Source organism: Pristiophorus japonicus, chromosome 7 (genome assembly GCF_044704955.1).
Source record: "Pristiophorus japonicus isolate sPriJap1 chromosome 7, sPriJap1.hap1, whole genome shotgun sequence".
NCBI classification, from domain to species: Eukaryota; Metazoa; Chordata; class Chondrichthyes; family Pristiophoridae; genus Pristiophorus; species Pristiophorus japonicus.
In genome coordinates, this window is record NC_091983.1 from 78,929,734 (window position 1) to 79,505,658 (window position 575,925).

Sequence of the window (575,925 nt, forward strand, 5' to 3'; positions counted from 1 at the left end):
AACGGACTTCGTGCTCAACAGTTCTAAGTCATTTTGAACATCTCTTTCAGCCAGGTGTGGGCACCTTCAAAGGGGCTAAAGTTAAAATGTACATCACACAGGATGCTAGACCGGTCCATCACAAGGCTAGAGCTGTGCCTTATGTGATGAGGGAAAAGATTGAACACGAACTGGACCGGCTTCTGCGGGAAGGCATTATCTCACCCGTGGAATTTAGCGACTGGGCAAGTCCCATCGTCCCTGTCATGAAGCCTGATGGATCCGTACGAATCTGTGGGGATTACAAGTCTACCATAAACAGAGTCTCCCTACAGGACCAATACCCTCTGCCCAGAGCGGAGGACCTATTTGCCACGTTGGCTGGAGGAAAACTTTACTCGAAACCAGATCTCACATCTGCGTATATGACGCAAGAACTGACCGAAGAGTTTAAGCTACTCACCACCATCAACACACATCGAGGCCTTTTTATGTACAATCGATGCCCATTCGGCATCAGGTCAGCAGCTGCTATATTCCAGCGCAACATGCAGAGTCTGCTCAAGTCCATCCCGGGGACGGTTATGTTTCAAGGTGACATATTCACCACGGCCAGTGACACCGACTCCCATCTCCGCAATTTGGAGGAAGTACTAAGTCGATTGGATTGGGTAGGCCGAAGAGTTAAGAAATCCAAGTGTCTGTTTCTCGCGCCTGACGTTGAATTTTTGGGCAGGTTTGTCGCTGATGGAATCCGCCCAACAGAATCCAAAACCGAAGCAATTCGTCTGACACCCACGCCCCGGAATATCTCGGAACTGCGCGCCTTTCTCGGGCTACTCAATTACTTTGGGAACTTTATGCAGAACTTAAGCACGCTGCTGGAGCCTCTCCATGTGCTACTCAGAAAGGTGTGCGATTGGTTTTGGGGGGACGCCCAAGAACGTGCCTTCAATAAGGCACGCAACCTTCTATGTTCCAACAGTGTTTTATCCTTTTTTGACCCAGGTAAAAAGCTAGTTCTTACATGTGATGCATCAGCGTACGGGGTCGAGTGCGTTTTACAGCATGTCAATGATGCGGGTAAATTACAACCCATTGCTTATGCCTCCAGGTCACTTTCGCGGGCGGAGCGCGAGTATGGTATGTTTGAGAAGGAGGCGCTCGCGTGCGTGTACGGTGTCAAAAAGATGCACCAATACCTTTTCGGGACCAAGTTTGCGTTAGAAACCGACCACAAACCCCTCACGTCCCTGCTATCCAAGTGCAAGGCAATAAACGCTAATGCCTCGGCGTGCATTCAGCGGTGGGCACTCATGCTGACGTCTTACGACTACACAATAAGGCACAAACCAGGCTTGACAAATCAGAACCTGGACGACCAGCGACCCCACGTTATCCTGAGTCAAAAGATGTGTTTTAACTGGTGACTGGGCAGAGGCTCGCGATGCCTGCCCCGAGGAGATGAAACTTTATATAGGCGCATGCATGAACTATCATTACAGGCAGACTGCCTGATGTTGGGCAGCCGAGTAGTTATGCCCTTGCTAGGCAGAGAGGTGTTTGTCTGGGAGCTCCACCGTGAGCACCCGTGGATCGTTCTTATGAAGGCCATAGCCAGATCCCATGTCTGGTGGCCTGGCATTAACGCGGACTTGGAGCTCTGCGTCCGGCAGTGCACCATTTGTGCCCAACTCAGTAATGCCCCCAGGGAGGCCCCACTAAGCCCCTGGCCCTGGCCCACCAAACCGTGGTCGCAGGTGCATGTAGACTATGTGGGCCCATTCATGGGCAAAATGTTCCTCGTAGTCGTCGATGCATTTTCAAAGTGGATCGAGTGCACCATTTTAAACTCGAGCACCACCTCCACCACTGTGGAGAGCCTTAGAACCATGTTTGCAACGCACGGAATTCCTGACATATTGGTCAGTGATAATGATCTGTGCTTCATCAGTGCAGAATTTCAAGATTTTATAGTTGACCATGGCATAAATCACATTAAGACGGCACCATTCAAGCCGGCCTCCAATGGCCAGGCGGAGCGAGCAGTGCAAATTGTTAAACAAGGCATGCTAAAAATCCAAGGTCCCACGCTGCAGAGCCGCCTGTCGCGACTGCTGCTGGCATACAGATCTCGTCCGCATTCGTTGACTGGGATTCCCCCTGCGCAACTGTTGATGAAACGGACCTTAAAGACTAGGCTCTCGTTAATCCTCCCAGACATGTATGAAATTGTTGAGGCAAAGCCCCGGAAGCTAACTGAGTACCATGACTGAAATTCGAGGGGGAGGTGGAATGATATAGGGGACAGAGTGTTTGTGCTAAACTATGGCAGGGGTCCCAAATGGCTTGCAGGGACAGTAACGGGCAAGGAAGGAAACAGGCTACTGTTTGTACAAATGGACAATGACCAAACCTGCCGGAGGCATGTAGACCAAGTAAAACGTAGATTCACCAACAACACTTAAGAACCAGAGACAGACTACAATGTGGAACTCACACCACACCTGGTGGACAGACAGAGGGAACAACCTGAGGAAAGGGCAGTCTCAACAGACAGCCCAGGCGAGACACAACCTTCCGGATATAAAAGGGGTCGGGGGGTCTAGTAAGGAGGAGGAACTGAGGGAAATCTTTATTAGTCGGGAAATTGTGTTGGGGAAATTGATGGGATTGAAGGCCGATAAATCCCCAGGGCCTGATGGACTGCATCCCAGAGTACTTAAGGAGGTGGCCTTGGAAATAGCGGATGCATTGACAGTCATTTTCCAACATTCCATTGACTCTGGATCAGTTCCTATGGAGTGGAGGGTAGCCAATGTAACCCCACTTTTTAAAAAAGGAGGGAGAGAGAAAACAGGGAATTATAGACCGGTCAGCCTGACCTCAGTAGTGGGTAAAATGATGGAATCAATTATTAAGGATGTCATAGCAGCGCATTTGAAAAATGGTGACATGATAGGTCCAAGTCAGCATGGATTTGTGAAAGGGAAATCATGCTTGACAAATCTTCTGGAATTTTTTGAGGATGTTTCCAGTAAAGTGGACAAAGGAGAACCAGTTGATGTGGTATATTTGGACTTTCAGAAGGCTTTCGACAAGGTCCCACACAAGAGATTAATGTGCAAAGTTAAAGCACATGGGATTGGGGGTAGTGTGCTGACGTGGATTGAGAACTGGTTGTCAGACAGGAAGCAAAGAGTAGGAGTAAATGGGTACTTTTCAGAATGGCAGGCAGTGACTAGTGGGGTACCGCAAGATTCTGTGCTGGGGCCCCAGCTGTTTACATTGTACATTAATGATTTAGACGAGGGGATTAAATGTAGTATCTCCAAATTTGCGGATGACACTAAGTTGGGTGGCAGTGTGAGCTGCGAGGAGGATGCTATGAGGCTGCAGAGTGACTTGGATAGATTAGGTGAGTGGGCAAATGTATTTCCGGAAGGTTATTTGTGTCTTCCTTCGTGAAGACAAAACCAAAGTATTTGTTTAACTGGTCTGCCATTTCTTTGTTCCCCATTATAAATTCACCTGAATCTGACTGCAAGGGACCTACATTTGTTTTCATAAATCTTTTTCTCTTCACATATCTATAGAAGCTTTTGCAGTCAGTTTTTATGTTCCCAGCAAGCTTCATCTCATTCTCTATTTTCCCCCTCCTAATTAAACCCTTTGTCCTCCTCTGCTGTATTACAAAATTCTCCTAGTCCTCAGGTTTGCTGCTTTTTCTGGCCAATTTATATGCCTCTTCCTTGGATTTAACACTATCCTTAATTTCCCTTGTTAGCCACGGTTGAGCCACCTTCCCCGTTTAATTTTTTACTCCAGACAGGGATGTACAATTGTTGAAGTTCATCCATGTGATCTTTGTTTGCCATTGCCTATCCACCGTCAACCCTTTAAATATCACTCGCCAGTCTATTCTAGCCAATTCACGTCTCATACCATCGAAGTTACCTTTCCTTAAGTTCAGGACACTAGTCTCTGAATTAACTGTGTCACTCTCCATCTTAATAAAGAATTCTACCATATTATGGTCACTTTTCCCCAAGGGGCCTCGCACAACAAGATTGCTAATTATTCCTTTCTCATTACACATCACCCAGTCTAGGATGGCCAACCCTCTAGTTGGTTCTTCAACATATTGGTCTAGTAAACCATTCCTAATACACTCCAGGAAATCCTCCTCTACCGCATTGCTACCAGTTTGGTTAGCCCAATCAATATGTAGATTAAAGTCGCTCATGATAACTGCTGTACCTTTATTGCACACATCCTTAATTTCCTGTTTGATGCTGTCCCCAACCTCACTAATAATGTTTGGTGGTCTGTACACAACTCCCACTAGTGTTTTCTGCCCTTTGGTATTCCATAGCTCCACCCATACCGATTCCACATCATCCAAGCTAATGTCCTTCCTTACTATTGCATTAATTTCCTCTTTAACCAGCAACGCCATCCCACCTCCTTTTCCTTTCTGTCTATCCTTCCTAAATGTTGAATACCTCTGGATGTTGAGTTCCCAGCCTTGGTCACCCTGGAGCCATGTCACCGTGATGCCAATTACATCATATCCGTTAACTGCTATCAGTACAGTTAATTTGTCCACCTTATTCCGAATACTCCTCGCATTGAGGCACAGAGCCTTCAGGCTTGTCTTTGCCACTAAGACTATTAAAGACATAACAGTCCCCAGTCTCTTTCTCGTTCTCCCCACTCTCTCTTCCTCAAGTCTCTCTGTCACCCTCCAGCCTCTCTCACACCCCAGTCTCTCTCTCTCTCCCACAAGACTCTCTCCTCCAGTCTCTCTCTCTCCTTCCCATGTCTCCCTCCTCCCGAAGTCTCTCTCTCTCCCCCACTCTCTCTTTCTCTCCAGTTTCTCCCTGCTCCACAAGACTCTTTCTATATCCCAAGTCTCTCTTTATCTCCCCCACTCTTTCCAGTCTCACTCTCCTCCCCAATCTCTTTCTGTTGCGAATGCAATAACTCAATAGACTGATACTGTAAACTCCGAACAGGTACAAACCTGGCTCTACTTTATTCGGGCCCAAAGTGATGACATTACAAGATGGCTGGCCTTTTATACCTGGGCCATACACACGTGCGTATAGCCCAATGACCTCCAACAGTGGCGCCATCTGGTGGCTAGTAAACCTGAGCATACATACATGACAATATCCCCCTTTAAGATATTAGTAACGGTCTTTTTACAAATTGAGACGGTCCGGGGCTTTCCGCTCCCGAGTTAAACGTCTCAGTTCAACTCCAGCCTTGGGCAAGGGTTCTGAGTCTGTTATGTCGGGGGGCTGGGTAGCCAATCTGATGGGAGTGGCAATGACCATGTCAGGGATTGAAAGTCCAAATTCAGTGACCATGTCAGTGATTGAAAGTCCAGGTTCATTGATGACAGCGGAGTCCTCTGATGACTGAGGGTAGGTTGGTTGGTCACTGATTGTGTCTTCCTCAGACTGTTTCGGTTCATCCGTGTGCCGCAGCTTTATCTGATCGACATGTTTCTTGCATGCCTGCCCATTTTTGAGCTTAATGATAAACACTCTGTTACCCTCTTTGGCCATAACAGTACCGGCAATCCATTTGGGACCTTGACCATAATTCAACACATACACAGGATCATTGATAGAAATGTCGCGTGACACAGTACCGCGATCATGATACCCTTGCTAACTTTGACGTCTGTATTCGACACTGTAAAGTCCTTACTCTACAGTATAAAACCACACGAGGTACATTCTGGGGACAAGGTCACTCTGTGACCGTAACTCTTTATTCACAGGACTCCAAAAACCATGACCCTGCGTCGGACCTCCCTTTTTATACCTAAGTGATCGGGTAAGGAGTGTCTCCCACAAGTTCACCCCTTGTGGTCAAGGTGTGCATCTAGGTTGAATGTATACAGTAATACAGTGGTGTTACATTGTGGTTACATACATGACAGACATGATTATTCAAGTCAGGGTGGACAAGAGAGAGCCTGGTCTTGAGGCCTCTCTTCATCAATAGTTCAGCAGGGGAGATCCCGGTAAGCATATGGGGTCTTGTCCTGTAACTAAGCAATATGCGTGACAAGCGAGTTTGCAGTGAAGCTTGAGTTACACATTTCATACTCTGCTTGATGGTTTGGACTGCACGCTCTGCTTGTCCATTGGATGCGGGTTTGAATGGTGCTGACCTCACATGTTTGATACAATTGAGTTTCATGAACTCTTGAAACTCCATACTGGTGAAGCAAGATTCGTTGTTGCTTACAACGATGTCAGGCAGACCATGCATAATAAACATGACACGAAGGCTCTCTCAATGGTAGCTGTGGATGTGCTGGATGATATGATTGTACACTCTATCCACTTGGAATAAGCATCCACCACAACTAAGAACACCTTTCCCAGGAAGGGACCTGCAAAGTCAATGTGGATCCTGGACCATGGTTTACATAAGAACATAAGAACATAAGAATTAGGAACAGGAGTAGGCCATCTAGCCCCTCGAGCCTGCTTCGCCACTCAACAAGATCATGGCCACGATCACAGATTCAGCGGCGATTCCGTTGGTGCTTTAGTAAGCTGCATGCAAGTGTTGCACTGATGCACACATGATTCCAGATCAGAGTCAATTCCAGGCCACCATACATGAGACCTGGCAATGACTTTGATCATGACAATACCGGGATGCGTGCTATGTATGTAGATCATGCACAAATTTCTCTCTGCCTTTCTTGGGCATAACAACACGATTACCCCACAGTATACAATCTGATTGAATGGATAGTTCATCTTTGCGACGGATGTAAGGTTTGATCTCCTCACACATTTGCTTGGGTATGGCAGACCAATCACCATTAAGGATGCAACATTTCACAGCCGATAATATCGGGTCCTGGCTGATCCAGGTCTTAACTTGTTGGGCCGTGACACGGGTTCCTTCAATTTCAAAAGTATCCATGACTAATAGTAGGTCTGCTGGTTGTGGCGTTTCCACCTCCGGTGTGGGCAAGGGCAGACGGCTCAATGCATCGGCACAATTCTCAGTGCCAGGTCTATGGCGATTGAAATAATCATAGGCAGATAATGTCAGCGCCCACCTCTGGATGCGGGACGATACATTGGTATTGATACCTTTGTTTTCGTTCAAACCGAAGACCAAACAGGTACTGATGCATCTTTTTAACCACAGACACACAGGCTAGTGTTTCTTTCTCTACCATGCTGTAGGCTCTTTCCGCCTTTGACAAACTTTTTGAAGCCTATACAACAGATTTTCCCGACTCATTAGCTTGTTGGAGCACGCAACCAGCTCCATATGACGAAGCATCACAGTCCAATACTAGATGCTTACACTGATCATAATGTACCAGCAGCTTGTTGGAGCAAAGCAGATTAGTAGCTTTCTCAAAAGCTCTATCTTGAAATGCACCCCAAACCCAGTTGTTGCCTTTTCTTAGCAGCACGTGCAGTGGCTCTAATAAGGTGCTCAATCTAGGTAAGAAATTACCAAAGTAGTTGATTGGACCAAGGAACGAACGCAACTCCGTCACATTTTGAGGCTTGGGTGCATTTTTGATGGCCTTGATTTTTGAGTCCGTAAGCCTGATACCGTCAGCAGCAATTTTTCTCCCCAGGAATTCGACCTCTGGTGCCATGAAGACACACTTCAAGCGTTTCAGTCTTAATCGCACTTTGTCCAGACAATGTAGACCCTCTTCCAGGTTGTTCAGATGTTCGGCGGAGTCACGACCTGTGACCAGTATGTCATCTTGGAACACGACGGTTCTGGGGACGGGCTTCAGTAGACTCTCCATGTTCCTCTGAAATATGGCTGCAGCCGAGCGAATTCCAAAAGGGCACCTGTTGTAGATAAACAGTCCTTTATGAGTGTTGATGCACGTAAGTTTCTTCGACGTGTCGACCAGCTCCTGTGTCATGTAGGCCGACGTCAGATCCAGTTTTGTGAATGACTTCCCCCCGGCTAGCATTGCTAACAGGTCATCAGCCTTCGGTAATGGGTATTGATCCTGTTTTGAAACTCGGTTGATCGTAACCTTGTAGTCTCCACAAATCCTGACTGTGCCATCACTTTTCAACACGGAAACAATGGGGCTGGCCCATTCTTTAAATTAGACCGCTGATATGAGGCCTGGAATTGACTCTCATCATGACAATACCAGGATGCATGCAATGTAGATCATGCACACATTTCTCTCTGCCTTTCTTGGGCATAACAACACGATTACCCCACAGTATACAATCTGATTGAATGGATAGTTCGTCTTTGCGATGGATGTAAGGTTTGGTCTCCTCACACTTTTGCTTGGGTATGGCAGATCAATTACCACATGTTTGCTACACATGGTCTGCCTCTTTCTCCATTTTGTTGGCCACGAAGTACTGGTTCAAGCGGGCTACCAAGTCTACCCAATCCTCTCCCTCCACGAATCGCTCCAGAATTCCAATTGTGCTCATTTTTGCATGCAAGGGTTCTTGTTACCTCATCGCCAAATGTTGTGTATGAAATAACTCAATAGACTGAATACTGTAAACTCCGAACAGGTACAAATCTGGGTCTACTTTATTAGGGCCCAAAGTGATTACATTACAAGATGGCTGGCTTTTTATATCTGGGCTGCACACACATGCGCAGAGCCCAATGACCTCCGACAGTGGGGCCACTTGGTGGCTAGTAAACCAAGCATGCATACATGACACTTTCTCTCTCCTAGTCTCTCTCTTCCCCAAATCTCTCTCACCACATCTCTCTGCCCCCAGTCTTTCTCTCCCTCCTCCCCAAGTCTCTCTCTCTCCACAGTCTCTCCCTCCACCCCCAGTCTCTCTCTCTCTGTCTCCCTCCTGCCCAAATCTCTCACCCTCCAGCCTCTCTCTCTCCCCAGTCTCTCTTTCTCTCCAGTCTCACCCTCCTCCCCAATCTCTTTCTTTCTCCGTCTCTCTCTTCCCCAAATCTCTCACCACCCCCCCCAGTCTCTCTCTCTCCCCCAAGTCGCTCTCTCTCTCTCCCTCCTCCCCCACTCTCTCTCTCTCCAGTCTCTCCCTCCTCCCCAAGTCTCTTTCTATCTCCTGAGTTTATTTTTCTCTTCCCCACTCTCTCCAGTCTCACCCTCCTCCCCAAGTCTCTTTCTCTCTTCCTAGTCTCTCGCTCTCTCTCCCAGTCTCTTTCACTCTTCCTCAGTCTGTCCTTCCTACCCAAGTCTCTCTCTCCCCAGTCTCTCTCACTCCCCGTTTCTCTCTCTCCAAGTCTCTCTCAATCCCCCATTCTCTCTCTCCCCCCTCCTATTCCCTCTTGCTCCCCTTCCGATTACCCCTCTCACTCCCATTTCGATCCTTTCTCTTACCCTCAGCCACCAATGAATCCAGTGACCTTCCATTTTCAGAGCCAAGGAAAACGTGGCGGTGCACACCGCAACTGTGCGGTACTGCGCATGCATATGATGGTCATACGTATAATCACAGTATTGTGTATTGGGCCCCTCCTCCACTCCAACTGCTGTCCAGTTCTCTGTGCGGCCTTTTAATGTAAGTGTGCAGGAGCTCAGGGATTAGTGCGCGGACCTTAGAGGGAACAGTGACCACAACCCCTTTCAACATTACACCCACACCTTACCTTCCCTCTGTTACTGATGATCACAGCATCCTCTTGGCCACGGTGCTGAAATGAAAGCTACCACAAAGCATACCTTCTAATCCAGCTTTATACATCTATCCATCCAATATGACACCAAGAAATCAACTCATCACTTTTATGCATTGCCTTAGTGACTGTCTGGTGTGTGTCTTTGCCTATCTTAGTGATGTCATGCAGTGCTACCTCAGTGGCTGCAGCATGACTGGTGGAAGGCTGCTAACTTTCAGTGGGCGATACTGCAAATGGCCTTGCTGATTGACCTTGAGGAGCTGGTGGCTGGGAGTGTCAAATCGAGTGACAATGTTTCTTCTTCTTCTTCAACCAGGCTGGACAGGCTGCATTTCTTGGATGTGTGAAATGAGGAAGGCACAAGGGTGGAGTTATGGTGATGGGAGGATGGTAAACCAGATGGTGCATGCCAGAAGGAGGATAACATATGAGGATACCAGCATCTTGTATCCTTTCAGCCCTGCCGCTGGCCAAGGGCTCAACCATGTCCTTGACAAGATTGGCCAGCACTGCCTCCTCCAAGGGCATGAGATGAGGCTAGGAATGGGAGATGTGCCTCGTGATTGGTACAGATTGTTGGTAGGTGAGTGATGTGGGTGGTGGGGGGGAAGTCATGCATTGAGCAATGTGTGAGGCTAGTGGTGCAGTTGGTAGGGGATGGCTTTTCAAGATGCGTTCACTGATCTTGACCAGTAGTCTGAGGTCTTCAACCTTCTTTGAGCACTGGAACCAGGTAGTGGGGGCGACACAGCTGGCAGTAACGGCCTCGGTGATCTGGTCCTACATCATTCTTTCTGGAGGGCCTCTTGGTCCCTGTGGGCAAAGGACCTCTCTTGCAGTGTTGACCCCTTGCACAAAGCTGAAGTGCTGTGTGCAAGACCCTGATTTGCTGAGCCATTTGTGTTAGTGCTGAAGCACTTTTCCCATTTGTTGAGGTTCGGAAGGAGCTTTAAGAGCTGATAGCTCCCATTTGGGTATTCTTTTTAACATAATTTTTTTTCAAGCCAGTAAGGGCTGAAAACTGCACTTTTTCACTTTATGTTTATTACTTCAGAAGGCATTGCCCTTTTAATGCATTGCCCTTTTACTTTCCCATAATGTCTAGCGAACTCTCTAGCCTCGCTTTCAGAGGCTGTTGGAAGCTGGAACCCCACTCCTGGATGGGAACTTCGACTCACATGCCTGCACTAACGCCACCAAGAGGACGTTGAATGGCAAGTTAGCGCTGGGCTAAAAAGCACGAATTGTTCTCTGGTAGCGCCTCGTCCATTTTCAGTGGCTGTTACCCGAAGCCATGGTGACACCAGCGACTCTCGCGGCAACCAGTAATTTTTAGCCCATAGAATCTTACGGTACAGGTGGTCATTTGGCCCATTGTGCCTGTGTCGGCTCTTTGAAAGAGCCCCAATTAGTCCTACTCCCTGATCTTATCCATAGCCCCATAATTTTATCCACTTCAAGGATTTATCTAATTCCCTTTGAAAGTTACCATTGAATCTGCTTCCACCACTCTTTCAAGCAATGCATTCCAGATCATAATAAAAAAATATTCTCCTCATCTCACATCTGACTGTTTTACCAATCAGCTCAAATCTGTGTCCTCTGGTTACTGACCCTGCTGCCAGTGTAAACAGTTTCTCCTTATTCACTCTATCCAAACCCTTCATGATTCTAAACACCTCTCCTTCACCTTCTCTTCTCTAAGGAGAATAATCCCAGCTTCTTCAATCTCTCCACATAGCTGAAGTCTCTCATCCCCGGTACTATTGTTGTAAATCTCCTCTGCACACTCTCCAAGGCCTGAACATCTTTCCTAAAGTGTGGTGCCCAGAATTGGACTTAATATTACAGCTGAGGCTGAACCAGTGATTTATAAAGCTTTAGCACAAGCACTTTGCTTTTTTACTCTCAGCCTCTATTTATAAAGCCATGGGCCCCACACACTTTTTTTAACAGCCTTATCTACTTGTCCGACCACTTTCAAAGATTTCTGTATTTGAACCCCTAGGTCTCTCTGTTCCGACACCCCCTTTAAAAATGGACAAAGCGCTACCAGAGAACAATTTGTGCTTTTTAGCCCAGCGCTAACTTACAGTGCAAGTCCTCTTGGTGCCTCTCCTCATTCCTCCTTCCAAAATGCATTACTTCACACCTCTCTGCATTAAATTTCATCTGCTATGTGTCTGCTCATTTTGTCAGTTTACCAAAGTCCTTCTGAAGTCTGCTATTAACTTCCTCTCTGTTTACTACTTTTCCAAGTTTCAGGTCATCTGCAAACTTTTAAATTATGCCCTGTATACCCAAGTCCAGGTCATTGATATATATCAAAAAGGGCATATAATAGCGACCCCAAAGGGTATACTTTCCTCCAGTCTGAAAAACAACTATTCACCACTACTCTCTGCTTTCTGTCCCTTAGCCAATTTTATATCCATGTTGCCACTGCCCCTTTAATCCCATGGGCTTCAATTTTGTCAAATAGAAACATAGAAAATAGGTGCAGGAGCAGGCCATTCAGCCCTTCTAGCCTGCACCGCCATTCAATGAGTTCATAGCTGAACATGAAACTTCAGTACCCCCTTCCTGCTTTCTCGCCATAACCCTTGATCCCCCGAGTAGTAAGGACTTCATCTAACTCCCTTTTGAATATATTTAGTGAATTGGCCTCAACTACTTTCTGTGGCAGAGAATTCCACAGGTTCACCACTCTCTGGGTGAAGAAGTTTCTCCTCATCTCGGTCCTAAATGGCTTACCCCTTATCCTCAGACTGTGACCCCTGGTTCTGGACTTCCCCAACATTGGGAACATTCTTTCTGCATCTAACCTGTCTAAACCCGTCAGAATTTTAAACGTTTCTATGAGGTCCCCTCTCATTCTTCTGAACTCCAGTGAATACAAGCCCAGTTGATCCAATCTTTCTTGATAGGTCAGTCCCGCCATCCCGGGAATCAGTCTGGTGAACCTTCGCTGCACTCCCTCAATAGCAAGAATGTCCTTCCTCAAGTTAGGAGACCAAAACTGTACACAATACTCCAGGTGTGGCCTCACCAAGGCCCTGTACAACTGTAGCAACACCTCCCTGCCCCTGTACTCAAATCCCCTCGCTATGAAGGCCAACATGCCATTTGCTTTCTTAACCGCCTGCTGTACCTGCATGCTAACCTTCACTGACTGATGTACCATGACACCCAGGTCTCGTTGCACCTTCCCTTTTCCTAATCTGTCACCATTCAGATAATAGTCTGTCTCTCTGTTTTTACCACCAAAGTGGATAACCTCACATTTATCCACATTATACTTCATCTGCCATGCATTTGCCCACTCACCTAACCTATCCAAGTCACTCTGCAGCCTAATAGCATCCTCCTCGCAGCTCACACTGCCACCCAACTTAGTATCATCCGCAAATTTGGAGATACTGCATTTAATCCCATCGTCTAAATCATTAATGTACAATGTAAACAGCTGGGGCCCCAGCACAGAACCTTGCGGCACTCCACTAGTCACTGCCTGCCATTCTGAAAAGTACCCGTTTACTCCTACTCTTTGCTTCCTGTCTGACAACCAGTTCTCAATCCACGTCAGCACACTACCCCCAATCCCATGTGCTTTAACTTTGCACATTAATCTCTTGTGTGGGACCTTGTCGAAAGCCTTCTGAAAGTCCAAATATACCACATCAACTGGTTCTCCTTTGTCCACTTTACTGGAAACATCCTCAAAAAATTCCAGAAGATTTGTCAAGCATGATTTCCCTTTCACAAATCCATGCTGACTTGGACCTATCATGTCACCATTTTCCAGATGCACTGCTATGACATCCTTAATAATTGATTCCATCATTTTACCCACTACTGAGGTCAGGCTGACCGGTCTATAATTCCCTGTTTTCTCTCTCCCTCCTTTTTTAAAAAGTGGGGTTACATTGGCTACCCTCCACTCCATAGGAACTGATCCAGAGTCAATGGAAAATGACTGTCGATGCATCCGCTATTTCCAAGGCCACCTCCTTAAGTACTCTAGGATGCAGTCCATCAGGCCCTGGGGATTTATCGGCCTTCAATCCCATCAATTTCCCCAACACAATTTCCCGACTAATAAAGATTTCCCTCAGTTCCCCCTCCTTACTAGACCCTCTGACCCCTTTTATATCCGGAAGGTTGTTTGTATCCTCCTTAGTGAATACCGAACCAAAGTACTTGTTCAATTGGTCTGCCATTTCTTTGTTCCCCGTTATGACTTCCCCTGATTCTGACTGCAGGGGACCTACGTTTGTCTTCACCAACCTTTTTCTCTTTACATACCTATAGAAACTTTTGCAATTCGCCTTAATGTTCCCTGCAAGCTTCTTCTCGTACTCCATTTTCCCTGCCCTAATCAAACCCTTTGTCCTCCTCTGCTGAGTTCTAAATTTCTCCCAGTCCCCAGGTTCGCTGCTATTTCTGGCCAATTTGTATGCCACTTCCTTGGCTTTAATACTATCCTTGATTTCCTTAGATAGCCACGGTTGAGCCACCTTCCCTTTTTTATTTTTACGCCAGACAGGAATGTACAATTGTTGTAATTCATCCATGCGGTCTCTAAATGTCTGCCATTGCCCATCCACAGTCAACCCCCGAAGTATCATTCGCCAATCTATTCTAGCCAATTCACGCCTCATACCTTCAAAGTTACCCTTCTTTAAGTTCTGGACCATGGTCTCTGAAATTACTGTTTCATTCTCCATCCTAATGCAACATGTCTAATATGTGATACTTTTCAAATGCCTTTTGAAAGTCAGGTTTTTCTTGATGGTAGAAGTTGTAGGGGAGGGAGTGCTGTAACCTAGATATAGTTTAAAAAGAGGCAGCTCGTGCAGAGCACGGAGTGCAGCAGCATAGAGTGGCATTTGTGAGTTTGGTAAGTGGGTGAGTTCGGGCAAGTGGGGGTGGCAGGTGCTGTTTTGTCTTGTTTTTCCTACCAGTGCTGACACAAGAGCAACTGATAAGGAGTGCGAGGGTAGGAGACGGAGGCCCAGAGACCAGCCCAACCAGCTGCAGAAAGAGTTAGAGGGGTGCGAAATCAAGAGGTGACGTCTCAGCCAAGCTGGTAAGTGGTTTGCTGTTCGACTGGTAAGTATAACTCTCTTTTAGACTGACTTTTAGATTGGTTTAATTGGCAGCGAACTACTAAGTAGCTGTTTGGTGTTTAAGTAAATTTTAGTAAGTAAATTAATTTAAGGGTTAAGTCATGGCAGGAGAGCTCGGACCCGTGTCATGCTCTTCCTGTGCTATGTGGGAAATCAGAGACACTTCCAGTGTCCCTGACTACCATGTGTGCGGGAAATGTGTCCACCTGCAGCTCCTGACAGACCACATGACGGCACTGGAGCTGCGGATGGACTCACTCTGGAGCATGCACGATGCTGAGAATGTTGTGGATAGCACATTTAGTGAGTTGCTCACACTGCAGGTAAGGGTTAGGACAGATAGTGAATGGGTGACCAAGAGACAAGGCAAGAGCAGGAAGGTAGTGCAGGAGTCCCCTGTGGTCATCTCCCTCCAAAACAGATATACCGTTTTGGATACTGTTGGGGGAGATGACTGACCAGGGGAAGGCATCAGCAGCCAGGTTCATGGCACCATGGGTGGCTCTGCTGCACAGAAGGGCGGGAAAAAGAGTGGGAGAGCTATACTGATAGGGGACTGTATAGTAAGGGGAATAGATAGGAGTTTCTGCGGCCGCAACCGAGACTCCAGGATGGTATGTTGCCTCCCTGGTGCAAGGGTCAAGGATGTCTCGGAGCGGCTGCAGAGCATTCTGCAGAGGGAGGGTGAATAGCCAGTTGTCGTGGTACATGTAGGTACCAACGACATAGGTATGAAGTGGGAAGAGGTCCTACAAGCTGAATTTAGGGAGCTAGAAGTTAAATTAAAAAGTAGGACCTCAAAGGTAGTAATCTCTGGATTGCTACCAGTGCCACGTGTTAATCAGAGTAGAGGGAGCAGGATAGTTACAATAAATATGTGGCATGAGCAGTGGTGCAAGAGGGAGGGATTCAAATTCCTGGGACATTGGAACCAGTTCTGGGGGAAGTGGGACCTGTACAAAAGGGACAGTCTGCACTTGGTCAGGACTGGAACTGATGTCCTGGGGGTAACATTTCCTCATGCAGTTCGGGAGTGTTTAAATTAATATGGCAGGGGGCTGGGAACCTATGCAGTGAGACAGGGCAAAGTAATATGGAGTCAGAAACAGATGGTAGAAAGATAAAAAGCAATAGTGGAAGGCCGAGTAAACAAAGGCAAGAAACAAAAAGGGCCACACTACATCATAATTCTAAAACGACAAAGGGTGTTAAAAAAACAAGCCTGAAGGTTAAAAAAACAAGCCTGTCTTAATGCAAGGAGTATCTGTAATAAGGTGGATGAATTAACTGTGCAAATAGATGTTAACAGATATGATGTGATTGGGATTACAGAGATGTGGCTCCAGGATAATCAGGGCTGGGAACTCAACATCCAAGGGTATTCAACATTCAGGAAGGATAGAACAAAAGGAAAAGGAGGTGCGGTAGCATTGCTGGTTAAAGAGGTGCAATAGTTAGGAAGGACATCAGCTTGGATGATGTGGAATCTATATGGGTAGAGCTGCAGAACACCAAAGGGCAAAAAACGTTAGTGGCAGTTGTGTACAGATCTCCAAACAGTAGTAGTGATGTTGGGGAGGGCATCAAACAGGAAATTAGGGTTGCATGTAATAAAGGTGAACCGTTATCATGGGTGACTTTAATATGCATATAGATTGGGCCAACCAAACTGGAAGCAATACGGTGGAGGAGGATTTCCTGGAGTGCATAAGGGATGGTTTTCTCGACCAATATGTCGAGGAACCAACTAGGGGGGAGGCCACCTTAGACTGGGTGTTGTGTAATGAGAGAGGATTAATTAGCAATCTTGTTGTGCGAGGCCCCTTGGGGAAGAGTGACCATAATATAGTGGAATTATACATTAGGATAGAGAATGAAACAGTAAATTCAGAGACCATGGTCCAGAACTTAAAGAAGGGTAACTTTGAAGGTATGAGGCGTGAATTGGCTAGGATAGATTGGCGAATGATACTTAAGGGGTTTACAGTGGATGGGCAATGGCAGACATTTAGGGATTGCATTGATCAACTACAACAATTGTACATCCCTGTCTGGCGTAAAAATAAAAAAGGGAAGGTGGCTCAACCGTGGCTATCAAGGGAAATCAGGGATAGTATTAAAGCTAAGGAAATGGCATACAAATTGGCCAGAAATAGCAGCGAACCCAGGGACTGGGAGAAATTTAGAACTCAGCAGAGGAGGACAAAGGGTTTGATAAGGGCAGTGAAAATAGAGTACAAGAGGAAGCTTGCAGGGAACATTAAGACGGACTGCAAATGTTTCTATAGATATGTAAAGAGAAAAAGGTTAGTAAAGACAAACGTAGGTCCCCTGCAGTCAGAATCAGGGGAAGTCATAACGGGGAACAAAGAAATGGCAGACCAATTGAACAAGTACTTTGGTTCGGTATTCACTAAGGAGGACACAAACAACCTTCTGGATATAAAAGAGGTCAGAGGGTCTAGTAAGAAGGAGGAACTGAGGGAAATCCTTATTTGTCGGGAAATTGTGTTGGGGAAATTGATGGGATTGAAGGCCGATAAATCACCAGGGCCTGATGGACTGCATCCCAGAGTACTTAAGGAGGTGGCCTTGGAAATAGCGGATGCATTGACAGTCATTTTCCAACATTCCATAGACTCTGGATCAGTTCCTATGGAGTGGAGGGTAGCCAATGTAACCCCACTTTTTAAAAAAGGAGAGAGAGAGAAAACAGGGAATTATAGACCGGTCAGCCTGACATCGGTAGTGGGTAAAATGATGGAATCAATTATCAAGGATGTCATAGCAGCATTTGGAAAGAGGTGACATGATAGGTCCAAGTCAGCATGGATTTGTGAAAGGGAAATCATGCTTGACAAATCTTCTGGAATTTTTTGAGGATGTTTCTCGTAGAGTGGACAAGGGAGAACCAGTTGATGTGGTGTATTTGGTGCTTTCGGCAAGGTCCCACACAAGAGATTAATGTGCAAAGTTAAAGCACATGGGATTGGGGGTAGTGTGCTGACATGGATTGAGAACTGGTTGTCAGACAGGAAGCAAAGAGTAGGAGTAAATGGGTACTTTTCAGAATGGCAGGCGGTGACTCGTGGGGTACCGCAAGGTTCTGTGCTGGGGCCCCTGCTGTTTACATTGTACATTAATGATTTAGACGAGGGGATTAAATGTAGTATCTCCAAATTTGTGGATGACTCTAAGTTGAGTGGCAGTGTGAGCTGCGAGGAGGATGCTATGAGGCTGCAGAGTGACTTGGATAGATTAGGTGAGTGGGCAAATGTATGGCAGATGAAGTATAATGTGGATAAATGTGAGGTTATCCACTTTGGTGGTAAAATCAGAGAAACAGACTATTATCTGAATGGTGACAGATTAGGAAAAGGGGAGGTGCAACGAGACCTGGGTGTCATGGTACATCAGTCATTGAAGGTTGGCATGCAGGTACAGCAGGCGGTTAAGAAAGCAAATGGCATGTTGGCCTTCATAGTGAGGGGATTTGAGTACAGGGGCAGGGAGGTGTTACTACAGTTGTACAGGGCCTTGGTGAGGCCACACCTGGATATTGTGTACAGTTTTGGTCTCCTAACTTGAGGAAGGACATTCTTGCTATTGAGGGAGTGCAGCGAAGGTTCACCAGACTGATTCCCGGGATGGCGGGACTGACATATCAAGAAAGACTGGATCAACTGGGGTTGTATTCATTGGAGTTTAAAAGAATGAGAGGCGATCTCATGGAAACGTTTAAAATTCTGACGGGTTTCGACAGGTTAGATGCAGGAAGAATGTTCCCAATGTTGGGGAAGTCCAGAACCAGGGGTCACAGTCTAAGGATAAGGGATAACCCATTTAGGACCGAGATGAGGAGAAACTTCTTCACCCAGAGAGTGGTGAACCTGTGGAATTCTCTACCACAGAAAGTTGTTGAAGCCAATTCACTAAATATATTCAGAAAGGAGTTAGATGAAGTCCTTACTACTAGGGGGATCAAGGGGTATGGCAAAAAAGCAGGAATGGGATACTGAAGCTGCATGTTCAGCTATGAACTCATTGAATGGCGGTGCAGGCTCGAAGGGCCGAATGGCCTACTCCTGCACCTATTTTCTATGTTTCTATGTAACCTTGGGAAATTACTGTAATGCATCCTGTAGATTGTACATAATGCAGCCAGTTTGCTGATGGTGGAGAGGTGGTGGATATTAAGTCTAGTGGCAGGGACATCAATGAAGCACACAGCTCTGACATGGATGTTTATAAAGCTTTTTGTGCGTTGTTGTTGTTGCACTGATCCAAGTGGGTGGTATTATATTACACTCTCGTCATGAGCCTTATGTGGTGGATAAGCTTTGAGAGGTCAGAAAGTGGGACACATGTTGCAGAGTACCCAGCCTTTGCCCTGTTCTTGTCGCCATGGTATTGATATGGCTAGTCCAGTTAGCATCTGGTCAGTAATGACTCCCAAAATGTTGATGGTTGAAGGTTAAGGGGAGATGACCGGGTTTTCTCTTGTTCGAGATAGTCATTACCTGACACTTATGTGATATGAATGTTATCTGCCACTTGTCAGCCCAAGCTTGGATGCTATCCATGTCCTGCTATAGGCTGGCATGGGCTGCTTCTTTATTGCAGGAGTTGTGAGGTCATTAGAGCATGGTGTTGCCATTTGTGGGATGGTCAAGGCGCCAGCTCCCTCCATATTGCCTGAAAAACAGCCAATCCCACCTTGGCCTTATGCCTGCCAATAACATCTCCATGAATTCATCAAATAATCTGAGGGCTTTTATCACAGCAGATACCCCCAATTCTCCTTCCCCTTCTTCCATTGTAAGTCAATTTCTATTTTCTCTTTTCCTCCAATCCAAGTGCATTTGTCCTTTCAAGCTGTTGCAGTCTTTTCAATGCTGAATGTGAATAGTATTCCCCTCCCTCCCAGTGGTGATAAACTAGTCAGGAGGGGGGCATACAAATGCGAACCTGCTCTGCTAATTAAATGAGGCCTCCTGCAAGAAAATGCTGTGGGTTCCCAGGGGTTGCATGTCGGAGAGGAAGTCCCACCCCCACAGTTAAACTACCAATCACAGAGAAATCCAGTTCCAGGGCTGCACTTGTACAAAGCTTCTACTGTTCTGTATATGTCCAGCTGGTTAACTTCTGTAAATAAACCTAGTTTGTTAATTAGGAATCTCAGCCCAGCTCATGTGCAGGGTGCTAATATTATTTCCAGAGTGCAAATGAAATGTAGTGCCCATTAATGATCTAGAATTCTGTGAGTTCTGAAGTGTCCAATTTTTCTGTCAGGGTGCAGCTTTTGGCAAGGGACTCGAGCTCTGCTTACAGGAATTGTGGTGAGACCATTATAAAAAGAAATGGCTTATTTATATATTCTAAAATTACATCACACTGGTAATGGCACATATTCAATGATACTTGTGCCATCACAAAAAGAAAGGGCTAGAAATAATTTGCATTATTTTAATTAGTGCTGAGGTCAATTCATTTTCTTTTCTTTCCCTGCAGCGTCTGACCTAACACCTATTGATATTTTTTGATACTAATATCTCGTGATGAAAACTTGTAATTTCAACAAGAAGGATTATGTTTGTCAAAACAAATGCTCTTATTGTGCAGTCTTTGTAAAGCTTTGTGCTATTTATTTTTGATTGACATATCTAATAACTCCATCGGACGTCACCTAGAAACATCCTGAATCAACTGCTGTCTGACATTCTGCCCAGTCAGGGAATAGTCGATCTGGGATGTTTCTGGTCATTTTATCCCCAATCTGCATCTGCTACTGGTGAGGTAATCAAGCGTATCTGAACTTGGGAAAGATCATCTATTATGCCCTTGGCATTATCCACCCAAGTTTGATCTTTCCACAGCTAACACCTGGCTCTCTGCCATGTCTGATGGCAATATTCTGCAGGATACATCATGCTAAAAATATGCCTCATACTTTCTCTGGATTAGATTGAAATGCACCGCTAGATATGTCGAGATAACAGGAACATCCTTTCAGCAAGTTAAAAAGTCTTCTCAATCACCTCACTGTTAGTGTAACTAGCTGTATATAAGGATTTTAAACAGTGGTTTGGGCCCCTGCCAGAAATGTCAGGAACAACCTCTTCAAAATAAAGCAACAGTAAGCTAGCAGAAAATAATAGCTCGGAATATGTCACAGAAATGGTGAGAAGACCATATTCCAGCCAACCAGATATCAGCCAGATTTAATTCATGTTGAAGGCTACAGTTGATCAGAATTTCAGAATCATGAAATGAGTTAGGAAATTTTTAAAAATCTATTTGGATTGGCACCATTGAAATTGCACAGTGTACATGTGCATGAAATATACACTTTTTAGTTACAAATAGTATTCTTGAACATAAATAGTATGAAATACTAACATGGATGCAAGCTGCAGATTTCTGCAATATGAGGCTTAAACAACATAACTAGATTTGATATAAAAGTTAAAAAGGAGAGGAACTCGTGAAAGGTAAATAAAAACAGATAGTGAAACGTCGAAACATAGAAACTAGGTGCAGGAGTAGGCCATTCGGCCCTTCGGCCTGCACCACCATTCGATAAGATCATGGCTGATCATTCCCTCAGTGCCCCTTTCCTGCTTTCTCTCCATACCCCTTGATCCCTTCAGCCGTAAGGACCATATCTAACTCCCTCTTGAATATATCCAATGAACTGGCATCAACAACTCTCTGCGGCAGGGAATTCCACAGGTTAACAACTCTCTGAGTGAAGAAGTTTCTCCTCATCTCAGTCCTAAATGGCCTACCCCTTATCCTAAGACTGTGTCCCCTGGTTCTGGACGTCCCCAACATCGGGAACAATCTACCCGCATCTAACCTGTCCCGTCCCGTCAGAATCTTGTATGTTTCTATGAGATCCCCTCTCATCCTTCTAAACTCCAATCTATAAAGGCCCAGTTGATCCAGTCTCTCCTCATATTTCAGTCCAGCCATCCCGGGAATCAGTGTGGTGAACCTTCGCTGCACTCCCTCAATAGCAAGAACGTCCTTCCTCAGATTAGGAGACCAAAACTGAACACAATACTCCAGGTGAGGCCTCACCAAGGCCCTGTACAACTGCAGTAAGACCCCCCTGCTCCTATACTCAAATCCCCTAGCTATGAAGGCTAACATGCCATTTGCCTTCTTTACCACCTGCTGTACCTGCATGCCAACTTTCAATGACTGATGAACCATGACACCCAGGTCTCGTTGCACCTCCCCTTTTCCTAATCTTCCACCATTCAGATAATATTCTGTCTTCGCGTTTTTCCCCCAAAGTGGATAGCCTCACATTTATCCACATTATACTGCATCTGCCATGTATTTGCCCAATCATCTAACCTGTCTAAGTCACCCTGCAGCCTCTTGGCGTCCCCCTCACAGCTCACACCACCACCCAGTTTAGTGTCATCTGCAAACTTGGAGATATTAGACTCAATTCCTTCATCCAAATCATTGATGTATATTGTAAAGAGCTGGGGTCCCAGCATTGAGCCCTGCGGCACTCCACTAGTCACTGCCTGCCATTCTGAAAAGGTCCTGTTTATCCCGACTCTCTGCTTCCTGTCTGCCAACCGGTTCTCTATCCACATCAGTACATTACCCCCAATACCATGTAACTTTGATTTTGCACACCAATATCTTGTGTGGGACCTTGTCAAAAGCCTTTTGAAAGTCGAAATACACCATATCCACTGGTTCTCCCTTGTCCACTCTACTAGTTACATCCTCAAAAAATTCCAGAAGATTTGTCAAGCATGATTTCCCCTTCATAAATCCATGCTGACTTGGACTGATCCTGTCACTGCTTTCCAAATGCGCTGCTATTTCATCCTTAATAATTGATTCCAACATTTTCCCCACCACTGATGTCGGTCTATAATTACCTGCTTTCTCTCTCCCTCCCTTTTTCAAAAGTGGTGTTAAAATACTCAGCAGGTCAGTCAGCATCTGTGGAGGCAGAAACAGAGTTAATGTTTCAGGTCGATGACCTTTTGTCAGAATTAGAAAAGTTAGAGATATAAGAGCTTTTAAGCAAGTGCAGAGGCAGGGAAAGGCAGGAGAGGAGGAAAGAACAAATGGGAAGGTTTGTGATAGGATGGAAAGCAGGAAAGATTTAATGATAAAAGTTATGATTGAACAAGGCAAAAGGAGATAGTAATGGGACAAGTAAAGAAACAAAATATGAGTCTAGAAGAGGTTTAAATGGAAAAAGCAGAATCATGAATAGTTGCCATCTTAAAAAATAGGGACAGAGTTTGTAGTCTGAAATTGTTGAACTCGATGTTGAGTCCAGAAGGCTGTAAAGTGATTAATTGAAAGATGAGGTTCTGTTCCTTGAGCTTACATTGAGTTTTATTGGAACAGTGTAGGAGGCTGAGGATAGAGAGGTCGGAGTGGGAGTGGGAGTGGGGCAGAGTATTAAAGTGACAGGTGACCAGAAGCTCAGGGTCACGCTTGCGGACTGAACGGAGGTGTTCCGCAAAACAGTCACCAAATCTGCGTTTGGTCTCTCCAATGTAGAGGAGACCACATCATGAGCAGCAAATACAGTATACTAAATTACAAGAAGTACAAGTAAATCGCTGTTTCACCTGGAAGGAGTGTTTGTGGCCCTCGCCAGTGAAAAGGGAGGAGGTAAAAGGGCAGGTGTTGCATCTCCAGTGCTTGCACAGGAAGGTGCCGTTGGAAGGAGAGGGGGTGTTGGCAGTGATTGAGAAGTGAACCAGGGTGCCGCGGAAGGAACGATCCCTTCGGAGTGCTGAAAGAGGAGGGGAGGGGAAGGTGTGGTGGGATCATGCTGGAGGTGGCGGAAATGGCGGAGGATGATCCATTGAATGTGGAGGCTGGTGGGATGAAAAGCGAGGACAAGGAGAACCCTATTGTGGTTCTGGGAGGGAGGGGAAGGGATGAGAGCAGAGATGCGGGAAGTGGAATGGACATGGTCGAGGGACCACGGTAGAGGGGAATCCTCAGTTGAGAAAAACGGTAGACATATCAGAAGCATTACTATGGAAGGTGGCATCGTCAGAACAGGAGAGGTTCTGACTATAGACTTTCAAAAATTCTTAGATTTGAACATTGTGCCAAAGGATTGAAAGGTTGGCAAAGTAACACTTCTGTTCAAAACAGTTAACCTCACATCAATAGTGCTTAAGCTTCTAGAGACCATAATGTAAGATAAAACTAGAAAGACATGGGCTATATAAGAGCATCCAGTATGAATGTCAAGTCATGTCTGACAAATTTAATGAAGTTATTTGGGAAAATAATAGTGCATTGATAAAGGAAATGGAGTGGATGCCATGTATATGGATTTTCAAAAAATGTTTGATAAGGTGCTACCTAGGAGGCTTGTGCATGGCAAACAAGCCAAAGGTGGGCAGAGGAAACGATACAGGGACACCCTCAAAACCTCCCTGAAAAAGTGCAACATCCCCACTGACACCTGGGAGTCCCTGGCCAAAGATCGCCCAAAGTGGAGGAAGTGCATCCGGGAGAGCGCTGAGCACCTCGAGTTTCATCGCCGAGAGCATACAGAAATCAAGCGCTGGCAGCGGAAAGAGCGTGCGGTAAACCAATCCCAACCCACCCTTTCCCTCAACGACTATCTGTCCTACCTGTGACAGGGACTGTGGCTCTCATATTGGACTGTTCAGCCACCTAAGTACTCACTTTAAGAGTGGAAGCAAGTCTTCCTTGATTCTGAGGGACTGCCTATGATGGATAACAATGAAGCACATAGTATTAAAAGTTATTTGACAGCAGGGATTATGGGCCCAAGTTTCCACAGGATAAAAAACGGGCGCCCCTCCGAGCTGGGCGCCCGTTTTTCGAGCCTAAAACGGCGCCAGAAAAAAAACGCGCTATTCTCGAGCGCTTTGCAGCTCGTCTGTTTGGCGCGGTGCCCAGGGGGGCGGAGCCTACACTCACGCCGATTTTGTAAGTGGGAGGGGGCGGGTACTATTTAAATTAGTTTTTTTCCTGCCGGCAACGCTGCGCGTGCGCGTTGAAGCGTTTGCGCACGCGCAGTGTGAAGGAAACATTGGCACTCAGCCATTTTTGTCGTTCTTTGTAGCTGTTTAATTTTTGAATATTTTTTAATAAAAGCACATTGCCATCAGCACATCAGCACTGAGGCTACCCTTCTCACTGTCTCCTTCCCCTCCCTACCCTCCACGGCAACAAACGGCGGTTTCCTCCCCCTCCCTCCCCTCCGCGGCGGCAACAAACCGCTGTCTCCTTCCCCTCCCTCCCCTCCGCGGCAACAAACGGCGGTTTCCTTCCCCACCCCCCCGCGGGAACGAACGATGGCTAAAGCACTTTCACACAGGTAGGAAGATGGTTTATTTAATCTTTTCTTTGCTTATAAATGTTTATTCAGGTTGGATTTATTTGTATAATATTTGTAGAAGTATAAATAAGGATTGATTGTAGAATTTAATTTAATGACTTCCCTTCCCCCCCCCCCCACCTCGTTCTGGACGCCTAATTTGTAACCTGCGCCTAATTTTTTAATGTGTAGAACAGGTTTTTTCAGTTCTACAAAAATCTTCATTTGCTCCATTCTACTTTAGTTTGGAGTACGTTTTCACTGTGGAAACTTTGAAATCAGGCATCAGTGGCCGGACACGCCCCCTTTTGAAGAAAAAATTCTGTTCCAAAGTAGAACTGTTCTACCTCACGAGAACTGCAGAAACAAAAATGTGGAGAATTGCGATTTCTAAGATAGTCCGTTCTCCACCAGTTGCTCCTAAAAATCAGGCGCAAATCATGTGGAAACTTGGGCCCTATAAGTTGATTAAAGGACAGAGAATAGTGAGTAGTAGTCACATGGATATTTTTGTACTGGGGATATGTAAACTGTGGTGTCCGCTAGAGGTCAGCATTGGGACCATGACTCTTCTCAGCATATGTACATGAGCTAAATTTGGGTATGGGAGCAGAATGTCGAAATTTGGAGACAGCTTAGTAACTGTGAAGAGGAGTGTAAGTGACTACAATTAAACATCGACAGGTTAGTACATTCGGCAGATAGATGTCAGAGATGGTGCATTTTGGGGAAAAGAATGAAGAGGGGCCATGGTAACTTTTCAAAAGAGAAGGAGCAATGAGACTTAGGTGTCCAAATATACAAATCCTAAAAGTGGGAGGTCATGTTGTTAAAGCTGTAGGAAAAGCACATGCTTTATAAATAGGGCGATAGATTATGAAAGCAAAGGGGTAATGCTGAACAAATAATTGGTATGGGTGCAATTAGAATAATGTATCCAGTGTTGGCATTTTAATTTAGGAAAGGTGTCAAGGGCATGGCGATGATGCAGAAGCGATTGACTAAGTTGATACTAAGGATAAAAGACTTTAGCTGTGTAGAGAGTCTGGAGAAACTGGGGTCCTTTTTCATTAGAACAAAGAAGATTAAGAGGAGATCTGATAGATGTGTCCAAAATCATGAGAGGTTTTGAGATGGTAAATTTTGGAAATGCTTTTTCCACTTGTGATGAAGGAGTTCATCCCTAAATTCCTAGTGCTGTGTATTCGTCTCCTGCCTATGTTACATTTAGATTTTTTCCTAAATTTGAGGCAAGACTTCCTCTATTTTTCTCCCCATTCCCTAGCCTCCAATAGCCAGGCCAGCGCCAGAGTGAGCTATTCTGCCTTCTCCTAGATTAAGTAAGTTCTGAAACAGTCTAACCCCTCCATGGGCTGAATGAGATTTCCTAGAGAGGGTGGACTTCCACAAAATAGTTTAGGAGGTTACGTGGTCAAACCAAGAACAGTCAGAATATTGGTCGCCAGGTCAATCCATTGAAATAGTATTATAACTGTTTATCTCCAAGGCAACCATACCGCAATAGTATCTGAATCTAACTGATTGCATTCCTTCCAGCAGGTCAACTATCCTTCATTGTCTGGTGGTTATGATAGAGAACTAAACATCTTTATGACATAAGAAATAACCACTTTACAAAAGAAAGGCAAAGGCAGAGTGCACAGCCAAAAAAATTAAATAAACCTAAGAAACCATTTTTTGCATTTTGGCACAGTTGCCTTCAACAATTGTTTCATTCACTTCGACAGATACAGCAGCAGGTTGGGCTTCAGTCTCTGCTGCAGGTTCTTTTACTTGAGACTCTTTAAAAGCATCTAGTAGATCTCCAACTTCAAGTTTTAAATGATGAAAGGAATGAAATCAAAGGATAAAAGGAAAATTTTGTCCAATATTGGAATAGGGAAAGTGCTGTACCATGCAGGATTTTGGATATGGATTGTTCTCAGGCCTGGAAGGAAGTTGTGATACCTGTACTATTGTTCTCCCTGACATGAGCAAATTAATCTGTCTTTTGTTCCTTTATTTATCCCAGTACCATCTCCTTTTGCCTTACACCATCATCCCTTTTGTCATTTAATCACTCCTGTCTTCCACCCGTCAACTTTCCCTGCCCCTGTACCTGCTTAAAAACTTGTTATATAGAATCGTTGGCCCCAAGTTTCGTGCCGCGGCGAAAGCGGCGCACCTCCGAGCTGGGCGCCTGTTTTTCGCGCCGAAAACTGCGCCTAAAAAAAAGTCCGATATTCTCGAGCTCCTTGGAGCTCGATGTCTGCTTGGCGCGGCAGGCTCTTCGCAGCAGGGGGCGGAGCCTAACACTCGCGCCGATTTTCTAAGTAGCAGGGGGCGGGTACAATTTAAATTAGCCTTCGTGGTGCCGGCAACCCTGCACGTGTGCGTTGGAGCGTGCGCGCACGTGCAGTCTCACACAAACATTGGCACTCAGCCATTTTTTAAAATGCTGCAGAAAAAGTGAAGATTTGTTTCTTGGACCCCTGCAAAGGCTTGTAATTTAATTTTTTTTGATATTTCTGTGTGTGAGGGAGTGCTTTTAGCAGCACTGCTGAATAAATCACCTGCTGAAATCAGTGAGTTCAGCTTTTCACTGCTAAACTTGCAGAACCGGTGCTGCATTGGTGCATGCAAATTAAGAACTGTGTGTTTGGAGAAATAAGAGTGCCAATTCAACTTTGCAATAATACGTGGTGTTGACAATGCAGCACCCATTCTGCAAATTTAAATATAAAACTGTCGATGTGGCTGCCTCTCCCTGTCCAAATGGTCTCAGTCCCCCTCACAGCTCGAAGGCTGCTGCTGTATCTTCAGCTGCCGGCCAGCCACTGATATCCTATGGCCGAATGGCCTCACGTCCGTCCGCTGCTGATTCTTTGGCTGCCGGCCAGCCACTGACACCGCCCCTAAAGCGTGGCCGAATGGCCTCAAGAACCTTAATGAGCTGCGTGTGTCCTGCGTTGATTCTTCGGCTGCCGGCCAGCCACTGACGCCGCTGCTATCTCATGGCCGAATGGCCTCACATCGGTCCGCTGATTCTTCGGCTGCCGGCCAGCCACTGACACTGTTGCTATCTCATGGCCGAATGGCCTCATATCGGTCCGCTGATTCTTTGGCTGCCGGCCAGCCACTGATATCTCATGGCTGAATGGCCTCGGGTCCGTCCGGTGCTGCTTCTTTGCGGCCAGCCACGAAGAGAATGAAGGCCTGCCTCAAGCACTGCAGCTCAGCTCGAAGCTTGCTGTTGCTGCCGTCGAGACACTGACGCCACACCCCTGCCTGTCTCCAACATGAAAGGCCTGCCTGAAGCACTTTCACACAGGTAGGAACATGGTTTATTTAATCTTTTCTTTGCTTATAAATTTTTATCCAGGTTGGATTTATTTGTATAATATTTGTATAAGTATAACTAAGGATTGATTGTAGAATTTAATGACTTCCCTCCCCCCCCCCTCGTTCCCTACGCCTAATTTGTAACCTACGCCTGATTTTCTAAAGTGTAGACAAGGTTTTTTCAAGCGTACAAAAATCTTCACTTACTCCATTCTAAGTTAGTTTGGAGTAAGTTTTCACTCACGAAACTTTGAAATCAGGCGTCAGTGGCCGGACACGCCCTCTTTTGAAAAAAAAATTCTGTTCCAAAGTGAAACTGTTCTAACTGACTAGAACTGGAGCAAACTAAATGTGGAGAATTCCGATTTCTAAGATACTCCGTTCTACACCAGTTGCCCCTAAAAATCAGGAGCAAATCATGTGGAAACTTGGGGCCGTTGAATGGTTACAGCACAGAAGGCCATTCGGACAGTCAAGCCTGTGTCGACTCCTAGCTAGTCCCACTCCCCTGCCCCTTGCCCCGTCCCCGTAGCCCTGCAATTTTTTTCCCTTCAGATACCTATCCAACTCCCTTTTGAAAGATAAGATTGAGTCTGCCTCCACCAGCCTTTCATGCAGTGCATTGCAGATCCCAACCACTCGCTTCATAGTTATTTCTTACATCGCCTTTGATTCTTATGCCAAGTATCTTAAATCTGTGTCCTCTGGGTCTCAACCCTTCTGCAAATGGGAACACCTCTATCAAATCTCCTCTCAATCTTTGCTGCTCCAAGGAGAACAACCTCAGCTTCTCCAGTCTATCAATGTAACTGAAGTCCCTCATTCCTCGAATCATTCTCATAAAACGTTTCTGTACCTTCTGTTGTGTATCTGTAAAGCATGCACTCCCATGTTCCGTCACCAGGGAGCTCATCCCTTGAAGTCCCAAGGGATCCCAGCATCCCTTGGGAGCACTGTATATAAGTCGGCCCCTAAGGCCTGTTCCTCACTCTGGAGTGTCTTAATAAAAACTGAGGTCACTGTTACTTTAACCTCCCTATGTGCAGCCTCATCTGCGTTAGGAACACAACAACTGGCGACGAGTATACGAATCCAACGCAAAGATGCAGCAAACTGTGGGCACCCTGGAGAAGTTCTCGGAGGGTGAGGACTGGGAAGCCTATGTCGAATGGCTAGACCAGTACTTTGTAGCCAACGAGTTGGACGGAGAAGGAAGCGCTGCAAAAAGGAGAGCAGTCCTCCTCACAGTCCGTGGGGCATCCACCTACAGCCTCATGAAGAATCTTCTGGCTCCGGTGAAACCCACAGATAAGTCATATGAGGAGCTATGTACACTGGTTCAGGAGCATCTTAACCCGAGGGAGAGCATGCTGATGGCGAGGTATCGGTTCTACACGTGCCAGCGATCTGAAGGTCAGGAAGTGGCGAGCTACGTCGCCGAGCTAAGGCGACTTGCAGGACAATGTGAGTTTGATGGCTGCCTGGAGCAAATGCTCAGAGATTTTTTTTGTACTGGGCATTGGCCACGAGACCATCCTATGAAAACATGTGACTGTAGAAACTTCGACCCTCAGCAAGGCCATTGCAATAGCACAGGCGTTTATGTGATAACACCAAACAAATCTCTCAGCACACAATGTTCACAAATTAACTGGAACTGTGTTTGCAAGCAGAAATGTACAGGGCAAAACCCACGAGTCTGCAATTGCCAGCAGGCCTCAGGTGACCCAGGTGACTCAGAGTCCGCAACAAAGGATGAATGCAAGGCAATTCACACCTTGTAGGTATTGTGGAGGCTTCCATTCAGCCTATTCATGTTGTTTCAAAGGGTATGTTTGCAAGAGCTGTGGAACAATGGGGCACCTCCAACGAGCTTGAAAATGAGCTGCAAGCTCTGCAAAACCTGCTAACCACCACGTGGCAGAGGAAGATCGGTCCATGGTAGATCAAAGCAATTTCGAGCATTAGAGAGAGGAGGCAGATGCTGAAGTACACGGGGTGCACACATTTTCGACAAAATGTCCACCTATAATGCTAAGTGTAAAATTGAATGGCTTACCCATAGCCATGGAACTGGACACTGGCACCAGCCAATCCACCATGAGTAAAAAGATGTTTGAGAGACTGTGGTGCAACAAGGCATTCAGACCAGCCCTGAGCCCCATCAACACGAAACTGAGAACTTACACCAAAGAGCTTATCACTGTCCTGGGCAGCGCCATGATCAAGGTCACCTATGAGGGCACGGTGCACGAACTGCCACTCTGGATTGTCCCGGGCGATGGCCCCACACTGCTTGGAAGGAGCTGGCTGGGCAAAATCCGCTGGAACTGGGATGACATCCGAGCGCTATCACATGTCGATGAGGCCTCATGTACCCAGGTTCTTCACAAATTTCCTTCCCTTTTTGAGCCAGGCATTGGAAACTTTTCCGGGGCGAAGGTACGGATCCACTTGGTCCCAGAGGCACGACCCATTCACCACAAGGCGCAAGCGGTACCTTACACGATGAGGGAGAGAGTGGAAATCGAGCTGGATAGGCTGCAACGCGAGGACATCATCTCCGCAGTGGAATTCAGCGAGTGGGCAAGCCCAATTGTTCCAGTACTCAAAAGTGATGGCACGGTCAGGATTTGCGGCGATTGTAAAGTAACTATTAATTGTTTCTCGCTACAGGACCAATACCCGCTACCTAAGACAGACGACCTATTTGCGACGCTGGCAGGAGGCAAGACGTTCACCAAACTCGACCTGACTTCAGCCTACATGACGCAGGAGCTGGAGGACTCTCCGAAGGGCCTCACCTGCATCAACAAGCACAAGGGACTGTTCATCTACAACAGATGCCCGTTTGGAATTCGGTCGGCTGCAGTGATCTTCCAGAGAAACATGGAGAGCCTACTCAAGTCGGTACCACACACGGTGGTTTTTCAGGACAACATATTGGTCGCGGGTCGGGACACCGCTGAGCACGTTCAAAACCTGGAGGAGGTCCTCCATGACTGGATCGCGTAAGGCTGCAGCTGAAGAGGTTGAAATGCTTCTTCATGGCAACAGAAGTGGAGTTTTTGGGGAGAAAGATCGCAGTGGATGGCATTCGGCCCACAGATGCCAAGACAGAGGCTATTAGGAATGCGCTCAGGCCACAGAACGTCATGGAGCTGCGGTCGTTCCTGGGACTCCTCAACTATTTTGGTAACTTCCTACCGGGGTTAAACATCCTTTTAGAGCCCCTATATGTGTTATTGCGCAAAGATGAGAACTGGGTATGGGGGAAAAAACCAAGTAATTGCTTTTGAGAAAGTCAGAAACATTTTATGCTCCAACAAGCTGCTTGTATTGTATAACCTGTGTAAAAAAACTTGTGCTAGCATGTGACGTGTCGTCGTACGGAGTCGGGTGTGTATTACAACCAGCTAACGTTGCGGGGAAGTTGCAACCTGTCGCCTAGGCTTCCAGGAGTTTGTCTAAGGCCGAGAGGGCCTACAGCATGACTGAGAAAGAGGCATTAGCGTGTGTGTTCGGGGTAAAGAAAATGCATTAGTATCTGTTGGCCTCAAATTTGAGCTGGAAACCAATCACAAGCCCCTCACATCCCTGTTCGCTGAAAACAAGGGGATAAATACTAATGCCTCAGCCCGCATACAAAGGTGGGCACTCGCGCTATCAGCATATAACTACACCATCCGCCACAGGCCAGGCACCGAGAACTGTGTGGATGCTCTCAGTCGGCTACCATTGCCCACCACAAGGGTGAAAATGGCGCAGCCTGCAAACTTGTTGACGGTGGCGCAGCCCGCAGACTTGTTGATGGTCATGGAAGCATTTGAAAATGATAAATTACCTGTCAAGGCCTGCCAGATTAGGACTTGGACCAGCCAAGATCCTCTGCTGTCCCTAGTAAAAAACTGTGTACTGCATAGGAGCTGGGCCAGCATCCCCATTGAAATGCAAAAGCCAATCAAGCCGTTCCAGCGGCGAAAGGACGAGCTGTCCATTCAGGCAGACTGCCTGTTGTGGGGTAACCGCATAATGCTACCAAAAAAGGGCAGGGAGACGTTCATCTCGGGTCTCCACAGCACACACCAGGGTATAGTAATGATGAAAACGATCGTCAGATCCCACGTGCGGTGGCCCGGTATCGACTCTGACTTAAGAGTCCTGTGTACGGCAATGCAGCGTATGTGCTCAGTTGAGCAACGCGCCCAGAGAGGCACAACTAAGTTTGTGGTCCTGGCCCTCCAGACCATGGTCGAGGATCCATGTCGACTATGCGGGCCCGTTTCTCGGTAAAATGTTCCTGGTGGTGGTGGATGCTTTTTCAAAATGGATTGAATGTGAAATAATGTCGGGAAGCACCGCCACCGCCACCATTGAAAGCCTGAGGGCCATGTTTGCCACCCACGGCCTGCCTGACATACTGGTCAGTGACAACGGGCCAGGTTTCACCAGTGCCGAATTTAAAGAATTCATGACCCGCAATGGGATCAAACATGTCACCTCGGACCCGTTTAAACCAGCCTCCAATGGGTAGGCACAGCGGGCAGTACAACCATCAGAGTCTTAAACGAGTCACAGAAGGCTCACTCCAAACCCGCCTGTCCCGAGTACTGTTCAGCTACAGCACGAGACCCCACTCGCTCACAGGGGTGCCCCCGGCTGAGCTACTCATGAAAAGGACACTTAAAACCAGAGTCTCGCTGGTTCACCCCAACCTGCATGATCAGGTAGAGAGCAGGCGGCAGCAACAAAATGTAAACGATGGTCGCGCCACTGTGTCACAGGAAATTGATCTGAATGACCCTGTGTATGTGCTAAACTATGGACATGGTCCCAAGTGGATTGCGGGCACGGTGATAGCTAAAGAAGGGAGTAGGGTGTTTGTAGTCAAACTAGACAATGGACAAATTTGCAGAAAGCACTTGGATCAAACGAGGCTGCGGTTCACAGACTGCCCTGAACAACCCACAGCAGACACCACCTTTTTCGAGCCCACAACACACACCCAAAGGATCAACGACACCAGGAAATCGAACCCATCACGCCCAACAGCCCAGCAAGGCCAGGCTCACCTAGCAGCCCTACAGGGCCAACAACACACCAGCCCAGCGAGGGCACAGCCAACACACCAGAACAGACATTTGTACCGAGGCGGTCCACCAGGGAAAGAAAGGCTCCTGACCGTCTCACTTTGTAAATAGTTTTCACTTTGACTTTCGGGGGGGGGGGGGGGGCGGGGAGTGATGTTGTGTATCTGTAAAGCATGCACTCCCATGTTCCGCCACCAGGGAGCTCATCCCCTGAAGTCTCAAGGGATCCCAGCATCCCTTGGGAGCACTGTATATAAGCCGGCCCCTAAGGCCTGTTCCTCACTCTGGAGTGTCTCAATAAAGACTGAGGTCACAGTTACTTTAACCTCCCTGTGTTAGGAACACAATACCTTCTCTAAGGCTTCCTAAAGTGTGGTGCCCAGAATTGAATACAGTGGTGTGGAACTGATATTTTATACAGGTTCATCATAATTTCCACACTTTTGTACTCTATACCTCTATTAATGAAGCCCAGGATCCCGTAAGCCTTTATAACTGCTTTCTCAACCTGCCCTGCTAACTTCAACGATTAGTGCACACATATCCCCAGGTCTCTCTGTTCTTACACTCACTTTAGGATTGTACCCTTTAGTTTATATGTCCTCTTCTCATTCTTTCTGCCAAAATGTATCACTTCACACTTTTCTCAGTAAAATTTCATCTGTCGCCTGCCCGCCCATTTCACCAGCCTGTCTATGTCTTCCTGAAGTCTATCGCTCTCCTCCTCACTGTTCACTGTTACAAGTTTTGTGTCATCTGCAAATTTTGAAATTGTGCCCTGTACACCCATGCCCATGTCATTCTAAGATATCAAGAAAAGCAGTGGTCCAAGAACCAACCCCTGGGGAACACCACTGTATACCTTCCTCCAGTCCGAAAAACAACCATTCACCACTATTCCCTGTTTCCTGTCAATTAGCCATTTCATATCCATGCTGCCATTGTCCCTTTTATTCCACGGGCTTCAACTTTGCTGGCAAGCCTATTATGTGGCACTCAAGTTGAACGCCTTTTGGAAATCCATGTACATTATGTCAACCACATTACCCTCATCAACCCTCTGTTCCCTCATCAAAAAACTCGATCAAGTTGCCTTTAACAAATTCGTGCTGGCTTTCCTTCATTAATCCACACCTATTCAAATTATTGTTAATTTTGTCCCCGATTACTATTTCTAAAAGCTTCCCCACTACCGAGGTTAAACTGACTGGCCTGCAGTTGCTGGGTTTATCTTTTCACTCTTTTTTGAACAATGATGTAACATTTGCAATTCTCCAGTCCTCTGGCAGCAGCCCTGTATCCAAGGAGGATTGGAAGATTATGGCCAATACCTCCGCGATTTCCGCCCTCAATTCCCTCAGCATCCGCTCCCGGTGATTTATCTACTTTTAAGTAGAGCCAGACTTTCTAATACCTCTTTATTTTTATCCTATCAAGTGTTTTCACTAGCTCCTCCTTCACTATGTTCCAAAGATGTCTTCAGACAGATGCAAAGTATTCATTTAGTACCTCAGCCATACCCTCTGCCTCCATGTGTAGGTCTCCTTTTTGGTCCCTAATTGGTCCCACCCCTCCTCTTACTACCCTTTTATCTATAGAAGACTTTTGGATGACCTTTTATGTTGGCTGCCATTCAATTCTCAAACCCTCTCTTTGCTCCTCTTATTTTCTTTTTCACTTCTCCTCTGACCTTTCTGTATATAGCCTGATTCTCAGATGTGTTTGCAACCTGACATCTGTCATACCCGCTCTTTTTCTGTTTCATCATATTCTCTATCTGTTTCATCATTCAGGGAGCCCTGACTTTAGTTCCTCTGCCGGGGGCGCTAATGCAAGGCACAGACAACCCCAATTTCTCCGCCCAGGGCCTACTTTTATTTTCGGCTGCTTCTCTCGCCCTTTTAGTTAAAGTCTTTATTCACACGATTATTTATAGTTATATTAATGAGTTTATCTAGTTACATTAGTGCGAATACAACACTTAGACTCACCCACCAACACCTACCTGCAGTCCTGTGACGTCACTCCTTACTCTTTTGGAATTCAGAGGCCCCACGCTCTTTATCCTGTGCTGTCGCCTCGGCTGCCGATTCATTTCCAAAGATTCGAACCTGCGTGGGGAGACCCCAATGGATTTCTAGTCCATCGCCTTAACCACTCAGCCACAACTACCGCGGTGGTACCTCTAACTTATATCTCTAACTATTTCTAGTTCTGACGAAGGGTCATTGACCTGAAACGTTAACTCTGTTTCTCTCTCCACAGATGCTGGCTGACCTGCTGAGTATTTCCAACATTTTCTGCTTTGTATTTAAGATTTCCAACATCCGCAGTATTTATCCTCTGCAATCATCTTAGAAAGTTGTCTGACTCAAATTTATAGTCAGTCATGAATCATATCCCCACAATGTACAGCTGTGATTACTGGAAGTCACCCTGACTTTATTTTGAAACAATTTACATGACACTTCAATAAATGTGGCAGCTCCGTTTGTTGAATGGTTTCAATGTCTGATTTCAGTCCATGAGATCCGAGCGTTGCTGAAGTTGACAAACACAGTTGAACATAGAAAGTTCACGTGCAATCATTACTGTAAAGCACGTTGCAAGATCGTTGTTTTATTGGCTTCGAAGTTGCTGCATTTCGACCAAAACCAAAGAAAATAAAAAAACATCGCAGGAAGAGGCGGCGGGAACTTTGGTGCGGGAGCAGGAGGGCAGCGGGAGAGAGTTAGAGGACGGACCCGAGCTGCTGGAGAGAGGAGGTAGGAAATAAACAAATTCAGGTCGAGGCAGGGAGAGACTACAGGGGGGAGTGGGAGAGACTACAGGGGGAGAGGGGGAGGGAGAGACTACAGGGGGTAGGGGGGGGGGAGGGAGAGACTACAGGGGGTAGGGGGGGGGAGGGAGAGACTACAGGGGGTAGGGGGGGGGAGGGAGAGACTACAGGGGGTAGGGGGGGAGGGAGGGAGAGACTACAGGGGGTAGGGGAGGGAGAGACTACAGGGGGGAGTGGGAGAGACTACAGGGGGAGAGGGGGAGGGAGAGACTACAGGGGGAGAGGGGGAGGGAGAGACTACAGGGGGAGAGGGGGAGGGAGAGACTACAGGGGGAGAGGGGGAGGGGGAGGGAGAGACTACAGGGGGAGAGGGGGAGGGAGAGACTACAGGGGGAGAGGGGGAGGGAGAGACTACAGAGGGGGAGGGAGAGACTACAGGGGAGAGACTACAGGGGGAGAGGGGGAGGGAGAGACTACAGGGGGGAGTGGGAGAGGGGGAGGGAGAGACTACAGGGGGGAGTGGGAGAGGGGGAGGGAGAGACTACAGGGGGGAGTGGGAGAGGGGGAGGGAGAGACTACAGGGGGAGAGGGGGAGGGAGAGACGACAGGGGGGAGTGGGAGAGGGAGGGAGAGACGACAGGGGGAGAGGGGGGGGAGAGACTACAGGGGATAGGGGGGAGGGAGAGACTACAGGGGATAGGGGGGAGGGAGAGACTACAGGGGATAGGGGGGGAGGGAGAGACTACAGGGGGGAGTGGGAGGGAGAGACTACAGGGGGGAAGGGGGAAGGAGAGACTACAGGGGAGAGGGGGAGGGAGAGACTACAGGGGGGAGTGGGAGAGGGGGAGGGAGAGACTACAGGGGAGAGACTACAGGGAGTAGGGGGGGAGGGAGAGACGACAGGGGGAGAGGGGGAGGGAGAGACTACAGGGGGGAAGGGGGAGGGAGAGACTACAGAGGGGGAGACTACAGGGGAGAGGGGGAGGGAGAGACTACAGAGGGGGAGACTACAGGGGGGAAGGGGGAGGGAGAGAGACTATGGGGGAGTGAGAGACTACAGGGGGGGAGAGGGACAGGGGGAAGTGAAATGGAGACATGGGAAGTAAATGGGACGGGAAAGAGAGGGAGCGAAATGGGACGGAGGTAAGAGGTGAGAGAACTGGATAGGTGGAGTAAGGGGATAGACAAGGGACATGGGGAGTGAAATGGAATAGGGAATGAGGGAATTTGAAATGGGATGTTAATGAGGGAAAGAGGGATGGTGCACAACAGATAAATGGGGTTGTAAAGAGAAACAAGATAGTAGAGGGGAGAAGTGGGGGCATAATTCAGAGAGTGAAAATGGGGCACGATAGAGCCGGTATGGGCTGATTCTTGGGCATGAGCTGGGTTTATAGTGCCAATACTTCAGGAATGCTGCTGGATATTGGTACAGTTATTGTGTGAAATTGGTGAAGAAACCACATGAATAAACAGTTGTGTAATTATTAATAAAAGTATATTTGAACTATTAAGAACAATAGTGTAACAGTATGTGTTAGATTACTTTGATTTATAAACACAAATGCCAACGTCATATAATGTTGTTATTTATTGCATTAGTCATAGAATCGGAGAATAGTACAGCCCAGAAGGAGTCCATTCGGACCGTCAAGTCTGTGCCGGCTCTTTCGAAGAGCAACCCAGTTAGTCCCATGTCCCTGTAATTTTTTTATCCTTCAAGTATTAATCCAATTCCTTTTTAAAGATGACAATTGAATCTGTATCCACCACCCTATCAGGTAGTACATTCCAAATCCTAACCACCTGTTGCGTTAAGAAGTTTTTCTTCACATCGCCTCTGGTTCTTTTGCCAAAAATGTTCGGGGAGGAAGGGATTTAGCGGATGTGCTGCGTCACGCTGACACGTAGCAATGTCCCTCCCTTTCAATTAAAGGAGAGGGATGCTGTGAGGCCTCCTTGGCGCCCACTAGGCCACTCGGGAGGGCTTTGGCTGGGCCAGTGTCCCGGCACCCAAGAGGGGCTGCTGAGTTGCCTGTTGGTGGCCCGGTCGAACCAGCGGCCACCATTGTCGGGCCGACAGCAGAGTCAGCCGACAATTAAAACAGCCACTGGCAGCTTCCCACCGCGCAAAGCAATTTCCCCTGCGGGGCGGAAAAGGGGTTGGCGCGTGGCCGACAACGGGTCGGAGCACCGGGCGGGGCGGAAACACGGGGCGCAGCGCAATCCCGTTTCTGCTGCCCCCGGCCCGAGGGCAATTCCGGATGGGACATACCATCCACCTGCCCCCGGTCGGAAAGGCCTTCCTGCCCCATTACCGCCCCTTATCGCGCCTTAAAAAATCGACCCCTTAATGTCCATTGCGTTATAATTTGTGTAATTTATAAAAAGATGTGTACCATTATACGTAACATAATGTTAATTGATACATGATATGTTATCATAAAATACATTGCGTTATACTATGTTTGTGCAATTAATATTACATTGATTTCTATATGTGGCAGAAAAACAATTGTGTAATAAAGAGTGTAGTCAGCATATTATTAATATCCATTGCAATATATATGCTATAATACTCACATCCAGCATAAGATTTATGTATAAATAGATAGAAGTAAAACCATGTTCCTAAACAAACTAGTGATTATGTACAGAATGTTGGGGTATTTATTTGATATTTAAAAACAGTGAGTGGTCCCAGGATTCTAAAGGCGCAGTGCTGGGAGGCAGTGTTGTTACCATAATGATACATGACCAATTGATTGTAATGGGGCAGCTCCTAACATTACATGACCGCCTCAAAAAATAACTTCTGCAATGTCCAGTTATATGGTTCAACCTAAAATTCCTCTTCAGGTGTCTGAGGAACCAGCACAGCACACACCCCAAAGCATGTCAATTTGATTGATCATAACTGGTAAGAATTAAAATGGCAACGTTCATTGAGCTGTTGAAAGAAGTTGTAGACTTTTGAAGACATAAGAACATAACATAAGAACATAAGAAATAGGAGTAGGAGTTGGCCACACGGCCCCTCGAGTCTGCTCCGCCATTTAATACGATCATGGCTGATCCGATCATGGACTCGGGTCCACTCCCCCGCCCGCTCTCCATAACCCCTTATTCTCTTATCCTTTAAGAAACTGTCTATTTCTGTCTTAAATTTATTCAATATCCCAGCTTCCACAGCTCTCTGAGGCAGCGAATTCCACAGATCCACAACCATCTGAGAGAAGAAATTTCTCCTCATCTCAGTTTTAAATGGGCGGCCCCTTATTCTAAGATCATTCCCTCTAGTTCTAGTCTCCCCCATCAGTGGAAACATCCTCTCTGCATCCACCTTGTCAAGCCCCCTCATAATCTTATACGTTTTGATAAGATCACCTCTCATTCTTCTGAATTCCAATAAATAGAGGCCCAACCTACTCAACCTTTTCTCATAAGTCAATCCCCTCATCTCTGGAATCAACCTAGTGAACCTTCTCTGAACTGCCTCCAAAGCAAGTTTATCCTTTCGTAAATATGGAAACCAAAACTACACCCAGTATTCCAGACGTGGCCTCACCAATACCTTGTACAACTGTAGCAAGACTCCCCTGCTTTTATACTACAGCGATTCTGAGGGGTGAGGCCAGAAAGGGGTTTAAACGCAAGGTTGAAAACTTTAAATTGGAGAGGTTGGAGGACTGGGACCCATTGTAGGTCAGCAAGAATGGGAGTGATCGGTGAATGGGACCTGCTACGGGATTGGAGACATCCAACAGAGTTTTGCATGAGCTGAAGTTTTTGGAGGATGGGAGGCAGTAGTCGAGTCGGGGGTGACTACAGCATGGATGAGGGTTTTAGTGGCAGCTGGACTGAATGTAGGGTCGGAGGTGAGTAGACTTTATGATGGCGAGTATATGGGGTCGGAAGCTCAGCTTGGGCTCGAGTACAGTAATTGATTTCCAGAATTGCTAACAGTATGGTTTGGCCAGAGGCATTGGCTGGGGAGGGGAAATGGCATCAGTGGTGCAGATATGGACTTTTGTGGCAAGGGCTGAAGATGATGACTTAAGTCTTCCCAGTGTTTAACTGGAGGAAATTGTGGCTAGTTCATGACTGGATTATCAGACAATGAATATGACATAACAGAGTCAGTGGAGGGGTTGGGAGAGGCAGAGCTTGAAGGGTACACTATCTGAGGAGAGGGTACCATTTAAAATGTCAGTTCTCTTCCCGCCCCACCCCACCCCCATATGGACTCTTAAGCTCTGAACTTCTTTCTTCACCTATATCTTTCTTGGTACAGCATTTGCATCTTAAGAACAGGTTGTCTTTACTTGATTGTGTTGAAAGACAAAGTTCAAAAGATCATACATCTTTATGATGGTGCATCAAGATTTAAGACTAGATTGTTACTTAAGTTTACAAATAATTAATAGAACTGGAAGAAATTACTTGATTTCCAACCAACCCAAACTCCAGACATTCAAGTTTTTTTACACTGAAACTTTCCTTAAAGGGCTTACACTTTGTTTACATTTAATCAGATTTTGTTAATGTGAATTCTACTCACCAGCAAAACTCCACACAACTGCCACCTTGATGAATTTGTTAGGACACATAATCTATTGGATTGTATAATACACTCTAGATTTGCTGTTAGAAGTTTCTTGGGGAGGGAAGGGGACTCTTTCCAGTTGAACTACTGCATTTAATTTGTCACTGTCTGAGTCGTCGTCATCTAAAGGTTACTTCAGTAAATGTTGGCTAGTATTCTGCCATATGTTGAAGGTTGATGAAACAGCTTTCTGCACTGTATTGAAAAAGTAAGCAAGAAGCATAGTAACATCTGAGTACAAATTAGAGAACATTCATCCAGGATTGTTGCTCAGTTGGGTGTTCCAAGTCTGAAGGGGATTTGGGGATACTTGCTCATCCGGTGGGTAGCTTTTGGTTTTCTTTCCCATTTTACTTTACTACAGATTTCTGAGGGTCACAGATAGATAGATAGATTTTTAACCGATAGATTTTTAACCAATAAGGGAATTAAGGGTTACGGGGAGCGGGCGGGTAAGTGGAGCTGAGTCCACAGCCAGATCAGCCATGATCTTGTTGAATGGCAGAGCAGGCTCGAGGGGCTAGATGGCCTACTCCTGTTCCTAATTCTTATGTTCTTATGTTCTTATTTCTTTCTGCTGTGTGCAGTTGGGGAGAGGGTTCTGGGGAAGATGGGTGGGGTGGGGGAGGTGGGGTGGGAGGGGGGGGGGGAGGGTGGGGAGGGGAGAAGAGAAGGGTGTTTAAAAACAAATACTGTAGTGGAAAGCTAAAAACTTGCTCAGGTGGATGGTGGGCGGAGGAGCGGGGGTTGCAGGGGATGGGTTGCGGACTTGCTCACTAGAGTGTTCCTGTAATGCCATAGTTGCTGCTCTTTCTAAAGGAAAAGCACGTGGGATTGATTCAGGACACTGTTTGAGCTGTCATGAAATGTTAGGTTGGGCACTATTGTTTTCAGTCTGTTATGTTGGCAGTGCCATCTACTGTTGGAATCCTGAGACCGCTCACCGTTTTTAATATATAATAGATTAACAGTTGGTAACAGCCAGAGGTTGGTAGGCAAGGCGTATAATGTAATAGTCAAGAAAGGAAGTGGTAAATGCGAGATGCAGATGGATAAAATCTTAGTCAAGTGTAAATCAAAAAACATTTCATTGTTTATCCCTATTATAAGTGTGGTGAGCGTGTTTTGGGTGGTCTGGAATGCTGATTTTGTAAAGATAAAGAAATCGGTGTGAAAATTGCTTGGCGAAAATTCATGCTGCAGCAGATTATAGTGTTAACATTTCTCCAGCAGTTGTCATGGTATTGTATGCAGCACAGGAAATGGTTGTCTCAGTTTGAGTTTAACTGAATGAAGGGCAGTCTAAGCCAACCCAAACCTCTGAACCGTAGCTCAGGCTAGCTTGTTCATTTCTGTCTTACAGGCAACTAAAAAAACATTTTTAATCTCATGAGCGAGGATGGCTGCAGTTTATTCACAATTGATATAAGTCTTTCCAATGAGTGAAATAAAACTTTCCATGGCTACTGACAGAGCATTATGTTTGTACCATTGGTTTTTAAGGAATTTTTAATTCAAGCATTGAGGGCACTTTAATAGTTTAAAATAATTTTCAAAATTCTGTGCTACTGAATCGCATGCTATCTGTACAAGATCATGGTACCCTTAACTCTTTTTAAAAGTGTTTTTTAATTACATACCTTCCTGGTTATTTATTTAAGGCATCTCTTTGTACAGCCGGCTCCAGCTTCCTTTCCACAGAGAAAGGTTGCATCAAAAGGTGCTGAGATGAGGCTAAATTTGCTCAATTATCAAAAGAGATGAGAAGAACACAATTTTTTTAAATTAAGTGGGTTGGAATTTATATTCTGAAGAGGGAATTTCACCACAGTTATAGAGAATATGGATTAATCATTATCTTATTGTTTTTAATCTTTTCACTGATACATTTTGTTCAAACAGCATGTGCTAATGTTACTGGTGAAACTTTCTGGGAGGCATTACTGAGCCAAAGTACAAGGAGCTAAATGATTGAAATGACAAGATCAGTGAAACACTCTGGGCTAGATTTTTGAGGGGTTTTGTGGCCATTTTAGCACTTGGGCGAAGTGCTAAAATGAGTTTATTGGCACTAAACAAGGCAAAAAAAATTTAGCGCCGGGACGGAACCTTCAACAGTGATTTTGCAGCGGTGCTAAAACTTAGCGCCCGCCCAATGTTTTGAATGTTTGGATGACGTCAGTCATCGTGCAACGCTGCGCGAGCGCCCTGGGCGGAACTTTCGAGCATATCACCCGATTTAGTGTCCGCCTGGGAACCTGCCAGCAAAAAACAGTCGCACCAGGTCGGTCTCAGAGCGCTAACAGCGCCATCTTGAAAACGGAGGACAGATAAGCTTAATGCTGTTTTGTAAGGATAGAAAATTGCTGAAGTTAATAAAAATGTAGAAGTTTGCTACAGTGCTGATCTTTTTTTCTGCAACTCAAAACCTGAGAATATCCTTGGCATTTGGAAGGAATAGGTAATGTTACCGTTTACCTTGCCATAGTTGTGTTTATTTTTTTATTTATTTTTTTATTCGTAGCCAATCTTTCCAATTCTTTGTCAAATCACAAACGCCAGAGGTCACCTTGCACACATCAAGGATCACTCTGCGCCAATGCTCTTAGCCAAAAGGCCGAGAGCCACTGCACCGTTCCTGGAAGTACTGCAATACCAGGTTCGTGCAATGCAAGTGGATGGGTCAATCCACCCCACCCACCTCCTATTTCCAAAAAGCATAGGAGAACCACCTTTCTGATCCAGGGAGAACCACTTTGGGGTCATGGTTACTCCCCTGTCAGGTCAGTTACGCATGATCTTAGCCAAAAGGCCGAGAAGCGATAGCTGGATCACTCTGTCACACAGATGTTGCTCACATCATTGGCATTACTGGACTATTTTCTTCTCTTCAAAGCCAATAATGGCTCACCACTGTCCTGGCTGAGATCAGCAAACTTCATGCAGGCAAGTGGGTTAAGCCTGAGACCTTTATGATCTGCAAACCCATTTGTAATGTTCCATTTTCTTCATCTAGTGAAAGTGAGTGTAGGGGTAGGGAAAGGCACAGCCAGGTGCAGCCTGTTCTCACTCAGCATCCATACGTATGCAATTTCTAGAATGTTCACTGAACCATCTGTCATTGTCTTGGGACGTAAGCCAATTATATGTTGGCCATTGGTATCTTGACTAATTCAATATTAAAAAGGATTCGGAGAAGAAGGCTGCGTTTATCATAATGTAGTTTATAGTTTACAGTTGTCAGTTTATGGTTTGTTAAGGACATTTTAAAAGATGGGGGCTGTACTATGTCAGCCATTATTCCTGGCTGCTATATTTATACAGCGTCAAGCTGCAAGAAGGCTTATTGATGATCACTTTGAACGTAATCAAAGAGGTCACAGATGTATAGGGAGGAGGCCTTACCCCGACGAGGGAACAGCACTCATACCTGCAGCTCTCTGAGGCACAGTTTGTTTGAAGGCTGCGCTTCCGAAAAGAAGTGCTGACAGAGACATGCCAGCTCATAAATGCAGACCTGTAGCCTACGAGGTGAAGGTCACTGCGGTACTTGCCTTCTATGCCTCTGGCTCCTTTCAGGCATCAGCGGGGGACAGATGCTCCATCTTGCAGCATGCTACACATTGCAGCATTTGCCAGGTGACTACTGCACTGTACACACGCAGGATGGACTTCATAAACTTCCCAATAACCAAGGAGGCCCAGAATAAGAGAAATGTAGGTTTTGGACGATTTGCTGGCTTCCCCAAGGTTTAGGGTGCCCTTGACTGTACGAACATTGCCCTCTGAGCACCTTTACACAATCAACAGGTTTACCAAAACCGAAAGGGATTCCACTCCATAAACGTTCAGATCGTCTGTGAACATACTCTGCATCATGGCAGTCAATGCCTAATATCCAGGGAGCATCCATGATGCTTTCATCTTGCGTGAGAGCACTGTCTCCGGTCTGTTGTAGCATTAACCACAATGCAAGGGCTGGATGTTGGGGGACAAAGGTTACAGCCTCGCCCCCTGGCTCATGACCCATCGATGGAATCCTCAGACAGAAGCTGAGCATCGCTATAATGAGAGTCATGCGGTCACACACAACATCGTCAAATGACAATTGGAGTGCTGAAGCAGCGCTTCTGATGCCTGGATCACTCTGGAGGCTGCCTGCAATACTCCCTTCAACAGGTCTCTGAGTTCATTATGGTGTGCTGGATGCTACACAACATAGCCATCGTGAGGGGACAGGAATTGCCAATGGGGTTTGCAGGATCACCGGAGGAGGTAGAGGAGCCTGGCGAGGAACCCATGCCACCACCACCCCCACCACAAACACAGGGGAGGCATTGTGGAGATTTTGCCACTGCAAAAGCCTTGCGTCGGCAGCTCATAATTTGCTTGAAGAGTGAACGGCACGTTGCCTGTCCACTCTATCCCACCATATTGACTCTTCCCCCTTTTATTCTGCAAATGAGACACTACACAGGAATGGTTTAGGTAAACAACAGATTTTCTTAAAAATGCAAACTTTTCAAATTTTGTAAACATTGAAACAAACTTTAATAAACATTGAGAACTTTTATAACTTAACATTTACATAATTTGAAGACTTTTAAAACTTTAATAAAATAAAACAACAAGAACAACACAACAACTCCTGCCCCAACATCTTTTAGCACCGGGTGTTACCCCCCTTACCCTTACCCTTTGCCCCCTCCCTCACCTGCTCCCCCTACCCAAAGCGGCAGCAGTTTATGCAGCAAGGCAGCCAGAGTCCTGGTGGGGGGAGACCTTGGAGACGCCATGTGGGGATCAACTGGAGAAGTTTGGGGTATGGAAGGCTGGCGAGCCTCTTGCTCGGCATCGCCAGTCACAGGTGATGTGGGTCTGGGTGTGACACTGGGGACTGCAGTGTCACTGGTGGAGTCCATCAGTCGTATGTTGGCATTGACAGCCTCGCAGGTTTCGCATGAACAATCTGCGACCTGCAACGCTCATGGGAATCCTACCCAGGACCTTGAGGAGCTGTCTGGTGTGCTGGACGCCCTCCCTGGACAGTAACACCATGTCCAGTTGGACGTCTGCCTGCCTGTCAGCAGACCGACTTTGCTGACTCGCCCTCCGGAGAGACGGCATATGGGATTCAGCCCCAGAACTGCGTTGTTGCACGTCACTAGTAGTTCCAGGAGCCTTGGATGTGTCAAAGCCCGAGAATGTTTGACCATCCTCGGGCGACATGTTTCCTGGTGCCAAAAGAGGTGTGGAGTGCCTCTGCCCTCCCACTCCTCCAGCAGTCGGCTCATCACAGGTGTCTTCCTCTTCCTCCTCCTCATTTTCCCCCACCCACATGATGGCCTGATATGGAAGGTTCATCAGAGGCATGCGGCGCTGTGATCCTTCATCTGTAAGTAGAAAGCAACAAACCAGTGGTTAGCTGCAGGGGAGGGGACAGGGTGACATGAGCAAGGGCACATAACACAGGTTCATTTGAAGGACTGCCGCTACTCCATTATATGTAGTCCACAGACACTGCATCACATTGCCCCAACTCTACTCCACAGACACTGCATCACATTGCCCCAACCCTACTCCACAGATACTGCATCACATTGCCCCAACTCTACTCCACAGATACTGCATCACATTGCCCCAACCCTACTCCACAGACACTGCATCACATTGCCCCAACCCTACTCCACAGATACTGCATCACATTGCCCCAACTCTACTCCACAGATACTGCATCACATTGCCCCAACCCTACTCCACAGACACTGCATCACATTGCCCCAACCCTACTCCACAGATACTGCATCACATTGCCCCAACTCTACTCCACAGATACTGCATCACATTGCCCCAACTCTACTCCACAGATACTGCATCACATTGCCCCAACTCTACTCCACAGATACTGCATCACATTGCCCCAACTCTACTCCACAGACACTGCATCACATTGCCCCAACTGTACTCCACAGATACTGCATCACATTGCCCCAACCCTACTCCACAGATACTACATCACATTGCCCCAACTCTACTCCACAGATACTGCATCACATTGCCACAACCCTACTCCACAGACACTGCATCACATTGCCCCAACTCTACTCCACAGATACTGCATCACATTGCCACAACCCAGCCCATGGAGTGTGCAGTTCTTACCATAACTTTCCAATCGGGGGTCAGCACCCTCACGGGTAATTGCCCAACCATCGGCGCCAGTGAGGCCTGCCACTCACTCCTCCGCGTCCGTGAGTGACAGGGTGCGGGCCAGACCACCGCTTGTCCGCAGCTGTTTGCGCCGGTTATGTGACTTCTTTGCCTGTAAAGGTGAAAATGGGAATGGTTACAGAGGGTCCATCTGCTCTTGTGGCACACACAGATAACCACCGACGCACCATACTCTGTTTAATTGCCTTGGAAGTTGCACATCGTTCATCAGGAGGACATTGAAGTGCGGAAACATCTTATGAGATCTCAGAAAGCAATATTAATAATGTGTAAAGATCATTCATGGCAAATAGAGTGCCAAACTAAGCCTATCTATGTGTCATGCCTATTAGGAGACAACCCACAGAGAGCTTAGACCCAGCAACAGCATCAGAACAAATAGTGTGTCAGATTTATAATTTCAGTAATGAAGGAGTGCATGAATGAAAATGATACTCTGACTAACCTCATGAGATCGTTAAATTTTTTTCGACACTAGTTCGCCATTCTCGCAACAGTGTCAGAGACAAAGACCTCCTCTGCGATCTACCCCCATATTTTTTGGAAGATTTCTGGGAGGGGTCTACTTCCACCCCTCCTATGTAGATATCCCCATCTGCTCTCCACAGCAATAAGTAGTCCCTCGTTTGCCTCCATTGTAAACCTCCTTGTCCATTGTCTATCTTTCATGTTTGTGTGCCCCTCCATGCTCAAAATCAAAAGTCAAATGACTGATTCAGCCTCGGGTATAGTGCGCATGCGTGCAGGCGCTCCCGACCTGCATTAGCGTTTGTGATCGGACAGTTGACCAGAAGCTCAGGAAGAAGAAAAAAAATTTTGCGCATGCGCAGAAGGGCCAATTTTTTTCGACAGCGGAACTTTTGGTTCCACCGCACAAAATTTTAAGTTAGCGTTAACGCTCATTACCATTTGGCAAAAGTTGCGTGCTCCAGCGCGAACGCTAATCCGCCGCTAAAAAGAAATTTTGCCAAGTGCCCAAAAACGGACAAAATCGCAAAACACTGAAAATTCAGCCCTTTAGGTCAACGACTGTTTATGGTTGTTAATTTAGCTCACTCATACAGTTGGGCTAAATAATTCCTCAAAGCCATTTCCTGCCAGTAATGTTATCAATACCCATTTTTTCACCCAAGAATGATAATCCAGCTTTCTTAAGATTTTTAAACTTTTCCTCAAACTTAGATTGTTGACACGTGTGGGTGGAATTTCCTGTTGGGGTGGAATCTGGAAGTCACACCTGCAATTATGTTAATTGTGCACCCATTTTTGACACTGTCTATTTATACCCAAATTTCCTGCCAATCTCATTAACATACACTGGAATGTAAAAATGGGCATAAACAAAGTGCTAAACTGACACCTTATATTCCTTCTTTAAGTATGAAAATTAAAGTTTCAAGCTCTGACTATCATTCATGCACCTAAGACACAGCGGACTAGAGTTTTTTTCAGCGCAATTCACCCACCTTTGACGAGGCTCTTAAAATTAAGCTTTTTTATAGGAACTAAAATTAAGCTTTTTTATAGGAACAAGGACACTAATAGGCACTTTTTATTTTAAAAATTCTACAAAGGAATTGGCTACTTACACCAATGAAACTAGTAAATGGTTCTGTATAATTTTTAATGTCATTTTCAGTTCTTTAAAATCTAGTTACAGGTGGTGGACGAGACATTCTGACTAAAAATGCTTATTTTTTGTGATTAATCCATTTTCAGCTGTATTAATCAAACTGCACTTGGTTACAACTCTTTAAATATATCAAGGAATATTTTTTTATGCAAACATTTACTTTGTAATAAAATGTCATTCTTAAAACACTTGTGCTGATCATAGAAGATTTTAAGTTCCATGATATGCAAATGAGTTTGAGTGGAAACTTGAGTAAAGAAACTTCTGAAAACGAGCGCACTTTTGAGTGCAATTTTTGCCCGGCTCGCCGATTGCGCTCAAAGTAGAAATTCAACTCGAGCATGTTTAAGAATTGCCATTGTAGAAGCTTTTCAATGTATATTGTGCTGGATGTTACACTGAATGGCGAATGATCAGCGCTAGCCGTTTGTTGGACTTGCACTTGCCCCGACACTTTCTATGGGATTATGCACTGGAAGTTCCTATCAGCCAAACATCCAAAAACCATAGTGGCCTCGACAGGCAATCTGGGACCTATGTGAAGCAACTGTGTATCTCGTTGTTAAAGTGGGACTTAGACTGAAATGGATAGGACTTAACTTTCTATGGTGAATTTAGCCTATCTATGGGGAACCAGATGGCAAAATGTCATTTTTGGGAGGATTTTAGAGGAGCAGAGCATGTAAGATAGCAACTTCCAGAATTCCACGTTTAACTGCGCATGTGCGGTCATTAGCGGTTACTGTCTGATTTTCATGTAAATAATAGTGAGTGCTGTCAGCAATTACAAATCCACTTAAACTTGTCGACGGTGTTTATTTTGAAAGAGTGAGAAGCATAAAAAATAGATCAGTGTTTTAAACCAAATTGAGTGAGTTGCACTCCAAATAAGTGAGATTTGACAGGATTATGTTTGGGGGAAGAAGGAATGTACATGTACATAGTTTGTTACTACTAATGTTTTTTTTTAATTCGTTGATTGCTTTCTCAGCTGTAACTAGTAACCTTATTATTTTGCTAGCTGCCTTATTATTTTTCTGTTCGTTTTCTGCTGAATTGTGTATAGGGATAACCGCATTTTTGTTGTGTGACCCAGGTATATTGTGATGCTTGACTGTGCAGGGCTGCCCTTTGGACTGTTCACCGCATTAGATATTTGTTATGATTTAGATTAAGATACTCACATAATGTTGTGCTTTGCTCCCCATTAAGCGGTGGAGGGGCTTGGCCTACCTCTGCTGAGTGTGCACCATATTGAACAACTATGTTGTGGTTGTTTATTTCCCAATTGTTCTCTTACTTTCATGTGTTATTCATCCCACTTTATTTCTGAGAATAAAATCAAGTAATGCTTCTTTACTTTTTGGACTACATAAGAATATAAGAAATAGGAGCAGGAGTAGGCCACACAGCTCCTCGAACATGCCCCATCATTTAATACGATCATGGCTGATCCGATCATGGACTCGGGTCCACTTCCCTGCCCGCTCCCCATAACCCCTTAATCCCTTATCGGTTAAGAAACTTTTCGATCTCTGTCTTAAATTTATTCAATGTCCCAGTTTTCATAGCTCTCTGAGGCAGCGAATTCCACAGATTTACAACCCTCTGAGAGAAGAAATTCCTCCTTATCTCAGTTTTAAATGGGCTGCCCTTTATTCTAAGATTATGGCCCCTAGTTCTAGTCTACCCTATCAGTGGAAACATCATCTCTGCATCCACCCTGTCAAGCCCCCTCATAATCTTATACATTTTGATAAAATCACCTCTCATTCTTCTGAATTCCAGTGAGTAGAGGCCCAATATACTCAACCTTTCCTCATAAGTCAACCCTCTCATCTCCGGAATCAACCTTGTGAGCCTTCTCTGAACTGCCTCCAAAGCAAGTACATCCTTTCGTAAATATGGAAACCAAAACTGCATGTAGTATTCCAGGTGTGGTCTCACCAATACCCTGTACAGCTGTAGCAAGACTTCCCTGTTTTTATACCTTTGCAATAAAGGCCAAGATTCCATTGGCCTTCCTGATCACTTGCTGTACCTGTATACTATCCTTTTGTGTTTCATGCACAAGTACCCCCACGACTAGAGATATGCTGATCGAGGATGCATTGTCCATCTCAATTTCTCCACTTCCGTTACTAATCTGTCCCTCTCTGAACTTGCAATTCTCCATTGTTAGTTCTGACCTTTAAATTATCATCAAACCAGCTTAAAAAAAAATGGGCGCTGTTGTTGTTGACGAACCGCAACCTTCTTGACATTGAACATCCAACTGCCTGATGCATCCTTGTATCTCCACCTGGACCATGACCCCATTACTAATATTAAGCCATAATTTCCCAGATAATGCCTGAACTTGTCTCTTTGGATCTTCCTCCCTCTACCTCCAACCTCATTGTATGGTATTGGGGAACAGACTGTTTCTACTTCCTCCTCAAGGCACACAAATGGACTGCCCGAGAAGACCAATTGTTTTAACTTGTTCCTTTCCCACTGAACTAATTTCCTCTTGCCCTGCTGCTTTTCTTTCCTCTCCTGTCCAGTCTCTGCACACCTGTATCCATGACTCCTCTGTTCTGTCTTCATGAAGGAAGACACAAATAATGTTCCGGAAATACTAGGGGACCGAGGGTCTAGCGAGAAGGAGGAACTGAAGGAAATTCTTATTAGTCAGGAAATTGTGTTAGGGAAATTGATGGGATTGAAGGCCGATAAATCCCCAGGGCCTGATAGTCTGCATCCCAGAGTACTTAAGGAAGTGGCCCTAGAAATAGTGGATGCATTGGTGATCATTTTCCAACAGTCTATCAACTCTGGATCAGTTCCTATGGACTGAAGGGTAGCTATTGTAACACCACTTTTTAAAAAAGGAGGGGAATTATAGACCGGTTAGCCTGACATCAGTAGTGGGGAAAATGTTGGAATCAATTATTAAAGATGAAATAGCAGCGCATTTGGAAAGCAGTGACAGGATCTGTCCAAGTCAGCATGGATTTATGAAAGAGAAATCATGCTTGACAAATCTTCTAGAATTTTTTGAGGGTGTAACTAGTAGAGTGGACAAGGGAGAACCAGTGGATGTGATGTATTTGGACTTTCAAAAGGCTTTTGACAAGGTCCCACACACGAGATTGGTGTGCAAAATTAAAGCACATGGTATTGGGGGTTATGTATTGACATGGATAGAGAACTGGTTGGCAGACAGGAAGCAGAGAGTCGGGATAAAGGGGTCCTTTTCAGAATGGCAGGCAGTGACTAGTGGGGTGTCACAGGGCTCAGTGCTGGGACCCCAGCTATTTACAATATATATCAATGATTTAGATGAAGGAATTGAGAGTAATATCTCCAAGTTTGCAGATGACACTAAGCTGGGTGGCAATGTGAGCTGTGAGGAGGATGCTAAGAGGCTGCAGGGTGACTTGGACAGGTTAGGTGAGTGGACAAATGCATGGCAGATGCAGTATAATGTGGATAAATGTGATGTTATCCACTTTGGTGGCAAAAACATGAAGGCAGAATATTATCTGAATGGCGGCAGATTAGGAAAAGGGGAGTTGCAACCTGGGTGTCATGGTTTGGCAGGTAGTGAAGAAGGCAAATGGTATGTTGGCATTCATAGCTAGGGGATTTGAATATAGGTGCAGGGGAGGTCTTACTGCAGTTGTACAGGGCCTTGGTGAGGCCTCACCTGGAATATTGTGTTCAGTTTTGGTCTCCTAATCTGAGGAAGGACGTTCTTGCTATTGAGGGACTGCAGCGAAGGTTCACCAGACTGATTCCTGGGATGGCAGGACTGGTATGAGGAGAGACTGGATCGACTGGGCCTGTATTCACTGGAGTTTAGATGAATGAGAGGGGATCTCAGAAACATATAAAATTCTGACGGGACTGGACAGGTTAGATGCAGGAAGAATGTTCCCAATGTTGGGGGAGTCCAGAACCAGGGGTGACAGTCTAAGGATAAGGGGTAAACCATTTAGGACCGAGATGAGTTGAAATTTCTTCACTCAGAGAGTTGTTAACCTGTGGAATTCTCTTCTGCAGAGAGTTATTGATGCCAGTTCATTAGATATATTCAAGAGGAAGTTGGATATGGCCCTTACGGCTAAAGGGATCAAGGGGTATGGAGAGAAAGCAGGAAAGGGGTACTGAGGTGAATGATCAGCCATGATCTTATTGAATGGTGGTGCAGACTCGAAGGGCCGAATGGCCTACTCTTGTACCTATTTTCTATGTTTCTATGATGCCCTGTACCACTAAGAATTTCAGATTCTGCAGCCCTCAATTGTCTTTTTCGACATCGTGACCCTCTATTCCTTCATCTCTCATTAGAAAAGCCTGCAGGCATTTCCTTGAATAATGGCCTAACCAATCCCTATCCACCACCACATGCTTTTGCCTGGCTGAGCTTGTTCTTATCTTGAACCACTCCACTCACTTCCCTAGTGTCACTAAGGGAACCCACATGGGTTCCAGCTATTGGCTGCCTTTTTGTAGGATATGTTGAACATTCCTTGTTCTAGTCTTACTCTGGTGCCTTCCCAGACCTCTTCCACTATATTGACTGCTGTGTGGGTGCTGCTTCTTGCTCTTGCTCTGATCTTGAGAATTATATTTGTTATGTTTCTAGTTTCTACTAATCCCTAGCCTTCATCTCTGATAGTTCATCTCTGACTCCTTCCTTCCCTTTCCAGACTTCTCTCTAGTGAATAGCTTCCTGCAGACTTCCTGGACTTTGTTTCTTCCCATCTCATTTTTCTAGTTACTTTGCCTCTGTCAAATCTGCTCTGATGACTCTCCTTTCCACACCAGAGCTTTTGAAATGTCCTACTTTTTACTCATCCAAGGATCCCCCTCTGCTCTTGTCAACAGGGCAGTTGTCGGCTATGTGCCATTTTCTTGAACCCCTTGAACTGTGACTTAGTTCCTCCTGATTTTCACTTTCCACTTCCCCAGCCTCTAGATTCACAGATTCAATCTACCATTTTCACCATATATATATATATGTGTATGTATGTATTCCCACCATTAAATATGTCTTCCCATCCAATCTCCTCTTCACTTTGTTGAGGTCTTGTTCCCTCTGTGACACTCTGGTTCATTCTTTCACCACGTCTATTTTATCTGCCTTTTCTGGCACCTTCAAACACAGATTTTCTCATCCTCCTCCTCAATTTTAAATTTTTTCCCATTACTCTATTTATCATCTACACAAGGACAGTGGTGGTGTTTAAGTTCTGGTGAAGGCTGTTCCTTTAGTATAGCCTTCCCTTGTTCCTGAACTAGATCCAATTCCCCACCAAAGTTGGACCTTCCCTCCTGCATCAGCCCTGCAGCCACATATTGACCTTCATATCCTTCCTTTTCTTAACCTGTCCAGCATGTGGTGCAGGTAGTATTCGAGAGATTGCCAGCCTTGAGGTCCTGTACTTCAATCCAGTGTCTAACTCATTAAATCCCTCCTTAAGACCTTAAATGTACTTCTGTCTATTCCATTGGTGCCAATATGGACCAAGACTTGTAGCTGCCCTCCTTCCCTTCCAGGAGGTTGTTCAGCTGTTTCATTTTGTTCTTCACCCTGGCACCAGGGAGGCAACATGCCGTTCAGGATTTCTGGGCATCACTGCAAAAAACAGCTCACTGTGGAATCTCCCACCTCTACCATTGTCCGATTCTTATAGTCTACATGGCTCTCAGCCTCCCCCAAGGTAGTCCCTTGCTCCACCCAGAGACAATGGGGCCAAGTTTCGGCCTGAGTTGCTCCTGTTTTTTTGGAGCAACTGGTTTAGAATGGAGTATCTTAGAAATTGCAATTCTCGGCATTTAGTTTGCTCCAGTTCGAGTCAGTTAGAACAGTTTCAGTTTGGAACAGATTTTTTTTCAAAAGGGGGCGTGTCCGGCCATTTATGCCCGTTTTGAAAGTTTAGGCAGTGAAAACTTACTCCAAACTAACTTAGAATGGAGTACGTGTAGATTTTTGTGCGCTCAGAAAAACCTTGCCTACACTTAGAAAATCAGGCATAGGGAATGGAGAGGGGGAGGGGGGGAGGGAGGAGAGGGAGGGGGGGAAAGAGAGAGAGGAGAGGGAGGCTGAACGGGCTGGGCCCAAGACTTTGGGCGGAGCCCGCCCCCAGCACCGGATTTAAAGGTAGGAGCTGGGTCGGGGGTTGGGTTCGGGGGCGGGGGAGGGGGGCAGTGGGAGTCGGGACGGGGGCGGGGAGTGGGAGCGGGAGTCGAGTTGGGTCGGGTCCGGTGTGGGGGGGGAGGGGTGGGGGGTCGGGTCGGGAGGAAGCAGGAGCTGGGCGAGGGAGGTGTAGCCTGATCCACGCAGCCCCAGTGAGACCATTCGGCCAGGGCTAGGGGCTGCGTGCTTCGGGCTCCTCCCACACAGTTTAGGGCGCCTGGAGCTACTGCACATGCGCGCCCACTGTAGCGCGCCTGTGCAGAGGTCCCGGCACTGTTTTCAGCGCAGGGACCTGGCTCCGCCCCCCACAGCTCGTGCTGCGCCGCGTCCAGCACCAGGGGCCCTGCAGGGAACCGGAGAATCGGTAAGTACTTTTTAGGCGCACTTTCTGGCGTGAAAAACGGGTGTCCAGGTCAGGGCTACGCCGTTCTAGGCGTGGCCCGAAACTTGGGCCCAATGTTGCTCAGGACCAGCCTCCTCTAAGCCACTGCCACTGTCTTTAAATAAAAACTTAAAAATACAATAAGCACTTGCCGGACCTTGATCATTTTAGGTTGGGGTTAAGCTAAAACCGGTCGACGATCTTTAATAGCCAGCAATACCAGAGTCAAATTGCAGACTGGTGTGTAGCTGTGAATCCCGATTTCCGCCACCATAAGAGAATGGTTAGATTCATGGAGAACTCTGTTCCCAGCCAGTATATTTAAAATATTTTGAGAGCATGAGCAGGCTTCACTCTCTTGCCATTATTTAGTATTTTTTGCTTAGAATCAGAAAAATTTATGGCACAGAAGGAGGCCATTTGGCTCATCTTGTCTGTGCTGGCCGGAAAAGAGCTTTCCAGCCGAATCCCACTTTCCCGCTCTTGGCCCGTAGCCTTGTAGGTTGCAGCAATTCAACTGCATATCCAAGTACTTTTTAAATGTGATTCAATGCTATAATGTGACCTGCTTTACCACTTTTTTCAGCTGGCTTATAAATTTCAGTCTGATGAGAGATTGCTGTATTTATTAGCTTTTCTTATCGCCACTGTGATCAGGAGTTCATCCATTCCAAATTAGTGGGTCCAAAGCCTTGTTGTGTACATGGTACTAAGTGAAATGAGCACAGGGAGTTTTAATCTAGTTCCCAATGCACAGGAGCACACATCAAAAATTACTTGCTTCAACAGTCATTTTCACTGATGGGCATCACACTCCCTCAGAGTCAGAAATGGAAATGTGGGGAGAATGTTCCTGCATTTTGGAAGTAGAACAGCTGGAGCTCTGAAATGCATCTAATTGGAGCCAGTAAGAGTGCTTGCTGCTGAATAGGGAAAACAATCTATTGACCAGCGATGTAAAGCCTGCCTTTGGATGAGGGCCCAAAATGTTTTTTTTTTAGAGGGGTTATTCTACTTTAAATATTTTGAATATGTTGTACAAACTTGGGTATTTTCAAATTTTATAATTATACCATATTGTTTCAGGACAGGCACACTAGGGATAAGTTTCACTCGTTTAAAGAATCTGTAGTATAATGGTGTGAGTTCATTCACCCATCCCAAAGGCTAACTTAAATGGATTTATTAACCATCTTTATCTGTTTAATGTGAGGAATAGAGAACTGTACATGTAGGACAGTGGCGAGGATTCTGTGTTTGAGAAAAACAGCAAAAGACAGGCTCTAATATTTACTGCGCGTCATACAAGAAAGAACTTGCATTTATATAGTCAAAACCCACTCGCACTGATAAGTTTTAAAATTATCAAAATGTGCCATTTTGTTTTTAATTTCATATCTATTTCTTCAAAATGCCCATGTTTTAGGAAGTTTTGTTAATTAATAATGAACTTTAAATTAGCACAACTCTGAATTTTTATTTTGATGCAGCTGAAACCCAGAATATAACATTAAAACAATATTCTTGTTATTCACAAAATGTTGAGTTGATTCTTTTGTGACAAGATGCCCGTTCTACAAGTGTATAATGGGCGCCCGAAATTCACATTCACTTCGCCAACACATGTTTGCAGTTCGCTAATGTAAATGAGGCTCATGGCCCAATATAAGATGTGCCTCGGGCATACCCATTATGGCACAGTTCCATGTGCCCAGTTCACAGGCAATTTCTAGGCCACTGTTTCTAATAGGCAAAACATTCAGTATTAACGAGTGAACCTCTGATGACCTTGAAAGATATGCTGGGCTGGACTTATCTTTGTGGCTGGTTTACCACCAGAAGTACACTGCAACTGCATGTTCCACCAGGTGGTGTTACACCACTTAGAATCAGCTCAATTTTTCTTCATTAAATATTTGTGGCAGCCTTGTAAGGGAGTGTACTGACTGCTTTCGATTGGGAGCCTCCCTTTGGGGGTACAGAGGCTGGAGAAAAATTGAGTGCCACTGCAACAGCTGAAAGGATCAAGGCACCATTTTGTGTGTGTAACAATATGGCTTGCAGCAGTATCTGAGGCAGGTGCTTCCTCAGGGCAGCAAGCCATTAATTTAAAGACTCTCCAGTTGAAGGGGTGCTGTCTGAAATCCAGAAAAATTAAACCCAGCATTTTAGCCCTGAGGGAAGGAGGTAACCTTGGCAGCGAGTGCCACCTCCAGCAGCCCCTGCACGGCTATTCAATGCAAAATAATTTCCCTTACGCCTCCTGGGCAACCAAGGTGACAGGAATAGTGCCCTATATTAAACATCTTTTCCAGCTGCAGCCACCTTTCCTTCACTGCATTGAACACCATCTGCAATTTATCAGCAACGAGCAGGCGTTACCGCAATATCCTTCACACCCCTTTCCTTATGCAAGTGTTTGTGTATTCATATCTGAACATATGGAGACGCAGTGGAAGACTCAGATGATAGGTATTTCATTGGCAACACCTGTTCTCGCCACCATTATGAAATACCTTCTGAAAGCTGGATTACATTTCATATGACGACACTCTCTCTACTTTTGTCTTAAAGGAGAAACGACCTATAACAAAACGCAAGGAAGTACCACCTCATGCCCCCCACAGATCTTGCTGCACATCATCAGCAAGTCATCACAGTAAAAGAAATAGGATGCTAGGATTGAAAGAATACATAAGTTAAGGCACTGTGGTCTTGCTCGTCAGATTTGTTTTCAGTGAATGGTTTTTGTCACTAACAGGTTATGTATGGAATGATCTAGGGCAACGTAGGGAATGACTTTGCAAAGGAATAGCAAAATGATCTTCAAATGGGAGCCTTATTAGTTTGGAAAGGAGCTACATATCAGCAAGTGAATGATTTGAGCTTGTTGCCAAATAGGGACTGTGATGGGAAGAGTATTTGGATACTCGGCTCAGATCTTAGTCAGACTGCCCCTTAAGAGCAGTGCCTTCATTTGGCAGAACTTCATTATTGTTTATTGAGTGAAGTGCAACCTTCTCCAGTATTGCTAAAGGTTACAGTGAGCTAACCCCACCTGGATTTGAAGATGGAGAAGCGTGTGTTCAAGTATGTAAGTGCCAGAAGCCACCCACATTGCTTGTTCAGCTTGCCATCTCTGAGGTGGTCCTGCTGATCCTTTACTTGTGCCTCATCATCGAGGAACTCATTTGGATCCCAATGCCCAGAAAAAAAACCTGAAGCTCTGAAGAAGGGGCACAGAGGTCTCCTGCGGCCAGCTCTGGTACTCTTGTAGCATTCAGCAGTGCACCACCTGTGGTCCCCCATAAACAACAACAGCAACTTGCGTTCATATAGTGCCTTTAATGTAGGAAAACATCCTGAGGTGCTTCATAGATGTTAGTCAAACAAATATTGACACTGAGCTAAAGACGGAGGTATCAGGAGAGGGGAACGAAAAGCTTAGTCAAAGAGATATATTCCAATGAGGCTCCTAAAGGATGAAAGAGAGATGGAGAGATTTAGAGAGGGAATTCCAGAAGGACTAGACGGCTGCAGGTGCTGTTGCCAATGGTGGGGTGAATACATTTTGGAATGCAGCAGAGGCCGTAGTTGGAGGAACGCAGAGTTCTCGAAGTGTTTTAGGCTGGAGGAGGTTACCAAAATGGCGATGGGCGAGGTCATGTAGGGATTTGAACATGAGTATGAGAATTTTAATTTGGAGGCATTTGTGACCTGGAGGCGATGTCGGTCAACGAACTCAGTGGTGATGGATGTGTGGGTTAGGATATGGGCAGCAGTGTTTTGAATGAGCTCAAGTTTATAAGAGGTTGAAGGATGGGGGACTGGCCAGGAGAGTATTGCAATCGTCAAGTTTGGAGGTGACAGTCGCATGGATGAGGGTTTTGGCAGCAGATGGTCTGAGGCAGCTACAAGATGGGCAATGGGACAGAGGTGTAAGTAGGTGTTTTTTGTGATGGAGAGGATAAGGGGTCGGAGATTTAACTCTGGGTAGCGTGAAAGGCCAAGCTTGTGAACAGTCTGGTTCAGTCTGAGACAGTGGCTGGGGCAGCGGGGGTGGGTGGGGGGTGGTGGTGAAGGAAGTGAAATTGATGAGAAAGAACGGAGTTTGAATGTGAAGTGGGCCAAAGGCAATGACTTTGGTCTTCCAGGCCTCAATGCTTATGGTATTGTTATTAAGAAAGGGAATTGGGCTGTTGGGCCCAGCAATGCCCTCCTGCGGTCATTTGTAGGCAAAACAGCCGCTGCACTCCGCCTCAAGTTGGGTCACAGAAAAATTGTGCCAGTACCTTTTTGGGGATCGGGATTCAGTGGTAGTCATCTCTTCTTCTGATTTCCATCTGGGACTTTCTGAATATGGGTGAAATTCCAGAGGATAATCTAGCCTGGTATGTCTTTTAGCTGTGTTTGTTGCATCAGAGTACTGCTCCACCTCCGGAGCAAGTTAGAATAAGAGGTGTTCTTGTAATAATGGTTTTTAGAGGGTACAGCACCATTTCTGGAGGAAGCAAGGATAGTAGGCATTACAGCATTACTCTTGATTTTAGTTTAGTGGACTGTGACCGTGCCACTAATTCAAGCATTCCTATATAGTACAGATCCACGTTGTTCTTCGGTGACAATTTTCAGAACTCCAAAGAATTTTTCTATACCCTGGACTTGGAAAGACTGACAGTAATTGAAAAGTATTTGTATAACTATGCAGAAAATCTAAGTTGTTATGTGACTACAACAAGTAAAGGAGAGGGGGCAACATTTTTCAAATAGTTCAAAGATTATGTTTTTTTAAACTTTAAATGCATAGTAACCAGAGTTGAATAACAAACTTGACTTTTAAATTATATCATTATTATCAGTATTGTACTACTTAGCACTCAGAACTATTGCAGGGATCCCTTGAGGAAACAGCCCTAATGTTTTCTTTTACATTGCTGTTCTTCTTGCTTTACTGCCAATGATTGGAAAGATGAAAGTTTTCCCCGCTTTAAAACCAAAATCAATGTTACTGCAGCTATTAACATTTTTAAATCTTAAGTCATTTCAACATGATTCTTCAATTGGCTAGCACTTCTCCTGTCGTGGTACTAATCTCCATGCAGCTGCGCTTTAAACTTTGAACCTATGTTTGCCGTCCAATTTAATGTTGCACCATCCATTGGATGGTTGGAAGTATGCCTGGATTTGTTGGGCTTCACGCAGTCATAATTTATGTTACCTGCAGTGTACCTAATATTCGATGTGGTTTGATGTTAACCTTAACAAATATTACGTTTCCCCCTGACCCTTCCCCCTCCCAAGTGTAAGATACCGATTGCATGTTTTTTTTTTGACAGTTGCAAATTTTGTTTGTTTAGCTTCCAGTACGAAAATGCTGTGTATGGAGGAAGGACCATTAGCCCAAGAAGAATTCTTCTATTGCTGTGGGGCTGCTACTCAACTGTTAAAGTTTGGATCCCTTGATTGTTGGCAGAAAGATGGATCAAATAATTCTTCCAAGGTGTTATTCCTAATTATTCCAGGTAAGGAATTCAAAGTATTGGCTTTTCAAAGACCAAAAAAAAACACAGGTGCTTTCAAATCTTCTGTCAACTTGCGTGTACCAAAACCTTGTTTTGCCAATAATAGCACTGAGTAACATAACTTCAGTTTAATTCAGATGCTAAAATTTATAACATTGGAAGAAAAAATATCTGGGTTCAGCACGATTTTCATGCACTGCAGAGCAATTAATTTCTTTTGCCCCCATCTTGGATCTACATTGTGACAGTTTGTATTATAGAAAAACAACTTTATCTGACAATTTCACACCTTCCAACATATATTGTGGAGGTGTACACCAGTGTGAATGCATCCCTTTTCAGCTTGCCTCACAAAAACTATCTAAGAAGAAACTGTAAAATGTCAATCTATATGGTTATTAGTGTTACAATGGAAATAAATTTAAATACACTGCACCAAAATAGTTTCCTTCCTCGAACAGACTTAATGTATGCTGAGGTTTGTATTCCAATGTTCATAGTAGATGGATTATTCAAGGGACCCTGTTAGCAGGGCCATTAGTGCAGAAAAGATTAGAGGGGTGAAATGCCCCTGTTGTGTGCCTCCCATTAGCACCTCCGGGGCGCAAACCTGTTTTCGCTCAGGTGGGGGGGGGGGCGCTACCGGCTCCCGCGAAATTACATGGGAGTTAGCAGAGGCACGCGCACGGTAGCGCCCTGGGCCGCCGTGCAACCGCCGATGACATCATCGCCATGCGTGGTGGCCCCTTTCTGCCCCGTGACGGAAATTAGCCAGCGTCCCGCAAGGCTGCCATGAGCAGTGTCAGCGCCAGCCTCGCGGGTCGCGAACCAGGCCAACCTCCGCTCGTAGCGCAGAATTTAAAGTGGAGGTGCGTTGCGCGTGCACCGCCATTTTGTCATTTTGGCCGACTGACTGGTTGATGTTCCGTGGCGTGGTGCACTCTGTCTCGGTGCTGGGCTGTGTTCATGGCACCACGCCGCCCTGGTTGCAGAGGCCATCAGAGGCCCTGCAGAGTGTGCAGCAGCCCTCCCCTTTAACAGAAGGGGAGGGGTTTTGAAATGCGCCCGTGTAGCGCCCCGGATACCGCCCCAACAGGAAGTGGAGCGCCCGACATTGTACGCTACTTCCTGTAAGGGGCGGTATCCCAATTTTGGGCCGGGGCGGGACTTTCCCGCCGGGCACAGGAAGTCCCTCCCCGATTGGGTTACCGCCTCCAATGGGACGCTGGGGAATTTCACCCCATATATTCTTGGAATGAGTTAAACGATCCAATGATCTATCCTTCCATTTAAGGGGAGGGAACATTTGAAGTGCCGATTTTCCACTTCTGCTGTAAACCATATGTAAAAGTTCAAGAACTAGTAAATCCAGCTGACTGGTAACGTGTTACTCACATTTTCTGGGGCAGCTGATTTGTATCTTTATTCACAGAACCAGGTGCAGAACACGTCAAATGCAGGAAGCATAGTAGTGGTCGGAAGATAAATTTATGTGCAAGTGAAAATGGAAACAATTAAAGAAATGTGTCACAATGGGGGATACAAATTCTGAAAGTCTTAGAGAGTTTCCAAAGGCACTTCAATCCATTTGCAACCTTTTTGAGACTGAAGGAATAGAGGATTAAAAATTGACAGATAAAAATGCAGGAAGAGGTATCTCCCATATAAAGGCTTGAGGTTGCAGTTGATCAGTTACTTTCCATGGCATTTTATGATGCATGTTAACAGGTGCCCTCACAACAGATGGCATAGCTGTGCATTTGACTCTCCAAACCCGACCCTGTGAAAATATTTTCCCACAGCCACTGGAGGCGAGTGCAACAATGCCTGCAAGTACAGTTGGTGGCATTTTGGTGGGTGATGCCAATAAGCTTCGCTGGCTTATGCTGTATCACATCAAGCATAACATGCCATGATTGGGATGGTTCTGAAGAATCATCCAGAATTACATTCAGGCCTTCACTTGTATCTGTGCCATTGAGCCTGCTGTCATTGAGAGTTGGAGGCTCCGCTTGCATTAATCATCTGCGATAGTGAGATCTGGTGTCTTCTGTATGCAGAACCTGGTGTGCAGGTACCAGCAGGTGAGCACCTCTTATGCATCGCAGTCTGCCTGCCATATATAAGTAAAACTATTGGTACAAAGCCTCATGAGAATGTATGTACCATGGGGGAAGAATAATTTAAAAATGGTCTAGAAATGGCCTCTGATACCAAAATAAGTTTCTTTGTTATCCTTGAAATGTTCTTGCCTGCACTGCTCATCGTTTGGTAATTTTAGATGATGAATTACAGTGAGCTTTGATGTGACTTAGTGCTGACTCAGCATTGAGTCCTGCATTATTAACATTGATCTGCATGCTTTCGCTGGAACTGAATGCTAAACCTGGAAGTGTGCATTGAGAACTAGTGGGGCAGGGACCAGGTCTTCTCCCCTTTTCCCTCACCCTAACGGCCCAGAAACAGATGAATTATGGACTTAAGGCTGGGGAAAATTGGGGCCTAAGTATTTATAGAAAATCCAAGTGGAACTTCCAGGAACGGTATCGCTCCAAAAATGATTACGATGTAACCTAAATCCAGATTCTTTTTGAACAAAAAAGCTAATTTATCACTTGTTTTAAGCACTCCAGGTTAGATTCTAGCCATCACGACCAGCAGGAAGTCTCATTATAATGGCATCTGAACCTTTCCTTTCAGCAGTGATGTCAGAATCGCTGATTTAGCCAAGGGGTAACTGGAGGAAAGGTGATTGAATGATTTATTTTTTAAAAAAGCACCTTGTTTTGCATGTAGCTGGATTAGACAAACGAATCCAATAGAGTTACCCTCTCCACCTTAAAGAATCATCCCCTAAATTGAATGGGGTTATTCACTTTGGCAAGTTATGCATAATGCTACTTTTAACAGAAATTTGTATTGCTTCACATTTTCAGGTGCGAAATGAGCACTTAAGTCTCCAATATGGTGGGCGGTGCCATATGCCCATCTCATGCTGGATGTGCATAGCCCGGCATATTGGATTGGCCATCGGGGCATACACCGGAAATATTCAAAAAGCTCATTGCAATATTAAAAAAAGGGTCCTAGGCTGGTTATAGGACCCTTTTGTGAAATTGATCTGCCCCAGTGCCTGATAAACTCACACAGCAAATCATGGCATTAACAGTCAGAAAAAACTCTGCAGGAGCACCAGAAAGGTTAGTTGCTGATTTGTATGGCTGGGCTGTTAGTCAACTTCTTGGCCTTTTCTTTGGCTATTTCCTCTGTTCCACTACTGACGAATGAGTTCTGGAAACAACCTTTTGCCGGTGCTGAACTGCTTACCTGCCTTGCAATATTCTGTTTCACTCTGCGTGGTTTGTTTGTCTGCCTTTGGGGCTGGAGGGGAGGAGGAGCAGAAGACAAGAGTGGCCAGGCATAGCTGGGAGAAGATGGAGGAGGAGGGAACTGTGCAGGGGGCCCTACTCACAGCTGGCCTTCAGGGAACACTTTTCCTATATCAACCTGATGAAGCAGTAGCACATGAGGTGCCTGTACTTCAAAGAGGAGGCTGTAACAGAACTCTGTCACCTGCTGCAGCCACAACTGAAGGCCCAACCAGGGCACGGACAGCAATACCTGTGGCTGTCAAGGTCATCATGGCCCTTAACTTTTATATCATGGGGTTGTTCCAGGCTGAAGCAGGTGACATCTCTCAGTTTCCTGTACACTGTTGTATCAGGAAGGTAGCGGATGCTCTCTACTCCAAGGAGGAACATTTACATCTCTCCCATAGACCAAACGAAGGAGGACGAAAGACTGTTTGAACAATTGATTATAATAATCTATGCTCTACATGCTTTCTTGAGATTTAACGCCTTCTGAGGTTCTTGCTTTAGAGAGAAAGGGAAGGTATAATTTGCCATACGCTAATTGAAGTTTGTGGTGTCTAACAGAAAGTTTGAATTATTTTTAAATAAGGGATCCCAATCCCAAATACAAACTGTTTGAAGGCATAAAATACATATGACTACGTCACATGACTGCACAGTGTTCAGTGCCATTCGCAAGTCCTCAGATAATGAAGCAGTCCATGTCTGCATGCAGCAAGACATGGGATGACATTCAGGCTTGGGCGGTTTGATAAGTGGCAAGTTACATTCGTGCCACAAAAGTGCCAGGCAATGATCATCTCCAACAAGTGAGAGTCTAACCATCGCCCCTTGACATTCATCGGCATTACCATCGCCGAATCTCCCACCATCAACATCCTGGGGGGTCATCATTGACCAGAAACTTAACTGGACCAGCCACATAAATACTGTGGCTACAAGAGCAGGTCAGAGGCTTGGTATTCTGCGGCAAGTGATTTGCATCCTGATTCCCCAAAGCCTTTCCACCATCTACAAGGCACAAGTCAGAAGTGTGATGGAATACTCTCCACTTGCCTGAATGCCTCCAGCTCTAACAGCGCTCAAGAAGCTCGTCACCATCCAGGACAAAGCAGCCCACTTAATTGGCAACCCATCCACTACCTTAAACATTCACTCCCTCCACCGCCGGCATACCATGGCTGCAGTATGTACAATGTACAAGATGCATTGCAGCAACTCGCCAAGGCTTCTTTGGCAGCACCTCCCAAACCCGTGACCTCTACCACCTAGAAGGACAAGGGCAGAGGCGCATGGGAACACACCAACTCCACGTTCTCCTCCAAGTCTCACACCATCCTGACTTTGAAGAATATCCCCATTCCTTCATCGTCGCTGGGTCAAAATCCTGGAACTCCCTCCCTAACAGCACTGTGGGAATACCTTCACCACGTGGACTGCAGCGGTTCAAGAAGGCGGCTCACCACTATCTTCTCAAGAGCAATTAGGGATGGGCATTCAGGCTTGGACGGTTTGATAAGTGGCAAGTTACATTCGTGCCACAAAAGTGCCAGGCAATGATCATCTCCAACAAGCGAGAGTCTAACATTAGGGATGGGCAATAAATGCTGGCCTTGCCAGCGAAGCCCACATCCCATGAATGAATTATAAAAAACATGGTCAGATGCTTATTTAGTACGAAGAGATAGCTGTCACAATGAATCTGCCTCGGTTCTTTGGAATGCTACTTAATAAATCCTGTCTGGTACCAATGGATTTTTGTTGAAAGGGACTTCCCAGATTTTGGCTAGCATGTCTCCAAAGAAAGTGACATACATTTTATTCTCCAATACAAAAAGCAAAATACAGGTACAACATCCTAAATCTGGCTGTCCGAAAACCGGAATTGTCCGAAAGCCGGTTGTTTTGGGGCGGCCAAGATAGTGAGAATCGGCGGCGAGAATCGGCGGGCAGCGAGAAGCAGAGGATCAGCGAATAGCGAGGAGCGCCAACAGCGAGGTCCGAAATCCAGCAAAATCAGTCCCGAAATTGTTGGATTTCTGACAAGAAAATCAATACATCTGAGATCCGGCAAAATCCAAAAACCGGCACGGTCTCGGTCCAGGTCTCGAGGTTGCCGGATTTCAGAAATTGTACCTGTACTGCAAATTCTGGAAATTTGCAATAAAAACAGAAAATGCTGGAAATGCTCAACAAGTCAGGTGGCATCTGTGGAGTGAGGAAGGTAGATCGATGACCGAAATCGTTAACCCTACTTTCCCCTCTCCACAAATGCTGCCACACCAGCTGAGAGTTTCCAACATTTTCTGTTTTTATTTTACACTTTATTCTGCTTCCTGCTATCTCCTACAATATAAAATTGTTTAAAGGCTCATTAGCTCAATTAGATGGTAATTTTTTTCTGGAGGACAGAAATGTGTCAGTTTTCTTTTAGTATCCTCAGCTACAGTGCTGTCTGTCCAAAATATCTCCCATTGAAACTTTTTGTTTTAAAGACCATGTCCTAATTGCCAGTTCAGTATAATGTAATTCATAGAATCATAGAAATTTACAGCACAGAAGGAGGCCATTTCGGCCATCGTGTCCGCACTCACCGACCAAGAGCTATACAGCCTAATCCTACTTTTCAGCTCTCGGTCCATAGCCCTGTACGTTACGGCACTTCAAGTGCACATCCAAGTATTTTTTTAAATGTGGTGAAGGTTTCTGCCTTGATCACCCTTTCAGGCAGTGAGTTCCTGACCCCCACCACCCTCTGGATGAAGACATTTCCCCTCATCTCCTTTTAACCTCCCCCTAATTACTTTAAATCCATGTCCACCTGGTTGTTGACCCCTCTGCCAAGGGAAACGGGTCCTCCCTATTCACTCTATCCAGGCCCCTCATAATTTTATACCCCTCAATCAGGTCTCCCCTCAGCCTCCTCTGTTCCAAAGAAAACAGACCCAGCATCTCCAATCTTTCCCTATAGCCAAAATTCTCCAGTCCAGGCAACGTTCTTGTAAATCTCCTCTGCATTCTTTCCAGTACAATCTCATCTTTCTTGTAATGTGGTGACCAGAACTGCACACAGTACTCCAGCTGCGGCCTACTCCAGCTGCAGCCTAACCAGTGTTTTATATAGTTCAAGCGTAACCTCCTTACTCTTGTACTCCATGCCTTGACTAATAAAGGCAAGTATTCCATACACCTTCTTAACCACCTTATCTACCTGGCCTGCTACCTTCAGGCATCTGTGGATCAGCACTCCAATGTTCCTTTGTTCCTCTGCACTTTTTAGTGTCATACCATTTAATGTGTATTCCCTTGCCTTGTTGGCCGTCCCCAAATGCATTACCTCACACTTATCCAGATTGAATTCCATTTGCCACTGTTCCGCCCGCCTGACTAGTACATTGATATCTACCTGCAGTCCACAGCTTTCTTCTTCATTCTCAACCCAACATTCAAGTCCAAGCCATTGACATATATCACAAAAAGCAAGGGACCCAGCTGGTCTTTAGGAAACACTTTTCCTATATCAACCTGATGAAGCAGTAGCACGTGAGGTGCCTGTACTTCAACGAGGAGGCTGTAACGGAACTGAGCCCTGCGGAACCTCACTGGATACTGCCTTCCAGTCAGAAAAACGCCCATCAACCATTACCCTTTGCTTCCTGTCTCTGAACCAATTTTAGATCCAACTTGCCACTTTGCCCTGTATCCCATGGGCTTTTACTTTCATGACCAGTATGCCATGTGGGACCTTATCAAAAGTTTTGCTAAAATCCATACACACTACATCAAATGCACTGCCCTCATCGACCCTCCTGGTTACCTCCTTGAAAAATTCAGTCAAGTTAGGCAGACACGACCTTCCCTTAACAAATCCGTCCTGACTGTCCTTGATTAATCCATGTCTTTCCAAATGAAAATTTATCCTGTCCCTTAGGATTTTTTCCAATAATTTTCCCACCACTGAGGTTAGGCTGACTGGCCTGTAATTACTTGATCTATCCCTTTCTCCCTTTTTAAACAAAGGTACAACATTAACAGTCCTCCAGTCCTCTGGTACCACACCTGTAGCCAGAGAGGATTGGAAAATGATGATCAGAACCTCTGCTCTGTCCTCTTTTGCTTCTCTTAACAGCCTGCGATACACTTCATCCGGGTCTAGGGATTTATCCACTTTCAAAGCTGCTAAGTCTCTTAATACTTCCTCTCTCACTATGTTTATCTCGTCTAATATTTCACACTCCTCCTCCCTCATTGCAAAGTCTGCATCGCCCATCTCTTTTGTGAAAACAGATATAAAATATTCATTAAGAATCATACCCACATCTTCTGCCTCCACACACAGATTTCCTTTGTGGTCTCTAATAGGCCCCCACTCTTTATCTAGTTATCGTCTTGCTCTTAATGTATTTATAAAACATATTTGGATTTTCCCTGATTTTACTTGCCAACATTCTTTCATGCTCTCTGTTTGCTTTCCTGATATCTTTTTTAACTCAGATTTTATATTAGAGTTGCTAAAAGCAGCGTGTGTGATCACCCTGAAAATATTTTCCAATCTTTTTTATACCCAAAGAGTTGTGAAAAATTCTGCTACAGCACCCATTACTTGTATCCTAATTTATTTACGTGTTCCTGGATGCATTCCACCTGGTCCAAGTGTCTTACAAAAATGAGGCATTCCAGTTTTTCTGAACATTTTAATGCTGATCCCTATTCCTCTCTGTCTTTTATCCCTTAAATGTGCTATTACTTCTTTAATATTTTGTGACACAAGGATTTTTTAAGAAATCTTTTCAATCAAACTTATTTGCACACTATCTGCATTTACCCGATTGCATAAAATGGAAATCAACCAGATCTCTGCAGCGCTACTTCAACTTTTAGCTCTAAGAGAGACATGTATTATATAGAATTAACTTACAGACTGCCTCCACCTCTGTCTTTTAGTCTGGTTATGTTTTCCGGATAGGGTGGATGAAATGTATACCTGCAGGGCATTTAAACAATAAAATTGGAAAGCCAACAGCCTGAAATTGAGCATTCTTTCAGAAGTTACTAAATGGGTAAGTAATATATGTTAATATATGTCTGGACAGATAATAGTTGTGAAATTTATTGATGAATTTGAAGCGACTGGCCCAAATATTTTGCAAGGATGCTATTTAGAATAAACACGAGTTTAAAGACATCCAGATAACACAGCAACGTCCCACTAGAGTGGACAATGTAAAATGGACTATATGAGCAGGGAAAGACTGATCCACATAAATGCATGCTTAGTTCTGATAGCACACATCACTTTCAGAAGTGAGGTTATCCTGAGATGGGATTGTTCGTGACTTACAACAACATGTGAATAGGAGAATCCCCGATAATGGATTCTGCTTCTTGTAGCCTTCCCGATGGCTTGACAATTGAAAGGGATATTGCATTTATTGCCTAATATCCTGGATAGTATTGGCCATCATGGTTTTGAGAAAATAATCTATTAAATGGCTTTTAAACGCAACAAATTCATTTTATAGTGTTTATATCTAAACTTTAATCCCTGTCATGTGTCACATTTGACTAAATTTAGCTAACCTACAGTATCTTTTGAATTAAAACTACATTGCATATAGATTGAGGATTTGATTAGTCCTGGGAGAGTCACCAGGATGAGTGAGGCCATTCACTCCACCTTAATTCATCAATCTGGAAAGATGTTGCATCCAATTATTGCTTAAAGAGTTCCAGGGATATAGAGGCAAAGTGCAAAAAAGATTTACAAAGATGATACCAGAACTGAGAGGTTAGAATTATCAGGAAAAATTGAACAGGCTGGGGCTATTTTCTCTACAAAAGAGAAGGCTGATAGGTGACCTGGTAGAGGTATGTAAAATTATGATAGGATAGGATGTTTACCCTTGTGGGGGAGTTCAAAACTAGGGGCCATAAATATAAGATAGTCACCAATAAATCCAATAGGGAATTCAGGAGAAACTTCTTTACCCAGAGAGTGGTGAGAATGTGGAACTCGCTACCACATGGAGTGGTTGAGGCGATTAATTTAAAGGAAGTTAGATAAGTACATGAAGGAGAAAGGAATCAAAGGATACGTTGATAGGGTGAGATGAAATAGGGTTACTCGAGGCTCGTGTGGAGCATATACACCGAGATCGACCTGTTGGACCAGGTGGTCTGTTTCTGTACTGTAAATTCTATGTTATGCAATGCATATAATGGCTATTGTGACTTTCAATCTTCCATCAGCAAGAAATCAGCATGAGGTATCTGCTGAATTCTACATCCTTTCATGAATCTCGAAAATAAAACATTTTATTCAAGCTTTGGTTTTAGTCTGGGATCGTAACTCAAGTGCCCATCATTGTAACCTATACAGCCTGCAAACTAAAATTTATGGCTTAATAAAGTGAGAAGTTTCAGGGGTTGGTCAGTGACCATCCTTATTATATTTGGCATATGGCAGGTTAGCACTAATGAGCCATCTTAAATTCCTAATGTAGTTTTTAATGTCTCAGAATATTGCAATTCTTTCAATTTGCTCTGAATAGCTTGATTCTTTAAACTTCATTATATAAATGCTAAGAGAGCTCTAGTTTTACTCTTCTGTTTGTATAGATATTCACAAGTCAGGAATTGTTTTTGTCTCTTACGGAACTAGGACTAAGGAACATAGGGCTCAATTTTCATCTTGGCGATTTTTGGCGCCCAGGAAGATGTACGGTCAATTTTTTTTTGTGCCTAGTTGCGCTGGGGAAAAAAAAAGTACAACTTTCGGCAAAGTAAAATTTCATTTTGTTGCTACGGTACCCGAAGTTAAGTCTGAGAGTGGAGCTTCAAGTGTGCACCGAAAAGTCTGTGAGCGTGCGCCGGAAAAAAAAAATCACTTTTCCACGTGACGGGTGTGCCTGCGAATCCACAGTAAACTTCTGGTCTCAATCAAGAGCTTGTGAGAACACATTGGGATCGGAGCTGGATCTGGACATTTAAATTTTAGCTGCAAAAGATGGATCCAAGGGAAGGGGAACGGGTAGGACAAGGGGAATGGGAAGGGCCAAGAGATTTCTAGAAGAAGAAATTGAGTCCCTGGTAGACATAATTGAGAGGAGATGGGATGTGCTTGAGAACAAAGGAAGAATGGGACAAAAGAAACTGAAACCCTCTCAACTAGCAAAACTTTAGGACCAAGTTGCAGAAGAGTGGCCATGACCCCGAGAAGCGGCATGGAGGTCAAAAAGAAGTGGTAGGACCTTGGCCAAGCAGTTACTGTAAGTAATATTTTTATTTATGCAATGCAATTATATTTGTAAATGTGTGTGTGTGTGTGTGTGTGTGTAGGTGCACGAGGCTGCCTCCTCCGCCGTCATCCTGCTGGTTGAGGTGGTGGCATGGGTTTGTCTGTCGTCTCCTGCTGCTGGTCCTCATCTTCCTCCTCCCCCCCCCCCCCCCCACTTCTCCCCCTCAGGAGGATCGTCAATGTCCAGTACCTGTCCCCCTCATGATGGCCAAGTTGTGCAGGATGCAGCACACGACAGTGAACTGACCAGTAGCCTCCAGAGTGTTCCAGGCATCGGAAACACTGCTTCAGTTAGGCAATTGTCTGCTCTATGATGCTCTGTGTTCTGTGTGACATGTTGTACCGATGCTCTGGCTCAGGTGCGGGGATTGCGTAAGGGGGGTCATAAGCCAGGTGGCGAGCCCGTACCCTTTGTCCCCGAGCAACCAGCTGTGCCCTTCTGGCAGCTCCTGAAACATCGCAGATATAATGCTCTCACGTAGGATACTACCTGGGTATTTGGCATCCACTGCCATGATCCGATGTATATCGTTGCAGATGAGCTGGACATTTAGGGAATGGAACCATTTCCTGTTGCGATAAACCTCGGAGTCGTCCAAAGGTGCTCTCAAGACGATGTGGGTACAGTCGATTGCATCCTGTAACTTTGGGAACCCAGCAGTTCTGGAGAACCCCACAGCCTGTCTCGCATTGCCTGCGTCGTCATAGGGAAATTGATGAACTGGTCCCTTTTGGCATGCAGTGCCGCAGTCACCTGTCGAATGCAGCAATGTGTGGCGTGCTGCGAGATGCAGCATATGTCCCCAGTTGCTGCTTGAAATGAGCCAGAAGCATAGAAGGCAAGTGCTGCAGTGACCTTCACTTTCACAGGTAGGCAGTCCTCCTGCCACTTCTTGGCTGTATGTCTGCCCTGATTAACTGGCAGATCTCAGTGATGACCTCCTTTCTAAATCATAAGGACATAAGAAATAGGAGCAGGAGTGGGCCATTTGGCCCCTCGAGCTTGCTTCGCCATTCATTAAGATCATGGCTGATATGATCATGGACTCAGCTCCACTTCCCTGCCCACTCTCCATAATCCTTTACTCCCTTATCGCTCAAAAGTCTGTCAATTTCTGCCTTAAATATATTCAATGACCCAGTCTCCACAGCTGTCTGGGCAGAGAATTCTGTAGATTTACAACCTTCTGAGAGAAGGAATTCCTCCTCCATCTCAGTTTTAAATGGGCGGCCCCTTATTCTGATATTATGTCCCCTAGTTATGTTTTCCCTATGAGTGGAAGTACCCTCTCTGCATCCACGTTGTCGAGCCCCCTTATTATCTTCTATATTTCGATAAGATCACCTCTCATTCTTCTGAACTCCAATGTGTATAGGCCAACCTACTCAACCTATCTTCATAAGTCAACCCCCTCATCTCTGGAATCAACCTAGTGAACCTTCTCTGAACAGCCTCCAATGCAAGTATATCCTTCCTTAAATCGCAGCCTGCGAATGCAGTCTGCCTCACTCAGATGTAGGTATGATCGCCGGTCCCTGTAGATTCGATCAGGGTATGGCCTCCTCCCCATTAATGCCTGAGCGATCTGGTTTCTGCGATGGTAGCATCGTATTATCCGTCGCCTCCGTATGGCATGCATGCAAATCAACCTTATTACATGAGACATAGTAATAGTTGCACCCATAATTATTATTAATTTTGTTTTTCTTGCCATTGTGAGACAGTACTTAGTGAAACACTCACACCTTTGCTGGGTGATGCCCTAGTAGAACGGGCCACACCCTGGTCTGCACATGCACAACACTAAGCTCTGTCTCTATAGGGACGATACGCACAATGATTTATGGCACTTTACTTAGCTTTTGCCGAAATGCGAATGTTTGCTGCTGTGCCGTCTCCGATGCACAGTTCGGAGTGCATGCCGGCAGGATGGTTCCCTTGACCGGTCAGAAACATTGGAGCTCGGCATTTAGATTCCACCCGTCCCCCGGGCTACTTTCCAAGCTGAGCCCAGGGCGGTAGGTGGAATCCAAGCGCCGAGCTCCTGTGCATGTTTCCGGCCTAGTGAGCGATCTTTCCGCCGGCCGGCTGGCACTCTTCAGACCCGTGCCTGGAGTCCCGTGAGCAGAGATTCTGTGGTGGGGTGGAGTCGCAATTTGCCCATTCTCAAAAACATTCTGTGGGAAAAATTAACTTTCCGAGTTATTTTCCGAGTTTCCTCTGCAAAAATCAGCATAAATTTGTGTTTTGAATTGTCGTCTTCCCTCGTTCCAAAAAACAGAAATATACTCACCGCCGATTTCCTTAAGTTAACATAGGGTTTTTCTGATCAGTACTTAAGGCCACTGTGTTGCCGCCCTGAAAAAAAAATCGGCGTTGGCGAAAATCGGTTAAATGGCCAAAAAGGGCCAAAAATGGTGCGGAAATCAGTTTTCAACCAGACCTGCGCCCAAAAAATCTGCCGTATAAAATATCCACGCTGACAGTCGCCGCCGGCGTACAAACTTTGAGGAAAGTTGCAAAATCAAGATTGCTTCAAAAAAAACCAGCGGACGCCAAAAAAACAGCGCCCAATAGTGGCGAAAATAAAACCCATAGAAGTTGATGGCCTAATAATCTGTATCTCACGTTGGATCGAACCCTATTGTGTCTTTTTGAGAATGGAATGAAATGTTACAATTTTATGGGTAATTTGTGGATGCTGGACATAATATTTACTGAAAATGCAGCTGAATTCCTAGGCTCTGTTCCAAAAATTCCATCCAAACGTAGCAATGCAGTCAGCCGAAAGAAAGCTAAATGTGCCCTTTAAAAGCTTAATCTTGGAAAAGCTATTGGCCCAAATGGTGTAAAGAGCTCTGGATCCAAAGGTCCCCTTTGAGGCATAAGCTGCTTCCCTTAACAGCAAGCAATGTGCCTGTCCACAAGAGGAGATCAATCAGACCAACAACTCCAGAGTGCCGTCAGGCTTTTTTGATTATTGCAACAGGCTAAAAAATGCATTTTAATTTTGTTTTAATGCGAGTGAGAAGCATGTTGCCAGAAGAAATGATGGAAAAGCTCTAAGCTTGCCTATTTTGAAGACTCAGCTGTTGATTTTAGCCTACCTCACATTACACTTCAATATTGTAATGTTTCAAATGACTGCTTCTTAACTATGGAACATTACAATGGACCTTTATATAACTGCATTAACAACTCTATTCATTGTATTTAAACTCTGTTATTCAATAATTGCACGGTTAGTATTTTTCAGAAAATAATAGAAACAATTGCAATTGTTGTAATTAAGTGATTTTTGTTCAGTAATAACTTCCAGAATGCAAACGATTTTTCAAGATGTTATTTATTGTATAAGTGTGAAGCAGTGTTTTGTTTTCACTGTCTGTGTTTTGGGCATAATGTGCATTTGAGTGTGAAATGAGCAACCATTATAAAAACTATTAGAAACTGGGATGCTTTTCCATCTATGTGATAGCTAAAATGTATTATGCAAGAAGGATTTCTTTTATATATATATATATATATATATATATATATAAACTTTACCAAACATTGAATGTTCATAAAATTTGGGAGGATTTAAAATGTTTTAGGCAACCAATACCTATGCTATTTTACATTTTACTTGTCTTAGTAAAAATGCAGGGGAAATCAGATGTCTACCTGACATAATTCTATTCATGAACAGCAATTTCTAACATTCATAATCAGATTGTTAACTAGAGCTGTAACAAATTCTACTTTGGCTGTGATTTTGTATTTTCCAGTAACCCATTTCCCAAGCTTTACTTTTGTTTGGGCCAGCTATGATGTATTCCTTCACTGGCAGTCATTTTGAATTCTGATGATGGCCAAAGCTTTGCAGCTTTGAAGTCCCACTTGGATGAAGATACGAAGCTCAAAATCCTGGCATTGTTACAACCTTAATTTCAACCAAACTTTGTCTTATGGGACACTGAATTCCTTTAAAATATTAAAAATGTTGTAATTATCCTTGTGTCTATAAACATAATTATGTAACTTCAACTTCTCAAGGTAAAAAAAAACACTTGCTTGATGGGGATTGGGTTTAATATATTGTATTTTTATCTTTAGGACCCTGACTTCTAGGATAAACATATGAACTGCTGTGTCCTGGCATAGTTGGCTCTGAGGCTTGCAGATGGGTCCTCAACTATTTACAATCTATATTAATGACTTGGATGAAGGGACAGAGTGTAATGTAGCCAAGTTTGCTGATGATACAAAGATGGGTGGGAAAGCAAATTGTGAGGAGGGCACAGACAATCTGCAAAGGGATATAGACAGGCTAAGTGAGTGGGCAAAAATTTGGCAGATGGAGTATAATGTAGGAAAATGTGAGGTTATCCACTTTGGCAGAAAAAATAGAAAAGCAAATTATAATTTAAATAAAGAAAAATTGCAAAGTGCTGCAGTACAGAGAGATCTGGGGGTCCTTGTGCATGAAACACAAAAAGTTAGTATACAGGTACAGCAAGTAATCAGGAAGGCAAATGGAATGTTGGCCTTTATTGCAGAAGTCCTGCTACAACTGTACAGAGTATTGGTGAGGCCACACCTGGAGTACTGCATACAGCTTTGGTCTCCGTATTTAAGGAACATATACTTGCATTGGAGGCGGTTCAGAGAAGGTTCACTAGGTTGATTCCGGAGATAAGGGGGTTGACTTATGAAGATAGGTTGAGTAGGTTGGGCCTATACACATTGGAGTTCAGAAGAATGAGAGGTGATCTTACTGAAACATAAGATAATGGAGGGGCTTGACAAGGTGGATGCAGAGAGGATATTTCTACTCATAGGGGAAACTAAAACTAATCTTAGAATAAGGGGCTGCCCATTTAAAACTGCGATGAGGAGAAATTTCTTCTCTCAGAGGGTTGTAAATCTGTGGAATTTTCTGCCCCAGAGAGCTGTGGAAGCTGGGTCATTGAATATATTTAAGGCGGAGGTAGACAGATTTTTGAGTGATAAGGGAATAAAGGGTTATGGGGAGCGGGCAGGGACGTAGCGCTAAGTCCATGATCAGATTAGCCATGATCTTATTAAATGGCGGAGCAGGCTCGAGGGGCCAAATAGCCTACTCCTGCTCCTATTTCTTATGTTCTTGTGGCTCTTGTATTCAAAATATGGGCAATAGGTTCCCTAACAACAATGAGAATCAAACAGGACTTTTTTCCCAAGAACAGCTATCATTTATCAAGTTTTTAGATGCTCTTTTTGCTGCCTTATTTCAGTTAGGTCACAACTCTTCAATTTATTTGGCCTCAAAACTATCCCATTTTCAAATAGAGCAAATGAAGGCCGATTATTTGTTTGGCCACCAATTGGGAGCACATTGCATGATCCAAGAAGACTTATGAAGTAAGGTGCACCCTTCACAATGGTTTAGCGCCATCGCACCTTCATGGTGTGCATCTCTCTATCGGACTATCAAACAAACTGTAAAGTCTATTATGCTTCTCTGTTATTGAGGATGTACTAAAATGCCAGAAGAGGAGTAAGTTTTATTCCTGCTGGCCATGATCCTCAAGCGAACAAGGACACATCCTAGAATTCAAATCTCTTATTACAAATGTTATGCTTACAATATGTTGCTCACAGGTAGTCTGGTAACCTGGCCTCTTCCCTTCAGGCTACTGCTCAGCTGTTCCCCGTAGGGAAGTTAGCTGAATAGATCCTACACTCAATTAGAGGATTGTTTTTGTTGAAAGTCTCTCTGGATTGGCAGCTGCTTGACTTCTTTCCATAGTATTCTCAAATTCAGAAAAGCTGGGTTTCTTACTGTTTTTTGTATCCTTTTTTAAGAATATGATTTGCTGATGTTTCACATAAAGACTGAAGTCAGGAGTGTGCTGCTTTCAAAATTTGTATGTAAAAGCACATTTGCATAACTCGAATCAACTGATGATTTTTCAGAACAGGCAGCAGACTCATGGCTAATGTCTACTTCAAAAACTCTAGAATTAATAGTAGCTGTCATATTTGTAATTCCTAATTCTAAGATATTGGGCTGGATTTTCGGGTTGTTTGCGACCGGGTTTTCGCTGCGTTTTGACCCTCCGCAGCAAAAAATGGGGCAGTCAGCTGTTTTTCGCCCGGTCGCGATCCTCGGGTCGGTTTTTGCGGCGGCACTGAGAAGCACTGCCGGGGAGAGCTGCACGGGTGTGCAACGGCTCACGTTGTGACACCGATGCAAATTTTGAGTCTCACCCATTCGCCGCGAAACCCGCCCGCGATGACCGCCATGGAAAACGCAGCGGTGCAGCCTTGCCGGCGGCGATCAGTTGTATAAACTGCAAAAAAAGGTAAGTTAAAGTTTTTATATTTTTATATTTTTGCAGCGATTTGTGAGGTAAGGGTGTTGTTAATGTTTTTTGAATGTTTCCTTTCCCTCTCCCAAGGCCTTTCTCGGAGCGCTCCCGGCCCCATGCTAAAGTTGGTGAGGATCCTGTTTTTGCACCGCAAAAATTGTTCAATGCCTCCCTTTGCGCTATGCCCCGGTGCAGAGCCCAAACGACGAAAGTTAAACAATTAATCGCTAACGTTAATTGGGCGGTAACTTCCCGCCCGGGCGAAAACGGAGAAACTGAAAATCCAGCCCACTTAATGATTTTCAGATCAGTCTACTTATGGTACATCTAAAGATGACAATTGCCACAATAATGCCATCATCATCATAGGCAGTCCCTCGAATCGAGGATGACTTGCTTCCACACCAAAAAGGGATGAGTTCACAGGTGTTTCAATGAAGGACCTAATATTCCAGGTACGGAATTGCATATTGAAGGATGGAAGATGCCTATGCGTGGATTTTTTTAAACGTGTGGTGGCCGTTGCACACCAGCCACCATATGGGCTTGACAGAGCTAGGTCTAGGGCTAGTGGTAAGGATTAACCAAGATGACTGGAGATCTGCTCTGCTGCACAGACCTAGTGTGCACACATAATGCAATGTGAGCTGGCCCGCGCTGCCCCTGGGCCCTCGCCTCTTCTGGGCCCGAACTCACGCCTCTCTTGGGCCCCGATCACCTCGCTCTATGAACTTTCCCCGTGCTTTCAGCCCGACCTCGCCACTCCTTCGCCCCGACCTTGCTGCTCCTGCTGTACCTGCCCACGTTCCAATCAGCGACCTGGATTTGGGTGATGTCAAACCCAGTCGCCCTCTTCACAGCTGTCGCCCTCCTGCAACCAGCAGCACGCGTGTGCCTCTGGTGTTCCTCACAGGTCCCTGGAACTAGCACAGTAGTGAAGGAGGAAAGAAGTCATGCATGTCAGCTGCCTGGCAGGCACAGTGAAACTAGTGGCTATCCCCAGCAAGAGCATTTTGTTGCCCAAAAGTGGGTCCAAGTATGGTTGTGCCCCTGAAGCATAGAGTGTTGAACAGAAAAACGTAAACCTAATATCAAACATTTCATTCCACCGGCCAGCAACAATCCATTCTATCATGGACTCCACGTAGCCTATTTAATGACCAAAGGAAAATCAGGCAAAGCTCCAGAACGGCTGTCTGACTTTATAATCCTACATTGTACACATTTGACCCTCTGTGCCTCAGTGAATTGCACGTTTGTATGAACATTTCTGTGGTACCAACAACTGGAGGATCATAATATACCGCACAACATGTGACCACCTCTGTGTATTTAATCTTCAATCCCATTCATATACGGGTATTTAACAAGTTTGTTTTTAAAGGTCTCAACTGAGAGCATTAACTATTTTGTCAAAATTCTATTCCATATATCATCTACTATGGGGGGGATTTTTTTTCCATTCTCTGGGCTTGTTGGTTTCATAATCATGTTCTCTAGTTCTGTAAGTACAATTAAGTTAAATAACCTGCATCATATGATGATGCACATCCATTTCATTTCAGTCAAATATTCATTTAATACAACTGATTTTGTGAATACATTTCTCAAATGTTGGTGGAATTTTTCTTCTTCCTCTCAGAGGTTTTTTGTTGAGAATCTTTAGCATAGTTGCAAGAGCTATATTAGGTATGCACAGTAAGGAATGTGCACTGGATATTGTTTGTGATGGCAAGAGTTAGATGGGTTTCAGCAGTCAAAGTTAAGTGGCCCAGTATTTTATTTTCTCTTGCAATATTGATTTGCAATGTACTGTATGTTTTGGTTTTGAAGAGATTGCTTAATTCTATTTGAAGGTTTAGCAGGGTCTAAGACAATTTTGGTGCTGCATGTTTAAAATAATTATTGTAGATTTGGCTTCAGTCTATAGGATGAGGCAGGAATGGAGAGTTTGGATGTGTTGTGTAATGTTAGCACATGGCTTGAGCTGTAAAGGTCTTGTATTACCTTTGCCCTCTTCTAAATCCTCAAACAACAGTATTGTTCCAGACATTATCACAGTGAAATTTGAGGATAATTATACCTCACTTCACTTCTGATATTTTCAAATTATCTGGCTAGAAATATTTCCTCAGCAGTTGTAAAAACAGATGTTGTTCTCTGGTTACAACTGTAATATTGCATTTACTTTTCAAACATTTTGTGGGGTAGAATCTCTGCGTGGGTTTCCCGATCTCCCACCATAACCTCAGTTGAAGATCGGCAGAAGCGTGCTAACAATGTTTCTCCTGGGATTCTGCTGAATTTCTGCCAAAGTTATGGCAGACAATTGGGAAAACTCCCACGAAAATTTCAGGTGTACATCTTTAATACTAGGATTATTTTGGATAGGATTATTTGTATTTTTTTATGGCATATTTCTCCTGACCGGTGCCTGCAGTCAATAGAGTGCATAATATGGCCTGCTCCCAGATTGCTGCCAACACATCATTGTTCAGCATCCAGGAGGCTCCAAGGATGTCGAGGTGTAATTTCCCACTTGTTTTTTCCATTTTCCCTGCTGGGAGACATTGCAGACTTTTGTTGATATCTCCTTTTGATATAACAACAGTAACAACTTGCATTTACATAGCAGCTTTAACATAGCATAGTACAGAGGCATCAGGAAAACAAGCACCGAGCCAAAGAAGGAGAGAGGTGGGAGGACCAAAAGCGGTGGGTCTTAAAGAGAAGAAGGAGCTACTTAGAGAGGGAATTCCAGCGAGTGGCTCTAGGTGGCTGAAGGCACACCCACCAGTGGTGGGCAAAAGGAGGGTCGGATGCACAAGAGGTCAGAGTCAGAAGAATGAAGAATTCGGGGTGGGGATTATAAGGTTGGAGGAGGTTACTGAGATAGGAAGGGGCTAGATTAGGGAGGCATTTACACATGAAGACAAGAATTTTAAATTTGAGGTATTGAGGGTAGGTCAGCGAGGACAGATAATGGACGAGTGGTGTGGCATTATATTGGAGTTTTGTGAGACATTGAGTTGACAGAATCATGACATAAGCAACAATTTGAAGTTCATAAACTTAAACCCGACGATGATGTGTCTGAAATTATGTAAATTTCCTACCTTTACAGCTAGAAATGAATCATTTTGATGTTGCATTGAGTTTAGCTTAGACTTATGATTTCATATGTAGATTACTGGTAGATGATGAATTTAATTATTATTATGCTAAAGGCAACGTAGTTTACTCTTTTAATAGAAAATTGGTCACACAAAACGTCATTTTTGTCATTTCTGTATGTAGTTTTGCCTAATTGACTGCTTTGAGCCAGGTCTTGTGTAGGGAAAACAAAATTGCATTGTGGGTCATCCTTAAGTTCCATATTTCCAGTTACTGGACTATTCCAGAATCTAAGATCTTGTATCCTCTGGATCCCGATTTCCTTCTTGTATGCTTGTGAACAGTTGGAGAGTAGATTTACTAATTAGTTTCACCCCATGAACAACAATAAATTGGCCACACCTGACCAGAAATTGGGGTGGAGCACTGTGACACATGATCTCCACCTAATTTCTTAATACCATGTTTGAAGGGCACCAGAAGCACCTGCCAGTTTGTGGGTGGATCTATATCAATGACCAAAATTAACTCATGGCCTCTTATGTGCAGATCCCTGGTGTTTGTGCTGATATAATGCTGTTTTATGCACCAGCTTGTATAAAATGGGTTTAAAGTGCCCTGCAAGAAATTGGTACGAAGCTATTTCTCTAACTTTTTGTCTGTTTTTTTGCTGTTGACAACTACGGTTGCCAGGAACCTTTGAGGCAATTGCTTACACACTGCCATTTTCCAGCTGCCATCGGTACAGTAGTATAATGGATTTTCCCAAGGGAATCCTCCTTTACTTGAAGGATAAAAAGAAGCACCTCCGTTCAGTCTGTAAGCGTGACCCTGAGCTTACGGTCACCTGTCACTTTAATTCTCTGCCTCCACTCCCACACCGACATCTCCGTCCTCGGCCTCGTACACTGTTCCAGTAAAGCTCAATGCAAGCTCGAGGAACAGCACCTCATCTTTCGTTTAGGCACTTTACAGCCTTCTGGGCTCAACATCGAGTTCAACAATTTCAGATAACCTCTGCCCATTTTTGGCTCCCTCCCATCCCCACCTCCACCCCCAGCGATCTTATGTTTTTTTCCTCTTTGTTTCCAGTGGCAGCTGGTCATTATTCCGCCATTCACACCCTATCTAGCCTAAACTTTTTCTAACTTCTGCTATTAACATTTCAATTCGGCTCATCATCCTGTTTGGCTCTCTAATCTCCCCTGCCTTCCACCCGATCACAGACCTTTCCTTTTGTTCTTTCTTTCCCTCCCCCTTTCAGTGTTCCTTAAGAATCTGTTCTTTTCAAACATTTGCCAGTTCTGACGAAGGGTCATCGACCTGAGACGTTAACTCTGTTTTTCGCTCCACAGTTGCTGCCTGACCCGCTGAGATTTCCAGCATTCTCTGTTTTTAATCCTCCTTTATTTGTTACTTTTGTAAGAAGAGCGAACCACCCACCAGAATATACATGAAGATACACACATAGCTTGATTTGACTTGAGGAGCATTGTCTACAGAAGCAATTTACACACAGATTTGCAAGGAACTCAGTGACCAAGTTGTGCTGCGTGTTCCAAGCTGACCTGCATCAAACATCTTATGGCTACAACACTGCCAGTAGTTGTTGCAATCATAACTGCTCTTAATTTTTATGCTTCAGGCCCAATCTCTGTAATCTCCAATCCTACAACCCTCCGAGATATCTGCACTCCTCCAATTCTGGCCTCTTGAGCAGCCCTGATTTTATTCGCTCCACCATTGATGGTCGTGCTTTCAGCTACCAAGAACCTAAGCTCTGTGGAATTTCCTCCTTAAACCACGTCGCCTCTCTACCGCTCATTCTCCTTTAAGACGCTCCTTAAAACCTACCTCTCTGACCAAGCTTTTGGTGATCTGATTTACTATCTCCTTGCGTTGCTTGGTGTCAAATTTTGTTTGATAACGCTCCTGTGAAGTGCCTTGGGATGTTTAACTATGTTAAAGGCACTATATAAATACAACTTGCTGTGGTTGCTATTGCACACTACCAATGGGAATGTCCGTAAAGTAAGCCAAGCAGCTGTACATAGATGTATCAAGCAAGCAACTGATGCTCGAGCAAGCAACTTCATGGACAACCGACAGAAACATGAGAAGTTGTCCATGGGGAAAGACATGAAGATACTTGCTCCAGTATCATAATTCCTAAATATCATGGGGGTTATACATTCCAAATGTGTGGTCCTATGTGCTTCTTTGCATATTTCTACTAACTACATTAATAGGAAAGAAAATCCACTTTCTGAATGGTCAGCTTGTTTGCAACCATCAGCAATGGTTTATGCAAGCAAGACAATGCACCCATGACTTATGACAACGTCTAAGGATAACTGCTAAACACATTTATAACGAGGCGTTTTCATCCACTTTAGTAATCATTGAGTGCACCATTGACATGGCGAAGCATCGGTACTTGGATAGATCTGGAAGAGGACCCTTTGTTTGTTGAAAGAGTAATTTGTAAAGCTCTTGCACAATAAGTATGGACCCCCTGCATTAACAGTCCTGGCGGCATCATCCTCATAGCATTCACATATGTTTTAACCGGCAGTACTTTAAATCTTCCGTGCAACTCTCAAATCTTCCATTCATGGCATCTGATGAAACACAGTCCAAACATATGTAAGAACATTCTCTGCAGACACATCAACTTAATTGTAGCCAGATTTTTATTAATTAAATGTGTCAAGCGTGAGTGCCATATGTTTGCATTCATGATACTTCCCTTTGGTGATGGTGTCACATATGTGCTCTGAAGCCTAGTTTTGTGCTTCATCTGGCTGCTTTCTCAGTGGTAGAAGGATGTGAAGTGTCTGGCTGTTATGTGTGCATTGGAGTTTCTTGGGATTGAGGAGGCTCTTGTATCCTGGCAGCTGAGTCCCGAGGTGGACAAGCTACAAGCTGCACCACTTCCACAACTGTGTGGATGGCCTGTTCTTGCATGGTTCTGCCGCTTGTACAGGCATCAGAAGGGGGCTGGTGGTAGAGTTGGCATCCTGAGAGACAGAACCATCTTTCCCTTTCCCAGCCTTGTCCTGCTGCTGTGCATTGTCTCTCAGTGGTCATTGATTGTTGTAACAGCAAAACTAATGGCACCAATGTAATCATTGAAGCCCTGCGTCACTGGTTCTCTTGACTCCATGTTGTAACTGGAAGTGACATCCATTCCACCGTGGAACCCCAGGCTTCTACACCAGCAGCCTAAGCATCTGCGGGATGAGAACTGATTGCAGATGTACCTGGAGATGCTACTTGCTCCATAGTGGGCTGCAATGTTACAAAATTATAATGCAAGCCGCACTAATGGCTACGGTACTCCTCCAGTCGGGTCACTATCTCCACTACACTGTTTGGTATGGTCCCCAGCACTGAATGCTCAGAAAGCGTACTTCTTTCAAAAATAGGTCATGTGAGGTCCAGATCCCCAGGCTTATCAGCCAAGGTGAGACACCAGCTGACTTTCCAAATGATTGAAACATAAAAACAGAGAAAATAGGTGCAGGAGTAGGCCCTTCGTTCCTCCTTCTCTTCTGCCAACACTACCTGTTTCTGCTTGCTTGTGTTATATATCTCACCCGGTGCATTTCTTTCTATCTCACACTCTAATTCCCTCATTGAATGCATGTGAGCTGGTACTTGGGTGGAATAGACTGAGTGATGGTGTGTGCTGTGAAATGCTGATGTGCCTGGATGTATTGCTTCCTGTGATGCACCAAATAAAAGATAAGAGGAAGATAGGTTGTACTGGGACCTTTGTAACCAGCCTTCACATATAGCTTCCAGTGCAAGGAGTGACATAATAAAATGCTTCTGCTATGCTTTGTCACCAGTAAGTGAGTGAGATTATAGGAAGAGCAGAAGAATGTTATCACAAACCCTGAGCTGGTCACAGTCCGCCAAGCTCTCCATCTCCAGCACTCCCTTTCCAGGATTTTACGATTTCCTTCTCACATGGGGTTAGAGAAGAAATAATAGGAAACCCTCCTCCTTCCAGTGTTCTTGCTTTGTCGTTTAGGGCTATTTTTTTCTTACAACCAGAGTGTGTAGAGAAAATGCATGTCCTAATTTTACCATCCATTGGTTCTATTTATCACAGGAGCATATGGAGGTGATTATTGTACTGGATTTTAAATAATGGAAATTATGGTGCAATCTGACACAGTTCTCGTTTTTGCCAGAAGCCAAAATGAGCACTAGATCTGATTGAGCACAACAGCCACAGTCGGTTTCTAAGGGCAGTTTAAATATGCCAAGGACAACTACTGTAGCTATTAGCATGAACATGACTGTATTGTGCCTCGGATCCATGACAGCCGTTGTAAATTATTTTCACATTTTAAATTGGCATAATCATGACTGTAGCGTGCCTTGGCTCTGTGGCAACTGGTATCGGTCAGTGTCTCAAAATCGTGAGAGGCAATAACTAAAAAATGTGGGTCTTAGCATCTGAGTGGATCTCCAGAGGTGTGAAGGGAATGTTTCATGAATGCATCTGTGACAGGTAACTTGGTGAGGACGAGGTCAAGTAGGTTTTTGCCCCCTGTTGGTTCTCTCACCACCTACCGCAGTCCTAGTCTGACAGCTGTGTCCTTCTGGACTCGGCCAGCTCCGTCAGTAGTGGTGTTATCGAGCCACACTTGGTGATGGATGTTGAAGTCCCCCACCCAGAGTACATTCTGTGCCTTTGCCACCCTCAGTGCTTCCTCTAAATGGTGTTCAACATGGAGGAGTATTGAGGGTGATGGGTCGCAATCAGCAAAGGTTCCCTTGCCCATGGTTGACCTGAAGCCATGAGACTTCATGGGGTCCGGAGTCAATGTTGAAGCCACCCAGGGCTACTCCCTCCCGACTGTATACCACTATGCTGCCGCCTCTGATGGATCTGTCCTGCCGATGAGACAGGACAGGGATGGTGATGGAGGAGTCTGGGACATTAGCTGATTATGATTCTGTGAGTATGACTATGTCAGGCTCTCTCCCAATTTTGGCACAATCCCCCAGATGTTAGTGAGGAGGACTTTGCAGGGTCGACTGGGCTGGGTCGCATTTTCGTGTCCGAAGCCTGTGCTGAGGTCGATGCTTGGTTGCCCATCCCGTTTTATTATTTTTGGTTTTCGTAGCTGTTTGGTAGAACTGAGTGGCTTGCTAGGTCATTTCAGAGGGAAGTTAAGAGGGAACCATCGCTGTGGGTCTGGAGTCACATATAGACCAGGTAAGGTCGGCAGGTTTCCTTCCCTATAGAACGATAGTGAAACATCTGATGGTTTTGCCATTACTGATACTAGCTGCTGGGTGGGATTTGAACTCTCATCTCTGGATCATTAGTCCAGGCCTCTGAATTACTGGTCCAGTAACATAACCACTATGCTACCTTGCTGCAACTCCCCCTCAGAAAGCTCCCCGCTGGAGTGGAGCTAAATTACAGGACAAATGGGAATATGTTCAACCTCCGCCACCTCCAGGCCAGATCCAAGGTCGTCTCATCCTCCGTCATCGAATTACAGTACGCGGATGACGCTTGCGTCTGCACACACTCGGAGGTTGAACTCCAAGCTATTGTTAAAACCTTCACTGAGGCATCCGAGAGCATGGGCCTTACGATAAACATCCGTAAGACAAAGGTCTTCTACCAAGCTGCTCCTGCCACACAGCACTGCCCTGTGGTTATCAAGATCCACGACGAGGCCTTGGACAACGTGGACCATTTTCCATTTTCAGGAACCTACTGTCAGCAAGAGCAGACATTGATGACGAGGTTCAACACCGCCTTCAGTGTGCCAGTGCAGCCTTCGGTCACCTGAGGAAGAGAGTGTTTGAAGCCCAGGACCTCAAACCAGGCACCAAGCTCATGGTCTACAGAGCAGTGGTGGTAATCACCCTCCTATATGGCTCAGAGACATGGACTATGTACGGTAGGCACCTCAAAGCACTGGAGAAGCACTACCAACACTGCTTCTGCAAGATCCTGCAAATCCACTGGCAGGGTAGGTGCACCAACATCAGTGTCCTCGCTCAGGCCAATATACCCAGCATCGGAGCATTGACCACGCTCCATCAGCTCTGCTGGGCGGGCCACATCGTCCACATGCCTGGCACGAGACTCCCAAAACAAGTGCTCTACTCCGACATGGCAAGCGAGGTGGGCAGAGGAAACGCTTCAAGGACATCCTCAAAGCCTCCTTGAAAATATGTAACATCCCCACCAACACCTGGGAATCCCTGGCACAAGACCGCCCAAAGTGGAAGAAAAACATCCGGGAAAGCGCTGAACACCTCGAGTCCCTTCGCTGAGAGCAAGCTGAAGCCAAGTGTCGACAGCGGAAGGAGCACGCGGCAACAAAGGCATTCCACCTACCCGTTTCTTCAACCACCGTCTGCCCCACCTGTGACAGAGGCTGTAGGTCCCACATCAGACTCTTCAGTCACCTGAGAACTCATTTTTAGAGTGGAAGCAAGTCATCCTCGACTCTGAGGGACTGCCTATGATGATGATGCTACCATTCCCTCATATGCGACTTGTAGTGAGGATTACCAGCAGCTCTTAAAGTACATCTGAGCACTTTGTCACAACTGGTGAGAACTACAACTGGATTGTACTGTACTCTGCTAAAGACTAACTCAGTTTTGCTGAGATAGTATTATTAAGCTTTAGAAATTCTTCTCTGAACTGCGTAAGCAAATATTCTGAGAACAAAAATACACTTTTAGAATTGCTCTGACAGTACTTTGGGCAAAAACCAAGAGTAAAAAAATTTGTATTAGAAAAAATATATACAGAAAATTATTAATTAGGTAGATATATAGGAACAATAAGCTTTAATTTAAAATTTGTATTGGTTTAAAAGAAAATGAATTTAATTCTTCAGAGGTCTTTATTAGCTTTACAATTCACATTTTCAATCAATTGTCTGGATTTTGCTGTCGAATTATGAATATTGTTTAATAATCTTTGTGTCAGCCGTGGCTCAGTTAGTAGTACCTTGCATCTGAGTCAGAAAGTTATGGGTTCAAGCCCCACTCCAGAGACTTGAGCAGAAAAAAAAATACAGGCTGACATTCCAGTGCAGTGCTGGGGGAGTTCTGCACTGTCAGAGGTGCTGTCTTTCAGATGAGACGTTAAACCGAGGCCCCGTCTGCTCTCTCAGGTGGACATGAAGGATCCAGTGGCACTATTTTGAAGAAGAGCAGGGGAGTTATCCCTGGTGTCCTGACCAATATTTATCCCTCAATCACTAAAACAGATTATCTGGTCATTATCACATTGGTGTTTGTGGGAGCTTGCTGTGCTCAATTGGTTGCCACATTTCCTACGTTACAACAGTAACTCCACTTCAAAAAGTGCTTAATTAGCTGTAAATCACTTTGGGACAACTGGTGGTCATGGAAGCCGCTATATAAATATAAGTTTTTATTTTGCTTTCATGTAACAATAATGATTTGTGAAATAGTGGGAATGTGAGACTAAGCACGGCTGCTCTTTCAAAGACCCAGCACGGGCACGACGGGCCAAATGGTCTCCTTCTGTGCTGCAAGTCTCTATGATTCTATGAAATATATTTAAATACTAACCATTGCCTAGCTGTGATGGTCCTACAATTTTAATTTTGTTTGAGCATAGTTTGACTGTGTGAAGACCGTGAAATATGACAAAAATAGATGTGAAAAATGTACAGCTCTAGTTAGAGTAGATTTTTATGCTCCCTTGTTAATAAAGATCCCTATAAAACCACTTCTCCATACTATGCTTCTCACTTTAGCATGCTTATAGTATGATAGATAACATTTTTGAAGTTCCCCTTGTTTCATCAAGGAAAACCTAATCATATACTGTAGCTGATTTGTTAACTTCAAAAATATCCTTTTAAAAACTGGAAATGTTCATTCCTTGGTAAGAGCTGGTCACCCCCAAACAGCCTCCTTCAGGCAAAGGGGGGAGGGGCCGTCAAGGTTATGTCTTCACTGCAGTCACTTAAAGTGTACACAACAGGATGGACTAATTTGGTTAATTATGAGAAAACACAAGTCTTGTACCCCTGGGAGGACATGAGGGGCAGCTCTGGAACCCTGACCTAGGAGCATCTTTGGACAGTAGGCAGATTTCCTGTTTAAAGGAAGAAAGACTTGAAATTATATAGCGCCTTTTATGATCCGAAGACGTCCCAAGGTGCTTTGCAGCCAATTGGGCCCAAATTTCCCCAGAAGTTGCCCCGTTTTTTTTTTTGGAGTAACTTAAAAATCGCAAATTTCCCCATTTAACTTGCTCCAGTATAAGTCAGTTAATTAGGTTTTTTTCTAGTTTAGTTTGTTCTCTCCAAAAAGGGGCGTGACATGCCACTTTCGCCTCTTCTGGCTATAGAAGCAAATTTGGCCAGCTGAAAGTTACTCCAAACTAACCTAGGCCAGTGTATGTGGCCACTTTAGTAGGCACAGAAAAACCTTATCTACATTTAAGAAATCAGCGCAGGTAGCCAGAGATTGGGGGAGGGTGGCGGGGGGGGGGGAGGTGGTGGAAGGTGAGTTACAGGATTCTGAAACACTAAAGCCCTTCACAACATCACATCTTCAGCACAACAGCTGCACACCATCATCAAAAATAAATGAAAGATAAATCAGCTACTGAAAATAGAGCAGTCTTACCTTGCCGACTGCAGAACGCACCGGCTAGCCCTCCTGCGAGGGCTCGGGGCGGCAGGCACGCATGACTGTAGGGGTGAGGGATTTTTACTTTTACTTTTACTTTTTACAGTTGTCCCTAAATGTTGCGTGGTCCTAATGGAACATGATTCAGTTTTAATGCAAAATTTATTTTATTGGATATTTTACAGTGTACTATAAAGACAACAACAGCAAAGAAAGGCTGCACCCATCCCTCACCCACATCTCGGGAAAAGTGCACTTGCTCATAGGGTCGGTGATGGTGGTGGTGGGGCAGGGGGGGGTGTTAGTGGGCCCGGCTTGGGTCTGACCGGTGGCTGGTGCGTAGATTGAAGTGGGAGTGGCATTTGAGTATCTGGCCTTTGTGCCCTTATTGCAGAAGCTAGCTCCCTCATGGCATTTGCCATCGTTTGCACACCCTCTGAAATACCCACCCTCACTTCCCGTCTCAGTGCTAAGATTTCACTCTATAGTGTCACTACCTCACTATGCACCCCACTGATGGCTGCCACGAGTGATCTTGTGAGGGCATTGGTCTCCTCACCCAATGACAGAACATGATTGATCTCTGCTGCGGGCTGCATCTCAGGAGAGACTGGTCGGATTCTCCTTCCCCTCGCCGTGGGTCTGCCTAGTGGCACCCCTCCAGTGTGAGGCGCAGGCTGGGACGGTGGGGCACTGGATGTCCCAACATGCATTTCACAACTACCACTGGGATCCGCAACCTCAGAAGATGTGAAACCATGGAATGTCGCTGAGGAGCTCATGGAGGTTTCTGGCAGTGATGCCCTGTACTATGGACTGATCCATATCGCGGTCAGCATTCTCTTGTGAACATATTTCCATGGACCCCTCCTCCCCCACCCACCTTGGTCTGGAGCGCACGCATCTGGATCTTCTGGTGGATCTTCAGGATGTTGAGGAGTGTCTTCTTCTGCAAAATACAACAGAACAGTCAAATGGTTGGCAGCACAGAAGAGGGCAGGATGGGTGGCATGAGTAGCCTGACGTGTAACAGGCCAGTCAGCAGGTTGATTTGAAGGGCGACTATGAATTTTAATGACTCAACCTCACCCTCGCGTATGGGCCCAGCTTGTTCAGAGCTGATTCTTTTTCTGCCGGTGCAACTCAACAAGGCAGCAACCCTCTGCTCCAGGGGTGACAGTTGGTGCAGATTTGGTGGCCCTCCTCCTGTTCTAAGTCTTTCCCTTTGTTGTGGGCCAATTTCTTCTGCAAAGATGAAAATATAACTTTTCTCACATGGTGCGTTTCTGATGGGTGGGACATATACAGATGTTCACATTTTAAATTGCAATTCAATTTAAAGATGAAGATATTACTTACACTCACTACTTGACCAAAGTCCTGCCATTTCTTCTTGCACTGGCTTCCAGATCTTGCGGTATTGACCCTTGCGGAGTATTCTTCTGCAACTAGGTTTCTCCATCTTCTCATTTCCTTGGGTGAAACTTTTGACGGACCACTCTTGCTGATATCCAGCTCCAGCCATTTCTGCTCAATGACCGTCACTAGTTTCTCCACTTCCTCACAGAGGAAATTCTTTGTTCGTCTTGCGCACACTTGCGTCATTCGTGTATTGGCCTTACACTCAGGTAATGTTCAAAACTCACACTTCTCACCTTTCTTCCACCTATCCAGCATTCCTTTCCACTCCCTCAGCCACACAAAAATCAATATTTAAACCTTACCTTTATATATGGTCCATTACCAATGATACTGAGGATGCTCTCCCTTTAATTGGTCGATTGCCAAGCTTCCTGCTGCACTGCGCATGCTGAAACACCCATTGCGCATGCTCAAACAGACATGCGTCCCCTGCCGGCACTCCACAAGACGCTGGGCCCAAGCCCTGGCCCCCGCCGGCTGCGCTGAGCAAACACGGTTGAAGCTCCACCCCCCACCGCAGGCTCTGCAGCGCCACGCCGATGGATCCGGACCACGAGGGAGCGGTCAAAGTGGAAGATAAGTTTTTGGCGCTTTTCTTGGCTTGGAAAGTCGGCGTACCACCCCTAACTGCGCTGCTCTAGGCGGCTGGGGAAATTTGGGCCCTTTAATTGTAGTCACTGTTGTAAAGTAAGTAATTCGGTAACCACACAGCAACCTTGCACAAACAGCAATATGATAATGATCAGATAATCGATTTTAGTGATGTTGGTTGAGGGATAAATATTGTCTAGATCACTGAGGAGAACTGCCCTGTTCTTCTTTGAAATAATGTTATGGGATCTTGTATATCCACCTGAGTAGCCAGATGTGGCCTCACTTTAATGACTCATCCGGCAGTGCAGCTCTCCCTCAGTATTTCACTGAAGTGTCAGTCTAGATTTTGTGCTCAAGCCTGCAGTCAAGGAATGAGACTTTCTGACTCAGAGACGAGAGTGCTGCTGCTGCTGAGCCACGGCTGACACCTACAATAAAACATTGTTCTCAGGTTCTGTTCTTTACCTGCTATGTTGTAGAATTGGTAAGTTTGTGTAACCCAGGCTGCAGGTTTCTCTGCAATAGCTGTCAATGATTCTCCATACATGTCTAGATATATGGATGATGAAGACCGTTGTGTCGCTTTCCCTAATCCCACCCCAATATATTATTTAGCAAAAGGTAATTTAATATTACAGTCAGTTATAGTTTAATTGTCAAACTGTTCTAAATTCATTTAAAATAAAGTCTTTCTATCTTTGGTTAGCTGAGAGTATCTCTCTAAGTGGTAGCACTCTCACCTCTGTATCAGAAAATTGAGGATTCAGGCTCCACTCCAGGGACTTGAGCATATAATCTAGGCTGACAGTCCAGTGCAGTACTAAGAGAGTGCTGCACCATTGTAGATGCCGTCTTTCGGATGAGATGTTAAACTGAGGCCTGTCTGCCCTCTTGGGTGGATGTAAAAGATCCCATGGTACTATTTCGAAGAAGAACAGGGGAGTTCTCCTCAGTGTCCCAGCCAACATTTGCCCCTCATCCAACATCCTTAAAACAGATTACCTGGTCATTGCTCTTTGTGGGATTTTGCTGAACACAAACTAGCTGCCAAGTTTTCCTGCATTACAGCAGTGATTACAATTCAAAAAAAGTACTTAATTGGCTATAATGTTCTTTGGGATGTCCGGAGGTTGTGAAAGGCGTAATGTATTTTCTAACTGTCAAGTAATACTCACATTTAGCCATTTGATCCAATGCATTATTGTTTTTTTTTCTTGCTTCATCTGATCTTTGGAAATCTCTTCCCTATCACATTGACCAGCTGCTGGTCTTAATAAGAGGTATGCTTTCCCTTTTGTTCGGATTTAATTTCAATGCTTCAAACTTCAGGTCACTATTTATGGTGATTAAAGAGTTAATCGCGATAAATTCAGAAGCAATACTACTACAATTAATTTTGAAGTTAGGCAAATTTTTCTAGAACTAGTATTTTATCGAATGGATCACGCTAAATTTCTGATGGCTTTATATAAATAAGAATAAATAATTAGATAATTAGATAAATAATGTTTTACTACATTAAAGGCGCTATATAAATAAAAGTTATTATCACTGCATTCCACTTTTGTGTCGTGCTTGATGTTAATCATTGTCTTCAGAAGTGCAAGTTGTTAAATAATACCCAGCTACTGTCCAATTTATTTCATGCCACCAGATAAGAATACTGTTCCTCAATGAACTTTGCTCAGCTTAAATGGTCAAAATGTAGCAGCCAGCTGTGTTCTTTTGAGGTAAAACGCTGCAGGTATTTCTCATCTGTTGAAATGACAGAGAACTTTTCAATGGATCTACACGAGGAGGAGTATCCATTTCTGGTCCCCTCGTATCCCACTTTCCTTCTCAAACCCCCTAAGGCTCATACTTGTAATTTACACTGTCAGGTTAATTTTAAATTATCACCATGTAAATTCTGTAAAACATTTTTTCAGACACATATCATGCCCAGCTGCTTTCTATTTTTTAAACAACCTGCTGTTCGAGGCATGCACTTGATTTCCAACTGTTCGCTTTTATCTGCATGTATTAAAGAGTCCTAAGTAGAGCAGTAAATTATATGTATAAATATGACTACCCATAAGACTTTTAAATATATCCACATTATTTCTCTGAAATCAGAGAGGATGTCATTTTTTTTTAAACCCCTAAGCTATGTTAAGATTTATAGCCTTAATAACAGCTACAGCATTTTAATAAATTCCACTTAAATATAAATGCTATAATACCAGAAGGACATGTTCCATTCTAGCCAATTGTAAAAACCTGTGAAAATAGAATACTGCTGTGACCTGTCAAATGTAATTGAACCTTCAATAAATGTGTTTAAATATGTTGTCTGTCAGTGGTAGTAGTTTCCTTAATGTTGTTTCTAATTGACACAAATAACCTGGTGGCAATATTTCCTAGATGTCACCTGTAGAAAAGAGACCTACAGGTAAGACCACCCGGCGGACTATAAACTATAACAGATTTTCATCTGTTTTATGATTGTGGCTTGTCCCACCAGCTTTGTTATATTTCACAATGCTTCACAAATCTCTTAAATGGACAGAAAAGCTGAAACACTGTTAACAAATGTTGCAGTTAAATTAACTACACACTAAATGCTTTTGCTGTAATTCTGTGCACCATATAATTTATACCGATTAGACAAAGAAATTCTAGTGACACGTCCTTTGTATTAGGAATAAGTTATTCTGCATATCAGATGGCAGATGGCGCTATTTCAAAGCTGGAGGCCAGCTTTTTTTTTATTTACAGGATACTGTATTTGATTTAATTCTGAGAGATTTTATTATCATATAAAACTTTTTCTGGTTTTTCATTGCATGGTGGTAATCGCAGCATTACCACAGTTAAAGGAGAGAACAGGGGAGAAGACATTTATTTGAAAATTCATTGGATATTCTAGTTCATTTACATGAAATGGCCTTCAAAGAACTGATAAAGAATAATTAATAATTGGTATTAACAGACATCAACATATTTGACATTATGCATAATATTCTAAAGCTAGTTTAGTTGAATTGCACCGTTTAATTTCATGAAGCTAATATCTGTGATATGTACACATTGATTTTTTTAAAGAATTGAGCATCCTGCAGAGATTTGAGCCAGAAGCCCTGAGATTTATTTTGCTGGGGGATGGTTGGGGAAGGGGGGAGTGGTGATGTTGGGACTGGAGTGCAGAATTTAATCTGTTGATTTACTGTAATTAATATCAGTCATTATAATCATACAGAGTAGCAAATCTGAAAACAAATTAAAGAGGAAATGTCACTTTTTTGGAGGGAGCTCGCATCCAGAAGGACCATATGTAATTTTTGTCATCTTAACTTAATGTTTTCACAGTGTGCTGATTTTTTTTCAAGCAGATCATATCAGCATGTTTTTCTGAGTGAATGGAGGAGAATCATTTTTCATTGGTGGTGATCCTTTAAAATTAAAGGGTTGGATTTTGGGCAGTTTCAAAAATGCATGTTGGATTCAGTGCTGAATTAGTGCATCTCAGCTAGGGTGACAGTTGGTCTCCTGCTATTTGCCTCAGTGACCTCGGGCTAAGCATGGAAAAAAATCAGCCAATATTCCCATTCCCGATCGTATTCCAGTTGCTGCAGCTGGAAATTGTGTAAATTTGTTCATTAGGTGAGAAAAGAAATGGACTCTGGGGTGCTTCCTGCCTCCCCACCCCAGGCCCACTGCCTTCCAACATACACTGTCTCGTTTCACACATAAAGAATGACCATTTGGGTGAAGCACCAGAATGTGGGCCATTCTAAAGGAATTGGTACCCCAGCAAGGACTCAGTACCTTGATGAAAGGAGAAAACATTTTGTTCAGACATTTCAATGATTAGATAGTATACTCCACCATCACACAACACCATAATGAACAACTGTCTTAAACTTCATTCCTGTCATGCTCAATTTCAAATAAAATAGGAACTGTATAATTCTATTCTATACAAACTTCTTTATAGTTACAGAATATGAAGGGTAATTATTTTTAATTTAAAAGACATGATTATTCATTTTCAATATTTAAATCATACAAGTGTTCATATTTTACTACAGGTGAGGACTTTGAACGAACAGGATATCTAATTTATTGAAGTGTATGCTTAAGTTGAAATCTGAGTTGCAAAGATTAGTTTAAAATGAGAAAATATTAATTTGCCATTTTCAGTCTCATTAATTTTACATTTCTATTTATGTCAGTGGGATAAATTCCAGTTTAATTTGCAAAAATGAAAGCAGGTGCAGAATAAACTAGTTTTAAAATCTGAATTACTAAGGATTTTAGCCTATTTAAACCAACCTTATAATAAAAATTCCTAAAAATTAGCAACATGATTACAAATTGTCAAACAGTTGAAGATTTCCCTCTTAACTTTCTTTCTTCATTGTTTATTTTAAATTGGCTCAGTTCTGTGAGCACTGCCAGCAACATGGTCAATTCCAGCCTTCTCCTTTACCATTTCCCAGTGCTGGGATGGTACCTTGTGTGATAAAAATAAACTTTCTGTTGAATTCTGGTTGACTTCCTGAAGTATGCAACTCGCAATGAAGCCTTCTGATATACAGTGATGTAAGCAGGATCGGCTTGTCTTTGTTAGCAGCAAATTCATATTCTCAGACTTTGGAGACCATTTCAAATTATGTAAAACAATAGTGCATCCAAGTCAAACAATGACAGGTACAATTGGGACACATGTAGCCAGCTTTCAAAGAAGCTATTTCAATATAGGGCAATGATAATATAGATATCATTAACCTGTTGGACATTGCATTTATGCAAGAGCGGTGCATAGTGCAAAGTGTTGTGGCACAGTTCAATATTTCACATCATTGAATCCCTAATTTCTAGTATTTCACCACAGGGAAGCCAAACATCTCAGAGGGATAATTGGCACATGTGCTTTTGGCCCCTCCAAATGTTTGATTCAATTTGGGTCAGGTGGAGGGGGATTTAAAAAAAAATTGCTCCAAAATGTTTTCAATGTCGCACATCTTTAGGTCTCTGAATGCCAGTTCATATTTTCCTTAGTGTCTGCTAATGGTAATCTTGAATATGTTGCTTGGAGGTATGCAAGAGCATCCTGATTCATTCTTTTATTGCTTTTTTGTTCTCCTTTTAGGAAATGCTTTGCCTTTGTTTGCACCTATACCTAGTGGATTAGCCATAATTGTGAACCCACCATGAAAGAATCATCATTATGAACCAATGCCTGCCACTGTGCCAAATCATATTGATAATCAGAACACCAACATAATTACCATTGTGTGAACTAAATGAGTTTTCAGATGTTGAGTACAGAAGAGTGGAAGCAAGTCTTCCTCGATTTTGAGGCACTGCCTATTATGATGATGATGACAAGATTAATAGAAATAAGTTTCAAATGTATGGAATTGGATGTTACGAGCCTTCAAATAAACTAGCATTACAGCTGCCAATGTTACTGGATCAGTAAGCCAATCAAATGAATGTGGGACATCACTCAGCTAGCTGTGCATCACTGACGGTTAGTATCACTGCTGGATTCAACCATACTGGATTTCAATCTGATATCATAGTGATGTGCTATGGTAAATTGTTTTTAAAAGGATTAGTGAATGCAAATGAGTTCCTTTGGCAGATAGTGTGGATAGATATGATGTGACATATAAATAAATAACATTCTCAGTCCAACAAAAAAAATATTCTAAATCAGATAAAATACAACAATATCTTATAGTTGTATTGTAGACAGTTTTCTAAAAATGATTGACAGAGATACATAGTTGAATATAATATTTCTTCACAATATATTAGCTTACCAATGACTGAAAATTTGCACTATGTTGCTAGTTTAAAAGCTTTTAAGTTAAATTATTTTAAATAAAGTGTTTATTGCTGAAATTATATTGTTAGACTCTGTTTATACACTACAGTAACTCTTGTTCTCACAGGTGCTACACATCTTTTCAGTTCTTGGCTCAGTTGGTAGCATTTCTGAGTCTAGAGTAGATAATTTAGACTGACACTCCAGTAATAAAGGTGTGAGCTGCATTGTCGAAGGTGTCGCGTTTTGGATGAAACATTTAACTAAAGCCCTATCTGTCTGTTCTCCTGGTTCACATAGATGTAAAAGATCCCATGGCACTATTTAAAGAGCAGCCAATTCTCTTGGTGTCTTGGCCAACATTACTCCTTCAGTCAACACTACCAAAACAGATTGCCTGGAATTTCTGTTCAATTGCACTTTTTTTTTTGCCACAATTCCCCCGATATCGGGATAACTGGCGCAAAAGATTGTGGAACTTCAAGCGCAAATCACATTCAGTGCAACTTGAGTTTCTGCAATTTTTTTTTGGTACTTTAAAAAAATATTGTGCTAGATAATAACAGTGACTACAATTTAAAAAGCAAGGCTTGGAAATTGCCATCCTTATGACTACGAACTGGCAGTGTTTGTCGTCATTTTGCCATTGAAACGGACCCCAACTTCAGGATTTAGCACACACGCAGCTTAAAGTGACAATCCTGAAGTTGAGGTCTGCCATTCACTGCACCTCCACGGGCTGCGCTGTGCACTCTCCGACCCCCACAGAGCCAGCAATTGGTGTAATCTGTTAAATCATGGAAACTAACACAAACTTTGGCATTTCTGCAGTAATTACGCTGTTAAATACCCCATTAAAAGTTAGATCCTTTTGTATTGGGTGTAACTGGGATTTTAAGAGGCTATTGACTACTAAACAGGCTCAGACTCCTCCATCACCATCCCTGGGTATATACTGTCCCATCGCAGGTTCAAACTGAGTGCTGTTTAACTAAGCAAGGTACAACCTTGGCTCTGCTTTATTTAGGCCCAAAATGCCTGACTCTCAAAATGGCTGGCCTTTTATACCTGAGCAGCATCATGTGCGTGCTGCTCAGTGACCTCCAACAATGACACCATCTGGTGGCTACAAACAGAATGTACATACATGACAATACTCTCCTCTGAGATTTTATCACAGTCTTTCACAGGTTGCGACGTCCGGTGCTTTACGCTCCCGGGTTGACCGTCTCAGTTCGATTCCAGCCTTGGGTGAATGTCCAGAGTCTGTTGTGGCTGATGGCTGGATGGCTGACTTGTTGGGGGTGGCAGTGGCCATGTCAGGAATTGCAAGTCCATTTTTATTGAACAAGTCCGTGATGGAAATTCCGGGTTCACTGATGACCCTTAAATCCTCTGAAAACTGCTGGTAGGTTGGTTGGTCGTCGATGGTTTCTTCATCCGACTGTTCTGGCTCATCTTTGTGCCTCAGCTTTGTCTGATCCATGTGTTTTCTGCAAGTTTGCCCAATTCTTGAGCTTAATATTGAATACTCTGTTGCCCTCCTTGGCCGTGACCGTACCAGCGATCCATTTGAAACCCTGACCATAGTTCAACACATATACAGGATCATTTACAGAAATCTCGCGTGACACAGTTGCGCGATCATGGTACCCTTGTTGACTTTGTCTTCTGCATTCAACATGATTATTTAAATCCGGGTGTACCAGAGATATCTTGGTCTTAAAACCTCTTTTCATCATGAGTTCAGCAGGCGAGACCCCTGTGAGTGTGTGTGGTCTTGTCCTTTAACTCAGCAGTATGCAGGACAAGCAGGTCTGCAGTGACCCTTGGGTTACTCTCCTCATGCTTTGCTTGACAATTTGTACTGCACGTTCTGCTTGCCCGTTTGACGCAGGCTTGAACGGTGCTGACCTTACATGTTTTATGCCATTAAGTTTCACAAACTCCTGAAACTCCTGACTGGTGAAGCACGACCCATTGTCGCTTACCACTATGTCAGGCAGACCATTTGTCGCGAACATGACATTGAGATTCTCTATGGTTGCCGTGGACGTGCTGGATGACATGATTATGCATTCGATCCACTTCGAATAAGCGTCCACCACCACTAAAAACATCTTGCCCAGGAAGGGACCTGCAAAATCTACATGGATCCTGGCCCAAGGTTTAGATGACCACGACCACAAACTCAGCGGCGATTCCGCTGGCGCTTTGCTGAGCTGCATGCAAATGTTGCACTGATGCACGCATGCTTCCAGCTCAGAATCAATTCCTGGCCACCATACATGGGACCTGACAATGGCCTTCATCATCACTATACCAGGATGTGTGCTGTGTAACTCACGCACGAACTTCTCTCTCCCTTTCTTGGGCATTATAATGCGATTGCCCCACAATATGCAATCTCCTTGAATAGACAGTTCGTCCTTGCGATGAATGTACGTTTTGGCCTCCTTGCACATTTGCTTAGGTATGGCAGACCAATCCCCTTTGAGGTTGCAACCCTTTACCACCAATAAAATCGGGTCCTGGCTGATCCAGGTATTAACTTGTTGAGCTGTGACAGGGGTTCCTTCACTCTCAAAAGCATCCATGATTAACATTAGATCCGCCGGTTGTGGCGTTTCCACCTCCGGTGTGGGCAGCGGCAACCGACTCAAAGCAACGGCACAATTCTCTGCCAGGTCTGTGGCGAATGACATAATCATAAGCAGATAATGTCAGCGCCCACCTTTGGATGCGGAATGAAGCGTTGGTATTGATACCTTTGCTCTCGGAAAACAACGTAATGAGCGGCTTGTGATCAGTCTCTAATTCGAACGTCAGACCGAACAGGTATTGATGCATCTTTTTAACACCGTACATACATACTAAAGGTTCTTTTTCTACCATGCTGTAGGCTCTTTCTGCTTTAGACAAACTTTTGGATGCATATGCGACAGATTGAAGTTTCCCCGACTCATTGGCTTTTTGGAGTACGCAACCAATTCCATATGACAATGAGTCACAGGCCAAAACTAAACATTTACATGGGTCATAAGGTACCAGCAGCTTGTTCGAGCAAAGCAGATTCGTGGCTTTCTCGAAAGCTCTGTCTTGCGATGCGCCCCACACACAGTTGTCGCCTTTTCTCAATAGCATGTGCAGAGGTTCGAGTAAGGTACTCAATTTAGGTAGGAAGTTACGAAAGTAGTTGAGTAGACCCAGGAACGAACGCAGCTCCGTCACATTCTGCGGCTTGGGTGCATTCTTGATGCCCTTGGTTTTCACGTCAGTAAGTCTGATGCCGTCAGTGGCAATTTTCCTCCTGAGGAATTCGACCTCTGGTGCCATGAAGATGCACTTCGAGCGTTTCAGTCTGAGTTCCACTCTATCCAAACGCAGTAGAATCTCTTCCAGGTTGTTCAGATGTTCCTTGGAGTCACGACCGGTGATCAGGATGTCATCTTAAAACACAACGCTTCTGGGAACGGACTTCAGTAGATTTTCCATATTCCTCTGGAATATTGTTGCAGCTGAGCGAATTCTGAAAGGTCACCTGTGGTAAATAAACAGTCCTTTATGCGTGTTAATGCACGTAAGTCTTTTCGACGTCTCGACCAACTCCTGTGTCATATAGGTCGACATCAAGTCCAGTTTTGTGAACGACTTCCCTCCGGCTAGCATCGCAAACAAGTCATCAGCCTTCGGTAATGGGTACTGATCTTGTTTCGAAACCCTGTTGATCATAGCCTTGTAGTCTCCACAGATTCTGACTGTGCCATCACTTTTCAGCAATGGGGCTGGCCCATTCATTAAATTCGACCGGTGATGTGATCCCTTCACGCTGGAGTATGTCCAGTTCAATTTCGACCTTCTCCCTCATCATATACTGCACTGACCAAGCTTTATGATGGACGGGTCTTGCATCTGAGTCCATGTGGATCTGTACCTTGGCTCCCGTGAAGTTGCCGATACCTGGTTCGAACTGCGAGGGGAACTTGCTCAATATTTGGGCACATGTATCTTCCTCCGATGACAATGCCTTTATGTTGTTCCAATCGCATCTGATTTTCTCCAACCAGCTCCTGCCGAGCAGCGTTGGGCCATTGCCTCTAACAATCCACAGTGGTATATCGTGAACCGCAGTTATATGACACATTTAATTTGTGTACTGCCAATCACCTTTATCAGTTCTTTGGTGTACGTGCGCAGCTTGGCATTAACAGGGCTCAGCCTGGGCCTCACAGTCTTAGTATCCCACAGCTTATTAAATGCCCTCTCGGTCCAGATCGATTGACTCGCCCCCGTGTCCCGTTCCATCGATACCGGTATCCTGTTAAACTTCACGTTAATCAAAATTGGTTTACTCTAGGTTATGAAGGATTGCAGTCCATACACTTCCTCCTCTGGCATCTTGGATTGTGTATCCGGATCTGCGCTAGTCTGACTCTCATCCTTCACGTGGTGTGTCGCAGCTCGCTTGCTCATCTGCGGACACTTGCGCTGGAGATGTCCCACTCTCAGATAGTCTTTGCAACTATATTGCTTAAATCGGCACTGCTGGTGCCGATGATTTTCCCCACAATACCAACACTGAGAAGTCGAATGCATTCCCGCTGGCGGACTTTGGGCAGCCACAGGTTTCGCGAATGCAGCCGGATAGGCCCTGCCATGTGCCGCTCTGCCGAACGCCAAATCAATCGCATTTACAGTACTTGCCGAGGTTCAGTTCTTCACCGCTATTTGCTTTAGACTCCTGCCCGTCGTGATACATAATAGAGCGATCTAGATGGCCCTTTTTAAATCCAACTCCTCCACCGCCAGAAGTTTGCGCAGGATCACCTCGTGGTTGATACCGATAACAAAGAAGTCCTGCAGCATGTCTGCCAACACCGTCCCGAACTTGCATGGTCCCACTAGACGTCTCGGGTCAGCAACGAATTACGCTGTGCTCTGGCCCTCTGATAGAACGTATGTATAAAACCTGTATCTCGAGATGATGATGCCGTCATCTGGCTTGAGGTGCTCCCATACCAATGTACACAACTTCTCGTACGTTTTTTCTGTTGGACCACTAGGCATGAGTAGATTCTTTATCAGACCGTAGATCTTTGAACCGCACACAGTGAGGAACGCGGCCCAGCGCCGATCTGCATTGTCGACCCCTTTCATTTTGTTGGCCGCGAAGTACTGGTTCAAAAGGCTCACAAAGTGTGCCCAATCTTCTCCCTCCAATCGCTCTAAAAATCCAATCGTGCTCACTTTGCAAACAAAGGTTCTTGTATTCTTGTCACCAAATGTTATGTATGCAATAAAGGTTCAAACTGAGTACTGTTTAACTAAGCAAGGTATAACCTTGGCTCTGCTTTATTTAGGCCAAAAGTGCCTGACTCTCAAAATGGCTGGCCTTTTATACCTGAGCAGCACTATGTGCGTGCTGCTCAGTGGCCTCCAACAATGGCACCATATGGTACATACATGACAATTTGTAACCATCTTTAGCCATAAGTGCCGAGTGGATGATCTATATCAGCCATCTCCTGAAGCGCCCACCGTCACAGAAGCCAGTCTTCAGCCAATTTGATTCACTCCACTTGATAAGAAATTGCTGAGCGCGCTGGATGCAGCAAAGGCTATAGGTCCTGACAACATCCCAGCTGTACTGCTGAAGACCTGTGCTCCACAACATGCCGCACCTCTAGCCAAGCTGTTCCAGTACAGCTACAACACTGGCATATACCCAACAATATGGAAAACTGCCCAAGTCTGTCCTGTCCAAAAAACGCAGGATAAATCCAATCCGGCCAATTACTGTTCCATTATCAGCAAAGTGATGGAAGGTGTCATCGACAGTGCTATAAAACGGCACCTACTCACCAATAACCTGCTCATCGTTGCTCAGTTTAGATTCTGCCAGAACCACTCTGCTCCAGACCTCATTAGAGCCTTGGTCTAAACATGGACAAAAGAGCTGAATTCCAGAGTGAGAGTGACTGCCTTTGACATCAAGGCAGCATTTCACCAAGTGTGGCATCAAGGAGCCCTAGTAAACTTGAAGTCATTGGGAATCCGGGGGAAAACTCTCCACAGGATGGAGTCATATCTAGCACAAAGTAAGAACATAAGAAATAGGGGCAGGAGTAGGCCACCTGGCCTCGCGAGCCTGCTCCGCCATTTAAGGAAGAGGCATATAAATTGGCTAGAAAAAGCAACAAACCTGAGGACTGGGAGAAATTTAGAATTCAACAGAGGAGGACTAAGGGTTTAATTAAGAGGGGGAAAATAGAGTACGAGAGGAAGCTTGCAGGGAATATAAAAACTGACTGCAAAAGCTTCTTTAAATACGTGAAGAGAAAAAGATTAGTAAAGACAAACAGGTCCCTTGCAGTCAGATTCAGGTGAAATTATAATGGGGAACAAAGAAATGGCAGACCAATTGAACCAATACTTCGGTTCTGTCTTCACGAAGGAAGATACAAATAACTTTCCGAAGGTACTAGGGGACAGTGGGTCTAGTGAGAAGGAGGAACTGAAGGATATCCTTATTAGGCGGGAAATTGTGTTAGGGAAATTGATGGGATTGAAGGCCGATAACTCCCTGGGACCTGATAGTCTGCATCCCAGAGTGCTCAAGGAAGTGGCCCTATAAATAGTGGATGCACTGGTGATCATTTTCCAACAGTCTATCGACTCTGGATCAGTTCCCATGGACTGGAGGGTAGCTAATGTAACACCACTTTTTAAAAAAGGAGCGAGAGAGAAAACGGGTAATTATAGACCGGTTAGCCTGACATCCGTTGTGGGGAAAATGTTGGAATCGATCATGAAGAATGAAATAGCAGCGCATTTGGAAAGCGGTGACAGGATCGGATCAAGTCAGCATGGATTTATGAAAGGGAAATCATGCTTGATGAATCTTCTGGAATTTTTTGAGGATGTAACTAGCAGAGTGGATAAGGGAGAACCAGTGGATGTAGTGTATTTGGACTTTCAAAAGGCTTTTGACAAGGTCCCGCACAAGAGATTGTTGTGCAAAATCAAACTATATGGTATTGGGGGTAATATACTGACGTGGATAGGGAACTGGTTGGCAGACAGGAAGCAGAGAGTTGGGATAAACGGGTCCTTTTCAGAAAGACAGGCAGTGACTAGTGGAGTGCCGCAGGGCTCATTGCTGGGACCCCAGCTCTTTACATTATACATTAACGATTTGGATGAAGGAATAGAGTGTAATATCTCCAAGTTTGCAGATGACACTAAACTGGGTGGCGGTGTGAGCTGTGAGCTGGGACGCTAAGAGGTTGCAGGGTGACTTGGACAGGTTAGGTGAGTGGGCAAATGCATGGCAGATGCAGTATAATGTGAATAAATGTGAGGTTATCCATTTTGGGGGCAAAAACACGAACGCAGAATATTATCTGAATGGCGGAAGACTAGGAAAAGGGGAGGTGCAACGAGACCTGGGTGTCATGGGTCATCAGTCACTGAAAGTGGGAACGCAGGTACAGCAGGTGGTGAAGAAGGCAAATGGTATGTTGGCCTTCATAGCTAGGGGATTTGAATATAGAAGCAGGGAGGTCTTACTGCAGTTGTACAGGGCCTTATTGAGGCATCACCTGGAATATTGTGCTCAATTTTGGTCTCCTAGTCTGAGGAAGGACGTTCTTGCTATTGAGGGAGTGCAGTGAAGGTTCACCAGACTGATTCCCAGGATGGCTGGGCTGTCATATGAGGAGAGACTGGATCAACTGAGCCTTTATTCACTGGAGTTTAGAAGGATGAGAAAGGATCTCATAGAAACATATAAGATTCTGACGGGACTGGACAGGTTAGATGCGGGAAGAATGTTCCCGATGTTGGGGAAGTCCAGAACCAGGGGACATAGTCTTAGGATAAGGGGTAGGCCATTTAGGACTGAGATGAGGAGAAACTTCTTCACTCAGAGTTGTGGAATTCCCTGCCGCAGAGAGTTGTTGATGCCAGTTCACTGGATATATTCAAGAGGGAGTTCGATATGGCTCTTACGGTTAAGGGGATCAAGGGGTATGGAGAGAAGGCAAGAAAGGGGTACTGAAGGAATGGTCAGCCATGATCTTATTGAATGGCGGTGCAGGCTCGAAGGGCCGAATGGCTTACTCCTGCACCTATTTTTCTATGTTTCTAATAAGATCATGGCTGATCTGATCATGGACTCAGTTCCACTTCCCTGCCCGCTTCCCATAACCCTTTATTCCCTTATTGCTCAAAAATGTGTCTATCTCCGCCTTAAATATATTAATGACCTAGCCTCCACAGCTCTCTGAGGCAGAGAATTCCATTGATTTACAACTGAGAAGAAATTCCTCCTCATCTCAGTTTTAAATCAGTAGCCCCTTATTCTGAGAATATGTGCCCTAGTTTTAGTTTCCCCTATGAGTGAAAACATCCTCTCTGCATCCACCTTGTCGTACCCTCTCATTTATCTTATATGTTTCAATAAAATCACCTCTCACTCTTCTGAGCTCCAATGAGTATAGGCCCAACCTACTCAATCTATCTTCATCAGTCATCTTCATCCCTCATCTCCGGAATCAACATACTGAACCTTCTCTGATATATTCAATGACCCAGCCTCCAATGCAAGTACATCCTTCTTTAAATACGGAGACCAAAACTGTATGCAGTACTCTAAGTGTGGCCTCACCAATACTGTACAGTTGTAACAGGACTTATCTGCTTTTATAGTCTATCCCCCTTGCAATAAAGACCAACATTCCATTTGCCTTCCTGATTGCTTGCTGTACCTGCATACTAACTTTTTGTGTTTCTTGCACAAGGACCCCCAGATCCCTCTGTACTGCAGCACTTTGCAATTTGCTTTTCTATTTTTTTCTGCCAAAGTGGATATCCTCACATTTTCCCACATTATATTCCATCTGCCAAATATTTGCCCTCTCTCTTAGCCTATCTATATCGCTTTGCAGATTTCTTGTATCCTTCTCACAATTTGCTTTCCCACCCACCATAGTATCATCAGCAAACTTGGCTGCATTGCACTCGGTCCCTTCATCCAAATCATTAATACAGATTGTAAATAGTTGAGGACACAGCAGTGATCCCTGTGGCACCCCACTAGTTACTGTTTGCCAACCGGAAAATGACCCATTTATCCCGACTCTCGGTTTTCTGTTAGTTAGCCAATCCTCTATCCATCACCAACCCCGTGAACTTTTATCTTGTGCAGTAACCTTTTATGTGGCATCTTATCAAATGCCTTCTGGAATCCAAATCCACCACATCCACTGGTTCCCCCTTATCCACCCTGCTCGTTATATCCTCAAACAACTCCAGAAAATTTGTGAAACATGATTTTCCTTTCATAAAACCATGCTGATTCTCCTTTTCCAAATGTCCCACTACTGCTTCCTTAATAATGGTTGTAATTGTTGGGGATCAAACATCTCAGCCTCAGAACATTGCTGCAGGACTTCCTCAGGGCAGTGTTCCAGGCCCAACCATCTTCAGCTGCTTCATCAATGACCTTCCCTCCATCATAAAGTCAGAAGTGGGGATGTTCGCTGATGATTGCACAGTGTTCAGTGCCATTAGCAACTCTTCTGATACTAAAGCAGTCCATGCCTGTATGTAGCAAGACCTGGATGACATTCTGGCTTAATCAGATAAGTGACAAGTAACATTCACGCCACACAAGTGCCAGGCAATGACTATCTCCAACAAGCGAGAGTCTACCCACCACTCCTTGACATTCAATGGGATTACCATCGTCGAATCCCCCACCATCACCATCCTGGGGGTCACCATTAACCAGAAGTTTAATTGGCTCAGCAACGTAAATACTGTGGCCACAAGAGCAGGTCAGAGGCTGCGTATTCTGCGGCAAGTGTCTCACCTCCTGACTCCTGAAAGCCTTTTCATCATCTACAAGGCACAAGTCAGGAGTGTGATGGAAACTCTTCATTTGCCTGGATAAGTGCAGCTCCAACAATACTCCAGAAGCTCCACACCATCCAGGTCAAGCAGCCTGCTTGATTGACACTGCTGCGGGTGGATTCACTGTGAAGCAGCTGCGATGCTGAGGATGTCGTGAATAGCACGTTTAGTGAATTGGTCACACCGCAGGTAAAGGTTACACAGCCAGATAGGGAATGGGTGAGCATCAGGCAGAGCAGTGGAAGGAAGGTAGTGCAGGGGTCCCTTGCGGTCATCTCCCTCCAAAACAGTACACCACCTTGGGTACTGTTGAGGGGGATGACTCATCAAAGGAGAGCAGCAGAAGCCAAGTTCATGGCACCGTGGGTGGCTCTGCTGCACAGGAGGGCAGGAAAACGAGTGGGAGAGCTATAGTGATAGGGGATTCTATAGTAAGCGGAATAGATAGGTGTTTCTATGGTCACAAACGAGACTCCAGGATGGTATGTTGCCTCCCTGGTGCAAGGGTCAAGGATGTCTTGGGGCGGCTGCAGTGCATTCTGGAGGGGGAGGGTGAATAGCCAGTTGTCGTGGTACATATAGGTACCAAAGATAGAGGTAAAAAAATGGGATGAGGTCCTACAAGCTGAATTTAGGAAGCTAGGAGTTAAATTAAAAAGTAGGACTTCAAAGGTAGTAATCTCAGGATTGCTACCAGTGCCACGTGCTAGTCAGAGTAGGAATTGCAGGATAGATCAAATGAATATGTGGCTTGAGGAATGGAGCAAGGGGGAGGGATTCAAATTTTTGGGACAATGGAACCGGTTCTGGGGGAGGTGGGACCAGTACAAACCGGAAGGTCTGCACCTGGGCAGGACCGGAACCGATGTCCTCGGCGGAGTGTTTGCTAGTGCTGTTGGGGAGGGTTTAAACTAAAAAGGCAGGGGGATGGGAATCTATGCAGGGAGGCAGAAGCAAAAGGTAGGAAGGAGAAAAGCAAGAGTGGAGGGCAGAGAAATCAAGGGCAAAAATCAAAAAGAGCCACATTACAACATAATTCTGAAAGGACAAAGAGTGTTTAAAAAACAAGCCTTAAGGATCTGAGTCTCAGTGCGAGGAGCGTTCGTAATAAGGTGGATGAATTGATTGCGCAGTTGTTGTTAACGGATATGATGTAATTGGGATTACGGAGACATGGCTCCAAGGTAACCAAGGCTGGGAACTCAACATTCAGGGGTATTCATTATTCAGGAAGGACAGACAGGAAGGAAAAGGAGGTGGGGTAGTGTTACTGGTTAAAGGGGAGATTAACACAATAATAAGGAAGGACATTCGCGTGGAAGATGTGGAATCTATATGGGTAGAGCTGCGAAACAGCAAAGAGCAGAAAACGTTAGTGGGAGTTGTATACAGACCACTAAACAGTAGTAGGGAGATTGGCGATTGCATCAAACAGGAAATTAGGGGTGCATGCAATAAGGGTACAGCAGTTATCATGGGTGACTTTAATCTACATGTTGATTGGGCTAACCAAACTGGTAGCAATACTGTGGAGGAGGATTTCCTGGAGTGTATAAGGGATGGTTTTCTAGACCAATATTTCGAGGAACCAACTTGAGAGCAGACCATCCTAGACTGGGTCTTGTGTAATGAGAGAGGATTAATTAGCAATCTGGTCGTGCAGGGCCCCTTGGGGAAGAGTGACCATAATATGGTAGAATTCTTCATTAAGATGGAGAGTGACACAGTTAATTCAGAGACTAGGGTCCTGAACTTAAAGAAAGGAAACTTCGACGGTATGAGACATGAATTGGTTAGGATAGGCAGGCAAATGATACTTAAAGGGTTGACGGTGGATAGGCAATGGCAGACATTTAAATATCACATGGATGAATTACAACAATAGTACATCCCTGTGTGGTGTAAGAATAAAAAAGGGAAGATGGCTCAACCGTGGCTAACAAGGGAAATTAGGGAAAGTGTTAAATCCAAGGAAGAGGCATTTAAATTAGCCAGAAAAAGCAGCAAACCTGAGGACTGGGAGAAATTTAGAATTCAGCAGAGGAAGACTAAGAGTTTAATTAGGAGTGGGAAAATAGAGTATAAGCTTGCAGGGAACATAAAAACTGACTGCAAAAGCTTCTCTAGATATGTGAAGAGAAAAAGATTAGTGAAGACTAATGTAGGTCCCTTGCAGTCAGAATCAGGGGAATTCGTAATGGGAAACAAGGAAATGGCAGACCAATTCAACAAATACTTTGGTTCTGTCTTCACTAAGGAAGACACGAATAACCTCCCGAAAATACTAGGGGACCAAGGGTCCAGCGAGAAGGGGGAACTGAGGGAAATGATGTTCGGGAAATTGAAGGGACTGAAGGCCGATAAATCCCCAGGGCCTGATAGTCTGTATCCCACAGTACTTAAGGAAGTGGCCCTAGAAATAGTAGATGCATTGGTGGTGATTTTCCAACATTCCATGGACTTTGGATCAGTTCCTATGGATTGGAGGGTAGCTAATGTAACACCCTTTTTAAGAAAGGAGGGAGAGAGAAAACAGGGAATTATAGACCAGTTAGCCTGACATCGGTAGTGGGGAAAATGCTGGAATCAATTATTAAAGCTGTAATAGCAGCTCATTTTGGAAAGCAGTGACAGGATCGGTCCAAGTCAGCATGGATTTATGAAAGGGAAATCATGCTTGACAAATCTTTGAGTTTTTTGAGGATGTAACTAGTAGAGTGGATAAGGGAGAACCAGTGGATGGTGGTGTATTTGGACTTTCAAAAGGCTTTTGACAAGGTCCCACACAAGGGATTAGTGTGCAAAATTAAGGCACATGGTATTGGGGGTAATGTATTGACGTGGATAGAGAACTGGTTGGCAGAGAAGAAGTAAAGAGTGGGAATAAACGGGTCCTTTTCAGAATGGCAGGCGGTGACTAGTGGGGTGCTGCAGGGTTCAGTGCTGGGACCCCAGCTATTTACAATATACATTAATGATTTAGACGAAGGAATTGAATGTAATATCTCCAAGTTTGCAGATGACACTAAGCTGGGTGGCAGTGCGACCTGCGAGGAGGATGCTTGGAGGCTGCAGAGTGACTTGGACAGGTTAGGCGAATGGGCAAATGCATGGCAGATGCAGTATAATGTGGATAAGTGTGAGGTTATCCACTTTGGTGGCAAAAACAGGAAGGCAGATTATTATCTGAATGGTGACAGATTAGTAAAAGGGGAGGTGCAACGAGACCTGGGTGTCATGGTCCATCAGTCATTGAAGGTAGGCATGCAGGTACAGCAGGCAGTAAAGAAGGCAAATGGCATGCTGGCCTTCATAGCGAGGGGATTTGCGTATAGGAGCAAAGAGGTCTTACTGCAGTTGTACAGGGCCTTGGTGAGACCACACCTTGAGTATTGTGTGCAGTTTTGGTCTCTTAATTTGAGGAAGGACATTCTTGCTATTGAGGGAGTGCAGCGAAGCTTCACCAGATTGATTCCCCGGATGGCAGGACTGACATATGAAGAAAGACTGGATCGACGGCTGATATTCACTGGAATTTAGAAGAATGAGAGGGAATGTTATCAAAACATATAAAATTCTGATGGGATTGGACAGGTTAGATGCAGGAAGAATGTTCCCGATGTTGGGGAAGTCCAGAACCAGGGGTCACAGTCTAAGGATAAGGGGTAAACCACTTAGGACCGAGATGAGGAGAAACTTCTTCGCTCAGAGAATTGTGAACCTGTGGAATTCTCTACCACAGAAAGTTGTTGAAGCCAGTTCGTTAGATATATTCAAAAGGGAGTTAGATGTGGCCCTTACGGCTAAAGGGATGAAGGGGTATGGCAAGAAAGCAGGAATGGGGTACTGAAGTTGCATGATCCGCCATGATCATATTGAATGGTGGTGCAGGCTCGAAGGGCCAAATGGCCTTCACCTGCACCTACTGTCTATGTTTCTATGTTTGACACCCATCCACCACCTTAAAAATTCACTCCCTCTGCCACACCATGGCTGCAGTGTGAACCATCTTCAGGATGCACTGCAGGAACTCGCAAGGCTCCTTTGATGGCACCTCCCAAACTCACGACCTCTGCCACCTAGAAGAACAAGAGCAGCAGTCGCATGGCAACAGCATCACCTTCAACTTCCCCTCCAAGTCACACACCATCATGACTTGGAAATATTTTGCCGTTCCTTCATTGTTGCTGGGTCAAAATCCTGGAACTCCCTCCCCAACAACACTGTGGGAGTACCTTCACCACAAGGACTGCAGTGGTTCAAGAAGGCGGCTCAGCGCCACCTTCTCAAGGACAATTCGGATTGGGCAATAAATGCTGGCCTTGCCAGCGATGCCACATCCCAGGAACAAATAAAAAAAATAAACCCTTTCACCCAGAAAAATTAATTTTAATTTTGTGCAGTGGCAATTTTATTTATTTTAATAATTTATATTTTTAAAGAAATGTAAAATATTTGTTTGAAAGGTTTTTTAAAAAATTATTTGCTGGGGATTCCTATTAACTTCCATTGATTTCAGCCTTGTGTCGAAAACCCAAAATGTTCGTCACAGGGATCACGAGATCTTTGTGCGAAGCTTCCTTCAGGGTCAGCGACGAACACCTTTGCTTCACTGCTGAATGCAAATTCTGGGCCCAAGTCATTGCTTGTGATTTCCCCTGGATGTGTTAAGGGGCTGTATAATATGCAGCTTTTTCTTTAAATTTTTTGAAACAACAGCAATTTTATTTTCCTATTAGGTCTAAACAAGTTCTTCAGTACAATGCACAGCAGGAAAAAACGTTTAATCCAATAACAATAACTAAAATATTTGAGAAATAACTCTTAATTTCTATTGAGTAGTGACCTGATTTAATTGTTATTTTTTGCAGAAGGAATGTTAAATATATGTGATATACTGTGTATGTCAAATTTACCAACATGTAAAAATTAAGTGTTTGAGCTACCATTCTACAAACCTTCAGGCTAGTGCATGCTACATAAAAGTAGGTAATTAAAAACACATGAACTGGAAAGCCATAAGTTATAGTGATCTATATGGCTCTGCGTAAATGATTCTTATCACTGTTGTTTTGAATAAATGGATTTTCTCCTTCTGCATGCGCCTTTTACTTTTAAAGGAAAAATATGGGAAATTTTTGTGGGAAAGGCAAAGCTTCTATTGCTACGTATGCATTCTGTTTAACATAAGGCAAAAATAGTCTTCCAGTGATTACAGATCTTTGTGTGAAATGTGCCGTATATATCGTATGGGTTCCCAAAATCTAATGAGCAATTTACATCAATTGCACACCCAGGTGAATTTCGCTTAAACATTTATTATATAGATAAGTATATTGAATGGATATGTAAAAGCTTTGCGTCACACAGTAGAAGTTAATTAAAGAATATTTTAACACGATATAGGTTGTCAAACTAAGGCAATATGACAACTATGCAATAGAAATGATTATTAAGGCTCTAAGTGACAAACCAGTCAGTGGCTGCCTAGTTAAGTAAAGAAAGAACGACCAAACTTGCATTTCTAAAGCACCTTTTACACCGCCACATCATCCCAAAGCGCTGCACAGCCAATTAATTATCTCTGTAGTGCAGTCACTGTTGTTTTGTAGGCAAACACGGCAGTTAATTTGCAAGTGACAAATTTAATTTTTGGAAGGCCTTCCAGTCTGATTGCACATACTTATTCAATTTTGTGAAAATATTTTCTCAGCTGAACTAAATAACATTTTTGGATAACTTACAATATTTGCAAGTATCCACAGTTTTTTTAAAGTGTTGAGCCTTGGTAGTATACTTTTTTAGATTTATTTTATATTCATTTCACGAAGTGTAAGATATTAGCAAAAACCATCCATTCCCTCAGAAGGTATTTTCCCATATTGGGATACTGTACGCTAGTTCTTGCAGAAGAAGAACAAAACTACTTTATAAAAAACAATATGTTTTGAGAGGTTTGTAACATTGTGTTGCTCTTTATATGTAAAATTTACTTCAGTATGAGAAAAATGGAAGTATCTAACACATCTGACATGTAAACTATAATGTTAAACAGTTGTTTCAATTAATATTAACATATTGATTTTGTAGCTTGCAAAACATACTGAATGGCAGTACCCAGAACAATAAAAAAAGGAATTACATTGAGCAAATCATTCACACAAAATCATGGGATTAGTAAGGTTTTTGCGAGTAAAAGTACAGTAGGCAATTGTACTTTAGCTTCATGCTGGTAATCAATTTCAAAGAAGGCAGAGTTCATTTATAATTTGACCGGATTGGCAGGAAGAATGAATAGTAAGGCCCCACTATCCCTTAGTACACACAAATTGACATTTTGTTCAATAATGCCAATCTTAAACAAGAAAGTCCAGTCATAATTTTCTGTCAGGGGTACTGATAATCATGATGTGTTAGTCTGCACCTGCAGAATACGTCAGTCCTAAGGTACTTCAGGCCAGATCAGGGTCAGAGCTACAGGAGGGGATCTGGTTAATGTTCATGAAATGGACTTGCAAAAAAAAAAGTTAGAACATTTATGGAGGAGCTGTGTTGTGTATAAAAGCTTCTACTTCAAAAGGCAAACAACAGAAACACTGGATTTCTTTCCTGCCAGGTTCAGCACTTTGGAAGAGTAGAAGTAAAATCATTCCTGGTGATCACACCTTTTGAGAAAATGCCTTCATGGTTTTATTTTTTTCTGGTTTGTAAGAACAAGTTTTACATTTAAATTTAAGTGGTTAATGGTATGTTAAGAACAGCCCTTTAATCAGCCTTGGGTTTTGAAAAGAAAAAATACATTTTCAATTTCAGCCTTTTATCTCCGTTACTATATATTCAAAAAGGAGTTAGATGAGGTCCTTACTGCTAGGGGGATCAAGGGGTATGGCGAGAAAGCAGGAATGGGGTACTGAAGTTGAATGTTCAGCCATGAACTCATTGAATGGCGGTGCAGGCTAGAAGGGCCGAATGGCCTACTCCTGCACCTATTTTCTATGTTTCTATGTTTCTATATTTCATCTGCTTTCCTGTAATGATTACAAAAAATACAGAATATATTTATCAATATTTCAAAGGGTGTGTGAGAGAAACAAATAACTAAAAGGAATAAATGGTCTTTAACCCGAAGGAATGTTTGTTTCCTACTGGTCTTTAGATAGTTTAATTTTCACCCTTTTGTTTGACAAGAACCTGTTAAATGCTATTAGAAACATTTGCGCTCCCATTGCTGTACAGGTGAAGAATGTGTGACTGCATCAAACATGCAGCTCGGCAACAGTGGTACAATCTGAAATGTTGGTTTTATGCTGCTCCATAAAGTAAGTCCTGAACGTGTAGAGAATTTAGAAAGATACAGCAGACTAATTAAAACAGTATCTCGTAATGCTATTTAATTGTGGCGAGATTCTCATTCAGTATCTAAGGTTTAGCCATAAGTGATGACTGGCATAGCAAAATACTACATCATTGTAAAAGATACAGTGCTGTCAAACCATTTCCAAATTCTTAAAAATATCTGCAATTGATATAATGCACATATTTTCTCAAAACTGATAAATACAAGGAGGCTGAAATTGATGGCCTTACTGCCCACTGCCTCCGACATTCCTCTGGTCGAACCGCCCAGTGCCACTTTCGTCGAGGCCTGGAGTGGGCGTGAGGGGAGAGCCGCCAGGAAGCGCCCACTGACGTCAGCGGATGGCTGATGCGTGTAAGTACACTCCCACCCGCCGTGATGCCATATTCATGCGGGCGGCAGGACGGCGGTGGACCACTGAGTGCATGCAGCTCTGTCTTCAACGGTAAGTGTGAAGATGCTGTAAAAAAGGTTAGTGAAGTTTATTTAAATTATTTCTTTACAGATACTTAGCTGGATAGGGTCCACTGAAGGTCGTCAGGTTTTTTTTTGTTTTTGATGCTTTTTATTTTTAGTTCTTTGACCCTCCGTGGACCTGACTCCATCCTCGGCAGCATTTGGGCAGCAAGCGTCTCTGCTGCCGAGAATGAGAGCTCCCGCCGGCTGCCGCCCAGATTGGCAACATACATCGCAAATTTGCCGACCTTCGAGGGACCTGGGTGATGAAAACCCCGCCCAAAGAACCGTCAGGGACCTTGGCGGCCATCGGCGGCACTTTGGTGGGCAGAGGCCTTCATCAAATTCGGACCCAAGAGATTTATTTACCTCTTTCAATAAAAGTTTAACATTTTCCTTGCATGTGCTGTATATACCATACAACAACAGCAAATCACTGAAGTCCTGTATGACTAAGGAATGATGAAGGAAGTTTTGTCTGTGATTTTAAATCACTTGTGCACTGTCAGCTTGGAAAAAAAGGAAATCATCGCACACAATCAGAGCTGATTTATTTGTAGGTTTGCTTAAAATGTCAGATCCAAAGAATAAACTTACAAAGAAAACTATAAACTCTATAAATGTAGTTGATCCAAAAATAAATCGGTTTCCAAATATGAAATGTGGAGATAACCTTACAGCATAAATTGGAAGTTTAAATCTTAGCAGGACAGAATTAGTAGTTGACATAGCCCATGAACAAAGAAAGGCTGCAGAAGATACCTTGATGAGGTACAGCAATTGAGAATCTTCATTTATTTATAATGAAATGTTTTGTCTTAATAGACAACATTTCTGTTAGTATACCATAATCTTAGCTGCAAATTTATTTTAAAAGTCTCCTTACTATGGCCATCTAATAGCAACATTTAGGATTTGAACCACAATTTTCTCTTCAACCTAATCATTACAAAAATATATGGAGTGTATGCTCCAAACTACATTTGGATACATCTAATTGATAAATCCACTGCATTTATGCTGTTGTACGATTCCGTCAACAGAAGAGAAGAAAATATGGCTGCACCATGAAAAGACTTGCCTTCAACCTAACTACCTTCCATCCCACTCTTTTGTCCCAATGAGTGTGCAGGCAGTTTTGATGTGACCATCTTTATTTATACTGTATCTTTATTTGGTTTAACAGAAAAGGATCTGCGCAAAGTAGGGGGTGGGGAGCGGGGAAGGTGGTTAAAGAGGGGTAAATGGGAGTGGCAAATTCAATTCCTTTTTAAAACAGTCTGCAGAGACATGCAACAAAGAGTGTTTCTCTGGGTAAAACTGCTTGAAGAGAGACAGTCTGGAATTTGCCGTGTTATTTTGGCCCTCTATATCTGATTGTAGAGTCCACAAGTGTGCAGACTTTGGGACATTTACATTTTATATCATTGGGGAATAAATTAACCCTTTGTTTAATCGATGTGATTGAATTTCACTGTGTATAGTGGCAAAGGGAACTGAATAACTTGATTCTACCTACCATAATTTTTATAGGACAAAATCTTGCATCACCTTGTCACTCAACTTGCTGACACAAATCACCCTCATTGCTGAAGAAAAATTAAGTTCAAGTTATGTTTTTTAAATTGTAATTGTTTTCATTTTTGAGCCTAGGATATAGATGTACCATACCTGTAAACACAATATTTTGGGATCGTCATTATCTTTCAATTGCCATTAGCTTTGCGAAGGGGGGAGAGGTGAAGCTGTCTTTTCTCATAGATAATGGAGGTTTCACTGCGTTTACTTTTCCTGGTGCTGCTGTTTCCATTGACCTTCCTCCGGAGAATTGTCCAGTGTGGCATATCATAAAAAAGTGGGTTTTTTTTGCAACCTAATGTTTCAAATGAAGCTGCATATGCCTTTTGCATATCATTTTGTCAAACGGGAAGTGTCTTGTTCAAATGACAGAAACAAGATGGAGTACCAGGTTTTACATGGTGGCTTCAGCTAATTATTGTACATGTTCCTTTTGCAAAGATTGTCCCAAAGAGTTTTACAAATGCTATTGCTTTTCAAGAAGTGATTTGCACCTCAAAAGAAATGTTCAGATTTTGATTTTTTTTTTTAATGGCTCCAGAGCTCTTTTCTTATGTGATGGGAATTTACTTTAAAAACTCCCGTCATCTTTTGCTGTGAACTGACCATTATGAGAAAGTCAGCACTGAGTATCTAACATTTCTACTGGTGTTGAGGATTACTGCATTATTATGGTGTAATACAGTCTTGTTACTAATAGCTGTTACAACTTGGCCTTTGCTTTCTGTCTGCCACTTGAACTGACTGAACTGACATGGATTTTCAGTGGTATTTGATACTTTGACCTGTTGCTCTCTTTAAGGCTTAGAAAGTAAACACCTCTTTCCTTGATTGAATAAAATACCATTAAGGCCTAATAATTTGTCTGGGTCACTGTGCAGGGTGCATAGTTTTAGTTCATTGTTTTTCTAACATAAACATTTTCTAGTTAGCTTTCCTGTTGCTTGAGAAAATTGACTTTTAGTATAACAAGTACAAATCTTATCCTATGACACTCCGTATAAAATATTAGTTTTCAAATACAAACAGAATTTTCAAGCTTTGTTTATTGAAAAGTTTCATTAAGTCAAAAGTGCATTGATTTTTATCCATTCAGTTGTAATGGCTAAATTGTATTAAGCATTTCTTTTTCTAAACATGATTAATATACTATAGTCATCAGCGACTTTGTGGGAATTTTCAGAATTTATAGTATGGATGCTGTACGAAGTCAATGTATAAGTGAAAGTATGGGTACTGCCAAAATTGCTTTGTGTAAATGAAATAGTCGTGAGTAGTTCTTTCGAAACCAGATTTTATCAATCTTCTCTTAGCATAGATTGCAATTGTAAATCCTTTTAACTGAAACTACATTTAAACTAGTATCTTTGTTCTCTTTGTCTGTAATTACAGGGTACAATATATGAGATTCCAGATCTTTTTTTACTATTGTTAAGGTTGTCACAGAAAATATTTTGGTGACCAATGTGTACAGCACTTAGGAAATGTCTTTAGACAGTTTAATCATTGTTTGTGTGACCTAATAGTTTTGAAATTTCACAAACCATTAAGTGATTATCTCCTTCTGCATAATTTTGGTTAAATGTAACCAACCCAGGAAAAAATCAATACATTCAAATGAGAAAAGTCAGCCTGTAGCATCCTCTCTAGGGAATTGTATGCAAACAGTTAAGGCAGAGTATTAGAATGCTTTTGAATGAAGAAAATATGGAAACTCTCTTGAGTATTTATATTGCAACCTTTAACTACTTGTTTTACATTTGAGGAAAATAACCTGTGTAAATATTCCTTGTAATGATTAAGAAAATGAGTTTTCTATTTTCAGAGTTGATTTATTCCTGAGTTCAAAAAACAAATAAAAATTTGAACCTTGTAAAGTGTTACAGGATTTCAGGACTAATTCACAGCAATTCTGTTTCCACTGGGATAGGAACAGGACAATGGGGATTGCTTTATGGAGGATGGGAGTTAAACTGGTATTAGATGAATAGCATTTTTATGGGGTGAGAAAAGAATATTACTTCATATTATTCTAAACTCATAGAATCATTCTGCCCATTATTCCTGTGCCAGCTCTTTGAAAGAGCTAGCCAATTAGTCCCACTTCCCTGCTCTTTCCCCATAGCCCTGCAATTTTTTTCTTTTCAAGTATTTATCCAGTTCCCTTTTGAAAGTTATTACTGAATCTGTTTCCACCACCCTTTCATTCAGTGTTTTCCAGATCATCATAACTCAGTAGAAATAAAAAGGAAAACCGGCAGAAATCTGAGATTTAAAAAAAATTCTGGGAATGCACATGAGGAGGTTGAGCATCTGGCAAAGGAAAGGTTTTCATCCAAAAAGTGAAACTTTTCTTGTAAATACTGATTATTTATTATGCATTTCCAATATTTTCTGTTTCTAGCTTTCATTTACATAATTAAAATTTGGGCATGGATTACAAATTTTAAGAATAAAGTTGTATACTTTGAAATGAATTACTGTGCTACATGTAACTGAAGTTGAATAATTTCCACACATTTTTCATACCAGCCTTTTTTTTAAAAAAAATTGCAGACTACTTTTTCACTTGTCATAGCTTTTCATGTAAGATTCAAGGGAATGACTAGTGTAGCACCAGAAGACTTGGGGTTATACTCACGCCTGAATGACAAGTAGAGTAAAAACTATCTACCTGATTCTGTTTGTTTGTATTATTTGCTTTTGAGACTTAAACAATAGGAATCTTGCACATTGAGAAGAAATCTGAGCTAATGGAGTCAAAATGACTCCAGGATCGCAGAAAGGTTAAGCATTCTTTAAAATGTTTATGCAAGTCTGCTTTAAGTATAGCTTTCAACCTTTTCCAGATGTAACTTGGACATCACAACTGTCTGTCTGGCACTTTAGTGGAAAATGACCCTGATCCTTCTATTACATTAATAGTAGTGGCAACTTTGAGGATCTTGATCCAGCCACCTACAGTTGATCCTCTCCATAACCTTTGCCTTTTGGAACTGTACGGTATCTATGTCTTTACAGTGAGAGTGTTTTGTATAGTTTCTATACTAAAGCTCAGAATGCTAATCACTCTTCGGAATTCTTAGCTCCTTTAGCCAGCTTCTTATTTTTTTAGAGTTCAGCTCACTGCCTGGGCTGAGCAGTCTTCTAATATTATAGTCGTTATGCTACTTAGATGTCGAGAGTAGTTTTGCTCTTCCTTCTTTTCTCCAATTTTCTCCCTCTCTTGAAAGTACATTCTTGTGTTAATTGTAGAATTGCTCAGCTGCCAGCACCTTTTTGGAATCTTAGTCAAGTGGCTAACCTTTTGTGAGTTTAGACAATGAGATAGTGAAAATTGACAGGCTATTCAGTATAACAGCTGGGTTTTGATCTAACCCTTACCCAATGCCCACAAGTACACTTTTTCCATCAGGGATTACTGGATGGCAGTTGGTAGGAAGAATCCTTGCAATATTTTTCCCTTCCTTGATCAACAATTCTGAGGTCAGTTGTACAATCCCATTGCCTTCCCAGCTGAGACCAACTAACTCATCACAGAGCGAGTATGAAACTTGCAGGGTTTCTAACCTGAATGGCTCAGCTCCACACCAGATATGCATTTACCTACTGAGCCAATGAAGTGCTCTAGTAATAGCTTTGTTACATATTGCTTACTAAAATAAACACTGTACACAACATTACATTTATTCTAATACAAAAACAGCACCTCATCTTTCATTTAGGCACTTTACAGCCTTCTGGGGTTCAACAATTTCAGACCGTAACCCCTGCCTCCTTTTTTCTGTTTCTTTTCTCTTTTTTTTCACGGCAGTTGTTGATGATTCTGCCATTTCCATTTACACCCTATCTAAGCTCATCTTTTGTTTCTTAGCTTGTCCCATTACCATTTACTTTTGCCTTGCACCATCATCCCTTTTGTCTCTTAATCTCTTCTGACTTCCACCCTATCACAGACCTTCCCTTTTGTTCTTTTCTCCCCTCCCCCCTTTCCCTGCCCCTACACTTACTTAAAAATCTGTTACATCTCTAACGTTTTCCAGTTCTGACGAAGGGTCATCGACCTGAAACATTAACTCTGTTTCTCTCAAATCCCTACAAATCCCCTGGGAGGACAATGTTAGCGTCCTCGACCAGGCCAACATCCCCAGCATCGAAGCACTAACCACACTTGATCAGCTCCGCTGGGCAGGCCACATTGTTCGCATGCCAGACACGAGAGTCCCAAAGCAACGCTCTACTCGGAACTCCTTCACGGCAAATGAGCCAAAGGTGGGCAGCGGAAACGTTACAAGGACATTCTCAAAGCCTCCCTGATAAAGTGCAGCATCCCCACTGACACCTGGGAGTCCCTGGCCAAAGATCGCCCTAAGTGGAGGAAGTGCATCCGGGAGAGCGCTGAGCACCTTGAGTCTCGTCACCGAAAGCATGCAGAAATCAAGCGCAGGCAGCGGAAAGAGCGTGCGGCAAACCAGTCCCACCCACCCCTTCCCTTAACGACTATCTGTCCCACCTGTGATGGAGACTGGTTCTCGTATTGGACTCTACAGACACCTAAGAACTCATGTTAAGAGTGAAAGCAAGTCTTCCTCGATTCTGACGGACTGCCTATGATGATGATGATTTTCTCTCCACAAATGCTGCCTGATCTGCTGAGTATTTCCAACATTTTCTGTTTTTATTACATTTCTCTACTCATCTCTCCGATCACCGCCCCCCCCCCCTCCACCCTCACATTGCCTATTCTCCTTTTTCCCTCATCCACTTATTTCAGCTTTGATTTGACACTTTATTTTAACTTATTTTGTTTTAGCAGTGTTTTATCTGGTTTCAGTGCCTTTGCCCTCTTTTCATTTGAGGTTGATCTGGAATCCATGTAAGTTAAAATCAGTCAATGGTCTGAAAACCAATTCCAAAAGTGGGTTGCGACATTGGTGAGAAATCAAATTATCCTGTGATTTTTGGGGGGATAGTTGGCAGCCTAAGTGCCGAATGAGACAAGATAACAGTGGTACCACTGAATAGATTCTCTCATTTCTATTTAAAGGGCTAATGAAGGAGTCCTTAATGTTATATCTAAGGCTGTGGTATGTCAGAGTTTTCATAGTGAATCACCACTATATCTGTAAGAACATGATCGGTTGCAGTAGGCTTAGTTTTAATGGGGTAGAATTTGGACAGTACAGAGGTGTGCCGCTTTTATCTGCCTCAAAGTGCTCCAAAAATTTTCGGGCCAAGTTTGGCCGCTCCCTCGCCTCTCTTCGATGGTGGCAGAGCGTGGCCACTGGATTCTGGGGCGGAGCCAGGTTCTGCCGCTGAAAACAATGCCAGGACCTCTGCACATGTGCGCTAGAGTGTGCGCGCATGTGCAGTAGCTCCTCGCCCCCAGAATCTGTGAGAGTGTGCTGCAGGCTGTGTGGGAGGGGCCGAAGCGCGCCGCCTCTCGCCCTGGCCGAATGGTCTCCCACATCGGTGGCCCACTGCCTTCCCGGGTTGTGTTTTGGTAGGACTTGTATTTTTTATTTGTTATTGATTGATTGCTTATTACTTTGGTCTTGGTGCTTTCGGTGCAGGGTTCCTTCTATTTTTTATTTGTTAATTAATTGCTTATTACTTTTTGTGCTTTGTTTAGTGCTTTGTAAGTCGTGATGCTAGGTACAGGTCCTCTCAGCTTCCTTGTATTGTGTATTTGTTATTGAATGCTTATTTTTGTGCTTTGTTTAGTGCTTGGTGTTTTAGAATGTACTTACCTGTGCTGATTTCTGAACTCTCCACAAGGGTTTTCTGTGCGATCACAAGTGGCCACATACGCTGGCCTAAGTTAGTTTGGAGCAACTATTAGCTGTCCAAACTGGCTTAAATGGCCAAAACAGGCGTAGGTAGCTGAAAAAAAATACCAAACTTAAAAAAAATCCTAACTAACTCACTTACACTGGCGCAAATTAAATGTGCAGTATGGGGATTTTTAAAATACTCCAGAAAAATCAAGTTGCTCCAATTATTGAGTAGGAATTCAGCTTTTTCATTTAGATATTTGTCACTGAAATGGAAATAGCAATTGCTTTATTGTTGAAAAGATTAGAACTTATCAGAAATAAAGTTGTAAGGTGAGTACTGTATAGTGCAAATCAATATGATATACAGTTTCTTTCAAAGCAGAGCTAGATACAGGCTTCATTGTTCTGTGGAATAGTTTCATTATTTTGTACTCAACTAAGGTCACATTTTGAAAAATGTTGACGCATAATATGATTAAATTCTTTAATGCAACTTGATTAAATTCTGATTAGAAATATAAAATGTAAAATTGATACATTATCTTGACCTACAAAGAAAAGTGTGGTAGAATGTGACACATCAGCAATCAACTGCATGGTAACTGATTCAGAACTGTTCTGGGAGAGAAGGGAAAGAATAAGGTGGGGGAATTGTAACATAGTATCAACTTTTCAAATGTCGTTGCAGTAATAATAACAACTTGTATTTATATTGTGCCTTTAACATAAAAAATTGTCCCAGGAGTGTAATCAGGCAAAAACTGACACCGAGCCAAAGGAGGATATATCAGAAGAGGTGAATAAAAGCTCGGTCAAAGGGGTAAATTTTAAAAAGGGTCTTAAAGGAGGAGAGAAATGTGGAGAGGCAGGGGCTGGATTTTCGGCTTTTAAGATTTCGGGGCATTAATGGCGGCGGGGCGGTCCTGATACCGCCTGCAAAAAGTTTGCGTCTCAGTCAGCAAATTTGGGCAGCTGGGTCCTGAGTGTGGGGGGTGGACATAAAGGGAGATGTTGCACACCTCTCTTAGAGCGCGAAGCCGGCTTAGCATGCAAAAATCCCGAGCTAAAGAGCTGGCCTGGGAGCGCTCCAAGAGAGACATGGGGAGAAAGAAAACCCACCAAAAACATTCCCTCAAAATAACTCACGCCGCCACTACATAAATCGAAAAAAAAACTATTCCACTGACCTGAGGTCGACATTACTTACCCCTCTGCAGCTGCTACAGCCTGGATTGCCTGTTTTCACAGGCGGTCCCAGCACAGCGCTCTACGCAGCGCTCTACGCAGCGCTCTACGCAGCGCTCTACGCAGCGCTCTACGCAGCGCTACGGGTCGGGCGGGAGGCAAAAATCGATCCGGTGTCACAACCAGGGGCGTTGCACACCGGCTCACCTCTTGCGGGCGGTAATGCTCCGCGCCCTGCCAAAATCAGCCCCGAAAACCCCGGCGGGGTGCAGGAAGCTGGCCACCCCCCCCAGAAGAGCTCAGCACCACCATTGCTGCCCCTCAGGGGCGAAAACGGAGGCAGTGAGGAATGGAAAATCCAGCCCATAGAATTTTAGAGCGGGAATTCCAGAGCCTTGGGCTTAGATGGCTGAAGGCACAGCCGCTAATGGTGGGGATGAAGGGAGTAGGGGTGCAAAAGAGGGTCGGGTTGGAGGAACACAGACTTCTTGGAGGGTTGTGGGGCTGGAAGTTACAGAGATAGGGAGGGGTGAGGCTATGAAGGAATTTAAACATATGGATGAGAATTTTAAATTGGAGGCATTGGGAGATTGGAATGATCCTGGAGTAGTGGTCAGTTTTGGTAGAGGAGAGTGAGACCCAATAATGCTTGATGTGGTCCAGCCAGATGTGGTTATGGAAGGCTAAACCAGATGTACACCAGATATACATAAGAACATAAGAATTTGGAACAGGAGTAGGCCATTTAGCCCCGCGAGCCTGCTCCGCCATTCAACAAGATCATGGCTGACCTGGCCGTGGACTCAGCTCCACTTACACGCCCGCTCCCCGTAACCCTTAATTCCCTTATTGGTTAAAAATCTATCTATCTGTGATTTTAACACATTCAATGAGCTAGCCTCAACTGCTTCCCTGGGCAGAGAATTCCACAGATTCACAACCCTCTGGGAGAAGAAATTCCTTCTCAACTCGGTATTTTGAGGTTGTGCCCCCAAGTTCTAGTCTCCCCGACCAGTGGAAACAACCTCTCTGCCTCTATCTTGTCTATCCCTTTCATTATTTTAAATGTTTCTATAAGATCACCCCTCATCCTTCTGAACTCCAACGAGTAAAGACCTAGTCTTCTCAATCTATCATCATAAGGTAACCCCCTCATCTTCGGAATCAGCCTAGTGAATCGTCGCTGTACCCTCTCCAAAGCTAGTATATCCTTCCTTAAGTAAGGTGACCAAAACTGCACGCAGTACTCCAGGTGTGGCCTCACCAATACCCTGTACAGTTGCAGCAGGACCTCCCTGCTTTTGTACTCCATCCCTCTCGCAATGAAGGCCAACATTCCATTCGCCTTCCTGATTACCTGCTGCACCTGCAAACTAACTTTTTGGGATTCATGCACAAGGACTCCTCGTAGGACTGCTCCTGGGCACGGCCAAGGGTGCCATCAGCCGGTCCAGGCAGCGGGCGGTCGAGGGGGTCGTTCAACCTGACTGCCTGCCTCTCTTCCGCTCTTACATCCGGTCCAGGGTGTCCTTGGAGATGGAGCAGGCGGTGTCCACCGGTACGCTCGCGGCCTTCCGCGAGAGGTGGGCACCGGAGGGACTGGAGTGCATCATCACGCCCGGCAACCAAATTTTAATTTGATTTTACGTTTTAAAGTTTAATTTGTTTTAATTGCCGCTGTTTTTAGTGTCCCCTTCCCTTTTATAGGGGGCACTGGGGAAAATTGTGAATTTAGTGCCCCAAAAAAAAAACCAAAAAAAGAAAAACACAAAAAAAAGGGGGGAAAAAAAAAAAAAAGGGCCTTGTAAATGTCTGGAGTGTCACCCAGGTCGGGTGGCACCGTTTAATGTTTTATGTTTTCGCAGGTAAACTCAAAAGAGTTTCATGCACAAGGACCCCCAGGTCACTCTGTACCGCAGCATGTTGTAATTTCTCCCCATTCAAATAATATTCCCTTTTACTGTTTTTTTTTCCAAGGTGGATGACCTCACATTTTCCGACATTGTATTCCATCTGCCAAACCTTAGCCAATTCGCTTAACCTATCTAAATCTCTTTGCAGCCTCTCTGTGTCCTCGACACAACCCGCTTTCCCTCTAACCTTTGTCTCATCTGCAAATTTTGTTGCAGTACACTCTGTCCCCTCTTCCAGGTCATCTATGTATATTGTAAACAGTTGTGGTCCCAGCACCGATCCCTGTGGCACACCACTAACCACCGATTTCCAACCCGAAAAGGACCCATTTATCCCGACTCTCTGCTTTCTGTTAGCCAGCCAATTTTCGATCCATGCTAATACATTTCCTCTGACTCCGCGTACCTTTATCTTCTGCAGTAACCTTTTGTGTGGCACCTTATCGAATGCCTTTTGGAAATCTAAATACACCACATCCATCGGTTCACCTCTATCCACCATGCTCGTTATATCCTCAAAGAATTCCAGTAAATTAGTTAAACATGATTTCCCCTTCATGAATCCATGTTGCGTCTGCTTGATTGCACTATTCCTATCTAGATGTCCCGCTATTTCTTCCTTAATGATAGCTTCAAGCATTTTCCCCACTACAGATGTTAAACTAACCGGCCTATAGTTACCTGCCTTTTGTCTGCCCCCTTTTCTAAACAGAGGCGTTACATTAGCTGCTTTCCAATCCGCTGGTACCTCCCCAGAGTCCAGAGAATTTTGGTAGATTATAACGAATGCATCTGCTATAACTTCCGCCATCTCTTTTAATACCCTGGGATGCATTTCATCAGGACCAGGGGACTTGTCTACCTTGAGTCCCATTAGCCTGTCCAGCACTACCTCTCTAGTGATAGTGATTGTCTCAAGGTCCTCCCTTCCCACATTCCCGTGACCAGCAATTCTTGGCATGGTTTTTGTGTCTTCCACTGTGAAGTCCGAAGCAAAATAATTGTTTAAGGTCTCAGCCATTTCCACATTTCTCATTATTAAATCCCCCTTCTCATCTTCTAAGGGACCAACATTTACTTTAGTCACTCTTTTCTGTTTTATATATCGATAAAAGCTTTTACGATCTGTTTTTATGTTTTGCGCAAGTTTACTTTCGTAATCTATCTTTCCTTTCTTTATTGCTTTCTTAGTCATTCTTTGCTTATGTTTAAAATTTTCCCAATCTGCTAGTTTCCCACTAATCTTGGCCACCTTATACGCATTGCTTTTTAATTTGATACTCTCCTTTATTTCCTTGGTTACCCACGGCTGGTTATCCCTTTTCTTACCAGCCTTCTTTTTCACTGGAATATATTTTTGTTGAGCACTATGAAAGAGCTCCTTAAAAGTCCTCCACTATTCCTCAATTGTGCCATCGTTTAGTCTGTGTTCCCAGTCTACTTTAGCCAACTCTGCCCTCATCCCACTGTAGTCCCCTTTGTTTAAGCATAGTATGCTCGTTTGAGACATTACTTCCTCACCCTCAATCTGTATTACAAATTCAACCATACTGTGATCACTCATTCCGAGAGGATCTTTTACTGGGAGATCGTTTATTTTTCCTGTCTCATTACACAGGACCAGATCTAAGATAGCTTGCTCCCTTGTAGGTTCTGTAGCATACTGTTCTAAGAAACAATCCCGTATGCATTCTATGAATTCCTCCTCATGGCTACACTGCGATTTGATTTGACCAATCGATATGTAGGTTAAAATCCCCCATAATTACTGACGTTCCTTTTTCACATGCCTCCATTATTCCCTTGATTATTGTCCGCCCCACCGTGAAGTTATTATTTGGGGGCCTATAAACTACGTCCACCAGTGACTTTTTCCCCTTACTATCTCTAATCTCCACCCACAATGATTCAACATTTTGTTCATTAGAGCCAATATCGTTTCTCACAACTGCCCTGATATCATCCTTTATCAACAGAGCTACCCCACCTCCTTTCCCTTCTTGTCTATCTTTCCGAATTGTCAGATACCCCTATATGTTTAATTTCCAGTCTTGGCCACCCTGCAACCACGTTTCTGTAATGGCCACCAAATCATACCCATTTGTAATGATTTGCGCCGTCAACTCATTTACTTTGTTTCGAATGCTGAGTGCGTTTAGGTAAAGAGTTTTAATACTAGTTTTTAAACCATAATTTTTAGTTTTGACCCCTCCTGCAGCCCCTTTATATTCAAACATATTGTCCCTTCCTATCACCTTGTGGTTTACACTTACCCCAGTGCTACTCTGCTCTGTTGCCTCCTGCCTTTTGCATCCTTTCTTGGGGTTCTGTTCATCTGAGCTCTCACCCACTCTAACTTGCTCAGAGCCCTCTCCTGGGTTCCGATCCCCCTGCCAAGCTAGTTTAAAGCCCTCCCAACCGCACTATCAAAACCACACGCGAGAACATTGGTCCCGTCTCTGTTGAGGTGTAACCTGTCCGACTTGTACAGGTCCCACCTACCCCAGAATCAGTCCCAATTGTTCAGGAAACTAAAGCCCTCCCTCCTACACCAATGCCCCAGCCACGTATTTATCTGACTAGCCTTCCTATTTCTACCCTCACTAGTACGTGGCACTGGCAGTAATCCCGGGATTACCACCTTTGAGGCCCTGGCTTTCAATCTTACTCCTAGCTCCCTAAACTCAGCTTTCAGGACCTCACCCCTCTTTCTACCTATGCCGTTGGTACCAATGTGGACCACAACCACTGGCTGTTCCCCTTCCCTCCCCAGAATGCCCTGCAGTCGCTCAGTGACATCATTAACCCTTGCACCAGGGAGGCAACACACAATTCTGATGTCACTTTTGCTGCCGCAGAAGCGCCTGTCTGCCCCCCTAACTATTGAATCTCCTATCACTATAGCCCTTCCCGTCTTCTTCCTCCCCCACTGTGCAGCTGAGCCACCCACGGTGCTGTGGACTTGGCCCTGGCTGCACTCCCCACAGGCATCACCGCCCTCGCCAGTCGTCAGAATAGAGTACCGGTTGGAGAGCGGGATTGCCTCAGGGGACTCCTGCACTACCTGCCTCGCCATACTCTTGTGTGCGACGGTCACCCATTCCCTCTCCTCCTGTACCCTTTTTATCTGTGGGGTGACCAACGCCTGAAACGAGCTATCCACGTACCCCTTGTTCTCTCGGATGCTCCTCAGCGCCTCCAGTCCTCGCTCAAGCTCCGAGACTCGGCGCTCGAGTTGGAGGAGCTGGAGACACTTCCTGCACATGTGGTCATCCCCGCTGCGGGAAGCATCCAGGAATTCCCACATGGCACAGGTGTTGCATTCCGTTTGAACGAGCTGCCCTGCCATCCCACTAGTTACCATTAAATTATCCAGCAAAAACACTGACTCCCACTACACACACTAAACAGCTATTTAGTAATTTATCCTCTTATATATTAGAACACAAAATCAAAGAGATATACTCACCAGCCGATCAGCCAACCACTTACCAGCTTGGCTGTGACGTCACCTTTTGATTTCTTGTCCCTCCTCCCCGCACTGCTCGCTCACCGACTGCCGCTGGGCCTTTGTAGGCCGCTGACCCCGGACTGCCGCTGACGCTGCTCCTCCCCGCACTCTGACGTCACCTCTCGATTTCTCACCCCTCTATCTTTGTCTGCAGCTGGTTGGGCTGGTCTCTGGGCCTCCGTCTCCTACTCTCGCACTCCTTATCAGCTGCTCTAGTGTCAGCACTGGTAGGAAAAACGAGACAAAACAGCACCTGCCACCCCCGCTTGCCCGAACTCACCCACTTACCAAACTCACAAATGCTACTCTATGCTGCTGCACTCTATGCTCAAATCTGCTCTCTTTGGAGTTGAGGGTGTGAAGATGGAGCCATAACACAGGGCCTGACAGGAATGAAAGAGTGTAAACATAGAAACATAGAAAATAGGTGCAGGAGTAGGCCAGTAAAGAGTTCACTGGCAACAAGGGCTTCAATGTTGAAGGTAAGGGAGTGATTGAGAAAATCAACAGCTACAGAAGTGTTGTGGCAAATGGAAGGCCAAAGACTAGAGAGGTGGCAGCTTGAAAGTGCAGAGGCTGATGCAGAGGAAGTGGGATTAGAAGATGTAGGGAGATGTGAGAGGTGAAGGATACGCGGAAGTGACTTTGTCTGTGATCAAGACCATAGAGAGGCCATGAAAGACGGGAAGATCAAAGAGGTGACTGTTAATCTGGGTTTATAGGGAGGGAGAGATTTATGATGCATTTGAAGGTAGTGAAATAAAAGGAGAGAGGGCAAGGTGACTTGAGATGGCGATTCAAATCACCAAGGATGAGTAGTCATCCAGTGCAGAGGTTTTGAAGGAAGATATCTCTGGGAGAAACCCAGGATAGGCCTTTGGGGGATGTGGTGGAGAATGAGGACTTTAAAGGTGCGACAAAACGGATGGACCAAGGTAAGGTGCTTGAAGGAGGCGAAGGTACCAGAGGATCAGGGAGATAGACCAAGCTGTGATTTGGTGATGAGGGACACACTGCCACCGCAGTGGTTTGGATGTGGCAGGTGGTGGAAAGTATCGCCAAGCAGGCTTACCTTCAGTAAGTGACCACCCATGAGACAAGTTTTTGTCAATACCAGGCTGTCAATGCAATCATCCACTATTAGGCCATGGATGGCAATGGTCTGTTTTGAAAGTAAACAGACATTCTGGAGGGAAATGTGGAGAGAAGCAGTGACTGATAATCTACTGGATCTGCATGGATAAAGCAAAACATTAAAACGGTTTGTGTTGGTATTGCCTAATGAGAAATTAATTACTTTTGCCTCGATAGAAAAAGTGGAAGCATTGGTACAAGCATTATGCTGACCTTCAGAGTGCTGCAGATAAGGCAGATCATCGATTTGAGCTGCTAATGCCATGAGCAAGACATTCTGTCCTGCAGTAGTGTTTTCGGGAAGTGTTCAAACTGTTTTTTAATAGTATTGTTCGAGTAGAGAGCGTACCATGTAAATTCACCAGGGTAACACCAGAGATGGGAAATATAGTTATGAGGAGAGATTTGAGATACAAGGACTATTTGCACTTGAACAGAGAAGGTTAAGAGGAGTCTTGATAAAGAATTTTAAAATTATGAAGAGTTTTCTCGAGTGAATAGGGAAAGACTATTCTTCTAATAGCGAGTTATAATGATCTGGAATGCACTGCCTGAAAAGATGGTGGAAGCAGATTCAATAGTAACTTTCAAAAAGGAATGGGCTAAATACTTGCAAAGGAGAAATTTTTGCAGGTCTATGGGGAGAGTGCAGGGGAGTGGGACTAATTGGATAGATATTTCAAAGAACCAGCACAGGCACGATGGGCCAAATGGTGGCCTCCTGTGCTGTATGCTTCTTTGGAAGGTGGGTGCATGTTTTTTTGGCGTCCGCTGTTTTTTTTGGAGCAGGCGTAAATCTGCAAGTTTCGCCAAAGTTTCTGCGCCATCCGAAACTACTGATGGCTGATTTTTTTTTAGTTCCCGATTTTTCGACGTCACTGGGGGTGCCGGCTGCCGGACGCCAAAAAATGCCGCAGAATGGTGGAGAAAATAAAGGCCCATGTCACTGCTTCTCTCCACATTTCCCTCCAGAATGTCTGTTTACTTTCAAAACAGACCATTGCCATCCATGGCCTAATAGTGGATGATTGCATTGACAGCCTGGTATTGACAAAAACTTGTCTCGTGGGTGGTCACTTACTGAAGGTAAGCCTGCTTGGCGATACTTTCCACCACCTGCCACATCCAAACCACTGCGGTGGCAGTGTGTCCCTCATCACCAAATCACAGCTTGGTCTGTCTCCCTGATCCTCTGGTACCTTCTCCTCCTTCAAGCACCTTAAAAGATGCCACTGAACTTTTTGAAGATGAGCACGCAAGTCTTCAGGTTCCTAGTCAATATTTCTCCCTCAACCAACAGATTAACTGGTTGTCGCTGTGTGTGAAACCTTGCTTGCACAAACTGGCTGCTTGCCTATACAATCGGCGCAGAGAAGACATCATTGTTTTAGCGGAGCTGAGTTAGGTTTTGGAGGGAGAGAAGTCTTTTTACAGAGGGATAGGAATGACACTGGGGGCGGGGGCCTTTTGGCCCAGGATAGCAGCAGCACGGCGGGGAGGGCATTCGGTCCAGGATAGCAGTGGCACACGGCGCTATTGTGTGTAGAAAGACTTTCATTTAACAAGGTCTGTTTCATCTAAAATTAAAGAAAAATATTGCAGAGTATGATAGTTTGTCACTGCAATCTTCCAATAAACAGAAGTGAAGGAATCTTGGCAATGGTAATATGTACCTGCATCTGTCTTGCTGCATCTTGTACGTTTCACTATCTAGCCTCAGCCCTTCAGTATGTTCCTTGCGATCCTGGCAACCTCAGTTTTTCAGCACAGATCTTAAGCTCCACCCACAGAGCTTAAGAACAGTCTGCGCCGCTCCCAAATGAAAGTTTATTCCGGCAAAACATGCAACTATTTTTTTTGGTGTAATTGGCCACTAAAAAAATCGGACTTACCTCTACAACTGTGTTAAAAATAAGCCATGTGGAAAATTGGCCCCACGGCCTTGCTTTAACCTCTCATCCGAAAGACATCACCTTAACACAACAGTGAAGTGCCACCCTAGATTATGTATTCAAATCTACAGTGGGACTCGAACCCAAAACCTTCTGCCTCAGAGAGTACTACCACTAAACCAAACTGAAACATGGGATTTGCCTATTGTTATGGACATTAGCAGACACTGTTACAGGAAACTGGTTATTTTGGATTCATCTGATCACTGAAATCTATGGGATTTTGCACACATTTCTATGAAAAATAGTTTTATGTTTGGCTTACGAGTCAGCTTTCTACATCCACATGTCTTGCACAGCATTCGTCTTACAGCCTAGAAATGTTTGAGACATCTATATTGACAAAAACGTTTTAGGACACCTTGCGTTTTCAGTTCTGGCTGATGTCACCTGTAAAGGATTTCTTCAGAGCAAGTGTGGAGGCAATTGATTTAAAATCATCTCCAAATCTTAAAATAAATCAACTTAGTTTTATGTAAACATAACATTGGATTTGGATTTCTTGAGCAGACTCCTTATCATATTTCTGGCTGACATACTGGAATATTCTAAAAAAATCTCTGCATTACTAATTTCACTCACAGTATTTTAATGTCACATCACAGCAAACAATTTAACAAGCTCACTTCATAAGATCGTAAATAATTTTTGTCAATAGAGTTGTTATGCCTGTATAATACAAATCATTTAATATTTAAGTAGAAGCATATTTACAAAAACAGGCAATATTGTACTCAGATGCTTGCAAATTCTGAATGGAACAAGTTCAGTTAAATTTGATTTTCATATTCATTGTTTGGTAAGATTACCTCAATGTGGTTTTGACTCACTGTGCACACTGCTTGCTGGAATGGTCTTGTTTTCCAAATGATTCACTAAATTCCAAATGTATAGAAATGCTGGCATAAGTCCTAAGAAACACCTAAGGCATTCAGTAATTCTTTTGGTGAATGGTGTGCTCAAGAAGATGAAGGAATGTTCGGACTGAGAAATAAAACTCAAATAGAAAACAGGCACTCCATGTCAACACCAAGCTCTCCCAGCTAAGGTATAGCAGTTAGATTGAAAATAAAGCTTGTTCGACTTCGTTTCAACAATATGTCGCACCATCAAAAGACTGAGGCATATTGTTAAAATGAAATAAAGATAAAACATTTTCATCACCAGCCATTCCGTATGCCTCTCTCGGAGAGATTGCCAGCCTAATGCTCACTAAAAACTAGGCTGAGACAGTCCAAACTTATTTCATGTAGGACAATTGGAACAAACAGAAAACTTAAGTGCAGATTTTACCTGAGTGCAGGAAACGGGCGGGCAGTGTGCAGCATCAGTGCGAGGCCTAGCTGGGCCTCGTTCTAATATTTCTAATAATCGTATTGGTAATGGGAAACCCAGCCACTTTCAGGGCTGGACTTCGGGCGGGAGACCTGCCAAGGCCTATTTAAAGCGTGAATGCACCTCATAAAGGGAAGTTGGATTCACATCCATGAAATTTTTGTGTTCAATTGCTGGAAAGAAGTGAAACTTTAAGGTAAGTCAGTAGAAAGTTCCCAGGTTTTTGGATACTTCTGTGGAGGTACTTGTTGAGGAAGTGAAGACAAGGAGAAGTGTCCTCTTTCGAGGTGATGGGAGGAAGATACCAAAACTGAAGATTTAGCAGGCATGGAGGGAAGTGAAAGAGGTTGCGAAATTAAAAAGCATCACCACCGGGCCCTGAATTCAATGTAGCAAAGCGTTCAGTGACCTGATCAGAGCAGCATGGTGAGTACAGGCTTTCGTCTCTATACCTCATTTTACAGCCCTTTCATTGCCCAGCACATGGAATTCTTTCCTCCCTGTATCACATCCTTCTCTCCTATTTACAAGAGGACAATGTACCACCTCCTTTTCTTTTCAAAACAATACCCATCTGTTGCTTGCTACTTTCATAGATGGCACTAACAGCATTCTGTTCTTACCTGCTAGCAATTGCAAAATTTCTGACGCCTTTATCACTTCACAGTTCAGCCGCTTTCCTCCAACTGAACACCTCCTCATCCTGCTTCAAACTTGCACCTTCACCCTTTCAGCATATGTACTATGAGAATAAGTTTTACACGTTCACTTTCCTTTTCAGTAGCCATTCACATCCTCTCTCGCTCCCTTTCTGCAGGAGCAAACGGCTTGCAAAATAAGGGATAGGAACAAGACTGGCAGAGTAACACCCAGTTTCCAGGCCCTCACCCAGATGGAACAGACAACCCTCAAGATCACTTGCCCATTCAGAGCAAGAAGTATTGGACATTGCAAGGCAGGGGACTTCATTGAACAGGGTGTCTGCCTATTGTCATCATCATAGGCAATCCCTCGAAATCGAGGAAGACTTGCTTCCACTCTAAAAGTGAGTTCTTAGGTGATTGAACAGTCGTTGACGGAAAGGGTAGGTGGGACAGGTTTGCCACACGCTTTTTCCACTGCCTGCGCTTGATTTCTGCATGCTCTCGCCGATGAGACTCGTGGTGCTCAGCACCTTCCTGGATGCACTTCCTCCACTTAGGGCGTTCTTTGGCCAGGGACTCCCAGGTGTCAGTGGGAATGTTGTACTTTATCAGAGAGGCTTTGTGGATGTTCTTGTAACGTTTCCTCTGCCCATCTTTGGCTCGTTTGCCGTGAAGGAGTTCCGAGTAGAGCGCTTGCTTTTGGAGTCTCATGTCTGGCATGTGAACAATGTATCCTGTCCAGCGGAGCTGATCAAGTGTGGTCAGTGCTTCAATGCTGGGGATGTTGGCTTGGTCGAGGACGCTAATGTTGGTGCGTCTGTCCTCCCAGAGGATTTGTAGGATCTTGCGGAGACATCGTTGGTGGTATTTCTCCAGCAACTTGAGGTATCTACTGTATAGGGTCCATGTCTCTGAGCCTGTAGACCATGAGCTTGGTGGCAGATTTGAGGGCCTGGTCTTCAAACATTCTTTTCCTCAGGCAGCCGAAGGCTGCACTGGCGCACTGGAGGCGGTGTTGAATCTTGTCATCAATGTCTGCTCTTGCTGATAAGAGGCTCCCGAGGTATGGGAAATGATCCACGTTGTCCAGGGCTGCCCGTGGATCTTGATGACTGGGGGGGCAGTGCTGTGCAGCGAGGACAGGCTGGTGGAGGACCTTTGACTTACGAATGTTTAGCGTAAGGCCCATGCTTTCATATGCCTCAGTAAATACGTCGACTATGTCCTGGAGTGCAGCCTCTGTATGTGCGCAGACGCAGGCGTCGTCGCGTACTGTAGCTCGACGACAGAGGTTGGGGTGGTCTTGAATCTGGCCTGGAGACGGCGAAGGTTGAACAGGTTCCCACTGGTTCTGTAGTTTAGTTCCACTCCAGCAGGGAGCTTGTTGACTGTGAGGTGGAGCATGGCAGCGAGGAAGATTGAGAAGAGGGTTGGGGCAATGACGCAGCCTTGTTTGACCCTGGTCTGGATGTGGATTGGGTCTGTGATGGATCCGTTGGTAAGGATCACGGCCTGCATGTCGTCGTGGAGCAGGTGGAGGATGGTGACGAACTTTTGGGGCTATCCGAAACGGAGGAGGACGCTCCATAGACGCTGTCAATCACGAGGGTCTAAGGCCTATGTAAGGTTGAAGAAGGCCATGTTTAAGGGCTGGTGCTGTTCCCTGCAATTTTCCTGCAGTTGTCGCGCTGTGAAACTCAAATCATGTCCGTTGTGCCCCGTAGGGGACGAAATCCGCACTGTGACTCCGGGAGGAGCTCCTCGGCCACAGGGAGAAGACGGTTGAGGAGGACTCTAACGACGATTTTCCCAGTGGCTGATAACAGGGAGATTCCTTTGTAGTTGCCGCAGTCGGACTTGTCCCCTTTTTTAAAGATGGTCACGATCACTGCATCTCTAAGATCTCCCGGCATGCTCTCCTCCCTCCAGATGAGGTCATGTATTCGCGCCAACAGTGCCTCCCCGCCATACTTCAGTGCCTCAGCGGTGATTCCATCCTCTCCTGTAGCCTTGTTGTTCTTAAGCTGTCTTATGGCTTTTTATACCTCGTGCAATGCTGGGGTTTTACTGAGGTGGTGCCAGGTAGCATGCTGTGGGATGGAGTCGAGAACGCTCGAGTCAAAGCCAGAGTCTCGATTGAAGAGATCTTTGAAGTGCTCCTTCCAGTGGGCCCTGACTGCCTCGGTGTCCTTGATGAGTGTTTCCCCGTTCTTGGCCAACAGTGGGATGGGGCCTTGGGTGTTTGGACCATCGGTGGCCTTGGCTGCGTTGAAGAATCCTCGCACATCATGGCTGTCGGCCAGCTGCTGTATCTCCTGTTCTTTAGGTCCCGGGTTTTTTGTTGGACCTCAGCCTTGAGCCGTGTGTAATGCTGCCTTGCTGCTCCCGATTTGAGTTGATGTTTAAGGCTCAGAAATGCCCTGCGCTTGCGATCTATTAGCTTTTGGATCTCCTGGTCATTCTCATCAAACCAGTCCTGGTGTTTCCTGGTTGAGTGACCGAGCGTCTCTTCACAGGCACTAGTTATAGAGACCTGGAGGGTAGAGCAAGCGCTGTGGGCATTCTGCATCTCTGGGTCATCAAGCCACGCCAGGTTAGCTGTGAGACGCTGGCTATATAGGGCTCTCTTAGCTGGGTCTTTAAGTGCCCCGGCATTGACTTTTTTGCGGCATTGCTTCTGCTGCCCCCTCCGCTTTGGGGCTATGTTGATGTCAATGATGAATCAGATTAGACTGTGGTCCATCCAGCAGTCGTCAGCTCCTGTCATGGCGTGGGTGATGCGCACATCCTTGCGATCCCTGGCTCGGACAATGACATAATCAAGCAGGTGCCCGTGTTTGGAGCGAGGGTATTGCCACGATGCCTTGTATTTGTCCCTCTGGCGGAACAAGGTGTTGATGATGACAAGGTCGTGCTCTAGGCATTTTGTCAGGAGCAGGGTACCGCTGGAATTTGTTTTCCGTATCCCCTCTCTACCGATCACGCCTCCCCAGAGGGCTGTGTCCTTGCCAACCCTGGCATTGAAGTCACCGAGGAGGATCAGTTTGTCATCTGCAGGGATGCGGGTCAGAGATTTTTCGAGGTTGGAGTAAAAACCCTCTTTGGTCTCATCTGTTGCATTGAGTGTTGGGGCATATGCACTGATGACTGTGGTACATTGATTCCAGGATAGGGTGAGTCGGAGAGTCATGAGACGTTCGTTACACCCGTAGTGGGAGTCTTTGAGGCGGTCGACCAGCTCGTTTTTGATGGCAAAGCCGACTCCGTGGAGGCGGCGTTCTTCCTCTGGTTTCCCTTTCCAGAAGAAGGTGTAAACCTCCACCTTGTTCCTTGAGCTGGTCTTCCCCTGCCCGCCGGGTCTCTCTTAGGGCAGCGATGTCCATATCAAAGCGTCTTAAGCTCCCAGGCAACTATGGCGGTGCGGTGTTCCGGCCTGTCGCAGTTGGAGTTGTCCATGAGGGTCCTGACGGTTCCAGGTCCCGAACTTCATGTTAAAGGAGTGGAAGATGCCTGTGCGTGAGTTCTTTTAACGTGGGGTGGTCGTTGTACACCATCGTCTGCCTGCTCCACGATGACATGCAAGCCGTGATCCTGACCAACGGATCCATCACAGACCCATTCCACGTCCGGACCGGGGTCAAGCAGGGCTGCGTCATCGCGCCAACCCTCTTCTCGATCTTCCTCGTTGCAATGCTCCACCTCACACTCAACAAGCTCCCTGCTGGAGTGGAACACAACTACAGAACCAGTGGGAACCTATTCAACCTTCGTCGACTCTAGGCCAGATCCAAGACTGCCCAACCTCTGTCGTCGAACTACAGTACATGGACGACGCTTGCGTCTGCGTACGCTCAGAGACTGAACTCCAAGTCATAGTCAACATCTTCACTGAGATGTACGAAAGGATGGGCCTTACACTAAACATCTCAAAGATAAAGGTCCTCCACCAACCTGACCCTGCCACGCAGCACTGCCCCCCCCCAGTCATCAAGACCCACGGCGCGGTCTTGGACAATGTGCACCACTTTCCATACCTCGGGAGCCTATTATCAGCAAGGGCAGACATTGACGGCGAGGTTCAACACCGCCTCCAGTGCTCCAGCGCAGCCTTCGGCCGCCTGAGGAAGAGAGTTAACGAAGATCAGGCCCTCAAATCTGCCACCAAGCTCATGGCCTGTAGGGCTGTAGTGATACCCGCCCTCCTGTATGGCTCAGAGACATGGACCATATACAGTAGACACCTCAAATTGCTGGAGAAATACCACCAAATATTACTTGTATCTTTCCATTGACCCTCAAGCAATTGCACATTGAAGCAGCTTGACACCTTTACCCTACATAGTGAAGCCTATCATCTGCTACTGTCTAGCCTGTCAGTGCCATGTTAACTCTTGTCCATTTTCTCTCAACTCTTCTCTGCGCCTGCACGTTTTCAAAGACCCTTTCCAGGAGGACAATTCTCTAGCAGATGCTCTGTCACCTGCTTCCTCTCTCCAAAGCACTAGCAAAGAGATTGCCCTTCCCCCGCCCCCCCCCCACCCAGCCTCCCAGTGGGTGAGAGAGTAAGTCAGAGGAGTTAGCACTTGGTGAGGCGCTCGGCACGAGTGAGCAGGAACAGGTATGGTGAAAAGGATAGCCCAGGAGATGGGAAGATTGCCTCCGAGCTTTGCTGAGCAGGATGGAGATGTGTACTTTAGGGGTCCGGCCTTGAAAAGAAACCTTCTTTTGGCACAATGTATTGGAAAGCCTGCCAAGCAGTTACCACACCAAAGTGAAAGTTTGGACGTGTCTGCTTCCAGCTTGTGTGATGCCTTGTCGCAGGGCATCAGAACTCTGCAGGCCACCATGAAACATTTGGCCATTCCATAGATGCTGCAGCTGGGCTCACACACCAGGAGTCTGTGTCACCAGTATTTGCAGCTATGCTGGAAACTCAAAGAGCTGCCATCGAGACTCTGGGATTCAAGGTGTGCCGTACCTTGGTGAGACGGATGGACATGGATAGGAGATTTCATGGTATCTCTCATCTCTTACTGTCTGGTCTGCTGCAGATCAGTGATGTGCCATAGCCCTATGGGAATGGCACATGGTACTGTCTCTCAGGATATTAGCATGTCTGCTCCCTCGACCAGTACCTGCCATGTTTCCAGAAAGCTGGCTGGCCAGACAGCTCCAGCACCGACAGAAGTGCTATTCTGCAGCTAGGCCCTCTCAGGCCCGATCTCGCAAAGGTCACCAGCCAGGAGCATCTCAAGGGTCCTCAAATGAGCAACGGCAGCCTTCCACCAGCTATGCTGAAGGTACTTATAGGAGTAGTCAAGTTAGTGAGCCTTTTAAGAAAAGTGTCATTGATTGACACTCGGCTGAGGTGAATTCAAGGCAATTATATGTTTGCCATTAAATAATTCGCCTTTTCACATATAGTACTTTGTCTGCAGTTGTTTTCATAGCAGCATATGAGTCTGCATTGTCAGTATGTCGTAAATATGATAGTTGGTTGACTGGTTTTTGTGTTCTGTACTGCAGCATTAAAGGAGTGATGAAGGACATAACAAGGAATGTTAATGCAAAAGGGAATTGTGTAACTATTCAGGGAAAATAACAGGTCAACCAAAGCACTGCACAATTAACTCATCACTGGCATCGCTGGCTACATGGTGTTGTAGTGGCCCTCCCTGCTCTGCTCTTTCCTCGCCTTAGCCTAAGTCTTCCTCGTCATATGATGAGTGTTCCTCCTCCTCTGCCTCCTTCATGTGCAGTCTTCTTTGGATTGTGAGGTTGGGCAAGATATAGCACACCACCACAACAGTTGAGACTCTCTCTGGGGTACACTGAAGCAAGTCCCCAGAACTATCCAGGCACCTAAACCATTTTTTCATGAGTCATATAATGTGCTCAATAATCATCCTGGGAGTCCCATGGCGCTCGTTATACCTCAGCTGTTCAGGCATGCTGGGATTGCAGAGAGGTGGAGCCATGTGTGGAGGGGGTAACTCTTGTCGGCTCGCAGCCATTCTCTAATGTTCCAGGACAGGTGACACAGTGGGGGATGGTTGACCGGCATATGATAAAGGAATCATGGCAGCTGCCTGGAAACTTGACATACAGACCTGCAATATTCTGTGGTGGTGATCACAGACCAGCTTAATGTTGATGGAATGAAATCCTTTCCTGTTCACGAATGATTCTGACTTGTCTTCAAGTGCCTTGGTGGATAGATGTGAACAGTCTATGACCCCCTGTCAACAAGGGAAGGAAGAGCAGGGAGTAGGTTTGGGACCGATCAGAGTAGCAGGGAGGTGAGCCAGGTGTGCATTGGAGGCTGCAGGTGGTGGGGACTGGGGGGGGAACTGGTGAGCATCAGAGGGCTGAGAGAAGTTGATCGGGGGCCTGAGTGATCTTCTGGGGGCCGGGTTCGACAGATCGGTGGAGGGAGTTGGGGGCAGTGATCATTGGGGGGGATCAGAGGAGCTTGGGCTGGTGGGAGGGCGGGGGTGGGGCGAGGTCTGGTGGGCGGGAGTATTAGAGGCCTCGTGGAGAGGTTTCTGATCGCGGAGGGGTGGGTTAGGCAGGGACGCTGAATCCAGGAGTAAGTGTAAAGGCACTTACCTCCTGGAGTCAGCACTCCTCCCCTTACTTTAGCTGGCGGTGTTCACCAGGCCTACAAAACTCGACCAGCTACAGTTAAATTTAAAATGGTGGTTACATCTGAGGCACAGTAGCCTCATTATAATATTTAAATGGAAGGCCCGCCTCCTGGAAGCCGGTTGGCTGCCTGCCCGCTGTCCCAAGACCATTAAAACAGTAGTGGGCGGGTTTGGATCGGGATTCTGACTTTTAACACTTTAACTTTCCATCTGACCCCAACCCATCCGTTTTTTTGGTTTCACATTCCCCCCACTGTTTTTCTGTCGTTCAGGTTGTTTAAATATTGAATGAAGCATATACAAAATTATGATATCATTAGATGCATACTGTATTCAATTTTCTTAAAACTGAAATTAAATCCAGTTTTTAAATCATATTATTTCAGATTGCTTCAATTTTAGTGCAGCATAGCACAGAATTGATATGGAACAAAGCCAAAATCACGGTCAGTAATGTATGGACTATCTGAATCGAATCACACTTCTTCATTCATGCATTGAAAGCAGTGACCATTGGGCCAAATATAAATTGCTGAGCAGATCTTGCACAGCTGCTCTACAATTAAATACAGATGGTTGGATGAAATCGAGTAATTTTCTACAAAGACTACTTTAAGACTTTTTAACAGTTCTAAGCTAAAATGTTTGCTCAGTTGGTGGCTTATGATGACTCTAAAACATAAAAATTAGAGCCAAACGGAAGTCTGTTTGCCAAATCCATCCTCCTCCTCCTTATAAAAAATGGTCATAATCCAAGATTCTCCCAGATTTTTCTCAGTAGTTGCATATAGAATAAAGGTTTATACTGGAGTGTGCTGCAAAGTTGTAATTAATCTTCCGATGATGATGACATCATAAATCACAAAGTGAACCTTGAGCAGTATATTTACAATAAGTCATCAGCACCTCAGGATTATGTTACAGTGCGTAACTCTCTGCAGCCCAAGTGTTGTTTCATATTATGACTTCTGCCATGGCGCCTCACTCTCGCAGCCTCTTGCCTCTGCTGCTGCTCTTCCTCTTTCGTTATTTTGCAGAACAAAGGTATGCCCATTGGGAAGCCTATTCCAGCTGCTTAGTCCTTCTCAACACTTGGGGGGGAGGGGAGGGCTGTTCGAAAACTTTCAGTTGCAGTGAGACTGACAGCCCGGTGGATAAGTATAGCACAGATCGCAGCAAGTAACTTTTTTTTTAAATGGCAAAGAAAATCTTTAACAAAAACTCCAGAAAACTCAATTACACCAATATCAGGTGACTTCCGGCCGTGCTGGGCGCACAGTTTTGTCGCAACTCTATGCAGTATTTGCATAAAACCAGGAAACCTGCATGAGCTGGTCTTTTGCTTGGTGGGAGCTATGTAGAGGGTTTCAGCAAACCTATCTCAGAAATGGTGCAAACAATCGAGTGCATTCACACACAATTATGTTTTAGTGAAAACCGGAATAAATAAGGTATGTGTGAATTTCCACCAGAACAAACGGCACAAAAACTCCACTCTTGTGCCATAATTCCACTGAAACTTTCCAGGAAATTCCAGGTCTATATGTGGGCTTTCTAATTTTTGATTTACTAGTATTGGGAATTGGCTGTCGGGGCTGTCGAAGTCCTATTGAATGCCACTGTGCTCACATCTGCAGAGTCCAAAGTTACATTTTAGAGCATTTTCAAACTCTACTCTGTTATTTTTAAAATTGCCTATTGCTTTTTTTTGTTGAATTGAGGGAATCTCCTTTGTCTTGTGATATGAGAAGAACTATAATAGATTTATAACATGTCTTCAAGTATACAGCATTGAACAACTTAGTAATCCCTCCCCAGGCTCATTTCCTTTCTGAAGCCCATTACCTAATCCCACAATCCCTGCTTGAATCAGCTCCTAACCACTCAATTACTACTGTTTGGCCCAATACTCACTGACATCATCAACCTCTCATTTTTATTCTCTCCCCTTTTCATAACTCTTGTCACCATCCCCTTGACAAGCTTAATTTGACTCCTGCATTTTGTAAAATTTCGACTTCATTTCCAACCTTTCTTTGCTCTCTCAGGTCGCCAAATGTGCCATCACCACCTAATACCCCAAATCCTCTACTCAAATCCCCTCTAGTTTTGTTTCCTTCACATTCAAAGCATTGAGACCACCTTGTCCAAAGTTATCAATGACATTCTTTGTGACTGCAAAGATCTCAGGCAATCCCGAGTGCTCCTCAACCTTTCAATAGCCTTTTATGAAGTCCGGGAATGTTGCACTGCCAGCTCTCTCCACCTTCATCTCCAAGGGATCGTCTTTTTGCCTAATTGCATTCCTGTCTATCCTGATGCACCCAGCTTTTCCACTCATTACAGCGCTTTGGGACATCTTGTGGGCGTGAAAGGCACTGTATAAATGCAAATCTTCAATTTACTTTCTTTTCATTTTTCACATTCATCCCAGTATACACCCTCCATTTTTCGGATTCCAGTTTCCGCTGTGCATTTCCTTCTCCCTGTGGTCCGCCATCAGTGATGGAGCCTTTAGCCATCATGCTGTTGCCCTCTGAAATTTTATTCCTAAACATCATTCCCACAAACACATGACTAGATAATCTGTTTTAGTGTTGTTGGTTGAGGGATAAATATTGGCCAGGATACCGAGGAATTCCCCTGCTTTTCTTTGAGTAGTGTCATGGGATCTTTTATCTTCACTTGAGAGGGCAGACGGTGCCAAGGTCTTGATGTGAATCTGTCACAAAGTTATCATTTTGAACTTATAAATCAAGATATTTAATACCATCTACATTAAAGTTCAAAATTGTGAGCGCACTGCCTACTTCTTTCCTACTCCTTTTAAACTTGGTGTTGTCGTGCCCATAATGGCCTTGCCGGTTGACCTAGGTTTCTTAATCTTTTTAAAAAGCACACATGTTACCGATGCAATGTAGTAATTTAAAACTTGCCTTCCATGCACGATGGCCGTGCGTGCTACTTCGAGCAGTTCTGCTTAATGTGAATATTGTAGGTGTTGTTTTATAATTCCAAGTGATGCAGTGTATAGTCATCATCATAAGCAGTCCCTCCACATGAGTTCACAGATGTTTCAATGAAGGACCCGACGTTTCAGTCCTGAACTCCAATTGAAGGGTGAAAGATGCCTGTGCGTGGATTTTTCTTAACGTGTGTTGACGGAGCTAAGCTCAAATTTCCCCAGGGGTTGACCCGTTTTTTTTTTGGAGTAAGTAGCTTTTTTTGGAGTAACTTAAAAACCGCAAATTTCCTCATTTAACTTGCTCCAGTGTAAGTCAGTTAGTTAGGTTTTTTTCTAGTTTCGTTTTTTCTCTCCAAAAGGGGGCATGACCAGCCACTTACGCCACTTTTGGTCATTGAATGAAATTTGGCCAGCTAAAAGTTACTCCAAACTAATTTAGGTCAGTGTATGTGGCCACTTTTGTAGGCACAGAAAAACCTTACCTACTTTTAAAAAATCAGCGCAGGTAGCCAGAGATAGGGCGGAGGGGGAGGTGAGTTAGAGGATTCTAAAGCACTAAACACCTTCACAACATCAGCACAACAGCTGCACAACATCATCAAAAATAAATGAAAGATAAATCAGCTACTGAAATTAGAGCAGTCCTACCTTGTGGACTGCAGAACGCACCGGCTAGCCCTCCCGCCAGGACTAGGGGCGGCAGGCACACATGACTGTAGGGGTGAGGGATTTTTACTTTTTACAGTGTTCCTAAATGTTGTGTGGTCCTAATGGAACATGATTCAGTTTTAATGCAAAATCTCTTTTATTGGATATTTTACAGTGCACTTCAACAACAACAACAACAGCAAAGAAAGGCTGCATCCATCCCCTCACCCACATCTTGGGGAAAGTGCACTTCCTCATAGGGTCGGTGATGGTGTTGGGGGCGGGGGGTGGTGTTGGGGGCCCGGCTTGGGTCTCACCGGTGGCTGGTGCGTGGATTGAAATGGGAGTGGCATTTAAGTATCCGGCCTTTGTGCCCATATTGCAGAAGCTAGCTCCCTCATGGCATCAGCCATCGTTTGCACACTCTTTGAAATGCCCACCCTCAGTTCCCGTCTCAGTGCTGAGATTTCACCTGACAGTGTCGCTACCTCATCACGCACCTCACTGATGGTCACCACAAGTGATCTTGTGAGGGCATTGGTCTCCTCACCCAATGACAGAACATGATTAACCTCTGCTGAGGGCTGCATCTCAGGAGAGACTGGTCGGCTTCTCCTTCCCCTCGCCGTGGGTCTGCCTAGTGGCACCCCTCCAGTGTGAGGCGCAGGCTGGGACGGTGGGGCACTGGACGTCCCAACATACATTTCACGACCGCCACTGGGACCCGCGACCTCGGGAGGTGTGAAACCATGGAATGTCGCCATGGAGCTCATGGAGGTTTCTGGCAGTGTGATGCCTTGTACTATGGACTGATCCATATCACGATCAGCATTCTCCCGTGAACACATTTCCATGGATCCCACCTGCCTTGGTCTGGAGCGCACGCATCTGGATCTTCTGGTGGATCTTCAGGATGTTCAGAATTGTCGTCGTCTTCTGCAAAATACAACAGAACAGTCAAATGGTTAGCAGCACAGGAGGGGGCAGGATGGGTGGCATGAGTAGCCTGACGCGTAGCAGGCCAGTCAGCAGGTTGATTTGAAGGGCGACTATGCAGTTTAATGACTCACCCTCACCCTCGCGTGTGGGTCCAGCTTGTTCAGAGCTGATTCTTTTTCTGCCAGTGCGACTCAACAAGGCAGCAACCCTCTGCTCCAGAGGTAACAGTTGGTGCAGATTTGGCGGCCCTCCTCCTGTTCTAAGTCTTTCCCTTTTGTTGTGGGCCAATTTCTTTTGCAAAGATGAAAATATAACTTTTCTCCCACGGTGCGCTTCTGATGGGTGGGACATATACAGATGGTCACATTTACAATTGCAATTCCATTTCAAGATGAAGATATTACTTACACTCACTACTTGACCAACGTCCTGCCATTTCTTTTTGCACTGGCTTCCAGATCTTGCGGTATTCACCACTGCAGAGAATTCTTCTGCAACTAGGTTCTAGCGTCTCCTCATTTCTTTGGATGGAACTTTTGTGGGACCACTCTTGCTGATATCCAGCTCCAGCCATTTCTGCTCAAATGACAGTGACCAGTTTCTCCACTTCCTCATGGAGGAAATTCTTTGTTCTTGTTGCATGCTCTTGCGTCTTTGGTATATTGGACTTACACTCAGGTAATCTTGAAAAATCACAGTTCTCACCTTTCTTCCACCTATGCAGTACTCCTTTCCACTCCCTCAGCCACCTAAAAATCACTAATCACACCTTACCTTTATATATGGTCCATTGCCAATGCTGCTGAGGCATTGAGGACGCTCTCCCTTTAATTGGCCGATTGCCAAGCTTCCTGCACCATTGCGCATGCGCGCATGCTGAAACGGACATGCGTCCCCCTGCCGGCAATTGATGAGATGCTGGGCCCAAGCCCCGCCCCCTGCCGGCTGCGCTGAGCAAGCGCGGCCGAAGCTCCGCCTCCCGCAGGCTCTGCAGCACCACACCACGGGACCAGAACGATGAAGGAGCGGCTAAATTAAGAGGTAAATTTTCAGCGCGTTTTTTTGCCCCACAGTCAGTGTGCCACGGCTAACTATGCCGCTCTAGGTGGCTGGGGAGATTTGGGCTCTAGGTCTTTATCCAGTGGCAAGGGTTAACCAGGACGACTGGAGACCAGCTCTGCTGCACGGACCTAGTGCACACACATATCGCAGTGTGGACTGGCCCGTGCTGTTCCTGGGCCTTCGGCTATTCTGGGCCCCGGAACCTCATTCGCCGCACCATCGCCACGATCTCTCGCCGCTCCTCTGGCACAAACATTTGCCGCACCTTCGCCATGAACTCTCGCTGCACCTCCGCAACTAACTCTCGCCACTCCTCCACCACAAACATTCGCTGCACCTCCGCCACCCACCAAATCTCAGCCACGATCACTCATCACTTCTCTGTCCCAATCACTCGTCGCAAGTATAGTATTTTACTGTACTGTAACATACACTGTAACCACAAAGTAAAACATAACTCATCTGGGTAATATTGGCAGATACCTTTACAGTTATATACAAACATTGACTTCCACTGAGATAAAATGATATTTATTTTTGGAAAAGACAACTTATTCCTGTTCAAACAATGTTAAATTTTCACCAATTTGCTTGCAAGCACAATCATCAGCCAAGTTACTACTGAATTTGATGCTTGTGTGTTGAGCAGAAGTCCAGCTTACAACCTTACAGCTTGTGGATGCCATTGCTTCACCAGCCTCCAGTTAGTTGTGGTTACCAGTTCACCGAGTTTGTACATCAACAGTTTTATTTTTCAGTTTTGCATAAAAAGTTATGGTGATGAATTTTCACGAGGGTCATCCTGCTTGTCCAGGATTGCTCTAGAGTCTCCAGGAATTAAAGATTAATCTCCAGGACACTGCAGTGAGTAACTCAGGAGAAAAATAAAGCGTCGGTATTTTATTTTTGAACACTTATTTATTAGTTATAAAATATTGTGGATGGGAAAGAAAAAAAAAGCTGACTAAACAGCCACAAATCATCCAATTGAGTAATGAAATCTGTTCCATTTACAATTGATTTGGAAAGGTGGTGCTGTGTAAGGATGGGCATGTTGGGCAACCAATGATGGGAACATGAGCCTGGACGCTTGGAGGTGGGAGATCGTGTGATGAAACCTCCAGGAATATGTCCAACTTGGGTTGGCAACCCTACTCATCTGTCGTACCTTCGGCAGAAGAGCAGCAGAAACCCCGGTAAACCGACCATTTGGGTTTTCTATCCAGAGTTTCCATGGTTTTTCCTTTGGAATTTATGCCAGACAACCAGGAGAATCCCTGCTGAAAATCACCTCTGATGTCTTAAAATTAGAACATAACATTGAAGTGATGCAACTTTTATTCTAGTATGCGTTCTATTTCTCAACATCAAAAATGGACACTAGCACCTAAGAGAGTATAGGATTTACAATGACATGCAATTTTTAAAATCTAAAATAAATGCTTCAAATATCATGTGATATTGAAAGTGAAAGTCATGTTGATAAACTTATCAAAAAAGTAGACATGAATAAAACATGGTGAAATCTGGAGAGAAAGAGCTGACAGACTTTTTGTCTGTGTTCAGCAGTCTCCGAAGATTCTTGCCCCTCCATAAATGGACCAACAAACCTTGGAAAAAAAAACCATAAACCTTTTGATAATTTGTTAAGGCCTTGCAGCAGCCAGTCATAAAAAATATGGAAAGATCAAAAGAACTTTGTCTGTATATCACCTTATCATGTCTTCAGGACAACTCAAAATGCTTGATACCCATTGAAATACATAGGTAAGCGCAACAGCAAGTTTGTGCACAGGAAGAATCCACAATCAGCAAATTTCATGAATGACCTTTATCTTTGGCGGAGTTGTTTGAGGAAGGAATGTTAGCCTCCCTGATTTTCTTCTAACAAAAGTTTTCCCAGGGCTTCCTGCAGTGCTTCTGCCCTAAGTGGGACAACCCGAGTGAAAAATCACCACCATGAAATGTTTTACATCCACCTGACCATTTGTCGGGCCCTGACTTCACTGTCTCATTCAAAAGATGCCATCTCCTGTATTGCACCATTCCCTCAGTAATGCACTGAAGTGTCAACCTGGATTGTGTGCTCAGGTCCTTAAGTGGGGTTTGAATCTCCAGCAGAGTTGAGTCCTGCTAACTGAGCCAAGTTGTTCATTTTCTGATTTATGGCTAGTGGTGGGTGACCTTTCCATATTGGAAAATTACATGCAAGAGAGTTGCCATTTTCCAATCTGCTTGTTGGCAGGGAAGGCTCCTGAACATATCTATGACAAGTTATTGCCAAGAAGTCATGCAAATTTAGGTAGCATCGGAGAATGTCAACAAGTGAGCATCGAAAGCCCCTTCAGACCTCGTATTGAAGAATTTAAACTTGGTCTTTTAAAAATATTTCTTCCTTATGAATTAACTGCAGAGCTTACTGTTGCTGTAATAAAATTGGAATTTGAGATTTTGTACAAAACAAGGCATCTCGGACATCATATTGTTTGTAGGAACAACATAGTTACAAGGAGTGATTAACATCAGTGAACACTATGTATTTTAATAACTGCCTTGGACTTGTACATCAATTTGAAGGATGAAAAAGCGTCACTGCATCTGTTAATGGTTCAACTGCTCTTCTAGGTTTAACAATTCACAAGTGACTAATGCATGGGATCTTCCTAATGGGCTTAAGAGTTAGTTGAGGATAAACTATGTTATAAATCTGAAATAACTTCCCCTTCAGTCTGCATGTGAGGGCAATACAACTTCAGAAAATTACCTTTATCAGAATACACCTTAACATAAACCTTTGTGCTCATCAGATAAATTCTGTGCCAGTGAATTATATTTGCCTGAAATGTTCTTCAAGTATTTATATGCGAGTTACAAGTCAGCTAAATCTGACTTTTATTTTAAATTTAAATGAAGGTAATTTCCCACTCAACCCCAGACACATCGATCAGATACAGGGTCAAATGTGTTTAGTTGTTGTGGCGGTCAAATATGGAAACATTAATACCACCAATAGTAATCTACATGGTAGTCTTTGTAGACCTATACAAATGTGTGGTTGCTTGGGGGAGGGGAGCACCTTCAAACAATTAGAAGAACAGTTTTAACTTCAATTGGAGTGAGAATTGAATTTTGACTCTTGAGATGCAACAGATTTTTGACAGTTTAGTTTAGTGTGGAGGTGTGGAAGCAAACCCTATGGCCTAACGTGGCTGATGTGGTCAGCTCCAGTGCATGTGGTAGACCCAGAACTCACTGCAACGGTAAAGTGTAACAACTGGATTCACTTAGAGATTTCAAGCATAACCATATTTGAAAAGTGCGGGTGAATATTTTCATTTGCCGTTTTTGAAAATTTGACACATTTTCAGGTGCCTGGTTACATAATTAACAAAAGTTTAACAATGTACTTCAATAATTACCACAAGGTTTCAACCTTCAGAGGAGATGTGTGGTAAACAGGAGCTAAATGGCCTAGCTCTAATCTTGTTCTGGATTCTCCCACCAGAAGAAATTGTTTCTCTGTATCTACGCAATCGAATCCCTTTATCATTTTAAAGCACCTTGATAAGATCACCACTCAACTTTCTGAACTCAAGGAAATTCAAACCATTTATGTAACTTGCCCTCATAATTAAATCCTTTAAGCCCGGGTATTATTTTGGTGAATCAGCGCTGCACCTCCAAGGCCAACTTGTGAGACAAGCAAAATATTGTGAATGCTGGAAATCTGAAATAGAAACAGAAAACCCTGGAAATACTCAGCAGGTCAGACAACATCTGCGGAGAGAGATGCAGAGTTAATGTTTCAGGTCGTCCGAACTGGAAAAAGTTACAGATGTAACAGATTTTAAGCATGCAGAGGCAGGGAAAGCGGGGGAGGGAAGAAAGAACAAAAGAGAAGGTCTGTGATGGGGTGGAAGGCTGGAGAGATTAAATGACAAAAGCGATGATAGTACAAGGCAGAAGGAGATGATCATGGGACAAGAAAATAATCAAAAGATGAGCCGTAAATGAGAATAGCAGAAACATCAACAGCTGCCATGTGAAAAAATTGGAGCAGATGTTATGGTCTGAAATTGTTGAGTCCAAAAGGCTGTAAAGTGCCTAATCAAAAGATGAGGTGCTGTTCCTTGAGCTTACGTTCAGCTTCGTTGGAACAATGTAAGAGGCCGAGGTCAGAGTGGGAGTGGAGTAGAGAATTTATTTGTGTGAATTCATAGCTTAATTTGGTGGTGATAGATTTCATGTTCTAAATCAAGAAAGCAACTTCCGTTTAACAATATTGCATTTGAGGTCAGTGCTCCTGTATCAAAGTGCAGTCTTTTGCTACACATTGTTTTCAACACAGTCTTGAGAGTTTGGAATGAGGTAGTGTTATTCCTGATTATTTGTCAGTGTGGTGTTTTACATTATTTTTACATTATTTTTAAATGTTACGAAGCAATGGAACAGAATCTCACTAGGTATCATGAGGCCATAAGATTTTCAGATGTTCATTTTTTTTCTGAATTTGGTCAAAACAATTGGGAAAAATCTGCTGCAAACAAATACCTATTTCTTGAGGACAAATATAAAGCCAGATGTTCATAATTAAAAAGGGTATAATCAGCAAAAAAAAACAGTTGAAGGAACAAATAAAATACTTTATGTAATGAACACGTGCAAGTAATGTTTCTTGCAATTTATTTTGGGTGCGCGGCCCCTTTAAGGGCCTGCTCTGCCCATTCAAATTTCATCATCTCTGCGGTTTTTCCATTTAAAAGCCGGCTGCACAGGTTCTCCGGACCGCTGCGCAACATCGCAGCTTAGCGGGAACATTGCTTACAAGTGACTTAGCAGTGAATAATGTTAAATGGTGTTGATGTCCATCCTCAGCATCTCCTCCTACATTAAACTTTATTAAACTGTCTTGTATATGCTGCAAGTAAATCAAGGTACACTCCATGCCAAGTGCTACCCCTCGGTACAGAGAGAAGATAAAATTCTCCCTGTGCCAAATACAGAAAGTTACAGTATGTGGATATTGGTGATTCCAGTTTATTTTAGGTGGGATCCTTTTTTGGAATTCATCTTTTGGGGGTCATTAATGGGTTTAGCCCTAAATTCAGAAACTCAGGTATAATATTGCATGGAAAGTATTGTGCACCCTTGAACAAAAGAGATAATAGGCTGGATTTCTAATAGCCATTATTTTAATGATCGGTTTTAAACATTTAACAATAAAATAAATGGCTATTACTGGCATCAATGTCACACTGATTGGAAAATCTAAACAAATGAAATGGGCACCATTCTTTTTCTTTCCTTAAATAATTAACTCTTAAGCCAGCAATTTTATACTTTGGATTGTCTGGCTGAATATTCCACTAGCTTGTAGATATTGCATCTTTCCCCTTTACTAGACGGCCTCATTTCTGGATCTCATACAGTTTTTCTTTCTAATATATTCACTTTGAATATTCAGTCAGATTGAGACTTTGTATCTGCCCACCTATTTCAGAGTATAAAACAGTCGACCTGTTTTCAACTATGCTATTATTATTATCTTTGTCACGAGGCACAAATTGCTGAAAGAATATTTTAATGACCTTAGCGTACGCCATGCTATTGCTTTTATTATCCAGAATCACATGCATTCTGCAAACAAATAGCACTAAAACTAGACTGAATGGTTTGCTAACTTTAAAAAAACCCATCATGCTTATATTTGCAGGGACGTATCATAATGGAATAGGCTTTAGTAAGAGCTGATGCATGATGACTGAAATGTCCCAGTGTCTATTTTAAACCTGGTCTAAAGTGTTCTCTGTTTTTCACTCTTGTTCTTCTTCGCCTCTGCTAACTGCAGGTTACTTCCAGACTGATACCCTCAAAAGCTGTGATCCCACTCTGCTGCCAGAACAGTATTTTCCAATGTACTTGGGAGTGAAGTGCCTAATCCCATCAGATTTTCTTGGGTGCAGTCATTTGCTTATTGTTGACAGGCTGCTGCACTAGTATTGGAGCAACTAGGATGCCCACTAGGTGAGGCGGGTGTGTGGGTAGCCAGGAAAATGTGGGGATGCACAGCTTTTAGGGGAAGAACCAGCAACTCCAGCTGATGACTCTAGTGACAATTGGCAATCAGGCCCTTTCTTGCAAGGTAAGTTTCTTACTGGCTAAATTTTATTTCTTTTCGGGATTACAGACCATGAAACCGAGCTAAAACACTTTTATGAGCTGCCCTTTACCACTGGAGGTTACTGTTCACCTGCCTCTTGAGTACTTAAGTTGGGGGCACCAGACGCGGGACGAATGAGAGTTCCCGTGTATACCGCCAATCTCCCCATCGTTTCCCCTGCCCCCCCCCCCCCCCCAGCGTCCCATTTATGACATCAGACTGCAAGGGAGCGGATGTAACAGACCCGCCCCCACAGGAAATCTCAGCAAGGTTGAACAGGGTGGAGACTTGGTATTACTGATCCTACCCTATTTACCACTGCTGTAAGTCGCTGCCCAAACCCACTGGAAAATCTGCAGATTTTCAGGGCTTGAGGTGCTTCTGAAGGCCAGAATACTCAACAACTGTAATTGTCAGCTATTAGTGGGGAAAATATTGGGATTTTTTTAATCTCTGGAGTTGTTGCATACACCTGCCTTAGACAGAGCTAGGTATTTAAGTCTGAAAGTTATGGATGGCTGTGCATTGTTCACATACAGCACATGATTAATCATCAAAGTTGTTGTTAGCCTGGACTGTGGCTTTTGAGGTAGAAGAAAATTACAAATTTGATATTTAAACTTCTTTTTTAAAAGCTATGCAGCTTTGCAGTGTACTATTAATTATGTTTGATGTAATGCTACCTTCTATTCAAAATGAAATACAATACTCTTGTTAATCAACTGGAGCCATCACTTTGTCCAGATACTGAGTTTGGCTTCTTCAATTGCAAGAATATCAACTCCAGACATTTATGCGAATTATTCCAGAATCTCAGTGTTGTCCCAGCATTGTTATATTTAGCAAAGATGCACTACGTGGTATGATACTGAGCTGTGCAGACCAAGAAGGTCCCAAGTTTGATCCTTAATATGTGTACTGAGTTACTTGATCTCAGCTAAAGCGATGGTGTGGGGGCATCAGCATTGGCATCAGTATCCTCAGGAAAGGGAGGAGAAAAATTTGCTAAAGCTGCAGTGTTAGATCGCTATTCAGTAATCTGTGCTGGAAATGTGTATTTTTGGACACCAGTTGAGGACAGGATTTGGCTAGGCTGTAATTAAAAACTGAAAATGCTGGAACTCTCAGTGGGTCAGATAGCATCTGTGGAGAGACCCTTCGTCAGAACTGGAAACGTCATTGACCCGAAACGTTAGCTCTGCTTTCTCTCCACAGATGCTGCCTGACCCACTGAGATTTCCAGCATTTTTTGTTTTTATTCTAGATTCCAGCATCTGCAGTATTTTGCTTTTGTATTAGGCTAGGCTGTAATGGTTGAATATTTTACTGATACTCAACATTGCTATTCAGGCCTATGCAGGAAGAATGGGCATTTGGGCAAAGTACCAGAGGGTGTCTGTCAGAATCCTACTTCAGCATGTGTTATGTCATTAAGAGAGGAGGTGTAAGGGGAAAAATAAGAGGAACATTTAAGGAGATATATATTAAAAAAATCACAGAATCATAGAAAAATTATGACACAGGAGGCCATTCGGCCCATTGTATCTGTGCCAATTAGAAAAGACCTATCCGGCTTAATCTTACCATCCAGCACTAGGTCCGTAGCCCTGTAGGTCACGGCTCTTTAAGTGTACATCCAAGTACTTTTTAAATGTGATGAGGGTTTCTGCCTCTAATTACCCTTTTCATGCAGAGTTCCTGCCTCTAACTACCCTTTTCATGCAGAGTTCCAGACCCCCACCACCCTGGGTAATTTTTTTCTTCCTCATCTCTCTAATCCTTCTACCAACTACTTTAAATCTATGCCCCCTGATTATTGACCCCTCTGCTAAGGGAAATAGGTCCTTCCTATCCACGCTATCTCGGCCCCTCATAATTTTATACACCTCAATTAAATCTCCACTCAGCCTCCTCTGTTCCAAAGAATACAACCCCACCCTACCAATTTTTCCTCATATCACTTTTAATGATGTTTTACTGTGATAATTGCAGCAATCTCTGCTAAAGTTCTGTGAGGGAAATAGAGGGAAGCACACATGTCCTGGTGGTAAAACTATTACAGTTCCCCTATTTTAGTTTTGTTTTCAAATATGCTGCATATGGTGTTGAATAATTGTCATTAGTTACGATAAAGCCACTAAATTATTTTGAGCTGCGAAAGTTACATTATTTTAATTAGTCTCTAATTTTTGGTGTGTATATTGGTCTTTTCAGTGTTTTTTTAATGAAAAAAATAGGTTGAGTCTTCAATGAGAAGAATTTCTGCTCTGGAATGCAAAAGGGATTCTTATTCAGTAATGCGAATTTTAGCTAAAAGGAGAGCTTACATAAATATTTGAAAATGAGGATCACTGTTCTAACCAGTCTATCCATTTAGAAAAAAAAGTGTCAAAGTGAAGACTTTTAGGCTTTTCAGTAGTTTGATACTGTAGTTAGTTTTGCACAGAATAAATCTGTGATAATGTGCATTCCAGGAAGACTGATTTGCCTTTGTAACTTCACCATTCACAGAATAGCCTGTGCTGCATAAACATTAATAACCTTTGCACCCTGTGGTTTCACTGCAAGTTATCTACTCTGATAAATTTGTGAGTAAGTTAAGAAAAAGCAAACTAGCACGGTTTAATAAAAGCTTTTGCATCATTATATATTAGACAGAAGTTGGCTGTGTATATGTCGATCCCAGTCAAATTCCCCTTCATTTGATTCTTGTGTTTTTGGGAAAGCTCTTCCATTACCCAAGCACCAAATACTTGCTACTCATGTTTTCCCTTTTAGGCCCCAGTGTGACCATGTTTCAGTGTTTATCCAACAGGGCAGATGGTGTAAATAACAGATTTCTCCAGTTGTTTCAATGTTGCAGTGTGGTCAGTGAACGGGCTTCTATAAGTTGGGACTGGGTCCTGTCAGTTACCACAGAATTCTCTTTAGCAGCTCAGCCTAGACCTAATGAATCTCACCCAATATGAGTAGTTGAGCTTGAATATTGGTTGTAGTTGGAATTCAGAATTGATCCCTATGGTCAAAACTCTGTTGCTCCATTGCTAGATTCACTAGTGCAATGTTTACTTAGACCAGATTGAATCCTATTTCTAATAATTGTCACATTCTGGTTCAACCTAGCAAGGGAGCGCACTTTGTAAAATATTTCACCAATTTTAGTTGGTCATCTGAAGGAAGAAGGGAAAGTGCAATGGGGTACCATCTCGTTCCCTCAAGCATATTTTCTGTCTCATTTTTTTGTTTTGTAAAACTCCTGTGAAGCAACTTGGGACATTTCACTACGTTAATGGCGCTATATAAATGCAAATTGTTGTTGGATTTACTAAGGAGCAGCCTTGATTAAACGATGAACTGTCCACTCCTCTAGACCAAGACTGATGATAATGGTGGTAATGATTAAGAAAATTGACTTTTTTTTATTAGTGGATCTAGCAATGGAGCAGTAGAGTTTTGACCACGGATCAATTCTCAATTCCAACTACAATCAATATTCAAGCTCAACTATTCACATTGGGTGAGATTCATTAGGTCTAGGCTGAGCTGATTCAATGGGCAAGTATATCTTGCGGTAATAAGCCATACAGATCAGGAGGCTGCCACATATTTTCCTGATTCGATGATCTCAGTTCGGACAGTAACAAGAGCACTACAACTCGGCTCTGGCTGGAGAGCAGAAAAACGCAGCCAGAGTTCCTTCTCTGATTGCTGTCTGCTGACACCTGCCAGAAAGTGTATGCATGTTGAGATAAGGAATAGGGCTTGGCTGTGAAGCTCCCACAGTCAAATAGCCTGCCAACACTCACAATGCAGACATTCACATTAAAAAACTGCTACTTGAGAGAGCTGCCACTTCCTGTGGAATTGTACCCTGGCACAAGTTGGGTCTTCAGGAGCAGAGGGGAGATAAAGACAAAAAGTGGGAGAGGAAAGCCTACTTATATATGTAATTAATTGAATGAGTACTTCCAAATTATAATTAAAAAAATATTTTATGCAGGAATTTGAAGCTTTAAACAAGTGTATAAATTATTTCTGATTTTTGTTTAATTCTAGTTGCAAGATTAGGCAGCACTGGCAAGGCTGCATGTATTGCCTATCCCGAGTTGTCCTGTGAGCAATTGTTTTTCAGCCGAGAAGCTTGCTAGGCCATTTCAGGGGTGATTAAGAGCCAACCAGTGTAGGACTAGAGCTACGTGCAGACCAGAGCAATGAAGGGCATTAGTGAACTAGTCCTGTTTTTACAACAACTTGGCAGCTCTCATGGACATATATTTTTCTGGTGCCAGCCCATAAATTAGCAGATTTATTGCATTCAATTTTAAAACTTGCCATGGTGGGATTTGAACTCATGACCTCTGTGTAGGTAGCCCAGTACCAAACCGCTACACTACTATACCCTAATAGTATTGTGTTAGTTGTTGTTCCAGTCAGGGATGAATGAACAAGCTCATCAGGTACATAGCTCATCTCAGCTGATTGAACTTTGAGCCAGAACTGAATTTCTAAACTTGTTATCGTGAAGTGTTGACTCAGTTCCAAGAAGCAGCCAGTTTATATTTAAATTTTTACTAGCCAGAGGATTCTGCTACTTTACAATGAGGTAGATAACTGCAAGAATGCAGAATATGAATAATTGTAAAAACTTAGCATATTATTCATGTGGATGTACAGTGTCGCTAACGTGCATCAGAGCTAAAGGATAATAAATGGACGGATTACTTCATAGAACGATAAAAATTTACAGCACAGGAACAGACCATATGGCCCATGATTTTTTCTGCACATGAGCCACCCATTCTAATCCCATCTACTGTTTGTTGCCATACACTTCAACATTTGTTTTTTCGAGCAACTATCCAATTCCCTTTGAAAAGCACTTACAGTCTGTACCATAACTATTTGTTGCAGAAAATTTTGAATTCTAACCACCTATATAAAGAGATTGTTTTCTATTCTCCCCTCTCCCCTTGAATTCATTTTCTGATTATCTTAAATTTATCCCCTCTCATTAGCACCTTGTCAACCAGTGGAAACAATCTCATCACTATTTGCTTTATCTTAATAACCCTTTATAATCTTGAAGACCTCTGTCAGGTTACCCCTCAACCATCTCAGCTTAGTGACAAAAGCCCTAACTTTTCAAGGGACATTCCTGGTAATAATCTAATGGATCCAAACTGCACTATGTCCATTGCTTTTATATCCTTTGTACATAGGGTGCCCAACACTATACAAAACACTCCAACTCTGACTAAAGTCTTGTTGGAAAAAAAGGAACCTGCCATAAGGATCAGGCTGGAAAGTCTGGCCGAGGTGGCTGGGCCAAAGAGGGGGGTGTAGGACCCCTTCTGCAAACAACTTGATGGTGCTCCCAGTAAGTTTGCCAGAACTGCTGCAGATGTTTGGGCCAAAGACTTAGAGTGGTTAGTGTGTGGGTTTCTCTGCCACAAGCCGATACTGAAATTAAATCTGTAATTAAAAAAAAAAGGAAATTAGATAGTTTCTTGAAAAAGAAGAATATAAATTGATATAAGAAAGTAGCAGGGGAGTGGGGTTCAACAAAGTGGCTCACGTGGGGGAAAATATAGCTCAGACTTGATTGGCCAAATAGCCCATCTCTGCTGTATTTTTTTTAAACTAAATTTGTTATTGGGATGTGGATGAAGATGGTAAGGCCACATTGTTTCCCATCCCTCAATGCCTCAAGAACCATTGCAGTCCTTGTGCAGATGGTATTCCCACAGTAGTGATACGTAGCGAATTCCAGTATTTTGACCAGCATGATGTAGGAATGACGATATATGTCCATGTCAGGATGACGTGTGATTTGGAGGTGACAGTGATCCCATGATCTTATTGCTTTTGACCTTGGTGATCGAGGTTGTAGGACTGGGAGGTGCTGTCAAAGTAAATTTGATTATCTAAATAGTACACACTGCAGCCACAGTTTACCAGTGGTGGATATTGAGTCCAATGGAAGGGAGCTAACTAAGCACACTGCTTTGTCCTGGACGGTGTTCAGCTTCTTGGGCGAGATTTTCGGTTTTCGGCCGCCTTCGCTGCGCTACCGTTTTTTTAGGCCGAACTTTCAGCCATTACGTCTGGGTAAAGGAGGCGTTGCATGATGATTTGCAGTGCAAAACGCGAGTTTTGGCGACTTTAGTCCGGGGTCGGGATCGCTGCGAGAGAGGCCTTGGGAGGGGGAAAAACAAACAAAAAAAAATTTCCAAAAAACATTCCACAAACACTCAAAAAACATTTACATGACCATTATGTATCGAATCGCTGAAAAAAATATAAAAATAAAAACTCTAACTTAACTTTTTAGCAGGTTTTCATACTTACTGCTGCTGGCAGGGCTGCACAGGTTTGACTTGTCGGGAGCGTGCCGAAAGTACGGCGGTAATACAATCTGCGACGTTGCATGTCGCGCACCTCCCCCCGGCAATACTTGAAAGCGCCGCCGCGGAGGGTTAAATTGCGGCGAAAACCCGGTCGCAAACCTGGTGAAAATCCAGCCCCTTGAGTGTTACTACGACTACTCTCATCCAGGTGATTAGTTAGTATACACCAGCACACTACTGAGTGGAGCCAGACAGATGGTGGTTAAGCATTGGGGGTTCAGGAGGTCAATCACTCGTCGCAGAGTACATAACCTTTGCTTTACCCTTATGGGTGGTCCAATAAAATTTCTGGTCAATAGTGAATTCCGGATTCTTGATGGTAGGGACTTACTGATGATGATATTGGTGAGGTAGGTTGTTTTTATTTACTCTAAATGCTCTTTGCCTGGTACCAATGCGGCATGAACTTTACTTGCTACTTATCAGCCTAGACCTGGATGTCATAGTTATCTAAGTCCTGCTGTAGGATTTCATGGCTGCTTCATTGTCTGAGGAGTAGTGAATGGAACTAAACGTAGAGGTATAATAATAAATAATAACTTTTCTTTATATAGCACCTTTAACATAGTAAAATGTATTACAGACAAACTTCTCACTTTTAGAGTGGAAGCAAGTCTTCCTCGATTTCGAGGGATTGCCTATGATGATGACAGATAAACAGATAAATTTGACACCAAGCCACAGAAGAAATTAAGGCAGATGATCAAAAGCTTGTTTAAAGAAGTAGGTTTTAATGAGAGTCTTAAAGGAGGAAAGAGAGATAGAGAAGCCTAGAGGTTTAGGGAGGGAGTTCCAGAGTTTGGGCCCAAACAGCTGAAGGCAAGTCCACCGATGGTTGAGCAGTTATAATGAGGGATGTTCAAGGGGCCAGAATTTGAGGAGTGCAGACATTTTGTGGGATTGTGAGGCTGAAAAAGATTACAGAGCTAGGGAGGGGCAAATCCATGGAGTGATTTGTAAATGAGGATGAGAATTTTGAAATCGAGGCATTGTTTAACTGGGAGCCAGTGTAGGTCAGAAAGCACAGGTGACAGGTGATCTTGACTTGGTGCGGGTGTGTACACGGGCTGCTGAGTTTTGGATGACCTCAAGTTTACGTAGTGTGGAATGTGGGAGGCCAGTCAGGAGTGAGTTGGAGTAGTCAAGTCATATGTTGACATGATCTCTGTTGTAATCACTAATTTTTCTTTTTGTTTGTGGGATGTGTACATCTCTGGCAAGGCCAGCATTTATTGCACATCCTTAATTGTGCTTGAGAAGGTGATGATCAGCCATCTTCTTGAACCGCTATAGTCCATGTGGTGAAGGTACAGTGCTGTTAGGGAGGGAGTTCCCGGATTTTGACCCAGTGATGATGAAGGAATGGCAACGTATTTCCAAGTTAGGATGGTGTGTAATTTGGAGGGGAACTTGCAGGTGATGGTGTTCCCAAGCATCTGCTGCCCTTGTCCTTCTAGGTGGTAGAGATCGAGGGTTTGAGAAGTGTTTTCGAAGAAGCCTGGTGAGTTGCTGCAGTGCATCTTGTAGACTGTGCAGTGGTGGCGGAGTGAATGAATGTTTAAGGTGGTGGATGGGGTGCCAGTCAAGCGGGCTGCTTTGTCCTAGATGTTCTTGAGTGTTGTTGGAGATGCACTCAGGCAAGTGGAGAGTATTCCATCACATGGCTGACTTGTACCTTGTAGATGGTGGAAAGGCTTTGGGGAGTCAGGAGGTGAGACACTCTCCACAGAATACCCAGCCTCTGACCTGCTCTTGTTGCCACAGTATTTATGTGGCTGGTCCAATTAAGTTTCTGGTCAGTGATGACCCCAGGATGTAGATGTTGGGGGATTCAGCTATAGTAATGCCGTTGAATGTCAAGGGGCGATGATTAGACTCTAGCTTGTTGGAGATAGTCAATGCCTGGCACTTCTGTGGTAAGAATGTTAGTTGCCACTTCTGGTAGTACATTCCACAGTCTCATAACCCACTGTATAACAGAGTTTATCCTGCTCTCTGTCCGAATCACTTACATTGAAATTTATATCTATGTCTCCTCCCCCGCCCCGCACCCCCCTCCCATTGCCTCTCCACTCCTCAGTCAGTGAAAACAATCTTTTTCAATCTAATCTGTCCCATCCCTTCTTCATTTTAAGGAAAGCTGTCAAATTGTTGTAAAATTGCCCAAAAGTAAATCAACCCCAATAAAACCTAGTCTTCTGTTTCTATGGCCTTGTTTACTAGCTTTTAATACGTTGTGAACCTGCACCCAAAATCCCTCTGCTTTTCCACATCATCCAGCTTTCTTTCATTCAAAGCATAATTAAAACTTTTTTTAACCAAAATATACCATCTCATATTTACTGACATTGAATTGCATCTGCCACTTTCTTGTCCATGCCACCATTTTATCAATATTCCCTTGCAGCTTCCTTTGGTCCTCAGAACTATTTACAATGTCTCATATTTTAGCATTATCTGTAAACTTGGAGCATCATTTCCACTCGCCTTATATCCAAATTATTGATCAAAACAGTGAAAGACATGGGGCCCGAAATTGGTGGACTTACTGTCCGCTGCTGCCGAGTTTTCTGGGCGGTCTCCCCTCCGAGCGAGTTTGGTGGAGGCCTCCCGCTGGCGGGGAGAGAAGACGCTGGGTACTGTCCGCTGGCGTGCGTCGCCCAGAAGAGTCCTCCCGCCCGCCGAGCTGCCAGTTTGGTCCGGGTGGTCCTCCGCTGTAGCAGGGGATAAGACCGCCACATGGAGGCAGGTCTAACCTCAACGGTAAGTATGAAGACCTGCAAAAAAAGGTCAGTCCACTTTTCTTTTCTTTTTTTTTTGCAGAGATTTCTGGTGGGTTTTTAAATGTTTTAAAAATGTTTTTATTTCATCAGTTCCCCCATTCCCTGGGCCCAACTCAATCCTCGGCGGTACTTTGCCGAGGATTGCATTTGCCACCGAGAATGGGAGCTGCCGCTCAGAATCGACGCGTGTCCCATTTTTGCGGTCTTTCCCAGATTTTTCCATGGAACTCTCGTCCAAAGTACCTTCAGAATCTCAGCGGTCCTTTGGATGGTACTTGGGCGGAACTTGGCTTTCATCAATTTCAGACCCTTGATCCCATCATAGAATTCTGTGGGACAACACCCAACCACTCTGAGAAACTATAGAATTGTCAGTGAACAAACTTATGACAGAGGGATGGTCATTAATGAACCAGATGGAGAAGGTAGGGCTGAAGGTACTGCTCTGAGGAACTGCTGTAATGGTGTACTGGGGCTATGATGATTGATCGCTGACGGCCACAACCATCTTCCTATGTGTTAGGTACGATTTCAACCACAATGAGAGTTTCCCCATGACTTCCATTTTATTGGAGTTTGATGTCGACGACAGTTACTCTCACCTCTCCCTTGCATCCATGACTGGATCAAGGCCATAATGATATCTGGAGCCAAGTGGTTCTGTTGTAAATTGTACAATCTATGATTCTATGATTATACAAATTCAGCATTACTTCCCTGCTTTTTGTATTCTATCCTTTAGATACAGAACCAAGGTTTCTGTTTGGAAGTTCTTAAATAAACATCTTCTGGATAAAGGGTATGTTTATGTTTGCAGTGATGATATTTCAACACCATTCCGTTTTTATCTGTGGTTTGCATGCTGAACTTTGTTATGTGATATTACTCACATATGCATATGTCAGAATGTTATATACATGTACAAACAAATGTAATTCCATGTCAAAACTAAGCTGGCAGAAAATTGGATTTTGTGTAGATAATGTTAGTGTTTCTAGATACATATTGGAAACTTCATCTACCCACATTCAGTATGTATTAGAGCCGTGATTCTTTTAACAGTCTGATAACATGGCACAGCTGTAATCATAGCTGTTGTAAAGATTTGTAACTGTGATTAAATATTGTAGCATTCTTTGTAACTAATGTGTGAAGTTGATGACAGAAGGGTAAAATTCTACCAGAATTGGATTTTGTTGCAGCTTGGTCTTTATTGGCACTATTGTTCAGGCTAATTACAACTTTGGTTTAACTCTTGATTTGTGGCAGATTTTTTAAATGAAGTCTTCTCTTCACTGAGTTATGTCCCTTTAAGTTTCATATTGTGTTCTCAGCGTAACAAATTAGACTAGTGCTGTATTCTCAGCTCGGACACTGTTGAGAATGCACTTGTTTCAGAATAACAAGTTTTCTAGAAAAAAAAAAATTAGTTCAAAATGTAACAGAAAAGCTCGAAGTTTGTAGCATTCAGATTTTAACAGAACACTTATGCCATTTTTATTTCCAGTTTACCCTTTTTTGTCTTTTTTCATGAAGAAATAATCGTATCAGAAGATTTCCTGTTCATTAATGGTACTACAAATAGTGAACACAAAAATCGTCACCCCTTGTCTGATTTCTCATTTTAAAGGGGAAAAGCTTGAAAGCTACTATGTTTTTGGGGACGACTATTTTGAACTCTCATGTGAGAAGAGGAGCAGTATTGTTACTCTTTACGCAAAAGTATGTCCATCTCATCATTTTATGTGCTCTGTCTTTTTGATTGTGCTGGTCGGGAACGGTAGCATAGTGGCTATGTTGTTGAACGAGTAATCCAGAGGCCTGGACTAATGATCCAGAGACGTGAGTTCAAATCCCACCCAGCAGCTGGAGAATTTAAATTCAGTTAATTAAATAAATCTGGAATAAAAAAAACTGGTATCAGTAATGGTTACCATGAAACTATCGTAAAAACCCATCTGGTTCACGAATGTCCTTCAGGGAAGGAAATGTATTGTACTTACCTGGTCTGGCCTATATGTGACTCTAGATCCACAGCAATGTGGTTCATTCTTAACTGCCCTTGACCCCACTTTGCTTGCTAGCTATCGCCCCATCTCCAACGTCCCTTTTCTATCCAAAGTACTTGAACGTGTTGTCACCTCCCAAATCTGTGACCATCTTTCCCTGAATTCAGTGTGTTTGAATCCCTGCAATCTGGTTTTCCTCCCTGCCTCAGTTCCAAAACGGCTCTCACCAAAGTCACAAATGACATCCTTTGTGAGTGTGACAAAGGTAAAGTATCCTGCCTCATCCTTCTGGACCTGTCTGCAGCCTTTGACACAGTTGACCACTCCATTCTCCTCCAACACCTCTCCACCAACGTCCAGCTAGGTGGGACAGCATTCGCCTGGTTCTATTCTTATCTATCTAATCGTAGCCAGAAAATCTCTTGCAATGGCTTCTCTTCCCACTCCCGCATCTATCCTTGGCCCCCTCCTATTTCTCATCTATATGCAGCCCCTTGGCAACATCATCTGAAAACACAGATTCAGTTTCCACATGTACACTGACGACACCCAGCTCTACCTTTCCACCAATTCTCTCGACCCTTGTTTGGTATCTAAATTGCCAAATTGCTTGTCTGACATTCAGTACTGGATGAGCAGAAATTTTCTCCAATTAAATATTGGGAAGACTGAAACTATTATTTTTGGTCCCCGCCACAAACTGCGTTCCCTAACCACTGACTCCATCTCTCTCCCTAGCATCAATCTGAGGATGAACAAGACTGTTCGCAACCTAGGTGTCATATTTGACTCTGAAATGAGTTTCCGGCCACATATCCGTGCATTACTAAACGCGCCTTTTTCCACCTCCATAACATTGCCTGCTTCCTCCTTGCCTCAGCTCTTCTGCTGCTGAAACCCTCATTCATGCCTTTGTTACCTCTAGACTTGACAACTCCAACTCACTCCTGGCTGGCCTTCCACATTCCACTCTACGTAAACTTGAAGTCATCCAAAACTCAGCAGCCCGTGTACAAACTCGCACCAAGTGAAGGTCACCCATCACCCCTGTGCTTTCTGACCTACATTGGCTCCCAGTTAAACAACGCCTCGATTTCAAAATTCTCATCCTTGTTTACAAATCACTCCATGGACTTGCCCCTCCCTACCTCTGTAATCTTTTTCAGCCTCACAAATCCACAAGTTGTCTGCGCTCCTCAAATTCTGCCCTCTTGAAAATCCCGCATTATAACTGCTCAACCATCGGTGGCCGTGCCTTCAGCTGTTTGGGCCCTAAGCTCTGGAACTCCCTCCCTAAACCTCTATGCCTCTCTACCTCTCTTTCCTCCTTTTAAGATGCTCCTTAAAACCTACCTCTCATCTGCCTTAATTTCTTCTTTTGTGGCTCAGTGTTAAATCTATCTGTTTTGTCTTGTAGCACTGAAGTGTCTTGGGATGTTTTACTACGTTAAAGGCGCCATACAAATAAAAGTTGTTGTTGTTGCTGCTCTCTGAAATGGACTAGCAAGCCATTCAGTTGTACACAACTGCTATGAGAAGAATAAAACCGGACGAACCACCCGGCATTGGCACCGGCTTCGAACGCGACAATGGCACTTAGTCAAGTCGACCCAGCAAAGTCCTCCTCACGAACCTCTGGGGACCTGTGCCAAAATTGGGAGAGTTGTCTCACAGACTAATCAAGCAACAGCCTGACATGGTCACTCACAGAATCATACCTTTCAGCCAATGTCCCAGATTCCTCCATCACCATCGCTGAGTACATTCTGTCCCACCGGCAGGGCAGCCCCACTAGAGGGGGCGGCACAGTGGTATACAGTCGGGACGGAATGGCCCTGCAAGTCCTCAACATTGACTCTGGAGCCCATGAAGTCTCATGGCTTCAAGTCAAGCATGGGCAAGGAAACCTCCTGCTGATTACCATCTACTTCATTCCCTCAGCTGATGAATCAGTACTCCTCCATGTTGAACACCACTTGGAAGAAGCACTGAGGATCGCAAGAGCACAGAATGCACTCTGGGTGAGGGACTTCAATGTCTGTCAACAAGAGTGGCTCGGTAGCACCACTATTGACTGACCTGGCTGAGTCATGAAAGACATAGCTGGCAGACGAGGACTGTGGCAGGTGGTGAGAGAACCAACACGAGGGAAAAACCTACTTGACCTCGTCCTCACCAATCTACCTGTCGCAGATGCATCTGTCCATGACAGCATTGGTAGCAGTGACCACCACACAGTCCTTGTGGAGACAAAATTTCATCTTCACACTGAAGACATCCTCCATTGTGTTGTGTGGCACTATCACTGTGCTAAATGGGATAGATTCAGAACAGATCTAGCAGCTCAAAACTGGGTATTCATGGGGCGTTGTGGGCCATCAGCAGCAGCAGAATTATATTCCACCACAATCTGTAACCTCACGGCCCAGCATATCCCTCACTCAGCCATTACCATCAAACCAGGGGACCAACCCTGGCTCAATGAGGAGTGCAGAACAGCATGCCCAAAGCAGCACTGGGTGTACCTAAAAATGAGGTGCCAACCTGGGGAAGCTGCAACACAGGACTACATGCATGCTAAAAAGTGGAAGCAGCATGCTATAGACAGGGCTAAGTGAGCCCACAATCAACAGATCAAATCAAAGCTCTGCAGTCCTGCCACATCCAGTCGTGAAAGATGGTGGACAATTAAACAACTAACAGGAGGAGGAGGCTCCATAAATAATCCCATCCTCAATGATGCCAAAGCCCAGGTTGCGAGTGCAACAGGCACAGCTGAAGCGTTTGCAACCATCTCCATATTGGCCTCCTCCTGAGGTCCTCACCAACACATCAGCCAATTCGATTCATTCCACGTGATATCAAGAAACTGCTTAGTGCACTGGATACAGCAAAGACAACAGGCCCCGACAACATCCCGGCTGTCGTGCTGAAGGCTTGTGCTCCAGAACTAGCCGCACCTCCAGCCAAGCTGTTCCAGTACGGCTACAACACTGGCATCAACTCGACAATGTGCAAAACTGCCCAAGGTATGTCCTGTCCACAAAAATACAATCTGACCCATCAGTCTACTCTCATTCATGAGCAAAGTGTGGCCTCAAGGAGCCCTAGTAAAATTGAAGTGAATGGGAATCGGAGAAAATTCTCCTCTGGCTGGAGTCATACCTAGCACAAAGGAAGATGGTTGTAGTTATTGGAGGCTAGAATCATCGCAGCCCCAGGGCATTGCTGCAGGACTTCCTCAGGGCAGTGTCCTAGACCCAACCATCTTCAGCAGCTTGATCATGGTCAGAAGTGGGAAGGTTCACGGATGATTGCAAAGTGTTAGGTTCCATTCGCAACCCCTCAGATAATGAAACATTCTATGCCCGAATGCAGCAAGACCTGGATGACATTCACGCCACGTAAGTGCCCGGCAATAACTATCTCCAACAAGCAAGAGTCTAATCACCGTCCCTTGGCATTCAACGGCAATACCATCGCCGAATCCCCCACCATCAATATCCTGGGGTTCACCATTGACCAGAAACTTAACTGGACCAGCAGCCACATAAATATTGTGGCTACAAGAGCAGGTCAGATGTTGGTTATTCTGCAGCGAGTGTCTCACCTCCTGACTCCCCAAAGCCTTTCCACCATCTACAAGGCATAAGTCAGGAGTGTGATAGAATACTCTTCACTTGCCTGGATGAATGCAGCTCCAACAACACAAGAAGCTCGACATTATTCCAGGACAAAACAGCCCGCTTGATTGGCACCCCATCCACCACCTTAAACATTCACTCCCTCCATCACCAGCGCACCGTGGCTGTAGTGTGTACCATCTACAAGATGCATTGCGGCAACTCACCAAAGCTTCTTTGGCAGCACCTGCATGTTCCCCTCCAAGTTACACACTATCCTGACTTGGAAATATATCGCTCGCCACTCTTTCATTGTCACTGGGTCAAAATCCTGGAACTCCTTTCCTAACAGCACTGTAGAAGTACCTACACCGCACGGTACCTCAACGGGTTAAGAAGGCGGCTCACCACCACCATTTGAAGGGCAATTAGTGATGGGCAATAAATGCTGGTCTTGCCAGTGACATCCACCTTCCAGAAACAAATTAAAAAATATTAATCCCCTTGTGTCAAATTTTATGTTATATAAAGCATTCCACTATACTTCCAGTGTGATGATCAAGATCCCCTTATTCGAAATGACCAGTATTTTTGATGGCAACTTTCTTTATAAATAAATTGTGAGGAAGAGAGCATGTTATAATGTAATTAATAGACTTTGTCCGGCAACATGGTGTTGACTAGTCGTTGCCAACTTGTAGGAAGGACATTCTTGTTATTGAGGGAGTGCAGCGAAGGTTCACCAGACTGATTCCCGGGATGGCAGGACTGACATTTGAAGAAAGACTGGATTGACTTGGCTTACATTCACTGGAATTTAGAAGAATGAGAGGGGATCTCATAGAAGCATATAAAATTCTGACGGGATTGGATAGGTTAGATGCAGGAAGAATGTTCCTGATGTTGGGGAAGTCCAGAACCAGGGGTCACAGTCTAAGGATAAGGGGACCGCGATGAGGAGAAACTTCTTCACCCAGAGAATTGTGAACCTGTGGAATTCTCTACCACAGAAAGTTGTTGACTCCAGTTCGTTGGATATATTCAAAAGGGAGTTAGATGTGGCCCTTACTGCTAAAGGAATCAGGAGGTATGGAGAGAAGGCAGGAGTGGGGTACTGAAGTTGTATGATCAGCCATGATCATATTGAATGGTGGTGCAGGCGCGAAGGGCTGAATGGCCAGCTCCTGCACCTATTTTCTATGTTTCTAGTCAAAGTGCTGGAGAAATAAGCAAGCGCTCTACTCTGAACTCCTACATGGTAAGCAAGCCCCAGGTGGGCAGAGGAAACGTTTCAAGGACACCCTTAAAGCCTCCTTGATAAAGTGCAACATCCCCACTGGCACCTGGGTATCCCTGGCCCCAGACCGCCCTAAGTAGAGGAAGAGCATCCGGGAGGGCGCTGAGCACCTCGAGTCATGTAGCCGAGAGCATGCAGAAATCAAGTGCAAACAGCGGAAGGAGCGTGCGGCAAACCAGACTCTCTACCCACCCTTTCCTTCAACCACTGTCCCACCTGTGACAGAGATTGTAATTCCCGTATTGGACTATACAGACCTGAGAACTCACTTTTAGAGTGGAAGCAAGTCTTCCTCGATTTTGAGGGATTGCCTATAATGATGACCCTCGGCATAAACTGGTTGGGCCAAAGGGCCTTTTCTGTGCTGTCATCTCTGTGTGCCTTAAGTGGAGGAAGAGACCCTCAGATCATGTTCATTGTGCCTTCGGGTGCCTTTATCGATTCTTGGAAAGTTTCCCTTGGAGGAGGATGCTTTGATGGACCATGTCAAAGGCTAAACAGAGGGCGAGAAGGATGAGGAGGGTTTCTGTACCTTGGTCACAGTCACAGAGGATGTAATTTGTGACTGATTAGGGCTGTTTCAGAGCTGTGGAGAAAAGAAGCCAGGAGTTATGGTTGCATTCCAGGATTATCCTGGAATAGTGAGCAATTTTGACAGAACAGAACCCTATAATGTTTAATGTAATCCAGCCATGCCAAAACCAGTTGAGCGGCATATATGTTCAAGTCTGTGTCCCTTGGATATAGGGAGTGTAGATGGGGGCTGTTCCAAAATGTATGACACGGGTGGGAGAAAGTAAGAGGGCGAGATTCGGTGCTGCCCCGTTTGGGGGCAGTCATCATACGCAGTCCCTTGGAATCGAGGAAGACTTGCTTCCACTCTTAAAATGAGTCCTTAGCTGGCTGAACAGTCCAGTACAAGAGCCACAGTCCCTGTCACAGGTTGAATAGATAGTCGTTAAGGGAAAGGGTGGGAGGGACAGGTTTGTCGCACGCTCTTTCCGCTGCCTGCGTTTGATTTCTGCATGCTCTCGGCGATGAGACTCGTGCACCCGATCCCGCAAGCTATATTGGGCTTACTGTCCCCGACAGGAACTGCAGCAGAAAATCTCGCATTGCAGCTCCTGTCAGGGTCGGGACCGGGGCACGAAGTTTCCAGCACTACGTGGTGGGACGCGTAGTGCTGGCGGGTAGACAAGGCACTCCCCTTCCATTAAAGGGGAGGGTCTAGCTGCCGACTGTGCGGGTGCGACCATCGCTGGACCACCAGGGAGCAGGGTGCCATGGCAGCAGCCCAGCACACAAGCAGAATGCCGGGCTGTAAGTTTGTTGCACGGACTCAGCGATCTATAATCAAGGAGGCTGCTTATTTTTTACTGCCGCACCTCCCCTTTAATTTTCGCCCTGCGAGCAGCAACTTCAGGGGGCGCAACCGAATTTTCGCTTTGTGTCAAAAACGGGTTGCTGAGCAAGGTGATGACATCATTATTGCCAGCACAGCCGCCCGGACCGCTGCAGGTTACCGCCGCCACTAAACTCCTGCAGAATTTCACGGGAGTCGGTAGCAGAGCCGTTCCCAGGCAAAAAGTTGTTCCAAATTTTTCCCCCTAAGAGTTTTAGAGAGGACAAGGACATCAAAGGTGGAGTGAGAGTTTGATTTACCAGATTTATGGCTACAGAAGTATCATGACAAACACATGGCCAAAGGTTAAACAGTTGGGAGTTTGAAAATACCGTTGTAAGCGACTTGGGAGAGTTTTTTCCAGGAGGTTTGAAGGGGGAAGGGAGGATGTGAATGATGAGGGATACAAGGGCCTGATGATGGTGAACTGGCAGCGTTCACCGTCATTTTGCCTTTGAAACTGATCGCAACTTCATGATTTAGCATATTCGCAGCCTAAAGGGGAAATCCTGAAGTTGCAGTCCGTCATTTATTGCTCCTCCACAGGCTACACTGTACCCCAACCACACACCCCCGCCACCCCAGAGCCAGCAATCAGCAAAATCTCTGATCTGACGAAAACGTCCCTTTTCCGGAGCAGTGAATTCAAAAGAGAGAAGGCAAGGCGAGTAAAGATGAAGGGTGAAATCACTGAGGACAAGAAGTTGCTTGGTGCAGAGGCAAGGGAGCGAAGGAATGAGGGGATTTCAGTGATAAACTTGGGGTGTGGCTTAGGTAAATGGTAGAGACCAGGGTAAGATTTAGTAATAAAAGCCACACCTCCATCTTGGTGGTTTGGGCGTGGTAAGTTTTGGATTGTATAACCAGACAAGGTGGCTTCTGTAAGTAGCAAGGTACCATCACCCATGAGCCAAGTTTCTGTCAAGGCCACAATAAGGTGATGGATGGCAAGGGTTTTGTTCACGTGAATGGGCATTCTAGATGGAGATGTGGAGAGGGATGGTGATTATTGATCCACTGGCAGAGTCCACGGGATCTGCAATGTGAGGGGTTGGCAAGATTTAGCCCATAGCAGGTGTGCTGGGTGGGAAGGTCGTGGAGAGAGGAGGCTGAAGCAGTTGGGGTTGCTGCTTGTAACGAGGCAGCGATAAGTACCTCGGTAGGCATGTCAGAAAATCCCGAGAGAGGCACAGAGGGTACCTGTGGCCTTATCAAATAGGTTGTCAAACCAGGGATGGCGGCAGGAGAGTAGGAAGGTAGAGGATAGTGAAGGTTGGGGTAGGGATTTGCAGGTATGGGAAAGGGACCCAAGAGGGGAGAAATGAAAGGAGCATGACTGGGTAACAGGAAGACGAGGAGACAGGGGAGAGGGGGTGGAGAAGGGAAAGAAAAGGGAGATGGGTTCAGGTCTGGTGACGAGACGAAATTCAGATTAAATAGGCATGTCAAAGATTAGGAATGATATGTTCTGGTTGTAAACAGAGAATTGGTGAGGAGACAATAAAAGAGTTAAAATGAGAGGTCCCGTGCTAGAATGAAGATGCTTTATAGATAGGGTGGATTCGGTAAGGAGCACCAACGAACTGATGTCCAGGTTTGGAGATAAGTGTAGAGAGGAACTTCCAGTCCAGGAGCCATCTTAGGGAAACCTAGACCTAGTTAGTTGAAGGCACAGCTGTCATTGGAGGACTGGGCAAAGGAATGGGGGTTGCATAATAGACCAGAGTTTTTTGAGGGTTGTGGAGCTCAAGGAGGTTACAGGGATAGGGAGAAGTGAGGCCATGATGGGATTTAAACACAAGGATGAACATTTTAAATTTGAGGTGATGGGGGAATCAAGATCCAATGGAGCATAGGGTGATGGATGAGCAGGACTTGATGCATGATAGGATGTGCGCAGTAGAGTTTTGAATGAGCTGAAGTTTATGGAGGGTGAAGGATGGGAGACTGGTTTGGAGAAAATTGGAATAGCCTTGACTGGAGTTAATAAGACATGGGTTTCAGCAGCAGATGAGCTGAGGTAAGTAGTGTTACGAAGGTGGAAATTGGCAGTCTTTGTGATCGAGGGTATGTTAGGTCAGTAGCACAGCTCAGTGTTCAATGGAATGCCAATGCTGCGAACAATCAGGTGCAACCTGAGACAACGGCCAAGGACGGGGATGGAACCAGTGATGTGGGTATAGGGTTTGTGGCACAGACTCAATATATCAACCAATTTGTACCTGTACAAAAAATAAAAGATCGAAAAAAAATTAAATTTTAACTATCAGCGTAACTTGGCAAAACTGTATTTTGAGGTGATGCACATTGCCAAAATAGTTGGTTTTCAATGTACAATTTGAATGCGAAGCAGGGTGACATTTAAGGCCTCAGGAAACATAACTGCCAGCTAGTTAAGTGGCTGTGGTGCTCCCACTGACTTTGGCCTGCGCACAACTACTCCTACCCAAGAAGTTTTTGGTACTAAAGGAAATAGTGTTAAACAGCAACTTTGAAACTGCTGTTATTTTGGAGCATTTTAGTTCAATTTCCAGGATGCCAGCACTACTAAATCTGTCTCTTTTATTAACACAGCAGTCTTATTGAAGTGGGTCTACAAATCTGCTGTGGAGAGCAAGGAGCTAGATCGAGCAGGGAGCTGGCTTGAATGTTAGTCCCTTAGAATCCGAACTCAAACAATAGCATTGTATAGCTGGCTTAAAATAACCGTGTCTTTATTTTAAAGTTGATCTGACTGCTGTTTTAAAAAAAAACACCCTGCAATATGAACACGTTGGCTTCAACAGAAGTAGATTACGAACTGGTACAGGATAAGTACTCATGGGAGTGGTTCTCCAATGTGAATGGACCATTAGTCAGTTAGTGGAGCAACTACAAAAGCAAATCTTGTAGCAACACGCTATGTCAGTTAAATTAATGGCGTGTCTGTACTGCAGCTATTCAAACCAAATGTGTCAGTATTGGTTTGTGTAACCTGCAGAGTCTGGCATATTGTTTTTATATTGGCCTTATTTTAATTAGGATTCCAAGAGACCAGCATCTGTGGAATTCTCGACCACAGAAAGTTGTTGAGGGTAGTTCGTTAGATATATTCAAAAGCGAGTTAGATGTGGCCCTTATGGCTAAAGGGATCAAGGGGTATGGAGAGAAACCAGTAATGGGGTACTGAAGTTGAATGATCAGCCATGATCATATTGAATGGTGGTGCAGGCTCGAAGGGCAGAATGGCCTACTCCTGCACCAACTTTCTATATTTCTATGTGAGCTAACTGCTAGCATATCTATTATTAAATCTGGCTCCCTTATTCTAACAGTAGAATGAAAAGCTGGGTCTATGAGTTTGCCCCTGGGATAAAGGAGCCCGATGAAGGAGTGTAGGTGCGAAGCGTGTGGATGGTAGTCTCCTGGAACCCAAATAAAACATGGATTAAAAAAAATATAGCTAGAGTGGTATGTTCTCTTTGCATGCCATCATTATATTGTAGTGCCCTTGGTTGCTGGTGTATGAAATCCACCCCTTTTGTATTGTTGTACCCTTGGCTGTCGGCCCATGGAATCCATCTCTTTTTATATTGTAGGGTTAATTCCATAGCTTCAGAGCAACAGCCAACTGTTTGAAAATTGTGATTTTCAACTTTATTCCTGAGCACTAGACCTTCCTTATCGAATGAGGAAGGTCTGTAAAAACCAGCGATAGGAAAAGTGTGTATATGTGACCAGAAAAAGTATCAGCCTCTGGCTTCAGCAGCATCACTTACATTTGCCACATAGAAAAATAGAAAATAGGTGCAGGAGTAGGCCATCCGGCCCTTTGAGCCTGCACCGCCATTCAATAAGATCATGGCTGATCATTCCCTCGGTACTCCTTTCCTGCTTTCTCTCCATACCCTTTGATCCTCTTAACCGTAAGGGCTATATCTAACTTCCTCTTGAATATAACCAATGAACTGGCATCAACAACTCTCTGCGGTAGGGAATTCCACAGGTTAACAATTCTCTGAGTGAAGAAGTTTCTCCTCACCTCAGTCCTAAATGGCCTACCCCTTATCCTAAGACTATGTCCCCTGGTTCTGGACTTCCTCAACATCGGGAACATTCTTCCCGCATCTAACCTGTCCAGTCCCGTCAGAATCTTATACGTTTCTATGAGATCCCCTCTCATCCTTCTAAACTCCAGTGAATAAAGGCCCAGTTGATCCAGTCTCTCCTCATATGACAGTCCAAACATCCCTGGAATCAGTCTGGTGAATCTTCGCTGCACTCCCTCAATAGAAAGAACGTCCTTCCTCAGATTAGGAGACCAAAACTGAACACAATTTTGCAGGTGAGGCCTCACTAAAGCCCTGTACAATTGCAGTAAGACCTCTCTGCTCCCATGCTCAAATCCCCTAGCTATGAAGGCCAACATACCATTTGCCTTCTTCACCGCCTGCTGTACCTGCATGCCAACCTTCAGTGACTGATGACCCATGCCACCCAGGTCTTGTTGCACCTCCCCTTTACCTAATCTGCCGCCATCCAGATAATAGTCTGCCTTCGTGTTTTTGCCCCAAAATGGATAACCTCACATTTATCCACATTATACTGCATCTGCCATGCATTTGCCCACTCACCTAACCTGTCCAAATCACCCTGCAGCCTCTTAGCGTCCCCCTCACAGCTCACACCGCCACCCAGTTTAGTGTCATCTGCAAACTTGGAGATATTACACTCAATTCCTTCATCCAAATCGTTAATGTATATTGTAAAGAGCTGGGGGTCCCAGCACTGAGCCCTGCGGCACTCCACTAGTCACTGCCTGCCATTCTGAAAAGGACCCGTTTATCCCGACTCTCTGCTTCCTGTCTGCCAACCAGTTCTCTATCCACGTCAGTACATTACCTCCAATACCATGCACTTTGATTTTACACACCGATCTCTTGTGTGGGACCTTGTCAAAAGCCTTTTGAAAATCAAAATACACCACACCACTGAAGTTGCATGTTCAGCCATGAACTCATTGAATGGCGGTGCAGGCTAGAAGGGCCGAATGGCCTACTCCTGCACCTATTTTCTATGTTTCTATGTTTCTCCCTTGTCCATTCTGCTAGTTATATCCTCAAAAAATTCCAGAAGATTCGTCAAGCATGATTTGCCTTTCATAAATCCATGCTGACTTGGACCGATCCTGTCACTGCTTTCCAAATGCACTGCTATTCCCCACTACTGATGTCAGGCTAACCGATCTATAATTACCCGTTTTCTCTCTCCCTTTTTTAAAAAGTGGTGTCCATAGGAGCTGATCCAGAATTGATAGCCTGTTGGAAAATGATCACCAATGCATCCACTATTTCTAGGGCCACTTCCTTAAGTACTCTGGGATGCAGACTTTCAGGCCCCGGGGATTTATCAGCCTTCAATCCCATCAATGTCCTTAACACAATTTCCTGCCTTATAAAGATATCCTTCAGTTCCTCCTTCTCACTAGACCCACTGTCCCCTAGTACATTCGGAAGGTTATTTGTGTCTTCCTTCGTGAAGACAGAACCGAAGTATTTGTTCAGTTGGTCTGCCATTTCTTTGTTCCCCATTATAAATTCACCTGAATCTGACTACAAGGGACCTACATTTGTCTTCACTAATCTATTTTTCTTCACATATTTATAGAAGCTTTTGCAGTCAGTTTTTATGTTCCCTGCAAGCTTCCTCTCATACTCTATTTTCTCCCTCTTAATTAAACCTTTAATCCTCCTCTGTTGAATTCTAAATTTCTCCCGGTCCTCAGGTTTGTTACTTTTTGTCGACAATTTTCTGCCTCTTCCTTGGTTTTAAAACTATCCTTAATTTCCCTTGTTCGCCACGGTTGAGCCACCTTCCCCGTTTTATTTTTTACTCCAGACAGGGATGTATAATTGCTGAAGTTCATCCATGTGATCTTTATATGTTTTCCATTGCTTATCCACCGTCAACCCTTTAATTATCCTTTGTCAGTCTATTCTAGCCAATTCACGCCTCATACTGTCGAAGTTACCTTTCCTTAAGTTCAGGACCCTAGTTTCTGAATTAACTGTGTCACTCTCCATCTTAATAAAGAATTCTACCATATTATGGTCACTCTTCCCCAAGGGGTCTCGCACAACAAGATTGCTTATTAGTCCCTTCTCATTACACATCACCCAGCCTAGGATGGCCAGCTCTCTAGTTGGTTCCTTGACATATTGGTCGAGAAAACCATCCCTAATACACTCCAGGAAATCCTCCTCTACCCCATTGCTACTAGTTTGGTTAGCCCAATCAATATGTAGATTAATGTCGCCCATGATAACTGCTGTACCTTTATTGCACACATCTCTTATTTCTTGTTTGATGCTGTCCCCAACCTCACTACTACTGTTTGGTGGTCTGTTCACAACTCCCACTAGAGTTTTCTGCCCTTTGGTATTCCGCAGCTCCACCCATATCGATTCCACATCATCCAGGCTAATGTCCCTCCTTACTATTGCATTAATTTCCTCTTTAACCAGCAACTCCACCCCACCACCTTTTTCTCTCTGCCTATCCTTCCTAAATGTTGAATGCCCCTGGATGTTGAGTTCCCAGCTTTGGTTACCCTGGAGCCATGTCTCCGTGATGCCAATTACATCATATCCGTTAACTGCTGAGTGCGCAGTTAATTCATCCACCTTATTCCGAATACTCCTCGCATTGAGGCACAGAGCCTTCAGGTTTGTCTTTTTAACACACTTTGCCCCTTTAGAATTTTGCTGTAATGCGGCCCTTTTTGTTTTTTGCCTTGAGTTTCTCCCCTCCACTTTTACTATTCTCCTTTCTATATTTTGCTTCTGCCCCCATTTTATTTCCCTCTGTCTCCCTGCATAGTTTCCCATCCCCCTGCCATGTTAGTTTAACTCCTCCCCAACAGCACTAGCAAACACTCCCCCCAAGTTATTGGTTCCAGTCCTGCCCAGGTGCAGACCATCCGGTTTGTACTGGTAGCACCTCCCCCAGAACCAGTTCCAATGTCCCAGGAATTTGAATCCCTCCCTTTTGCACCACTCCTCAAGCCACGTATTCATCTGGGCTATCCTGCGATTCCTACTCTGACTAGCACATGGCACTGGTAGCAATCCTGAGGTTACTACTTTTGAGGTCCTACTTTTTAATTTAGCTCCTAGCTCCCTAAATTCATCTCATTTTTTATCTATATCGTTAGTACCTATATGCACCATGACAACTGGCTGTTCACCCTCCCTTTTCAGAATGCCCTGCACCTATTCTGAGACATCCTTGAACCTTGCACCAGGGAGGCAACATACCATCCTGGAGTCTTGGTTGCGGCCGCAGAAACGCCTATCTATTCCCCTTACAATCGAATCCCCTATCACTATAGCTCTCCCACTCTTTTTCCTGCCCTCCTGTGCAGCAGAGCCACCCACAGTGCCATGAACTTGGCTGCTGCTGCCCTCCCCTGATAAGTCATCCCCCTCAACGGTACCCAAAGCGGTGTATCTGTTTTGCAGGGGGATGACCGCGGGGGACCCCTGCACTACCTTCCTTGCACTACTCTTCCTGTTGGTCACCCATCCCCTATCTGATTGTGTACCCTTTACCTGCGGTGAGACCAACTCGCTATACTCCACAGGGAGAGCCATAGGAACCAATAAAATCCTCATCTGTAGGTGGTTATCAGCACCATCAAAACTCATTGTTCCGACATGTAACATTTAAGGGGAGAAATTCGGTCGCGCCTCATTTGGGGCGGTAACGCAGGTGGAGCGGTAATTTTAGCGCCTTGAAAAAGTTTGCGTCCTCTGCCCAGAAATTCGTCAGAATCGGTCGAAGAGCTGACGGGGCCGCTAAATCAGCCGTTGCTCATCAGAGCTGGGGGGATGCGAACAAAAATGCTCGCGCTAAATTTAATCATTGCGCATGCGCCGAACTCCGATTCAGATCCCGGGAAAAGCCAAGTCTTAAAGGCGCGGCATAGTAATGCACCCATTAAAGTTTTCAAAATCACTTTTTCTCAAGCTGAACTCTTATTTCTGTCTGCCGCTGAAAACTCGGAGGCTCACCACCGTTCTGTGTATAACTGTGCATTGACTGTGACCTCCGAGGGAAGCGCTTCCTCATCCCTTTAAGTAGCCACCAGTTAACGACTCAGCAAGCCTGTACCGACTGTTTTTCCAGACGTTGTTCTTGGCGGGCGCTAAATGAGGCGACCGCATCTCATTTTCCGACTGGGGCGCAAGCGTGCGCGTAGCACCAGGAATACGTCATGATCAGAGTGATCGTCTGCAACCAGAACCTCTTGGTTTGCGCCCCCGATGAGCCTCTAATGAATTTTCGGTCAGAGCGCTAAATGCTGCGCTCCCGATCGGTAACCTCTTACGCTCCCATTAATGCCCCCTCTGGCCGCTAACTGAGGCGTTTGACAACCGAAAATCTAGCCCTTCGTCTTTTATTGGGGGCTTCATTAATATCTCTCCCACAATCCCAAATCTTAACATAACCAATGAAGTGCTTAGAACTGTGCCTGGTAAAAATAAAGAATATCTTGACTATCTTCTTTCTAAACCTCTCATAGAATTGGTTAACCTTTTTAATACATGGGCCCCCTTAACAATAACAAAACCTTAGTGGCAGATCTCCTTAGTACACATAATTCTTTGCTCCCATGCAGTTATCGCACTATTTGATTATATGCGCAGTCTCTTGCTATCATGTTTCTCATATCAGCTGTCCCTTATTACAGATGTTTAGTTTCATCTCTGCACTCATCCACTGCTGAAGACTTTAGCCCTTATTGAATTCTTAACTGAGGAAACCAAATTCAATTTGAAATCATGAAATATTTTAAGTATGCATTTATAAATTGGAAATTAAAAGGAGAGAGTTTGAAATTATATAATGGCCCTTAATTTCTGGTCAGCGGTGAAGCAAAGATGTTCACCGCTGGCCCTGAAGTAAACTTCCCACAAAGATCTCGCAATCTCAGTGGCTCGGCTTTTCTGACTTGCAGTTGAAATCAACGTAATATAATGGGAATGTCATAATGTGAGCTGTTGTGATGTCAACAAGCTGTCTAAGCAGCCAATCACATTGCAGAATTCTCACAGACAGGGAAACAGGAAATAGAAAGCACTAATAATCAATCGCTTAAAAAAAATTACAGAGAGCGAAATAAAGATTGCGATATACACATTGGGTTAAGGTAGAAGCTGAAATATCATGAACAAACTTTAAAAACATTTATTAATTCTAAAATCTAATCATTTTTAACTTAATGGAGAAATTTGACATTCCAGCGATATAAAATTAGTTTTTTGGAGCCAGAACTGTTGTTTATCAGTTGTTATTACTCAGATTGCTGTTAAAAACCCAGTTGCACGTCATTTGAATGGGTCTAACTTTTTATGGGGTTTATAACAATGATATTTGTTTGGAAATGGGGTAGTTTTCATCACATCAGTGATTTCGGTAATTGGGGGCGGTGAAAGTGGCGCGGGGCGGGGGGGTGGGGGGGCACAGTGCAGCTAGTGGAGGAGCAGTGAATGACAGACCGCAACTTCAGGATTTCCGCATTAGGCTGCGCATGTGCAAGGCGAAATGACGGCGAAAGCTGCCAGTTCACCGTCATCAGGACCACAGATTCCAGGGCAATAGGTTATTGACATAAAGTGAGAAATAATGTTTTCTTTCAGATTCAGTAAAGAGCAAAGAAACTGTATGTTTCTTTGTTCTTTCGGTGCCCCCACATGGTACACTGCATTCCTAACCCCAGAATGGCTGAAATCTGCTACATGAGGAAGTGCAAGCACAAACTTACACCCTCCGACTCCATTGTGCAGCATTTGATGTCTGAGATGCTGTGCGACTGGTTCAGCTGCATGGAAGTTCTTTAGTCAATCTTAAAATGTCTCTATTTGTGTATCCACTCATATCTCTAGTTGATCTAGTACTTGCTCTCTTGTCCTGTGCCACAATTAGGGTGGAACTTTCTGATTTAGAACTAAAGAATATTGATTACAATCTGTCACCAAGTCTAAGCAGTACTTAAGAACTTGGAATGGTTCGCTGCTCATGCTGGAATCGATATGTGGATGGCATCTTACTCGATTCACACATGTTAGTGCTGTCCTTCATATTTAGACACTCCTGTTCAAATGGAAATCTCGGCTATAAGTCTCAAATATGACTATCCCAAATAAATCTGGATGCATTTCAGTGTCTGCTCTGGTGTGCAGTCTGTCATATCACTAACTCAATCAGTGCGAGTGCTGAACCATTGTTTTAAGCCATTGCAGCATTCTTTACAATAATGTTCATGGATAATGTTACTTTTGATGTGTATATTTTTTTACATTTTGAGAGTAAAATATTTAAAGTTGAGTTCCTTCTGCTTATATTCATTTTACTTGTTCACCAGCAATGTTTACATTTACCGCACGGAGAGCTGCCTTATAATGGTGACTTGCTCTTTTGTTCAATAAGTTGTACTTGTGTATATTCCTTGGCAAACCCAATGGAACAAAAGAAACAGCACGCTTAACACAGTTAGGATTACCCAGTAAATACAACAATATCCTTCACCATAGGCAGATGAAAAAGATCGTACAGAAATGTACATTGCTTGAAAAAATGAATATTTATGGGTAAGGGTGGCGAGCAACGAATTGGCATTATCGTTATGGTACCCTAATGGTTATGGCACTGGACTAGCAACCCAGAGGTTGTGAGTTGAAATCCGAGCATGGTAAATCATGACATTCAATAAATCTGGTCTTTTGTGGGCTGGCACAAGAAATTGACCATGAAAGCAGCTCAGTTGTCAACAAAGGGACCTGCCAACCCTACCTGGGCGGGTCTACATGCGACTCCCGTCCCAGACAACATGATTGACCTTTAATGACCTCAGGGCAACTAGACCTCGCCAATCACTACTGGCTTGCCAGTGTCAACCACGTCCCAAGAACAAATAAGTTATTTATTTGTTATTCTTCTCTCCTCCCACTAGAGAAACTTCTGTTTTTCCAGTTATTTTCATGATTATAAAATAAACTTTTCTTCCTACAGTGGATTTGTAGTTCTTGCTGCAGGTGTTGCTGGTGTAGCAGTGCACCAGGGAGGATTCATCCACAGCCTAATTTCCAATGACCAGAACGTGAAGGAGTGGTCATTTCCCACAAAGTGGGCCCACTGATTAACTTCAGGCGCACTGTCTAAGCTTAGCACCAAAGCAACTCTTAAACAGCCCCTTTGACCCCAGCACAAGCATCAGTCTCTCTCAGCAACACAAATAAAACCTCATCCCAAACAGCATTATTGTGCTAATATTTTACTTAATGGCTTGAACTGTTTGAAACATTGAAAACATAAAATCTATATATTAAAATTGTTATCTGTCCTTGCCTTCATTGAAAAGTCCTGTGTGGTCCTATGGAGTATCTGTTTATATTGTTTGGCACCTTTTTGCATGTAATTCTGCAATAGGATTTTCCAATGTAATTGTGAAATACTTTCAGAGAACTGCTTTGAGTCTGCATGACCCGCAGGCTCTCCGCACCTGGGGAGAATTCTTTCTCGGTGTTTTCTCCAGTTCACCTTTGTCATCCGTGTTGCTTTTTTTCATCTGCAAGTAGCCAGGTAATTTTTTTTTTAATTGTAAAAGACTTCCTGTTCTGTCTCTCTTTGTGTTCCCACCCGTGCGGTTTTCCACCTGATGGCTTCTGCTGTTCAGATTTTTTCTTTTCCTGGGTCTTCACCTCTCCCACTTTAGTCCACTCAGACTTCCCACTGCTGTCATATTACTTTAGTTAAGCCTCAAGTCTCACATTTTACCCCATTTGGACCTGCTGCTGCTACAGGGTCTGTCTTCCGTTCGGGGTTCCAGAAGAATGAGGCTCAAATTGCCCTTTTGCCCCTCGGTCTCCTTCCTGACTTGTATATAGTTCCAAGCACCCTTTCTTTCACACTGCTTTCCCCATCATCAGTTGCTTCCTATCTTTAACTTCCTGCCTTAAAGTGTCCATTAGCACTTCAGTACTGTTTAATAAACATAAATTTCCATAAGCAAACAAAAATTATATCAGAAAATGCTTAAAGATTGATAGTGCATGCAGTGCAAGTTTTTATACAACAACAATTATCCTTAAGCCCCCCAAAATGCTTCTGTTTATAATTTTTTTTAAACTGAATTTTGAGTTAAATTAAAGAGCGAATGGGATTGCTGTGATTGACATAGACAGCAGCCAATCAGGAAAATCCCAAATAATTCAAAACTATCTTCCATCAAGGTTGAAATCACTCAGAAAAATATCATTCAACTGTTCCATTGAGAAGTAAATACACGCTCAACAATAAATATCATCAAATGAAGCCACAGATGTTGTTTATCACAGAGATTATCTGTGAGATCAAAATTGAACTGTTTATAATGGAAAAAGAGGAGTTAATTTATGCCTGAAACCAGCAACAAAACTCATAGGGGGGAATTTAACCCCCAAAAACAGGTGTGTTGGGGTCGAATGGGAGCTTAAAAGATTTAAAAATCTGAATCTCGACCCCAACCTGCCCCCAATTCACCCAATTTCGCTGTTAGCGGAGGTGGAACAGGGGCGGGCAGCCAACCTGCTCGCAACAGGCGGGTTGGCAATTTAAATATAATGAGGCTGCAAGCCTCATGGTGATCTACCATTTTAAATTTAACTGTTGGCATGTGGGCTTCCCAGGCTTTGGGGAATCCATCAGCTAAAGGAAAATGAGGACTGCTGGATCCAAGAGGCAAGTGCCTTTCTACTTAGCTGCTGGGGGTAGCGTTCCTGCCTTGCCAACTTTCCGTGATTGGACACCCACCTCCCAGTCCTTTCGCTCTTCACCCCCACCCGCCCTGGCCTCCGATCTCCGATTTCTCCCCTCTCCATCTAGCTGGCTGTGGACAGGAAATAGATTAAATTCGGCAGGACGTGAAGGAAACCCAACTCCCGAATTTCCCGACCGCTTTGCAGTCCCCCGCTCCCTACCCTCCTCCAAATTAAAATTCAGGCCACAAATTCTCACAGAATGAGAGTAAACACCCTTCTACTTTAATATAATATATTCTATTTTAATTTGGAGAAATGTACTAATGCCGGCTCAGGATTTCAGTAAACTGGGAATCTAACTCCATTCAACTATTCTCTTGAAGTCCCAGATCCTGAGGGACTGCCTATGATGATGATGAAGTCTCAACTTAGACCTTTTGTGCTAGCTAAAACATTAAAGCAAAAACCTTAATGAAGTTATTATAGGACACAAAAGACAATTTCATGAGCAGATTGACTTGTTTTTGCGAAATATATATGTGATTTTATTTTGTTTTGTTTAAAACTTAATTTTAGATATTAGATATTTTATTTACTCAGAAAACATGTTGGATAAAATGTTTTTCAAAAACCATCTTGATTGATTCCATTGGTTTAATTTCTCTCTTTATTGGTATGTTCTCTGACTTGTCACTCAGGATTGGTTATTTTCATTTAATCCTTAGTAGATTCTCATTTGACAGATTTCTAGCTACTTTCCTTGCTTTTGATTTGTACATTCCTTTTCAGTTCTAATGTGCAGCACTTTGTATCAATCAACAAAGTGTTGCAGAGAAACTGTTACAGGAAATAAGTGACATTTACAGGAAATTTGCACTTTCTGCAAGACTTTTAATATATAATGTGTGGATTTCCTGTGCTGTTGGACACAGTAAGTCGGCAAATAAAGTCTGACACGTATCTTAGTTACTTTCATAGGCTCACTTTCTTTCTCTTTTTTTAACCTTAACTCATCTCTTTTGTTTCTCTCTCTGTTCATTTCTGCATATTTCTGTCTTTATTTTCTTTCCTTTTGGGTTGGAGGTGCTGGGTGGCATGGCATGCTATGATGAGGAAAGATTAATGATAGCTTTAGGCTTCATTTTGTAGTAGTGGCTTGTCGGGCAAATGTGGCGTGCAGGCCTCCGTGACTCCTTCCCATCGCTCATGCTTGTCCACACATCCTTGCTCGCATGTGCACCTATCTATTTGCTTTCTAACTCCTTGGTTCTCTTCTACCACCCACACATTGCCATTGCCTCTACTTTGCCCCGTTCGAACTGTCCACTCAATTCATGTATCCTTTTCTCCCGCCAAGATTGCAAAGTTGGAAAATTAACCCTATAGTATCTACACAGTGGTGTTGAGGGAAACATTAAAATAAGATACTTTCCATTTTTAGGTCATAATCATTCTACAAAAACAAATTAACTGTCACAAGTGGCTTAAGTCGTCATTTCTAAGAGAAGATCTTCAAAGCATCTCAGGAATAGCTGTCACTTATACGCTGGAAGATCAATTCATTTATTAAACAGTCACTTGCAAATCATTCTAGATATCATTTTCCCCACATTGAAGCATTTCTGGACTTTTCGTTGTACTGTAATGAATCATTGAGTAGTTCATCACACAAGTCATATTCCTGAACTACTCTGTACAATGTCATCGGCCTGGCACTCATGTCGAACAAATCCTTGTGGGCACTGGATTGCGTTGGTTTGTTTTTGTACTTGCAGTCCTTGCCACAGATTTGAACTAGTTAAGCTAAGCATTGCTGTGACTTTTGGACACCTCACTCAGTCATCAGTCATAGTTTCACTTTTTCAGAATAGGTTCCAAACCTCATCTGTCACAAAAGCAGAATATCAAACATTCCTGACTACGTTTCCTGTTTTAAGTGTACAAAAATGATTAGCAATCAATTTTAATGCACAAAACCTCCAATTGTAGTGCTGTATACTATTTACCCATACATAACTGGGAAATCAAAAGGCAAACTTGGCTAAGAACATTTAATTTTCCAATTGCTAGGAAATCTTAGTAATGAATCCCACCTAAAAACAATGGATGCCACTACATGGTGCTGGGCACATGCATGACTTCAGCAAAATATGGTTTCATTTTTGGAGCAATCATTCTTTCACTAACTAACTATGCGCTTCAAAAAAACAAAAAATATGGTGAACAGAATTCAAATCTATACAGACTATGAATCATTTCTCAAAGTAACTGAAAAGGGATCTTTAAGTAGTGTTCAAGAAAGGTAAGCCGAAAAACACCCTCCGCTCCAAAGATATACCTATTTAGAAAACAAGCCATCTCAACTTGGTTACATTTCTGATGTATACATTTAATTAGGGCAATTAAAAGTGGTGTTACAGTGCATTTAAATGAATATTTGATTATTTTATTTTATACACTCAATGCAGGCCATGAATACCGAGTGATATTTCTTATTTTAAGGCTCCAGTTGTCCCTCCTTTTCTGAGGATAGTGATTATATTTGGAATATGGCTCCACAGGTCATGGTAGCCATATATACCTCTTCAGTGGCCATTCTTCATATTTGGGCCTCTGCAGTTGAATATGTGGGTTTTTCTACAGTAGGAAGGACATCACAGATGGACATGATTCTCATCTGATATCTATGTGTACTCTTAACGAGTCGCTAAGTTAATTTTTCCCTCCTTATCTTGGGTAGACAGAGTCCAATTGTAGTGCCCCAACACCCCAGATGAGAAAGGTTAACAGCAGTGTCCACAGATCCAGATCAGAACCTTCCTAATCTGCACGGGGATCTTTTAGTCCCTGAGCCTTTGAGGATAATTGTAATGAAGTTTGTATTCTGTGAAATTTTTTTTGTGATATTTGTAACTTTGTTCTGTGAATTTTTATGCAGAGGTTAATTTTGCAGTTAATCTGTAGCATGAGAACTTCAGCACATCTTTTAGAAATCAAGTAAAATGGACATTTTTTTGAACAGATGAAAAGCCACAAGAAGTAAACATTTTCAGTTAAGCTACTCCTGTCAGCTTTTGTATTCCCATTTCCAGATATCAGTCTCTAAACATGTTAATCGTTCATTTGAATGACATCATGATTGTATTTCTCTATTTCTTAAAGCTGATTTTAAAACCTTTAACAATCGTTGTGCATAGTAAGGCAAAGATTTCATTGGCACCCACGTTAGTGCTTGATCAGTGTAATTCAACATTCTAACTGGTTTTAACCAAGTCTGTAGGTTACAATGATGGTTTATGCCCACTTCAACCCAGTGCTGCAACTTTTGTTTTATCTTTCCATACATCACTACCTCCCAACATATCTTGCCTTTATTTAAATGTTAATTTTCTTTTAGAGAATTTGAATACATGGTTTTTCTGCCTTTTTCCCCATAGTTTTGTATGACATTATCTTGTGTGTCATTCGCTCAGCTATCATTAAATGCAAATTGATGTCTGCTCAAAATCAGCAAAGACCGAAATGAAAATTAATTTGAAATTAAACTCTTAACAAAAAAAATGAATCAAATACACTGGAACTTTGATTATCCACCATTGTGAAAAGGCCGGCTAGTTCTCCTCTGGCAGAGCATAATGGAAGTTGAAAGTTAATTGAGATCTCCCTCTCCACTGTTGCTCAGCTTCTGCTGATAAGGTTGGCTGGAGATGGACAGCTAATCAAATCTACCCATACACCCACTTTCAATCCCAGTCATCAGACCCGAGAGCCAATCAAGAATATTACATAAGAACTTAGGAAATAGGAGTAGGTAATTTGGTCCCTCGAGCCTGCTCCACTATTCAATAAGATCATAGCTGATCTGATCCTGGCCTCAACTCCACTTCCCTGCCCACTCCCCATAACCCTTGACTGCCTTATTGTTCAAAAATCTGTATCGCCATCTTAAATATATTGAATGACCCAGACTCCACAGCTCTCTGAGGTAGAGAATTCCAAAGATTCACGACCCTCAGAGAAGAAATTTCTCCTCATTTCTGTTGTAAATGGGCGACCCCTTATTCTGAAACTATGCCCCCTAGTTCTAGATTCTAACATGAGGGGAAACATCCTCTCTGCATCTACCCTGTCAAGCCCTCTTAGAATCTTATACATTTCAATAAGCTCACCTCTAAGTCTTCTAAACTCCAATGAGCATAGGCCCAACCTTTCTTCATATGACAGCCCCTGCATCTCAGGAATCAACCTCCTGAATCTTCTCTGAACTGCCTCCAGTGCAAGTACAGATTGTACCTCTCCAGTCCAGGACTCTTTGGTCCGGCAACATCCCTGGTCCGGCATCATTCCCGGCAGTGGGTCGCGACCCGCACTGTGACCTGGAGCTGGCTGCTCCTCTTCTCCCCGCTGCCTCCAGTGTTCCCTCTTTGGTCGGGTTGGCGTGGAGAGGGAGCGAGGAGCGTGGCGACTGACTGAGGCGCCAAAGCTGGGCCTGAGAAATGCTGCACAGTAGGTTCCTGTGCAGCGCATGCGCAGAACGCAGCCAGGTCATTGTCAGCAGTACCCGGTATGTCTTAGGGTACTGCTGACAACGCTAGGGTCAGCATGACCTCCCATGGTCCGAAAAATTCTCTGGTCTGGCATCGGTCAGGTCCCAAGGGTGCCAGACTGGAGAGGTACAACTGTATATCCTCTCTTAAATAAGGAGACCAAAACTTTTCACAGTACTGCAGGTATGGTCTTACCAACGCCCTGTACAGTTGTAGCAAGACTTCCCTACTTCAACCTTAGCACTTCCTATTGGACCTATATGACACATTCTCTCAATGCTAACTCCACCCTTCCCCAAGCTACACCAGTAACCACTAAACGCAGCACACACTCACCTCGAACATTGATCTCCGTGGAGCTGCCTACTTGAAGACATCAGCTTGGCTGATGTTAGTTGGCATGCATTGTGCTCACTATCATTAAAGGGTAAGACTGTAGAAAAGCAGTGGCAAACACTTAAGAAGATATTTCATAACTCTCAGCAAAGATTTATTCCAATGAGAAAAAAAGATGCTAAGAGAAGGATGAACTATCCCTGGCTAACTAAGGATGTAAAGGATGGGATCAAATTGAAAACAAAGGCATACAATGTTGCGAAGGACAGTGGAAGGCCAGAGGATTGCGAACTTTTTAGAAACCAGCAAAGGACAACTAAAAAAATGATAAAGACAGAGAAGATAGTAAATTAGAGTAAACTAGCAAGAAATATAAAATCAGACGGTAAGAGCTTCTACAGGTATATAAAAAGGAAGCGAGTAGCTAAAGTAAATGTTGGTCTCTTAGAGGATGAGACTGGAGAAATAATAATGGGAAACAGGGAAATGGCAGAGACTTTGAACAAATATTTTGTATCGGTCTTCATGGTAGAGGACACGACAAACATCCCAATAATTGATCATCAAGGAGCTATTGGGGAGGCAGGGGGGTACTTAAAACAATCACTATCACTAGAGATAAAGTACTTGGTAAACTAATGGGACAAAAGACGGACAAGTCCCCTGGACCTGATGGCCTGCATCCTAGGGTCTTAAGAGAGGTGGCTGCAGAGATAGTGAATGCATTGATTGTGATCTACCAAAATTCCTTGAATTCTGGAGAGGTCCCAGCGGACTGGAAAACCACAAATGTAACACCCCTATTTAAGAAAGGAGGGAGACAGAAAGCAGGAAACTATGGACTAGTTAGCCTAACATCTGTAATTGGGAAAATGCTGGAGTCCATCATTAAGGAAGTAGTAGCAGGACATTTAGAAAATCATAATGCAGTCAAGCAGAGTCAGCATGGTTTTATGAAAGGAAAATCATGTTTGACAAATTTGCTGGAGTTTTTTGAGGATGTAACAAGCAGGGTGGATAAAGGGGAACCAGTTGATGTTGTGTATTTGGATTTCCAGAAAGCATTCGATAAGATGCCACACAAAAGGTTACTGCACAAGATAAGAGCTCACGGGGTTGGGGGTAATATATTAGCGTGGATAGAGGATTGGCTAACTAACAGAAAACAGAGAGTTGGAATAATTCGGTCATTTCCAGGTTGACAAACTGTAACCAGTGAGGTACCACAGGGACACCAGCCTGTCCTTGCCACACAACATTGCCCCCCAGTCATCAAGATCCATGGCCGGCCCTGGACAACGTGGACCATTTCCCATACCTCGGGAGCCTCTTATCAAAAAAAGCAGACATTGATGAGGAGATTCAACACCGCCTCCAGTGCGCCAGTGCAGCCTTCGTCCGCCTGAGGAAAAGAGTGTCCGAAGACCAGGCTCTCAAATCTACCACCAAGCTCATGGTCTACAGGGCTGTAGTAATACCCACCCTCCTGTATGGCTCAGAGGCATGGACCATGTACAGTAGACACCTCAAGTCGTTGGAGAAATACCATCAACGATGCCTCCGCAAGATCCTACAAATCCCCTGGGCGGATAGACGCACCAACATTAGCGTTCTCGACCAGGCCAACATCCCCAGCATTGAAGCACTGACCACACTTGACCAGCTCTGCTGGGCAGGCCACGTTGTCCGCATGCCAGACACCAGAGTCCTAAAGCAAGCACTCTACTCAGAACTTCTTCATGGCAAACGAGCCAAGGGTGGACAGAGGAAACGTTACAAGGACACCCTGAAAGTCTCCCTGATAAAGTGTGACATCCCTACCAACACCTGGGAGTCCCTGGCCAAAGACCGCTCTGAGTGGAGGAAGTGCATCTGGGAGGGCGCTGAGCGCCTTGAGTCTCATTGCCGAGTTCATGCAGAAAACAAGCGCAAGCAGCGGAAGGAACGCGCAGCAAACCTATCCCACCCTCCCTTACCTTCAACGACTGTCTGTCCCACCTGTGGTAGGGACTGTGGCTCTTGTATTGGACTGTTCAGCCACCTAAGGACTCATTCTAAGAGTGGAAGCAAGTCTTCCTTGGATGAAGAGACCGAGTGTAACGTAGCCAAATTTGCTGATGATACAAATATAGACGGGAAAGCAAGTTGTGAGGAGGACACAAAGAATCTACAAAGGTATATAGATAGACTCAGTGAGTGGGCAAAAATTTGGCAGATATGGGAAAATGTGAGGTTATCCACTTTGGTAGGAAAAATAAAAAAGCATATTATTAGTTCAATGGAGAGCTGTTACAAAATGCTGTAGTACAGAGGGATCTAGGGGTTCTTGTACATGAAACGCAAAAAGCTAGTATGCAGGTACAGCAAGTAATCAGGAAGGCAAATGGAATGTTGGCTTTTATTGCAAGGGGGATAGAGTATAAAGGTAGGGAAGCCCTGCTCCAACTGTACAGGGCATTGGTGAGGCCACACCTGGAGTACTGCATACAGTTTTGGTCTCCTTATTTAAGGAAGGATATACTTGCATTGGAGGCAGTTCAGAGAAGGTTCACGAGGTTGATTCCTGAGATGAAGGGGTTGTCGTATGAAGAAAGGTTGAGCAGGTTGGGCCTATACTCATTGGAGATTAGAAGAATGAGAGGTGATCTTATTAAAACGTATAAGATTATGAGGGGGCTTGACAGGGTAGATGTAGAGAGGATATTTCACCTTGTGGGGGAGTCTAGAACTAGGGGGCATAGTTTCAGAATAAGGGGTCGCCCATTTAAAACTGAGATGAGGAGGTATTTCTTCTCTGAGGGTCGTGAATCTGTGGAATTCTCTGTCCCACAGAGCTGTGGAGGCTGGGTCTTTGAATATATTTAAGGTGGCGATAGACAGATTTTTGAATGATAAGTGAGTCAACGGTTATGGGGAGAGGGCAGGGAAGTGGAGTTGAGGCCAGGATCGGATCAGCCATGATCTTATTGAATGGCAGAGCAGTCTCGAGGGTCTGAATGGCCTACTCCTATTTCTTACATTCTTATCACAAAAGCATTTCAAGATATTACAGATATTAATCAAAACTGTTGACACAAATTTTCACCGACAATCGAAAACATGGATAATTAGAGCCTGGATAATTGGATGAAGAGAACACAACCTGGGTTTATAAAAAAGACAACTTGTGTCATAGCAATCATAACTCACTCACATTGTGGACCTTAATTGTCACCAGTTGTGCATTGACCATCTGTGTGCTCCCATTTCAGAAACTTAATCAACGTCAAGCATCAGATCATATGTAGCACAGTTAGATGTAAAGCTCCCTCTAGCCTAGCCCAAAAGATTTCAACTTCAACCTTGGCACCTCCTATTGTACCTACGTGACACATTTCTCTTTCCTACAATAGTAGTCCTGTGCCTATCAGAGTGAGATTGGCAATTAATTTTGAATTAAGACTGCCCAAATCCATTTTACCGTTACAGCTACAAGAACAGCAACTTGGATTTAAATAACTTCTTTAAGGTACCAAAACATCCCACGGCATTTCATGAGTATAATCAAACAAAAATTGACACCGAGCCAAAGAAGGAGCCATTAGAACAGGTGACCAAAAGCTTGAACAATGTGGTAGGTTTTAAGGAGGAGAGAGAGGTGGAGAGCTTTAGGCAGTGAATTCCAGAGCTTAATTCCTAGGCTGAAGACATGGCCGCCAGTGTTGGGGCAAAGGAAGGAGGGGTTGCACAAGAGGCCAGAGTTGGAGAAATGCAGAATTCACGGAGGGTTGCACGGCTGGAGGAGATTACAGAGATAGGGAGGGGCAAGGCTGTGGAGGGATTTGAACACCAGGATGAGAATTTTAAAATCAAGGCATTGGTGAACCGGGAGCCAATGTAGGCCATCGAGTACAGAGATGATGGTGAATGGGACTTGATGCGAGTTAGGATAGGATAGCTCAAAGAGAAGAGACTTTTATCTCATCATTCTGAGCTGGATTCAAACTCACGTCCCAGAGATGTAACAGCAAGTGTGCAGCTACCCAATGTCCCATTCCTTTTATTTCATTGTTAGATTTTTATTTCATCTATGGAATTGCTGAGAGGAAGAAGTAAAAACTGCATCTCCCTCTCTCTCGCTCGCTCTCTCTCTCTAATTGTATCTCTCTTTTTGAGTTTCGCATTTTTCTGTATCTGTCTATCTTTCACTCTTTTGGTCTTGCAGTATGACTTTCATACATTTTTATTGTAATTTCTGTCATTCTGTCTCTGACTCTTACAATAAAATTCTCTTGTCAGCCTGTTGTGCATGTTACCTACTGTGTATGCATGTGATGTGTAATCCTTCACTGCTTTACACACGTAACATTTTAAAAGCTAGTGGCGAATCTGCAAGTATATCGCGTATAATAAATTACATTCAACATATTGGTTAAATATACAGTCACTGATTCTGGCTCCTGCATTCACTTCAGGAAAAAGGAATGGAGCAGGTTTCTGAGCAACAGTATATAAGGATGGGCTTTGAGTAAGGATTTGACTTGATTCTTGATTTGGAAAACCTACAAAATAATCTGAAATTTTACTTGACATTCTAAGTTATGATCAAGTATGACCATTCAGTATTGTCCTCAATCCATTTTAATGCTGCCATTATCATTTTCTCCCATCCTTTCCTGAAAGTATTGATTCAAAAGATGTTGACAGCCCATCTGGCACCTCACCCAAGTGGCAATTCTTCATGAGGTTGTTTAGATGTTGAAGGAACACTTGGTGGATGACCTAGGTCATTTTGACAATTTTTTCTCCTCTCTGAGCCGACTTGCTCTATCTAGTGGCGTGGATGAGAAGCTTGTGAAACTTCCTGCTGAGCCGGAATGACCCTCAGACTTGGATTTCTAAATGCGAGTATAGTACATTCTGCTCCCTCTCGTTGTCTTTAGCTGCTTTAGTTTTACCTTAGTTTTACTTTAACTTTTGTAGAATTAGAAAATAACATGCAATATGTATTTTCAAAACAATTTGTGCACTATGTTTCTACAATTTTTTTTTAAAGATAGAATTCCATTTGTTTCACCTACTCTGTTACTAATGTTAGATATACTTGCAGTGCTATTAATCTAATGATGAATTATGCAGGGCATTATTAAGTTTTTTTGAGTTTGAAATGATATCTATTCTATGTTTATTTTAGACTTTTGTCTTCAATTGTGTTGGATAGTATTCAAGATAAATAGGCTGACATTTATCTCGAAATTAGAAACCTTATGTTTTGCTTGCTTCTTCCAGGAAATTTAACCTCTTGTAGGTTAAACAATCATCAATTTCTTCCTCTACTGCATGTTTTGTGATTTCAAAACTGAATGTGTGGCTTGTTTTCTTCCACTTTTACACATTTTTCTAAAAGACCCATTGTCTTCTGTGTATTTTCACAGGGAACCCAGGGATAGTATGTTACTATAAGCCCTTCATGCAGATTTTACACAAGATTCTCAACCAGAAGTATCCCATCTGGGCCATAAGCCACGCAGGCCACTGTGTCCCCCCAGGAGACATGGAGATGATAGAAGGTACTGTACATGGTCTGGAGTCCTTAAGATAATATTGTCTTCTTTCTAGTCCCACATAGTTAGATATAATAACTGCTAAATCTTTTACACATAACATTTTATTGCACTTGTCATCTTCTGCATTGTACTATTTTTATTAAATTACAATTTAAGAATATCATTTGATACATTTATCGATTGTAGAAATTTCCTTTGTACCCTCAAAATAGTTGTAAGTGGCACCGAATATTTTGTAGAAGGCTTCCACATACTTATACCTAGTGATATCTTAACCTGGAAACAGATAAGCACCATTTTCAAGTTTTGTTTAAAAAAAACAGTTTAGTCAGCTGGGTTTTGGTTCTAACCATTTAATTGGATATTCAAATCTAAACTGTCCATTGAGACATCCCAATCTGCATATGGATGAGGAGTCTGTGGAAATTCCTGCTGAGACTGGAAGTCTGCATGCATTGGCTGCAAACTAAAGTTGACTCAAGGGGGTAGAAAGTGACATCCGCCCGAAACAGGGCACACCCTCCGTTTTTTGAAGTATTGCTCCGCTGCAACCCATGCTTCAGTGATGCCGTTGATATTTGGCACTTGGTAGGTTTTTTTGGCTTGTGGTGGCTGAGGAGTGGCAGTGCCCTTGCAGTGGGTCTGCCGCGCCGACCAATCATCAGCGCCGCACTGATGATGTCACAACATCTCTCCCCTTTAGTTAAAGGGGTGGGCTGCTGCGAACTTTGCAGCCACTTTAGTGGAAAACACTGGGCCACCAGGGAGGGTTTCGGCTGGGACAGCGGCATGGCACCTAAGAGGGGGTGCCAGGCTGCCTGTTGCCGGCCCGCCTGAACCCAGGGGCATAATTGTCAGGCCAACCCGGCAGTCGGCCGATAATAAAAAATGAAATGGCGTTGCTGGCAGCGCCACCTCCCCATTCAACAAGTGCAACGGCAGATAAATCTGTTGGGGGCACCGACCAGTGGCGGTGCCACTCCCGCGGGGCAATTCCGCAAAAGGGATATTTCCCACAGGGCAATTTCAGGAAGAGGTCACCACCAGTTGGGAAGCGGTCGACACATGCACGCAGCAGCGGGAAAACAGGCGGAGCGGTCTTCTACACCGCTCCGACCCTGAGGAAGGGCAATTTACAAAATGGCAGCCCCTCCACGGAGAGTCAGTGGTCATTCCACGCCGCCCCGTGGCCACTGCTTTCAGGCGGCCAGAGGCCTTATCGGGAGGGGCAATTTCAGCCCCAAGGTGTTTTGGGTGGATTATGTAAATTGGATTATTTGATTCTGTTTTAATCTTCACATCCTTTACAGAGTGTTATGTATTTAACACCTTGTAACATGTATTACACTACCACCAGAGGGCCTACCTGTTGGAGTCCAAAGGGATCCCAGCATCCCTTGGGAGCACAGTATATAAGCAGGCCACCCATGAGGTACCTGCACTCTGGAGTCGCATTAAAGGAGCTAAGGTTACACTTGCTCATTGTACACAGTACTCAGTTTCATCCTTTACTATAAGCATAACAATTGGCGACGAGGTAACGAACAACCGCCCAAAAGTGCAAAGAACAGTTGGTATCCTGGAGAAGTTCTCAGAAGGGGACGATTGGGAGGCCTTCGTGGAGAGACACGACCAATACTTTGTGGCCACCGAGCTGGAAGGGGACAAGAACGCTGCCAAACGAAGGGCGACCCTCCTAACTATCTGTGGGGCAACAACCTATGGCCTCATGAAGAATCTCCTAGCTCCAGCAAAACCAACAGAGAAATCCTACGAAGAATTGTGTACATAATAACATAAGAACATAAGAATTAGGAACAGGAGTAGGCCATCTAGCCCCTCGAGCCTGCTCCGCCATTCAACAAGATCATGGCTGATCTGGCCGTGGACTCAGCTCCACTTACCCGCCCGCTCCCCATAATCCTTAATTCCCTTATTGGTTAAAAATCTATCTATCTGTGACTTGAATACATTCAATGAGCTAGCCTCAACTGCTTCCTTGGGCAGAGAATTCCACAGATTCACAACCCTCTGGGAGAAGAAATTCCTTCTCAACTCAGTTTTAAATTGGCTCCCCCATATTTTGAGGCTGTGCCCCCTAGTTCTAGTCTCCCCGACCAGTGGAAACAATCTCTCTGCCTCTATCTTGTCTATCCCTTTCATTATTTTAAATGTTTCTATAAGATCACCCCTCATCCTTCTGAACTCCAACGAGTAAAGACCCAGTCTACTCAATCTATCATCATAAGGTAACCCCCTCATCTCCGGAATCAACCTAGTGAATCGTCTCTGTACCCCCTCCAAAGCTAGTATATCCTTCCTTAAGTAAGGTGACCAAAACTGCACGCAGTACTCCAGGTGCGGCCTCACCAATACCCTATACAGTTGCAGAAGGACCTCCCTGCTTTTGTACTCCATCCCTCTCGCAATGAAGGCCAACATTCCATTTGCCTTCCTGATTACCTGCAAACTAACTTTTTGGGATTCATGTACAAGGACCCCCAGGTCCCTCTGCACCGCAGCATGTTGTAATTTCTCCCCATTCAAATAGTATTCCCTTTTTTTGTTTTTTTTCCCAAGGTGGATGACCTCACACTTTCCGCCATTGTATTCCATCTGCCAAACCTTAGCCCATTCGCTTAACCTATCTAAATCTCTTTGCAGCCTCTCTGTGTCCTCTACACAACCCGCTTTCCCACTAATCTTTGTGTCATCTGCAAATTTTGTTACACTACACTCTGTCCCCTCTTCCAGGTCATCTATGTACGCTGGACCGGGAGCACCTAAACCCTAAGGAAAGCATTTTGGTGGCGAGATATCTGTTCGACACATGTCAACGATCTGAGGGCCAGGAAGTGGCGAGCTATGTCGCCGAACTAAGGCGCTTCACAGGACATTGTGAGTTTGGGGGATTCCTAGAACAAATGCTCAGAGACTATTTTTTGTACTGGGCATTGGCCATGAGACAATCCTTTGCAAACTGTTGACTGTAGAAACTCCGAATCTAAGTAAAGCCATAACGATAGCCGAGGCATTTATGTCCACCAGCAACAACACCAAACAGATTTCGCAGAATAAAGAAGTTTCGGCCAGTAACGTCGGTTTCGAGCAGAATTATACATGGCAGAACGTACACGCTGGCTGCTGCTGCATGACCTCAGATGACTCAGAGTTCGCCATCAGTCGTTAATGCGAGGCAGTTAACACCTTGTTGGCCCTGTGGAGGTGATCATCAGCCCCATCAATGTTGCTTCAAGCACTATGCGTGCAACGGTTGCAGAACAATGTGACACCTCCAGCGAATATGCAGATGAGCGGCAAACCCTGCAACCCACCACGTTGCAGAGGAAAATCGATCCACTGGGGATCAGGCTGAATTGGAGACTTGTACCGAGGAGGCAGAAGTGTACGGGATGCACACATTCACGAAGAAATGTCCACCAATAATGTTGAAAGTTGCTACTGAACGGAATTCCAGTATCTATGGAACTGGACACGGGTGTGAGTCAATCGATAATGAGTAAAAGGCCTTCGACAGGCTGTGGGGCAAAAAGGCACACAGGCCCAAGCTCAGCCCCATTCACACCAAACGAAGGGCTAACACCAAGGAACTAATCCCTGTAATTGGCAGAGCAGAAGTAAAAGTCTCCTGTGACGGAGCAGTACACGAAGTCCCGCTGTGGCTTGTGCCAAGGGATGGCCCCACATTATTTGGCAGAAGCTGGCTGGGAAAAATCCGCTGGAACTGGGATGACATCCGAGTGTTTTCGTCCATCAACGATGCCTCGTGCCCAGGTTCTGAGCAAGTTCCCATCGTTGTTCGAGCCAGGAATTGGAAGCTTCTCGAGAACGAAAGTGCAGATCCATTTGGTTCCCGGTACGCGACCCATCCACCACAAGGCACGGGCGGTACCGTACATGATGCGTGAGAAAGTAGAAATTGAGCTGGACAGGCTGCAGCGAGAGAGCATCATCACGCTGGTGGAATTCAACGAGTGGGCTAGTCCGATTGTCCCAGTACTTAAAGAGGACGGCATGGTTAGAATTTGTGGGGACTATAAAGTAACAATTAATCGTTTTTCGCTACAGGACCAGTACCCGCTATCCAAGGTAGATGACGTATTTGCGACCCTGGCTGGAGGGAAGACATTCACCAAGCTGGATCTGACCTCGGCCTACATGACGTAGGAGCTGGAGGAGTCTTCGAAAGGCCTCACCTGCATCAACACGCACAAAGGTCTGTTCATCTATAACAGGTGCCCGTTCAGGATTCGGTTGGCTGCGGCAATCTTCCAATGGAACATGCAGTGCCTGCTAAAGTCGGTTCCTCGCACCATGGTTTTCCAGGACGACATACTGGTTATAGGTCGGGACACCATTGAGCTCTTGAAGAATCTGGAAGAGGTACTTAGTTGGTTGGATCGCGTGGGGCTCAGGTTGAAATGCTCGAGGTGTGTTTTCCTGGTGCCGGAGGTCAAGTTCTTGGGAAGAAGAATCGCAGCAGACGGCATCAGACCCACCGACGCCAAGACGGAACCACAGAATGTGACGGAGCTGCGGTCGTTCCTGGAACTCCTTAACTATTTCGGTAATTTATTACCTGGGTTAAGCACCCTGCCAGAACCCCTACATGCGCTACTGCGCAAGGGAGACGATTGGGTATGGGGGAATTCACAAGAGGCTGCCTTTAAGAAAGCTAGAAATCTGTTGTGTTCAAACGAACTGCTTGTCCTGTATAACCCTTGTAAACGATTAGTGTTGGCTTGCGATGCGTCGTCATACGGGGTTGGGTGTGTGTTGCAACAGGCTAACGAATCGGGGATTTTGCAACCGGTCGTGTATGCGTCCAGGAGTTTGTCCAAGGCCGAAAGGGCCTGCAGCATGATTGAAAAAGAGGCTCTGGCTTGTGATTACGGAGTAAAAAAAAATGCTTGAAATTGACCACAAGCCGCTCATATCGTTGTTCTCTGAGAGCAAAGGGATTGACACCAATGCCTCTGCCCGCATCCAAAGATGGGCGCTCACGCTGTCGGCATACAACTACGTAATCCGCCACAGACAGGGCACAGAGAACTGCGTAGATACTCTCAGTAGGCTGCCATTGCCCACCACCGGAGTGGAAATGGCACAGCCAGCAGACTTGCTCATGGTCATGGAGGCATTCGAGAACGAAAAGTCTTCTGTTACAGCCTGCCAGATCAGGACCTGGACCAGCCAGGATCCTTTACTGTCCTTGGTAAAAAAACTGTGTCCTCCATGGGAGCTGGTCCAGTGTCCCAGCGGAGATGCAGGAGGCGATTAAGCCATTCCACAGGCGCAAAGACGAAATGTCCCTGCAGGCGGACTGTGTTGTGGGGCAATCGCGTGGTCTTGCCCAAGAAAGGCAGAGATACGTTCATTTGTGAACTGCACAGCACCCACCCGGGCATTGTAATGAAGAAAGCCATAGCCAGTTCCCATGTGTGGTGGCCCGGCATCGACTCAGATTTAGAGTCATGTGTGCGCCAGTGCAACATTTGATCTCAGCTGAGCAATGCACCCAGAGAGGCATCGCTAAGTTTGTGGTCGTGGCCCTCCAAACCATGGTCAAGGATCCACGTGGATTATGCAGGCCCATTTCTAGGCAGACTGTTTTTGGTTGTCGTGGACGCTTACTCAAAATGGATTGAATGTGCGATAATGTCTGTAAGCACATCCACGGCCACGATTCAAAGCCTACGAGCCATGTTTGCCACGCACGGCTTGCCTGATGTCCTCGTTAGTGACAATGGGCCGTGTTTCACCAGTGCTGAATTCAAAGAATTCATGACCCGCAATGGGATCAAACACGCCACATCTGCCCCGTTCAAGCCCGCATCCAACAGCCAGGCAGAATGGACAGTTGAACCGCGTATCGGAAGGCTCCCTGCAGACCCGGCTGTCCCGAGTGCTGCTCAGCTACTGTACCAGACCCCACTCACTCACCGGGGTTCCCCCAGCCGAGCTGCTCATGAAAAGGGCGCTAAAAACAAGGCTCGCTCTTGTCCACTCTGATCTCCATGATCACGTGGAGGGCAGGCAACGTTAACAAAGTGTGTACCATGACCGCGCAAATTTGTCACGCGATATTGAGATCAATGATCCTGTGTTTGTGCTTAATTATGGACATATTCCCAAATGGCTCACTGGCACGGTCACAGCCAAAGAGGGGAGTTGGGTGTTTCAGGTCAAATTGGCCAATGGACAAATGCACAGAAAGCATTTGGATCAAATCAGATTGCAGTTCACCAACAGCTACAAACAACCCGAAGAGGACCCCACCAACTTTGACCCTCCAACACACACACACATGGCAATTGACATCATGTTGACCACGAAGCCGAACTCACCATCCCCAGCAGCCCAGCAAGGCCGGCTGCCCAACAGCCCAGTGAAGAACTAACCAACTCCACCCACACCCACATTTGTACCGAGACGATCGATAAGGGAGCGAAAAGCTCCAGATCGTCTCACCTTGTAAATAAGTGTACTGTTAACTTCACGGTGGAGTGATGTTATGTATTTAACCCCTTGTAATCTGTATTACACTACCACCAGAGGGCCTAACTGTTGGAGTCCCAAGGGATCCCAGCATCCCTTGGGAGCATGGGTATATAAGGAGGCCACCCACGAGGTAGCTGCACTCTGGAGTCGCATTAAAAGAGCTAAGGTCACACTTGCTCATTGTACACAGTACTCAGTTTCATCCTTTATTATGAGCATGGCACAGAGTATGCTTGCTATTTCATGATCACAGCAGTCATGGAGCAGCACTTGGTCTGTAACCAGTGGAGTGGATTAAAGAAAATGTTTTCTCTGCTGCAGCACACCTCTCAGTATTTTTGCTGGGAACTCATAACACAGTATTAATGAAAGAGTACTGTTAACTTTCAATCCTCCTGTTCCAAGAGAAGCATCTCCAGTTAAAAAAGGTCAGCAATTTACCATGGGTGACTAAAAAGGAGCTTTGCTAAATTGGGAGGAACACTAGTGCCTGCTCTTTGTCTGATTCTGTAATGCATCAAACTCTAATGAAGGGTTACTCTACTGTAAGCAGGTTGTTACTACTGACACCCTTAAACCTTTGACTTGTAAAGACGTTGGCCAAGATCTTGAATTCACCTTGTTGCCATATTTTTGTTTTGATTGTGCACTATAGGCTAACAAGTTGAACTGCAGTTATGATGATTGAGCAGTATCTCCACATGGTTTTCATCCCGAAGCAATACATTTTCATTTCAGATTGTCTCTACACACTACTGTGCATAGTCCTATCCTACAGTATAATGTGCTTAGGGCACTTTTATAGCATTTTTGCGAAGAAAGACCTTGTCTAAACCTCTTCTAGATTAAGATAATTATGCACAGATGTATAAGGTATATTCAAGGCCGTTTTTGCTAAACTGGCTGGATGCAGGGCTGCAGTTCATTGTAAGGAGAGAAGGAATGGGCTCAGTTAATATATGAAACACATGTTCAGCAATAAAGATGGCAAATGCAAACAGTGAACCATTTATTACCTTCTTCATGTGACTCATTACTCAAGTGAAAGGAAAAAGTGGTAGCTGAGGAACAAATGGTCCAGAATGATTTAAATGGTTGGTAAGGTTGAGAGGATGATCTGCAAGATGAGCCTTAACCCCATTAGTCGGGGCAAACACATAGATACAGTGTAATCAAGGTCTGTGAATAATATATGACAGTGCTGTCTTAGTCATTCCACATTTACTAGTTACCACGAGTACTGTTTTGACATACTTCTATTATTCATTTAAAGATATAGGGATTGTGTCTAAGTTTTGAAATTACAATTTGAAAAAGTCAGTAATCGACTATTTTTGGGCAGGTGCTATAAACATTTTGGCCTAGAAATTGGATCGTGCCGGAATTGGGACGTGATCCCGGTACAGCGCACATTGCACGCGCCTCAGCTGCAGGCACCATTCACAGCCCCAGAGGTAGCTCACCGGTCCCGGGGTGTCGGCAAGGAGGGTCAGCAATATCCACTGGCTTAAACGACTGCCGAGGTCCTCAGGTGAATTGAGAGAGTGGGAGGGAGGCAATGGGGAGGGCAGTGAGCGGTGGCCGGCAGCGACCTGTGGTATTCATGTAGAGCCAGGAGTAGCACATCTGCACATCCTACCTCTATACTACGGAAAGTGAAAAGAGTTCAACTTCATTTTTAGGTGGACCTCATAAGCACCGCAGGTTTGGCTGTTGAGTGCCTGCAGAAACTAACCACTGCATGCACGGCGCTTACCATATTGGATCCTTATGTACCCATTTTATGCCTGTACAATGAGTGCAGCATGATGCAATTTCCAGACCTATCTGTGGTATCAGAGTAGATTTGTATGCAACTATTATTGGGAGAAATCTAGCAGTTAAGTGGATAAGTTTGCCCCAAGGTTGAGTGGCGTTATTTGACATGTTCGCAGACAATAAAAAATCTAATTAGGACTCGCACAATTATAATTGCTTCATATTTTACATTTCACCCTAAACTGTGAAGTGAACTTTCAGGTTCTAATTATGGCAGCTTTAGTCATTAAGAAAAAAAGTACTGTATTTGGTCTGATTTTCTTTTTCATGACCAGCTTAAAACATGCTATTTATTACAATATTGCCTCATGAATTTCCAAAGGGTTCCAAGACTGAAGCAGAAATAAAGGCAATATATTTAATACCTAAATAAACACAGAATTTATATTGGACAAACAATAATTGTAAAATATCATCCAACTTTGCAAAGCCGAATAATTTAAAATGAAAATCTAGGCAGCTTTGACTGTCTTCGTTAAAAGATCAGATGTACACAATCCTGCTGGAGAAGAAGTTGTGTGAACTCAAACTTTTATCTGCAGTTTTCCAGCTATTGTCATAGATGTTGCGCTCTGAGGTATTCATCAGAAACTGTAACTGGTTGCTTTTTAATCAATAAATAGCCAGCGTGAAGTGATTAGGACAGGGAGCAGAAGATCAACAAAGAGGCCAGAAAGGGTAACCCAAATCAATCATTACTATTTTTTTCCAAGGACAACAAATTGTGGCAAAAGATTATAGAATCTTTCCAAATGACACTACCAACATTTGATGCTTGTTATTGTAAAACAAAAGCTAAATCATAAAATGTTTTTCTGGATCCAAAGCTTTAATTTCTCTCCACTCCTTCCACTCCAAAAACCAGGATTATGGAATGAGAATTACTGAAAAGAAATACTTGCATTAGTGCCTTATTGTATCTCAGAAATATCTCAAAGCACTTCACTTTCAATAAATTACTTTTTGAGATGCAGTGATTATTGTTATGTATGCAAATGTGGTAGCCCTTCATCATGTATCATGATCCAAAAAACAATGAGATTAATTATTAATTTGTTATATGGTGATATTGTTTGCGGATGGACTATAGACCAGAAAAGAAAGTTTTTTTCCCCCTGTTCTTCTTATAATGCCATATGATCTTTAATGTCCACCTGAACATGACACTTTCGATAAGATTGTATTCCCACAACTTAAATTCTTAGGGGAAGAAATTGGCCTCCTTTGCGCCTCCCATTAGCACCTCCGGGGGTGCAATAACGGGTTGCAAATGGGTTTGCTGCCGGGTGCAGCGAATTGAACGACACCCGCAAAATTCCCTGCCGTTTTTGCGCTGCCGCTAATACTTAGCACCTCAGTCCCTAGTGTCTCGGTGATCATGACGTCATCCGGTGCGCAACACCCATTAGCACCCCAGATCAGAAATTCCCTCTCGCCCCCTGCCTGAGCGCCTGTCATTAGCAAAAGCAGATAGAGGAGGCGGTATACAGTCAGATGGCCACTGGAGGAGCGGTATTTAAAGGCATCAACATCCGGTTTATTTTTAGTTGGCAAAGAATGCTGCCTTGTCAGTTTCACATCGGCAAACAGGTGTTTTGAAAGATTTCAGCATTTTCATTTTAAGGAATCTTCTACCTCAGAAAAATTATTCACTTTCATTTCAAAGTGCAACATTTCCGTACTTTAATAGGGGCTATACTGGCACTGGACCTTGTCCTCCAGCATCAATTACGAAGGCAGTGGAGGCAAAGAGAAAGATTGCAAAATGTGGCCACAGGGAAGAGGGCCAACACGGCTCTTACCCACCCAGGGTATTCCAGAAGCAGTTCTCCTCCATCAATCTCACTGAGGAACAGTGTGTTCGAAGGCTCCGCTTCAGCAAGGACAGTGGCCTTGCAGGGCTGGTGGAAGGATGCTGAGTGTTGGTGCCAGAGACTACAGATGGCCTTGCAGGACTCCCTCGACCAGCTCTGGGCCTGGAAAAACTGGCTGTACACTGCGCCACCTCAGGATGGGCGGTGGCAGTCTGGGCTGGCTGGATGACAGGCAACGACAAGTGCCAATGGCAGAGTGACAGTGGTGGGATCAAGAATGCTGTGATTCTGGGAGAGGACAGCAGGTTTCTGCTCCTCTGACTCACTGCCACTCCCCCGGGACACCATCCCAATCGATCTGCTGGAGCACAGATTGGTGGTCTTCTGCGAAACCGTGAGATCCCCGGTAGACTATGGTGGACCCAACGACGAGGCAGCAGTCAGAGCTTGCGTGGCATCCACCTGAGACTGCATGAGAGCAATCTGAGATTCGATGTCACCAACCATTGACTGCATGACAACACTAAGACTTTGCATTGCTTCTGTCTGTGCTGCAATGGAAGCTATCACATCGTCCATGACACGCATCATGAGGTCTGTATCCACACAGTCTCTCTGGGCCTCCACCATCCTCTGCAGAGTGGAAATGATGAGCTCCAAGGTATGCACAGAGCTCTGTGCAATGTTGGAGGTGGACTCCTTCACACTCCTTACCATTGGAGAGGATACAGAGGAGATTTACGAGGATGTTGCCAGGAATGGAGAATCTAAGCTATGAGGACAGATTAGATAAGCTTGGATTTGTTTTCATTGGAACAGAGGAGGCTGAGAGGAGACCTCATTGAGGTGTATAAAATTATGAGGGGCCTAGATATAGTGGCTAGAAAGGGCCTATTTCCCTTAGCAGAGGGATCAACAACCAGGGGGCATAAATTTAAAGTAATTGGTAGAAGGTTTAGAAGGGATTTGAGGGGAAATATCTTCACGCAGAGGGTTGTGAGGGTCTGGACCTCACTGCATGAAAGGGTGGTAGAGGCAGAAACCTTCACCACATTTAAAAAGTACTTGGATGTGCACCTGAAGTGCCATAAAGCTAGAAAGTGGGATTAGACTGGATAGCGTCTTGTTGGCCGGCATGGACACGATGGATCAAAACGGCCTCCTTCCGTGCTGTAAACTTCTATGATTCTATGATTGCCGAGAGGCTCTCTGGCACCCTTGCCATTGCACCTATCATCTTGAAGTGCATGCTATGACCCTTCTTGTGAACGCCTCCCCATTTGAGTCCTGTGCAGCAGAACTCGCCCTCTGGGGAGGTGGCTCCCAAGCTACCCTTTCCCCCTTGGCCTTGCTGCAGCCCACTTATCCCCAGTGCATCACCTAGTGCAGACCACTACTAAACATGCCTCTAAAGATTGCTTAGTGTCAGTACCTGAGGTGGTGCCTGTGGGTGAGAGATGCAGTGATGCGGTGTTTTGTTCCTCCTCTTCTCCTTCCTTACTCACAGTGGGAGGCTCAGAGACAGGCTGGTCATCTAGTTGCTAATTAACTGAAAGCATAAAGGCACAAGACTCGTGTTAAGGTGAGGGCAGGGGAGCAGGAATGGAGCAAGGAATGCAGACATGATCAGGAGCTGGAAAGTGAGAAAGGATTGCGGTGTGAGTGGGAAGTGGGATGAGAGAAGGAGAGGGGATGAATATACCTTTGTGGGCACCAATGGGGTCGACGTCACCGACGACCAGGGGGCCCACCACCTGCTGCCCAATGAGTCGTAGCACTCGCTCCTCATGGTCTGAAAGCTGCTGGAGCTGCGCATCACCCTGCTTCTTCTTTGCTGCTCCCTCCTATTGTGGGCTGCCTTGACCTGCAACAGAAACAAATGTATATGAGCCAGAGTTCAGTTATGTGTTTAGGAGATATGCATGACATAATTGAATAGCTGTAATTGTTGACAAGGCGTGAGATGTGGATGTGAGTTTGAGTAGGTGCAGATGCGTGGTGGGGGTGTGGTGCTTTGTGCAATGTACACAGACTGAGGTTCAGATGCTGGCATGTCGGACCTTATACTCACCTTGATTATCCGAGTGAGGTCGTTGAATTTCTTCTGGCACTGTATCAGGCTGCGTATGACCACACTACTGGCCGAGATCCCCTGGGCCACTTCCCCCCACATTGCCCTGAAGACCTGGGACAATGGCCTCCTTCCAGTGTCTGGGAACAGCAACCCTCCTTCGCGACCAATGCCTCATCCGTGAAACGACGAGCTCTCTTCCTGTGAGTGGGATCAGCCATTACAATCAGGGGATTGCGTTGATTGCAGGTCATCGTCACAGCCAGCAATGCTGATGATGAGGATCTGCATAATGATGCAACCCCTTTAATAGCTGGAAGAAGCCAGTCTGAAGGATCATTCCCGATAGCATTGCTCCTGAAATTCATTATTATTATTCTGTTGGTAGCGCCCCACTGAGGTCTTAAGTGCTTGATTTAGCCCCCCAATCTTTTCTGGAGTGCTAACAGCCAATTTATTGAAAGCTGCGAATCATTAACATCTCGTGCTAATTTTTCAAGATTTCAAAAATTTTGGGCACTACCGAATTTATAGCTCTCAGATTTTCAGCACAGCCAAGTTGGTAACACTTTTGCCTCTGGTCAGAAAGTTGTAGGTTCAAGCAACCTTCAGCATGTAATCTGAGCTGACATTTCATTGAGGTCTGAGAGAGTGCTGCATTGTCTGAGGTGCCTACTTCTGGATGAGATATTGAACGGTGGTCTCAATGCAATAAAAAAAATCTCAGGGCACTAATCAAAGAAAAGCACATAATTCTTTGACTGTCCTGGCCAACATTCCCCCTTCAACTAACACCACCAAATTAGCAGCTGCATTTTATATCTTAACAGCAACTGCCCTTCAAAAGCAATGCATTGGTTCTAAAACATTTTGGGATATGCTGAGGAAGTGAAAGATGCTACATAAAGCAAGTTCTTTCTTTCTTACCACAAGTTCCTGATCTGGGCTTAAACCCACAATCTTCAAATCCAAATCATTGGTGAACTAGGACTTTCTCTCTCATGAACTGTTACGATCTGGTATGTACTGTGTAAAAGGGTGGTGGGAGCAGATTCAGTGGTAACTTTTAAAAGGAAATTGAATATATACTTGAAAAGGAGAAAGCTGCCAAGCTACAGGGCAGGAGCAGGAGAGTGCAACTAATTGGATAACTCTTTCAAAAAGCTGGCACAAACAAGATGGGCCGAATGGCCTCGTTCTGTGCTGTATGATTGTGTAAACACCAGCCGAGATAAACTCTAACTCGTTCAAATCTCTGCCACCTGAATCCTATCCCACACTAAGTCTTGTTCCCCTATCACCCCACATATTGGTGACTTTTATTGACTCGACATCCACTAACCCATTAAATTCAAATTCATCATTCTTCTTTACAAATCCCTCTCAATGTCCTTTGGCTGCAACCTCTTCCAGACCTACATGATAGCATGTGACCTTCTCCCTCTGGCATCCCTTGTTCCACCTTTGGTGGCAGATCCTTCAGCTGTCTTAGCTCTGCACTCTAAACTCTCTCCCTGAACCCTTCTGCCTTGCTACTTCTCTCTCCACACAGAAAAGTCTCTTTAAAACTACTCTTCAAACATACCTTCAGTTACCCCCCCAATAATTTTCTGAGTCTGTTTCAGCCTCAGTGGATTGCCTTGAGATATTTGGTGCATTTAAGGTGCTATTTAATTGCAAGGTTTTCCTATCATCCCAGAGTCAAGAACAATGCCAACACGGTCATGACAATACATTGAGTTAAACAGGGTAATCCTTTAATTTGATGAATGTGATGCATAAAGCGGAATTCCTAATCCTAGATCTTGTATTCCTATAAAATACAATGTGACGATTTTGTGATTTTTTTTTAATATCTATTAGCAACAATGGTGTTTCTGGTTTCATAGGATTACATACATAGGCTGTAAGGCACAGAAACAGGCCATTTGGCCCAACCAGTCCAGGTGGGCATTTATGCTCTACTTGAGCCTTCTGCCTTCTTTCCTCATCTAAATCTATCAGCACAACCCTCTATTCCCTTCTCCCTCATATGCTTGTCTAGCCTCCCCTTAAATGCATCTATACTATTCGCTTCACCACTCCCTGTGGTAGTGAGTTCCACATTCTCACCACTCTTTGGGTAAAGAAGTTTCTTCTGAATTCCCTATTGGATTTATTGGTGACTATCTTATATTGATGGCCTCTAGTTATTCTGCTCCCCACAAGTGGAAACATTCTCTATCCGCTCTATCAAAACCTTTCATAACTATAAAGACCTCCATTAGGTCACCCCTCAGCCTTTTTTCAAGAGAAAAGAGACCCAGCCTGATCATCCTTTCTTGATATGTATACCCTCGTATTTCTGATATCATCCTTGTAAATCTTCTCAGCACCTCTCCCGTGCCTCTATATCCTTGTGGAACACTACTACCCACCTTCTGCCACTGTGAATAGCTACCTTTTACCTCTAGTCTCTGCTTTCTGTCTTGCAGCCAGCTAGCTATCCATTCTGCTACTTGTCCCTTGACTCTGCATTCTCTGATCTTGTTCATCAGTCTATTATGGGGTACCTTATTGAAGGCCTTTTGAAAATCTAGAAAAATTACATCTGCCGCATTACCATTATCTACTCTCTCTGTTACTTCTTCAAAAAATTCAATGAGGTTGGTCAAGTAAGACTTTCCCTTTTGAAATCCATGCTGACTATTCATTACTATATTTTTGGTTTCTAGATGTTCTATTTTCTCCTTTTGTAGGGATTCCATTATTTTTCCTACCACCGATGTTAAGCTGACAGATCTATAATTCCCTGAACATGTTCTATCCCACTTCTTGAATATAGGTATTACGTTAGCTATCCATCAGTCTTCTGGCACTACACCGTTTTCTAACAAGTTATTAAATATGTGTAGTAATGCCTCTGCTATCTCTTCCCTAGGTTATTTTTAAATGGGTGGATGCAATCTATCCGGACCAGGGATTTTATCCTTTTTGAGTTTGATTGGTTTATTTAAGAAATCCCCTGTGTTTTTTTTAATGCCCTTACCTTATTACTAATCTAATCATCCAATGTCATGACCACCTGTTCTACCTCACTGGTAAATACTGATACAAAATAATTATTTAATATTTCTGCCATCTCTCTATCGTTACCTGTGGTATTATCCTGTCTATCCCTTAATGGCCCTATTCCCATCCCAACTGTCCTTTTTTTATTGATGTGCCTGTAAAATATTTTACTAGATTAAAGTATAGGACGGTTGATGAACAGTGTTGTACATTTAAGGAGATATTTCACAACTCTCAAGAAAAATATATTCCAGTGAGGAGGAAAGGGTGTAAGAGAAAAGATAGCCATCAGTGGCTAACTAAAGAAATAAAGGATGCTATCCAATTAAAAACAAGGGCATACAAAGTGGCCAAAACTAGTGGGAGGACAGAAGACTGGGAAGCTTTTAAAAGCCAGCAAAGAACGACCAGAAAAATGATTAAGAAAGGAGAGATAGACAATAAAAGTAAACTAGCGCAAAATATAAAAACAGAAATATATAAAAGCAAGAATTTCTATAGGTATATAAAAAGGAAAAGGGTGGCTAAAGTAAATGTTGGTCCCTTAGAGGATGAGACCGGGGAATTAGTAATGGGGAACATGGAGATGGCAGAAACTCTGAACAAATGTTTTGTATTAGTCTTTACGGTAGAGGACACTAACAATATTCCGACAGTGGATAGTCTAGGGGCTATAAGAGGGGAGGAACTTAACACAATCACAATCACTAAGGAGGTGGTACTCAGTAAGATAATGGGACTAAAGGCAGATAAATCCCTTGGACCTGATGGCATGCATCCTAGGGTCTTAAGAGAAGTAGCGGCAGGGATTATGGATGCATTGGTTGTAATTTACCAAAATTCCCTGGATTCTGGGGAGGTCCCAGCAGATTGGAAAACTGCAAATGTAACGCCCCTATTTAAAAAAGGAGGCAGACAAAAAGCAGGAAACTATAGACCAGTTAGCCTAACATCTGTGGTTGGGAAAATGTTGGAGTCCATTATTAAAGAAGCAGTAGCAAGACATTTGGAAAAGCAAAATTCGGTCAGGCAGAGTCAGCATAGATTTATGAAGGGGAAGTCATGTTTGACAAATTTGCTGGAGTTCTTTGAAGATGTGATGAACAGGGTGAATAAAGGGAAACCAGTGGATGTGGTGTATTTGGACTTCCAGAAGGCATTTGACAAGGTGCCACATAAAAGATTACTGCATAAGATAAAAGTTCATGGGGTTGGGGGTAATATATTAGTACGGATAGAGGATTGGCTAACTAACAGAAAACAGAGAGTCGGGATAAATGGTTCATACTCTGGTTGGCAACCAGTAACTAGTGGGGTGCCGCAGGGATCAGTGCTGGAACTCCAACTATTTACAATCTATATTAACGACTTGAAAGAAGGGACTGAGTGTAATGTGGCCAAGTTTGCTGATGATACAAAGATGGGAGAAAAAGCAATGTGTGAGGAGGACACAAAAAACTTGCAAAAAGACATCGACAGGCGAAGTGAGTGGGCAAAAATTTTGCAGATGGAGTATAATGTTGGAAAGTGTCAGGTCATGCATTTGACAGAAAAAAAATCAAAGAGCAAGTTATTATTTAAATGGAGAAAAATTGCAAAGTGCTGCAGTACAGCAGGACCTGGGGGTACTTGTGCATGAAACACAAAAGGATAGTATGCAGGTACAGCAAGTGATCAGGAAGGCCAATGGTATCTTGGCCTTTATTGCAAAGAGGATGCAGTATAAAAGAAGGGAAGTCTTACTACAGCTATATAGGGTATTGGTGAGGCCACATCTGGAATACTGTGTGCAATTTTGGTTTCCATATTTACGAAAGGATATACTTGCTTTGGAGTCAGTTCAGAGAAGGTTCACTAGGTTGGTTCTGTGGATAAGGGGGTTGACTTATGAGGAAAGGTTGAGTAGGTTGGGCCTCTACTCATTGGAATTCAGAAGAATGAGAGGTGATCTTATCGAAACGTATAAGTTTATGAGGGGGCTTGACAAGGTGGATGCAGAGAGGATGTTTCCACGGATGGGGGAGATTAGAACTAGAGAGCACGATCTTAGAATAAGAGACCGCCCATTTAAAGCAGAGATGAGGAGAAATTTCTTCTCTCGGAGGGTTGTAAATCTGTGAAATTCGCTGCCTCAGAGAGCTGTGGAAGATGGGACATTGAATAAATTTAAGACAGAAATAGACAGTTTCTTAAACGATAAGGGGTTATGGCTGTGGGCGGGGAAGTAGAGCTGAGTCCATGATCAGATCAACCATGATCTGATTGAATGGCGCAGCAGGCTCGAGGGCCCGTACAGCCGACTCCTGTTCCTATTTCTTACGTTCTTATGTTCTCATGTTCTTACATTCTTATTTTCTTTTATGTTCCTTGATAATTTAATTTCATAGTTCCTCTTTGCCTTCCTAATTGTTTATTTTGACTTCTCTCCAAATCTCTCCGTATTCTCCCTTATCATGCACTCCCCTGCTGTCTATGTACTTAATGTATGCCTCTTTCCTTACCCTCAGTTGTTCCCTTATGGCGTTATTCATTCATGGATTCTCATTAGTGTTTAGTTTATTGTTTTGTTTTAGCGGAATATATTGTTCCTGCACTCTGTTGAACACCGTTTTAAATGTTTCCCCTTGTTATTCTACATCATTGTTTGCCAATATTATTACCCATTTTATTTTCCCAAGTTCTATTCTCAGCCCCTCCAAATCAGCTTTTCTCCAATCAATTACCCTGATTTTCAGCATACTTATGTCCTTCTCAATTATCATCTTAAAGCGTATTATATTATGGTCACTATTACCTAGATGTTCCCCTACTTTTACTTCTCTTATCTGCTCTGGTTCATTCCCCATTACTAGATCCAAAAGCAAATCTTCCCTTGTTGGGCTCTTTACACATTGGATTAGGAAAAGGGTCATTGTTGGAACTTCTATCCCTTATCCCCTTTACCTACCTCTTCTATCCAATTAATATTGGGGCAGTTGAATTCCCCCATGATTATTATGCTATGTTTTTTACTAATTTCTCTAATTTGTCTGCATATTTCTTCCTCCACCTCCCTTCCACTATTAGGTGGTCTGTGGACTACACCTATTAGTGTGATTGATCCTTTATTGGCCCTGAAATTCCAGTTTCTTCTTCCCGTGGATATTCGACTAAAAATAGGAGAAAAGATGCACACTTACCTTTTGGTCGAACACTCACCAGAGATTCTGGACTTGAAGCCTCCTCGTCTTGCGCAACGGAGCGCTTTCACATTGTGACGTCCGTAGGAGTCACTCATGGTAAAGTATTTTCTCATTCATAGTAATAGGAGTTTCGTAAGTCCGAAACTCGTATTGCTATGAATGAGAAACATTCCCAAACACCCAAACACTACAGAAAAAAAAACACCTCACATTAAATACATTATAGAAATTAAAGTTGATATAACTGTTATTGAAAAAAAAATTTGCCGATTTAAAAAAACAAATGTTTTAATTATGGTTTAAAATAAAATTACCTGAGTGGGCAGGGTTATTAACATAAATATGTATTTTTAAATTTTATTTTTATATTTGTGTTATGTTTTAAAACTCTTACACTGGTAAAAGTAGGGTATGCACCTGCTTTTACCAGGCACAAGAGTTGTAAGGACATTCGCAGAACAAGAGATGGGCAAATAGCCCAATCTCTGCCGCGGGAATGTCCTCGCTCTTGATCTGTAAAGCCAGAAACTTGAAAGATCGAAAAGGCCAGTTTTTGGCGCATGCGCATTGCATGCCGAAAACCGGCTTTTGCTATGCCTTTCCTAGCCCGTACAGACTCGGAGAGGCCGGAATTTCAGGGCAATATCTTTTATCTCTATCCACATGGATTCTATTTCTGTCTTGCTGATCGCTGCATCACTTTTTTCTACTGCCATTATGTTATCCCTAATAAGTACAGCTACTCCACCTCCCCTTTTTCCTTCTCTATCTTTTCTAAATATGTTATACCCTGCAATGTTTAATTCTCAGTCCTGATTTTTCTGTAGCCATATCGTAGTAATCCCTACTATAGTTCCTCGCAACGCATGATTGCCTCCAGCTCCCCTGTTTTAAAACAGACACTGTGTGCAGACAGTCTAACTCATTTTTAATAGGATTTTCTCCCACTTTATGTTTAACCATCTTTTTAGACTTCTGTTCTATAACTCTGTTTATTCCCTTGCCATCAATGTCTTCCCTTACTTTATTTTTTCCTATGCTCTCTTTTCCTGTTTAGTTTATATTTAGGCTGGTCACATTTCTTGTAGATCCCCCCCCCCCCCTCCCCCCATTTTACTAGTTTAAAGCCTTTGCCACCTCCCTATTTACCCTTTCACCTAGGACACGGGTCACATCCCAGTTCAGGTAGCATGGAATCCTGAAAACTCTTTGTTCAGTTACTGCCCACTGAAAGATATTGAAAGGATGGATAGCAGAATTCTTATTCCGAGAAAAGTGCCAAAACTATAAAGCATTATTTTATGCTTTCATTTCAAATGAGCATCGGAAGAAAGCAATCATATGTTGACTGAGCCCAGCAGTTAATCAGTACGAGATTATACACCACCTTTAGAAAAAACACTTCTAAAATTGCTTAAACAATGACTACAATAGAGTGGTTAGTAATAAAAACTACAAGTTAATAAAAATGTTTAACATTTATAGATTCTTTAAACTACATTGCTCAGTATTTTAGGGAAGAATGCAAGCCGTAGGCCAGTACTTTCAATACAAAGGACTGCCACATGTACTACTTAAGAAGAATTGAAGAATGTGGCTCCGAATGTGGCTCCGACAGATATCTTTGATTTTGTGAATTATTTCTGCTTTCAAGGACTACATGATTGAGTGACGTGTATTATGAGGGTACACAGCGTACGTCACTCATTGGGTCTGCTCAGTTGTGCCGGTTGGGAAAGGAGCGGCGTGGAGGCCCTGACCTGGGAGCAAACACCAGCGGCAGGTCGGGGCCATAAAAGGGGCGGAGGTCTGTGGCCCGGGAGCAGCGTGGAGACATATGACTCCAGGGAGCAACGCGAGCTGGCGCAAGAGGGCGACAGCAGCGAAGAGTTACATCATCAAGGTCCAGGTCAGTGATTGGAGCGTGGGCAGATACAGCAGGAGCAGCGAGGTCGGGGCGAAGGATCAGCGAGAGATTGTAGAGGGACGTAATTGGGGCCCAGGGAAGGCATGTGTTCTGGGCCAGGGGCCCAGGGGCAACATGGGCCAGCCTACACTGTGATATGTGTACACACTAGGTCCGTGCACCAGAGCTGGTCCCCAGTCGTCTTAGATATCCCTTGCCACTGAACCAAGACCTAGTTCTCTCAAGGCCGTGTGGTGGCTGGTGTGCAACAGCCACCACACGTTAAAAAAATCCACGCACAGGCATCTTCCACCCTTCAGGATGTAGTTCAAGTCCTTCATAGAAACACCTGTGAACTCATCCTTTCTTGGCGTGGAAGCAAGTCATCCTCATTTCGAATGACTGCCTATGATGATGAGGATGATGTACTGAGGTGGTACTATCTTTTCCTGATTTAGTATCGGCCTCCAAGCTGGCCCAAAACATCAGCTCACATGCAAATGAACGGAACTGCTGTGGGACTAGGGTGAGCTGTCCTTTAATATTTGACGTTTGAGCAGCTATGTGTTTGGAATTAGATCCAAAATGACAGGTCTTAGAGCATAAGAAATAGGAGTAGGAGTAAGCCATCGGCCCCTTGAGCCTGCTTATGTTCTTATGTTCTTAAAAGGAAGGCCTCTGAAAAGACCAAAAATGCTGCAAATACTCAGCAGGTCAGGCAACATCCGAGGAGAGACAAACAGAGTTTCAGGTCGAGATGCTGTCTGACCTGCTGAGTATTTCCAGCCCTTTATGCTTTTAGTTCAGATTTACAGAAACCACTCATAGAGGGAAGGGGAGGAAGCAGAAGGAAGGAGGCAAGCCAGACAGCCCCTTTCTGGCCGGCATATCCGGGATGGAATCATCCACCTGCTGGACCAATGACCACAGCTCGAATTCCCTTTCAACCTTAGTCCCACACCTTACCTTCCCTCTGTTACTGGCCATCACAGCATCCTCTTGGTCACAAAGCTACCACAAAACAAACTTTTCAATCCAACTTTATACATCTATCCATCCAATATGACATTAAGAAAGCAACTCATCACCCTTGTGCATTCCCTTAGTGACTGTCATGTGTGTGTCTTTGCCTATCTTACTGATGTCATGCAGTGCTACCCCAGTGGCTGTAGCATGACTGGTGGCAAGCTGCTGACTTTGTGGGAACACTGCAAATGGCCTTGCTGATCAACCTTGAGGAGCTGGTGGCTGTGAATGTGAAATTGAGTGACAGTGTTGTTTCTTCTTCCTCCTCCTCCTCCTCCTCCTCTTCCTCCTAGACCTCCACCACTGGCTGGGCAGGCTGCATTTCTTGTGTGTGTGAAATGACAAAGGCACAAGGGTGGAGTTGTGGTGAGGAGAGGACGGGAAAGCAATAGTTGCATGCGACAAGGAGTATAATGTATGAAGATACGGGCATCTTTTATCCTTTCAACCCCTGTCGCTGGCCAAGGGCTCGGCCATGCCCCGGCCAAGAATGGCCAGCACCGCCTCATCCAAGGGGGTGAGCTGAAGCTAGGAATGGGAGGTATGCCTCTTGATTGGTACAGATTGTTGGTAGGTGAGTGATTGGGCGAGGGGGGTGGGGGTGGGGGTAGCGCAGTCGTGCATTAAGAAGTGTGTGAAGCCAATGATACAGTGGTAGGAGATGGCTTTTGAAGATGCATTCACTGAGGTCATGAAGTTTCTTTGGGCACTGGAGCCAGGTTGTGAGGGCGGCACTACTGGCAGTGATGGCCTTGGTGGTGTGGTCCCACATCATTCTTTCTGGAGGGCCTCTTGTCCCCTGTGGGTAGAGGACCTCTCTTGCAGTGTTGACCCCTTGCTGAAAGCTGGAGTGCAGTGTGTGAGACCGTGGGTGCCCCTTCTGTGGCTTGCTAAGCCATTTGTGTCAGAGCTGAAGCACTTTTTCCATTTTTTTGAAATGCAGAAGGGAATTCAGCTTTCAGAGTTGAGGCCTCCCATTTGGGAATTTTTTTCAAATGATCAGTTCAAAAGGCATTACTCTTTTAAGCAAACGACAATGCATTACCCTTTTAATATACCGCAATGCCTAGTGAACTTATAGCCTCGCTTCCAGAGACTGTTGAAAGAGACAATGCCGCTTCTGGACGCCACATTCGGGACTGATGCCTGGACTAACACCACCAGGAGTGCGTTACATGGTCAGTTTGGCGCTGGGCCAATAATTTTTAGTTCCTAACACAAATTCTTCTCTCCTACCGGCGCAACCATTTTTGGCAGCCATTAACCTGAGGCCTCGGTGACATTGGCAATTTTCCTACTGCAGTTACATTTCTAGGACTATGACCCCTGGTTCTAGACTCTCAAGCCGGAGGAAACAGCCTCTCAACATCTACCTTGTCAAGCCCTCTAAGAATTTTATATGTTTCAGTGAGATCATCTCTCATTCTTCTAAACTCCAGAGAATATAGGCCCATTCTACTCAATCCCTCCTCATAGGATAGCACTCTCATCGCAGGGAATCAACCGAATGAACCTTCGTTGAACACTCTCGAAGGCAAGTATATCCTTGCTTGGGTACGGAGACCAAAACTGTACACAGTCTTCATGAAAGCAAAGCCTTTAAACTAACTCGATGCAAAACAACTATCCATTCACTGTTTTGTTAGAAACTATTGGGGACAGGGGTTGTATTCAATCTGTACTCATTTTTCTGGGTTGTATATCTTCTTGTCATACTGTCTTTAATGGTATAATTGCTAATCATCAGATTGAAAAGGAAAGTTTGAATGGCAAAATATTGTTACAGTTCTCTAAGGGAGATTTTAATTTGAAGAATGTATCTGAATGAATCACCAACAAAACAGGGAAATACATTGCAGTTTCAAAATGAATTGAAGTAAAAAAAAAATGTTGCTTGTTTCAGACATGGTAAGAGAAAAGTTATCAGTACATTTAATTAATAATTGGAATAATTGGGTGTACTAAGGTTACGACAAGATCTAGAATTGCATGTTGATTTCCTTTTTAGGTATTTTAGATGCCATAAGAACATAGAAACATAGAAAATAGGTGCAGGAGTAGGCCATTCGGCCCTTCGAGCCTGCACCACCATTCAATAAGATCATGGCTGATCATCACTTCAGCACCCCTTTCCTGATTTCTCTCCATACCCCTTGATCTCTTTAGCCGTAAGGGCCATATCTTACTTCCTCTTGAATATATCCACTGAACTGGCATCAACAACTCTCTGCGGCAGGGAATTCCACAGGTTAACTGAGTGAAGAAGTTTCTCCTCATCTCAGTCCTAAATGTTCTACCCCTTATCCTAAGACTGTGTCCCTTGGTTCTGGACTTTCCCAACATCGGGAACATTCTTCCAGCATCTAACCTGTCCTGTCCCGTCAGAATCTTATACGTTTCTATGAGATCCCCTCTCATCCTTCTAAACTCCAGTGTATAAAGGCCTAGTTGATCCAGTCTCTCCTCATATGTCAGTCCAGTCCTCCCTGGAATCAGTCTGGTGAACCTTCGCTGCACTCCCTCAATAGCAAGAACGTCCTTCCTCAAATTAGGAGACCAAAATTGAACACAATATTCCAGGTGAGGTCTCACCAAGGCCCTGTACAACTGCAGTAAGACCTCCCTGCTCCTATACTCAAATCCCCTAGTTATGAAGGCCAACATATTATTTGCCGCCTTCACCGCCTGCTGTACCTGCATGCCAACTTTCAATGACTGATGAACCATGACACCCAGGTCTTGTTGCACCTCCCCTTTTCCTAATCTGCCGCCATTCAGATAATATTCTGCCTTCGTGTTTTTTCCCCCAAAGTGGATAACCTCACATTTATCCACATTATACTGCATCTGCCATGCTTTTGCCCACTCACCTAACCTGTCCAAGTCATCCTGCAGCCTCTTAGCGTCCTACTCACTGCTCACACTGCCACCCAGTTTAGTGTCATCTGCAAACTTGGAGATATTACACTCAATTCCTTCATCTAAATCATTACTGTATATTGTAAAGAGCTGGGGTCCCAGCACTGAGCCCTGCGGCACTCCACTAGTCACTGCCTGCCGTTCTGAAAAGGACCCGTTTATCCCGACTCTCTGCTTCCTGTCTGCCAACCAGTTCTCTATCCTCGTCAATACATTACCCCCAATACCATGTGCTTTGATTTTTGCACACCAATCTCTTGTGTGGGACCTTGTCAAAAGCCTTTTGAAAGTCCAAGTACACCACATCCACCGGTTCTTCCTTGTCCACTCTGCTAGTTACATCCTCACAAAATTCCAGAAGATTCATCATATTAACATAGTACAAATGGAGATAACTATCGCAAGGACAAATGTCCAATGAATTTGGCCTTGGAGCACAGAGAGGCTTGTGCAGTACTTAGTGGGAGCAGAATTGCTAGAGGTGCCATCCTTTCATGTAATGTCAAACCAGGACCTGCTTGCTCTACTTTCCCCCCCACCCCCTTAAACCCCCGGAACAGGAGACCACACTAGTCCATATTCATAAGAACATAAGAAATAGGAGCAGGAGTAGACCATACGGCCCCTCGAGCCTGCGCCGCCTTTTAATACGACCATGGCTGATCCGATCATGGACTCAGGTCCACTTTCCTTTCCGCTCCCCATAACCCCTTATTCCCTTATCGGTTAAGAAACTGAGTATCTCTGTCTTAAATTTATTCAATGACCCAGCTTCCACAGCTCTCTAAGGCAGTGAATTCCACAGATCCACAACCCCACAACCCTCTGAAAGAAGAAATTTCTCCTCATCTCAGTTTTAAATGGGCGGCCCCTTATTCTAAGATTATGCCCCCTAGTTCTAGTCTCCCCTATTAGTGGAAACATCCTTTCTGCATCCACCTTGTCAAGCCCCCTCATAATCTTAGACATTTTGATAAGATCATCTCTCATTCTTCTGAATTCCAATGAGTAGAGGCCCAACCTACTCAACCTTTCCTCATAAGTCAACCCCCTCATCTCCGGAATCAACCTAGTGAATCTTCCCTGAACTGCCTCCAAAGCAAGTATATCCTTTCTTAAATATGAAAAACAAAACTGTACGCAGTATTCTATTGTGTGGCCTCACCAATACCCTGTACAACTGTAGCAAGACATCCCCTTTGCAATAAAGGCCAAGATTCCATTAGCCTTTCTGATCACTTGCTGTACCTGCATACTAACCTTTTGTGTTTCATGCACCAGGACCCCCAGGTCCAAAAGTACTGCAGTACTTTGCAACTTTTCTCCATTTAAATAATAACTTGCTCTTCGGCAGAAAAAAATCGAAGTGCATAACCTCACACTTTCCAACATTATACTCCTTCTGCCACCTTTTTGCCCACTCACCTAGCCTGTCTATGTCCTTTTGCAGGTTGTTTGTGTCCTCCTCACGCATTGCTTTTCCTCCCATCTTTGTATCATCAGCAAACTTGGCTACGTTACACTCGATCCCTTCATCCAAATCGTTAATATTCCACTGCTCCAGGCCTGGCCCGACTTAGGTTCATCATTCTATGGCATGAGATATGTCCATCAGACCAAAGGGCATGTGCATGTTGATGATTCCATCCACTTCCACCCTCTGGTGCTCTCTTGCCTATTCTCCCTTGGAGCTCTAGTCCAGAGAAGAGTAACCAAGAAGGGAAGACAGAGAGAGAGATAAAGAGTATTAGAAACATAGGGACCAATTAACAAAGAGAAACAGAGGAAAGGAGTGAGTTACAGAAAGAGAGCGACAGAGACACAGAGAGAGAAGAAACAACAGTAATAGAGAAAAGGAGAGACCAACACAGACCAGTGAGTAGCAGGGAAGAAGGAAACCAAAGAGCAGCTGTTTTGATGACTGCATATCGGGCAGCTCTGAAATGAACAGACAACTGCGGTGAAGTCTCTCTTGCCACAAGCACCACCAGTGGAAACAGAGTGACTTCAGCCTGTCGATCTGAAAACCTTCACTCTGAAAGGCAATTGTAAGACCTAGAGGAACACAATGGCGATGAACAATGCTACAGGAGATCTGCTGAAAGTCTTTAAATGCTATTGAATTACAGTGTGCAGACAGCGCTTGCGTTTGCGCACACTCGGAGGTCGAACTCCAAACTATCGTGAACACCGAAGCAAACGAGAGAGTATGGGCCTTACGTTAAATATCCGTAAGACAAAGGTTCTCTACCAACCTGCCCCCGCCACGTAACACTGACCCCCGATTATCAAGATCCATAATGAGACCTTGGACAACATGGACTATTTTCCATACCTCGGGACCCTACTGTCAAGAAGAGCTGACGTCGATGACTAAGTCCAACACCACCTCCAGTGTGCCAGTGCAGCCTTCGGTCACCGGAGGAAGAGGGTGTTTGAAGACCACGACTTCAAACTCAGCACCAAGCTCAAGGTGTACAGAGCAGTAGTGATACCCACCCTCCTATATGCTTCAGAGACATGGACCATGTACAGCAGGCACCTCAAAACACTGGACAAGTACCAGCAACACTGCCTCCGCAAGATCCTGCAAATCTATTGGCAGGATAGGTGCACTAACATCCCCAGCATCGAAGTGTTGATAACATTCGATCAGCGATGGACGGGCCACATCGTTCGCATACCCGATACTAGACTCCCAAAACAAGCGCTCTACTCAGAGCTCCGACACGACAAGCGAGTCCCAAGTGGGCAGAGGAAACGCTTCAAGGACACCCTCAAAGCCTCCTTGAAAAAGTGCAACATCCCCACAGACACCTGGGAATCCCTGGCCTAAGACCTCTGAAAGTGGAAAAGAAGCATCCGGGAAGGCGCCGAACACCTCGAGTCTCTTCGCTGGGAGCACGCGGAAGCTAAATGGAAGGAGCACACGACAACCCAAGCACCCCACCCACCCGACCCTCCAACCACCATCTGGCTCCCCCTGTGACAGAGACTGTAGGTCCCGCATTGGATTCCTCAGGGAGAACTCATAGTGTGGAAGCAAGTCATCCTTCCGAAGAGGATTGATTAAACATTTGGCAAAAGACAGTCCAGTTCATGTAGACCTGTTTTGAAGGAAGATTCGATCTGGCCACTGTGTGCAGTAGCATTGTAAATGCAGTTATGAATATTTTCTCTCGTCTGTATTTAAAGCAAAAACATGAGTTATTTTTTAAAGCATTTACAGTTTCACAAATCGTACCAACCAGTGGAAATCTTTATAAATGCATTTGTCATGTCACTATACCCAGCAATCAGAGCAATTCTTCATCCATTGTTTTTCAATGAATGACTAGGAGGTCGAAATTGCCCCGCACCCCGATTGGGGGCAGTAACTTTCCGGGCCGGGACTTTTATCGTCCCATCCCCAACACGGAATTGAGCACGTGCACCCCGCCAAGGGCGCGAAGTGCTGTCTCCGGTGCTCCGCATCCTTGGAGGGGCGCTCCCAGGGCGGGAGCACATCGCTGAGCCCAGCACCGTGCTCAGGAGCGCAGTGCTATGTGGATGTTCAACATAGCGCTGACGCGCTACAACGCCCCGCCCCTTCATTTAAGGGGGAGGGCCAATGTGCTTTCTGCAGGCTCTTTGGTGTCTACCACTGGGCCACCAGGGAGGCAATCGACCAGCCCAGCAGCTCAGCATTCATAACTGTGTGCCGGACTGCATGATAGCGGGCTGGTCATCGCTCGGGCCGACGGAAGAGTCGGCCGGAAAAAAATTACGGCGGCACAAAAGGCCTCCCCTTTAAGGGGCGTCCTGGTGGCAGATGTCCAGTAACATCCGCTGACACATCCTCACGGCCTACGGGGCAATTTCCCCCTCAGCGTGCAAACGGGTCTGTGCGGGGCGGTATGGCATTGGCGCGGGGCGGTAAAGGATTGGTGCGGGGTGGTAAGGGATCGGTGCGCACAGCGATGACGCTAATCATGGGACACTAAGAGCACAGCACCCTCCAAACCTCTGGGGCAATTTCCAGGAGGCGCCATCAACCCCCTCGCCCGGGCAAAAACTTCATTGCGCCCCATTAGCACCCCCTAGAGGCGCTAACAGGGTTATAAAAAGGCACAATTTCGGCCCCGAGGTTTTAAGATCATTGTAGCAAGAAATTTATTTTTGTCATTGATTTAACCTGTCACAGTTTTTCGCCATTCTACCTTTGATCAGACTGACAACTTTGAAGCAGTGTGATCACTATATTGATTATATTTATTATTGAAATAGACCTATAATAATGAGGGTTGAAGTGTCCTTGGACAGAACAATATCTGCTTCAATGGAGAAAAAAGTGACATTTGTTTGCACCCTGCAGGTGGTTTCACTATTTGATGTTCATTTCATGCTCCGATGTGGAGTGTAAGCAGTAGAGTGTGTCTAGACAAGCTGTATGCTGTACTTGATCATATGGCTGGAAATTATCATAAGATCACAGAATCCTACACAAAATGGTCTTGTGATTATTACAGTATGCCTTAGGCAAGGCTTTAATACAAGTAACATTGTAACTGGGCAAGAATCAACATTTGTGTTGAGGCATGTATTAACCACTTTTTATTTGAAATAATTTTAAAGCTTGCAGTTAACCCTATCAACATAATTATATACTTTATACTATAGCCTGGAGTTTCCTCCAGGTTGGGCTTGTTTTTTCAAGTGCAAATTACATGCAGCGCAAATCAAGTTGCCGCGATCTTTTGCGCTTGTTTACAAAGTATCGTGCTAGAAGGCAGAATGGTGAATTAATCACCATTGCAAGTTTCCACTAATTGCACCCATTTGAGAGGCTTCGAAGAAGCTCTTAAAATTAGCTTTTTGTTTAGACGCAAGTACACTAATAGGCACGTTTTAACAGCTTTTAAATAGATTTATTTTTAATTTACGAAGAACCTGACTACTGTACACTATAATAACTAGTAAATGTTTCTGTATACTTTTATAAAGTCATTTAGTTATTTGAAAGCGGGTTACTCAGAAGTTGGTGGACTCGACACTCTGATTCAATGCTTATTTTTTGTGATAAACCCATGTTCAGCTGTATTAATCAAACTGCACCAAGTTACCACTCTTGCATATAACAAGGAATATCTTTCGAGCAATTGTTTTTTAAATTACAGTCTAAGATGTTACGGTCTATTTGTGCTGGTTAATGGAAGATAGTGGGGGGAAATTGCAGTCGGGAGGCTTCCTTCAGACGAACGCCTCCGACCTGAAAAAATGTTACAAAAATACTTGGTGGTTCCGGAGGAATGTTGGATTCCGGTTGGAGACCCCTATTCACTGTGCAGTGCACGGGAACATGTCTTCCAGATACGTATTCGTATCCTGGAATCACGTGGGCCTGGACCACCAATCACTATGTAGTATTATCATTGATGATAATGGGAACTCCGTTTTTACGAGCTCCCATTGCTATCAATGAGAATCCCCCACTAAAACAAGAAACACAACACAACAAATATAAAAATCACTCACATATTTAAAATTAAATGTAATTAGAAAAAAAATATTTTTTTGAATTTTTTTTTAAATGTGCCTGAAATTCCGATGTCCCGGGTCCGTACGAAGTTTCTACAGACCCGGGAAGGCATCGGAAAAGCCGGTTTTCAGCACGCAATGTGCATGCGCTGAAACCGGCTTTTCTTTTCTGTCAAGTTTCTGACTTGACAGATGTCACGCATATCGGAGCGAGGTCACTTGGGGGGCAAGATTTGCGATATTTACGCATATCTTGCCCAGCAAATGTGCCTGGAAAAGCAGACGTATAGCCTACTTTTACAGGCGCAAGTGTTTAAAAACATGAATAAAATTCAATTAAATAAACATATATGAAAACATATTTTATTGTTTAAAAACCCTCCCCACTACGGTAAGTTTATTTTAAGGCATAATTAAAAAAACTTGTTAAAAAGTCGGGAAAATATATATTTTTTAAAATAAGAACTTTAATTCAAATGAATCTTAAATATGTAATATATTTTTCTATTTTTTATTAGTGTTTTGTGTGTTTGGGGGGGGGGATTTGTCATTCATAATAATGGGAACTCCAATTTACGAATGAGAAAATACTGTACCTTGTTTGGCTGCCCAGAGCCATGTGACTCCAGCTCCAGCTTATGGACATCCCAATGCGTAGGGAGCGAAGGCCACAGGATTGGAAGTTCGAGCGGGCGCAGCACCTTCAGGTAAGTGCGCATTTTTTTCCCTTTTTTCAGTAGTTTGCCCACGGGAGATCTCAATCAGAATTTCTGGGCCAATGTGTTTTAATATGGCTAAAAATAAACTTACATAAGAACATAAGAAGTAGGAGCAGGATTAGGCCATTTGGCCTCTCGAGCCTGCTTTGCCATTCAATAAGATCATGGCTGATCTGATCATGGACTCTGCTCCAATTCCCTTCCCGCTCCCCAAAACCTTTACATTAATGGACAGGGTTTTAATATAAAAATGAGTGATTAAATTTAATCTTTCTAAATTTTAAAACTCTAATGCTGGTAAAAGTAGGCTTTACGCCTGCTTTTACGAGGCATAAGATTTTGAAGGACATTCGCTTGGCAAGAGTTGGGCAAATATCCCAATCGCTGCCCCGTGGATGTCCTTCCTGTGGGGATGCAATTAGCGCCCGGATTGTCAATTGCACCGAAATGGAAACTTTTCGCCAATGTGACTCCAAATATGTGCAGCACAAAGTTATTTTGGAGCTGCTGACATTTTTCTGCTACTTAATTACTTGTATTGTACTATAATTCAAGTAAAAGTACCACTTAGAATTTTGACAGATTGGAAAAGTTGGTTCTCAGCGCATGCGTGTCGAGAACCGGCATTTGCGAGGCCTCTTCGGGTCCGTGCGCACATCGTACGCACCCGGCGAAGCTGCAGTTTTCGGCCCTTTATGTTCACCGATATGCAAATGAGTTTCAGCAGAAACTTAGGCAAAAAGAAAACTTCTGAAAACTCGTGCACTTTTGAGCGCAATTAGCGCCCGGATTGTCAATTGCATCGAAATGGAAACTTTTCGCCAATGTGACTCCAAATATGTGCAGCACAAAGTTATTTTGGAGCTGCTGACATTTTTCTGCTACTTAATTACTTGTATTGTACTATAATTCAAGTAAAAGTACCACTTAGAACAGATTAATGAGAAAAGGAAAATGAATGGATGACAGCTATCCATAGTACATACTTACTGTAGATCGTTTGAACAATGGCTTTGAAAAATATTTATATTTGCATGGCTCTCATATCTTCCATTTCATTTGACAGATTGTTTAGAGTGATTTAAACCGAGGGGCTTCTCTTACGATCTGTTAACTCATCTAATTGGCATCAGTGGAACCAGCTTGTTTTAGAAAATACTTTATTTCTGTGCTACCAAGAGGAGTGAATGGTGATGATAACAATGATAAATTGGAAGAATTTGGTATTATTCTAACACAATGGCCCTGAAATTCCAGATGGAAGCTTCCTTCGGACAAACGCCTCCGACCCGAAAATCTTTTACGACAGTACCTGGTGGTCCCGGAGATGCCTTAGATTGCGGTGGGAGGCTTTTTTCCCGCACATTGGAGCGCGCCCCCGTCTTCAAGGTTTGGACGTAGAAGCTGGAGTCACGTGGGCCTGGACAACCAATCACGGTACAGAATTCTCATTGATAATAATGGGAACTCCGTATCTCCAAGTTCTCATTTGTATCAATGAGAATAACCCCCTAAAACACCCAAACACAACATAATAATAAATTGAAAAAAAAACACCTCACAATTTAAAAATTAATTGAAATTAAAATTAATTAAATGTTTTAGAAAAAAAAAACTTGTTGGATTTTTTTTTAAGTGTTTTAATAAGAGTTTAAAATAAACTTACCTTAGTGGACAGGGTTTTTAACATAAAAATGTGTTTTAAATGTTATTTTTATATGTTTTAAAACTCTTACGCTGGTAAAAGTAGGTTTTGTCTGCTTTTACCAGGTATAAGAGTTTGAAGGACATTCGCTGGGCAAGAACATAAGAACATAAAAAATAGGAGCAGGAGTAGGCCATTTGGCCCCTCGAGCCTGCTCCGCCATTTAATAAGATCATGGCTGATCTGATCATGGACTCAGCTCCATTTCCCTGCCCGCTCCCCATAACCCTTTATTCCCTTATCGCTCAAAGATCTGTCTATCTCCGCCTTAAATATATTCAATGACCCAGCCTCCACAGCTCTCTGGGGCAAATTCCATAGATTTACAACCCTCTGAGAGAAGAAATTCCTCTCATCTCAGTTTTAAATGGGTGGCCCCTTATTCTGAGACTGTGTCCCCTAGTTTTAGTTTCCCCTATGAGTGAAAATATCCTCTCTGCACCCACTTTGTCAAGCCCCCTCATTATCTTATATGTTTCGATAAGATCACCTCTCATTCTTCTGAACTCCAATGAGTATAGGCCCAACTTACTCAACCTATTCTCATAAGTCAACCCTCTCATCTCCGGAATCAACCCCAGTGAACCTTCTCTGAACAGCCTCCAATGTAAGTATATCCTTCCTTAAATACGGAGACCAAAACTGTACGCATTACTCCAGGTGTGGCCTCACCAATACCCTGTACAGTTGTAGCCGGACTTCACAGCTTTTATACTCTATTGCCCTGGCAATAAAGGCCAACATTCCATTTGCTTTCCTGATTATTTGCTGCACTAACTTTTTGTGTTTCATGCACAAGAACCCCCAGGTCCCTCTGTACTAAAGCACTTTGTAATTTTTCTCCATTTAAATTATAATTTGCTTTTCTATTATTTCTGCCAAAGTGGATAACCTCACATTTTCCCACATTATACTCCATCTGCAAAATGTTTGTCCACTCACTTAGCCTGTCTGTATCCCTTTGCAGATTTTTTATATCACAATTTGCTTTCCCACCCATCTTTGTATCATCAGCAAACCTAGCTACATTACACTCAGTCCCTTCATCCAAGTCATTAATATTGATTGTAAATAGTTGAGGACCCAGCACCGATCCCTGCAGCACCCCACTAATTACTGTTTGCCATCCGGAAAATGACCCATTTATCCCGACTCTCTGTTTTCTGTTAGTTAGCCAATCCTCGACCCATGCGAATATATTACCCTCAACCCCGTGAACTTTTATTTTGTACCGTAACCTTTTATATGGCACCTTATCGAATGTCTTCTGGAAATCCAAATACAACACATCCACTGGTTCCCCCTTATCCACCCTGTTCGTTACATCCTCAAAGAACTCCAGCAAATTTGTCAAACATGACTTCCCGTTCATAAATCCATGCTGACTCTGATTGAATTGAATTATGCTTTTCCAAATGTCCTGCTACTGCTTCTTTAATAATGGATTCCAGCATTTTCTCAACGACAGATGTAAGGCTAACTGGTCTATAGTTTCCTGCTTTTTGTCTGCCTCCTTTTTTAAATACGAGTGTTACATTTGCCCGCACGAATGCAGAGGATCTGTCAAGAGAAATCTTGACAGATCGGAAAAGCTGGTTTTCGGCGCACTGAAAACCAGCTTTTGCAAGGCCTCACCAGGTCTGTTCGTATTCCGTATGGACCCCCAAGGCCGTGATTTCAGGGCCAATACCTTGAAGAATGACTACATTAAGCAACCTGCTAAAGTTCGAGTTCAGTTGTCTTGCAATGGAATCGATTTAGTTCTAGATCTAACTGTAATCTTTTGACATTGTTCGTAGTTGAGGTTATTCAGAACCACTACAGATGTTCAATGTTTAAATGGTAATTTATGAACTCTTTATTTCAAGTTCAGTGATGACATTTATTCTAATTAAGAACACTTTGGGAGTTATAAATGAAAGTTGTTGTTGTTGTTAGATTGATGCAAATGTGAAAACTGGCGCTAAATGGGTGCAGTGCTAATAAGACTTGCCTGTTTAAAAGTCTGGTTTTAGCACACAATTTTGCTCCTCGATGCTGATTACCACAATTTGAATGTGCCTGGACGTGCTAAAACAGACATCCGCAGCTTTAGCACTCGAGCACTGATTAGATGCAATTTTCATGGAGCAGTATATTTGGGCTCCAGTCGCCCACTTCCACTGAAAGTGTGGAGTGCTGGCTGACGCACAGCAGCAGGTTCCAGTATAGCTCACGGACCGAGGGAGAGGGCGCATAGGTTCTCGGACGTGGCACTGGAGGTCCTGGTGGAGGAGAGATATCCTTTACCTGCAGGGGGGAGGTGGAGGATAGGACTTCACCTCACCCTCCTGTCCCTCACTCCTGCAGCAGCTGATCCTGCTCTGCCTGGCCTAATGTCCTCCTCCCATTACTCTTGCAGACTAATGGGGACCCTAGCAATATGCCAATGACCAAGCACTCCTTTTTTCCTGATGACTCATAAGGTGTCCAGTGAGGATTACGTAGGATATACGGCACAGAGACAGGCCATTCAGCCCAAGCAGTCCATGCCGGTGTTTATGCTCTACTCATGCTCCTCCCGTCTTTCCTCATCTAAATCTATCAGCATAACCCTCTCTTCCTTTCTCCCTCATATGCTTGTCTAGCCTCCCCTTAAATGCATCTATAATATTCGCTTCAGCCGCCCCTTGTGATAGCGAGTTCCATGTTCTCATCGTTCTTTGGGGATAGGAAAAGAGTTTGCAGTAGAATCGCTGCAAGCAGGGTTCGAACCTGCATGGGGAAATCCCATTCGATTTCGAGTCCAACCCCTTAACCACTCAGCCATCGCAGCGGCAAATAATGCAGATTAACACAGCACACTTTTTAGATGAAGTCCTTAGAGAATTTACAGAATAATTGTTGATAGAGTGTTGGTAAAGTCTTGACAAAGTGTCCCAGAAAGTCACCCGATGTGTTTGAAAAGTCCTCTTCAAACTTCCAGCAGCAAGTGAGCAGTAAAACGTGATATACCTTTAAGTAGCGCTAGAAAGCCTCTATCGACATTTTTACTCCCAATCAGCTGATCACTGTTAGGAGAGGGTCGAACACTAGCCACCATAGTGCCTGTTAATGAGCGCTAGCAGGCATTTCAAATGGCAATCAGCCCCTTAATAATCCTCCAGACGGCTATTCCTAGCCCAAGGTTCAACTCCTTTACCAGGATGGCATTTTTGGCTAAACCATCGTTTCAGCTTGCGACCCCATCTTGGCAACTTCGGAAGTGATTTAACGGCTAAAGTATTTGGGGAAAATTGTCCCCTTGGTGTTCTGAAACTCACATCTTTATCCTGGAATTTTGAGTACATCTGTGACTGCTTTAAAAACTCTCCACTCTTGAGTGTGGTTGTCAACCATTTTGGGCTTTTTTTGTTCACGAAAGTCTCCTACCTAATCACAATGCCAAAATAGGAATCGACAAGCTTTGTCCATGAAAGATCCAATGTTATAAACCTGCGTTCCAAGTTAATCTTATCATTTTATATCATAGTCTCAACTCATAAAAGATACCCAAGAAAACAATATAAAACATGAAGGGCCCAAAAGGTGTTCCCCCCCATCTTTTTGTGTCCATTAACGTCAAAATTTTTTCGTAGCTGGGCCACCCCATATTCAGCTCCAGAAATGAACAAATGGGTTCCAGCACTAATGAACCCTTCCAAAGTAGATTTTTCAGCAGTGTGGCTTTCTTAATTTGAGCGTTATCACCATTGAGAAATTCAGTATTCAGGTAAGGGTTTCTAACGAGCCAACTGCTCCCTGGCCTTTAAAAAGTCCAGGGTTTGCTGCAAGGCCCTGAGGGGGGAAGGAGTTGGGAAGGATGGCTGGTGTAAGAGGTGCAAGGAGAGCCAACAGGTTCACTGATATGAGGCTGGACGGTGTGGAGGACAGAAAAAGAATACTATTTCCTGACGTGGGGAGACTTGGCAGTCAGCCAGTACATAATGCATGGAGGGAGATTGGAGGGGAGGTGTCAGGCACCTCCATATATGTGAGGACGCACCCTCCCAGGAGGGTGCTGGCCAGGCTGCACCCGGCCCTTCCAGGGTGGCGATGGGTCGACGCTTCCTAGCTCTGGGGCGACGAGGATCCTCCTCCTCCTCCTCAGGTGGTACTGCTGGCTCGACTTCCAGCGGCTGTCCCTTCATGATGGGCAGGTTGTGCAGCATGCAGCAAACCACGACGATGATGGAGACCCGTTGAGGAGAGTCCAGGCACCAGAACCTCTGCTTGAGGATGCCTATGCACTGCTCGATGATGCACCTGGTGGCACAATGAGCGTCATTGTATGTATGCTCTGGCACCGTCCTGGGGCTCCGTAGAGGAGTGAACAGCCACAGAGGATATCCCCTGTCCCAAAGCAGCCAACTGCAATTCTGATTTGGGCGGTCATGATGGTGGGCACACTGGTCTGGCACAGAATGCTGCCTCCCTTGCCCGCTGCCTCTCTGCACGGTTCTGATGGCGACGCCTTCTCCTGCGTGCCACCCTGCTTCTGAGCAGATGTACCGGGTGTTGACCTCCCAATACTCCTCCCATCCTCAGGGTGAACCTTGCCAAGCAGGTCTCTGCAGCCCACAGGCCTCCACTAAAGAGTCAGACCTGAAAGTTGTACAAACGTATATGCAAATCACTGAGCAGCACTCAGCAGGTTGAATGGAGCCAAACAATTAATAAAACTATATGAAAAGATAAATACAGTGGATGATGTAATCTGACATAAAGGGCCCAAATTTCCCCAGCTGCTTCGAACGGCGTAGTTAGACGCGGTGCGCCGACTTCGTGGTGCCCCGTTGGCACCCAGGTCCCGAAATTTGCTTTCATCCCCTGCAGCAGCACCGGTCGATAACACCGACTGCTGCAGAGGTTGCGCAACGGGGGGCCGGCCGCTACCGGGGTGAAAATGAAAGGCGAGGTGACCAAATGACTTTTTTTTTTTTACCTTTTTGTTGCCGCTCCTGATGCAGTTTCTTCACGGAGTCCTGGCTGAAATTGCTCAGCCCGGCACTCTGCTCCATGGTGGTCCACCTAGGTCGCTTTTTCTTTTGCAGAGTCGGCAGCATGGGCCCTTCCCTTTAATTGAGGGAAGGGCCCCTCGGACACGGCAGCGCTGCGCGGCCAAGTGCTTGATTTAGCGCTCCACCTTTTTCCAGGGGCGGTAACCTGAATTTCTCAAGAGGGGCGAGACTACTGTGCTTGGCGCTGCATCTCGTGCCTTCCGAAGGCGACCGCCCCCAAACGGGACAATACCAAATTTCTCCCCTTAAGATTTTAACCAACTACTTACACTTCTTCCTTTGAGAGGAGATTTCCAACTATGTAAACAGGATAAAGGACTTTTGTTAGGCCCTATATTAATTCCTCTAATGCGATTGCCAAACCATTACAGAAATTCATTGCTAAACAAATTGGATTGTGCTATGTATTCGATTATGTTACCTTGGTCCATCAGGAACCACCAGAGACGATTAGGACTTATTCTGTTTGTACTGTGGTTACTTAATGCATGATCATAGCAGCTGTAAAGTAGCTAGCTCGAGCAGTTTTCACACATTTCAAAACATTTCAAAAATGTTCTTATAATCATCATCATCAGAGGCAGTCCCTCGAAATCGAGGAAGACTTGCTTCCACTCTAAAAGTGAGTTTTCAGGTGACTATACAGTGCAATGCAGGAATTACAGTCTCTGTAACAGATGGGGCAGACAGCGGTTGAAGGAAAGGGTGTGTGGGGAGTCTGGTTTGCCGCATGCTCCTTCTGCTTTCTGCACTTGATTTCTGCATGCTCTCAGCGACGAGACTCGAGGTGCTCAGCGCCCTCCCGGATGCTCTTCCTTCTCTTTGGGCAGTCTTGGGCCAGGGATTCCAAGGTGCCGGTGGGGATGTTGCACTTTTCAAAGAGGCTTTGTGGGTGTCCTTGAAACATTTCCTCTGCCCACCTGGGGCTTGCTTGCTATGTAGGAGTTCCGAGTAGAGCTTGCTTTGGGAGTCTCGTTTCGGGCATGCGGTCAATGTGGCCCACCCGATGGAGCTGGTCAAGTGTGGTCTGTGCTTAGGATGTTGGCCTGAGCGAGAACACTGACATTGGTGCATCTAGGATTTGTAGGATCTTGTGGAGGCAGCGCTGATGGTACTTCTCCAGCACTTTGAGGTGTCAACTATTTATAATTCACGTCTCTGAGCCATAGAGGAGGGCAGGTATTACTACTGCCCTGTAGACCATAACCTTGGTGCCAGATTTGAGGTCCTGGTCTTCAAACACTCTCTTGCTCAGGCGACCGAAGGCTGCACTGGCACACTGGATGCGGCGTTGGACCTCGTCATTGATGTCTACCCTTGCTGGTAGTCGGCTCCCGAGGTATAGAAAATGGTCCACATTGTCCAAGGCCACGCCGTGGATTTTGATGACCGGGGGACAGTGCTGTGTGGTGGGGTCAGTTTGGTGGAGGACCTTTGTCTTACGGATGTTTAGTGTAAGGCCTATGCTTTCGTAAGCCTCGGTGAAGATGTTGATGATGGTTTGGAGTTCGGCCTCTGAATGTGCGTAGATGCAAGCGTCGTCCGCTTACTGTTGTTCGATGACAGAGGATGGGACGGCCTTTGATCTAGCCTGGACGCGACAAAGGTTGAACAGATTCCCACTGGTTCTATAGTTTCGTTCCACTCCAGCTGGGAGCTTGTTGAGAGTGAGATGGAGCATTGCAGCAAGGAAGATCGAGAAGAGCATTGGTGCGATGACGCAGCCCTGCTTGACCCCGGTCTATGGTGGATCCGTTGATCAGGATCACCGCTTACATGTCATCGTGGAGCAGACGGAGGATGGTAACCAACTTCGGGGGGCAGCTGAACCGGAGGAGGACATAAGAACATAATAAATAGGAACAGGAATAGACCATATGGCCCCTCGAGCTTGCTCCGCCATTCAATAAGATCATGGCTGATCTGATCATGGACTCTCCATAGTCCCTCACGGTTAACAGTGTTAAAGGCCTTTGTGAGGTCAAAGAAGGCCATGTACAAGGGTTGGTGCTGTTCCTTGCATTTCTCTTGTGGTTGTCACACGGTGAAGATCATGTCCATTGTACCCCTTAGTGGATGGAATCCGCATTGTGACTCTGGGATGAGCTCTTCAGCCACAGGGAGAAGACAGTTGAGTAGGATTCTTGCGATGATTTTCCCAGTGGCTGACAGCAGGGAGATTCCTCTGCAGCTGCCGCAGTCAGACTTGTCCCCTTTTTTGAAGATGGTCACGATTATGGCATCTCTGGGATCTCCCAGCATGCTCTCCTCCTTCTAGACAAGAGAGATGAGGTCATGCATTCGTATCAATAGTGCCTCTCCGCCATACTTTAGTGCCTCAACAGGGCTTCCATCTGCTCCTGATGCCTTATAAACTGTCCTTATAAACTGCATGCATAACACTATACCATTGAATAAAATATGTAATGTGCTCGAGAGGAGTCTATACAAATCACTTTTCTTTAGTCCATGGATCCCATGATCCAGTTAGTCCCCTTTACGTGGGATAAATTCTGTATTGACTAGGTTACAATCAAATATCCTTTCTTACTTTTACAAGTCTGGTGTTTATTTTTTTGCGTCTAATATTACTCAGTCTAAAATACAAGTTTTCAGAATATAGTTTTGCTGTCTACTTATGTTTATACCCATTCAAATTTTAACTTAGCAGCCCGTGCTTCTTTAAATCTATTGCTCCAAAAAATTTCAGGAATTTCAATACAAATTGGATTTTATTTTGCAGGGAAAGGTGAGCGGATGATGAATTTTTAACAGAACATTGAAAAGTGGAGTGACATATATTACTTTTAATGTTTGATCACAGATAAATTACTTTAATCCATAATGAAAGGCTGCACAAAAAATAAGACTTAAAGATAATTCTTTCAGTGCATGGAATCATTATCTAAATATTTACGAAAGTGGTACCATTTTCAGTTATAAAGCTGCAACATATTCCTCATTTTGTTCAAAAGCGTCTTGAAACTCCCAAGATCTACAGATCAGAGCAATACTCAGAAACAGCAGAAGCAGCATGCTATATAGACAGAGCTAAGTAATTCATTTCACTCGACATGCTATCAAGAAACAGCTGAGTGCACTGGATACAACAAAGGATATAGGCCCCGACAACACCCCAGCTGTAGTGTTGAAGACTTGTGCCCCAGAATAGCTGCACCTCTAGCCAAGCTATTCCAGTACAGCTACCCGACAATGTGGAAAACTGCCCAAGTATGTCCTATCCACAAAAAGCAAGACAAATCCAATCCAGCCAATTACTGCCCCAACAGTCTACTCTCAATCATCAGCAAAGTGATGGAAGGTGCCATCGACAGTGCTATTTAGCGGCACTTACTCGCCAATAACCTGCTCATCGATGCCCAGTTTGGGTTCCATCAGGACCATTCGGTTCCAGACCTCATTACAGCCTTGGTAACAAACATGGACAAAAGAGCTGAATTTCAGAGGGGAGATGAGAGTGACTGCACGTAACATCAAGGCAATATTTGACTGAGTGAGACGTGAAGGAGCCCTAGTAAAATTGAAGTCAATGGTAATCAGGGGGAAAACTCTCCATTGGTTGGTGTCATACCTAGCACAAAGGAAGATGGTTGTGGTGGTTAGAGGTCAATCGTCTCGGCCCCAGGACATTGCTGCAGAAGTTCCTCAGCAATGACCTAGGCCAAACCATCATCAGCTGCTTCATCAATGACCTTCCCTCCCATCATAAGGTCAGAAGTGGGGATGTTCGCTGATGATTGTAGTCTTCAGTTCCATTTGCAACTCCTCAGATAATGAAGTAGTCCATGCTCGCATGCACCTGGACGACACTCAGGCTTGGGCTGATAAGTGGCAAGTAACATTCGCGCCACACAAGTGTCAGGCAATGACTATCTCCAACAAGCGAGAATCTAATCATTGCCCTTTGTCATTCAATGGCATTACCGTCGGCAAATCCTCCACCATCAACATCCTGGGGGTCAACATTGACCGGAAACTTAACTGGACCAGCCACATAAATACTGTGGCTACAAGAACAGGTCAGAGGCTGGGTATTCTGCAGCGAGTGTCTCACCTCCTGACTCTCCAAAGCCTTTCCACTATCTACGAGGCACAAGTCAGGAGTGTGATGGAATACTCTCTACTTTCCTGGATGAGTGCAGCTCCAAAAACACTCAAGAACCTCGACACCATCCAGGACAAAGCAGCCTGTTTGATTGGCACCCCATCCACCACCTTAAACATCCACTCTTTCCACTATGACTTCAGTGTGTACCATCTAAAAGATGCACTGCAGCAACTTGCTAAGGCTTCTTCGACAGCAGCTCCCAAACGAGCGACCTCTACCACCTAGAAGGACAAGGGCTGCAGGCGCATGGGAGCACCATAACCTGCAAGTTACACTCCATCTTGACTTGGAAATATATTACCGTTCCTTGATCGGCGTTTACTCAAAATCCCGGAGCTCCCTCCCTAACAGCACTGTGGGAGTACCTTCACCACGTGGACTGCAGCAGTTCAAGAAGGCGGCTCACCACCATCTTCTCGAGGGCAATTAGGGATAGGCAATAAATGTTGGCTTTGCCAACAACGCCCCCATCTCCGGAACAAATAAAAAAAGGCATTCTATATACAACATTAAAGTTTCCGATATTGGAATGAGTTTATCTAGTGAGTAGCTGTGGCATACAAACGAGAAATAACTCTGAGTTGATCCGCGTTCTATGCTAAATGAACTTTTCTCAGCTGGGGCAGCAGTAGGAAAAAAAAGACTTGCAATTATATAGCACCTTTCATGACCACCGGACATTCCAAAACACTTTTGAACCAATGAAGTACTTTTCCAAGTGTAGTCAGTGTCAATTTTCTCTTTAAACTTCGGGCCACATGGCCTCACAATGCTCTACTCCTCCCGCGGAGCCGGCTCGCCGCTTTTTATGTCGGAAAATCTGTGCATCCGCGTTATAGTGAATGGGTCGCACAGCCTCTTAAAGGTGTCTCGCACCCAAAAAGAAATTAATGGGAACATTGGTCAATATTTTTACATCAGAAACGTGGCAGACAATTTGCGCACAGCAAGGTCTCACAAATAGCAATGTGATACTATCCAGATAATCTCTCTTAATCATGTTGGTTACAAAGGCCTTTGACACTGTCAACCACGAGGGACTTTCGGCTGCCCCCAAAAGTTTGTCACCATCCTCCACCTGCTCCATGACGACATGCAAGCCGTGATCCTAACCAACAGACCCAATCCACGTCCGGACCGCGGTCAAGCAGGGCTGTGTTATCGCACCAACCCTCTTGCTCTTCCTCACTGCAATGCTCCATCTGACTCTCAACAAGCTCCCCGCTGGAGTGGAACTAAACTACAGAACCATGGAAACCTGTTCCACCTTCGTCGTCTCCAGGCCAGATCCAAGACCGTCCCAACCTCTGTCGTCGAGCTACAGTACGCAGTCGACGCATGCGTCTGCGCACATTCAGAGACTGAACTCCAAGTCATAGTCAATATTTTCACTGAGGCATACGAAAGCATAGGCCTTACACTAAACATCCGTAAGACAAAGGTCCTCCACCAACCTGACCCTGCCACACAACACTGCAACCCCCCCCCCCAATCATCACGATCCACGGCGCAGCCCTGGACAATGTGCCCCACTTTCTATACCTCGGGAGCCTATTATCATCAAGGGCAGACATCGACGACGAGGTTCAACACCGCCCCCAGTGCACCAGTGCAGCGTTCGGCTGCCTGAGGAAGAAAGTGTTCAAAGATCAGGCCCCCAAATCTGCCACCAAGCTCATGGTCTACAGGGCTATCGTGATACCCACCCTCCTGTATGGTTCAGAGATGTGGACCATATACAGTAGACACCTCAAATCGCTGGAGAAATACCACCAACAATGTCTGTGCAAGATCCTGCAAATCCCTGGGGGAGGACAGATGCACCAACATTAGCATCCTCGATCAGGCCAACATCCCCAGCATCGAAGCACTGACCACACTCGACCAGCTCCATTGTTCACATGCCTGACACAAGACTCCCAAAGCAAGCGCTCTACTCGGAACTCCTACACAGCAAGGGAGCCCAAGGTGGGCAAAGGAAATGTTTCAAGGATACCCTCAAAGCCTCCTTGATAAAATGCGACATCCCCACTGACACCTGGGAATCCCTGGCCAAAGACCACCCGAAGTGGAGGCGGTGCTGAGCACCTCGAGTCTCGTCGCCGAGAGCATGCAGAAAACAAGCACAGGCAGTGGAAGGAGCGTGCGGCAAACCAGATTCCCCACCCACCCTTTCCTCCAATGACTGTCTGTCCCACCTGTGACAGAGACTGTAATTCCCGTTTTGGACTGTTCAGTCACCTGAGAACTCACTTTTTAGAGTGGAAGCAAGTCTTCCTCGATTTCGAGGGACTGCCTGTGATGCTGGTGATGATGGTTGAAGGATAAATATTGGCCAGGATACCTGGGAGAACTGCCCTGCTTTTCTTTGAATATTGTCATGGGATCTTTTATGTCCATCCGAGTGGGCAGACGGGGCCTTGGTTTAATGTCTCCTCCCTCAGTACTGCACAGTACTAGATTTTGTGCTGAAGTCTCTGGAGCGGGACTGTTACCGTTGATTTAAGTATCCAAAGATGAGAGGGGAGAAATTTAAATAGGGTTTCAGCTCTTGTTCACTGCCCCCTATTGAAAGAATTATTGAGTGAGGACAGAATTGGGCTGAAATGTGATGCTCCCTATGACCAAGTAACCAGCAGAGACCCACTGTCATGGCTCACATATGAAGAATGACTGTTTCGGTGAGGTGCTCGAGGTTAACAGTGGAACCGTAGCCAAGCAAGGGGATTCAATGCTGTCAGGAAAGGAGCGAAGGAAGAAAATTGGCGAAGGAAAAAAAATGATGGAAAGTATTTTCTTAGCATTTAATAGTGCTATTTAAATTATGGCTTGCTTGGTTTTCCTTAAAGTTGCAAAATACAAACTATAGTGTGTTGTTTTACCTCCCCCTTTCCATTTTGCAGAACGCACGCAAGTTTATGCAATGCCCCTTCAGATTACAGAAATACAGAAATGTGTTCATATTTCTAGGAAGAGTAACATTTTTCTTAACATGATTTTTATTGTACCATGAATTTTAAATAAAATAACTAACATACAAACAAAAGTTGAGAAACGGAATCTATTGTTGCAGTTAACACTGGTGAAACACGAAGTTGCTGACAAGGCACATCTTTATTTGGTTGATTTGTTTTGTATTACAATGTTTTACTTTCATAATCTTATCATTCACTGTTTTTCTGTACTAGAATTTTTTTTATTGATAAATGGGCGCATGTCTTTTGAAATACATGTCTAATATTTTAATCAGTTTAAATTGTATCTATTCTAATACGTTTAAACAAAGATATTTTAACTTGAGCAACTGAAATAATATCATGAGCAGAGGGCAGTTGTGTATTTATATTCCTATGCCTCTTCCAGTGTAGAAAGTTGTATGCCTCCCCAGCTCCATGATTTTGATTACAATAAAATATATTTTAGGAGGAAAAACAGAAGGAATGATGTGCACTTGCCAATGTAAATATGGACTTTAAAAAAGGTGTATAGTTAAATGTAGAAGTTTCAGTGATTCAACCCATGTGATAAAGAGTGTTGAATGAAACCAAGTGGCACTTTCATGTTGGAAGGTCTAGAATGTTAATAGCCTGGAGTACCAGCTGATTAACACAGTATGTATAAATTCTGCTGTTATTCTTTTGCAACTGCGGTGGCGGGTGGAGGTCTGAATGGGGTCAGGGGGAGGAGGGAAGTGCAGCTGGAACAAAAAAAAATGCCACTGCACCGTTTTAATGAATCGAAATGTGGTTATTACTAGTACATCTACTCCTGTAATAAATTAACGTCCTTAGTGACACTTGGAATGTTAAGAGGTGTTAATGACAGAGGTGAAAAGACATCTGTTGATTGAGCTGTATTTTTCCTGCCGGTGGGTTTGCAAGGGTAAAGGAGCAGTGCCTTGCTGTGTGACCAAATGGCTGAAACACTGTCATGTCAGATTTTTAAGGCCTTTCCATCTACTTTGAAAAAAATACTCTTGGGCTGAACTAGATACATATTTCCTCATGTGTAAAGAATTGTGCTCTGGTAGTCTCTATTGTCAATTTCACCACAATTCAAAGATGCTCTGACGTAGAAATGAAACATTTTAACTTTTTTCAGAGCAGCTACCATGGAGCATAGTTTGTGTTTATTGCTGTCTAAAATAGGCTTAACTATACTAGCTATACAATTTTTCCTCAAATTCTAAAATTGTGACATGCTGCAAGTTGAATTAAAAATATTTGTCCCACAGTCCTCAGGATTTAACTGTGGTTACTTTAAAGAAAGGTTGTTGTTAAATCTTTTCTTTCTTTCGGACATGTGAATCCTGATAGCAGTTATTTTCTTGCTTTTGTGCAGCACTATTTTTGCTGGTGTCCTTGGTTTCTTAGTCCAGAAGCTGCCCAGTTAGCTTAAAGGGATGGAGGGCGGGGGGCACGGGGGGGGGGGGGGGGGGGCATTGTTGGTGAAGTCTATTCTTTTCTAAATTCAAACAATTAAGAATAGTTATTGGGAACTTGAGTTTTATTTTTCAATCTATTTATGTTTATTCCTTCAATACTTCTGCCTAGACAGTGAGTGCTGATTAGTTTTTTTGGGAGTGGAGAGTGCTAAGTTCAGTCAGAGGGCTAGAATTTACTAATAATCTGCCAGCACCCAATTGCTACCCAAGAGATCACTATGATTCCCAAGATTATCGCCGGCGAAAACCTCCCCCCCAAAAAAAATCCGCCCAGCGAACAAAATGGGCGTTGCACCCCGATATTCGGCAAAAAAGGTGAATTTTGGGTTGACTGGAAGGTTCTTAAAGAAAATAATTGACAATTAATGAGTTTACTAAAAATTTACCCCAAGGCTGCGGGTTGGGCCTAGGAGGAGAAAAACACTAAAAATACTTTTTCATAAAACATAACATAAAAAATCATAAAAACATTCTCAGGACCCTTTTAACTTAAATCACCACAACAGAATTTTAAAATAATTAATAAAAAAATCAATTATTTACCTTTTTCTTGCAGAGCTACTCACCTAATGCCCAGCTCCGCTGATTCTCGTGGGAGTTTTTTTTATACTTACCTACGGGTCACCGCTGAGCCAAATATCGCGCCATGACGATCTATGGATAGTGCATGCCGGCTGTCTGCTCCCCAGAGATACTTCGAAACCACCGGTGTAACTCAGCTGGGCAATTTCTCGCTGACCTGGTTATCGCCCAAAACGGCCAATACCGCCCAGAAACCAGGTGGTGAACCATTGCAAATTCTAGCCCTGAATCACGTACGACTAGAGAAACAATCATTACCTTGTGGCACATGCAAGCTCTGCAGCAGCGGTCACTGAATAGCAATCAATAGTTGGAATCCTAAATGATATTTTTCCTGCCCTGTGCTCGGTGGTGGTTGGGGGTATGGGGGGGCCCTCGTGCATGCAGAGTGCCATTCTTGCTGTTGCAGTTGAGATCAGCTAATTCAGTACAGACTGAGGATTGAAACACTCAGTGCCTTTTTAAAAAAGGAGGGAGAGAGAAAACAGGGAATTATAGACCAGTTAGCCTGACATCGATAGTGGGGAAAATGTTGGAATCAATTATTAATGATGTAATAGCAGCGCATTTGGAAAGCAGTGACAGGATGGGTCCAAGTCAGCATGGATTTATGAAAAGGAAATCATGCTTGACAAATCTTCTCGAATTTTTTGAGGATGTAACTGGTAGAGCGGACAAGGGAGAATCGGTGGATGTGGTGTATTTGGACTTTCAAAAGGCTTTTGACAAGATCCCACACAAGAGATTAGTGTGCAAAATTAAAGCACAAGGTATTGGGGGTAATGTATTGACATGGATACAGAACTGGTTGGCAGACAGGAAGCAGAGAGTCGGAATAAACGAGTCCTTTTCAGAATGGCAGGCAGTGACTAGTGGGGTGCCGCAGGGCTCAGTGCTGGGACCCCAGCTATTTACAATATACATTAATGATTTGGACGAAGGAATTGAATGTAATATCTCCAAGTTTGCAGATGACACTAAGCTGGGTGGCAGTGTGAGCTGTGAGGAGGATGCTAAGAGGCTGCAGGGTGACTTGGACAGGTTAGGTGAGTGGGCAAATGCATGGCAGATGCAGTATAATGTGGATAAATGTGAGGTTATCCACTTTGGGGGCAAAAACACGAAGGCAGAATATTATCTGAATGGTGACAGATTAGAAAAAGGGGAGGTGCAACGAGACCTGTGTGTCATAGTACACCAGTCATTGAAAGTTGGCATGCAGGTACAGCAGGCGGTGAAGAAGGCAAATGGCATGTTGCCTTCATAGCGAGAGGATTTGCGTATAGGAGCAGGGAGGTCTTACTGCAGTTGTACAGGGCCTTGGTGAGGCCACACCTTGAATATTGTGTACAGTTTTGATCTCCTAATCTGAGGAAGGACATTCTTGCTATTGAGGGAGTGCAGCGAAGGTTCACCAGACTGATTTCCGGGATGGCAGGACTGACATATGAAGAAAGATTGGATCGACTAGGCTTATATTCACTGGAATTTCGAAGAATGAAAAGGAATCTCATAGAAACATAAAATTCTGACAGGATTGGACAGGTTAGATGCAGGAAGAATGTTCCCGATGTTGGGGAAGTCCAGAACCAGGGGTCACAGTCTAAGGAAAAGGGGTAAGCCATTTAGGACCGAGATGAGGAGAAACTTCTTCACTCAGAGAATTGTGAACCTGTGGAATTCTCTACCACAGAAATTTGTTGAGGCCAGTTCATTAGATATATTCAAAAGGGAGTTAGATGTGGCCCGAGATGAGGAGAAACTTCTTCACTCAGAGAATTGTGAACCTGTGGAATTCTCTACCACAGAAATTTGTTGAGGCCAGTTCATTAGATATATTCAAAAGGGAGTTAGATGTGGCCCATGCAGCTAAAGGGATCAAGGGGTATGGAGAGAAAGCAGGAATGGGATACTGAAGTTGCATGATCAGCCATGATCATATTGAATGATAGTGCAGGCTCAAAGGGCTGAATGGCCTACTCCGCCACATTGGGCGGCACACTATCAACTGAGCCATTGGAGGAGTTAGATTGTTTCTTCTGCGATCAGCTCACAATAGCCTGCTGTAGTGGCTAAGAATGGAGCATGAAGTGTTAGCCAAAATTTGAATGTTTAAACTAGGAACCACAATACTGCGTTGAGAGAATGTGTAGATGTTGCGTGGAAACAGGCTTTTTGCTGTAGTCACCAACTGTAAATGTGCTGCCTTTACGCTAGAGATAATCCTGCCCAATATACACAGATTTACTTGTTGCCCTTCTGACTAATATTACAATCTGTGGTATAGAAGAATCAGCCTTGTTATACCTGCTGAAAAAAATACACTGTTTTTATTTTAACAGTAATTATATTTTTAGAAGAAAATACTGTAACCCAAAACTATAAGAACATTACTGAAGTAGGACTAGTAAAGAGATTTTGTGCTGATTATGTACATCACAAAGAACAGAGATGTCCAAGATGTAATCTGGAGCAGAATCTGGCATAACAACCTTCTTTTATCCAGTCTGTTGGCCCTTTCATCTTTGCACGCTTTTGCATTCTGTGAAATAGCAATATTGAAATCTAGCTATGGATGAACCAGCGTTTATTACTTTTTTCACATTTGTTTTATATTGGATAACCTATAATTTGTAACTGTCTATTCTGATGAGTGTATGGGTTCCAACCACTGCTTTTTAAACATCCTAGGTCAGCAAGATTAGAAACGGCTACTTTCTGATTGGCAGATTAAAGCCAATGTCAGTTGTGGGCAACTTCTTAGAGTTCATAATTCATATTTAGCAGTGCCTAGATTAATTAAGTTCAGTCAGTGTAGATTTGTTAAAGACACATTGTATTTGACAAATGTAACAGTTTTTTTGAAGAGATGACTGAATAGATAAAGGGAATGCAGTAAATGTACTGTATATAGATTTTCAGATGTGCCACAAGAGGTTTGTTAAAACAATTTGGGCATTTGGGTTTTATAAATCAAAGCATAGAGTAAAGAAATAATGGTTAGGCCACAATATACAGTTTGTGGTACCCCATTATAGATAGGACATGAAAGCCTCTCCTTAAATGTGTTAATGTTATCTGTTCCAACCACTCCATATGGCAGTGAGTTCCACATTCCCACCACTCTTTATTTATAGAAAGTCCTCCTAAATATCCTTGTTTAGTTTTTTGGGGGGGAGGCGGGGGGAGAGATTTGTTGGTCTTTTGAGATCCATCACGACATAGAAATAATAAATGCTATGTATATTTAGCATTCTTAGGAATTTGGTGTAGTTTACAAGCTAATAGATTTAAGAATGTAGGGACATTCAAATTATATTTCAAGTCTAATGGCGAACAATTTTGGAAGTGTGGTAATATATTGTAATGGATAAAGTATTTACCATAATACAAATACAAATTCTGCATCAAAGTATGGATTTCTAATCCATAGAAATTATGTGCCATCAAGCTTTATGTACTGTTAAGGTACTGAGTGCTCTCTGTCTGACTTTGTGAAAGTAATTCATTGCAGTTGTCCAGACTTATCTTCAGTTAAAACCAGAGCAGTAGTTCATACTTGAAAAACACTTGACTGGACATTAAAGTTATTTTTGATTGTTCTCTATTTTTAAATCAAATTGAAATGAACAGGAGCTGGTCCCTGCCTAACAACTGTAAAGTGTTGTATAGGAAGTGTAATAATCCCTTAAAATGTGGTTACTGACCTTCACTCAAGAACCCTTTACTGTTAATGTAGCATGAGTTGAACCTACCTCATTCAAACAAAGTGACTAGGTTAACAAGACCTGTAAAACAGTACAGTGGTTTTACAGTCTTAAGGAGCTCAAGCGTGAAAGTTTGTGACCCTGAACTTTTAAATGGAATGCTCCCAGAATAAATAACTTTGTGGCAGGTTTTCAGAGACCCGTGTGAATAATGTAGGTAACTGTTAACTTTTGCAGCTTTCTTTTTTTTAATTAACTCTGCTATAATTTACTGTAACAATTCTTGTATTTGTTAAATGATAATCTGGTATCCAGAAAATAATTACTACAAAACTGAGGAATACGACTTTTATCCCGTGATTGAGAAACACTCAGCAACTCAGCAATGATGGTGAGATAAGAGCAGTGTTTTAGTTTTCTGTGGAGTACTGGATTTGTGCAGGGTGTTTTTATACATGCTATAATCCACTGATAATACTTTAATCTCTGAAGAAGTGATTAGCTACAATCTTGCAAAAAAAAATAGTTGAAACAATTTTGGGATGGAAATTCGGTCACGCCTCATTTAAGGCGGTAACCCAGGCGGAGCGGTAATTTTAGCGCCTTGAATAAGTTTGCGTCCTCCGCCCAGAAATTCGTCAGAATCGGTCAAAGAGCTTCGGACGCTAATCAGCCATTGTACACCAAAGCTGGGGTTGGGGGGCCGTAATGAAAGTTTGGTGGTAAGTTCTGCAGACCCATTGCGCATGCGCCGAACTCTCAGTCAGACACTGGGAACAGCCGACTCTTAAAGGTGCGGCAACTCAATTATAATCATGTGCACTTCAAGACTCTCACTCACCTGAGTCTGGGAGAGTGGATGCCGAAGCAGCGAGGCAACAAGCGCAATGCTTCTCGGCCGCGACCCTTGAAGCGATCCTGAATGCTGTGGAACAGCGGAAAGATGCCCTGCTGCCTGGAGGGGGATGAAGGCTATCGACCAGAGTCTTCAGGTGGCTGTGGCGGGAGGTGGCACAGCACGTCTCTGTCCACGACACAGTGCCCAGGGTGGCCGCTCAATGTTGGAAAAAATTCAATGCCATGACTAGACTCGTAAGGGTGAGTACCCATTTCATTATCCTTGAAATGCCTTCATGTGAGCCTCACTGCTTGACAATGCCCACATCTGCTCTATGTGTGCCAGGCCATGATCCTCATTGCTGTACACACCTTCAAAGCTCTCTTATAGCTTCCCCAGACATGCCCCACCCATCCATGCGTCTCTCACCTTCTAGCTCTCGACTCAGCCTGAGGAAACCAGCAAGACCTTTCAAGTCTCCAAATGCGGTCACAGGCCTTCAGCATCATTCTTACTCGTAGATCCTTGTGCCCAGATCCCACCTTTTACACATCCACTGTGAGCTGCCACGCAGGCTGAGATGCAGCTATTGAGAGGTCGCGACATCAGTAGCGACTCACTACAGACAGATGTTGCACACAAGTAGCTACACACCCACTGACAGCTTCCTGTTTTTCTCATTGCAGGCCAAGCTTGTCCACAACAGGCAAGAGCAGCAGTGGGCGGGAGGAGGGAAGGCAGATCTTCAGGACCTTACCGCCATAGAGGAGAGAGGGTCAGCCCTCAGGGCCCAGCAGGCGGAGCAGCGGGGGCCGGACAGGCAGAGCCCCCGCAGGACACTGATGGTTTGTCAATGAGCTGTCTGTTTTCAGCAACACCCCTCACCCTTCATCCCACATGCCTTACAACATGTAAAATAACAATGCCCCCTCCATCTTCCCTTCCCGCCTGCTCACCATCTGCTACCCACAGTTGTGTAGCTTTGTGCTTACATATGATGAACCAAATGTGCAACCACTTGCCCATCAGCCAGCGTCCTCACACAAGGCGGAAGATGAAGAGGATGTCGGGACGTCTCTCGCCACCGACCGGGACCCGACATCAGTGCCCACGAGTGTGGACAGCAACTCTGGGGCGAGCACCATCAACTTCCGGGGTTTCCCAGATCCAGACGCTCCTGGACCCAGTGGCCTGCAGCAACCCACAACGTGAGGGAAGCTCGAGAGCCAGCTCTCCGGAGGGTAAGTCGGCCCATGAGTCCTGGTAAGTGTCAAGCAGATAAGGACCTCGATTGGGAGGCTCTGAACAGGGAGTCATCGCAGATGCACCGTGAGATCATGTCTGCATTGGCGACTGAGCCGCAGAACGTGGCCGCACTTGGTGTGAGTGCGGCGGAGACCGCCTCCACCATGGCCCCTGCTTCTCAACAGTCCGCTGAGACATTCGTTGTCTCTCCAGACTGGCAACCGGCCTCAGTGAGCGACAGTGGGGTCCCAGAGGTCATAGCGGGTGCCATCGTTGACCCGGCAGCAACCATGACATCACAGGCCAAAGCCATGCAAGGTCACCGTGATGTCATGCACACACTGGTTGCTGACATCCACTCTCAGGCTGCAGTGGTTCAAGCGTAGACTGCAGCGTTCCATGCACGCCCAGCATTCCTTCAATCTCAGCGTGCTGCCACGCAAGCTTTGTCTGCCACTATCCTCTCTGTGTTCCCCAAAGTGACACGGCAGCCCTCAATTAGCCTTGTTGCAGCCACTGAAGAACCATTGAGGAGGAGCAGTCGGCGGGGGAGGCGGGAGGGGGGCGATGCGGAAGAGGGTGGCAAATACGTACAACACTTTAATTGAAGGTGCTCTGGGTGCTTTGTAAATAATGCTGCATAAGTCACTCATGTTAAATGATTTGAAGGTGCGCGTGCTCCATTTTGTATTGTTTCAGGGGTGGGGTTGTCTGGATTTTTGGACGGATTTCTTTGCAATAAAATATTATGTTGAACGATCCCTGCAGCCTCTGGTTGACTTGTAACGGAGAGGTGGCATTGTCGTGCCGCAGTATGCACTCATTATTAGCTGCATCGCTCAGCACACTACATTTAAGTGAAGCAGTCCATTATGAGCCATCCCCGATAACCCTGCAGCCAACAACATTGGCACGCTGCCTCCTCCGTGGTTGCTGCTGGTCATCACCGTCTTGCTGGACATTCAGGCGTCGTCAGGCTTCTCTTCCTCCACCTGCACATCCTCCTCCTCGTCCTCTTGAGGTGGGCCTTCGATCCCCACTGGCAAGGTCTGGGCCCTCATGATGGCCAAGTTGTGCAGCATGCAGCACACCACAATGAATCGTGAGACCTGTTGAAGGGAGTATTGAAGGCTGCCTCCAGAGTGGTCCAGGCATCGGAATCGCTGCTTCAGCAGCCCTAATGCCTGCTCGATGATGTTGCGGGTGGCGGCATGGCTCTCACTGTAGCGTTCCTCCGCCTCTGTGGTGAGTTTGTGGAGGGGGTCATAAGCCAGCTGGCCAAGCCGTATCCCTTGTCCCTGAGCAACCAGCCTCGGCCTTGCCGTGGTGGCTGAAACAGTCGAGGCACGGTGCTCTCCTGCAAGATAAAGGCGTCATGTGCGCTTCCAGGATAGCGAGCATTGACTGCCAGGATGCGCTGCGTGTGGTCGCACACCAGTTGCACATTTAGCGTGTGGTCTCCCTTTCTGTTTCTGAAGACCTCTGCATTCTGGAATGGTGCTTGCAAGGCCACGTGCTTGCAGTCAATTGCTCCTTGCACCCTCGGGAAGCCCGCTATCCTGGCAAACCCACATGCGGGCTCATCCTGTTTCTCCCTGGTCATCGGGAATGTAATGAAGTTCATTCGACGGGTGTACAGAGCTTGAGTGACGTTGCGGATGCAGCGATGTGCTGTGAATTGTGAGATGCTGCATATGTCCCCTGATGCAGCCTGGAAGGAGCCGGAGACTTAAAAGGTGAGTCCAACCGTGACCTTCACTGTGACGGGCAGTGCAGTCCAGGTGCCGATGTGAGGCTGCAGGTCTGCCTGCAGGAGATGGCATATCTCTGTAACAACTTCCTTTCGGAAGCGCAGCCTTCTGACACAGGTCGGACAGGTCCAGGTATGAACGTTGCCGCCAGTAATGCCATGGGGGGGGGTTTAATGCCTCCTGCCCCGACATCTAGGGCTCTTCTTCGGACGCCAACATGGCCAGCAGCCCTTCTCTCTTCATGGCGCCTTGCTAGAGCATGTAGAATGCAATGCTGGCAAACAAGTAATGCCCCTATTAAAGTTTTACAAATAAGTTTCTCTGCAGCTCAACTGCTATGTCTATCTGCTGCTGCAAACTCGGAGGCTCACCACCGTGCTGTGTGTAAACGTTGCACTGACTGTGACCTCCGAGGGAAGCGCTTCCTCATCCCTTTAAGTAGCCACCAGTTAACGACTCTTCAAGCCAATACCGACTATTTTTCCAGATGTTGTTCTTGGCGTCCGCACCTAATTTTCCAACCGGGGTGCAAGCGTGGGCGTTGCACCAGGAATACGTCATGATCGTAGTGATTGTCAGCAGCCAGGGGCGACTGGTCTGCACCCCTGGTGAGCCTCGAATGAATTTTCGGTCTGGGCACCAAACACTGTGCTCCTGGTCAGTAAACTTTTACGTTTCCTTTAACGCCCCCTCTGGTTGCTTACTGAGGCATTAGGCAACCGAAAATCCAGCCCGTAGACTTTAAATCCTATAAATATTTATTTTTTAAAGTTGATCACGACATTTTTGCAAACAATCAACTTTCTGTTCTCTCCGAAGTCGGCTTCAAAATTTACAAATAGTTGATTTCAAAAAATTGTCTTTGTGTTTTACTCTTAATGGAAGTGCTCTATATGTGTAATTTTTCACCCCATTGTAATTGCTGCTACTGAAATCAGTGCTGAAATTTATAATGCTCTAAAATTGGTATTTTGGCAGAGACATTTAAAGCATCACATTTCTAAGTGAACTGCAGATCTGATTTTTATCAACTATTTGTACATTTTTCAAATGGCCTTCAGTCATGGAGCTAACATTTTTCAGTAGCTCCGTAATCAACTTAAAAAGAAACTAATCAGATTTATGATCAAAGAACTGCTTGTGTGATGGGACAGAGTAAAAACTGATCTGATCTGATTGAAATAACAAAATCATGAAGTAAACGGTCATGTAGGTAACTTTGTTTTACTTTACATGTCTTTGGAAAATATAACGTTGGTGTATATACAGTAAATTTATATAGTGTGGGTTAAAATATATTCTTTAATATATTTCTGTTCCTTCAAAAGTTATAGTCCAAAGTCAAATTCTGTGCTGATTTTAAGTTTTCTCAAATTTGTTCAGCTCTACAGCCAAATTTCAGATCATAGACACCCAAAAGTACTCAATAACCTTAAATTGTGCCAAAACAAACCCATAGACATTAATGAAGCATCCGAGTTTTCTATGTTTTTTCCAATAGAAAGGAAAGAAAATCTGCATTTATATTGCACCTTACATGTCCACAGGACGTCCCAAAATGCTTTGCAACCAATGAATTACTTTTGGCAGCCAGTTTGCCCACAGCAAGGTTCCACAGCTGGAGATAAATGGCCAGATATATTTTGGTAGTGTTGGTTAAGGGACGAACTTTGCCCAGGTCATTGGGAGAACCCCTCTCCCAGCCCTTTGAACAGAACAATAAGATCCTTTACATCCACCATGAATAGTCATCATTATAGATTGCAGATGCTATCTGCCAATGGAAATATGTATAGTAACTAAATTGTAACAATGAGCATTTAAAAATGATTTGAGCTGCAATTGTTATTGTGTTCATTCTTCCGCTGATTACCTGTCAAACTGCAATATCATTATAGGCGGTCCCTCGAACGAGGATGACTTGCTTCCACGAGTTCACAGGTGTTTCAATGAAAGACTCGATGTTCCAGTCTTGAACTCCAATTGAGGCAGTGGAAGATGTCTGCGTGAATTTTTTTTCACGTGTGGTGACCGTTGCACACCAATCACCACACGGACTTGACAGAGCTAGGTCTTGGTCCAGTGGCAAAGATTAACCAAGCGCACATATTGCAGTGTGGGCTGGCCCATGCTGCCCCTGGGCCCTCGGCTCTTCTGGGCCCCGTGCCCTCATCTGTCACACCTCCGGCACGATCTCTCGCCACTCCTCCGCCATAAACATTCACCGCATCTCGCCACAAACACTCGCCGCTCATCCGCCCCGACCTTCTCGCTCTGTACCTGGGTCCTGCCGATGTTCCTGTCCACATTCTAAAAACGGCGACCAGGGTTTTGATGACATCACCCAGTCGCCCATCTCAAAATCGGCACATACTTGGAGCAGCTCGTGCTGGAGGTTGAAGTGGTATGCCACTCCAGCTCTTTTATAGCCCGACCTGCGGAGCTGTTCTCTCGCAGGTCGGTGGGGCCACGATAACTGCAATAGAACTGCAAAAGGCTTTTCGACCTCAATCCATCTAACTTGCACAACATGTGCTGTTTTACACCAGATTCCTATGAATATTTTCAGTTTCTTTTCTCTCCGTCACTTATGCACTGTTGGTAAGGGAAAATGTTTTTTGTGCTGTCTATTTGAGTCTGTAGTTTAAAGACATTTTGGCTTTACCCACTTTGAATTCATTGAATATTTTTCTTAATGTTTGATTTATCTGATGTCGTGACTTCAAAATGTGTATTGAGCCTTTCCTGTAATCAGTGTGATCTGGTGTCTGCTGCTTCTATTGGACAGTGAATTAGCAACATCCCCAATGCTTCGAAGGAAGGTTGTGAAAGAGGTACCAATGTCTTAAAGGGATCATTAGTTCCAGGAATATAAACACAAACACCTAATTAAAATTGTGCTTCTTTCCCTTTGCCAATTCTGACATCAATTATGTTATGTATGTATGTAAACCTCACCAATATATAAGACTTGCCACTAGGGGGCACACCTGTGGGTGACCGAAGGGTCACCTGTGCACCCTGGGCAAGCAGGTATAAAAGGTGATTCACCATGCTGCTTCTGCACTCTGGAGTCTGAATAAAGAGACCAAGGTCACAGCATTTTGAGTTCTGTGAATTTATTCTGAACACAACAAATTGGCGACGAGTAACTGATCACAGACTTTCATGCGGTAATAGCTGCCATTGATATTCTTGAGAGATTTGTTGAGGTTGATGATTGGGAAGCCTTCGTTGAGCGCCTCAAACAGTACTTCGTGGCCAACAAACTGGACAAGGCTGAGACGGCGATCAAGTGCAGGGTGATTCACCTCACCGTATGTGGGTCTTCGATATATGGCCTCCTCAAAAATTTGCTGGCACCGGTCAATCCAACGGACAAGTCCTACACAGAGCTGTATACGCTGGTTAGGGAACACCTCAAGCCGAAGGAGAGCATCTTGATGGCCAGGTATTGCTTTTACACGCACCATCGCTCCGAGGGCCAGAACTTGGCGAGTTTTGTCGCCGACCTAAGACGCCTTGCGGGACAGTGCAAATTTTCAGGATCCTGAGGGGAAATGTTGCGGGACTTTTTCATGCTTGGAATCAGCCACGAGGTCATTCTTCGCAAACTGCTGTCTGCCAAATTCCTAGATCTGAGCAAGGCCATCACGATAGCGCAAGCCTTCATATCCACGAGCGATAACACGAAACAAATATCTTCACAGAATCGAAGCTCACCGGCAAGTACTGTGCATAAAATAATGTTTTCAGCAGGCAGAACTGTACAGGGCAGGGCCCACACGACTGCAGAGGCTAGACCTAGGCCTAGAGGCCTCAGAGTCCGCCATGGGGCATGAATGCGTATCCATTAGCACCATATTGGCGCTGCGGGGACAATCATAGAGTTCATCAATGTCAATTCAAGCCCTATGTGTGCAAGGGCTGTGGAACAATGGGGCACCTCCAGCGAATGTGCAAACGACCTCTGACTCGCCACGTGGCAGAGTCAGGAGAGGATGACCGATCCAGCGAGGATCACGCTGAATGAGCAGGAGAGGCAACTCAACCTGAGAATGAAGAGGAAGTATTTGGGATGCACACTTTCACCACCAAAGCCCTTCGATAATGTTAAAAGTTGAACTCAACGGCACTCCAGTTTCCATGGAATCAGTTATGAGCCAGAAGGCATTCGAGAGGCTGTGGGACGACAAAGCACAGCAACCCAAGCTGATCCCGATTCAGGCAAAGCTGCGCACCTACACCAAGGAACTGATACCAGTTATTGGTAGTGCGGACATCAGAGTATCCCATGAGAGAGCGGTGCATGATTTACCACTGTGGATTGTTTCAGGTGATGGGCCAATGCTGCTTGGTAGAAGGTGGATGGGGAAGATTCGATGGAGCTGGGAAGACCTCTGCGTACCTTCTCCGGCGAACGACGTCTCTCTTGCTCAAAGGCTGAGCAAACCCCTATCTTCAGCTAAACCAGGCATCGAAGTGAAGATCCATTTGCAGATCCCCGAGGCACAGGCCGCTCATCACGACCACGAGGAGGTGAAGATCAACCGAGCAGTGGTACAGGCGCGGTACCCACCACCCAAAGCTGACGACCTCTTCGCGACAATGGAAGAGGCTCCAGGTCGACCATGCAGAGTGGGACTCCGGCCGAAACGATCCGAATGTGTTTTCTCGACGCCAGAGGCCAAATCCCTGGGGAGGAAGATCCCGGCAGTCGGCATCATGGACACGGATGAGAGTGCGTCCAGACCACGGGATGAAAGTGCATCCAGACCACGGGACGAGAGAGCATCCAGACCGCAGGACGTCACCGCAACAGAACAGAGGAATGTGTTGCCCAGCAAGGAAGACAACTGGGTTTGGGGCAAAGGTAAAGGAGCGGCCGCTGAGAAGGCCAGGAACCCACTACGTTCCAATAAGTTGTTTGCACTATGTAACCTATGTGAGCGTTCTTTCGTGGCAAATGATGTATTATCATATGGGGTCGGGAACACCTTACAACAAGCCAAAGTAGCAGGCGAATACCAACTGGTCATATATGTATCTAACAAAGTATTCGTAGAAAGTGATGTGTTACCGCATAGGGTCAGGCATGTTGTGCAGCAAGCCAAAGTAGCGGGCGAGCCCCAACCGGTTGTACATGCATCTAATAAGTTAAACAAGGCAGCAGCTTGGGTTCACGGGGCAAAAGAGATGTACCAAAGAGTGTCCCAATATTTGCTCAAGTCAGACAAGCTGCCCATCCCACAGTTTTGGGAGAGCAGAGGCACTCATTATCGATGCGTTGTTTCGAGAATGTCGAACACTGTCTGTGCATTGTAACATGATACGCCACGGACCAGGCACTGAGAACGGTACTAATGTCCTCAGTTGGCTACCGCTGCCCACCACCAGGGTGGAAATGGCGCAGTCTGCAGACCCACTCGTGGCCGTGGAAGTGCTAGAAAGCGAGGAGTCAACCGCAACTGCCCCCCAATTTAGGACCAGGACCAGCCAGGATCCCACGTTACTGCCTGCCAAAGGTGAACTGCTAGACGGGATGTTGCAACTTAGCCGTCGCAAAGATGAAAGGCCCATCCCAACGTTGCAAAGTAAGACAGGCGGCTACACACAGTCGGTGGTCCAGGGCCCGCAGACCATGGCCCAGGGTCCACGGGGACCACGAGGCCTCCCGCCACCTCTGAAAGTCTCAAGGCCATATCGGCCATCCTGGGCTTGCCAGACCTTAGAGTCAGCGACAATAGTCCAGAGCAGGCAGCCCAAATCACAAAGACAAGCCCTACAGACCCGGCTATCCCAGGTGCTACGCAGTCACCGGACAGAATCACTCAGAACCGAGCCTTCCGTATGCTATCAGCAGAGAATGTACCATGATCGCACGTCTCCTCCACGCGACATCAGAATAAGTGATGTAGGCCATGTTCAGGGCCTCAGATGGGCTGCTAGCACTGAATTAGCCAAAGGGGAGGAATAGAGTGTGTGTGATGAACGTTTAATTGTGAAACCACGTTCTGGAAAAACGCAGAAAGCATTTGGACCAGACCAAACTGCAAACTACAGATAACCAGGAACCATTGTGAAAAGATCTGGACCCCAGCGACCCACTAACATAATCAACCTCGCTGTCAACCACAAGGATGAACCCACCACGTCAGGACTTCAACCCAGGCGATCGACCCAGGGACGCAGGGCGCCAGACCGCCTCAACTTGCAAATAACTTGTACATAAGACTTTGGGGGGGGGAAACGATGTTATACATGTATGTAAACCTCACGAATATATAAGACTTGCCACTAGGGGGCATACTTGTGGGAGACCTAAAGGTCACCTGTGCACCCTGGGGCAAGCAGGTATAAAAGGTGATTCACCATGCTGCTTCTTCACTCTGGAGTCTGAATAAAGAGACCAAGGTCACAACAGTTTGAGCTTACAATACAGTCCTGTGAATTTATTCTGAACACAACAAATTAATTCTTCCAAGAAGTATTAGAAGGCTTGGCAAATACTATAATATCCACTAATTTTCAGATACAAAGTGGCCCACTGTCTACATTTGAATTACTGGCACTTGTTAAGCATACAAAGTCAAATAACTGGAAGAAGAAAGTCACTGCAGAACACATTGGGGATGGGCCCATATAAGGCAGTTGTGAAACTAAATGGTATTGTAAACAATATGTGTATGGTAAGCGATGGGCTATGGGCCAGTATATCTTGAACCTACCTCAGATAAATTGTTGTTTCATATATTGCACTATCATGCCTTCCAATTTCCCTAAGAACTGTAGGTAAGTGTCAATGATTCTGAAGTTGAGAGGCGCAGAATACATTCTGAAGCGCAGTCACTATCATAATTTCACGGGAGCCTGTCACTCTATGCTGTAAAGTTTAAAAAGTAGAAAAAAATTACCCTGTGGTGTCAAGGCTTGTGACAAAGCTCTATTGATTATGCTAACTCAAACTCTGTCCTAATTCTAGTTCAATAAGAGGTTGAACAACAGTTCTGTTAACAGTTACTACAGCTATTTTAGCTTTTCACCTCTTAACTTGCCATTCGCGTTGCAAGTGGAAAAGAGATTTATTCTGGTAATTGACTGGATTAATGTATGCTGATCTAGTATTTACTATTTTAGGAAATAGTATTAATTTCATCCCCTCTGTATGTGTAGCATTTAGCAGTTGTATTTATTCCACTTCTAATTTTCTGATACGAGTAATCAGGGAATGGGGGACAGGATTAGCAGGGGTGTGCATCAGTGAGCATTGGGGCTAATGGACAGGGGGAACAGACTGGCAGATCCACAAACAGGTAGTGCCATTTGAACTGGCAGAGGTCAGAAGAGTGACCTGAATGACGGATACAACTGCCTGTGAATACATAGGAGGGCTAGCAGGCAAAGGAAAATACCAACAAATATTTAGCACAGAAAAATAACTTGCAAAGAAAGCTGTAGATGCCAGAGACAAAATTCAAAATGGCATATCATTCCTCTATGTTGACAGCAAACTTCAGAAAAGTTGTACTCCAACCCCAAAAAATAGAGATATTTGGTTGCTCTGGTGATCGAATCAATATTTCAGGCACAGTTTTTGTCCCGAACAAATCACAAGATCATTACAGATTATCTTAATTCATCCATCCAGAAAGATCCTAAAGGCTGCCTATTGTGGCAGTCAATTTTGTCTTGCATCATTTGAAGATTTTCACTACTCTATCTGGAAATTTATTGCAAACATTGGGTCACTTTTGCATTCCCTGAACTATCTTATTTACCTCGACAAGATCATCTCTCGGACAACTTCTTTCCAAGTTGAAAATCCCAAGTTTCTCCAGTCTTTCCTGATAACTCAGACCTTTGAAACTAAAGATCAGCTTTGTGCCTCATATCTGCACTGCCTCCAGAGCTTGCACATCTCACTTGTGTCTTGGTGATCAGAACTGAATGCAGTACTTGAGATGTTGTCTGACCAAAGCAGTGTACAGTTTGGTCATACCCTTTCTCTGACTTGTGTTTAACAATCCTTTGGCTGTGTTAATTGCTGCTTTGTATTGGTTTGACAAGTTCAGCATCAAATCTATTAAGACTCCGAGTTCTCCATTAACTTCAACCTTAGCTTTTAAATGCCATTTTTGGACTGTCAGTTGTTATTTCTCCTTCCTAGGTGCAGCATTTTATTCCTCTCTGCATTCGTTTTTTTTAATTTCATCTGCCATTGCTCTGATCATTAACACTTTTTCCAACTCATTCTGTAGTTTCTGAGATGCCTCATTCGATTCCACTGCCCCTCCTAGTTTGATATCATCTGAAAATTTAACCAGTTTTCATTAAGTTTCTGAATCTAGGTCATTTATGTAAATTAGAATTAATAGTGGTCCTAACAAGAGTCCTGGTTTGACCTACTCGTTATTCCCCACCCAATTCTGATATATGTTCTCTAAGACAGGATCTTTCTCTTCCAAAACCTGACTGCTGCTTACTACATCATAATTTTACAAGTTTATTTCAAATAATTCCATTAATTTACATGGAATGGAAGTAAGACTAATGCAATGTCTGTTTTGTTGCACTTTTCGAATATGGGCACTACATTAGTCTATTGACAATCTACATGTTCGTCCCCAGAGTTCAGTCACTCCTCATAATGGTTGTCAGTGACTCACAAATCTCCTATTCTCTCTCAGCACTTTGGGATAAATATCATCTATCCCTGGGGCATTATCAATTTTGAGACAATTTAGTCCTACTTTATTTAGGTTGACTCTGTTCGGGAAGGGTATGCTGCTTTTTTCCTTGTCCTTGGGATATGGGCGACACTGACAATGTGATATTTATTGCTAATCCCTAGTTGCCCCAGGGCAATAAGACTCGAGCAAAGCAATTGGGCTCACATGTAGACCAGATTATGTCTCTAGGTTGTGTTGCAGTGTCCTACTATCTCATAGCCTCCTTTTTCTTACAAACAGTAGTTCTTGAACAATCCGAATTCCAAACACCTTTGAATGCACATAACACAAAGCTAGACCACACAGTATGGCAGGAATTTTACCGGCGCTATGAATGCGAGTTTGGAGGCGGGTCAGCTGTCAAAATGGCAGTGATTGACATGAGGAACGGAGGTCGGAAGCGACGTGGAGCGGAGGTTGGAAGCCGCATGGAGCGGAGGTCGGAATCGGGGAGGAGCGGAGGGAGGGACCGACGAGGTCGGGATGGGCCGGGTCCAGAGGGAGGGACCGGCAAGGTCCGGAGATCGGAAGCAGAGAGGAGAGCATAAGAATTAGGAACAGGAGTAGGCCATCTAGCCCCTCAAGCCTGCTCCGCCATTCAACAAGATCATGGCTGATCTGGCCGTGGACTCACCCGTCCGCTCCCCATAACCCTTAATTCCCTTATTAGTTAAAAATCTTATCTATCTGTGACTTGAATACATTCAATGAGCTAGCCTCAACTGCTTCCTTGGGCAGAGAATTCCACAGATTCACAACCCTCTGGGAGAAGAAATTCCTTCTCAACTCGGTTTTAAATTGGCTCCCCCGTTTTTTGAGGCTGTGCTCCCTAGTTCTAGTCTCCCCGACCAGTGGAAACAACCTCTCTGCCTCTATCTTGTCTATCCCTTTCATTATTTTAAATGTTTCTATAAGATCACCCCTCATCCTTCTGAACTCCAACGAGTAAAGACCCAGTCTACTCAATCTAACATCATAAGGTAACCCCCCTCATCTCCAGAATCAGCTTAGTGAATCGTCTCTGTACCCCCTCCAGAGCCAGTATATCCTTCCTTAAGTAAGGCGACCAAAACTGCACACAGTACTCCAGGCGCAGCCTCACCAATACCCTATACAGTTCCAGAAGGACCTCCCTGCTTTTGTTGTACTCCCTCTCGCAATGAAGGCCAACATTCCATTCGCCTTCCTGATTACCTGCTGCATCTGCAAACTAACTTTTTGGGATTCATGCACAAGGACTCCCAGGTCCCTCTGCACCGCAGCATGTTGTAATTTCTCCCCATTCAAATAGTATTCCCTTTTTTTGTTTTTTTTTCCCCAAGGTGGATGACCTCACACTTTCCGACATTGTATTCCATCTGCCAAACCTTAGCCCATTCGCTTAACCTATCTAAATCTCTTTGCAGCCTCTCTGTGTCCTCTACACAACCCGCTTTCCCACTAATCTTTGTGTCATCTGCAAATTTTGTTACACTACATTCTGTCCCCTCTTCCAGGTCATCTATGTATATTGTAAACAGTTTTGGTCCCAGCACCGATCCCTGTGGCACACCACTAACCACCGATTTCCAACCCGAAAAGAACCCATTTATCCCGACTCTCTGCTTTCTATTAGCCAGCCAATTCTCTATCCATGCTAATACATTTCCACTGACCCCGCATACCTTTATCTTCTGCAGTAACCTTTTGTGTGGCACCTTATCGAATGCCTTTTGAAAATCTAAATACACCACATCCATCGGTACACCTCTATCCACCATGCTCGTTATATCCTCAAAGAATTCCAGTAAATTTGTTAAACATGATTTCCCATTCATGAATCCATGCTGCGTCTGCTTGATTGCACTATTCCTATCTAGATGTCCCGCTATTTCTTCCTTAATGATAGTTTCAAGCATGTTCCCCACTACAGATGTTAAACTAACCGGCCTATAGTTACCTGCCTTTTGCCTGCCCCCTTTTTTAAACAGAGGTGTTACATTAGCTGCTTTCCAATCCGCTGGTACCTCCCCAGAGTCCAGAGAATTTTGGTAGATTATAACGAATGCATCTGCTATAACTTCCGCCATCTCTTTTAATACCCTGGGATGCATTTCATCAGGACCAGGGTACTTGTCTACCTTGAGTCCCATTAGCCTGTCCAGCACTACCCCCCTAGTGATAGTTTACCCCCCTAGGAGAGGACAGACGAGGCACGGAGGGGCAGAGAGGTCGGAGCCCAGAGGGGGAGCAGCGTGGACAAGACCAAGGGAAGGCACAGCATGGGCCAATAGCAAGGTTGTGAGGTCATGAGGCTCACATTGCATACTATAAATTCAATATAGAGAGAGGTCCTGTGGGAAGAAGGAAGGAAGGAGGACAGTAGGAGTATGTTTGAGTTTGTGTGTATGTATTGGCACATGCGGCGGAGCCTGGTCTCTAGTCACCTTGGATCCCTTTGCCACTGGACCAGGACCTTGCTCCGTCAAGTCCGTGTGGTGGCTGGTGTGTAATGGCCACCCCACGTTAAAAAAAATTCACGCACTGGCATTTTCCACCATTTAAAATGAGTGCATCAGTCGCCTAAGTACTCATTTTTAGTGTGGAAGCAAGTCATCCTCGACCCCGAGGGACTGCCTATGATGATGTTGATTGACAGCGGAGCAGAAGTGAGCTTTCAGCTCGCCTCCATGTCAGTTTCCCAAGTGCCGCGTCTGCCTGCACTTCACAGACCCAACACCAAGTGGCGGGGGAGCTAATTGAAGTCGTTAACAGCTCGTTTAGAGGTCTTTAAAAAGCATTTTACCAGGTACTTACCATTTTTCCAGCTTTTTTCCGCGGTTCCCGGCGCTCGGAAATCGCGTCAGGTAAGTATGTCGGGTTCTCAATGACTCTCCATTGCTGTTAATAATTGACAGCTGCAAAAGTGATATAAAAGCTACCATTTCACAGCTGTTCAATTCCTAATCTTAGAAGCTGGAGACTTCAGGATTTGAAAGAGACTGTTCCGCTTTCTGGAGGTTGGAAGTGTTTGGTGTAAACTCTATCCAATGTCACCTCCTTGCAGCAAGCTCTCTCACCATTGACAGGACGCTTCTGTCATCTCAACCTCACTTGCCATCTATTCCATCAGCATCGGCGCCCTTGAGAAAATCTCACCTTGGACCTCAGAATCCCACCATGATCAGCCCCAACACCAACATCACTAAACACACCAGCATCACCAGACACACTAGCAGCACCAACTCCAATACCAACCTTCTCCGCAATCACCTGATGCTGCACAGGACACAGGGCATCAGTACCTGACCACACTGTTGCCCGGGAGGCCAGGTATAGCCTCTCCATGGCCACATTTACTTCACTTGACGGTGTACACCCTGCCACATGATGCACCAGGTTGGCACCACCCCACACCAGCACCATAAAGCATTCCTACAATGTCCAAGCCTTTTCTTTCATACTCATCACCATTTGGGGGGGGGGGCATTTTGTCTCACCATTCACTGCAACTCACGAAGCTACTTCCAAAGGTACACATATATCTGTCCAAGAAGGCCAAAGTGTTGAAAATAAAAATGTCAATGTTTGACAACACAGCAACATAAATTTTACATGAACATTGGCTAAAAGACCCAAATGCCTACCCTTGTGTGTTGTTAATTGGTGTGATTGCACTAGGATGAGGATGAGTGTGAGGGGTGGCTAGTGAGATGAGGACGTGATAATGTAGATTGAGAGAGGGCTGGATGGAGGTGTAAGGTACATTGGTGTGAGTAAGGATGTGCAGGAGTAGTGTAGGAAGGCAGAGTGATGGGGATGTGATGAGAGGCACAGCAGGATGAGGTTGAGTGTGGCTTTGCAGTAACGTTTCCTGATCTACTGAGATCATTGAAAGGTTTACGCCACTGCAGCCAGCTCCTCCTGACGACATCCCTGCTTGTGCCTTCCTCTACAATGTGCGATTAGAGCTGCGATGGTGTCCTGGAGAGTTCTCTTCCATCCATGGGAAGGGAAGAGAACCTCCCTGTGTGCTGTGACTCCCTCCATAAGCATATGGAAGGAGTCATGGGAGAGCCTGGGTGCAGCTGTGCACCTTAGTGCAGTGCTTGTCAGTGTTTGCACCATCTCAATGCTGCAGAACACTGACAGTACAACTCTCAAAATGAATGTGGGCATAGTCCCTTTTAAGGAAACCAGCTGATGACGCTATTAGACCCGTTTCCTTTTAATTGGCCGGGAACCTCGCAGGGTGGGCTTAAGAAGCCCAATCAAGCTAAGGTCATTGGGGAAGTTGACATGGAGCTAGGAGTGGCGTTCACATCCCCAATGTCTCCCGCCTCTCTCCCGACCTGGTAGGAAAAATTGAGCCCTACGTCTTTCATCTCTTCAACTCCCAGCTTCTTTCAAAGCCTGCTTCTCTTGAACCTCCCCTTTTATGCTCAGCTGGCTCGGGAAAGTCTGTCCCATTCCAGGTGTTCCCACTCCAGGTGCATTCATCTTTAAAGGGGAGGTTCTTAAAGGGGCCATACCCACCCTTTGTGATCAGGGCCCTCATCAGCTTGTGGCTGACATACTGGCCCTCAATCACCTTGCTACAGTTGCTCGTTCAATACCATAACCATTAGGCGATCTCACCTTTCTATCCTGCCTTGTGAATGCTTGGAGGAATTATTCATTCAGAATATTTCCAATGTGGTGTTCATACTTAGTTTTAAGCCTGTTTACATATTTTATGGTGCTCACATTCTGTCTAACTGTCCTCTTGCCATTGTGGTAGTAGTAAAATAATGTTTTACTGCTATGTTTAATCTCCACTGCTATACTTTTTTTCGAGGGCTCTTTGTGCCATTCTGATCACCCTTCTATCATAGAAACATAGAAATATAGAAAATAGGTGCAGGAGTAGGCCATTCGGTCCTTCGAGCCTGCACCGTCATTCACCTCAGTACCCCTTTCCTGTTTTCTCTCCATACTCCTTGATCCCTTTAGCCGTAAGGGCTATATCTAACTCCCTCTTGAATATATCCAATGAACTGGCATCAACAACTCTCTGCGGCAGGGAATTCCACAGGTTAACAACTCTCTGCGTGAAGAAGTTTCTCCTCATCTCAGTCCTAAATGGCCTACCCCTTATCCTAAGACTGTGTCCCCTGGTTCTGGACTTCCCCAATATCGGGAACATTCTTCCCACATCTAACCTGTCCCGTCCCGTCAGAATCTTATACGTTTCTATGAGATCCCCTCTCATCCTTCTAAACTCCAGTGTATAAAGGCCCAGTTGATCCAGTCTCTCCTCATATGTAAGTCCTGCCATCCCTGGAATCAGCCTGGTGAACCTTCGCTGCACTCCCTCAATAGCAAAAACGCCCTTCCTCAGATTAGGAGACCAAAACTGAACACAATATTCCAGGTGATGTCTCACCAAGGCCCTGTACAATTGCAGTAAGACCTCCCTGCTCCTATACTCAAATCCCCTAGCTATGAAGGCCAACATGCTATTTGCCGCCTTCACCGCCTGCTGTACCTGCATGCCAACTTTCAATGACTGATGAACCATGACACCCAGATCTTGTTGCACCTCCCCTTTTCCTAATCTGCCATTCAGATAATATTCTGCCTTCGTGTTTTTGCCACCAAAGTGGATAACCTCACATTTATCCACATTATTCTGCACGTGCCATGCATTTGCCCACTCACCTAACCTGTCCAAATCACCCTGCAGCCTCTTGGCATCCTCCTCGCAGCTCACACCACTACCCAGTTTAGTGTCATCTGCAAACTTGGAGATATTACACTTAATTCTTTCATCCAAATCATTAATATATATTGTAAAGAGCTGGGGTCCCAGCACTGATCCCTGCGGCACTCCACTAGTCACTGCCTCCCATTTCGAAAAGGACCCATTTATCCCGAATCTCTGCTTCCTGTCTGCCAACCAATTCTCTATCCATGTCAGTACATTACCCCCAATACCATGTGCTTTGATTTTGTACACCAATCTCTTATGTAGGACCTTGTCAAAGGCCTTTTGAAAGTCCAAATACACCACATCCACTGGTTCTCCCTTGTCCACTCTACCAGTTACATCCTCAAAAAATCCCATAAGATTTGTCAAGCATGATTTCCCCTTTCACAAATCCATGCTGACTTGGACCAATCCTGTCACTGCTCTGCAAATGCGCTGCGATTTCATCCTTTCAGCCGCGAGGTCATTCTTCGCAAGCTGCTGTCTGCCGAATCCCCAGACCTGAACAAGGCCATCACGATAGCCCAGGCTTTCATGTCCACAAACGATAATACTAAACTGATATCTTCTCAGCATCGAAACTCACCGGCAAGTACTGTGCATAAAATAACACCGTTAGCAGGCAGAACTGTACATGGCAGGGACTACATGTCTGCAGCTGCAAGACCTAAGATGACTCAAGAGTCCGCCGTGGGGCGTGAATGCGAATCCATTAACACCATGTTGGCGCTGCGGGCGTAATCATAGAGCCCATCAATGTCGATTCAAGCACTATATGTGCAAAGGCTGAGAAATAATGGGGCACCTCCAGCGAATGTGCAAACGTGCTGCGACTCACCACGTGTCAGAGTCGGTCGAAGATGGTCGATCTGAAGCGGATCACGCAGAATAAGTGAGAGAGACAACTCAACCCGAGGCCGAGGAAGAAGAAGTGTATGGGGTACACACCTTCACCATCAAGAGCCTTCCAATAATGCTGAAAGTCAAATTAAATGGCATTCCAGTTTCCATGGAGTTGGACACGGGGGCGAGTCAGTCAATTATCAGAAACTGTGGGACAGCAAGGCACAAAGGCCCAAACTGAGCCCGATTTATACAAAGCTGCGCACCTACACCAAAGAGCTCATAGCAGACATTGGCAGTGCGGCAGTGGAGATATCGTACGATGGAGCTGTACATGACTTATCACTGTGGATTGTACCAGGCGATGGCCCAACACTGTTCGGCAGAAGCTGGCTCGGAAAGATTCAATGGAACTGGGATGACATCAAAGCACTATCATCGTGCGCTCAAGTGCAGAGCAAATATCCGTCGCTATTTGAACCAGGCATCGGCAACTTCACAGTGCCAAGGTGTAGATCCATCCAGTCCCTGATGCACAGCCTGTTCATCACAAGGCTCGAGCGGTACCATATACGAGGGAGAAAGTTGAGATCAAACTGGACAGACTTACATAGAAACATAGACAAATTTATTGTGATTCCAGGCTAACTAAATATTCCTAATCAAAACACCACGAACATCGGTTGTCACACATGATGAGGTGCACCAGATCTGTCACAATCATGATTCTTCATTTTTTATATTCATCCCAGAACTCCCCACCCCCTTCCACTTCTCCTTGCAGGATTTAGAGAGGTTATCTTTCATCTTCATTTATCTTTTAATTTGTTTATATTATTTAATATCAGTAATTGTGTCACTGACATTAGATTACTTGTTCTTTAGATGCACAACAGAGGTAGAAAAAGTGGAATGCATAGAAAAAATGGGTCATGAGGCATCATTGCTTAATCTTATATTTAGGCTCTGCCTCAAATAAGTGAAGACACCTGCCTGAAATAAATAGGTTGGTATCGCTGTAGGAAGGTGCCAGTGGAACCGATGGCCCGAATACACAGTCCTTTGGGTTTGTGGACCTCTCTTCAGGACAGGAATACAATACTTTCTTCAGGATTTGTATGAGCAATAAGTACTGCAGCATGTAAAGGTATTCCAAAGTGTCGCTTTGTAATCCAATCGTCTGAAATAATGGTATCTTATATTTCTTGTGGCAGATCTGGTGCACCTCATTATGTGTGCCAACCGATGTTCGTGGTGTTTTGATTATGAATATTTAGTCAGCCTGGAATCACAATAAATTTGATTTGTGTCATTTTTATTGTGAAACTGCGAAACAAAAGAATTCTGTAGCAATAACAAAATTGGTGATTCATTGACAAAAACCCACACATTTTTCATTTGGCTGTTGTTCTGCGATAAACAACGTTTCTCAGTTTATTTCATTGTGTCGTCTTTATGGGCCCGACTTTGCCAACAGCGCCGACTTTGCGCACTGGAAAGGGCGCCAGAAAAAAAGGGCCCCGTCCTGGCTGCTCTTTGGAGTCCTGGCGTGTCATGCATTCTGAAGTGGGGGGCGGCACAACAGGCCAGCGCCGAAAACAGTGCCAGCGCCTGAGTGCATGCTCCTGCCCTCCCAGCATGTCCTGCGGGCTGTGAAGAGGACCCAATGCTCTCAGCCCCTATTCCCGGCCGAAGGGATGCCCCGACCTCGCCACACCCTATCCCCGGCCGAGTGGCCTCCCGCGCCGGCCGGCCTGCTGAGTTCCTGGTGGGCCTTCGGTTTTATTTTTTATTTATTGGTTGTGCTTGAGAGTTTTGATTGGGGGGTGGGGGAGGAAGGAGGAGAGTTTTGGGGGGCGGGGGGGGGGGGCAGAGAAAGAGTGTATTGGCGGTGGGGGGTGGGGGGAGGAGGAGAATTTTGGGGAGGGGGAGAGAATAAGAGTGTATTTGGTGGGGTAGGGGGAGATTTTTTTTGCGGGGGGAGAGAAAAGGTCTTTTGGCAGGGAGGGGGGGTGGGGGGCAGAGAGAGAGAAAGAGTGTTTTGTATACCAGCATCTCTCTCTCTGGCTACAGCCCCCACCCACCCCCCACCCCCCCCCCCCGTGACATCGCAGCCAGCAGCTCACATTTCTCCGGTAGGATTTACTTCACTTTTGTTAGTATTTTAATTGTTTGAGCGTTTCCTTGCAATGTTTGGTACTTGGTTGTTGAGGTTCTCTCCAGTTCCCTTCCCTGCCCTAATGTCTGCCGAACGAACGTGCGCTGCTTTTTCTTCACTGCCTGCAAGGTTTTTCAGAGCTGGCCACATACGCTGACCTAAGTTGATTTGGAGTCAGTTTTTGCTAGCCAAGGTGGCATAAATGACCAAAACTGGCGTAAGTATCTGGGAATGCCCCCTTTCGGGAAAAAAAAAGGGGCCTAAAAAAAATCATAACTAACTGACTTACTCTGGAGCAAATTTTGCGGGAAAAATGGCATTTTTAACTTACGCCAGAAAAAACAACTTACTCCAAAAAAATTGATGCAAGTCATGGCCAAAGTTGGGCTCATAATAATTATTAGAAGTTAAATGTTTGAACTTATTATGAAATATTTTGAAGCAAATGTACTGTATTTGTGTATTGTCTGGTCATTCAAGGTGATATCTCGAAGCTTTATGTGAAACATTAGAAACCAGATTTGACATTTAACCTGTGTGGTTTAAGGATAAATTCAGTTGACATTCTGCTGTGCATTGTATCCAGAATTTTGTTCTTGTGGATTAGTTTTGGCCTTTTGGTCCGTGACATAGGTATACTCAGCAGCTGACACCATTGCTTCTAATTAGACACAGATGGCTATGTTTGAAAAGTACCTTAGTATTTGAGTCTAGAAAACATAGACAGCAAGTTTGGAAGTGTTACTTTTGTGACCTACACCTGAGGAAAACATATCTATGCGCAAATTGCATGTGAGAAGTTAAGCATTAATGACTTGATACATATATCTGTAATTTGACAAAAGTATAAATTGGTTGCTACATTGGAGATAAATGTAAACTTGGAAAAGAATTAAGACATAATATAATTTTGACTTAAAAGAAATTTAAAAAAATGCTAAGTCAGAACTTTAGACTTCAAATCAGATATAGATATATGAAGAGAAAAAGTTTAATGAAGACCAACGTAGGTCCTTTGCAGTCAGAATCAGGTGAATTTATAATGAGGAACAAAGAAATGGCAGACCAATTGAACAAATACTTTGGATCTGTCTTGACTAATGAAGACACAAATAACCTTCTGGAAATACTAGGGGTTCGAGGGTCTAACGAAAAGGAGGAACTGAAGGAAATCCTTATTAGTCAGGAAATTGTGTTAGGGAAATTGATGGGATTGAAGGCCGATAAATCCCCAGGGCCTGATAGGCTGCATCCCAGAGTACTTAAGGACGTGGCCCTAGAAATAGTGGATGCATTGGTGATCATTTTCCAACATTCTATTCACTCTGGATCAGGTCCTATGGACTGGAGGGTAACTAATGTAACACTACTTTTTTAAAAAGGAGGGAGAGAGAAAACAGGGAATTATAGATCAGTTAGCCTGATATCGGTGGTGGGGAAAATGTTGGAATCAATTATTAAAGATCAAATAGCAGCGCATTTGAAAAGCAGTGACAGGATCGGTCCAGATCAGCATGGATTTATGAAAGGGAAATCATGCTTGACAAATCTTCAAGAATTTTTTGAGGATGTAACTAGTAGAGTGGACAAGGGAGAACCAGTGGATGTGGTGTATTTGGACTTTCAAAAGGCTTTTGACAAGGTCCCACACAAGAGATTAGTGTGCAGAATTAAAGCACATGGTATTGAGGGTAATGTATTGACGTGGATAGAGAACTGGTTGGCAGACAGGAAGCAGAGAGTCGGAATAAACGGGTCCTTTTCAGAATGGCAGGCATGACCAGTGGGGTGCCGCAGAGTTCAGTGCTGGGACTCCAGCTATTTACAATATACATTAATGATTTAGATGAAGGAATTGAATGTAATATCTCCAAGTTTGCAGATGACACTAAGCTGGGTGGCGGTGTGAGCTGTGAGGAGGATGCTAAGAGGCTGCAGGGTGACTTGGACAGGTTAGGTGAGTGGTCAAATGCATGGCAGATGCAGTATAATGTGGATAAATGTGAGGTTATCCACTTTGGTGGCAAAAACAGGAAGACAGAATATTATCTGAATGGTGACAGATTAGGAAAAGGGGAGGTGCAGCGGGACCTGGGTGTCATGGTACATCAGTTATTGTAGTTTGGCATGCAGGTACAGCAGGTGGTGAAGAAGGCAAATGGCGTGTTGGCCTTCATAGCTAGAGGATTTGAGTATAGGAGCAGGGAGGTCTTCCTGCAGTTGTTCAGGGCCTTGGTGAGGCCACACCTTGAATATTGTGTTCAGTTTTGGTCTCCTAATCTGAGGAAGGACGTTCTTGCTATTGAGGGAGTACAGCGAAGGTTCACCAGATTGATTCCCGAGATGGCAGGACTGACATATGAGGAGAGACTGGATCAACTGGGCTTGTATCCACTGGAGTTTAGAAGAATGAGAGGGGATCTCGTAGAAATATATCAAATTCTGACGGGATTGGACTGGTTAGAGAAAGGAAGAATGTTCCCAATGCTGGGGAGTTCCAGAACCAGGGGTCACAGTCTAAGAATAAGGGGTAAGCCATTTAGGACCGAGATGAGGAGAAACTTTTTCACTCAGAGAGTGGTTAACCTGTGGAATTCTCTACTGCAGAAAGTTGTTGAGGCCAGTTCATTAGATATATTCAAAAGGATGTTAGATATGGCCCTTGCAGCCAAAGGGATCAAAGGGTATGGAGAGAAAGCAGGAAAGGGGTACTGAGATTGAATGATCAGCCATGATCTTCTTGAATGGCGGTGCAGGCTCGAAGGGCCGAATGGCCTGCTCCTGCACCTATTTTCTATGTTTCTATGACTCAAAGATGTCTCTACTTGAAACATTAAACTATATTTTCTCTTTTCAGATGCTGAAGGGACTACTATTTTTCTATCAATTTGGCTTTTACATTGCATTTTGATTTGTTCCATCATCATATGTATAAAAAAGAATAGCAAAATCATTGAGGCTTTTGTGTACTTTTGTCGCAGAGTAGTGTAAATTAAAAGTAGATGAGTACAGTTTACCAACCTGCCCTGACAAGAATAGTATGTGAGGTGATTTCATTTTTGAGTCATATCCAATATTCTCTGTAAGCTGCGCTTTGTTTCTTTTAATGCGCGGTCCCTTTAAATTTCAGTGCATGCGTATTATTTACAATGTAAAAGCCAGTGAGCAGCCTGCGTGGGACCTTTCCCATTACTGCACAGCCACACAGCTTAGAGGGAACATTGGTCATACCAATTAAAAATTTTGATTTGTTCCATTCTGAGCAAGACCATAGTTGGAGTGCTGGGTGTAGTTTTGTGCTCCGCCCTATAGAAGTATGTTCAGGCAATAGAGAGGGTACAGTGCAAATTCACATTTAAGCTAACTGGTATGAGGAAATACAAATATGAAGAAAGATTTGAAAAATTGGAGCTGTTTTCAATAGAACAGAGAAGATAATGGGATGATTTGAAAGAGCTGTTTAAAATTATGAAGGGACGGGACAGAGAAGATAGAAATAGACTGTTTCCAGTGATTGGGGGCTCAAGATAAAATGTAAGAGATTTAGTACAGAGAGCAGAAGAACCTTTTTTACACAGAGGGTTGTGTGGCTATGGAAAGCACTACCAGAGTTAGAAAGAAAGGATGTCACAAAGTGCTTCAAAGCCAATGAAATGCTTGTAAAGTGTTGTCATTGTTGAAGGAAATGCAGCCAGTAAATTGTGCATAGCAAGGTCCCACAAACAGCAATGAAAAAATTAACCAGATAATGGGCCAAAAATTCCGGCCTCGCTGGATCCGTACAAAGTGCACACAGACTGGACGAGGCCTCGTTAAAGCCGGTTTTCGGTGCGCAATGCATATGCGCCGAAAACCGGCTTTTCCAATCTGTCAAGATTTCTCTTCACAGACTCTCCGCATCCCCGGGAGAAGGACATTCACGCAGGCAAGATTGGGCTATTTACCCAACTCATGCCCAGCGAATGTCCTTCAAACTTTTACGCCTGGTAGAAGCAGGCGTATAGCTTACTTTTGCCAGCGTAAGAGTTTAAAACATATAAAAATTAAATTTAATTATTCATTTTTATGTTAAAAACCCAATCCATTAAGATATGTTTATTTTTAACCCTACTAAAACACATTTTTTTTAAATTACAAAAAATATATTTTTTTCTAAAACATTTAATTACATTTAATTTCAATCAATTTTAATTATATGAGGGTTTTTTAATTTTATTATGTTGTGTTTCTTGTTTTAGGAGGGCTTTCTCATTGATAGTAATGGAAGTCCATACAAACGGAGATCCCATTTTTATCACTGAGAATACTACCTCGTGATTGGTGGTCCAGGCGAAGTGACTCCAGCATTTCCGTACGTACGGGGAAGTCATCTCCCTGTACCTGCGCATTGAATGAAGACCTCCGACCGGAATCGAAGGTGCCTCCGTGACCATCAGGTATTTTCATTAAAACATTTTAGGTCGGAGGCATTCATCTGAAGGAAGTCTCTGACTGCAATTTTTCTCCCAATATGTTTCAGTGGTGTTCCTTTTTAATGTCGATATTAATAAGAACATAAGAAATAGGAACGGGAATAGGCCATCCGGCCGCTCGAGCCTGCTCTGCCATTCAATAAGATCATGGCTGATCTGATCATGTCCTCAGCTCCACTTCCCCGCACACTCCCCATAACTCCTTATCCCCTTATCGTTTAAGAAACTGTCTACTTCTGTCTTAAATTTATTCAATGTCCCAGCTTCCACAGCTCTCTGAGGCAGTGAATTCCACAGATTTCAACCCTCTGAGAGAAGAAATTTCTCCTCATCTCTGTTTTAAATGGCGGCCCCTTATTCGAAGATCATGCTCTCTAGTTCTAGTCTCCCCCATCAGTGGGAACATCCTCTCTGCATCCACCTTGTCAAGCCTCCTCATAATCTTATACATTTCGATAAGATCGCCTCTCATTCTTCTGAACTCCCAACGAGTAGAGACCCAACCTACTCAACCTTTCCTCATAAGTCAACCCCCTCATCCCCGGAATTAACCTAGTGAACCTTGTCTGAACTGCCTCCAAAGCAAGTATATCCTTTCATAAATATGGAAACCAAAACTGCACACAGTATTCCAGGTGTGGCCTCACCAAAACCTTGTATAGCTGTAGCAAGACTTCCCTGCTTTTATACTCCATCCCCTTTGCAATAAAGGCCAAGATACATAAGAACATAACATAAGAATTAAGAACAGGAGTAGGCCATCTAGCCCCTCGAGCCTGCTCCGCCATTTAACAAGATCATGGCTGATCTGGCCGTGGACTCAGCTCCACTTACCCGCCCGCTCCCCATAACCCTTAATTCCCTTATTGGTTAAAAATCTATCTATCTGTGACTTGAATACATTCAATGAGCTAGCCTCAACTGCTTCCTTGGGCAGAGAATTCCACAGATTCACAACCCTCTGGGAGAAGAAATTCCTTCTCAACTCGGTTTTAAATTGGCTTCCCCGTATTTTGAGGCTGTGCCCCCTAGTTCTAGTCTCCCCGACCAGTGGAAACAACCTCTCTGCCTCTATCTTGTCTATCCCTTTCATTATTTTAAATGTTTCTATAAGATCACCTCTCATCCTTCTGAACTCCAACAAGTAAAGACTCAGTCTACTCAACCTATCATCATAAGGTAACCTCCTCATCTCCGGAATCAGCCTCGTGAATCGTCTCTGTACTCCCTCCAAAGCTAGTATATCCTTCCTTAAGTAAGGTGACCAAAACTGCATGCAGTACTCCAGGTGCGGTCTCACCAATACCCTATACAGTTGCAGAAGGACCTCCCTGCTTTTGTACTCCATCCCTCTCGCAATGAAGGCCAACATTCCATTCGCCTTCCTGATTACCTGCTGCACCTGCAAACTAACTTTTTGGGATTCATGCACAAGGACCCCCAGGTCCCTCTGCACCGCAGCATGTTGTAATTTCTCCCCGTTCAAATAATATTCCCTTTTACTGTTTTTTTTTTCCCAAGGTGGATGACCTCACACTTTCCGACATTGTATTCCATCTGCCAAACCTTAGCCCATTCGCTTAACCTATCTAAATCTCTTTGCAGCCTTTCTGTGTCCTCTACACAACCCGCTTTCCCACTAATCTTTGTGTCATCTGCAAATTTTGTTACACTACACTCTGTCCCCTCTTCCAGGTCATCTATGTATATTGTAAACAGTTGTGGTCCCAGCACCGATCCCTGTGGCACACCACTAACCACTGATTTCCAACCCGAAAAGGACCCATTTATCCCAACTCTCTGCTTTCTGTTCGCCAGCCAATTCTCTATCCATGCTAATACATTTCCTCTGACTCCGCGTACCTCTATCTTCTGCAGTAACCTTTTGTGTGGCACCTTATCGAATGTCTTTTGAAAATCTAAATACACCACATCCATCGGTACACCTCTATCCACCATGCTCATTATATCCTCAAAGAATTCCAGTAAATTAGTTAAACATCATTTCCCCTTCATGAATCCATGCTGCGTCTGCTTGATTGCACTATTCCTATCTAGATGTCCCGCTATTTCTTCCTTAATGATAGCTTCAAGCATTTTCCCCACTACAGATGTTAAACTAACCGGCCTATAGTTACCTGCCTTTTGTCTGCCCCCCTTTTTAAACAGAGGCGTTACATTAGCTGCTTTGCAATCCGCTGGTACCTCCCCAGAGTCCAGAGAATTTTGGTAGATTATAACGAATGCATCTGCTATAACTTCCGCCATCTCTTTTAATACCCTGGGATGCATTTCATCAGGACCAGGGGACTTGTCTACCTTGAGTCCCATTAGCCTGTCCAGCACTACCCCCCTAGTGATAGTGATTGTCTCAAGGTCCTCCCTTCCCACATTCCTGTGACCAGCAATTTTTGGCATGGTTTTTGTGTCTTCCATTGTGAAGATCGAAGCAAAATAATTGTTTAAGGTCTCAGCCATTTCCACATTTCCCATTATTAAATCCCCCTTCTCATCTTCTAAGGGACCAACATTTACTTTAGTCACTCTTTTCCGCTTTATATATATCGGTAAAAGCTTTTACTATCTGTTTTTATGTTTTGCGCAAGTTTATCTTCGTAATCTATCTTTCCTTTCTTTATTGCTTTCTTCGTCATTCTTTGCTGTCGTTTAAAATTTTCCCACTCTTCTATTTTCCCACTAACCTTGGCCACCTTATACGCATTGGTTTTTAATTTGATACTCTCCTTTATTTCCTTGGTTATCCACGGCTGGTTATCCCTTCTCTTACCGCCCTTCTTTTTCACTGGAATATATTTTTGTTGAGCACTATGAAAGAGCTCCTTAAAAGTCCCCCACTGTTCCTCAATTGTGCCACCGTTTAGTCTGTGTTTCCAGTCAACTTCAGCCAACTCTGCCCTCATCCCACTGTAGTCCCCTTTGTTTAAGCATAGTACGCACGTTTGAGACACGACTTCCTCATCCTCAATCTGTATTACAAATTCAACCATACTGTGATCACTCATTCCAAGAGGATCTTTTACTAGGAGGTCGTTTATTATTCCTATCTCATTACACAGGACCAGATCGAAGATAGCTTGCTCCCTTGTAGGTTCTGTAACATACTGTTCTAAGAAACAATCCCGTATGCATTCTATGAATTCTTCCTCCAGGCTACCCCGTGCGATTTGATTTGACCAATCAATATGTAGGTTAAAATCCCCCATGATTACTGCCGTTCCTTTTTCACATGCCTCCATTATTCCCTTGATTATTGCCCTCCCCACCGTGAAGTTATTATTTGGGGGCCTATAAACTACACCCAGCTGTGACTTTTTCCCCTTACTATCTCTAATCTCCACCCACAATGATTTAACATTTTGTTCATTAGAGCCAATATTGTCTCTCACAACTGCCCTGATATCATCTTTTATTAACAGAGCTACCCCACCTCCTTTCCCTTCTTGTCTATCTTTCCGAATTGTCAGATACCCCTGTATGTTTAATTCCCAGTCTTGGCCACCCTGCAACCACGTTTCTGTAATGGCCATCAAATCATACCCATTTGTAATGATTTGTGCCGTCAACTCATTTATTTTATTTCGAATGCTGCGTGCGTTTAGGTAGAGTGTTTTAATACAAATTTTTGAACCATGATTTTTAGTTTTGACCCCTCCTGCAGCCCCTTTATATTCAGTGGCCCTTTTTGTTTTTTTCCTTGGGTTTCTCTGCCCTCCACTTTTACTTATCTTCTTTCTGTCTTTTGCTTTTGTCTCCTTTTTGTTTCCCTCTGTCTCCCTGCATTGGTTCCCATTACCCTGCCATATTAGTTTAACTCCTCCCCAACAGCACTAGCAAGCACTCCCCCTAGGACATTGGTTCCGGTCCTGCCCAGGTGCAGACCGTCCGGTTTGTACTGGTCCCACCTCCCCCAATGACCCAGGAATTTGAATCCCTCTCTGCTGCATCACTGCTCAAGCCACATATTCATCTGAGCTATCCTGCGATTCCTACTCTGACTAGCACGTGGCACTGGTAGCAATCCTGAGATTACTACTTTTGAGGTCCTACGTTTTAATTTAGCTCCTAGATACCATTGGCCTTCCTGATCACTTGCTGTACCTGCATACTATCCTTTTGTGTTTCATGCACAATTACCCCCAGGTCCTGCTGCACTGCAGCATTTTGCAATTTTTCTCCATTTAAATAATAACTTGCTCTTTGATTGTTTTCTGCCAAAGTGCATGACCTCACACTTTCCAACATTATTTGGAGTTAAAATGCCAATTTTTTGCCCACTCACTTAGCCTGTCTATGTCCTTCTATAGATTTTTTGTGTTCTCCTCACACATTGCTTTTCCTCCCATTTTTGTATCATCAGCAAACTTGGCTACGTTACACTCAGTCCCTTCTTCCAAGTCGTTAATATAGATTGTAAATAGTTGGGGTCTCAGCTCTGATGCCTGCGGCACCCCACTAGTTACTGGTTGCCAACCAAACAATGAATCATTTATCCTGACTCTCTGTTCTCTGTTAGTTAGCCACTCCTCTATCCATGCTAATATATTACCCCCAACCCCGTGAACTTTTATCTTGTGCAGTAACCTTTTATGTGGCACCATGTCAAAATGCCTTCTGGAAGTCCAAATACACCACATCCACTGGTTCCCCTTTATCCACCCTGTTCATTACATCCTCAAAGAACTCTATCAAATTTGTCAAACATGACTTCCCCTTCATAAATCCATGCTGACCCTGCCTGACTGACTTTTGCTTACCCAAACGTCCTGCTGCTGCTTCTTTAATAATGGACTCCAACATTTTTCCAACCACAGATGTTAGGCTAACTGGTCTATAGTTTCCTGCTTTTTGTCTGCCTCCTGTTTTAAATAGGGGCATTACATTTGCAGTTTTCCAATCTGTTGGGACCTCCCCAGAATCCAGGGAATTTTGGCAAATTACAACTAATGCATCCACAATCCCTGCCGCTACTTCTCTTAAGACCCTAGGGTGCAAGCTATCAGGTCCAGGGGATTTATCTGCCTTTAGTTGCATAATGTTGGCCAGGACACTGGGAAAGCTCCCCTGCTCTTCTTTAAATAGTGCCCTGGGATCTTTTACATTCACCTGAAAGAGCAAACAGGGAGTTAATTTAACATTTCATCCAAAACACAGTACATCTGACAGTACAGCACTCCCTCAGTCATGCACTGAACTGGCAGCTTGGATTAAGTGCACAAATCGCTGGAGTAGGGACTCCATGTGTTTCTGAAACAGAGGTGAGAGTAATACCACCAACGATGTCTCCGCAAGATCCTACAAATCCCCTGGGAGGCCAGGCGCGCCAACATTGGCGTCCTCCTCCAAGCCAACATCCCCAGCATTGAAGCACTGACCACACTTGATCAGCTCCGCTGGGCAGGCCACATTGTCCACATGCCAGACACGAGACTCTCAAAGCAAGCGCTCTACTCGGAACTCCTTCACGGCAAACAAGCCAAAGGTGGGGAGAGGAAACGTTACAAGAACACCCTCAAAGCCTCCCTGATAAAGTGCAACAGCCCACTGACACCTGGGAGATCCTGGCCAAAGATCACCCTAAGTGAAGGAAGTGCATCCAGGAGGGCGCTGAGCACCTCGAGTCTCATCGCCGAGAGCATGCAGTAATTAAGCGTAGGCAGCGGAAAGAGCGTGCGGCAAACCAGTCCCACCCACCCTTTCCCTCAATGACTATCTGTCCCACCTGTGACAAAGACTGTGGTTCTCGTATTGGACTGTTCAGCCACCTAAGGACTCATTTTTAGAGTGGAAGCAAGTCTTCTTCGATTCCGAGGGACTGCCTATGATGATGATAAGAGTACTACCAATGAGTCACGGATGACGCCTAGTAATTGAAACAGAGTCAATGACAGCATTTAAAATAGGTTAGATAGGTGATTGAAGGAAGAGGGAGGATAAAGGGATATAGCAACAGGGCGAGCACGAGATTTGAACTACTCCTGTGGAGGATAAACACCAACATGAACTGGTTGGGCCGAATGGTCTGTTTCCATGTTGAAATTTTAATGTAATTCTATATATATCTAGCTCCTGCTCCAAAAAGTTGGATACTGCTGACACAGCCCTATATAATAATATTTTATAAAAGTATCTTTTATAACAATCTGATTTTCTTTAGTCAAAAGCATGTTATTTTTCTCCTGTAAATTGAAGTATGGTAACTGCAGGATTTATATCAGTATTACATTTAACAGCAAATGCAAACCAGGCTGATGTGAAATCTTTTTGCGTCTTGATGAGAGAACCAACAATGGATTTTGTCTTTTACAGGTACCCATGCATTGATTATACACTAATTGATTGTGCTTTGTTTGCATCACCCACATTAAACTGAAATTTCAGTTCAGCAGGCCTTTATACGTATTCTAAAAATTCCAATGTTGCTTAATTTTTCTCTCATAACTAGTTACTTTTCTGATTCACTTGCCTGTTGTTTTTGGCCCAATGTTGCTCGGAGATTGTATGTCATTAATTTTTTCAAGTATCCTGGGTGAACAGTTAACATCAGTGTAAACCCAGATTTGAATTAGTCATATTGGGCCCAAAGTTTGCTGTTAAAATAACGGCGAGGCTAATGGCACTCGCTGTTATTTATCCGCAAATGCTACAGCAACTTAAGGCAAGCGCAATTGCGCTATGGAACGTGGAAATTGAGCAGTTGCTGTTGGAGATGCGCCGCTCCGCCATTAGCTTCGCAGAAACAGCATCTCACTGCCTCGGTCACCATTGAAAACTTTGAGCAACATGAAGTTCCTGTACTTGCACGGTAGTTACAAAGTAAACTCGCCACAGAAAGATAAGTCAGGTTATTCCAAGTGTAAGTACCCTTTTAACAACGTGATGAGTATTAATTACTGCTAGTCAACCTTTCTGGCACTGAAATTATCTATTACAGTGTGGTGTCTCATTCCTTCATTTTTCTAATTGTTGGAGATTTTAAAAACATTTTTTTTTAAATAAATTTTTTTTACCATTTTTTTCTGTCTTTTTTTCTCTCTCTCAATCCAATCTTTCTTTCCATGTCTTTATTTCTCTTTCTGTATCTGATTTGACATTCTATTCACGCACTCTAAATTACACTTCCTTTTCCGTCTTTGCACTGTTATTTTCAGAATACTTCAATCTGATTGGTTAAGGAGATACACAGTTACTTTCCCTGTTCATGCAAATCCCAGATGTCTATAGAGGGCACCACGCCATTTTCATCTCGCACTTCCAACAATTTGCAAAATACCGTCAACATTAAACGGGCAAGGACAAGTCTAAGTAACAGCGGGTGCTGTTTGTTGGCATGCCACAACAATTTTTGGGTTGGCTTTCAGCCACAAGTTAAAGATTGACTACAAGCAAACATGTCCATTAGGTTCAATTTGGTATAAAATTAAATTCACTTTGCATATTTATAATGAGCAGGCAATCTAAAAGCAAAAAGTCACATTTGCACAGGAGCAGGACAGAAATGTAACTGCATATGCAAGTTCCTTTGTAAAGAATCCAATCCTTGATATTGGTGTCATTTGGACTGACCTGATTATAGATTGCCTTATGTACGTTAATTCTCTGGATCATGGCCATTGCAACAATCCAACATATTGCAAGTTGCCTTCAGTACAGTATACTGTCGTCTGCAGTACAATATCTGTGACACATTTAAACAGCAACATTTACATTGGCATGGTGCTTTTAACATAGCAGATCATCCCTTGGCACTTCATGAAAGTGACAGTGGGAAGAAGAATTGAGCACTCAGCAGGGATTGGGAGAGGAGCTGATTGAAGGCATAAATGAAGAGATATGTTTTGAGGAGACGTGGAGAGGTATAGCAAAATAAAGGAATTTCGGAAGAGAATTCCAAAATGTTGGGGAATGATGGTTAAAGGCTCTGCCATCAATGGTGGAGGTGGGTGGGGAGATAAATAATTGTGAGTTAAGATTGTGGAGGTTGTGAACTGGGATGTAAGGCTAGATGTTATTGCAAAGGTAGCATGGAGCAAGGCCATGGAAGGATTTGTAAATGAGAAGAGAATTTTGAAGTAAAAGCACAGGGGGGTAGGAAGCCAATGGAGGGTGGTGACTGAGATAGGGATGAAGATGAACAGGACTTAGTACAGGGATATGTTGTGAGCAGGAAAGTCCGAATGAGTTCGAGTTTGTGTAGAATGAAGCTTGGCCAGTGAGGAGAGCGTTGGAGAAGATGAGCCTTTCAGTGACGAACATGTGGATGAGAGTTTTGGTTATGGTGGAGGCAAAATAGGAATGGATGCAGTCAATAGTTGGAGGTAGGAAATAGCGGCCTTGGTGGAGAACTAGATGTGGAGTTTGAACTCAGCTGAGGCTTGAGCAGGATTCTGAGGTTGCACCTGCTGTGTCCACCCTGAGTGAGTAATTCATTTCTAACGATAGCTGCACACAATTGCTTCAATCTTTCCCATAATTCATTGGAGGAAGCCTTGGCTCATGTATAACTTGATATTGAACAGGCAACCATTGTGGAGTCAAGGGTGGCAGTAGAGAGAAAAAGCTGGGTGTTGTCATTATATAGATGGAAGCTGATCTGAAGCTTAAGGACACCAGAATGAAGTTATCCATTTCTAATAAACAGTTGTGCTTTGTTTACAGGCCAATTACAAGACTGTTGTTCTTTGTTCTCTGCAAACTATTTGATAAACACATTTCCTGGATTTAGACAAGGTGGCTAGTTTTGATTTGGCCATGCAGAGTTAACAATGTATGAGTCATTTTGAACCAGTAACAAGATTAATAGAAACTCATATAGAGATTGCAGTCTACCTATCTGCTGAAAGGTTTATGACCAGAGAACCCAGGGGTCAGATGAAAAGCACTGATGAGGTTTCTAAGTAACAAATTAGTAAACCATGTTTGGTTGTAAAAAGTTCTGACTCATAAAGGCAGGTCAATTGAGGTTTTTTGGCTGTGTGTATCTGTTTGTTGGGGCCGGGGTGGTAATTACAATTTGAGTTGGGGGGGCTTTTAAGATATGTCTGGATCTCCAGTCGTCAATAAATGCCTTGGTATTTTAAGCCCAGAACTAACTGCACGTTTCCTTAGAGAAAGGATTGTTTCAAATCATGGTTGCAATAATAACTTCCACTTAAAACTCCAATAATCTTGTAATGAAAAAATATTAAATAAGCGATAACATACCTTACATCATTTACTATCTAGTCAGTAGGTTGATGGGCTATTCACTACCTTTCATCCACATTTTTTCCTCTTAGTAACACAATATATTGACATGATATAGTAAATAATAACAATAGGAACAGTAACACTGACAGCCTGGAGATCATGGTTACACATAATCATATCGCTCCCAATGGATAGTTAAATACTGTAGAAAGAATTTAGATTGACGTGCTTCTACATATAGCCCATCATGCAGTGTTTATTGCCTGCCACTAGATGTCATCTGCACATTTTGCAATAATTATGCCGAAAACCTCGAGGACCAGCACAGCATCGCTGCATCAACCTTTTCTCCATTTTGGTTCTGACCATAAATCTAATATTGGACTCCAGATATTTGTGTATGGAAACTGAATGGACTCCAAGTTTCAGAATCCTGGACCTAATGGTGATTGAGCATGGGTGTACATCATTCTCAAAAGTTAATGGACTAATTAAAGAAAATGTTTTTAGAGGAACTAATTAAGTATGATGTAATAATCAAAAAGCAACCCTGTCAACTCTCTGGCATGTCTGCCTCCTGTTGTGGCAACCTCCACTGATACTAATGAGCAAATCATCTATTTTTCTTTCCTATGTGCAGCATTTGATTTCCGACCCCATATGCTCCCCATCACAATGGAGTAACATCACCTGGCTCCGCCCCACCTCAGCTTGTCTGATACGCCTTTATCACCTCCAGACTTGATTATTCCAATGCTCCCCTGGCCAGCTTCCCTTGTTCCACCCTTTGTAAACTTCAGCTCAAACAAAACTCTGTTGCCTGTATCCCATCCCTCACCAGGTCCAGCTCATGTATATCCTTGCTGACCTACAATTCCTCTGATTTAAAATTCTTATCCTCATGGTTTTTAATCCCTTTACATCCTTGCCCCTCCCTATTTTTGTAACCTCTTCCAGTCCTACATCCGACGTCACCCCATCCCCACCATGCTGAATTCTCCAGTCTTCTGACTGGCCTTTTGTGAATTTCCCCTTCCCCTTACCCATGATTGATGGCTGTATCTTTAGGTGTCTAGCTCTAAGCTCTGACATTCCCTCCCTAAACTCTTCTACCTCACCACCTCCCTCTCTCCCTCTCCTCCGTTAAGACCCTTCTTAAATCCCACCTCTTTGGCCAAGGATTTGATCACCCATCCTAATTAACTGCGTAGGCAGCTATTAACGAATATGATATAATTGGGATTACGGAGACATGGCTCCAGGGTGACCAAGGCTGGGAACTCAACATCCAGGGGTATTCAACATTCAGGAAGAATAGACAGAAAGGAAAAGGAGGTGGGCTAGCGTTGCTGGTTAAAGAGGAAATTAATGCAATAGTAAGGAAGGACAATAGCTTGGATGATGTGGAATCTGTATGGTTAGAGCTGCGGAATACTAACGGGCAGAAAACGCCAGTGGGAGTTGTGTACAGACTACCAAACCGTAGGAGTGAAGTTGGGGACAGCATCAAACAAGAAATTAGGGATGAATGCAATAAAGATACAGCAGTTATCATGGGCGACTTTAATTTACATATAGATTGGGCTAACCATAGCAATACGGTGGAAGAGGATTTCCTGAAGTGTATTAGGGATGGGTTTCTAGACCAACATGTTGAGGAACCAACTGGAGGGCTGGTCATCCTAGACTGGATGATGTGTAATGAGAAAGGACTAATTAGCAATCTTATTGTGCGAGGCCCCTTGGGGAAGAGTGACCATAATATGGTAGAATTCTTTATTAAGATGGAGAGTGACACAGAGACTAGGATCCTGAACTTAAGGAAACTTAACTTCGATGGTATGAGATGGGAATTGGCTAGAATAAACTGGCGAATGATACTTAAAGGGTTGACAGTGGATAGGCAATGGCAAACATTTAAAGATCACATGGATGAACTTCAACAATTGTACATCCCTGTCTGGAGTAAAAAATAAAACGGGGAAGGTGGCTCAACCACGGCTAACAAGGGAAATTAAGGATAGTGTTAAATCCAAGGAAGAGGCATATAAATTGGCCAGAAAAAGCAGCAAACCTGAGGACCGGGAGGAATTTAGAATTCAGCAGAGGAGGACAAAGGGTTTAATTTGGAGGGGGAAAATAGAGTATGAGAGGAAGCTTGCTGGGAACATAAAAACTGACTGCAAAAGCTTCCATAGATATGTGAAGAGAAAAAGATTAGTGAAGACAAACGTAGGTCCCTTGCAGTCAGAATCAGGTGAATTTATAATGGGGAACAAAGAAATGGCAGACCAATTGAACAAATACTTTGGTTCTGTCTTCACGAAGGAAGACACAAATAACCTTCCTGAAATACGAGGGGACCGAGGGTCTAGCGAGAAGGAGGAACTGAAGGAAATCCATATTAGTCAGGAAATTGTGTTGGGGAAACTGATGAGATTGAAGGCTGATAAATCCCTGGGGCCTGATAGTCTGCATCCCAGAGTACTTAAGGAAGTGGCCCTAGAAATAGTGGATGCATTGATGATCATTTTCCAACAGTCTATCGACTCTGGATCAGTTCCGATGGACTGGACGGTAGCTAATGTAATACCACTTTTTTTAAAAAGGAGGGAGAGAGAAAACAGGGAATTAGAGACCAGTTAGCCTGACATCAGTAGTGGGGAAAATGTTGGAATCAATTATTAAAGATGAAATAGTAGCGCATTTGGAAAGCAGTGACAGGATCGGTCCAAGTCAGCATGGATTTATGAAAGAGAAATCATGCCTGACAAATTTTCTAGAATTTTTTAACGATGTAACTAGGAGAACCAGTGGATGTGGTGTATTTTGGACGTTCAAAAGGCTTTTGACAAGGTTCTACACAAGCGATTGGTGTGCAAAATTAAAGCACCTGGTATTGGGGGTAATGTATTGACGTGGATAAAGAACTGGTTGCCAGACAGGAAGCAGAGAGTCGGGATAAATGGGTCCTTTTCAGAATGGCAAGTAGTGACTAGTGGGGTGCCACAGGGCTCAGTGCTGGGACCCCAGCTCTTTACAATATACATCAATGATTTGGATGAAGGAATTGAATGTAATATCTCCAAGTTTGCAGATGACACTAAACTGGGTGGTGGTGTGAGATGTGAGGAGGATGCTAAGAGGCTGCAGGGTGACTTGGACAGGTTAGGTGAGTGGGCAAATATATGGCAGATGCAGTATAATGTGGATAAATGTGAGGTCATCCACTTTGGTGGCTGAAACATGAAGGCAGAATATTATCTGAATGGCGGCAGATTAGGAAAAGGGGAGGTGCAACGAGATCTGGGTGTCATGGTACATCAGTCATTGAAAGTTGGCATGCAGGTACAGCAGGCGGTGAAGAAGGCAAATGGCATATTGGCCTTCATAGCTAGGGGATTTGAGTATAGGAGCAGGGAGGTCTTACTGCAGTTGTACAGGGCCTTGGTGAGACCTCACGTGGAATATTGTGTTCAGTTTTGGTCTCCTAATCAGAGGAAGGACGTTCTTGCTGTTGATGGAGTGCAGCGAAGGTTCACCAGACTGTTTCCTGGGATGGCAGGACTGACATATGAGGAGAGACTGGATCGACTGGGCTTGTATTCACTAGAGTTTAGAAGGATGAGAGAAGATCTCATAGAAACATATAAAATTCTGACGGGACTGGACAGGTTAGATGCAGGAAGAATGTTCCCGATGTTGGGGAAGTCCAGACCCAGGGGTCACAGTCTAAGGATAAGGGGTAATTTAGAATCGAGATGAGTAGAAACTTCTTCACTTAGAGAGTTGTGGGCATGTGGAATTCTCTACCAGAGTTGTTGATGCCAGTTCGTTAGATATATTCAAGAGGGAGTTAGATATGGCCCTTATGGCTAAAGGGATCAAGGGATATGGAGAGAAAGCAGGAAAGGGATGCTGAGGTGAATGATCAGCCATGATCTTATTGAATGGTGGCGCAGGCTCGAAGGGCCGAATGGCCTACTCATGCACCTATTTTCTATGTTTTTGTGTTTCTAATATCATCTTGGCTCAGCGTCAATTTGTGTCTGATTACACTACTGTGAATGGCCTTGGGATGTTTTTCTTTGTTAAAAGTGCTGTATAGATGCAGGTTGTTGTTCATACTTGAATGAATTAAATTTCATCAGCCAGCGTTCTGACTCCCCACACATCTTGTACAACTCATTCTGTAACTTCTAAGTTGCCTCTAGTTTGCTATCATCTGCAGATTTTACCACTTTGCATTGAGTTCTGGTCATTCATGTAAATTAGAAATACTGGTGGTCTCAAAACAAAGCATTGGGCCAGCGCATTCAGGAGTTCCCCCGACTCTGACATAACATCTCTAATGCGCACTCGTTTCCTACCCTTCAGACTGTTACTTATCCATTACAAGGTTAATTCTGAATCCCCACAGCTTTGAGTTTAATTAATAGCTTTTTGTATGAAACTTTATCGCAAGCCTTTTGGAAGTGTAGGCACACCAGATCATAGGACTTAGCACACTTACTTGGGTTGTCACTTCTTCAAAGTCAAGAGGTTGATCAGGCAGGAATTTTCCCTTTTGAATCCATGTTGACTGCTGTTAACTCGGTTATTGTTGTAAAGTTTTCTCCTGATTTCATTATTTTACATGGAATAGAAATAAGACTAATGTTTTATATCTGTTTTGTCACCCATTCTGGACACGACAATAGCCTGTTTCCAATATGCTGGAACAGTCTCATTATCCATTGATTCCCTCATAATAAATGTTAATACCTCACAGATATCCTCCTTTGTATCTCAACAACAACCTGCATTTATATAAGAACGTGCTTATTTGTACTGCAAAAATGGCCAACGTGCTCCCCCCTTTGTCTATGATTGGTCCCCTTGGAGGCCATACCCTGAAGTTTCACAGGAATGTGTAACTGGAACCGCCCATCCCAAGGTCTCACTGACTTTACAAATTGTAACTCAATCCACTTTGATTTCCTGATGCAACAGAGGACAAAATTCCCCAGAAGAGAGCAAGGGCCAGCCAAAGAGCCTCACCCTAATCCAAGTGCATCCCTCTCTCAGGCGATGTGCCTTACCCCAGTCCAAGTGCATGCCTACCCCAGCCGAAGTGCCTTATCCCAGTCCAAGTGCATGCCTACCCCAGCCGAAGTGCCTTACCCCAGTCCAAGTGCATGCCTCCCCCAGCCAAAGTGTTGTTAGGTATACAAGGACTCCATGAGGCTGAATACTGTGAGCTAAACTTAGTGTGACCTTAGTCTTCTTTATTATAACTCCAGAGTGCATAAACAACAAGGCAGCCAACCTTTAATACTTGCCCTGCACGTGTGTGCAGGTGACCATTAGGACTCTAATGGTCGCGCCCTCTGGTGGCAAGTATTACATAGTTACATACATAACATCACTCCCCACCCCCACCCCCAAAGTCTTTCGTACAAGTTATTTACAAGTTGAGGCGATCCGGAGCCCTTCGCTCCCTGGTTGATCGTCTAAGTTCAAACCCTGGTGTGTGTGAGTTGGTCGGACCATTGCTGCACTGCATCGCGGCTGGTCTGACCGGACTGTCAGGAACAGTGAGTTCATCCTCATGATTGACAGCGAGGTCGATTGCTGGTTGGGTGTGTGTTGGTGGATCGTCGATGGGTGATGTCCTCTTCAAGTCGTTCCTGATTGCCAGTAAATCACAATTTAGTCTGATCTAAATGTTTTCTGCATGTTTGGCTGTTTAACAGTTTGATTATAAACACCCTATTTCCTTCCTTGATCAAAACAGTGCCAGCCACCCTCTTGGGACCATGACCATAATTCAGGAGAAACACAGGGTCGTTAACATCAATGTCACGTGAAACAGCCACGTGATCGTGGTACATGTTCTGCCGGTGTCGCCGGGTTTCCAAGTGATCATTAAGATCCGGGTGGACTAGAGACAGTCTGGTTTTGAGGGCTCTCTTCATTAACAATTCTGCCGGGGAACCCTGGTAAGCGAGTGGGGTCACATCCGGTAACTGAGCAAAATGCGAGACAAGCAGGTCTGCAGGGAGCCGACCATCACGAGTTTCATGCTCTGCTTGATTGTTTGGACTGCCCACTCCGCTTAACCGTTAGACACGGGCTTAAACAGAGCAGACCTGACATGCTTGATGCCATTGCGGGTCATAAACTCGTTGAATTCCGAGCTGGTGAAACATGGCCCATTATCGCTGACAAGGATGTTGGGCAAGCCATGGGTGGTGACCATGGCCCGGAGGCTTTCAATGGTGGCTGTGGACATGCAGGATCACATGATTACGCATTCAATCTATTTGGAGTAAGTGTCCACTACTACTAAAAACATCTTTGCTAGAAAGGGGCCGGCAAAATCTACATGGATCCTGGACCACGGTTTGGAGGGCCTGGACCACGGTTTGGAGGGCCGTGACCACAGACTCAGTGGAGCCTCCCTTGGTGCATTGCTCAGTTGCGAGCAAGTGTTGCACTGATGCACGCATGACATCCAAGTCTGAGTCAATGCCGGGCCACCAAACATACGACCTGGCAATTGCCTTCATCATGACAATGCCTGAGTGGGTACTGTGCAGGTCGCATATAAACGTTTCCCTGCCTTTTTTTGGCAAAATCACGCGATTACCCCATAAGAGACAATCCTGCTGGATGGACATTTCATCTTTGCGTCGGTGAAACGGCTTAATTTCATCTTGCATTTCCCTGGGAATGGCCGACCAGTTCCCATTTAGGACGCAACTCTGTACTAATGATAGCACAGGATCCTGGCTGGTCCAGGTCCTGATCTGGCGTGCCGTGACGGGTGACCCCTCGCTCTCAAAAGCATCCATGACCGGTAGCAGGTCTGCGGGCTGCGCCATTTCAACCCCAGTGGTGGGTAATGGTAACCGGCTGAGAGCTACAGTTTTCAGTGCCTGGTCTGTGGCGGGTATCATAGTCATAAGCAGATAATGTTAGTACCCATCTTTGGACGCGGGACGAAGCATTGGTGTTTATACCTTTACTCTCTGAAAACAGCGAAATGAGCGGTTTGTGGTCAGTTTCAAGCTCAAACTGAAGTCCAGAAATGTATTGGTGCATTTTCTTAACCTCATATACACATGCTAACGCCTCTTTCTCGACCATACTTTCGGCTCTCTCAGCCTTAGGCAGACTTCTAGACGCGTATGCAACCAGTTGGAGGTTGCCCAAGACATTGGCTTGCTGTAACACACAGCCGATCCCATACAATGAGGTGCCACAAGCTAGCACTAAACGTTTACATGGGTCATAGTGTACAATAACTTATTTGAACATAGCAGGTTCCTCGCTTTCTCAAAAGCTGTGTCTTGATATTTGCCCCAAACCCAGTCATCACCCTTACGTAGCAACATGTGCAAAGGCTCTAACAACATGCTCAACCTGGGTAGAAAGTTATCGAAATAGTTGATGAGTCCCAGGAATGAACGCAGCTCCGTCACATGCTGTGGTCTGGGTACATTCTTGATGGCCTCTGTCTTTGAGTCCGTGGGCCTGATGCCGTCTGCTGCAATCTTTCTCCCCAAAAATTTGACTTCTGGCACCAGGAAAACACACTTGGAGCGTTTCAGCCTGAGTCCCACTCTGTCTAGGCGACAGAGAACCTCCTCCAGGTTGTGTAGGTGATCGATGGTGTCACGACCGGTGATCAGGCTGTCGTCTTGAAACACAACAGTGCACGGAACAGATTTCAGCAAACTCTCCATGTTTCTCTGGAAAATGGCTGCAGCCGAGCGAATCCCAGAAGGGCACCTGTGGTATATAAACAGCCCTTTGTGTGTGTTGATGCACGTCAGTCTTTTCGAAGATTCAGCCAGCTCCTGTGTCATGTAGGTGGAGGTTAGGTCCAACTTGGTGAACGACTTCCTCCCCGCTAAGGTGAGGAGAACCGCCCTGTGCTTGGCCACGTTAGTGTCTCCTTCCACTTGTTGGCCACGAAGTACTGGTCAAGACGCTTGACGAAGGCTTCCCAATCATCACTCTCTACGAATCTCTCTTATATTCCAACGGCAGCCATGGTTGCGTGAAAGTGCGTATTCTGTTACTCGTCGCCAATTGTTAGGTATACAAGAACTCCACGAGGCTGAGTACTGTGAGCTAAACTTAGTGTGACCTTAGTCTTCTTTATTACAACTCCAGAGTACCTAAACAACATGGCAGTCAATCTTTTATACTGGCCCTGCACGTGTGCAGGTGACCATTAGGACTCCAACAGTCATGCCCTCTGGTGGCAAGTATTACATAGTTACATACACAACAAGTGCCTTACTCCAGTCAAAGTACATCCCTCTCCCAGCCAAAGTGCCTTACCCCAGTCCAAGTGCACTCCTCTCCCAGCTGATGTGCCTTACCCCAGTCCAAATGCATCCCTCCCCCAACCAAAGTGCCTTATCACAGCACAAGTGCGTCCTCCCCCCCCCCCACCCCCCCGGCCACACCACCTTTGATTCTGCAGGCATTGTGTTCAGATTGTTAACAGGTTATTGGCATGAAGTGAATAGTGACAATGTCATGACTTCTGGATATCATCCACTCCAACGATGTCCCTTGTAGAGGGTTGGAAGAATGTGTTCCATCTCCGCACCCCGCCCCCCACCTGTGTCCCTCCCCCGCACCCGTGCCCCCCCGCCTCTCTCTTCCCCGCCCCCCCCGCAACCTCTCCTCACCACCCCCCCACAGTGTCTCTCTTTCACCCACCCCCACAGCCTCTCTCTCTCCCTGCCCCCCCCCCCCCACAGCCTCTCTCTCTTTTTCTCTCTCTCTCTCCCAGCAACTCTCTCCCCATCTCTGTCCCCCAGCCTCTCTCTCTCTCCCCCAGCCTCTCTCTCTCTCTCTCTCCCCCAGCGCCTCTCTCTCTCCCCCAGCGCCTCTCTCTCTCCCCCAGCCTCTCTCTCTCCCCCAGCCTCTCTCTCTCCCCCAGCCTCTCTCTCTCTCTCCCCCAGCCTCTCTCTCTCTCTCCCAGCCTCTCTCTCTCTCTCTCTCCCCCAGCGCCTCTCTCTCTCCCCCAGCGCCTCTCTCTCTCCCCCAGCCTCTCTCTCTCTCCCCCAGCCTCTCTCTCTCTCCCCCAGCCTCTCTCTCTCTCTCCCCCAGCCTCTCTCTCTCTCTCCCCCAGCCTCTCTCTCTCTCTCTCCCCCAGCCTCTCTCTCTCTCTCTCTCTCTCCCCCAGCCTCTCTCTCTCTCTCTCTCTCTCTCCCCCAGCCTCTCTCTCTCTCTCTCCCCCAACCTCTCTCTCTCTCTCTCCCCCAGCCTCTCTCTCTCTCCCCCAGCCTCTCTCTCTCTCTCTCCCCCAGCCTCTCTCTCTCTCCCCCCAGCCTCTCTCTCTCTCTCCCCCAGCCTCTCTCTCTTTCTTCCCCAGCCCCTCTCTCTCTCTCTACCCCAGCCCCTCTCTCTCTCTCTCTCTCTCTCTCTCTCTCTCTCTCCCCTAGCCCCTCTCTCTCTCTCTCTCTCTCTCTCCCCCAGCCCCTCTCTCTCTCTACCCCAGCCCCTCTCTCTCTCTCTACCCCAGCCCCTCTCTCTCTTTCTACCCCAGCCCCTCTCTCTGTCTCTCTACCCCAGCCCCTCTCTCTCTACCCTAGCCTCTCTCCCCCCCCAACCTCTCTTTCTCTCAGCCTCTCTTCCCACCCAGCCTCTCTCTCTCGCTCTCTCTCTCTCAGTCTCTCTTCCCCCCCCAGACTCTCTCTCTCTCTCTCCTCCCCAGCCTCTCTCTCTCTCTCTCTCCTCCCCAGCCCCTCTCTCTCTCTCTCTTTCCCCCCCTCCCCACAGCCCCTCTCTCTCCACCCCCAGCCCCTCTCTCCCCCCAGCCTCTCATAGAAACATAGAAACATAGAAAATAGGTGCAGGAGTAGGCCATTCGGCCCTTCGAGCCTGCACTGTCATTCAATGAGTTCATGGCTGAACATGAAACTTCAGTACCCCATTCCTGCTTTCTCACCATACCCTTTGATCCCCCTAGTAGTAAGGACTTCATCTGACTCCCTTTTGAATATATTTAGTGAATTGGCCTCAACAACTTTCTGTGGTAGAGAATTCCACAGGTTCACCACTCTCTGGGTGAAGAAATTCCTCCTCATCTCGGTCCTAAATGGCTTACCCCTTACCCTTAGACTGTGTCCCCTGGTTCTGGACTTCCCTAACCTTGGGAACATTCTTCCTGCATCTAACCTGTCGAACCCCGTCAGAATTTTAAATGATTCTATGAGGTCCCCTCTCATTCTTCTGAACTCCAGTGAATACAAGCCCAGTTGATCCAGTCTTTCTTGATAGGTCAGTCCCGCCATCCCGGGAATCAGTCTGGTGAACCTTTGCTGCACTCCCTCAATAGCAAGAATGTCCTTCCTCAGGTTAGGAGACCAAAACTGTACACAATACTCCAGGTGTGGCCTCACCAAGGCCCTGTACAACTGTAGCAACACCTCCCTGCCCCTGTACTCAAATCCCCTCGCTATGAAGGCCAACATGCCATTTGCTTTCTTAACCTCCTGCTGTACCTGCATGCCAACCTTCAATGACTGATGTACCATGACACCCAGGTCTCTTTGCACCTCCCCTTTTCCTAATCTGTCACCATTCAGATAATAGTCTGTCTCTCTGTTTTTACCACCAAAGTGGATAACCTCACATTTATCCACATTATACTTCATCTGCCATGCATTTGCCCACTCACCTAACCTATCCAAGTCACTCTGCAGCCTCATAGCATCCTCCTCGCAGCTCACACTGCCACCCAACTTAGTGTCATCCGCAAATTTGGAGATATTACATTTAATCCCCTCGTCTAAATCATTAATGTACAATGTAAACAGCTGGGGCCCCAGTACAGAACCTTGCGGTACCCCATTAGTCACTTCCTGCCATTCTGAAAAGTACCCATTTACTCCTACTCTTTGCTTCCTGTCTGACAACCAGTTCTCAATCCACGTCAGCACACTACCCCCAATCCCTTGTGCTTTAACTTTGCACATTAATCTCTTCTACCGTATATCCTCTACCGTAGGGATTTTTTTGTTTTGAAGCCATTTAGCCTATCTAAGACTTCCATCTCATTTATAATGAAACAATTGATTTTACAGGATATCTTTGGGGGTAACAAATTGCTCGTCTTCCTTTGTGAATAATTGGAGGAAGGAGTAATTTAGAATATTTACAATTTTAGCTTATCGTCAGTTTTGAGCAAATTTGTATATTTTATGGCTTTTACCTCTTCTCTGACTACTCTCTTGCTGTTGTGGTACTAAAACAGTGTTTGCTCATGCTTAGAGTCAGTTGCCATGCTTTTATCCAGTTCTATCTTAGTCCATTTGATCACCCCTTTAATGTATTTTGATTTTTGTTTGTGTTCATCACAGTGAGCCTATTTTCCTTTCAACCTGTAGGATTTGTCTCGGCAATGTTTCCTCTTTATCACACTTTTAATTTGTTTGTTAATCCATTCAGGGTCATATCTGATTTTATGGGCTTACTGGTTTTGGGAATGTATTCATAGAATCAGAGAATTATTACAACACAGAAGGAGGTCATTCAGCCCATCGTGTCCATGCCAGTCGAAAAAGAACTACCCAGCCAAATCCCACCTTCCAGCACTAGGTCCGTAGTCCTGTAGATTACGGCTCTTTCAGTGCACATCCAAATACTTTTTAAATGCGATGAGGGTTTCTGCCTCTACCACCCTTTCAGGCAGTGAGTTCCAGACTCCCACCACTCTCTGTGTGAAGAAATGTTCCCTCATCTCCTCTCTAATCCTTCTACCAACTACTTTAAATCAATGTCCTCGAGTTATTGACCTCTCTGCTAAGGGAAATAGATCCTTCCGATCCACTCTATCTTGGCCCCTCATAATTTTATACACCTCAATTAAATCTCCCCTCAGACTCATCTGTTCCAAGGAAAATAGCTCCAGCCTATTCAATTTTTTCTCATAGCTAAAGTTTTCCAGTCCTGGCAACATCCTCGTAAATCTCCTCTGCACCCTTTCTAGTGCATCATGCATGTTCAGCATTATACCTTTAAAGGTGCTCTACTTTACTTTTTGATAAAAGTGATCACATTTTGACATTGGCATTCTGAGCTGTATTGGCAGCCAGAATTTATCAGTTCAAAAGACATGAAAAATATGTTACACATTTCGTATCTGTCAACCTGAAAACCTAGAAAAAGTTGATCAACAGTTTCAAAAAAGCTGGCAGAGCCTCAAAAGAAAAGTGCTGATAACTCAAACAGCTCTGAATTTAGGCCTATGCTATGCAGTAGATTGTAGTGGGACAGAACCTTCCAGAAGAGCCAAGGGCCTAGGGGAAGCACGGGTCAGCCCACACTGCGATATGTGTGCGCACTTGGTCCGTGCAGTAGAGCAGGTCTCCAGTTGTCCTGGTTAACACTTGCCACTTGATAAAGGCCTAGCTCTGTCAAGCCCATGTGGTGGCTGGTGTGCAACAGTCACCATACGTTAAAAAAAATTCACACACAGGCATCTTCCACCCCTTCAATTGAAGTTCAGGACTGGAATATTGGGTCCTTCATTGAAGCATCTGTGAACTCATGTGGAAGCAAGTCATCCTCGTTTGAGGGACCGCCTGTGATGATGATGACTTTACTTTTACTGAAGCATTGTTGAGGAACCTTCTTCAGTCAACCTGCTTTACAGGTTCCATAATTTCTTTGAATTTGGCCTTAAGTATTTCTGACTTCCAGATTGTGTTCGACTTTATCATTCTGTGGTCACTGCTTGCAGAGGTGCTATTGCATTTTGTGTACATTTTCTGCATCTTTTATGAATAACAGAAAAGATGAGCACCTCCTCATGTGGCTTCCTTGACGCACTGGGTCAAGAAACAGTCATGCATTGCGTTAACCAACACCGACTCTAAATCCACTTTTCCAAATTTATATTAAATTGATTGAAGTCCCTCATTAAAGTAACTTTCATGTTCTCAAATATGCTTCAAAGATAAATTTTTCCTCCTTATACTGACCTGGTGGTCCATTTCATACCCCTAGTGTTGATGCGTGAGCCCAGTGTAACAAATTATAAAATGCCTTATCTGCCTTTAATCTTTTACATGCACTGATCGGAAAAATGAAAGGAAACTCGAGGAATGAGAGTTTATCCCGTTCATATTGATGGACTGTGCCATATATTGTAAGAGTCAGGATTTCCAGTACTTACATTTGAATTTTTGAATCCCTAATTGTCCCAGGAGACTGTGCTGGCTACTTTTGACAGCCATGAATTCTTTTTGAAAGGAATGTTTCTTGCTCCCCATAGATCCTAAGCCGCTTACAGCATTTTTCCAAAGCTGACACACCTCTGGAACTGCTTACTTGTTAGGGTAAAGTAATGCATTTTTGAATCCAAAGATATGGTCGTTAAGTATTTAAACAATCTCTATGAATTTTGAGTCTTAATCCACTCTAAAAAGACAAAAAACACTTGTTAATATCTACCCTTCCATTTGAATACACAGGTCTTCTATTTATTGTCTATAACCGTGACCAACAATGGAGTTTCAAGTACTCTGTAACTAACCAGCAACATAAAATAAGCCATTTTTTTTACTTTGAAAATCGAGATGTAAAACTTTAGGGATTTAAGGTTACTGGGTTGCAGGAACTAAATGTAGATGACTGCCCAGAAAGCATGTTTTTATTGTTGTGCTTCTGTCCCTCCCTTCCTCAACAAGAGAATTTCCAGTCCATCTCAGATTTTTCTACATTAAGCTGCTGATTCCTATGCAAATCATTGATGATACAGACTGTGTATCAATAATTGAAAGGAAGACGCAAATAAAAAAGGCATATCTGCAGCTAAAATAAGTTTATCCCTGTGGTTAAGTGAAAAGGTTATCGGCAGTCGTGTTGATAATAACTATGATTGCAATGGTCCCAGTGTAAGGAAGCCACTTTGTTTGGAATTCCGGAATCTGCTGCATACAATTAAGTGCAGAATGTATCAGAGAGAGTCAGGACTTGCGCCATTGTTTATTTTATCCCAACTCAAGGTCTTGTGTCTTAAATGGTGGCAATCAGGTGTAGCACTGAGTCATATGGCCTCTTGACAGGAATAGGTTAGATTGGTCAAACATTGGAATTCTGTTGATTTATTTGGCTTGTCCAGGTTCTTGTGTTGCTTTTCCACGTTTCTCAGAAGCAACAGTGTTGACAGCATATGACGAACCTTCAGAAAATATTATACGGTTTGTTCCTTTCAAGAGAAGCATACAAAAGAAAAGTAATCTTCATTAGGTTATATATGGTGACACCATCAATTAATCTCGCACTCCTTAGATGGCCATACGGAGAACAAATAAAGCAGACTGGGGGAAGGTTAAGGATGATTTCCAGCCCTGCTTTTTGAGCATCCCTTAATCAGGTTCCAATTGATAGCCTGAATGGTCTGTTTCAGCAATGATTCTATTTGATTTTTTTTCCCAATTATGAATCACCTACTCTAATCCCATTCCATTCTTCTGCTTGCTCCCCATACCCTTTAATATTTCTCTTTTTCAAACAACTATGTACTTCCCTTATAAAGACTTTGTGAGGTCTGCTTCATAATCTTGAAGACTCCCATCAGGCTATCGCTTAATCATCTTCGCTTTAGTGAAAAAAGCTCTCACGTCTCATAACTGCAATCTCTTATTTCTGGTAACAGCTGAATGCTACAGGAGAGGTGAGAGTTGCTGCCCTCAACATTCCTTTATTCCTCCTGACATAAAGGAAGATGGCTATAGTTGGCAGAGCCTCAGCACTCACTGCAGTCATTCCTCATGGTAGCATTCTCGGCCCAACCATCTTCTTCAATGACCTTACCACCAAGATCAGGTCTTGCTCCTGCTCCTGTTTCTTATAATGTCGGAATGGAGCTTTTTACTTACAATTCCACGTTGTTCAGCTCCATTCACAGCTCCTCCAATAATGAAGCAGCCTACACTAGAATGTTACTAGATGATGTACAGGCGTGGCTCACAAATATCAGGAAATGACCATCTCGAACAAGAGTAAGCCCAGCCATCTCCCTTTGAACTTCAGTGGCACCGCTATCGCCGAGCCCTCCGCTATCAATTTCTTGGCGGTCACCACTGACCAGAAGCTGAACAGGACTAGCCATATCAACATCGTGACAACAATAACAGGATAGAGACTGGGTGCTCTGCGATAAATGGCTCAACTTGCCTGGATGGGTGCAGTTGAAACAACACTCAAAGTTCTTCCTCATGCATAACCGAGCAGTTTGCCCTTGTCACTAGATTCATTATCCACCCCATCCATCATCAAACCACTGGTAGCAATGTGTATGATCCGCTTGCATTGCAGAATGTAACTTACTTCAACAGCACCTCCCTCCCCTGGGACCTCTACCACTGACAAAGACAAGAGCAGCAATCACCTCCAAGTTGCACTCCAAGTCACTCACCATCCTAACTTGGACATGTGTCACTGTACCTTTATCATTGCTGGGTAAATATCTAAGAATAACCTATTTAACACCATTATGAAAGTACCATAACAACAAGGACTGCAACCTTTTAAGGAAAGCGCCTGCTATCAGCTTCTTAGCGCAATTAGGAAAGGGCAATAAATGGGACCTAGCCAGTGTTAATCGCATCACAGGAACATATATAAAAAACATCCTTATTAATCTGTGCTGTATCTTTTCCATTACTTTTATATCCTTCTCTTACAAATTTCACAGGTCTCCATTAGATATTCTCTTAATGTTCTATGTCAGCAAATATGCCCATCTCCTATGATCTGGAGTGCACCTTTAATTTCCAATATCTTGCAACAATAGCATAACCCAGAGATTGTAATAAGTCTTACTCTAGTGTTGCATGTATTGCTTACTATGATCTTGCACATGCTGCCACATACATTTTCCTATTTCCATGGAAGGTGGGCTGAAAACCACACGAATTCGATGAGATTGATTATAAGCCAACGAACTGGTTTATTTTACATACAATACATGAATGAACAGCAGTCTTTCCGGTGAAATACATATATATATTTCCTACCAATGTTCCCTTTAAGTTTTTGGGGGGTGCATGGTCCCTTTAAGAGCCATGCACCCAAAAAAACTTGCATTTATATTGTGCCTTTAATGGACTAAAATGTCCCAAGGTGCTTCACAGGAGTATTTCAAGACAAAACATTTGACACCGAGCCACATAAGGAGAAATTAGGGCAGGTGACCAAAGCTTGGTCAAAGAGGTAGGTCTTAAAGCAGGGTAGAGCGATAAAGAGGTTTAGGGAGATAATTCTGGAGCTTAGGCCCTTGCCAAGAAAAGTCATGTGCACCAATGCTTGAGCGATTATGATCACGGATGCTCAAGAGGGCAGAATTCGAGGAACGCAGATATCTCGGGGATTGTGGGGCTGGAGGAGATTACAAAGATGGGGAGGGACAAGGGCATAGAGAATTTGAAAACAAGGAATTTACATTGCTTAACCAATGTAGGTCAGCGAGCACAGGGGTGATGGGTAAACAGGATTTGGTGCGAGTTAGGAGACGGGCAGCCGAGTTTTAGATGACCAAAAGTTTGCATAGCGTAGAACGTGGGAGGCCAGCCAGGTGTGCATTAGAATAGTTAAGTCTAGAGGTAACATAAGCATGGATGAGGGTTTCAGCAGGGATGAGCAGGGGCGCTGATGGGTAATGTTACGGATGTATAAATAGGTGGTCTTAGTTATGCCGCAGATATGTGGTCAGAAGCATATTTCAGGGTCAAATATGGCACCATGTTTGCGAACAGTGTGGTTCAGCCTCAGTAGATGTTAGGGCGAGGGATGGAGAGGGACCAGAGCTTGCGGCGGGTGGGGACCGAAAATAATGGCATTGGTCTTCCCAAAATTTAATGGGAGAAAATTTCTGCTCATCCAGTACTGGATGTCGGACAAGCAGTCTGACAGTTTAGAGACTGTGGAGTGGTCAAGAGAAATGGGAGCTGGATGGCGTCAGCGACATGTGTAAACTGACACTGTGTTTTCGGATGATGTCACCAAGGGACAGCATATAGATGACATATATTAACATAGTAAAATGTCCCAAGGTGCTTCACAGGCATGTCATAAAACAAAATTTTACATAAGGAAAATTTAGGGCAGATGACCTAAAGATTGGTCAAAGAGGTAAGGTTTAATGAACATCTTAAAGGAGAAAAGAAAGGTAGAGAGGCAGGTGGAGGGATTTAGGGAGGGAATTCCAGAGCTGGGGGCCTAGGCAGCAGAAGGCATGGCCACCAATGGTTGAGCGATTATAATCAGAGATGCTCAAAAGAGCAGAATTAGAGGAATGCAGACATCTCGTGGGGTTGTGGGGCTGGAGGAGATGACAGAGATAGGGAGGGGCGAGGCCAGGGAGCAATTTGAAAACAAGGATGAGAATTTTAAAATCGATGTATTGCTTAAGTGGGAGCCAATGTAGGTCAGTGAGCACAGGGGTGATGGGTGAACGGGACTTGTTGCAAGTTAGGACACTGGCAGCAGAGTTTTGGATGACCTCAAGTTTGTGGAGGGTAGAACATGGGAGGCCGGTCAGGAGTGTGTTGCAATAGTCAAGTCTAGAGGTAACAAAGGCATGGATGATGGTTCAGCAGCAGATGAGTTGAGGCAGTGGCGGAGACAGGCGATATTACGGAAGTGGAAATAGTTGGTCTTAGTTATGGTGCTGATGTGGACAGAAGCTCTTTTCAGGGTCAAATATGACACCAAGGTTGTGAAGTGTCTGGTTCAGCATTAGACAGATGCTAGGGAGAGGGATGGAGTCGGTGGCTAGGGAACGGAGTTTGTGACAAGATCCGAAGACAATGGCTTCGGTCTTCCCATATTTAATCGGAGGAACTTTCTGCTCATCCAGCACTGGATGTCGGACAAGCAGTCTGGCAAATTAGAGACAGTGGAGGGGTCGAGAGAAGTGATGAAGAGTTAGAGCTGGGTGTTATCAGAGTACATGTGGAAACTTACGCTGTGTTTTCGGTTGATGTCGACAAGGGGCAGCATGTAGATGAGAAATAGGAGGGAGCCAAGGATAGATCCTTGGGGGACACCAAAAGTAACGATGCGGGAGTGAGAAGAAAAGCCATTGAAGGTGATTCTCTGGCTACGATTCGATAGATAAGAATGAAACCGGATGAGTGTAGTCCCACCCAGCTGGGCGATGGTGGAGAGGCATTGGAGGAGGATGGAGTGGTCAGTCATGTCACAGGCTGCAGACAGGTCGAGAAGGACGAGGAGGGATAGTTTACCTTTATCTCAGTCACAAAGGATGTCATTTGTGACTTTGATGAGAGCCGTTTCAGTACTGTGGCAGATGCAGAAATCTGATTGGAGGGATTCAAACATGGAGTTGTGGGAAAGATGGGCACGGATTTGGGAGGCAGCAACACATTCAAAGGACTTTGGAGAGGAAAAGTTGGAGGTGGGGTGGTAGTTTGTAAGGACGGAGGGGTCAAGGGTTGTTTTTTTGAGGAGAGGGGTGATGACGGCAGATTTGGGGAGAGAGGGACAGTACCTGAGGAGAGAGAACCATTAACCGTGCCAGCAAACATGGGAGCCAGAAAATGAAGTTGGGTGATCAGTTTGTTGGGAATAGGGTCGAGGGAGCAGGAAGTGGGTCTCATGGACAGGATGAGTGCAGAGAGGTCATGAGAGGAGAAATATGTGAGTTCAGGGCTAGGGCGGGGTGGGGGGAGGCGGGGGCCTTCAAGGAAGTTTTGCTCGGGGAAGGAAGGGAAGTAGCAGAATTCTGCGAATTCTTAACATTTACCCTTATCATTCAACAAATTCTTAACATTTACCATATAATTCAGCCAACTTGAGATATTCTTTGAGAATTCTTTGATATATTCCCCAGTCCAACTGCTACTTTCACTCTTTTAACCCTTATGCCCGCATCAGAGAGACTATTGATATTATTCCACTTGCTGTGGAAAGTTTATACCTGACTCTTCTCCCTCTGTAAGATTGGGTACCAGAACTTGGTTCTAGCATGCCTGTCATTCTGCTATCTCTTGTAAGATAGCAACCTATCACACATGATGTCGCAATCAGTTAGCAGCATCGTAGACCAGCTTTTATCACTGTTCATAACTTGTGTGAATCCACTAATGGAGCTGCTAAATGCAAATTTATTAAACAGAACCACCGACAGCTGTTTACCAGTTCTTCCAGCAACTGCTCCTTTTGGCCACTTGCAAATATGTCTCTGTAACTTCTCTGTGTCCTCTTATCCGTCATAATAGTACAGTTGAGAAACTGTCCTTTATTAGCTCAGTTCCATGCTATATTTGATAGCTCTGATTTTATTTTGAATAGATTGTGAGTGCAGTGATTCCAGCTCCTTTTTTGCCACGGCTGAGAAACTGAGCCTTATATTTCTTACAAAAGGCAAAATACTGCAGATGCTGGAAATCTTAAAAAAAAAACAGCAAAAGCTGGAAATACTCAGCTGGTCAGGCAGCATCTGTGGAGAGAGAAACCGAGTCAACGTTTCAGGTCGATGACCTTTCATTTTTTATATTTCTTGTATACTTCATATCAGTCTCTGATGAATTGAAAGAAACAAGACTTTCATTACTTCATTAAGGGCCATGGAGGATATCTAGATGACATAGACAACAGACCAATGGCTCTACAGTCACAACATAGACATCAAATTCAACATGCATGACAGACACAAGAATGTTTTTCAAACTATCCAATTGTATTTTGTCCCATATCTTGCAGCTAATTGCTGTAATGAGCAACAGGTTCTGCGATAAATTTCTATGTTTTGTGATGTGAAAAAGGTGTTTTATACCATTATAACCTTGCATCACAGTTATAGTACAATCAATCAACAGTTGGAAAGCTTTCACCTGTGACAAGTCTGAAATGTACTGTAAACTTTCTGTTTGAGCAACCTGTCTGCAAATAGTTTTCGGCAAGATTCTGACTTTTCTGTTTAAAAGTTAGAGGCAATCCCCAATATATGCCAATTAAAATTGTTGCAACCTGCAACAAGACCTTCTCCGTCTGGTGGACATGACCACCATCTCCTTTGCCAAAGTACTTTGTACATAGCAGAAGAGTGAAGTCAGGGTGTGCCTCTGTGAGGCATACTAGAAAGAAATAGAGCATATAACCTCAGGGAGCTGACTGAGCCCACAGCTGCACTCTGCATTTTAGCTGCTTTGGCATTCTTCATATTATCCACGGGCAGCCCCACAGCAATACATTCTTCGATAGAATTATGATCCTGATGAAAGATAGGGGTTCCTCAAAAACATGTAGCTCCTATTTTAATTGCAAGGGAAAAGGAATGGCAGAGTCAAGCCAAGCTCATTGTGGGTACAGATTAAGATACTTGCACAGATGTTGGTACTAATACTATTTGTTTCATTAAGTCAGAATTGGCATCAATGGAAGCATGAAAATGTTAGTGTTAGTGCAAGGACCCTAGTTTGAAAAGTCTATCAAATATCTGGTGCCAAATGTTCATCAGCACTGAGCAATCCCCACAGAAATGTCCTTTGCTGCATAGCTATATGAGCTCCTGTTAAACGTTGTACAAGTTATCGTAAACTTAACCAATTTTAATTGATGTATCTATGAGAACATAGATGCTACCTATTATGCGTACAGCTTTTTGGAGATAGTATGCTATTAAATGTAATTATAACTGCAGAACCTTCAGGTAAATAACATTACCATAGCTGTAAGCTTGCAAAGGTGTGGCTTTGAACTGCATATTGGCAGCTAATTAGCATATCATTATTTTAAAATAATTAAAATGGTACCATTAAATCTTATCAAATGGCCCAAGTTTTGGTCTATTGCTGTTTTGAATAGATGAACACTTTAAAGATCTTGTCAAAATTCCCAACATTTTGAGAAAAGCTTAAAAGTGTTTAGGTCAAGGAGAACTTTGAATGTAGTTATTGGCACTGAATGTGTACATTGATACATATGTGTTTGGCAGAAAACCAATAAAATCAAATTAATTCAAAGTCCTTTTTGTTATAAACATGTCACTCTCTGCTGTGCCAGACCTAGCTGCAGTCTCACACAAATGAAAACAGTCCTGTACATTTACATTAAAAATTCCAATATCCCAATCTTTCAGTTAAATTTAAATTTTCAGTGCTTTTTCAGATTTTTTAAATTATAAATTAATGTGCAATTTTATTGAAGTTGACATGGATACTAGTAAAACGCAGAAATAATATTTGAACTCCAGTGAAAACACTGCACTAGTCCAGTTGTGATAGCACCATGCTGATCTACTGTTTGCTAGTGATTGTGTAGATAGCGTTTTCTTGGGAAATCACTTGCTGGCACCATTACCGCTGTGACTATAGTGTTGGCATTTGAGAGGAACCAGGAAAAGTCATTTTATAGTTATCTCTCAGAGAAAGTGAGATCACAGGGCAGAGGAGATTGTCATGCAACTTCTGAGGTATAAGATGGAGAACCTGAAGCAGACAACACACTTGAAAATAAAATTTATGATATAACAAATGGACATAAATGTAAATAATTCACAAAAATAAGTGTATCTATAAAGTTAGGCATTGTATATTAGGAATTATTCTGAAAGATTTAGCATGCACAAGAAACCCCATCTCTATGGGGTTTCCATAGCTTGGATCGCAAGGTGTTGAACTTCTTTTCACAAATTTAGTGTGTGCGTATGCTTGTATGTGCAAGTAGTCCATTGTAGCAGTTGTAATTTCACACCTTTCCTGTGGAATTACAATACTCAGTGCACAACAGCAACCCAAGTCACTTGACAGCTAGGTTTAAAAAAAAAAGTAAAAATAGTAATTATATAACAAGTGAAGTGGGGGGGGGGGGGGGGTAACATCAAAAATAAAAAAACATTTCGTATTCATAATTCTTATTTCTAAGTCAGTGGGTTGTGTGTTCCAATACCACTGTAGAGACTTGAGCACATAATCCATGCTGACGCTCCAGTGCAGTATTGAGGGAGCGCTGCACTATTGGAAATGCTTTCTTTCAAATGAGTCGATAAACCGACGCTCCTTCTGCCCTCCCAGGCGATGTAAAAGATCCCAAGGCACTATTTCGAAGAAGAGATGGGGAATTCTCCCGAATGTCCTGGCCAATATCTATCCATCAACCAATGTCACCAAATAAAACAGACTATGTAGTCATTAACTCATTGCTGTTTGTGGGATCTTGATGTGCCCAAATTAGCTGCTGAGTTTTCTACATTACTACTGTGATTACACATCAAAAGTGCTACCTTAGCTGTAAATTGCTTTGGGATGTCCTGAGGTTGTGAAAGGTGTTATATATGCAAGTTATTTATTTTCTTTCTTTCCGTGTTTTAAAAGTATTTTTAGTTCCTTTTGACAAATTCATTGTGCATGATGTGTTATGAGATGTAGTTTTCACCTCTCTTCTGTGGAATTACAATACCCAGAATGCACTGCAGCAGTCTGTCACTTAACATCCAGGCAGAAAATTGTCACTCGCAAATATCAGGGTGTAAAAAGCATCATAACTGGTGATTTGTTTTCAGCATTGAATTTTATACCATTTAAGAAAAATTATGAGCTAAAAATTTTATTTCGGAACAGATCTGTTTTCTGTTCTGCTAAGGGGACTGATGTTTTTGCCAGAAGAATTGCCTATATGAAAAGATTTTCCATCCAATTTTCCAATAAGTTGCCCACTGTAATGCTAGTGGTGCAGAGCTTCATAAACATAGAAAATAGGTGCAGGAGTAGGCCATTCAGCCCTTCGAGCCTACACCGCCATTTAATAAGATCATGGCTGATCATTCCCTCAGTACCCCTTTCCTGCTTTCTCTCCATACCCCTTGATCTCCTTAGCCGTAAGGGCCATATCTAATTCCCTCTTGAACATAGCCAATAGTCTGGCATCAACAACTCTCTGTGGCAGGGAATTCCATAGGTTAACAACTCTCTGAGTGAAGAAGTTTCTCCTCATTTCAGTCCTAAATGGCCTACCCCTTATCCTAAGACTATAGAAACATAGAAAACATAGAAAATAGGTGCAGGAGTAGGCCATTCGGCCCTTCTAGCCTGCACCATCATTCAATGAGTTCATGGCTGAACATGCAACTTCAGTACCCCATTCCTGCTTTCTCGCCATACCCCTTGATCCCCCTAGTAGTAAGGACTTCATCTAACTCCTTTTTGAATATATTTAGTGAATTAGCCTCAACAACTTTCTGTGGTAGAGAATTCCACAGGTTCACCACTCTCTGGGTGAAGAAGTTTCTCCTCATCTCGGTCCTAAATGGCTTACCCCTTATCCTTAGACTGTGTCCCCTGGTTCTGGACTTCCTCAACATTGGGAACATTCTTCCTGCATCTAACAGGGGACCTACGTTTGTCTTTACTAACCTTTTTCTCTTTACATATCTATAGAAACTTTTGCAATCCGTCTTAATGTTCCCTGCAAGCTTCTTCTCGTACTCCATTTTCCCTGCCCTAATCAAACCCTTTGTCCTCCTCTGTTGAGTTCTAAATTTCTCCCAGTCCCCGGGTTTGCTGCTATTTCTGGCCAATTTGTAAGCCACTTCCTTGGCTTTAATACTATCCCTGATTTCCCTTGATAGCCACGGTTGAGCCATCTTCCCTTTTTTATTTTTACGCCAGACAGGAATGTACAATTGTTGTAATTCATCCATGCGGTCTCTAAATGTCTGCCATTGCCCATCCACAGTCAACCCCTTAAGTATCATTCGCCAATCTAACCTAGCCAATTCACGCCTCATACCTTCAAAGTTAGCCTTCTTTAAGTTCTGGACCATGGTCTCTGAATTAACTGTTTCATTCTCCATCCTAATGCAGAATTCCACCATATTATGGTCACTCTTCCCCAAGGGGCCTCGCACAACGAGATTGCTAATTAATCCTCTCTCATTACACAACACCCAGTCTAAGATGGCCTCCCCCCTCATTGGTTCCTTGACATATTGGTCTAGAAAACCATCCCTTATGCACTCCAGGAAATCCTCCTCCACCGTATTGCTTCCAGTTTGGTTAGCCCAATCTATGTGCATATTAAAGTCACCCATTATAACTGCTGCACCTTTATTGCATGCACCCCTAATTTCATGTTTGATGCCTTCCCCAACATCACTACTACTGTTTGGAGGTCTGTACACAACTCCCACTAACGTTTTTTGCCCTTTGGTGTTCTGCAGCTCTACCCATATAGATTCCACATCATCCAAGCCAATGTCCTTCCTAACTATTGCATTAATCTCCTCCTTAACCAGCAATGCTACCCCACCTCATTTTCCTTTTATTCTATCCTTCCTGAATGTTGAATACCCCTGGATGTTGAGTTCCCAGCCCTGATCATCCTGGAGCCACGTCTCTGTAATCCCAATCACATCATATTTGTTTACATCTATTTGCACAGTTAATTCATCCACCTTATTGCGGATACTCCTTGCATTAAGACACAAAGCCTTCAGGCTTGTTTTTTTAACACCCTTTGTCCTTTTAGAATTTTGCTGTACAGTGGCCCTTTTTGTTCTTTGCCTTGGGTTTCTCTGCCCTCCACTTTTCCTCATCTCCTTTCTGTCTTTTGCTTTTGTCTCCTTTTTGTTTCCCTCTGTCTCCCTGCATTGGTTCCCATCCCCCTGCCATATTAGTTTAACTCCTCCCCAACAGCACTAGCAAACACTCTCCCAAGACATTGGTTCCGGTCCTGCCCAGGCGCAGACCGTCCGGTTTGTACTGGTCCGACCTCCCCCAGAACTGGTTCCAATGCCCCAGGAATTTGAATCCCTCCCTGCTACACCACTGCTCAAGCCACATATTCATCTGCGCTATCCTGTGATTCCTACTCTGACTAGCACGTGGCACTGGTAGCAATCCCGAGATTACTACTTTTGAGGTCCTACTTTTTAATTTAGCTCCTAGCTCCTTAAATTCGTTTCGTAGGACCTCATCCCTTTTTTTACCCATGTCGTTGGTACCAATGTGCACCACGACAACTGGCTGTTCTCCCTCCCTTTTTCAAATGTCCTGCACCCGCTCCGAGACATCCTTGACCCTTGCACTAGGGAGGGAACATACCATCCTGGAGTCTCGGTTGCGGCCGCAGAAACGCCTATCTATTCCCCTTACAATTGAATCCCCTATCACTATCGTTCTCCCACTCTTTTTCCTGCCCTCCTGTGCAACAGAGCCAGCCACGGTGCCATGAACTTGGCTGCTGCTGCCCTCCCCTGATGAGTCACCCCCCCCAACAGTACCCAAAGCAGTGTTTCTGTTTTGCAGGGGGATGACCACAGGGGACCCCTGCACTACCTTCCTTGCACTACTCTTCCTGCTGGTCTTCCATTCCCTATCTGGCTGTGGACCCTTTCCCTGCGGTATGACCAACTCACTACACGTGCTACTCACATCATTCTCAGCATCGTGGATGCTCCAGAGTGAATCCACCCTCAGCTCCAACTCCGCAACGCGGTTCGTCAGGAGCTGGAGGCGGATACACTTCCCGCACACGTCGTCGTCAGGAACACTGGTGTCGTCCCTGAGTTCCCACATGGTACAGGAGGAGCATAACACCTGACCGAGCTGTCCTGCCATGACTTAACCCTTAGATAGGCAACAACAATGCTAAAGTTTACTCACTGTTATAGAAGAAAAAAAAGAAAAACTACTCACCAATTACCAGCCAATCACTTACCCCCTTGGCTGTGACGTCACCTTTCTGTTTCTTTCTTCTTCTTTTTTGCCTTCTCCCTGTAGCTGCACAAGTACGCCTTTTATAGGCCTCACCAACGCACCTCCTCGACGCTGCTCCCGACTGCCACCGACGCTGGGCCCCGGACTCCCTGCTGTGCCTTTTATAGGCCTCTCCACGCACCTCCTCGACGCTGCTCCCGACTGCCACCGACGCTGGGCCCCGGACTCCCTGCTGTGCCTTTTATCGGCCTCTCCACGCACCTCCGACGCTGCTCCCGACTGCCGCCGACGCTGGGCCCCGGACTCCCTGCTGTGCCTTTTATAGGCCTCTCCACGCACCTCCGACGCTGCTCCCAACTGCCGCCGATGCTGGGCCCCGGATTCCCTGCTGTGCCTTTTATAGGCCTCACCAATGGACCTCCTCGACGCTGCTCCCGACTGCCGCTGACGCTGGGCCACAGACTCCCTGCTGTGCTTTTATAGGCCTCTCCACGCACCTCCTCGACGCTGCTCCCAACTGCCGCCGACTGTCCCCTGGTTCTGGACTTCCCAACATCGGGAACATTCTTCCCGCATCTAACCTGTCCAGTCCCATCAGAATCTTATACGTTTCTATGAGATCCCCTCTCATCCTTCTAAACTCCAGTGAATAAAGGCCCAATTGATCCAGTCTCTCCTTACATGACAGTCCAGCCATCCCTGGAATCAGTCTGGTGAACCTTCGCTGCACTCCCTCAATAGCAAGAACATCCTTCCTCAGATTAGGAGAACAAACCTGTACACAATATTCCAGGTGGGGCCTCAACACTGCAGTAAGACCTCCCTGCTCCTATACTCACATCCCCTAGCTATGAAGGTCAACATACCATTTGCCTTCTTCACCGTCTGCTGTACCTGCATGCCAACTTTCAATGACTGATGAACCATGACATCCAGGTCTCGTTGCACCTCCCCTTTCCTAATCTGCCACCATTCAGATAATATTCTGCTTTCATGTTTTTGCCCCCAAAGTGGATAACCTCACATTCATCCACATTATACTGCATCTGCCATGTATTTGCCAACTTGCCTAACCTGTCCAAGTCACTCTTCAGCCTTTTAACGTCCTCCTCACAGCTCACACTACAACCAGTTTAGTGTCATCTGCAAACTTGGAGATATTACACTCAATTCCTTCATCTAAATCATTAATGTCTCTTGTAAAGAGCTGGAGTCCCAGCACTGATCCCTGCGGCACTCCACTAGTCACTGCCTGCCATTCTGAAAAGGACCAGTTTATCCAAACTCTCTGCTTCCTGTCTGCCAACCAATTCTCTATCCACGTCAGTACATTACCCCCAATACCATGTGCTTTGATTTTGCACACCAATCTCCTGTGTGGACCTTGTCAAAAGCCTTTTGAAAGTCCAAATACACCACATCCACTGGTTCTCCCTTGTCCACTCTACTAGTTACATCCTCAAAAAATTCCAGAAGATTCATCAAGCATGATTTCCCTTTCATAAATCCATGCTGACTTGGACCGATCCTGTCACTGCTTTCAAATGCGCTGCTATTTCATCTTTAATAATTAATTCCAACATTTTCCCCAACACTGATGTCAGGCAAACTAGTCTATAATTACCCGTTTTCTCTCTTCTTCCTTTTTTAAACAGTGGTGTTACATTAGCTACCCTTCAGTCCATAGGAACTGATCCAGAGTTGATAGACTGTTGGAAAATGATCACCAATGCATTCACTATTTCTAGGGCCACTTCCTTAAGTACTCTGGGTTGCAGACTATCAGGCCCCGGGGATTTATTGGCCTTCAATCCCATCAATTTCCCGAACACAATTTCCCGCTTTATAAGGATATCCTTCATCCTTCAGTTCCTCCTTCTCACTTGACCCTCGGTCCCCTAGTATTTCTGGAAGGTTATTTGTGTCTTCCTTCGTGAAGACAGAACCAAAGTATTTGTTTAACTGGTCCGCCATTTCTTTGTTCCCCATTATAAATTCACCTGAATCTGACTGCAAGGAACCTACGTTTGTTTTCACTAATCTTTTTCTCTTCACATATCTGTAGAAGCTTTTGCAGTCAGTTTTTATGTTCCCAGCAAGCTTCCTCTCATACTCTATTCTCCCCCTCCTAATTAAACCCTTTGTCCTCCTCTGCTGTATTACAAAATTCTCCCAGTCCTCAGGTTTGCTGCTTTTTCTGGCCAATTTATATGCCTCTTCCTTGGAATTAACACTATCCTTAATTTCCCTTGTTAACCATGGTTGAGCCACCTTCCCCGTTTTATTTTTATTCCAGACAGGGATATACAATTGTTGAAGTTCATCCATGTGATCTTTAAATGTTTGCCATTGCCAATTCACAGTCAACCCTTTAAGTATCACTCGCTAGCCTATTCTAGCCAATTCACGTTTCATACCATCGAAGTTACCTTTCCCCAAGTTCAGGACCCCAGTCTCTGAATTAACTGTGTCACTTTCCATCTTAATAAAGAATTCTACCATATTATGGTCACTCTTCCTCAAGGGGCCTCGCACAACAAGATTGTTAATTAGTCTTTTCTCATTACACATCACCCAGTCTAGGATGGCCAGCCCTCTAGTTGGTTCCTTGACATATTAATCCAGAAAACCATCCCTAATACACTCCAGGAAATCCTCCTCCACCGCATTGCTACCAGTGTGGTTAGCCCAGTCAACATGATAACTGCTGTACCTTTATTGCACACATCCCTAATTTCTTGTTTGATGCTGTCCCCATCCTCACTACTACTGTTTGGTGGTCTGTACACAACTCCCACTAGCGTTTTCTGCCCTTTGGTATTCCGTAGCTCCACCCATACAGATTCCACATCATCCAAGCTAATGTAAAGGCATTTACCTCCAGGATCCAACATGCTTGCCTTGCTGTAGCTGGTGGGTCTTATGAGGTGCGTAAAACCTGACCAGCTACAGTTAAGCACAAATGGATGTTAAAGAAGAGACTTCCAGCCTCATTATAATATTTAAATAAATGGCCCGCCTCCTGGCAGCGGGTTTGCTGCCTGCCCCCATACCGCCTCCATTAAAACCAGAAGTGGACAGGTTGAGGTCGGGATTCCTATTTTTAACACTTTAACGACGCTCTCAATCCACCCATATTTTTTAGGTTAACATTACCTCGCCCGCCAACAGTCAAGGATTCACATAGGCAACGACAGCTAATTGTCCTTGTTGTTTCTGTCAGCAGACATTAGTTTTGAATCCACTGTCATTGTTGATAAGAAAATCCTCGCAACTGGATTGGTGACTGGCATGGAAAGTGATGCTGTGTGGGAGGATGCTTCTTTTGATGAGAATGAGAGTGAAAAGGCCCAAATTAAAGTATCCAGTGAGCAGGTCAAGGTAGAAGAACTAGCCTCCACCACAGCCATAGCATCCAATTCTCCGCAATTACTGAGGATTTCAGGATATTCAGTCATCTCTGCTCGTCAACCCTGGCTTGCTGCCCTCCACACAGTAAGACAGCTCCTTCCCTTCAGCTGCAACAGCAGAGGACCTTTCTACCATGTAGAATATTTGATAATCATAGCCTTTACCTATCCCTGCAACTTATGACCTCCAATCCCATTTCCAACCAGATATTTAGTGATCCAGCTCTTTCATGAAGGAGATAGATAACTGCTTTAACTGCTTTTGTAAAGAGTCAGATGTACATATTCACTATTTTAATTTCCATCTATACTGCCAACCATAAGCAGGGACTATTTTATACTGAGATGGCTTTGAACTCTCAGAGTATATCCCTTGTTACAGTATTATAAGACTGGAGAGCAAAATCGCAATATTTTAGTGTGTGTTCATAAATGTACAGCAAATCTGTTAAGAGGCAAATTCAATATAGGCAGATGGGAAGATAGGAGCAGGAGTAGGCCATTCAGCCCCTCGAGCCTTCCACCATTCAATGCGATCATGGCTGATCCATACCTCAACTCCATTGGGCCGCAGTTGATTCATATCCCTTGATACCTTTACCTAACAAAAATCTGTCAAACTCAGTCTTGAAAATTTAAATTGTCCTTGCATCCACAGCCTTTTTGGGGAGAAGGTTCCAGATCCTCAATTTCACTTCTAAATTCAAATTAGAATATAATTCAAATTAAACAACACTGAGTTAAGTTAAACTGCACTCCTGTGAGCAATAGGAGTTAAAGGACAAATTCCTTTCTGCAAACCTCCTGTAATTACCGAACAGACAATTTGCATACAATTGCATTAAATCACAGTGGCTGAGGGATAAGGTGCAGTGCAATGCTACAGTAGCACAAATTACATATCGGACCAGATTTTGCGAAAAGAATAACAATGAGGCTATCAGCACTTACCGTCATTAACGAGTAAATCGGACAGCAACTTCCAATGTCTGCAGATGCGTAGTTAAATGCAGAAATTAGGAAGTTGCTATCTGATTTGTCCTGCTCCTTGTTATAAGCTTTGTTATAGCAATACCTCACTGAGAGACTCAGTATTCAAACACATGAAGGGCATGAAGTTGAAGTGTTTGCCCACTAAATACTCACTAAACAAGCCAGAAAAAGTTGGGGCTTGTCCATTTAAATCTAAGTAAATTTTTAACAGCGTTAAATGCCTGACAAACAACCTCTTTGGCACTGAAAATTTAGTTCTACAAGTGTGGAGTTTCATTCCTTCAGATTGAAATTATTGTTGGAGATTTAAAAATGTTTTTATTTTACTTTTTCTTTGTCTCTTTTATCTCTCAATCTCATCTTTCTTTCCCTCTCTTTATTTCGCTTTCTGTACATGATTTACATTGACTTAAATATTCTCATTGGCTGAGGAGACACGCCATTGTTCGCCTTCTTCATATAGGTCCCAAATCCACTGTAGAGGACTGTCTGATAAATGCAAATAGTAGTATACAGTATTAGCCCGCTGATCGCAGCATCCAGGCCAATGTAAACCCATACAATTAGTATAGAATTGCATTAATAAATGCAATTTATTATGGTATAGGTTCACGGCACATTAAAGGCAACACCTCTGGTTTATAAGCCATTAAAAAGAAAAATGCTAGTGAGATTCTAGTTTTTATCACGAGGTATAGAATATAAAAGCTAACAGGTAATGATGAGCCTATATAAAACCTCAGTTAGAGTGCCATGTGCACCTTTGGGCTCCACACAGTAGAATATTGAGGCTTTTGACAGCGTAAAATGAAGATGCTATCTGGTATGAAGAAATACAAATCGGAAGACTTGAAAAATTGATGCAGTTTTCATTAGATCAGCCCACATTGCAGAGTGATATAGAAGTTTAAAATTATGAGAATATGGGTCAAGGTAGATAGAAACAAACTGATTCCATTCGTTCAAGGGTCTAGAATGAGGATCCATATATCAAATGTAAGACGTTTGGCATGGAAAACAAGAGAAACTTCTTTACACAGTGACTTGTGAGATTTGATAGATTGGAAGGGTGGATGAAGGAATATGAGAACTATGTAGACAACTGTGATTAGAACAATTTGCTCACATGGAAAATAAATGCTGTTACAGACTGGTTGGGCCAAATGGCCTGCTTCCATGTTGTAATGAAATATTTCTATGACACAAATTACATTTTGCAAACAAAATAATCTAGTTTGCATATTTTAATTTCTGTCATGACATCATAGCGCTGCACTTCATACTGTCCGGAACCATGTGGATTTATTTGCAAATCATAGAACAAGGTTTGCCAAACAATTCGGCATAAATACCTTTTAAACTAAAAACTGTGCCCTAAGGCAGTAGAATCATGATCAAGAAAATGCGCAGACCAGCGATCTCAGCAAGTGCAACAGGATCGCGCCTGCTGGTGACCTCTGGCACTGGGGAGTTTTGGGGTCAGTGACAACCCATCTTCCCATAAGGCTGGAAATACGACTGGCACTTAAGAAAAGAACCCTCTTTATAATCATTACTTTAAATTACCCAGCTAGTTCTAAAACATTCGTACATTGTACTAGCCAAGCACAAATTGAAAACAGGCAAATATGCAAATCTACAAAGTCTTATTACTCAATGACTGAAACTTCAAACAAACATTGGTTTGAACTGGTAAATTCAATCTGCACAAATACTTATGCAATCAACACCCACCTGGGAGCTGAATGTACAACAGATCCAAAGTCTGACTGCAAGTGCTTTCATGCAGCTGATTTGGAAGTAATTTATCAAATTAATTAATTTGCAGGATTTCAACACAAAAAGTAATTCTTATGCATTGAGATAAATTTGCTAACTGAGAATGGAATTCGCGAACATATGAATATGTTTAACTTCAGACCAGTTCAAAGCAGAAAATGCAACAAGGTTTTTCAACTTTTGACTCACTTCTAAAATCAATTTTTTTTTAAAGGGGTGATGGGGAGGGTGTTTCCCCTGTTGAAGGATAGAAAACAGTACTTTTGCAGTTACCAAGAACTTTCACTGTAGGTTTGATACGAGCTTACAAATACATCAGATCTCAAAGGTGAAATGACATTTTGTCCATGACTAAATTTAGTTGAAAAGTTTCTCCAAGAAAAAGAGGGACATACATTTGAGAATGCTGGGATACTGAATTTATTGCATAAGTGAGGAAGATCTAGGCCATGAAATTGGAGCCTCTAGCACCGGCTGGCCAGGCCGGTTTGGAAGAAACAATGGCAGCCGCCTCACTTCCACCCGCTTCTGGCAGGTCCAACGGCAGCCGCCATTTTGGGCAGCTCAGCAGCGCTGCCGTTGCCTGCGCTCACTGCAGATATTTAGATTAGGCCGATCGCGGCGTCAATGAGTGTGCACTGATTTGACGCACAACCTGCCCTCTCCTAATTATGATCAGCTGACCAAGCATTCAGCAGCAGGAGGGACCCCCCAGCAGCATTATTTAAAGGGATCATCAAACAATTTTGCAGATGACTCACTTTTTCATTTCTACTGCCTCTGTGTGAGATTGTGAAAGTTTGGAGCTTTCTCGAGTTGTTTAAAGTTGATGAGGTGACAGGGAATGTTGCTGCAAGTGGAAAATGCCTTGCTTCTCATTTAAAGGGTTCCACTCACACCATTGCACCCAGTCATGGGGACTCTATTTGCAGTCCCCCTCACGCTCAAGTATGACAGGGAGATGGAGCTGAGGCAGCGAAGAAGAGGACAAGGTGCTCGCAGAGGGGGGAGGAGGAGGGGGACTCTCAGCGACATCTTTATTGGCCAGTAGACTGTACCTGATATTAACCACGCTGCTCAGCGCTAAGCCAATCAGCAGCATGTTTAGCGCTGAGATCAGTGCTGCAATCAATATAAGGAGCAGGCAGCACCAATTTTGGGTGCTGCTTGCAACATTTTGAACAGGCACGGGCACATTAAACTGCACAATGCCCACAACCATTTTTGTGTCTTATCCAATTTCTAGGCCCTAATTTCTTATACATTTGAGTCACAAGTGAAACATAGGAATACAAGTTTGCCATTCAGCCCCTCAAGCCTATTCCACCATTCAATCAGATTGGGACTGAGCTGTATCTTAATTCCATTTTACCCACCTTGGTTCCGTAACCCTCAATATCTTTGCCTAGAAGTATATCAAGTGAATTATAAAGGTCTTATTCATGAGACAGAGGAAGAGAAAATTGTCCAAGGATAAAATGCATATTACTCAAAACAAGTTGTGTGATAATAGTGATGCTTGTGATACTGATCATGAGAAGAATAGTGGTCTGTAACTTGAATGAAGAAATTTTTTTATATCATGCCCAGTATTACTCTAGAGGATATATTTAATGAACTTTATTTTTTCTGCATGAAGTCATCGCCATACATCCAAAAAATGAGAAATAAAAGAATAATCTATAGGAACTTGGCTAACATTTCTTGGTGTATATATCTGCTCACCCAAGAAAAAAAAGTTCCATCGTCAAACAAATTATCTGTGTGTGAAGAAAAACACTTTTGTTGATACACTTTGGTGAACCTGTTCACTGAACAATTTGGAGAGAGCTTGGGATGGATGTATGGTTGTTGTCAGTAACTGCTGTGAGATCTGTGCTGCCAAATTTAAGCTGTATTTTAGTTCTTAAATACTTGCTGTCAGTTAATAGTCATTCTCGGGGTCTGCATTTTGTCAGGAGATTAGTTTTTTTTAACCAGCTTTGTTCTGATGGATGGTCATTGCTTCAAGTGATTGCAATCCCTCGAGAGAACCAAAAACAACAACTCTCATTTCAGTATCAGTGGCTAATGTGATGACAGATTCAATTAATTTGTTTAAAAGTGTTTTTAATTCTATTTCCCCTGAGCTATTCCGTTATAAAATACCTTCCATTAGTTAAAATATAAATTAAAGATTTATGGATTCATGGCCCACAACTCAAAATACTTGGTATTTTAATAGATTGCAGAATCTTTGTAAGTAATGTTATCTGTCTGTTAAATGTATGTTATTGTAAAACTCTCCATTTAAAAGGACAAATACAGTGTGCATGCCAACCATGCCACATACTGTGTGGAATAACTATGTCCATGTAATACTACAATACTTACATTTATACAAGTATTGTTAAACTGTTCAGTTCTCCAGCACCTTGCTTAGATCAAACCTTTTAACCGTTATTATTTAAGTAATGCTGTCAGGAATTTGAATCTGATTGCATTCAGTGATAATGGTTAACTTTTGCTTATGTTGATAAGTGTGGGCAAGGACACTGGGAGAACATAACAACACAAGAAGAATATAAGAAATAAGAGCAGGAGTAGACACAAGAACTGTGTGCTCTTGAGCCAGTAGAACCATGGTCCACATGAGCCACTGAAATAGATGAGGCCTTGACTTAATGCAGTAGCTGTTCACTTCAGGCGGGCTTTGGACAGCTGGTGTGCCACCTGACTGCCCAATAAACCTGATGGGAGGCCACATCTATTTTGAGGGCCAGGTTTCATTTAGCATTTGGCTGGTAGGCTGCAGCTGGAAAACAAGTGCCTAGTACTCTCCTGAAATGGCAAACAGGACCCTATTGTAAGGCCCCGGTTTGCATTTTAATTGGGACTACAACCTGACTCCGCCACGCAGCCATAGCGAGAGCAGGAATGAGGAGTTAAGTCATAAGAACATAAGAAATAGAAGCAAGAGTAGGCCATTTGGCCCCTCGAGCCTGCTCCGCCATTTAATATGATCATGGCTGATCTGATCATGGACTCAGCTCCACTTCCCTGCCCGCTCCCCTTATCGCTCAAAGATTTGTCTATCTCCGCCTTAAATATATTCAAAGACCCAGCCTCCACAGCTCTCTGGGGCAGATAATTCCACAGATTTACAACCCTGAGAGAAGAAATTCTTCCTCCATCTCAGTTTTAAATGGTCGGCCCCTTATTCTAAGATTATGCCCCCTAGTTCTAGTCTCCTGTATCTGTGGAAACATCCTCTCTGCATCCACCTTGTCAAACCCCCTCATAATCTTATACATTTTGATAAGATCACCTCTCATTCTTCTGAATTCCAATGAGTAGAGGCCCAACATACTCAACCTTTCCTCATAAGTCAACCCCCTCATCTCCGGAATCAACCCAGTGAACTTTCTCTGAATTGCCTCCAAAGCAAGTATAGCCTTTCTTAAATACGGAGACCAAAACTGCACGCAGTACTCTAGGTGTGGCCTCACCAATACCCTATACAGTTGTAGCAGGACTTCTCTGCTTTTATATTCTATCCCCCTTACAATAAAGGCCAACATTCCATTTGCCTTCCTGATTACTTGCTGTACCTGCATACTAACTCTTGATGTTTCATGCACAAAAACCACCAGGTCCCTCTGTACTGCAGCACTTGGCAATTTTTCTCCATTTAAATTATAATTTGCTTTTCTATTTTTTTCTACCAAAGTGGATAATCTCACATTTTCCCACATTATACTCCCTGCCAAATTTTTGCCCACTCACTTAGCCTGACTATATACCTTTGCAGATTTCTTGTATCCCCCTCAAAATTTGCTCTCCCATCCATCATTGTCTCATCAGCAAACTTGGCTACATTACACAGTCCCTTCATCTAAGTAATTAATATAGATTGTAAATAATTGAGGCCCCAGCACCAATCTCTATGGCACCCACTGGTTACTGTTTGCCAACCGGGAAATTACCTATTTATGCTGACTCTCTGTTTTCTATGAGTGAGCCAATCCTCTATCCATGCTAATATATTATCTACAACCCCGTGAACTTTTAGCTTGTGCAGTAACCTTTTATGTGGCACCTTATTGAATGCTTTCTAGAAATCCAAGTCTATCACATCCACTGGTTCCCCCTTATCCATCCTGCTGGTTACATCCTCAAAGAACTCCAGCAAATTTGTCAAACATGATTTCCCTTTTATAAAACCATGTTGACTCTGTTGATTGAATTATGCTTTTCCAAATGTTCTGCTACTGCTTCCTTAATAATAGACTGCAGCATTTTCCCAAAGATGGATATTAGACTAACTGGTCTAATGTTTTCTGCTTTCTGTCTACCTCCTTTTTTAAATAGAGGCGTTATATTTGTGGTTTTCCAATCCGCTGGGACCTCCCCAGAATCCAGGGAATTTTGGTAGATTACAACCAATGCATCCACTATCTCTGCATACACTTTTTTTAAGACCCTAGGATGTAAGCCATCAGGTCTAGGTCCTGTCCGCCTTTAGTCCCATTAATTATCGAGTACTACTTCTTTAGTGATAGTGATTGTATTAAGTTCCTTCCTCCCAAAAGCCCCTTGATTTTCCACCATTGGGATGTTTTTAGTGTCTTCTACCGTGAAGACCGATACAAAATACTTGTTCAAAGTCTCTGCCATTTCCCTGTTGTTGTCTATAATGTACTTATGAATGACTCCACAAGGCAATGTGTTGTACTTCAACTCTAGTGATCTTGGTCTTTTATTCCAAACTCCAGAGTGCTGTACAAGCATGATGTGCAGCCTTTTATACAGGGCCCTGCCACCAGGGGAGGAAATCCCCGGTCTCCATCATTTGCACCCTCTAGTGGTGCCAGCATGTATGTACACGGTGTAAACCTTATTGATAGTACATCAAATAAACAAGTCTCCATCTTATGCAATCTCACAGTGACTACACATACAGTACATCCATAGTCAGCATATACAACACCTGTAGCCTGTAATTAATTCCCCCATCTTATCCTCTAAGGGACCAACATTTACTTTAGTCACTCTTCCTTTTTATGTACCTGTAGAAACTCTTACTATCTGTTTTTATATTTCGTGCTAGTTTGCTTTCATAATTTATTTTCCCTCTCATTTTTTTTTGTCGTTCTTTGCTGGCTTTTCAAAGTTTCCTAATCCTCTGGCCTCCCACTAGACTTGGCCACATTGTATGCCCTTGTTTTCAACTTGATACCATCCCTTATTTCTTTAGTTAGCCACGGATGGTTATCCCTTCTCTTACAGTCTTTCCTTCTCATTGGGATATATTTTTGTTGAGAGTTATGAAATATCTCCTTAAATGTCTGCCACTGCTCATCAACCGTCCCATACTTTAACACTGACAACCGTGAGGGTCTATCGATTGCCCCCAAAAGTACGTCACCATCCTCCGCCTGCTCCACGGCGACATGCAAGCCGTGATCCTTATCAACGGATCCATCCCAGAACCAATCCACGTCTGGACCAGGGTCAAGCAAGGCTGCACCATCGCCCCAACCTTATTCTCAATCTTCCTCGCTGCCATGCTCCACCTCACAGTTGACAAGCTCCCCGCTGGAGTGGAACTAAACTACAGAACCGGTGGGAAGCTGTTCAACCTTCGCCATCTCCAGGCCATGTCCAAGATCACGCCAATCTCTGTCATCGAGCTACAGTACGTGGACGACGCCTGCGTCTGTGCGCACACAGAGGCTGAACTCCAGGACATAGTCGACGTATTTACTGAGGTGTATGAAAGCATGGGCCTTACGCTAAACATCAGTAAGACAAAGGTCCTCCATCAGCCTGTCCTCGCCGCACAGCACTGCCTCCCAGACATCAAGATTCATGGCGCGGCTCTGGACAACATGGATCCCTTATCTTGGGAGCCTCCAATCAACAAGAGCAGGCATTGACGACGAGCTTCAACACTGCCTCCAGTGCGCCAGTGCAGCCTTCGGTTGCCTGAGGAAAAGAGTGAAGACCAGGCCCTCAAAACTCACAAAGCTCATGGTCTACAGGGCCGTAGTAATACCCGCCCTCCTGTATGGCTCAGAGACATGGACCATGTACAGTAGACACCTCAAGTCGCTGGAGAAATACCACCAACAATGCTTCCGCAAGATCCTGCAAATCCCCTGGGAAGACAGACGCACCAACATTACCGCCCTCATCCAGGCCAACATCCCCAGCATTGAAGCACTGACCACACTTGATCAGCTCCACTGGGCAGGCCACATCGTTCCCATGCCAGACACGAGACTCCCAAAGCAAGCACTCTACTCGGAACTCGTTCACGGCAAACGAGCCAAAGGTGGGCAGCGGAAACATTACAAGGACACCTTCAAAGCCGTCCTGATAAAGTGAGACATCTCCACTGACACCTGAGAGTCCCTGGCCAAAGACCGCCCTAAGTGGAGGAAGTGCATCCGAGAGGGCGCTGAGCTCCTCGAGTCTCGTCGCCGAGAGCATACAGAAATCAAGCGCAGGCAGCGGAAGGAGCGTGTGGCCAACCAGGTTCCCCGCCCACCCTTTCCTTCAACCACTGTCTGTCCCACCTGTGACAGAGACTGTGGTTCTCGTATTGGACTGTACAGCCACCTAAGAACTCATGCTAAGAGTGGAAGCAAGTCTTCCTCGATTCCGAAGGACTGCCTATGATGATTACTTTAATTCATTTTCCAAGTCCACTTTAGCCAACTCTGCCCTCATACCTTTGTAGTCTCCTTTATTTAAGCTTAGGACACAGGTTTGAGAACCAACTTTCTCACCCTCCAACTGAATTTGAAATTCAACCATGTTATGGTCACTCATTCCGAGAGGATCCTTTACTAGGAGATTGTTTATTAATCCTGTCTCATTACACAGGACCTGTCCCTTATGCACTCTATGAACTCTTCCTCAAGGCTACCCTGACCAATTTGATTTGTCCAATCAATATGAAGGTTAAAATCACCCATGATTATTTAGCAGCTTAATATTTGTCTGTATTTAACTTACCTCCAGATAGATGAGACAACCTCTATGGCCTCAATGACCTACAGGGCATTTCTGATCACTTCTACATTTCACCCAGTCCTTTCTTCTTGCCTCTAAGAAAAGACTGCTCCATAACTTCCTCCCATGTCCCTCCCCACTTCCTTTGGCCTGCCATCCTTTCACACTGGGGCCTTTGCATATCAGTACAATAACTACCATGTCCCTACTTTTAACACTCTCAAATCCAGCAAATTCCAGATGATTTCCCACCCCCATCCCCACCTCCTCCCCCACACCCGCTCCCCACCATTCTCCAGAGCTCAGGAGATTGCCTTTCAACAACCACAACCATCTTCTATTTTGTGCGAGGTATGGCTGCAAGCACTGGAGAGTTTTCCCCCTGATCCCCATTGAGTTCAGTTTTACTAGGTCTCCTTGATGCCACACTCGGTCAAATGCTGGCTTGATGTCAAGGGCAGTTACTCTCACCTCCCCTCTGGAATTCAATCCTTCTGTGCACGTTTGGACTAAGGCTCTAATGAGGTCTGGAGCTGAGTGGTCCTGGCAGAACCCAAACTGAGCCATCGGTGAGCAGGTTATTGGTGACTAAGTGCCGCTTGATAGCACTGTCGACGACACCTTCTATCACTTTGCTGATGATTTGTTTATACAATACAGCATTCCTAAAATGAAAGCCCTCAAAAGTTCCAGCCAGACAAAAGATACTTTTAAAATAATTTCACTTATGTTGTGCAGAAGGGATTTTTTTTGAAAGATCAACATTATAAAATATTTATTGGTAAGATCACAATATATACTTTCTGAAATGGCTTAACATAGCAAAATTTGGAATTTTAAATAGTGAAAACCAAAACTAAATTTTAAGCAAGTTTTCTGAAGCGTTTCCACAAATAGAGCTACATCAGCCCACAAGTGATTATATTTAACCCAAATAGTGAGGTATGGGCATATTTCTACTTATTGGCAGAAATTGCATAATGTGTTATTGGTTATGTGAGAAGATAAATCTTGTTTTCTATTAAAGAGTAACCACAGGGAAAATTGCTGTTTCAGTACCAAGCAGATACAAATTGTGTGCAGGCTGCTCCAATTGTTTCTTGAAATCATGTTACAACACACAAATAGAGAGACTGTATTTTATACTTTCCAACCTTCCAGACATTGAGTTCAACAACTTCAGATCATAACCAATACTCCAGTTTTTCGGACAACAAGTGCTGGTAATGGTTCGAAACATATAAGATAATGAGGGGGCTCGACAAGGTGGATGCAGAGAGGATATTTCCACTCATAGGGGAAACTAGAACTAGGGGACATAGGGCCCGAACCCAGTCGAAGCCAAGGCCCGCCAAGTGCTGCCCAAAGGACCGCTGATGGCCACCGAGAGACCGGGCAGTACTTTGCCTGGAAGATTCCTCTAAAAGAGGTGTCAGTACTGCCCAGCGGCCAAACAACGGCTTGACCCATCAATCTGGGCGGCAGCGGGCGGGAGCTCTCAATCTCGGCAGCAAATGCGCTTGCCGCCCAAGTGCCGCCAAGGATGGAGTCAGACCCAGGGAGGGTGGAAGACCTGCAAATAAAAGTCAGCAAAAAAAAACACCCCATCACCTTCAGGGGACCCCATTCAGATAAGTTGCTGAAAAAAAAAATGTAAATATGTTCACTAACCTTTTTTTCCGTTCTTTATGCTTCACGTCAGGGTTAGAACAGCCTCCATGCAACGGTCCTTCACCCTGCTGGCGCCGACTCCCGCTTGCACCAATCTGGCAGCTCGGCCACTTATGTTACTTGGCCACCAGAGGATGTCAACGGGCGGTTCCCGACGGTACCCGCCTCCCGCCCACTCCAGCCCAAATGGAAAATGGCAAAGGGGGGAGTCCGGCAGCAAAACTCGGTGGCAGTGGGCAGTAAGGCCACCAATATCAGGACCAGAGTCTCAGAATAAGGGGCCACCCATTTAAAACTGAGATGAGGAGGAATTTCTTCTCTCAGAGGGTTGTCAATCTGTAGAATTCTCTGCCCCAGAGAGCTGTGGAGGCTGGGTCATTGAATTTATTGAAGGCGGAGATAGACAGATTTTGAGCGATATGGGAATAAAGGGTTATGGGGAGCGGGCAGGGAAGTGGAGCTGAGTCCATGATCAGATCAGCCATGATCTTATTGAATGGTGGAGCAGGCTCGAGGGGCCTTTTTCTTATATTCTGCTGTTGCTATTTACAATTCCTCTAGACCCATCTTTTGTTTCTTTACTTGTGTCTTTAACACCCCCTTTTGCCTTGCACCATTTGTTATTTAATCACTCCTGCCTTTCATCCTTTCACAGACTTCCCTATTGTTGTTCCAACCCCTCCCCCTTTTTCCCCCTGCCTCTAAACTGTTGAAAGGTCATTGACCTGAAACATTAACACTCTTTCTCTCTCCACAGATGCTACCTGACCTGCTGAGTATTTCCAGCATTTTTTGGTTTTATTTCAGATTTCCAGCATCCACAGCTTTTGTTTGAGTAAAGACTGCATAATTGCTACTGTATAATTACGACTATGCATTATATGAGAAAACACATATTTTACAATAAAATGATTTAAATTTACCTGTGAAATGTTGTTTATGTCTTTTGATGCTTCCAAAGGATTTTACTTGAAGGTTTCAGTCTCTCCCAAAAGCCAAGGCTTGAACTTGGGATTTATTCACAGAGCTGTAACTCTGTGAGCTAAATTTGGATCTGCCGTCTTAGCATATGGAGTGTGCCTAGTATCCCAAGATATATCCGTACCATTTTTTTTTTAGCTTCTAGCACTTTCTGCTGAGTAGACTGTTATGTCTTGGATAAGGAGTCAGACTAGATACTGCAAGCTCAAAGTAAGGTGTGACCGTAGTCCTTTATTACAGATCTCAGAGTGCCTCTGCAGCCTGTGAGGCCTCCTTATATACAGGTGCTCCCAAGGGATTGTGGGATCCCTTGGGACTCCAGGGGATAAGCCCTCTAGTGGTTAGACATGGGAGTTACAGGTTTACATACATAACAACACTCCCCCTCTCCCCCCACCCCCTCAAAATCAATAATGTAACTATTTACGCTGTGAGTCGAACTGGGGCCTTCCTTTCCCTGGTTGATTGTCTCAGTGCAAATGCTGGTGTTGGTGAGTCATTTGTTGGGCCTTCGCTGGGTTGCTGCGCAGCTGGCCTTGCTGGACTGCTGGGGGCGGTGAGCCTTGCTGGGCTGCTGCGGGTGATGGGTTCTGCTTCGTAGTCAACCGCTGGGTCGGTTGCCACTTTGTGTGTGTGTGTGTGTGTGTGTGTGTGTGTGTGTGTTGGAAGGTCGAAAAGGCGGAGTCTATTGTTGGTTGTTCTGAATAGTCTGTAAATCTGAGTTTATTTGGTCCAAGTGTTTTCTGCAGGTGAGTCCATTTGCGAGTTTGACCACAAACACCCTGCTCCCCTCTTTGGCCAAAATAGTGCCAGCAATCTACTTGGGACGTCCATAGTTCAACACAAATACAGGATCATTTACTTCAATTTCGCGTGACATATTTGCGTGATCACGATATGTATTCTGTTGAAGCCGCCTGCTCTCTACCTGTTTGTGTCGATCAGGGTGGACTAATGAGAGCCTTGTCTTAAATGCCCTTTTCATGAGCAGTTCAGCGGGAGAGGCCCCGGTGAGCGAGTGGGATCTTGTGCGGTAACTAAGCAGGACTCTGGATAAGCGAGACAGTAGTGAGCCTTCAGTTACCCTTTTCAAGCTCTGCTTGATTGTTTGAACTGCTCGTTCTGCCTGACCATTGGACGCTGGCTTAAACAGGGCAGACGTGACATGTTTGACCCCATTGCGGGTCATGAAATCCTTGAATTCGGCACTGGTAAAGCACAGCCCATTGTCACTTACAAGGACATCAGGCAGGCCACGCGTGGCAAACATGGCTCGTAGGCTTTTAATGGTGGCAGCGGACATGCTTGCCGACATTATCACACATTCAATCCACTTGGAGTATGCATCTACAACCACTAAAAACATTTTTCCCAAGAATGGGCCTGCGTAGTCGACATGAACGCTAACACGGTTTGGAGGACCAAGACCATAAACTTAGTGGCGCCTCCCTGGGTGCATTGCTTAACTGTGAACATCTATTACATTTGTGCACACACAGGACTCTAAGTCCGCATCGATACCAGGCCACCACACGTGGGATCTGGCTATCGCTTTCATCATTACAATGCCTGGGTGGGTACTGTGGAGATCACTAATGAAAGTGTCCCTGCCCTTTTTTGGCACAACTACCCAATTACCCCATAGGAGGCAGTCTGCCTGTAAAGACATTTCATCTTTGTGCCGCTGGTATGGCTTTATTTCTTCCTGCATCTCGAATGGGACACTAGACCAATTCCTGTGAAGTGCACAGTTTTTTTTACTAAGGATGGCTTGTCCAGGTTCTAATCTGTCGGGCGGTAACAGGTGATTGCTCACACTCGAATGCTTCCATTACCATAACTAAATCTGTAGGCTGGGCCATCTCGGTGGTGGGCAATGGCAGCCTACTGAGAGCATCGGCACAGTTTTCTGTGCCTGGCCTGTGGCGGATGGTGACGTTGTATGGGGACAATGTGAGCGCCCATCTCTGGATGCGGGCCGATGCATTCGTATTTATCCCCTTATTTTCAGAAAAGAGCGATATAAGCGGATTATGGGCGGGTTCCACTTCAAATTTGAGCCCGAACAGATATTAATGCATTTTGTTTACCCCATAAACACAAGCTAACGCTTCTTTATCGATCATACTGTAGGCCTCTCGGCCTTAGACAGACTTCTGGATGCATAAACAACAGGTTGCAATTTCCCAAATTCATTAAATTGTTGCAATACACATCCGACCCCATACGATGATGCATCACATGCTAGTACCAAACGTTTACATGGATCGTACAACACAAGCAATTTGTTTGAACATAACAGCTTCCTAGCTTTCTCAAAGGCATTTTCTTGGCTTTTACCCCATACCCATTCATCTCCTTTACGCAGTAAAGAGTGCAGGGGTTCTAACAATGTGCTAAGACCCAGTATGAAGTTACCAAAATAGTTCAGGAGTCCTAGAAACGACCGCAGCTCCATCACGTTCTGTGGTCTTGGTGCGTTTTTGATTGTCTCCGTCTTCGAATCGGTGGGCCTGATGCCGTCCACCACGATTCCTCTCCCCAGGAACTCCACTTCAGGCGCCAGGAAAAAGCCTGAGCCCCACATGATTAAGCCGACTAAGAACCTCCTCCAGGTTCTGCAGGTGCTCAACGGTGTCCCGACCTGTAACCAAGATGTCATCCTGGAAGACCACGGTGCGCGGGACCGACTTCAGCAAGCTTTCCATGTTCCTCTAGAATATCGCTGCGGCCGATTGAACGTGCATCTGTTGTAAATGAAAAGACCTTTGTGTGTGTTGATGCAGGTGAGGCCTTTCGAATATTCCTCCAGCTCCTACGTCATGTAGGCCGAGGTCAAGTCCAGTTTCATGAACATTTTCCCTCCCGTCAGCGTCGCAAATAGGTCATCTGCCTTTGGTAGCGGGTATTGATTCTGCAGTGAGAAACGATTAATAGTTACTTTGTAATCACCACAGATTTTGACGGTGCCATCTCCCTTGAGGACTGGAACAATCGGACTGGCCCACTCAATGAATTCGATCGGCGAAATGATGCCCTCTCATTGCAGCCTGTCCAGCTCGATCTCCACTCTCTCTCTCTTATCATGAAAGGTACCGCTCTCGCCTTGTGATGGATGGGTCACACCCCCGGAATCAAATGGATCTGCACTTTTACTCCTTGGAACTTCCCAATGCCTGGTTCGAACAGCGAGGGGAACTTGCTTAGGACCTGGGCAATGAGCGTCGTCAACGGACGAAAGCGCTTGGACGTCGTCCCAGTTCCAGCATATCTTTCCCAGCTAGCTCCTGCCGAACAGCGTGGGGCCATCGCCTGGTACCACCCAGTGTGGTAAATCGTGCACTGCTCCGTTGTAGGAGGCCTTTATGGTAGCACTGCCAATTACGGGAATCAGTTCCTTTGTGTACGTTCTAAGTTTGGTACGAATGGGAGTCAGGTCTGGCCTTGAAGCCTTGTTGCACCACAACTTATCGAAAGTCTTTTTACTCATTATGGACTGGCTTGCGCCCGTGTCCAGCTCCACAGACACCGGGAGTCCATTTAATTCAACCTTCAGCACTATCGGGGGACACTTTGTGGTAAATGTGTGCACCCCATATACATCTGCCTCCTCGGTCTGAGGCTCTGGTTCGTCATGGTCCACCGTGGATCTGTCCTCCACTGCATCATGGTGGTTTGCAGGGTTTGCAGTTCACCTGCACATACATTGGAGGTGTCCCATTGTTTCCCAGTCCTTGCAAACGTATCCTTTGAAGCGGCATGAATGGAATCGATGATTACCCCCGCAGCGCCAACAAGGTGTTAATTGCCTTGTATTCATCACCCTTGATGGCGGACTCTGAGTTCATCTGCCGACGTGCAACTACGGGCGTGTGTCCATTTCGATTCAAAAACAACGTTACTTTGTTCACAATACTTGCAGTAGCACTAGTGTGCTGGGGAATTTGTCTGGTATTGACACTGGTGGAGATAAACGTCTGGGCTATCGCTATGGCTTTACTCAAGGTTGGGGTCCCTACAGTCAAAAGTCTGCGAAGTATTACTTCATGGCCAATGCCAAGTAAAAAGAAGTTCCTGAGCATATGCTCCAAGTGTCCTTCAAATTCGCAATGTCCTGCAAGGCGCCTTAGCTCAGCGACATAGCTCGCCACTTGACATCAGAACACTTTTCTTTGGCTTTAGATGCTCCCAGACAAGATGACTTGTCTGTGGGTTTTGATGGAACGAGCAGATTTTTCATGAGGCCATTCGTTGGTGCCCCTCAAACGGTGAGGAGGATCACCCTTCATTTGGCAGCGTTCGCTTCTCCTTCCAGCTCGTTAGCCACAAAGTATTGGTTAAGTCACTCCACGAAGGATTCCCAATCATCTCCATCTGAAAATTTCTCCAGGATGCCCACAGTTCTCTGCATTGTTGCGTTGGGGTTCATCATCTGTATCTCGTCTCCAGTTGTTATGTCTTGGATAAAGAGTCAGACTAGATGCTGTAAGCTCAAAGTAAGTGTGACGTAGTCCTTTATTACAGATCTCAGAGTGCCTCTCCAGCCTGAGAGGTCTCTCTATAAAGAGGTGCTCCCAAGGGATTGTGGGATCCCTTGGGACTCCAGGAGATAAGCCCTCTGGTGGTTAGACATGGTAATTACAGGTTTACATACATAACATAGACCATCTTTAGCTTTAACTGAAAAACAAGAAGACTAATTTCAAAAGCTTTATTGAGCTAAAATTCATATTGAAAGTACTTTTTAAAAAACATAGGCACCAAATATGTGTATTTTCTTTTGTATAAAAGGGAAAAACAAAATGTTCTAATTGTACAACTTTTGTAGCTTTTAATTTGTGTACCATAAACTTTGGAAAGTTTATTAAGCTGAGGGGTAAGAGAGAGTCTGGATCGGAGAGAAGAGGAAAGCGAGAAAGTAGTCATGTTAATGTTAGTTCTGTTTTGAAATTAAAACATTTTGAAGCCAACTAATGAGGTCATATGTGTTGTTGACGTAGAAAATCTCAGTGTTAATCGCTTACACCTTTGAGACAGATTCTAATTTCTAAGACAACTACAACAACTTGTATTTATATAGACCCCTACTTTCCACGCTATATTTTTGGCGCTCACGCATGTGAATGTACAATTTTTTTTGTATGTTTGCGTCAGGGAAAAAAAACGGGACTTTCACCTGACAAATATTTGAATTTGGCGCCGTGCTCTCCGAAGTTGTCTGGGGGGGGCGGAGCTTCAAGTCTGCGCTAAAAGCTCTCTGGGCATGCGCAAAAATAAGAAACTTCCTGGTCTGGATCAAACATATTTAAAGAGCCCTTTGTGATCGGATCGTTTTTCCTTTTGTGATCGGATCGTGCTGGCTGGATCTTTCTGCAGTTTTGACCATTAAAACCTGCAAAACCTGGCTGAGAGGGAAGTGGAAGAAGAATTCAAAGGAGGAGAATGAAGGGCCGTTCGATTTCTCCCACACAAAGTGGTATCCCTGGTAGATATCATTGAGAGGAAATGGAATCTGCTGGCAACTCAGGGGGAAAGCAAAAAAAAGTAAAACCCTGCTATAAGTGGCTCAACGTTGAGATGATGTTGCTGTCGAGTATAATGCAGTAGCCATCACCCAGAGAATCGGCGGGCAGCTGAAAAAGAAGTGGCAGGACCGAAGACAATTAGTTAAAGTAAGTATGCACTGCAATGACATTTATAAATGTGTGTGTGTGTGTGTGTGTGGCCACCACACAGAAGGACCCTCTCTTAAAAAGTTCTACTTTCATCTTGGCAGTTGAAGAATGTAAAGATTCGGAACCACAGGAATCGTACTGGTGGAGGTCCACCAAGTAAGCTGCAATTGAGCCAGCTGGAACAGAGGATCTCTGATCTGATTAAAACTCACCGGAGAAGATCCACCACCAACGTGGACGCTGGACCTAGGTCAAATAGACGGGGTAAGCCCTGCAATTTGCACTGTGGGTTGGCTAAATACTGCATGGCAATACTGCTAGGCTTTAATAGATGTTTTTGATATGTTTTGCAGCAGCTGCGCATGAGGAAGAGGCAGAAGGTGATCCAGAAGGACAAGCAGAAGGACAAGCAGAATTAGCACCCGAAGGACGTCCAGAAGAGAGTCCAGAATTGTTTCCTGATTTTGAGCAGGACGATCTGGATGAAGGCCAGCATGAAGATCCCCCCACTGATCAGATGGTCATATTGGACCTGCAGCTGATAGAGCCAATGGATCAGGATGCGGGTCAGAATGTGGTCCAGCAACACGCATGTGTGAGAGGGATGCCCAATAGGGTCGAGGAGCAAGGCACAGGTGGGACACGGCGAAGGAGGGTGAAAAAGATAGCTGGACCACAAGCGCAGGTAGACATGGTACAGCTCATCGGGATGAGTGGGGAGAGTATGCAACTAACCAGGTCGCTCCTGGACACCATGGGTGAGGTGAGGGTAGAAATTACGGGACTGTCAGGAGAAGTAGCAACACTGTTTGGAGGAATATGACCATCACTAGCGGGGCAGATTAGGGAGGGAATGGTGGATGCACTTGATACACTGTCGGGACAGCTGATGGGGAAATTGTCTGACAAAAGTGACGGAAATTTGCAGGTAGCTGCTGCAATAAGGGAACACACCCAGGTTGTCATTCAACAACACCGATTGGCGGCATCAACTGCTGCCACTCAAATTATCCCCAGACCACCCTCAGGGACTGTGCCGCAGGGTGATCCACAGCTTGAAAAAGAAGACCAAGACGAACCCAGGCCTTGCAGACTAGGTCTGCCCCTGTCTAACCCCACCAACGAAAAACAATAAATATAACCTTGGGCTCACCGGGGGGCCGAGGAAGTGTGCTGCGTCAACAGACAGGGCTAAGGGTAGAGGCACCAGGGCGGGCAAGAGGGGCACTACACGCTAGAGGTCGTTGAATAGAAGGAGAGATATTTGTATCTTGCTATTAGTTGATTTGTTAATAGAAAAGTTTAATACAATAAAGTTTTGTTAATTGAAAATGTTAAAGTTTGATACATGTTAATTGAAAATTTTAAAGTTTGATATTTCTTCATTGAAAAGTAAAATGTTTTATTAAAGTTAAGTACTAATATCTAATAAATCTATTCTTTTAATTTAACCAGAATCAGTGCATTATTTTGTGAATTTAACCAATATAAACCAACACAACATTATTAAAAGTGCAAACAGGTGTAAACAGTCAACATGGTGCGACACTATAATCAACCGTGCTGCCGTTTAGCCTTCAGGCAGAAAAGCGTTCATGGATTAGCCAATGACGCAAGTCTCTAGCAATGTCTAGAGGTCCCCTTGGTCGCCCTACCCTCCTCCGCCGTCGTCCTGTGGCTTGAGGTGGTTCCTCCTCCTGCTGCTGATCCTCCTCCACCTCCTCCTCCTCATCGTCAGCCTCCTCTGAATCCTCATTCCTCCTTCTCCCTCAGCAGGATCTTCAATGTCCAGTACCTGTCCCTTCATGATGGCCAGGTTGTGAGTGGCGTGGTGAGGGGAGTATTACAGGTAGCCTCCAGAGTGGTCCAGGCATCAGAAACGCTGCTTTAAAATGCCAAATGTCCTCTCTATGATGCTCCGTGTTGATATGTGGGACATATTGTACAGACGTTCTGCCTGAGTGCAGGGTTTGCATAGGGGGGGTCATAAGCCAGGTGGCGAGTTCAGTGGGGAGTTGCATAGAAATCAATGACCCTGTATTCGTTCTCAATCATGCATTGGGACCCAAGTGGCTTGAGGGCACTGTAACAGGCAAAGAGGAGAATAGGGTCATAGTGGTCAGACTAAACAATGAGCAGATATGCCGCAAACATCTGGATCAGGTAAAGAAAAGGTTCAGCATGGACACTGAGGAACCTGAAGAAGACCATGGGATGTCAACCACACCACTGCCAGTGAACGAGCAACAAGGATATTCAACAGCATGCACAGTCCCTGCAGCCAGCCCGGACAGGCCGGAACCAACTCGGGCCACAGAGACGCAAGCCACGGCTCAACCACCAGAGCCACAACTGCGGCGCTCCACGAGAGAGCGTCGACCGCCTGAAAGACTCAATCTTTGATTACTCCTGATCACTCTGTTGCTGTGTGTCAATGGTCCCATCCCGGGACGCATTGTCCCTTGTGATGTTGTGAATTGCCGATCCTCCTGCCATTGTCTCTGTTGCTGTCCCACCCTGGAATCTGTTGCTGCCTGGGCGGTGTCGAATTACCCTTGCCTGCCTGCCTGGGCGGTGTCGAATTGCCCTTGCCTGCCTGCGGGGTTCTGTGTCGCTTTTACAGCATTAACTCCCTGGTTCATCGCCACGTTGGAATCGGGGCTGCGCGTGTAAATTATCTTGGTGTCCTCTTCCCCTGCCAAAAAGGTCTGAGCTATCAAAGCTGCCCTTTCCAAAGTCAAGTCCTTGGTCTCAATAAGCTTCCTGAAAATCCCGGCATGACCAATGCACTCAATGAAGAAATCCCTTAACATCTCCCCCCTGTAGGCATCTGTGAACTTACAGAGACTGGCCAAACGCCGAAGGTCCGCAACGAAGTCCGGTATGCTTTGTCCCTCCCGACGTCTGTGTGAATAGAATCAGTGTCGGGCCATGTGTACGCTGCTCGCCGGTTTGAGGTGCTCACCGATCAGTTTACTGAACTCCTCAAAGGTTTTGTCCGCCGGCTTCTCAGGTGCGAGCAGGTCTTTGATCAGCGCGTACGTCTTAGGCCCACAGCTGGTCAGTAGATGCGCCCTTCGCTTGTCGGCTGCTGCCTCTCCCAGCCAGTCTTTCGTGACAAAGCTCTGCTGGAGCCTCTCAACGAAATCCGTCCCAGTCCTCACCAACGTAGTACCTTTCATCTGTGCTACCGGTGGCCATTCTCGTCAGTCGTTGATTCCCATTTCCCGTCGCCAAATGTAGTGTCTCTGCACTGTACTATAAAGTCACATGAGGCATGTACTGCAGACAAGGTCACTACATGACCTGCACCTTTATTCCCAGGACTAAGGAGTCCTGAGCCTGCATGGAACCTCCCTTTAAGTATCTGGATGACCAGGTGAGGAGCGTCTCCCACAAGTTCACCCCCTGTGGTCAAGGTGTGTATTTCACAGTTGTAGACAGTGTACAGTGTTGCTGCATATTGGTTACAGTTATGTGAAGGTTACAAACATGACAGATCACCTGTGACAAATGCTGATTTCTAGCTTGCTGCTGCGCCTGTGCACAAAGCGTCCCGTTTCGGATGCCGACTGAGCTCAAGGCACGGGTCGAGGGAGTGCCGGCCAGGCAGGATCGCAAGCTCGGCTGGACACAAGCACAACAACTCAATGCTCGGCTTCCTGACCTGTGCCTGGAGCCCGGCCTGCAAAGATTGTGTTGGGGTGGACAGTCGCGATTTGGGTGAAAAAGAACCCAGCAAAGTTACTTAATTTTCCTCTGAAAATCTTACACATTTGTTTATTAAATTGTCTCGTTCCAAAAATTCAGAAATTACTTTCCGAGTTATTCTCAGAGTACCCAGTCCAAAATAATCCATGTTTTTGCACTTTATGTTGTATTCTTTTGCCTGGCCCCAATGTCCTTTTGTGCGCTGCGCCGATTTGCTTAAGTTCACAGAAGGTTTTTTTTTCGGGCTTTTTGGTAGTGTGCGCCGCGCTGAAAAAACTCGTGGACAGCCAAAATCACCTAACTGTACAAAAACCGCGCCCGAGCCCATTTTCACTCGTGTCTGCGCCAAAAATGTTTAAACTGGCGCACATGTTTGGCTCCAGCATACAAACGTTGGCGAAAATTGCAAACTGACGATTTCACGCAAAAAAATGTTTGGACCCCAAAAAATGGCGCACAAACGTGGCAAAAATAGGGGCCATAGAGCTTTTAACGTAGTAAAACATCCCAAGGCACGTCACAGAGTATTGTAAGACAAAAGTTTGACATCGAGCCACATAAAAAATCACGGCAGATGATCAAAAGCTTGGTCAAAGAGATAGGCTTTAAGGAACATCCTCAAGGAGGAAAGAGAGACAGATAGGTTTAGGGAGGAAGTTCCAGAGCTTAGGGCCTAGGCAGCTGAAGGCACAGCCACCGATGGTTGAGCAGTTATAATCAGAGATGCCCAAGATGGCAGAATTTGAGGAGAGCAGATATTTTCGGGGGATTGTGAGGCTGAAGGAGATTACATAGAAACAAAGAAATTAGGTGCAGGAGCAGGCCATTCGGCCCTTCAAGCCCACACCGCCATTCAATAAGATCATGGCAGATCATTCAACCTCAGTACCACTTAACTGCTTTCTCTCCATACCCATTGATCCCTTTGGCCGTAAGGGCCATATCTAACTCAATTTTGAATATATCTAACGAGCTAGCCTCAACAACTATTTGCGGTAGGGAATTCCACAAGTTAACCACTCTCCAAGTGAAGAAGTTTCTCCTCATCTCGGTCCTAAATGGCTTACCCCTTATTCTTAGACTGTGACCCCTGGTTCTGGAACTCCCTAGCAACGGGAACATTCTTCCTTTCTCTAACCTGTCCAATCCCATCAGAATTTTATATGTTTCTATGAGATCCCCTCTCATTCTTCTAAACTCCTGTGGATACTAGCCCAGTTGATCCAGTCTCTCCTCATATGTCAGTCCTGCCATCCCGGGAATCAATCTGGTGAACCTTCGCTGTACTCCTTCAATAGCAAGAATATCCTTCCTCAGATTAGGAGACCAAAACTGTACACAATATTCCAGGTGAGGCCTCACCAAGGCCCTGTACAACTGCAGTAAGATCTCCCTGCTCCTATACTCAAATCCTCCAGCTATGAAGGCCAACATGCCATTTGCCTTCTTCACTGCCTGCTGTATCTGCACGCCAACCTTCAATGACTGATGTACCATGACACCCAGATCTCGTTGCACCTCCGCTTTTCCTAATCTGTCACCATTCAGATAATATTCTGTCTTCCTGTTTTTGCCACCAAAGGGAGGGGCGAGGCCATGGAGGGATTTGTAAACAAGGATGAGAATTTTGAAAGACCTATGAAAGAGAGAAGCAGGCAGATAGCCACGAAGAATCACATTTTCCCTACAACTCCTATTTCCCAAATGCAGTCTGTAGCCATCGGTGGCTCCATTCTAAGCCACACCACACCATACCACCCACCTACTCCCACTGAAAACGACAAAAGAAATTAAAGAAAGAGAAGACAGAGAGAGAATCATTAAGGAGAGAGAAACAGAAGGTTAAAGCGAGAGACACAAACAGAGGAGGAGAAACAGTAACAGGAAGGAATCAAAGACTAACCTCTCTGACTCATTGTGGCAATGCTACAGGAGATTGACGACTTTCAAGTTAAATTCAAAAATAATAAATAGTTTAAAATGTGAAGGCTAAAATAAAACAGTTATATCTTTACAAGTTCAGTTCGACGTGTTAAGGAATGCTTTTCCTTTAATTGCAGTAGTCACATTGACAACAAGCTCTTTTTGAAGTCAGAGGCTAGATTTTCAGATACGGTGGAAATTTTGGCTTTGCACCCACCTATTGCCCTGAGCACTAACCCCTGTAAATTTTCCAAAGTTAGGCTCATGTAAATTTTTGTGGCTGAATGGAGGCAATATTTCCACTCTGTTGGATCAGGCACCTTGGGTGAGGTGAGGTCAAATCGGTGTAGCTCCAACCACAGCATGATCATTGTCCCTGGGCCAGAAAATGCCACCTTGCCTAGTGAAATTGATTGCTTTGCAAGACAGCCCTTTCATTTATAAAGCACCCCACAACCACCCGCACCCCGCAACTCTTAGCAATGCTGGATGCCAGGAACACAGCGACGTTAATGACACCCAATGTTACTGAGACATTAATATTAGGATATTCATCAGAATGTGCACTCTTCCTACCATTAATCTATTATTTGAATGCATCCACCCAAATATGGGATTACATATTCAATGTCTGCCATCACTTCCAGCAAAAAGTCCTGGAAATAGTGGAGGACATCAGGGAACCAGTCGAATAGCTCCCTGACACATGGTCTCAAAACCACCAAAAATAAAGGAGACAGGGAACTGAAAATCCTGCCCGGGGTTTTTAAATCTAAAGCATAAACATCTAATGTTACATTTTGCTTACTTCCTATGGATGTAAAGGTTACCATGAATCTGGGTTTGTTTCTCAGATGGTTTCAAATTTACTGGTGACTTGAGTACAGGCAGCTAAATATAAGTCTACAATCATAAGCTTTTGGCCACAATGATCATCGGTGATTACAGAGAATCATTTGCACTTTTCCTTGCACAGACAACCCAAGTTGTCAACCCAGATACAGCTGTCAGTCGAACTCACTATCCCGAAATCTCACCCAGGATGGCAATGATATCCTGACCATTTTGATCTGTGATTGCTGGAAATTAAGTATTTCTCCAACCAGCTGTCAGATTGACACCAATGATTCTGCTTCAATAGGCATTAGCATGTTAAATCCTTAAATGCTTATTTTTTTGTCACAGTTACATCCTCATTTGGAGAATTGTCTTCCCTTTTGATCTTCACATCTATTGATGCATATTTAGCCACTAGAGAGGGTGCAGAGGAGAGAACAAAAATGATACTAAAGTTAGATTTCTTAGTGAAATGGATAGGCTTCTGGAGCTGGAGTTATTCAGTTTGAACAAACATGGGCTCAAAGGGATATGATTTGAGGTTTTATCATTTATGAAAGCATTGGATGTTGTAGATTTGGATAATATATTTCAAATGGATAATGATAGAAAGACCAAAGGGATGCCTACAAAATACATAGGCTAAAAGTTAGGTTAAATGCCAAAAATAATTTATTTTTTCAGAGGGTTGTTGTCATCTGGAACAAGTTACCAGAGTGTATGTATAGTAAGTATGGGTAACATACAGTCCTCTAAGAAGGAATTTGACAAGTTCCTGTGAGAGGACAGCATCGGGAAATATCAAGGTGTGTGTGGGTTAGATTTTGCTAGCGATGTGTCATGGGAAACCATAGTTTCCCGGAGCTTGTTAGATTGTCCTGAAATTGGTCATATGATTATTTTTTCCTTTTGTTTTTTGGCCTCCCCACCAGTTACCATTGTGGTGGCAGGGCATGAAGATGCACAAAGCAATGGATAGTGTCTTTTCTCCATTCCTTTCGTTTGCATCCATTTTCAAGATATTTCTCCTTCAGCAAAAAATGCAAAGGTTTCCCCCACCTAGACCCAGACAAAATGGCTTCCCAGAATGAGATCTCACCAGATAGGCCACTGATAACAGGGAAAGAGAAGCCATTAAAATATATTTTCCAAACGGATTATTCTCTGAGTGACATTAATCTTGTTCATCATGTTGTTCTAATATTACTTGCCTCCCTTGGAGAGTACTTGATTTTTGCACTGCTACTTCTTCAGTATCAGTGTTGGCAGTCAACATTTGCATTAATGGTATCGGGATATATTTAACAAACGCATGTAACATCATAAAAACCCTGGGACAGAAGTAATGACATACTCAGTGGAACATGATTTCTGTGATACTGTGACCAAGGAAATGGGGAATGTGTCTAGCCAGAGCTGAATCGTGAATGTAAATAGATATTCTACAGTTTATATAAGGCTAAAAATTGGAGAGCACTTAAAACATGCCGATGCCACAACAGGCCGGAGTTAACGACAGCCAAAATTAATGACTGGGATATTAGTGCTGGTTGCTAATTAACATTAGCCCAGTGCTAAACTCACTGTGCAAGGCAGTAGTCAAGCAGGAAGCCCAATATAGCGTGGCCATAGTATCATTGCAGAAAGAACAGCCTTCTCTTAAAGCAAGGCAGTCATTTTAGAAAACAGTGCAGTCCCTTAAAGGGTAACTGCTTCCTAAAATGAAAAATATTAAAATAGGCAGTTTTTAGCCCTTGAAGCTCAGCTGCCTTCTGAAAAAAATTAGCTTTAAAAAGATTTCCCAAAGACTTCAGCTCTTAAAGCTGAATTGCCTTCCACAAAAACAAAAATGAGAAAAGTGCTTCAGCATTAACACAAATGGCTCAGCATGCCAGGGAAGGGCACCCAGTGTCTCGCATGTAGCTCTCCAGCTTTGCACAGGGGTCAACACTGAAAGAATGACGTGGGACAAGATGACCGAGGTCATCACTACCAGCAGTGTCACCCCCACCGCCTGGCTCCAGTGCCCAAAGAAGTTTCATGACCTCATACCAATGGTCACGGTCAGTTAATGCATCTTCAAAAGCCATCTCCTACCAACTGCACCACTAGCCTCGCACACTGCTCAATGCATAATCTCCCCCACACCCTCCCCCATTCACCTACCAACAATCTGTATCAATCACAAGGCACACCTTCCATTCAGAGCTTCACCACACACCCTTGGAGGAGTCGGTGCTGGCCATTCTTGACAGAGGCAGGGCTGAAAGGATACAAGATGCTGGTATCCTCATACGTTATCCTCCTGCTTGCATGCACCGCTTGCTTTCCCGCCCTCCCCTCACCAAAACTCCACCCTTGTGCCTTCCTCATTTCACATACCCAGGAAATGCATCTTGCCCATGAGGAGGAAGAGGAGAGTGAAGAAAAAGAAACACCATCACTCGATTTCACACTCCCAACCATCAGCTCCTCAAGGTTGTCCTCCAAGGTCATTTGCAGTGTCCCCCACTGAAAGTCAGCAGCCTTCCACCAGCCATGCTGCAGCCACTGCGTGTCATCAGTAGGATAGGCAAAGGCCAGTGATCCTGCTGGTAAATGCACATGTGAGGCATCAGGTGAGGACAGTGAAATAGCCTGTCAACACTCACTGTCGAGGTTCACACATGGAGTTTGGGCACATGGGTCACATATTGGAGAGAAACTGGTAAGTGTAGAACTGAACCCAGCCAGAGTCAGCACCTTGAGGGGAGGAGAGAGAGGGGAACCAGTCAGTGTAGAACTGAATCCAGCCAGAGTCAGCACCTTCAGGGCAGGAGAGGGAGAGGAACCAGTGAGTGTAGAACTGAAAGAATTGAACCCAGCCAGAGTCAGCACCTTCAGAGGAGGAGAGAGAGGGGAACCAGTGAGTATAGAACTGAACCCAGCCAGAGTCAGCACTTTCAGGACGGGAGAGGTCAATTAAGGGAATCAAGGGATATGGGGATAATGCAGGAAAGTGGACCCTCCTCCCAATGGTTCAGTGGGTAAAGGCATGCAGGATCTGTTCCCCCCCCCCCCCACTCTCCCATTGTAAAATGCACTGTAGAATGGAATACAAAACCCACGGACAGTGGGACTGGTTAATAAAAACCAAACCTCAGTACAAACACCCAGAGGGTGGGCTATACAGCAAAGGTTTCATTCAAACATTGCAGCGAAACGATGACTCATTGAGATACTGGAACGACATCATCAGAGACAATGATACAGGATACCTGCCATTGATCTAAGCAATAGCACCAGACGCTGGCCATGCACACCTTCAATGGTCCCTGGTCCCTGTCAAGAAGGAAGAGGGACATTCACATATTCCTCAACTGTGGAGCCTGATCTGTTCCCAAGGAAGGTTTGCATTGTACTACACAGCAAGAGAGCTGATCATGCCCCTGTCTGGGCCAGGGGGTGGAATACATTGATGATCAAGAGGTAATTAACCATCGGAAGAGAAGTCCTGCTACAAATGTACAGGGTATTGGTGAGGCCACACCTGGAGTACCGCGTACAGTTTTGGCTCTGTATTTAAGCAAGGATATACTTGCATTGGAGGCTATTCAGAGAAGGTTCACTAGGTTGATTCTGGAGATGAGGGGGTTGACTTATGAAGATAGGTTGAGTAGGTTGGGCCTATACTCATTGGAGTTCAGAAGAATGAAACTTATAAGATAATGAGGGGACTCGACAAGGTGAATGTAGAGAGGATAATTCCACTCATAGGGGAAACTAAAACTATGGGACATAGTCTGAGAATAAGGGGCCGCCCATTTAAAACAGATGAGGAAGAATTTCTTCTCTCAGAGGGTTGTAAATCTGTGGAATTCTCTGTCCCAGAGAGCTGTGGAGGCTGGGTCATTGAATATATTTGAGGCGGAGATAGACAGATTTTTGAGCGATAAGGGAGTAAAGGGTTATGGAGTGCGGGCAGGGAAGGAGATTGTAGAGGGACGTGATCGGGGCCCGGGGCAGCACGGGCCAGCCCACACTGCGATATGTGTGCGAGTTCGGTCCGTGCAGCAGAGCAGGTCTCCAGTCGTCTTGGTTAATCCTTGCCATTGGATCAAGACCAATCTCTGTCAAGCCCGTGTGGTAGCTGGTGTGCAATGGCCACCACACATTTAAAAAATCCACGCACAGGCATCTTCCACCCTTCAGGATGTAGTACAGGATCTGGAATATTAGGTCCTTCATTGAAACACCTGTGAACTCATCCTTTTTTGGCATGGAAGCAAGTCATCCTCATTTCAAGAGACTGCCTATGATGATGATGATGAGGAGGCAAAGGCACACACAAGACAATCACTAAGGGAATGCATAAGGGTGATGAGTTGATTTCTTGATGTCATATTGGATAGATAGATTTATAAAGTTGGATTGGAAAGTTTGCTTTGTGGTAACTTTCATTTCAGCATTGTGATCAATGAAAAGCTGTGATGGTCAATAACAGAGGGAAGGTGAAGTGTGGGACAACTGTTGGAAGGGGAATTGGGGCTGTGGTCACTGGTACTGCAGGTGGTTGATTCAATCCCAGATATCCCGGCCAGAAAGGGAGTGTCTGGGTTGCATCCTTCCTTCTGATTCCTCCTCTTTCGCTTCCTCCTCTTCCATTTCTTCCTTGTCTGCATCTTTCTCTTCTCTCTGCGAGCGGTTGCTAGAAATCCGAAATAATTGCAGAAAATGCTGGAAATACTCAGCAGGTCGGTCAGTAGCTCGACCTGAGACATGAACTCTGTTTCTCCCTCCACGGATGCTGCCTGACCTGCTGAGTATTTCCACCACCTTTTGCCTTTTCGAGACTTTCCTTTACCATTCGAGACCTTGCAAGCAAGCAGCTGCACTCGCTGCACACTTTGAAAACTTTTATAACATGTATTGCAAAAAGCCAATACTCTAATAAAATATGTAAAACTCCAGTCCAAAATCTTAAATACAAACTTACCTGAAAGATGTGTGTTTCCCTTTAAGAAGTGCCGACAGCTTCTCTGTCAGTCTGCTGCACGCTCGCTTTTCAGATCGAGCTTAGGACTCAGCGCAAAGATCCAAGTTCACAGAGCATGGTGTTGCACGCCGACTAACGTCACACTCTCCATATTTGCATGTCCAGGGTGAGGATCACAGCCACTGCTATTGGCGGCACTATGGTCCTCACCAAAATGGCGACTGCCAAGTCTCGCGCCAGAGAAGGGCATTCGAGTGGCGGCCGCCTTTTTTTTCAGGAAACCGCCAGTAATTTGTGGCAGTAAGTAGCCGAATTTTTCCCTTCACATATTTAATTTCCTAGGTTAAGGTTCTACATAAATACTTGCTTGGAAGTAAGTATGGCAGAATTGTGGTCGGGTAGATTGCAATTATTCTTTGAACGTAACAAGCTTAATGGGCTGAATGGCTTTTGTTCATTGCTTGCTTGTACTGTCTCACGCTTGTAACGTTTATACTGTTGAATGACTTTATGTACAACCTGATTAGTTTCAATGTAATATTTCATTCATAAGTCTTCGTAAATATAGTGCTTATTTAAACAAACACCCCAGGATCTTTAGTTTTTTTAAATTAAAGTAACTGAAGCTTCAACTCATGGGTATTATCATGAATAGCTTTTTCAGCCAATTTCAAAAGATGTCATCCTTTTAAGCGTTATGTTCAATATATTACGTCAAACTACAATAGTGGTAAAATCTCAGGTTATGTTCATCGTGTACTCCTGATTTTCAAAAAAATTATATTGAAGGCCCACCTTATTTTTAATCCATACAGAAAGAAAGAAAGCGGTGGGGCATCAAGAAAGTTCATATTGTATTGAAGCCGTCACCAACAGAAGGTTTGGGGCTCAGTTTTTCCCAGTGATTTGCACCGTTTTTTTTTAGAGCAGGCAGCTTTTTTTGGCCTATGTTTTAAAAAAACCACAGTTTCCCCAATCAATTTGCACCAGCGTAACTCAGTTAGTTACGATTTTTTGGGGTAAGTTTTTTTTTCAGCATAACATGCTACCCGTGCCAATTCTGGCCATTTAGGCAAGTTTGGCCAGCTGAGAGTTACTCCAGTTCTGCTTTGGTCAGCATATGTGGCCTCTGCAGTAAAACCTTCTGGTGAGTTAAAGAAATCTGCACAGGTAAGTGCAGCAGATGCCCGAACAGCAGCAGCAGGAAAGGTGAGAGAGGGGGGATGGAGAGAGGAGGTGGGGGGCGGGGGGGAGAGAGGAGGTGTAGTGTGGAAGAGAGGGGGTGGGGGAAGCCTTTCGGCTGTAGTTAGGTGCAGGAACCGGGAGAGAGGAGGCCATTCAGCTTGGGATAGGGACGGGGGAGCGGACCGGCAAGGTGTTCGGAGCTGAGGTCGGGCGGGGGTACGGACCGACCGGCATGCCCTTCGGCCAGAGCTAGAGGTGGGGAGCGGGACTGGCTTTAATAATTGGAGGTAAGTTGATGCAATGTGTTTTAATGTGTTGGGAGCTGGCTGTATGTTTCACTTTGCAGCCTCAGCTCGCATTGTGACCCTGGTTACCGTGGCAACCCGATCTCTTTGGCGCAGATCAAGGCTCCACCCCCAAAACTAAAGGACAGGTTAGGCCACGCAAAAATGAAGAAATCCAACGGGGAAACTTAGAACATTTTTTTTGGCATACTTGGGCCCCACAAAAGTGGGCGTAACTCTTTAAGTATGCCAAAAAAAGTTTTGGGGAAAATTGAGCCCATAATATGGCAAGTTTATGAGAGTGTGATCATTTTCAATAGTTCCTTTATTTTTCTTGCAGACATTGAGCTACAGGATGTCTTTGGATTGAATGGACAAATAGAACATAAATTAACTTTCCTCAGGAAAAATGTGCCAAAGGATATCAAGCTTGTGCTGATTGGCCATTCTATTGGTTGTCATATGATACTAGAAATTATGAAGCGTGAACCAGAATTACAGGTACGTGTTCTGATTGAACCATTGTGATGATTGTACAACAGGTTGATGTCAATCATGTTTATACCATACTTAGTGACTGATGTTCTGATGCTGATACTTGCAAGTTATATCAGTCACGATTTGAGTGGTATAAACTTGTGAATCACCTGGCCTGTTGTGTGCTTCTAATGTACCATGATTTAGTTATTTATTTATTACAAAACTTGGATTTATTTATCACTATTACAATATTTTGATAGAGACTTTACACTGGTGTGCTAAATAAAGGCAGTCGATTATGCATGTACAGATCTGTTGGTGCAACACATGTCAGGGTTGTTATTTCTGATGTCAAGAAAAACTTAACAGCTCCGATGTTCAGTCAGCAGTATAACAATCATCCCACACACCAGACATATGGCATGAATTGAATCAAAACAGGTCTTATTTTTATTTGCCCCAAGTCAGCTCATACCACACAAAATACCCTAGTTAAGGCAGTGAGCAGGTAATCTATTCCATGGGGTCTACCGATGTCAACAGCAAGAAAACTTGTCGTTGACCACTATGCAGACCGGAGAATGAACTGAAATTGTCACAATATAATTGACTACAAGAAGAACTGACTTTCTGTGGAACTTAAATAAAATGTAGCATTTTTATTGTTCTGTTGTTCCCATTTTTTAATCCCCATAGTTTAGACCGTTGACCTTGAGCCTTAGAGTTTTACTATTTTTTACTTAGTTATCTGTACCAAACCTATTTTTGTCCCGGGCTTGCTGAGCGTGCACTTTATTGGCCATTTGCATTGTTATCCGTTGTTACGCAATGTTCTGTTCTGTTTAAAAACTTGACAAAACTGCCACACTGCCTCCTGTCTATGTAAGAAACAATGTTGATGCTTTTCCCCACTGTACCAATTTCTCCAACTGTGCACATTGTAAGAAGTTAAAAGTATTGGACCAAAGCAGCTTCTATTTTTCCTCTATTTAAGAAGCAGCCTAGAAATGAGCTTACTTGTCCTGTCTGCATCAAAAACATGACCCTCCATATCAGTTAGAACTAACGAAACAAAGGCCATGGAATCAACATAGGTTACTGAATTGGGCCTTATGAACAGTGAGATTGCTCTTTACTGGGAAATGAAACAGGACTATTCTTGCTATTTGTTGTACTCAAAAGAATAAGGTTTGATATTCAAAGCTCAAAGTCCTGACCCCTTGTATGAAATATGCAGCTCAAATAGTAAAACTCTTTCACATAATTCAAGCAGTAAATTTAAGAAACTGGCTACCGACCATATTAAATATAAGTTGTTTTGCATAGACATAGGAGCAATACTTGTCCTATTACACATCTTCATCAATATACTAGTGTAGAGATGTCCAATTTGCCCTCTATGAACCACGTGCTATACCCGAGCCTTGACAATCAGATCCTCGAAACTCAGACAATGTTGTATTTCCACTTATATTATATTTCTAGTTGGCTAGCTTGAATTTTGTGGATCTAGTGGTTTGGAAAAACTGTTCTTAGCATTGCTGTTTAAACGGTGGGTAGATACATCCAGCATTAGAACACCCAGATCTGTTGGAACATAAGTTACATGCAAATAAATTAGTCTATGAATGTAATATAAACTAAAGGGTACAATTCTAAAGGAGGTGCATGAACAGAGACCCTTGGGTATATAGAAACATAGAAAATAGGAAGAGTAGTAGGCCATTCGGCCCTTCGAGCCTGCACCGCCATTCAATATGATCATGACTGATCCTCTATCTCAGCACCACATTCCAGCTTTTTTCCTATACCCCTTGATGCCTTTTGTATCTAGAAATCTATCTATCTCCCTCTTAAATATATTCAGTGACTTGGCCTCCACAACCTTCTGTGGTAGAGAATTCCACAGGTTCACCACCCTCCGAGTGAAAAAATATACCACAAATCGTTGAAGGTGGCAGGGCAGGTTGAGAAAGCGGTTAAAAAAGCATATGGGATCATGGACTTCATAAATAGAGGCATAGGGCTGGAAATTCCACAACCTTCCGTCGGGTTTTTCGGCGGTATTTCGCCGTTTTGGGCAGAAAACAGTGCAGCGGGAAATTCCCTGAAGTCTTGCGCCGGCTGTTTTGAAATACCGCTGGGGAGCGGACCAGCAGCATGCAAGACTGGAAAAAGAGCTTTCACCCGATATTTGGATCAGCGGTCACCCGTTGATGGGACTAAAAAACGCTGAGGAAAAACCTGTCGATGCAGCCCTTGGAACGGCAGTACGTATGAAACCCTGCAAAAAAGTAAGTTAACGTTTTTATTTAAAAATTTTAACCCTCTTAAGAGAAAAGGGGAAAATAATCCAAAAGGCTAAATAGAAGAAATTGCTGTTTTCCTTATTTTTTTCATTTCCTTATTTCTCACCAAATGTGTTTTTTTCCTTGAATCACTTGACATTTTTACAATTTGCCTTGAAACGTGTTTATAGTCAGGCAACAGTAAATTGAATTACCATGGGGGAAGGGTATTTGTTGTGTCATGCCAAAATGGTAGTATAAAAGCAAACCCTATCATGCATTAGCTCATTTGTTAATCTTTATGATTTGCACACAATGAAAAACATATAGAAAACAATTGGCAAAGTGTCAAAACAATGGTATTTGAGTCAATCCTGGAACAAAGCCTTTCAGTGAACAATTCAAATTGGAAACATACTTCTATTTTAAAGAGACAGTATCCCTTTTGTTGATCTATATAGTGGCTAAACTTCTCTGCTGTATCAAATACTGAAACTCAAACCTCACAATTATTATGTTGCACCGCTTTACATTTAAACCATAACCGTTAACATGAGCTGTCATCGTTGCAGTAATGTACAAATTATTTGGTGATGTTCAGATTTATTTGAAACCAACACGGTTTGAATTTATGTTGAACTCCAACATAAATTGCAAATCTCATTGTGTGAATTTTTTTTCATGTTTTAAATACAACATCCTGGCAGCTAGCCAACAAAAACACTGTCTTTAAAATGTAAGTCCAGTTGAATATAAACTTACAGAGTTAGCTAAAAAGCTCAATTGTTTCCATGAATGTTTCCTTCAAGGATTTCATTGGGATGAAAATCGGGCGGGTTCCACAATGGGCGGTTGATCTGCACGGCGAATTTACCACCCATGCACATGGAAATGTATCCCTGTAACTTTAGTCCTGATCCATAAATACCATAGGAAACAACTTGACACTACTTTGCATAGCATTAGTTGTATTAGCTTTGATTGTTATAAATATGTTTCTATATTTTTCTGTTTGTGGGTCTTGCATGGGCCAGCTGCACGCCAGCAGGTCCTGGCACTTTTATAATTGGCTTGCCGCCAGTTGCGCAGGACTAGTACCTGTGAGACCCAGTGCCACTAGCACGGGTCTCCTAGAATATAAATGGACCTGGAATGCATTGTTCCTTTGCTGCTATACTCTGCCACTATATATTGCTGCCAATGGTTATTTTTCCTCTGCTCACATACTTGTCCCTGGTGTACACAGTGATCCAGCCTTGGCTCCTACCTCTTCATTATCTACATACTACCCCTCATCAACATTATCCAGAAGCTTTGTGATTAGCTGCCATATGTATGCTAATAGCAGACAACTTTGGCCCAAAGGTTGTTGCCATTGTCTCAAATTGTCTGTCTGATGTCAAGATCAAGTGAACCCAAAACTTCCTCCAGCTGAAAGTCAACAATAATGAAGCTATTTCTGAATGCATTAGCTCCAAAATTGAAAGGGCAAATATTCAGGTTGTTCACTTGATAAGATTTGAACTACATTTAAAAAAAGAAAGACTTGCATTTATATAGTGCCTTTCACGAACTTAAGGATGTCCCAAAGCACATTACAGCTTATACTTTTGAAGCATAGGAGATAGCCAATCTGCACCAATAGCAGTGAGATAATGACCAGATAATCTGTTTTAGTGTTGTTGGTTGAAGGATAAATATTGACCCGGACACTGGGTGGAACTCCCCTGCTCTTCTTCAAATAGCATCATGGGATCTTTTACGTCCACATGAGAAGGTAGACGGGGCCTCGGTTTAAAGTCTCATCCTAAAACGGCACTTCCAGCAGTGCAGCTCTCAGGCAGTACTGCACTGGAGTGTCAGCTTAGATTTTGTGCTCAAGTGTCTGGAATAAGACGTGAACTGACAAACTCCTGACTCAGACGCAAGACTGCCACCAACTGAGCCACAACTGACACTGAAGTAAACATACAAAAAGCTGGGAGAAGAGAAAGAGAAACCTTAAGGAAGTTTAGCTGCACTTATCACAATCAATAACTTCAGTGTTCTATGAAGCCTATATCCACAGTGTGATTAAATATTGTAGCCTAATAAAGTCAAAAGACGTTGACTCCATAATAACTACTCCAGCTAAGCGTCCTTCTCTACAACATTTCCAGAGATGTGGTTGGGCTTTTAGTGCTCAGTTTCCTACATTACAACAGTGACTACAATCCAAATGTACTTCATTGGCTGTAAAGTGCTTTGAGATGTCTGGTGGTCATGAAAGGCGCTATATAAATCCAGGGGCTAGAACCTTCACTTTCTTTGCATGCTTAACGCCCATTTAAAGCCCATTTTACCGCTGAAATGACGCATAACGCCCATATATTGCCCATTTTGGCACAAAATGGAAACTGATGGGCATTTTTCGGAAACTTATCGCTGACATTATTTTCCCCATGTGCTTATCGCTGGGGAAAAATATTACCGCCTGCCCACTTTTTTGGGGCGGAATCATCAGAATGGGCAAAATCAACACCCATAATATCGCCCAGCGTTACTTTCCACACTGATTTAACGCCGAGATTCAATATTAATGCCCGCCGACTTTTTTTTTGTCGTAAAGAGCATATTTACCGAAACTAGTGGCCATGAGATCGCCCAACGTCAATTTCACCACCTCGCACACATATCTCCCACAATATCGCTCGCCCAAAAAGTAGAACTAACCAGAACTAATCACAGCATTATGGACACCATGTTCTAGATCACATGTCGCATCCTTTATAGGCTGCTGTGCTTCAACCTCGGGGGAGTTCAGATGTACTCTGCAGGTCATTAGAGTTGATGTGAACATCTCTAAAAACATCTTGACCACACAGTGACCGATTGAAATTGAATAGGTGTCTTTATCGGGACATTCCTTGTTTGTGACCAATCGGTGAAAAACAGAGAGCTACTGCAATGGGACCTGTCCTTTCTCGCCCTCTCTTGGTGACCAGTTCAATGCAGCAGACTCGACATCGCCGAAGGAACGCTCCACAGCATGATGTGCCCAATGTAAGACGTGACAGACTGATGAGGAGGACTAGACATTACACCCCCCCGTAAGTACAAGGAGAAGCAGTCTTACCTCGACTTGCCCGACATCACCTGCCTTCGGAGACTGTGCTTTCACAAAGAAGTTATCACTGAGGTATGCCAGCTGATGAGGGCAGATCTGCAGCCTGCCAGCACCATCACTGCACTGTCCGTCGAGGTCAAAGGCACCGCGGCACTGTCGTTCTATGCCTCGGGTTCTTTTCAGGCCACAGCTGGAGACATTTGCGGACTTTCTCAGCATGCCACACATCGCTGCATTAGACAAGTCACTGAAGCCCTGTACGAACGCAGGATGGACATGATCAGCTTCCCTGTAATCAGGGAGGCACAGAGTGAGAGGGCTTTAGGATTCTCCAGAATTGCAAACTTCCTCAAGGTGCAGAGAGCAATAGACTGTACACACATTGTGATGCGGGAACCTTTTCAAGATGCAGATGTTTTCAGGAACCGCAAGGGATTCCACTCCCTGAATGTCCAGCTGGTTGTCGACCACCAGCAAATTATACTGGCAGTGAATGCTCAATTCCCGGGCAGCATCCATGATGCTCACATCCTGCATGAGTGCACTGTATCTGACTTGTTTAACAATCAGCCACAAGGTCAATGTTGGATGCTTGGTGACAAAGGATATGGCCTCGACACCTGGCTGATGACCCCGCTGCGTGACACCCACACCGAAGCCGAGAGGCGATACAACAAGAGCCACAGAGCAACTCGCAATATCGTGGAGAAAACTATTGGATTGCTGAAGCAGCGCTTCAGATGCCTGGACCACTCAGGAGGCGAGCTCCAATACCACCCTGAGCAGGTAATTCGTGGTGGTTTGCTCCATGCTGCACAACTTGGCTATCAGGAGGGGACAAGAATTGCCTGATGAGCCTGACAGTCCACCTCACCAGAGAGAGGAAGAGGAGGATGAGGAGGTGGATGCTGACATCGGCCCAGACAATCAAGCTGATGCTGAAGCCATGCCCCCTCCCCCCTGTAGACCACATGAAAGGACCCATGGTGGCATGATAGCTGCAAGAGCCTTACGTCAGGAGCTCATCTATGATTGCTTTGCCTGAAAGAACGTTGGTGTTATTTACAAGACTGACACACTGCTAGGTGTGCAAGTGATACATTAATGGTGGGCATGACCTTGGTGACAGTTAAAGTTTAAGTTGATTGAAGTTGTCATGTATCCTACATGGTTACTGCTTGCACTATTACAAGGTGTGCCACCAGAGGGCACTGCAGTGGGAGACTTGTAGGTTACCTGTACAGGTGTGCCTGGCCTAGTATAAAAGGCAGGCCACCATGTGTGATCCTCACTCTGGAGTTATCAATAAAGGACGAAGGTCACTACAGTTCAAGTGCCACACATTGCCTTGTGGATTCATTATCAGAGCATCTAAAGATATAACTATTGACAACGAGATTATGGACCTTCACACGAAAATGGCTACCCTTGGTACGCTGCAGCAGTTCGTCGATGGTGATGATTGGGACACCTTTGTGGAGAGGCTCGACCATTTCTTCACAGCAAACAACCTGGCAGGTGATAACCCGGCCACACTGGCTGATAAGCGCAGAGCTATCCTGCTAACCAGTTGTGGGCCCACCGTTTATGGCCTCGTCAGGGACTTGCTGGCACCAGCGAAGACAACGACCAAGATGTTCGAGGACCTCATAACGCTGATCCAAGAGCATCTCAAGCCCAAGGAGAGCGCCCTCACAGCCAGACACCGGTTCTATACCCACCGAAGGCCAGGAAATCGCGAAATACACTGCAGACCTCAGGAGGCTGGTGGCACCGTGTGATTTCGGCAACCACCTCACCAAAGCGCTGCGGGACATTTTTGTCATTGGAATTGGCTATGAGGGTCTTCTTCACAAGCTACTGTCTGCGGATACCACAGTCACATTGCAGAAGGCCATTTCTGTGAGCCAGGCATTCATGGCCTTGACCTGTGGCTCTAGGCAAATGACTCATCCTCAGGACTCAAACCCGGCAAGTGCTGCGCATGGAGTGGTGCCTTTTAGAGGCTGGACTGTAGAATGCAAACCTTCTCAGGGAAGAGAGAACAGGCCCCCCGAGGCCCTTAACTCAGAGTCTGCCGAGAGGGGCTCGTCGAGTAGCTCCATGCTCGCATTGTGGAGGGAATCACAGGGCTCACCAGTGCCATTTTAAAGACTGTGTGTAAAGGCTGCAGCACAAAGGGCCACCTCCAGAGAATGTGTCAGAGAAATATGACTCACTGTGTTGATGAAGAGTCGGCAGCTCAGCCCCACGATGAGGTATTTAGCATGTTTACCTGCACCACCAAGTGTTCCCCGTTGAGGATGGAAGTCGAGATAGATGGCGTTCCAATCTTCATGGAAGTGGACACAGGGGCAAGCTAGTCAGTAATGAATCAAGAAGCCTTTGAGAGGCTATGGAACAATCAAGCTGAACGACCCAAGTTGATCCCGGTTCAGGCAAAGCTGCGCACCTGCACCAATGAACTTATCCCAGTCATTGGTAGTGCGGATGTAAAGGTGCTCTATGATGGCACCGTGCACAAGTTACCTCTGTGAATTGTTGCAGGTGATGGACCTTAGCTACTTGGAAGAAGGTGGATGGAGAAGATCCATTGGAAGTGGGAAGACTTCATCCCTCCAGCGATCGACACCCTCCGTGCTCGGAGGCAAAGCAAGCACTCACCTGAGGGTGGACCCGGCACCAGAGAGCAGACCAGCTCAGCACCCGAGGCACAGACCGCTCAGCACGACTGCGTGGAGATGATTCAGCTGAGACAACCCGAGCACACCTTCCAGGCTCCAATGGCAGGACTCCAGAGGAAGAAAATCGGATCCAAAGGCGACTTCCCAGCTTCGGTGGCAGAACCCGAGGAGAAGAGGATCACCGCAATCGACATTGTGGATGGAGGAAAGATGGTGCTCAAACCACGAGGTCATGCGCTGAAGAAAAAGATGGCGGTGGCCAGACCACGAGGTGCAGCACTGATGGAGCAACACGTGGCACCAAACGGAGAAGAGGATTGGGGTAAAGAAAGCAAGGCTCTCTTAAAGGAGGCCTGCAACCCACCACACTTAAAGGGACAGTTCCACATTTTCAAATAATGTAAGAGCAACTGTGAGTTAGATGTAAAATATGCAATTGATGATCAGCGTTGTGTACGGCAGTAAGCAAAGAAAAGGCGCGCGATCACGATCGGAGCTACAGGTTATTTACTATGAGTAATGAAACGTTGTACAATGTAGGACTTCAACTGCACTCAGTCAATGCAGCGGGCAGACACCCATTGGGAGCACACAGGTCCAGCGAGCTACCCAATGTAATAGCCTTCATCCCTGGGACCAGAATTATGCACCATGGAGTGTGGCCACAAGCAGCTAATACATACAAGCTGCAGAGCAAGCGATCTCAGGAGGGCAATGGCACCGTTATCGATACCCTGCCCCTGATCGGCTCCACCTCTCAGGCACCGGATGGCACCAACTGCCACGAGCCTGAAAGAGCAAACTGTGCTAAGGCACAGCCCCCAGACTCCATCGCCACCAAGGCCATACCCGGGAACGAAGGGTCACCCGCAACAGTTCTCCCAAAGGGGACCGGGTCCAGCTAGGATCCCAAACAGCGCCCAGGCTAACGAGTCAGCAGTTCCCTGTGCACTGCTAGACGACAGCTCCTCAGGGAGCAGCAGCAACCCAGGGCGCAAACAAAGGACAGGGAGGTCACAGGTATCTGTGAACCTGCCCGACCCTAGGAACCACGGCAACAGCCCCAAGAGCAGGCAACTTGAGCCAACTGGGTTCCCACGGCCAGCACTGGGCATCGTGCCGCCACCAGACTGCAGGGACACCACCAGCAGTTCTGGAACTAGCTTGTCCTTACGCACCGGTTACCGATCCCCAGAACATATCAATAATGTATCTCACCAGTCAAATGTACTTGCCTCACAACTGAACCACAAATGTAATGCAAGCTTTTTTTTCTGTGCTTGAATGTATATGAATGTAATGAGCCTCCGGCATAATCTATATGTGGGGGCGGTGGGAGGGGGGAGAGAATGGAGTGGTCATGGACACACAAACAGAAACCACCAACACTCCACTGCCAACGAAACACCAACCACTCACCCAAGATAGAAACGACCCGTTAAGGGTCAACCAGATAGAGCTAAGCCCAGAGCACAGTCAATACAGAGGGGATTTGCACTAAAGGCTTGGGGGAGAGTGATATCATGTATCCTACATGGTTACTGCTTGCACTATTACAAGGTGTGCTACCAGAGGGCACTGCAGTGGGAGACTTGCAGGTTACCTGTACAGGTGTGCCTGGCCTAGTATAAAAGGCAGGCCACCATGTGTGATCCTCACTCTGGAGTTATCAATGAAGGACTAAGGTCTCTACAGTTCAAGTACAACACACTACCTCGTGGAGTTATTATCAAAGTATCTAAAGATATAACAGAAGTTAAGTGTAATTATACCCTTTGATAAGGAATCACAGCGTGTAACGGTGCAGCTATCTGAGCCAATGCGCTACAAGGATTTGTTATATAAAAAACATTTAAGCTGAACATTAGTTTGAAATCATCAGCATTTCTGTACAAACCAACCCTCCCTGCCCCCCACCGCCCCCCCCCCCCCCACCGGCTTCTCCTCCCCACCTCTACCCCTTCCCCTCCTGACCTCCTGACTCCAAGCCACCTGGCTGAGGAGCTCCTCAGGCGATGCTTCATTCGGCAGGGAGGGGGGGGGGGGGGGCGGGGGCAATGATGGCCGAAACGCTGCTTGGACAGATACGGGAGGGGCGGTCCCGAGGTGGGAACGTGCTCCGAGCCAGAAGCAAGGTGTTGCTGCTGACTCTCGTGTGGTAGGCAATGGGGGTGCGGCACCTTGGGGTGCAGTGCCGCGCTCCGGGTGCACTGGAAGCCCTCTGCCATCAGTGTTCCTGGCTACCAGCTCCAGGGCCTCCTCCATCCCTTCCATGTTACACCTGATTTGTTGGACAAAAACTCGGTGCCATCTATGTTCTTGGTGCTTAGTAGGCTTTTTGCTCCTGGTGAATCTCCCTCGTGCCTCCCACAACAGGCAGACAAGCACACACCACAGCCACACATGCTCCCACCTCTCCTCTTCTGCGCATGTCATGATGACCCTTGACCTCCTGAATCACGGGAATCGAGCGCTGCCATGCCGTTGCTAAGGACGGCCACACTTTATGGCAGAAGGTCAACCAAATTTAACGCTACCACCCATTTCATATCGCTCGCGGTAATGCCCATTTTCAAAAATGGAGACTAGGTGTTTTGAGAATGGGTGAGAAGCCGGTGATCTGAAAACCCTTTTTTACTGCCCACACTGGAAATAGCACCCATTTTTTTTTTGGGCAATGAGCACAAAAGTGGTGGTTCTAGCCCCAAGTCTTTCTTTCTTTCTAAGACCATTTACAGAGCAGCATCATAAAATTTGCTAGTGATTAAGCCAAACCTGCATCTTTATCCCAGGAACAGAGAGTTTATTGCAGCTGAAAATCAGTGTTTGTATCAACCCAAAGATTCTACCGGCCATTTATCCTGTCTGGATATTTATTTTCATTGCCTGTATCCCTGAACCTTATATGTGGACAATCAAATACAGAGGTAACCAAGACCTGCTGAACCAGCATTATTGGAGCATATAATAATCTGTGGGGCTGAATTTAATGGCCTCACCCCCCACTACCGCCAACATTCCTCTTTGGGTTCCGCCCAGTGCCACTTTCGATTTGGGCTGGAGCGGGCGGGAGGGGAGAACCGCTGGGAACCTACCGCTGACATCAGCGGATGGCCAAGTGGTGTAAATTGACTCCCGCCCGCCGAGATGCCATATTCATGCGGGTGGGAGTTGGCGCTAGAACGGGAGTGGACTGCTGCGAGGAGGCTGGTCTGTCCCCGACGGTAGGTCTGAAGAGCTGAAAAAAAGGGGAGTAAACATTTTTAAAATATTTTTTTCACAGTGACTTACCTGATTGGGGTCCACAGAAAGTGTTCTGATGATTTTTTGTGTTTTTTCAAATGATTTTTCTTTGCAGGTCTTCGACCCTCCCTGGGCCCGACTCCATCCTCGGTGGCACTTGGGTGCTAGCGTCTTTGCCGCCGAGAATGAGAGCTCCTGCCGGCTACCACCCAGATTGGCGGCATAAGTCCCTCATTTACCCCCCACCGACCTTCAAGGGACCTTTTTGATGAAAAGCCCGCCTAGAGTACCGTCAGGTACCTCGGCGGCCATCAGCGGTCCTTTGGGTGGAGGCCTTCATCAAATTCGGGCCCTTTGGTTTTGTTCTCGAGGTTTTGCTGTGCTGTAATCAACCACTGGAGTAAATATTGTCGTCAGTTGATTCCATCTGTATCTTGTTATTGCGCGCTTTTCGTAGAAAATAAATCACTGATGTTGAGTTCGAGCCTGTATCATCGTACTCTTATCAGTTTATTTTAAAATGGAAATACTTTAGAATTAAAAGTGGATATTCAACAAAATTTGTAACCGACACGTTATCATTTTCATTTTGTTTACTTGAATGTTACCAAAATTATTTATGCATAGTTGTGCTCATTTTTAAAATATTGCTGCAACTTAACATAAATTTTTTTTCATTTTTTTTATTGTTTATTCCTTAAAAATTAATATTACTTTCACTATAAAAGTACCATTTTATATCTCCAAGCGTCTTGAGTGTCAAATGAAAATGTTAACTTGTAATTATATCCACTGGGCTTGATTGTCAAACATAAGTGTCCCTCTGCTAGTTCTTGCAATGTACTATTGTAAATAGGGTTGTGGCAGTTTAAGTAACAAGATACTTTCTTTCTGTTCATGCTGAACTGAAAGGCGGCCACTGCAGAATATTTGGAGATTTATTTTTAATCTTGATTTATTCAAGACGCTACAGATTATGTAATTGTGTTAATGTTGGTCCTGGTCACATATGGTTTTTGAGCAAAACGTTTGCATTGAGCGGACCAATTTTTGCCCGCGATTTTCCCCGGAAGTGGGCTGGCTGCCAAATTGGAAGCGGGGCACATACCTAAAACAGGCATTAGCACACTTGAATATGCAGATCAAGGTCCTAACGCCTGTTTTAGGACCCCGCTTGAAATTTGTCATCAGCAGGACAGAGCGTGGGCCTCACATTCTCCTCTCAGTATTTCCCGTGTTTATATAGGCCTAACCAGCAGTCCTTGAAGGGACGCTGCCCACAAAAAGGTAAATAACATCTTCATACCTTCCTTTCTGTAGAGTCAAGAGGAGCAGATTCTTCAATCCCTCCAGGACACAACTGCGGGCTGGCTCGGTGTCAAAGCTAGACAACTTTCCCAATGCCCTGACAGACAAACTGCTTCGGGAGACTCAATTGGCGCCACAGCTCACCGACTTTATGCAGATGAGGCCCAATTTCCAGTGAACCTCAGGCCAACATATTTAGGTGTGCGCTCCAACCACGAAACTCATTTCACAGCATTACTCCAATTTCTCGACCAATACATCTAACCAAAAAAAATCAATTTTGATATAAAAAATTATATCTAAAATGAAATTAAGTTTCAAAGCAACAGCAACTTCAGATAATTACTAGTGCTGAATGCAGTTGGCATTGATGTGAACAGACAAATAACTAAAATAGAACCAATCCATGATGCACATTTTTCATCCACTAACATGTCAGATAGTTTTATCTCCTAACTCTGCCTGATGTTCCTTAACATATTCTTTTAATTTAGCGAGGTGTCTTGGAATATTATCATTTCCCCTGACCGCAAAGCTTAGTGTTATCAGCGAATATTTAACATTAGAGGAAGTAACCTTCTTGATATGATTTATGAATGAAAATTAGGTGACCCAGAACAGGTACCTTCAGATCTCTGCCATACACGGCTGATAGTCAAAGCCTTTACCATTTACCATGACCTTCTACTTTTCATTGCTAACTGTCAATTCAGTGAGCTAATATGCCATTAATTCGATGCATATTGATGTTATTCTTGAAAAGCCTCAAATAAAGAATTAAATGCCTTCTGAAATTCCATGTAATTTATATCCACTGGGTAATTTTAATGTACTGATTTGCATACTTCTTGAAGGTATGTATTCCGGTCCATTTGCAAGATATGACCAACTGCTTCCACAATAAAGTTTTCCGTCAACTTATTCTTTTCAGGCAAGAATGATTAATATACTGTAAAAGACTCTACTGTTATAGAAGGAAAGAAAGACTTGCATTTACATAGCACCTTTCAGGATGTCCCAAAGCGCTTTACAGCCAAGGAAGTACTTTTGAAGTGTAGTCACTGTTGTAATGTAGGAAACGTGGCAGCCAATTGCGGACAGCAAGCTCCCAAAAACAGCAGTGTCATAATGACCAGATAATCTGTTTTTGTGATGTTGATTGAGGGATAAATATTGGCCAGGACACCAGGGATAACTCCCCTGCTTTTCTTCAAAATAGTGCCATGGGATATTTACATTCACCTGAGAGAGCTGACGGGGCCTTGGTTTAACGTCTCATCCAAAAGATGGCAACTCCAACAGCTCAGCACTCCTTCAGTACTGCAGTGGAGTGTCAGCCTAGATTTTTGTGCACATGTCTCTGGAGTGGGACTTGAACCCACAACTTTCTGACTCAGAGACAGGGATGCCATCCACCGAGCCATGGCTGACATTTATGGATACATATGGATATGAGGCACACTTTGCTGTGGGTGAGATGAACAAGGTGTAATGCTGAGCAAAAAATTGAGAATACAGTTGAGACCAGCATTTTAGCCCCTTTTCTACCAATGAATATATTTGTAGTGGAATACTGACTTACCACAAATGTAACTTTATCACTAACTTATCTTCAATTGCATAGTGACCCATGTATACAAGTGGGCTTAGACATTTCAATGAATTTCCTGTCACAAGTTCTCAGATGTAAAACGGCTCATGCATCAAAGTTGTTGACAACAGATGACCCAAAAATCTTAAGCAATTCTGCAGATGTTTTTAATAAAGATTTGTAGAGTCTCTGTATGTCAGTGAAAGGAGAACAGAATTTGTTGTGATGAAGTTAGTCATTGGACACTGCAGTCTGGTCTAATTGAGTATTTTTGCATGGCTGTAAATGTATTCTGTAATAGTCAAATCAAAATCTGCAAGAAAGACAATTGGAATTGGGCAGGCTGAAGATTTATTAACCAGTTTTCAACTCAACTGTCTTGAACGGTATGCATTATAGGTACCCTATTTCATATTGACAGACATAAGGAGAGAAGTTGTGGCCTGGTTCTGTGGGAACCATGTATGAGTTTCAGAATGGAAGTCAATGTAAAATATTGCAACAGGCAATCCTGATTTCTGTTTAGTGTTTACACTTGATCTGTTTCGTACCTTGAGTCATTCCCAGAGCAAGTATATCTTCGTGATTATTTTAAACTAGGTATTGGAGATTTAAACTTATTTTGGGTGTTGTTAATTTTGTGAATTGAACAGCATTCTGCTTGTTGCTCCGGGATTTATTTTGTTTCTTATGGCTGGTTCTGTGGGCAGATTTTTTGTGGCAGCCAAATGAACACTGTTGCTAACTGTGAAAAGTAGTCAGAGGAAGGTAATTGACACTGCTCAGTCCCAAGATTTATTGTTAGGTGTGCGAAAAATTGCTCTAGCACGGTAAATCCTTAATTCTTTTCAGAGATACGTGAAATGTGGCCCCCGAAGTCCATTTTCTAGGACTTAAAATCAGTGCATTTTTTTCCAGTCCTGAAAATTGGAGTAGAAGCCACCTCACATGATTTTCTACCCCAAAATTGATCTCTCTCTCTCCTGAATTTCCAAATGCCATTTGGCTCTTCCTGCAAACTGCCTGGTTGAGTCCCCAGCCACTTAATTTAAATATATTTAACTGAGAGCCTGTGGCGTTGCAGCCCCAAATTTCATAGTTTTACATTCACAATGTACTAGAAGTTAGAATGAGAATTACAAAGAACAGCTGATGCCAGAATTAGCTGGGACAGGCAAAAGTGAGGAGTTTTTGAGCCTGAAGACTGCTGAATTACTTTTTGGACCCACAAAATTCTGGCAGATTCAGCTCTGTGGAGCGTCGATGGGCACAACTCCAGTTGCATTGGCACAATTCCGGTGCAACACACTACGTGGAATTTCGGGCCGGATATGTTTAGTACAGCATCTGAATTTGACATTTTTTAATAAAATATTATGACAGGCAAAGCTGTTTTCTATTAGCTGTAGATGGCAGTGTGACATGATTTCATTGAGTACACCTGGACCAAATAATATCCATAATGAAATGTTAGCACTGTCCAGTCATTTAAAGGCATTTTCAGCCATGTTACTGCTTTCACTGTTTAACAGTTATGTTCAGTCAATTTCAAAAGATTTTTTTTAAGTTAATGTATTATATCTTCAGCCCAAAAATATAAATTCAGTGTTCATTATTTAATTTGAAGGGTTGGGATTATGATTTAAACAGGAAAAGAGAGGATTGGGTTCAGTTTACAAAATAATATTCATGTGTGCAGATTAGGAGAACAAAGGTTCGCATTTCAGCTACGAAAGTATTCAGAATTTTTGTAACAGTGTTGACACACTACTGATCCCAGTCCATTACAGCGTCAGCCATGGCTTCATTGGTAGCACTCTCACCTCTGAGTCGGATGGTTGTGGGTTCAAGTTGCACTCCAGAGACCTGTGCACATAAATCTAGGCTGACATTCCAGTGCAGTACTGAGGGAGTGCTGCACTGTCAGAGGTGCCGTCCTTTGGATGAGATGTTAAGCAGAGGCCCTGTCTGCTCTCTCAACTGAATGTAAAAGATCCCATGACACTATTCCAAAGAAGAGCATGGGGAGTTAACCCTGGTGTGCTGGCCAATCCCTCAATCAACATCATTAAAGAAACAGATTATCTTGTCATTATCACATTTCTGTTTGTGGGAGCTTGCTGTGCATAAATTGGCTGCCACATTTCCTACATTACAACAGTCACTATACTTTAAAAAAAAGTACCTCATTGGGATGCCTGAGGTAATTAAAAGGTACTATATAAATGCAAGTCTTTTCTTTTCATTGCTACTACCATTGCAATAAATTCAAATCCAATTAAGCCTGATTTTAGTGTTTTAACGTCTGCAGTACATGTGAACATAAGAACATAAGAACTAGGAGCAGGATTAGGCCATTTGGCCCCTCGAGCCTGCTCCGCCATTCAGTAAGATCGTGGTGATCTGATCATGGACTCAGCTCTACTTCCCTGCCCCTTCCCCATAACCCTTTATTCCCTTATCACTCAAAACTCTGTCTATCTCCGCCTTAAATATATTCAATGACCCAGCCTCCACAGCTTTCTGGGGCAGAGAATTCCACAGATTTACAACCCTCGAAGAGAAGAAATTCCTCCTCATCTCAATTTTAAATGGGCGACCCCTTATTCTGAAACTATGCCCCCTAGTTCCAGTTTCCCCAAAAAGTAGAAACAGCCTCACTGCATCTGCCTTGTTGAGCCCCCTCATTATTTTATATTTTTCAATAAGAACACCTCTCATTTTTCTGAATTCCAATGTACAGACCCAAGCTGCTCAACCTTTCTTCATAAGTCAACCCCTTCATCTCAGGTATCAACCTAGTGAACCTTCTCTGAACTGCCTCCAATGCAAGTATACCCCTCCTTAAATAAGGAGACCAAAACTGTATGCAGTACTCCAGGTGTGGTCTCACCAATACCCTGTACAATTGTAGCAGGACGTCTCTGCTTTTATACTCTATCCCCCTTACAATAAAGGCCAACAATCCATTTGTCTTCCTGATTACCTGCTGAATCTGCATACTATTTGTGTTTCATGCACAAGGACCCCCAGGTCCCTCTGTACTGCAGCATTTTGTAATTTTTCTCCATTTAAATAATAATTTTCTTTTTTATTTTTTCTGCCAAAGTGGATAACCTCACACTTTCCCACATTATACTCCATCTACCAACTTTTTGCCCACTCACTTAGCCTATCTATATCCCTTTGCAGATGTTTTATGTCCTCCTCACCAACTTACTTTCCCACCCATCTTTGTATCATCAGCAAACTTGGCTACATTACACTCTGTCCCTTCATCCAAGTCATTAATATAGATTGTAAATAGTTGAGGCCCCAGCACCAATCATTGTGGCACCCCAATAGTTATTGTTTGCCAACCGAAAAATGACATATTTATCCCGACTCTCTCTTTTCAGTTAGTTAGCCAATCCTCTATCCATGCTAATTAATATATCGGTCTCCACGGTAGAACACACTAAAAAACATCCCAATAGTGGATAATCAAGGGACTACAGGGAGGGAGGAACTTAATACAATCACTATCATTAATGAAGTAGTACTTGGTAAAATAATGGGACTGAAGTCTGATAAGTCCTGGACCTGATGGCTTACATCCTAGGGTCTTAAAAGAAGTGGCTGCAGAGATAGTGGATGCATTGGTAGTAATCTACCAAAATTCCCTGGATTCTGGGGTGGTCCCAGCGGATTGGCAAACCGCAAATGTAACGCCCCTATTTAAAAAAGGAGGCAGAAAAAAAGCAGGAAACTATAGACCAGTTAGCCTAACATCTGTCGTTGGGAAAATGCTACAGCCCATTATTAAAGAAGCAGTAGCGGGACATTTGGAAAAGCATTACTTACCACTCCGCTGTCGGTATTGTTGCACCGGCTGATTTCCCAAGCATTCACTGTGGGGTGCGCTTCGTGGTGTATGGGTCGGGCAAGAGTCAAAACTCGCGCTGGTATCGCAACCAGGGGCGTTGCACACCGGTGCAGCTCTTCCCGGCAGTGCTGCTGCGCACCGCCGCAAAACTGGACCCGAGGATCACTGCGGGGCGCTGGAGGCTGACTACCTGGCCACAACACCTCACCGCCACCATTGCCGCCGCTCCGGGGCAAAAAACGGAGTCGAAAGGAACCGAAAATCCATCCCTTAGAAATGTCATTAATATACATTATAATTTTAAATATTGCATTCATAATCATGGATAAGAATTATAGAATCAATCGCTCAAACTCTTTCTCATTTCATTAATCCTATAGCATTTATCTTGAAAAATCCACATCACTTTGTTCCAAAGTAAATATGTGTGCAAAAATGCAGTGACAATTGCACCTTAAAGGTTTACTGTCGGGCTTGCCAATTACGCATCCCCATTGTCACTAAAATATTTGCTACCTGACATCTTTAATCTTATGAGGGAACATTATCAATATAAGCCCCTTGATTCCCAAAAAGAAACCAGGCAACAAAAGTAGAGAACATTCATCAGTCATCATCATCATCATAGGCAGTACCTCGAAACAAGGATGACTTGCTTCCACGCTAAAAAAGGATGAGTTCACAAGTGTTCCAATGAAGGACCTAATATTCCAGGTCCTGAACTACATCCTGAAGGGTGGAAGATGCTTGTGCGTGGATTTTTTTTAACGTGTGATGGCTGTTGCATACCAGCCACCACATTGGCTTTACAGAGCCTGATCTTAGTCCAGTGGCAAGGGTTATCCAAGATGACTGGGGACCTGCTCTGCTGCACGGACCCAGTGCGCACACATATCGCAGTGTGGGCCAGCCCGTGCTGCCCCAGGGCCCCTGACCCCGAACTGACGCCTCTCCTGGGCCCTGATCACATCCCTCCACAGTCTCTCGCCACTCCTGCTGTACCTGCCCACGCGTCAATCACTGACCCGGACCTTGATGATGTCACTCTTCGCTGCCGTCGCCCTCCTGCACCAGCTCGCGCTGGACCATGCTGCTCCCTGGCTGTCGTACCTCCGCTCCTTCTATGGCCCCGACCTGCCGCTGGTGTTCTCACCCAGGTCGGGGCCTCCACGTTGCTCCCGGGCCGCCGCACCTCCACTTCTTTTATGGCCCCAACCTGCCGCTGGTGTTCTCAAGCAGGTCGGGGCCTCCACGCTGCTCCGTGGCCGCCGCTCGCACTCCTTCGCAATGTTTATACTGTTCAATCCTGGCTAGCTGCTCTTCACAAATATCCTTGCACCCATTCCTCCCCATATACCTCCCTACTTATTATACCGCCCCTTCTACCACCAGCCCCAGCATCATGGAAACCATTGTGTCCTGTTGAGTTCTTAAACATACCTCCTCTAACCTGCAATTCTATTCCCAACCAGATATTTATTTATTGGACGGAGTTACTCAACACCGTCTGTTCTACACATCTGTTATTCTGTAGAGCGAGGAAAATAATGTTGTACTGATAGCCCAAATCAAAGAGCCTGCTTGCATCTAAATCATCCGTTCTGTTGTCCTGTAACAACCTTCCATACGCATTGAGCACATTCACTTTTGCTTAATTATGGATCTTATGCATATAGGAATTAGAATACTGGTGCATAAATAATTCTTATACATTTAGAGGAATTTAAAAGTTGCACAAATTTTATTCATCAAATGTCTTCCAATGATACTATCACATGCCAACTAATGTTTCTTAAATATAAACAGAAAATGCTGGAAATTCTCAACAAGTCAGGCAGCAACTATGGAGAGCCCACAGATGCTGCCTGACCTACTGAGTATTCCCAGAATTTTCTGTTTATATTTCAGATAACCAGCATCTGCAATATCTTGCCAATTGTTTTTTAAACATAGCTTTTAAAATTTCTGTATCAATAGTGCCTTGATATTTGGGTTCCATGAACAATTTTAATTTTCTTTTTCTTTCAATCTTTATTCTCAACTTCATTACGTTACATTTTCTTTTCCTTGTTTTTAAACCCCTTAAAGATGATACTTCTTATCCATGTCCCTCAATACAGATGAAACACTCTGCAAGAATTCAACTTGACAAGCATGGGTGCAAACTTACACCATTTGGACTTACTTACTGGATGTTAGCCTAAATGAAACCAGAAAAGATGTAGATGAAAGTTATTTTGAAGCCTGGTTCCAACTAATCAGACTAGCAGTTATTTGCAATAACACCAATTTTCTTTACTCAATAACCATTTCAGTAATCTCAAATCTAACATAAGATATTATTGACAATTGAGAGGTAATTTTACCTCTAATCTTCAACATTAGGGTTTATTGTTGCTCTATTAAGCCATCTTGTTGGAGACGAGTGTTAAGTTTATTTCTGTATCACTGTTGGTGAAGCTTTTGGTATTTGTTGTTCTTTGAGATAGTTGTGTTTTTAATTGTGAGTTAAATTAATATTAGAGCTATTCCTTTTGTGCAAGCAAAGCTTAGTGTATTATTTTCCTTTGGCCAGTGCTACAAACACAGTTGATGCTGTTTGCTTCTTTTAGCACCAGCACAGCATTGTGTGTGACCTAACACTGTGGAAAGAGTGGGGACAGAGAAATCCACATAAATGCAGTATATGCAACACCAACAGTGGCATTCTCTGTCATTTTCACGAACAGTCATGATCATAAAATCCTGTTTATTTTTTTAATTTCACATTTGTCAGCTACATATTATGAGGAACCCTGCATGCTGAAAGCATCCTGTAAAGGGCAGTGTGTTATGATGTATTCACTGCTGGTGAGCAAAATCTGAGTGTCTATTTATATTGCCAAAAAAAGTTTATTTTTCCTGAATTACAGACTATTCTAGTTTTAGTCCTGCATTTGAGTAATCAATTAAACAATAGAAGGCTTCCTGAGTGTAATTTGTGAAAAAACAAGAGCAATAAGAGCTTCCTGTTTAATAGTAATAGTTGTGTTCATATCTGTGATTAAATATCATAAAATGTCTACTCCCGGCAGTATTGTACACTTAGAGGTGAATTCCATGATGAGCAGCTGGGAAGTCTTGAGAGCGAAGTTATTGGACCTGATTCGCGCTCCCCACGGGCGCGTACGAGGGCGACACGCCCGTGGGGTCCCCACAAGTTCCGGGTTTATGCAAAATGCATGTGCCTAAACCCGAAACCTGCGATCTGTCGAGCATTCTCTTGACAGACCGCATGCCTCCGAAACTGAAGGGCCTCCGCGGGTGGACAGTTGGGCTATTTGCCCATTCCTGCCCAGCAAATGTCTTTCAAATTCTTACGATGATAAAAGCGGGCATAAGGCCTGCTTTTATCAGCGTAAGACTTTTAAAGCACACAATAATTTTCTTTCAATAATTTAAACATTTAAAATCCTATTAAATAAGGTAAGTTTATATTTAGACCGCTTAAAATATGTAAATTTATTTTTCACAAAATTATTTTTTTGTTTTAAATAATTATAATTAAACTCCATTTTGATGAATTTTAAATATGTGATGTTTTTTTAATTTATCTTAAGTGCTTGTGTGTTTTGGGAGGTATTCCCATTCATATACATGGTAATTGGAATCACCATAAGTATGAATGGGAATACCCCATCTCTGACAGGCTGGGCCGGTACCACATGATCCCAGTGATGTGTACGAAGCGCATACGCTGCTGGGATACGTGGGTTTCTACACAGGTCTTCGCATAGAGGCCCAGGATCAGAGGTCTCCGAAACGCCGGGAACAACAGGTACTTTCTGTTATATCATTAATACTCTTATGAATGACTCCATGAGGTCTAGTATTGTACTTGAGCTGTTGTGACCTTAGTCCCATTTATTGTAACTCCAAAGTGAGGCACAAGCATGGTGGGCAGCCTTTTATACTGGGCCCTGCACACCTATGCAAGTGATCCTCAGGTCTCCCACCGCAGTGCCCCCTGGTGGCACACCTTATGTGACTATACAGTTGGTATACATGGTCTACATACATGACATCACTTCCCCCCCAAGTCTTTAATGCAAACTGACTCGTACATTGACAGTGACCTGTGCTTTGCACTTCCTGGTTGACCATTGGAAGGTCGTTTGTAGCTTGGGTGGGTTGGTAGTGAGATTTGTTGCCTGTAGAGGTCCTAGTGGTTTCTGGCTGTGAGTCCATGACTACTCCATTCTCCCCGCCCCCCCCCCCCACGACATGATAATGGCCCGTTACATGCAAGTTGCATTCAAGTTCATCACATGGGTTTTATGTTTACATCTTGGTACATTTGTTGGGTGGATTACAGTTGCATTTCTTTTGGTGTGATACATTTATATGATCAGTACAGCTATATCAGTACAGGTACACAAGAACAGTCTAGTTCCAGCACGGCTGGATGAGATCCGGGTCGTCTGGTGGTGGCGCAGCGCCCCATGCTAGTGGGTCTGTGAGTTCATTTTGCTTGAGTTGCCGGAGCTCAGGGCTCTTGCCGTTACTCCTAGTGTCAAGCAGGCTCAAAGACAGCTGATGTATCTGTGACCTCCCTATCCTTTTTGTTTGCACAGTGTCGCTGCTGCTCCCTGGGAAGCGGTCTGAGCAAGTGAGCGTTTCGTCTAAGCGACGGTGGGGCTGCCTCGTCTTATCTAGCAGTTCGCAGGGGACTGCTGACTGGCTTTTCTTGAGGGCACCGTTGTGAGCACTCTCTAACTTGGGATCCTGGCTGATCCAGGTCCTGTTTGGAGGAGCTGTTGCGGGTGACCCTTCGCTCTTGGGCATTGCCGTGCTGGTGAGTGGGTTTGTGGACTGCGCCTTTTCCACCCGGGTGGTAGGCGATGGTAGCCGACTGCGAGCACAGGCGCAGTTTACTGTTTCTGGCCCGTGGCGGTTCATGCCATCGGGTGCCTGCAATGTTAAACCAATCTGAGGCAGGATATCGCTACTAGTGCCTCTGCTCTCCGGGGATCGTTTACTCTGCGGCTTGTCTACTTCTGTTAGCTGTGGGGACACTGTATGATAATTGTTCTGGTCCCGGGGACGCAGGCTACAGCATTGGGTAGCCCGCTGGAGTATATACGACCGTTAGATGTTCGCCCGCTACATTGGCTGATTGCAATTTGCACCCGACATCGCTCAACAACATTTTGCTCGTTACAGCTGGACTTTTACATTGGTTACCAATTTCAAGCAATTTATTCAAAAATGGCAGGCTGCTGGCCTCCTTTAAAATGGCCTTACTACATTTACCCCAATCATCTTCCCTGCGTGGAACCACGTGTCGTTGCTCCATTATCGCTGCACGTCGTTGTTTGGCTGCCATCTTTTCCCTGTCCATGATGTTGACTGCCACGATCTTCTTTCCCAGGATTCTGCCACTGAAGCTGGGAAGGCGTCCTCGGATCCAATCTTCCTCCCCAGGAGCCCTGCCACTGAAACCGGGAAGGTGCGTTCAGGTCGTCTCGGCCGGATCATCGCCACGCAGTCGTGATGAGTGGTCTGTGCCTCGGGGGCTGCGTGGATCTGCTCTCCGGTGCCTGGTCCAACCGAAGGTGGGGGCTTGCTCTGCCTCCGAGCACGGGGGACGTCGATCGCTGGAGGGATTAAGTCTTCCCAGTTTCAATGAATCTTCCCCATCTATCTTCTTCCCAGTAGTGTTGGTCCATCACCTGAAACAATCCACAATGGTAAATTGTGCACCGCGCCATCATGGGCTACACTTACATCCGCACCCCAACAACTGATATCAGTTCCTTGGTGTAGGTGAGCAGCTTTGCCTGAACCGGGACCAGCTTGGGTCGTTCAGCTTGATCGTTCCATAGCCTCTCAAAGGCTTCCTGGCTCATTACTGACTGACTCGCCCCCGTGTCCACTTCCATGAAGACTGGAATGCCATTTATATCGACTTCCATTATCACTGGAGGACAATCTGTGGTGCAGGTATATACTCCATACACTTCGTCCTGGGACTGAGCTGCCTCTCTAGCCATCTCCTCGTAATCCGTGCTGGATTCACAGCCATCTGCTGACTCCTCTTCAAAGTGGTGAGTCACAGCTCTTTTGCACATTCGCTGGAGGTGGCCTTTTGTGCTGCAGCCTTTACACACTTAGTCTCTGAACCGACATGGTCTACATATATGACACTTTCGTAGAAATATTTGCGGTTGGACGTGAGTCAAATCGGTAGAGTATTTTTTTAAAGCTGTACATAAATATTGTAGTTCCTATTGTCCTTGTGTCTTGAAACCACTCAATTATGATATTGAATGTGAGATGCAATACTAAACAACACCAAACAGAATATGGTTATTGTCATGTATTCAACCAGTATTGTAACCCATGTATAAACTGACCTAAGTTTTACACCGTGAGAACACTGACCACTAGGTGGGAGACACTCCTAACCTGGACTTTCAGGTATAAAAGGGGAAGCTCCACCCACCTTCATCACTTGAGTGCTAAGGAATAAAGGACAGGTCACAGACTGACCTTCTCTCAAGCATGGGCCTCGTGTGCATTTATACTGTGTAGTAAGGACGTATCAATGGCGACAAGAAACTGGGATTTAAACCATGCGAGCATGGCCACTAGCAGAACAGATGAGAGGTACTGTGTTAAGGAATGGTTGGGACAGAGATTCAACATTGTTAAAGCAGCACAAAGTTCTCCAGGCAGACAAGGGCAGTCAGGCATGCCCCAACATGTAGTCGAACCCAGAGGGGGAGTTCGACAGAGACAATGGCAAGCTGAACAGCGATTCACGCCATTGCAAGGGACAATGCGGCCAGTAATGGGGCCATCAACACCTGTTAATGGTGCACTCAAGGACAATAACAGGGGCAGTCAGGGACGATCAACTGGCAAGGGACCTTTTGTTTCAAACCGCAACTCATGCTGGAGGCGTGGAGGCATACATTCAGCCGGAGTTTGCAGAGATGAGCAAAATACCTGCAGAAATTGCAGAAATGGACACTGGGGGAAATCGCTGGAAGCTGAAGTTCAGCGAGTTCATGTGGAGCATGTATACAGTTCATACACCAGGACGTCACCGATAATGATGAAAGTGCTCCTCAATGGCATCCCAGTATCAATGGAGTTAGACACGGGTGCCAGCCAGTCCCTGATGGGTATGAAACAGTTCGAAAAGTTGTGGGCATCCAAGGCCAGGAGGCCAAAATTATCGCCGATTGACGCACAGCTACGGACTTACACAAAGCAGATCATTACGGTGCTAGGCAGCGCCACGGTAGTCGTGACCCACAAAGATTCGGAGAACAGGTTGCCACTCTGGATTGTCCCAGGGGACGGTCCCACACTACTGGGGAGGAGTTGGCTTGCTGTCATGAACTGGAAATGGGGCGATGTCAATACAATTTCCTCTGTGGAGCGAGTATCATGCTCACAGGTCCTGGACAAATTTGACTCATTATTTCAACCCGGCATTGGCACTTTCATGGGGGCCAAGGTAGTGATTCACATAAACCCGGACGCCAGACCAGTACACCACAAGGCCAGAGCGGTGCCGTACGTGATGCGGGAAAAGACAGAAAGCGAATTGGACCGCCTGTTGAGGGAAGGCATCATCTCGCCAGTCGAATTCAGTGACTGGGCGAGCCCGATTGTGCCGGTGCTCAAGGCGGATGGGTCGGTCAGGATATGTGGCGATTACAAGGCCACCATCAATCAGGTATCACTCCAAGACCAGTACCCGCTACCGAGAGCGGAGGACCTCTTTGCGACGCTATCCGGTGGCAAACTTTTTTCAAAATTGGACCTGACCTCAGCTTACATGATCCAGGAGCTGGCGAGTGAGTCGAAGAAGCTGACCACTATCACGACACACAAGGGGTTGTTTGAGTACAACAGATGTCCGTTCGGGATTCGCTCGGCCGCCGCGATCCCCCAACGAAATATGGAAAGCCTCCTCAAGTCGATTCCAGGGACGGTAGTTTTTCAGGACGACATCCTCATTATGGGTTACGATACTGAAGAACACCTCCACAACCTGGAGGAGGTGCTACGCAGACTGGACCGGGTAGGTCTGCGACTGAAAAAGGCGAAGTGCGTCTTCCTAGCTCCAGAGGTAGAATTCCTGGGGATGAGGGTAGCAGCAGACGGGATCAGCCCTACTGCATCCAAGACGGAAGCGATCCAGAGAGCACCCAGACCCCGTAACACGACGGAGCTGTGTTCGTTCCTGGGGCTCCTGAACTATTTTGGTAACTTTCTTCCCAAATTGAGTACGCTGCTAGAGCCGCTACATGTGCTCCTACGCAAAGGTCGCGAATGGGTCTGGGGGGGGACAGCCAGGAAAGGGCTTTTAATAGAGCACGCAATTTGTTATGTTCCAACAATCTGTTAACGCTATATGACCCATGTAAGAAACTTGTGTTAACGTGCGATGCGTCGTCCTATGGTGTCGGGTGTGTGTTGCAGCATGTCAATGCCAAGGGTCAGTTACAGCCGGTAGCTTATGCCTCCAGGAGTCTGTCCCAGGCATAAAGGGGCTACGGGATGGTAGAAAAGGAGGCGCTCGCATGTGTTTATGCGGTAAAGAAAATGCACCAGTACCTGTTTGGCAGGAAATTTGAGCTGGAGACAGATCACAAACCCCCCTTTTGGCCGACAACAAGGCCATAAATGCAAACGCATCGGCCCGCATACAGAGGTGGGCACTCACGTTAGCTGCCTATTACTACACAATTCGGCACAGACCGGGCACCGAAAACTGCGCCGATGCACTCAGCAGGCTTCCACTAGCCACCACTGAGGGGGCTACCGAGCATGGTGCTGAGATGGTCATGGCTGTTGAAGCTTTCGGAAGCGAAGGCTCACCCGTGACAGCCCGTCAGATTAAAGTCTAGACAAATAGAGACCCGCTATTGTCTCTAGTCAAGAAATGTGTCCTGAATGGGGACTGGGCAGCCACGTACAAGGCATGCCCTGAGAAATGTAAACCATTTCACAGGCGCAAGGATGAACTCTCGATTCAGGCCGATTGCCTACTGTGGGGAAACCGCGTAGTCATGCCCCAGATGGGCAGAGAGGTGTTCATCAGAGAACTCCACAATGGGCACCTGGGCATTGTCACGATGAAGGCAATTGCCAGGTCACACGTTTGGTGGCCAGGGATAGACGCAGATCTGGAACTTTGTGTTCGCAGGTGTAACACGTGTGCCCAGCTGGGCCATGCGCCCAGGGAAGCCCCCCTTAGCCCCTGGCCATGGCCCGCCAAGCCTTGGTCACGCATCCATGTGGACTACGCAGGTCCTTTCATGGGGAAAATGTTTTTGGTTGTCGTAGACGCCTACTCCAAATGGATCGAGTGTGACTTTTTAAATTCAAGCACATCCTCTGCCACGGTAGAAAGTCTACGGGCAATGTTCGCCGCCCACGGTCTACCGGACATCTTGGTCAGCGACAATGGCCCATGCTTCACAAGCACTGAATTCCAGGACTTCATGGCAGGCAATGGAATTAACCATGTTAGAACGGCATTGTCACGATGAAGGCAATTGCCAGGTCACACGTTTGGTGGCCAGGGATAGACGCAGATCTGGAACTTTGTGTTCGCAGGTGCAACACGTGTGCCCAGCTGGGCCATGCGCCCAGGGAAGCCCCCTTCAAACGGCCAGACAGAATGAGCAGTGCAGATAATCAAACAGGGGATGTTCAGATTCCAAGGGGGTTCCCTACAAACCCGCTTATCACGCCTCCTGTTGGCCTATAGATCCCGACCACACTCGCTCACAGAAGTTCCACCCGCAGAGCTACTAATGAAAAGGACGCTCAAAACCCGATTATCCCTTATACACCCCACCATGAAAGAAATTGTCGAGAGCAGGCGCCAGTCACAATATCACTACCATGACAGGAATGCGAGGGCGCGATGTATTGATGTAAATGATCCTGTTTTTGTCCTCAACTACGCTGCAGGGCCCAAATGGCTCGCAGGCACTGTGGTTGCCAAAGAGGGAAGTAGGATTCTGGTCATTAAACTTACCAATGGACAAATCTGCCGTAACATGTGGATCAAACAAAAAGGAGGTTCAGCAACCCCATAGAAGAAGCAGAGGAAGAACACGATATAGAGTTCACTCCACCACAGGTGACCGAACACCGGAACCAAAGGGAGGAGAGCCCAGTCACTGTGGGCAGTCCGGACAGGCCTGAGGCACTGCAAACAGCAGACACTCAGGCCAGCGCCCAACAACCGGAGCCCCAACTCAGGCGCTCTACAAGGGAGCGTAAACCACCAGAGAGACTCAACCTGTGATCCCAATAAGACTTTGGGGGGGAGGTGATATCATGTATTCAACCAGCATTGTAACCCATGTATAAATTGACCTAAGTTGTACACCGTGAGAACACTGACCACTAGGTGGGAGACACTCCTAACCTGGACCTTCAGGTATAAAAGGGGAAGCTCCACCCACCTTCATCACTTGAGTGCTAAGGAATAAAGGACAGGTCACAGACTGACCTCTCAAGCATGGGCCTCGTGTGCATTTATACTGTGTAGTAAGGACGTATCAGTTATTAGTTGTTTTTTGTTTTGTTCTCACCTAACCAGCCAGATCATTATCAGATACTAGTGGTGAAACAGAATGTTGTGCTGAATTTACTGTTAGCTAATGTTTGGAGCCCCTGAAGTATACTCGTCAACTATATTTCCTTTATTTCTAATAACATTAGAGCAAACATACACATGGCAGACTTGTCTTCCATTTTAAAAGAGTAGAAAACCTTATTGAACGCAGCGACCAATATAAAAATATAATTGCTCTTTGTTCCACCTAGTGACAACATTTGGTATAATTCCCATCAGTAAAATTGAACAAAGCTATTCTAGCTATTCCAACTAAAATTACACATTCATTGTGATTCAAAACTGTATTACTTATACCACGGCACGAAGGTCAGTGCAAATGAAAATTGGGAAAGGTGCGTAGTAGGCAACTGAATCGATATCGCCTAGTTAATCACCCAAATTCAAAATCAGACCATAAGAAATAGGAACAGGAGTAGGCCATACGGTCCCTCGAGCCTGCTCCGACATTTAATAAAATCATGGCTGATCTGATCATGGACTCAGCTCCACTTCCCCGCCCGCTCCCCATAACCCCTTATCCCCTTATCGTTTAAGAAACTGTCTATTTCTGTCTTCAATTTATTCAATGTCCCAGCTTCCACAGCTTTCTGAGGCAGCAAATTTCACAGATTTACAACCTCTGAGAGAAGAAATTTCGCCTCATCTCTGTTTTAAATGGGCAGCCCCTTATTCTAAGATCATGCTCTGTAGTTCTAGTCTCCCCCATCAGTGGAAACATCCTCTCTACATCCATCTTGTCAAGCCCCGTCATAATCTTACACGTTTCGATAAGACCACCTCTCATTCTTCTGAATTCCAATGAGTAGAGGCCCAACCTACTCAACCATTCCTCATAAGTCAATCCCCTCATCCCCGGAATCAACCTAGTGAACCTTCTCTGAACTACACCAAAGCAACTATATCCTTTCGTAAGTATGGAAACCAAAACTGTACGCAGTATTCCAGGTGTGACCTCATCAATACCTTATATAGCTGTGGTTAGACTTCCCTGCTTTTATACTCCATCCCCTTTGCAATAAAGGCCAAGGTACCATTGCCCTTCCTGATCACTTGTTGTAACTGTATACTATCCTTTTGTGTTTCATGCACAAGTACCCCCAGGTCCCGCTGTACTGCGGCACTTTGCAATCGTTCTCCACTTAAATAATAACTTGCTGTTTGATTTTTTTCTGCCAAAGTGCATGACCTCACACTTTCCAACATTATAGTCCATCTGCCAAATTTTTGTCCACTCATTTAGCCTGTCTATGTCCTTTTGCAGATTTTTTGTGTCCTCCTCACACATTGCTTTTCCTTCCATCTTTGTATTGTCAGCAAACTTGGCCACGCTACACTCAGTCCCTTCTTCCAAGTCGTTAATATAGATTGTAAATAGTTGGGGTCCCTATGCTCCTTGAAAGCTGAGGAGTAGTTCCTGTGCTGTTTACATTTCTGCCACCCAAATAGAATTGTGGTTTCAATTACTGTTATGTATCAAAAACAGACTGTTTCAAATGTTTATGTGTGCAGATTGACAAACCAAAGATTAGACAAATTTAATTGGCGAGTGGCACTCAAGTGCTTCCCAGAGATTATTTGAGTACTGGCATTGTGCTACTCTTTATTTTTTAATTCTGATTTACCCTGATTTTAGTTATATACATATGGAATCAGATTTTAATATTTTGTGTTTTCTTTCATGGATTAGAGAGAACATAGGAATATGAGTAGGCCATTCAGCCCCTTGAGCCTGCTCCGTCATCCAATTAGATCGTGGCTGATCTGTGCCTTGACTCCATTTACATGCCTTAGCTCCATATCCCTTGATACTCTTACCTAACAGAAATCTATCAATCTTAGAATGTTACCATCATCATTTGTAAAAAATAAATTAAATCATTATCCTTCCTCCCCTCTTAAAAACATTAACTCCTTGCTGGGGTATGGTTCTACAAGCACTGGTTTCCCATTTGGTACCTCAGCCAAGAAGCCTATTGCAGTACCCCAACCCTTGCCCTGTCTGAAGTTAGCTAACTCAGCACATCCCAGGGATCAAGCTGGATCTGAATGGTTCAGCTACTGACTGGCTAAACGTACCGTGGTGCTTGTAAATTCGAAATGAAACTAATGCACTCTTATATGGTAAGGTTTGTTTGTGTTTTGAGCCTTGAGCAAAGGTCACAATTGACATCATTAGTTTAAGGATCTATTTCTACTCAGAATAGTAAACAAACAGAAAATGCTGACCCCCAAAAATTCCCCCCATTCATTCCTGGGGGAACCCTCCCAAGCGGACAGAATTTCTACCCTCTATGTTTTTTTATGTTATACTTTGCTGGCCTCTGATCCATGCAGAGCTGAAAAAACAGTAAAATGCTCATGCAATGCTTGCCATATTGCATTGAGGATCACTTGTTTTAGTGGGCACCCATAAAAAATGTGGATATGCACTGATCTAATCAATGAAGAAGGGGGAAAAGAATCAGGAGTTCAAATATGGCATTGCTTTGTATCGCCACACAAAAACAGGTGGGTTTGGGTCAGGTAGAAAGTTAAATGTTAAAAATCTGAAACAAGAACCAATCCGCCTCGAACCCGCCCACTTCCGGTTTTAATGGAGAAAGGACAAGGGGCAGGTGACAAGCCCGCTCCCAGGAGGCAGGTTGATCGTTGAAATCTGTTAAGGAGGCTGTGTGCTTTCATTTTAACAGTGTTCCATTTTTAACCACTGTCAGCCGAGTTTCCCGGGGCATCAGGAAACACGGCAGGTAAAAGGAGACGAGAAGAGTCAGAACCATTATGTAAGTGTCTTTACAGCACTGCTTGTGGGCCAGGAGGAGCAAGAGTGTTTCCTCCCGGTCCAACAAACTTAACCGTATGCCCGCCATCCCCACACCTCCACAAACACCCCTTGACACCCCTATAATCACCAACACCTCCCGATATCAGACCCCCCCTACACAATCACCAACCCCGTCATCTCTGGCTCCCACAACTTCCCCTATCTCTCCCTGCTATCTCCAACTCTGCCTCTGATTTCTCCCGACCCCTCCCAATCTCTTCCCGACTGCCCTACCACTGATCTACCCCAAGCCCTCTCCGCCCCCCCCCCCCCCGCCTCCCATCTCTGCCTCTGATCTCTCCTCCACCTCCCGCAATCATCCGCAACCCTCCAAATCTGCTGTACCCCCCTCTCTCCCCCTTGATCCCTACTTCCAACAGCACTAAAAAGCTCCGGGGTTTCAGCCTCTTCTGCAGCATTTCCCGCCTGACAGATATCTAAGCCTGTCAATCAGGCTGGATTCTGGGTGGAGAACCTGTTTAAAAAAAACACATGGGTTGTGGAGTTAAAACTCCATGACATTCAGGAAAACCCACTCTTTTGGGTTTGCTGACCAGAACTGCTCTCCACCACTCGGAAATCCCACCCCAGCAAATATCATGGCTGTTTTGTTGATGCAATGTAAAAGGTCATTTTCCAACTTTACGGTTTCAGCAGGGAGCACATATTGGACTTTTTAATTAATGACTGGATTTCTGATGTTTGCTCCTGGTGGGCAAGACACCTCACTGAGGCCACAAAAATATCCCTATAAAAATACCCCTATAAAAATGTATATCAGCACAATGGAACAATAATAAATAAAATAACCTAGTTTTCACATTTCTGGATTTTTGACAATTTAACTTAAAAGGACTTTAGGTAATTTATATTAAAACATTGCTATTAAGTTAAATTTAGCTCACTAAGGATTAAATCTGCAGAGCAGCTGCATACTGATGAATGTGCATTAGGTCTAGACGAACTGGTTGGTGAAGTGGTGCTGCCTGCATTCTGCTTCAACTTGAAACAACGTGAGTCTTTTAGACATCCCTGTAAATATCCATGCCCATTATGTTAGGATGGCTCCATTCAGTGCAGCCAGTGGGGCAAGTTGCAGGGAATCCACACTCGAGAGGGATAGTATCTATGACTTGCCAATCCCTGCACACAGAGAGCTGGGAGAGGGTCAGTGGTCAAGTACTTAGTTTCCTGTCCAGCTAGGAAACAAAGGAGGTCTAAAAAAAACATTGTCTGATTCGGTTTGAAAGATCTGATCACGGAAACAGACAGAGAGTGAGAGTGCCCTTAAGGTAGTGCTGACTAAATTCAGAGGGAGTACAGGCCAGAAAAGTTAAATTGAGCCCAATAATAGAGACAATGTGTCATATTTTTGTTATTTTCCATGTTACAAGGAGTATTATGAAGTAAGCTGCAACTCATTGTAATTGTTATGCTTATTGCTCCACTTATTTTTTGTAAAATAAGTTAGATTGTTTATTTATATTTGTTCCCACCTCACTGAAATGTTCATTAATTCACCTTTTGGAAGATTTGAGAAGTGCAAATTGGGATGACAGTATCCAGTTCATATACTAAGGGGTTTGTTTCATTGGTTATCTTTGGCTGAATTTCTGTTAATATAGCAAAGATGTCCCAAACTATCTGTACAAATTAAGGCAATCAGCACCTCTCACCTCTTTGCCACCTTGTCCTTCCTTCAGCCTGCTAAGGTTCAACTACCTTCTCATTCGACATCCTTTGGCAATGAAACAGCCATGGAAATGATTTCCTGACCATCACAGTGAAGTGCATCTTTATGTGAGGGTTTTTGCCTGTCAGCGATGAACCATTTTCTAACAGAATTGTTGTTCTAACCAACAAATCTGAATTGCACTCCCATAATGAATATTCTGTGGCCTCCAGCACATCAGTCATTTCTCTTCTGCCAAAAACATTATCATTCCAAAAGTCTAGCTGCTTCATTGAAGTGAATCACTTCCACAGCCTTAAATCTAAACACTTCATTCACCTCATTTATTTTGCTCTCTCTCTCTCTCTCACATATATATATATATATTTAATTTATGAAATACAACAACAGCAAGAAAGATATCTTTGCATTAGCAAAACCAATTGTGAGTACTTTATCTCAGATACTAGTATTTAACCGACTGTTTTTAAAGATTCTACATTAAATTATTTGTTAGATTTATAGGCCCCAAGTTTCCACACGTGGCGAAAAAGACACACCTCAGAGCCGGGCACCTGTTTTTCGCGCCAAAAACGGCGCCGGAAAAAAAGTGCGGTATTCTCGAGCTCATTGGAGCTCGATGTCTGCTTGGTGCGGCGCACAGGGGGCGGAGCCTACCACTCGCGCCGATTTTGTAAGTAGGAGGGGACGGGTACAATTGAAATGAGGCTTCTTGGTGCCGGCAACCCTGTGCGTGCGCGTTGGAGCGTTCGCGCACGCGCAGTCTGAAGTAAACATTGGCACTCGGCCATTTTTAAAAGTGCTGCAGAAAAAGTGAAGATTTCTTTCTTGGACCCCTGCAAAGGCTTGTATTTTAATTTTCTTGATATTTCTGTTTGTGAGGGAGTGCTTTTAGCAGCACTGCTGAATAAATCACCTGCTGAAATCAGTGAGTTCAGCTTTTCACTGCTAAACTTGCAGAACCGGTGCCTGCAAATTAAGGACTGTGTGTTCGGAGAAATAAGAGTGCCAATTCAACTGTGCAATGGATCAACGTCCACCAAGAACAAAGAATTTCTTGCATGAGGAAGTGGAGATATTAGTCAACGTAATTGAGCAGAGATGGCAGGAGCTAGATACCAGCAACAGAGGTCGCATAAAAGTGCCACCAAAAGAAATGAAGAAACGCTGGAACCAAGTTGCAGAAGATTACTGCGCAGTGGTGCACACCATGATATCTGGAAGTCAGTGTAAAAAGAAATGGCACGACCTTGGTCAAGTAGTTAGTGTAAGTAATATTTCCCATTTTTAATTTAATCGTAATTGTAACCTGGCTGTCTGTATGTCCCACCTTGCAGACTGACACACTCTGTAAAAAGTTATATTTTACTCTTTGCAGAAGAAATTGGCCCACAACAAAAGGGAGGCAACTCGGACAGGAGGAGGCATGCCCAATCTGCATCCACTGACACCCTTGGAACAAAGGGTAGCTGCTATGATGAGTCGGACATGGAGTAAAGCAATCAGTACAGCACAAGCTGGGCCCGCACGCGAGGAAGAGGGTAAGTCCTGAAAATGCATCATGGCCCTTTAAATCAACCTGCTGCCTGGCCTGCTATGTGTGAGAGTACTCATGCCACCCACCCGGCCCCCTCCCTTGCTGTTAAGCATTTGACTGTTCTGATGTATTTTGCAGAACATGATGATGATGATGATGATGATGACGATGCTGCTGCTGCCAACCCTGAGGATCCTGAGGGTACAGAACAAGAACCAGTACAACCAGCTGCGGACGAACCAGACTGGATGATGGCAGCGATGACTGAAATGTCTGCAGGGGAGAGCTTCCAATTTAATGTTTATGAGCCCCATCAAGGGGCATCAGAGTTTCAACCCCTAGCATAGGTCTTAGTTCCACCTTCCATGCTTTCGCTTCCGATGTTGCGGGTCCCAGTGGTGCTACTGGTATAATGCAGCATTCTAGTCAGTGCACTACCGTCCCAGCCTGCGCCTCCCTCTCGCATAGGTTCTGGTTCCACCTACTGTGGTTTTGATTCCGACGCTTCGGGTCCCAGTGTTGCTGCTGATATCATGAAGCACTTTACACCCATTCGTCCAACATCCCAGCCTACGGCTCACACTCGAGTGCTGTCGTCTGGAACACCGAGCGTCCTACCGTTCCAGCCCGAGCCTCTCCCTCTAGTTCTGCCGTCTGCAACACAGAGCATCCCACCATTCCAGCTGGAGCCTCTCCCTCCAGTTCAGCCGTCTGGAACACAGAGCGTCCCACAGTCCCAGCCTGCGCCTCCCTGTGTAGTGCTGCCACTTGCAACACCGAGCATCCCACCGTCCGTGTCCGCGCCTCCCAGTTTAGTGGTGCCACGAGGCAGACCCAGGCAGAGGAGAAGGAGATTGGAGACACGCTCTCCTGAGATGCAGCGTGCAACAGATGCGGCTCAGGTTGTGGCATTGGGTATAGAGACCAATGAGCTTACCCGATCACTCATCGGTGGCGTCAGTGCAGTAGGTGAAGAGTTGATGGTCCTGACGGGAGAAATAGCAGTAATGACACGGGAACTTAGGGAGGGAATGTCCGAGGGAGTGCAATCGACGGCTCAGGCCGTCAGGGAGGGCATGCAAGTGTCGGCACAGGCCGTCAGGGAGGGCCTGGTTGAGGCAGCTGCTGCAATAAGGGCACACAGCCCAGCCAATCAAATGACACCCCCATGAGGAAGTGAACATTCACTGAGATATGGATGAGACATGGTTGCAGCCTTTCTTTGCTGCTTTTGTTCTTGTTCTTGATGTAGCTGTAGTAGCGTTTTTCAAATTGAAATTGTTTTGTAAGTTTTGTAACTTTACAACTTATAAGGGATCTTATGGTTTTTAAGTGATCTTATAATGTAAATGCTCTCACATTTTTTTGTATCTTATTTAATTTTGCACCTAAAAAGTGATCCTGAAGTTTAAGTGTTCTTCAGAGTGTAAGATTTTTCACAATGAAACTGTTTTGTAAGTTTTGTAACTTTACAACATATAAGTGATCTCAGGGTTTTCAAGTGATCTTCTAGTGTAAATGCTCTCACATTCTGTAAATTATTTAATTTTGCATCTAAAAAGTGATCTTGAAGTGTAAGTGATCTTAGAGTGTAAAATTTTTCACATAGAAAGTGTTTTGTAACTTTTGTAACTTTACAAGTTTGTAAGTGATCTTAAAGTTTTTAAGTGATCTTCAAGAGTCATATTAAAAAGTATAGTTTGATACAACAAATATTTTATTAGAGTGACGTTAACTTTTCAATAAAATATTTTTTCATTAAAACTGTTTCATGTTCCATTAACACAACACAACGTAGGAACAACTGCAAAAAATAAACATGTCCATATGCAAAAGTGGTCGCAGAGCCCTCAGGCATCAGCAGTTGAAGCGTTCACGGATGAGCTGCTGGCGCAAGTCTCGAGCAATCGTTAAAGGGGCACGATGGACAGCCCTCCTCCGACCTCGTGCTCCGGCATCAGCACTTGCATGCTTTCCTGATTGTCGTTATCATCCACATCCTGGTCTTCCAAAATTCTATCATCATGCACTGGACCCTCACGTCGGTCTTCAGGTTCCACTACCAGCTCCTGCTGCCTCATGATGGCGAAGTTATGAAGCATGCAGCACACAACAGTGAAGTGACCGACAATCTGAGGAGAGTATTGCAATTGTCCTCCAGAATGGTCCAGGCATTGGAATCGCTGTTTCAATATGCCAATGGTCCTCTCAATGATGCTGCGTGTCGCAATGTGCGCCATGTTGTATTGACGGTCAGCTTCTGTCCGTGTCACGCGTATGGGCATCATGAGCCAGGTGGTCAGGCCGTACCCTTTGTCTCCCAGTAGCCAGCTCTGCCCTTCTGGCTGCTGCTCAAACATGTCAGATAGAACGCTGTCGCGTAGGATGAACGCATCGTGGGTGCTGCCAGGGTATCTCGCATCGACTGACATGATGCACTGTTTGTCGTCACACACGAGCTGCACATTGATGGAGTGGAAACCTTTCCTATTTCGGTACTGCTCAGATTCCTCCACGGGTGCTCGCAAGGCTATGTGGGTACAATCAATGCAGCCCTGTACCTTTGGGAAGCCGGCAATCCTGAAGAAGCCCACAGCCCTCTCATGGATCGCTTGTGCGGTCATTGGGAAATTGATGAAGTCATTCCTTCGCGCATAAAGTGCAGCCGTGACCTGGTAAACGCAGGCATGTATTGCACGTTGAGAGATGGCACACATATCTCCAGTTGTAGCCTGAAACGATCCTGAGGCATAGAAAGAAAATGCAGCTGTTACCTTCACTTCAACAGACAAGGCAGTTGTCCTTCTGCTTCTGGGCTGCAAATCTGCTCTCACCATATCACAGATCTCAGTAACAACTTCTCTGCGAAAACGCAGCCTTTTCACACAATCAGCCTCGCTCATGTCCAGGTACGAGTGCCTGGTTTGATATTGTCGACGTGGGTAAGGTCTCCCGCCCATCAACCTATGGGCTACGACGTTCCTGGTGCGGTGAGCTCTAATCAATTCTCTCCTATGCAGTGAATTGATGGCAAACCATTGCATAATACGTGGTGTTGACAATGCAGCACCCATTCTGCAAATTTAAATATATGTGGCTGCCTCTCCCTGTCCAAATGGCCTCAGTCCCCCTCACAGCTCGAAGGCTGCTGCTGTATCTTTGGCTGCCGGCCAGCCACTGACGCCGCCCCTAAAGCGTGGCCGAATGGCCTCAAGAACCTTAATGAGCTGCGTGTGTCCTGCGTTGATTCTTCAGCTGCCGGCCAGCCACTGACGCCGCTGCAATCCCATGGCCGAATGGCCTCAAGTCCGTCCGGGTGCTGCATCTTCGCGGGGAATGAAGGCCTGCCTCAAGCACCGCAGCTCAGCTCAAAGGCTGCTTGCTGCCTGCCGCTGCCGTCGAGACACTGACGCCACACCGCTGCCTGAAAGGCCTGCCTGACGCACTTTCACACAGGTAGGAACATGGTTTATTTAATCTTTTCTTTGCTTATAAATTTTTATTCAGGTTGGATTTATTTGTATAATATTTGTATAAGTATAACTAAGGATTGATTGTAGAATTTAATGACTTCCCTTTCTCCCCTCCCCCCCACCCCCACCTCATTCCCGACACCTAAATTGTAACCTGCGCCTGATTTTTTAAAGTGTAGACAAGGTTTTTTCAAGCGTACAAAAATCTTCACTTACTCCATTCTAAGTTAGTTTGGAGTACGTTTTCACTGTGGAAACTTTGAAATCAGGCGTCAGTGGCCGGACACGCCCCCTTTTGAAAAAAAAATTCTGTTCCAAAGTGAAACTGTTCTACCTGACTGGAACTGCAGAAAACTAAATGTGGAGAATTCCGATTTCTAAGATACTCCGTTCTACACCAGTTGCTCCTAAAAATCAGGAGCAAATCATGTGGAAACTTGGGGCCTTAAGAACTGGGGAATGTCGTGAAATGATGTCTGAAAATGGTCTAGGTTACTTGAACCAAACTCGTATTAAAGCCAGGAGAAGGGAAAGGAGCAAAACATCAGAAAATCCTGTGTGGTTTGTCATCTAACTAGGATACTCTTGATGCAGAGTGGTGTTGAGTAAGTGAAGTAAAGTGCCTTGACCTCAGTGATGCTGTTTGTATGTTTCTGTGAACAGCCTGAAAGAAATTTTGATTAATGTGACATTCTGTCAAATTGGACTGCAGTTCACCATTAAGTATATCATTATGCTATCTTTGAAAAATGTAGAGGATTTTAACTGACATATAATAGCTTTGTGTGCCAGCACAATGAAGTTTAAAAAAAGCGTGTAACGAACGACGTCAAATATATATCAAAAATATGTGTTACATTTGACAAGTAGGTTATACAATACTTTACATGCAGATTAAAAGGGCCTCTGCTTTACAGTTTGTTGCAGATTTTTTAACTCCATTTAGTTGGTCTGTCACTTATATTTCTTAGATGTGGATTAAAGACATAGTTAATCGAAGTTTTGAAATTGGCAAGTCAAAAAGCCCAGTAGTCACTGGTGATGCTTTCATTGCTCAAATTAAGTATTGTTTTATTTTTAGTCCTCTATTGCTGCTGGTGATGGTTGTAATGTGGGAAGGTTAGAGGATGTTTTCCTCATATACAGACATTTCAGAGTGACTGCAATAACTTAAAAATATTCCACTAAGTTTTTAATTGTTTTGTCACCAAAACTTAAAGAAATGTCATGAGATGTCATCTCATCAGATACTAGACTTATTTTGAAAATTTGCACCTTCAGAACATTTTACACTTCATGCATAAGAAATAAAATGATTTATGTCTTATCAGATTTTAACCAATTTTATATGTTTTCTTTGACTGAATATGTAGTTCTTGAAAAAGGACCATACACATCTTCCATATGTAAGAAGCAACCTGCCACCTCAATAATTTAGTGATTTTCCCCAGATTTGACAAGCATTTCCGTCTCTCCACTTTCTGGGTTCTTTGGAATCCAGACATGCTTGGGATAGTGAATTTCTGTAAATAATCTGTACTAAGCACTTTGATCTGTCATCTTGACAACCTGCATTTCAGTGAACTTTTAGTTCTCTGCTCTGTTAAGTTTCTGGAAATCGTACCTGCTTAAACTTAATCCCATAAACACTAACTTGAAAATTTTCCAATTTAAAGAGTTTGTGGCCAATGTTCAGTGGCTCCGCCAGGCATAAATGGGGTACTAGCAGCCCAAAAATGGTGTCAATTCACTTACTGCTCCATTAACGCTGGCATTCCAGCTACTGCCATCTTGGGTAGGGTCCTAAGATGGGTGGCCTGAGCACCTGCCTGTTTCATGTGGGTGGCCACTTGTGATGTGGAAATCGAGATCCTACGAGTTTCAATTTTCAGCTTCAGAATTCTATCTCTATTTCTTTCACTTTTCTCTCCTCTTCTGTTGCTATTTCTCTGTCCTTTCAGGTTGGCGGAGAAGATTCAACCAGGACCCCAAGCTGGTATTGGGGAGCAGGAGGAGATCTGGCCAAGGCTGCAGGTCAGCATTGAGGAGCAGGAGAGGAATACAGCCAGGGCCACAGACCATTGTTGGGGAACATGAGGGCAACAAGAGGCACTTGAAGAGCACAGGCAGCAGGAGGGGTCAGTCCAGCACAGATACCCAGCACATAAAGAGGCTCAATTGCAGCTTCTTTTTTTGAAAGAGTTGTAAAAAATAACTTTAAACAATATATAGAAAATAAGTGGGAATGGTTTCCACTTATGAGGAAGAGCATAACTAGGGGCCATCAATATAAGATAGTCACCAAGAAATCCAATAGGGAATTCAGAAGAAAATTACTTCCCCAAAGAATGGTGAGAATGTGGAACTCGCTACCACAAGGAGTGGTTGAAGCAAATAGCATAGATGCATTTAAGAGGAGGCTGGACAAGCTAATGAGGGAGAAGGGAATAGAGGGTTATGCTGATAGATCTAGATGAGAAAAGACTGGAGGAGGCTCGAGTGGAGCATAAACATCGGCATGGACTGGTTGGGCTTAATGGCCTGTTTCTGTGTCGTATATCCTATGTAATCCTAGGTAAAATAGTCTAGAGAACATTCTGGGGGGTACTGCAAGAGGCAAAAGCCCCCATTTCAGTAAGCATCATGCATATGGTGTTGTGGAGTATAACACCAAATGGTAGCTGCCTTGGAAATGCAAATATGGTGATTGGAGGACTCAAAGGTAAGTATTTATGGACAAATTTACTTTAAACGTGATAGCACACGTGGCAGCCAGGCATTAGGAAAATAGTGTGCTGCGACAGCAAGTGTTACTTCCTGGGACTACAGGAAGGAAGTGATACAAACAATATATTATTGACAAATGGATAGATATTGGAGCTATTTCTCGATCGTTTACCGTTTTCAACAATTTTACAGGCCCTTTTCGTCTTCATTCACCAAGAAAGAAGCATGACAAACATATTCCACAAGCTAATGATTACTATATACCACAAAGTGTTGCTTATTTGATGTGTGTGCATCCTGGTTAACCTTTCTCTCCCTCCCACTGAATGCAAACAAAATTGAAAGAACAAAGTTGCAAGATTCACTTAACATTAATTATTGAATTATGGAAGTGCATGATTAATGTAGAAAAGCATATCTGTGATTTCCATCGATTAAACAAATACTTTTCTGGTGTTTGTTTTAAAAAAATAAGGTACAAATGGTTGCAATATTGTTAAAAGCTATATGGAAGACATAAAAAGAATTAACCTGTGTTTCTGTGCACTGTCTCCTGTGGCAGTACAATACTCTCTAAATTAGTAAGTTATGAACCATTTTTCTTTGGAATTTGACATGGGCTTTCAGTGTTACCAGGCTACTAGTTCGGCTAGTTCAGGCATTTCAGGCAGCCTGTAATTATCTGCAAAGGTTATTAATGTACCTGACAAACCTCACTTCACTTCAAAAGAAGGGGGAAACAAGGGCACTATTTCCAGAATTTGATACAGTGCCAGAGGCTTTACTTATTTGAGTTTTCTCTCACTGGTTCCACAGGTTCTGAAAGCGGTATTACTTTTTCCAACAATTGAACGCATGGCCGAGTCACCACAAGGCAAGCTTATGACACCAGTACTATGCAAACTTCGCTTCCTGATGTATGTTCCAATCTACTTCCTTTCTTTTCTGCCAGAAAGCGTCAAGGCCTCGTTGGTGAGGTGGGCGCTGCAGGGCCTACATTCTCTGGATGAAGCTACTGTCTCTGCCTCTCTTAATCTCTTCAGTGTGGATTGTGCAGGTGAGTCTAACCATCCCCCAACACCACCCACCTTTTTATCTTTAATATAGAACTTCCCTAGTTTTAGAAATGTAGATATTTTTAAGAAAACAGCAACATGATCATCTACTCTTAAAGCATCTTTTTCTATCATAGTTGGTGTAATACAACGTATAGATTTTTAAAGCAGGCGAAGACAATTAATAGCATGTATTCTGTTTTCCTGTACATGCAAACAAACTGACAACATTTTTATGTGTTTATTAACTGCTGTTATTAAGCATAGATCGGTGTACCTTTTTGGACAACCTATCAAGAAGCTGCAGCAGTCATTAATAAACAACTGCTGTAACGTCCTTTCCTGTCTTGAAAAGCCAAAGGTATCCTTTGAATTGACTGGCCAACTTTAGCATTTTTTTTAATACTAAATTACTGTTGAGTGTAAAGCAACACAGCTCAAGACTATAAACACTTTAACATTACAAAGTGATGACTGAGTGTACTGTAATTCTAAAAAAGTCCATGTGAATTTCTGTCCTATTATAAAATGAGCCATAAAATATGTAATAAAGCAAATTATGTGGCCTTATATGTGTAATAATTGCCAGGCTGGTTTGGACTGGAAAGAAACTGTAGGATGGGTCATGGTGGAGGTTCTCGTTTTCACCCATACTTCATGTCCAAAGCAGTCTCCTGAAAATCCAGTTCATAGCAAAATAATATTTTGATTACGTTAAACACCTCGTATTAATTTGTGGTAGAAATGTTCATCCTGTTATCTGATACACATGCTCCATATCAATACCAAAATCTGATCCTGGACGCAATTATTTCTCTTGGGGAAGGGGTCATCTGTAATGAATCACCATATAATTAAAGTAAAACTGATGTGTGTTTATTCTCTAGGCCATAAAGCCTGACAATGTGAGGGAATTGGATTAACATTAGAAGAGATACAGCTATAAACCCAGGCTGTTGATTCCACAAAGGAATGTACAGGACCCAAAGAGACCATTGTGCTCCATCTAGCCTGTCCCAAACACCATGTGTATCAATTCAACAGCATTGTACAGTCAGGCTCAGTAACTCCAAACAAGTTTAACAGTTGTCATAATTCTATTAACAGAAATGTTCCACCAAAAAAGCAATAAAATACAGAAAAGAAAATGGTAAAATTAATGGTTCCTTGTAACTTAATTTCAAAGGAGTGTTGATGGTAACACGTATCCATTAAGGCCATTGCTAGCTTCCCTGATTGGCTTTGTGGGTAAATGTAGCATGTGGGCCTCGGCTTTCCACCCTGCCTTGCCTGGTGGAGTCCTGTATATCCAGCAGGGCAGGACTCTACCCATCCCAGAGATTCCCCACTGACCTGGCCATATTTCCCTTCCCTGAGTCAATTACATGCAGCATGTGGGTTTCCTGGCCTCCACTCTGGACTGCCGCCAGAATGGGGATGGAGATGTACACAGGTCCCTCATCGATTTGGGCCTCAGCACCTCCGCTGCTGACATCTGAATACTGGACACTAGGGTGCGAATTTTCGGCTCTCCGCTCTGTTTTTCGCCCCAGAGCGGTGGCAATGGCATCGGTGAGGTCTTCTAGGCGGGCAGTCAGCCTCCAGCACCCCGCAGGGATCCTCAGGTCCAGTTTTGCGGTGGCGCAGAGCAACACTGCCCGGAAGAGCTGCGCGGTGTGCAACGCCCCTTGTTGTGACACCAGCAGAGTTTTGACTCCCACCCGACCAGCATACCCCAAAACAAGCCCCGCAATGAATGCCTGGGAAATCAGGCGGTCCAATGATACCGACAGCGGAGAGGTAAGTAATGGACTCCGAAGGTAAGTGTGATTGTTTTTTCTTTAAAGTTTTTTTGTGATTTGTGTTGTGGTGGCATGGGCGATGTTTTGAGAATGTTTTTGCGGCTTTTTTAAGAATCCCCCCCCCCCCATCCCCCGCCCCACTCAGGCTTCTCTCGGAGCACTTGTGGGCCCAGCTCTTTACCTCAGGAGTTTCCCATGCTAGCGCCCAAGAGAGGTGTACAATGCCTCCCTGAGTGCAGCGCCCCTGACTCAGGGCCCAGCTGCCCAATGTTACTTACTGAGGTGCAAACTATTCCCGGGCGCAAATTTTACTGCCCCGCCGCCATTACCGCCCCAAAAATATCAAAGCCAAAAATCCAACCCTGGAAACCAAAAGGCAGCCTCTTTGTCCAGCACTCAAAGGGTACAAATGGTGGGAAACAGAGGGATAGGATAGAGGGAGCAAAGTTTTGGATGAGCTGATGGAGGATGGGAGGCCAACCAGGGGACCATTGGAGTTGTCAAGTCTGGAGGTGAGAAATGCATGGCTAAGGGTTTCAGCAGCAGATGGGCTGAAGATTTGTCGGAATTGCGAGCAAACCGATCTGAAACTACTGTTCTATTACACCATTGTGACATTTTTCTGTTTCCAACACCAACCATCCTGAGACCTGTCTCAGTGAGATTGCCAATTGGTGCTGTATATGGAACAATTTTGTTCTGGGCTGCTTTTGAGTCCAGGTTTCAGAGCTGGAAGGCAGTGCACACCACCTCAGCTATAAAAATATGTTTTAAATGCTATAAATATGTATGTTTATATATAAGAAGGAAGAAGACTTGCATTTATATAGTGCCTTTCATGACCACCGGATGTCCCAAAGTGCCGTACAACCAATGAAGTACTTATTGAAGTGTAGTCACTGTTGTAATGTAGGAAACACAGCAGCCAATTTGTGCACAGCAGCTCCCACAAACCGCAATGTGATAATGACCAGATGATCTGTTTTTAATTATGTTGATTGAGGGATGAATATTAGCCAGGACACAGGGGATAACTCCCTTGCTCTTCTTCGAAATAGTGGCATAGGATCTTTTACATCCACCTGAGAGGGCAGACGGGGCCTCGGTTTAATGTCTCATCCGAAAGACGGCACCTCGGACAATGCAGCATTCCCTCAGCACTGCAGTGGAGTGTCAGCCTAGATTTTTGTGCACAAGTCTCTGGAGTGGGACTTGAACCCAGAACTTTTTGACTCAGAGACAGGGGTACTATCAACTGAGGCATGGCTGACAATATTTGTAATACTAGATATTGTGAAGTAAAATGAAAATAGTAGATACTGTATGACAAAAGCACATTTCTCATTAATATTTTCTAATTAAGCTGAAAAATGGTTCTTTATTGATCATTTTCATGTAGAAATGGTACATCAGTCATCAGTCAGTTAAGCAATTCACCTCCCCTGGTCTTGTCACTCCAGTACAATTGTCAGTAAAAGGAAACCCCCCCTACAGATCCTAATCTCAAAATGAGGGTGACTGTTTAATCATGCTGTTAGGTGACATAATCAAAGGATGTTTGAAGAATAGCTTTGGTGCATTCAAGTTGTTTTATAATTGAGGTTCTTAGCTTTTTCTATTTCAAGCAGTGTGCTCAATAGAGTGCTCCATTAAGTTCATCTGTTAACTTGTTGGCCAAGCTTGGTAAAAAGATCAAGTGAAGATCACTACTTCAACTATTTAGCCATTTCTGCTCAACATAAGAACATAAGAACATAAGAACATAAGAATTAGGAACAGGAGTAGGCCATCTAGCCCCTCGAGCCTGCTCCGCCATTCAATAAGATCATGGCTGATCTGGTCGTGGACTCAGCTCCAATTACCCGCCCTCTCCCCGTAACCCTTAATTCCCTTATTGCTTAAAAATCTATCTATCTTTGACTTGAAAACATTCAATGAGCCAGCCTCAACTGCTTCCTTGGGCAGAGAATTCCACAGATTCACAACCCTCTGGGAGAAGAAATTCTTTCTCAACTCGGTTTTAAATTGGCTCCTCCGTATTTTGAGGCTGTGCCCCCTAGTTCTAGTCTCCCCCACCAATGGAAACAACCTCTCTGCCTCTATCTTGTCTATCCCTTTCATGATTTTAAATGTTTCTATAAGATCACCCCTCATCCTTCTGAACTCCAAGGAGTAAAGACCCAGTCTACTCAATCTATCATCATAAGGTAACCCCCTCATTTCTGGAATCAGCCTAGTGAATCGTCTCTGTACCCCTTCCAAAGCTAGTATATCCTTCCTTAAGTAAGGTGACCAAAACTGCACGCAGTACTCCAGGTGCGGCCTTACCAATACCTTATACAGTTGCAGCAACACTTCCCTGCTTTTGTACTCCATCCCTCTCGCAATGAAGGCCAACATTCCATTTGCCTTCCTGATTACCTGCTGCACCTGCAAACTATTTTTTGGGGAATCACTGCACAAGGACCACCAGGTCCCTCTGCACCACAGCATGTTGTAATTTCTCCCCATTCAAATAATATTCCCTTTTACTGTTTTTTTTCCCAAGGTGGATGACTTCACACTTTCCGACATTGTATTCCATCTGCCAAACCTTAGCCCATTCGCTTAACCTATCCAAATCTCCTTGCAGCCTCTCTGAGTCCTCTACACAACCCGCTTTCCCACTAATCTTTGTGTCATCTGCAAATTTTGTTGCACTACACTCTGTCCCCTCCTCTAGGTCATCTATGTATATTGTAAACAGTTGTGGTCCCAGCACTGATCCCTGTGGCACACCACTAACCACTGATTTCCAACCGGAAAAGGACCCATTTATCCCGACTCTCTGCTTTCTGTTCGCCAGCCAATTCTCTATCCATGCTAATACATTTCCTCTGACTCCACGTACCTTTATCTTCTGCAGTAACCTTTTGTGTGGCACCTTATCGAATGCCTTTTGGAAATCTAAATACACCACATCCATCGGTACACCTCTATCCACCATGTTCGTTATATCCTCAAAGAATTCCAGTAAGTTAGTTAAACAAGATTTCCCTTTCATGAATCCATGCTGCGTCTGCTTAATTGCACTATTCCTATCGAGATGTCCCGCTATTTCTTCCTTAATGATAGTTTCAAGCATTTTCTCCACTACAGATGTTAAACTAACCGGCCTATAGTTACCTGCCTTTTGCCTGCCCCCTTTTTTAAACAGAGGCGTTACATTAGCTGCTCTCCAATCCGCTGGTACCTCCCCAGAGTCCAGAGAATTTTGGTAGATTATAACAAATGCATCTGCTATAACTTCCGCCATCTCTTTTAATACCCTGGGATGCATTTCATCAGGACCAGGGGACTTGTCTACCTTCAGTCCCATTAGTCTGTCCAGCACTACCTCCCTAGTGATAGTGATCATCTCAAGGTCCTCCCTTCCCACATTCCTATGACCAGCAATTTTTGGCATGGTTTTTGTGTCTTCCACTGTGAAGACGGAAGCAAAATAATTGTTTAAGGTCTCAGCCATTTCCACATTTCCCATTATTAAATCCCCCTTTTCATCTTCTAAGGGACCAACATTTACTTTAGTCACTCTTTTCCGTTTTATATATCTGTAAAAGCTTTTACTATCTGTTTTTATGTTTTGCGCAAGTTTACCTTCGTAATCTATCTTCCCTTTCTTTATTGCTTTTTTAGTCATTCTTTGCTGTTGCTTAAAATCTTCCCAATCCTCTAGTTTCCCACTAACCTTGGCCACCTTATACGCATTGGTTTTTGATTTGATACTTTCCTTTATTTCCTTGGTTATCCATGGCTGGTTATCTCTTCTCTTGCCGCCCTTCTTTTTCACTGGAATATATTTTTGTTGCGCATTATGAAAGAGCTCCTTAAAAGTCCTCCACTGTTCCTCAATTGTGCCACCGTTTAGTCCTTGTTTCCAGTCTACTTTAGCCAACTCTGCCCTCATCCCACTTTAGTCCCCTTTGTTTAAGCATAGTACGCTCGTTTCTGACACAACTTCCTCATCCTCAATCTGTTTTACAAATTCAACCATATTGTGATCATTCATTCCGAGAGGATCTTTTACGAGGAGATCGTTTATTTTTCCTGTCTCGTTACACAGGACCAGATCCAAAATGGCTTGCTCCCTTGTAGGCTCTGTTACATACTGTTCTAAGAAACAATCCCGTATGCATTCTATGAATTCCTCCTCCAGGCTACCCCCTGCGATTTGATTTGACCAATCGATATGTAGGTTAAAATCCCCAATAACTACTGCCGTTCCTTTTTCACATGCCTCCATTATTCCCTTGATTATTGCTCGCCCCACCATGAAGTTATTATTTGGGGGCCTATAAACTACGCCGACCAGTGACTTTTTCCCCTTACTATCTCTAATCTCCACCCACAATGATTCAACATTTTGTTCATTGGAGCCAATATCATCCCTCACAACTGTCCTGATATCATCCCTTATTAACAGAGCTATCCCACCTCCCTTCCCTTCCTGCCTATCTTTCCGAATCGTCAGATACCCCTGTACGTTTAATTCCCAGTCCTGGCCACCTTGCAACCATGTCTCTGTAATGGCCACCAAATCATATCCATTTGTAATGATTTGTGCCGTCAACTCATTTACTTTATTTCTAATGCTGTGTGCATTTAGGTATAGTGTTTTCATCCTAGTTTTTAAACCATGATTTTTAGTTTTTACCCCTCCTGCAACCTGCACAAAAATCTCCTCCTGACACAAGAAGTCTTGCTTTTTCCTGTAGTGTAGATATTATATAACCTCTTAACTCTTTATCTGCCTAAATAAAAGTGTTAATGTCAATGGGAATAGGGTAATTAAAAAGTACTAAAATAGCTCCTTAATGACTCAGTCAGTTAAAATAGTGAATAACTGACCTATGCAGGGCAGGCAGGTTTCAAGTTGGATATCCTGAGTTAAGACGTTTTATATTACTAGAGCGACAGCACTTTCAAGTGTAAATGATCTGACCTCCACAAGCGAGCAGAAATCTACTTTTTTATTCACTCAATTTGCCATTGCAGCCACATCTTTCTCCTGTGGCCTTGAAAATCTCCTGAGCTAGTTCAGTGCATGCATGTGCTTGTGTCATGATGCAAAATAACATCATAACATAAATCTCCTGATGATGCAAGGCCTGCTCAAAATTATATTGCCTGACAAGTTTACTGGGTCTGCTTGGGTCAGAATACTATGTTCCCAGGGCCCTCTGATCCAGTTTAGATGGGCTTACAAGGTGGCAGAGTATAAGAATGGGAGAGCAGCACTTAAGGAAGTTCCTCTCCCAAGACTGGAATCCAAAAACTTACAATATATAACACCTTTCATGCCCTCAGGATGTGTGTTTCACAGCTAATGAATTGCTTTTGAAGTATAATCACTGTCGCTTTTTAGACAAATCTGGCAGCCAGTTTGCAAACAGCAAGGTCCCACAGACAGCAATCCAATAAATGACCAGTTGTTTTTGAAGGTCCTGATTAAGGAATGGATGTTGGCCAGGACACCAGGAGAACTCCCCTGCTCTTCTTCAAATAGTACCTGGACGGTTTCAATTTAATATCTTATCCAGAAACCAGTTCCTCTGACAGTGCAGCATTCCCTCAGTTCTGCACTGTCGTGTCAGCCTAGATTATGTATTCAACTCCCTGAAGTACAGCTTGAACTCATGACCTTCTGACTCACAGGCAAGAGTGCTACCACTGGGTCAAGCGGATACTTGATCGTAAACTAATGAATATTGCCATATATCTTCACAGTGCAACATATACTGCAAATGCTTTAAATTCATATTTTCCTGATCCCTGTGTTCTAGATTTTTGCCTGGTCTTGTCTGAAATCGACTGAATTTATTAAAAGAACAGCTTTGAGAGTTTCGAAACATAAATTTAGGATTCTGAGCAGCAGAGTATGAAGGAGAAATCCCAGCCCCCCAGAACACCACTTGAAGCTGTCAGCGCATCATCCGCTGAAAGTGCAGAGTTTTGATAGCACTTTTCTCGTTAAAAGCTTTTTAGAGGCCAGATGACCTGGTGTCCTGACACAGACTTTAATATGCTTCCTCAGTGCAGGTGCAGTGATCACAAAACAGCAGAAGGAATGCTTGTCTGGGCTGTGGACCTTGCAATCGATCTCATTCCTTTGCGCTGGCTCTTTGATTCTTATCTCTCATCTGTGGCTAGTTAGTTGCATGGAATGCTATATAAGACACTGTGAATTATCTTGCCACACACCAATTTAGCTGTTTAGGGTTTGGTAAGAGTTTAAAAATTGAACAGCAAGCCAATTTTACCCAAGATTTCTGACTGCTCTACCTAAAACCTTTTGGGCATTGAAGCACATATTCCCAGCTTTCAAAATACACATTTTTTCACATCTGTAAAATGATTAAATACCTTTCTGAATGTTATGAAACAGTTGGAGAAGTGTACTAGAGCATAAACAATTCTTCATTCTTAAACCACCAATCTTTAAGCAAACAAAATATAAGTTTCTCTCCTCTCCCCTCAGCTTTGGTTCTAAATGGAGTCATTAAATGGCTAAGCTTGAATTACATGCTGAATATATATATGGAAAAAGCTTTATTGAAGCATAGAATTATAGATGTTAAAGTGGCCTCACCCTCCTGAAAAAGCGATTGGCAAAGCATTGAGGAAGGAGGCGATCCAGAGGAACAAAGTATTATTTTCATGATGACATCTGTGGCAAAAATGAGGCATTTTTGTCTATAATGCAGCGTGTTATTGACCTCATTGTATGGCACATATGGGGCATGAATATCCTTGGCACTTCTCCTGCTCCACTGATATAACTTTGCTAGAAGTTACAGTGACGGTGCAGAAGAAGCCCAGAGGAAATTCATCCCCTTATGGGGTGAAAAACTAGGTTTGTTCAGACACTGAGTTTAGGGACTGTGTCACCAAGCTATGCTGCCAATGGCACTAGATTTCCCATGCGTTAGACATTGAAGGGTATTTTACGCAGACTCCAGTAGATGACCCTGCTTGGACAACAGTCTTTTATACGCAAGACCTGGCCATTGCAGCTTGAGGCATGAGCTATCCTGGTCCTCTGCACCCCATCTGCTACCACCACTGTTCCTCCTCATTCATGAACCATGACACCCCAGTAATAGCTCTGTAAGCTCACGGTCTACATCTCTACAATGTGTATAGCTGTGCTGGTGTTTGCCAAAAGAGTGACACAAGGTGCTATGAGATACTGGCTTGCTCAGGAACTCTGCTGGCCCTGGTAGTTTGATCTTCCAAGCCCAGAAAACAAAAGAGAAGCTTATCTCAAAATACTGATTTAAAGAAGCCACATCAGCCAGTCCTTGCATTGTAAGATATTGCGTGTCATGTTTTTGACATTGAGTGTTTGAGAGTCAGGGACACGACCAGGATTATAGGCGAAGGCCTCAGGATGCACCCTCCATCACTCCACTGATGCTATCATATGCCCAATCTGCGTAGTGGCCAGGGTGACCACTATGCAGATTAAACAGGGTTAAAAGCTTGTAATGATTGGTTCTCACCCCCCAGTCTTGCTTTGTTCTCTTTTCTTACGTACCAATGTATCCTGCAAACAGATGTATTGCTGAGACATTGCAAGTTTAAGTAGTACAAAAAGTAGCACACAGCTGCTCATCCTCCAGCATGTTCTAAATTAATGCAGGACTTTACAGGATAATCTTCTATTAATGTTTAGATGGTTCAGCATCAAGTGATTTTACAAGTTATATAGGTACGCTTTGTGCCATGCATATTTCAGGTGACTACTTGGCATTGAAAACTATGGTCCTGAATTTGTGGTTGATATGACGACGTACTCTCAGAATAGAAAGTTTATCCCGCTGCAACTTTAAAATCCTCATCGCTGGTGAAAAGTTGGGCTAATTGTCCACCGACTGCGCATCAATTACGCTGGAAAATTTTACGGCTGATGCAAACAGGCACAAGAGCATAATTAAAAAAGAACACCTAAAAGAACCTACCAGGCAGCTGTAAAGGCTCGCTTTGAGGGATGAGATCATTTTAATCTTTTTTAAAAATCTTGCAGAGTCTTCCAGTAAATAACTGTACTTACTCCAAAGTATTCCCTGTGCTTTTTAAAGCCAAGTACTGACTTGTCAAAAAAATATAATTACTATCACATCGATTAAGTTACAAGTTGTAATTACATAATAATACACGGGGCTTTCTATGTTTCCTGATTGGCTAGTGAAAGAAGCACCGCCCCACATGATCGCAGGTACACTTACACACAACAGTGCGCCCCTGGGATCCGTGGGTCACTACTCTGCGCACAACTCTGCAGCGTTTCAGAGAAAGCTTTCGCTTGGGGCTTCACATGAGGTAAGTGCGGATTTCGTTCGGAGGCCAGCAGTATACTCCTTATCGACGCCGCCGACCACGGTTTCAGGGCCTCTATTCTGGCAGCTTCATGTCGGTCAGCTTCTTTCAAACTTGTATCCAGGTGCACTGGAACCAGCACGCAGCAGTTTACTCTGTTCCCAAATTTGCTGAACTAGTGATTTTTGAGGACCTTCTGTCCCACATAGGACTGCTCTCCTTTCCCAAATTTCATGACTAAGCCTCCTTAGTGCTTGATCATCGAATCTTGACAATATCCCTGTACCAGCCTCCGATTTATAGGAAAATGGTTGAGAAAACCCCTGTCCTGTTCTGCCTTGCAGGGACTTAAGTGTCAGCTTACAACAGCCTCATGCTGTGTATGATCATTTCCATCACTCTATAGGAAAGCCTGCTGTGCAGGTGGGAAATGACACAGTTTACACATGCAGCTAAAAGCAGCAATATCAGGACTTTATGGTCAGGTGGAAATTCACCCAAAAACCTTTAGTTACCCACAATTAACCCCCAAATAGCTGATCAACGGGAATTTCCCTGTTCCAGACAGTAAGCTCTCTCTCCATTACGTTTCTTGTCTTCCTTTATTTCCTTGATACTATTGGGGCTAAAATTCTGGCCTAGCCAGGTCTGTACGGAATATGTATGGACCCAGCGAGGCCCCGCAAAAGCCGGTTTTCGGCATGTAATGCGCATGCACCGAAAACCGGCTTTTCCGATCTGTCAAGTTTTGGCTTGACAGATCGCACGCATCCCCACAGCCAGGACATTCGCGTGGTCGAGTTTGGGTTATTTGCCCAACTCTTGCCCAGTGAATGTCCTTAAAACCCTTGCACCTGGTCAAAGCTATGCGCCTGCTTTTACCAGTGTAAGAGTTTTAAAACATATAAAAATAAAATTTGAATACCACATTTTCATGTTAAAAACTCTGTCCACGAACGTAAGTTTATTTTAAACCCTATTAAAACTCTTTAAAAAAAATCCAAAAAATATATTTTTTCTAAAACATTTAATTAACTCTAATTTTAATTCATTTTAATTATGTGAGGTTTTTTTATTTTTTATGTTGTGTTTAATGTGTTTTGAGGTTTTTCCTCATTGATAGCAACAAGAACTCAGAGATACGGAGTTCTCATTGTTATCAATGAGAATACTGTACCTGATTGGTTGTCCAGTCATACGTGACTCCACCTTCTTCGTGTGAGAACCTCAAGGACGCGCTCCGAAGCGCAAGCAGGGAAAGCCTCCCACTGCAATTGCAGATGCCTCTGGGTCAGAGGTCTTTGTCCGAAGGAAGTCTCCGACCCGAATTTATGGTCCAATATGATTACTCTCAGCTTTCTTCATAAACTGTAAGACGTTTTTCTATATGTCTTTACTCCTGTGTTAAAATCAAGACTCATTGCTCAGACTCTGATTAACTTGTTATTTTGCAGTATCTCAGAACTATGGAACTTCTTATCTCCTTCAATCTTCCCCTCCTCCTATAATCTTCAGCTCTTAAAATCAGAGCTTAGTATCACCTAATCAATTCTTCTTGATTCACCTTTATTCTCCTTTACTCTTTTCAACTTTGGTAGTGTTTTGCATTATTTGCTGCTTCATCTAAGTTTTGAAAAAAAATACAAGAAAAATAGTTAATCTATATTGCATCCATTTCATGTACAGAATATCTATCTTAACATGTTGTCATTGCTCTCACCTCTCCTAGGTAGAGTGCAAATTGTCTTCCAACAATACGTTTCAACTGTCCTGAGTTGTCTGGGATGACCCAGTTCCAACAATTGTCCATTACTGGTCTTTCCCACTTTTGCAGTTAGAATCTTTTCCTTTGTTTTGCTCTCCAGTGAGAGAAAACCAGAAAATGCTTTAGAGGTGGGACTATCCCAACTTGCTGGCACCAGTGTTAACACAATGGTGGCTATTAAATCCTTTTAAATAATTCCTTATTTACATTTCAAATGATTTAATTTGTTTGTTTTGTTCTTCGATGCCCCTTTTCAAACCTGCTCACGTCCAATGATCATTTATTAATACAAAGATCTTTGCACAGAAATAGTCTAGTGACAGATTATAACCATCATCATAGGCAGTCCCTCGAAACAAGGATGACTTGCTTCCATGCCAAAAAAAGGATGAGTTCACAGGTGTTTCAATGAAGGACCCGAACTACATCCTGAAGGGTGGAAGATGCCTGTGCATGCATTTTTTTAAACGTGTGGTGGCCGTTGCACACCAGCCACCACACGGCTTGACAGAGCTAGGTCTTGGTCCAGTGGCAAGGATTACCCAAGACAACTGGAGACCAGTTCTGCTGCACGGACCTAGTGCGCACACATATCGCAGTGTGGGCTGGTCCTTGTTGCCCCTGGGCCCCTGGCCCTGAACTCGTGCCTCCCCTGGGCCCCGATCACGTCCCTCTACCGTCTCTCACCGCTCCTTCGCCCCGACCTTGCTGTTCCTGCTGTATCTGCCCACTCTCCAATCACCGACCTGGATCTTGATGTCATCACTCTTCACAGCCGTCGCCCTGCTGCACCAGCTCGCGCTGTGCCTTGTAGTGGCATGCCTTCATGTTGCCCATGGCCGCCACTCACCGCTCCTTTTATGGCACCAACCTGCTGCTGATGTTCCCTCGCAGGTCGGGGCCTCCACATGCCACATAAAGCATACGACCATGATGCAAGTTAAACTGGAAACATTATAAAAGGAAGTAAATCCTTCACAGACAAACCAACACACCAGGGAATACCAGTAAATGACAGAACCAGTGCAGCAACAATGGCACATATCAAGGAAAAACAAAAATCACATTTGATTTCAAAATATGCAACAAAAAAAGTCAATTTATGTTGCCATTGAGGCCTATATTTGAGGTAATAATATGCATTTTGGTCTGGCGATTTGTGTTTAAGATGTTGCATATATGCATGATAGCTTTCCTGCACAACAATATGGTAGGTGCAACATGGCTCGTGTTTCCTCACTCCAGCACTACCTATGAGTCTATTTTTTGTCATACTGCAATTTTTTATTTTTCAATGTAAATGTAAACTTCACTCAGTTGTCAATTCATGTGTCTTTTGAGTCAGAAGTTGTGGATTCAAGCCTTACACCAGGATTTGAGCACTTAATCAAGGTTGACTTTTCAGTGTACTGAGGGAGATGCTGTTTTTGCAATGTGATATTACACTAAAGCCCTGTCTACCTGTTCAGGCAAATGGAAAATATCCGATGGCAATATTTGAAGAACAGCAGAGTATTTTCCAGTGATCTGACCAACATTCATCTTTTAGTCAATTCCAGCAAAAAATGACTAACTGGTCTCTCATCTAATGCACCATTTATGGAACATAGCTGTGCACAAATTGGCTGCCATATTTGCTGACATAACAAGTCACTGCACCACAAAATTAAGTAATTGGATGTGAAGTGCTTTGGGATATTCAATGGCTGTAACATTGAGCTATATATAATTGTTCTTTCTTTATCATTGTTCTACAAAAAAGATGTCTTAGCTTTTTTCATTTTCTTAGCTTCCAGTTCCTGAATATTACAACCAATTTCAATCTTTCGATTATCTCTGGCCCAGGAGCCTTTATATTTAAAACAAACTCTGTTAAAATGGTCAAATAATTAAAACAACATCAATTTACAACAAAAGTCCTGCTTTGTTTCTTTCAGTCATTAGATGGAATTGTGCAACATTACAGTTGATTTTCTTCCCTGTTTTTACATTTTTGTTTTTAATTCTTTCTATTTATCACTTATTTTACTTTATTTTCAAACTTTCTTTCCCTTATTCACTGATTTCTGATTTCCTGCTCTTTATTTCTTTGCTTTTCTTGTCTCCAACTCATTTAAGTTGTCATTTTTTCTTTGTGTCTAATTTTCAAAATTTTCTTAATTTCTCTTGATTATTTTATTTCTCTCTCTACAGATTCCCTTCTATCCATTATTAATTAATTTATTTATTTTTATTCTATTCACATTCTTTTGTCCCTCACCATTCAGATTTATCAGTGCTGCTACTCAGAGCTGAGCTCAAGCAAATAATAAGGATCAAATACAGCAAAATTACTTAAGTTTAAAATCATTTTCATTTTAGATTTGCCAATAGGTATGAATATAGAGAACTGCTAGGATATTGATCTACTTTATTCTCTGATAGTTACAAACATTACTTCATAGAAACGCTTTGCAGTTCATAACATGAATGTTTCACATCTGTAATATATAGTAACCATAGAACCAATTGCAAACTATATAATTTTTTCAGCATGAATGTCACCGCACATCAATGACTATTTACTGAGAAATGTTTGCAGAATGGATTAAACCCATCTTTACTCTTGTGGCTTGTATTGTTATGTAAAGCCCTGAGTTTTGGTTACTTCTAGTGATCACTTCCATGCACTCGGTCTTCACGAACAGAAAGAGAAAATGCTCAGCAGCTCAGGCAGCTTCGATGGACAGGACCGATGTGTTGACATTTCAGATGTAGACCCTTCATCAGAAAGTCAGCCAAACTTTGCCTTCTGTAACATAGTGAGCGCAATTTTGTTTCCAGTGTTAACGGGGCATCTGCTCCACCCATCCAATGCAGTCGGCAGGAGGCCCGATCCATTTTGTGGTCATACCTCATTTACGTTGAATAGGCAAGCTGCCAGCGCTAATCACTACTTGTAGGCAGTTCGTCAATTAGAAGGGTAGGAAATCTGGTGGGGCGGTGCCACTTAAAGGCAGCCTGCAGCCCTTTAAAAAGGAGGTGTACTTTTAAAAAGTGTCGAGCAACTTATTGAAGCAGCAGGCAACATGATATTGTGCAAAGTTAAGCTACCTCACACGACTTAAAAACCCTTGAAAGGAGCACACGCTAACCCACTGCCACTCTTCTTGCACGCGAAGCTGGCACACAACCAAAAAGAGCATAGGAGATGGCCAGGCTGGAAGCCATGCACAGCAGGGTGTTTGGGCGCCTTCCCTTCCTTTTCTCTTCCTACGTACCTCTCTCGCACATGTACAGTCGACATGACAACCCATTGTGCTGCCACTCATCTGCAACTGTTAACCCTTGCAATTACATGCTAGCCCTGGTCCCTCTGCCCTTTTTTAGGCCCTCGAGTTGAGTCAGGCCCCGCAAGATGCACTGCAGCAACGTGTCAAGGCTTCTTTGGCAGCACCTCCAAAACCAGAAGGACAAGCGCAGCAGGTGCATTGGAACACCATCACCTCCAAATTGCTCTCCAAGTCTTGCACCATCCTGACTTGAATATAAATCGCTATACCTTCATTATCACTCGATCAAAATCCTGTAACTCTCCATCTAGCAGCATTGTGGGAGCATCTTCACCACACAAGCTACAGCAGTTCAAGAAGAATGTCCACCACTACCTTTTCAAGGGCAAGTAGGGATAGGCAATAAATGCCGGCCTTGCCAGCGTCCTCACATCCCAAGAATGAACAAAAAAATAATCCCTTGTCCACTGTGCTAGTGATGTCCTCGAAAGGCTTGTAAATTGGATAATAGAATGCATCTCTGTGTGTTATCCTAGAAGAGAAGGAACACCAGAGTTAATGCTCATTCTGTTTCTGTCATGACCATCCATGGGCAAGATCCAGAAGGTTTCCATCAAACCGATTTGGAAGATAGCTGCCAGGATTAAGTTTTTTGTTTCACCAAACACACTTGTCTTGATCTGATAGCTGAAGATGATGAGCACCTTGGTGTCAAAATGCTCCAAGCTGCACTGAGGACTTAGGATTTAAAAGTTCCAGTGCTAATTTCTGCATTCCTGAAATAATCCACTTCCAAATTGTATGTCCAGATTGAATAAACGAGCAAGAATTATCTACCAGTAGTGTGCTCTTCCTCCTGTTTTGAAAGAAATAATCTTCTAAGTTCAAAGCTTCCACCCAACCTACTTTTCTCAGATTAGGTCAGGTATAAATTTTTCTGCATTAAATTGCTCACATTGTCACTTGTGGCATGCTATGATTCTCCAGTCAAATAATTAATGGTGCATTTCAGAGCCAACCACCATATGCCACTGAGTAGGAAATATCTCATGACTGAAATGGCACTGCAAGGAGATTAATTTCTTAAAGGGAGCTGTCCTTGTGTGTGTCTTCCCCCATCTATGGATGACTACAAATCCAAACTGTACATAGGTTTGAATTTCAAAGAATGAGGATGATCCTAATTGCAATGCGAAATAGAACAAAAAGCAATTACTGATGTTCTTTCTATGTGTAATCTCTAGTACTTATTACCTTATACACGATTGTTCTTATAAACTAATATTTCTTTTGTAATGAGAACTAGAGTTTGGATTACCATCATTGTTCCCAGATGTGTAATGTGGACAGGAGGATAATGAAGCAATGCCCAAACAGCAACATGTAGAGCATTATCAGAAAATGCTGCCCCAGAATTCTTGTACAAGTTTGGCAACAGATAAGCCTTATGTAAATAAAACATCTTGCACAGATTGTTTGTCTTAGAAAGTTACCTGAATTGGTTCCTGGTGCATGCTTCTGATTTGACTGCTGCAAGTGGAAGAATGTGAAGGACTGAACCATAAAGTATTTCTGAAGAGTTGCTACGATCCCCCCAGTGTGTAATAATTCTTCAAAGTGATAAACAATATTATTATTGTTATTAGTTGGTCAACTTTCAGTTTAGATTTCAAGGGCCAAGAGGCAGGAGTATTGCAGCTTTAAAGAGCTAGTAACTTTCAGTTTCCATTTGTTTATACTTATATAGAAATACTTAAAGTAAAATAGATGCTGCAGCTTTAAACATACTAATCATGTGAGACCGCATTTTAAAGGTGGATTGAAACACTTGCCTTGGCGTTCTGAACATTTTGTTTTACATGTTTAGTCTGTATTTGTTCACAAGCATGAGCCAACATGGTCTTTTCAATGTGTGCAACACAATACAGGCATTCAGAGCTCACAAACTGCTTCTGCCACTAATGAAATGTTTCTGCTGTGAAACAGAAGCTAAGTGGTGTTTCAATAGTGTGACACCCGCTGCTCAAACATCACTAATGGATTCCATTAAAACACAAATATAAATCACCAAACTCTAGCAAGAGGAAATCACTAAGTTGCTTACTCCAAAATCAAGTGTAGGAATGGGTGCAGTTGGCAGTACCATATGTTTAAGGCATGCCATTATTTAAGGTTATTTTTTTTATTCTAGTTTTTCTTTTTTGCAGATAAGTATTTCTGAGTTCTAAACTGCAAAGGTCAGGTCAACTTTATGTACTCATTTGTATACAGCTCACATTTAATCTTGTTAATTGACATGGGAATAATATTTTTTAATGATTTTTCATACTGATCGATAATGTAAAACAAATGTTCAGCAGAGGAAACTTTTATTGGCAAAATGCCATGTTATAAAACACTGTAGGGAAGCAAATTCTTTAAGAGCATACTTACGGTCAGACTAACACAACACAGATTCACAACAGAACGACAACCCTTCTTACTGTAAACTACCCATCTCCTTTATCCAGAATTGGGGTTTATTGCAACACAAGTTACTTGAAAAAAAATCTTTTATCTTTTCTACAGTTTATCTTAAAATTTTCAGCCCAGGGGCTAGAACTTGGTCTTTTGGCAATAGTGTTTTTTTTTGGCATTTTTGCACAAACATACCATTACAAATACCACTACTTTTTAAAAGGGTAAAATTGGCAACAAAATGCACCCGACGGTAAAAATCGGCGTTGCACGAGGATTCGCAATGGAAACCGCGGTTCCTGCCAACTTTAGTCCAAGGCCGATTACCGCTAAAAAGACAGATCCTGGGAGGGGGGAAAACACACCAAAAAAAATTGTAAAAAATCAAAAATCACAAAACATTTACAAGATCCTTAACTAAGTAATCGCTGGAAAAGATTTAAAAAATAAAAATTTAACATACTTTTTTTGCAGGTCTTCATACTTACCGCTGTTTCTGGAGCTGCAACGCAGCTTTGTACCTGCCAGGTTTTTTTCGCACGGAATACGGTGCGCAGAATGGTCAATTTAAAGCGATATTGCATTTTTTGGCATTGCGCGACAGCGGTATTTCAAAACCGCTGGTGCACAACTTTAGCCAATTTAGGTGAGCACCTTTTAACGTCAAAAAAGGCGAAATATCGCAAAAAAAAAACAGGCGCAAGGCTGGCCAATTTAGAGTGTAAAATAATTTGGCCCATTTCAGAAGTGAGCAGATTCTTCACTGGAATGAAAATGAAAATTTGGTGGTTTCCATAATAAGCAACTCATCTGCACTGCCAGTTTTACGCTGGGCAGCAAGTTGAAATCTACCGCATTGTGTCTCAGAGACCTTGGAAGCTGGAGTAAACTGGCTGATTAATGTCTTGTTTTGTTCTGCGCTTGCATAACGAAATTTTATCATACATCGAGGAATTCAAACTATTTACGTCAAATGCAGCTTACTGTTTTAAAGGCTCAGTGCCTTTGAAAACTATCTTTATCAGGTAATATCCAAATGAGTATACTTCTTTAGGATGCAGTATCTCCCTTTAAGAAATGTTCATTGACTTTGACAAGCTGTGAAACTCATTATTATTTGAATTGTTTCCCCCTTAAACTTACTGGGATGGTAACAGTCATTATTGCATTCATCACTACATTGCCATACGCACTCATGATCCAAACAGTTTGCACTCTTGCCAATAATATTTATTGAAAATTGTTTGAAATAATATGACTTAACTTGCACAAATTTGCCAATTTGTGTAGTATTTTTTTTTAAACTTATACTTAAAAAATACAAAGGGACTCCTTTGGAAATTATTTTAGGGCTTCCCCTGAAGGCAAGTTCATAATCTCAGCTGAGTTATTGGGCAAATTGCCAAGTGGAGGCAAGGCATTTTGCTGGTGGCAGGAGAAATCGCAAGGTTGATCTGCCCATTGTTGCTGAAGCACAAACTCCTGGTGAATGATCAAGAATGGCCCAGGGGTACTTTTCTCTTTGAAGATGTACGGAGGTCAACAGTCACCATGGATAAATCTATGATAGGTTGGAGGAACTTAAAAAAGGGGAATAAATAAAGAAAAGAAAATCAGGTCGACAGAACAGACGTACTTAGCCACACAGACCAGAAGGTTCCAGGTTTGATCTCAGTTCTGTGCTGAGTTAGACAATCTGAGCCAAAAGCATAGTTCCAGCTGCTGTGACATAATTTCTGTCTCCAGTACTAAGCGTGGAAGTGACCTCCATGGCTTTACAGGTCTCTGTGTAAAGACGTTTCGCTGGCTTGCTGTTCTAAAACATGTACTCATTCTAGGCCCTCATTCAACTGGGAACTGCCTGCTTCTATCTAACTGTTCCATTCTTTCATGATTTTAAGCACTTCTATAATATCATCCTATAACCTGCATTCTAATGAAAAAGGCATCACTTTAGTTAACAGGGTGTTGCCTGACGTGTTTTAGTGAAGACTACACTATTTTATCTATATTGACTTTTAGAATGAAATATTTTTGCTATTGCTTTCAATGTTAAAAGTTTTTTTTTTAGGTGTTCTGTTTAGTCTCATGATAACCTGCTTAACTGAGAATTCTTGTTTCATTTCAGCTAATGCCATGTATATGGGAAGCCAGGAAATGGTGCAGGTTGTACAGAGGGATGATTCCACCATAAGCCGGTGTTTGGACAAGGTATTCTAGTTTCAAATTTGTAGTCAAAATACTGATGACTTACTATTAGAAATCATTGTTTCAAATATAAGAACATAAGCATATAAGAAATAGGAGCAGGAGTAGGCCCTATGGCTCCTCTAGCCTGCTCCACCATTCAATGAGATCATGGCTGATCATCGATCTCAACTCCACTTTCCCGCCTGATCTCCATAATCCCTTGATTTCTCATGACTCCAAAAATCTATCTATCTCAGCCTTGAATATATTCAGAGACTCAGCATCCACAGCCCTCTGGAGCAGAGAATTTCAAAGATTCACAACCCTCTGAATGAAGAAATTGCTCCTCATCTCTGTCTTAAATGGCCTACCCCTTATCCTGAGACTATGCCCCCTAATTCTAGACACACCAGCCAGGGAAACAACATCTACCCTGTCAATAACCCCTCAGATTCTTGTATGTTTAAATGAGATCAACTCTCAGTTAACAATGTTGTTCCAATTGGGTTTATCTAATTGAGGTTCAAGCTGCTCCACTGATCATCGTGGAGCTTCCCCACTGAACAAATGAAGATCTTGGAATAACGAAGTCACCATATCAGTTGATTAATTCTTCCACATTTGAGATTATTCATAAAGCTGTATGTTATAAATCATTGAAATTATGGTGTGTGGGCCTTCTGAACGGCACTTTATTAAGTGTATATCTTATAGTTGTGTCTCTGAAATCATTTATGGTAGATATGAACAGTATTAGATAGAAAAAATATCATCTAACAGGTCAAGATACATCTGTTATTAGTTTATTAAGCACAAGGAATGTAGTAAACAAAGTATGATTAATGGATCACAGATTTTTACAATAGTTGCAACTTAAACTAAATACAGGTCTATTTCAAACTTTCTGTAAAAACATAAAAGCACATTCCCTTTTGACAAGCTCCGGTGTCCCACTACCATTAAATACGGGCTGTATTTAATGCAGAGTGTGAGCTGCTGTTGATGGTAAAAGGAAGGTTCACATCAAAATCTTGTAATCTTTCTAAAAGTAATTCTGTCTACAATCATGTGCTATTGCCATAGTTACTGACCTTTGTCCTTTAGTCAGAACTTTTTAGCATGCTTTTATTTGGGTTTTTTTTTGGTGTTCATCAAGGTAAGCAATTTAGTGCTGCCACTCGTTATCAGCAACCAGCACTCCGGGTCAGGCAGAGCACAGCCAGATGCAGTGTAAAGCCTCAACCTCAGAAAAACCCTCTCTATTGCCGGATCTTCGGTGGCACGCTACCCTCCCCTTTAATGAGAAATTTCTGGCTCTGCTCCACAGAGTTCCCATGCCCCACTCCAATCAGCAAGCTGCCTGTCAGTGCTGGCAGCCTGTCTGTTTTATTAGAATGAGGCCTGACCACGATAATGGTTTGGTCCTTCCGGTGACATCATTGGGCAGGTGGAGCGGATGCCCCGCCCACCACCCATTCCAATACCAAAATCTACCCTGGAAAGTACCAGGACAAGCAACTACCTTACGTTCATTCAGATCGTACTGCCTTATAAAGAGCTTCATATGAGTAAGCAGGTAAACCTGTGGATTTGGCATTAACCTCGCCAATGAATTTGACTTTGTTGAAGTGTCCTAATTACTGTATTATTAAACTTGAAAGGTTTATTTTCAAAGTTAATGGGGACTCCTTGAAAGTACTCCTGTCCATACACAACATGCGACCATTTAAAATTGGTTAAAATTGTGGGAACGACCTTTCTCCTGGGATTGAGCACATTTGGAATAGATTTCACTTGAAACGGCACAATTATTCCATGGATTTATGACTTAAAATCTAAAAGCCACCCACTGGTGCTGATTAAATGTCAACTCAGGAACAGTTCACTTTAATTACTTTGTTTAAAGCTAGCACACTCCCCTATTGATGAGCTGAAAGCAAAGTTATCCACCAGTATATATAAAAATATTCCTGTTAATACAAATACAGGCAGCTAATAGATAGGCACATTCCTCATCACAATTAAACAACTCTGAAAGAATCTTAAGAAGCAAAGGGCTGGGTCCACCTGGAGTTTCACAGCATGCATGCGACGTCAGGAGGGGTTCCTTGCCTGGAAGTCAGCCTGATTGACAGGCTGGATTCCATTTGTGCAGGGAATGCAGACTAGGAGGCTGCAGCAACAGGTAAGTGTTGGACCCAGGACGTTGGGGGGCGGGTCCGATCGGAGTCGCGATCTCGAGGGAGTGGATGTGGTGTTCCAGGCCCAGGGGTGGGGGATCCGAACCCTAACCCCGGGGGGTGTGATCTACTGGTGGGAGAGCTTGGGGGGGGGGGCCGGGATGAAGCACTCTTGCTCTTCCCGGCTCACCAGGATTGCTCCCCAAGGCTGAGGGTGCCTCGTTGCAGCCAGCGGGAATCACGAGCCCTGGGATCCCCAGCCGCCTGAGGTAAAACCTGCAAAGCAGGTTAAAGAAAAGGCCTCAGGCCTCATTATCATATGTAAATTGCCAACCCACCTCTTGACAGCGGGTTGAGTGAAAGATAAAAGTGGGGGGGTTGGGTCGAGGTTCAATTGTTTCAACTTTCATTTCTACCATCTGCCATGCCTCCAACCCAGCCAAAGTCTCCCACTAAATACAGTGCTAACCAGTTAATGGACTCCGTCCTAATGAGACCGTTTCATTAAACATTTACTCAGTTACTGATATGTTTCTTTTAAAAATCACAGATGTTTCAGCACAGAAAACCATTCAGACCATATGACTATGCCAGTGCTAGTTGCATGTCCAAGTTGTCCACTTTAATCCAATTTCACTGCTCTTTCCCTATATGCTGCAGTTATGATGCAGATACCAATTTGATACCAGTATCTGCTGCGGGAGCAATGCGAGGGGACAGGATATATTCATAATAACCTGCTTGTAAAGCTCTCTGCTCCGTCAAAGTAGAGCTTTGCACTCATGTACTTAAAACTCATGCAGAGAACTCGACTTACTGGCATCCGAATACCAGTGAAACTTAAATATTAGGAAAGTCTGGAATATCCTGCTGGCTGTTCACCAACATTAAAACATAAATACAGTGCAGCCACTTACCTAGCTAGTTGTTAAACTTCAATTTTAAGGTATCAAAATTTGATTAATACGACTAGTTAAAACTAGTGTCGGATTAAAGACCATTTCTTCCTGTTCTTATTACAGTTTGAGCATCCGAAATCCAGAGTTTTGAAATTCGGAATGTTCCGAAATCCCGACACCGTGCCGATCCATGGCGGAGTTGTCCGGAAACCAGAAAATGTTCCGAAATCCGGACTCCCCCGCCTCGGCCGCCCAGCCCCGGCCCGACCGACCTCGGCCCGACCTACTCACCCCGGTCTCGGCCCGCCTGACCTCGTCCCGGTATCGGCCTGCTGACCTCACCTCGGCCCGACTGACCTCACCCCGGTCTCAGCCCGACTGACCTCACCTCAGCCCGACTGACCTCACCCCGATCTCGGCCTGCCTGACCTCGCCTCGGCCCGCCCGACCTCACCCCGGTCTCGGCCCGACCGACCTCACCCCGGTCTCGGCCCGCCCGACCTCATCCCGGTCTCGGCCCGACCGACCTCACCCCGGTCTCGGCCCGACTGACCTCACCCCGATCTCGGCCCGCCTGACCTCGCTTCGGCCCGCCTGACCTCACCCCGGTCTCGGCCCGACTGACCTCACCTCGGCCTGCCTGACCTCACCCCGGTCTCGGCCCGACTGACCTCACCCCGGTCTTGGCCCGACTGGCCTCACCTCGGCCTGCCTGACCTCACCCCGGTCTCGGCCCGACTGACCTCACCTCGGCCCGCCCGACCTCATCCCAGTCTCGGCCCGACCGACCTCACCCCGGTCTCGGCCCGACTGACCTCACCCCGATCTCGGCCCGCCTGACCTCACCTCGGCCCGACTGACCTCACCCCGGTCTTGGCCCGACCGACCTCGCCTCAGCCTGCCTGACCTCGCCTCGGCCCGCCTGACCTCGTCTCGGTATCGGCCCGACTGACCTCACCCCGATCTCGACCTGCTGACCTCGCCTCGGCCTGCCTGACCTCACCCCGGTCTCGGCCCGACTGACCTCACCCCGGTCTCGGCCCGACCGACCTCGTCCCGGTATCGGCCTGCTGACCTCACCTCGGCCCGACTGACCTCACCCCGGTCTCGGCCCGACCGACCTCGCCTCAGCCTGCCTGACCTCGCCTCAGCCTGCCTGACCTCGCCTCGGCCTGCCTGACCTCGCTTCGGCCCGCCTGACCTCGTCCCGGTATCGGCCCGACTGACCTCACCCCGATCTCGACCTGCTGACCTCGCCTCGGCCTGCCTGACCTCACCCCGGTCTCGGCCCGACTGACCTCGTCCCGGTATCGGCCTGCTGACCTCACCTCGGCCCGACTGACATCACCCCAGTCTCGGCCCGACTGACCTAACCCCGGTCTCGGCCCGACTGACCTCATCCCGGTCTCGGCCCGACTGACCTAACCCCGGTCTCGGCCCGACTGACCTAACCCCGGTCTCGGCCCGACTGACCTCACCCCGATCTCGGCCTGACTGACCTCACCCCGGTCTCGGCCCGACTGACCTAACCCCGGTCTCGGCCCGACTGACCTAACCCCGGTCTCGGCCCGACTGACCTCACCCCGATCTCGGCCCGACTGACCTCACCCCGGTCTCGGCCCGACTGACCTAACCCCGGTCTCGGCCCGACTGACCTAACCCCGGTCTCGGCCCGACTGACCTCACCCCGATCTCGGCCTGCTGACCTCACCTCGGCCCGACTGACATCACCCCGGTCTCGGCCCGACTGACCTAACCCCGGTCTCGGCCCAACTGACCTCACCCCGGTCGCGGCCCGACTGACCTCACCCCGGTCTCGGCCCGACTGACCTCACCCAGATCTCGGCCCGACTGACCTCACCCCGATCTCGGCCCGACTGACCTCACCCCGGTCTCGGCCCGACTGACCTCACCCCGGTCTCGGCCCGACTGACCTCACCCCGGTCTCGGCCCGACTGACCTCACCCCGGTCTCGGCCCGACTGACCTAACCCCGGTCTCGGCCCGACTGACCTCACCCCGGTCTCGGCCCGACTGACCTCACCCCGGTCTCGGCCCGACTGACCTCACCCCGGTCTCGGCCCGACTGACCTCACCCCGGTCTCGGCCCGACTGACCTCACCCCGGTCTCGGCCCGACTGACCTCACCCCGGTCTCGGCCCGACTGACCTAACCCCGGTCTCGGCCCGACTGACCTCACCCCGGTCGCGGCCCAACTGACCTCACCCCGATCTCGGCCCGACTGACCTCACCCCGGTCTCGGCCCGACTGACCTAACCCCGGTCTCGGCCTGACTGACCTCACCCCGATCTCGGCCCGACTGACCTCACCCCGGTCTCGGCCCGACTGACCTCACCCCGGTCTCGGCCCAGGCAAAAATGTTCCGAAATCCAGAAGAACACAGAATCCAGAACGGCCTCAGTCCTGAGGCTTCCGGATTTCCAACGTCACATCATATAGTGTATAAGTTGATTCTGTGTAACTTCCTGCTGGGGCCATGTATTACAGTCTTTAATACCCAGCCTTGAGTTCACCCAATTATACACGCTCCAGAGGGTGTGTGTACTTCCAGCAGGATTTGTTTATTCGGGAAATTTGCAACAAAGTAAAACGTTGCTTACAATAGACATGATTCTATTGGCCCGAATTTTGCAATCAGCGGTGATTACTCCGACAGCTGCCCACAGAGGTTTTGCGGCCTTTTGAACATAGACTTGCTGTCATCAGGCACCTGATCCAGCGTGGCGCCATCTACAGGGGATAAGAACATAAGAAATAGGAGCAGGAGTCGGCCATTTGGCCCCTCGAGCCTACTCCGCCATTTAATAAGATCATGGCTGATCTGCAGCATCTGTGAGATAGGCAAGAAACAGCGTGGCTCTTCAACCAATCAGATTGAAGAATCCTCACTGAGATACGTGGAAGCTAAATTGGATAAGATGGTGATGCGCGATCTGCCTGCACCCATTGAAAGTAGTGCAGGCTCACGCAAAGGTTGTGCTGCTTGCTCATTAACATAATTGAAGCACTGACCCCAGCGCTAAACATGCTGCGGGTTGACTCAGCACTCAACAGAGGCCTAATGTCGTGGGAACTCTGCACTTCTTAAAGGGGAGGTGGCTTGTGACAGGTACCTCATTTTGACTGGCACTGGAAGTTAGTAATGTCTCATCAGGGCAGAGAAATGGCACCTCGGTTCTCAGATGCAGCCCTGGAGGCCATGGTGCAGGAGGTCTATCGGAGAAGACAGGTCCTCTACCCGCAGAGGGCCAGGAGGCCTTCCAGACACACTATTTGAAGGCAGTGGGTGGAGATCGCTAAAGCGGTCAGTGACACCAGTCTTGCCACTAGGACATGGATCCAGTGCTGGAAGAAATTTAATGGATCTCACACGAGTGGTCATGGTCAGTGAATGCATTTTCAAATGCCGTATCCCACCAACTGCACCACTAGCCTCACACTGCTCAATGGACCACAATCCCCATCACTCACCTACCACAATCTAGAGCAATCGCAACTCATACCTCACAATCATAACTTCACCTCATCCTCACATCTCATACCCACATCGCAAACCTTGCACACAATGCCAGCTATTCAATCATGGCAGGCACATCACCCAAGCATATTGCACCGCACTCACTTAGACACTTCCCTTTCTCTTGCAGACCAAGATGGCTCACAAATGGCACGAGCAGAAGCAAACTGGCTGAAGGAGAGCACATCTGCAGAACCTCTGAAGTGGAGAGTTCTGGAGATAATTGGAGGGGCCATCACTGAGGCCGTGGTGATCGGCAAGGCTAAAAGCAGTGACGATAACGGTTTACTTATACCTAATCCTTCTCACATCCCCCTCATCCCTCAATGTCTTCTCACTTACAAGCTGCTGATGATGTAAGCATCTTGCTTCCCGTTCCCCTTCCCTCACCACAACTCGACCCTCGTGCTTTTCTCCTTTCAGATACCCAAAAACTGCCACCAGCCCAGCCTGCATAGGAAGAAGTAGAGGAAGCGAGTGATGGAGAATACGAGACATCGTCACTCGATCTGACAATCCCAGGCACCAGCTCAGAAAATGGCACTGTATGAACCTTAGGGTAGTATAGAGACAGGACGAGGGGAAAGGGTAGCGCAGGTGCCAGCTCCCCGGAGGGCGAGGTCGCACACGAGTTCTGCTGCAGAACACTCAGATGAGGATGTCAATGGGCGGGAACCTTCAGAAGAAGGGTGATGGCTAAGCACACAGAAATGCTTGGTGCAATCACAAGCCTGCCAGAGAGCCTTTTGTTACTATTGAGGAGATGGAGGTGCCCGGCACGGGGTTTTGCACGGAGCCTGAAGCCCATGATTTCCAAGATGGAAGTTGGAGCACTTGTGAACCCAACCATGATGCTGGGTGTGATGGGCAATGTCGCAGCTTCCATTGCAGCACAAGCAGAAGCGACCAAATGAGTACTGCAATGGAAGCTCAGACTGCTGTCGTGCAGGCTCAGCTTGCTACCATACAAGATCAGACGGCTGCTATCGTGGCTGGGTTTACGAGTGTGGAAAGGGGCTGGCAGGGTGTCACAGCAGTCCAGCAATCTGTCCTCTAACAGGTGGCTAGGGATGCTGAGGCGCTGCCCCAGGGGCATGGTAGCGGTTTCACGGAGCAAGAACCTGCTGTCCCCTCTCAGGATTACAGCATTCATACTTCCACCGCTGACACTCTGCTAGTGCTATTGCAGTTGCCTGTCAGCCAGCCAGCCCATGCTACTGCCGCATATGCCAGGGTGGCTCAGTCTATAGCCGGGCCTTCTAGGCCCAGAGCAGCTCGAGGTCGTCCTGCAAGACCATCTGCAGTGTCTCCCACGGAAAGTCAGCAGCCTTCCACCAGCCAGGCTGCAGCCACTGGGGTAGCACTTCGTAGGAGCATTAGAATAGGCAAAGGCACATGAAAGACAGACACTAAGGGACCACACAAGGGTGATTAGATGACTTTGTTATGTAATTTTGGAATTAACCATTTATAAATTATGTTTGGAATGTGTATTTTGCGGTGGCTTTCATTTTAGCATTATGGCCAAGAGTATGCTGTGTTATTGTGTGACAGAGGGATGGTAAGGTGGGGAGTTTTGAGCAACGGGGATCTGGGGTTTCATTCAGGGGAACTGGAGTTTGATGATGTGCTCACGGACAGCCCGTCCGGAATGGGGATTTGCATGTTGCCTCCTCCCTTCCTCCTCCTCCCCCTCTTCCTCCTCCTCCCCATCTTCCACCTCCTCCTCCTACCCCTCACTCTCCTCTTCCTCCTCCCCTCCTCCTCCTCTTCCTCCTCTTCCTCCTCCTCCTCCTCCTCCTCCACCTCCCCCCTCCTCCTCCACCTCCACCCTCCTCTTCCTCCTCCCCCTCCTCCTCTTCCTCCTCCTCCTCCGTCTCCCCTCCTCCTCCCCGTCCTCTTCCTCCTCCTCTTGCTCTTCCTCCTCCCCCTCCTCCTCTGCCTCCCCTCCTCCTCCTCTGCCTCCCCCTCCTCTGCCTCCTCCTCTTCCTCCTCCTCCTCCTCCTGAGGTGGCATGGACTGTGCCCTCATGTTGGCCAAGTTGCGTAGGATGCAGCAGATCACCACGAATTGGACACCCGCTCCAGTGAATATTGAAGAGCTCCTCCCGAGTGGTCAAGGCAGCGGAACCCTTGCTTGAGCACCCTGATTGTCTGCTCCATGAGGTTCCTCAAGGCAACGTGGCTGTCATTATATGATTGCTGACCACGAGTAATGGGGTTGTGGAGGGTAGTCATCAGCCAGGTGCAGAGTGGATAGCCCTTATCTCCGAGCAGCCAACCTCGGGTTCGACATGCTGGCTGGAAGATTGCTGGCAGACCGGTCTGGCACAGGATGAACGCATCGTAACTGCTGCCAGGATAGCAGGCATTCGCCATCGTGATGTGCTAGGCGTGGTTGCACATCAACTGTACATTAAGTGAGTGGTAGACTTTGCGGTTACGGTACATCGCAGCATTGATATGTGGCTTCTGCAAAGCCACGTGTGTGCAGTCGATGGCGCTCTGCACCATGGGGAAGCCCGATATCCTGGCAAAGCCACGTGCGTGCTCCTGCTGCTTCTCTCTGCTTGGAGAGAAGACAATTAAGTCCTTCCTCCTAGAGTACAAAGCCTCTGTGACCTCCCAGATGCAGTGATGGAAGGTGACCTGCGAGATATTTGCTATGTCGTCTGTTCCAGCCTGGAAGAATCTGTTAGCGAAAATATTCAGGGCCACGGTCACCTTGAGGGCCACTGGCAGAGCCGTCGTCATCTTGCTCTGAGGCTGCATCTCTGGTTGCTGGAGGTGGCAGAGTTCTGTGTCCACCTCCTTACTGAAGCAGAGCCACCGAACACACTGCTTCTGGCTTGGGTCTAGATAAGAGAAGTGCTTCCTGAAGACCTTAGGTGGGTAAGGCCTTCTGCTGAGAGCCCTCCTCCTTCCTCTGCAAGCAGCTTGTCTTTGCTGCCTCTGCTCTATCTCCCTGTTATGCTGCAGCCTGAGTGGAGCTACAAATAGAGCCCCCATGACAAGGAGCAACAGGTGTAGTCAGAGGCCTTCCAATAGCAGCCAGCATTGCCAACATCCAACAGCACTCCCTGCACACTTTAACAACATTATAAATGTCTTCCAGCAAGCCAATGTTGATTTTAAAAAGTCTGCAAAAGCCAGTACAAGAGCAATAATCAGCTTACCTGCAAGTTGCAGGTCCCTCGTGCAGCTGAACACACATTCAGCTCTGTGTGTTTATGAGAGGGCGTTGTTTGGAATGGTGTCGTCCAAAATGGCAGGTTGTACATCAAATCAGCATTAGACACTGACTGAAGTCACAATCTACCTATTCTGCACCAAGGTGGCAACCAACGCAGGCCGCGCCAGAAATAGGCAGAAGCCAGGGGCCACCATTTTCTTCCAATTAAAGCACATGGTATTGGGGGTAATGTATTGATGTGGATAGAGAACTGGTTGGCAGACAGGAAGCAGAGATTCAGGATAAATGGGTCATTTTCAGAATGTCTGGCAGTGACTAGTGGGGTGCCGCAGGGCTCAGTGCTGGGGCCCCAGCTATTGACAATATACATCAATGATTTAGATGAAGGAATTGAGTGTAATATCTCCAAGTTTGCAGATGACACTAAGCTGGCTGGCGGTGTGAGCTGTGAGGAGGATGCGAAGAGGCTGCAGGGTGACTTGGACAGGTTAGGTGAGTGGGCAAATGCATGGCAGATGCAGTATAATGTGGATAAATGTGAGCTTATCCACTTTGGTGGCAAAAACATGAAGGCTGAATATTATCTGAATGGCAGCAGATTAGGAAAAGGGGAGGTGCAACGAGACCTGGGTATCATGGTACATCAGTCATTGAAAGTTGGCATGCAGATACAGCAGGCGGTGAAGAAGGCAAATGGCATGTTGGCCTTCATAGCTAGGGGATTTGAGTATAGGAGCAGGGAGTTCTTACTGCAGTTGTACAGGGCCTTGATGAGGCCTCACCTGGAATATTGTGTTCAGTTTTGGTCTCCTAATCTGAGGAAGGACGTTCTTGCTATTGAGGGAGTGCAGCGAAGGTCCACCAGACTGATTCCCAGGATGGCAGGACTGACATATCAAGAGAGACTGGATCAACTGGGCCTGTATTCACTGGAGTTTAGAAGAATGAGAGGGGATCTCATAGAAACATATAAAATTCTGATGGAACTGGACAGGTTAGATGCAGGAAGAATGTTCCCGATGTTGGAGAAGTCCAGAACCAGAGGTCACAGTCTAAGGATAAGGAATAAGCCATTTAGGACCGAGATGAGGAGAAATCTCTTCACTCAGAGAATTGTGAACCTGTGGAATTCTCTACCGCAGAGAGTTGTTGATGCCAGTTCATTGGATATATTCAAGAGGGAGTTAGATATGGCACATATGGCTAAAGGGATCAAGGGGTATGGAGAAAAAGCAGGAAAGGGGTAATGAGGTGAATGATCAGCCATGATCTTATTGATTGGTGGTTCAGGCTCGAAGGGCCGAATGGGCTACTCCTGCACCTATTTTCTATGGGCCCAAGTTTCCACACGTGCCTAGAACGGTGCAGTCCCGACCTGGACGCCCGTTTTTCGCACCACAAAGTGCGCCTAAAAAAATCCTCCGTATTCTCCACCTCCCTGCAGGTCCTCTGGCCCTCGGCGCAGCCAGCACGAGCTGTGGGGGGGCGGAGCCAGGTCCCTGCACTGAAAACAGTGCCGGGACCTCTGCACATACGCGCTACAGTGGGCACGCAAGTGCAGTAGCTCCAGGCGCCGAATTGTGTGGGAGGGGCCCGAAGCACGCAGCCCCTAGCCCTGGCCGAATGGCCTCACTGGGGCTGCGTGAATACGGCTCCTCCCACGGCCAGCTCCTGCTCCCGCCCCCCGACCAGACCCGACACTCGCTCCCCGCCCCCCCACCCCCTGCCTCCGGACCAGACCCGACACCCGCTCCCCCCCCACCCCCGCCGCCTCCGGACCAGACCCGACACCCGCTCCCCGCCGCCTCCGGACCAGACCCGACACCCGCGCCGCCCCCCCCCCCCCCGACTGACCCGCCCCGAGCTCCTGTTCCCGCTCCCCGCTCCCCCGACTGGACCCGACCCGACCCTACCCGCGCTCCTGTTCCCGTTCCCCGACTGGACCCGACCCGACCCGACCCGCGCTCCCGCCCCCCGACCCGACTCCCACTGGACCCGACCCGACTCCCGCTCCTGGACTGGTTCCGACCTGACCTTCCCCCCTCCCTCTCCCTCCCTCCCTCTCTCTCACCCCCTCTCTCTCTCCCCCCCTCCCCCCCTCTCTCTCTCCCCCTCTCTCTCTCTCCCCCCCCTCCCCCCCTCTCTCTCTCTCCCTCCCTCTCTCTCTCTCCCTCTCTCTCTCTCCCCCTCTCTCTCTCTCCCCCTCTCCCTCTCCCTCTCTCTCTCTCCCCTCCTCTCTCTCTCTCTCTCTCCCCCCCTCTCTCTCTCTCTCCCTCTCCCTCTCCCTCTCTCTCCCTCCCTCTCTCTCTCTTACCCAACCCCGACCTGAACCGAACCGAACCTCCCCGACCCGACCCAACTCAACGCCACCTACCTGTAAATCTGGTGCTCTGGTGCTGGGCCGGGCCCTGCCCGAAGTCTCGGGTCGGCCCGTTCAGCCTTCGGTCCAGAAAGGCCTGCCTGAAGCACTTTCACACAGGTAAGAAGATGGTTTATTTAATCTTTTCTTTGCTTATAAATGTTTATTCAGGTTGGATTTATTTGTATAATATTTGTAGAAGTATAAATAATGATTTATTGTAGAATTTAATGAGTTCCCTTCCCCCCCTCCCCCCCCCACCTCGTTCTGGACGCCTAATTTGTAACCTGCGCCTGATTTTTTAATGTGTAGAACAGGTTTTTTCAGTTCTACAAAAATCTTCACTTGCTCCATTCTACTTTAGTTTGGAGTACGTTTTCACTGTGGAAACTTTCAAATCAGACGTCAGTGGCCGGACACGCCCCCTTTTGAAGAAAAAATTCTGTTCCAAAGTAGAACTGTTCTACCTGACTAGAACTGCAGAAAAAAAAATGTGGAGAATTGCGATTTCTAAGATAGTCCGTTCTCCACCAGTTGCTACTAAAAATCAGGCGCAAATCATGTGGAAACTTGGGCCCTATGTTTCTATGTTTCCCGAAACTGGCCTTAACTAACGGCGCAAGGGTACCGAATTACATGGCGGCAGAGTCTAAACCAGGAAGTATAAACCAAGAATTATAAATTAGATTTAAATCATGTACAGAAAGCAAAATAAAGATTGGGAAAGAAAGATGGGATTCAAAGAGAAAGATAAAAGATATTTTTAAAAATCTCCAACACTAATAAAATTCTGAAGGGATGACACTGCACACTTGTAAAATTACATTTACAGGGCCAGAGAGGTTGTTTGGCAATAATTATGACTGATCACACGGTTAAAAATTCACTTACACCTGAATCCACCAGCCCTAATTTTTTATGAGTACTAAATGGGGAAGTACTGCATCTTCACCCCCTTACATTGATTTCAATGTCGAATCTTTCGCCGAGGTACTATTCTCGCACAGCCTGCAGAGGAGCAGCGTAACACGGACCGCAACTTCCGGATTTCCGCATTTAACTGTGCAAGTGCGAACTTCGGAAGTTGCTGTCCGACTTACTCCAGAATAACGATAAGAGCTGTTAGCCTCACCATTATTCTCAACGCAAATTCCAGCTCATTCTGGGTCTTGTCCTGAACAGCGAATTTCAGGAATTCTACGAAAACAGTTTCAACCTTTTCTAATTTCTGAAACTCTCGTATCACATTGCTCTGGGCAGTATCACCTTGCGATGGAAATAACTTTCTACAAATTAGCAGAAATAGAGGCAGCTGGTTGGCTGTGGCATTACCCTAGGATGCTAAACTTGAGGAAGGAGGCAGTAACTGGAAACCAGATGTTAAACCGCAGGGAGAGAGGGAGTGTCACACCAGGCTGCTGCTGCTATAGTGTGGTCGGACAGAATCCATGTAATGGCTACTTTACATGCTGAGTTTCCCATTTTGCCTGTCAAGGAGGAGAACTACAAACCAGAGGCTTATTGGAAGAGCAGATCGGAGGGTCTTACCCAGGACACCCTCATGCCCATCATCAAAGAGCCGGCATTCCACTCAGGGTAGTAACTATGACAGCTCAGTTAGTACAACCCTCCCCCCATCTCATAGACTTAAGGTAGATCGACAGAGAAATCTTTCTCTCTGACACAGAGGGTGAGCTGTGTCCTCACAACAGCAAAAATTGCATATCTTTTTTTTAAGTCCAGACCAGCAGGCAACAGAAACTAAGCTAGAGAAGTAAGCTAATGTTCAAAGGGATAGTAAGTTATGTCTTTATGTTTTCCATAATGGAGAAGTATAAGAAAGTTAATAGTACTCACTGTGAAAACTGTACACTGTTTCCAATCATGTACCTTATGTAAATGCACCCGTGGACAGTTTACAGTGGACATATATCTGCTTTAATACAAATACTTTTCAGTCCACCTTCCATGAAAAGATGAGAATTCACATGGTGGTGCATATAATACGTTTCAGTAACCATGGTACAGAACATGGGGTTCTCTGCTGTAATCCCAAGCTCATGCTATTATCTAACGAGAAATTGAGAAGTAAAAGATGCACTCTGGATCATAGGGGTCATAAGGTTAGCTTACAGGAATGACGAATGACGCTGAACCTGAGAGGCCAGCAAAAAAACATCAAAAATGGTGAGAACATTATTCAATCATTCTTATTGCAGGATGTTAAACCTGCAATGTAAAGCCACAGTTTGCAGCAGTGATGGATTTAGAAATTAGTGAAAGGGGATGTGAGCCATGCACGTGTGAGATTCTAGGGAACCTATCGCATGGCCATCCAGAAAATTTTGATTATTGCCACTTTATTTGGTGCATTTTACAGTTTTACAGTTTTTTGGAATTCTCCCCTTCAAGACAAAAATAATTTGGGAGGTGTCATGTATGTAACCTTCATGTAACAACACTGCAATACTGTATAAACTTGAGAAATGCACACCTTGACCACAGGGGGTGAGCTTGTGGGAGACACTCCTCACCTGGTCAGCCAGATATATAAAGGGAGGTCCCACGCAGGGTCATCACTTCTTGGTCCTGTGAATAAAGGTTCAGGTCATGGAGTGACCTTGTCCATAGAATGTGCCTCGTGTGGATTTGTGGTATTGTGTAAGGATTTTACAGTGGCGACGAGAAACGGGAATCAGCGACCCACGAGAATGGCTACCGGTAGCACAGAGGAATGGTACTGTGTTGGTGAGGACTGCGATGATTTCATTGAGAGGCTTCAGCAGAGCTTTGTCACGAAGGACTGGCTGGGAGATGCAGCGGCCGACAAGCGAAGAGCTCACCTACTGACCAGCTGTGGATCTAAGACTTACACACTCATGAAAGACCTGCTAGCACCCGAGAAGCTGGCGGACAAAACCTTTGAAGAGCTCAGCAAGCTAATCAGTGAGCACCTCAAACCGGCGAGCAGCATACACATGGCCTGACACAGATTTTATACCCACCGATGTCAGGAAGGACAGAGCATACCGGACTCCGTTGCGGACCTCCGGCGCTTGGCCAGCCTCTATAAGTTCACAGATGCCTGCAGGGGGGAGATGCTAAGGGATTTCTTTATTGAGGGCATTGATCATGTCGGGATTTTCAGAAAGGTAATCGCGACCAAGAACTTGACCTTGGAAGCGGCGGCGTTGCTGGCTCAGACTTTTATGGTGGGGGAGGAGGAAACCAAAATAATATACGCGCATAACTCTGACTCCAACGTGGCGATGGATCAGGGGGTCAATATTATAAATGCAACTCAGAGCCCAGCAGGCAGGCAAGGGCAGTTCGACACACCCCAGGCAGCAATAGACCCCAGAACAGGTTTTCAACACCGACAATGGCAGGCTGAACGGACATTTACACCATCCCAGTGCGCAATATGTTCTGGGATGGGGCCATTGACACCCACTAACAGGGTGCTCAAGAGCAGTCAAAGGGACAATCAGCGAGGAATTCCTGGTAACAGCTCTTTTGTTCACAACAATGGGAATCTCAGTTCATGCTGAAGGTGTGGGGGCAGACATGTTGCTTGGACTGGCAGGTTTCAACAGTTCGCCTGCAGAAATTGTAACCTCACTGGCCATTTAGCTAGAATGTGCAGGAAGCCTGCGACCAGGCTAATTTACGAGGCGGATGGACCAGAAGAGGGGTCTGCGAGGCAGGATGACGTGTGGGGCAAATCAACGGACGCTGAAGTTCAGCGGGTTCATGTAGCAAACAATCACAGCTCGTGTACCAAAAAGCCACCTATGATGATGAAGGTCCTATTAAACGGCATCCCGGTACGCATGGAGCTGGACACGGGGGCCAGCCAGTCACTCATGAGCATTCAACAATTCGAAAAGCTATGGCCACTCAAAGCCAGCAGACCCAAACTAGAATGCATTGAGACTCAATTACGGACATACACCAAAGAAATCATTCCAGTGCTAGGCTGTGCAATGTTGGCTGTCACACACAATGGATCAATGAACCGGCTGCTGCTCTGGATTGTCCCGGGCAGTGGTCCTGCACTTTTGAGGAGGAGCTAGTTAGCTCAGATGAACTGGAAATGGGGGGATGTGCACGCAGTGTCATCTGTGGAGCGAAGTTCATGCTCATAGGTTCTACAGCAATTTGAATCGCTATTCCAACCTGGCGTCGGGACGTTCAAAGGTACTAAAGTAGTGATTCGCATCACCCCGGACGCCAGACCAGTGCACCACAAAGCCAGAGCTGTGCCATATGTGATGCAGGAGAAAATTGAAAGTGAATTGGACCGTTTGCTGAGAGAGGGCATCATCTCGCCCGTTGAATTCAGCAACTGGGCGAGCCCCATTGTTCCCGTCCTAAAAGCGGATGGCTCGGTCAGGATCTGTGGCGACTACAAGGCCACTATCAACCGGGTGTCCCGACAAGACCAATACCCGCTTCCGAGAGCGGAGGATCTTTTTGCCACGCTGACAGGCGGCAAGCTGTTCACCAAGTTGGACCTCACTTCAGCCTACATGACCCAAGAACTGGCCGACGAATCCAAACTACTGACCACAATCATCACGCACAAGGGACTGTTTGTTTACAACAGGTGCCCGTTTGGCATTCGATCAGCGGCCGTGATCTTTCAAAGAAACATGGAAAGCCATTCCTGGAACGATCGTATTCCAGTACGATATCCTCATCACGGGTCGGGACACCGAGGAACACCTCCACAATCTGGAAGAGTTGCTACGCCGACTGGACCGGGTAAGCTAGCGACTCAAGAAGTCTAAGTGTATGTTTTTGGCTCCCGAAGTCAAGTTTCTGGGCAGGAGGGTTGCTGCAGACGGGATTCGGCCTACCGAATCCAAAACAGGTGATTCGACAAGCGCCCAGGCCCTGCAACACATCAGAGTTGCGTTCATTTCTCGGACTCTTGAACTATTTCGGGAACTTTCTGCCGAACTTAAGCAAATTGTTGGAGCCACTACACGTGCTCCTGCGTAAGGGTTGTGATTGGTTTTGTGGGGACTGTCAAGAACGGGCTTTCAAACGGGCGCGTAACCTACTCTGTTCAAATAAGTTGTTGACCCTGTACAACCACTATAAGAAGTTAGTTCTGACATGTGATGCATCGTCTTATGGGCTTGGGTGCGTGTTGCAGCAGTGCAATGCTGAGGGGCAACTCCAACCTGTGGCTTATGCCTCCAGGTCGCTCTCTCAAGCAGAACGTGGATATGGGATGGTTGAGAAGGAAGCACTCGCGTGTGTCTATGGGGTAAAAAAGATGCACCAGTACCTTTTTGGCAGGAGGTTCGAATTAGAAACAGACCACAAGCCGTTAACATCGCTGTTGTCAGACAGCAAGGCCGTCAATGCCAATGCGTCAGCTCGCATACAGCGATGGGCTCTCACGTTGGCTGCGTATAACTACACCATCCGGCACCGGCCGGGCACTGAAAACTGCGCTGACGCGCTCAGCAGGCTTCCACTGGCCACCACTGAGGGGTCAGCAGAGCAAAGCACTGAGATGGTCATGGCCGTTGATGCCTTTGACAGCGCAGGCTCCCCCATCACAGCCCGCAAGATCAAAATCTGGACCAACAGAGATCCCCTCCTATCTTTGATTAAGAAATGTGTCCTGACTGGGGATTGGGCGGCCACACACGGAGCATGCCCTGAGGAGGTCAGACCGTTTCACAGGCGGCTGGATGAGCTCACCATCCAAGCCGACTGCCTACTATGGGGCAGCCGGATAGTCGTGCCCCAGAGGGGCAGGGAAGCTTTCATCAGGGAACTCCACAGCGAGCACCCAGGCATCGTGCTGATGAAGGCCATTGCCCGGTCACACGCTTGATGGCCGGGAATTGATTCAGACCTGGAACACTGTGTTCGCAGGTGCACGACGTGTGCTCAGCTGGGAAATGCCCCCAGGGAGGCCCCGCTCAGCCCGTGGCCCTGGCCCACCAGGCCATGGTTACGCATTCACATAGACTACGCGGGTCCGTTCATGGGAAAAATGTTTCTCATCGTGGTTGATGCGTACTCGAAATGGATCGAGTGCATCATTTTGAATTCGTGCACGACATCCACCACTGTGGAGAATCTACGTGTGGTCTTTGCGACCCACGATTTGCCGGACATCATTGTTAGCGATAATGGCCCATGTTTCACGAGCTACGAATTCCGGGAGTTCATGTCGGGTAATGGCATCAATCATGTCAGAACAGCACCGTTCAAGCCGGCCTCCAATGGCCAGGCGGAATGTGCGGTCCAAATCATAAAACAAGGCAGGCTCAGGATTCAAGGTCCCTTCCTTCAATGCCTCCTATCGCGCCTCCTGCTGGCCTATAGGTCCCGACCGCACTCGCTCACGGGGGTCCCGCCCGTGGAGCTCCTTATGAAACATACACTGAAAACTCGGCTGTCCTCATTCATCCTGTCTTGTCCGACATTGTTGAGGGCAAGCGCCAGTCCCAAAATGAGTACCATGACCGTAATTCAAGGGGGAGCTGTATAGAAATTGGTGACCCCATATTTGTTCTCAATCACGCTTTGGGGCCCAAATGGCTTGAAGGTACTGTAATAGACAAAGAGGGGAATAGGTTCATCGTGGTTAAACTTAACAATGGGTAGATATGCCGCAAGCATCTGGACCAAGTAAAAAAAAAGGTTCAGCATGGACACTGAGGAACCTGAGGAAGATCATGAGATGATATTCACACCACCGCCAGTGAATGAGCAACAAGAACATTCAGCAGCATGCACAGTCCCTGCGGTCAGCCCGGACAGGCCAGAATCACCACAGGGGACAGACACGCAGGCCAAGGCTCAACAGCCAGAGCCCCAACTGCGGCGCTCCACGAGGGAACGCAGACCACCCGAAAGACTTAACCTGTGATCCCAATAAGCCGTTGGGGGGGAGGTGATGTCATGTATGTAACCTTCATGTAACAACACTGCAATACTGTATATACTTGAGAAATGCACACCTTGACCACAGGGGGTAAACTTGTGGGAGACACTCGTCACCTGGTCATCCAGGTATATAAAAAGGGAGGTCCCACACAGGATCAGCACTTCTTGGTCCTGTGAATAAAGATGCAGGTCACAGAATGACATCGTCCATAGAATGTGCCTCATGTAGATTTGTGGTATTGTGTAAGGACTTTACAGGAGGGTTGCCGATTTTGAAAATAGAAGTAATTGTAGAAATGTTATTGCAACTTTAGTGAGTCCAATTCCTTTCATTGGCAATCAAACTCCTGATGCATTATGTTCATCTATAAACTGAAATTGTTTGCAATAAACATCTACAATAATCTAACTTGCAGAGCAATCTGTACACGGCAAAATTGACCCTGTGCTGGGCCTTTTGGCACCTGATTGACTGATACTGGCAACCAATGAAAAATGCAGACGTTTCTTATGAATTGCGAATAAGCAGGCACATTGGTTGAAACACTGATTGGCAACTCAAAATGCTGCTGCATTCACAGTATTCATGCCTAGATTCATTTTAAGAACCAGAATCATATCTTCTTTCAATATTCAAATATAAAAACCATTTAAATCTGCAGATCTTTTCTCATAACTTAGAGCCCCAAGTCTTAGAATTATCCAGTTGCTTTTTCCTAGCCTTTATCCAATGTATCAATGTACTTTTTTGTTGGGGTGCCAACAATTGCACACACTGACCCCAATTGGTGAGTTGCACGTCTTTTAGACAAATGGAAAATGCCTTGTACCCACTGATGGTCTGAAGAGGTGTTTATATCAGAATGTTGGCGTAAGACCCAAGTAAAATGTACTGGGATCCATGGAAATTAGAGTGCAGCCTTTAAAATTCAGTTCTAGCTGAAGATTGCATCGGAAGTCTGGCGGTGCGGCATGTAAGTAAGCAACAGTGCTTGGCTAGTATGACTGGATGTCTCATGTCTCTTTTTATGGCACTTTACAAGACTGTCTAGCACTGGAAAACCTGACAGGAAGATAAAGAAGGCAGCAGGATGTGACTCTTAGCCAGAGAAGAAGATGACATAATTATATTGAATCTTAACATTCAAAAGCTGCTGGATGAAATAGAACACAGGAGAAAGAGAATGGCAGAAAATCTGCCAAAAAGACTGCTTGTGCCATCTGGAGAGAGGTGGTGCTGGCAGTGAGTGCCAACTCTCTCATTCCCAGAACGGCAGAAAAGTGCCGCAAGAAGTTCAATAATCTGACCAGGTTAATCAAGGTAATACTTTGGCTACTCTCCCTTTGCTTCATTGAGCATCCTGGACACCAGCACACTCTTCACTATCTAAAAAATAGCAACCCTACAGCTAACCATTTAGTGTTTTCTTGTTAAAGGGAGCACTAACTCAGGACCTTATAGTATGGTTACCTCTCTCATCTAACGGCAGTTACTTGCATGCTCAACCCTAAAATACTCCCTCCACTTTAACAAGGTGATACCATCATATCTCATACTTCAGTTCTCCCATGTTACTTGGCGCACTCTCCTTAATCACTCGCCTTTGTCTAATTTTCCCACAAGAGACAGGCCACGGGACGGGAATTCTCAACCTGTAACACCTCACATCTTACAAGCAACAGGCCATGGAGTTATGGGAAGTTCTCTGCTCTTGTTATAGAAGATGGCAAGGTTATGGGCATAGTGCAGGTATTAGTTTAGTGACTGCAATTATATAGGACCCTGGTGAGACCACACTGGGAGTATTGTGTACAGTTTTGGTCTCCTTACCTAAGGAAGAATATACTTGCCATAGAGGGAGTGCAACGAAGGTTCACCAAACTGATTCCTGGGATGGAAGGGTTGTCCTATGAGGAGAGATTGAGTAGACTCGGCCTATATTCTCTTGAGTTTAGAAGAATGAGAGGTGATCTCATTGAAACACACAAAATACTTACAGGGCTTGACAGGGTAGATGCAGGAAGCATGTTTCCCCTGGCTGGGGAGTCGAGAACCAAGATTCACATTCTCAGAATAAAGGGTTGGCCATTTAGGACTGAGATGAGGAGAAATCTCTTCACTCAGAGGGTGGTGAATCTTTGGAATTCTCTACCCCGGAGGGCTGTGGAGGCTCAGTCATTTAGTATATCAAGACAGGGGCTAGTGCGGGAAGGTGGATTTGAGGTAGACCATCAGCCATGATCTTATTGAATGGCAGAGCAGGCGCGAGGGGCCGAATGGTCTACTCCTGCTCCTACTTCTTATGTTCTTATGACTGAACATTACATAGTTGTTGCGGCAGCCCTGTGAAGAACCACATAACTTCAAGCATCCCTCTTTCTTTGTCTTCTTAATCCCAAAGGGTTAATACTCATCCATTCTTAACGTGTACCCTTCTTTCCTTTAGATCCACCACAGCAGCAGGGGCACATGGGAGGTGGAATATGATGAAGATGAGGAAGAGATACAGAGACACAATGACTGTTTGTGAACTCTGATAGTGGTGTCCAGTGTTCCTCTGCCCCAGTCCCCTCAAACGCTCCTCTGCATCAGCTGCTTCTTCACTCCCATGCACCAGCTCAGGTACTTTTGTCTGGTGGAGTTAGATGGTGTTAGTGAGGAAGTGGCACCTTGTGACACTCACAGGACAAGTGAGCTGGTTGAGTGGGGAGTGGGTGAGGACTTGTCACCTTCCCAGCACAGGCTGAGGAGAAAGCTAATCATTATTTTGCAGTTGTAGGATCTGGAATTCAAACATACCTGAAAAGAAGGACTTGAGGATGTTCGTGCAGCCTCTGAGGTCAGTCTCCAAAGATGTGCGACAACTCTCAGATGTACACAATTATTGAGCCTAAAGCTCTCATTTTCCGCAACATCACATAGAAACATAGAAAATAGGTGCAGGAGTAGGCCATTCGGCCCTTCGAACCTGCACCATCATTCAATATGATCATGGCTGATCATGCAACTTCAGTACCCCATTCCTGCTTTCTCTCCATACCCCTTGATCCCTTTAGTCATAAGGGCCACATCTAACTCCTTTTTGAATATATCTAACAAACTGGCCTCAACAACATTCTTCATTGCAAAAATCAATGGAGCTTGTGACAGTTTCAAGGAAATCTGCAGCAGACTCCTACCTAGGAAGCAACCAGGAACCAGCCAGAGCCTCCATGGAAGCACAGATAGCAGCTCTGGTGTCAATATGGGGGGCAATAGTCGGCACCCTGAATGCAGGCTTCCAGACCATGGCAGTCGTGATACATGCTGCTGTTCAGATCTAGGGCTCAGTGGAATAGTGACGGCTGGAGTCGATCTTCCTGTTACTGCCACCTCACAGAACAATGGCAATACCAGGCCTCTAGGACACCACACTAATGGAAGGCATGAGGCAACACCTAGCTGCTCAGGACCAAAATCCAGAGATGCAGCCAGCAGTGGCTCCCTGCCAGGAGCAAGCTGCCATGAGAGCCACTTCAATCCATGATGCTTTTATAGAAATATGAGCAGCCAATCACATCTTGTGATACTGGTCCTCAGGTAGCACCTAGGAGAAGCACTATAATATGTGATGGAAAGAAATGCTTTCCCACCCAAGGAAGCAAGCACAGTGTTAGGAAAGAGTAGGTTAGCTATGTCCACTTTGGACTTTGTTGTATTAAATTGGAATGTGAAGTTATGTTGTGCTTTACTATTCATGAAGGTTAGGGTCATACAGGAAAGAGTGCACTTATTTTGTGCTGATGTGATTTAATGTTCTAGCATGAGTACTGGATTTATGGATTGTTCCTTTATTTGAAGATGGGGGAGCAGGAAGTAAGACCTGGTATCAAAGTTAAACTTTAGTAAACAGAAGCAAAAGCCTCAGTGAAGTCATGTCTCTGATATCCCTTGCAGCATTTACTGAGGAGTCCTCTGAGTGAAGGTATTCGTGATGCTTCCCTCCATATATTTCTGTCTACAAAGTAGCTAGGACCACCTCCCCAGCAATGTTCAAATCCAGGCTGAAGTTGTGCAAGGTACAGCTGGCTACAACTATGCATGACAAATGAGCGACAGCACACTACAAAGCCACTTCAGACTTATCTAGGAAGCAAAAACTTTAAGATCTATGGTCCTCTTGTATTTCTAGACTTATGTAGAGGCATGTGCCCTGGTATAGCTCTCTCCTCTGCTGATGTTCATATCACTTCTAGTAGGGTCAATATCCATGGGAGCAGGAGGTAGGCTTTGTGACCCACAAGCCATCCGTTTGCAAGACTTACTTCACTGAAGGAGGCCCAAGCAGGCCAAAATTCAAAGTATGATTGTATTGTGACAACTTCCAGCACATATTGCTTTGATGTGTAGGGTCCTTTGCATGCTGTCACATACAAACTGTACATTCAGGGAGTGGAAGCCCTTCCTACTAAGGAAATTGAGGAGGTTTTCTGTAGGAACTCACAAAGCAACAACTAATGCAACCTGGGCCTTAGGAAAGCCAGCAATCCTGTAAAACTGGATGGCTCTATCTTATTGCTGCCTTGCGGTGATGCCAAAAATGTTGAATTGTCCAACCCTCCTGTCAAGTGGATTAGTCACCTGATGAATGCAGACCTATTCTACACTTCGGCTGATATTACATAGATATCCCATGGCTGTCTGGATTTGTCAGTGCCATAAAAGTTGAGCATGGTAGTCACATTCAGAGCCACAGAGAAAGCAGTGCAGGCAGATGGCCATGGCTGCAGGTTATCATGCAGTAGGTGGCAGTGCTGTCTTATTGCCTCAATTGAGGAAGTGCACACTTATATACATCATCTCACTAAAGACCTCATATGACCAGTTTTGCCTGTATCTTCTATGGGGGGGGGGGGGTAATGTCTGGTGAGGTTCATTCTCCTTAAGTGCTGTCTGACTCTCCTTTGCTCCATCTCTTTGCTCCATCCTGTGCTGCTCCTGCTACTCCTCCATGCTAATGGCATACTGGTACTCTCATAAGGAATACCATGTACTGTGAAGGCTTTTTGTCAGTGGGAAAGGGTCAAAGTCTCCCAATAGTCGCGCACACTCCAAGTGGTCTCACACTTATTGGGATGTGCAAGAGGTGACAGAAGAGCAATATGGGGTTAGAGACATCAGCCACGGCTGCAATCCAACCCACAATTCATTGCACTTTTAAGTAGTTGCTCATTAGCATAGATGAAAAAGGAAGATTTGGGAATGGTTATTAATCAATTACTGAAGATCCCCAATCAATTTCAAGCTATTAACAGATATAATAAAAACTCAGATGCACCTTTGGACATCGGATAATATATTATTATTCATCATAATAATGTCATTCTGTATTCCTGAGCCCAACTCGCCACACCCTGATCCCTCCTAGCAGCACTCACAGCCGTTGGCCACCTCACACTCTTCTGGTCAGTGTCCCAGGGCCCAGTTTCCCCACTGCCCCCCAGCCATTGTCCCAGGCCCTGGCTTATCCACTCCCTTTAAGGCACAGGCTGCAGTCCCCTGCTTCCGTCCAGGTCTCAAAGCTCATCTTTGCTTTAAGATCCAAGTTTTCTCTCACTCCCCCATATCTTAATAACTCCCAGATATACCATTACCAGCCAGAGCCATTGCTCCTGATCCACTGACATAGTGACAGAAAAGCCATCCCATCTATGGTAGCAGTTCTGCAAGTCTTGGCATTAAGAAAAGGTAAAAGATACAATTTGAATAAGTCAATGTAGGAACATTTTTGAGAGGTATATAGAAAAAATAGGTGACAGAGAGACAGACTTACTAAAGGTTCACTAGACTGACTCCTAGGAGGCGGGAGGGGATTGTCCTATTAGGAGAGATTGAGTAGACTGTGCCTATATTCCCTAGAGTTTAGAAGAATGAGAGGTGATCTCATTGCAATGTATAAAATTCTTAAGGGGCTTGACACGGTATATGCAGGGAGAATGTTTCCCCTGGCTGGGGAATCTAGAACTAGGGGTCATGGTCTCAGATTAAGGGTCGGCCATTTAGGACTGAGGTGAGAAGAATTCACTTAAAAAATTGTGAGTCTTTGGTATTCTCTACCCCACAGGGCTGTGGATGGGATGCTCAGTCATTGAATATATTCAGGACAGAGATCGAAAGATTTTTGGATACTAAGGGAATCAAGGGATATGGGGATAGTGCAGGAAAATGGAGTTGAAGTCAAAGATCAGCCATGATCTTATTGAATGAGGGAGCAGGCTTAAAGGGCCGAATGGCCTATTCCTGCTTCTATTTCTTATGTTCGTATGTTCTTAGATATGAAGAAAAAGGAAGAATCGATAAGACAAAGAATTGGAGATGAAAAGTGAGATATAGGGATAACATTAAGAAGTTGTTTGAAAGGCATACAGAGATAAAGTGTGAAAAACAAAAAGAAAAATAGATTGGGAGACAAAGAATTATGAAGTGAGAGAGGAGCAAAGGGAAGTTACAGTAAAGGGGAATCACAATTTTTCTTTTCTTTTTGACCACATGCCACATCATAGTATATCAACTAAACTGTTAAAAATAAATCCTATTTAAAAGGCCACAATGACACCTAGTATGAAACAAGTTGGTTGCAATGGTGCTACCAATGTCCTGTGACCAGCAGCGTTTTTGCCAAAATCTGTGTCTGTATTGAGAGATCTCAAACCTGTACTTCACGATATTTAACCATTTAAGGGGGAAAAAATCATAATAAACAACATGAATTTTCTATGATTTAGTAGTTGGATTTAAGCCTGATGGATAACAGCTGGAAGTATGCAGTAGTTCGAGAGGCACCCTAATCACTTCTAGTGATAGATGCAACTCATTGTATTCCCGAGAGAGCTTTTCATTACTAATTGCAATTGATTGCTTTCAAGCTTGTCTTTCATCTAGATAAGGAATGTCTATTAGCAATATTTCTGCACCTACATTGCTTGATTTCTTCAAAATAAACAGCTGTAATCACAATAATGAACTTCCTACTTTTTGTGAAAGTTGTATTGCAATTGTATTTTTCCTTCTCTCAGTTAAAGTCTAATCTTTCAAATATGAGCCACGTCATTAAACATTTAATTATATGCTCCTTAATTAGGAATTTATTGAATTTTTAACAGCTGTGCTTCAGAATCTATGAATCTAAGATTTATAAATAACCAATGTATAATAGAAATGAGATTTCTTTCTTGCAAGAAATTTAAATTCCAACTATTATGGGTTTTTTTATTTTTCAAATTTTACGTTGTGATAGGTCAGAATTGACTTGCTAGTTCACCATATGAATGACATAAAAGGATTCTGCACATGGGTTGCAGTGCCGTTAATTGGCCTGGAGCTTCCTCCGCATTTACATCCAGATGCACATGTAATCAGGACGTAAACAAATTACATTGTTTAAAAGATTGTGGAATTTTAGGCATAAATGAGTTGCGCACGTAACTACAATACACCCAAGTCTCCTCGATCTTTTACACCCGTCCATCAAACCTTCCGTCCAAACAAAACTTTGCCCATAAAACTGGCCATGTTCCTGACTCTCAGATGTGAGTATTCTCCAGTTGTACTTATTTGGTGGGGTCTCTCAACATTATATCCAAATTTCAGGTGCAACAAGAAACAAAGTCATTTTCAGGTCAGTTCATTCCAAATTTACCTGTTTCTTTGAATGCATTTTTATGGCAAAGTAAAAGTCACATTAAAATTTGAAAAGCTTCCCCGATTGCAGGTTTTTATAAAATGCTGTGCCTGGTGAGCATGAATGATGGTTAAATGAATGGAAACATTTAAATTTATGACTCTAAGAAGCAATATACTGTTTGGGATCGGTGGTTCCTTGGGCCCCAATTGTTTCCGCTGATTCATGCCAATTTATATCCATTTTGAAATAAAAATAGAAAATGCTGGAAATCTCAGCGGGTCAGGCAGCATCTGTGGGGAGAAACAGAGTTAACGACGAACTGTCGTCAGAAGCACAGTAGTTTGCTTCTGTACATCCATTGTGAGTTTGGGCATGTTCCAATGAGATTAGGCGGATATTTGGACATTTCTCAACATTGGTAAAATCGGCACAGCTTCAGGCACAATTTTGAATGCAACCACTTGGTTGTGCTGATGGACGAAACTTCAAACCATATTAGATCCTATGCCTCTTATTTGCTTTTGAAAATAAGTTATTTTCATGCCTTCTATAAATATAGAAAATAGGTGCAGGAGTAGGCCATTCGGCCCTTCGAGCCTGCACCACCATTCAATGAGTTCATGGCTGAACATGCAACTTCAGTACCCCATTCCTGCTTTCTCCCCATACCCCTTGATCGCCCTAGTAGTAAGGACTTCATCTAACTCCTTCTTGAATATATTTAGTGAATTGGCCTCAACAACTTTCTGTGGTAGAGAATTCCACAGGTTCACCACTCTCTGGGTGAAGAAGTTTCTCCTCATCTCGGTCCTAAATGGCTTACCCCTTATCCTTAGACTGTATCCCCTGGTTCTGGACTTCCTCAACATTGGGAACATTCTTCCTGCATCTAACCTGTCTAAACCCATCAGAATTTTAAACGTTTCTATGAGGTCCCCTCTCATTCTTCTGAACTCCTGTGAATACAAGCCCAGTTGATCCAGTCTTTCTTGATAGGTCAGTCCCGCCATCCCGGGAATCAGTCTGGTAAACCTTCGCTGCACTCCCTCAATAGCAAGAATGTCCTTCCTCAGGTTAGGAGACCAAAACTGTACACAATACTCCAGGTGTGGCCTCACCAAGGCCCTGTACAACTGTAGCAACACCTCCCTGCCCCTGTACTCAAATCCCCTCGCTATGAAGGCCAACATGCCATTTGCTTTCTTAACCGCCTGCTGTACCTGCATGCCAACCTTCAATGACTGATGTACCACGACACCCAGGTCTCGTTGCACCTCCCCTTTTCCTAATCTGTCACCATTCAGATAATAGTCTGTCTCTCTGTTTTTACCACCAAAGTGGATAACCTCACATTTATCCACATTATACTTCATCTGCCATGCATTTGCCCACTCACCTAACCTATCCAAGTCACTCTGCAGCCTCATAGCATCCTCCTCGCAGCTCACACTGCCACCCAACTTAGTGTCATCCGCAAATTTGGAGATACTACATTTAATCCCCTTGTCTAAATCATTAATGTACAATGTAAACAGCTGGGGCCCCAGCACAGAACCTTGCGGTACCCCACTAGTCACTGCCTGCCATTCTGAAAAGTACCCATTTACTCCTACTCTTTGCTTCCTGTCTGCAAACCAGTTCTCAATCCACGTCAGCACACTACCCCCAATCCCATGTGCTTTAACTTTGCACATTAATCTCTTGTGTGGGATCTTGTCGAAATCCTTCTGAAAGTCCAAATACACCACATCAACTGGTTCTCCCTTGTCCACTCTACTGGAAACATCCTCAAAAAATTCCAGAAGATTTGTCAAGCATGATTTCCCTTTCACAAATCCATGCTGACTTGGACCTATCATGTCACCTCTTTCCAAATGCGCTGCTATGACATCCTTAATAATTGATTCCATCATTTTATCCTCTACCAATGTCAGGCTGACTGGTCTATAATTCCCTGTTTTCTCTCTCCCTCCTTTTTGGCTACCCTTCACTCCATAGGAATTGATCCAGAGTCTATGGAATGTTGGAAAATGACCTCAATGCATCCGCTATTTCCAAGGTCACCTCCTTAAGTACTCTGGGATGCAGACCATCAGGCCCTGGCGATTTATCGGCCTTCAATCCCATCAATTTCCCCAACACAACTACCGACTAATAAGGATTTCCCTCAGTTCCTCCTTCTTACTAGACCCTCTCACCCCTTTTATATCCGGAAGGTTGTTTGTGTCCTCCTTAGTGAATACCGAACCAAAGTACTTGTTCAATTGGTCTGCCATTTCTTTGTTCCCCGTTATGACTTCCCCTGATTCTGACCGCAGGGGACCTACGTTTGTCTTTACTAACCTTTTTCTCTTTATATATCTATAGAAGCTTTTGCAGTCCGTTTTAATGTTCCCTGCAAGTTTCCTCTCGTACTCTATTTTCCCTGTCCTAATCAAATCCTTTGTCCTCCTCTGCTGAGTTCTAAATTTCTCCCAGTCCCCGGGTTCGCTGCTGTAAATTTAGATAATTGAAATACGAAACTGTTTTCATATCACTGCGCAAAAGGTGATAACAGGGAAGAATTTTCACTGGGTTCTCCCAGTCTCCCACCAAAGATCCTGCAGAAATAATGTTACCAGTTGTTTTTTAGTTGTTTAGACCAGTTCTATGTGGGTTCTGCCAGTCTTCCAGAGGAGAGCCCCTGCAGAACTTCCAGATATACTTAGAAACTAGTATTTGACACTTTTTAAAAAAACAGATCTCCCCATTCTTCATTTCTACATAAAGAGGTGGGGACTGATAATATCATTTCAGTGCTGTGGTGACAGGACCACTCGTATTTCGGAAGCTGTGTGTGCCTGCAGGACTTTTGACTATCCTTGTACTATAATATGAAGTCAGTTCATTTTCATATCACAGCACATGAGGTGATGGAAACTCAGCAAGCAAGGTCAAGTGGTGTGTTGCCCGGTGTCAACATTTGTTAAAAGACAGCTGGCTGCCATTAAAACTATCCTGTCATAAGGTAGAAAGACACCATTCCAGGATGCAGCTTTGGAGGTCCAGCTGCTGGTGGTCCTGCAGAAAAGGGGTCTCCTTTTTATAGGGCAGTGATATCCTCTGGTGAACAGCAGTGCCAGAGCAAGCCTGGCTGAAGTTTACTGAAAGAGTGAATGCTGTCTCAACTATGCACCGATCCAAGGAGCACTTGAGGAAGAAACGTGCACCCTCCACAAGGTTGCCAAGGTGCTCATACTTTACCCAAATTTATAATCTTAAAATGTATGTTAACAGCATTTCACTGTAAATTTGGTAGAACATCACAGAGAGAGAAAGCATCACACACCAGCAACTGTTCACTTACTATCCAAATGTATAGACATGCCCATGCTTTTACAGGGCACACTATATTGCTGCCATGCCAATGTGTTTGGCCTGTGACTCCCATTAACTGTGGAAAGCTACAAAACCAAGCACTCTACATGCTGCATGTTTAAATAACATTGCTGGGTACTGGGTGACACACATATTATCACACATTCCTCATTTCAATATATGTCTCTTTTCTATCTGCCAGCAGAAGGCGGCCAGACATAATAGAGTTCAACACATGCAGATTCACCTACTCTGAAATCTTTGACACTTTATGAGGAAAGGATACTCCAGATTATAGATATGTAGGCAATAAAGGAAGTGTGAAAGATTGAAGGACTCCCTCAAGCTCACAAGTGGTACAATCCTTCATTCTTTCTTTGATCTTCTAGATGCCAAAGAGGAGCTGGCAAAACCCAACCTCTGCCCTAAAATGAGAACCTACGAAGTTTGGGGCCATTTATGCACAACTTGACAACCTGCATTGATGCAGAGCTGCATGACTGTGTAACTAGCTTGCAGAGCACCGTATAGAGCATAGCCACTCCATGGCCATCTGCAGTGGAGCTCCTCTTAAATGAGGTCCTAACCTCAGGCATCTCCTCCACAAAGAATGCTCTAGCTTTGGCTCGAGATATGTTCGGCTCCAATTCACAGCAATTTCTCCTCTGAATTCATCATGTCAGAGAATTACATGGAGACAACCATAATGCAGGGTTTCAAGAACATTGTTGCTGCCCTCCAAGGCCATAGTGGCATTATGTGCATCACTATTATCTTTCTTTCAGTCTTGTTTGTGGGTGTCTCGAAGGGATCATGAGCCAGGGCTCTAATCGATAATCTTAGTCCCACAGCAGCCATTTATCCAATCTTCTTGGTCATTGAAATAATAATGGCACTTGATTGTCATAAAATAAAAGAACCATGGCAGCCATGAGGGGTATTTGGTATTCGCATTCATGATTCTATGCCTTTGACTACAGACAAGCTGCACATTCATGGAATGAAATCCATTTTTGTTCATGATGTGGGTAGCATTGTCTTAGGGGTTCTTAGGGCCACATGCATGTCACCAATAGTGCTCATCACTTTGGTGAACCTAATAGTAAAAAAATACATTGCTCTTTCATCTTGGTCTGTCCTGGCAAAACAATGCACCTGTTACCTGTATGATTTAACTGTGCTCTACTGTTGGTGAGAGTTGACAGATAATTCCTTCTACTGCATGGAAAGAACCAGCAACAAAATTAAATGCAGTGGGCATCTTGACAGCTACTGGCAGACCTGTATCTGTCATCAATGTGATTTCAAGGTTTTAAATGGCTTCCCTCATGAATATTAATCTCCACATCCAGATCTTCCAGTATATGTGCAGGTGGGATTGCCTGGTACTATATACACAGCTGGTGGGATACGGGTGGCTCTATCTTGAGCACCTATGGGTTTCCTATTGCCAATGTAGATCTAAGTTTCAAGTGTCAATCGATGTGAAACAATATAAACAGAATGTGCTAAAACCTGGCTATCTACCCACAGTAGCTGGTTTGGCCTCTGAGTCAGAAGATGATGGGTTCAAGCCCCACTCCAGGAGAGCTGAACACATAAACTAGGTTGGCATTCCAGTGAGGAAATGCTGTTTAGGCAAGGTGCAATTTCAGATGTGATGTGAAATCGAGGTAAGTGTCAAGGCATTAATAACAGTGTGAAAGTATTCACACATCACAAAATTCAAGCCTCTCCCTTCCAACTTTGACTGGCCTAAAATACAAGTTAAGATGGAATCGGATACACAAGATGATAAACTAAACCATATATATAAATTTATAAGCAGAGAGTGGGAGTAATCTTGGGGTATATTTTCCAGTTTTGGCAAAACTCAAATTCTCACTTCCAAATTTATGGAATTTTGCAGGGTTGGCTCCAATTAACTATTCATGGCAAGCTCCACAGTTCTGGGATTAGGAGCTTGCCAAAGGATGGGTGGGAAATATGCATATCAGCAGCCCCAAAATTTAAGGGGGTATAATTTGTCACGGTCTCAACAATGCCAAAAAAACTGGCTGGCCAAGTAAATGTGCAGGCAGGAAATGGAGTCTATGAGCAATTGATGGACCAGCACAGCACCCAAGGAACCTGTTTGGTGGCTGTTTTTATTTTATTTATTCGTTCATGGGATGTGGGCGTAATTGAAAAGATGGTGGTGAGCTGCCTTCTTGAACCGCTGCAGTCTGTTTGGTGAAGGTATTCCCATAGTACTGTTAGGGAGGGTGTTCCAGGATTTTGACCCAGCGACGATGAAGGAACGGTGATATACTTCCAAGTCAGGATGGAGGGGAATGTGGAGGTTGTGGTGTTCCCATGTGCCTGCTGCCCTCGTCCTATGTGGTAGAGGTCGCAGGTTTGGGAGTTGCTGCCGAAGAACCCTTGGCGAGTTGCTGCAGTGCATCTTATAGATGGTACACACTGCAGCCACCGGTGGTGGAAGGAGTGAAGGTTTAAGATGGTGGATGGGGTGCCAATCAAGTGGGCTGCTTTGTCCTGGATGGTGTCGAGCTTCCTGAGTGTTGGTGCTGCTTTCATCCAGGCAAGTGGAGAGTATTCCATCACACTCCTGACTTGTGCCTTATCGATGGTGGAACAGCTTTGCGGAGTCAGGAGGTGAGACACTCGCCACAGAATACCCAGCCTCTGACCTGCTCTTGTTGCCACAGTATTTATGTGGTTGGTCCAGTTATGTTTCTGGTCAATGGTGACCCCCAGAATGTTGATCGTGAGATTTGGTGATGGTAATGCCATTGAATGTTAAGGGACGGTGGTTAGACTCTTGCTTATTGGAGGTAGTCATTGGTGGCTTATATATGGCACGAATGTTACTTGCCACTTATCAGCCCAAGCCTGAATGGTGTCCAGGCCTTGCTGCATGGGGGCATGTACATTATCTGAGTTGCGAATGGAACTGAACACTGTGCAGTCATCAGTCAACATCCTCACTTCTGACCTTATGATGGAGGGAAGGTCATTGATGAAGCAGTTGAAGATGGTAGGAGATGGGCCTAGGACACTGCCATGAGGAATTCTTGCAGAGATGTCCTGGGCCTATGATGATTGATCTCCAACCACCACAACCATCTTCCTTTGTGCTAGGTATAATTCCAACCAGTGGAGCTTTTTCCCCCTGATTCCCATTGACTTCACTTTATAAGGGCCACTTGATGCCACATTCATTCAGATGCTGCCTTGATTTCAAGGGCAGTCACTCTCACCTCACCTCTGGAATCCTTTTGTCCATGTTTGGACCAAGGATATAATGAGGTCTGGAGCCGAGTTGAGGTAGAGTTGCTGTTGCATGAATTGGGTGCAAGGAAGGTTGCCCCATCTAACGCGCCACAGAACAATAGTGCAGAATCAAGTCTGTGGACACTAATCACATAACCTGGGATCAGATTCTAAAGAAGATGCCACATCTTTAAGGGAGCCGCTATGGTAAGATTACCCAACATTGCCATTTGTTGACATAGCACAAAGTGTTGCTTATCCCCATTTGCTGTTCCCCACCTTCTTTCTCTGGCAAACCTGGCACTAATCATGGGTCGCCTGCCTGCATATTAAAATCATGTTGGGGTCCTATTTATATCCTGTTTACCTGCAGGGTGTGCGTCACATGTTGTTCAAAACCCGCTAGTTAGACTGACGAAGAGCATGAGTACGGCGCCAACCCAGAGGAGAGAATGCTGCCTTTATTTCAACCTTCTACATGCCCCATTCTCGTCACGTGTTGAGTGGTTTAAAATAGTTCCTTATTTATATAATAAAGTGACTCAGGATATGTAACAATGACATACAAACTGGATGCCACAAACTCACACATGCCGCCGTGTGTGCTTTCACAATCTTTCAATAGGCAGAATTGATAAACACTGGTAAGATGGGATCAATGACAAATCATTGCTGGTTTATTTTGTAAAATATACATGACTGAACAAATGTAGCAATCCCAGACTTTTTTAAACTTCTGCTACAATGCTTCCCGTAACAACAAAAACACAATACGCTACCACGAATAGCAGACAGAACATAAGAAATAGGAGCAGGAGTAGGACATTTGGCCCGCAATTTAATAAGATCATGGCTGATCTGATCATGGACTCAGCTCCTCTTCCCTGTCCGTTCCCCATAACCCTTTCTTCCCTTATCACTCAAAAATCTGTCTTTCTCCGCCTTAAATATAGTCAATGACCCAGCCTCCACAGCTCTCTGGGGCACAGAATTCCACTGATTTACAACCATCTGAGAGAAAAAAATTCCTCCTCATCTCAATTTTAAATGGACGGCCCCTTATTTTGAGACTATGTCCCCTAATTCTAGTTTCCCCGATGAGTGGAAATATCCTCTCTGCATCCACCTTGTCGAGCCCCCTCATTATCTTACATGTTTCGATAAGATCACCTCTCATTCTTCTGAACTCCAATAAGTATATGCCCAACCTACTCAAACTATCTTCATAATTCAACACCCTCATCTCAGGAACCAACCTAGTGAATCTTCTCTGAACAGCCTCCAATGCAAGTATATACTTCCTTAAATACGGAGACCAAAACTGTACGCAATACTCTAGGTGTGGCCTCACCGATACCCTATACAGTTGTAGCAGGAATTCTCTGCTTTTATACTCTATCCCCCTTGCAATAAAGGCCAACATTCCATTTGCCTTCCTGATTACTTGCAATACCTGCATAGTAACTTTTTGTATTTCATGCACAAGGACACCCAGGTCCAGCTGTACAGCAGCACTTTGCAATTTTTCTCCATTTAAATTATAATTTGTTTTTCTATTTTTTCTGCCAAAGTGAATAGTCTCACATTTCCCACATTATACTCCATCTGCCAAATTTTTGCCCACTCACTTAGCCTGTCTATATCCCTTTGCAGATTTTTTGTGCCCCCTCTCAATTTGCTTTCCCACCGATCTTTGTATCATCAGCAAACTTGGCAACATTGCACTCGGTCCTTTCATCCAAGTCATTAATATAGATTGTGAATAGTTGAGGACCCAGCACCGATCCCTTCGGCACCCCACTAGTTACTGTTTGCCAACCAGAAAATGACCCATTTATCCCGACTCTCTGTTTTCTGTTAGTTAGCCAACCCTCTATCCATGCTAATATATTACCCCCAACCCCATGAACTTTTATATTTACAGAATATTCCCATTTTGTTTTGTTTCCTTTTGGTGCAGTTTATAACTGCGAAAACGAACCTACTATCTTTTTATTCAATCACGGAATGTGGGTGTCACTGGCAAGGACAGCATTTATTGCCCATCCTTAATTGCCCTTGAGAAGGTGGTGGTGAGCTGCCTTAAACCGCTGCAGTCCATGTGGTAAAGGTACTCCCACAGTACTGTTTGGGAGGGAGTTCCAAGGTTTTGACCCAGCGACGCTGAACGAACGCTAATATATTTCCACATCACGATGGTGTGTGACTTCGAGGGGAACTCGAAGGTGGTGGTGTATAATTGTTTGCATAGAATACATCCTGTGCTCCCACATGGAAGTAAAGTCAGAAATCCTAAAATATGATAATGCCTTCTTTCATCTTGAATCACTTCAACCGTGAAATTCTGTATTTGTGGTGCTTTAAAACCAGCAAGCATCATTATTTTTAATTGGACTTAACAAACACCACAGAACTCTTCATTTGTTGCACCGTGAGCTTCTGCAAAAGTATGAGTTCCTCTTGATTTCAACTTTTTCTGATCTGCTGATATAAGAACATAAGAATTAGGAACAAGAGTAGGCCATCTAGCCCCTCGAGCCTGCTCCGCCACTCAACAAGATCATGGCTGATCTGGCCGTGGACTCAGCTCCACTTACCCGCCCGCTCCCCATAACCCTTAATTCCCTTATTGGTTAAAAATCTATCTATCTGTGATTTGAATACATTCAGTGAGCTAGCCTCAACTGCTTCCCTGGGCAGAGAATTCCACAGATTCACAACCCTCTGGGAGAAGAAATTCCTTCTCAACTCGGTTTTAAATTGGCTCCCTCGTATTTTGAGGCTGTGCCCTCTAGTTCTAGTTTCCCCAACCAGTGGAAACAACCTCTCTGCCTCTATCTTGTCTATCCCTTTCATTATTTTAAATGTTTCTGTAAGATCACCCCTCATCCTTCTGAACTCCAACGAGTAAAGACCCAGTATACTCAATCTATCATCATAAGGTAACCCCCTCATCTCCAGAATCAGCCTAGTGAATCGTCTCTGTACCCCTCCAAAGCTAGTATATCCTTCCTTATGTAAGGTGACCAAAACTGCACGCAGTACTCCAGGTGCGGCCTCACCAATACCCTGTACAGTTGCAGCAGGACCTCCCTGCTTTTGTACTCCATCCCTCTCGCAATGACGGCCAACATTCTAACATTCGCCTTCCTGATTACCTGCTGCACCTGCAAACTAACTTTTTGGGATTCATGCACAAGGACCCTCTGCACCGCAGCATGTTGTAATTTCTCCCCATTCAAATAATATTCCCTTTTACTTTTTTTTTCCAAGGTGGATGACCTCACCTTTTCTGACATTGTATTCCATCTGCCAAACCTTAGCCCATTCGCTTAACCTATCTAAATCTCTTTGCAGCCTCTCTGTGTCCTCTACACAACCCGCTTTCCCACTAATCTTTGTGTCATCTGCAAATTTTGTTACACTACACTCTGTCCCCTCTTCCAGGTCATCTATGTATATTGTAAACAGTTGTGGTCCCAGCACCGATCCCTGAGGTACACCACTAACCACCGATTTCCAATCTGAAAAGGACCCATTTATCCCGACTCTCTGCTTTCTATTAGCCAGCCAATTCTCGATCCATGCTAATACATTTCCTCTGACTCTGCGTACCTTTATCCTCTGCAGTAACCTTTTGTGTGGCACCTTATCGAATGCCTTTTGGAAATCTAAATACACCACATCCATCGGTACACCTCTATCCACCATGCTCGTTATATCCTCAAAGAATTCCAGTAAATTAGTTAAACATGATTTCCCCTTCATGAATCCATGTTGCGTCTGCTTGATTGCACTATTCCTATCTAGATGTCCCGCTATTTCTTCCTTAATGATAGCTTCAAGCATTTTCCCCACTACAGATGTTAAACTAACCGGCCTATAGTTACCTGCCTTTTGTCTGCCCCCTTTTTTAAACAGAGGCGTTACATTAGCTGCTTTCCAATCCGCTGGTACCTCCCCAGAGTCTTGCAAATATCTTCTTACTGTCAGCTGTCTGGTTAGCAGACAACATTTGGCTATTTTAGATTCCACACAAACATTAGGGGAGAGACTTTAAAAAAGAATGAACATTTTTATCCATAAGAATGCCAAAGAAATAAAGCCAATACTAAAAATTTGAAAATGGTTAAAAAGCCTCGGACATTTTAAGAGCTCCATCGTTCATGGAGCTTCCTGCAGGCTCACTCCATATTGGCAAATTGAAAATCTTTTTCGGCTTAATTTTAGTATGTTATTCTGTTCAAATACAGCTATGTTGCTTTTTCAGCAAGATCACTTTAGGCCAAACTAAAAGTCTATTGGAAAATTGCACTTGGCACAAAAGTCTAGTAAATGTGGTCTTATGGATGTGAGCCAAATTTTCTGGTCCCCCAGCACCTGTACCACTGAATTTAGCCCCTGGAAAATGTACCCTTTTGTCTGTCACTAGCTATTAACTTTTGCGCTCTGGTTTATGATAATATTTGTACCTCCTAAATATAGTTTTGTAAACCAAACTTTTTCGGGAATTGTATTTACCAAATTTTTAAATGGAGTATTTCATTAATATTTGGTCTAATTTAAACTAAAAATACAAATTTTTGACAAATCCTGTAAATCTATACTTTATTGTAACATGCTTCCCATAGCACACTCTGTTATATGGATTAAAAGTAAATTGCGGATTTTCCACAATGCCATTTTTTTGGGGGTGTATTTCAAGAGTTATGCCCTTTTTTTGGCCCCGACTACTCCAAAAAAATAACTTGGAAGTTTCCCTTTTCTAATTTTTTTAATTGACACTGCGCAGCCTGTTCTTTAGCTTCGGGGGGGTGGAGCCTAATGTCTGCGCTGAAAAAATGATGCCACTGCCCCTTCTGCAGATGCGCGATCCCCAGATCAGCATCTGAAGAGGCCCATGCCAGGCCTTCCACTTTGTCACCTGCCCATGCCCCCCATCAAGAAGTGCACATTACCCGAGATACTCAAAAGAATAAGCTTGGTACCAACCTGAGAAACACTGCGGGCAGGGATGGAATCACCAAGACCAAGCGCAGCGGGCGGTCTTAGAATAAGGTGAAGAGATGGGTGCAGCCTTTGTTTGTTGCTGTTGTTGTTATTATTATTGTTGTTACTGATGTAACTGTTCTCAAATTAAAAGTTTTTTTGTAAGTGATGTGGTGTATTTGGACTTCCAGAAGGCATTTGACAAGGTGCCACATAAAAGGTTACTGCACAAGATAAAAGTTCACGGGGTTGGGGGTAATATATTAGCATGGATAGAGGATTGGCTAATTAACAGAGAACAGAGAGTTGGGATAAATGGTTAATTCTCTAGTTGGCAACCCGTAACTAGTGGGGTGCCGCAGGGATCAGTGCTGGGTCCCCAAGTATTTACAATCTATATTAACGACTTGGAAGAAGGGACTGAGTGTAACGTAGCCTAATTTGCTGACGATACAAAAATGGGAGGAAAAGCAATGTGTGAGGAGGACACAAAAAATCTGCAAAAGGGCATAGACAGGCTAAGTGAGTGGGCAAAAATTTGGTAGATGGAGTATAATGTCGCAAAGTGTGAGGTCATGCACTTTGGCAGAAAAAATCAAAGAGCAAGTTATTATTTAAATGGAGAAAAATTGCAAAGTGCCGCAGTACAGCGGGATCTGGGGGTACTTGTGCATGAAACACAAAAGGATAGTATGCAGGTACAGCAAATGATCAGGAAGGTCAATGGTACCTTGGCCTTTATTGCAAAGGGGATGGAGTATAAAAGCAGGGAAGTCTTGCTACAGCTATATAAGGTATTGGTGAGGCCACACCTGGAATACATATGTGCAGTTTTGGTTTCCATATTTATGAAAGGATATACTTGCTTTGAAGGCAATTCAGAGAAGGTTCACTAGGTTGATTCCAGGGATGAGGGGGTTGACTTATGAGGAAAAGTTGAGTAGGTTGAGCCTCTACTCGTTGGAATTCAGAAGAATGAGAGGTGATCTTACAGAAACGTGTAAGATTATGAAGGGGCTTGACAAGGTGGATGCAGAGAGGATGTTTCCACTGATCGGGGAGACTAGAACTAGTGGGCACAATCTTAGAATAAGGTGCTGTCCATTTAAAACAGAGCTGAGGATAAATTTCTTCTACCGGAGGGTTGTAAATCTGTGGAATTCGCTGCCTCGGAGAGCTGTGGATGCTAGAACATTGAATAAATTTGCCAGAATTAGACAGTTTCTTAAACGATAAGGGGATAAGGGGTTATGGGGAGTGGGCAGGGAAGTGAAGCTGAGTCCATGATCAGATCAGCCATGAATGGCGGCCCAGGCTCAAGGAGCTATATGGCCTACTCCTGATCCTATTTCTTATGTTCTTATGATGTAAATTTACAAGTTTAAAAGTTTGTAAGTGATCTTAACTGAAAACTTTAAAGTTTGATACAAGAATATTTTTTATTATTGTTAAGTACAAACACGTGTTAAACTTTTGAATAAAATATATTTTTAAATATAACTGAATCATTTCCATTATTTGTTCCATTATTAATACAACCTTTTGAACTAAAGAAGAATCAGTTCCATTATTTGTTCCATTAACACAACACAACATTACGGAACAGGTCCAAACAGTAAACATGGTCCATTTGGAATCGTTGCCGCTGAGCCTCCAGGCAGCAAAGCCTTCATAGATGAGCTGCTGGCGCAACGGTTGAGCAATCGTTAAAGAGGCACGACAGCCCGCCCTCCTCTGCCGTCATTCTCCGGGTTCAGGTAGTTGCATGGCTTCCTCGTCCTCCTCCACCTCGTCATCTGCATCTTCCTCCTCATCATCAGCCACTCTCACCTCAGGTGGGTCTTCCACTATCAGCTGCTACTGCCTATGATGGCTAAGTTGTGTAGCATGCAGCAGACAACAGTGAACTGACCGACAATCTCAGGGGAGTATTGCAAGTAGCTTCTGGAATGGTCCAGGCATCGGAAATGCTGCTTCAAGATGCCAATGGTCCTCTCTATTATGCTTGCGACATGTTGTATTCCTGGTCAGCTTCTGTCCGGGTCACACGTAAGGGCCTCATGAGCCAGGTGGCAAGGCCAATCTGCCCTTCTGGCTGCTGCTGAAACATAGCAGATATAGCACTCTCACGTAGGATGAACACATCATGGGTGCTCCCAGGGTATCTCGCATCAACTGCCATGATGCGATGCATGTTGTCACAGACAAGCTGCACATTCACGGAGTGGAAGACTTTTTTGTTCCTGTACATCTTGGAATCCTCCAAAGGTACGCGCAGGGCGTTATGGGTACAATCAATGTAGCCCTGTACCTTTGGGAAGCCAGCAATCCTGGAGAAGCCCACAGCCCCATCACGCATTGCCTGGGAAGTCATGGGGAACTTTATGTAGTCATTCCTCTGGGCATATAATGCAGCAGATATGTGTTGCATGTTGAGAAATGGCGCACACATCCCCAGCTGTGGCCTGGAATGATCCAGAGGCATAAAATGAAAGTGCAGCTGTGTCCTTTACTTCAACTGACAAACCAGTCCTTCTGACGCTTCCAGGGTGCATGTCTGCTTTTATTAACTCACAGATCTCGGTTACAACTTCTTTGTGGAAACGCAGCCTTCTGACACAGTCTGCATTACTCAGGTGCAGGTATGAACACCTGTCTCGATATACCCGATGTGGGTAAGGCCTCCTGCCCATCACCCTACGTGCTCTGAGGTTCCTCACGTGATGCTGACTAATCAATCTTCTCCACAGCACAATCATGCAGAAACGTTGGACGAGGTATAACATTGCTAATATTGCCCCCATAATTTAATTGTAGCTTTGCAGAACAAAGCACTCACACCTTCTTTCCGCTCTTTCTCCCCAAGGTCGACGCCCTAGTATGAACCACACCCTGGTCTGCGCATGCGCAATAGGCGTGCTTAGAACAGGAAGCTAGGTAGGCATTCAATGAAGAAACGAAGTCCAATGCAATTCCTTAATTTTTGATTTTTTTTCAAAGTACCACCGCACCACCGAACATCTCCTCACCGGGCTCGACGGTCAGAGCGTCGGCCGGCAGAATCGCCCCCTCGCCCGGACACGGGCTCGGAGTCAACCCCCCTGGGCTTCTTTGGAAGCTGCAGTATAGCCTAAGGATTCTCATCCTTTCAGTTCGGCTTCAACCACACAGGGAGCGATTCTGCCGGCCGACGCTTCGAACCTCGAGCCCGTTGAGGAGTCATTCAGTGAAGGCGTGGTACTTTGAAAGAAATCAAAAATTAAAGAATTGCATTCGATTTCCATTTTCTCCCTTTTGACTTTGTAAAAATTTAAGCTTCATGATGCATATTCTTTGCCTTCTTGACTCCCTCCAAAACTTCGCCTGAAAACAATGGCGTTTTTTTGCGCCAATTTTTTCTTAAAAGTGCCCAGAAGGCTTTTTAGGAGTGGTCACATACGCCGTCCTAGGAAAAATGTAAGTTGACCAAACTTGCTACAATGTGAAAAACTGGCGCAGACATCAGGTTGTGCCCCCTATGACGCAAAAAATACTAACCTAAAAAAATCGTAACTAACTGATTACGCTGACGCAGAAACTTTGGGAAAACTTGGAGATTTTAATTTACACCAAAAAAACAGCACACGCCAAAAAAACGGCGCAGATAACTTGGGGAAAATTAAGCCCCTAGTCTTTTTAAATAGGCACACATTTTGGGTTCCAGGAATGTCCTCAATGTGTCCAAGAATCATATCAGTGTTGAAATGTAGTAATTCCAAGCCCTGCCCAGTGATGTATTCTGACAACATTCTAAGTCATGTCCTGGCCAGGTACCCAGTCATCTGGACGTATTGTGAGCTCTGAACTTTTGGTCACTTATTTCTATAGCAATGATAGTAAATAACATTTAACTTGTTTCCTGCTTACAGTTATAGTACATTATTTTTGATACTGTCAATAAATAATTGGAAGCTATATCATTAAACAACTAAAGTCTTAAGTAACTTTGATTATTCTTTGTTGAATACCCACATTCAGATTTGTAAAACCAGCTGCAGTTTGCCCCATCACTGGAAATATGAACTTAAGGCGAAAAATAGGAATTTTCTCAATTGTAACTTGCCTAAACACTTCATAATTACAGCTTTAAAATTATACTTTTCTGTTGATTATGATCCCCTGTATTATATATGTAAACTTGTATTTACTCTGTACAGCCACCGGAGGGCTCATCCCTTGGAGTCCCAAGGGATCCCATAATACCGTGGGAGCACAGGTATTTAAGGAGGCCTCACAGGTTGGAGAGGCACTCTGGAGACCTGCAATAAAAGAACATGGTCACACTTTATTATGAGCTCACAGTGTTCAGTCTGACTCTTTCTCCATATGTAACAATTGGTGACGAGATACAGATAGCGAACCCAAAGATGCAGAGAACAGTGGGCATCCTGGAGAAATTCTCAGAGGGAGATGATTGGGAAACTTTTGTGGAGCGACTCGACCAATACTTCATGGCCAACGAGCTAGATGGGGAAGAGAGCGCTGCCAAACGAAGGGCGATCCTCCTCACCGTCTGTGGGACACCAACGTATGGCCTCATGAAGAATCTGCTCACTCCAGCAAAACCCACGGAGAAATCATATGATGATTTGTGCACACTGGTCCGAGAGCATTTGAACCTGAAGGAAAGCGTTCTGATGGTGAGATACCGGTTCTACACCTACAAAAGGTCTGAAGACCAGGAAGTGGCGAGCTACGTTGCCGAGCTAAGACGCCTTGCAGGACATTGCGAAATCGAAGGACATTTGGAGCACATACTCAGAGACTTTTTCATACTTGGCATTAGCCACGAAACCATACTTCGCAAACTTTTGACTGTAGAGACTCCAACCTTGAGTAAGGCCACAGCGATAGTCTAGGCATTCATTGTCACCAGTGACTAAGCAAATCTCTCAGCACACAAGTGCTGCTACAAGTACTGTGAACAAAGTGATGTTGTTTTCGAATCGCAACGTACAGGGCAGGTCACACATACCTGCATCTGCACATCCGCAGATGTCTCAGAGTCCACCATCAAGAGTGATGAATGCAAGGCCATTAACACCTTGTTGGCGCTGCGGGGGTAATCCTTGTTCCCATTCATGCTGATTTAAAGGGTATGTTTGCAAGGGCTGTGGAACAATGGAACACCTCCAACGTATGTGCAGACGAGCTGCTAATCCTGCTAAATCTGCAAACCACCATGTTGCAGAGGAGGACAGATCCACAGAGGATCACGATGAACCAGAGCCTCAGACCGAGGAGGTACATGGGATGCACACATTCACCACGAATTGTCCCCCGGTAATGCTGAATGTTGAACTAAATGGACTCCCGGTGTCAATGGAGCTGGACACGGGCACGAGCCAGTCCATCATGGGCAGAAAGACTTTTGAAAGATTGCGGTGCAACAAGGCCTCAAGACCAGTCTTAACTCCAATTCATACAAAACTAAGAACTTACACAAAATAACTGATTCCCGCAATCGACAGTGATACCGTAAAGGTCTCCTACAATGGAGCGGTGCACAAGCTGGGTGGTACCGGGCAATGGACCCACACTGCTCGGCAGAAGCTGGCTGGGAAAGATACGCTGGAACTGGGGTGGTGTCCGAGCGCTATCGCCCGCTGACGATACTGCGTGTGCCCAGGTCTTAAACAAGTTCCCTTCGCTGTTCGAACCAGGCATCGGGAAATTCCAAGGAGCAAAAGTGAAGATCCACCTAATTCCAGGAGCGCGACCTATCCATCACAAGGCGGGAGCAGTACCGTACATGATGAGAGAAAGGGTAGAGATCGAGCTAGACCAGCTGCAACAAGAGGGCATAATTTCACCGATCGAATTCAATGAGTGGGTCAGTCTGATCATTCCTGTCCTCAAGGGAGATGGCACCGTCAGAATCTGTGGCAATTACAAAGTAACTATCAATCGTTTCTCCCTGCAGAACCAATACCCACTACCAAAGGCCGACGACCTCTTTGCAACACTGGCAGGAGAAAAGACGATCAAGAAGCTGGATCTGACTTCAGCCTACATGACGCAGGAACTGGAGGAATCATCGAAGGGCCTCGCCTGTATCAACATGCACAAAGGTCGTTTTATTTATAACACATGCCCATTTGGAATTCGATCAGCGGTGGCGATATTCCAGAAAAACATGGAAAACCTACTGTGGTCTTCCAGGACGACATCTTGGTCACAGGTCAGAACATAGTCGAGCATCTGCAGAACCTGGAGGAGGTTCTTAGTCGACTCAACTGCATGGGGCTCAGGTTATAATGCTCGAAGTGTGTTTTCCTGATGCCTGAAGTGGAGTTCTTGGGAAGGAGGATTGTGGTGGAAGGCATCAGGCCCACCAACGTGAAGACGGAGGCAATCGAGAACGTACCGAGGCCACAGAATGTGACGGAGCTGCGGTCGTTTCTGGGACTCCTGAACTACTTTGGTAACTTCTGACTGGGTCTCAGCACACCGTTAGAACCACTGCATGTCCTACTACGAAAAGAGAACGAATGGGTTTGGGGCAAAAGTCAAGAAAATGCCTTTGCAAAAGCGAGAAAATTGTTATGCTCTAACAAATTGCTTGTGTTGTATGATCCATGTAAGCATTTGGTACTAGCATGTGATACGTCGTCATATGGCATCGGGGGTGTATTGCAACAAGCTAATGATTTTGGGAAACTGCAACTAGTTGCTTATGCATCCAGGAGTCTGTCTAAGGCTGAGAGAATCGACAGCATGATTGAGAAAGAAGCGTTAGTGTGTGTCTATGGGGTAAAGAAAATGCATCAATACCTGTTTGGGCTAAAATTCGAATTGGAAACTGACCATAAGCCACTCATAACCCTCTTTGCCGAGAGTAAAGGGATAAATACCAACGCATTGGCCCACATCCAGAGATGGGCGTTCATGTTGTCCACATACAACTACGCCATCCGCCACAGGCCAGGCACAGAAAACTGTGCCGATGCTCTCAGTAGGCTGCCATTGCCCACCACAGGGGTGGAAATGGCGCAGCCCGCAGATTTAGTCATGGTTATGGAAGCATTTGAGAGTGAGCAATCACCCGTCACTGCCCGGCAGATCAAAACCCAGACAAGCCAGAACCCCTTATTATCCCGAGTCAAAAGCTGTGTGCTTCACGGGAGCTAGTCCAGTGTCCCAGTGGAAATGCAGGAAGAGATAAAGCCGTTCCAGCGGCGCCAAGATAAAATGTCTATACAGGCAGACTGCCTTCTGTAGGACAATCGTGTAGTGGTTCCCAAGAAGGGCAGAGACACCTTCATCAATGACCTCCACAGTACCCACCCAGGCATCGTAATGATGAAAGCGATAGCCAGATCCCACATGTGGTGGCCCAGTATCGATGCAGACTTAGAGTTCACAGATGTAATACATGCTCGCAGTTAAGCAATGTACCCAGGGAGGCGCCGCTAAGTTTATGGTCTTGGTCCTCCAAACCGTGGTCTAGGGTACACGTCGACTATGCAGGCCTGTTCTTGAGTAAAATGTTTCTTGTGGTTGTCGACGTGTACTCCAAGTGGATTGAATGTGAGATAATGTCGGCTAGCATGTCTGCTGCTACTACTGAAAGCCTGCGGGCCATGTTTGCCATACACGGCCTGCCCGATGTCCTGGTGAGCGACAACGGGCCATGTTTTACCAGTGCTGAGTTCAAAGAATTCATGACTCGTGATCAAACATGTCACATCTGCCCCGTTCAAACCAGCGTCCAATGGTCAGGCAGAGAGAGCAGTGCAGACCATTAAGCAAGGCTTGAAGAGGGTAACTGAAGGCTCACTGCAGACTCGCCTATCCCGAGTCCTGCTTAGCTACCGCACGAGACCCCACTCGTTCACTGGGATCCCACCTGCTGAACTGCTCATGAAAAGAGCATTTAAGACAAGACTCTCATTAATTCACTCTGATCTACATGAACAGGTAAAGAGCAGGTGGCTTCAACAAAATACATTCCATGATAGCGCAAATGTGTCACCCGAGATTGAAATCAATGATCCTGTATTTGTATTGAATTATGGACAAAGTCCCAAGTGGCTTCCTGGCACTGTTATGGCCAAAAAGGGGAGCAGGGTGTTTCGTGTCAAACTTTCAAATGGACTCATTCACCGGAAACACTTGGACCAAATCAGACTCAGATTCTTGGACTATCCTGAGCAACCCACCTTGGACCCTACTTTTTTTGATCCCCCAACATACACACCAGTGGCAACCGGCACCACGGTTGACAATGAAGCAGAACCCATCATCCACAGCAGCCCAGCAGGACTCACCACACCAGGCAGCCCAGCAAGGCCAGTTGCACAGCAGCCCAGCAAGGGTCCAACAAATGTTCTAACAATACCAGCTTTCACACCGAGATGATCAACCAGGACAAGAAGGGCCCCAGATCGACTCACATTGTAAATAGTTACACTATTGACTTTAGGGGGGCGGGGGGGAGTGTTGTTATGTATGTAAACTTGTATTTATTCTGTACAGCCACCAGAGGGCTCATCCCCTGGAGTCCCAAGGGATCCCATAATCCCTTGGGAGCACAGGTATTTAAGGAAGCCTCACAGGTTGGAGAGACACTCTGGAGACCTGCATTAAAAGACTACGGTCACACTTTACTTTGAGCTCACAGTGTTCAGTCTGACTCTTTCTCCATACATAACACCCTGAGTTCTCTAAAGAAGGGTCTAATAAATATTCCACAAAGTATTTTTGTAGGAATCTTCAGACATTTTCCAATCAGAATTTCTTAAACTGAACGACTAAATGCTGCCTTCGGTGAATAGAACTTTCCTTGTTCAATTTCAAAGTATGCTGTAAATCATTCTTTTGAGCTTAATCTTCTCTACAATTATACACGTGAAGTTTCCAGTACCTTCATGTTTAATGAAGGTATTACATTCACAACCGTTACTAAAGCCAACACAGCAAAATAATTTTGCAGATCACCAGTGTAAAATTGAAGAAAATAAGGTGTCAAATTCAGTGATATACAAGATGTGATGCTTTTTTGAAACTATACTTGGAAAGATACCTCAAAATAGACACATAGGCCCCAAGTTTCCACACGCGGCAAAACAGGTGCCCCTCCGAGCTGGGCGCCCGTTTTTCGTGCCGAAAACGGCGCCTGAAAAAAAACGCGCTATTCTCGAGCGCTTTGCAGCTCGATGTCAGCTTGGCGCGGCGCCCAGGGAGCGGAGCCTACCACTCGCGCCGATTTTGTAAGTAGGAGGGGGCGGGTACCATTTAAATGAGTTTTTTTCGTGCCGGTAACCCTGCGCGTGCGCGTTGGAGCGTTCGCGCACACGCAGCGTGAAGGAAACATTTTTGTAGTTCGTTGTAGCTGTTCAATTTTTAAAATTTTTTAATAAAAGCACATTGCCCTTCCATGATCAGCACTGAGGCTTCTTGCAGCAGTGAGAAGGCTGCAGGAAGCCTCACAAGTTGAGGCAGCCGTTTCCCGACGGGCCCGACCGACGGCAGGGGCGCCTCCTCCCCCCTGCCGTCGGGAATGGCTGCCTCAACTTGTGAGGCTTCCTGCAGCCTTCTCCCTGCCTCCCCCCTGCTGCCGTTGGTCGGGCCCTCACTGCCTCCTCCCCCCCCCCCCGCCCGCCCCCCCGCCGTCGGGAACGGCTGCCTCAACTTGTGAGGCTTCCTGCAGCCTTCTCCCTGCCTCCCCCCCGCTGCCGTCGGTCGGGCCCTCACTGCCTCCCCCCAGCCTGCCGTCGGGAACGGCTGCCTCAACTTGTGAGGCTTCCTGCAGCCTTCTCCCTGCCTGAAAGGCCTGCCTGAAGCACTTTCACACAGGTAGGAACATGGTTTATTTAATCTTTTCTTTGCTTATAAATGTTTATTCAGGTTTGGTTTATTTGTATAATATTTGTATAAGTATAACTAAGGATTTATTGTAGAATGTAATGACTTCCCTTCCCCCCCCCTCCCCCCCTCCCCACCTTGTTCCCGACGCCTAATTTGTAACCTGCGCCTGATTTTTTAATGTGTAGACAAGGTTTTTTCAGGCCTACAAAAATCTTCACTTGCTCCATTCTAAGTTAGTTTGGAGTACGTTTTCACTGTGGAAACTTTCAAATCAGGCGTCAGTGGCCGGACACGCCCCCTTTTGAAAAAAAAATTCTGTTCAAAAGTGAAACTGTTCTACCTGACTAGAACTGCAGAAAACTTAAATGTGGAGAATTCCGATTTCTAAGGTACTCCGTTCTCCACCAGCTGCTCCTTTAAAAATCAGGAGCAAATCATGTGGAAACTTGGGGCCATAATCTGTTCCTGTATATCCTAATTTAATGTTGGAAAATCTTGGCTTAAAATGGTTTCCAGGATTCTCACAGTCATACATTAAATGTTACATGTAACAAATAGCTGCTAATAAAGTGAATTTGGTGAATAAATCTTTCCTGACAGTCTGCAATTGTGTCTCCATTTTAGCTTATCTTTTACTATGGATGCAATGATCACTGGTGCCCAATCACATATTATGAAGATATGAAGAGAAGCTTTCCTGAAGGGACCATTCATCTCTGTCAAAAAGGAATTCGTCATGCCTTTGTTTTGGATGCTAGTGTAGAGATGGCTCAAATGCTTCTCGACTGGTTACGTACAGATCTCGCAAAATTGTAATAGAGCCTTAGTATGTGTATAATATAAAATATAATTTTTTTAAATGGCACAATATACGATGCATTACATACTCTTGGAATTCTAATATGCTCTAGAATTGAACTATGACTAGTTTATTTAAACCAAAATAAATAAAATTTTAGACATATCTTCCAGGCTTGAAAAATCACTTGCTAGAATGACTACTTGATTACAACAGCTTTCAAAAGATATGTGATTGCGCTGTAATTTTTGTTTCTCTGTAAGTGAGTAAGTATTCACTGTGTAAGTCAAACAGGACAAAATTCAGCCTCCCAAAAAGGCCTCTTAATGCCAGAAAGTGGCAGCCAAGATGCGGAGTCCAGTGACCGCCGATTTGGGGTCGAATGGCCGCCGCTAGCGAAATTCACCTCGGGGTTTTTTCCGGCGGTCCCTACTTCTGCCCCGATGCTGCCAACCCGTCCTAAGTGCGTCATCAAAGAGCGCACCAACGATCTCTCGACTGCCAGGTCGGGCCGACAATTATGCCCCGGGTTTGGCCAAGCCGCCAGCAGACAGCCTGGCACCCTGTCTTGGATGCTGTTGTGTTCATACTCTATTTTTTGTTACAGGACACTAGACAGACATTAGGCTTCTGTGGGAGCTATTGACATACTGCTGTAAACATGCTGGTTTTGGGACACCATTTTTGGTTGTTGATATAAAGGACACAGTTAAGTTACAATACTCCAGTTTCAGTTAGTCTGTTTATTTACGTACACAACATAATTTGGAAATGAGGATGAATCAAATTAACCTCCCTACCACCTCCACCCCGCCTTTCCTCTCCACACCCGGGGACCCTCCAATCCCTTGGCCGAGATGCATAAAAAGTTTTTCTACATACATCACGGCGAGTGGGTTGGACGACGACAACGTAACACCAGCTCACCACCGTTCAGTACTTAGCCACTGCCTCGGCATCGAAGGTCGACGCATCTTTGGCCAAATCGAAGACAAGGAGTCCTACGACAAAGCGGCAAGCGCCCTAGAGAAATATTTTGGGCCAAAGTAAAGTATCATGATAGATAGATACAAATTTCGTCAAAAGGGGCAACGGAACGGTGAACCAATCAAACAGTATACCATTTCCAACACCACCTCCAGTGTGCCAGTGCAGCCTTCGGCCCCCTGAGGAAAAGAATGTTTGAAGACCAGGCCCTCAAAACTGCCACCAAGCTCATGGTCTACAGGTACCTGTAGTAATACCCGCCCTCCTGTATGGCTCAGAGACATGGATCATGTACAGTAGACACCTCAAGTTGCTGGAGAAATATCACCAATGATTTCTCCGTAAGATCCTACAAATCCCCTGGGTGGACAGGCGCACCCACATTAGCGTCCTCGTCCAGGCTAACATCCCCAGCATTGAAGCACTGACTACACTCGATCAACTCCGCTGGGCAGGCCACATAGTTCGCATGCCAGACACGGGACTCCCAAAGCAAGTGCTCTATGCGGAGCTCCTTCACAGCAAACAAGCCAAAGGTGGACAGCAGAAACGTAACAAGGACACCCTCAAAGCCTCCCTGATAAAGTGAGACATCCCCACTGACACCTGGGAGTCCCTGGCCAAAGACCACCCTAAGTGGAGAAGGTACATCCGTGAGGGCACTGAGCACTTCGAGTCTCAACGCCGTGAGCGTGCAGAGATCAAGCGCAGGCAGCGGAAAGAGCATGCGGCAAACCAGTCCCACCCACCCCTTCCCTCAACGACTATCTGTCCCACCTGTGACAGAGTCTGTGGCTCTCGTATTCGACTGTTCAGCCACCAAAGTACTCACTTCAGGAGTGGAAGCAAGTCTTCCTCAATTCCGAGGGACTGCCTATGATGATGATACAATTTCATTAACTGAACTGGCTGCTATGTGTAATTTTGGAGCACTCACAGAGGAAATGATCAGGGATCAAATTATTGAGAAAACAACAATCCCCCGCATTCAGGAGGATGACAAATTGACATTGGACAAAGCAACTAATTTGGCCATCCAAATCGAATCAGCGCTTTCCGATTCAAAAGCGATCAGGTCCTTTGCTCCCCCTGTGCAGCAGACTGCAGCTGCAGCCCATGTGCAAGGCGTTCATCCAAAGTGGAAATCACAGCAGAGATCCAGGGCTAGTAAGCCACCCACGAAGGATCACGGGCTTAACTTCCATTGCTTTAACTGTGGGGACAAATCACACTCAGCAAAGAGCCCTGACTGCCCTGCACGTGGGAAGAAATGCTCTGTATGTGGTAGAATGAACAATTTTGCTAGTGTCTGTCACTCATTGCAGCATATTTGACATGTGGACAACCCCGATAGTGATGAACCCAGTATGGTTTACACCATTAATGACATTTCGCACATCAGTTCGGGCAAATTCAAGGACTGTGATGTAAACGTTGACGGCACGCCCATCTGCCTCCTCATTGACCTTGGAGCCAAAGTCTCCATCTTGAGCGAGGCTATGTACAAAATCCACTTCACGCACTGTCAACTGCAGTCCGCAACTTCCACTCTACATGCATACTCCAAAATTGAGGTACTTGGGGTCATATCTGTCCCGATATACTACAAGGACATAACATTGAATAACTTTTCCTTTCATGTCACGAAGGGACGAAGCCTTTTGGGTGTTGAACTTCAGATAAGCTTGGGTTCAAAGTTTACGACCCAACTGGCACACGATGGACTTTGACAAGCAGTATCCCTCAATCTTCACAGGGATTGGAGTGACAATAAAATTCTGCCATCATCCCCATGTTGACCTTTCCATCAAACTGATTACGCAGCGACTAAGACGTCTCCCATTCGCGGTTCGCAACCAAGTACCCGCAGAATTAACGCAACTCAAATCTCAAGGAATCATTGAGAGCATCAACTCCTCACCCTGGATCTCGAACTTAGTCATTGCTTGGTGTAAAAATGGGGAGATCCGCCGATGCATTGACCTGAAAGAGGTCAACAAGGCCATCATCCCCGGCAAGTACACTCTTCCTTCCATCGACGAACTATCTTCAGAATTCCAGAGTATTGTGTATCTGTAAAGCATGCACTCCCATGTTCCGCCACCGGAGAGCTCATCCCCAGAAGTCCCAAGGGATCCCAGCATCCCTTGGGAGCACTGTAGATAAGCCTGCCACTAAGGCCTGTTCCTCACTCTTGAGTCTCTTATTAAAGACTGAGGTCACTGTTACTTTAACCTCCCTGTGTGTAGCCTCATCTGTGTTAGGAACACAATAACTGGCGACGAGTATATGAAACCAGCGCAAAGATGCAACAAACTGTGGGCATCCTGGAAAAGTTCTTGGAGAGTGAGGACTGGGAAGCCTATGTCGAACAGCTAGACCAGTACTTTGTAGCCAATGAGCTGGACGGAGAAGGAAGCGCTGCAAAAGGGAGAGTGGTCCTCCTCACAGTCTGCGGGGCACTGACCTACAGCCTCATGAAGAATCTTCTGGCTCCGGTGAACCCCACAGATAAGTTATATGAGGAGCTGTGTACACTAGTTCGGGAGCATCTTAACGCGAGGGAGAGCGTGCTGATGGCGAGGTATCGGTTCTACACATGCCAGCGATCTTAAGGTCAGGAAGTGGCGAGCTACGTTGCCGAGCTAAGGCGACTTGCAGGACAATGTGAGTTTGATGGCCACCTGGAGCAAATGCTTAGAGACTTTTTTGTACTGGGCATTGGCCACGAGACCATCCTACGAAAACTTTTGACTGTAGAGACACTGACCCTCAGTAAGGCCACTGCGATAGCACAGGCGCTTATGTCCACCAGTGATAACACCAAACAAATCTCTCAGCACACAAGTGCTAGCAATGTTCATAAATTAACTGGAACTGTGTTTGCGAGCAGAAATGTACAGGGCAGAAACCATGAGTCTGCAACTGCCAACAGGCCTCAGGTGACCCAGATGACTCAGAGTCCCGAACAAAGGATGAATGCAAGGCAATTCACACCTTGTTGGCATTGTGGAGGCTTCCATTCAGCCTATTCATGCCGCTTCAAAGGGTATGTTTGCAAGCGCTGTGGAACAATGGGGCACCTCCAATGAGCTTGCAACCGAGCTGCAAGCTCTGCAAAAACCTGCTAACCACCACGTGGCAGAGGAAAATTGGTCCATAGTGGATCTAAGCAAATTCGAGCCTCAGAGAGAGGAGGCAGATGCTGAAGTACACGGGGTGCACACATTTTCGACGAACTGTCCACCTATAATGCTAAACGTAAAATTGAATGGCTTACCAGTAGCCATGAAACTGGACACTGACGCTAGCCAATCCATCATGAGCAAAAAGATGTTTGAGAGACTGTGGTGCAACAAGGCATTCAGACCAGCCCTGAGCCCCATTCGCACGAAACTGAGAACGGACACCAAAGAGCTTATCACTGTCCTGGGCAGCGCCATGGTCAAGGTCACCTACGAGGGCACGGTGCACAAACTGCCACTCTGGATTGTCCCGGGCGATGGCCCCACACTGCTTGGAAGGAGCTGGCTGGGCAAAATCCGCTGGAACTGGGATGACATCCGAGCGCTATCACATGTCGATGAGGCCTCATGTACCCAGGTTCTTAACAAATTTCCTTCCCTTTTTGAGCCAGGCATTGGAAACTTCCGAGGCGAAGGTGCCGATCCACTTGGTCCCAGAGGCATGACCCATTCACCACAAGGCGCGAGCAGTACCTCACATGATGAGGGAGAGAGTGGAAATTGAGCTGGACAGGCTACAACGCGAGGGCATCATTTCCCCAGTGGAATTCAGTGAGTGGGCCAGCCCGATTGTTCGAGTACTCAAAAGTGATGGCACGGTCAGGATTTGCAGCGATTATAGCTACAGGACCAATACCCGCTACCTAAGGCAAACACCCGAATAACAACGCTGGCAGGAGGCAAGACGTTCACCAACCTCGACCTGACTTCGGCCTACATGACGTAGGAGCTGGAGGAATCTTCGAAGGGCCTCACCTGCATCAACACGCACAAGGGATTGTTCATCTACCTCAGATGCCCGTTTGGAATTCGGTCGGCTGCAGCGATTTTCCAGAGAAACATGGAGAGCCTACTCAAGTCGGTACCACACACGGTGGTCTTTTCATGGGTCGGGACACTGCCGAGTACCTACAAAACCTGGAGGAGGTCCTCCAGTGACTGGATCGCGTAGGGCTGCGGCTGAAGAGGTTGAAATGCACCTTCATGGTAACAGAAGTGGAGTTTTTGGGGAGAAAGATTGCGGCGGACGGCATTCGGCCCACAGACGCCAAGACAGAGGCTATCAGGAACGCGCCCAGGCCACAGAACGTCATGGAACTGCGGTCATTCCTGGGACTCCTCAACTATTTTGGTAACTTCCTACCGGGGTTAAGCACCCTTTTAGAGCCCCTACATGTGTTATTGTGCAAAGGTGGGAACTGGGTATGGGGAAAAAACCAAGTAATTGCTTTTGAGAAAGCCAGAAACATTTTATGCTCCAATAAGCTGCTTGTATTGTATAACCCGTGTAAAAGACTTGTGCTAGCATGTGACGCGTCGTCGTATGGAGTCGGGTGTGTATTACAACAAGCTAACGTTGCGGGGAAGTTGCAACCTGTCGCCTATGCTTCCAAGAGCTTGTCTAAGGCCAAGAGGACCTACAGCATGATTGAGAAAGAGGCATTAACTGTGTTTGGGGTGAAGAAAATGCATCAGTGCCTGTTTGGCCTCAAATTTGAGCTGGAAACAGATCACAAGCCCCTCACATCCCTGTTTGCTGAAAACAAGGGGATAAATACTAATGCATTCAGCCCGCATACAAAGGTGGGCACTCGCGCTATCAGCATATAACTACGCCATCCGCCACAGGCCAGGCACCGAGAACTGTGCGGATGCTCTCAGTCCGCTACTATTGCCCATCATGGGGTGGAAATGGCACAGCCTGCAAACTTATTGATGGTGGCGCAGCCCGCAGACTTGTTGATGGTCATGGAAGCGTTTGAAAATGATAAATCACCTGTCACGGCCTGCCAGATTAGGACTTGGACAAGCCAAGATCCTTTGCTGTTCCTCGTAAAAAACTGTGTACTGCATGGGAGCTGGGCCAGCATCCCCGTTGAAATGCAAGAGCCAATCAAGCCGTTCCAGCAGCGAAAGGACGAGCTGTCCATTCAGGCAGACTGCCTGTTGTGGGGTAACTGCGTAGTGCTACCAAAAAAGGGCAGGGAGACGTTCATCTCGGATCTCCACAGCACACACCCGGGTATAGTGATGATGAAAACGACAGCCAGATCCCACGTGTGGTGGCCCGGTATCGACTCTGACTTAGAGTCCTGTGTATGGCAATGCAGCGTATGTGCTCAGTTGAGCAATGCACCCAGAGAGACACCACTAAGTTTGTGGTCCTGGCCCTCCAGACCATGGTCGAGGATCCATGTCGACTATGCGGGCCCGTTTCTCGGTAAAATGTTCCTGGTGGTGGTGGATGTTTTTTAAAAATGGATTGAATGTGAAAAAATGTCGGGAAGCACCGCCACTACCACCATTGAAAGCCTGAGGGCCATGTTTGCCACCCACGGCCTGCCTGACATACTGGTCAGTGACAACGGGCCATGTTTCACCAGTGCCGAATTTAAAGAATTCATGACCCGCAATGGGATCAAACATGTCACCTCGGCCCCGTTTAAACCAGCCTCCAATGGGCGGGCAGCGCGGGCAGTACAAACCATCAAACAGAGCCTTAAACAAGTCACAGAAGGCTCACTCCAAACCTGTCTGTCTCGAGTACTGCTCAACTACCGCACGAGATCCCACTCGCTCACAGGGATGCCCCCAGCTGAGCTACTCATGAAAAGGACACTTAAAACCAGATTCTCGCTGGTTCACCCCAACCTGCATGATCAGGTAAAGAGCAGGCGGCAGCAACAAAATGTAAATGATGGTCGCGCCACTGTGTCACGGGAAATTGATCTGAATGACCCTGTGTATGTGCTAAACTATGGACATGGTCCCAAGTGGATCACGGGCACGGTGATAGCTAAAGAAGGGAATAGGGTGTTTGTAGTCAAACTAGACAATAGACAAACTTGCAGAAAGCACCTGGACCAAACGAGGCTGCGGTTCACAGACTGTCCTGAACAACCCACAGCAGACACCACCTTTTTCGAGCCCACAACACACACCCAAAGGAGCATCGACACCACGCCGGACCAGGAAATCAAACCCATCACACCCAACAGCCCAGTAAGGCCAGGCTCACCCAGCAGCCCTGCAGGGCAAACAACACGCGAGCCCAGTGAGGGCACAGCCAACACACCAGAACAGACATTTGTACCGAGGCGGTCCACCAGGGAAAGAAAGGCTCCCGATCGCCTCACCTTGTAAATAGTTTTCACTTTGACTTTGCAGGGGGAGTGATGTGGTGTATCTGTAAAGCATGCACTCCCATGTTCCGCCACCAGGGATTGCATCCCCTGAAGTCCCAAGGGATCCCAGCATCCCGTGGGAGCACTGTATATAAGCCGGCCCCTAAGGCCTGTTCCTCACTCTTGAGTGTATTATTAAAGACTGAGATCACTGTTACTTTAACCTCCCTGTGTGCAGTCTCATCTGTGTTAGGAACACAATGCATAGCTCAATAGTTTTTACGAAACTTGACATGTGCCGCAGTTACCTGCAAATACCCCTAGCGGAGGACAGCAAACCGCTCACGGCAATTCATGATGCATGATGGTCTATATCAGTATCAATGCATGCCCTACGGACTATCTTCTGCACCAAATGTATTTCAGAAGATTGTCACGACAGGTTGAACTTCCCTTATCCAGAACTCCCTTATCCAGATCCAGTCCTGGCCACTGGGTGGCGCATGTGCAGAACTCCGACATGAACAAATTGAAGTCCTTCCTTGCTGCCAATTCCCACAATCACTGGCCTGACCCTGCGATCCACTGCACACCCCCCCCCCCCATGAACTCTCTGCCACACTCTCAGCCCCAAGCCAGCCAGCCCCGATATCCCCTTGCTCAGTACCTGTACCATCCAATTTAACGTGATCACCCCTCGTCCGGAAAAATCCCTTATCCAAACCAGGCCAGGTCCCGAGGGTTCTGGATAAGGGAGGTTCAACCTGTACTATGCTAGCAGGTATAGAGGGAGCCCTCAATCTGCGTGACGATATCGTCGTCCATGGACGGACAATGGAAGAACATGACCAGTGATTTTACGCAGTTATGGCTAGACTTGCTACACATAACATTGCACTTAATGCCGATAAGTTTACAATCGCTGCTGGTGAAATAAACTTTCTGGGCTACAGAGTCACAGCACAAGGTGTCAAGCTGACACCTGACAACATTGACGCGATCCAGCGAATGCAGGAGGCTACCAACGTTAAAAAACTTTCATCATTCCTCGGCACGTGCACCTTCTATCTGAAGTTTGTCTCGCACTACGCGCACATTGCCCAACCACTTCGCAAGTTGCTGCGGAAGGACATCCCTTGGGAATGTACAGATTCCAAGGCTCAGGCATTCACCACGCTTAAGAAGAAAATCACATCCCCTCCTATCCTCGAGCACTTTGATCTGAATGCCACTACGTACGTCACCAGAATGCATCAGGCACCACCATGGTGTTGTGCTCTCGCAATGGATTGACGGCCTGGAATGCCCAGTAGCCTTCGCCTCTCACATGCTCTCGTCCGCAGAACGTAAATACTCTACAGGGGAATGCAAAGCACTCGCTTGTATCTATGCATGTGAACGATGGCACATCTACCTCTGTGGCAGGAAATTTATCCTCCGTATGGATCACCAAGCACTAACTACGCTACTCGCTACAACTGGATCTGGGCACAGACCACTACGAATCAGCTGATGGTCAGATCACCTTCATCAGTATAACTTTGATGTACAGTACATCGCTGGCAGTTGCAACCATGTAGCTGACATACACAGCCGCTCAACACCTGCTTCGGACTCTGGTGCTGACTTGTTTACAGATGATGACACATATGTCACGTCGATCATCACTCAGTCCATCAGAAACCTTGTCTCCTGCGACAAACTCAAAACCCAATCACAATGTGATACTACGCTCCAGCCTGTGTGCCACTTCCTCCAGACTGAGTGGCCTAAGCAAATTCCGGAAGAGCTGAAAACCTTCCACAGATTTTGTGATGAATTTTCTATTTGGAACGATGGCTGCCTAGCTCATGGTGATAGAGCAGTAATTCCCATGTCGCTTCAACAGCGCTTTCTCTCATTGGCACACGGTGGACACCATCAATTCAGTATGGTGGCCTGGGATTGACACTCCCATCGAGGAGTTTGTCTCACACTGTGAAGCATGCAGTCTGAGCGAAAAGGCCACAAACATCCGACCAGTGCCAATGAAGCCCCTTCCATAGCCACAAAGACCACGCAACAACTTCACTTGGATATCTTCAGTCCAGTTGAAGGAGCTCCACAGCACCAGCATTTCCTTGTTGTAGTACAGCGAAGGTTCACCAGGACTGACATATGAGGAGAGACTGGATCAACTGGGCTTGTATCCACTGGAGTTTAGAAGAATGAGAGGGGATCTCATAGAAACATATAAAATTCTGATGAGATTGGACAGGTTAGAAGCAGGAAGAATGTTCCCGTTGCTGGGGAGTTCCAGAACCAGGGGTCACAGTCTAAGAATAAGGGGTAAGCCATTTAGGACCGAGATGAGGAGAAACTTCTTCACTCAGAGAGTGGTTAACTTGTGGAATTCTCTACCGCAGAAAGTTGTTGAGGCCAGTTCGTTAGATATATTCAAAAGGGAGTTAGATATGGCCCTTACGGCCAAAGGGATCAAGGGGTATGGAGAGAAAGCAGGAAAGGGGTACTGAGGTTGAATGATCAGCCATGATCTTATTGAATGGCGGTGCAGGCTCGAAGGGCCGAATGGCCTACTCCTGCACCTATTTTCTATGTTTACATGACCTGCATTTCAAATGGCCAGAAATCACAACAACAAGTTCAGTGACCTCATCAACGATTGTCACTGTTCTGCAACATATGTTTACAAAGTGGGGCCTCCCAGAGGTTATAATCACTGACGATGGACCACAGTTTGTATCCGACCAATTTGCAGATTTCCTCACTCGTCATGCTATCGAGCATCGCCTTACTGCTCGGTACAATCCTCAAAGCCACGGAGGTGTTGAGCAATTTAACCGCGTCATCAAAGAGGGTTTGAAAGCCAACCTCGCAGCAGGCCAAACATTCGACGAAGCAGTTCAAACCATTCTTCACATATATCATTCGTCAAAGCACTCGCTAATGGGGAAGACACCCGCTGAGCTCATGATTGGGCGGAATTTTTGCTGGCTTCAAACCCCTAGCAAAACCAAGCGTGAAAATAACCACACTCGCATCCCAGATTTCGGAACGCCAACAAAAAGCGAAGTCGTACACTGACACAAAATGATGCGCTTAAAAGCTCCAACTGAAGAATGGAGATTGGGTCAGAGTTAATCGCCCAAACCGAAGTCATAAGCTCGCATTTTCACTTTTGCCTCCAAAACAAATCAGACGAAAGCTCAGCCGTCACACCTACAAGCTCAATGATGGAACTTGATGGAATGTTCGTGGACTGATCCCAACTCACAGGCCAACAGACCAGCAGGATGGAACAGAGGCACCATTCTGTTTCCCAACCGAAAACCTCGATCAAACACCCAAGCTCCACGCCGGTCTCAGCGAATCAGAACATGGCCTGGCTATCTCAAGGACTTTGACTGTTCATAGAGTGTATTTTTCAGAAGGGGGTAAATATGTTGTGTTCATCCTCTATTTGTTTGTTACAGGACACTAGACAGACATGAGGACCCTGCAGGAACTATTGACACACTGCTGTAAACATGCTGGTTTTGGGACTCCATTTTGGGTTGTTGCTATAAAGGACACAGTTAAGTTACATTACTCCTAATTCAGTTAGTCTGTTTATTTGCATACACAACAGGCTCAGTGGACTGAAGTTTTAAAATGCCGAAGTTAAGGGGAGAGCCTAGTGACGTACACGTGTCATGACATCATCGCCACTCCACTGATGATTGACAGTGACAGTGACTCTGTCCTGCCTCCATTTCCGCCCTTCTTGTTGGCGATCTGCAGCTTACCACCCAACTTCCACCCCCATTATGAACAACTTTCGGTCCGCCTGAAAAAAAAAGATAAAGATCTGAATTTACCAAAAGAGACAACCTCATCCGACATGGCGGAAAAAACACTTCAGGAGCGGAAGGTGCAACCCGTTTCGGGCAGGGGTGAATTTTGGCCCCAATGTGTTTTATATCAGGGTCATTTTGATGGGCTAATAATTGTTGGCATTCACTGTCTACTTGTAATTCATTCGGTTAGTTTTAGTTTTCAATCAAAGGAATATTGTAGATTTGTTGAAAAGCAAATAGACAACTTTTCTAGAGCCCTGCTAAACTCCAGCAAGGGAAATTATTACAATATGCTTTAATATCATCCTGCTATATTTGTCAAAATCACATTTACCAGATCTCGCCTGACTAGAAACTTGTCAAGACCAAATTAGCCATTAAGATATTTCAGTAGTAGGAAGCACTGTGTAACTGTGTCTGGAGTCTGTTATAGGCACTGACATTTGCCTAAAATAAAATAAAATGTTCCAGTAATGATGTTGGTAAAGATTTATTTCCCCCTCGAGCAGCTATACATCAATAATGCCCAGCAAAACATAGCTATTGTCTTTGACTAGCTACTACGAAAAGTGTGTTTAATGAAGAGCAGCTATTAACTTTCATTATCATCATAGGCAGTCCCTCAGAATTGATGAAGACTTGCTTCCACTCCTGAAGTGAGTTCTTTGGTGGCTGACCAGTCCAATACAAGAGCCACAAAATTTGGCACAGGTGGGACAGACAGTTGGTGAGGGAAGGGGTGGGTGGGACTGGTTTGCCGCATGCTAAATCACATCTAAATGAGATAATACCAAGGCATCGGGAGCAGATGGAATCCCCGCTGAGGCACTAAAGTATGGCGGAGAAGCACTATTGGCTCGAATGCATGACCTCATCTCTCTCATCTGGAAGGAGGAGAGCATGCTGGGGGATCTCAGAGATGCAGTAATCGTGACCACCTTTTAAAAAGGGGACAAGTCCAACTGCGGCAACTACAGAAGAATCTCCCTATGGTTGGCCACTGGGAAAGTCATCGCTAGAATCCTCCTCAACCGTCTTCTCCCTGTTGCTGAGGAGCTCCTCCCGGATTCACAATGCGGATTCCATCTACTACGGAGTACAACGGACATTATCTTTATGGCGCGACAACTGTAAGAGAAATGCAGGGAACAGCACCAACCCTTGTACATGGACTTCTTTGACCTTTGACCTTTGGCCTTTGGCCTTTTGACACTGTTAACCACGAGGGACTATGGAGTGTCCTCCTCCATTTCGACAAAAGTTTGTCGCCATCCTCCGCATGCTGCATGATGATCCTGATCAACGGATCCACAGACCCAATCCATGTACGGTCAAGCAGGGCTGTGTCATCGCGTCAACCCTCTTCTCGATCTTCCTCACTGCAATGCTCCACCACACGCTCAACAAGCTCCCTGCTGGAGTGGAACTAAACTATAGAACCAGTGGGAACCTGTTCAACCTTCGTCTACTCCAGGCTAGATCTAAGACTGTACCATCCTTGGGCAGTGCGAGTCCGGGGTCAGTGAGGCCTATAAAGGCTCGTCGGAGGAGGAGTTCGGGCAGTTGAGCAGCGCAAGTCCGGGGTCGGAGAGGCCGATAAAGGCTCGTCGGAGGAGGAGTTCGGGCAGTTGGGCAGCACACGTCGGGGTCAGAGAGGCCGATAAAGGCTCGGCGGAGGAGGAGTTCGGGTAGTTGGGCAGCACGAGTCCGGAGTCGGAGAGGCCTATAAAGGCTCGGTGGAGGAGGAGTTCGGGTAGTTGGGCAGCATGAGTCCGGAGTCGGAGAGGCCTATAAAGGCTCGGCGGAGGAGGAGTTCGGGTAGTTGGGCAGCACGAGTCTGGGGTCGGAGAGGCCTATAAAGGCTCGGTGGAGGAGGAGTTCGGGTAGTTGGGCAGTGCGAGTCCGGAGTCGGATAGGCCTATAAAGGCTCGGCGGAGGAGGAGCTCGGGTAGTTGGGCAGCACGAGTCTGGGGTCGGAGAGGCCTATAAAGGCTCGGCGGAGGAGGAGATCGGGCAGTTGGGCAGCGCGAGTCTGGGGTCGGAGAGGCCTATACAGGCTCGTCGGAGGAGGAGTTCGGGTAGTTGGGCAGCACGAGTCCGGGGTCGGAGAGGTCTATAAAGGCTCGTCGGAGGAAGAGTTCCGGCAGTTGGGCAGCACGAGTCCGGGGTCGGAGAGACCTATAAAGGCTTGTCGGAGGAGGAGTTCGGGTAGTTGGGCAGCGCGAGTCTGGGGTCGGAGAGGCCTATAAAGGCTCGTCGCGGGAGGAGTTCGGGTAGTTGGGCAGCGCGAGTCCGGGGTCGGAGAGGCCTATAAAGGCTCGTCGGAGGAGGAGTTCGGGTAGTTGGGCAGCGCGAGTCTGGGGTCGGAGAGGCCTATAAAGGCTCGTCACAGGAGGAGTTCGGGTAGTTGGGCAGCGCGAGTCCGGGGTCGGAGAGACCTATAAAGGCTTGTCGGAGGAGGAGTTTGGGCAGTTGGGCAGCACACGTCGGGGTCAGAGAGACCTATAAAGGCTCGTCCGAGGAGGAGTTTGGGCAGTTGGGCAGCACACGTCGGGGTCAGAGAGACCTATAAAGGCTCGTCCGAGGAGGAGTTCGGGTAGTTGTGCAGCGCGAGTCCGGGGTTGGAGAGACGGGGCTTGTACAGCTGCAGCAGGGAGGCAAAATAGAAGTAGAGACAAATCAAAAGGTGACATCACAGCCATGGTGGTAAGTATTGGCTGGTGATTGGTACGTAGTTTTTATTTTTCTTTCTTTTATTAGTAAGTAATATTTAGCATTGTTGTTGACAATTTAAGAGCATCTAAGTGTTAAGTCATGGCAGGAGAGCTCGGACACGTGTTATGCTCCTTCTGTACCATGTGAGAAGTCAGGGACACTTCCGGTGTCCCTGACGACTAATTGTGCGGGAAGTGTGTCCACCTCCAGCTCCTGACAGACCGCGTTGCGGAGCTGGAGCTGCGGGTGGATTCACTCTGGAGCATGCACGATGCTGAGAATGATGTGAATAGCACGTTTAATGAGTTGGTCTTACCACAGGTAAAGGGTCCACAGCCAGATAGGGAATGGAAGACCAACAGGAAGAGCAGTGCAAGGAAGGTAGTGCAGGGGTCCCCTGCAATCATTCACCTGCAAAACTGATACACCGTTTTGAGTACAGTTGACGGGGATGATTCATCAGGGGAGATCAGCAGCAGCCAAGTTCATGTCACCGTAGCTGGCTCTGCTGCACAGGAGGGCAGGAAAAAGAGTGGGAGAGCAATAGTGATAGGGGATTCAATTGTAAGGGGAATAGATAGGCATTTCTGCGGCCGCAACCGAGACTCCAGGATGGTATGTTGCCTCCCTGCTGCAAGGATCAAGGATGTCTCGGAGCGGGTGCAGGACATTCTGAAAAGGGAGGGTGAACAGGCAGTTGTCGTGATGCATATAGGTACTAACGACATAGGTAAAAAAATGGCATAAGGTCTTACGAGACGAATTTAGGGAGCTAGGAGTTAAATTAAAAAGTAGGATCTCAAAAGTAGTAATCTCAGGATTGCTACCAGTGCCACGTGCTAGTCAGCGTAGGAAAGGCAGGATAGCTCAGATGAATACGTGGCTTGAGGAGTGGTGCAGAAGGGACATTGGAACCGGTTCTGGGGGAGGTGGGACCAGTACCAACCGGACAGTCTGCACCTGAGCAGGATTGGAACCAATGTCCTGGGGGGAGTGTTTGCTAGTGCTGCTGGGGAGGAGTTAAACTAATATGGCAGGGGGATGGGAACCTATGCAGGGAGACAGAAGGAAATAGAAGTGGGGCAGAAGCAAAAGATAGAAAGGAGAATAGTAAAAGTGCAGAGCAGAGAAACCCAAGGCAAAAAGTAAAAATGGCCACATTACATCAAGATTCAAAAGGGGCAAAGTGTGTTAACAAGACAAGCCTGAAGACTCTGTGCCTCAATGCGAGGAGTATTCGGAATAAGGTGGATGAATTAACTGCACAGATAGCAGTTAATGGATATGATGTGATTGGCATCACGGAGACATGGCTCCAGGGTGACCAAGGCTGGGAACTCAACATCCAAGGGTATTCAGCATTTAGGAAGGATAGACAGAAAGGAAAAGGAGGTGGGGTGGCGTTGCTGGTTAAAGAGGAAATCAATGCAATAGTAAGGAAGGACATTGGCCTGGATGATGTGGAATCTGTATGGGTGGAGCTGCGGAATTCCAAAGGGCAGAAAACGCGAGTGGGAGTTGTGTATAGACCATCAAATAGTAGTAGTGAGGTTGGGGACAGCATCAAACAAGAAATAAGGGATGTGTGCAATAAAGGTACAGCTGTAATCATGGGCGACTTTAATCTACATATTGACTGGGCTAACCTAACTGATAGCAATGCGGTGGAGGAGGATTTCCTGGAGTGTATTAGGGATGGTTTTCGACACCAATATATCGAGGAACCAACCAGGGAGCTGGCCATGCTGGACTGGGTGATGTGTAATGAGAAGGGACTAATTGGCAATCTTGTTGTGTGAGGCCCCTTGGGGAAAAGTGACCATAATATGGTAGAATTCCTTATTAAGATGGAGAGTGACAAAGTTAATTCGGAAACTAACGTCCTGAATTCAAGGAAAAGTAACTTCAAAGGTATGAGGCGTGAATTGGCTAGAATAGACTTAAAGGGTTGACGGTGGATAAGCAATGGCAAACATTTAAAGATCACATGGATGAACTTCAGCAATTGTACATCCCTGTCTGGAGTAAAAATAAAACGGGGAAGGTGTCTCAACCATGGCTAACAAGGGAAATTAAGGATAGTGTTAAAACCAAGGAAAAGGCATATAAATTGGCTAGAAAAAGCAACAAACCTGAGGACTGGGAGAAATTTAGAATTCAACAGAGGAGGACAAAGGGTTTAATTAAGAGGGGGAAAATAGAGTACGAGAGGAAGCTTGCAGGGAACATTAAAAACTGACTGCAAAAGCTTCTATAAATATGCGAAGAGAAAGAGATTAGTAAAGACAAACGTAGGTCCCTTGCAGTTGGATTCAGGTGAATTTATAATCGGGAACAAAGAAATGGAAGACCAATTGAACCAATACTTCGGTTCTGTCTTCACAAAGGAAGATACAAATAACCTTCTGAATGTACTGGGAGACAGTGGGTCGAGTGAGAAGGAGGAACTGAAAGATATCCTTATTAGGCGGGAAATTGTGTTAGGGAAATTGATGGGATTAAAGGCCGATAAATCCCCGGGGCCTGATAGTCTGCATCCCAGAGTATAAGGAAGTGGCCCTATAAATAGTGGATGCATTGGTGATCATTTTCCAACAGTCTATCGACTCTGGATCAATTCCTATGGACTGGAGGGTAGCTAATGTTACAGCACTTTTTTAAAAAAGGAGGGAGAGAGAAAACGGGTAATTATAGACCGGTTAGCCTGACATCAGTAGTGGGGAAAATGTTGGAATCAATCATTAAGGATGAAATAGCAGCGCATTTGGAAAGCAGTGACAGGATCGAACCAAGTCAGCATGGATTTATGAAGGGGAAATCATGCTTGACGAATCTTCTGGAATTTTTTGAGGATGTAACTAGTGGAGTGGACAATAGAGAACCAGTGGGTGTGGTGTATTTGGACTTTCAAAAGGCTTTTGACAAGGTCCCGCACAAGAGATTGGTGTGCAAAATCAAAGCGCATGGTATTGGGGGTAATGTACTGGCATGGATAGAGAACTGGTTGGCAGACAGGAAGCAGAGAGTCGGGATAAACGGGTCCTTTTCAGGATGGCAGGTAGTGACTAGTGGGGTGCCGCAGGGCTCAGTGCTGGGACCCCAGTTCTTTACAATATACATTCACGATTTGGATGAAGGAATAGAGTGTAATATCCCCACGTTTGCAGATGACACTAAACTGGGTGGCGGTGTGAGCTGTGAGGAGGACGTTAAGAGGCTGCAGGGTGACTTGGACAGGTTAGGTGAGTGGGCAAATGCATGGCAGATGCAGTATAATGTGGATAAATGTGAGGTTATCCATTTTGGGGGCAAAAACACAAAGGCAGAATATTATCTGAATGGCAGCAGATTAGGAAAAGGGGAGGTGCAACGGGACCGGGGTGTCATGGTTCATCAGTCACTGAAAGTGGGCACGCAGGTACAGCAGATGGTAAAGAAGGCAAATGGTATGTTGGCGTTCATAGCTAAAGGATTTGAATATTGGAGCTGGGAGGTCTTAATGTAGCTGTACAGGGCCTTAGTGAGGCCTCACCTGGAATATTGTGTTCAGTTTTGGTCTCCTAGTCTGAGGAAGGACGTTCTTGTTATTGAGGGAGTGCAGCGAAGGTTTACCAGACTGATTCCAGGGATGGCTGGGCTGGCATATGAGGAGAGACTGGATCAACTGGGCCTTTACACACTAGCGTTTAGAAGGATGAGAGGGGATCTCATAGAAACATATAAGATTCTGACGGGACTGGACAGGTTAGATGCGGGAAGAATGTTCCCGATGTTGGGGAAGTCCAGAACCAGGGGACATAGTCTTAGGATAAGGGGTAGACCATGTAGGACTGAGATGAGGAGAAACTTCTTCACTCAGAGAGTTGTTAACCTGTGGAATTCCCTGCCGCAGAGAGTTGTTGATGCCAGTTCATTGGATATATTCAAGAGGGAGTTAGATATTGCCCTTACAGTTGGGGGGATCAAGGGGTATGGAGAGAAAGCGTAAGGGGATGTGCTGAGGGAGTGATCAGCCATGATCTTGTTGAATGGCGGTGCAGGCTTGAAGGGCCGAATGGCCTACTCCTGCACCTATTTTCTATTTTCTATGTTTCTATCCTCTGTCGTTGAACTACAGTATGCGGGTGACACTTGCGTCTGCACAGATTCAGAGGCTGAACTCCAAGTCATCATTAACATCTTCACCGAGGCATACGAAAGCATAAGCCTTACACTAAACATCCGTAAGACAAAGGTCCTCCACCAATCTGACCCCGCCACACAGTACTGCCCCCCAGTCATCAAGATCCATGGTGTGGCCCTGGACAACGTGGACCACTTTCCATACCTCGAGAGCCTATTATCAGCAAGGGCAGACATCGACGACGAGGTTCAACACCACATCCAGTGCGCCAGTGCAGCCTTCGTTCAACTGAGGAAGAGAGTGTTTGAAGATCAGGCCCTAAAATCTGGTGCCATGCTTATGGTTTACAGGACTGTAGTGATACCCGCCCTCCTGTATGGCTCAGAGACGTGGACCATATACAGTAGACACCTCAAATCGCTGGAGAGATACCACCAACGATATCTCCGCAAGATACTGTAAATCCCCTGGGAGGTCAGACGCAGCAACGTCAGTGTGCTCAATCAGGCCAACATCCCCAACACCGAAGCATTGATCACACTCGACCAGCTCCGTTGGGCGGGCCACATTATTCGCATGCCCGACACAAGACTCCCAAAGCAAGCACTCTACTCGGAACTCCTACACGGCAAGCGAGCCCCAGGTGGACAGAGGGAACGTTTCAAGAACAACCTCAAAGCCTCCTTGATAAAGTGCAATATCCCCACCGACACCTGGGAGTCCCTGGCCAAAGATCGCCCTAAGTGGAGGAGGAGCATCCAGGAGGGCGCCGAGCACCTTGAGTCTCGTCGCCGAGAGCATGCAGAAAACAAGCTCAGGCATCAGAAGGAGCAGGCGGCAAACCAGATTCCCCACCCACCCTTTCCTTCAACGACTGTCTGTCCCACCTGTGACAGAGACTATAGTTCCTGTATTGGACTGTTCAGTCATCTGAGAACTCACTTTTAGAGTGGAAGCAAGTCTTCCTTAAAATGATAGAAACATTGCAGGAGTAGGCCATTCGGCCCTTCAAGCCTACACCACCATTCAATGAGATCAAGGCTGATCATTCACCTCAGTACCCCTTTCCTGCTTTCTCTCCATACCCCTTGATCCTTTTAGCCATAAGCGCCATAACTAACTCCCTCTTGAATATATATAATGAACTGGCATCAACAACTCTCTGCGGTAGAGAATTCCACAGGTACACAATTCTCTGAGTGAAGAAGTTTCTCCTCATCTCGTTCCTAAATGGCTTACCCCTTATCCTTAGACTGTGACCCCTGGTTCTGGACTTCGCCAACATTGGGAACATTCTTCCTGCATCTAATCTGTCCAGTCCTGTCAGAATTTCATATGTTTCTATGAGATCCCCTCTCATTCTTCTAATCTCCAGTGAATACAAGCCCAGTTAATTCAGTCACTCCTCATATGTAAGTCCTGCCATCCCTGGAATCACTCTGGTGAACTTTCGCTGCACTCTATCAATAGCAAGAATGTCCTTCCTCAGATTAGGAGACCAAAACTGAACACAATATTCCAGGAGAGACCTCACCAAGGCCCTGTACAACTGCAGTAAGACCTCCCTGCTCCTATACTCAAATCGCCTAGCTATGAAGGCCAACATGCCATTTGCCTTCTTCACTGCCTGCTGTACCTGCATGCCAACTTTCAATGACTGATGTACCATGACACCCAGGTCTCGGTGCACCTCCCCTTTTCCTGATCTGCCGCCATTCAGATAATATTCTGCCTTCATGTTTTTGCCACCAAAGTCAATAACCTCACATTTATCCACATTATAGTGCATCTGCCATGCATTTGCCCACTCACCTAACCTATCCAAGTCACCCTGCAGCCTCTTCGCATCCTCCTCACAGCTCACACCACCATCCCGCTTAGTGTCATCTGCAAACTTGGCGATATTACTTCATCTAAATCATTGATGTATATTGTAAATAGCTGTGGTCCCAGCACTGAGCCCTGCGGCACCTACTAGTCACTGCCTGCCATTCTGAAAAGGACCCATTTATCCCGACTCTCTGCTTCCTGTCTGCCAACCAGTTCTCTATCCACGTCAATACATTACACCCAATACCATGTGCTTTAATTTTACACACAAATCTCTTGTGTGGGACCTCGTTAAAAGCCTTTTGAAAGTCCAAATATACCATATCCACTGGTTCTCTCTTGTCCACTCTACTAGTTACATCCTCAAAAAATTCTAGAAGAATTGTCAAGCATGATTTCCCTTTCATATATCCATGCTGAGTTGGACCGATCCTGTCACTGCTTTCCAAATGCACTGCTATTTCATCTTTAATAATTGATTCCAACATTTCCCCACTACTGATGTCAGGCTAACTGGTCTATAATTCCCCATTTTCTCTCTCCCTCCTTTTTTAAAAAGTGGTGTTACATTAGCTACCCTCCAGTCCATAGGAACTAATCCAGAGTCGCTAGACTGTTGGAAAATGATCACCGATGCATCCACTATTTCTAGGGCCACTTTCTTAAGTACTCTGGGATGCAGACTATCAGGCCTTGGAATTTATCGGCCTTCAATCCCATCAATTTTGTTAACACAATTTCCTGACTAATAAAGATTTCCTTCAGTTCCTTCTTCTCGCTAGATCCTCGGTCCCCTAGTTTTTCCGGAAGGTTATTTGTGTCTTCTTTCGTGAAGCCAGAACCAAAATATTTGTTCAATTGGTCTGCCATTTCTTTGTTCCCCATTATAAATTCACCTGATTCTGACTGCAAGGGACCTACGTTTGTCTTCACTAATCTTTTTCCCTTCACATATCTATAGAAGCTTTTGCAGTCAATTTTTATGTTTCCAACAAGCGTCTTCTCATACTCTATTTTCCCCCTCCTAATTAACCCCTTTGTCCTCCTCTGCTGAATTCTAAATTTCTCCCAGTCCTCAGGTTTGCTGCTTTTTCTGGCCAATTTATATGCCTCTTCCTTGGATTTAACACTATCCTTAATTTCCCTTGTTAGCCACGGTTGAGCCACCTTCCCCGTTTTATTTTTACTCCAGACAGGGATGTACAATTGTTGAAGTTCATCCATGTGATCTTTAAATGTTTGCCATTGCCTGTCCACCGTCAACCCTTTAAGTATCATTCGCCAGTCTGTTCCAGCCAATTCACGTCTCATACCATCGAAGTTACCTTTCCTTAAGTTCAGGACCCTAGTCTCTGAATTAACTGTGTCACTTTCCATCTTAATAAAGAATTCTACTATATTATGGTCACTCGTCCCCAAGGGGTCTTGCCCAACAAGATTGCAAATTAGTCCTTTCTCATTCCACATCATCCAGTCTCGGATGGCCAGCCCTCTAGTTGGTTCCTCAACATATTGGTCTAGAAAACCATCCCTAATACACTCCAGGAAATCCTCCTCCACCCTATTGCTTCCAGTTTGGTTAGCCCAATCTATATGTATATTAAAGTCGCCCATGATAACTGCTGTACCTTTATTGCACGCATCCCTAATTTCTTGTTTGATGCTGTCCCCAACCTCATTACTACTGCTTGGTGGTCTGTACACAACTCCCACTAGCGTTTTCTGTCCTTTGGTATTCCGAAGCTCTACCCATACAGATTCCACATCATCCAAGCTAATGTCCTTCCTTACTATTGCATTAATTTCCTCTTTAATCAGCAATGCTACCCCACCTCCTTTTCCTTTCTGTCTATCCTTCCTGAATGTTGAATACCCCTGGATGTTGAGTTCCCAGCCTTGGTCACCCTGGAGCCATGTCTCCGTAATCTCAATTATATCATGTTCGTTAATAGCTGCCTGCGCAGTTAATTCATCCACCTTATTACGTATACTCCTCGCACTGAGGCGCAGAGCATTCATGCTTATCTTTTTAACACACTGTGGCCCTTTAGAATTTTGCTGTAATGTGGCCCTTTTTGATTTTTTCCTTGGGTTTCTCTGCCCTCCACTTTTACTTTTCTTCTTTCTATCTTTTGCTTCTGCCCCCATTTTACTTCCCTCTGTCTCCTTGCATAGGTTCCCATCCCCCTGCCATATTAGTTTAACCCCTCCCCAACAGCACTAGCAAACACTCCTCCTAGGACATTGGTTCCAGTCCTGCCCAGGTGCAGACCGTCCAGTTTGTACTGGTCCCACCTCCCTCAGAACCGGTTCCAATGTTCCAGGAATTTGAATCCCTCCCTCCTGCACCACTCCTCAAGCCACGTATTCACCTTAGCTATTTCGAGAGACTACCTATGATGATGACTAAGAAAAGTGTGTTTAATGAAGAGCAGCTATTAACTTTCATTAAAACCACATCTAAATGAGATAATAGCATAGCAACTTTATTTTATTTTGTATTTTGGGCTCAACTTTATACATCATTTTTTTTTCATCTCTTCGTTCCTTCTTTATGTTTTGCTGGTCGATGAGGCAGGCAGCGAGACTGCATCAGGGCCTCTGCCACTAAAAGAGCAGATACTAGAAACAGGTCCTCTCATTTTTCCTTCCTTTGCTGTCGAGATCCGACCAATCTTTACTGGCAGCACCTCCACCAATGTTTCCCCTATTTTCTTTGGGTGCGTGGCCCCTTTAAGGAGCTGCATGGCCCATTCTCAGTTTCTGCGTGGGTCTGGCAGAGAGCTGCACAGCCACACAGCTTAGAGCGAACGTTGACCTCCATCCTCATGACAGTATAAAGGAGAATGGGAACTCACTGGCCTAGATTTTCTGCCCCTCCCCCGCCGACTTTTCTGCAGACATTTACTTGTGGATGCATTTTGCAGCATCCCTGCCTCTCCCATCCATCGCTCCTATTTCTTAGTTTGCTGACCTGGCAGCATAAATTGCATGCGCCCATATGTGGGCAGTTGTGTGCACATTAAATTAAAAAGAGGGACTAACAATTTCTGCCATTTTTCCAGCTATTTGCCTCAGTTGTATGCTGAGGCAACCTGTTTTCCCCCAGCATTATAAGGTCAGTGGAGGGGGCTTCAAGGATTTCAATGAGGGGAGGCCTGTGAATGTACCCTCAGAGCGTGGTCATGCACAGGCCCCATCAGCATCAACCAAGTGTTTTGTCAAACAGCTAATAAGCTGTCACTGCCTCTGACTGCAGCAGGCCACTAAAATATTCTGGAACAATTCTCCTCCCTGCACTCAATCTAGCACAATGCCCCAGCACAGGCCAAAGAACCACCTCCCACATGCAAATGAGCCCAGGAACAGGAATAGAATTGTACTTAAAGAGCAATGCTGCATTTACTACATTCTTATCCTAACACATTTTTTGTTTCAACTTCCTTGTATTATAAGCTAAGCTCTGCTCTGCTGCAAATTAAAAGAATATTGCTGTTATTTAAGGTCTCAATGTTGCCTCTTCCAGGCACAAAACTGACTATTCAGCCCATATTATGAGACCCAAAGGTCTGATGCCTCACACACACCCAACATGCCTACCGCGCCATCATGCGACTGACTGTGCACTTGGAGCTTGTGTACGGGGTTATTATAGCCTACACATTTACTTCAATAAAATTAGGAGGCCTGTTCCCTTCAGTTGTACCCTTGTTCTTTCGATACATTGTATCACTTAGCAACTGGTTGATTCTGCACTGGTTTGGTCATGTTGCACAAAGGAAGTTATTAAAACCTGTTGAAGTCTTCCTGATGGCTGCTTAAAGCTGTACTACAGATTTTGTTACTGACTATTTGCGCAGCTGTAGTTGCTAAGAGAGCTCATTACCTTCCTGCTCTGGGTATTCCTATGGCTGTACCTTTTTTTGCAGGTTCAGGATGGTAATCAGAGAAGGCATGCCAGACAGATGACATTGCACCTCCATTCGGAGACATTACACTGATACCTGTGTAAATAGGATGCAGGTCTCTTTTCTGGACCCGTTGTAACAAACCTGCAAGCACTGATTTTGATTCTTGGAGGTATCCATCAGCAAATCCTGCACACTGCTGCAGGAGAGCTCCATCACATCTCCTAACCTTCAGTCCATAATGCAACCAAGCAACTAACCACCACAGTGTTTGCCAAGGCTCGGTATTTCATTACATTTCCTGTTAAAAGCAATGGCAGCAAGAAAGAGTCCTTCACTTCTACCATATGACAGCATTTCCACAAGTGCAGGACATCTCTGCCTATACGCATGCGACCATGCACAGCCCTAGCGTGAGTACAGCCCCTGTTAATGGATACAAATGGCTACCATTCTATCAATGTACAAATAATCTGTGACCATTGGAACAGAATCATGCATGATCACTATTTTTTGGCATCTCTCATGATTCATTCATCCTCTCACAATCAACAGTGTTAGCTTTATTTGAATGGCCAAGAAGACTCCAGGGATGGCTTTTGAGAAGATACATCATGAAACCTTGCCCTGTGACATCAGTGCAGCAACTGAGCACAAGAGCTCAGAAGAGGTGCAATTAACCAGGGTCATAGTGGAATAAATCTTCTTCATCCCGGAACGGCGATTGCATTGCTTGGACAAATCAAGGGACGTAAGATTATTGTTGCCAGCAGCCAAGAAAAGAAAGACAACAAAAAAGCTGAAAAAATGATGAGGCCGAACACAAGTGGCCGGAATTGCCTGCTGAATGAGTTTCTCCGCCTCCTGCAATCGTCATATAAGATGTAACCACACAAACATTTTATTTATAGCCTTTTCCTGACAATGCATAGCAGCGCCCACTCCCTCTCGACATGTGCTCAATCCTCATGCCAAATAAAGTTTTCCCTCAATTGGGTCAGGCTGTACATTAGCACGCATGAATGCAACCTAATTTCTCCCCAACAATTTGTATCATCCTTGCACTAAAATAACTTGCAGGACAATGCAGCATTTATTAATCCTTACTGTCTATGGGTGCTGCTGTGTTCAATGCATTGTTGCCCCTTTGCTTCCCCTCGAAGTGTTTGGTATGTGTATTTTACTTCCTAATCGTGTGAAGAACATTCTTGCTGTTGAGGGAGTGCAGTGAAGGTTTACCAGACTGATTCTCGGGATGGCAGGTCTGGCATATGAAGAAAGACTGGATCGACTAGGCTTATATTCACTGGAATTTAGAAGAATGAGAGGGGATCTCATAGAAACATATAAAATTCTGATGCAGGAAGAATGTTCCCGATGTTGAGGAAGTCCAGAACCAGGGGTCACAGTCTAAGGATAAGGGGTAAGTCATTTAGGACCGAGATGAGGAGAAACTTCTTCACTCAGAATTGTGAACCTGTGGAATTCTCTACCACAGAAAGTTGTTGATGCCAATTCGTTAGATATATTCAAAACGTAGTTAGATGTGGCCCTTATGGCTAAAGGGATCAAGGGGTATGGAGTGAAAGCAGGAAAGGGGTACTGAAGCTGCATGATCAGCCATGATCATATTGAATGGTGGTGCAGGCTCGAAGGGCCGAATGGCTTACTCCTGCACCTATTTTCTATGCTTCTATATTTCTATGCTCCTTCCGTGCGTTCCTCCAATTAGAAGATAAAGTTAAGTGGAAGAGGAAGGAAGAATGCTGGCTGGCAGTTCTTGCCTCCAGCAGAGTTGGTGACCCAGTTCCTCCTTCTGGTTCTGAAGGTAGCCCTGCAAGTGAAGACACCTCATCTACTGATGAAGTGGCTGCTTGAATCCGTGTGATCACTAATTCGACTGTAATCATTTGAGTGGAGTGGCATGGAGTTTGGAATGCTGCATGCCCTTAGAGACATGGGCACCAACTGTGCCAAATCTGCCATTTTACCTCTACTGAGCACTCCCCCACAGATCTGTATAAGGGCAAACTTGTAAGAAGCAATGAGGTAATCGAGCCTCAGTGTTTTAGTGCTGTCTCAAGCTTGTTCTCCACCATAGTTAATGTAGTGTTTCTGCACTGTATTATAAAGTCACACGAGGCATATACTGCAGACAAGGTCACTCATGACCTGAACCTTTATTCCCAGGACCAAGGAGTGCTGAGCCTGCGTGGGACCTCCCTTTAAGTACCTGGCTGACCAGGTGAGGAGTGTCTCCCACAAGTTCACCCCCTGTGGTCAAGGTGTGTATTTCACAGTTGTATACAGTGTACAGTGTTGTTACATATTGGTGACAGTTATGTGAAGGTTACAAACATGACATCACCTCCCCCCCCAATGTTTTTGGGTCAAAGATTGAGTCTTTCAGGCAGTCGACGCTCTCTCGTGGAGCGCCGCAGTTGTGGCTCTGGTGATTGAGCTGTGGCATGTGTCTCTGTGGCCTGAGTTGGTTCCGGCCTGTCCGGGCTGGCCGCAGGGACTGTGCATGCTGTTGAATGTCCTTGTTGCTCGTTCACTGGCAGTGGTGTGGTTGACATCCCATGGTCTATTTCAAGTTCCTCAGTGTCCATGCTGAACCTTTTCTTTACCTGATCCAGATGTTTGCGGCATATCTGCCCATTGTTTAGTCTGACCACTATGACCCTATTCCCCTCTTTGCCTATTACAGTGCCCTCAAGCCACTTGGGTCCCAATGCGTGATTGAGAACGAATACATGGTCATTGATTTCTACGCATCTCCCCACTGAGTTGCAATCATGGCACTCGATTTGGGACTGGCGCTTGCCCTCAACAATGTCCGACAGAGCAGGATGAATGAAGGACAGCCGCGTTTTAAGTGTGCATTTCATGAGTAGTTCCGCGGGCGGTACTCCCGTGAGCAAATGCGAGCAGGACCTATAGGCCAGCAGGAGGCGCAATAGGCGGTACTGAAGAGAGGGTCCTTGAATCCGGAGCATGCCCTGTTTTATGATTTGAACCGCACGTTCCGCCTGGCCATTGGAAGCCAGCTTGAACGGCGCTGTCCTGACGTGTTTGATACCATTACCCGACATAAACTCCTCAAATTCATAGCTAGTAAAGCACAGGCCATTGTCGCTAACTAGAATGTCTGACAAGCCGTGGGTCGCAAATACCGTGCGCAGACTCTCCACAGTGGTGGATGTCGTGCACAAATTCAATATGATGCACTCAATCCATTTCGAGTATGCATCAACAACAATCAGGAACATTTTTCCCATAAATGGGCCCGCGTAGTCTACATGAATGTGTGAGCATGGCTTGGTGGGCCAGTGCCCCGGGCTGAGGGGAGCCACCCTCGGGGCATTTCCCAGCTGAGCACACGTCGTGCACCTGCGAACACAGTGTTCCAGGTCTCAGTCAATTCCCGGCCACGATACATGTGACCGGGCAATGGCCTTCATTAGCACGATGCCTGGGTGCTCGCTGTGGAGTTCCCTGATGAAAGCTTCCCTTCCTTTCTGGGGCATGATTACCCGGCTGCCCCATAGTAGGCAGTCGGCTTGGATGGAGTGCTTGTCCATCCGTCTGTGAAATGGTCTGACCTCCTCGGGTACGCTCCATGTGCGGGCGCCCAATCCCCAGTTCGGACACATTTCTTTATCAGTGACAGGAGGGAATCTCTGTTGTTCCAGATTTTGATCTGGCAGGCTGTGATGGAGGAGCCTGCAGTGTCGAAAGCCTCAACGGCCATGACCATCTCCGCGCTTTGCTCCGACGGCCCCTCAGTGGTCGCCAGTGGGAGCCTGCTGAGCACATCAGCGCAATTTTTGGTGCCTGGCCGGTGCCGTATGGTGTAATCATATGCAGCCAGCGTGAGAGCACAACGCTGTATGCGAGCTGATGCATTGACATTGACAGCCTTGCTGTTGGACAACAGGGATGTTAACGGCTTGTGGTCCATTTCTAACACGAACCTTCTGCCAAAAAGGTACTGGTGCATCTTTTTTACCCCATAGACACATGCGAGTGCTTCCTTTTCAACCATCCCATATCTCCGTTCTGCCTGGGAGAGCGACCTGGAGGCATAGGCCACAGGTTGAAGTTGGCCCTCATCAGTACTCTGCTGCAACTCACACCCAACCCCATAGGATGATGCATCACACGTTAAAACCAGTTTCTTACAGGGGCTGTACAAGATCAACAGCTTATTAGAACAAAGCAGGTTCCGTGCCCGATTGAAAGCCCGTTCTTTACAGTTCCCCCAAAACCATTTGCAACCCTTACGCAAGAGTACGTGTAGTGGCTCCAACAATGTACTTAAGTTCGGCAGAAAGTTCCCAAAGTAGTTTAAGAGTCCCAGGAATGACCGCAACTCCGATGTGTTGCCGGGCCGGAGCGCACGATGGATCGCCTCCGTTTTGGATTCGGTAGGCCGGATCCCATCTGCAGCAACCCTACTGTCCAAAAACTCGACCTCTGGGGCCAAAAACACACACTTGGGCTTCTTTAGTCGCAAGCCTACTCGGGCCAGGTAGCGTAGCACCTCCTCCAGGTTATGAAGGTGTTCCTCGATGTCGCGATCCATGATTAGGATGTCATCTTGGAATACGATTGTGCCAGAAATGGATTTAAGCAAGCTTTCCATGTTGCTCTGGAAGATAGCAGCCGCTGAACGAATGCCGAACGGACATCTGTTGTAAACGAATAGCCTCTTTTGCGAAGTGATGGTGGTTAGTAGCTTGGATTCTTCGGCCAGTTCCTGGGTCGTGTAGGCTGAAGTGAGGTCCAACTTGGTGAACAGCTTGCCACCTGCCAGCGTGGCAAAAAGATCCTCCGCTCTTGGAAGCGGGTATTGGTCCTGTAGTGACACTCGGTTGATGGTGGCCTTGTAGTCGCCACAAATCCTGACCGAGCCATCCGCTTTAAGGACAGGGACGATGGGGCTTGCCCAGTCACTGAATTCAACAGCCGATATTATGCCCTCTCTTAGCAGCCTGTCCAACTCACTCTCAATTTTCTCACGCATCACATACGGCACGGCTCTGGCTTTGTGGTGCACTGGTCTGGCGTTCGGGGTGATGCGTATTACTACTTTGGTGCCCTTGAAAGTCCTGACCCCAGGTTGAAATAGTGATTAGAATTTCTGTAGGACCTGTGAGCTTAAACTTTGCTCCACAGATGAAATGGCATGTACATCCCCCCATTTCCAGCTCATCTTGGCTAGCCAGCTCCTCCCCAAAAGCGCGGGACCATTCCCCGGGACAATCCAGAGTGGCAGATGGTTCTCTGATCCATTATGTGTGACCACCAAATTTGTACTGCCGAGCACTGGGATGATCTCTTTGGTGTACGTTCGTAATTGCGTCTCAATGCGTTCTAGTTTGGGTCTGCTAGCTTTGAGTGGCCATAGTCTTTCAAATTGTTGGACACTCATAAGTGACTGGCTAGCTCCTGTGTCCAGCTCCACGCTTACAGGGATGCCATTTAATAGAACTTTCATCATCATAGGCGGCATTTTAGTGTATGAGCTGTGGATGCCTGCCACATGAACCTGCTGGACTTCAGTGTCCATGGCTCTGCCCCAAGCATCCAACTGCCTTGCAGACTCTTCGTCTGGTTCCTCTGCCTCGTAAACTAACCTCGCTATGGGTTTTCTGCACATTCTGGCCAAATGTCCCTCGAAATGGCAGGTTCTGCAGATAAATTGTTGAACCCTGCAGGTTTTCACATTGTGTCTGTCCCCGCATCTCCAGCAGGAGCTGAGATTGTTGTGGACAAAGGGACTGTTACCAGGCATTCCTCTCTGATTGTCTCTTTGATTACTCCTGATCGCTCTGTTGCTGTGTGTCAATGGTCCCATCCCGGGACGCATTGTCCCTTGTGATGGTGTGAATTGCCGATCCTCCTGCCATTGACTCTGTTGCTGTCCCATCCTGGAATCTGTTGCTGCCTGGGCGGTGTCAAATTGCCCTTGCCTGCCTGCCTGCGTGATGTCGAATTGCCCTTGCCTGCCTGTGGGGTTCTGTATCACTTTTACAACATTAACTCCCTGGTTCATCACCACGTTGAAACCAGGGCTGCGTGCGTAAATTATCTTGGCTTCCTCTTCCCCTGCCAAGAAGGTCTGAGCTATCAAAGCTGTCCTTTCCAAAGTCAAGTCCTTGGTCTCAATAAGCTTCCTGAAAATCCCAGCATGATCAATGCCCTCAATGAAGAAATCCCTTAACATCTCCCTCCTGCAGGCATCTGTGAACTTACAGAGGCTGGCCAAACGCCAAAGGTCCGCAACGAAGTCTGGTATGCTTTGTCCCTCCTGATGTCTGTGTGAATAGAATCGGTATCGGGCCATGTGTACGCTGCTCGCCGGTTTGAGGTGCTCATCGATCAGTTTACTGACCTCCTCAAAGGTTTTGTCTGCCGGCTTCTCAGGTGCGAGCAGGTCTTTGATCAGCACGTACGTCTTAGGCCCACAGCTGGTCAGTATGTGCGCCCTCCGCTTGTTGGCTGCTGCCTCTCCCAGCCGTGACAAAGCTGTGCTGGAGCCTCTCAACGAAATCGTCCCAGTCCTCACCAACACAGTATCTTTCATCTCTGCTACCGGTGGCCATTCTCGTGAGTCGTTGATTCCTGTTTCCGTCGCCAAATGGTCTCTGCACTGTACTATAAAGTCACACGAGGCCTATACTGCAGACAAGGTCACTCATGACCTGCACCTTTATTCCCAGGACCAAGGAGTGCTGAGCCTGCGTGGAACCTCGCTTTAAGTACCTGGCTGACCAGGTGAGGAGTGTCTCCCACAAGTTCACCCCCTGTGGTAAAGGTGTGTATTTCACAGTTGTATACAGTGTACAGTGTTGTTACATATTAGTTACAGTTATGTGAAGGTTACAAACATGACAGTTAATCCAAAGGGGATAGACTGCTGTACATTGGACATCACAATCTATATAACATCAATCAAAACATTTGTGAGAGAAGCTAAGCCTAAGCTTAGAAAATTGGTCAAGACGTACTCAACTCAGTAAGACAGTCATGCAGCATTGCACAAATGTTCCAACGAAGCTCAATATAAGCTCGAGGAACAGCACCTCATCTTCCATTTACAGCCTTCTGGACTCAACATCGAGTTCAACAATTTCAGAGTGTAACCACTGACAATCTTTAGCTCCCTTTCCCCCCCCCCAAGCCTGTTTTTTTTTTTACCCTTGTCTCTAATGGCAGCTGGTCATTATTCCGCCATTCACACCCTATGTTGACTAATGTTTCTCTAACTCAAGGCATTACCATTTCAATTCGGCCCATCATCCCTTTTGTCTCCCTAATCTCTCCTGCCTTCCACCCTATCACAGAACTTCCCTTTTGTTCTTTCATCCCTATCCCCCTTTCAGCGCTTGTTAAGAATGTGTTCTTTCCGAACACTCTCCAGTTCTGATGGAGGGTCGTCGATCCGAAACGTTAACTTTTTTTTCTCTCCACAGATGCTGCCTGACCCGCTGAGATTTCCATCGTTTTCTGTTTTTATTCCAGATTCCAGCATCCGCAGTATTTTGCTATTGCACAGATGTGTGTTGGGCAGTCCTCCATGGAGAGACCTAAAGTGTACAAGCTGCATGGCACATGACCTCATGAAGTCCTGGTTTTGAACTACTAAAGAACCTTTGTAAACAAACCCTGTGAAGTTCAAATCCCTTGACACAGCAGTTGAAGAAGCTTGCCCTTGGACCAGCAGATTGCTTTTAATACATAAGAACATAAGAATTAGGAACAGGAGTAGGCCATCTAGTCCCTCGAGCCTGCGCCGCCATTCAACAAGATGATGGCTGATCTGGCCGTGGACTCAGCTCCACTTACCCGCCCGCTCCCCGTAACCCTTAATTCCCTTATTGGTTAAAAATCTATCTATCTGTGATTTGAATACATTCAATGAGCTAGCCTCAACTGCTTCCTTGGGCAGAGAATTCCACAGATTCACCCCTCTGGGAGAAGAAATTCCTTCTCAACTCGGTTTTAAGTTGGCTCCCTCGTATTTTGAGGCTGTGCCCCCTAGTTCTAGTCTCCCCGACCAGTGGAAACAACCTCTCTGCCTCTATCTTGTCTATCCCTTTCATTATTTTAAATGTTTCTATAAGATCACCCCTCATCCTTCTGAACTCTAACGAGTAAAGACCCAGTCTACTCAATCTATCATCATAAGGTAACCTCCTCATCTCCGGAATCAGCCTAGTGAATCGTCTCTGTACCCCCTCCAAAGCTAGTATATCCTTCCTTAAGAAAGGTGACCAAAACTGCACGCAGTACTCCAGGTGCAGCCTCACCAATACCCTATACAGATGCAGAAGGACCTCCCTGCTTTTGTACTCCATCCCTCTCACAATGAAGGCCAACATTCCATTCGCCTTCCTGATTACCTGCTGCACCTGCAAACTAACTTTTTGGGATTCATGCACAAGGACCCCCAGGTCCCTCTGCACCGCAGCATGTTGTAATTTCCCCCCATTCAAATAATATTCCCTTTTACTGTTTTTTTTTCCAAGGTGGATGAACTCACATTTTCCAACATTGTATTCCATCTGCCAAACCTTAGCCCATTTGCTTAACCTATCTAAATCTCTTTGCAGCCTCTCTGTGTCCACTACACAACCCGCTTTCCCACTAATCTTTGTGTCATCTGCAAATTTTGTTGCACTACACTCTGTCCCCTCTTCCAGGTCATCTATGTATATTGTAAACAGTTATGGTCCCAGCACCGATCCCTGTGGCACACCACTAACCACCGATTTCCAACCCGAAAAGGACCCATTTATCCCGACTCTCTGCTTTCTGTTAGCTAGCCAATTCTCTATCCATACTAATACATTTCCTCTGACTATGCGTACCTTTATCTTCTGCAGTAACCTTTTGTGTGGCACCTATCGAATGCCTTTTGGAAATCTAAATACACCACATCTATCGGTACACCTCTATGCACCATGCTCGTTATATCCTCAAAGAATTCCAGTAAATTAGTTAAACATGATTTCCCCTTTATGAATCCATGTTGCGTCTGCTTGATTGCACTATTCCTATCTAGATGTCCCGCTATTTCTTCCTTAATGATAGCTTCAAGCCTTTTCCCCACTACAGATGTTAAACTAACCGGCCTATAGTCCTGCCTTTTGTCTGCCCCCTTTTTTAATCAGAGGCGTTACATTAGCTGCTTTCCAATCCGATGGTACCTCCCAAGAGTCCAGAGAATTTTGGTAGATTATAACGAATGCATCTGCTATAACTTCCGCCATCTCTTTTAATACCCTGGGATGCATTTCATCAGGACCAGGGGACTTGTCTACCTTGACTCCCATTAACCTGTCCAGCACTACCCCCCCTAGTGATAGTGATTATCTCAAGGTCCTCCCTTTCCACATTCCCGTGACCAGCAATTTTTGGCATGGTTTTTGTGTCTTCCACTGTGAAGACCAAAGCAAAATAATTGTTTAAGGTCTCAGCCATTTCCACATTTCCCATTATTAAATCCCCCTTTTCATCTTCTAAGGGACCAACATTTATTTTAGTCACTCTTTTCTGTTTTATATATCGGTAAAAGCTTTTACTATCTGTTTTTATGTTTTGCGCAAGTTTACTTTTGTAATCTATCTTTTCTTTATTGCTTTCTTAATCATTCTTTGCTGTCGTTTAAAATTTTCCCAATCTGCTAGTTTCCCACTAACCTTGGCCACCTTATACGCATTGGTTTTTAATTTGATACTCTCCTTTATTTCCTTGGTTATCCACGGCTGGTTATCCCTTCTCTTACCGCCCTTCTTTTTCACTGGAATATATTTTTGTTGAGCACTATGAAAGAGCTCCTTAAAAGTTCTCCACTCTTCCTCAATTGTGCCACCGTTTAGTCTGTGTTTCCAGTCTACTTTTGCCAACTCTGCCCTCATCCCACTGTAGTCCCCTTTGTTTAAGCATAGTACGCTCGTTTGAGACACTACTTCCTCACCCTCAATCTGTATTACAAATTCAACCATACTGTGATCACTCATTCCGAGAGGATCTTTTACTAGGAGATCGTTTATTATTCCTGTCTCATTACACAGGACCAGATCTAAGATAGCTTGCTCCCTTGTAGGTTCTGTAATATACTGTTCTAAGAAACAATCCCATATGCATTCTATGAATTACTCCTCAAGGCTACCCCGTGCGACTTGGTTTGACCAATCAATATGTAGGTTAAAATCCCCCATGATTACTGCCGTTCCTTTTTCACATGCCTCCATTTTCTCGCAATTCCATCTGCATTTTTTCACTCTATGCACTTTTTCATCCTCTTTCATGTTCAGTGCCTCACTAAATATTCCCTCTTGCAACTTGCCAACAGACCCCCCTGAAGTGGATATATCCATGCTGATGTTTGCCACTGCAGGGTTTTTTTGCGATTACATTTTTATTACCTGTATTCAACAAAATTATAGTCTTTAATATATTATCCATGCATTCGCCCTATGTTGAAAGGAAGATTCATTGTGCTATCTCATATTCCTCCCAGAACCTGAAAAACGTACCGGTCATAAAACTAACAAACCCACGGCACCACCAGCATCCAACTATGCAGCAGAATATTATTGCTTGTTCAAATTGCTTTCCCCTACAGGCTCAACCACAACACTGAAAAACTCAATCACATCATATTTTAAACTAATTTGGATATTTAGATTGCATTTCCAGTTGTTGATTGAGAGAAGAATTATAAATAAAACGCATCAATCAGTTCCCAAGTTACATCTGCTCTTAGTGTACAGTAAGGGAGAAAGATGTTATAGAAGATGAAAGCAGACGTCCATAAATCTAATTAAGAAGGCTGTGTTGCAGATGGATAAACAGCAAGAATTACAAAGAAGATACAGTATGATTAACAGTGTGACACTTGTAAAGACAAGAATGAACTGGATCAGGATGTGTGAGAGCTTAATGCAATAACAATCCAGCAGATGAGATTTATTGCACTGCAAATTAAACAAAGCTTCCAGCATATGGGTCTGTAGCATTTCCTCTGTGTGCTGTTTCAGTTCCAAACCTAAGGAAGCAGATTAGACCACTAAAGAAGAATTGTAGAACCAGTCACACCTTTTTATGATAACTTTTGGGATATCTTCCAGTTGTACTGTTCAATTGATTTTATTATTGCAGATGGCATCTATTGATTATTTGCAGTGAAACTTTTTCATTTTGAACCATCTTCTGCATGTGCAAAATTTTTTAGTCACATGTTAAATCAAAAGTCAAGACATTCTAAATTAATAGAATATAAGGCTCACAATCAGCTCACATGAACAGTGTATACACTTGGACCAATATGGAAAAGTTATTTGGGCACAAAACTCCTTTCTGATTTTCTTTTTCATGGCTTTATGCTGAGGAACTGCAACGTGTGAACCACAGAAGATTCAGACACATCATCTGCTTCTGTTACCACCAGTCCCTGGAACGTCTGAAGAAAATGCCTGTCGGGCTGGGATAGCTGTGGTAAGGTCACAATATTGTTTTGATGGAGAGTCAGGACTTCCTCTCTTTCCAAAATGGTGCAACGCACTTTTGACCAAAACCTAAAATTAAAATTTGGAACCCTTTTTGGGACTCTGCCATCCCTTTAAATCTCTGGCTGCCTCTTCTGATGCTGCAGTGTTGGTTCTGCTGCAGCATCGCCAGGATTTTGCTCCCTCACTTGTATCTCTCTTGATGATGGCAGGAATCCCAGATAGAGTCTTCACTGCATGAAACTTAGAAAATGGATCTTGTTTACAGTGGTGTTGAGGTGACAGGCAGAAGCCCCACCCAATTGCAATAAAGCTGTGAAGAGGAAAATCTTGCCCATCATGTTATCACCGCCAGGGATTTCAAACATGTGGCTGAACATTGAGCCAGAGTGGCAGTAGCTCAAAAACAGTTTAGGTTACATGAGAGAGAGCCTGCATCAAAAGCTGAGCGTTGAAAGTAGGCAATGTCAGCAGTTCTTTAGAATGTAGCAGCTGACTGAAGAAATGCCTGCATCAAATACCTATAGTCAGAATTAATAAATCATGAGCCTGAGCTGAAATAAGAGTAACAAAAACAAAATCAGGGATAAGACAGGCCATTGGTCCCCTCCAAGCTCATCTTCCTCGCATTCAAATTCTCCTTTCATAGCATTTTGGACAGATTAAATGTTCTTTCTTTTACTGTCTCGCCGGTCACATTGCTCTTTTTAAAAATGTATTCGTTCATGGTGCCAGCATTTATTGCCCATCCCTAATTGCCCTTGAGAAGATGGTGGTGAGCCACCATTTCAGAGGGTAATTAAGAGTCAACTACATTGCTGTGAGTCTGGAGTCACATGTAGGCCAGACCGGGAAAAGATGCAGATTTCCTTCCTTTAGAACATTAGTGAACCTGATGGGTTTTTAACGACAATCCGGTAGTTTCATGGTCACCATTACTGATACTAGCTTTTTGAATTCCAGATTGATTTAATTAACTGAAGTTAAATTCCCCAGCTGCCGTGATGGGATTTGAACTCTTGTTTCCAGATTATTAGTCCTGGCCTCTGAATTACTAGTCCAGTAACAAAAGGCTTTTCCTGGTATCTGTTGTAAATTTACTTTTTACCAATTTCACTAATTTCCATTTATATCGTCTGGCCCTATTTTTTTCTAACTTACTTTAATATTTTATATTTCATCACAAACATCACCTGCTTTCATGACTGTAACATTGTCCACCTCCACCTCAGCTCATTTGCAGCTGAATCTTTCATACATGATTTTGTTACCTCCAGATTGACTACTTCAGTTCTCTCCTGGCCAGCTTCCCATCCTCCACACTCTGTAAACATCAGCTCATCTAAAACTCTGCTGGCTGTAAGCTATCCCGCATCGAGTCCCACTAACCCATTATCCCTATCCTCACTGACCTACATTGGCTCTCGGCTCTCCAATGCCTCCAATTTAAAATTATTATCCTCATGTTTAAATCCCTCCATAGTCTTGCCCCATCTTATCTCTGTGACATCCTTCAGCCCTACAACCCCACCAGAACTCTCCATTCCAACTCTAGCCTCCTGTGCATCACTTCTTCCCTTCACCACCATTTGCAGCTGTGTCTTTAGCTTTCTAGGCACCATACTGTGGAATTGTCTCCCTAAATACCTCCTTTCAGGCTCACTCTCCTCCTTTAAGACCCTCCTTAAAATGTATTTCTTTGACCAAGTTTGTGATCGCCCCCTCCTAATATCTCGTTTTCTGGTTCTGCATTCATTTCAGCCTGATTGCATCTCTGTGTAGAATATTTTCTATGATAATGGTGCTATATAAATGCAAATTGTTGTTCTGCTTCCATAAAGTTGCCACTTAAAAACAAAATTTGATCCCAGGTCTATGCTGAGTTAGTTGATCTCAGTTAATGTGGCAGTAAGGGTTCTATTACTGGCCTCTGTGATGCTGGGCTAGGGTGTGGAAACATTGGGCAGGGTTCCCACTACTGATTGCTATCCAGTGACTCCGATTGTGAAATCCAGGCATATGTGTGTTGGTTCAGAACAGGATGGGGCTTGGCTGTGATGCCCCTAGTAAAATAACTTGATGACACTCACTGTCCAAATTCACACATGGCGAACAGTCACTTGGACTGAGGTACCAGACAGTGGCCAATGCCAATAGAGCTGTAGTTCAGCCTGGGTCAGCGGGCGAGGAAAGGAGAACAGAGGAACCAATCAGAAAGTGAGTCAAAAATATATTTAGTTGTGTTATAGACCATAAAGCTGCAATTGATTAGTTCACAGGCATCCAGTTTTTCAGATTGTGAACATTTGTGGCCGATTAAAAGGTTGTGAACATTATTCAGGATGTATATGAAGTGCAGATGTGCAAACTTCCTAATGTTTGCTTCAAATTGTGGTTTGCCAAACCCACAAAATAATTGCAAACTTTTGAGAAAAGCTAGGGCATGGCAGAGATTTTATGACATTACTTGTAGTACATATACAGTCACTTTTTTGGCATGTATGTACTTTGGATGATGAGACTTCATCCCATTTTCTACTACAATTGTACGCCACTGCCCACAATATCTCCAGTCCAGACCCTTACAGTTTTTGTCTTCAATATCTGGCTACCATATAATTTAGAATTAAACAGTTTAGTTCAACATTTATTGAGGTTCATTTCTTTTTCCTGCTCTCAGTGGTAATGAGATAACATGCCAAGTTACTTAGCCAAGAAATATGTCCTGCCTTCTAGTAGCTTTGCATTCAACAGGTAAACAAGAGTCAGAAACAAATCTTTTAAATGAACCAGTGGTGAAGTCATTTCTTACATTATATTCTTCACTCTTCTTTTCATTTAATACCTCAAATGTTTATTATTTCTCTGGTCAGAGTGCTCTGCAATTACTTACTTAAAGCATCAAGAATACCATAGCAGATTTTCCTCCCAAGAACTATTAGTGAATGGTGCAATAAAGAACTCATGGGTCATTTCCAAAGTCCAACCCTTTGCATCATCCTTAACTGAGAATGATGTCACTGGGTGGGCTTTACACTGCAGTGATAAGTCTTTTGTACTAAGAGCAGCTTTACAGCTTAAAATAGTGTCAGCTACTGTTATAGCAGCCTTATTCAATTAACCTGTTCCTGACCTGTCCAAAGTAAAGAAAATTAAAGGGTGAAGACTGGGTGGCACAGCAGGGTATTTTGCCCATTCACCTCTGGGACTCAGGCCAAATCCAGCCTAGACTAAAGGGATCAATCTTGTTTTGTTTTTACCTGTAAAGAGTCCATGTGAATTCAGTTTGGTTAGTCACAACCTACTTTTGAGGGGAATGCAGACCCACAGCACATTTAGAGTTGTTTGCAATCTCATTTAAAAAGACTAAATGAATTTGGGAAACAGAAGCACTCATTCGTGCAGCAAGGGTACACTACTGAAGTTGGGGTCAGAATACAGAGAGCTGGCAATGTGTGCTACTGGCTCTGAATGTCTGAAATGGAAAAATCTTCCATTCTCCAGTATTGGCATCCCTCCCTGTTCACATGAATATTCATTAAAAAAAATAAAATCACAAACTGTGGTTTATCCCTTTTTAAGGGATTATGATTTTTAAGCAGTCTCAAAAATCAGATTTTATGTCGATCTTTTTACATTAAGATTACATGAGCCGCCATTTCAACGACTGAGGCAGGGATGAGGCGGGCAAAGTCAGTGGCGGGGTCCAACCCCACTGCTGGTTCCATCCCGGCCTCACACATGACTTTCCCCTGATTTAGCTTGTTAAGCCCGCTCAGCGAGGTACCCGGCCAATTAAAAGGAAGTGTGTCATAAGAACATAAGAAATAGGAGCAGGAGTAGGCCATTTGGCCCTTCGCGCCTGCTCTGCCATTCAATAAGATCATGGCTGATCTGATCTTGGCCTTAACTTCACTTCCTTGCCCCCTCCCTATAACCCATGACTCCCTTATCGTTCAAAAATCTGTCTATCTCCACCTTAAATATATTCAAAGACCCAGCCTCCACAGCTCTCTGGGGTAGAGAATTCCAAAGATTCATGACACTCTGAAAGAAGAAATTTCTCCTCATTTCCTTTTTAAATGGATGAACCCTTATTCCGAAACTATGCCCCCTAGTTCTAGATTCCCCCATGAGGGGAAACATCGGGGCCGAAATTCATCGTTCCCGAAGGGACAGCTACCGCGGAGTTTGGGCGGTCAACCGAAAAAATCGAGCAGCCGCTGCGATCGGATACTTTTCCCTCCCCGAGCCATATTCAGCTCGGGGGGGATTTGAGCGGTGTGCACTTCCGCTGGAAACGGCGCGGTGAAGCCTCTGTAAAGGTAACTTTCCAGCGGTAAGCTCTGCAGCATGCTGGCCGCTGAAATGCGGCAAGGATAGGGATTTTCAGCTGCAAAAAGGTAAGACTTTTCCCAGCAATGCCCCCATGAGGTATTCGAGTCGGTGCTCGAACGGGACACCACTGTCGTGCTACCGGGATCGGGGGCCTTTGGGGAAATAGTTTTATTAATTTTTGTGTTTTTATTTAAGATTATAGCATCCACTGTATTTATCTTTTAATAGTTTTATTAATGATTACTGATTTTATTGAAGATTACAACATCCACTGTGTTTATCTTTTCATAGTTTTATTAATTATTAGTGTTTTTATTTAAGATTACAGCATCAACTGTATTTATCTTTTAATAGTTTTATTAATTGTTTTGGCTTGATTCAACCTGCTGAATGCTGCTCAGAGGTTTGCACATACTTTTGTACAACTTTCAGGTCTGACTCTTTAGTGGAGGCCTGTGGGCTGCAGGGTCCTGCTTGGCAGGGTTCACCCTGAGGATGGGAGGAGTGTTGGGAGGGCGACACCTGGTACACCAGCTCAGAAGCAGGGCGACACGCAGGAGAAGGCGTCGCCGTCAGCACCATGCAGACAGGCAGCGGGCAAGGAAGGCAGCAGCCATGATTCGTTCATTCTGCGCCTGACCAGTGTGCCCACCGTCTTAACCAGCCCGAATCAGAATTGCAGTTGGCTTCTTGGGGACAAGGGATATCCCCTGTCCACTTGGCTGCTCACTCCGCTGCAGCACCCCAGGACAGTGCCAGACCATGCATACAATGACACTCATTGTGCCACCAGGTGCATCATCGAGCAGTGCATAGGCATCCTCAAGCAGAGAGGTTCTGGTGCCTGGACCACTCTGGTGGCACCTTGCAGTACTCCCCTCATCATTGTCGTGGTCTGCTGCATGCTGCACAACCTGGCCATCATGAGGTGACAGCCGCTGGAGGTCGAGCCAGCAGTACCGCCTGAGGAGGTGGAGGAGGCGGCACAGGAGGAGGATGAGGAGGATCCCCGTCACCCCAGAGCTAGGAGGCATCGACCCATCGTCACCCTGGAAAGGCCGGATGCAGACTGGCCAGCACTCTCCTGGGAGGGTGCGTCCTCACATATATGGAGGTGGCTAGTACCCTCCATGCATTTTGTACTGGCTGTCTGCCAGGTCTACCCACGTCAGGAAACAGTATTCTTCTGTCCTCCACACCATCCATCAGTGTCTCCAGCTCCATATCTGTGAACCTGTTGGCTCTCTTTGCACCTCTTACACCAGCCATCCTTCCAAACTCCTTCCCCCCTCAGGGCCTTGCTGCAAACCCTGGCCTTTAAAAAGGCCAGGGGGTAGCTGGCTCGTTAGAAACCCTTACCTGCATGCTTAATTTCTCAGTGATGATAACGCTCAAATTAAGACAGCCACACCGCTGAAAAATCCACTTTAGAAGGGTTCATTAGCGCTGGAACCCATTTGTTCACTTTTGGAACTGAATATGGGGTGGCCCAGCCACGTAGAAATTTCAGCCTAATGGCCACAACAAGGTGGGGGGAGCACCAGCTTTCCAGCAGTACTGAATTTCGGGCCCATCCTCTCTGCATCTAGCCGGTCAAGCCCCCTCAGAATCTTATATGTTTCAAAAAGACCACCTCTCATTCTTCTCAACTCCAATGAGTATAGGCCCAACCTGCTCAATCTTTTTTCATAAGACAGCCCCTTCATTTCAGGAATCAACCTCGCGAATCTTATCTGAAGTGTCTCCAATGCAAGTATATCCCTCCTTAAATAAAGGGACCAAAACTGTATGCAGTACTCCAGGTGTGATCTCACCAATACCCTGTACAGTTGAAGCAGGATTTCCTACTTTTATACTCCATCCCCGTTGCAATAAAGGCCAACATTCCATTTGCCTTCCTAATTACTTGCTGTACTTGCATTCTAACTTTTTGTGTTTCATGTACAAAGACCCCCACATCCCTCTGTACTGCAGCATTTTGTAATCTCTTCCCATTTAAATAATAATTTTCTTTTCTATTTTTCCTATCAAAGTGAATAACCTCACACTTTCCCACATTATACTCCATCTGCCACTCACTTAGCCTGTCTATATCCCTTTACAGATTCTTTGTATCCTCCTCATAACTTGCTTTCCTACCCATCTTTGTATCATCAACAAATTTAGCTACACTACACTCGATCCCTTCATCCAAGTCATTAATATAGATTGTAAATAGTTGAGGGTCCTGCACTGATCCCTGTGGCACCCCACTAGTTACTGTTTGCCAACCTGAAAATGATCCAGTTATCCTGACTCTCTGTTTTCTATTAGTTAGTGTTGTGTATGCAATAACTGATAGACTGAATACTGTTTAACTCCAAGAGGAATGACCTTGGCTCTGCTTTATTAAGGCCCAAAGTGACTCATATACAAAATGGCTGGCCTTTTATACTTGGGCTACACACACGTGCGTGCAGCCCAATGGCCTCCAACAGTGACGCCATCTCGTGGCTAGTGATCCCAAAAGTACATACATGACAATACCCCCCTCTGAGACATTAACACAGACTTTTACAAATTGAGACGATCCAGTGGTTGACCGTCTCAGTTCAACTCCAGCCTTGGGTGAGTGTTCAGAGTCTGTTGTGACTGGTGGCTGGGTGGCTGACCTAGTGGGAATGGCAATGGCAATGTCAGGGATTGAAAGTCAATTTTCATTGAACATGTCAGTGATTGAAAGTCCCGATTCACTGATGACCACTGAGTCATCTGATGACTGCGGGTAGGTTGGTTGGTTGTCGATTGTCTCTTCCTCTGACTGTTTCGGTTCATCTGTTCGTCTGTGTGCCGCAGTTTTGTCTGGTCCATATGTCTCCTGCATGTTTGCCCATTTTTGAGCTTGACAATAAATACTCTGTTGCCCTCCTTGGCCATGACAGTACCAGCAATCCACTTGGGACCCTGACCATAATTCAAAACATATACAGGATCATTTACAGAAATATCGCGTGACACAGCTGCGCCATCGTGATACCCTTGCTGACTTTGTCTTCTATATTCAACATGATTATTCAAGTCAGGGTGTACAAGAGATAGCTTGGTCTTAAGACCTCTCTTCATCATTAGTTCAGCAGGCGAGCCCCCGGTAAGTGTGTGTGGTCTTGTCCTGTAACTAAGCAGTATGCATGACAGGCGGGTCTGCAGTGACCCTTGGGTTACTCACTTCATACCCTGCTTTATGATTTGGACAGCACGTTCTGCTTGCCCATTGGATGCAGGTTTGAATGGTGCTGACCTTACATATTTGATACCATTGAGTTTCATGAACTCTTGAAACTCCTGACTGGTGAAGCACGATCCGTTGTCGTTTACAATGATGTCAGGCAGACCATGTGTCACGAACATGACACTGAGATTCTCAATGGTAGCTGTGGATGTGCTGGATGACATGATTATACACTCTATCCACTTGGAATATGCATCCACCACAACTAAAAACATCTTCCCCAGGAAGGGACCTGCAAAGTCTATATGGATCCTGGACCATGGTTTGGACAGCCACGACCACAGACTCAGCGGTGATTCCACTGGTGCTTTGCTGAGCTGCATGCAAGTGTTGCAATGATGCACACATGATTCCAGCTCAGAGTCAATTTCCAGCCACCATACATAAGACCAGGCGATGGCTTTCATCATTACAATGTCGGGATGTGTGCTATGTAGCTTACGTACAAGTTTCTCTCTCCCTTTCTTCGGCATAACAACACGATTGCCCCACAGTATACAATCCGACTGAATAGACAGTTTGTCTTTACGACGAATGTATGGTTTGGTCTCCTCGCACATTTGCTTGGATATGGCAGACCAATCACTTTTGAGGATGCAACACTTCACCACCAATAAAATCGGGTCCTGGCTGGTCCAGGTCCTAACTTGTTGAGCCATGACAAGAGTTCCTTCACTCTCAAAAGCATCCATAACTAACAATAGGTCTGCCGGTTGTGGCATTTCCACCTCCAGTGTGGGCAATGGCAGACGCCTCAAAGCATCGGCACAATTCTTGGTACCAGGTCTATGATGAATGACATAATCATAAGCAGATAATGTCAGCGCCCACCTCTGGATGTGGATGAAGTATTGGTATTGATACCTTTGTTTCCAGAGAACAGTGAAATGAGCGGCTTGTGATCTGTCTCCAGTTCAAACCGAAGACCAAACAGGTACTGCTGCATCTTTTTAACCCCATACACACAGGCTAGTGCTTCTTTCTCTACCATGCTATAGGCTCTTTTTGAAGCATACGCGACTGGTTGAAGTTTACCCGACTCAATAGCTTGTTGGAGTTCGCAACTAATTCCATATGACAAAGCATCACAGGCCAATACTAAACGTTTACATGGGTCATAATGTACCAGCAGCTTGTTAGAGCAAAGCAGATTAGTGGCTTTCTCAAAAGCTCTGTCTTGAGACACATCCCACACCTAGTTGTCACCTTTTCTTAGCAGCATGTGCAGTGGTTCTAATAAGGTGCTCAATTTAGGTAGGAAGTTACCGAAGTAGTTGAGTAGACCCAGGAACGAACGCAGCTCTGTCACATTCTACAGCTTGGGTACATTCTTGATGGCTTTGGTTTTCGCGTTCTGATGTCATCAGCAACAATTTTCCTCCCCAGGAATTTAACCTCTGGTGCCATGAAGACACACTTCGAGCGTTTCAGTCTGATTCCCACTTTGTCCAGATGATGTAGAACCTCTTCTGGGTTGTTCAGATGTTCCTTGGACTCATGACCTGTGATCAGGATGTCATCTTGGAACACGACAGTTCTGGGAACGGACTTCAGTAGACTCTATGTTCCTCTGAAATATTGCTGCAGCCGAGCGAATTCCAAAAGGGCACCTGTGATAAATAAACAGTCCTTGATGCGTGTTAATGCACATAAGTCTCTTCGACATCTCGACCAGCTCCTGTGTCATGTAGGCCAACGTCAAGTCCAGTTTGGTGAACGACTTCCCCCCGGTTAGCGTTCCAAACAAGTCATCAGCCTTCGGTAACGGGTACTGATCCTGTTTTGAAACCCTGTTGATTGTAGCCTTGTAGTCTCCACAGATTCTGACTGTGCCATCACTTTTCAGCACAGGAACACTGGGGCTGGCCCATTCATTAAATTCAACCAGTGATATGATCCCTTCATGCTGGAGTCTGTCCAGTTCGATTTCAACCTTCTCCCTCATCATATACGGAACTGCCCGAGCTTTATGATGGATGGGTCTTGCATCCGAGTCCACGTGGATCTGCACCTTGGCTCCCGTGAAGTTGCCGATGCCTGGTTCGAACAGCAAAGGGAACTTGCTCAGTACTTGGGCACATGTATTTTTCTCCATCGACAAGACCTTGATGTCGTTCCAATCACATCTGATTTTTTTCAAGCCAGTTCCTGTCAAACAGCATTGGGCCATTGCCTGGGACAATCCATAGCAGTAACTCATGAACCACACCGTCATATGAAATTCTTTTGTGGCACTGCCAATCACCGTTATGAGTTATTTGGTGTACGTGCGCAACTTGGCATTGACTGGACTCAGTCTGGACCTCACAGCCTTAGTATCCCACAGCTTGTCGAATGCCCTTTGGCTCATTATCGATTGACTCGCCCCCGTGTCCAGCTCCATCGATACCGGCACCCCATTAAATTTCATGTTGATCATTATCGGTTTGCTCTTAGTTAGGAATGAGTACAGTTCATAAACTTCCTCCTCTGGTATCTCAGATTGCGTATCCGGATCCACGCTAGTCTGACCATCATCCTCCATGTGGTGTGTCACAGCACGCTTGTCATCTGCGGACACTTGCGCTGGAGATGCCCCACTCTCAGACAGCCTTTGCAACTAAATTGCTTAAATCGGCACTGCTGGTGCCGGTGATTTCCCCCACAACGCCAAGACGGAGAAATCGTATGCATTCCTGCTGGCAGACTTTGGGCAGCCACAGGTTTCACGTACGCAGTCGGGTAGGCCCTACCATGTGCCGCTCTGCCGAACACTGAATCAATCATATTTACAGTACCTGCCGAGTTTTGATTTTTCACTGATACCTGCTTTAGACTTCTATCCGTCGTCATGCATGACTGAGCGATCGTGATGGCCCTGTTAAAGTCCAATGTCTCCACCGCCAGTAGTTTACACAGGATCACCTCGTGGTTGATGCCGATTACAAAGAAGTCTCGCAGCATGTCTGCCAACACAGCACCGAACTTACACGGTCCTGCTAGACGACTCAGGTCGGCAACGAATTCCACTGCATTCTGGCCTTCTGAGCAAACATGCGTGTAAAATCTGTATCTCGAGATGATGGTGCCTTCATCCGGCTTACGGTGGTCCTGTACCAGTGTACACAATTCTGCATACGTCTTCTCTGTTGGACTCACAGGCAGGAGTAGATTCTTTATCAGACCATAAATTTTTGGACCGCAAACTGTGAGGAATACCACCCAGTGCCAATCTGTGTCGCCAACCTCCTCCATTTTGTTGGCCACGAAGAACTGGCTCAAATGGCTCACAAAGTCTGCCCAATCTTCTCCTTCCACAAATCGCTCCAACAATCCAATTGTGTTCATTTTTGCATGCAAAGATTCTTGTTGCCTCGTCGCGAAATGTTGTGTATGCAATAACTGTTAGACTGAGTACTATTTAACTCCAAGAGGTATGACCTTGGCTCTGCTTTATTAAGGCCCAAAGTGACTAATATAATGTGCGTGCAGCCCAATGGCCTCCAACAGTGACACATTTAGTGGCTAGTGATCCCAAAAGTACATCATGATAGTGAGCCCATCCTCTATCCATGCTAATAGATTATCACCAACCCCGTGAGCACTTATCTTGAGCAGTAACCTTTTATGTGGCATCTTATGCCTTCGGGAAATCCAGATACACGACATCTACTAGTTCCCCTTTATCCACTCTATTCATTACATCCTCAAAGAACTCCAGCAAATTTGTCAAGCTTGATTTCCCTTTCATAAAACCATGCTGACTCTGCTTGACTGCATTATGATTTTCTAAATGTCCTGCTCCTACATCCTTAATAATGGACTCCAGCATTTTCGTAATGACAGATGTCAGGCTAACAGGTCTATAGTTTCCTGCTTTCTGCTTCCTCCTTTCTTAAATAGGGGCATTACATTTGCGGTTTTCCAATCCGCTGGGACTTCTCCAGAATCCAGGGAATTTTGATAGATTACAGCCAATGCATCCGCTATCTCTGCAGCCACTTCTTTTAAGATCCCAGGATGCAGGCCATCAGTTCCAGGGTATTTGTCCATCACTAGTTTGCCTTCTACTTTTTCTCTAGTGAAAATGATTGCTTTAAGTACCCCCCCTCCCAATAGCCCCTTGATTATCAATTATTGGAATGCTTTAAATGTCTTCTATCGTAAAGACCGATACAAAATATTTGTTAAAAATCTCTGCCATTTCTCTGTTTCCCATTATTAATTTCCCAGTCTCATTCTCTAAGTGACCGATGTTTACTTTAGCTAGTCTCTTCCTTTTTATATACCCCTGTAGAAGCTCTTACTATCTGTTTTTATATTTCTTGCAAGTTTACTCTCATAAATTATCTTCTCTTTATCATTTTTTTAGTCTTCCTTTGCTGGTTTCTAAAAATGTCCCAAACCTCTGGCCTTCCACTATTCTTCGCAAAATTGTATGCCTTTGGTTTCAATTTGATACCATCTTTTACTTCCTTAGTTAGCCACGGATGTTTCATCCTTCTCTTAAGAGTCTTTCTTTCTCACTGGAATATATCTTTGCTGAGAGTTATCAAATATCTCCTTAAATGTTTGCCACCGCTCACCTACCGTCATACCCTTTAATCTATTTTTCCAGTCCACTTTAGCCAACTCTGCCTTCATTCCTTTGTAATTGCCTTTATTTAAGTTCAGGATACTAGTTTGAGACCTGGGGCTAGACTTTTCACTTTTGTGCAGATCGCCCAAAAATGGGCGTAATTTCCAACATGGGCGGTAAATATGGGCTTTGAGATCGCCGGATTATCGCCCATTTGCAAAATCCTAACTTTCCATTTTTTAAAAAGGGCAATATTGCGAGCGATCTGAAATGGGCGTTACCATATAAAAATTTTGACCTTCTGCCGTAAAGTGTCAGCGTCCTTAGCAATGGCATGGCAACGCTCGTTTCCTGCATTTCAGGAGGTCTGAGGTCATCATTACATGCACATAAGAGGAGACAGAGAGAGAGGGAGCAGAGAGGAACTAAAAGCGTGTGTGGTGTGGTGTGTGGGTATAAGGCAGGAGGGATATTCACCAGCAGCAAAAAGCCTACTGAGCACAAAGAATGTAGTTGGCACCGAGTTTTTGTTGAAAAAATAATAATTAAAATGGAAGGGATGGAGGATGCCACACAGCATGCTGTGGAGACTGACACTGGCGAGAGCAGTGAGCTGGGAGAGGAACAATTGGGAGGATGAAAAAGAGCGAGGAGATTCTCGGATGAGGCAAATGCCACCCTCATGCAGGAGGTCAAGTCACGCTGGCGTGAATTGATCGAGGGAGGGCGTGGGAAGCCCACCCCAAAGGCCTACCGGAAGATATGGGCCGACATCGCCGAAGTGGTCTCGTTGGCGACCAACAAGGTGCGTGAGGGCAACCAGTGTCGCAAGCGCTAGAACGACCTTGTCAGATCCGCCAAAGTATTACATTTATTTACATGTACGTATATATTTATATCATTTGAATTGTAAGTGTAATGAGTGATTAAAATCAGATGTGATGTCTTGCACTTATACCGGGAATGTTGCACTCAAAGCCTGCGTTCACGGTGTACGTCTTTACATAAAGAATGATAAGTTTCATAATAATCATGATTACATCTGTCGGTTATGTGTTGTATCAGTCTCTATGACAGTACCTAGTAATGATCTCACCTAATGATCTCATGCCATGTCGTGCTGTTGTTACTTTTTACAGAAGAAGCTTTCCAAGAACACGACCGAGCAGAGGCGAACGGGTGGTGGGCCACCAGTCATCATCAACCTCACCGACATCGAGGAGCAGGTGCTGACACTAGTGGGGAGCAACCCCCGGTCGGCCACGCATGCAGCTGCAGAACCTGATGTGATGCCACGTGAGAAAGTATACACCATTGCGTGATGTAAATTCAATAGATGCCACACGCACTCATATCCGACCAATAATATGATAGATGAATCATAAAAGTGTTCTCTAAATAATGAGGGCCTCATGAGAATCATTGCAATGCAGAATTTGGTGATGGTCTTAAAATGTGATGTCTGGAATGATTTTGATAGCAGTGATGCTTTTGTCGTGCATATGCTGTGTGTAGCGCTGGAATCACCTTGTGACCCTAGCACCCCCTTCTCCTCCAATAACCTCATTTATGTTTTGCAGCTCAGCCAGCAGCGCGGCCCCATGCAAGAACACTGAGCCCAGAAGCTGGAGGCGCAGGAATGAACTCGCCGGGCGATCCTCCATCTGGTGCTGAGGAGCCCCGATTCTCACCCGGGAATCTGCTGGGTCCCTTCTCAACGGATGACAGTGCCGACTTTGAGGAGCCTGCATTGCCAAGCTCCATAATCCATTCGACACCGATGACATCTAGTGCTCCTGCGGCCATTCCCTCCTCCACCATGGAGGTACCGGGCCCAAGCACCTTGCCACAGATGTCTCCAGGACGGTGCCGGCCAAGCGAAGGTTGGTTCAACGCAGCAGGTCTGCTCTATGAGTGGCAGATCTGAGCGGGAACATGGTACACTTGTCCAAGAGGTGTGTTGACATAGGTCAGCAGATCCAGACAATGGGGGACATATGACACCAGCTGGCCAGCATGTCCTCCACTATGACGGAGTACGTGCCGTGGATGGTGGAGGCCTCCCAGTGGTCCCGGAGCATGGCACTGCACCCCAAGATGCCGCACCCCTATTGCCAATGACACATGAGAGCCAAGAGGAAGATCTTGCTCCCGTATCCGTCCAAGCAGCAGTTCTGCCGTCAGCCCCCCCAATGAAGCAGCGCCTGAGGAGCTCCTCGGCCAGACGGCTTGGAGTCAGGAGGAGAAGGGGAAGGGATAGAGGTGGGGAGGAGAAGCAGGGGTGGGGTGGCGGGGGGGGTGGTGGGAAGGAAAGTGAGGTGCATGGCCGCAGGTGTTGTCTTGGGCATATTTTTATGTTGTTGGGGCTATTTTGTTGGATAGGTTGGGGGAAGGGGCAAAGGGGGCTATCTTGTTGGTTTGCATTTGTGTTCTGTGTTGCTGGAAATGTTGACCATTTGAATGATGTAAATGTGATCAATTTGTTGTGGGGTGGGGTGGGGGTGGGGTGGAGGTGGGGTGGGGTGTTTTTTACAGTTATAATTATGATTTCACACTAATGTTCAGATTAAATGTTTTTTTATTTATCTTAACCTTGTTGCGCATTGTCTCAGATAGCTGCACAGTTATACACTGGTGATTCCTTAACATGAAAGGGTATAATTAAACTTAACTTCAAATAACTTAAACTTTAACTGTCACCGAGGTGATGCACACTATTGATGTATGAGCTGCATACCCAGCAGTGTTGCAGTTTTGCAAATAACAACAACGTTCTTTCAAGCAAAGCGCTCATTTATGAGCTGCTGACGTGAGAGTCTTGCAGCTATGTAGCCACCACGGGCCCTTTCCTGCGGTCTAGAACGGGGCGGGGGCATGGTTTTAGCATCAGCCTGATTGTCTGGCCTGAGGTCAGCATCCACCACCTCGTTCTCCTCTTCCTCTCGCTCTTGAGGTGGACCGTCAGTCCCTTCTGGCAATTCTTGTCCCCTCCTGATAGCCAAGTTGTGCAACATGGAGCACACCGCCACGAATTGAGCTACCTGCTCAGTGTGGTATTGGAGCTCGCCTCCTGAGTGGTCCAGGCATCTAAAGCGTTGCTTAAGCACTCCAATGGTTTTCTCGACGATATTGCGTGTGGCTCTGTGGCTCTCGTTGTATCGCTTTTCGGCTTTGTTGTGGGTGTCATGCAGAGGGGTCATCAGCCAGGTGGCGAGGCCATATCGTTTGTCCCCAAGCATCCAGCATTGACCTTGTGGCTGACTGGTAAACATGTCAGATACAGCGCTGTCACGCAGGATGTGAGCATCATGGATGCTGCAGGGAAATTTGGCATTAACTGCCATAATTATTAGCTGGTGGTCGACAACGAGTTGCACATTCAGGGAATGGAATCCCTTTTGGTTCCAAAAAACCTCTGCATTCTGAAAAGGTTCCCGCATCGCGACGTGCGTACAGTCTATTGCTCCCTGCACCTTGGGGAAGTTAACTATTCGGTAGAATCCTAAAGCCCTCTCAGTCTGTGCCTCCCTGGTCATAGGGAAGCTGATAAAGTCATCCTGCGTGCGTAAAGGACTTCAGTGACCTGTCGAATGCAGCAATGTGTGGCATGCTGAGATATAGCGCAAATTTCGCCAGCTGAGGCCTGAAAGGAACCCGACGCGTAGAACGAAAGTGCCGCAGTGACCTTGACCTTGATGGACAGTACGGTCCTGATGGTGCTACCAGGCTGAAGATCTCCCCTGATGAACTGGCATATCTCACTGATAACCTCTTTGTGGAAGCACAGTCTCCTAAGGCAGGTGTTATCGGACAAGTTGAGATAAGACCGCTTCTGCCTCTAAGTGCTGGGGGTGTAAAGTTTCGTCCTCCTCATCAGTCTGGCACATCTTAGATTGGGCACATAATGCTGTCGAATATACCTTCTGCCATCTCTAGTCTGCAGCATGTGCGTACTCATCAAGACAGGCTGAGAAATGACAGGCCCCATTCCAATAAATATTAATATTACACCTATTGTTCACAAACAATATATGTCCCCAGTAAGACCCCAATAGTCCACAGTATGATAAGATGTTTGTTCAGATGTTCACATTACCTTAAAAGAACACCAGAGTACATCCAAACTCCCCCGAAGTTGAAGCAGCCTTTTAAATGAAGCGACCTGCGATTTAGAAAATGGCGTCCATACCGCTGTGATTAGTTCAGGTGGAAGCAACTTTTTCACAGCGTTTTTTTCGGCAAGCGATATTGTTGACTATATTGTCGCCGAAAGTAATGCTCAGCGATTTTCTGGGCATTAGTTCAGCAAATGCGATCTTTGCGACAAAAAAAGTGGGCAGGCGGTATTATTAAATATTTGCGTTAATTACGTGCCGAAAGTAACGCTGGACGATATGGGCGTTGGTTTCACCCATTCTGATCTTTCCGGCGGGCAGTATTATTTTTTAGCGCTGTTAAGTTCATGCTGAAAGTAACGCTCACCAATAAGACTGAGCAATGGATTTTAGTTTCCATTTTGTGGCTAAATGGGCGATATATGGGCGTTATACTCATTTCAGCATTAAAATGGACGTAAAGTGGGCGGTATGCATGCAAAAATAATGGAAAGTCTAGCCCCTAGTATTCTCACCCTCAAACTGAATTTGAAATTCTACCATGCTATGATCACTATTCCCAAGAGGATCCTTTACTATGAGACCATTAATTAATCCAGACTCATTACAAATTACCAGATCTAAAATAGTCTGCTCCCTGATTGGTTCCACAATGTATTGTTCTAAGAAACCATTCTAAATACACTCAATGAGCTCTTACTCAGGGCTACCTTTGCCAATTTGATTTGTCCAATCAATATGAAGATTAAAATATCCCATGATTATTGCCGTACCTTCCTTACAAGCCTCCGTTATTTCTTGATTTATACTTTGTCTTACAATGTTACTACTGTTAGGGGGCCTATAGACTACTCCCACTAGTGACTTATTTCCCTTATTATTTCTTATCTCCACCTAAACTGATTCTACATCCTGATCTTCTGAGCCAATATAATTTCTCACTACTGCACTGATCTCATCCTTTATTAACAGAACTACCCCACCTCCTTTTTCTTTCTGTCTATCCTTCCAAAATAGTAAATAACCCTGAATATTCAGTTTCCAGCCTTGGTCACCTTGCAACTACGTCTCTGTAATGGCTATTAGATGATACCCATTTATTTCTATTCGTGCTGTCAGCTCATGTATCTTTATACAAATGCTGCATGCATTCAGATAAAGAGCTTTTAATTTTGTCTTTTTACCATTTTTCCCTACTCTGACCCCACTTTCTGATGCACTCTTATGTCCCTTCCTATCACACTCTGGTTATCATTACCCCTATCGCTACCCTGCACTATTGCCTTCTCCTTTCTCTTTGACTTTTTACATTTCTGCTCACCGGATTCCTCCCCCCCACTATTTAGTTTAAAGCCCTATGATGTCACTTGATGACACATCATCAGCCGGTTTCTTTAAAGGGACGATGCACAAATTAATTTTGTCAAGTGTGCTGTTAGTGTTCTACAGCATTGAGGTGCTGCAAACACTGACAAGCACTGCATGGAGGTGCACAGCTGGACATAGGCTTTCCCATGACACCCTTCATATGCTTATGGAGGGAGTCACAGCATGCAGGGAGGTTCCCAGGACACCAACGCAGCCTGGTTGCACAATGTACAGGAGGGCACAAGCAGGGATGTCGTCAGGAGGACCAGGCTGCAGTGGCGCAAACCTTTCAATGATCTCAGTAGATCACGAAACGTTACTGCAAAGCCACACTCAACCTCATCCTGCTGTGCCACTCATCACATCCCCATCACTCTGCCTTCCCTAACCTTCTCAGATACTTCCTTACTCACACCAACTTATTTTGCATCTCCACCCATCCCTCTCTCTATCTACTTTATCACATTTGAATACAGGGGCAGGGAGGTGTTGCTACAGTTGTACAGGGCCTTGGTGAGGCCACACCTGGAGTATTGTGTACAGTTTTGGTCTCCTAACTTGAGGAAGGACATTCTTGCTATTGAGGGAGTGCAGCGAAGATTCACCAGACTGATTCCCAGGATGGCGGGACTGACCTATCAAGAAAGACTGGATCAACTGGGCTTGTATTCACTGGAGTTCAGAAGAATGAGAGGGGACCTCATAGAAACGTTTAAAATTCTGACGGGTTTAGACAGGTTAGATGCAGGAAGAATGTTCCCAATGTTGGGGAAGTCCAGAACCAGGGGTCACAGTCTGAGGATAAGGGGTAAGCCATTTAGGACCGAGATGAGGAGAAACTTCTTCACCCAGAGAGTGGTGAACCTGTGGAATTCTCTACCACAGAAAGTAGTTGAGGCCAATTCACTAAATATATTCAAAAGGGAGTTAGATGAAGTCCTTACTACTCGGGGGATCAAGGGTTATGGCGAGAAAGCAGGACGGGGGTACTGAAGTTTCATGTTCAGCCATGAACTCATTGAATGGCGGTGCAGGCTAGAAGGGCTGAATGGCCTGCTCCTGCACCTATTTTCTATGTTTCTATGTTTCTATCCCCATCTCACTAGCCACCCCTCACACTCACCCTCATCCTAGTGCAAGCACACCAACACACAAGGGTAGGCACTTGAGTGTTTTTACCAGTATTCATGTAAAGTTTCTGTTAATGTGTTGTCAAACTTGAAATCTTTATTTTCAACACTTTGCCTTCTTGGACAGATTTGTGTGCACCTTTGGAAATGGCTTAGTGAGTTGCAGTGAATGGTGTGATATAAGGATACCCCCCACAATGCTGATGAGTATGAAAAGAATGGCTTGGTCATTATGGGATTTCTTTATGATATTAGTGTAGGGTGGTGCCAGCCTGGTGCTTCATGTGGCAGCCAGGATGTACAGCATCAAGTGAAGTAAATCTGGCCATGGTAAGGCCATGTCTGGCGTCCCGGGCAGCAATGTGGTTGGGTGTTGATGCCCTGTGTCTTGTACAGCACCAGGTGATTGCAGAGAAGGTTAGTGGTGTTGTTGGTGATGCCAGTGTGCCTGGTGATGCTGGCATTGGGGTTCATCGTGGTTAGATCCTAAGGGCCAAGGGGACAGAGCATAAATGGTTCCCATCCTGAGGAAATAGATAGAAGTTGAAGGTGAGATGACAGAAGCACTCTGTCAAAGGTGAGAGATGTTGTTGCAATGAGGTGAGCCTGGCTGGAGAGTTTTCTGCAAAGACTTGCAGCTTGCATAAACAACAACAACAACTTGTATTTATATAGAGCCTTTAACATTGTGAAACGTCCCAAGGCACTTCAGAGGAGTATTAAACGACAAAAAAATTTGACACCGAGCCACGTAAGGAGAAATTAGGGCAGGTGACCAAAAGCTTGGTCAAAGAGGTAGGTTTTAAGGAGTGTTTTGAAGGAGAAAAGAGAGGTAGAGAGGCAGAGAGGTTTAGGCAGGGAGTTCCAGACCTCAGGGCCTAGGCAACAGAAGGCACGGCCATCAATGGTTGAGCGATTATAATCAGGGATGCTCAATTAGAGGGCAGAATTAGAGGAGCACAGATATCTTGGGGATTTGGGGCTGAAAGAGATTACAGAGATAGGGAGGGATAAGGCCATGGAGGGATGTGAAAACAAGGATGAGAATTTAGAAATCGAGGCATTACTTAACTGGAAGTCAATGTGGCAAGTACAGTGGTGATGGGTGAGCAGGACTTTGTGCGATTTAGGAAATGGGCAGCCGAGTTTTGGATCACCTCTAGATTATGTCGGGTAGAATGTGGGAGGCCATCTAGGAGTGCGTTGGAATAGTCAAGTTTAGAGATAACAAAAGCACAATCTGTCTTCCAAGGGGAGTCTTTGGGTTTGGAAAGTGTGAACTGTGATGATTTATACATGTTTTAATGCTATCACCAATCATCTGCTTCAATGGCCACTCAACCTCTGCCACAGATGAACAGATGGAGTCCACGAGCAGTGTGAAATCTGTGGGTGACCTGGTGAATTTAAAAGGGGAGTAAAATATCACTGTTAAGGGGTTCTAAACAAACCAATAATTGTCTCAATTGCCTCCTCCGCCGCTGCCGATTAGGTCTGTTCAGCGCTGGGAAAGACGCATGCCGGCGGATTGACACGGTGTCCCGACCCACTGTCAGTCTTTGTCAATTTCAGACCCACCCCCAGTCCCGCCCACTGGTGCAATCACGGCTATTATGATTTCCAAGAAATATCTATAATTTGAAAACACAATTGCCTGTAATTTGTGGTCAGCGGCAAAGCAAAGCTGCTCATTGCTGACTCGAAGATAGCTCGCGATCTCTGTAGCGAGAAGTTTTCCTTTTTCGACGTTCAATTCATTGCAGTGCTGTGAACAGGGTATACCCAGCAAAGAACTGCAATGCTGTCAACAAGCTGTCTAAGCAGCAAATCACATTGAATAATACAGACAGCAAACCAAGAAATGAAAAGCTGCCTTTATCTAGACTTTTTCAAAAATAAAACATATAGCAAAATAAAGATTGCGACTTTCACATGGGGATAAGGTAGAAGCTAAAATATCATGAAAAAAACTTTTTTTTAAAGTAATTGTAATTTTTATCATAATGGAGAAATTTGACATTCCACAAATATAAAAATTAGATTTTGGGGGCCAGAATGTTTGTTTAGAGGTCAATACATATTTAAAACCCCAGTTATACCTATTCCAAAAAGGTTTAACATTTAACAGTGAAATTAACATGGAAAAGTCCAAGTTTTTATCAGTTTCACTGAATTCACTGATTACACTAATTGCTGTCTATTGCGATGGGGGGGGGGGGAGGGAGGTGGTACAGTGCAGCCAGTGTCAGAGCAGTAAATGACTGATCGCAACTTCAGGATTTTTGTGTTTAGATGCGCATACTCTGACTGACTGAAGTTGCAGTCAGTTTCAGAGGAGTAATGACGATGCACACTGACAGTTCGCCATTAGTACCCACCACAAATTCTGGGCCATGATTTTCTTGTATAATCTTCCAGACTGACTGATCTTTGAGCAGCAATTTTGATGACCATCTTAATATTGTCATACCTTGCTGCTGTGTAAACATTCCTCTAAAATAGATCTCCCAAATCCCAATCTTTCACTCATCCCAAGTAGGCAATTTTTTCTTGGTCTTCCTGTCAATCAATGCAGAACATTTTGGAATGGAATTTTTATTTTTGTATGAATAGCTCTTTGAAACATTATTCAGACATTGCCCTTGATCCAGATGTTGTATGAATCCTGATGAATGTACAATTACTTTGCCATTAATTGATCATAATTTCTATTGAACAACAGTAAGCAGGATCATTGTCTCAAAGCCTGTGCAGTAATTGTGAATGTTTGTCCATTCAACTATATTGCATCGTGAGAAGTTAAAATCACAACATAGGAACCATTTAGCCCTTCGAGCCTGTTCCACCATTCAATGAGATCATGGCAGATCTGTGACCTAACTCCAAATACTCGCCTTTGCCCCATATCCCTTAATGTATCAACCACAGATTTAAAATTAACAATTGATCCTGTATCAATTGCCGTTTGCGGAAGAGAGTTCCAAACTTCTACCACCCTTTGTGTATAGAAGTGTTTCCTAGCTTTACTCCTGAAAGGCCTGACTCTAATAGTTAGGCTATGGCCCCTAGTCCTAGATTCCCCAGCCAGCAGAAATAGTTTCTCTCTATCTATCCTATCAGTTTCCCTTAATATCTTGACATTTTTGATCAAATCGTCTCTTAATCTTCTAAATTCCATGGAATACTATCCTAGTTTCTGTAATCTGTCCTCGTAATTTAACGCTTTGCAGTCCAGGTATCATTCTTGTAAATGTACGCTGCATTCCCTCCACGGCCATTATATTCTTCCTAAGATGTAGTGCACAGAACTCCAGGTTTGGTCTAACTAGGGCTTTATATAGCTGCAGAATTACTTCTACCCCTTGTATTCTAGTCCTCTAGATATAAAGGCCAGCATTCTATTAGCCTTTTGATTATTTTTTGTACCTGTCCATGAAATTTTAATGATCTATGTACATGGACCCATAAATCTCTTTGGAGCTCCACTGCTTCTAGCTTTTCATAATTTAGAAAGTACGCAGATCTGTCCTTTTTAGGTTCACACTTGCCTATATTAAAATCCATTTGCCACAGTTTTATCCATTCACAATCTATTAATATCTCTTTGTAATGTTATGCTTCCATCTACACTGCTTTCAATGCTGCCTATCTTTGTGTCATCGGCAAACTTAGATATGTGGCTCTCTATTCCATCATCTAAGTCGTTACTAAATGCAGAGAATAGTTGTGGCCCCAACTCAAATCCCGAGTAACATCCTGCAATTGATAGGCCATTTAAGACAGAGATGAGGAGGAATTTCTTCACTCAGCGGGTTGTGAATCTCTGGAATTCTCTGCCCTAGAGGGCTGTGGATGCTGAGTCTCTGAATATATTCAAGGCTGAGATAGATAGATTTTTGGAGTCTAGGTGAATCAAGGGATATGGAGATCGGGTGAGAAATTGGAGTTGAGGTCAACGATCAGCTGTGATCTTATTGAATGGCGGAGCAGGCGCGAGGGGCCGTATGGCCTACTTCTGCTCCTATTTCTTATGTTCTTATGTTCTTAAGTACCCGCAGATTATTCCTACTCCCTGTCTCCTGCTGCTCAGCCAATCTCCTAATGAGGTCAATAATTTGCCCTTAATTCCATGAGCTTCAAATTTACCATAGAATCATAGAATAGTACAGCATAGAAGGAGACCATCCGGCCCAGCGAGTCTGCACCAGCTCTTTCAAAGAGCAACCCAGTTAGTTCCACAGCTGCAGGAGTCAAGCTAGAAAACACTTCTACACGCAAAGGGTGGTAGAAACTTTAGCTAACAGTCTCTTATGAGGGACTTTATCCAATGTCTTCTGGAAATCCATATAAATAACATCCATAGACATTCCCTTGTCCACTACTATAGTCAGTCAAATACTTTCATTTCTTTATGCTGAATTATAATCTTTTCAATAAGTGATGATGAAAAGATCTACTTTTTTTTATTATTACTAAAGATCTACTTTAATTTTTTTGTTAATATATAATTGGAGTAGATGATCTATTCCATATTAATCAGTCGAGAAAAGACAAGTGAGTCAAAAAGAAATGCCATAATACACTGAGAGGAAAACATGAATGGAACATCTTGAGTCCCCAAAAGGAAAAGTGGAGCTAATTCTTTATACCTAAAAGTAAGTGGATAGTTGCAATTTTAATGAAAATGATGTCCATTTTAGCTTTACTTTTAAAAGAAGTATTTTCTTTCAGAGGCACAAGTTTGTGGAAAGCTAAACACCAAAACCAGTCTTCATGCAGTCATGAATTCACTACGAGCTGTTATCCACAATGCATTGGATAAAGGAAACCAATAGGGGCACCACCCCTATTCCTCACCCCTCCAGTACAATGATATAAACTTGATTTCTGCATGTCACAGAATATGATTCTGGACACTTGTCAGAATACTAGGTTCAGAAACCTATGGGTCCCATATCTCAACATAAGTGCCAGGTTGCGCCTACCAATGACCTCTGTTTCTGACCCTACCAAAGTGTGTGGAGTCAGGGGGAGGTCACATAATTTTAGTATTATGGGAAGACACTCATACCACTCGGCGTGCATTTCAGCCATCACCAAAAGGGAAGGCCGAGAATCCTAGAAAAGAGTTCCTGATGCAGGAGGTACACACTCCCTAGAAAAATGTCCAAGGTTTGCTCAGCGCCCCCCAATAAGGCCCCACAGAAACTACTGGGTTAGGTTGGGACCTGGTATATTCAGGTCCCAATCTAAGTCATTGCCGCTCCGTCACACTCTCACCGGACTTAGATTGAGAGCACATCAAAAGTACTATGGGGCCAAAAATGCCCACCGCCCGAAACGGGGAGCACCCTCCGTTTTTTAAAGTTTTCCGTTGATATTCAGCACTTGGAAGGTTTTTTTGGTCGGGGCGGATGTCGTGGCGGCTGAGGGGCGGAAGTGCCCTTGCAGTAGGTCATACGCCCCGACCAGTCATCAGCGTTGCACTGACGCGTCACATTGTCTCTCTCCTACAGTTAAAGGGGAGGGCTGCTGTGAGCTCTACATACTTTTAAGTTAGGTCTATTGGGCCACCAGGGAGGATTTCGGCCAGATCAGCGGCCAGGCACCCAAGAACATAAGAACATAAGAAATAGGAGCAGGAGTAGGCCATACGGCCCCTTGAGCCTGCTCTGCCATTTGATACGATCATGGCTGATCCGATCATGAACTCAGGTCCACTTCCCTGCCCGCTCCCCATGACCCCTTATTCCCTTATTGTTTAAGAAACTGTCTATTTCTGTCTTAAATTTATTCAACGTCCCAGCTTCCACAGCTCTCTGAGGCAGCGAATTCCAGAGATTTACAACCCTCTGAGAGAAGAAATTTCTCCTCATCTCAATTTTAAATGGGAGGCCCTTTATTCTAAGATCATGCCCCCCTAATTCTAGTCTCCCCTATCAGTGGAAGCATCCTCTCTGCATCCACCTTGTCAAGCCCCCTCATAATCTAATACGTTTCGATAAGATCACCTCTCATTCTTCTGAATTCCAATGAGCCCAACTTACTCAACGTTTCCTCCTAAGTGAACCCCCTTATCTCCAGAATCAACCTAGTGAACCTTCTCTGAACTGCCTCCAAAGCAAGTAGATCCTTTTTTAAATATGGAAACCAAAACTGTACACAGTATTCCAGGTGTGGCCTCATCAATACCCTGTATAACTGTAGCAAGACTTCCTTGCTTTTATACTCCATCCCCTTTGCAATAAAGGCCAGGATTCCATTGGCCTTCCTGATCACTTGCTGTACCTGCATACTATCCTTTTGTGTTTCGTGCACAAGTACCCCAGGTCCCCTGTACTGCAACACTTTGCAATTTTGCGCTATTTAAATAATAACTTGCTCTTTGATTTTTTTTCTGCCAAAGTGCATTACCTCACACTTTCCAACATTATACTCCATCTGCCAATTTTTTGCCCACTCACTTAGCCTGTCTATGTCATTTTGCAGATTTTTTGTGTCCTCACAGATTGTTTTTCCTCCCATCTGTGTATCGTCAGCAAACTTGGCTACATTACACTCGGTCCCTTCTTCTAAGTCATTAATACAGATTGTAAATAGTTAGGGTCCCCGTACTGATTCCTGCAGCACCCCACTAGTTATTGATTGCCAATCTGAGAATGAACCATTTATTCTGACTCTCTGTTTTCTGTTAGCCAATCCTCTACCCATGCTAATATATTATCTCCAACCCCGTGAACTTTTATCTTGAGGGTGTGCCAGGCTGCCTGCCTGTTAGAGGCCCGGCCGAACCCAGGGGCATAATGGCAGTCGACCAGCAAAAATAAATAACATGGTGGCCACAGCTGTGCGCCCTCCCCTTTAAGGGCGACCGGGCAGCTATGCTACAGAGAGTGCACCGACACAAAAAGCTGTCAGGGGCACCAATCGGCGGCGGGGCCCTTAGCATGGGGCAATACCGGGAAAGGGACCATTTCCCAAGGGGCAATTTCACGAGGGGTTCCCCACCAGTCGGTAAGGGGGCGGCGCATGCACGCCATGGCAGAAAAACAGGCGGAGCAGTCCCGGGCATTGCTTCAAAACTCATGAAGGCCAATTTACAAAATGGCAGCCCCTCCACGGAGCGTCAGCGGCCATTCCGTGCCGCCCCGTAGCCACCGGTTTCAGGCAGCCAGAGGCCTTATCGGTAGGGGCAATTTCGGCCCCAGTGAATTTTTGGCCCCATTGCGTTTGTGAGTAAAATATGGCATGTACCATCTTTTAAACAAATTTCAGGTATCTTTAAGCAAACTGCTATTGATTACATGATTTTATCTCTGTCTTAACAATGGATCTGAAATGTGCAGTGAGATAATATAATGATATAAAAGATAATCTATTGCAGTGCATTATTTAAGTTTGAGTGATTTCATCTATTATTGTGCAATCTGTGTAAACAAACTTCTATGGACACAAAATCATGAACATTTCTGTCCATTTGAGCTGTTCAGACTGTTGAAACAGCCCAAATGTTCTGCTTCAGTAATTGAGCTTCTAGTAAGTTGCTTTATACTAACTTTATCTCAAACTGATTTTTTTTCACAAGGAGAGTTTGAGTCTGTGCCAAAGAGAGCTTTTTTTTTTCCTTTCACTAAATGGTCAATGGTTGCCCTTTCAGATGGATTCTGTTACAAATGTTTTCCAATTTGTCTTAGTTTGTATTTTTTGCATGTTTATTCACAAAACCTTTTACGCTAGCAACTACAAAATGTTTTGTTCCTTCTTAAGAGTTTGGCCGTGCTCAGGTTTCAAGTCCCTTCATGTTTGCCAATGAAATAATTGTGCCAGTGAGTAAGTGCACTGATATATTCCTGCGGTGTATAGATATAAAGGTCAGAAAGTACTTGAAAAACCATGCTACATAACTGCATGTATATTTTTACCATTGCATGTCTGAGGAAGCAATTTTACACAACAACAAATTGAGTCTTTCATGAGTATATCCCCAAAGCGGAAGCCTTTGATTTATAGTTTTCATAGAAAAATGGACCCCCAAAATACAGGTAAAGTTCCAGAATCCCATGTAATAAAAACAAATTTCAACTTCTTCAGCCATTATAAATCAGTGCTCCTACTCATGCACCATTTAGTTCACATTGGTATGGCTAATCTTTGGCACTGCACCAATGCCAAACATGCAACACGGCAATGCACCAGCAACGAGACGACCTGAAAAAGAAAAATTACCTCTAGCATTGCACATTAGCTGCAGCTTCCCAAATTTCAAGAAGAAGCTCCGGCGGTCCACTGGATTGTCATTCAAATTCTAATGATTGAAAAGTGTTGGCTATCTCAGCAGCACTTTTCAATCAGTAATTTCATTAATGGCAATTGATGGAGAATAATCATAGAAACCAAGCAATGTACAGGTCCAGAACAGACTATTGTCATTACACTCCATACATTTACCATCCTTTGTGTAAAGCAGTTAAATCTAAAATTGCAAATTGTCCTATTGGGACCCCGTGCAAGGCACAGCATATTAAACCTGTGAGAGGGGTGATGTCTGCAATTTTCCTGGCCTAGGCCAGTTGCATGGTTCTGGCACACTCCTGGCAAGGCCCTGCCCTGGGATTGGAGGGGTGGAAACAGGAGTGTAAGGGTGGGAGGAGAATACATCAAAAAATGTTAATACCTAATGTTCTTTTAACTTCAGGCTTCTCCTTTGATCCACTGAGGGTCCCCTCACCAGGTGTCTTCAGGTACCCTCCTCTAAAGTACACTAAAGGCTGATGAAGAAGGCTGGGAAATCTCCCTCCCAGCTCATTAACATTCTTGGAGTGCCTGCTCCAGGAGCATGTCCTGTATTCTCCATCTGGGGAGGCGCCATAAGTCTTGGCACAATGCGAAGGAAAAGCTCCCCTAGACCATTTTTTTATCCTACCTTTTCTAAAGTTAAGACTATGCACACTTGTTGTAGAATCTCTTTCTTTATCTTGTCTATGCCCTTTAGGATCTTGAATGCTTCTATAAGGTCACCCCTGAGTTTTTTCTTCTCCAATGTAAACATTCCCAACTTCTGCAGCCCTCCTTATAATGCAGGTTGCTAATCCCAGCTAACATGTACTTGATTTTGTAGAGCTATCTCTTACTTCATTTAGCTATTGTAGAAAAAAAGCATGTGGGAAAAATCAAAACCACTAGTTTCTAGACCCACGTAAATCTTTGTCCTGAGGTCCCTTTATTAGCAATGTCCTATTTCAACACTGTGCTAAAATGCTTATACTTGATGGGGCGATTTTCAAAGAATACTTTAGGTGTTAAAGAGGTAAAGAGGTGGCCAAGGTGGGGTTTTAAGCTGAAATACCAGTTAATCCCATGTTTAGCAAAAGACACCATCTTGGTAAAGAAGTTGAAGCCAACACTAGCAACAACCACCCAGAGGCTTGCAAAACAGCTGATTGCCACTTAAAATGGCTGCTAGCACTCCTTAAAGAGGCTGCTTGGCATTTTGGTAGCTAGTGTTTCAACTAATGTCCTTCCCTAACACTGACCTGCTTGTCTTGGAGTAAACACAGCGTTGATGTCGATTTCAAGCGCTACTTAAACAGATACTCACTGCTTAAAGCTGTTAAGTATGGAAGAACTCCACAAGACTGAGTACTGTGAGCTAAAACAGATGTGACCTTAGTCTCTTTAATACAACTCCAGAGAGCCTAAGCAGCATGGCAGACAACCTTTTATACTCCCTTGCACGAGGTGTGCAGGTGACCCTTGGGCCTCCAACAGTTGCGCCCTCTGGTGGCAAGTCTTACAGTTACAATGTTTACATACATAACATCACTCCACCCCCCCAAAGTCTTTGATACAAATTATTTACAAGTTGAGACGATCCTGGGCCCTACGCTCCATGGTTGATCGTCTGAGTTCAAACTCTGGCATGGGTGAATTGGTCGGACCATTGCTGCACTGCGGTGCGGCTGGTCTGACAGGACTGTTGGAAATGGTGGGTTCATCCTCTTGGTTGACAGCGAGGTCGGATGCTGGTTGGGTGTGTGTTGGTGGATCGATGATAGTGATGTCCTCTTCAGGTTGTTCCTGGTTGTCGGTGAACCACAGTTTGGTCTGAACCAAATGCTTTCTGCACGTTCGTCCATTCAATAGTTTGACTATAAACATTCTATTCCCCTCCTTGGCCAAGACAGTGCCAGTGACCCATTTAGGTCCATTACCTTAATTCAGGACAAACACAGGGTCGTTAACATCAATGTCACGTGATACAGCCGCACAATCGTGATACATGTTTTGCTGGTGACGCTGGGTTTCTACATGATCATTTAGATCCGGGTGGACTAGGGAGATCCTGGTTTTGAGTGCTCTCTTCATTAACAATTCTGCAGAACCCCAGTGAGCAAGTGGAGTTGCGTCCAGTAGCTGAGCAGAACCCGAGATAAGTGGGTCTACAAGGAGCCTTCTGTTATGCGTTTCAAGCTCTGCTTGATAGTTTGGACTGCCCGTTCCACTTGACCATTGGATGCAGGCTTAAACGGGGCAGACCTGACATGCTTGATGCCATTGCGGGTCATAAACTCATTGAATTCTGAGCTGATGAAACACGGTCCATTGTCACTGACAAGGACGTCGGGCAAGCCATGGGTGGTGAACATAGCACAGAGGCTTTCAATGGTGGCAGTTGGATGTGCTGGATGACATGATTATGCATTCAATTCATTTAGAGTAAGCGTTCACTACAACTAAAAACATCTTTCCGAGAAAGGGGCCAGCAAAATCTACGTGGATCCTGGACCACGGTTTGGAGGGTCATGACCACAGACTCAATGGAGCCTCCCTTGGTGCATTGCTCAATTGTGAGCACGTGTTGCACTGGTGTTCGCATGACTCTAAGTCCGAGTCAATGCCGGGCCACCAAAATGCGACCAAGCTATAGCCTTCATCATGACTATGCCTGGGTGGGTATTGTGTAGGTCACGTATAAACGTTTCCCTACCTTTTTTTGGCAAAACCACGTGATTACCCCATAAGAGACAATCCGACTGGATGGATATTTCATCTTTGCGTCGGTGAAATGGCTTAATTTTATCTTGCATTTCCCCGGGAACGGCCGACCAGCTGCCATTGAGGACGCAACCTTTTACAAGTGATAGCATAGGATCCTGGCTGGTCCAGGTCCCGATCTGGCGAGCAGTGACGGGTAACCCCTTGCTCTCAAAAGCATCCATGACCAATAGCAAGTCTGCGGGCTGCGCCATTTCCATGCCGGTAGTAGGCAATGGTAGCCGACTGAGGGCATCAGCACAGTTCTCCGTACCTGGTCTGTGACGGGTAACATAGTCATAGGGAGACAATGTTAGTGCCCATCTTTGGATGCAGGACGAAGCATTGTGTTTATACCTTTGCTTTCTGAAAACAGTGAAATGAGCGGTTTGTGGTCGGTTTCAAGCTCAAACCGAAGTCCAAATAGGTATTGGTACATTTTCTTAACCCCATATGCACATGCTAACGCCTCTTTCTCAACCATACTGTAGGCTCTTTCAGCCTTAGACAGACTTCTAGACGTGTATGCAACCAGTTGAAGTTTGTCCGATACATTGGTTTGCTGTAACACACAGCCGACCCCATACGAAGATGCATCACAAGCTAGCACTAATCGTTTATACGGGTCATACAGTACAAGTAACTTATGAGAACAAAGAAGGTTTCTGGCCTTCTCAAAGGCTGTCTCTTGAGATTTACCCCAAACCCAGTCGTCACCCTTACATAGTAACATGTGCAACGGTTCCAGCAAAGTGCTTAACCCGGGTATAGAGTTACCAAAATAGTTGAGGAGTCCCAGGAACAAACGCAGCTCCGTTACATTCTGTGCCTGAGTGCATTCTTGATGGCGTCTGTCTTTGAGTCCATGGGTCTGGTGCCATCTGCTGCAATCTTTCTCACCAAAAGTTGACCTCTGGCACCAGGAAAACACACTTGGAGCATTTCAGCCTGAGTCCCAGTCTGTCTAGTCGACTTCGAACCTCTTCCAGGTTGTGCAGGTGTTCAGTGGTATCACGACCGGTGATCAGGATGTCGTCTTGAAACACAACAGTGCACGGAACAAATTTCAGCAGACCCTCCATGTTCCTCTGGAAGATGGCCGCAGACGAGCGAATCCCAAAAGGGTACCTGTGGTATATAAACAGTCCTTTGTGCATGTTGATGCACGTCAATCTTTTCGAAGATTCAGCCAGCTCCTGTATCATGTAGGCAGATGTTAGGTCCACCTTGGTGAACGACTTCCCCCATGCTAAAGTTGCAAACAGGTGATCTGCCTTGGGTAGCAGGTACTGGTCCTGTAATGAGACTCTGTTGATCGTTACCTTGTAGTCTCCGCAGATTCTTACCGGGCCATCGCTTTTCAACACCGGAACAATTGGACTGGCCCACTCGTTGAACTCGACTAGCGATATGATTCCCACTCATTGAAGTCTGTCCAGTTTGATCTCAACTTTCTCCCTCATCATATATGGAACCACTCGAGCCTTGTGGTGAACGGACCATGCATCGAGGACTAGATGGATCTGCACCTTGGCACCTGTGAAGTTGCCGATGCCTGGTTCAAATAGCGACAGAAACTTGCTCAGCACTTGGGCGCATGAGGCATCATCCACTGAAGATAGTGCTTTGATGTCGTCCCAGTTCCATTGAATCTTTTCCAGCCAGCTTCTGCCGAATAGCATTGGGCCATCACCTGGTACAATCCACAGTGATAAATCATGCACAGCTCCATCGTACAATACCTTAACTGCCGCACTGCCAATGACTGATATGAGCTCTTTGGTGCAGTTGCGCAGCTTTGTCTGAATCGGGCTTAGTTTGGGCCTTTGTGCCTTGTTGCCCCACAGTTTCTCAAAAGCCTTCTGGCTCATAATTGACTGACTCGCCCCCGTGTTCAACTCCATTGATGCCAGAATATCGTTCAATTTGACTTTCAGCATGGTGGTGAAGGTGTGTACCCCATACACTTCCTTCTCAGGTTGAGTTGCCTCTCTTGTTTGTTCTGCGTGATCTGCACCGGATCGATCGTCCTCTGCCGACTCTGCCATGTGGTGAGTCGCAGCACTCTTGCACATTCGCTGGAGGTGCCCCATTGTTTCTCAGCCTTTGCACACGTAGTGCTTGAATCAGCATTGATGGGCTCGATGATTACCCCCACAGCGCCAACATGGTGCGAATGGATTTGCATTCACGCCTAATGGCGGACTCTGAGTTATCCTAGGTCTTGCAGCTGCAGACATGTAGTCCCTGCCATATGCAGTTCTGCCTGCTAGCGACGTTATTTTATGCACAGTACTGCCGGTGAGCTTCGATACTGGGAAGATACCTGTCTGGTGATATCGCTCATGGATATGAATGCCTGGGCTATCGTGATGGCCTTGCTCAGGTCCAGGGATTTGGTGGCCAGCAGCTTGCGAAGAATGACCTTGTGGCCGATGCCAAGCACAAAAAAGTCCCGCAGCATTTCCCCCAAAATCCAGCAAATTCGCAAGTTCCCGCAAGGCGTCTCAGGTTGGCGACATAACTTGCCACATCCTGGCCCTCAGAGCGGTGGTGCTAGTAGAAGTGATTAAGACGCTCTCCTTTGGCTTGAGGTGGTTCCGAACCAGCATACACAACTCTGTATATGTCTTCTCCATTGGTTTCTCCGGTGCTAGCAGATACTTGATGAGGCTGTATATTGTGGACCCACACACGGTGAGGAGAATCGCCCTGCGCTTGATCACTTTATCGTCCCCATCCAGCTTGTTGGCCACGAAGTACTGGTCGATACACTCAATGAAGGTTTCCCAAGCATCCCCCTCTACAAATCTCTCTAAAATACCAACGGCAGCCATGACTGCGTGAAAGTTCGTAATCTGTTACTCGTTGCCAATTGTTAAGTATGGAAGAACTCCACAAGACTGAGTACTGTGAGCGAAAACTGATGTGACCTTAGTCTCTTTAATACAACTCCAGAGTGTCTAAGCAGGATGGCAGGCACCCTTTTATACTCCCATGCACGAGGTGTGCAGGTGACCTTTGGGCCTCCAACAATTGTGCCCTCTGGTGGCAAGTCTTACACAGTTACAACGTTTACATACATAACAAAAGGGATATTCACCATTTCACAATAATTGCAACTGGAGCTGTGAAGAGGACCTAGGAAACACATCGGGAGACTTTCTGGGACACTTTGTCAAGACTTCACCAACACTCCAGCAACATTTATTACAGAAATGTTCTGAGGACTTCACCTAAAAAGAGGGAGTGCTGTGCTACTCCATCTTATAGGAGTCACCAGGAAAAACGGAGTGCTTGGTCATGGGCATCTTGCGAGGTGTTCCCCTTGGTCTGGATGAGGAATGGAAAGAGGACATGAGACTGGCTGCTGCAAGAGAGAGGGTCAGCAGGGCGATGTGGCACCCTTCCTCCGTGCGGGTTCAGGAAATCCCTCCTCCTCTGGAATTCCTGCCAGAGGACCTCCAGTGTTGCATCCGAGAACCTGGGCATCCTCTCCTTCAGATCCTGAGCCAACCTGAAACCTACTGCTGTGTGCCAGCCAGGACACTTCACATCTGCACTGGAAGTGGGTGTGAGGAGATCACATCTACTGCTCCATGAAAATTCTGTCTAATCAGCACTTGAGTGCAAGTTTCTGGTTAGTGCCTGCAGGCACATCAAATCCTGATAACCATTAATTAGCCCGAAAATTGTGTGCTAAATCCAAACTTTCAAACGGGCATTTCCTATTAGAACAGCATTCATTTTGCACCTGTTTTCACCCTTTGGCAAAAATATCCTCCTTGATATTATTTAGTCAAAGGGTGTTTCATCAATTCAGTGTCTTTACACAGGTATCCTGGTTAGATAACACAGCATAATGATATTTAAAATGATTTATATAGGCAATAACAACATGAAAACAATATAAATACAGTGATTATATTTTTACAGATCAAAAACTAAGATAGCTAACTGAAGATGCCAAAATGTGTATGATCTGATCATCTGGGTAAACAAAATCGAGTCAGCAGTTCTAGGGCAGATCGGGAGCAGCGGCCAGCATCGCGAGACCTGAGCGTGCGCGAGAATACAAAGGGCAGCGGCAGTTTGGAGCAGCGGCAGTTCGGGAGCAGAAAAAGTAAAAGAAAAAGTTAAAAAATCAAAATCGAAGTGTGACGTCACAGCCAAGCAGGTAAGTGATTGGCTGGTGGATTGGTGAGTATTTTTATTTTCTTTAAGAAACCTTGGGCATTGTTGTAAGTTAGGAACTACAATTAAATATATGTGATCTTTATTATCTAAGGAGAACCAGTTAACTAAATCAGCTGTTTGCTGAGTAGCGGCTGGGTGTGTTGTGCTAAGGTTTAGAGTTTAGTTCTACTCGATAGTTGTGAGTGTAACTAGAGGTATGGCAGTGCAGCTCAGTCCCGTGAATTGCACATCCTGTGGCATGTGGGAAATCCTGGATGCTTCGCGCAGCCTGGATGACCACGTGTGCAGGAGGTGTCTCCAGCTGCACCAACTCGAGCTCTGTGTTTTGGAACTTGAGCGGCAGCTGGGGTCACTGCGGTGCATCCGCAGGACTGAGAGCAACATGGATAGCACGTTTCTAGAGGCAGTCACCCCGCAGCTTAAGAGTGTGCAAGTAGCTAGGGAGTGGATGACCACCAGACAGAAGAGGAGGACTAGGCAGGTAGTGGAGGAGTCCTCTGAGTCCACCTCGCTCTCCAACCGGTATTCTGTTCTGAGTACCAGTGTGGGCGATAGTGGCTCCAGGGAGTGCAGCCAGAGCCAAGTCCATGCCACCATGGGTGGCTCAGCTGCACGGGGGGAAGGAAGAAGAATGGAAGAGCTATAGTGGTAGGGGATTCGATAGTCAGGGGAGCAGACAGGTGTTTCTGCGGCCGCAAACATGACTCCAGGGTGGTATGTTGCCTCCCTGGTGCCAAGGTCAAGGATGCCACTGTGCGGCTGCAGGCATTCTGGGGAGAGAGGGTGAACAGCCAGAGGTCGTGGTCTACATCGGTACCAATGACATAGGTAGGAAGAGGGATGAGGTCCTGCAGGCAGAGTTTAGGGAGCTAGGAGAGAGATTAAAAAGCAGGACTTCAATGGAAGTAATCTTCGGATTACTCCCAGTGCCACAAGCTAGTGAGTACAGAAATAGGAGGATAGAGCAGATGAATACATGGCTGGAGAGATGGTGCAGGCGGGAGGGCTTTTGTTTCCTGAGGCATTGGGACTGCTTCAGGGGGGAGGTGGGACCTGTACAAGCCCGATGGGTTGCATCTCAACAGAGCCGGGACCAATATCCTCGTGGGGGGGTTTGCTAATGCTGTTGGGGAGGGTTTAAACTAGCTTGGCAGGAGGATGGGAACCTGAAAATAGATTCAGTAGGGAGAGGAGTAAAGCTGGAATTAGAAAGCAAAAATAAAGAAAGTGAGTTTGAAGGAGAGAGGAAACAATCAGGAAAAAAGGGTAAAAAAACAAATTTAAAAGCACCTTGTCTAAATGCACATAGCATTTGTAACGAAATAGATGAGTTGACGGCACAAATTGAGACAAATGGGTATGATCTGATAGTCATTACAGAGACATGGTTGCAAGGTGACCAGGACTGGGAATTAATTATTCAGAGGTATTTGACAATCCGGAAGGACAGACAGAAAGGGTAGCTCTATTGATAAAGGATGGAATCACTGCAATAGTGAGAAACGATATTGGCTCAAATGATCAAGATGTTGAAACAGTTTGGATGGAGATAAGGAATAATAAGGGGAAAAAGTCACTGGTGAGCGTAGCCTATAGGTCTCCTAACAGTAGCAATCTGTTGGTCGGAGCATAAACCAGGAAATAGTGGGGGCTTGTAAAAAGGGAACAGCAATAATCATGGCTGATTTTAACCTCCATGTTGATTGGACAAATCAAATTGGTCAGGGTAGCCTTGAGGAGGAGTTCAGAGTGCATAAGAGATGGGTTTCTTAAGCAGTATGTAACGGAACCAACCAGGGGGCAGGCTATCTTACATCTGGTCTTGTGTAATGAGACAGGATTAATAAACAATCTCCTAGTAAAAAATCCCCTTGGAATGAGTGATCATAGCATGATTGAATTTCAAATTCAGATGCAGGGTGAGAAAGTTGGATCTCTAACCAGCATACTAAGCTTAAATAAAGGAGACTATGAAGGTATGAGGGCAGAGTTGGCTAAGTGGACTGGGAAAATAGATTAAAGTGTAGGACGGTTGATGAACAGTGGTGTACATTTAAGGAGATATTTCACAACTCTCAAGAAAAATAAATTCCAGTGAGGAGGAAAGGGTGTAAGAGAAAAGAGAGCCATCCGTGGCTAACTAAAGAAATAAAGGACGGTATCTAATTAAAAATAAGGGCATACAAAGTGGTCAAAACTAGTGGGAGGACAGAAGACTGGGAAGCTTTTAAAAGCCAGCAAAGATTCTGGAGATAAGGGGGTTCACTTAGGAGGAAAGGTTGAGTAGGTTGGGCCTGAGTGAGACTAGAACTAGAGGGCATGATCTTAGAATAAGGGGCCGTCCATTTAAAACAGAGATGAGGAGAAATTTCTTCTCTCAGAGGATTGTAAATCTGTGGAATTCACTGCCCCAGAGAGCTGTGGAAGCTGGGATATTGAATAAATTTAAGATAGAAATAGACAGTTTTTAAATGATAAGGGGATAAAGGGTTATAGAGAGCAGGCAGGGAAGTGGAGCTGAGTCCATGATCAAATCAGCCATGATCTTATTGATTGGTGGAGCAGGCTCGAGGGGCCGTATGGTCTACTCCTGCTTCGATTTCTTATGTTCTTATGTTCTTATAATCTGAAGCAGTCTGTGACTTGTAAACATTAATGAACTTTGAACTTGGTAAAATTGCCCTAGAACTCCTGATTAGATGTTGCTTACCCAGATGATCAGATCGTACACATTTTGGCATCTTCAGTTAACTATCTTGGTCTTTGATCTGTAAAAAATTAATCACTGTTTTTACATTGTTTTCGTGTTGTTATTTCCTATATAACTCATTTTAAGTATCATTATGCTGTGCTATCTAACCAGGATACCTGTGTGAAGAAATCAGATGTACAATGCTATCTTAACAAAATATCTTAAAATGGCACCTCTGTTACATTGTAGCTAGAATTCAAGGCTAGACTTGATTAACAGGCCATTTTTCAAATAAAAATTTTTTAAACTGTAAGTGCCAGGTGTGTTCGTAGAATAGACTTCAACTATGCGGGGTCGCATTCAAGTTCTGTAATATATTAGATATTTTATTCATGATTCTGTAACTTGAACAATTTGAACCAAGAATTTTGAAATGTGAAATCTGGTCATCTAATTGAAATCACAATATAGAATAATAACTTTACATGCCAAACTGGTGGAACAATTAGGGCCTTCACTCCGTATGACTTATTTGAATATAGTGTATACAGTAACTACTTCGAAATTATGCTGTTTGATATGTTCCAATGTAATAATATTGCTGCTTAAAACCAAACAGGCATGCGATCTTAGAATAGAATGATACAGTACAGAAGGCCATCATGCCTGTGCCAGTTATTTGAAAGAGCTGTCTAATTAGTTCCACTTCCCCCTGCTCTTTCCCCCATAGCTCTGCAAAATGTTCCCTTTCAAGTATTTATCCCATTACCTTTTGGAAGTTACTATTGTAGCTGCTTACATTACCCTTTCAGGCAGTGCTTTCCAGATCACAGCAACTCGCTGCGTAAAATAAATTATCCTCATTTTACCTCTGGTTCTTCTGCCATTTTCTCGCATTCAAGACACAAAAGGACTTGAGGAGTGTATTCCCCCTCCTGTACTCATGTACTGTTTTGGCAGTTGAGTATTTCCAGCATATTCTGTTTTTATTTCAGATTCCAGCATCTGCAGTATTTTGCTTTTGTGTTACAATGATCTGCTCGGCCCAATCGGAAAATATCTGCGTGTGCCCTTGGTGGAAATTCTTTATCCTCCTGTTCCCGGTAGCAGTGGCCGAGAGTTGCCAACAAGACATCAGAGAAGGAACGATGTAGCACTGTGTGCCGACAGGTCCAGCGACCGACTCTCTCTTCCAGTCACTGAAGAAGATAAGATATTTCCGTGTAAATGTTTACTTTAGCTAGTCCTAGACAGCAGCCAACCCAAGTGAAGAGACAGCTTGTGTGTGCGCGCTTATGTGTATCGGGGAAATGGCGGGGCGGGGGGAGGTGAGTAAAACTATTAACAAAAATGTATTGTTCTCCACTTGACTGTGCCGAATAAAATCACACACGCTAACAATTTTCAAATGGCTCACAGCTGATGGAAGTTAGACTTAAAATTATATTTCGTATCTTTTTAGCGAAAGAAAGACTTGGGTTTATATAGCGCCTTTCACGACCACCGGGAGTCTCAAAGTGCTTTACAGCCAATGAAGTACTTTTTGGAATTATAGTCACTGTAAGGGAGGAAACGAAGCGATATATAATCAGTGGAGAAGCAGCATTGTCGTGCCATAACCAGACAGGGTTAGTAACTGATCATCAGAATTTGGATTTAGCCCAGAAGAATATTGAGAATGGACTAATGTTCTTCCAGTTAGTATTGTATGTTCAAAACCCCATCTACTGCCACCGACCAACAAGGAGAAGGAGACACCAACACGAGTATCTTTCGCATCCTAACCTGAACTTGAGTCTTTTTTCTCCTCATTTTGTAGGCTGCAGTAATACTGTAGTTACTGAGCTCAGATTGGTGCCTACAGTATCGATTTATATTGCCTGCCCGTGAATCCAACATGAGACTGGCCCATGCATGCTTGCTGGCTGGTACATTTTGAATATATTGGGAGAGCAGGTGGAAGCCTCCCCACTACCACAATATTCAACTGAGATGTGCCCCAGTATAAAACGTGACCAGGAGGTCCAAGTGAAACTACTTTCTAGTAATGCAAAAGTGGCAAGGAATCGCGCTCTTTTTATTCACCCTCAAAGTTTTTTTTCTATCTACATCACGAATGCCTAAATGGAGAGAGCTTGTAGTTATTATACTAATCATTTAATACAAGCATTTCACCCTTTATAAAATGAATTTCATAAAATAAAATAATTCTGCCCTGAACCCCTCTATCGGTGTGTTAGTATTTGGGTCTCCATTGGCGCTTCTAAATTAAAGGTGCTTCCCCTGTTGTTTCCAAATATCAAAGTGCAAAGTGCAGTGGATTGTTCAGTGACTGTTCTTGACATCTGGTTGTTTCTGAAAGTTGTCCTTTTATCTCCCTTCTCATTTACAGTGCCTACTTCCCCTCCCCTCCCCTCCCGCTCCCTTGGTTCTGCTTCTGCTAGCTCACCGGGTGACAGATAAACCACTGTGTCACGGGAGGCAAGGTACCCTCATGCTTATTGGAACTAATGACAATTCTCGACTGGTTATTGAGTCATTTCACCAGTGCTGAGGAGCATGAGAAATCTCTGCCTCCTACGGAGGAACCTTTAGCTCTGCTTTGTCCGGAGAGTGAGCAGGATCAAATAGAGAATTCAAAAAACAAAGCGTGAACAAGCTAGGAAACAGAATCAAGATAAACTGAGCCCAGCTGAGAAAGAAAGCTTGTGACAATGTGGCCAGATAATCATAGCCAGTTGTGCTGAGGTTTTCTGGGGACATGTTTGAGTTCCATACATGAACATTTGGTTTGATTATCTGTAACAAAAAATCTATATGTTATGGACCTCTTTTCTGCAATTGATTGCTGTTCGTGATAGGGGAAACGTTTTATTTCCACATGCAAACCTCCAAACCAAAAATGCAACCGCCAAAACTGTGAAATGTACCCCTAAACGATACTCTATATAACTGAAGTGCTAGAGAATTGTGATATCACAGTAAATCCCATCGCACAATGGATTCTCCTTCATTGGAGAAGCAGAAGTAGAAAAGGGATAGGTGAAGTAAGAATACAAGAGAAATAGAAAGGTGGCAGCAAGCAGCAGAAAATCAAGAAAGGCGCCAGAAACGGGTTCAAGTTATGCGGTTAGGTTGCGAAAGATACTCATGTTGGTGTTTGCTTTTCATTGATGGTCTGTAGCAGTAGCTGCAAATACGGCTTTTTAAAATACAGTGCTAATGGGTACACTATAGTCAGTCCCTTAGCTCCCTTGCTCGTTGTCTATTGAGCAATCTTGCCAATCATTAATCTGCCTCAACATGTTGGCCTTTACTATTAATGTTGGTATTTGCACGGATGTAACATTCGTGGTCAATGTTGGTGGCACAATCACTGCCGTTTCCACTCTGTGTTAATGGCCTACGGTCATGCTTTTATCATCAGTCATTAAAAGCCCATTACTCTTCTAATAAGGGGGCATTCTTGAGGGTTGCCACTCAGTGCAATTTTCAGTGATAAATTCCGATATAAATGCTCAAAGAATGAAAACAATCTTCCAGTTCCCATGTTACCTCTAACCGAAATCATTTTAAATGGAGATTGGACAGTATCCTTGGTTTTAGGGTGCAGTTTATTTAGGTATATATTTTTCCTGTATATTTCCCGAGTAGCATGAGCGCATAACCCCGATGGCAGGTCGAGAATATTCAATAAACAGTATTCCTAGGTTAGGCAATAATTTGCAAACTTTTACAAATTCAAAACAATAGTCCAGAAAAAGATGGGAAGGTATGATGCGGCGGGATGATTTCGCCGTTCCCCACAGCTTACCACTGAGGCTGGTACCACTGTACTTGTTTTCAATTAAGGATTGTCTCATTTCTGGGTGGTCAGCTTGCAACTTGGATTTGATTAAACTCCGAAAACTGCGCCTACAGTACTTACAGGAGACGGAAATGCGACCAGCCAATTTACCGCCAGGCATTGAAGTCCAGGTGATACTGGATGGATGTTACATTTAAAAGTGATGCTGATTATGATGGTTCAGCGGATAAATACAGTGTCTAGTGTGGTACCGAGTCACACAAACCAGGGAAGGCTGAATGTTTAATTCCTGGTCTATGACCTTACAAGGGCTTCAATACCCTTATGTTACCAGGAAAAATCAGTCAAGATTCCCCACCCCAAAATCACTATCTAGTTAGTGCAGTCTTGTGGACATCAGGCGAGGTCGGAATTGGGCTAGGTTGTGATGGTTCACGTTGTTAAATAGCCCACCAGCACTCGTTAGGGTTGATTCTGCGGTCGGGTGCTAGCAGAAAAAGCTGGCCAGGAAATCGTGAGCCATGGGGAATGGATTTTCCAGCCGACCCCTGCTGTCTATGCTCAAATGCGAACAATGGCCAATTGGGTAAATTGCAAGAGGGTTGAGGATGCTCCGGGAACATCACCTTCAGAGTGGAGGAAATAAAATATTCGTTCCTTCTAAATAGCTATTAATCTAACACGAAGGACTGAAAGTCCCTGTTCACCCCTCTCCCGCCTGACCGGAGCTGTCTGTGCAATGTGTTCTAAGCGAGAGACGAACATCAGTCAAATGCTGCAACAGAGTAAAACCCGGTATTACAGCGCTAATCTCAGAGTCAAGTCATACCAGGAAATCGCACTAAGATATCCTTTTATTTTTGCATTAATTAATACTTCACTTGTCTTGAAACTAAGAAAAGTGCCGGTGGCTGAGAGCTACTGAGATCTAGAGCAGGCTCCCGGAAAGCGTTTGCTTGTTCTAAGCCATCCCACAAACCTAATCCAGATGCCAAGTGATTCCAGCGACAATTCATTGAGATAATAATGAATCTGCGCGTTGTTTGAAGGTGCTCTCTTTAATTATTAATAAAAATATTTAATAAAACTTATAGTCTGTACAAAACAATTTTAAAGAGTATTAGAAGAGATACAAAGAGTGCTTACTTTCAATATATACTACTATATAATATTTCCAGGAAAATAGATTGCCGTTTACATTTAATTTACAGTTCAATATATACAGTCAATAAAAAGCATAGAATACATATAAACAGTGCATTAATATCTGCTGCAGAGTTGTGGCATCAGTCTGTGCAGAGACTGCGAGCTGTGACAGCGAGGCTGCTGCCTTCTCAGCTCTGGCGCATCGCACTTTCTCAAAACGAGAAGTGAGTTATCTCACGCGTGGGTCACGCTGGCGGCTCAACAAGTTATGTTACCAACAGAGTGGATTATTGGCAGTGTAAATAATATTTCTATCAGATCTATACAACCCATGATGGGGGGGTGGGGAGGGGAATTCAGTTCCCGACAGCACGTAACCTCACAACCATAGAACCCACTGTGCACTTTTCACGCAAAACTGTTTATGTTACAACTGTCTTCAACAGAGAGATGTTAACGAAACGACATACTTTATGCATAATTGAAATATGAAACTATCCAAGCAAATATATATACCGTTCCCCGAAAAGTCCCCAACCATCGATTGCATGGGACATTTCAGACAAAACCGGATGAAGATTGGGGCTGTGGAACTGTAACCATATTTGACTAATTTATCTGTAAAGCACTTTAGCATGTAACTGAGTTAAGTAGGAATAATATTGTTTAGATTTGATTTGAATCAAGCCTAAATTGGCCCGCAAAAGCCATACAAGTATCTTCTCATCGTAAAAAGTTTATAACTTGTAAAATACCGTTGAATTCCGATAAAGCGCGTTGGTTATTCAGTTTGATTATGATAATACACCAATCAATGCTTCGACATACTGAGATTGGATGGGAATGGCGCATTGGGATTCTCGAAGCGCTATGTGTTTATCCAGAACTCAATGCATAAAGGGTACTGTGCCAGGATAAAGACATCATCCCAACTCGAGACAAGCTAATCATTCTTCGTTGTGATATAAAGTCTCCATTAATATTCGTGTCAGTTTATACCCTGTGCATCTACTGGAACACGAAAATGCTCAAGCTTAACTTAAAGACCAGGTATAGTCAGTTCAGCAAAATGTTTTTAATTTGCTGCTGTCAGGAACATTTTGGACTAGCATAAGGTTTACAGTGTGTGTAATAGAAGACAGATGGTTCCTTTAAGATGACGATTCGGATAAATGTTAAGGTCAGGATACGGGCTGGTTTCATACTTAGATTTAGACTAAGATGTCAATTGCTTTTATGGACGTCTCTAAATACACATATATATAGGAAGGAGTTAGTGTTGTAAAAACACAAATGAGAGCGCCATGTGGCGTGATAGCGTATACTTCGCCCATACTGAGGACAAATGAAAATGCTAAAAAAAAGTTAATGTTTTATGGGGGTGGGGGACTATAAAGAACAGAACCAGTTTAGGGCTTCCGCTGAGAACCTCAGCTCACCGTTCTTGCTGGTTTCCTCAATTTTCAGTGGCACGAACAGAGTCGAGGTCCGTGTGATTGATGCACCGGACCAGATTCCAGGTTTGCGCCTGTGCACTCGCCGTGATCAGCCTGGGCAAAACACAGCTCAATCAATAATGGTGTGCTGATGTGAACGCACGTGGCTATGGTTAACAAACGAAATGACCTTAGGAATGGCGCATTGTAACATTTGACATTTTATAAACTGATCATCTTACCTAGTCATCGTGTTTTTGTAATAAGGGCTTTACTGCAAGGCGCAACCCGCACTCGGGCTTCCTAGTTTGTGAACCACTGTTATGAATGGCTTATTTTAGGGGAGAAAGGGTTTACTTTTATTCCCTTGGTTTTCCCAGAAAGATATTTCTTGGAAGTTAATGCATTGCATATTCAGCATTTCTATGCCAGTAATCTTGGATAATTATAGGCAGCCATTAGATCGCGGGTGACTGTTACTGCATTCAGGAATGATAAGTAGCCAACAGATATTGGAAACAGGACTTTATAAAAACATAATTCTTTAAAGATGCAGTATCCTTTTTTCTGTAGGATGTAAAAGTGTATAAAATAAAATCTATTTTATGTCCTCGTATACAACTGTTACATTTTTAAAATCGCGTCGGTAATGAGAATGCACAACTGTCGATTCATTTTAACACAACAAGCAATAGCTGGAGGTTTGTTTTATTTCTAGCACTGGGAATTCCAAAAGCAGTGGGCGCTGTTCAAGGAAGGTGTGCTGTGGCATACCTCGAAACGAATTTCAAAACAATGCCTTAAACTTGAAATACTAATATCCTTACTTATTTGATGATCCAGGCATCTGTTGTCATTTTAGACGAGGTTTCAGCGCTACATTGAATACACTTGATCTGCGCTCATGACCCTGGGCCACAGAGGAAAGTCTATCGACCAATTAACTAGCAAAAGAAGTAATGGGCAATAGGGGGTCCTGTGCAATTGGTCTCTCGTTGATATGCAAAGTCTGAGTTGAGCACATAAAGTGCCATCATGTCATAGTTAAAGAGGTTTGTTTTAGTTTCAGACTGTCCTTTCCAGCCAGAATCTGCATGTTGCTCACTTCCAGCGAATGGAGTACGCTGCTCCTTGGCTCCAATGGTAGCTTTTTTCTTTAATAATGTAGATATGTTCCAGTGTCACAGTGGCGCGGCACCGACGCTTCATATTTGCAGGTGGATACCCGAGCCTCGGTGAACACAGAACTACCTCAAGCATATCGGCGCGGGGATTCCCTCTCGTATCGTTTGATAGACTTTAATTTACACAATATATCAGCTGGAGGTGTAAATAACACATTGGGGGTTAAAGGGAGGCGGGCACAATGAGACGCCGAATTTTCTGTATTGTCGAGCCGTAGAGATATATAGTATTTCAAGGATTTCAAGGGATATATTGATCAGGGATGTCCACTGCTCTTTAGAATTAGTACTGTTGGATTTTTGTCATCAGAAGGCCCGAGAATGAAGCTTCATTTCAACATATCACCCAAAATGGCAGGGCTGTATGAGTGAAATTATCTTTAGCTTCTCTGTTCCCTGGCTGGAACGCTTGGTCTTCTAATCTGGAACTAAGCTTATGACTGAGTAAATCGCAACAATGAACCTAGTTTTTCCTTATGCCAAAACAGATTGTCCTAAGCCATAATAAATGCACAATTTCCTAATTATTTTTATTACATCCGATTTAACGCTACATAATCGAGAACGTATGCCAATTTTTCTGCCATCTGACGTGTTATTGTATCGTACTAAATAAGAAATTAAGGGGAAATGCATTAAGTAAATTTGAACAAATCATTCTCTGATTCATACACTTCGCACGTTTCGAAGTGCCGCATTTCTATCTAATTCGTGAGGTATAAAATCTATGGATTCGGTTAGCTCTATAGGAGCTTTGCCGTCTTTGAACAGCGCGTTGCGTGTGCCTCGAGTGTATAAATACAGAGCTCCAAAATCATTTTAAAACTGCACTTTTCTGGGTTATTCTGTTGAAAAATAAAATAAAATTAACATTATGGCCGTTTGCATTTCTGAGTTTATTTCATTCTCAGCAGAGCTCGGAATTCTCCAAGTTTGCTGGGCAACATTCCTCCCTCAAGCAGCGCCACCAAACAGATTACTGACCATTCAACTCATTGCTGTTTGTAGCAAGTTGGTACCTACATAAGTGACCGCACTTCAGAAGTAATTTATTGGATGTGAAGGCTTTGGAACACAACGAGACACTGATATGGCGTTATGTAAATCTACGTTCTTCAACATTTTACTTGTATTTATTATAATGGTGGTCAAAATCAGACGGACAGCGTATTAGTTTACTGACTTTTTAATTACTCCAAATGATCTCTTTAGTGGAAATTCGTTCTAACCTATTTAATGCGGCAGCCTCCCTTTGGGATTAGGACAATTCCGTGTCCATTTCATATGCCTTAATCAATGTCTTTAATATTCAGTAATACTTCACTAAATAACATGTTAGAAAACGTGTTAAAGAAAAGTATAAAAGTGAGGGCCAGATTGGCGTTTCTGGTTACTTTGAAATTCATATTGCAAGTCCTAATCAGACTTAGCCAATGATTTAACTGATTTTAGAATTGTAATATTCTACCGAATCAATTTTTTAAAAAGTCACTCCATTTGGTTTCCTCTAAAAGACAATTGTACCGTTCCGTGAACTTCTGTGCTATTTTAACAGTCGAATTGTTCAGATTCACGGGGGAGGGGAGGGTGGAGGGGTGGTATAATACCGAAACAAGTTTGAGTTTCAGTTCTCGAAGGGTTAATTTTTGTTATGTAAATGTGATTTTCGCAAGGAGAGCGCTGGGCTTTCTATTCAATGATTGCAGTCTAGGTCTTCCGCTTGCAGCTGACTCACGTTTGTTAGCACATGTTAATAATGATAAAGAACCAGGTCGGCCGCTCCTCGGCTATAGTAGGGATGCCCCGCTAGGGCAAGTCAGTGATCAGATTGCAAATAATGACTGAATGTGGGCGCTAAGTCACGCTACAAAAATAGCAGATGGAATCTATCTTACGTTTAAGTGAACTTCCCAACCTGTCAGCACCCGTCCCTGGAGGTTTTTTTAAGCATCAATTGGCACATTGGGGTCAGTCCTTCCGTCTAATTTCAAATGAAGAATATGTGTGTGATTGTGTGTGGCTCATAATCCAGTTCACAAAGTGTTGAGACGCAAGACTGTTGAGTCCCTCAAACCCAGAAAGTCGCCATTCCCTTTGACCAAAGGCGAGCATCCCTCCCGGCGGGACCTGGGTGAGATGCACTTCAGAGCAATTTGGCGCCTTAGCATTAATCAACCCGCTGCAGTATTTAGCTTCACGTAAAATCAGGTTGTGGAACCACAGGCCTCTCGTGGACCAATCGCAGGACGCTACCTGCATCCACACGATTCCACCACCATGTCTTCGTACTGTTTATAAACCACATTGTTGCCCGAGTCTATGTACAAAATGCTGATGGGACTGAGTTTGGACGGGATACAGCAGCTGGGCGGCGTGGACTCCGGGTCCATGGAGTTCATCAACGTTTGTATGATGGCGTGGTTAGTGGGTTCAAGATGGGATCTGAGCGGGAAATCGCAGATCCCTTCACAATGGTACGCCTCGTAATCTAGAGGTGCGATGATCCAGTCGTCCCAGCCCAGCTCCTTGAAGTTGACGTGAAGAGGTTTCCTGCTACATCTCGATCTGGCTTTTTTCCCGCTTCCTCTGCTGGGTCTGCTCGAAAACGCAGTTCTCCTTTTCCTCCGGCGCTTGACATTGGGTTCATGGCTGGCTTGTAGTGAATCCGATCCACCCAGCGATTTGATCTTATCTCTGATCTCCCGGAAGAGGTTTTCCCTTTTCCTCGTGTTGCTGAACGCCACCAGAAGGGCTTTTTCCTGAGGCTGGAGATCAGAGCGATTAAATCCCAAAAGTCTGGGATCTAAAGCCTCCTGGGAGTAATCGGAAATAATTTCCACATCTAAACACAGTAGGCTTGCAGTGATGTGGCTTTTCATTAATTCCCACACGTCAAACACTTGCCATTCAGATGCATCGGCGTCCAGGATATCAACTGTCCTCGAATCGAGTCGTTTTGGTGGGTAATTTCCTAGCTCTTGGCAGGAATAAAGTAAAATCTGATACATGCTGCCTCCCCGGGACAGCGCCGCGTGCAGGTTTTCGGGGAACTTTCGGAAAATCCTCAGCTCGACTCCCACAAGCTCGTCGGTGTTTGGCAGGTTGGAGATATCAAACAGGTATCTCTGCTTCTTCTCAAAGGAGGCTCCGTCTGAAAAAAGCGAGAGATTCAACTCAGCAGAGGTCATGTAAGAAGCAACAGGAGAATGGTGAAGGTTGGGAGGGAAATGCGTGCACATGGGAAACAAAGAAAGAGAAAATTAAACCAACACTGAAATAAGATAAATAGCTCGTGAGAAAGAACATGTAACTTAAAGATAGTTGTACGCACTTGTAATATTTGTGCACACTTTGATAATTTTACAATTGGCCGCTACTTAATGCAAAAGCAAAATGCTACGGATGCTAGAAATCTAAAATAAAAACAAAAATGCTCGAAATATTCAGCAGGTCAGGCAGCATCTGTGGAGAGAGAAACAGAGTTAACGCTTCAGGTCGATAACCCTTCATTAAAATTGAATAAGTATTGGCCCCAAAATTGTTGTTGGCAGCGGAACTGGCGTACCTTGAAAAGAACCTGATGGGAGCTCGACCTTCATCAACTTTCTGCCTGATGCTGCATACTGGAGGGCAGTGTAATAGCCCACGGATCCCAGGGGCGCAGCCTGAGCGGAATGGGATCACGTGGGTCCAGTTCTCCAATCAGAAACAGAATTAAATTGGTCCTCCAATCAGGAAACATAATTTCATGGAATCCCGTAATCAGATTTAATTACAATTACTTTGCAGGATTGGAATTTAATTCCTAATTAGCTTAATTCCACCAACTTCGCTGAATCTTAGTACTGTTGGTAACATTTTTATTTTGTTGATGATAATTATCGACATCATTAAAACTCCAATCTTCGCAGAAATAAGAAAAACCCATGTGATCCAATTAAGCTCTCTGATTTCCGAGATTAAAATGTGTTAAAACATGCCCGGGGTATCCCCTTATGCGAATGCAAACAGGCCCTGCACCTGTTTGCATCATCCATCCATTTTCGTACGCAATTGCTGGGCAATTGCTGGGCAAATAGTCCAACTCTGCGCTAGCAATTGATTTTTCTTTGGCCGTGCGGATAATCTATCAATGCGTATGTTGACAGATCGCAAGTTCAAGGTCTCGCGCAAGCAAAATCCTAAACTTACGGGCCATTTGAAAGGCGGTTATAATGACATACTCCAGGCCATCACAGCCACTGCAAATTCTGGGCCATCGTTATAATGGGACACATCTAATTGGTCGCATTTTATTATTTTATTGTTATTTGGGATCTGCTCCACAACGTTAACCTGCCTTTTCTCTTTTCAAATGCTGACCTACCTGCTGTATATTTCAACCATTTTATTTTGGATATTTTATTCGACATTTAGGTTAGAGGCACCGCCCAATCACTAACTTAAAGGAGAATAACTCTTCCCACCTGTTTGAAGGATTCAACCTCTCTGTGAGAATATACATTTTGATCCTTACTCATCCTATTCACATTGTAGCAAAACAGAAATAAAGATGTGGTTATACTCTAAAACATGTTTCACTTCGCACAACACCATAATCGGGTTGGTCTGGCCATAGAGGCCATGTACGAGATGTCAAACTTACTTTGTAAACCTACCCCAAGTTAATTTCAATGTCTGGAAAATGCAGATACTGCAATCAATACTCTAAACATTTACATTTTAAATGTTGGACAGAAGAATTGCAATTCCAGATAAGCAGTATAAAAAACACAAGCGCTGAATGCCAAAGCGATTGGGAGCACCTGCCCTGACCTTCAGTGGCATCACCATTGCCGAGTTCTCCCAGATCGGGGGGCACTTGATTTAATTTATTATGTTTTCCTCAAAAGAGTTGTAGAACTGTTGCATTATGAGTGGTTTAGCCAGTGATGTTCACAAGATTCACCATTGCCGAGCTCCCCCCATAAATATCTTTGGAATCATCATTAACCAAAATGTTAATGGGACCAGCCATATTAACACCATGGCTACAAGAACAGGACAGAGGCTGGGTATTCTGCAATGAGTTGTTCACCTCTTAACCCCTCAATGCCTCTCCACAATCTACAAGGTTAGTCAGGAATGTTATGGCTTGCTCATCACTGGCTTGGCTGTGCGCTGCCAAACAACACTCAAGTAACTTGAAACCATCCAGGACAGAGCAATTTGGCTTGATTGGCACCCCTCCATTGAACTCAATATTCACCTCCTCCATCAGCAGTGCACTGCGTCTAGTATGTACGATCTACAGGATGCATTGCAGCAAGCCACCAAGGTTATTTTGACAGCACCTGTAATCTCCATCATCGTGAACGATGGTAGAGCAGTATTAATGGAACACCATCACCTCCAAGTTCCCCTTCAAGTCACACACCGCACTGACGTAGACATATTTTGACATTCCTTCATCATTAAGTCAATATCCTGGAATTCACTACCTAACACTTTTTGGGAACCCCATCAGCACAAGAATTGTAGAGGTTCAAAGATAAGTTCCATCGTCATCGTCTCAAAGCAATGAGGGATGGGCAGTAGGTAGTCTTGCCAGCATCACCCACATCTCAAGAAGGAATATTTAAAAAGTGGCATTGCCTGCCCAGAATGCACCAAAACTCTGCTAACAGACCTCATGAGTACCCATAGTTGTAAACATAAGAACATAAGAAATAGGAACAGCAGTAGGCCATATGCCCCCTCGAGCCTGCTCCGCCATTCAATAAGATCATGGCTGATCTAATCATGGACCCCGCCTGCTCCCCATAACTCCTTATCCCCTTATCGCTCAAGAAACTGTCTATTTCTGTGAAATGTATTTAATGTCCCAGCTTCCACAGCTCTCCAAGGCAGCAAATTCCACATATTTACAACCCTCTGAGAGAAAAAATTCCTCCTCATCTCAATTTTAAATGTGCGGCCCCTTATAGTAAGATCATGCCCTCTAGTTCTAGTCTTCCCCATCAGTGGAAACATCCTCTCTGCATTCACCTTGTCAAGCCCCCTCATAATCTTATACGTTTCGATAAGATTACCTCTCATTCTTCTGAACTCCAATGAGTAGAGGCCCAACCTACTCAACCTTTCCTCATAAGTCAACCCACTCATCCCCGGAATCAACCAGTGACCCTTCTCTGAACTGCCTCCAAAGCAAATACATCCTTTCCTGAAAATGGAAACCAAAACTGCATGCAGTATTCCAGGTATGGCCTCACCAATACCTTGTATAGCTGTAGCAAGACTTTCCTGCTTTTATACTCCATCCCCTTTGCAATAAAGGTCAAGATACCATTAGCCTTCCTGATCACTTGCTGTATCTGCATACTATCCTTTTGTGTTTCATGCACAAGTACCCCCAGGTCCCGCTGTACTGCGGCACTTTGCAATCTTTCTCCATTTAAATAATAACTTGCTCTTTGATTTTTTTTCTGCCAAAGTGCATAACCTCACACTTTCCAACATTATACTCCATCTGCCAAATTTTTGCCCACTCATTTAGCCTGTCTATGTCCTTTTGCAGATTTTTTGTGTCCCCCTCACACATTGCTTTTCGTCCCATCTTTGTATCGTCAGCAAACTTGGCTACGTTACACTCAATCCCTTCTTCCAATCACAACATCTGCACACTGCACTAAATATTTCATTATTACATAGCCTGGTGTTCCATAACTAGTGAAGTGCATTCTCTAATCAAGCAGAAATGCCCATGTAGCTAATGTTATTTTAGTTTTTATTTTTCTTACAATTTTCTACTTATCCCGCTTCTAAAGACATTTACTACATCCTGGGTGCAGGTACCCAGATCACTTATCACTATCTCACCCAAGTGACTATTATTGATGCATGAGCCTTGTCTGTGACAGACTATTGGTTCACGGGGGGTGGGAGGCAATACAAATCTGCACTATCCTGTCGTTGCCCAATGTCCACACACTCACAGACAACTTCCAGCACAGATCACTGGAGTGATACGGAGTGGAAACCCTGGATCGTTTCCCCTCCGTAATACCAGAGTGCTGAAGCCAATTTAACCCCGTCAAAGATCAGCTAACTTAGCACAAACCGGGAATGGGCGTATATCCTTTTGGTCTCCATGATTCAGCGACTCACCCAGCCATTACTGAGCGTTGTGCTTCTTTAAGTAATATTTTCTAAATTATGACAAATATTAGGTGCACACAAGCAAATAAAAATAATGCAAAATTCATGCTGGGACTAAGATGCATTTTTGTTAAAGGGAAGGATCTGTGTCATTAAAACCGCCGAGTCATTACGTTAGACATTGGTTTCCTTTGCTTGAGGAAGTACTAAATAAAATTATCAAAATTCAACCATGCGCCCTTTATTCTTTGTTTCAGCGCACACAGTGCCGGCTGTTATGGACAAGAAAGATTGTTTAATGATTATTCCCATTAGCTCCCAAACTAATTGATTGTCGCGTTGTATAATTATATTACACCTCATTGACTCGTCTCTGTATTCAATTTACTCTGCAGTTAATGTTTTCTACCTTCAGGTCTGAAGAGCCTCGTGGCCTGCAAATTTGAAATATTTCCGAACACAGTAAAACGAGGCATACACAGAAGTCTGATGCGCGTGTAAGTGAAACAACAATCGCTGCATTTTGGTACAATATCCCATGGCTTAGAACTCAGGAAACTGGGGAAATGCACTGTAACAGCAATGATAAACCCGGTCCCAGAACAGCGAGCATTCCTGTTTATTTTGGTAACTGCTGTATATTCCAATGACGAATTTAAGGATTCGGGAAAAGTAAGGTTGTTGCCAAAGGAAAGTGAAGAAGGGCCAATTAAAGATGTTTTCCGTCCCAGCGCACAGACCAATTCGTCTGTTTACTATCGTCCAAAGCCCAGAAGACTTGGTTTGACCTGCTTCACCGCGAGCAGCTGTCAATCTGTTCTCTGTTGTGATCTTACAAGCTGATAACAGCTGAAGTTAGCCGTTGTTACACTGCCCTGTAGTTTATATTCAGAGTGAAAATGCATCTGCAGTCGCCCGTGATACACTGCTCACAAAATGAAAAATTATGGATCCCAGCTTAGTGGGACCTCATTATTATATTAAATTCCGATTGTGCAGTTATATTAGTCATAGAGTCTCAGCCCAGTGCCACACGCAGCAAAGCAGACCAGAGTTATCCTGCCATAGGTGTCTCTGTGGATAGCACTCTGGTCAGCGCCAATGGAACTTGACGCGTGCACAGCCCTCCACTCCCCCAGTGACTCGTGTTTAAAATGGTCGGTTTGGAAGCGTCCATTTTCTGATATTAAAGACTGTGGGCCAGAACATCCACTTTCTTCTAACATTACAAAGTGCAGACATGATTGACGCTTTCTTCTACCATTAGAGAGTACAGGAAGAAGTGCGCGCTTTAACTTCCTAATGCTGGAATATCGATGTTCATCCAACATGAAAGAATGCGGGAAGGAGCATTCTTCCAATAAAGGCTGTGGAAAGGATTGTCTGCTTCCATCGTCTAACAACATTCAAAACACGGAGATGTATAGCTGTAACATTCCCAGGAGCTCCAGGATCTGGCCATTTTTAAAGTCACAGTTTGCGCTGGGAATAAAATAATGCTGGGACGGTAATAAAAACTGAAAATGCTGGAAAAGCACGTCAAATCCGTCAGCTTCTGCAGAGAGAAAATAGAGTTTTTCAATGATAAAGGGCCGCACACTGGAAACGTCATAACCCACACTTTTTCTTTACAGACACTGAATGATCTGCTGGGAACTTCTCAGCACTGTATGTTTTTATTTCAGATTTACAGCGTTTAAGGTTTTTATTGGTATTTTCTTGAAGTTATACTGCACCCGGTGCCAAGTCAAACAAGTGTGAGTTAGCATATTTGGAGTTTCAGTATATTTGGGAGGCGGGTCACGACTTTATTTCCGAGTTTAGCTGAGGTTCTTAAAACATTTTGTGTTTTATTTTCGGCAGCCAAACTGGTTGGAGAACTCACCAAGTCACAAAAGGTGAGGAGCCAAGATGATTGGCAATTAGCTATGCATTCATCAGGCATTACAAGTCTCTTCCTGCCACTAACTTGCTTCTTTCTTGTTTGGGGGAAAATATCGTTTAGTAACCCGCTTGACTTATTAACAGAGAAAGCTAGCATAACTGAATTTGAACTGAAAGCCGTGATCCCCATCACACTCCCTCGTTGAACTGCATGGCAGTTCTAGGGTGAAATCTTTAGTATACTGTAATTTAATTCCAGGGCGCGCACTGGGTGAACGCGGTATTCACCATGTAACTAACACTGATCGAACCAGTGCTGATGAATACAACAACTCTCGCAGCTAAACACAGCGCTGAAAGGCTAATTGCACGTTAACCTCTTGCCTTCTGGCAAACGGCATTTTAAACACATTTCTTTCTGATAATTTACTGAGATACAAACCAGATAAGGTTACCTGTGCACCTTTGCCCGCTGCTATCAGTCATTCGGCTTTGTGTAAACTGTGAATAATAAATTATGGGGGGAAAACCGCCTTTAAACAAATCAGTGACCGGATCAGGTCTCGACTCCCCAGTAATATCGACTTTCTCATGTCATCGTCTGGTATTTAAATACAATTCCGTCAATGCTAGGGTCACCTTTGGATTCTCCTCTCGTAAATTCATCTCAGCAATGCTTGACTGGGGAAGTAAATGAAAGCAATGTGGCGTTATTTTGCTAATTCGTGTAATACAGGAGCATGGCGCTGGATTGCAGAGTTTGCTAGATTGTTAGTTAGGGCCTATTTTTGTTTTAAACATGCATGAGTCCGGCTGAATTTTTGCAGCTATTTAACAGCTCGAACGTGTACAACTCTCTGTCGGATTAGTGTGGACCAGACTGATAACTGCATTGTTAAAGCGGCTCCGTAGTCTGCAGGTTCCAGATATTTGCGCCGCGCAATGGCTTGGAAACTAGCTCCAGGATGGCGAGTTCTTTCCCCTCTTATCCCCTGACAGCAGCTGCTATCTGAGTAATGATACTGCACAACGACATGTTATGGATCCGTGTCAGGAGCATCGAATACAAGCCTTCAAGTTTGTATTTACGAGATACAAACGCAAAAACGTGGATGTGCCGTCTTTGCGTGTGAAGTAGGTTGAAGTACTTTCACTAACAACTTCATAATCAATCAAATGGCCGTTCAATGCGCCCGCGGGCCTTACGCCGCTTAATCATGTAGACTGAGGTTGCTCTCATGTTTTAATCTGGGATTAAATACTGCACTCAAACGCCTTTTATGTGGAATATGAACAATCCCATTTACTTCACAGTCCCCACCCCACCCCGCCTCTCTCTCTGCGGTTTTAAACTATGTAGAATGTCAAAACGGTAATTTGATGTCACTAGTAATCTGATATGAAAATAAAGCACAGCAGATTCAGTGTCCATTTTTAAAAGTCTATCTTCTACAGGTTATTGTTGGGCGTCAGCCTATGATTGAAATATGAATGTATAAATTATCCTTCATCAGTGAGGTCACCAAATATTAAGCAGCACCAGTTTTTTTTGTAAATCGTAAATAAACCGCCGGTGTTTTGTGTGGATAAATACAGCCACTTAGCACAATGCAGGCGTACAGTACTTTCAAAATTATCATGAGAGCGAGTAATTGCCTCGTCCATTTTCTCAAGGCATAAGTATGCTTTACAGGTGACGTAAAAAGCAGATGGTTTATGAATGGAAGGCACCTGCCCCGCGGTCTTTATATCACTATTAATGGCATGTTAGTATCGATGCTTTGCAATACTGCTGAAGTGGCAGGCTTTGTGTCTCAGTGTGTACTGTAACAGGTATTTATTGATGTCGCACTTCCTGATAACCGTTTTGGGCTGGAATGATATCATCCGCGATTTATCTGGATTTATCAAATCTCAGAAATTCAGTCTGCTTAGAAAATACTTCGGTGCTTCAAAAAAAACGCGAATCACCTCACGAGAACGCAAGTGACATTTGGAAAAGTTCTCCTCATTTCGTACGAGTCCAGCCAGAACCGATTTAGCTGCACTGGTGTGTTGCTTGTGTTCTCACAATCACTGATATTACTGCATTGAAACATTCGGATATCTCGCCCAGAACTGGTGTGTGGTTATAGTTTATCGGCTGTTAATCTTCAAATGTGTCACTCAGAGTAAATTCATTTTAACTGCTGTTTGGATTCATTCCTACATTACACATTGTTTTTCAAAGTACTTAATTGTCTGTAAAGCGCTTCGGGACGTCCTGAGGTCGTGAAAGGCGCTATATAAGTGCAAGTCTTTCTTTTATTATATTTTCAATAGTCCTAAGGTGAATGCTGGTAGCCAATGGTATGAGCTCGGTAGGAAAGAATTTTAGCATCTGGGCTAATTCGCAAAGAAGTTGATCAAGTGTACAGGATAAAACACAACCATATGCATAGAACCCCGGTCTAAACGGAAAGGATACATAACAAGAGCAACTTTGGGGGAGCCTGGTGCGAATTGTTATTTGTTCGACGCCTTTGTGCCTTGGCTGCTAAAACTGCAATAATAATTAGTGGGGTTGGGGTGTGGGGACTGCAGCGAATGTTTAAAAATCTAAAATCTATTCAGACGTTATAAGGAAATTTCCCCCTTAATAATTTTACAAAGTGTACGCGATAAATATCCAGACATGCAGAAACCGCAACTTTGATTTACTGCCGTGCTTCCAAATGGGAGCAGATTCTCATCGGAAATGTCAGGTGCTCGAAAGGTGCAGCAGCAGTCGCCAAACTACTGAAACCTCCGTTAACTTTAGGCTGAACTTTGGCCAAAAATACCTCCTTTTAATGAAACATGGTTTAAGCAATTTAGAAATGGTTTAACATTGGTGTCATGCTTGACTTACGGATTTCTGCCCAGCAAAATTTCTCAATGTTTAGGCGTTGAAATTACACCCACTGTTAAGTGTAGTTGGATCCGGTTAGAATGCGTGTGACGAGCTTGGTGCTCAAGTGCCGTTAATCCACCATCTTCAAAACTGACATGCAAGTTAACAGTTGGATGAGAGCGTGCTGTCTAAACAAACCACGTGTATTTTTATACATTTTAAAGCATTCTTTTATTTAATTTCTTGGACTGACTTTGGCTGTTTCAGCAACTACGCTTAGGTCATACACCAGCGAAGCTGCAGCAACAAGCAATTTATCAAATGGCAGTAAATAAGCGCCCAGCCTTAAAATTACCTGGGATTCCTTCCTGCTTTATTCCCCATAACTAATTTAACTGCACTGGCGCGTTGCTTGTATTGCTACACTCACAGGCATTATTGCATTGAAACATTAAGGTATCTCACCCAGAACATTAGAGTTTGTGTGTGGTTACTGTTTACAGGCTGTTACCTCTTCAAATGCGATATTTCAATAGGCGACTTTATGTGCATATTAAGGCAATAATAATATAGTTATGTTTTATCCTCTCAAAGACAAGGGCGTGGATGATTCTGACAACTATCGTCCCTGTCAGTCAGTCGCAGAAATCATTCGCGTGTTTCCTTCCTGAGAAACCCATTTAATACAGGATACACACGTTGTCTTGGGCTTCGGAACTGCCATGTAATTGGTAAGAAACAGTTAAAAAAGAAATGTGATTTTGACTGCCTTTCAAACTACATCCAAACATCACTCACCTACTTTTTTTAAAGGCCGTGTTTATAAATGAAATATTATTTACCCTTTCGAAGGGATGTGCACGAACCTGTCACCAAAAACCCCAAATAGCATTTGACTCAATCGTGTACTATTTCATTTTATTGGCGACACTGAGCAGATTTATCCGAACAAGATTTAAGATAGTGTTGTGGTGGGGGCCGTGGTACTGCTCACTACCTTAGACATTAAGAGAGTTTTCATTTTCTTATACATCGATTATTTCGTCGTTAAGAACTGGAAACGCGTTTCCACAGAGGGATACAATAAAACAGTATTTCCGTCTGAAATTAGTCAATTTCATTGCTGCATGCTCTAATGGTGCCCCAGCAGAGAATAATAAAATCCAGATGGTACCCACTTAAACTTCATTTAAATTGGCAATGCAGCAGCCGTATTCCTGGCAACATTTAACCAGCCTAAAATAGACTATATAAAGATAGACAATAAAACTGCACGTGCTGGAGATACACGACACACCATCAGCATCTGAACTAAGGATACCCGAAACGTTAACCGCCCTTTTTTCAGTTCCTGGCGGACCCGTAGTGTATATCCAGAATGTTCTGCTTTTATTTCATAAATATAACGGGGTGCTCCTTAACTTTGACAGGGTGACATCCTTCTGATCTCAACGTTATCGCCTGTCCCAAATCTATTGTTTCATCTGTTTCATTGGAGATATGATCACTTTCTTGTCAAAATGAATGCCACCGCGCACCTCCCCCCCCCCCCCCCCCCAACACACATTCTCGTTTTTTGCAAATTGGGGTTGAAAGGCTTTAAACAGTGACCTAACCCGAATTGAGCGGATTGTGTGGGGTTTATATGGTTTCGAATATTAAAGGGGGACCATGTGTTGCGTTTGCCTTTAAATGTTCCAAGTGGTCCACCTTTCAAAGGACATTGTGATCTGTATTTAAACCGCGTGTCAGTGCGTCGTTCACAGATACATACAGATAATATATAGATCACATCCTGCAACATCTAACATCTTAAATATCTGATTACTTAATATCAGATCGTCCGCCCCCACTAGCTTTAAGTTCTGTGCGACCCCTCATATGCCCAGAAATTAAAATTGATACAACTGAAATGCCACTGTTCGGGACAGGTACAGGATTGACCTCGGGTCTGTTGGAGATTGACTCTCCCCTTGGCCATGCTTCTTGGCTAGGTGCTGTCGCTATTTCGACCTTGTCGATTTGTCGAGATCAGTGGTGGGCCAGCGAATCTACATCCATAAAGCTAGCCCAGAGGGACTAGCATTATGAGAATACCCAGGATCTCCCGTGCAACTTAAATTGCAATGCGCCACAAACAGTAGATTTTAGCAAAGGTCTCACGTCAGAGAATTGCTTCAGCCGATAGCTCTGTGAGTTTAACTGCAGAAATGCTTCCGGAGAGTACATTTTGAGAATTCTTACAGTAATTTTGGATCAGCTTCTCTTCCTCAGGACATATCCCAGCTGTGGACTGAACATGCAGTCTGCTTGAGATCAGGTTAATGAGTCGATGGCGCTCTCTGTCCATATCTACACATCTACATCTAAATATATAGACATGTCGTTAACCCGTGCCTCTATTTGTTTATTCAAGAGAATTGATTAGAATTGGAATGAGAGAAATGACTGCTGGGAGGTGAAAACTATAATTGTATTTCGCGCCGCTGAGCCATTTGCAGGCTACTGTTAAAAGCGCGTTTCCAGCTAAAACGGCGAGCTTTCTGCTCTTTAATGGAATGCCCTTTATTACCCACCATTTCCTTGGTCCACGAAGCTGGTGACAGTGTTGGCACGGGTTCGGGCTCGGAGCAGACTGCTGTTCAACCCTTTCCTTTCGCTCTCCGACAAGGTCCTGTAAAGTGACATCATGTATTCATGCGGCACCACCGTGCCGGTGCGAAGGTGATGGCGCTTGAAGGTCCGATCGTGCTTTCTGTCCAGAGATGAAAAGGAGCCAGGACCATCCTGAGAAGAGGAATCCTGCAGAGATCCCAGCGTAGCAGCTTCGAGGACATAAAGAAAATCCCAACAACAGCAAAGCGCATACCACACAAGGGCTGCAGCCTTCGGTATATCCATTCTGCCAGAGCTTGTGTTCAAGATCGAAGGAGTTGAAGCCGGTGGCTGAATGCGCGTTCAGATGGCTTTCGATAGAGTTTGTACACTCACCTTCCCCCCGGATGGCTGACTTGGTTACATTAGAGAGAGCGCCGCTCAAACTCCGGCACACACAGCCATCCGCGGAGCAGGGCGCCCCCACTGCGCTTCTGATTGGCTCAAACTTTATCCCAGCAAAACTTTAAAAAAATATAACTTTTCAACAATTTAGGTTCAGAAAGCACGAGATATAACCCCTGGGATAGCATTACTCCGTAAATGAATTCTGAATAAGGATGCAATTTCATTCAATGGTCTGCACTGCAAACATAAAGATAATCTGTTTTGCTTCTTTGTAAATCTCCTTTGCTCCCTTGCCCTCAATGTGTGGTTTGGGGAAAAACATGCTAGAGTTTCCGTTGTTGATACACGGATCTTGCTGCTGTGTAACATTTTCAACAAATAGATTGCAGGTGCCGTTGAACGTGCAGTGTCCTTCAAAGTATGCAGCAATACTCGAATGATGCGACTTTTGATGGTGCTGGGTTACTGCGCTTTAACCACCCACATGTGATTCCTTTTTAAGTGTCAGAGCACATATTTATTTATTTCTCAGTTCTCCTGCGGAAGTAAACAGATATATGACTTCGATTTGCGTGGGGTGGGGGGTGGTAGGGAGATCATTATTCCCCTGAATGCTTTAAATCTCACGATCTTCGAACCCCTGCAGTGATCTGACGGCGTGAGTGATAAGCGAGAGTAACTCTGAACTGTCCTGAAACACACTGGGCCGCCTCACACCATCACATGACTGCGCTGCTGTTCCGCACCAATCTTACACAGATATATGGTAAAGGGAAATTCGCGGGCTAGTGTGGGGCCGAGCACAAGTGCAAAGGGACCCCTCTCCCCGTGAAATGCTCCTTTCTGTTCCTCATACAGACTTTTTGTATGGAACACTTCCGCCCACCGGCACTGTTAGATCGGGGCCAGGGTATCATGGATGGTCATCAAGAGGGGGGAGGGGATGATTTCTCGAAATGTGATTTTAGAGTATTATTCCAGAGGTGTTTAACATTGTGAAATGCGAGAACCCGTGACTTCACGTAAGGACAAGTGGTTGAAATAGCGGAAGTCACTGTTCCTATACGTAATGGGCTTCATTTGGCAATAATGGGGAGCAGGTCCTGGTATCTGTAGTACATCTCTCCCCCACTACCCCTTGTCAGCTCAGTTCTGCTGTACTCTGCATTTAGTTCCCAGCAGGCATGAAGTTTTAAGGAGGAGATTTTCCTGTAAAAATTAGAGGTAGCGAAGAGCGAGGTATTTGTTTTTTATATTGGAATACGAGCAAAACAACCGCACGTTTTAACATCAATGCAGCATATAACCGACGTTACTGTAAGAAACTTGAATTATCCACATCAATTCTAATCAGCTAAGATGCTTTTTGGAACACGGCTGGGCAGACCTATAACTCATTCGCCTTACTAATTCGTTATTTATATGTTTAATATGGGGAACACATAAGACGGCTGCCTATAATATTGGAAAATAAAATGTAATTAGGTCTATGCATATTTGGGGTTTAACAGAGTTTTCTTTCGGGAACTCCTGTGAGCATATTAAAACGGTTGAACAATATTATTCCTTCCTGGGAAACACTGAACCACAAAAGCCTTGCACCTGAGAGATCAAGAGCGACATTCCTTAGAAACAAACAACACAATCAGCAGAAAGCGTGTGATTGGAAAATGCAGTAAGTGGGATTGATGCAGTTGGAGATCGCCAACCTCAACCCCTTAAGTACGAATGTGCCGTCCATAGAAATGATGTCAGGATAAAAGGTGGAAAGTGAAAGAAGCGAGTAAATACACGATCTCAGTTGTCGGAGTGAAACACGCCCGCCCACAGACGCACAGCTTTCAATTGGTGCCGCTGTTCATGTCCCCTTTCATGTTTGCTTCGGTGTTCCTGCTGCCGTGCACATCGAGTGGCTGTAAACCAATCTAGCGCTTTTCAACTCGCAAGACAGAAATGGATATTACAGTAATATATTGAGCCATTATACTGTCATCGAACGACTCATTTAGCAAATTTACTGCTTGCCGGTGCAATGTAATCAACACACATCAGACCCAGAGTCTGTTCACAGCGAGCGGGTCTATGGGGAAATAGTTGGGAAGGAAATCTCAGGGGACACTGCATAGTTTTTGGTTATATCGGGTAGCACCACAAGAACACTGGGTAATTAATAGTAGGGACAGGGAATCGATCAGGCCATTAGTGAGATCAAGTGCATTAAATAATCCAACTCCTTCAGCAACAATTTAAAAGGTCCATTCTCTGAATTGCCTTGAAAAAAAATCAAGTGTCCGAAACGAAAATTATCAGCAAAATTACCGGGCATAAGAATATTAACCACTTTAAGAATTAATTGCGAATGGATTATATATTTCCCTTCTGTAGCACTCTATATGCAATTATATTTAAATATTCGTGTTTATACCTTCTGGGTTTATGGTTCATTTTTGATCTCGCTTTCATTCTGATGCGGTTCCCTCAGGGGAAGCTGAACTTTCCAGGATTTGCAGATTTAAATCCCCACCCACAATGACATTGCAACTTACTGATTAAATAACGAGCGAAGTTCAAAGCAAAACACACTTTAAACGCTACTTAATCGGAATCAATCTCGACAGTCGTCCCCAACTGTAACTCCTACCTAAAGTACAATTACTGCCACCATGTACAATGCGATCTAGGGCAAATACATTAAAATTATTTCAATATAATATTTAAATATGTTGATGTTATAGGTCCTTATTCTTTATAATTAAAACGTTGAACGATAGATACCTGGGTGTTTCTTTTATCCTCTGAATCTGAAATTTGAACAATTTCTAGAGTTCATTGCCTTCCCTTCAGTTCAAATTCAGTGTGCATCACGTTATTGAACTGTATGTGAAGAGCGACATCTTCTGTTCTAGTTTAGTATTACACATGGCACATTGCACCAACTTCTGTTGCTTTTACATCCTATGCATGGATACAGTCCAGGATATTGTCCCTGTGGTATTGGATTATCTGGACTCAAATTGAAGTGCAGGTGAATAATTACTTTCTGTACCATGAAACAAAATTGATACAGATTTTGCACTCACTCCTACCTTGGTTCTGCTCAGATTCAAAGTCCAGATCTAAGCATTGAGATTCATCACCTCTTGTTTGTGGAAAACTTCCAATTTATACTTTGAGGCAGTTCCATGAATTTGGGAGGGGTAGGGGGGAACATAACTGCCATCAACCCAACTGCAATATGTGCGTTCCTGCATTGCCCTGCTCTCTAGCTCAATGGTTTATATTGGTCGTAATTTCAGTCACATTCTGGGAATACTGGGTCTGGACTAAATAATGTACGTTCTTTCACCCTGTTTATAATAAAGTCAGAGACAAAAAAAATTTAGATTTTAAAAGGGGAACAGGATAGGACCATAAAATGCTACAAAACAGACAGGCCGTTTAACTCATTAAGTCTATGCTGGTGTTTCTTTTCACATGAGCCACAGTCTAATCCCACTCTCTGACCTGTTCTCAATAATCTTTAATATTCCTCTCTTTCAAGCAACTGTCTCAATCCTTTTTAAAATAATTCCACAGTCTAAACGTCCATGCAAAGATTTTTTTCTAACCTCCCTTTTAACTGTTTTAGTGATTATTTGAAATATTCCATGACTATTTACCCTATAATAACCCTACCTTATCTTGGAGACCCCTATCAGGTCACCAGTTAACATTCCCAGCTCTCGTGAAAGAGAATACCAACATCTTATTTCTCTCCTTATCATAATAATCCATTATCTATAGCAACATCTTAGTGGATCTATTCTGCACCTTTTCCATTGTTTACACATCCTTCCTATAACTGGGTTCCCAAAACTGTAAGCAATAGTCCAATAGTCCAGTCCCCTTTGGATATGGGCATGGTGCCGGGGGATTGGAGGACTGCTAATGTAGTACCCTTGTTTAAGAAGGGAAAAAGGGATAGGCCGAGTAATTACAGGCCTGTCAGCCTAATGTCAGTGGTGGGAAAATTATTGGGAAAAATCCTAAAGACAGGATAAATCTGCATTTGGATAGGCAAGAATTAATTAGGGACAGTCAGCACAGATTTGTTAAGGGAAGATCGTATTTGACTAAGCTGATTGAATTTTTTGAGGAGGTAACCATGAGGGTTGAAGAGGGTAGTGCGTACGATGTAGTATATATGGGCTTTTGATAAGGTCTCGCATGGTAGACTGGTCATGTAGGTTAAAGCCCATGGGATCCAGGGCAAAATGGCAAGTTGGATCCAAAATTGGCTTGGAGGTAGGAAGCAAAGGGTAATGATTGATGGATGTTTTTGTGACTGGAAGGATGTTTCCAGTGGGGTTCCGCAGGGCTCAGTACTGGGTCCCTTGATTTTTGTGGTGTATATCAACGATTTAGATTTGAATATAGGGAATATGATTAAGAAGTTTGCAGACAACACTGAAATTAGCTGTGTGGTTGATAATGAAAGGAAAGTCATGGGCTGCAGGAGGATATCAATCTACTGGTCAGGTGGGCAGAGCAGTAGCAAATGGAATTTAATTCAAAGAAGTGTGAGGTGATGCATTTTTGAAGGGCTAATAAGGAAAGGGTATACACATTAAGTGAAAGGCCACTTAATAGTGTAGATGAACAAAGGTACCTTGGAGTGCTTGTCCACAGATCTTTGAAAGTAGCAGGCCAGGTGTATAAGGTGGTTAAGAAGGCAAACGGAATGCTTGCCTTTATTGGCCAAGGCATAGAATATAAGAGCAGGGAGATTATGCTTAAATTGTATAATAGTTTGGTTAGGCCACAGCTGGAGTACTGTGTGCAGTTCTGGTCACCGTATTATAGGAAGGACGTGATTGCACTAGAGAGGGTGCAGAGGAGATTTACTAGGATGCTGCCTGGAACGTGAAATCTTAGTTCTGAGGACAGTTTGGATAGGCTGGGTTTGTTCTCATTGGAACAGAAGAGGTTGAAAGGATACCTCACTGAGGTGTACAAAATATTGAGGGGCCTGGACATAGTGGATAGTAAGGGTCTATCTCCATTGGTGGAGGGGGCTATTACGAAGGGGCATAGTTTTAAGGTGGTTGGTGAAAGGTTTAGAGGGGATTTGAGGGGGGCTTTCTTTACGCAGAGGGTTGTGGGAATCTGGAACTTGCTGCCTGGAAGAGTGGTGGATGCAGAGACCCTCACCACTTTTAAGAGATGGTTGGATGGGCACTTAAAGTGCTGTAAGCTGCAGGGTTACAGACCTAGAGCTGGTAATTGGGATTAGCATAGATTACCTTTTGTTGATCGACGCAGATATAATGGTAAGTACTGCAGGGAATAAATATGGCCAGGGTGATCTCCTGGATGGGTCGGAGAGGAATTTTCCCAGATTTTCTCTCCCTAAATTGGCCTGGTTTTTAATCTGTTTTTTGCCTCTCCCAGGAGATCACATGGCTCTGGTTGGGGTGGATTGTAGATGTTTTTGTATAAGGGATGTTGCAGTGGTATGGGGCGGGATAGTTAGACTGGGTGCTCTTTGCCTTTCCATCATTGTTCATGTAACCTTTAGTGCTGCTGATGAAGGGCCATGCGGCTCTTTGTCGACCAGCGCAGACACGATGGGCCTTCTTCTGCACCTAAAATTTCTCTATGGGCTAGACATTCCACTCGGTGGCTAAGGCCCCAAAAATGGGCCATGTTCCAGCGATGTGGGACACCTCGGCCTTGCTGATTGCCGGCACAAGGCGCATTTTTATTTGTTGCAATTTTCCACGTGGCCTTACCCCGGCGATACCAAATGGGCGAAGTGATTTTTCAGCGATCTCATGATCGCCCACTGAAAACAGAAGTAAAAAAAAGCTTCCCTAGCAATGCTATTCTGCGCATGTGTGAGATTTTTTTTTGTGGTTGAGTTTCTTTGCTGCGATTTGAGAGGTCAGGGGTCATCACACATGCTCAGAAGCACAAGCAGGATCAGAGAGAGAGAGCGAGAGAGGAAGGAAGAGAGGAAGAGCTTTTTGTAGTTGGTAGAAGTGGTTTGTGAATTCTGATTGAAAAATACTTATTCTGAAATAACTAAGCCTTCTTATTTGAACATAAAATACTTATAAATATTTTTTTGTACAATATTGAAATATAATAGCTAAAACAAAGAATGGAGGGAGATAGTGAGAGGAAAAGGGCTAAACCCTTTAGTGAGGAGGCCAACCAGGCACTCGTGAATATTATAAGTGGCAGGTGGGATGATTTAACATGGGGTGGGCATGGGAAATCTCCACCCCGTGCATATCGGAAAATATGGGCCGAGATTGCCGATGTTGCAACCTCGGCCTCTAATGAAGTACGGACACCTGGCCAGTGCAGGAAAAGGTGGAACAGCTTGTTGGCAGCAGCCAGAGTAAGTTGTATTTTATATTTTAAATTTTACATATGTAATATTTAAATGATGCATACAAATTTTAATTGGAATCTTGAATGTAATTTCGTTATTGTATTAATTAATTAAATTATGAATTAATTTATGCATCCTAACACTAAGTTGAATTTTATATTATGAAATATTGTTCATGTGCAATGCAATGCAAATTTCTAATCGAACATTTAAATCTGTCATTCTTAAATGTTTATTACCAAGTCCATTAGCTTATGCCATGCCATGTTATCTTATCATTTACAGAAGAAGATATCTCTCAATCGTGCTGAGTAGAGGAGGATGGGTGGCGGCTCTGCTCTGGTGCAGACGCTATCTGAATACGAGGAGCTTGCGGTCGCCCGTGGTGTGGCCTAACCCACCCTTAAGTCTCGTGAGTAATGGGAACTGTGTAATATGTCAAACATTATTAAAGACATCTTAAAAATATATCTTAGTTACGCATGTAATGTCCTGCAATTATAATGCAATATGATATATACTTTTGATGTACTCTTGATTTACGAATGATGTCATGGCAGCCCTGGTAAACCCTTGTGCATATGGGGTATTGAGAAGTATTCTTATGTTATGGGTTATTGAGAAATTGATATGTTTTGATATGTATGTTTACTAATAATGAGCACCGTTAATGTCCTAATAAGTTGTTTAGAAACGTCATTCATCTTTTTAAGGTCAAGTGTTGTTAGAGTCAATGGACTCGACCACTCCTCCTGCACCATCAAATACCTCGCAGGAGGAAGAGGGGGAACAAGTGCCAACTGTGGAGCAAGAGCAGGAGGAGGAGGAGGAGGAGGAGGAGGAGGAGGAGGAAGAGGACAAAATTATTTTTGTGGGGTGGGGAAACAACCTGCGGCCATCTCTATTGAAATGGATGAGGCACCGGGACCAAGCGGTGTGCAGGTGGCGACGCCAAGGCGCGAAATGTTGCAAATGCCGACCTCACGGAGGTCGGGTCAGCGGGGTGAGCAATCGCCTACCATGGAGGGTCAGACGGAGTGCTTGATATCCCTGTGCAGAGAGACGGTTGCGATCGGTCGTGACCTTATCCAGGGTTTTGCGGGTTTCTCCGCAAACTGGGGCCAGTTTCCAGCAACCTGGAGCGAGTTCAGCATGAACTTCTCCAACTGGTCTTCCGTGCAAACCCAGACAGCACGGGAGACGTCGGAGGCCTTTCATAAGCAGACTGCCGCAACCAATGCCTTTTGGCATGCGTTGATGGCTGCACACGGCGCTGCACCCCAAGACGTTGTGTCAGTTCGCAGTGAGACCCCAAGCACGCAAGCGAATACGGAGGACACAGTTCCTCCTGACTCGGAAGTGGAGCCCGAGGCTACAGCTTCCTCTCCTTCACCTCCACCACAACAGGAAGTCTTGCCGTCCCACGCTGCACAACGTGTTCGTGTCAGTCAGCGTAGACCAAAACGGGTGGGTGGGGTGCGAACACGGGGTGAGACAGGACCTGGAGGGAAACATGGCCACAGGTAGGGAGGGGAGTGTGCTTTTCATTGTTAAATTGTGTTTTGTTGTTTGTTTGAAAATTGTTCACGTTTTGTTCAAGGTTGAGGGAAAGGTGGGTTGGGCGGGGTGGGGGGGGGGGCGGTGGGGAGGGAGGGAGGGTGTTGTTAAATAGTTTTAAAAAAATTAATTCGTCAGTTGTCTTTGTTAATAAAAAAATCTTTAATTCAACAAATTTTGTGCCTTTTTTCTTAGTTTCATTAGTTAACAAATTTACAGTTGTTCATCCTTATTTGTTTAGTCTTTTATTATAGCAGTACTTTACTTAAACTTTACTTAAAGTAAGCAATAATTCCGATGATAGGGGCAGTGCAGACAAGACAACAATGAAACCCCATGCAAATGAAATTTTTGATTAACCCTAATTGTAAATGAACATTTGAATATCCACAATGATAGTTCATGCAAAGCGTTCATTAATGAGCTGCTGACACAACAGTTTATCAGCCGTGTAACTGCCACTGGCTACTGGCCTTCGGGAGGGGGGTGGTGGTCCGGTGCTAGATCGCCAGGCTGATTGCGCTCCCCTATGTCCTCGCCTGCATCCTCTTCCGCCTCTTCCTCCTCTTCATCCTCACCGGCTGGCTCTTCTGTCTCCCCTCCTTCTGGAGGTGGACCTGCAGCCCGATCTGGCATTACTTGTCCTCTCTTTATAGCTAGGTTATGCAGCATGCAACACACCACAATAAATTCAGCGACCTGGTCAGGGTGGTACTGTAGGCTGCCTCCAGAATGATCCAGGCATCTGAAGTGCTGCTTTAGGATTCCAATTGTCTTTTCAACGATGTTGCGTGTCGCTATGTGACTTTCATTATAATGTTTCTGTGCTTCAGTGAGGGGATTACGCAGAGGGGTCATGAGCCAACTGGCAAGGCCATATCCTTTATCCCCCAGCATCCAACCGTGACCTTCTGGCTGATTGACAAACAGGTCAGGGATAGCACTTTCACGTAGGATGTGCGCATCATGGATGCTGCCAGGAAATGTAGCATTTACTGTCAGGATTGTTTGATTGTGGTCGACAACAAGCTGCACATTTAGGGAGTGGAAATCCTTTCTGTTACGAAACACCTCCGTGTTCTTTAAGGGTGCTTCAGGGCAATGTGCGTGCAGTCTGTTGCTCCCTGTACCTTGGGGAAGTGTGATATCCTGTAGAAGCCAAAGCCCTCTCGGTCTGTGCCTCCCTGGTCATTGGGAAGCTAATGATGTCCATCCTGTGAGCGTAAAGGACTTCAGTCACCTGTCGAATGCAGCAGTGTGTAGCATGCTGAGAGATATGGCAGATGTCGCCAACTGAAGCCTGAAAAGATCCCGATGCGTAGAAGGCTAAGGCAGCAGTAACCTTCACCTCAACGGACAGTGCGGTTCTGATGGTGCTGGAAGGCTGCAGATCCCCCTTGACGAGTTGGCATATCTCATCGATGACCTCCTTCTGGAATCGCAGCCTCCTAAGACAAGCGTTTTCAGACAAGGTCAGGTAAGATTGCTTTTCCAAATACCTTCGTTGGCTGTATGGTTGCCTCCTCCGTCTTCGTCTCCGTCTCCGTCCACCTCTTCGATTGATCCTTTCACTAACCAGTGTGTGAGCAGTTACAATTAATGGCAGGGAAAGCATAGGCCCCATATCACTATCAATAATTACTTTCACTAATTTAAAATAATCTCTCTACTCTCTACTCTCTAATCACTGTACTCAGTACTCTCTGTACTCTCTACGCTGTATACCAGTCAAATAGGCCCCAACAATATCAGTAAATAATTTCAATATATAAAAGCTATTTTCAAAATAACTATCTAATACCTATTTTATATATCCTGATCTAATATTCTGAGTAGAATCATCTTTAAATAACCCTCTAAATAACTCACAACTATTTAACTCCTTCCTTTCTGTTGCCTCCACCCTTCCTCTGATCTTCAAAATGGCGTCCGTAGTGCCTATTTCCTTCTATTAAGCCCAGTAAGACCAACTATTTCTCAGCAATCTTTTGGGTCTTGCATCAGCCCAGCGAAGTGCATGCTAGGTGCCGAAACTTGGGATGGGCCTTGTGTGGGTGATCATTTCGACGATCATATCGGTGATGTAAGTGGAAACTTGGGCACCTGTTTTTCCGGCGATGATTTGGGCCTAGTTTCTACTTTTTCATCAAAATGGGCAATAGAGGTCCATTTTGGGCGATAGATGGGCCTTAGATGGGCATTGTGAAGTGGAAAGTCTAGCCCCCTATGTTTCTATGTTTCTAATGCATTGCACAAGTTTAACATTATCTCCTTCCTTTTGTCTTCGATAGGGATAATATTGTGAGATTGTACTCACATTCCAGAGCTGTGCCCTTTGGGAACACGTATTGGGAATCTGGGCATACACTCCCTTGAATTTTCTATTCATTAAAATTCCTGAATTCTTGATACACGCTCCCAGTGGGTGAGGCAAGTACCAGGAACTCATACCAGGAATATTCCTGTGCCTCTAAATACAACACCAAGGATTTTTGTTGCCTATTTATGGTCTTACCTGCTTGTGCTGTCATATTTAATGTTCTGTACACCAAGGTCCCTCTGATCTTCTATTCCATTTAAAATCTTACAATTTGAGGTGCATTTTCTTTTCTTATTCTTACTTCCAAAATGTATTACTTCACATTGAACTGTATATGCCATCTATTGGACAATCTTGCTAGTCAATTTCTTCCTGCAGTTTTTCCCGATCATTTTTGCAGTTTGCCATATTATCCCAACCCAAAGTTTGCTCTCATCAGCAATATGTAGCACTGTTCCCTCAATTGGAGGGGTACGATAGTGTATGTTACTGGATTAGGAATACTGGGTCTGGACTAAATAATGTACATCTGTGCACCCAGAGAATGTGAGTTCAAATCCTACCATGGCAACTTGAGAATTTAAATTCAATTTTAAAATATCTGGAAATAAAAAGCTGGTTCACTAATGTCCTTTGGGAAAAGAAACCTGCTGTCATTACCCAGTTTGGCCTATATTTGACTCCAGTCTCACACTAACATGGTTAACTCTTAATTGTCCTCTGAAGTGGCCTAGCAAACCACTCAGTTGTATCAAATTGGGGTAACTAGGAATGGACAATAAATGCTGGTCATGATAGAGATACCCACATTCCAAGAAGGATTAAAACAAATCTAAAATGATGATCAATTATAAAAACAGTAAATGAGAACAGCCTCAACCCTATGGAATGCCACTCTCCAGATCTTTTCAGTCTTCAAAATGTCATTTTGCCCCTCCCTTTGCTTTCTGTAAAAAAAGATTGCCTTTGTAAAATGGTTTGAAATAAGGCATTTAACAAGTACCAAAGCTGTCATTTATCTGGGAAATTGTTCAAAAAAATCTTTAATCCTGCTCTGCTGTGAAGAAAACTCAGTGGAAACAACCCAGTGAAGATTTTGTGAATACGTAACCCAATTCAACTCCCAATATCAGACCTCTCTGCTTGAACCAACTCTGAATATCAGCCCCTTTCACCTTTTCCAAATCCCAACGGCAACTTAACACTTAATGGAATCATTTTACATCTGACAAATGCACCATTCTTAATATGTGGAAATTTGGCTTATATGAGAGATAAAGTTACATGTCAGCATTATTTTTAGATATGAATGAAATTAATAAAATTCTTATCCGTGAATAAAGTTGTGATTGTCTTGCTTCTGCAGTGGTGCTGACGCACATCACTGCACTTTGTGTGATTCTATAAAATGAATGATACTGAGTTGGTAGCCTGTTTTACCTCTCTCCTGATTTCTATTTCCATTGAAGCCAATATCTACTACTGCCTTCAGTGAATTCCCACACATTATTAAGTTCCTCAGGTGGATTCCTGGCAACTTTCCTTAAATAAAAAGAATGCAATACTTTCACTGTATTAAGATAAATAAAACAGTAATCATGAGACACATCCAAGGTTATTGGTGATATTCATAAAATGAGATTGAAGTCAGACTCACACTGCATGAGACTGAACTTTTTAATACATAACAGCCTTAGAACACACTCCTACTTATCTGTTATCCTATAAATATGCTGAGTACTGAATCATTTGATTGGTAGTAGAACCTGCCCATGTTCCTAATACTTAGCATGTTCTAACACCAGAGAAAATATTGCAGCCTAGAAATCCAAAAGCGAGCACGCCCCCTGAACATGCACATTTACCTGGTCCCAGGGACCATGTGAAATTGGCAATGGAACCTCATTGCAATGTTTCAGGCATGCAGCCAGCTCTACCTGTGCTAATCCGTAGCTGCACACCTGTTTTAGGGTCTGTTTCTAAACACCTCACAAGACTGTCCCTAACACACTCCCTTCTTTCTTGCAGGAGAGGTTGCGCACCATCAGGTGGCTGCAAGTGGACGAGGCCAAGCCTGCCTGCAGATCTTCTCCCCCCATGAAGAATGCATGCTGGCCTTCATAGGCAGGGGCAGACTCGTTGCCACAGTGAGTGGCAACACTGAAGGAGATGTTGTGCATGGTTTCTTCACAGGCTTATTCACTTTTCCCTTCTAATTTCTATCTCACCCTATATACTCTGCATGACAAACTGCAGCTGCTTTCACCAGGCACATTTTCCTCTGCTTTTTCTTCTCACTAAAAGTTAACACTTGTCCCGCTCATTCATTTCAGGTGCTCAAAATGTGGAGACAACTCTATCTCTTCAGGAATAGGTAGCCAGCCTTCCTGAAGATGAACACAAGAACATAAGAAATAGGAGCAGGAGTAGGCCATTTGGCCCCTCGAGCCTGCTTCGCCATTTAATAATATCATGGCTGATCTGATCATGGACTCAGCTCCACTTCCCTGCCTGTTCCCAATAACCCTTTACTCCCTTATCGCTCAAAAATCTGTCTATCTCCACCTTAAATATAATCTATGACTCAGCCTCCACAGCTCTCTGGGGCACAGAATTCCATAGATTTACAACCGTCTGAGAGAAGAACTTCCTCCTCATCTCAATTGTAAATGAGCGGCCCCTTATTCTGAGACTATGTTCCCTAGTTTTAGTTTCCCCTATGAGTGGAAATATCCTCTCAGCATGCACCTTGTTGAGCCCCCTCATTATCTTAAATGTTTCAATAAGATCACCTCTCATTCTTCTGAACTCCAATGTGTTCCAACCTACTAGGCCGAACCTACTCAACCTATCTTCATAAGTCAACCCCCTCATTTCCGGAATCAACCTAGTGAACCTTCTCTGAACAGCCTCCAATGCAAGTATATCATCCTCTGCCTCCGTCAGCATCCTCTGTCTGCTCCATGACGACATGCAGGACGTGATCCTTATCAACGGATCCATCACAGACCCAATCCACGTCCGGACCAGGGTCAAGCAAGGCTGTGTTATCGCCCCAACCCTCTTTTCAATCTTCCTCGCTGCCATGCTCCACCTCACAGTTGACAAGCTCCCCTCTGGAGTGGAACTAAACTACAGAACCAGTGGGAAGCTGCTCAACCTTCGCTATCTCCAGGCCAGGTCCAAGACCATACCAACCTCTGTCGTCAAGCTACAGAAGGTGGATGACGCCTCCATCTGCGCACACACAGAGGCTGAACTCCAGGACATAGTCAACGTATTTACGGAGGCATACGAAAGCATAGGCCTTACACTAAACATCAGGAAGACAAAGGTCCTCCACCAGCCTATCCTCACCGCAATGCACTGGCCCCCAGACATCAAGGTCCACGGCATGGCTCTGGACAATGTGGACCACTTCCCTTATCTCGGGAGCCTCCTATCAACAAGAGCAGGCATTGACGACGAGATCCAACACCGCCTCCAGTGCGCCAGTGCAGCCTTCGGCCGCCTGAGGAAAAGAGTGTTTGAAGACTAGGCCCTCAAGACTGTCACCAAGCTCATGGTCTACAGGGCTGTAGTAATACCCGCCCTCCTGTATGGCTCAGAGACGTGGACCATGTACAGTAGACACCTCAAGTCACTGGAGAAATACCACCAATGATGTCTCCGCAAGATCCTACAAATCCCCTGGGAGGACAGATGCACCAACATTATCGTCCTCGTCCAGGCCAACATCCCCAGCATTGAAGCACTGACCACACTTGATTAGCTCCGCTGGGCAGGCCACATAGTTCGCATACCAGACATGAGACTCCCAAAGCAAGTGCTCTACTCGGAACTCGTCCACGGCAAACAGGCCAAAGGTGGGCAGTGGAAGTGTTACAAGGACACCCTCAAAGCCTCCCTGATAAAGTACGACATCCCCACTGGCACCTGGGAGTCCCTGGCCAAAGACCACCCTAAGTGGAGGAAGTGCATCCGGGAGGGCGCTGAGCTCCTTGACTCTTGCCGCCGAGAGCATGCAGAAATCAAGCGCAGGAAGCGGAAAGAGCGTGCAGCATACCAGACTCCCCGCCCACCCTTTCCTTCAACCACTGTCTGTCCCATTTGTGACAGAGACTGTGGTTCTTGTATTGGACTGTACAGCCACCTAAGAACTCATGCTAAGAGTGAAAGCAAGTCTTCCTCGATTCCGAGGGACTGTCTATGATGATGATGATCCTTCCTTAAATACGGAGACCAAAACTGAATGCAGTACTCTTATGTATGGCCTCACCAATACCCTGTACAGTTGTAGCAGGACTTCTCTGCTTTTAGACTCTATCCCCCTTGCAATAAAGACTAACATTCCATTTGCACTTCCTGATCACTTGCTGTACCTGCATACTAACTTTTTATGTTTCATGCACAAGGACCCCCAGGTCCCTCTGTACTGCAGCACTTTGCAATTTTTCTCCATTTAAGTTATAATTTGCTTTTCTATTTTTTCTGCCAAAATGGATAACCTCACATTTTCCCACATTATACACCATCTGCCAAATATTTGTCCGTGTTATCCCTTTTGCAGATTTTTTGTGTCCTCCTCACAATTTGCTTTCCCACCCACCTTTGTATCAAAAGCAAACTTGGCTACATCACACTCGGTCCCTTCATCCAAGTCATTAATATAGATTGTAAATAGTTGAGGACCCAGCACCGATCCCTGTGGCACCCCACTAGTTACTGTTTGCCAACCAGAAAATTACCCATTTATCCCGACTCTCTGTTTTCTGTTAGTTAACCAATTCTCTATCCATGCTAATGTATTACCCCTAACCCCATGAACTTTTATCTTGTGCAGTAACCTTTTATGTGGTACGTTGTCGAATGCCTTCTGGGTCCAAATACATCACATCCATTGGTTCTCCCTTATCCACCCTGCTCGTTACATCCTCAAAGAACTCCGGCAAATTTGTCAGGATAATAGCATGCCACCTCTCCCACCACCCATTTCACCAGTGCCCTTGTTAGTGCCACACAGCCACCTGAGCCAGATGGCCCAGCCTATGTCGAGATACAGCAATCTGTAACTGGGCCCTCAAAGCCCTAAGCTGGTTGAGGTTGCCCATCTGAAGTGTCTTCAATGGAAGTTCAGCAGCCTTCCACCTCCCAAGCTGTAGTCACTGGGGAACTTTTGTAGGAGCACAATGATAGGTAACCGAGCAAAGAAGACAGGTATTAAGGGGTTGCACAATGGTGATCCTTAATTATTTCTGTGAACTATTAGTCAGATGGAATTGAGTCGTTGAATAAATTTGTTTTTATTGTGGATATGATGTTGGGGTTTATATTTGTAGTGAAGTTGGTTCGGCTGAAGGAAGACAATTGGAAAGATGGTAATAGAGATGGTGGTTAAAAGGATTGAGGGACTGTTGGTGTATTGAGGATGGGATGGCTAGTTCCAATCAGCAGAGGCAGCGGCCCTGTGTAGGAGCAGCAGCGGGAGCTGAGGCAAGGTGGAGCGCTTAAAAGCAAGGCTTAACAAGCAACATTCGAAAGGGACGTCAGAGTTTAAAAGTAACGTCGACACAAGGGAAGTAGCTGATTGGTGAGTAGAGGGTAAGTTTTTTTTTAATGTTAAGTTAGTACTTAATCTTTAAATAAAGGTTAGTTCTTAGTCCTTTAAATAAAGGAGCCACAAGTAAATTGAAAGGCGATATTTCCAATCTAAAGAACCTAATTAATTAAATCAGCTGATAGCTGAGTAGTTGCTGGGTGTGTTTTGCTAAGGCTATAGTTTATTTTTGCTTGATAGTTCCGAGTCTAACTAGAGGGATGGCAGGGAAGCTCATTCCTGTGGATGGCACATCATGTAGCATGTGGGAAGTCCTGGATGCTTTGTGCAGCCCAGACGACCACATGTGCAAGAGGTGTCTCCAGCTGCACCAACTCCAGCTCCTCGTTTCGGAGCTTGAGCGGCGGCTGGAGTCACGGCGGTGCATCTGCGAGATTGCGAGCTAAGTGGATAGGACGTTTCTAGAGGTGGTCACCCCACAGCTTAAAACTGTGCAGGCAGAGAGGGAGTGGGTGACCAGCAGACAGAAGTGGAGGACTAGGCAGGTAGTGCAGGAGTCCCCTGAGTCCGTCTCGCTCTCCAACCGGTACTCTCTTCTGAGTACTGTTGAGGTGATGCTGCCTCTGGGGAGTGCAGCCAGAGCTAAGTCCATGGCACCACGGGTGGCTCAGCTGCACAAGGGAGGAATGGGGGGGGGGGGGCGGGTGGGGGGAGGAAGAAGAATGGAAGAGCTATAGTGGTAGGGGATTCAATAATCAGGAGAACAGACAGGTGTTTCTGCAGAAGCAGACGTGACTCCAGGATGGTATGTTGCCTCCCTGGTGCCAGGGTCAAGGATGTCTCTGAGCAGCTGCAGGGTATTCTGGGGGGAGAGAGTGAACAGCCAGAGGTCGTGGTCCATATCGGTACCAATGACATAGGTAGGAAGAGGGATGAGGTCCTGCAGGCAGAGTTTAGGGAGCTCGGAGAGAGATTAAAAAGCGGGACCTCAAAGGTAGTAATCTCTGGATTACTCCCGGTGCCATGAGTTAATGAGCACAGAATTAGGAGGATAGAGCAGATACATGCGTGGCTGGAGAGATGGTGCAGAGGGAGGGCTTTAGATTCCTGAGGCATTGGGACCACTTCTGGGAAAGGTGGGACCTGTACAAGCTTGACAGGTTGCATCTCAACAGAGCCGGGACCAATATCCTCATGGGGGGTTTTGCTCATGCTGTTGGGGAGGGTTTAAACTAGCTTGGCAGGGGAATGGGAACCTGAGAATAGATTCAGTAGGGAGAGAAGCAAAGCTGGAATTGGAAAGCAAAAAGTAGAAAGTGAATTTGGAAGACAGAGGAAACAGAGCTAGAAAATAGACAACAAGGAAGTTTGGCAGTGCTAAATGGTATATACTTCAATGCAAGGAGTATAGCGAATAAGGCAGATGAGTTGAGAGCACAGGTAGACACTTGGGAGTATGATATTATAGCTATTACAGAGACATGGCTAAAAGAGGGACAAGTATGGCAGATCAACATTGCTGGCTACAGGATCTTCAGACGGGATCGAGAGGGGGATAAAAAGCGAGGGGTGTCGTGGTATTGATTACAGAAACTATTACAGCTGTGAGAACGGATGATATGTTCGAGGGATCATCAAACGAGGCCATATGGCTCGAACTGAAAGACAAAAAAGGGGTGATCACACAGCTGAGAGTGTACTATAGACCCCAAAACAGGGAGAGGGAGATAGAAGAGCAAATATGTCGGCAAATTTGTGAAGTGCAAAAACTATAGGGCAGTAATAGTAGGGGATTTCAACTATGCTAATATTATCTGGGTATAGAGGGTGTGAAATACCTAAAATGCATTCAAGATAACTTTTTTAACCAGTATGTAGCAAGCCCAACATGGGAGGGGGCGGTTCTGGATTTAGTTTTAGGGAATGAAGCTGGGCAGGTGGAGGGGATATCAGTGGGAGAGCATTTAGGTGCTGGTGACAATCATTCAGTTAGATTTAAGGTAGTTATGGAAAAGGACAAGGATAGACCAGGAATAAAAATTCTAGGTTGGGGAAAGGCCAACTTTGCTAAGCTGAGAAGTGATTTGGCCATAGTGGACTGGAAACAGCTACTTGAAGGTAAATAAGTGTCAGAGCAGTGGGAGGCATTCAAGGAGGAGCTCCGGAGGCTTCAGGCCAAATAACTGCCCTTAAAGAAAAAGGGTGGACTAACAAATCTAGAACCCCCTGGATGTCTCGGGAAATACAGGGTGGGATAAAGAAAAAAGGGAGGCTTATGACAGATACCGAGGGCTAAATATTGCAGAATCTCCAGAGGAGTATAGAAAGCCTGGGGGTGAAATTAAAACGGATATTAGGAAAGCAAAGAGAGAGCATAAAAAATTATTGGCAATTAAAATCAAGGAAAAACCAAAGATGTTTTATAAATATATTAAGAGCAAGTGGATAACTAAAGAAAGGGTAGAGCCTATTAGAGACCATGAGTGTAATCTGTGTGTGGAGGTAAAAGATGTGGGTATGGTTCTTAATGACTACTTTGCATCTGCTTTCACAAAAGAGAGGGGCGATGCAGATACTGCTATCGAGGAGGAGGAGTGTGAAATATTAGATGAAATAACCATAGTGAGAGAGGAAGTATTCAATGGTTTAGCAGCTTTGAAAGTGAATAAGTCTCCAGGCTGGATGAAATGTATCCCAGGCTGTTAAGCGAAGCAAAAGAAGAAATAGCAGAGGCTTCGACTCTCATTTTCCTATCCTCTCTGCCTTCAGGTGTGGTGCCAAAGGACTGGAGGACTGCTAATGTGGTACCTTTGTTTAAGAAGGGAAAAAGGGACAGACCAAGTAATTACAGGCCAGTCAGCCTAACCCCAGTAGTGGGAAAATTATTGGAAAAAATCCTGAAGGACAGGATAAATCTTCACTTCGAAAGACACCCATTAATCAAGGACAGTCAGGATGGATTTCTAAAGGGAAGGTCGTGTCTGACTAACTGGATTGAATTTTTCAAGGAGGTAACCAGGAGAGTCACTGAGGGCAAAGCATATGATGTAGTGTATATGGATTTTAGCAAAGCTTTTGATAAGGTCCCACATGACAGAATTGTCATGAAAGTAAAATCCCATGGGATCCAGTGCAAAGTGGCAAGTTGAATCCAAAATTGGCTCAGAGGCAGGAAGCAAAAGGTAATGGTTGATGGGTGTTTTTGTGAGTGGAAGGATGTTTCCAGTGGGGTTCTGCAGGGCTCACTAAGTCCCTTGCTTTTTGTGATATACATCAATGATCTAGACTTGAATATAGGGCATATAATTAAGAAGTTTGCAGATGATACTAACATCAGCTGTGTGGTTGATAATGAAGAAGAAAGCTGCGGACTGCAGGAAGATATCAATCAACTGGTCAGGTGGGCAGAACGGTGGCAAATGGAATTTAATCCAGAGAAGTGTGAGATAATGCATTTGGGGAGGGCTAACAAGGAAAGGGAATATACATTAAATGGTAGGATACTGAGAAGTGTCGAAGAACAAAGGGACCTTGGAGTGGAAGTCCACTCCAGTAGCAGACCAGTAGCAGAACAGGTAGATAAGGTGCTTAAGAAGGCATACGGCATGCTTGCCTTTATTAGCCAAGGCATAGAATAGAAGAGCAGGGAGGTTAAGCTTGAACTGTATAAAACACTGGTTAGGCCACAGCTAGAGTACTGCATGCAGTTCTGCTCACCGCATTACAGGAAGGATATAATTGCACTGGAGAGGGTACAGAGGAGATTTACGAGGATGTTGCTGGGAGTGGAGACTCTTAGCTATGAAGACAGATTGGATAGGCTGGGTTTGTTTTCCTTGTAACGAAGGAGGCTGAGGGGAGACCTGATTGAGGTGTATAAAATTATGAGGGGCCTAGAAATAATGGATAGAAAGGGCCTATTTCCCTTAGCAGAGGGGTCAACAACCATGGGGAACAGATTTAAAGTAATTGGGGGGAGGTTTAGAGGAATATGAGGACAAATCTCTTCACCCAGAGGGTGAATTCACTGCCTGAAAGGGTGGTAGAGGTAGGAACCCTTACTACATTTAAAAGATATTTGGATGTGCACTTAAAGTGTCGTATCCTACAGGGCTATGGACCAAGAGCTGGAAAGTGCAATTAAGCTTGATAGCTCATGGTCGGCTGGCATGGACACGATGGCCGAAATGGCCTCCTTCTGTGCTGTAAATTTCTATGATTCTAACTTCAGCAAAGAGAAATGCATGTGACGTCTACGCTTCAATAAAAAGGTTGTGACTGAAATCTGCCAACTGATGCAGCCACAACTGCAACCACAAAGCAGGGCAAGGGTCGCATTGCCTGTGGCCATCAAGATGACCGTGGCTCTTAACTTTTATGCATTTGGCTCCTTCCATATGTTGCTGGAGATATAAGCAACATCTCACAGTTTGCAATGCACTGCTGCATAAAAGAGGTCACTGAGGCTCTCTGTATACACAGAGATAGCTTCATCTCATTCCCCCTTGGCACAGACAAGTAGACAGAGCGAGCACAAGGGTTGGCACGAATTGCAGACTTCCCCATGGTGCAGGGTGCCATTGACTGCACGCACATTGCCTTGCGTGCATCTCAGCTGAACTGGTCATTTTCATGAACTGAAATATGCAGCTGGTGTGCGACCATAGGCAGCGCATCATGCAGGTGAATGTCCATTATCTGGGCAGTAGTCATGATTCCTACTGAGGCAGTCCTCTGTGACACCCGTATTTGAACCACCACGGCATGTCAAAGACTGGCTACTGGATGACAAGGATTATCCCCTCTTGACATGGCTCATGACACCGGTTAGGAACCCACACACACATGCACAGTAAGCCTACATTGAGAGCTATGCGACCACAAAGAACATTTTAGAGCATACCATTGGCATCCTCAAGCAATGCTTCTGCTGCCTGGACCAATCTGGAGGAACCCTGCAGTACTCAGCTAAGTGGGTATCAAGATTTGTGGTAGTATGCTGCATGATACACAACCTGGCCATTATAGGAGAACAGCCCTTGCCACCACCTATCAAGTGAGAAGTTGGAGAGCAGGAGCACGAGGAAGAGGAGGGGAAGGAAGTGGAGGAGGAGGCAGTGCAACAGGAAGTGCAGGTACAAGAAGAGGAAGGGAGGCTACAGTATCGACAGCCTCTTTCTGTCTATAAATGGTGAAATAATTAATTTGTGCCACCAGTAACCTCAACCATACCACTACGTTCACCTACAGTCCCATGCTCCTTACCTTTCCTCTATCATCGACTCACATTGTCCACCAGAAAATGTACATTCCAATCCAAATTAAGAAATGTAATCATGATATAATGTGTACAAAAATATACAAATCACTCTTGTGCATTCCCTTAGCATTTGTCTTCTGTATGTCTTTGCCTACAAGATGCTACCCCAATGGCTGTAGCATAGGTGGTGGAAGGCTGTTGACTTTCAATTGAGGAGATTGCAGATGGCCTTGGAGAGCAACCTCAAGCAGCTCTGGGCCTAGATGCCCCATCTTCAGACTGCACCATTTTGCCCTAGGCTGCAGCAGTCTGGGCTGGCTGACTGACAGGGAACAGCAAGAGCACTTCCAGAGTGGCAGGGGTGGGAACTATAATATATTCGTACGCTATCACTACACACACACAAGATGGCTTCATTCAGGAATATATTGTATTTACACGAGTAGTTGCATTACCACAGTAGTCCACTAGGTGGAACAGAAGTCCAATAGGTGGAGCTCTATATTACACTTCTCCCTCCTTAATGAAGAAGTAATCATAACAAAATAATCATCATATATAACCTGCATGGTTATACACAACAAAAGATATGGACTTATTTTGCCATATTTACAAATCAAACTTAACTGCTGGCTTTCTATTTTGAAGACAATACCTTCGCTCTCAAACAAAACTTCCCGAACTTGATGTCAAACTTAGATTCATTCTAGGCTGAGCCTGAGGAAAGTTTTTCTCCAAGAGCAACCCTTGATTTAGATTTTGACTCTCTACACCTTCAGACTATTTGTCTGCCCGACTTGGACTCAGATTTAAATTCTGACTCTCCTTGCATTTGTTTCTAGTACATCTGTTGTAGGATTTGCTACTGGTACTCTACAGGTAACAAGACTATCTGACTCATTAGAAATAATCGAATCATTCCAATTGTGTTGTCTGTAAACACTCTAGTAATGACTCCACAAGGCAAGATATTGCACTTGAACTGTTGTGACCTTAGTCCATTTATTGCAGCTCCTGAATGAGGTTACAGTAAGGTGGGCTCGCTTTTATAACTGGTTACCTACGGTGTGCAGGTGACCTCTAGGTCTCCATCAGTTGCACCCTCTGGTGGTACAGGCTTCATTCAGGAATATATTGTATTTACACGAGTAGTTGCATTACCACAGAATGTGTGGCCTCCCTGTCCTCCTTTGAGGGCTGCAGGGTCTCCTGCAGTAGTGGGAACCTGGTCATTCCAGGTCCCATCGAGAGGGCTGGAGGGTCTGGCCTCTTGCTCCTGGTGCTGGCCCTGGTGGCCAGAGAGGCAGGGCCGATCTGGGGCAGGGTGCCGGTAGTGGTGCCTGTGCTGTCTGCTGATCGCTGGCCCTGCAGTGGATAAGCTCCCACTGTGTGTGGCTACACTCCCTGGAGCATCACATTGGTCCCGGAGGCACAGGCTACATGATCAGGTAGCCCGCTGGACCTGGGTGCTTCAAACGGGAGATTGCCCTTGGTTTTGTCGGCGTGCATCTTGAACCCGGCATCACACATTATTCCATCGTTTACATTCATGATACGTTGGCTCCGATTGCACTCAGGTACTAGTTCACATTTGTCAATTACATCTTTTCCCTCAATTATATATTTTCCCTGTATATTACTGGCATCGCTGTGCAATGTTACATTTAGATACTTGTGTTCATCAATTACATCTTTTCCACGTATCCTACCGGCATCGGTGTTCAACGGTACATTTGAATACTTGCATTTGTTAATTACATCTCTCACATTAGTATCACCGGCATCGTTGTACAAAATGTGGAACTGTCCCGTTAATTGTTCTGGGTTGCCGGTCTCCTTTAAGAGGGCCTTGCAATCTTTACCCCAATCTGGTTCGGTGCTTGGCATCATGTGTTGCTCCTTCAATGCTAAACCCCCCCCTGGTCTGGTCGCGGCCATCTTGATTTTAGGCACTTCGCCTCGTGGTGCGAGCGTCATCTTTTCACTCTCCTCGAGGTTGGCTGCAGTGATCCTTCTCTCCCCAAGTTCTGCCATTGAAGCCGGGGATTTACCTTCTGCATCGATCTTCTCCCTTCTGAGTCCTGCCACGGCCTGGAAGGTGAGTTCTGGTTGTGCGGGTTGGATCATCTCGTCGTTGGGTAGTGCGGTCTGTGTCGTCGCCGCGCAGTCGAGTTGGAAGGTAGGATCTTCAGCTGCTGCGATGGATCCAAATTTGGGGCTGCCTAGGACATCGATCGCCGAGACCTGGAGGCTTTCCCAGCTCCAACAGATTTGGATTTGCTTCATCCAACTTCTTCCCAGCAGCATTGGACCTTGACCAGCAACGATCCACAAAGGTAACTTGTGCATCGCGCCGCCGTAGGACACCTGGGCATCCACACTGCCAACGACTGGGATGGTGTCGTTTGTGTAAGTGAGCAACTTCACCTAGATTGCTAGCATTTTAGGTTGTTCAATAGGGTTGTCCTAGATTTTCTCGAAGGCCACCTGGTTTATCAGCGATTGGCTCGCCCCTGTGTCGACCTCCATCGAGACTGGAACACCGTTGATTTTAAATTCTATCTTCAACGGGGAACTCTCGGTGGAGCAGGTAAACACTCCGTACACCTCTTCCTGGGGCTGAGCTGCTTCCTGGTCTCTCTCTTCATCTTCATCAGCGCTGAAGCCCGGGTAATCGACCAACTCTTCAGCGACTCTGTGAGTAAACTTTATTTTACACATTCGCTATAGGTGGCCTTTAGTGTTACAGCCTTTGCAAGTATAGTCTCTGTATCTGCATTGGTGTGCTTTGTGATTTCCTCCACAGCGCCAGCATGGGCTGGCCGGTTGGCCCCCTGTGGCGGACTCAGGGTTGCGGGCCTCGGGATCACAGTCTTGCCTCTGAAAGGCGCCATTCGGTTCACTGTATTTGCCGTGTTGGAGTCCTGGGGCTGAGTCGTCATCCTTCTGGAATCACAGGCCGAGGCCATGAACACTTGGCTCACGTTAATTGCTTTCTGCAGGGTGACGGTGGTGTCCGCAGTGAGCAGCCTGTGGAGGAGGTCTTTGTGGCCGATTCCAATAACAAAGATGTCCCTCAGTGCTTTGGTGAGGTGGTCGCCAAAATCACATGGTGCAGCCAATCGTCTCAGGTCTGCAGCATATTTTGCGATTTCTTGGCCTTTGGGCCACCAATGTGTGTAGAACCGGCGTCTGGCTGTTAGGATGCTCTCTTTTGGCTTAAGCTGTTCCTGTATCACGAACGTTTTCGTTGTCGTCTTCTCTGGGGCTAGCAAGTCCCTGACAAGGCCATGAACGGTGGGCCCACAACTGCTGAGCAGGATGGCTCGGCGCTTATCAGCCAGCGAGGTCGGTGTTTTTCCAGCCAGGTCGTTCGCAATAAAGTAGTGTTCTAGCTTTTCCACAAAGGCACCCCAATCCTCCCCATCCGCGAATTGTTGAAAGTTGCCAAGGTTAGCCATTTTTCACGTGGGATTTGTATTCTCGTCGCCAATTGTGGTGTCTGTAAACACTCTAGTTATGACTCTACGAGACAAGGTATTGCACTTGAACTGTTGTGACCTTAGTCCATTTATTGCAGCTCCTGAATGAGGTTACAGTAAGGTGGGCTCCCTTTTATACCTGGTTACCTGCGGTGTGCAGGTGACCTCTAGGTCTCCACCAGTTGTACCTCTGGTGGTAAAGGCAGGTTGTAGACAGTGTAAAGATACATTCATTGGTCTTATGTAACTGTACATTGCGTGTACAGGGTATATACATACACAACACCAACTTTCAACTCCTTCCACATCTGTAGGTAAAATATGATCAATGTGAACAAACCTAACCTGTCCATGACTAAACTTCTTGACCAAATATGTGAGAGGGGTACATATCTTTACTATTCTTCCTGCTCACCACTTTAACCATTTAAGGTGATGGTTCTTCACTCTCACCTTCTGGTTCAATTTCACGCTTCTTTCTCTTACTCTACCTCTACCTCTATCATGATTCTCTTTCTGTCTTAATTGTTTCTCTTCTACTGACTGTGCCAAGTTTGGCTTTAACAATGAGAACCTAGTTTGTGGCTATCGTTTGAGAAACAAATCTGCTGGTGTTCTACCAGTAGTTGTATGAGGAGTATGAAGATAAGTAATTAGAAAATTTGATAGTTTGTGGTCCAGTGACAACTGTCATTCTTTGGATTTGGATCCAACATTTGCTTGGTCAGGGCGCGTTTTACAATTTGTACTGTGTGCTCTGCTGCACCATTTGGAGCAGGGTCGTACGGTGGAACCTTGGTATGTTTCATACCATTTCTGCTCGTGAACTGCGCAAATTCTTCTGAACAAAATTGTGGCCCATTATCAGGCACAATTTTTTCTGGGAGGCCATATGAAGAAAACAATCTTTGTAAATTGTCGAGTGTTTTATTTATTATTTTCTGCATCAGAAACACCTCTACCCACTTTGAATGGCTATCAATCACAATGAACAATTGTTGTCCTTCGAGCTTAGCATAATCTACATCTAACCTTTGCCACACCCTGGGAGGTCATTTCCATGGCTGTAATGGTACTGATGGTGGTTTCTTGCTTACCGATTGGCATGTTGTCCGGCGCCCGAAGTGGGGCACTCCCACCCTGTTTTGGTGGTTTTTACTGCAGTTGCAATTCAGGTCCACTCTTTTGCAAAATTGCGCTCTTTGGGTTTTTTTTGTGTTGATTCGGAAGTCGGTGTAAATGGGGGCGGTTACAACACCTGAGGGGCAAAGACATGGTGGTGACAGCAACTGAGGGGAGGAAGTTGGGGGCGGGTGCGGATTCACCGCCGCGCTGATGTCATCACGGCATCGCGTCACCGTGGCTCTCCCCTTCACTTAAAGGAGAGAGCCTTCGCGCTTTTTAAACTTCGGCCCACTGGGCCACCAAGGAGGGTTTCAGCCGGGCCAACATGGCAGTCGGCCGACAAAAAAAAAACATGGCGGCAGTGGCAGTGATCCCTCCCCATTAAGGAACGATACACTGCTACTGCGGAAGGCCAAAGTCTCACTGGACCACTGGGGAAAAGATTGTTTTGGCATCGCCGGGTGGGCCAAAGGTTTTCTGAGAGGAATGTCGGCGTCGGGGAGTTAGATTGGTGGTGCGCATGGTGATGACATGTCTTACACTGATCAGCAGCAGCAGAGCATTAATGGGGGGACCGGGGCACCGCTGGGAAAACTTGGAAGGGCAATTTGGCAGTGGCCATTCCACCAAAAGTCGGCAGTGTGACTGCTGATTTGCGGTGGTAACAGGCCTCAAGGAAAGGGGCAATTTTGGCCTCTATATCTTTATCTAGACCTTGCCATCATAAGTTACTGTGTGTAAAACTCTTAGTCAACACATTTCCAGGTGCTGGTCATGAAGATCTCCTAACAACTTGGACCTGAATTATCTGCGATAACCACTCTTGCACCCCACATGATCCAATTTTTATCCACTGACAATTCATTCCTACGAACAAAGTATGGATGTATATCTTTCTCTGATATCTGGTTTGGCCAGCCATGTGCTATGCACTCATAGACCTTTAACATAACTGGGTCACGTTTGGTTGCTCTACCAATCTCTTCAGCTGTGACTGGCAGTTCATCAATGTATGAAAAATAGAACACTTCATCCCTATTGGGTGTAACTTGTGATGGGGATAGCAACTTGGACATAGCATCAGCATTACTGTGATCAGTTGACATTCTGTACTTAATGTCATACTTATATGCTGACAAAATCAAAGCCCATCTCTGCATTTGGGCGGCAGCTAAGGTTGGAACTGGGGACTTTGGATGGAAGATTGCTGTCAGAGGCTTATGGTCAGTAATGATGATAAAGTTATGACCATACAAATATCTGTGGTAGTTCTTTACCACAAAAATCAATGCCAAAGCTTCTCTTTCGATTTGCGCATAATTACGCTCACTGGCACTGAGAGTGCATGAAGCAAAAGCAATTGGTCTCTCCACCCCACAACTAGTACATGAGAGATCACTCCCCCAACTCCATACAAAGAGGCATCACATACTAGCTTGATCTACTTAGATACATCATAGTGAACTAACATGGTGCTCTCTACCAACTGGCTTTTACAATCTTTGATTGCTGCATCACATTCTTCTGACCACTTCCAATGGACCTGTTTTATCAACAGCTCATTCAGTGGATGTAACACTGTAGCCAAATTTGGTAGGAACTTCCCATAATAGTTCAAAAGACCCAAAAATGATTAAAGTTCAGTGACATTCTTGGGAATGGGTGCATTTCTAATTGTATCCAGCTTTCCCTTGGTTGGATGTAATCCATCTTTGTCTACTCTGTGCCCTAAGTACTCTACTGAGCTTTGAAATAACTCGCACTTACGAGCAGTCACTCATACTCTGTGCTTCTCTAGCCATTTGAGCACTTCATTCAATACGATATTATGGATTTGCCTATTTGGTGCTGAAATGAGTATGTCATCTAAATACTTTATATTCACCACACAACTTTACCTTACCATCTGACTTAGGTACAACAACAATGGATGTAGCCCAATTACTTAGATCTCTCTTAGAGATAATGTTCTCAGTTTCTAGTCTTTTGAGTTCTTGCTCAACTTTCTCCTTTGAGTGCATATGGCACAGGACATGGCTTGCAGTAAACTGGTCTAGCATCCTTCTGTACTCTGTCACTTGCCTTGAAGCCTTGAATCGGACTGCCTGTTTCACAGAACACCTTCGGATAGTGCTTGATGACATCATCCTTTGATGCAAATCTCGTTTCAACACGAACAATCTAATTCCAATCCAGCTTCAATGATCCCAACCAATTTCTACCTATCAAGGCAGGCTTGTCTCCTGCCACTATTAAGAGAGGCAAGCTCTGAAACTGATCCTTGTATTTCACCGGTATGGTGATACGTCCTACCACAGGGATTTGCTCTCCTGAGTAGCCTCGCAGCTCTAACTTCGTATTCTCCAGTGGAAAATCACTGAACTTGTCAAGATATAGCGATTCCGATCCTATGCTCACATATGCACCAGTATCGATTTCCATAGGTATCCTGGTTCCTGTATCATCTACTTGGATGATGATACTTTGCGAATCGTTGTTAGCTATCCTCGTGCTCCTGATGACGTGTATCTCCAGAACCTCCTCATCCTGTTGCTTCTCTTCAATGCTATGTAGTCTCTGGTGATTTCTACTTATAACATTGAACATCGGTTTACTCGTCAGTCAGCATAGAAACATAGAAACATAGAAACATAGAAAATAGGAGCAGTAATAGGCTATTCGGCCCTTCGAGACTACACCGCCAATATGATCATAGCTGATCCTCTTTCTCAACACCATATTCCTGCTTTTTCCCCATAAGCCTTGATGCCTTTTGTTTCTAGAAATCTATCTATCTTCCTCTTAAATATATTCAGTGCCTTGGCCTCTACAGCCTTCTGTGGCAGAGAATTCCACAGGTTCACCACCCTCTGAGTGAAAAAATTTCTCCTCATCTCGGTCCTAAATTTCCTACCCCATATCCTGAGACTGTGACCCCTTGTTCGAGACTTCGCAGCCAGGGGAAATATCCTCTCCACATCCAGCATCCAGTCTATCCAACCCACTCAAAATGTTATACATTTCAATGAGATCCCCTCTCATTCTTCTAAACTCTAGTGAATGCAGGACTAGTCGACCCAATCTCTCCTCATACGACAATCCTGCCATCCCAGGAATCAGTCTGGTGAACCTTCTCTGCAAATTTAAAATTCAGCAGAGGAGGACAAAGGGTTTAATTAGGAGGGGGAAAATAGAGTATGAGAGTAAGCTTGCAGGGAACATAAAAACTGACTTCAAAAGCTTCTATAGGTATGTGAAGAATAAACGATTAGTGAAGACAAATGTAAGTCCCTTGCAGTCAGAATCAGGTGAATTTATAATGGGGAACAATGAAATGGCAAACCAATTGAACAAATAGTTTGGTTCTGTCTTCACTAAGGAATACTAGGGGACCGAGGATCTAGCAAGAAGGAGGAACTGAAGGAAATCCTTATTAGTCAGGAAATTGTGTTAGGGAAATTGATGGAATTGAAGGCCGATAAATCCCCAGGGCCTGATAGGCTGCATCCCAGAGTACTTAAGGAAGTGGCTTGAGAAATAGTGGATGCATTGGTGGTCATTTTCCAACATTCTATTGACTCTGGATCAGTTCCCATGGATTGGAGGGTAGCTAATGTAACCCCACTTTTTAAAAAAGGAGGGAGAGAGAAAACAGGAAATTAGTTAGCCTGACATCGGTAGTGGGGAAAATGTTGGAATCAATTATTAAAGACGTAATAGCAGCGCATTTGGAAAGCAGTGACAGGATCGGTCCAAGTCAGCATGGATTTATGAAAGGGAAACCATGCTTGACAAGTTTTCTAGAATTTTTTGAAGATGTAACTAGTAGAGTGGACAAGGGAGAACCAGTGGATGTGGTGTATTTGAACTTTCAAAGGAGATTGGTGTGCAAAATTAAAGCACATGGTATTGGGGGTAATGTATTGACGTGGATAGAGAACTGGTTGGCAGACAGGAAGCAAAGAGTAGGAATAAACGGATCCTTTTCAGAATGGCAGGCAGTGACTAGTGGGGTACCACAAGGTTCAGTGCTGGGCCCCCAGCTATTTACAATATACATTAATGATTTGGATGAAGGAGTTGAATGTAATATCTCCAAGTTTGCAGATGACACTAAGCTGGGTGGCAGTGTGAGCTGTGAGAAGGATGCTAAGAGGCTGCAGGATGACTTGGACAGTTAGATGAGTGGCCAAATACGTGGCAGATGCTGTATAATGTAGATAAATGTGAGGTTATCCACTTTGGTGGCAAAAACAGGGAGGCAGAATATTATCTGAATGTTGACAGATTAGGAAAAGGGGAGGTGCAACGACGAGACCTGGGTGTCACGGTACATCAGTCATTGAAAGTTGGCATGCAGGTACAGCAGGCGGTGAAGAAGGCAAATGGCCTTCATAGCATGAGGATTTAAGTATAGGAGCAGGAAGGTCTTATTGCAGTTGTACAGGGCCTTGGTGAGGCCACACCTTGAATATTGTGTTCAGTTTTGGTTTCCTAATCTGAGGAAGGACATTCTTGCTATTGAGGGTGTTCACCAGACTGATTCTCGGGATGGCAGGACTGACATATGAAGAAAGACTGGATCGACTAGGCTTGTATACACTGGAATTTCGAAGAATGAGAGGGGATCTCATAGAAACATTTAAAATTCTGACGGGATTGGACAGGTTAAATGCAGGAAGAATGTTCCCTATGTTGGGGAAGTCCAGAACCAGGGATCACAGTCTAAGGATAAGGGGTAAGCCATTTAGGACCGAGATGGGGAGAAACTTCTTCACTTAGAGAATTGTGAACCTGTGCAATTCTCTACCACAGAAAGTGGTTGAGGCCAGTTCATTAGATATAGTCAAAAGGGAGTTAGATGTGGCCCTTACGGCTAAAGGGATCAAATGGTATGGAGAGAAAGCAGGAATGGGGTACTGAAGTTGCATGATCAGCCATGATCATATTGAATGGTGGTGCAGTCTCGAAGGGCTGAATGGCCTACTCCTGCACCTATTTTCTATGTTTCTATGGGGTCAAGTTTCGGGCCACGCCTTGAACAGAGCAGCCCCGACATGGACGCCATTTTTCGCGCCTAAAAGCGCGAAAAAAAGCAACCTCGTAATTCTCGGGCTCCTTGCTGGTCCCTGGGAGCTCGGCGCAGCGCGCAGACAGCAGCGGGGGGCAGAGCCACAGGGTTGCGCCGATTCTGCAAGTGGAGGGGGTCGGGGCTAAGCCAAATGAGGGAACGTTGTGCCGGCAGCCCTGCGCGTGCGCGTTGGAGCGCGTGTGCATGCGCAGTAGCCCAGAAACATTGACACACGGCCATTTTTAAAGAAACTTAAAGAAAAATGCTGATTTGTCTCGTGGACCTCTGGAAAGGCTTGGGATTGAATTTTGGTGATTCTTTGGTGGCTGAAGGAGTGCTTTTAGCAGCACTGTTGAATAAATCACCTGCTGAAATCAGTGAGCGCTGCTTTTCGCTGCTAAACTTCCAGAACAGGTGCTGCATAGGTGCATGCAAATTAACGACTGTGTGTTTTGAAAAATAAGAGTGTCAATTCAATACAGCAATGGAACAACGTCCACCAAGAACAAAGAATTTCTTGCATGAGGAAGTGGAGATATTAGTCAATGTCATTGAGCAGAGATGGCAGGAGCTAGATAACAGCAACAGAGGTCGCATAAATGTGCCACCTAAAGAAATGAAGAAACGCTGGAACCAAGTTGCAGAAGATTACTGCGCAGTGGT

At 44.7% G+C, this 575,925-nt stretch overlaps 2 protein-coding genes, 1 non-coding gene and 1 pseudogene across 6 annotated transcripts; 1 reads left to right on the plus strand and 3 right to left on the minus strand.

The window, feature by feature from the left end:
• The first annotated feature begins 36,102 nt into the window (after positions 1 to 36,102).
• ldah (lipid droplet associated hydrolase) lies at positions 36,103 to 450,153 on the plus strand. Of its 4 annotated transcripts, none has more exons than XM_070885075.1 (7): positions 36,103 to 36,322; positions 60,733 to 60,897; positions 193,292 to 193,426; positions 339,006 to 339,166; positions 380,952 to 381,192; positions 400,973 to 401,055; positions 449,876 to 450,153. In XM_070885075.1, the coding sequence occupies exons 2-7, from the start codon at positions 60,747 to 60,749 to the stop codon at positions 450,065 to 450,067; spliced, it is 963 nt and encodes a 320-aa protein (XP_070741176.1). In that variant the 5' UTR covers positions 36,103 to 36,322; positions 60,733 to 60,746; the 3' UTR covers positions 450,068 to 450,153. The 4 variants fall into 4 exon arrangements, with proteins under 4 accessions (XP_070741176.1, XP_070741177.1, XP_070741179.1 ...); XM_070885078.1 differs by having other exon boundaries at positions 36,132 to 36,322; positions 60,712 to 60,897; XM_070885077.1 differs by lacking the exon at positions 36,103 to 36,322 and adding an exon at positions 162,627 to 162,683 and having other exon boundaries at positions 60,866 to 60,897.
• On the minus strand, positions 43,565 to 43,766 carry LOC139267576 (U2 spliceosomal RNA; annotated as a pseudogene).
• On the minus strand, positions 228,407 to 228,488 carry trnas-cga (transfer RNA serine (anticodon CGA)). The gene has a single exon. It is a non-coding gene; the product is annotated as a tRNA-Ser (tRNA).
• Positions 450,154 to 531,864: 81,711 nt separating the features above from the next.
• LOC139266794 (growth/differentiation factor 6-A-like) lies at positions 531,865 to 544,513 on the minus strand. The gene is made up of 3 exons (XM_070884387.1): positions 544,085 to 544,513; positions 542,916 to 542,955; positions 531,865 to 532,738 (listed from the first exon to the last, which is right to left on the minus strand). Exons 1-3 carry the CDS (start codon positions 544,407 to 544,409, stop codon positions 531,865 to 531,867), a joined length of 1,239 nt encoding a protein of 412 aa, XP_070740488.1. The 5' UTR covers positions 544,410 to 544,513.
• Positions 544,514 to 575,925: the final 31,412 nt, after the last annotated feature.

What these genes read in the sequence shown, in the direction of transcription:
- LOC139266794 (XM_070884387.1), bottom strand. Translation starts at nt 544,409, where the DNA reads ATGGATATACCGAAGGCTGCAGCCCTTGTGTGGTATGCGCTTTGCTGT. An exon ending in CTTCGTGGACCAAGGAAATG is followed by an intron (nt 542,956 to 544,084) that starts GTGGGTAATAAA and finishes GATAACGTTGAG; the next exon opens with ATCAGAAGGATGTCACCCTG. An exon ending in TCAAAGTTAAGGAGCACCCC is followed by an intron (nt 532,739 to 542,915) that starts GTTATATTTATG and finishes GAAGAAGCAGAG; the next exon opens with ATACCTGTTTGATATCTCCA.
- ldah (XM_070885075.1), top strand. Translation starts at nt 60,747, where the DNA reads ATGCTGTGTATGGAGGAAGGACCATTAGCCCAAGAAGAATTCTTCTAT. An exon ending in AGCGTGAACCAGAATTACAG is followed by an intron (nt 339,167 to 380,951) that starts GTACGTGTTCTG and finishes CTGGTTCCACAG; the next exon opens with GTTCTGAAAGCGGTATTACT. An exon ending in TAAGCCGGTGTTTGGACAAG is followed by an intron (nt 401,056 to 449,875) that starts GTATTCTAGTTT and finishes TCTCCATTTTAG; the next exon opens with CTTATCTTTTACTATGGATG.